The sequence below is a fragment of the Halichoerus grypus genome, chromosome 7, assembly GCF_964656455.1.
Source record: "Halichoerus grypus chromosome 7, mHalGry1.hap1.1, whole genome shotgun sequence".
NCBI lineage: Eukaryota > Metazoa > Chordata > Mammalia > Carnivora > Phocidae > Halichoerus > Halichoerus grypus.
In genome coordinates, this window is record NC_135718.1 from 25,441,859 (window position 1) to 25,952,921 (window position 511,063).

The 511,063-nt window shown below is 41.6% G+C and overlaps 12 protein-coding genes, 3 long non-coding RNA genes and 2 pseudogenes across 35 annotated transcripts in view; 8 read left to right on the forward strand and 9 right to left on the reverse strand.

Moving 5' to 3' along the window:
• Nucleotides 1-3,488, forward strand: part of CALHM3 (calcium homeostasis modulator 3) — a 5,829-nt gene extending 2,341 nt beyond the window's left edge. Inside the window, exons 2-3 of the mRNA XM_036089940.2 lie at nt 23-278; nt 3,018-3,488. Coding sequence (XP_035945833.2) covers nt 23-278; nt 3,018-3,488 — 727 coding nt within the window. The remainder of the gene's footprint in view (nt 1-22; nt 279-3,017) is intronic.
• A 10,069-nt stretch (nt 3,489-13,557) lies between these two features.
• Nucleotides 13,558-18,163, forward strand: CALHM1 (calcium homeostasis modulator 1). Its single transcript, XM_036089963.2, has 2 exons — nt 13,558-14,153; nt 16,220-18,163. Exons 1-2 carry the CDS (start codon nt 13,602-13,604, stop codon nt 16,700-16,702), a joined length of 1,035 nt encoding a protein of 344 aa, XP_035945856.1. The 5' UTR covers nt 13,558-13,601; the 3' UTR covers nt 16,703-18,163.
• Nucleotides 18,164-19,572: 1,409 nt separating this feature from the next.
• On the forward strand, nt 19,573-24,227 carry CALHM2 (calcium homeostasis modulator family member 2). 6 transcript variants are annotated; one of them, XM_036089967.2, is made up of 4 exons: nt 19,573-19,841; nt 21,093-21,168; nt 21,798-22,490; nt 23,303-24,227. In XM_036089967.2, the coding sequence occupies exons 3-4, from the start codon at nt 21,936-21,938 to the stop codon at nt 23,717-23,719; spliced, it is 972 nt and encodes a 323-aa protein (XP_035945860.1). In that variant the 5' UTR covers nt 19,573-19,841; nt 21,093-21,168; nt 21,798-21,935; the 3' UTR covers nt 23,720-24,227. The 6 variants fall into 6 exon arrangements, with proteins under 6 accessions (XP_035945860.1, XP_035945861.1, XP_035945859.1 ...); XM_036089968.2 differs by having other exon boundaries at nt 21,093-21,124; XM_036089966.2 differs by lacking the exon at nt 21,093-21,168.
• Nucleotides 24,228-24,741: 514 nt separating this feature from the next.
• PDCD11 (programmed cell death 11) lies at nt 24,742-71,480 on the reverse strand. 2 transcript variants are annotated; one of them, XM_078077155.1, is made up of 36 exons: nt 71,328-71,480; nt 69,628-69,740; nt 68,225-68,353; nt 66,642-66,809; nt 64,885-65,046; nt 63,204-63,327; nt 62,537-62,718; nt 57,314-57,421; nt 55,488-55,694; nt 54,724-54,848; nt 54,480-54,540; nt 53,684-53,830; nt 51,889-52,140; nt 51,173-51,307; nt 50,447-50,641; nt 49,390-49,560; nt 48,194-48,413; nt 47,077-47,226; nt 46,537-46,652; nt 44,090-44,631; nt 43,151-43,213; nt 38,535-38,643; nt 36,876-36,965; nt 36,567-36,669; nt 35,949-36,126; nt 33,155-33,211; nt 32,509-32,631; nt 31,771-31,893; nt 31,063-31,366; nt 30,724-30,840; nt 29,872-30,021; nt 29,402-29,646; nt 28,536-28,704; nt 27,598-27,751; nt 26,967-27,132; nt 24,742-26,225 (listed from the first exon to the last, which is right to left on the reverse strand). In XM_078077155.1, exons 2-36 carry the CDS (start codon nt 69,718-69,720, stop codon nt 26,054-26,056), a joined length of 5,610 nt encoding a protein of 1,869 aa, XP_077933281.1. In that variant the 5' UTR covers nt 69,721-69,740; nt 71,328-71,480; the 3' UTR covers nt 24,742-26,053. The 2 variants fall into 2 exon arrangements, with proteins under 2 accessions (XP_077933281.1, XP_077933280.1); XM_078077154.1 differs by having other exon boundaries at nt 29,402-29,649.
• A 42-nt stretch (nt 71,481-71,522) lies between these two features.
• Nucleotides 71,523-77,091, forward strand: ATP5MK (ATP synthase membrane subunit k). Its single transcript, XM_036111518.2, has 4 exons — nt 71,523-71,664; nt 75,360-75,455; nt 75,544-75,636; nt 76,988-77,091. Exons 2-3 carry the CDS (start codon nt 75,369-75,371, stop codon nt 75,631-75,633), a joined length of 177 nt encoding a protein of 58 aa, XP_035967411.1. The 5' UTR covers nt 71,523-71,664; nt 75,360-75,368; the 3' UTR covers nt 75,634-75,636; nt 76,988-77,091.
• Nucleotides 77,076-90,770, reverse strand: TAF5 (TATA-box binding protein associated factor 5). The gene is made up of 11 exons (XM_036111514.2): nt 90,193-90,770; nt 88,190-88,427; nt 84,573-84,888; nt 83,636-83,799; nt 83,394-83,529; nt 82,445-82,565; nt 81,511-81,640; nt 79,550-79,714; nt 78,747-78,924; nt 78,387-78,564; nt 77,076-78,133 (listed from the first exon to the last, which is right to left on the reverse strand). Exons 1-11 carry the CDS (start codon nt 90,752-90,754, stop codon nt 77,916-77,918), a joined length of 2,406 nt encoding a protein of 801 aa, XP_035967407.1. The 5' UTR covers nt 90,755-90,770; the 3' UTR covers nt 77,076-77,915.
• Nucleotides 90,771-90,926: 156 nt separating this feature from the next.
• Nucleotides 90,927-100,034, forward strand: LOC118547868 (uncharacterized). Its single transcript, XR_004923312.2, has 4 exons — nt 90,927-91,224; nt 91,844-91,911; nt 97,744-97,774; nt 99,889-100,034. It is a non-coding gene; the product is annotated as an uncharacterized LOC118547868 (long non-coding RNA).
• Nucleotides 100,035-102,629: 2,595 nt separating this feature from the next.
• Nucleotides 102,630-103,235, reverse strand: LOC144382451 (large ribosomal subunit protein uL22 pseudogene; annotated as a pseudogene).
• Nucleotides 103,236-107,473: 4,238 nt separating this feature from the next.
• Nucleotides 107,474-139,782, forward strand: PCGF6 (polycomb group ring finger 6). The gene is made up of 10 exons (XM_036111519.2): nt 107,474-107,901; nt 108,691-108,790; nt 108,879-108,975; nt 109,730-109,785; nt 109,886-109,945; nt 110,829-110,937; nt 115,928-115,955; nt 123,745-123,843; nt 130,307-130,393; nt 138,911-139,782. Exons 1-10 carry the CDS (start codon nt 107,545-107,547, stop codon nt 138,965-138,967), a joined length of 1,050 nt encoding a protein of 349 aa, XP_035967412.1. The 5' UTR covers nt 107,474-107,544; the 3' UTR covers nt 138,968-139,782.
• On the forward strand, nt 112,779-113,371 carry LOC144382452 (small ribosomal subunit protein eS12 pseudogene; annotated as a pseudogene).
• Nucleotides 139,783-149,696: 9,914 nt separating the features above from the next.
• INA (internexin neuronal intermediate filament protein alpha) lies at nt 149,697-161,294 on the reverse strand. The gene is made up of 3 exons (XM_036111529.2): nt 160,230-161,294; nt 151,845-151,969; nt 149,697-150,529 (listed from the first exon to the last, which is right to left on the reverse strand). The coding sequence occupies exons 1-3, from the start codon at nt 161,292-161,294 to the stop codon at nt 150,220-150,222; spliced, it is 1,500 nt and encodes a 499-aa protein (XP_035967422.1). The 3' UTR covers nt 149,697-150,219.
• NT5C2 (5'-nucleotidase, cytosolic II) lies at nt 161,212-294,019 on the forward strand. Of its 8 annotated transcripts, none has more exons than XM_078077161.1 (19): nt 161,212-161,349; nt 219,945-220,069; nt 249,417-249,490; nt 276,509-276,626; nt 277,429-277,524; nt 277,854-277,877; nt 282,158-282,249; nt 282,388-282,445; nt 283,489-283,582; nt 284,216-284,269; nt 286,770-286,853; nt 287,901-287,942; nt 289,248-289,355; nt 289,636-289,702; nt 290,563-290,733; nt 292,077-292,128; nt 292,258-292,318; nt 292,445-292,621; nt 293,317-294,019. In XM_078077161.1, the coding sequence occupies exons 2-19, from the start codon at nt 219,969-219,971 to the stop codon at nt 293,551-293,553; spliced, it is 1,710 nt and encodes a 569-aa protein (XP_077933287.1). In that variant the 5' UTR covers nt 161,212-161,349; nt 219,945-219,968; the 3' UTR covers nt 293,554-294,019. The 8 variants fall into 8 exon arrangements, with proteins under 8 accessions (XP_077933287.1, XP_035967420.1, XP_035967421.1 ...); XM_036111527.2 differs by lacking the exon at nt 161,212-161,349 and adding an exon at nt 205,977-206,064; XM_078077162.1 differs by lacking the exon at nt 161,212-161,349 and adding an exon at nt 221,603-221,712 and having other exon boundaries at nt 219,944-220,069.
• On the reverse strand, nt 175,409-183,379 carry LOC144382453 (uncharacterized). Its single transcript, XR_013449436.1, has 3 exons — nt 183,262-183,379; nt 180,871-181,325; nt 175,409-175,447 (listed from the first exon to the last, which is right to left on the reverse strand). It is a non-coding gene; the product is annotated as an uncharacterized LOC144382453 (long non-coding RNA).
• LOC118547878 (uncharacterized) lies at nt 204,897-206,502 on the reverse strand. The gene is made up of 2 exons (XR_004923319.2): nt 206,359-206,502; nt 204,897-205,929 (listed from the first exon to the last, which is right to left on the reverse strand). It is a non-coding gene; the product is annotated as an uncharacterized LOC118547878 (long non-coding RNA).
• An 11,489-nt stretch (nt 294,020-305,508) lies between the features above and the next one.
• CNNM2 (cyclin and CBS domain divalent metal cation transport mediator 2) lies at nt 305,509-447,068 on the reverse strand. Of its 2 annotated transcripts, XM_036111524.2 has the most exons (8): nt 443,488-447,068; nt 329,481-329,624; nt 326,375-326,512; nt 324,173-324,342; nt 313,916-314,009; nt 310,571-310,636; nt 306,687-306,871; nt 305,509-305,977 (listed from the first exon to the last, which is right to left on the reverse strand). In XM_036111524.2, the coding sequence occupies exons 1-8, from the start codon at nt 445,106-445,108 to the stop codon at nt 305,768-305,770; spliced, it is 2,628 nt and encodes an 875-aa protein (XP_035967417.1). In that variant the 5' UTR covers nt 445,109-447,068; the 3' UTR covers nt 305,509-305,767. The 2 variants fall into 2 exon arrangements, with proteins under 2 accessions (XP_035967417.1, XP_035967418.1); XM_036111525.2 differs by lacking the exon at nt 310,571-310,636.
• A 5,815-nt stretch (nt 447,069-452,883) lies between these two features.
• On the reverse strand, nt 452,884-484,245 carry AS3MT (arsenite methyltransferase). 6 transcript variants are annotated; one of them, XR_013449635.1, is made up of 13 exons: nt 482,738-484,245; nt 482,275-482,315; nt 481,860-481,987; nt 480,585-480,735; nt 479,781-479,917; nt 479,000-479,069; nt 477,783-477,864; nt 469,516-469,647; nt 469,042-469,184; nt 466,883-467,017; nt 454,868-454,939; nt 453,603-453,870; nt 452,884-452,989 (listed from the first exon to the last, which is right to left on the reverse strand). XR_013449635.1 is itself a non-coding variant. In XM_078077168.1 (11 exons), exons 1-11 carry the CDS (start codon nt 482,949-482,951, stop codon nt 452,909-452,911), a joined length of 1,314 nt encoding a protein of 437 aa, XP_077933294.1. In that variant the 5' UTR covers nt 482,952-484,245; the 3' UTR covers nt 452,884-452,908. The 6 variants fall into 6 exon arrangements, 3 of the variants coding, with proteins under 3 accessions (XP_077933294.1, XP_077933295.1, XP_035967423.1); XR_013449637.1 differs by lacking the exon at nt 469,516-469,647; XR_013449636.1 differs by lacking the exon at nt 454,868-454,939.
• A 1,401-nt stretch (nt 484,246-485,646) lies between these two features.
• On the reverse strand, nt 485,647-500,339 carry BORCS7 (BLOC-1 related complex subunit 7). Of its 2 annotated transcripts, none has more exons than XM_078077174.1 (5): nt 500,120-500,339; nt 492,077-492,139; nt 491,917-491,960; nt 490,916-490,952; nt 485,647-490,076 (listed from the first exon to the last, which is right to left on the reverse strand). In XM_078077174.1, the coding sequence occupies exons 1-4, from the start codon at nt 500,255-500,257 to the stop codon at nt 490,928-490,930; spliced, it is 270 nt and encodes an 89-aa protein (XP_077933300.1). In that variant the 5' UTR covers nt 500,258-500,339; the 3' UTR covers nt 485,647-490,076; nt 490,916-490,927. The 2 variants fall into 2 exon arrangements, with proteins under 2 accessions (XP_077933300.1, XP_035967427.1); XM_036111534.2 differs by having other exon boundaries at nt 490,932-490,952; nt 500,120-500,333.
• Nucleotides 500,340-511,063: the final 10,724 nt, after the last annotated feature.

The following is a 511,063-nucleotide window of genomic DNA, read 5'->3' on the forward strand; positions in this document are numbered from 1 at the left end:
CCCTCCCTCCCTCTACCCCTAGGTATATGTGTTCCTCTGTGCCGCAGAGCGCCCTGGCCGCCCCCCTCACCTGGATCCTCCTGGCCCTCCTGGACGGCAAGTGCTTCGTGTGTGCCTTCAGCAGCTCCGTGGACCCCGAAAAGTTTCTGGATTTTGCCAACATGACCCCCAGCCAGGTACAGCTCTTCCTGGCCAAGGTGCCATGCAAGGAGGATGAGCTGGTCAGGGACAGCCCCGCGAGAAAGGCCGTGTCCCGCTACCTACGGTGCCTGTCACAGGTAATTCGGGTGGTTCTCTCCCAGCCTGGAAAATCTCCTGCACTGGTTCCGAGGGGCGTGGGGTGAGGAGGTACAGATGGTTTCCTGGGGCCCCTCCCCACTGCTGGAAACACAGCCAAGGAGCAGGTGGTCCCTGGAAGGCTCAGGAGCATGATCCACATACAGGACACTGGTGGGCCTAAAGAAGTGGACACTTTACCTTCAACACTTCAGCGAAGTCACCCCAGGGCGGAGACCAGGTGCCCATACCCTCCAGGAGCAGCTACTTCCATCCCCAGGAAGCTAGATGACAAAAGCACTGGAGATATACTGCTCTGTCCTGTCCCCCACCCCATACGCACATTCTTGGCACCTCTCAGAAATAATACTCATTACCATCTATTGAGCACTTATGTGTCAGGCACTGTGTTAAGCATTTCATACGCATCACTTCATTTATTCTCAGAACAACCCTGTGAGGTGGGTACAATCATTATCATACCATTTTGCAGATAAGGAAACTGAAGTCCTGAGAGTTTAGTTCAGAGGCCCAAGTTGCACAGCTCATAAGAGGCTGGGCAGGGATCTGAAGTGTCATCACTCAAGCCCTCTGAACCACCTCCCTGCAATGCAGGTCCTCCCCAGACCCCTGGCTCCCCACACTGGCACCCACTCCATCACCCTGCGAGCAGACTCCAGCCCCACCCCTAGTCCAGACTCCAGATTCCTCCCAGAGCCCCAGTTGGGGCTGGATCCCCCCAAAAGCATTTATATCAACCCACCACATGCAGAGCATGCTGGGGCGACAGGAAATAAAAACACAACCCAGCCCTTTGTGGGAGCCAAGACAAACTCAAGGCGGATGCAGGCCCGTGTGATTGAGAGAGGACAAGTGCTTAGGACAGATTTGATTCTGGGTCAGACTCTGCCTTGGCCACATTACTCCCCCTCTGGGTCTCAGCCTCTCCTAAACATCAAGGGAGGTTTGGTCTCCTCCACATGGAAGGGCCCTGCAGGCTTAAACTCTCTGGGCTCTCGTTCGTGCACTAGAAAGAGTGTAGAATCTTCAGTCACACCAGGGTTTGTGTCCTGACTCAGATGGAGGTTATCAGGCACATAAAATGCTCTTCATGTGTAAAACACTCACTCGACTATTTTAAATTGGTAAGAGGAAGGGGGCATCCTGAGAGAGGCCAATGAGAGAACTTTGTAAACCACATCTACAAATGACAAGGGTTCAAATATGTCTTTGTGGCTTAGAGGACTGATTTCTCTGCCCCAGGAGCACACAGTTGCTCTGGTCTTAAGCACAGCCTTGGAGAGACTAAAACTTTGGGTGGGCAGAGAGGAGGGAGAGGTGTCAGGCAGGTGTGGGCTCCAGACTCAGGGAAGTCTTCAAGTCTTTCTTCATGCTTGGCCTGGAAGACTGTTCCCTATTTATATCCTATATAACTATTACTCATCCTTCAGTGCTCAGCATCCACCTCACTGTTCCCTGAGCCTTCAAGTTCAGGTTGGATGTCCCTCCTCTGTATTCCCATAATCCCCTAGACATCCCTCAACATGGCATTCAGCCAGTCTATCACCAATCTCATTGTTTCCTCCACTAAAGTGTGAGTTCTGTGAGTCCCCAGTGCCTCTCCCAAAATATAGGACGGGTGGCTTCATAGATGGGATTCATAAGCCCGTGTGAAGGTAGCTGAAGGACTAGATAAAAAAACAAAAGGCTGATGCTTGGATGGAAGGATGGATGGATGGATGGATGATGGGTAGGTGGATGGATGGATGGATGGATGACGGGTCGGTGGGTGGATGGATGGATGGATGGATGATGGGTGAGTGAGGGGATGGGTGCGTGGGTGGAATGTAAGGTTTAGGTTTTCAGCTGAGACTCTAACAATAATGTTAACAGGAGAAGAACAGTTTCTTAATGTGCACAGTACACATCATGTGGGAAAAACCTGAAACAAAGAAAGAGTAACTCAAAGTGGTGGCTTAGAAGGGCAACTTATCTGCCATCTTCAAAAAGAGCAATACCGTTGTAGAGCAATGGCAGGACAAAGGAGAGCAGTGTTAGTCTCCAAGGGCAGAAACTGTGGGAGGTCAATAAATGACCGGACACTAATAGAGTAAGGTTTTTCGGCAGATTCCTCTGGTGCTGTCTCTGGGCTGATAAGAGTTGTCTCCCAGTAAAAGGAGAATGTATTTCCTGCCTTTAGGCACAAAAGGGGAGGGTAAAGAGAGCTGTTCCTATGGTTGCCTCTTCTTGTCTTCCATTCAAGATAATTTTGATGTCAAAGAGGCATATTTTGGGGTGACGTATTCTGGTTTCCTTCAGGAGGAAGGTTGGGAGGATGAATGGTGGGTGGGTGAGTGGATAGATAAATGGAAGACAGGACAGGAGTATGGGAACAGGATTGGACGGGTAGGAGGATGTATGATGGACGGTTGGAAGGTCCGCAGCGAGGATGGCTGGATGGGACACTGATAGATACGTAGTCAGGTGAGAGGACAGATGGCTGGATGGATGGGTGGAGAAGTAGTTGGACAGATGGATGGATGCAAGGATGAGACTGAATGCAAGCGAGGATGGGTGGAGGTGGTTGGTAGGATGGATGACTCAATGGGAACATGGATAGATCTGGGGAGAGATGAGAGGGCTAAGTAAAGGGAGAGACCTTGGAACACCCTTGCCATGCTGTTTAGCACCCGACCTCACCCACATCCAACCTGGTACCCCCACCCCTACCCACCCCCCAGGCCATCAGCTGGAGCATCACCCTGCTACTGATCGTCGTGGCCTTCCTGGCCCACTGCCTGAGGCCTTGCTTCGACCAGACGGTCTTCCTGCAGCGCAGATACTGGAGCAACTACGTGGACCTGGAGCAGAAGCTCTTCGACGAGACGTGCTGTGAGCATGCGCGGGACTTCGCGCACCGCTGCGTGCTGCACTTCTTCGCCAGCATGCAGAGCGAGATGCGGGCGCTGGGGCTGCGGCGGGACCCCTCGGGCAGGGGCCCCGAGCCACCCGAGATCCCCAACGGCCTGGACGGCGGCGGAAGCAGGAAGGTCCACCTGCGGGCGGTTTCCAGCTGGGAGCAGGTGGACCGCCTCCTGAGCACGTGGTACTCCAGCAAACCGCCACTCGACCTCGTGGCATCCCCGGGGCCCTGGGCATGTGGCCTCAACCACCGCGCTCCCACGGTGGCCCCAGGCACCAGGCTGTCCTAGCATACTGACGTGTAGGGACCCCAGCAGTGTCCCCACATGAAATGCCCAGGCTTACAACGGTCTGGGGGCTTTCCAGGCTGTGGGGATCCCGAGGCAGGGCAACCTAACCCTTGCTGGCCTCCTTCCTCTAAATAGCCCAATCTCTGGGGCACCTGGGTGGCTCGGTCGGTTAAGTGGCTGCCTTCGGCTCAGGTCATGATGCCGGGGTCCTGGGATCGAGCCCCACATCAGGCTCCGTGCTCAGCAGGCAGCCTGCTTCTCCTTCTCCCTCTGCCTGCCACTCTGCCTACTTGTGTTCTCTCTCTGTCAAATAAGTAAATAAAATCTTAAAAAAAAAAAAATAGCCCAATCTCTGGCCTAGTTTCAGGGTGTGGCCTCCGGTGCACTCTAAAGCAGTGCTTCGCAAACTTTAGGGTGCTCACTATTCACCTGAGCTCTTGTTCAATGCAGATTCTGATTGGGTGCATCTAGGATTGGGTCCATGATTGCATTTCTGTCAGGGTCCCAGGTGATACTGAACTTATGAACTAGCAAGAGTCTAAGATCTGCCATGGATTCTGGATCCTGGATATGCAGATTCTAAATTTCAAATAATAATAATATAATAACATCCAATATGCTTCAGTGGTGCTTACTACATGCCAGACATTGTTCTAAGGTCTTTACAGATATAACTCATTTAATCCTCATGATAACCTAATGAAATAGGATGATTATTAGACCCATTTTAGAGGAGAAAACTGAGGCCGAAAGAGGTTGAGCTGCCCGAGGTCACCCATGTGGGAGCTGGAATTTGATCCCAGGAGGTCTGGCTGCTAGCTACATAAGTCTAAGCTGCTATATGCCTAGGCCCTCTAGAGAGTTTGTGTATTGGTTTTCAGTGCTCTGGTTGGGTTTCCTGCAGCTTCCACCAGGTTTCTCTGGGCAGCTCCAGGTGTGTGGCGTATGGACCAGATCTGAAAATCGGGGCAGGCAACCCCCACACTGAACTAGCACCCCAGGTGATTTGATAAGTTCCAATGTGGTTTGTTTTAAGATTGATTTATTTGTTTCAAAGAGAGAGAGCGGGAGAGGGTGGAGGGGCAGAGGGAGAGGGAGAGAGAATCTTTAAGCCGACTCTGTGCTAAGCACAGAGCCCGATATGGGGCTCGATCCCATGACCCTGAGATCTGAAACCAAGAGCCCAATGCTTAACCGACTGTGCCACCCAGGCACCCCTGATAAGTTCCAGTGTTTAAGAACCTCTGCGCAAAGTGTGAGTGTGGGGTCTGGCTAGGAAGGAAACCACTTGAAACACCAGGGTTAAGTCTTGCTGGAAGAACTGCCACTCAGTCTTTGGCAGCCCAAACAGGAAAGGTTGGGAAGATCTAGCCTCTGAGCTCCTCTGGGCCTCCACCCCTCCGTGGTGACTGTCACCATACACACGTGCACACTCACACATACATACACATCCTGCTCTTGTCTCCATCAGCACAGATGGTGACCACAGACAGGCAAACCTGAATTCCCCCCATGCTTTTCTGGTCCTCAGGGCCCAGGCAGGGGGCAGTGCAGGGGCCCCTGGTTGCCCCCCTGGAGCCCAGCCCCCTCCCTATCAGACAATCTCTGCTCTCCTGAGCTCTTGCCAAGAGACCTTCTGGCCAGACAACCCTTGCAGCCCATGCAAATGTTTGAAGTGGAGCAGGGATTGGGTGGGGAAGAAGGAGAGAGATCTTAGAGGTGGCCCAGTCAGCTCAGGGGAGCTCTCAGCTCAGGGGAAGGGGGCTCAGGGACCCCACTTCGGACTGTAAGGAAGCAGCATTTGGCCCAGGAAAAAGCCACCAACTGCAGTCAATAGCCTTGCCTTCTTGTACTGAGCACTTATGAAGCACCTAGTGCGTAGAAAGCATCGTGCCAGGGAATAGGGAAGAGAGAATACACAGATGATATGCCCTGCCCTCAAGGAGCTCACTGTCTGATACAGGGACAGAGATGGGTACAGAAACAATTATAATCCAAAGCAAAAGGTATAAGTGAGACGATAGAGGCAAGCCAGGTGCCACAAAGATTTAGCAAGGAGAAGAATGGCTCCAAGCTGGGGGATCAGGGAAGGCTTCATTTGAATGGGTCTGGAAGGAGGGGGAGGGCTCTGACTAGTGGAGAGAGAGATGGGGGTGGGGCCGCAGGGCACCTACAGCAAGGGAACAGCAAAAACAAAGGCAAAGGGCAGTGTATGTGTCATTTATTCATTCAGCAAATATTGATGGAATGTCTGGAGTGGCAGAGAATAGGACAGACAGACGGACAAAAGTTCTGTCTTAATGGCACTTTCAGTCTGGAAGGGAGATACAACATGAGCTAGTGAGCACACAGCCAAATGGAAGGGTGTGCCATTCAGCCTGGCAAACGTGAAGGACCTTGGCTAGGGGGCTGAGGAGCCCGCTCCCAGTGAGTCCCACCAAGAGTTGCTCCCTGAGCCCTGCATCCAGTGGCACATCCTCTGGATTGTCACCCCTTGACAGCCCTCAGATGTGTCCCTATCCTCTTCAGTCGCCAAGTGATGTGGTTTCAAACTCCAGCCTCTTTGCCATTGTCCATCCACCATTTGCTCATATCCCATGAGAGGGAGAGGCCTGGGGCAGTGCTTGCCACCCCACCAGGGAGTGAGGGACACGGCTGGAAGGCTTCCACCTGCTCCCAAAGACCCTCACCTCCCAGGAGAGCAGCCATCATGGGTGCCCAAGCCCATTCCCCCAGCCCCAGCTAACTCTGGGTAATAGCCCTCCTGAGCACACCTTGTACATAGGGCCTCTCTCCTGGGAGACACAGTGGCAGAAATGTACTAGAAGCTGCCTGGACACCGGCAGTTCTGCACGAGAAGGGGAAGATGGCGGGAGTCTTGGGGGTTTAGGTCAGGACTTTGGCTTGATCCTGCAGGCAGCTAGACATGAGAGCCAAGAGTGTGTGAGCAACGTCAGGGGGAAGGACATGGCAGTGATGTTTTGACGCTGCAGAAATGGGCAGGGCCAGAAAGAGAAAGAGAGAGGCTTGAGTGAGAAGAGGAAGGAGCAAGACCTTTAGAGCTTTGGAGGAGCAAGCGGGGGCGGTAAATGAGAGAAAGAGGAAAAATCACAGAGGAAGAGTCCAGAAAAATGCCAGGGACGAGGGAATTTCAGGATGGGGGAAGGATAAGCAATAAATCCAGAGCTTCGGAGAGACCCAGGAGTAGGAGGAACTGAGGGAAAATCATTGGGTTTTGGTAACTGTCCAGGGCAGGGGACTGCTCACGAAGGGAGGCGTCCTGGTGAAGCAGATGGGTGGGTTTCTGTAGGATTCCTATAAATCCCTGGTCATGTGTCCCCCTACCCACCCACACACACCCAGGGTTATAAAGAACAGGTGGGAGGTTTGGAGCCTGCCCTGTTTTAGGATACTGATATGGGAGGGATCTTAAGCACCCCTGTTTAGGGAAAGGCACCAGGACCCAAAAAGTACGATGAGAATAGAGGAATCATGTCCACACTAACACACTTCCACTGCCAGGGTCTCATAGAAGGTAAAGGAGTTCTCTGCTGAGAGCCCAGCTCTGCCCAGCTCTTTGGGGCCAAATGAAATGATCTCCTCTTGTCTCTACTTGATGTGCTCTGCAGGGGAAGGGCAGAGAGGGCTATAGAATAGGGAGAGTATCCCTGAAGGTCTAGAGAAGAGCAATGGGAGATGGTCTGGGGTAGAAGGGCAATGGGAGATGGTCTGGGGTTGCAGAGCAGAGGTGACATTGGTTGTTACCATGGTAATGAGCTTTGAATGGGCACCAGCCCCTCCTGCCCACCCCTCCCACCCAGGCGCCCTTCACATAAAGGAGGAACCCGCTCTCAGTCCTCCCCACTCTGCTCACAGAATCTAACCCCGGCAGCAAGCCCAGAGCCAGGGTGGCAGGACTGCCTCCTCTTTGTGTCTGAATTCCTGCCTCCTCTCAAAGTTATCTTGATCCAAGGCTCTTTTTCCCCTTATTCACTTATTCATGTATTTATTCATTCAGCACTTATTAACTGAGCATCTACTAAACCAGCCACACTGGGCCAAGCATTGGGAACCCAGCAGTGAACAAAAGAGGTGTGGGCCTTTGACATTTATGGTCCAATGAGAGCCCCCGATCGTAAATAAACACACCCCTCCAAAACAAGGAATTCAAATTGTCATCAGTCCTGGGAAAGGGAAGTACATCCCGGGGGCTATGAAAGCCTGTGTCGACAGAACTGTCCAAGCTCAGGGTTCCGGAACCTCTCTACAGACGGACCATTAAGTTGAGGTCTTAAGGATACAGGAAGACACACAGCACAGGCAAAGATTCTGAGATGGGGAGGGGTTTATCCTGTTTGAGGAACTGCAAGCGGGCAACTGAGCTAGAGCGTAGATATTGGGAGCAGAATGGCCCCGGGGAGCTGGCTCTCACATGGGCATATAGAACCTGTTAAGGATTTTTTTTACTTCAACCATTGAAGGAAATTAAGAATGTGGTCATATAATCAGATGTCCACCCTTAAAAGATCACACTGTCTGCAGCCTGGGAGGAGTTTGATAGGGGCCAGTGTGCACTGCAGAAGGAGGCAAGAGCTAGTGGAACCAGGATTAGGGTGGAGATGGGCAGAAATTGTAGATTAGAAGTATCTAGAACTCTGGGTGTTCTTGTTTGTCAGTGTCCTGCTTAAAATGTAATGCATAGAACAGACCACCATTAGGTTAGACCGGGATGTAAAAATAAAATGCAGTCAACATCAAACCAAAATGTCAGTCCCTTAACACAACAAAGATATATTTCTCACTCAGGCCAAGTCTGAGGTAGGTAAACAGGGAAGGGAGGGCAAGAGGAGAGGAGGAAGGCTCCTCTGGTTACCTGGGGACCCAACTGACGGAGACTCCCCCCATCTTGGGATGCCACCATCAAGACACATCGTATTCTCCAGATCCTGAGACAAGGAAGTGAATGCAAGTAGTTTACGTGGAAGCTGCTCCCAGGAAACACCAAAAAAGGAACAGGGGAGGTAATATAGAAAGGGAAGAAAGCCAGCAAAAGGTGGGGAGCTGGCCAGACACTGCTGTGAGCAAGTCCGGGAGCCGTGCGCGGAGTCATCCCAACCCAGGAGGGAGGATAGTGGAGTGTTTATTACCAATTTCCAACTGTCATTCGCTGGGACACTCACTGAGGCACCTCCAGCTTGCCTGGGGCCAAATGTCTCAGGTGTGCTGTGAGCAGCCTTCAGAATGTACTGGTGAGTGCCGGCAAGGGTGGGTGGGGCCCAAAGGCACCTGCTACATCGGTGTCCGGGGTCCAAGAGACAGAAGAAAAGGAGCAGGAACAGTGGTAAGAGGTGGGGGGTTTTATCCCAGAACTCAACCATATGGCCCCAACCTACCTGGAGCATGGGCTGGGAATTGTAGGGAAGCACATAGAATATTTGATGAGCACTATTTGTTTTTGCCACACGTAACAACCTCCAATACAGTTTGGCTGATGCAGGAGAGAGTGGCACTATATCCTTCTTGGGTAAAGACTTCATACCTCTGATAACACAACCTGACAGCACTTGAGTTGCTTCACAAACACATCTCACTGACGGTCCCTGCCTCCTCCGTGGCCCTGCTCTCTGGGTGTTCCCACAGCTGCGGGTTGAGGGCAGGACCCACTGGAGCACTGCACACTCGTGCCCTCCTATGCAAATCGGGCATTTTCCTAGACGTACAGCACCCACTCCCCAGGGGCCCCCTTTGCATGACACTCTTGACTCCTCCAAGCCGGAGGGGCCTCGCCAGCCTGGGTGCCGGGACAACTCCTGGGGGCAGAAGGGGAAGGGGCTGGTGTGCATCCCACAGTGGTAGCTGTGGGTGAGTCTGCCGCCGAAGGCATCCAAAAGTTTGAGCAGAGTCGTGACGTCCTGTTTTCTGTCTACGCCCAGTCACGCTCTAGAAGCTAGAGCTACAGCACAGAGGTGCGGAAGACACGGAGTATGGCTAGCCTCTCTACCAAAGACCCCTGCTGCAGTAGATAAAGAGTAATGGGCCCCCAAGTCCACCTTGTGGTCTTTGGAACCTGTGAGTGTGTTACCTACAAAAGGGACTCTGCAGGTGTGATTGTGTTAAAAATCTTGAGATGGGGAGACTCTCCTGGATTAGCCAGGACTACCCAAGTAACACTACCCAAGTGTCCTTAGAAGAGGGTAGTGGGAGGGTCAGAGGCAGAGGAGAAGTGACGACAGAACAGAGGCTGGAGGGACACGGGGTGGTGACCTGGGGAACGTGGGTATCTTCTCCAAGCCAGGGAAGGCCGCGAAATGGATTCTCCCCTGGAACACAGCCTGCCAACCCCTTGATTTTTAACCCACTGTGACCCATTCCAGACTCCTGACCACCCCCCCCCCAACGAACTATGAGAGAATACACTTGTGTGGTTTTAAGCCAATAAACTTGGGGTAATTTTCTAAAGTAATGGGAAACTAATATAGATTTTTTAAATGCACTACTGAAGCTCAAGTGCAGAGATGATAATTATTACCATTCCAAGGTTATCAGGGTCATTTCCTGAGAGTTCACTGGGGGCCCAGCGCTGCACTCAACTCCTACCTTCAGCATCCTCACAACAGCCTGAGAAGTAAGCTCTTTAATTCTCCCCATTCCACAGATGAGAAGACTGTGGCACCTAGAGGTACAATTAATTACCTGCCCAAGGTCCATGGCTCCTATGTGGTGGGGCTGAGACTTGAACCCAGGTCATCGGCTAGGTTGCTCTTAACCACTCTGTGACATGGTTTCTTGACTGTTCAGTGAGACAGTGAGTGAATGGGCAGAGCCTTGAGATGGATTTGGGTGGGCAGATGAGGGGCAGCTGGCATTCCCAGAGCGGGACAGTATAAGTAAAGGGGTGATGGCTAAGGAGTTGCCCCCAAGCAGCCTTGTGTCCCTTCTGTGGTCACTGACAGTTCTGGCCTCCTCCAAGCCACCTCCACCTTCTCCCCAGTAGAGCACCTGCCCCTGCCCCACCCCCCTTTAGGGGCAGAAGTTCCTAACCTTCTTCCCTTCCCAGTGGATCAACACACTGATAACATTGGTACAAGACACTGGGGCAAACTGAGGGGATTTGGAGACATCTATATAGAGCCTGGTGGGAAAAAAAATTACACCTTCCTTATCTTCTATAATTACGGTAAGAAAGCTGTGGTACAAAGTACTAGGAAAGTTATTAAATACTGAATTGATATAAAACATCCTAATGAAATCTCCCAGACCTCTTAAAATGAGAAATTTGAGCTGGCTTTGGGGAGCACAACTTTTTAACATCAGAATTTTTTTGCATGAAATGACCACAGGCAGTTCCTATTCAAGGCTCTTTTTTTTATTGAAATATAATTAACATATAACATTATGTTGGTGTCAGCTCCACAACATAATGATTAGATATTTGTATATACTGCAAAATAGCCACTAGTTAACATCCATCACCACACAGAGTTACAACATTTTTTTCTTGTGAGAACTTTTAAGATCTACTCTCTTAGCAACTTTCAAATATATGATATAGTATCATTAACTATAGTCACCATGTCGTATATTACATCCCCATGACTTATTTTATAACTGGAAGTTTGTTTTGACCTCCTTCACCCATTTATCCCAACCCCCACCTCAAGGCTCTTTAATGATGATCTTTTCAAAAATTTACAAGAGTTCGAGTGGTATGTAAAGAATCTAACACTCATTTACTTGCCATAACTGTAAATAAAATTCTTGTGATAATGAGAATGGTAGGTTTAGAATCCAATCAAAGTGGGTTTCTTGGTGGGGGGGATGTTAAAGATTTTATTTATGAGAGGGAGAGAGCGCGCCCCGAGGGAGCTGGCGGGGGCCGGGGGGTGGGGAAGGAGGACAGAGGGAGAGGAGAAGCAGACTCCCCGCTGAGCAAGGAGCCCGATGCAGGGGCACCATCCCAGGACCCTGGGATCATGACCTGAGCCGAAGGTAGACGCTTAACTGACTGAGCCACCCAGGTCCCCCCCAATCAAACTTTTATATCAAATATTTTAAAATAACGTTGAAGTTAGAATTGGCAGAGAATGTATGCAGCGTGGCATAGAGTAAAAAGAGGTTCGAGCTGGTAGCCAGCTGGGATGCCACTAAAAGTGCCCACCAGCTACAAACAGGGAGGCACGTCCGCTATAGGAACAGAGATTCCAGGCGGCCCCTGGAGCGCCCCCCCCCACGAGCTCCTGGGCTCCTGCACCCCCCACCCCACCACTCTACACTTGCGGCGTGTACTAGGCTCGGCCAGCAGGTCAGTGTCTACCACGCACACTGATGCTTCAGTAGGTGGCTGGGAGCAGACACCTCCTTGGCTGGATCTCCCTCATCCTGCTCTCCACCTATGGGTGCACCCCTGGAGAGCCCCCAAAAAGGGTGCTCCAAGGGCCACCAGCCTAGGTGCTCGAGCTTGAGGACTGAGGAGAGCAATATCCCTCCCCACCAAATCCTACTTGTGATACATTCGCATTTCCATCCAAACTAGTAGAATAGGGGAAACTGATTCCGTTGGAGGAGAAAGGCCAAAAACACACTGCCCTGCCCCCTCCTTCGTCCCCTAACTCCCACCTAGTCTGAATTCAAATCCCACTCCTCCACCTACAAGCCACGTAACCTTTAGCTAGTAACTTTACTTGAGCCTCAGTCCCCAGTTCTGTACTATGGGGACAATAACACGCCTCCCATAGGATTGTATGAGCGTTACACGAGGTGTGGAGGGCCTGACCCGGGGGAAGCCCCAGACCGTGCTCCTTCTTGTCGGTCATACAGAGATGCAAAGACACAAAGACCTCTCCTGGGGGCACTCACACACATGCAGATTCACAGAGGCCCAAAGTCACAGGAAGCTCACACGTGGACACACAGATCTGAGGGCCCCACAGAGCCTCCCTATCCAGGCTCTTGCTCTGCTTCGGCCCCATTTGGTTGGTGCTGGGTCTGACCTGTTTTTCTGGGAAAGCTGGCAACATCAAAGGGAGCCCTTTAAGCTCTACCCCACTTTGATATGCTAATGGAGGGGCCCTGGCCTGGTTCCCCAGACACTCTGGAGGCCACAGCTCCAGGCATGAACCCCACAGCACCACCCCTTTAATTTTTGATCTGGGAGAGTAGAAATAGGAGGGGCAGCCAGGAAAGGATTTGTCATCCACAGTCCGTAAACACACAGACACACCCACAGAGACAGGAGCAGACAGGACCTAGAAGCACCGGCATTATGCTCACAGGCAGCGCTCCCAGGCCAGCCAGGAGGAGACCCGACAATCTTGCGGATCCCAATCCTCTGAATCCAAATTCAGGGCTTTTTACACTATGCCAGCCTGCTATCCCCACTACCACCACCACCACCACCATTGTCGTCCCCACTGTGACCGGCATCACCAACGGCATTGCCGTCCCCCCCACCACCACCACCCTAACTGCCTTCCCCACCACTACTTCCACCACCACCACCCACCAACACTACCCCATAACCACCATCCCCACCACCACCATCCCCACCATCCCCACCATCCCCGTCATGACTACCTTATCACACCATCACTGTCTGAACTGACGGAGGAGCCCTCATGAACCCTCATACAGCATGGAGGAAAGACCCCTTGGGCAGGGCAGAAGGAGGAGGGCTCCCCCCCTTTCTAGGAACGCAGGGGAAAAGGTCAAGAAGCTCAGGCCCTGCCCCAGCCCTGGATTCTCCCACACTCCAACCCTGCTGGAGACCGAGCCTTCCCGGTCTGCGTCCGAGCCTCCTCCCCCTCCCTGCTCCCACACGCACGGAGAACTGGTCTCCATCAGGTGTGGCCCCGTGGCTTCCCAGTGCCGGAGGCAGCCCTGGAGAGAGGAGCCCCGGAGGGGAAGGCAGGGGAGGGGCGGACGCTGGCGGCCCCCACCGGATTGGCTGACCCGAGCTGTCTCAGCCAGCCCCTGACTAGCAGGCTCTCAAAGAGACAGTGACCTTGGCCACTGCCCTGAGCGCTGCCCGTCTCAGCCATGCGGTGGGCGCCCCGGGGGCCATCCTGAAGCAGGTGGCGAGGTGGGAGGAGGCCACCTGGCGCCGTAGGGGGCACCATGGACAAGTTCCGGATGATCTTCCAGTTCCTGCAGGCCAACCAGGAGTCCTTCATGAACGGCATCTGCGGCATCATGGCCCTGGCCAGCGCCCAGGTGTACTCCGCCTTCGATTTCAACTGCCCCTGCCTGCCGGGCTACAACGCGGCCTACAGCGCGGGCATCCTGCTGGCGCCGCCCCTCGTGCTCTTCCTGCTCGGCCTGGTCATGAACAACAACGTGTCCATGCTGGCCGAAGAGTGGAAGCGGCCCCCGGGCCGCCGGGCCAAGGACCCCGCCGTGCTGCGCTACATGTTCTGCTCCATGGCCCAGCGCGCCCTCATTGCGCCCGTCGTCTGGGTGGCCGTCACACTGCTGGATGGCAAATGCTTCCTCTGTGCCTTCTGCACTGCGGTGCCCGTGACTGTGCTGGGCAATGGCAGCCTGGCACCGGGCCTGTCTCGGCCCGAGCTTGCCCGCCTGCTGGCCCGGGTGCCCTGCCCTGACATCTACGACGGCGACTGGCTGCTGGCCCGCGACGTGGCCGTGTGCTACCTGCGCTGCATCTCCCAGGTGAGGGGGCGGCCCGGCCTCGGCCCGGGTCTCCCGTCGCGGCCCAGGGTCCCTCTGGCAGGGTCCAATCCCCCACCTCTTGAAATGAGGCTTGCTCGGGGCACAGCCGTGTTTTCCCAATAGATGGGAGCTCCCCAGACTGGGCTTGGGGCTCCCCCTCAGACAGAGCTCTTTGGGGGCAGGGGCATATTTTCCCAACTGGGGCCAGGGCTTCTGAAGGCAGAGCCGTGTGTCTTCCCTGGATCCGTGCCACCTGGAAAAAGTGCTATGGCTACCTCAGTTCAGAGGCCTGTGTCCTGTCTTGAGGTCCCTAGAGTGGACCCCACAGCTCAGCCAGCCCCACATTCTCCATCCTGAGCTCCAGCTGGGAAGCCTGGTGTATTTGCATCCTTTTCTTCTTCCAGGCTGGGGCAGTGGTGAGGCAGGTGGGTGGCTGGGCAATTTGGGTACATTTTCCTGGCAAATGCCCTCAGCAGGTGCCTCCCTGCTCCGGGAGTGGGATCCGAGGGTCCTGGTACCCCTGCAAGGGAGGGCTTGGGTGAAGGGGATGCATTGTTGGGATGTGCCCTAAAGGCAGGGTTGGAGGGCCCACTGACAGGGAAATCCAGAGCTTGGTCCTCCCCAGCCCCACTCCCTGTCTTCTGCCCCTCTGGACCCTCCCCCGTCCAAGCCCCCAGGCCTCCCCTGCAGTCAGAGCAGCACGGGGAAGAAGCCGGAGGTCCTTGCAGCAGATGTCAGGGGAGGGGCAAGGGACCAGGCCTGCCGGGCCAGGGCCAGAGGAACACTCCGCTCTGGCAAGTCCAGATCCCTGGCTCCCTGGCACCAGCTCTCCTGTGGGGCCCACGTCACCACCAGATGCCCCACATGAATGTCACACTCTGAGTGTACAAGCTCTGCTTCCCTCCCAAACCACTTCCTCCCTGTGGGCATTTGTGCCATCGTCCCAGGCCTCAGGGCCTAGGACAGTTGTCCCTCTGCTTGACCTTCAAACCACCGCAACATGAACTAAAAGGGCCCCCAGAGGACAGGCTCCCCGGCCTATAGACATGTTTCGTGTGGCCTTCCGAGTGAATTCAAAATTCAATTTTGCAATTTTGGAAAACCAGACATTTTCACACAAAAATCAGATTTCCGGCTTTACCTGAAACATGAGGAGACCCAGCCCCACAGGGTCTACTCCCCATGCCTACTCCCCCAGACCAAACACATGCTCTGCAGCCTCCCAGCCCATGTTTGCTTGGCCACAACCCCCCGACCCCGATTATAGGCATTTAGCCACCTCTCTCATCCTGATCTGGCCAAAGGCTTCTCTGTGCGGCTGGGGGCTGATCCCGAAGCCCAGGTTAGGAGAGCCTCCTGCCCCATGCCTGACAGTGAATTATTACAGAACGGGCCTAGCACCCAAGTGTCTTCCGCACAGAGTTTGAGCAAGTGTCTGGTTTGTCTCTGCCACCCTTGAGGGCCCAGCTCAGGGCCCACAGAGGAGGCTTGTTCAGTGCAGGCTCCTGAAAGGCAGACAATGCCGGGAGCCAGAGGAGGGTCACTATGCCCCGCAAGGAGAAAGAGGCATGGTTAGTGAGGGCCTCTCGAGGTAATAACAGTGGCCAACAGTTATGAGCACTAACTATGTACCAGGCACTGTGCTGGTCGTGACTACATTTAGTCCTCACAACAACCCTATGAGATACATACTACCAGCAACCCCATTTTATAGGTGGGGAAACTGAGGCACAGAGCAGTCAGATACCTTGCTCCCGGTCAACTAGTAAGGACTGGAGACAAGGTCCAAAGCCAGGTAGCCTAATTCCAAGGTCTGCCCAGTTAACTCCTGCGTATTGAGTGCCAGGCCTACACGTGGGGCATTTTCCACACAGAATCTCATTTCTGTGAGAGAATTTATCTATGCCCATTGGACAGAAAAGGAAATGGAGGCCAAGAGGTGAAGTCATTTGCCCAGTCAGTACTCTTCTCCCTAAAGGCCCTAAGAGATCATGCTTTGGGGGGTGTATACAGGCCTGAGAGGTGGGAGGGCGGTGCCAGCCAACTCTCTCTCCTCTCCCCTGCAGGCCCTGGGCTGGTCCTTCGTGCTGCTGACCACACTGCTGGCATTCGTCGTGCGCTCTGTGCGGCCCTGCTTCACACAGGCCGCCTTCCTCAAAAGCAAGTACTGGTCCCACTATATCGACATTGAGCGCAAGCTCTTCGATGAGACATGCACGGAGCACGCCAAGGCCTTCGCCAAGGTCTGCATCCAGCAGTTCTTCGAGGCCGTGAACCATGACCTGGAATTGGGTCACACCCACGGGGCACTGGCCACGGCCCCTGCTGGCTCAGCCGCCCCAGCGGCCAAGGATGGGGCTGAGGAGGAGAGAGAGAAGCTGCGCGGCATCACGGATCAAGGCACCATGAACAGGCTGCTCACGAGCTGGCACAAATGCAAGCCGCCCTTGCGGCTGGGCCAGGAGGAGCCCCTGATGGGCAACGGCTGGGCGGAGGGCGGGCCCCGGGCTCCACGCAAGGAGGTGGCCACCTACTTCAGCAGAGTGTGAGCTGTGGCCAAGTGAAGAGGCAGGAATGGGGGTCTGAGCCCACGGCCTCTCAGACCGCCCCAAACCAGATGGAAAAATGAAGCCTGCCGGTGCTGAGTGGTAGGCCCCTCGGACAGACCCACATGCCCAGGCATTCACCTGCCCATTGAGGCAGGAAATTTGGAGCTGGAAGGGGACATCAATCCCCCAGCTGGGACACGGCAGTATTAGAAAGGTTCAGAACTGGCTGGGGGAGGGGTTGGGGTGGACAAGCTCCCACCCGCCCAGCCCCTCCCCAGCCACTTCATCCCTGCTTCACTGTCTCCTCTCGGGTCCTACAGCCACCCTCACTGTGACATTTTATGATCTCTGTTCCCTTATGCTCAAGACTCAGGGAGTGGGAGGGCGTCTGACTGTCTCACAAAGCAGGAATCCTCTGATTTGGGTCCATCTCCCAAATGAGGCTGCGAGTGGGCCGTGAGGACATGGCCCGCAGCCTCACCTCATGTAACACATCTGCAGTGACAGGAAAGGAGACAAAATGCCGGAATTTAGGTCTCCTTGGGAGAAGCCAGAGCGTGTGGTCACCATGGAGGCCACTCAACACTTGTCAAGTGGATTGTCCATTTATTTAGTCCCGAGCACGAAAGTCTTCCTGTCTTAGCCAGGTGAGCTGCTCCAACAAAATACCATAGACTGAGCTGCTTAGAAACAACAGAACTTTACTTCTCCCAGTTCTGGAGGCTGGAAGTCCAAAATCATGGCCCTGGCATGGTCACGTTCTGATGGAGGCCCTCTTCCTTGTTCAAAGCCGGGGCCTTGTCGCTGTGTCCCCACAGGTAGAAGGGGCAGGGGAACTCCCTGGAGCCTCTTTTCCAGGCACTGATCCCATTCATGAGGCTCTGCCCTCCTGACTTAAGCACCTCCCAAAGGCCCCACCCCCTCATATCATCCCCTTGGGGAGTTAAGATTTGGCATATGAATTTGGGGGGACACATTCAGACCATACCACCCTCCCTTGGAGGGCTCCTTGGAGACCACCTGAACGCCTCCTTCACATCCAAGTCTCAGGGGGAAATCAGACCTCCCCAGAGCTTGGGCATTTAGAAAAGAAGCTGTTATCTTCCCATTTTCTCAAAACCCCTACCCCTGGGGAGGGGGCTCCCGAGTGCTAAGAGGCTTTGGCCTGAGCTAGGGATGAGGGTGGTGGGGTGGTGGAGGGAAGCTGCCTAGAGTAGAAACAGCTCAGACTCCAGAGTGAGAGAGAACTGGAACAAATGCTGGCTCTACCACTTACAGTGTCCCTCAGGCCAATTGCTTCCTTTTCTGTGCCTCAGTTTCCTTATCTGTACAATGGGGATGAGGGCACCTACCTGATGGGGTTGTTGTAATCAGGAAACAGGTGAAGCAAGTAAAGTTCGTGGGCCAGAACAGGCACTAGGTACACGGCGGCTAACGGGCTTGTAGATTCCTGAACCCGAGTGCTTATCCTCCTCCCCTGCACAGAAGGGGAGGGCGACACGAGGAACTGGAGCCACCTTGTTGAGGAGGGAATTGAGGGCCAAAAAGATGTAAGTCCCACTCATCTAAGAATTTATTTTGATCTTGATCCCTGCAACATTGCTTTAATGATTTCCCTTCTTCCCATCCATTCCCACTTCTGAGACCCGGTCTGCGTTCCTTTCATTATTCGGGAGAAGGACGAGCCCTGTAGGCCCAGGAGGCTGGAGGAGGCTGGGGGGCTCCTCTGGGAGTGGGACTTCATCTAGGCCCCGAATGCAGACAGGTTTTGAAGGAGTAGAGATCAGGTCTGTGTTGGTGGGTGGGGAGGGGCTTCCAGTGGGAAAAGCCAGCGCAGAATATCGGGAGGTACAAATGTCAAGGAAAGAGCAAAGCTTTGGGTCAGGCAGATTGGGGTTCAAGAACTAGAGCTGTAAGACCTCACCAAATCCCTCCAAACCTCAGTGTGTCTATCTGTAAAATAGATCTTAAAAGGACCTACTTTTCAGAATTATGGTGAGAATAAAGGAGGGTAACTTTGGAGGAAGAATCTGGAGTGGTGTTTGGATCTGAATAATAAACACGGGTCCTTTCCCTTCATTCCTGCCCATGACAAGCACAGCTCAGGGAGGCCAGCATGGCACTCAGCAGTTCCACGGTCCTAGAACCACAAGCATTGCAGAGCTGACAGGAGGCTGGGGGGTCTCTCCCTTAATCGTAGGGGTCATCTAGCCTGTCCTTGGACAGGGCTCTCCCCTTTAGCATTCTTGACCCATGACTTTTCAGCCTCAGCTTACACAGTCCCACGGATGGGGAGATTATGACCACTTTCTGGGACAGGCTGGGCATATCTGATGGTAACAAAGGGGTTCTTTCAGCAACCACCTGCCTTCTTGTAATTTCTATCCACCACCCAGAGCTCTGCCCACAGGGCCTCAGAGGATCCCTTACCAGCCCTCCTGAGATCTGAAGCAGTACCTGGGCAGGCAGGTGAAGTATGGACAGAGGAGCTGATGGTGGGAGGAGGACTGGCAGGAACAGGATGGCTCTGAGGAAGAAGAGCCAGAATAAGGCAGGGAGGCCCTGGCCTGTGCATCCTGCTAGGGCTCAGCATCGGTCTGAAGGCATGACCCTCCCCTCCAACCCTGACGGGGTCCAGCAGGAGTCAAGCATGGGGAATGCTCCTGAAACTGGCAGGGAGGGCAGGCCCAGGCAGGATGTCCTAGCAGGCCCCCCTGCCTGGCCCCCCGAACTAGTCCCACGGGTGCGCAGGCCGCCAGGGCAGCTGGCTCGGGAGGGCAGGCAAGGCCAGGCACGGGCCGGCGCCGCCGCCGAACGGGAAGCCCAACTTCCTCTCCTCTAGCACCGCCCTCACTGCCCGCCCTCCCCTGCCTGGCGCCGGAGGGAGGCTGTTTTTCCACTCCCCGCCGCTGCTGCACAAGTCCCATCCTGCTTGTTTCCTCTGCTTCCCTGGAGTTTAAAACTTCTTTGAAAACACCCCCAACCCCAGGCCCTGCTGGTCTCAGGCTCCCTGCTCCGGTGCAGAAGAAAGCACAAGAGAGCCCGCGGAGGGCACCGCCGGCAGCACTGGGGGGCCCGCCCTGCAGGCCCGCGCCCCGCCGAGGCTGGAGCCCCTGGTTGGCGCCGCAGCTGGCCCCAGGTAAGGAAGGGCCCCTCGCTGGGGCGTGCCAGGCGACAGGGGGAGCATGGCAGGACTGCTCAAGGCTGCTCAGAGGGATTGTCCTGGGGAGAAAGGCCCCTCACTGAGGCTCCTCACTCCGGGCACGGCCAGTGGTGCCCCCCTCTCCCAGCCTATCCTGTCTTCTGTCCTGACTGCGGTTGTTGGAGGTCCCACCCAGGCTCGGATGCAACCCCTCCCTGGCTTGCGGGACAGGGCCAGTAGTCTCAGATGACGGCCTGGTCCCTCCTCTGCTCACCGCCCTCTGTGTTCAGATATCTTGTACCCCACTTTGGGCAGTTTATGAACCCAGGGCCCCACGAAAGCTCATGAGAAGCCCTGAAGCCAAGAGGGGAAGAGGAAGAGAGGAGCCTGCCTTTAACCCATTCAGCCTTGGCAATGGTACAAACTCTTTCCCAGGGAGTGGGATGGAGCCCCTGGGCTGGGAGTGAGAGGAAGAGTCAGATCCCTCCTCCTCCTGGCTCCCCACGTGGTCACCGAGCTCTGCCGGGCCCATCTGGCAGCATTGGCAGAGACCGGGAGGGGTGCTGGCGTAGGGAAGAGGCACAGAAGGAAATATGGCAGGTCTCCCCTCCTCCGTTTGCTGCCCACCCTATCCCTCCATTCCCTGGCTTCTTCTGGCTGCGGACTTTTGTTTTTCATCCCCCAGATGGGGAGGACATGGGCCACGCCCTGGCCTGTGTCTCTGCTTGTTTGGGTGGGGCCTAGAAAGGGCTCTCGAAGCTGCGACCACTTCCTGGCACCACTGCAGCCCGGATCATGGCCGAGCAGGCTGGGGATGGGCTGGTGGGGATGGTCGAGGCTTAGCCTCCATTCCCTGTCACTGGGAGGCCGCTAGATAGGGAAGGGGGAATGGGTGGGGAAGGGAAGTTTCGCCAGGGCTCTCATGGATGAGCACAGAGCAAGGGTAGGAGACCAGGAAAACAGAGGACTCACTTGGCTCCACCCACCCTTGTCCGCTTCCCAAGCCTCCTTAAGTCAGGCTCAAAAGTCCTGCCCAGACACCTCCGTACTGTCATGGCCTCAAGCGAGGCACGTTCTCCTCTTCGGGCCTTAGTTTCCTGATCTTGGCGGGAAGGAGAATCGTCCCCACTGCCTAAAGCCTTGGCAGGGTGAGATGGAGGGTCTCAGGCATCGTTTATCCCCTTTCTTTTCCCGCCAGCATCCCTACGGGGAGACCAAGGGCCGGAATGATTTATCCTCTTTTCACAGATGAGGACACAGACAGAGAGAAAAGTCATGAAGTATGTTGAGAGCCAGGATCTCCTAAACCAGTCCAGACTCTGAGGTCTCCAGAATGAAAAGTTCTCATGAACTCCAGGCACACTGCCTCGCTTGGCACTGACCAAAGCCTCCTTCCTCCACCCCACCCCACATCACGGAGTCAAACCCAAGACCCTTATCTCCCAGGACACCCCCTCCAGCTGTGATGCCCATGGGCTAGAGACCTGGAGGACAACAGCCCCCAAATAGTCCTAGGTCCGTCAGTGCTCTAGCACTGCCCGGAACCCCACATTCCCCGGTGCCATAGGGCCATCCTTAATCCTGGCTTCAAGGGAAGCTTGTGGGAGTAACAAGAACCCAAGTGCCTGAGGCAGACAGATCTGAGCCTGAATCTCAGCTCTGCCCCACCGCTTATATGTGCCCCTGGCAAGCCCCTCAGCTCCAGGGAGCCTCCACCTCGTCTGTGCACACTGGGGACATGTCAGCTCCATGCAGGACCATGACGATGGGCAATGAGGGATAGAAAGCACCTGACACCCAATGGGAGCTTAGTGAGCAGTGGCCACCACGTCCCCTAGGCCCCAGGGCTCCCCAAGTCTCCTTTCTCACTAGCCTGGCCATACAGGAGCCCCCCCACCCGATTCCTTTCAGTTTTCAGAGGCCAACATTTATCGGTCGTCTACTATTCCACAGGAAGCACCAGGCTGGCCACTGGAGGGGATAAAATGGCAAGACGGTGCCCTGCCTTCAGATGCCCACCAGCCTGTACTCCCTCCTAGTCCCTCAGGAACCGTCGATCCCGGCCCCCCGCCCCTCCGCTGACAAGTCACCATGGCAGCCCTGATTGCAGAGAACTTCCGCTTCCTATCGCTCTTCTTCAAGAGCAAGGACGTGATGATTTTTAATGGGCTGGTGGCACTGGGCACAGTGGGCAGTCAGGAGCTGTTCTCCGTGGTGGCTTTCCACTGCCCTTGCTCGCCCGCCCGGAACTACCTGTACGGGCTGACAGCCATTGGTGTGCCTGCCCTGGCACTCTTCCTCATCGGGGTCATCCTCAACACCCACACCTGGAACCTGGTTGCCGAGTGCCAGTACCAGAGGACCAAGAACTGCTCGGCTGCCCCCAACTTCCTCCTCCTCAGCTCCATCCTGGGCCGTGCGGCCGTGGCCCCCGTCACCTGGTCTGTCATCTCCCTGCTGCGCGGTGAGGCCTACGTCTGTGCTCGCAGCGAGTTTGTGGACCCCTCCTCCCTCACAGCCGGGGAGAAGGGCTTCCCACCAGCCCATGCCACAGAAATCCTGGCCAGGTTCCCTTGCGGGGAGGGCCCCGCCAACATGTCGGGCTTCCGGGAGGAGGTCACCCGCAGGCTCAAGTATGAGTCCCAGGTAAGGCTGTGCAAAGGGAAGCCCCTCTTCTTTCTTCTCTAGGCCGTGGCGGGTGGGGAGGTACTGGGATGGTCTAGTGTTGAAGCTAGAGCTGGTCCTCAGGGGCTGAGGTCTCCAGGAAAGCACTAGATCATCAGCATCAGGTATCTGAGCTGGGTAACCTGTAGGTTAGGAGTTGGTGAGGCAAGTTTTAAACATTAAAGGAATGTTTTTCTGGCTCAGACTGAGCCTTGATCCCAGTCACAGATTACGCCCCTACTGCTCCCAGATTGAGCACGAACCCCTGTAAGCTTACGAAACATTTGCCATCAGCTAGGAGTTGACATGTTCCTATCCCCAAAAGGACCCCAGCCCAGCCCCAAGTCAGCGCCAGGTGTTGCTGACATCGGGGAGTCCCCTGAGCGAGGACGGGGTGCTGAGTTAGGAAGCAGCGCCTGCGGCCCTGATCCCAGCCTCAGCGTGGCTCACTTCTGAAGGAGGAGAGCTCAGTCAGGGCAGAGACCTGGGCAGAACACGCGGCTGCAGGTGTTCACTCAGAGCAGCAGGGCATGAGGGAGACAGGAAGGAGCGCAAGATTGGCTAAAAAACAAAAACGAAAACCAGAGCACGTGAGTTCAAGGGAGCGAGGACGAAGTGGAATCAGCCGGACGGGCTGGCTTCCCTCATCGAAGGAGAATCTGCTCTCGGGGAGTGTGCGGCCCAGGGTCAGCCCAGCCCAAGCCCTCTGACCAGCTCGTCCGACTTCTTCCTGGGGCGGGTGAGGGTCCAGGCAGCTCCTTGCCCCTCCTCAAACCTGCCCCTTCTCTGGCCAGCTCTTCGGGTGGCTGCTCATCGGCGTGGTGGCCGTCCTGGTGTTCCTGACCAAGTGCCTCAAGCATTACTGCTCGCCACTCAGCTACCGCCAGCAGGCCTACTGGGCGCAGTATCGCACCAACGAGGACCGGCTCTTCCAGCGCACGGCCGAGGTGCACTCGCGGGCGCTGGCTGCCCACAACGTGCGCCGCTTCTTTGGCTTTGTGGCGCTCGACAAGGACGACGAGGAGCTGGTCGCCAGGTTCCCAGTAGAGGGCACACAGCCTCGGCCACAGTGGAATGCCATCACGGGCGTCTGCTTGTACCGTGAGAACCAGGGCCTCCCGCTCTACAGCCGCCTGCACAAGTGGGCCCAGGGTCTGGCGGGCAACGGAACAGTGCCTGACACCGTGGAGATGGCCCCGCTCGCCTCCTAGGGGTCCTGTTCCCACACTCTCTGCAAGTGACGGTACTTGGTCTCAAACTGAACTCCACTGCCTGCTCACATCAGAAGGGGATGACTTTTTCACTTTTTGGGGCAACAGGCCGGGAGCACAAAGGAGCCTGGGGCATGGAGAGAGCTAGGAGACAATGGGGTCCACTCCGACAGGAAGGCTCTCAGATCTGAAGAAATCCCCTCTCCCGCTGCCACCAACCACTCCGTCATCAGCTCTGGAGAGAAGACCCTTTCGCAGAACTGGTCCTTCATTAACTATGATGTGGACGACCTCTACTGGTGGGACTCCAAGGCTGGGAAGCCCTGGCCAGCAGAGCCAGGTGACAAACTCACCAGCAGACGCCTTGTACAGGATATCGTGCAGTTAGCGTTATGGCGTGACGCATAGGGTTACCTGGCTCAGCAGTGCTCAGCCAGGAGATGCCCTCCAATGTATGCTTTATTTTATATACTTAAATTTTTGATAAAGTTTTTCTTAGTATAAAGGACTAGCTTGGTGTCTGCATGATTGGATGGGCTATGCCGCCGTAGGCTAGTGGTCATGAAGACAGGCCCAAATCCCATCCCCTGTGGGAGGGAGGGAGGGAGGGGGAAACAGAGAGACCCTGGGCAAGATTAAAATGGATGGGAGGGAGGACAGGAGTACAGGGAAAGCCAGGTGTTGGGAAGGCCCTACAGCTTACGATGTCTTGACAATTAGATTCAATTATCTGACTTGATGTGAGGAACAGGTGAAGCCTGGCCTTTCTCACTGAGAAGACTGGCTTAAATTTCATGAGTCAGAAGATCCCGCACACAGCAGGGCAGACTAGCTCCTATAACCTAGGGCTAATGCCCAAAAACCAGGACAGCCCCAGCTATGCCTCTCCCCCGACCCACACATGCCCGCCCTTGCCTGATCACCTCCACCACCCCTAAAACCTTTGATGCTCTCCCTTGTCCCTGTCCTGCTTCCCAGCATTCGACCCAGTCACTTCCCATGGAAAAGCTCTCCAGCTCTCAGGGCATTTAAAGCTCTCTGCCAGAGAAAACATTTAATCCCCTTAAGACCAAGCCAAAAAGAACTGGCTTCAACAACTAGCTGGGTCTGCGCTGGTGTCCAAGAATTCTGAAACATACGGGATTATTACGTATCAAAGGAGGTGGAGACCATCTTTCTAGGAAGTTTACAAGGGTCACAGGGAGGTGTGGGTGTGGTGGGCCCATCATGTCCCCTTTCCCTCAAGTCTCAAGGAAAACCATGAAGCCAATCAATGCCCTCCACCCAGCAACCTCTCCGCACAGGAGCTACAAGGAGAAACTCTGCAGTTCTCCCCAGCTCACACAGCACAGCAGTCTACGTCCTCACTGAGCTGCCTACCCGCCAGGCCCTGTGGCAGCACACAAACATACACGCTCTCACTTCATCCACAAAACAACTCTTCAAGGTAGGACTTTTGGACCCCATTTCACAAATGAGACACCCAACTTGGAGAGCTTGGATAATCTGGGCCTGGTGGGCCTGGAAGGAAACACCACCGGATGGGTTAAGCCAATACCTGTGGCTTTCCTCTCAGATGGCCGGGTTCCCCAACTGTCCTTTCCCCCAAAGGGGTCTGCCTTTGTCCTCCTGTCCCAGCCTCACGTACTCCACAAAAGAGCACAAGTACTAGCTGAGCTCAGGTTGAGGGAATGCCCAGAGACTCCGAGACCTAGGGGAGGAGGCCCGCTCCCTGGGCCCTGCTGACCCCCTCTGGCTGGACCAAGAGCCTGCCAGGGCCAAAGGGGGATCCTGACCACAAGATTGTCAGGAGTCAGCCCCTCTATTCCTGCTCTCCCGGAAACTTCCAAGAGGGAGAGAGTCTTAGCTTTTCTAGGAGTCCGAGAGCCTGCTGTCTACAGCCTACTGTCTACAGCAGCCTCAGAAAAAGGGGAAATGGGCACCTGAGTGGCTCAGTCAGTTAAGCATCCAACTCTTGATTTCAGCTCAGGTCATGATCTCAGGGCCATGAGATCGAGCCCAGTGTCAGGCTCTTTTCAGCGATGAGTCTGCTTGAGATTCTCTCTCTCCCTCTGCCCCTCTGCCCCTCACGCATGCTTTCTCTCGGGTGTTCTAAAAAAAGGGGGAGGGGATGATATAAACTAGTACTAAAACAAAACACGCAAAAAGGAATTATAGGAAAGCTCATCCTGACAGGATTACCACAAAGGTGCTGCAGAAGAAGCAACACTTAAATAAGAGTCCTCAGGCAACATGGTTTTCCGGCTGCCCAGGCGCCTGAGATTCAGCCCGGCTGGCCCACTGCTGACAGTGGTCACCGGAGACAGCTAGCCACTAGTCCTCCAACATGGAGCTCTTTGCTTCCACGTATTCCAGGGCCTTCGCCTTCACTGCCTGCACGTCCTTCTCAGTGCCATGTTGTTTCTCATAGTCCAGGTAGCGCTTGAAGAAGAATTTCATTCGCTTGGGGGCCAGGCTGAGATGAATGACCCGTTCAAAGATGTCCCTGTAAGGAAGAGCAAGGCAGCGTTTGCCTCTTGGCCCCCTGCCCCTCGACTGCTGACTAGCCTTCATCCACTTGCCCTCTGGCTCTGCAGCCAGGCCCTCTGTTCTCCAGCACTCTCACTTCTACCTTTATGTTTATTACCATTTTAAACTCCTAAGGTGTCCATGGGGAGAGAGACTGCCACCCTCACTTTCTAGTCAGACAGACACCCACGGGTGTTAAAAGGACTCACTGGCTTGAAGTCACACAGTGAGTCAGGACAAAGCTACTGGGATGGGGACACACATGAGGTAGGGATCTGTGAGAAAAGTTCTGCTTCAAACTCACTGATGGGCTTGGGTGAGGCACTCGTTCTTTCTGGCCCTCAGCCCACCCATCTCTGACCCTCCCTGCCCTGTGGGGCTGTAGGCGACAACAGCAAGCCTGTGACCATTCTCTAGCACAAGAGCCAGGCTCAATGAATTATGTGGGAAACCCAAGTCTCCTGACCCCCACATCAGGGCCAGCCTCCCGCCCACCCAAGACTCCAGACATAGACCAGAGGTTGGCCCCTGAGGCAGCAAAACAAGTCAACAAGTGAATACCACAGGAGCTGGTGTGTCATGTCAAAGCTGTTCTTCCAGACACGGTAAGAGAAACTGGGGACGCTGGAAGATGCTGTGGGGCTAAAAACTCATCCACTTGGCCAACATCCCCAACCTCCCACAGTTACTTCAGCCCTGGCCTGTCTTCCCCTCTCACCGGACTTCCTTCTGGCTGCCATGCTTAATGGTCATGTCTATGTAAACCGACCAGACATCGGTGCGCTTTGGGTAGGTGCTCAGTGTGTTCTCAAAAATGGCTTTGGCCCGTTCCGCATCCCCCAGCTGAAACTCCAGCTGGGCAAACTTGGCAATCACATCCACATCTGCAGGGAGAGAACAGCTCAGACGCACAAAGCAGAGAGACCCCTCACCATAGCATTAACGTGCTGCACAGACAGACTGACGCCCGACTCCCTACTCATAGGTTCCAAGACCTGGGTGATGATGACAAGTGAACACTGGGAAGGTTTGGGGCCAGATATACAGATGGGCACTAATCTATGATTCCCACTGCAGACATCCCACTCTCCGGGCCCAGAAGGGAGAGGGGGCAGCGGCAACAAAATTAGTGCTAATTGTTTTTTGTTCCTCCATCTTTGAAGTTTAGCATCTGAAATGCAACACGTTATGTTCATGAGCATATAATCAACAGAGAGATCCATGCCCTCCACTGGGCTTTCCTAATACCACACCACCCTCAGATGAGAAAATCTCCAATCCCTATGCCCAGATATCAGAGAGCTTAATGTGATCAGGAATCGGGCCAAAGGGTAGGGATGAGCACTCACGCTCTTTATTGGGCAGACACTCGAGAGCTCGCTGCATCACACGGTGACTGGCCCCAGCCTGGCCCCTCCGTAGAAGAAAGGCACCATATTTGATCCAGACAGCTTTCTCCTGCCTGAATCGCTTCAGCATCCGGTTGTAAAGTTCACCAGCTTCCTGTGGGAAAGACAAGGTAAGCTATGGAGTGTGATATGACAGAGGAGGCAAAAACAGAGACAGAGGGGCAATGACAGAGACAGGCAGCTAGGCTCATGAGAAGCTAGACGTGGCCTCAGACTCTGGTCACTATGTAGGTGCAATTCTAGATGCCTGAGGAAAGCGGGCAGGCTCCCAGAGATGGGGAGAGCACACGAGGGGGCCTAGCATGGTGGGGAGAGCCCCTACTAATCCTGTGCTGTATGGAGGTCCTAAGAGTACAAGAACATGAGAATGACAAGGGGGAACAGGAGAGACAGAAAAGGGACATTGGCTGAGCTGCTGCCTTGTGGCTGTACGCCCAAGGGATACACACCAGGGGTCCACTGTCCCTTTACTTTCCTCATCTTCACCCTGCATTCCTAAGGCAGAAGTGGGAGGAAAGGACTCCTCCCACTTCGAAGATGAACAAGTTAGGGCCCAGAGGTCACGCAGCAAGCCTGCAGCGGGACCAGACCCATAACAGGGGGATTTTTTTTTTTTTTTTTTTTTAATTTTATTTATTTGACAGAGAGAGCACAAGCAGAGGGAGAGAGAGGGAGAAGCAGGCTCCCTGCTGAGCAAGGAGGCCGATGTGGGACTCGATCCCAGAACCCTGGGATCATGACCTGGGCCGAAGGCAGCCGCTTAACCGACTGAGCCACCCAGGCGTCCCAACAGGGGGATTCTTTCCTGGACTTCCCAGGAATTCGTTTCCAAGCTGCTGAGGACCTCTGGCAGCAGGCCACTTGGCCCAGACTCCTACCTGGAATTTCTCGGACTTGGTATAGATGTCAGCCAGATGGAGAAAGACCTTGAGAGGCTCATTGTACTGCACGGCCCGCTCAAAGACCTTGGTCAGTGACTCCTGAGAGCCGTACATGTTCTCTAGATTCAGCAGTGCCACCCACACGTTCAGCTTCTCTTGCTCCTCTCTGGAGGGAGAGTGAGCATGTGAGCTCCATCACCTCAGCCCAAGGAAGCCCCCACTACCACCCAGGGATGCTGACTGGAACTACTTCTCAGTTCCCACCCTCAAGTGAGCCACGGAGCGGCCTGGCCCCCACTGCAGCTCACAAGGAAGCAGGAATGCCAGCCCGACGCTGGGCTTCCCCGGGTGTCTGCCTCCGTTCCGAAAAAGGAAGCCCAAGATATCTTAACCTAGCCCAAGGTTTGGGCAGAAAGGAGCAGAATCTCTGGTCTGATTCTGTCTCCAAACTAAGAGAATGAAGCAAAGGATTGCCATCCCTCCTCTTAGCTGTCAGGAAACTCACTCTACCCTGTGCCTGGAAAGCAGCCACTGAGAGTGTTTGCACCCAGCTATGTACAGTCATTGTCCCTGTTCTACTTCTGTTCCAAGTTGGGCACCTTATTTAAGCACAGGGAGTCCTGTAAATGTCACCCTTCGCTACTTCAGGGAAGGGGACTATAAAATATAAATGAGCAGATCTGTTGCGCAGATGGCGCAGCCAGGAGCCAAAGCCTGAAAACCCACGGGTGCTGGTGGTAGCCACCCAAAGTGCTGTCGGGCTCCTGAGGAGGGAATGACCCAGAGGCCACAAGCCCTGCAGCCCAGGGAGACAGCTCCCTGTCTAGAGCCACGCCCACCAAAGCAGCGGGCAAAGCCAAGACCTGAAGGAAATGGTCTTGAGAGCCCTCTCCGCCACGGCCCGGGCCTTCTCGATTTCCGTGGCCTGCAGGTGGAAGGCCATGTACTGCAGCCACAGGATGGAGCTGTTGGGGGAGCTCAGCAAGAGTCGGTCAAAATCATGTGCTGACTCTGGCTGTCGCCCAGGATCCATCAGCGCCTCCTCGATGCGGGACAGCTCTTTCTCTGCCTTCTGCTTCTCCAGCATCCTTTCCTTCCTGCTTTTCTTCTGCTAGGGAAGGCACAAAAATTAATGAGTAATCTGCTCCTCAGACCACTATGGAGGTCTATGGTGGAAGCCAAGAGCTGGCAGGGCAGTCCATGAGCCCTAGGATTACTGGCAGGCCTGAGACCACCCCGCCCTGTCAGAAGGGACTCTCAGGCCAGGACAGAGCCAAGGAGACTAGCACCAAGGGGTCCCTGCAGAAGGACAAAGCCCCACAAAATACGACACCGTGGACTGCTGAGGCTTGTCGTCCTCCTCGCTGTCTGAGCTCTCGCCTCGAGGTGGTAAGGCCGGGGTCAGAGAGTCTAGCCCCACGTCCCAAACGAAACCGGAGGACAGCTGTAGCCGGGGCACTTCTGCTGGCCTGGTCGGCTTCTCCTGAAGGATCGCAGAGGTGTGTGAGGAAAGCATTCAGCTTAGGCTGTACCCTGCTCCCCGGCCCCAACCCCGCTGAGGAGCCGGGGCCCCCACCATGCCCAGAGACCCTTCCTCTCCTCCAGGGCCAGGCTAGGCCCACTCCGCTGGAGAAACTACACAGTAGTGACATAAAAGCTTTCCTTGTAAATAAATTCATTTAGGCAACAAGCTTTTTAAACATACGTACGTAAAAACAAACAAAAAAAAATCCCATACATATGTGTATTCATACATACGTTCACGTAAAAAGTACTACATGCGCACAACATAATAGCAGAGCTGGGACAGAGACAGGACAGGCGTTTAGGGGGAAGGGATGTCAGCACCGACCGTCCGGGCAGCCCTTCCACAGTCAGGCCTCAGTCCAAATGGTACTGTCCTTCTCTTTCAGAGGGAGATGCAGGCTCAAAAAAGTGAGGCCTTTATTTGCCTGCCCCACTGATTTAATTCAGCTCTACTCAATAAACACTGATGAGAATTTATTTTATGCAGCCCACTCCTTGGGTAAAGCAGGGTGTCTGTCCTCAGGATGCCGATGACCAAGTGAGGACCTAGCAGCCCCACCTTAGGCAAAGAAAGAAGACTGCCCAGCTCTTAGACAGGAGACCAAGGACTTCCCTCCCCAGAGCAGCATCTCCGCCCCCAGCCAGTGCTGTCCCTCACCTTGGGCAACACACTCATCTCTTCTACCTCGTCTTCCCCTTCCCGATAATATACTTCAACACCACTGTCGTCCTCCTCTGACGGAGCAGCTTTCTTCTGCTTCTTGTCCACTCTCTCCTGAGGTTCCAAGGGGGAAAGATGGCGAGCCGTCCTCCTGGCCCCAGAGAACCTGCTGGCAGCCCAGGGCAATGCCCTCCCTCTGCCCCTCCCGGCGCCACCCAGCACCTGGCTCCGAACTCACACCACTCTCAGTCCAAGAAGAGGCCACTCGGTCGGCTGGCTGGCTTTGAAGCGTGCTCCTTTTCAGGCGAGGGAGGCCATCCTCCCCAAGGGACGTACCTGTTCGCTTGCAGACTCCCGGCGCCGCCGCTTGCCCTGCTTCTTTGCTTGCGGTTTCTGGGGCTCACTCTTCTCCTTGCCAGGCAGCTGCACCTCCTCCTGCCCCTCCTGGTTCCTCTTCCCTTTCCTTTTCTGATTCTTCTTCTCCTTCTCTTCTTCTCCTTTGCACTCTTTCTCTTCTGCCTCCACTTCCCTCTCCTCTTGCTTTAGAAGCGGCAACCCTAGGGAGGCAGGAAACACGTCCGGCTTCCCGGTGTCACCGGGGAGGAACGACAGCTCTACCAGGTTCTTTTGGCGGTTCAGGCTACAACAGGGAGGGAGAACAATGAGGACAACAAGCACAGCAAACAGCCCAGGCCTTCCTCTCCTGATCAGCCCAGTTTTCTGGGCCCGGCACCCCCTGCCTTGCAATCCATTCAGTATCCTTCAGAACAACCTGCACATTTTACCACGCTGAATAGTAAAATACAGGGGGCAGCTGCAATGTCCCCCTACTCTGTCCCCAACAAGTACCTATGCACAGAAAAGTCTCCACATCAGCTTTTAGGAGCAGAGGCTGGGACTGAGGTAGAAGGCTCCAGACAAAGGCGCTTTGTTCATCTGAACACTGCACCAACACCACCCAAGCCGTTATGTCTAGTTTACCTCTGAATCTCCTCCCAGTGCTCCCAGGGAAAAGAGGGGGTGCAGGGCAGGGGGGACACCTACCTCAGGACCTTGGCTGTGAGCAGCTTCCCTTCTGGGAGGTATCTGTTGTAAAGGGCTTTCTTGGATGGACTGTACTGGGAGACATGCAGATATTGGGCCAAACCCACAACGGAGGGGCCAAGGCTGACAGGAGAGAGACAAGGGTCCTGTGGTCATAAATACAACAACAGAGTCCCAGCCTAGCCTAGCGCCTCCACTTTCCCAGGGACCCAAGTTGTGACAAGGATTTAGGACAGACAGAAATTCCCGGCACTCAAAAGGTTAAAGAAAGCTTTGTAAACTAGAAACAATTATCAGGCATCATGAAGACCTGACTGAAGGGCGTCTCCCGCCCCACACCAGAGCACCGCAACGCATCAGTCGCAATGGCTGGGGAAGATGAAAACAACGAAGCCGTGGCAGAGAAGGCCGTGCCGCCTGCTGGCTGTGAATGTTACGTGATTTCACAGAACATTTATGAATCACCATTAAACACTAAATCAAAGAAAATCCAAATGTATTTAAAATTGAAATTGGATATGCCATGCTCTTTGTCCAAAACACCAATAAGAATAATTCAAAACTTTTTTTAAAGTATAAAACATCTCAGAATTTTAAAAAACTGGTGCGAACTCAGACTCCCTTTCCTTCATATCCTCTTTGGAGAAGGTGACTGAGGAAAGCCACAGACCTGAGGACCAGAACAGGCCTGGCGTGGGGGGCCCTCACGTCTGGCCCACCAAGCACCACTTCACTCACCCAAAGAGCACGCCATGCGGCTGGACAGACTTCACATAGCCCCTCAGAAGTTGCCCTTCCTGAATGTCCTGGATGGAGTTAATCTCAGGATCGGTAATTTTGCTCTTCGTCTCCGGGTTTGTCCTAAAGGAATAAAAGGCTTATGTACATGTACCCCAACCCTCCTTTCCCACTCTCACCCGTGACTCATTTGTGATAATCAAACTCTACATGTAAGGATACAACTCTGGACCCGTCCGTAGAATATAACCTTCAGAGCCCAGACCTACTCTTTCCTGAAGTCCTGTCAGGACTTGGCCTCAAAAACATCCATTTCTAACCATGGAACAGGCTAACTTCAGGCCAATTACTTCATGACACATGCCATGAACTACGGAACCCTAGGGGTTGGACCATCTTCCCTCACCAGGGTCACTGCATGGCCATCTTGAACACCACATGCAGATGTCTGAACCTTGCCCTGGGCAACAAGAGTTTGAGCAGACAGGTTCTTCTAGCAATGTGAATGCCTGCAGCTTTTCTGGACAAAGACGGAGGAGGGTAGAAAGTGCACAAGCAGAGAAGAAAGGTGGGAAGCCCAAAGTTCTGTGTCAGGTCCACGGAGCCTCTCCTCCGTGCCCTTCTTGTCCCCACCACAGACTCTCACCTGGACGATCGCAGTGACAGAGTCAATACGTGGCCTGTAGTAGACAGGACGTAACACCTGGAATGAGAGCAAGAAAAGGAGATGCTGACTTTTCAGCATCCCAGGAGACAGCAGAGGGCCTCAGCTTCCTCCCCATAAGGCTGACCAACAAGAGTGAGGGGACAGGACACCTGGGCTCTCTTCTTCATTCTGTTGAGAATGTGCTGAGGGACTCTGGACAAGTCACCTCTCTGGGCCTCAGTTTACTTGCCTGTCACTACCTATTCTTAACCAAGAAAGGTATTGGAAGAAGAAAATGAAAGGAGACATGGATTCCTCGGGAAGACACACAGAGCCACATGGGTACTCAGAGATGACACCAGCCTAATGTCAGATCCCAGCAGTGTGCAAACTCAGCCACTAACCACCGGAAACTGTGACCAGGGAATGACCTAGGTCCTAGCGCAGGCTCACGGCAGCAGATCAGAGGAAACAGATCATTGAGGCCTGAGCAGGGGAGGCTTCCAGGAGGGAAAGCAGGGTTTACTCTTTGGTTAGGTTTCCAAACTTTTTTCATCAAAACCAGCACTTAGCAACCCAAAGTCACAATTTCAAAGTATAGAATCTTAGCAGTGGAAAGAATCTCAGCAATATCCCAAATTTTTCCCACGACAGGCACCTGCCCCTAAAGCAGGAAGGACCTTAGGGATCATCTACTTTTAGGCAATTAATTTATTATCCATATTAGATAGGTATCACAACTGAATACGACTCACAGATATGGCTACAATAAAATATATTTAAAATAAATATTTTGGGGTGCCTGGGTGGCTTAGTCGGTTAAACATCTGCCTTCAGCTCAGGTCATGATCCTAGGGTCCTGGGATCAAGTCCCGCATTGGGCTCCATGCTCAGTGGGGAATCTGCTTCTCCCTCTGCCTGCCACTCCCCCTGCTTGTGTGCATGCGCGCTCTCTCTCTCTCTCTCTCTCTCTGTCAAATAAATAAAATCTTTAAAAAACAAAATAGGGGCGACTGGGTGGCTCAGTTGTTAAGCATCTGCCTTCGGCTCAGGTCATGATCCCAGGGTCCTGGGATCGAGCCCCGCATCGGGCTCCCTGCTCTGTCAGGAGCCTGCTTCTCCCTCTCCCTCTGCCTGCACACACTCTCTCTCTCTGTCAGATAAATAAATAAAATCTTTAAAAAAAAAAATTAAATAAATAAAATAAAAATTTTGCTAAAAGCCACAACCACATTTTTAAGGCTCAAGAGACAAAGCAGAGATAATCCTGGATTTCTCAGATGTGTTCCTTTTCTTCTCCCAGGCCCTGGATATCTCTGTGCTGTTTAGCTCTGATAAGTGGTTGTGAATTTATTAGGCAGGTGCTGGTGGCTGGGACACCTGAGGTGGGAAAGAGCATTACAACTTTCCTGCCTGTCTCCTCAAGGCTTCCCACTCTACTGTTAGCCAACCTGGATTCTCAGCCAACCTGGATTCTCAGACGTCTGCACGGTATCAGGCTGAAGCCTGCCTCTTCAATGCTAATTTATTCACCCTAGAAAATGACTTTAAAACTCTGAACCAGGGGCACATGGGTGGCTCAGCTGGTTTCAGCTCACGTTGTGATGTCAGGCTCTGCACTCAGCAGGGAGTCTCCTTCTCTCCCTCTGCCCCTCCCCCCACTCATGCTCCCTCTAAGATAAATCATCTTTAAAAGTCAAAAACAAAAACAAAACTCTGAACCAGGCTCATTTTAGTGCATATAAAATAGTTCATAACACCCCCCCCAACTGCAAAGGTCTCTTTTTGCAGAAATCACCTATAGATCAATTTTTTTTTAATTAAAAAGATGAATGGTTCAGTAGAAAAATGAGCAAGCAAAGCACAGAACAAATGTAAACAGCCAATAAAGAGGGAAAATGACCAGTAAGAGAAATGCAAATTAAAATGAGAGATCAGGGGCGCCTGGGTGGCTCAGTCAGTTAAGCAACTGCCTTCGGCTCAGATCACGATCCCGGGGTCCTGGGCTTGAGTCCCGCATCGGGCTCCCTGCTCGGCGGGGAGTCTGCTTCTCCCTCTGGCCCTCCCCCCTCTCATGCTCTCTCTCTCTCTCATTCTCTCTCTCTCAAATAAATAAAATCTTTAAAAATACAATAAAATGAGAGATCAATTTTTGCCTATTTAATAGCTTAGATTAAAAATTAAGAATACCCACTGTTGGCAGGGGTGTGAGAAACAGTCATATTTATGACAGGAACATAAATCGGCACGATCATTTTGGAGGACACTTTGGCAAAATGTGTGATGTCGTTTGGCCCATCACTTTTAGTTCTGGGAATATATTTCACGGATACACTTGCACTCGTGTCCAAACACATGCACAAGGATATTCACTTCATTATTATTGTCCATCAACAGAGCTTTTAGATAATGACAAAAAAAAAATAACGGAACACCAAAAAAAAATGTTAAAAATAAGGTAAAAGAACAAGGTAGATTTAGATATACTAGCCCAGGAAAAAAAAAAGTCCATGATAAACTGCTATGAGAAAAAAAGCAAGCTGCAGGATATATAAAATGAAATTCTATTATTACATTAAAAACATTATACCTCCATGTGTATAAAAGTCTTGAAAGATAGAAACCAAGGTATATAATGGTGAAAAGTGGTGGAGAAAGAGAGGAGCAACAGAACTTTTCTTTTTTTCATACAATTTTTTTCTGGTACAAAATCACATATGACATATATTTTTTTTAAAAAAGAAATCTACCCACGTAGAGCTGAAGAGGAACAAAACAAACCAACTAGGCCTACCTGACAACCTTCTGGGGGATGAAGTCTTCCAGGGGCGTCTCTGTGTAGGAGTCACTCACGTGAAATACGCTGACTCTTCCGATCTTCCCAAAGGGGAAGGAGACAGTCAGCCCCTCCTTAGGAGTCACCTTCACCACTCGGCCCATGGCCACTTCCCCCTTCTCAAGCTTGTGAGGACCTGGTAGGCAGGAGAATGAACCTGATTCAGGGAAGGGCAAATGAAGAAAGAAGCTGGAACACTGGCCAAGCACGGGCTGGGGAGTCAGAGGCTGCCCAAACTTGGGGATGCCCAGGTTGAGGGGAGCAGAATGATCATGAACACCCATGTTACCATGCCATGTAGTCAGGAAATCTCAGGGCCATGTGATGGACACCCCTTCTGAGAGACTTGAGAAAACCAACTGTGTCAGAGAAGGCGGCTCAGACAGTAGCAGAGTGACACAAGCCAGAGAACAAAGCCCCAAAAGAAGAAATGGTCCCGGAAGGCACAAACCACACTAGGCTTTCTGAGGACTCCAATACCTGAGGCATCCCTGAACCTGGGCACTACCTGATGACTCTTTCCTGCTCCTTTCTACCCTCTCCCTTCCCTGACCAGGCAGCATTTCTTCACCACACCTATAAGTGAGAGACACAAGAAGGCCTTGGAAGAATCTGGGCCAACCACAGTAGCCTTCAGGGCCTGGCCAATCCGGAACTTCTTATCTGGATGTTTCAGAACCTGGAAGGACAAGAAAATTCCTTTAACGTTTGAAGAAAGGTCTGGCATTTACCCAAAACTGGCATTTAAGTCTCTATACCAAGTATGTCCCAAACTAATCCCTGAATAAGTACATGGTTCTCTTGTACCCACTGCAAACACACCAGACACTGATTTCAGACTCTGAGTTCAGAGATCTTCTCTCCAGGGATCTCAAGCACACTGACCTTGAAGCTGAGAGAAGTGAGCAACAAGGGAATCCTGCCCCGGATGTCTGGAGCAATCTCCACCTCAAGCCATTTCTTAACCACGTTGTACTGGAGAAAAAAAATAGGAGGAGAAATGGAATGGGATGGATATAAACATCTCCTTTTCCCTTCATTAAAACAGAAGACTTTCCTAAAAATCACAGGGTTGAAGAGGCCCTAATCCTACATTTTTCCAAGGGACAGGAATCCAGCCCCTACATCGCACTGCCCCTGCCCAATCTCCACTTCTCACAGACTTCACTCAGAGTCTAGCTCGGAGCCTTTGCTGAGCTAGCCAACCATGCACCCCTCCCGGTGCCTCAGCTGATCAGGAGGCAGAAATGACCTCAGAGGCGTCCTCAAGGAGCAAGAACAATCCCACTGACCTCTGCAGACTCCTCCAAGCTCAGCTCTGCCCAATGATGGTTAATTATCTCCAGGGCTCAACATCTGATTTCTAAATCAATTTAGATTTTGATCCTTCACTGTTTACAGTGTCCTGCCCTAAACTAAACACAGAGCCCTAGTTTTCAAAGTGAATCCAACAAAACATTTATCAAGCAGCCACTATGTACGTGGCATCCTAGTGATAAATAAAAGCCAAACCCTACCTTCAAGATTACAGTCTACAAAGAGTAAGTCAAACAAGTACGCAAATAACCAGGGCAGTAGAAATACAATATGCTATGGGAATATATAGGAGAATTAGGAATATGGAGTGGGGGGAATATCTGTGCTGGGACTTAAAGGGTTGTAGGAATAGAGGGTACTCTGAGCACAGAAATAAAAAAGGGAAAAAGAGGAGGTTTTCAGGCTGACTGGTACACAAGGTGTATGAGGTCAGATTATGAAGAGCCTTAAATACCATCCTACGGCACCGGGGGCTTATGAACCCCACCAAGAGACAACAGGTAACTAAAGGGCATCAGTGACAAGCTCAGCCAAATGCTTATGGAAGAACAATCTGGCAGCAGTGAAGAGGAGCTAGCCCTCAAGGTCAAGCCCAATCCAACTTTCTCTCTGATATATTCCAAACGGTAGTTTTTACTGATCTCTTCCCTTTCTTGAATGCCTGTTCCACTTGGGGCTAGAACACATAATCTGGCACCCAGGTATGTATTGCTCTGCATTGCACCTGAACTTTATGAAAGACAAGAATCCAGGGGCGCCTGGGTGGCTCAGTCGTTAAGCGTCTGCCTTCGGCTCGGGTCATGATCCCAGCCAGGGTCCTGGGATCGAGCCTCGTGTCCGGCTCCCTGCTCGGCGGGAAGCCTGCTTCTCCCTCTCCCACTCCCCCTGCTTGTGCTCCTGCTCTCGCTATCTCTGTCAAATAAATAAATAAATAATCAAAAAAAAAAGACAAGAATCCAGAATCCAATAGCACATTTACTTTAAATCTTGCTCTCTATTTTCCTTTCCCTTTCGTATAATTAATCTATAAACATGTTGAACTGTGAGTTGCTTGCTAATTGTTTCGTGAGCCATAATTTTAGCTCCTCAATTAGGCTTCTGGTCTCCCACAAACCAGCACAGTAGCAAACAGACTCAAATGCTTAGTGCTAATGGCCTTTGTCTCCAGCTGCTCCCCTTTTTTCTGAAAGAAGGATGGCATCACACTGCAGGGTGTGCACTACTCACCTTCTTCAAGAAGCAAATCAAAGTCTGTCCAGCCTGGTACTGTTTAATCTTCTCCAAGGGGCTAACAGAGTGAGTGTTGAGAGCAGTGCGGCCATCCTTCTCCAGCTCACTGTTCGCAGAAAAGCAATGCAAAGAGTATGCCAACTTCTGCATAAGGCTTCTAGCTTGAAACCGTCTCCCCCACGTGGCCATGGACTGACTGTACACCCCTCGTTCATGCACACCTCCCACACGCCCATTTCTCTCCCCCAAGGGGAATGTTCATAATACCTACATGAGAGCTAATCTCTTCCTTTTCATTCACCTAGGTATGAACAAGCTATAAAGTAGGTAGGTAGCTTACAATCTTTACAAATTTAGGAAACAAAATTGTTTTACTTCTTTCGTAATACTTTAGCTATTGCTTTACAGTTTGCAGAACTTTCCCAAATCGTCTCTCAATGAATGTGACAACAATCACATGTGAATGAGGCAGGGTAGATATTATTAAACTCATTTTATGCTATTGAACCAGGAGTTGAAGTCAGGGCCCTGTCCCCTATGATACCTTGCCATTATTACTTTCTTTTCCTGCTCACAAAAGCAACAAGGGGATGTGGTTTGTGGTTACCACAAAGCACTTCAAAGAAATCACAGAACTCCCAGCCCAGCTTACCAATTAAAGTAATTTCTAAAACAAAACCAAACTCAACAATAAAATGGTGCAAGTAATGCTGGTAAACTGTCACATATAATAGCAAGCACTGGTGAATATAGAAAAATGGAAACCTTCATATACGAGTAAAGTTAAAAATGCATGTACCTTACAACCCAGTAATTCCACCCTAGAGAAATCCAGAAGCACAGTGGAACAAGTTCAAAGATGTTCACTGTGGCATTATTTATAAAAGAGAAAAACTAGAAACAACCTTAAACGTCCTCCATCAGCTGGAGAACATATAGAGTTGGGCACATTCATTAAGATGAATTACTGTTTTAACTACAGGCACAAAAGCAGATCTCAAAAACAAAATTTTGAGTGAAAAAAACAAGTTGCAAAATATTAAGTACAGCATGCCATTTATGTAAAGTTTGAAAACCACATAAAATAATTTTGTAGACATACATGTGTGTATATAAATATATATGTATGTATATACAAGTGAAGTATGAAAGAGCTGGATATGTATCAAATGAATAATTCATCCTCTGAGGGTGGAGAGAGAAGCCTAGGGAAGGGAACATCTGTAAAATGTTATTTCTTAAGACACACACACACACACACAGAACATCTATGTGCCTGGCACTGAAATAGATAATTTATACACAGTATCTATAATGCTTATACAGTGGTATAAAAAAAGCTTATTCACTCAATAGCTGACATTGGAATGCCTCTGTTACAGGCTAAACTGTGCCCTCCCCCACCTCCAAGTTTATATGTTGACAGGCTAACCCTCAGTATCTCAGAATGTGACCGCATTTGAGATCGGGAATTTAAACGGGTGATTAACTTAAAATGAGAATGTTAGGGTGGGCCATTATCCAGTTATGGATTATTATTATTGTCATTATTATTATTAGGGTTAGCCTATAACACAACAACAAAACCCAATTAAAAACCAGGACTTGAAGAGACATTTATCCAAAGAACATATAAAAATGACCAACAAGCAGAGAGCCTGGGTGGCTCAGCCAGTTACGCGTCTGACTGTTGGGGCGCCTGGGTGGCTCAAACGGTTGGGTGTCTGCCTGCGGCTCGGGTCATGATCCCGGGGTCCTGGAATCAAGTCCCACATCGGGCTCCCTGCTGAGCGGGGAGCCTGCTTCTCCCTCTCCCTCTGCCTGCTGTTCCCCCTGCTTGTGCTCTCTGTCAAATAAAAAATTAAAAAAAAAAAAAAAGCGTCTGACTCTTGATTTTGGCTCAGGTCATGATCTCAAGGTCATGAGATCGAGCCCTGAGTCGGGGTCTGGTGCTGGGCATAGAGCATGCTTAAGATTCTCTCTCTCGGGGCGCCTAAGCCTGCTTCTCCCTCTCCCACTTCCACTCCCCCTGCTTGTGTTCCCTCTCTCGCTGTCTCTCTGTCAAATAAACAAAATCTTTAAAAAAAAAAAAAGATTCTCTCTCTCCCTCTCTCTACCCCTCCCCACTCTCTTAAAAAAAAAAAAATGACCAATAAGCATAGGACAAGGTGCTTCACATCACTAACCATCAGGAAAATATACATCAACACCACAGTGAGATATCTCACCTCACAGCTCTAAGGATGGCCATTAACAAACACACAATACAAGCGTTGGCGGATATGTGGAAAAAAGGGAACCCTTCCTTGCACACTGTTGGCAGAACTATAGGATGGTATAGCCACTATGGAAAACAGTATGGACGTTCCTCAAAAAATTAAAAACCACCATACTATCCAACACTCTCACCTCTGGGTATATATCCAAAAGAACTGAAAATAGAATCTCAAAGAGATATTTGTACGCCCATGTTGACTGCAGTGTTATTCACAATAGCCAAGAAGATGTGGAAGCAACCTAAATGTCTGTTCATGGATGGATGAAGAAAATGTGGTCTATACATACATGGAATATCATTCAGCCTTTAAAAAGAAGGAAAATCCTGCTACATGCTACTATGTGGATGAACCTTCAGAATGTTGTGCTGAGTGAAGTTAGCCAGTCAGAAGGACTGTCCATGACTCCATTTACACGAGTTATCTAAAGTAATCAAACAGAAAAAGAAACAGTAAAGAAACAGAAAGTAGAATGGTGGTTGCCAGAGGTGGGGGGTAGGAAGAAATGGAGAGTTGTTCTATGGGTAAAGAGTTTCAGCCATGCAAGATGAAAAAGTTCTGGAGATCTGTACTACAATAATGTGCACACAGTTAACACTGTGATGCCTACTTAAAAACTGTTAAGAGGGTAAATTTATGTTTTGTATTTTTACCACAATAAAACAAAAAAGCAAAAAAAGGGAAGAGATTAGAACACAGATATACACAGAGAACACCACATGAAGACACCCTAAGACAGCCATCTGCAGGCCAAGAAGGGAGGACTCAGAAGAACCAACCCTCGTTAACTGAACGTATCTACCCTTAGCTTGAATAAACTACTTGACCCCCAACTCTTAATTAAACAAGGCATCACACCTCAGGTGAAGATCTGGCGGACTCAAACAACTAATACGGTGCTCTCTCTGTTTTCACTACAAAGACTGGAGGGGGACATGATCAAAATCTACAAAACTAAGGAAACCACACAGTAAACAAATAGGAATGTGTGCATCCACCAAATCTCATTATTCTGGAACTAAAGGGCTTACTCTGAAGTTCCAAGAATGTGGTTAGCATCTCGAACTCAATATTCCAGGAATATATGCCTATCTCAGACCCAAGCCTTCCCAGAAATATTCCTCTTCTATTCTGATACCTTCAGGACAATGACCAAACCTTACTCCCTGATGTAATACTACTCAGCCATAAAAAGGAATGAGATCTTGCCATTTGTGAGAACATGGAAGGATCTAGAGAGTATTACACTCAACAAGAGAAAGACAAATACCACATGATTTCACTTATATGTGGAATCTAAAAAACAAAACGAATAAACAAAAAAAGCAGAAATAGACCCATAAATGCAGAGAACTGATGGCTGCCAGAGAGGAAGTGGGTGGCAAGATGGGCAAAATGGGTGAAGGGGAGTGGGAGATATAACCTTCCAGTTATGGAATTAATAAGTCACAGGGATGAGAGGTACAGCACAGGAGATATAGTAAATGGTACGATACGAGCATTTATGACAGATGGTCGCCACACTGTGGTGAGCACAGCATAAAGTATAGATTTGTCCAATCACTATGCTGTACACCTGAAATTGATGTAACATTGTATATCAACTATAATTGAAAACAAGCAAACAAAAAAACCTTACCCCCTAAAAGTTACTTCAGAGGCCCTTCCATTATATCCCTCTGCACTTGAGACTTACACCCTGGATGGACCCCACGGCTGACTCTGAAGAGCCATTCTCTCGGTCATGTGTATCTAGCTTCATTCATTGATGACCTATTAACTTCAAGAGGCTGGTTTTTTAAAGGAGGAAGCAGAAATAGGCCCATGGATCAAAATGCTTCAGATCCTCTGAAAAAAAAAATGATCCCAGACAAACTGGATCCAACATTAAATGAAACTAGTTTTCCTCCACACAGAATCCCTCACTGAACACCCCTCTATAAAATCCACTAGAACATGAGCTAAAATTCCAGTCAACAAGGAGTAGTCTCTACACTCAAAGAATGGGTATTCTTGGCTACATGTTGTTTATTTTTGGAATTACTGAGTTCTAGAAAATTGGATTGAGAGCAAAAATGCGCCTTTTTTTTTACATGCTGACAAACAGAACTGCAACCAGCCTTTTAAACCCTAAATACAGCTTTTACATTAAGTTTCATATAATCTCTCTAACTAGCCCTATCAGAGCCAAATATCCTTACTAGAGAAATAAGACAACTGGGACAGACAGAGGCAAAATAAGTCACAACACTGGCAGAATCTAGGCTGGAACTCAGGTTCCTGACTCCAAAGCCCCACACTCTTTCCATGAGACCATGCTGCTGGGGTTCCCCTCACCTTGGCCGGACACTCAGCTCCGGAATGGTTCGAATAAATCTGGGATGACTTATTGGAAGAAACCTGGAGAAAAAAATTAGGTCAAATCATTTCTCTTATTCTTGGTACCACCATAATCTGGAGATCAGTCTCTCTCTCTAGTCCCAGGAAACCAGGCTTAAAAGCCACCTGCTCTGCTGCCATCCCACCCACTGGTGATGTGTCAGGCCTGAGGGCTTCCTCTCATTCTCTGCAGTAAATGTTGGGGAGCTGGCTCATCTGACCTTTCAGTATTGTCTTACTAAACCCTGAGTAGTATTTTCCTTACGGACTACATTCTCCAACTCTTTCACTCTGAAAGTAAGGAAACTGAGGTCTAGAGAGAGCAGTTACTGAAATTAATATGCAAATTATAAACTATGAATTATTTTGCTTTTCTTATTACAGCAAGGATTTCTGCTACAATAATAATAGTGCAAGTAGATTTAAAGAAAAGGAGGATGAGTACAGTATGTAGTGGAGAATGGATTATAATAACCTCTGATGTATACTGAGCAATAACTATGTCAGGAACCTGCTAGGCACATTGGGTACCAGATGTTCTCTCAAGTCTGCAAAAATGGTACTAACCACCCGTACTCCCATTTTACAAATTAGGAAAATAAAACTCAGAGTTAAGTAACTACTTAAGTCATGGTCACCCAATTTTAAGTGGCAAATCTGGAATGCAAACCCAGGTCTCTCTTCACTTTAAACTAATGCCCTTAACCACTACACCATATGCCTTTTTTTTTTTTAAGGGGAAAAAGACAAAAGGATTCTTTCGGTAAACATTTCTGCTAATTAGAAGAAAATCTGATTCGTGCACAACTTTTTCAAGCCTGCTTTAGTGCCCATTCCTTCTCCCACAATTACAATAATCTCCCCTCAAAACCAGCCCATCTCCCAAAGCCTCCATACTTGAACGTCTTCATGTCGCGACCACCAATCACTCGGGCAGTGACTGTCTTCCCAACTTTCAGCTTGGCAGTAGGAGATGTGCCCTCTGGAACTTCATCTAGAATGTGGGAGGCGTGAATACAGCCAATGATGCCATCTTCCAGGGTTACAACCACATGGGTGGGCTTAATGGACTTGACAGTGCCCGTGACCATGTCCCCAATGGACAGGGTGTGCTTCTTTATAGCCCCCACAACCAGAGCTGGATCTGCTTCCTCGTCCTCATCGACTGTCTCAGAGTCCTTCCGGGTCTGTCTCACAGTCCTCTTAGCAGCTGGCCCCTCAACAGCCAAAAGAAAACCAGTCACTCCTGGTTCTGTGGTCTTGAGGGTTAGGGAGACACCCTGTCCCACCTGCAACTTCTCTGAGTCAAAGCGGAAGGTGTCATTGAGGTGAGAGGTCAGGGAGAAAGCTGCCAGGTGGCCAGACTCTACCAAGGAGGCGACAGCAAAGGATTCCTCCAAGTGTTGCACAATCGCCTGGTACTCGCTGCCTTTCTTCAGCTGGAAAACAGAAAACCCACCATCCCCACTTCTTACAGGGCACAAGTGCTCAGTCATCACCCACTGGGCAGAGCAGGGCTGGGGAAGCCCCCTGAGTCCAGGGGGCCCAGGGCTAGTATGAGTTGTAACAAACTAGCCTTCACTCCCTCCACCTAGCTTCCCCGCTTCCCCTCCTGTTACTGAGGTGACCTGACTAAACTCAAGGCACCACATCAGAAGCCCTGGGACTTAGCTTTTGTTTTGAATTCAGATTCCTAGGATCCTATCCTAGAACTAGCGAAATCAGAATTTTAAAGTTACTGAGGTGATTCTGAGCATAGCCGGGTAGCCCCGACTCTTGTAGTTCTGCAGCGCCCCGCCTGATTTATTCACCCGTTCAACCACTCATCAGAGTCATTACTGAGAGCTCAATGTATGCAAAGCATTTAGCCCACCTTTCCTCAAAGTCCAACCTGTGCTCATACCCTTATATATGCACCAGCTTCACTTGGACATATGGAATATGGACCTGCTAGAAAACTCAGTGAGGGGTTAACACTATTTCTATTTCTCTTTGTTTTCCCAGGTCTTAAAATTATAGGCAATCAGACATGAGGAATTATACCTATGTAATTCTCTCCACCATACCCTACACAGTTAGATGCTTAATAAGTACTTTATTTATTTATTAATTTGTTTGTTTATTTATTTTTAAGTGGAGCCTAACATGGGGCTTGAACTCACGACCCTGAGATAGAGACCTGAGCTGGGATCAAGAGTTGGGATGCTTAACTGAATGAGCCACCCAGGTGCCCCCTTAATAAGTACTTGAAATGAGGACCAAATATACACATCATCCAGAGAAAAATACTACAAATGTTGAGATTCCCCTTGAACCCATTCTTCTCTCACACAAAAGTGTACAGGAGTGAATGTGGATAAGCAGCCTGGAGGTCAGAACTACGCACAGACATGTTTGGGTTATGTGTCTTAAAAAACAGTTTCCAACATTTCCCACATTTATTTCAAATAAAAATCAAATTCTGCCTTCTCTTAAAAATCAGATTCAGCAGAGCTACCCTACGACCCAGCAATTGCACTACTGGGTATTTACCCCAAAGATATAAATGTAGTGATCCGAAAGGATACGTGCACCCCAATGTTTATGGCAGCAATGTCCACAATAGCCAAACTATGCAAAGAGCCAAGATGTCCACAGATGAACGGATAAAGAAGATGTGGTATATACATACAATGGAATATTATGCAGCCATCAAAAAAACCGAAATATGCTAAGCGAAATAAATCAATCAGAGAAAGACAAGTATCATATGATCTCACTGATATGAGGAATTCTTAATCTCAGGAAATAAACTGAGGGTTGTTGGGAGTGGTGGGGGGTGGGAGGGATGGGGTGGCTGAGTGATAGACACTGGGGAGGGTATGTGCTACGGTGAGCGCTGTGAATTGTGTAAGACCGATGAATCACAGACCTGTACCTCTGAAACAAATAATACATTGTATGTTAAAAAAAAAAAAAAAAGATAGTAGGAAGGGAAAAATGAAGGGGCAGGGGGATCAGATTCAGCAACATCGGACGCTGATGTTCCCACCTGGCAATAAGTAAATGGAACTGACTCGTCTCTGCCCCTTTGTGGGCTGACCATGCCCACTTCATTCATTTACATTATCTACCTAGCCCTGAAGACAGGGGGACCACATAATTTATCACCGGCACCAGAGTGCAAATCAGTGCTATTAATAACTACACCAAGACAAGGGGTATAGGAACGACCCACACCAATCCAGGCAGACGATCACCTCATCCACAGGCATTTGCATTAAAACCCCCAAGCAAAGTGTGTGGGGCTGAAGAGGTGGGTAATGCCTTTGAAACCATGGGAATGGAAGTCGTCGCCAGCTTACCTTTTTAGCTTTTCTATTCACCAAGTCATGGCAAAGGGAAACATGTACCTCCAACTTCAACATATCAACATTTAAGATGATAACCTTCTTTTTCTGCCCAGGTTCCACCTCTTGCCCTGCAGTGCAGAACCAAACACAGCATGGTCACCCTCATGGAACAGGGAAGGAAGCGTCTCTCCAAGAGCCCTGCAAGCCCTTGGGCACAGAAAAGGAAAAGAGGACATCCGTCCTGGGACGATATGGGCGAGGAAAACGAAAAGTCTAGCTCCCATAATTCAAGTTCAGGTGTGCCTTAATTTATGCAACCTGATATACAAAAATCTAGATTTACCCAATTATAACAACAGAAGGATTCACACTTAAACCTTCTTTAGCATGCTGTCAGTTGTCTTGATTTACATCGATACAAGACAGGGATGCCAAAATTTTCTACTGAATCAGGTCCTCTACACTACGTATTTGGGAATTCTGTATCCGAAAGGGAAAAATGGGCAAAGAATTTCCCCCACGAACCATGAGGGGCGAGACAGAAGTGCTCACCTGCCCGATGATATCTGCTGGCCCTCAGGACCAGGCCAGGCACGGGGCCCTCACTGAACACCACAGAGCCATCCTCCAACACCTCCTGCACCTCTAGGTCAAGGACCATCCCAGGGGTCATCTCAGCCAACGTCTGGATCAACACAGAGTCTGCCAGAGACCCAAAGGAAACGGGGATTAACAAGCAGAAACAATACTCACCGTTCTTTTCCTTTGGCAATGTGCTGCCCCATGGAGGACAGCAGAGCGCTGGGGCATTGTGAAGGGAAGATCACTTTTGGTAGAAATATGTGACACCGTGAACACTCCTATTGAAGTGAGAGACACCTGCACCTCTTGCTAATCCTCCCTGGCCAGAATTCATGAAAGTAGCCAACAAATACCACAAACACACACTTGCCTTTGCTTTTTGAATTTTCATTGCTTCGGTTTGAAATCTACCCTCTCAAGCTTCTTATTTCCAAATCCCATCAGGGTTCCAACAATCCTACCTGGTGGTTCAAAACTTCAGAAATCAACACAATAACCCCTCACAGTCTTCTAGCAGGTGCTTGCTCCATTCTATCATCCACCAGATATTTGTTGAATAAGAGAACAGTGAAGAGCTAAGTGGATTCACAACAAATGCAAACCTGAGGACACAGAACTAAGGGAAATTTTGATTTTGGTCTGGGAGGGAACACAAAGGGGACCTCTGGGATGCTGGTAATGATCTTTATCTGAACCTGGGGACTAGTTAAACAAGGGTGTTCATTTTATAAACATTTACTGAATTGTACCTTAAATGCCTTATGCAGTTTATACAGGTTATACGCCCATTAAAAAGGGGGGCGGGGGGTGGCGCCTGGGTGGCTCAGTCGGTTAAGCATCTGACTCTCAATTTCGGCTCAGATCATGATCTCAGGCCTGTGGGATCAAGCTGAGCACGGAGCCTGCTTGAGATTCGCTCTCTCTGCCCCTCCCACTCGTGTGCTCTCTCTGCCTCTCTCTCTCAAATAAATAATCTTTTTTTTAAGTTTATCAAAACTGTTTGAGCCCAACAACTCATCGGAACAGACAGGCGTAACGTACGACACACCCCCAGCCCGACCCTCAGCCTCCACCCCCGTGCCCCCACCTCGGTTGCTCATGAGGCTGCGCACACCCTGCCGCTCTTCCAGGCACTGGCTCAGGAGCAGGAGGCTGGTGGTGGCCACGTCCCCCAGACGGCAGTCCGACAGCCGCAGCGACAGCAGCATGCGCTGCTTCTCCTCGTCCACGGTGGTCACCTTTGCAACCACCGTCTGCCCCTCGACAAAGTGGTCACTTGTGGAAGTCACAAACTTGTCACTCATGATCTAAAGAGTGGGCAGAAAGTAAACACAGGAAGTCTCTATCAAGACAACTCACTCCATGCCCCCAGAAAAGGATGTGTGGAGGAAGGGGTGGGGAGAAATGGAAGCCAGGAAAATCCCCCAGTAGAGCACAGCTCTACTCCCCTTCCAGAAAAAAACACAAGACCTTGGCTGTCCAACCCAGCCTTCTAGAGGGCACCCAGCCTAGGCAGCACATCACTGGCAAGCCAGAGGGACACCAAGCTGTCCACGTCTCTAACACCCAGCGGTAACCCTCTGCCCTGCACTATGCATGTTTCTGCAGGCTTCCCCTCTTCTCCCATTGTTAAAATTGTTCTGGCGGGGGATGCAAATGAGAGCCGCCCAAGGAAACATCAGGGGACAAACCTACGGAAGGGAAGAAATATTTATGAATAAACTACAGGCCACTTGCTCTCCCACCGTACTACAATGACTTCGCTAAGACTCCTCCCAACTCTGGGTCTCAGTTTAGTCAGCAGACATGAGGGGTTCAACGATGGGGTCATGAAGATTTTTTGCAGTCTGAAAAGTTTATGACTTCAGTGACATCGTGGTAGAGGGGATCCTTCCAAGGGTATTCTGGTATCATGATGCCTCAAAAACGCCAGGAGGTTGCAAAATCTATACTCAGCAGCTCAGGAAAATTAACTTCCACGTCTATACATGCTGAGAGTCTAAGTTTACTATCCCCACACTGGAGACTAAAATCTTCACAGCCCCTGCCCAGCTACCCAATGCTGTACTGTCAAGTAAAGATGCCCCTTCTTCCAGGACACAGCCCTGGGCCAGGACACATGGCTGGGCAAGAATCTCAGCCCCATTCCCCTCAGCCAGGTGCCTTTTTGCCTTGCCCCTGAAAATCTTGCAAGGGATTAAGGTATCCTGCTCCTTCCCACCCTCAGGTTCCATGACCCTAATATCTCTCCTCCAAGGCTCTTGTGCATGGAGCTGAACTTACAGCTTTGGGGGCCAGTCCACTAAGACCTGACGGGAACTGGACGAACACACCGTAGTCCTTGATGCTCTTCACAAAACCGATGAGCAGCATCCCAGGATGGATTTCTGCGAAGCTCTTAGGATCCTGGCCACCCTCCACGGTGGACACCAAAGCTGGCTTCCTACAAAGGAGCTAATGGCACTTCATCAAGGAACGTTCCAGAAAGGGCAGATTAAATATCCATCTCTCCATCTCCTTCTTCCACTCTACACGCTCAGCTGCTACAATGATTCTCTCAGCATGCACACTAGCAGCATTAGCATCACCTGGAATCTGTTAGAAATGCAAACTCCTAAGCACTGTCCCAGACCTAAAGAATTATAAACTCTGGGGTGGGGCCCAGCAAGCTGTGTAAACAAGGCCTCCAGGTGATTCTGACACACACTCAAGTTTAAGAACCAGTGTTTTTCCTTTCCCTATTAATTCATCCCCAGATTACTGAAGAGGACCAAAAAGAGACTGGTTCATCCCTGCAGTTTGGCAGCTGGACCATGGTCGGTCCACAATCTTCACACTAACCAACTCTATCCCACCTCCTCTATCTTCACTCTACGGAGATTTTATTTTACATTCTGTGAGAAAGAGGCAATGTTCTCCTTCGAAGTGTGCACACCAAGACCAAAGGGAAACTTGGAGCCCCATGGGGGTAGGGGGGCGGTTGGGAAGGACGACAACAGCTGCCTATTAATTGTTCCAGCTCAAGGACTAAGCACTGTCTGAGAAGGCAAGATGTGCTACTGGAAATATCCCGCTGGACCTGGCAGGCAACTCTGCCCCCTCTCCAACACCCTGGACTCCCACTCTGCCCTGACCAGCATCTGCTGGTAGGACTTCAATCCTCTTACTTTCCACTAGGGGAAGACAGGGAAAGTACAGTCTGGTCACCAGTTTGGTTTTATGGGGGTATTTCTGAAGTCAAATAACTGACTTTTTTCCATGGAGTTTCCAGTTAAGAGCAGAGCCTGACCCAGAGTCTTCCCCCAGGTCCCACGGCTCACCAGATACCAGTAAAGGATACGACACGTCCCTCACTCTGGCTCAGACAAAGTACTCTGTGAAGGGCGTCGCCAGCCTGGAGCCAGTGATACAACAGAGGGCCATTGGCAACGTGGTCCGACAGATGAGGCGTGGGCAGGAAAGCAGGGATGTTGTGGGGCAGGACAGCCACCTCCAGCCCATCTTTGGTCTTCTCTAAAACCTTCACATCCACCAACTACTCAGGAAGAGAAAGACAAAAAATTGTACTTGTCTTGAGCAGACAGCAACCACTCTGGCTCACGCTAAGATCAGAGGTATCGAGTCCCAGCATCATTGAGGGGTCAAGATCAGAGAAGGAGCTTTCTTCCAAACCCCACACAACTGCCCCCAAAGACCCAGCAGGCACTCACGCACACACACATCAGGACCCATTTGCGTGCTCACGTCACTCCTCTCCTAAGTCCCTCCACTGAGTCCCAGGGGAAAGACAGTCTTGCAGCCTGGTCCTAGAGACCAGAGAGGAAAGAGGACAGCATATACTGCTGAACAGCCATATGAGAATGGTGCTTTCCTTTCCTGGACAGCTTCCATTTGCTCTGACACACAGAAAGAACCCTCTTTCAAGACCCTCAATTCTCTGTAGCCCCAGAACCTTATCTAGCTACCTTGATCTTTCCCTCCACGGGTCCCAGGGCCCCACGTGTCAGTGGCACCCCACTTTCTGCCACTGTCAACTAAAATAGCTTGTCTGGAGAAGTCCAGGTACCTGTCCAAGACTAACAGTCCTTCTTTTCTTCTGACTGTGTCCCGGAGGCTCTTTCTTTGGATCACCCAACAGCTTGAAGGACAAAAGCATCCTCTCTTTGGATGGCTCACAGTTCAGCACCACAACCTTCACCACCTAGTGAGAAACCACACTGGCCTGGCTAACTCTTCCCTGCAGGCCAGTCAGGCCCCGGAGAGAGCTGCCCTCCACAAGCACTGCAGAGGGAGATGCACCTAGACCTGGGATCAGATCAGAAGGCAGCGGAAAGCAATGTACTGAGAGATACACAGAATCCCCCTACGTCAGCCTTTTGCACGAAAGGAAAACATGAGTAAGTTTTTGGTACAACCCCAAGCTTTCAAAACTTATTTTTCCTAGATAGACCCAGACTCACTAGTTTTACGGCACTGCCACCTTGTGGTGACAGTGACCTGAGAACAACTTCTGATGTGAGGAACACGAGCATGTTTGTTGTAGGTAAAGACTAATTCATTTCTTCCAGGTTGTGGGGCTGAGGTCCCTTAGTTTGCCAGCTTCTGCTGAACCCCCTTGAGGGTTTCTCTTGGTTCTGTTCCACATCTCTCCACCTCGCTGGCTCAAACCCACTGCCCTATATGCGCGTTCCTTATCCCTTAAAAAGTAGTCCTCCCACTACTCTGTCAAACCCGTGTTCATGGGGTCACCAAGGACATGGGTCTGTCCCAGGAAAGGGTTACCTGGCCAGCATAAAAGACCCTCTCTGGGTCAGGGACATACTCGGCACTGAGCTCATGCTTAGGCACCAGTCCCTGCACATCATTGTAGAACTTCACAATGCAGCCATAGTCCTTGACCCTGAGGATGAAGCCATGTGTCTGCAGACCAGGCTTGGCATCGGCATAGCAGGTAATGGCAGGCAGATTAGACTCAATTAGGGTTTTCTTCAGGGTCATCATCAGCTTTTTGGCTTCAGGATCACAAAGCAAAACCTAGGGGAAGGATAATGGTTGTCATCAAGTTACCCATTATGAAGAAAGCCACTGGACTGGTCTCTGCGACCTCTGAACCCCAAGGCCAGGGTCCATCCCTAAGAACCTATCTCTTTCCCTCTGAGAATAATCTCAGCCGTAGATCCTCCCTGTTCCCTGCTGGATGACAATCTGGGGAGTAGTCACCTATTTCAAAAGTACTTCTTCCTGTACGTTCGTTCCCTCCTGGGCCTGCATCAACACTCACCATGTCCCTGCACCTCCACAGAGTCCTGTGTCAGTTACTTCACCACTGCCTCAGCTCCTCCCAGACCATGTGCATCTCGTGTAATAGAACGAACAACCGAGCCAATTTACCACCTCGGTACTATTGCGTATTAGCTATTAACTAAGACTGAGGGCGCCTGCGTGGCTCAGTTGGTTAAGCGTCTGCCTTCGGCTCAGGTCATGATCCCAGGGTCCTGGGATGGAGGCCCACATCGGGCTCCCTGCTGGGCGAGGAGCCTGCTTCTCCCCCTCCCTCTGCTTCTCCCCCTGCTCATGCTCTATCTCTGTGTCTCGAATAAATTAAAAAAAAAAAAAAATTTTTTTTTAAAAATACATTTTAACTAAGATTGAGAGATCCAACCATCTCTCATCCCTCAGGTCATCTCCTTGAGGACAGAGAAATTCCTTTATTTTTAACTTCCTGACTCCAGTACTATAAAATTTTGCACCAATGGCTGAGATCAGTATCTTTCTTGTCTCAATAATAAAATAAAAAGAAAAGAAGAAAATCTAACATTGTGAGTGCCTGCACACACCAGGCCTTGTATTAAGCACTGTGTATCACATTTAATCTTCACAACTCTGTGAAGCTTCTCTTGGGATTCAAAACTTTGTTATAAACCACTCAAGTTTTGGTAGCTTAGTCTTGGTATTTCTGTGCCTGACACACCCCTTGCTCCTCTTTAAATCCTTTCCAGTTCAAGGACCACCTCTGCCAGAAATCTAGAAGACATTATTGTCATATAGACCTGAATGTGAAAACTGGTTCTGCCATGTATTAGCTGTGTGACTTTGGGCAAGCTGTGTGACTTCACTTTCCTAAGCTTTAATTTCCCCACCTGCAAAATGAGGGTAACAGTACTTACTTTATGGGGTCATTTTAAGGATTAAATGACATAATGCATGTCATGGGCCTAGGATAGCAACTGGCACAAAATACATGTTACACGGTGGTCGCTACTGATACCACCAATGATTCTTGCTGGCCCAGCCCACCCTCACCTCCCCTTTGAGATATGACCATAGCATAGAGCCTGCACCAAACTATGTGACAAAAGTCACACAGTGGCCTGCTCTCTTCATGTATGAATATTTTAACTCTCAATTATATCACACAACTCTCAAGGGCAGAGACCCAGTTTTCTCTTCTCAATGCCAGACACATACCATAGATGTTATACGGTCATTCTATGGAAAAAGGTAGAAACTTCAGCTGAGAAGCACTGCTCTCTTCCCATCTGGCTTAAACCCCAACGAGACCCTTCCGGAGGCTCACCCGGCACTTGACCTCATCCCCAATGTGGTACTTCTTCTCTGGATTCTTCATCAGGATGTCGGCCAGGTGCATGGGAGGTATCAAGCCCTTGATTTGTTCGCCCACCTTCACCAGCATCCCGTATGGCTTTATGGTCAGCACTGTGCCCTAGGGAATCCCAAGAAAAGATGCCATCATACCTCAAGAATGGCTTTTTTCCTCCACCTCTTACAACAAAGCAGGTCACATCTCTCTTTTGAAGCCCAGTTTCCCAGGCTAACTGCCTGTTATTCCAGATGTCATGGGGTAAAGCACACACCCCACACTGATTTGAATGCAGTCTGGTTTGTTTACGGGAAACTTCACATCTTTTTGTGGAAGCATGTTCTTTCTGTCTACCTCACAAGCACGTTCTCTGAAGGAGACTCTGTCTCCTAAGGAACAAACTCTACATATAAAGGAGATCTGCTCAACTGGGGCTAAATGGTTGGACACGAGAGGCAACTGTAAGTGACCTCTTACTAACATCCCAGGAGTTCAATTATCATAGAACTAACTTTTGCTCAAATCTAATAAACACCATCAAATCCCAGGATTTACAAACTACTGACTCTGTGTATTTGGGTGTTGCTATTAAGACCTTATCTTGAAATTAATTACGTTACCCGAGAGAAGAAAAAGAAACTCCCGTTAAGAGGCAGAGGTAAGGAACGTGACTTTAAATGTGTTCAGTGAGAACTAATGAGCGGCCAGTTAACTAGCGAACTAAAGAATGTCTGAAGGTGAAAGAGTATCTAATTATATGCTTGAGTCTTACCTTTACCAATGCCCCAGGTTTGATGTCATGATATCTAAGGTACTGAGCTTCAATAATGGACCTAGAACAAAAAGAAAATACAAGATTAAATAAGCCAGGGCAGAGGCTACCTAAAATTCAGGGCTCCCAAAATCATGCTGGCAAGAAAGAAAACCCTCACCAAGTCAGGCCAGGAGAAACTGTGACCATGCATCCCTAGAGAAGCACACTTCTATAGTCCCACATGTGTCAATAACAGACTTACGTCCTCAGGGAGAGCAAGGCCAGCTCATCCATCTGGCTGTAATCGATGATTCTACACTTGTGAGTGTTCCCCGGCTTGAAGGCCTCAGCATTGAAGACATTCTTAGAATCGGAGAGATGGCTGAGCTACAAAATACCAAGTGATTAAGGGCAAGCCAGACACAGTAAATCTGAGGCAATCAGACATGAAAGCACACTGACACATTTATCACCTACCATAAAAACACTACTAATCGCCTGTTAAAAAATTCCTCTAACTAAAACATTGCTCTTTACAGTCATAGAATATAAGGTCAGAGAACAGTCTAGATCATGGGTCTGTAAACTATAGCTCACGAGTCAGTGCCTATTTTTGCAAATAAAAGTTTTACTAGAACACAGCCATACCCCTTCATTTACGTACGGTCTATGGCTGCTTTCTGACTACAACAACAGAGCTGAGTAGTTAGGTCAGAGATCATACAGCCCGCAAACCTGAAATATTTACTATGTGGCCCTTTAAAACCCTTTGCCAAGCTCTGGTGTAGATCTTAATTCATTCTTGTATCTACCATCGACCAGGGATCAAAGTAAGTCAAATTAATCCTAAAGAATTCTAATAGAACAGATAGACATTGGTCTAACCCCTCTGCAGAGTCTGCCACACTTGGGGATATTCAAAAATAGGAAACTAATACAAGGGATGTAAAAAACAGAAAAGGACCCATGTGTCCCCAAAGTCCTTCTAGTGATAAGATCCTGATGAAACAAAGAGCGCCTCCTCACCCGGGCATAGGCCAGCGCCCCATCCTTCAGCCTGAAGGTGGCCCCGGCCTTGCTGAAAAAGCTCTGGACAGGAACCTCATCCAGCACAGCTCCCAGGTGCTGGCAAGAGAGCCGAGTGAGTGAGCGCCCCGGCTGCAGGAAGACGGGACGCAGGCTCAGCCGCACAGCCCTGGTCCGAGGATGCACAGAGAGAACACAGGCCCTTACCTAGACAAGGGAAAGAGAATCATGAGCAGGAGGAAGCACACAGAAGATAAGGTCCTCAGAGCTGACTTTCGGAGGTCAAGACTCCACATGTGCTGCCCAGGTTATGGATGTAAGTAGTAATATCAGCTTGTGCAATCAAGCAGCATGTGGAAAATTCAAACAAAATGTCCCAGAGGAACTGTGTCCGACTAAAACCATGCTTACTCAAGGCCAGGAAAACATACCAGGGTCCCCTCAACACCATGAGGCTAATAACGTATACACAACAGAAGCCACGTACTGGCATCACTAGATCAGAGGCCCGTCTGAAACACACCAGAAACAGCCTGCCCTGATCACAAGGTTACAGCAGGTAAAACGTCTGCACTTTGTACACAAATATGATTGTATCGCTTCTCGGCCTTTTGGCTAAGATCAAGTGTAGTACACAAATATGATTGTAAGGAGAAAAAGTTACTAGAAGAAAGTTCACCAAACAGTTAATATTATCACTAAGTGCTGGGAAAGCTTGTTTAGCTAAAAAACATGTCTCTATAGACTCCAATAGAATATATTACTATTAAAAACAAAAAAAATAAAAGAAAAAAATCATTTTAGGATTCCTTTTAAAACTCTGAATAACATATATTGGGACTTTCTTCCCAAATATTCATGATCACTGCAGAAAACTTGGGTATTTAGATAAGTGTAGAAAAATCAGCCAGAGTCAATCATTATTAACACTTGACTGTGTATAATGTTCCAATATTTTAACCAGGTGTACCATTAAAAAATTTTTTAGGGCCGCCTTGGTGGCTCAATCAGCTAAGCATGTGCCTTCAGCTCGGGTCATGATCTCAGGGTCCTGGGACTGAGCCCTGCATCGGGTTCCCGCTCAGCGGGGAGTCTGCTTCTCCCTCTCCCTCTGCCCTCCCCCGCTCATGCACACACACATGCTCTCTCTCTCCCTAATGAATAAATAAAATCTTTAAAAATTTTTTTAAAAATAAAAATAAATATTTTTTCAGAGCACCTAGGTGTCTCAGTTGGTTGAGTGTCTGACTCTTCATTTCGGCTCAGGTCATTTTAGGGTCATGAGATAGAGTCCTGCATTGGGCTCCACACTCAGCGCAGAGCCTGCTTGAGATTCTCTCTCTCCCTCTCCTTCTGCCCCTCCCCCAGCTCATGCTCACACATGCACACATTCCCTCTCTCTCTCTCTAAAATACATAAGTAAAATCTTTATTTTAAAATAAATTTTTTTCAAAGTTGGACCTACTCTACCCATAGCACTTTTAAACCATATTTTTCTAATTAAACATGTATTTTGTTCTTTTACATTACATATTCTTCTTAAACACCTTAAATGATAACAGCAAAAGATTCACTACCCACCCCCCCAAAACCAAACTATATAAAACAATTACAAACTACAAGTTATCTTCTTTTTCACAGATTCCCTTCTCTAATCTCAGTCCACAGAAGTAACCACCGTGGCTTCCTGTGATCCTTCCAAAACACATTTCATTCCCCTCACTGCCTCTAACACCTGTACACTTGCAGCCCTAGGATCTGCTCATAGCTAGCTGCAATACTGGACAGCTGTTTGCGACACAACGGAATCAAGAAAAATTTCTTACTGTTTGATTTGAGAAATATGTTCCAGCTTTCTTGGGATCCAGGTGCATTAAGTCGACCAGGCCAGTGAAGAATGAGAGGAAGTTTAGTGTAAGGCCAACTGGAGTCACCTAGAAATAAACGGAACAAGAAGGAACCAAGAATGTGAGACACGGTTCATACGAAACCCTCACTGCCACATCTCCCACAACTGTGTATCTCTCCTCCCCCAACTGTGTATCTCTCCTCCCCCCCCATTAAGTGGCAGGACAACTCCCAGTAGCTCACCTCCCTTCTGGCCTGAGAGGCATCAATCCTGCCACCCTTGAGGTTTCCCAATTCATTTACACAAAGATCCTTGGGGAACTGCCAACCTGACAACCTGGACAAATTATTGCTAACTTGGTGATCTGCCCAGACTAAGAAGGCAAAACCCTAATCCTGGCAAAAGGGAGATACTGACCATGCTGATTCGCCCTACAGAGCCCCCCAAAAGCTAAGGAATGAGAGGCGAGAAGCACCTCAAAAGAGAGCAATGAGGCAGATGACTGAATTCAGGGAATCAAAATTAAACCCCCAGGTCCTCTCCTCAAACTATAGGGTCTACGCCTCTCCTGCCTCCACAGAAAATGAGAGTTATTCTCTAGGAAACCTGCATGAGACTCAAAAGACAGGGAGAGTGCAAACCCTGAAAATGTAGGTTAAGAAAAATTCTAAATATCATATAGATATAGATATGAAGACATCCAAGCCCTCTCCCACCTAGCTCTCAGGCAGCCAGGATTATACCCTCCTGAGGAGAGATTAATAGATCCTTTCTAGAGAAGACTTATAATGATGACATTTGGAGCTGCTCAAAGTCCGCTAGCTCCTGATCCTGACAGTGAAGTCAGCCAGTCAACAAGCCCCACCCAACCAGGCACACAAAGTTTTTTAGCACCTCACTCATAAAATGGCAGTCAAAACAAAAATTCAATAGAGTACAAAGTTAAAATTGAGAGACTCTCCCAGAAGGTAGGATATAGACAAATACATGCACATACCCAAACAAAGGTGAGATGAAAAAATAAGAAAATTAGAAAACTGAAACATTAAGTCCAACATCAGCTGGAGTTCAAGAGAAAAAAGAGGAAATTATATTTAAAAAATAAAAAAGTCCAATAAGGGGCTAGTATCCATAATATATAAAGAAATCTTACAATTTAACAATAAAAGGACAACCTAATTTTAAATTGGACAAAGGACTTTTGAATAGATATTTCTCCAAAGAAGATATACAAATGGTCATAACACAACCGGCACATGAAAAGATGCTCAATATTGCTAATCATTAGAGAAATGTAAATCAAAATCACAAGGAGATACCACTTCACACCCACTAGGATGGCTATAATAAAAAGCGTAGTAACAGCTGTGTGTGAAAATGGGAAGAAACCAGAACCCTTAATTGCTGGTGGGAATGTAAAGCGGTGCCGCCGCTTAGGCTGTTCCTCTAAAAAGTCAGTTACCATATGACCAGCAATTGCGTTCCTAAGTATACGCCCAAGAGAAATAACAACTTACATCCACACAGAAACTTACACACCAATTTCATAGCAGCATTACTCATAATAGCCCAGAGTGGAAACAACCCAAATGTCCACTAACTGATGAATGGAGAAACAAAATGTGTCATCTCCACAATATGGAATAGTATTCAGCCATAAAAAGGAATGAATCCCATGCTACATCATGCTACAACATGGATGAACCTTGAAAACATGCTAAGTGAAAGAAGCCAGAAACAAAAGGCCACATATTGTATAATTCCATTTATATGAAATATCCAGAATAGACAAATCTAGAGACAAAAAGTACACCCAGGGGAGTAAGAGAGGGAGAGATGGAAAGTGACCACCAATGTGTACAGGATTTCTTTCTGGGGTGATGAAAATGTTCTGGAATCAAACAGCTGCATACCTTTGTGAATACACTAAAAAATCACTGAGTTATACATTTTTAAAGGAGTGAATCTTCCTATATGTGAATTACATGTCAATTTGAAAATAGAAAAAACCCAATAATATAAGAAGTTTTCTCAGAATTGAAAGATCTGCCTTTCTGGATTGTAGGACAAATAAATGGAGAGAGATCCACACCAAAACACATCATCATGAAATCTTAAAAGGGATAACAATAATATTCTTTTTTTTTTTAAAGATTTTATTTATTTGTCAGAGAGAGAGAGAGCATGCACAAGCAGGGGGGAGCAGCAGGTAGAGGGAGAAGCAGGCTCCCCGCCGAGCAAGGAGCCTGATGCATCCTGGGATCATGATCTGAGCTGAAGGCAGATGCCCAACTGACTGAACCACCCAGGCGTCCCAAGAATAAAATTCTTGAACTCTTTTTTTTTCAATTAAGACCTTTATTATTGGGTGCTTGCCGTTTGTTGATTTTTTTGAAAAAATCAAGTTGTAAACTTTTATTACAAATTAAAAATGAGGTTCTTAAAAATCAAATTCTTGAACTCTTCTAAGGGGCGCCTGGATGGCTCAGTCGACTGAGCATCTGACTCTTGCTTTCAGCTCAGGTCATGATCTTGGGGTTGTAGGACTGAGCCCCAAGTTGGGCTTTGCACTCAGTGGGGAGTCTGCAGGAGATTCTCTCTTTCTCCCTCTCCCTTTGCACCTCCCCCTGCTCGCACTCTCTCTCTCTAAAATAAATAAATAAATCTTAAAAAAAAAATTCTTGAACTCTTCCAAAAAGAAGAAACATATATAAGAAAGAGAAACCAAAGGAGCACCAGACTTTTTAAGAACAGTAGAGGCCAGATAACAGCTCTTCAAGATTCTCAGTTATTTTTGACAAAGAATTCTAATCCTAGCTTTCCTACCAATCACATGTGAGTGTAGAATAAAGGTATTTTCAGCCATACTAGGTGTGCGGAAAAGAGGTAACAAAGCAAGACCCAGAATATGATCCTTAGAAAAGCCTGCTGACAAGGTTGGCCATTGGCTGGTGGCTGAAAATTTAGATTTTAGGAGGGTTCCCACAACTCTCAGAACCAAGTGGCTCTCAGCTGAACTGTTTGTGTCAACAATATGGAATCTGGAATTTTGGTACATGTCAGGAGGAGGGTACCTACATGACCAGCCCCAGTAAAAACCCTCAGGCACTGAGTCTCTCATGAGCTTCCCAAATCGACAGTTCTACCCTTTGTGACTCCACTGGGAGCAAGGACTCTTGGAAAGTTGTGCTCCAAGTGCTTTTTCCCTTTGCTGATTTTGCTTTGCTTCCTTGCACTGTAATAAGCCATAGTCACGAGTGTCACTAAATGCTGAGTCCTCTGAGAGCTTCTAGCGCCACCAGCGAAACTGGGAGTGGTCCTGGGGATCCCCAACACCCTAGGTCAGGAAATAAACCTCCTGTGTACCTTACCAAGGATGGTTCTGGAGAATGTGCCACACTAAAATGAGTAAACCAAAAAAGGGGAATATGTGGAATCAAAGACGACTCCAACATAGGAGAAAGAGGGGAAGGTCCAGGATGACAGAGAAAGGAAGTCCTAGGATATTAGCTCTACAGGAGTCCTACCAGAGCAACCGGTCTAGACGGGAGGAGGATAAGAGGAAAAAGGGCTCTAGGTGGTTAAAAAAAAAGTAACTAAGGTTTAAACACCTTTATGGAAAATTGTGGTATGAAGAAAATAACTACAAGATGTATTAAGCGGGGCGCCTGGGTGGCTCAGTCGGTTAAGCGTCTGCCTTCGGCTTGGGTCATGATCCCAGGGTCCTAGGATTGAGCCCCATGTCAGGCTCCCTGTTCTACAGGGAGAGCCTGCTTCTCCCTCTGCCTGCCGCTCCCCCTGCTTGTGCTCTGTCAAATAAATAAATAAAATCTTAAAAAAAAAAGAAAAAAAAAGATGTATTAAGAAATAGTCATAGGCAGGAAGAGAATTTGGTAAATGACAAAAACGAAGGTGTCTGAGTGCCTCAGTCAGTTAAACAACTGCCTTTGGCTCAGATCATGATCTCGGGGTCCTGGGATAGAGCCCCACATTGGGCTCCCTGCTTCTCGGGGAGTCTGTTTCTCCTTCTCCGTCCCCCCTGCTCATGCTCTCTCTCAAATAAATAAATAAAATCTTTAAAAAAAAAAAAAGCTGATTATCAGCTCCAAGGAAAAAGCTATTTGAGAAACAATCATAGTACATTACCTAGCTCAGCAGTAAATAATATTTATGTAACCATAATAATTTAAACTAGTAATAGTAATAACCACAATAATTTAAATAACGATTTAACAAAAAATTTAATATACCTCTGTTAGGAGGGTGGAGGAAGGAAAGGGAAAATTAAGAAAGCCAAATATTCATCTACTATGATAAGAAGTTAACACTCAATGCCTAAAATTGATAAACCAAGAGATACCAGCAAAAGCTTGTTGCTTAGAAATACAGAGGTAAATTTCCAAAGATGTAAGAGTTAAAGATGGAGTTAGAAGAGATGAGATAGTTCTTTGTTATAAAAGTCTTTTAATGCTATTTGACTTTCTCGGGGTGCCTGGCTGGCGCAGTGGGTTAAGCACCCGACTCTTGATTTCAGCTCAGGTTGTGATCTCAGGGCCCTAGGATCGAGCTCTGCATTGGCTCTGCACTCAGCATGGAGTCTGCTTGAGATTCTCTTCTCCCTCTATCCCTCCCCACTCTCTAAAATAAATAAAATCTTTTAAAAAAGAAAAAACTATTTGACCTTTTCAATCAGCACTGTCCAAAAGAAACATAATCCATATGTAACTATGTAATTAAGCTCTCTAGCAGTCACATTTTAAAAACTACAAAGAAATAAATGAAAATTATTTTAATAACAGTTTAACCCACATCCAAAATATTATCATTTCAACATATGGCAATGGCTACATTTCAAGTGTGTAATAAGCCACAAGTGACCAATGTCTACCCTATCGGGCAGCACAAGTTTAGAATGTGCACATGTACCACTTCAGCAAAAATTCTCTCTGTTTTAGAAAATAGTAATGACAGGGCGCCTGGGTGGTTCAGATGGTTAAGCGTCTGCCTTCGGCTCAGGTCATGATTTCAGGGTCCTGGGATCGAGTCCCGCATCAGTCTCCTTGCTTAGCAGGGAGCCTGCTTCTCCCTCTACCTGCCACTCCCCCTGTTTGTACTCTCCCTCTCTTTCTCTCTCTCTGACAAATAAATAAATAAATAAAATCTTTAAAAAACAAAATAGTAATGACAATGAATGGCTTACCTTCTGTACCTGGGCTTTGACCACCAGTCCTGGTAGCAAGTTATTAAGGGTCCAGTTTTGCTCCTCAGTAGCAACGGCAGTAGAAACATCAGAATGACCAATAGACAGACCAACAACTCCTCCGTTGCCTTTCACCTCTTCAATGAGGCAGTTCAGGTACTGACCCACCTTCAGTGTAGCACCTGCAAGCCCCAGCCCCAGCCCCCAAAAGGAAAAATACCTTCATGAGAAGGGCTCTTAACTTGGGCTCAAGCAATACCTGAAAAGATCCATGGTCTACCTGCCCAGTTACCATGTAATACCCATGTTCCCAATCTCTCAGGGACCAACTACAAGAGGGGAATAAAGTGACCCTGACAGATTTGGAATCAACAGCGTTTAAAAATATGAAAATCTCAACAAGGCAGGAAGAGTGCTGCAGGGGCCCTAGGGGCCCAAATTTCAGTGGAATGTTCTAGGTGAGAAAAAGTAAAACTGGTCCATTGGATCGTAGATCCTGTTACTCACTGGTCCTTCACACATATTCCCTTTTCTATCAGCTAGGATTAACGCTGATTTTGGCAAAGCCAAAGAGCCTTTGGGGTCACCATTCTGCCATTTTACTCACCAAATGGTATTTACACATAATGCCTCACTACCATGCACTGGCCCCTCTTCTTCCTCTCACCTTTGTTCTTCTGTCGGATATACTCCTGGGCTTTCTGCAGTGGCAGAAAGGCTCTGGCCCCACAAACACCAATGTCCACCAGGTAGCCATGGTCTTCCAGGCTGGACACAGTGCCTGTGAGCAGCTGGAGGAAGTGAAAGCATTCTGAAGTTCAAAAGTCAGAGTTCAAAAGTTCAAAGGTAATGGGTCACACAACAAAAATCCACTACCAAACATGAATGTTCCCACCATCAATCTTGACACATCATCCCACAATCCTCCCCCAAGCCCACCCCCAACAACTTTGGTCCCACTCAAGGATAGAAAAGGGAAAGACATCAACTTTAATTCTCTTAGGCCTTGAGGGATCTTATGGTTTCCAGACAGTGAGAAGTGTTATACACAGTTGAATGGAATGAAAAAGAGGGGTTTCTCCCCTGGAGAATTTTCAAAAGATAGGAAAGACTATTGTTACACAAAGAGGAGTAAACCAGATTGCCCTGCAAGGTCACTCCCAGAGCCATGACTAATCCGGAACTACTCTTTTAGCTGTCACCATGTCTTTTCTAAGCGCCTCCAAGACTTCAAAAAAAGGAAAAAAAAAATCTTGCTAACCTCCTTTACATTTCATGGGAAGCGGTGTGAAATTCAAATCTGGCTCTTACCATTTGGTCCTTCGCAAGTCATAAACCTTTCTGAGTCCATTTTCCCAAATGTATAAGAGGAATATCTATCTACCTCACGGTGTTGCTGTGAGAATTTCTTCAGATGAAACGTCTAAAACAGCACCTGCCAAACAGCAGGCTCTTTTGACACTTGTCAATTTCCTGCAACTTGGCTTACTTCTATTCCCCTTTCTAGCCAGCTTTCAGGTCCTATCCCAAACTGATTGCTTATAACTAAAAGTTAAAAGGTCATACTGGGGCATCTGAGTGGCTCAGTCGTTAAGCGTCTGCCTTCGGCTCAGGTCATGATCCCAGGATCCTGGGATCAAGCCCCACATTGGGCTCCCTGCTCCACGGGAAGCCTGCTTCTCCCTCTCCCACTCCCCCTGCTTGTGTTCCCTCTCTTGCTATCTCTCTCTCTCTGTCAAATAAATAAATAAAATCTTAAAAAAAAAAAAGATCATACTGATCTCCTTCCTCTTAATTACAAGAGCACCGAGATGAGTGTAGTTCATATGAGTGTGTTTTATACCTATTGGATGTTGAGACTCAGAGCTAGGACTAATTTCTCCTGAATCTCCATAGGACTAGGAGACACAGTAGTGAGCTATCCATCAGTACAGCTGACAGACTAACTGCTCTATCTACCCTATCTCTTGCTCTCAGAGAGCAGCCCTCAAGCATTCCCCAGAGATGCCAGATAGCCTCTGAAAAAGACTTAATCTGTAAAGAACAAGTCTCGGTAAGTAAGGCACTTTGAGGAACTCCTCACTCCTGCTAAGCCTCCTTGGGAGGCATTTTTTTTTTTTATTGGCCACCAGTAAACCTTCCCTTTCTCCCCTCCAAGGTAATGTGATTAGGCTCAAGCCTTCAATTTCCGTTAAGTACCCTAGAAATCTTCCCCTCCCTCCCCAGGGAAAGACCCACCCCTGTGTGTAACAGTTAAGCTGAAAGTAAAAGGTGGTCTAGATACTTCCTAGGAGGCAGGGCAGGAAAAACGCACATTGTCTGATCCTCTTCCCTGGCCCCATACGTACCATGCCAGGCTTCAGGGCCTCAGCACTCAGCACTTCGTTGACATTTTTGGGGTTCAGAGATAACTTGACACTCTTTTTGCCCCTCTCTGTGATACCCACACTGCTCACCACACATCTCACCAGCATCCCAGGTGAGAAGAGTTCAGGCAAGCTGACCAGGTCCTGCATAATACAAATGAGAAAGATCTGATACATACTCCCCCCCGAACCAACTTACCACTGCCCAACCTGCGCTCGGTGGTTTCTCATCCTCAGACCCCAAAGAACCCAAACAGTGGACGAAGACAGTAACCACTCGCCAAAGGAAGAGGGACCTGTGGCCAAGTCACAGTCTTGTATTTCAGCCTAAGGCCTCCAAAATATCTCCAAAGAACAGGCAGATGTAAATGACTTGTCAAGAGTCGTCTATTCACGGTCTCCATTTCTTCACCTCCTGCTCGCCCTTCAGCTCATTCTGTGTTCCACCCCTCACCCACCACTTTATCTCCCAATAAAATCACCAGTGATCTTCATGTCACTAAATTCAATAACCCATTTCTCAGTCCTTCTTATATGTGACCTTCAGAAAGCATTTAACACTGGTTGGGGTGCCTGGGTGGCTCAGTCAGTTGAGCGTCTGACTCTTGGTTTCAGCTCTGGTCGTGATCTCAGGGTTGTGGGATTGAGCCCTGCATGGGCTCTGTGCTCAGCGGGGAGTCTGCTTGAGATTCCCTCCCTCTCCCTTTGCCCCTCCCCACTGCACACATATGTGTGCATGCGTGCACACGCGCTCGCTCGCTCTCTCTTTCAAATAAATAAATAAAATCTAAAAAGAAAAAAAATACTTGAGGGTCAATCTTTCTCCAGGGTCAGGATTCACTCAAGGGTCTGTGCTTCAGTCTCTCCTCACTCTTTTTGCTCCTTCTAGGCACCTTCTTCCCTCTTCTTAGCTTCAATTACCACCTATGCAAAGCATTCTCACACATGTACGTTTCTGGCCCAGACTACTCTGAATCTCCTGTCTACTGGATGTTTCAACCATTCCTCAAATTCATCAGAGCAAAAAATAAAATCGTGATCGTCTCTCCCAATCCAGGTCCTTTCTCAGGGTTTCTATCTCAGGATGGCAAGGCCGACCATCAAGTCACACACAAAACAGAAGGTTAGGACTCATGCCCCCTATCCATCAGTGGGCATTGACTTTACTTCCTCAGTAGGTAAACCCTGAACACAGCCTGGCATCAATCTCAGAGCTGGGCTACTACAGTAACCCCCTAACTGGTCTCTGGGCAACTACATGCCTCTTCCATCTATTCTCTATGCTGTCTACAGGTCACCCACCCCAATGAGAACACTTCAAGGGCTTCCCATTGGTTCTAGAATTAAAAAACAATCTTTAACATGGTCTAGCCTCTACCCAGCTCTCCTGCCCCATCCCACACCACTCTCCCTTGCTCTCTCTGCTCTAGCCACACTAGCCTTCTCTCTGCTCCATATTGCACTCCTTCTGTCTGAACTCCCTTCCTTCTTTAATCTTTACCCAGTACACACTCATGCGTCAGATCTCACCTCAAGCATCCCTTCCTCAGGGAAGTCTTCCAGACTCCCTGGGCTAAGTCAAAATCCTCTTATTTAAAAAAAAGAAAAAAAAAATTCCCTATTATAAACTCTCATGACACCTTGTGCCTTGACTTTTTAGCACTGAGCAAAGTTGTAATTTTACATCTACTTGTGCACCACTTAGGTCCAGTTACAAAGTACATTCAGGTTTCCCTTACCTTCAGAGGTTCTTCTTGAGCCACCTGCTCACTCAGCTTTTTGGTATAGGCATCACAAATTTCAGTTACTTGCACAAAGCCCCGGAGTCCGTTGGGGAGACTAATCACCAGTTCCAGTTCATTTACCTCCTTCACACAACCCAAAATCCGCATCCCCTCACAAAGGGACTAGAAGAGAAAAAGTGAAATGGGCACAATAGGGAAAAGAACAACGATTGAGGATGTTAGGGGGACTGGCTTCTAGTCCCAACTCTGACATATAAAAGCTAGAGGAGGGGTGCCTAGGTGGCTCAGTCGTTAGGTGTCTGCCTTCGGCTCAGGTCATGATCCCAGGATCCTGGGATCAGGCCCCACATCGGGCCCTCTGCTCAGCCAGAAGCCTGCTTCTCCCTCCCTCTCCCACTCCCCCTGCTCGTATTCCCTCTCTTGCTGTGTCTCTCTCTGTCAAATAAATAAATAAAATCTTTAAAAAAATAAAAAAATAAAAGCTAGAGGAAATATCTGTGTGTATTACATCCATATACTTATCAAATAGCTGACGAAGCACCATAAAACAGCACTACGATACTGGAGGACACTTCTGTCTTTTGCTTTACTCCACACAACCCAAACTCAAATGCCTGACAGGCAGCCAAGTGAAGGAAGCAGGCCAGTGGAGAAAATGGCAGTCTGGGGTGTGCACGCCAGTCCTGAAGGCACAACCACCACTCAGCTCCATGTGACTCCGAACATGAGGGAATGCGAGTTTGTGCTGTCAGCGCTCTCAAATTTTTACAAGAAGCCAGAAGTCACATTTTTATGTGAGATTTCTTCTAATGTTGGCACCAAGTTAAGTAATTATTTTTCTAAATATCACATAAGACAAACAAAATACTTCCGCAGGCCGAATCTCAATCTTTTCCTTAGGAATCATTTTGTTTGTTTTTTTTTCTTTTTTACAACACATATCCAAGTTATAATCTAAAAACATAAAGAACATTAAAAGACCACTTCACTTCTCCAAGAGAATTTCCATAGCTATGAAATGAAAGAGTAGAAGTAGAAAGGTTTAAAGTTATTGCCAGTTCTAACCTATGAATCTACTAAAATACAAATTTCATTAAGACACAAGCACAAAGAGGGACTCAGCAGCTAAAAAGAAAAACAACACATGATCCCAGGCATTGGTTAATAATCGAAGGTGATAGGGGCACCTGGGTGGCTCAGTCGTTAAGCGGCTGCCTTCAGCTCAGGTCATGATCCCAGGGTCCCGGGATCGAGCCCCGCATCGGGCTCCCTGCTCCGCGGGAAGCCTGTTTCTCCCTCTCCCACTCCCCCCTGCTGTGTTCCCTCTCTCGCTGTGTCTCTCTCTGTCAAATAAATAAATAAAATCTTTAAAAAAAAAAATAATAATCGAAGGTGATAATGCTCAATTCTGAGCACAAACTGTAATAATCTCTACCGGGACGCACACACACACACACACACACACACACACACATATATACACAAAAGGATTGAAGGAAAAAAGAAAGAGGGAAGAACATATGCAAATGTAAGCAACCCAGGTAGTTTGTTTAGAACGAAATCAAAATGTAACAAACCTCAATATTAAGGATTTCAAACTTCTCTCTTATAGACTTGCTTTCTCTCTTTTCGGTTTTCAACTTTTTTATTTTTGCTGGTCCTTTCTGGCTCTTTTTCCTTTTGGTGGATTCCTCTTCAGTAGAAATCTACAGAGGGGGGATAAAAGATCCACAAGAATGAAGAGAAACAATCCTGGGCTTTCCCTTAAACTGTCAGGTCACCTGTCACCTTGCTTTGTTACTCCTCCAGCACACTCCACTCCCAGAGTTCCTGTAATTCCTGCTCCAATCCCATCTCTCCCACTCTGTCACCAACGTTCCCTTTGCCCAAGGTGGGAGCCCTCTTCATATTTTCAAAAGCCCCTTTCACTCCTGTGTTCTTCCTCCCTTGACTGGGATGGACACTGGGGTCCCCACTATGAGAAGCAATTTAGAACAGTGTGTAAAAATGGAAGGTGGAGGGGCACCTGGGTGGCTCAGTCGATTAAGTGTCTGCCTTAGGCTCAGGTCATGATCCCAGGGTCCTGGGATAGAGCCCCACATCAGGCTCCCTGCTCCGTGGGAAGCCTGCTTCTCCCTCTCCCACTCCCCCTACTTGTGTTCCCTCTGTGTCTCTCTCTGTCAAATAAATAAATAAAATCTTTAAAAAAAAAAAAGAAGGTGGAGACACGGAGACCCGAGTTAAACTCCCAACTCCACCATAACAAGCTGTGTGGTTTCAGTTAAAATATGTAACCTCTCTCAGCCTCAGTTCCTCATCATGGAATGACGTTCTCTACTCCACTGCAGTTGGAAAGATTACATAAAATACACATAAGGCCATACAATGAAATGTTAGCTCCCTTCCCTCTAGCATTTGGAGCCTACTCTAGGTGAAGCTGGTGAATTTCAATGCAAATTCTGACCATTATATATGGCAATGATCCCATTTTAAAAAATCAATCACCAACTGCTTTCTCTCCATCCTTTATTTTTAATTAATTGCAGTAGAGTTAACACACAATGTTACATTAATTTCAGGTGTATAGCATAGTGATTTGACAACTCCACACATTATGCTATGCTCACCACAGGTGTAGCTACCACCTGTCACCATACAATACTATTACAATACCACTGACTATATCCCCTATGTTGTACCTTTCATGACTTATTTCATAACTTTTCTCTCCAACCTTAACCAACAAGGCACAAAGTTCCTAAGAATAAGGAACAACAGCTCTGCAAACTCAAGTACTAAATGCCATGCTTCGAAAAATATAGCCTCACGGTGGTATGGACTCTCCAACAAGTTCAACTTACAAAAGTAGACTTCAAAAAGAAACAAATATGGAAAATACCACATTCTCAAAAAAGGTTCATTCTTCACAAGGATACTAGAAAATGTTCTGTGAGTTTTATCAAATAAGCACACCACTTACATCAAATAAGTTGTCTTGTTCAACTGACTGCTGCAAAGCTTTCTCTGATTTGTGGGTCCTTCTCGTACCCCCTCGGGGGAAGCTTTCTTCCATGGTTGCTGTGTTTGAGTCTCCTAAAAACAATGCAAAGAGTATCAGTGAGCTGTAGCCTTGGTGTCAGATTTCCTAAAGGTTGTGATCAGTGGACAAGAGATAGAGCCTTCTAGCACCAATGTCTAGACAACATTCAGGACTAAGAAATAGATGGTTTGATGCTAGGCCCCAGATTACCCATAATTCATCTTTCCAAAGATCTCTGCTTCAAAACCACAAGTCCATACATTTTCCTCCAGGAAAAGAAGTTTTAGATCCAATTTAATAAATATGACAGAGTAACTACAGTTAAGTCAGAGATACACAAATGAATATATAAGTCCCTATCTTCAAAGAACATGCACGATTTTGGAGTGCTTGGGTGGTTCAGTTGGTTAAGCATCTGGTTCTTGCTCCTGGCTCAGGTCTTGACCTCAACGTTATGAGTTCAAGCCCCATGTTGGGTTACTTAAAAAAATTTTTTTAATTAAAAAAAATAAGAACATGCACAATTTTAAGAAAATAAAACAATTACGCAAATAATTTAAAATACAAATTGGGGCGCCTAGCTGGCTAAGTCAGAAGAGCATGCAGCTCTTGATCTCACGGTCATTAAGTTCGAGCCCTGTGTTGGGTGTAGAGTTACCAAAAAAAAAATAAATAAATTAAATAAATAAATAAAATAAAAATCAAACTATAAACAAAAAATAGGAAGGGATGAGGTTTCAGTAAAGAAGGCAAGCTTCCTAAAGAAGGTGTCTTTGAGCTGTTAAAAGATGAAAAAGATTTTGACAGGTGGAAAAGGAAAAGCAGAAGGAATGTGAGAAAAGGCATAGAAACAGTTAAAGCAAAATATTTCAATAATCACCATCAATTTCTCAAAATATTGTTCAAGAAGTTGCTGTTTCCTTTCTTTGAAAAACTGTTTAGACACACAGGGAGAATAAAGCATAATAATCAGAGTTAAATTGTGGAAGACAGGGGACCTTTTTTGTGAAAGATTTTGACCTAGATATGAGTAGCACAATGTTTACTTTGACAAGTCAGAGCCTTAAGTAGGGAAAGAAATAGAATAGCAATCAAGAAAAATATACTGCAGGCTATTAATTGGACAGGTAGAGAGACAGAACTGAAAGAAAGTTAACAGAGTAGAAGTCAATTGCAGTACAGCAGAGAAACTATGCAAATGAGAACTAGATCCAAGAAGGGAAGATAGTAGAGATTGGTTCTGAGAGACACCTGGAATAAGCATCTAGAAAGGGCTGTGACTGTAGAAGAGGTGAAGACCAGTGGAAGCCTTGGATTTGGAATCAGGAATAGGTGGGTGCATGCTTCGCAGAAATAGGAAAGAGCCGAGAAGTCTAGTTTGCAAGAAATTTGATCCTTAATGTCACTTCAGACAAGGGGAAACTGAAGCTTCAAAGAGGCGATCCAGAGGCAAAGAGAGGACATAAGCAACTTCTCAGGGGCCGAACCTGATGTTACAGGGGCCAGCTTCTGAGCTGGTCTGGGGTGCCCGAACCACTCACCCAGCACTGCAGGTGCATGGCAGGGACCCAGAGAACCTAGCCCTGGGACAGACCTGGAAGCCATGAGGTTTCCTCCCTTCTCGCCCTGTCCTCACTCACCAGCCCCGCGACGCCAGCACCTTTCTACTTCAGAGCCCGTACCACTGGAGTCACACACGCGGAGACCAGCACACCCGGAGACCAACGATGCTATTCCGGAAGCGTGCGCGGGCCCAACACCCAATTTCCGTTACCATGCTGGGTCCTGCGGGTTGGGGGAGGAGAGTTAGAAACAGGAAGCGGAAGGGCGGGACTTCGAGCCGTAGCCAATCGACGCTGAAGGCTGAATCGTTCCGGCCCGTTGAAAGCGTGCGGGGGAGGCGGCTTCTTCCGGCCGATTGCGGGGTAGCTGCGTACGTTGAAGGACACAACCGGCGGAATTGGTGCCTTCTGCAAGGTGGGTGTGTGGACGGGAACCCGGGCTCAGGCCTTGCGCCTCCGCTTTACAGGGCTGGCATAAAAATCCGACCGCTCCTGGTTCAGGAACACCGCTAGGTCTTCGCTTTGGGGTGCGAGGACAGTGGAGAATGGAAAAGGAATTAGAGATAACGAGAGCCAGGGCGCGAGGGTTTGGACTGGGCTGGGAAGCCTCGGGGTGAGGCGGATAGGAGGTCCCAGAGGGTCCCATAGTTCCCGAAGGCCCTTAGATCGTATTTTACAATAGAGAAAAAAGGGGCCCTCAGCGAAGGGAGTCCCCCAAGGTCACCCAGCGACGTAATATTGAATGAAACTCGGGCTTCTGGCCAAATTAACCTTTTTTCCTCTGTATGCCCATAGCAGTTTATTTCCACTGTGCTGTCTTTAGGGAGCTGGCCAGCAAGGCCTTCTTTAGCTGCGCTGCAGCCTTTGTCAAAGCGAGAGTGTGTGTGGCCCAGCCCCTGCGGTTCGCCAGGCACGCAGTAAGCGGGTTAGATTTCAGTCTGTGTCCGATCAGCGGAAAGGCCTTTTCTAAGAGATAGCCAGAACAGAGAGCTGTATACTCCTTGAAGTGCAAGACGCTGCTTCTGTTACCCGAGTAGCTCTCGACTTTGCCTCCTTTTATCTCGTGATCTCACCATTCCAAGTAGATGTCCAGTCAGACAGGAAAATAGCAGTGTCAAGAAAATGAGAAAGTAGCGAGGACATTTGGTCACTTTGGGCCTTTTTTCACAGGTGAAGAAAGACGTGGAAGGTTTCATTAATGTTTAATAGCGGTGGGCCGGTTAATTAGAAACAAGAGCAAGACCCCATGCTTAGACTTCTCCACGGGCTACCATTTAACAGTTAGTGCAATTATTAGTCTTAGGTAATTTTTTCCTTAGGTCTTTCTAAATTTTGTACGATTCGAAAGGGAATAAGGTTTCAGTTTGAGTTATTCCACAGAGGGTGCTCTAGCACAAGGGTTCCTGATCTTTGTCTAAAAGTAATGTGCAGTTTGCTGAAGGGTGCAGACCCCAAGGCTTGTAGGTTTTTGTCCCATTGTTTAATTCACCAGGAACATTTTACTCCCCACTCCTGCCTCCATCTCACCTTCACAAGAGTCTTCAAGACCCAGACTAAATTTCAGTTCCTATACCGTGCCCTTCCCTGCAGTCAGAATTAGTCCTCTGTGGAATATCACAGTCTTCCTCCCATACTGTGTAGAGAGAAGTTTAAAGCACTTTAGTATTGTTTCATTTGGACACCACATCCTCCTAAAAATTTTTGTTACCCATAAGGTAGTGGGGTTATCAGTTAATAATTTGACTAAGTTAAGCTCCTGTTTTAACATGTAGGGTTTCTCCTAGAAACCCACTTAATACTGTAAGAATCCAAAAGTGTATCATGAAGATGAATGGGGGGGAAACTAGTCTAGCAAAATGAAATGTTAATATAAAAGCTACATTATAAAGATTTATTTTAATGCAAATTTTCCTACTTGAGCTGGAAAGGCCAAGGCCCCTGAGGAGGCCCAAGGAAGTCTGGATTTCCTTCATTGTTCCAACTGTTCAGAATTAAGGTCATTTGTCCAAATTTTCATTGCCAATTCTGTGCACGTGAGCGCCTCTGAAGGCCTTTGAATGGTAAATAGGGGAGTGCCAGTTTCCATAGCAACGACTTCCTCACAGATCTCTCCCTCTTCCATTTCATCAAGAGCCAGCTGAGTCACTGCCACTGCCTACCAATCTCGACCGGACCTCGACCGGCTCGTCTATGTTGCCAATCGACTCGGCGTGGCGTCGGTCGTGGTAGATAGGCGGTCATACATACGAATTTTCAAGTGTTGTTCTGGTGACTTTTGAATGTGCCTTTGTTATTTTTTATTATAACAAATATATGCCTGTGTAAAATATAGGTACTTATAACTCCAAAATTTTGCTGCATATTTTTCCAGAGTTGTTTTTTTTTCTATATAATTACTAACAAATACTTGGTTTTCTATTACTGCAGTGTCTTTCAAACTTTAGCTTACATCAGAAATGCCCAATAAAACAGATTATCCGGGCCCCAGAGTTTTTGATTGAATAGGCCTGAGGTCAGGCCTGAGATTTTGCATTTCCAACAAGTTTCCAGTGATGCTGTTGCTGCTGGTCTAGGAACCAGACTTTGAGAACCACTTAATGTGCTCTGTAATATAATGTCCAGAAATAGAATTTTTTTTTTTTACTGTTTAACATTACACAGGGACACCATGTCAGTGCATAAGGATCTATGCACATTGTATTTCCTCAAAGGGAAACCATCATTTTATCAGTCTTCTGTATGTAGATGGACTTTCAGTTTTTCCAGTTTATTTTATAAACAGCATTTCAGTCACTGTTCTGGAACCATATAACGTTTCCCTTTGTGGTATCTCTTATAAGGGTAAATTCCTGGAGAACAAGTGAACCAGCTACATAAAAGGGTATCTAATTTTATAATTTGAAGGTATTCCAGAATTGCACTTTAGGAAAAGTTGTACCAGTTTATACTCACGCAACAGCAGAGATGCTTATTTTCCCACATTCTTACTATTTTTCCCAGTCTGATGGTTAAATATCAGCCTCATTTTACATTTCTTTGATCACTTTTATGTTTTCCCTTCTAGTTTTTGTCCTTTGTATTTTCCCTTACCTAAGGTAATTAAAATTTTGGCCCATGTTTTCTTCCAGGATTCTTTGGTTTTACCATTTATATTTAAATCTTTTATCTATTTTGCTGTGAGGAGTAGGGATTCCAGCTTTCACCAATAGCTAGTATGGATGGATCCTGGGGGTGGGGGTTAGGTGCTGAGTGCACTGCAGCCTAGACGGTGGGTATCCTGCTCTTTATAACTAGTTGACAGGCTTTGATAATGACATTTTGGTAGGATCTCCATTTTTAAGAACTTGAACCAGCATGCTCTTATTAATTCTTTAAACTGTGTAAATAATCTTCCAGTTCTTATTCTCTGATGTGCATCCCTTTTGTTAAAATAATGCTAATTTTTAAAAAATGGTAGTATCAGTTCCATTTAGTAAATGATACCTTCTCTTCCTTCCCATGGAGGTCCTTAATTATTTCATAAGAAAAATTGTGAAAGGGGTTGCAAGTTGAGCTGTTTAGTTGGTGGTTACCCTTTTTAGAAACTTTGAAATGTATCATCACAAGCTCCAACTTTCAACTACTCTTAAAACTGATTGAGTCCATGCACAGTGTAACATGCTAGAACAAAAATATCAAGCAATGTTGGGTTAAGGGGTGGGGGGGGGCTTAGAGACTACTGTGTTCTCTTCCTTGCTAAGTGATTTGATATGTATTTTGGAATGTTATACAATAGCAACCAAGGTAAAGTCTTTTCTGAGTTTCTCTTATCAGCAAGGCTTTTTCCACCATCTTTGCTACTTCTGTGCTGGGCAAGACATAAAAAAAACTCATAATACCTATGTGCAATGATTTTTCAGGTTTTTAAACTTAAAAAAAAAAAAAAAAGTGCCTGGCTGGCTCAGTTGGTGGAGCATGTGACTCTTGATCTCCGGGTTGTGCGTTCAAGCCCCATGTTGGGTGTAGAGATTACTTAAAAAGATAAAATATTTGAAACAAAAACAAAACTTAATTTTCTTTTAAATTGCATCCAAACCAATTTATTGTTGCTTTCTTTCTTTTTTTTAAAAGATTGAAATCATGGCAGGTCCAGAAACTGATGCTCAATTCCATTTCACTGGTATCAAAAAATATTTCAACTCTTATACTCTCACAGGTAGAATGAATGTAAGTATTAATGATACCTTTGAGCAGTTATATTTTAGAATAATATAAGTGGCAAAAGCTCTTGTTTACTTTCTCCTTTCTTTTTCAGTGTGTACTGGCCACATATGGAGGCATTGCTTTGATGATCTTATACTTCAAGTTAAGGTCTAAAAAAACACCAGCTGTGAAAGCAACATAAATGGTAAGGAATTGACATTTAAGTTTATAACAGCCATTTTGTTGTTAGGGCTTTTTCCCTCACTATAGAAGTAAATTGTTGTCATTGTGCAAAGTTACATACAAGAGGAAAATATTGTTCATATCCTGTTACCCTGACAATTTTTGTTAACATTTGGTTTGACTCTTTTTTTTATATTTTTTATTTGGTTTCCAGTGGCTATGAGTCATGTCTGTAATATTGTCTTATAACAAATATTTTTTTTATTATTTGAATGTATGAGTATTTATGGATATATGATTTATATCTGTTCCCTGTTAGGATTTTTTAAATATAAATAACATTGCATTGAACACTTTTGAGCATGATGTGTTGTCTGTATGATTGTTTTAGGCTTAGGTGCTTTCCCCAAAGGTTATGGGGCACCCAGCTTTGTAAGAGGGTGTCTCTCTTGCCCTAGCCAATGTTGAATAATCAGTTTCTGACCTTTGCTCATTTGATGAGTGAAAATGTCTTTTTAATGAAGTTATACATTTTTTCCATTTGTTTACCATTTGTATTTTTCTTAACATTCCCTTTGTTTTTCTCATTTAACAATTGAGTCTTTCTCTTTGTGAAGACCTTATTTCTCTTACATAAGCCCTTTATGTAATAATTATTAACCAACCTTTTAAATACATTGCAAGTATATCTTATTTTTTGCTAGTCTCAAATTTTTATATAAGCAATTTTATATTTTCCTTAAATTCCCATAGATTTCATTTTCTTCTTATGGGGCACCACAACCTCCATTTGCCCATGCTTGAGTGAATAAATATTTGTTTTGGTAGTAGATGATGTGCAGAAAACCCAAAACCCAGATCTTTATTTACTATAGCTCTCCACAGAAAATTTTTCCTCTGCTCTTAAAAGCTTTTCCAATCTCAAAACTATTGACTTAAGACTACATACCCCAGAATGCAGTGGTCCATGATTTATTCCTGGCAAACAGGTAGTTTTTGCCTAGTTTTCCGGATGAGGTACCTCCCAACTTTTGGGGAGAGTGGTAGTATCCCCATTATAAAAATGGAGAAATTTTATCTGAGATGTTTACTACTGTTTAAAATGTTACTTTGTACACTAGACTTTTCCAGTAGCATACATTCAGGATCATGCTGAATTGTTGGCAGCTCTTTTGTTAAAGGTGAAGCGTTAGGTTAAACTGTATTAAGCTGAGAGATGCCTTCATTTTGGGGTGGTTACTGACTCTGAGAATCTGATGAATTTGCATTCAATTTGAGGGGGTTCATGGATAGTCCTATACTAGTAATTACTGAATACCTTAAAAGTAGAGTTGAACACAATTGTGTCTAAACTATTTTTGCTTTGTTTATAGAATTTTAACCTGTACCTCATCTGTTAAGTTCCCATGCCTGGAGAAGCTAATGTCAACTCATCATGTGATACTCAATTTGTACAATAAATTATGAACCTGGAAAAGCTGGTTGTCTTTATTTACAAGATATCAAAAATATAAAAACTGTACAAAATGCAACGAAGGCAAAAAACTGGCAGTGACTTGGTCTAAATCTTTTAGTTTCCCAAAGCAAGGCTCAGTACTGGAGGTAAGCAACTGAAATGTCTGTCTGACTTCAAGTGTACTAGGTTGTATGTAGCTATTTTAGCTGAAGTAGAACATGGAAGCTAAATTTTCTTCACCTGGCTTATAGAGTGTTGGGTGCACTCAGAATCCAACAGGTATAAATTCAGATGTCAGTAGATGGTTGTACTTCATCTAGTTCTTAGAAAGAAATTGTAGTTCACCCTACCCAGTAACATTCCACTAGTCATGGGCCAAGCAAAAATGTTAGTGGATCATTTAACATAGTACTTGAGTGCCATACAGTAACCACATTTTTACAGCAGAAACACATGCTCATAGAATTCTTCAGCTAAAATTCAAGATGGTATTATATTACTTGATTTGAATCTTGAAGCAGGATGGATTATTGAAGTCAACTGATTTTTTTTTCTAAACATAATAAATTAAAATAGCATTTGAACAGAAAATGCATAGTTTCCACACATCCAGAGCACCATAAATGTCCCTCCACGAACATAATACCTCTTATTCAACTAACGGAAATTAGTTAAATGTGGTTGCTATAGAAACGTGGAACTGTCCTGTTCAGATTTTCCAAGCAGCATCCTTCCAGATCCATATAGACAAAACATTCTTTGTAGCTTAAATATTAATCACTGAGGTATTTGCTTTTAGTCTCCCTTTTTCAAACAGTAGCTTCCAAAAGGTCTTTAATACCGATTTATTGCGGACTATAAGCTCCTGCAGCTAGAACCAAGTTTCTTCGCGTAAAATGGAGGTGTACAACTGGCGTTGATTTGGTCATATATGTTCCCAACAATAACTCCTGTGAATTCTCAGGTAAATTTATATGCCCAGTGGCTGTAGTAAAATCATCAGTCTCTAAATCTTCAAATGCTTTGACAGCATCCCACAACCGGACTGTATTATCCATTGAACCTAAGGGGAAGTCAAAGGAAACCATTTAGTAGCATCTACCATATTTAGATTTTGACCTCTTGTCAGATCTATTTTATATATTAACTGTTTCTGGTGAAAAAATCAAGCAGTTTAACCTGAGAAGTCAACAGACATGTCAGGGGATACTCTGGAATCATGGCTAAGAGAAGCAAAACCTAACACAGTCAACACTAAATGTTTCATTTTAACGTACCATTTACCCTTTATCACAAAGCCATTTCTAGTCATTTACCTGATGCCAAAATTTCACCATCTCTACTAAACCTAAGTGAACAGACTGTATCAGTGTGGCCTTTTAATTCTCCAACCATCAGACCATGTCCAATATCCCAAAGGAGTACTCTGCCATCCGTTGCTCCTGTAGCCAGGAATCTCCCATTGGGAGAAAATGTCAAGGAATGAATTGGTCCCTAGAAAAGAAGTCCATGGAAAGAATCAAAAGTGGATTAAAAATATCTAATAAAGAGAAAGCTAGAATTTTAAAGCTTAGTGGAATGAATCGTTTCTTTTAAAATGTGTTACTGGTTAATTTTTAAAATATTTTTATCTCAAAAGCAACCTTGTGTGCCATAATAATGAAGGTATAAAATACCTTGTGTCCAGTGAATATTCTTACACAGTTCCCATTCAGGACATCCCAGAGCCGCACAGTTCTGTCTGCAGAGCCCGTAGCAACATAATTAGAATTTGGATGGAATCTGGTACAATTCACATCAGCAAGATGGCCAGCAAATATCCTTAAAGGCTGATAGTGGTCTGTAGCCCAGAGCCTTTTAAAAAAGGCATTGAAAACAAACAAACAAAAAAGGTAATAGTTAACCGCCAAAATTCTAAAATAAATACAGAAACACCCATGTGAAATGTTAGCTCCAAATAGGTCCCCCCTTCACTGGCTACCTGAGGGAAAGAAAATGGAATGATTGAGACAAAGTAACATTCTTAAGGAAAACTAAGTTGATCTAGTACAAGTTTTTTTAATTCTCTAGTTCTCTGTATGTACCTGCCTTTCCTACCCCAATTCGTAGTCTAACCCATAGAAAAGTATTTTCCGCTAGTTTTGGCCAACACAAAATTGGTTTCTAACCTGAGTTACCTCATCCTGAACTTTTAAGGAGATCACAGGAAAACACCAGCAGTGCTTATAGTGGTAGTGAAAATCTAGCTGGTGGGAGGGGCTGGGAGCATGTTAAATAGTTTGGGAAAAAAGGAGGACTCTTGATATGGACATAATTGCAGACATAGTAATACTCCCCCAATTCATTTACAAATAAGGAGCTATAAATGCTGACATTCTCAAAAAGATGCCAAATAATAGAATTGAAATGAGTTTGGCTGGAGCTTGTAATTCCCCAAAAAGAAACCATTCTGCCAGTCGTAAGATCACAATGTTCTTACCGAGCTACTCGATCGTGGCCCCCTGACACAAAATAATATCCATATGGAGAAAACTGTGTATCCCATACTGGGTAGTTGTGTCCTTTATATCCCACCAAGCAAGTAAATGTTTGAAGACTCCACAATCTAACAGTTCCATCCTCTGAAGAGGAAAGCAAGTAGTTCCTGAGAGAAGAGAATGTAATATATTTGATTCCCAGAATAACTTAGTTACCTGTCCAGTTTCTCTGTACATTTGAGTATGATAAATATAGCTAACTTGACATGCTACATCTTTTACATTATACATGGAATTCACAGTAGATAACAAAAGTTGAAAGTACTAACCAAACTAATGTTAGCTCTAACACTCTACATCTACTGAGCACCTACTAAATGAGGTTAGTTGTTTTCTTTTTTTTAAGATTTTATCTATCAGAGCACGCACAAGCAGGGGGAGAGGCAGGCAGAGGGAGAGGGAGAAGCAGGCTCCCCACTGAGCAAGAAGCCGGATGCAGGCTCCATCCCAGGACCTTGGGATCATGATCTGAGCTGAAGGCAGACACTCAACCAACTGAGCCACCCAGGCGCCCCGAGGTTAGATATTTTTAAAAGTATATTGGAAAAATCACACTTCTTATAAAAAATTATACCAAAGGGTACCAACAAAAAGTCAAAAAGGTCAATTGAGAAAAACTAAGAAATGTGATATATCACTTAAAACTCAACAATTTTTTACTTTAAAATGGAGATGGCTCTTTTCCTCTCTGACTTGCATAAGCATTTTTTTTTTTAAAGATTTTTATTTATTTATTTGACAGAGAGAGACACAGTGAAAGAGGGAACACAAGCAGGGGGAGCGGGAGAGGGAGAAGCAGGCTTCCCGTGGAGCAGGGAGCCCGATGCGGGGCTCGATCCCAGGACCCCGGGATCATGACCCGAGCCGAAGGCAGATGTCCAACGACTGAGCCACCCAGGCGCCCCTTGCATAAGCATTTAAAAGGAAATGTCTTTGGGGCGCCTGGGTGGCTCAGTCATTAAGCATCTGCCTTCGGCTCAGGTCATGATCCCAGGGTCCTGGGATCGAGCCCCGCATCAGGCTCTCTGCTCCGCGGGAGGCCTGCTTCTCCCTCTCCCACTCCCCCCTGCTTGTGTTCCCTCTCTTGCTGTGTCTCTCTCTGTCAAATAAATAAAATCTTTAAAAAAAAAAAAAAAAGGAAATGTCTTTTTGACCAAAAAAAAACACTATAGACATGTAAGTAATATTTTACCTTTTTCAGGGATAAATACAAAAGCTGAACCACTCAAACCATTACGGTTTTCATTGAAATTAGAGGTTTCCCTCAAGTAAAAATGTATCATCTGGCTAAACCTTATTAAAGTTTCACTCTCAAGATTTCATAAAGATGAAAATGTTGATGGATTGAAAGCTATTATCCACGTAAGATACAAATGGTTATTATGAATAAAAAATTCCCTCCAATTTCTATAGAATGTTAGAGATCACGAAAAATAAGCAAATACCTATTTGTGGGTTTCAAATTCCCTTTTCAGTATCCTCTTAATTCTTTTGATTACACAAAATCTTCAGTTGACAGCTAACATGCCTTTAATATCAGGAATCTGTCTGAATTTGGAGATGATGGAATACAGCAGTAGCCCCAAGCCCAAGGCAGGAACCCAAAGAAGCAATTCGGCCCCTATCAGGGTTATACAAAAACTAAAGCTAATTTTTAAAACCAACAAATCCTGAAGCTGTGCATCTTGATTCTATAAATTTGGGTATATATTAAGTTGCTATCTTATACACCAGTACCCCAAGATGAATTAGCAAATGGCAAGATTCTAAAAGATAATGCATAAGAGGCATCCATGAGATTTTTCTAACAGAATTTTTCCCAACATGTTTCCAGTAATTAACATATATAATCTCAATAATGCAGTAATAATGCAGCAGTATTTAATTTTTCATTGAATGTTACCTATCCGGACTGAAGCTGGCTCCATAGACAGGCCCGCTGTGACCATACAAAATCTTCAACTCACTTGCTGTTTTCTCATCCATTATTCTTTCTAAGACATCATCTGATTCTTTGTCTATGAGGCTAAGATCTAAAACGGTCCAAAAATATTTTTTAAAATACATTCATTTAAAAAGAAAAGTACATTCATTAGAATATTTCAAGGCAATTACATCATGGTTCAGAAGAAGAACTACCATTTGAACAGTCCTACATACCAGTCTACAGCCATACCACCCTGAACGCGCCCGATCTCGTCTGAACAGTCCTACATACCACCCACAGTGCCGATGCCTCTAACCATCCCAGTGTACAGAAGAGGAAACTGAGGTTCCGAATAATTAACAATTTGCCAGAGTGCACATAGCTGCTCAGTGTTGGAACTATGATTAAAACTCAAAGCAACTCACTATATCATGTTTTACACAAATGAAAACTATGGAAATATTAAAAATTTTTTGAAAATATATTATCTTGTTTAAATAATACATTTAGCAAGAAACTTTCTTTAAAGTGAAATCCTAAAATTAGTTCTTTTTAAGCCATTTTTAGAGCTAAAACAATGTACTCTCCCACTATTTACTTTAAAGGCATTTTTAAAAATTCACAGGCAAACAGTCATAAAATTAGATTTTTAACCTTACGGAGTTTTCTAACCCAATCCCCTCATTTTACAGATGAGAAAACTGAGGCCCAGAAAAGTTAAACCAGTCTAGCGCCCCAGTCTCCTGACTGCCACTCCAATGTACTTCTCGCTTGGGAATGTTAGCATTTTGAGTTAAAGTAAAATCAAGTGAAATTCTGCTGAGATCACAATGTCTTATGTATACTCCATGGAATCCAGATCGGTGTAAACTAAGGGCAAGTTCACATCTTCACAGGTCATCTCAGTTACCTGCTGCTTGTTTAACACTACGAAGCTTTTTGGGTGTCACAGACCACACTCTAACAGTTGAATCTGCAAAACCTCCAGCAATCAAACTAGAATCATCAGTGACATCCACTGCAGTGAGGCCCTGCCAATAAAAAAAATAAGAACTTTGTACTACACAATATGGTCTTGGGGGGAAAATTACATCTTAGAAACTATATAATGATAACTCTTTCTCATAGAAAAGATTTCATTCTCTTATGAAACCTTGGAAGTATTTACTTTTTTTTTTTTTAAAGATTTTATTTATTTGAGAGAGAGAGAATGAAAGAGAGAGCACATGAGAGGGGGGAGGGTCAGAGGGAGAAGCAGACTCCCCGCTGAGCAGGAAGGCCGATGCAGGACTCGATCCTGGGACTCCAGGATCATGACCAGAGCTGAAGGCAGTTGCTTAACCAACTGAGCCACCCAGGTGCCCCGAAAGTATTTACTTTGAGAACATGTCACCATTCACCCCTTTTGCCCTCCAAATTTAAAGCACATGATATGAAGAAAATGTTAATCATTTTTGTACTTTAGTAAATATATCCTCAGCAGCTTATTACAATCTATAAAGACATATAGAATCCTTAATAAAAAGTATTAAGTTCATACAAGTACTTAAGCCAAGTTCAATAGAGATAAACTACAGTTTCCTCCTCCTCAAAGGCTAGCGGAATTCTGATCAGTAAAACAAGGGACACACATAAGCAACATTCTGGCACCTGCAAGTTGCTAAAGGTCTTTTCAACACTGCCTTCTATCTATTCCAAATTCCAATTATCCTTTCCTAACTTCTGTCTTTAAGCTATATTTACATCAAGAGTTTAAAAAAGAAAACTCCGTCTTAGTTAACACATCTAAGTTTCTTTTAGTGGTAAGTCACCATTTTACATGACTCTCCAGGCAGAAATTGCACAATTATCTTACCAACCTGGTAAGCATTGAGGAATGTATAGAAACAAATGGAGGGTAAACAGTCTGGCCCAAGGCGTACTCGTTTGGTGGTTTCTTTCATATTCATTATCTTATCCAACTTATCTGAATCTTTCAACTCTGGAAGAGGGATTCTGTGAAAGAAAAACAGACTGAAAATCACTCTATTAAGAAACTGAATTCTCTATAATAACAGTTCATCCTAAACCTCCACACATGTTCCTGAAGTTTTTCCCTCACCTGTTTTGAGGTGGAGCATTGGGATCTTGTTTTTTGCTTTTGGATCCAATGCTATCTTTTTTAGGCTTCTTCTTTTTAGGTTTTCCTTCTTCATTTTCTCCTTCTTCATCTTCATCATCCAAGGGCACCTCAATTTCTGGCTCTTTTAATAAACCAAAAAATACCTACAAGTCAAAAGAGCCAACAATTTCAAAATTAATATTTCATTCATCAATACATCCTTTTCATATCTTGATAGGATGACTCACAATTACAATATAGTAATTTATACCCTGAAGCAGATTCTGTACTTGTCTACCCAATAGCCAATCTCCCCTTCTTCCTTACTAACAGAACCCTGATTTTGTTGGAGCAGCAATATGCTCAGTTAAATCATTTCTATTCCCAGACTCCCTTGCAGCTGGGAATAGCCATATAATGTCATTCTGGCCAAGAGATGTACACACAAATATACTGGGTAGGGTTTTAGGAAAAAAATACTGTTTTCCCAATAAAGAGATTTAGCGGGGATATGCCTTTTGTCCTCCCCCTTCTGCCTTCCTGGAATGCAGGTGCAATGCTGGAGCTACAACAGCCATTTGGGAGCACAAAGAAGAAAGCCACATTCTAAAGATGATGGAGGAGAAACTAGAAGGAGCTAGGCCCCTTGATGGCATTGTGGAGCCCTTACGCCAGAGCAAGAGGGCTTTCCTTTGCAATTCATTATATATGTATGCAAAATCCCTTATTTGTTTCAGTCACTGTAGTCAGGGTTCTGTTAAATGCAACCATTCCCAAATTCTCACTAATTTACACATCATCCTTAGAACATGAAACTTAGTATACGGGGTACGGTTATTCCCAAACTAGCTATAAGAAAAATGTGTAAATTATGTAGATGGAAATGCTACAGTTTTTCATAATCTGCATTAGATAGTTCTTAGGTTTATTCCCATACCTTTGATTTGTTTGCCTCTCGTTTAGCCTCTCCTGCCAAACTTCCCACCATCGCATCTATCTGTTGCTTACTACGCGGCATCCCATCAAAGATGTCAATGTAGAGGTGCTCCTGAACTATGTTCCATATCTGATTGTTCTGTTTCTCCTGAAGATGCCTCTTCAAGAGTTGGTACGAGTCACGGGAAATACGCAGAACAAATTTACTTGTTCGAAAATCCAACATGGTCTCATTCCCTTTCATGTGTTCCTTTTTGGTAAGACTAGATAATACTCGTAGGTCATCCTGGTAATAACATTCCTGATCTCCATGGAACCTGTTTCAGTGATTTTAAAAAGTCATTTTTCAATGTAATCATTAAGGGATCTGCTCTCCCCCATATATTTATAAACATCCCAGAATATTTTCAACGTAGCAGTCTGAATAATCCTGGACTAAGCTACAGGATCAGAAGTAACTCATTTCAAAATGATTACAATTCAGTTTCTGAATTCATCCTGAAATTTAAAAATTTAATTCTCTAATGAAATGTATCATTAACATTTTAAGAGAATTTGAAATAAATACCATAAGTGAATGAAAGATGTCCACCACTGGTAGACATTTGAATTAGAATTTCTGCTTTACTAAATTTTATGTTCTCTCAAAACCCACTTTTAAAAACTTTTTATTATGGAAAGTTTCAAACATATACAAAAGTAGAAACTAGTATAATTAACTCAATGAACCTATCACCCAGCCTCTTAACAATAATCAATACATGGCATTCTCATAAAACCCACCATTTTCAATGACTTCTTATATTCTTAATAGCAGACATATTTATTAAACATCAGTAAAATAATATGACTAAAGGACAAACAAATGTTGATACCAAAGAATGAACACTTCCATTTACTCACCATTACCAAAGGTAATTAAGTAAAGCTTTCAGCCTTGGTGAAAATTAGTAAATTTAAATGTACTTTTGTTTCTATAAATCTTAATTTTCCTGATAAAGTAAAATTAAAGATCATATATTTGGCACTCACTAAGAGCAGCAAACAATGCAAAAACATTTAGGGAACAACGACTAAACATAAGATACTAGGCTCTAGCTCTGATACACAGCCAATAGATGCCTAAACTGTTACCCCTGTTACCCTTTTATGACTCATCAAGACAAGATTTGTTTCTGTCCAAGATTTCAGTGAAATTAGAAATCTCAGCCTCCTGGTGTTCACATCAGTCACTGCCCATAACCTCATCTGAGCATGGTGTCTGGGCAAGGGCTGAGATTGTCCATTACAAGGAGACAGAGTCCCCCAGGATATTCTAGCTTCCTATGTGAAGAAATGGCTATCCCATGAGACTGGGAGAGAAAGAGGTTTTTTGATGACAATACTACAAGAAAAATTAGGTTAGAGTAGAAGTTCTGTCATCATCAGCCTTTGTTAATTTTTTCAAAAATGCTGAGCTACAGAACATTTGCTTTATAAACCTTCTATTAGGTATCATACAATAATGAATGGATATAATGGCATAGAAGCTAAGTGTCCCGAGTTCTATTATTCCTGTATTACCACTACTTCTGTTATCTGACAAATGCCAGCTTTTGGGTCTATTGCTTGTACTAAAATGCTCTCATTCAAACTGTTAAGTACCACCTCCTTTTTAACCTCTCCTTTCTTTGGCTTCTATAACTCAATACCCTCCTGGTTTTCTTCCTACTTCTCTGACCTCTCCTTACATACCTCTTCTACGTGGCCATCCCTTCTACTCATTTTCTAGCTCTTCTATTCCAAATGTTGGCGTTCCTCAAGGCCCAGGTCTAGGCCTCTCATTGACTTATTTCATAACCCCCACCCCCACCCCAAGACAATCTCATCCATATCCATCAATATTACACACAACTCCAATTTATGGCTCCAGTCCCCACATCTCCTCAGAGCTCCAGAGCCTTATATATCATTCATCTATCAACTTGGTATCTCTTAAATGAGTCAAAGGCATATTCAAGTCCGAAGCCAAGATTACTCCACAACCTGACAAACCAGGTCCTCTTCCAGGGTTTTCTATCTTAGGTTGAAGGGCACTCCTCCATCCCGATGGGGGAGCCAGAAATCTAGGGGTTATCAATAATACCTTCATCTCCCTGACTTCCATATCCAATCCATCACCAACTGCCTCACCAATATGTCTACTTACCTTCACAAACACTACTGTACCCTAGTCTAGTGTTTCTCAACAGAACATTCTGGGGCAGAACAATTCTTTGCTAAGTAGCACTACCCGCACATATTAGAACATCTGGCATCCCTAAGCCACCTGCTCTTCCCCACCCTAGCCATTATGACAACCAAAACACCTCCACGCAGTTTCAAATAGCCAAGGGGAAGCAGGAATAATATTACCCCCAGTTAAGAACCACTACAATAACCTCCCAAACTGGTCACTCTAAAGTCACTCTGTTCCCCCTCACCACCATCTATTTTCCCAACTGCATAAAGGTCCTTTCAAAATGCAAATCGGGGCGCCTGGCTGGCTCAGGTGGTAGAGCGTGCAACTCTTGATCTCAGAGTTGTGAGTTCCAGCCCCAGGCTGAGTGAAGAGATTACTTTAAAAAAAAATTTTTTTAATGCAAATCTAATAATGACATGGTCCTTCAATGGCTTCTATAGCAGAGACACCTCACTGTCCCCAAACACCCATTTTTTCTTTCTTCCTTCACAACAGAATATCTGAATATTAGCTGAGCACATAAACACCTAGGCAAAGGCCACACTTTCTACCTCCCTTGTAGGTAATTGTAGCCGTTGCCTAACGACATAAAAAAAGGAAGAGTTGTGTGCAACTTCGAGGAAGGATGTATGCCCTCCCAGCTGACTATAACACTGATGTGACTGCACAGAGCCAAAGAGCCATCTTGTGCCACAGGAGGAAGCTGCATGACAAGGATGGAAGAGCATCAAGATGGAGAGAGCCTAGGTCCCTGGTAATCAAAGACTCTATACCAGTCCTGGACTGCCTAACCTTTATGAGAGAGAAATAAACTTTTATCATATTTAAGCCTCTATTGTTTGGGTTTTCAGTCACTCTCAGTCTAATCTAATCCTAACACAGCTTCCTACTGCTCTTAGGATAAAAAAAAATAAACTTTTATTTTATTTATGCCATTATTATTGGAGTTTTCAGGGAATCTCAGACAAATCTAATACTACCCAATACAACCCACTACTGCTCTCAGGATAAACAAAGACCCTCAACATGACCCAAGAACCTGCCTGTTCCAGCCCACCTTCGACCCTGTACTCTGCTCCAGCCACACTGGCCTTCTTTCATCTCTGTACCTACCATGACCCCTCCCACCAGAGGTGTCACACATGCTTTTCCCTCTTCTCTTCATCTGGTTAGCTCCTACCCAATCTTCTGGTCTTACCTCAAGCATCACTTCCTCTGGGAGCCTTCCCTGACTTCTCCAACTAGATCAAACTCCCTGTTTTTAGGTTCTCCTAGCACCAGGTACCTCTCCTTCATGAAATACTTTTTCAGTTACAATCTTACATTTGTGTGGTTACAGATGTGTATATACATTATATATATGTGATATATATATAATATATATAAAATTCACATACTTCTCAAAAAATGATTTTGCTTCATTCTCATGTTGATTGTAGACTAGTTCCAAGTACATGTGTACAAACAGAGGATAAAAGAGTTGGGATAACTCTGCCCGATGGCAGTCCAAGGAACATTCAATGAAGTGTTTCAGTCCACTATAGTATTCTTCATACATTGTGGGGTCCCCTTGTTGGTTGTAGGCTGACAGCACAGCACTGACATCCGGCTGGTCTTCTACAGCTACACTTCCAACTGTTTAAAAAATGAAGAACAACCTTCAAAAAATGACTGATACATACCAAGTGACTAAGGCTGCTTTGTTAAGGTCCAGAGGTAAACTGCTTCTCAGATGTTTGTCCCTCTCCTCTCAAAGTCTCTTCCCCAACACAATCATACACTCTTTCAATGGGATTTTCACTTTGTTTCAGTCACCTATCCCAAACTCCTTCAGCTTGTTCATATCTTAAAATTAAATTTTCAAATCAGTAACAAAAAGGTTCAATATTTTTCCTGCAGCTACCTCAAAGGCAAAATTCATAAAACATGGTATGTGCAAATCAAACAACTATATTAATCTTCTCTCAAGGTTCAATGTAAATGGCACCCACCACCACCAAGCCAAGCCCTGCAGTAAGATTCCCAGCTCTCTGAGCTACCTAAGTATTTTGTAACTTTCCTATAACACATCTTATCCTGTAGGATATGTGTACATCTATCACTCCTTATAAAATGCAAGCATTTTAAGGGTGGGAAGGCGGAGCCTTATTTGTTTCCAAAAGATAACTCAATTTATATGCTTAAAATAATTTCTATAAACATCATTCCAAGGCAGAAAACATGAGTATTTATTTGTAATATTGCAATACCAAACAATGATAACCTGTCAATCTAATCAGTTTGTTGGAAAATTTTAAGTTGCAATTATAATACTGCTGTGCTCTTCACTGCACAAATGTTTTAAGTTCTTTTGGTTACTCTGATGGCCTCTTTTCCTTCTTACTGGTTTCTGAGTTATGATAGGTCAAGTTTCTGAAGAGATGAGAGATTACAGAAAAATAACCAACATAATTCATCCATCTTATAGTTCATTCACAAAGTTCAGCATTCAGAAAAGATTCCTCTCAGTCATATTTTTGCACATTTCTATTTGTGGGATACAATGCTACATATTCATACTTCACTTCTGGCAATGCTGCAAAGATTAGGTCTCATAAATACAGATTAATTTGGCTAGAGGCTCTGCACTAGACAACTTAATTCAATAAACGTTTATTATCAGCTCAGGATCACCTTTGAGACCTCATATTGTGTATGAATTTTACAGCATGGACTTTGCAATTACAGTTGCTAGGAAAAGGCTGGGGAAGGAGGTCTCAGGTGTTAAGTGTTAGGTGCTGGGCATAAATTTATCAGTACCAGGCATTTTATATATCTTATATCTGAGCCTCACAATAACCCATTTAATAGAGGGGGGAACACTCACTCTCAGGAAGAATTAGCATCACACAAGTAAAAGCAACAGAGACAGAGTCTGAACCCAGGTCTGTCCAAAGCCTATTCCTAAATGAATGATTCTCAACCTTTGCCATACGTCAATACCACTTGGAAGCATATATTCAAAAATGGAGATTCCTAGACTCCACCTCTACATGATCTGATTCACTAAGTCTGAAGTGACAGACTGTATAAATATTGTTAGTGTTAATGCAGACCTGCCAAGGCTCAAGAACCCAAAAAAGAAGAAAGGGACCAAAAGCCTGAAGGTCCCCGCCTCTCGGCGCCCACCCTCCCCAGACATCCCTCTGCTCAACAGCTCTCCTCAGCCTCTCACTGGAACTGACAGCTTGGAAGAGGGTTTGACTGCGCAGCCGGCGCACTAGAGAAAGGGGCGGGCATGTGGCCCTAGAGGCGGGCCCAGGAAATTCAAAACAAGCCCGCAGAGGTGCAGGCCTGCCAGCCTCTGCCTTCCCGGCTTGCTCCCCTTAGTGCCCTGCCTCCCCGGGACTCTGCGGCTCACCTTTCCCCGGAGCCGCAGGACCTGTCGCTAAGCCCGAGACGGCGGCGGCCCCCGAAGCGCCGGTGCCCGGAGGGTCAGGGGCCGCGGGGCCGGGGGCCGAGGCTGTGACCCGGCTGAGAAGCGCGCTAGCCGCCTCTGTACCGGCACCGTCCGCCTCTCCCGGGGCTCCGGTGCCCGCCACTGCCTCCTCCAGCAGCCGGGCCTCACGGCGCAGCGCCTCTTCGGCCTCGCGGAGGTTGCTCTGCCGCAGGAACTGCAGCACGGCCAGCAGAGTCTGTCGGTCGTGGGGAACGCCGGCCTCCGGAGCAGCGGCGGGCACCGGGGCCGCCCCCGCCGGAGCAACGGCGGAGACAGCCGCCGAGGGCTTGGGGGTCCCACCATCCCCGCCGGCCGACGACGACGCCGTCGCAACGTTGCCGCCGCCGCCGTTGGGGCCGTTGTTGGTAGTGCCGCCGCCACCCTCGCCAGCGCCGTCCCCCGCCTGCGGAGGTAGCAGCGTCGGCGGTCCCTCTGGCTCTAACTTGACCGCCACCTCCGTCTGCTCCTCCGCCAGCGCCGCCATCTTGCGGCTGAGCCACCTCGCGCCGTCAAGCGTGATTGCGTTTTCGCCACATGGAGGGCGGGGAGGAGAGTTTTACGACACCTTGGGAGGGCCATATACGGCAGTAGGAGGGGCGAGAAAGAAGGAGAAAAAGAATAGGAGGAAGAGCAAGTTTCAAAAAGTGAGTGACAGAAAGGCAGGAAGTGGGAGGTGGCGACCGCCTGTAACATTTGACTGTAATAATTGCCGTTCACTGCAGACCCGCTATTTTTAGGCACTGTGAGAGACATTTTACATTTTATGACCTCCTTTAATTCACCAATCTTATAAGGCAGTATTATCCTCTCTTTACAGGTGGCTCAACCGAAACCCAAAGAGGTTAAACAACTTGCCAAAGTCACGCAAGAAGAAAGTGAAAGTGTCAAAATTCGAATCCAGGTCTCTAACTCAAAAGCATATCCCATAGCCTGAAGGAGGCTTCTGAGATACTGGTAATGTTTTATGTTTTCATCTGGGTGGTGGTGACTTTTTATTTTTTTGCAGTTTTTACCTTCGTAAAAATTAAGCTACACGCTTAAGTTTTGTGAGCTTTACAGCATGTATGTTATAATTCAATAAAAAGTTTTTAAGTACCTAAGTTTTGTCATTGTGAAATGTGTACATTCTGTATTCGTGCTATGTTATCCTTTATTACAAATAAACTGCGTTTTAATTGTATATTTTTATAAATAGTATGTGCCATTTTGGAATATGCTTCATAGGTTATAAAACCTTGCTGATGTTTTATTTCATTTGAATCTCAAAATTCTGGGGATGGGTGCAGACAAGAAAAGTGAGCCTGGGGAGTTGGGAAGATCTAGCACAGTTATTCCTGTTGCTGGTTTTTAAGTCCTACTAGTTTCTTTCAACCCTGTTGAGTAGCTGAATGACCTGGATCAAATTACTTAACTCAAGTTGCCCAATTTCTAAAATAGGGATAATAATAGTACCTACCTCACAGAGTTGTGTAAGGATTAAATGAGATAATGTGTATATGATACCTAACACATAATAAATAGCTGTTGGTTATTTTTCCTTCACCATAAAAGCTGTTCTGTAAATGTTTTCTAGAGTCCAGTTATGATGTTCAAGGTGATCTCAAGATGGGAATATGAAGCTAATCTAACTAGATATCTAAAGTAAGATTATGGGGGCACCTGGGTGGCTCAGTGGTTAAGCATCTGCCTTCGGCTCAGGTCATGATCCCAGGGTCCTGGGATCGAGCCCCGCATTGGGCTCCCTGCTCAGTGGGAGGCCTGCTTCTCCCTCTCCCACTCCCCCCTGCTTGTGTTCCCTGTCTCCCCCTGTCTCTGTCAAATAAATAAAAATCTTTAAAAAAATTTTTTTAAATAAATAAAGTAAGATTATGAAACATGGTAGGAGTAGGGGGTAGTGGAAGATGACTAAGAATTGGTTAGCATTTTTTTTTAGATTTTATTTTATTTTTTTAAGTAATCTCTATACCTAATGTGGGGGCTCAAACTCACAACCCCAAGATCAAGAGTTGCATGCTCCATCAACTAAGCCAGCCAGGCACCTTTGCTTGTTTGTTTGTTTGTTTGTTTGTTTGTTTTAAGAAGATTTGCTTAGCATTTACCCAGCACTGATCAATAGAGAACCTGAATCTCATGTGCACACTCACGAGGTGGGGAGAATTTGCCCTTTTCCTTAGGATCATTGAACTAATTTTTCTGATTCAGTATTTACTAAATAACTTGATAATTGGTAAATAATTGAGCACTTAGATGAGAGAAGCCATGAATAACAAGCTCAGGCATATTTATTATTCCCTGGAAGGTGGTTTTACACCTCTACAGCTGAAGCCCACATACTGGGACTCACAAAAGTACAGCCACCTCCTTTCCCTCTGTAGGGTCCACCTTTCACCTACCTTTGTTTCTTAAGTTCCAAAAAGTCTGCGTTGGTACCTCAGACAAGTAGAATGGTTTTCCTGTTATACCACAGAAGAGATAAGTATACTGAGTAACTGCAAGGCCTACTTTTAATTTTTGTTTCTCTTTTTCCCCTTCCTTTCTAATTCCTACTCCCATTCTCCTACTCTCTTCTTAGGATGTTTTAAGAAGTCAGGTATCAATCTGTATCTTTTTCCTTTACAGGAGAGCTACTGTTTCTCTCTGGATGTTTCTCTTTCTCTTCAGTGTTCTTTCATTTTACTCTAATACATCTAGGATTAGATTTTTCATGTCTATCCTGATTGGCCCTTTATGCACCCATTCAATCTGAGATTTTTTTTTTTAATTCCAGGAACTTAGAAGCATTATATCTACAAATATTTTCTCCCTTCTATTTTTCCCCTTCTTATATTCTTGGTTTTTTAAAAAAGATTTTTATTTATTTATTTGAGAGAGAGAGCACAAGCAGGGGAGATGGGGAGAGGGAGAAGCCAACTCCCCGCTGAGCAGGGAGCTCAATGCAGGACTCAGTAGCAGGACCCTGGGATCATGACCTGAGCCAAACACAGATGCTTAACAGACTGAGCCAGGCAGGTACCCCTCTTCTTGTATTCTTGTAAACAGATATTGATACTTACACTTTTATCTTCTAGGTCTGCTTTCGTATTTTCATGTTTATCCCTTCCTAATACCTTCTAGAAGGGTTCCTCTACGTGATTTTCAGTGAAATCATTCATTCTCAGCCTAGATCCCTATTGTTATATAACCCATTTATTAAATCATTTACTTCAACCATTATATTTTCCATAGTATTTTGAATTGGTTCTTCATGATTTATTATCCTGCTTCAACCCAGTTGGGAGATTTTGTCCCCCCTGGGGACATTTGGCAATATCTGGAGACACTTTAGGTTTTTACATCTCAGGGTGGTGCTTCTGGAATCCAACTGGTAGAAGCCAGGGATGCTCCTAAACTTACCACAATGCACAGGACAGCCCCATCCCACCACAACATAGAACTGTCTGGCCCAAAATGTCAGTAGTGCCCAAATCAAGAACCCATGATATAACCAATATAAACTCTTTTCTTTTTGAGGATGTATATTTATTTAAATTATCTTTTCATCAGATGCATTTAATCTGTTATCTTATCCCTCCTATAACTCATTACTTTTCTCTATGAATTTGTATTTCACTGAAGGTATCAGCTCCTTGGCTAATATGTATACGCAGAGGGAGAGGCAGAAGCCCAGCATTGGGAAAAGGTGAAGGATGCACCAAAAGGAGGAAAGTCTGTAGTGTCACTGTCTGGGATCCATCACTCCCTGTTTGCCAACTCACATGCACACATGTGCACACACACATATCCTCAGGATTTTCACAGTTTTTACAGATCTGTCAATTTTGGTGCCATCTCAGTTTGGGTGTGATGGGGAGCCAGCCACCAGTGTGAATTTACCATCTTGTTTGGTTCCTACATTTAAACTCACACCAGGGGGATGAGGCTGAAAGTTCCAACCCTTGAATCACATGGTTGGTTCCAGACCTCATCCTGAGACTATCCAGGTGTCCTCAGCCACCAATCATCTCATTAGCATACAAAAAGACCCTTATTCAGAGATTCCATGGGTTTTAAGAGTCATATGCTAGAGGGAAGGGGCACAGAGACCAAATGTATATTTCTTACTATGTCACAAACAGTTTCATTATGTCCTTTCCAATCGTATGCCTTTTATTTCTTTTTCTTGTCTTATTGCATTAGCTAGGATTTGCAATATGGTGTTGAATATGAGTGGTGAGGTGAAAGTGGACATACTTCATTCCTTGTCTTAGGGAGAAAATACTTGTTTTTTTGTTATTAAGTATGATGTTCGCTGTGGGATTTTTATAAATGCCCTTTATCAAGTTAAGGAAATTTCTGGGCAGTGGCATACCTTGTATCTTAGTTCTTAAAACCTATGGAACATTGATTAGGCTCAGATCATGTATATGCAGCTTGAGGATAAACCCAACTTTATGGGACCATTTTATTGATCTCCTTAATCTCCCCAACACTTCCCTTTCTGGTCTTCTAGCTAGAAAATGGAGTGGGCTTTAGTTTTCTCACTCTGTTGTGTACTCCCTGAAAATGCAACTGCTGTGGAACCAAGAAGCAAGAGGATATACAGTGAAAACAGTAGTGGGGATCCCCCATTGCTCTTGGGATCAAAGCTCTCTCCTCAGAGTTTTAGGTGCCTGCCTGGCCTCCACTGCCATCCCCGCCTCCATTGCCACTATGGATGTGCCAATGGACTGGTGTGAGAGAGAATGGAAAAACAACAACAAACGTTGGATTTCCATCACAGTTTATGACCTACAGAGGCCCCCTTTGCTGTTCCTCAAACCATGATAGAGGATTTCTCTTGGAGTTCTCTCTGACCACACCTGGTACACAGCTCTGTGTTTCAGCTTGTGTTTGACTCCAGGCCAGGAGATACCAGAGGGAAAACAAAATGGGAAATGCTGTGATGGGTCAGTTGTAGTTTGAGTTCCGGTTGCCTTCCCCAACCTGCCTCTTGCCATTTGCATTCTAGAGTCTGTAGATAGCTGTTCCATGTATTTTGTCCAGAGTTTTTACCTGTATTGAGTGGGAAATACAGAATGAAGCACTAATTATCTTGACCAGACCCAGTAGTCTCAGCCACCTTAGTCGATACGTATTTTAGTTTATATTTTGTCTTATCATTAGAGAGTTTGAACATCTTTTCATATTTTGGAGCTGTTTTTATATTACTGTGGGGAATTAAGTTTTATCTTTTTCCTCTAATTTTTTTGAGTTTTTTATCTGTCTAGCATATTCTTTATCTGAGATATGTGTTGCAAATACTTTCTCCTGGTTTGGCCATTGTCTTTTCATAGTGTTTATATTTTGGGGGCCTGCAGAAGTGTTTTTTTTTTTTTTAAGATTTATTCATATATTTGAGTGAGAGAGAAAGAGCATGAGCAGGAGGGGCGGAAGGAGAGGAAGAGAGAATCTGAAGCCGACTCCGTGCTCAGCACAGAGCCTGACATGGGTCTCTATCTCATGACCCTGAGATCACGACCTGAGCTGAAACAAGAGTAGGACACTTAACCAACTGTGCCACCCAGGTGCCGCCAGAAGTGTTTTTTATGAAGTCAAAGTTACCAACTTCTATTTTATTGCATCTGGATTTGGAACCATAGAAAGATTTTCCTTTCACCTAAAGAGGAATTCACCCATGTTTTCCTCTGGAGCTTGTATAGTTTCCAATGAGCTCTCTAATTGGTTTGGGACTGAATCTTGTATATGAGGTGAGGTATGAATCTATTTTTTTTCAAAAGTGTTTCAGAAATCCCACAACTGAATAAATAAAATCTTTAAGGGAAAAAAAAAAGGGATGCCTGGGTGGCTCAGTCAGTTGAACACCTGCCTTTGGCTCAGGTCATGATCCCAGGGTCCTGGGATCCGAGCCCCACGTTGGGCTCCTTGCTCAGTGGGGAGCCTGCTTCTCCCTCTCCCTCTGCCAGCCACTCCCCCTGCTTGTGCTCTCTCTCTTTCTCTCTCTGACAAATAAATAAAATATTTAAAAAAAAAAAAGGACAGATGGAAGGAAGGAAGGAAAGAAGGAAGGAAGGAAGGAAGGAAGGAAGGAAAATCCCACAACTGGAGTGCCTGGCTGCCTCAGTTGTTAAGCATGTGACTCTTGATCTCAGGGTTGTGAGTTCAAGCCCCATGTTGGGGGGTGTAGAGATTACTTAAAAATAAAATCTTTAAACAAAAATCCCACAACCTTCTCAAGTTTGGCAATTCGCTAAAAGCATTCATAAGACTCAATTGCAGGCTATACTCAAGGCTAGAGTTGATTACAGCAAAGGATGCAGAGCAAAGAAGCAGGAAGATATACATTGGCAGAGTCCAGAGAGGCCAAACACAGGCTTTTGCATCTTTCCCATCCAAGCCCACATAGACATGCTTTCTTTCTGCCATCAAATTACAGAGACAAATGTGATATGCTTCTGCCCAAGGAATCTTGTTTGAATTTTGGGATCTAAGGCATTTGTGGGAAGGCTAGTCATATGAGAGGCCTATCCTGCTACACAACCAGCCCTGGCAACCCACATTCAGGACCCCAACAGTGAAATCAAATGCATGCAAATCATCAGTCTTAATGTTTGTGTAAAGTAATCTGACAAGCTGGGACAGCACGGTCCATTGTTTCGGGTGTACACAGCAAAATCATCAATCACTGACACACACGTACACAAAAATATTCTGAGGGCCATATTCCCAGAGGTTGACCAAGGGTCATTCATGGTTCTAGGTTCCCATGAAGACAGGAGAGAATAAGCAACCAGACCTATTTTAACTCCCTCATAAAATGACTAACCAATTTTCCTAAGTACCTTTGTGAAAAAGTCTCACTTCACCCCAGTGATTTGAGATGCCACTTTTATCATACACTGAGGTTCTATACGGACTTGCATCTATTTCCAGATTTTCTATTCTATTTCAGGTTTATTTATTCATGTAGTAGTTAGTAATGCAATGTTTTCATTAGAAAGGGTTTATATTGTGCTTGATATTGTAGAGCTTGTCCATCCTTGTAGCTTTTCTAGTCTTTTCCTGACTATTCCTGCATGTTTATTTTTCCATATGAAGTTTAGCATCAACATATCTATCTCCATGAAAGCTTGTTTCTACCCAACTTTTCTTCCTTTGATAATGTCTGTATCCCAACCTTTAACAAGTATCATTTTTTCTACAAAAATCATCCACATTACAGAAAGGATGACAAAGAAAAGCCACATTAAGCCCAATGCTCTAACATAACATGGATATCATTGTGTTTCTTTTTATACAATTGTAATTATATGTATAGATATATATTTCTATCATGTTATTACAGTCTTCATAACCATCGTTTTAATGACTGTATAGTATTTTAACGGAGACTCATAATTTTTTTCATGACTTATTTAATGAAGAATATTTAAGTTATGCCCCAATCATACCATAAACAATGCTAAATACTACTTTTTCATTTATTTATTTCCTTAGGTAGAGACTCCCAGAGTAGGATTGCCAAAAGGTAAACGGTATAAACATTTTTCAATCTCTTGATATATGTTAATAAGTTGCTTTGTTTAAAGTTGTACTAATTAAACTGTCACCAGCAATAAGAGGGCCTATTTTCATAGCATCCTTATGTTTCATTGTTTACCATGGCTTAAAATAAAATAATAACCACAAGTGTGACCAAAATGTAAACGTTTATACCTTCTGACCCACCAATTCCACTGCTAGAATTATGGAAATAATCATCTGGTGTGTATATGCAAGGATGTCCACTATAGAATATGGCAGTATGATACCAGGCATTTTTTTTTTAAGAATTTATTTATTTATTTGAGAGAGGGCGCACAGGGGGAGGGAAGGGAAGAGGGAGAGAGAGAATCTCAAGCAGATCCCATGCTGAGAGTGGAGCCTGATACGGGGCTCCATCCCAAGACCCTGAGATCATGACCTGAGCCAAACTCAAGAGTCAGACGCTCAACTGACTGAGCCACCCAGGCACCCCTCTACATTTCCTCTTGATGATTCTCCAGCATCTTAAACACAATACATCCAAAATGAACTCCACACTGGTTCCTTCCCTGTCTCAGTAATTAGCAATGCCATCATCCTTGTTTCTTAAGCCAGAAACCAAGGCCTCATTAGCTCATATTCAGTCTGTTCCAAGTCCTAGTTTGACACAGCCCTCTACTCTGACAACCTGTCTCCCTCTTCACTGCCATCATCCTAGACCAAACTATGAGCATCAGTCATCTGGATTATTTAGGCTCCTAAAGGGTCTCCTTACTTCTTTTCTTATCCCATGTACTCGTTTCCTGAAGCTGCTATAACAAATTATCACAAAATTGGTGGCTTTAAACAACAGAAATGTATTCTCTTACAGTTCTAGAAGCCAGAAATCTGAAATCAAGTTGTCAGAAGGGCAGCATTCCCTCTCAAGGCTCTAGGGAGTGAATGCGATCCTTGCATCTTCTACCTTCTGGTGGTTGCTGGCATTCTTTGGTGTGCCTTGGCTTGTGACCACACCAATCCACCCTCTATCTTCACACCACCTTCTTTGTGTGTCTGTGTCTTTTTCTTTTATATATATATTTGTATATATATATAAAAATATGTATTTTTTTTTAAGATTTTATTTATTTTAGAAAGAAAGAGAGACAGCATGAGCAGGAGGGGCAGAAGGAGAGGAAGAGAAAATCTCAAGCAGACTCCGCACTGAGTGCAGAGTCTGACACAGAGCTCAATTCCAAGATCCTGAGATCATGACCTGAGCTAAAACCAAGAGTCAGACATTTAACTAACTGCACTAGCCAGGTGCCCTACCCTCTGCCTTTTTCTTATGAGAACACTTGTCCTTGGATTTAGGGCCCACCTCAGTAATCCAGGATTCTCTCCTTATCTCAAGATCCTTATTTTAAGGGTGCCTGGATGGTTCAGTCGGTTAAGCATCTGCCTTTGGCTCAGGTCATGATCCCAGAATCCTTGGATCAAGTTCCATGTCGGACTCCCTGCTCCGTGGGGAGTCTGCTTCTCTGTCCCTCCCCTGGCTCGTGCTCTCTCTCTCTCTTTCTCTCTCTCACTCTCTCTCAAATTAATTAATTAATTAACTAAAAAAAGATCCTTATTTTAGTTGCATCTGCAAAGGTCCTTTTTCTAAATAAGAGCATTCACAGAATGCAGTTTTGATGTGGATATCCTTTGGTAGGGGGGCCTTTTTCAACCTACCACATCCCATTTTTTCACCTAGTAGCCACAGTGACCTTTTGAAATAGAAATTTATTTAAAATTTTACATACCTGGGGTACCTGGCTGGCTCAGTCTGTAGAACATGCAACACTTGAACATAGGGTCCTGAGTTCAAGTCCCACATCGGTGGTGAAGATTACATTAAAAAATTTTTAAAATAAAATCTTTAAAATTTTACATGGCCTATAACCCCTCAGTGCCTTCCCACCTCAGTTATCATAATATGTAAATTCTTCCCCTTGGTTCAAATCTCCTGCCTAACCTGAAGCCTATCTCTCCAACCTCAACTCCCATTCATCTGCTGCACACTTGGCCTAAGGCAGCTTTTCCCCTCCACCTCCATCTTCTTACAGTTAATTCCCATTACACCTTCTCTCTCCACAGGTTTGATGACCAACTGGTGTGGTAGTTCACCTCTAATGCTTGGATATTAGTTGATCTGCAGCTGGGGTCAACAAACTAGAGTTAGTGGGCCAAACTTGGCCTGCTGCCTTTCTTTATAAATAAAGTTTTATTGGCACAAAGTCAGAGTTATTTGTCTATGTATTATCTATGGCTGTTTCTGTGCAATAGCAGCAGAGTTGAGTGGCTGCAACAGAGGCTAAATGGCCCATGAAGCCAAACATATTTACTACATGGAACTTTCCAGAAAAAAAAATTTGCCGATCTCTGTTCTAGGCTATTGGTTTCCTGTTTAGTGCTCTCAGATCCACTATTTGGTTTCCTCTTTTCTCCAGAGAGTCAACTTTTTTCCAGGTGCTATTGCTGCCTCCTCTAGTAAATCCCCTAAATTTTCAATAATCTGTAGTTATAATAGACTGTGTTGTTTGGTCTATTAAGTGTAACAAGACATGGTGTGACTTGTGGAACAGGCCGCAGACATCAGGCAGCCACTGGTCTTCAGTCAGGCCAAATGAGCCCCTCCTAATGAAGAGAAGGGGTAATCTCACCCATTTCGAGGGAATTTAAATGACTATCACATTTTTATTTTATGAATATTTATTTCCCCACTCCTCCAGCTCTTGTGTCTGGGTCAGGCCTTGACTTATGAACATGCATCTTCTTGTTCATGATACTCAGCAGGTGCCTATGCCCAGTGATAGTTGCAGACTGGGTACTTACATCGCTCTCTCTGTTTCTCTTCTCTGCCCTGCCCCTCTCTCCCTGTCCAAATATGCTCTTCTTCATGGAACAAGATGAGTATGATCCATTTTTACAACACTGGATTCCTGACCCATCTCTCCTGTGGGGGCTTGTGCTTCTTGGGGTGTGTGGTTGGCTGATGCTTTATCCCCTCCGGTATGAATATCCTGTAGGACATAACTATATACTATACTATACTCCAAATTGCAAGCCCTTCTGCCACCTTGAGCATTTGTAGGACTTGACTTGAAAAGCTCATGGCCTCCTTTCAGACATGGCTTTGGCCTTTTCTGACTCCCACCTAGTAGAGGGTTTGCCTCAGAATTCCAGTATTTCCAGTGGAACAGCATCATATTTCTCACAGGGGAATTAGGAAACAAAAACAGCAGACTCTCAGACCTGAGAAATTGTTGCTTGAATGACTTATACAGGATATGCAAAAGTATTCATTTTTTAACTATTGGCTAAACGGTTCTCTACCTCTGTGGACCCAAACTGATCTTAGGGAGATTGTTGCTCTGTTTCAATGTCTTCCAGTGGTTTGCCACTGGCTGGTTCCTTTTCTTAACTCTGTGGGCCCTCCTGATAGTAGTCTCAACCAAGAAGATATGGGTTGCCTCATTGTGCAGAATATCTTGTCTGAATTAAGCTAAACCAACACTTACGGCCTATCAATATATCCATACCCACACCCCAAGTGACAAAATTTTGCTTTATATACTTTAAAAGATTTCAGAGTGCCTGGGTGGCTCAAGTCAGTAAAGCATACGACTCTTGATTTTGGCTCAGGTCATGATCTCAAGGTCATGAGATCAAGCCCTGTGGAGCCGCTTAAGATTCTTTCTCTTCCCTCTGCCCCTCCCCCACTCCCTCTTAAAAAAAAATATTTCGGGGCTCCCGGGTGGCTCATCTTGGTTCATGACCTCTGGGTCCTGGGATCGAGCTCCACTTGGGGCTCCCTGCTCGGCGGGGAGTCCGCTTCTCCCTCTCCCTCTGCCTCTCCCCATTTATGCACTCTCTCTCTCTCTCTCTCTCTGTCTCAAATGAATAAATAAAATCTTAAAAGAAAATAATTTGGGTCTCAGAACTATCAATGGAGACATTTCATTAGCACACATACAAAAACTCTAATTTTTTTTTTAAAGATTTTATTTATTTATTTGACAGAGAAAGACAGCGAGAGAGGGAACACAAGCAGGGGGGGTGGGGGAGGGAGAAGCAGGCTTCCCACTGAGCAGGGAGCCTGATGCGGGGCTCGATCCCAGAACCCTGGGACCATGACCCGAGCCGAAAGCAGACGTTTAACGACTGAGCCACCCAGGCTCCCCATCGAATTTTTTTTTAAGATTTTATTTATTTATTTGACAGAGACACAGCAAGAGAGGGAATACAAGCAGGCAGTGGGAGAGAGAGAAGCAGGCCTCCTGCCGAGCAGGAAGCCAGAAGTGGGGCTCGAACCCAGGACCCTGGGATCATGACCTGAGCCGAAGGCAGACGCTCAACAACTGAGCCACCCAGGCGCCTCTTTTTTTTATTTTTTAAGGACAGGAAGGGGCTATCTAACATTCCTTGCACATGATGATGATGGGCACCAGACATGTATCTGGGGGTTCATGAAAGCATATCAGAAAAACTGTGCTTTATCTTATGTAGTCTCTTTCTTGGGTCCAGTGTCGCTTTACATGAAGGCTTATTATTATTATTCAGGAATTATTCCTATTACAGAATTTTTATGACCTCTTTTTTTAACTTCCAAGTCTTTGAACATAATTTTTGAAAAGAAAAAATAATGCAATCGTTTTTCATAACCATAATGTTCTATTTTCATGTTTGCTAATGTACTCTCGCTTTTTTTCAGCTATGACATTTAAGTCTGTGATCCATTTAAGCTAATTTTTGTAGATGGTAAGAGGTAGAGGTCCAACTTCATTCTTTTGCATGTGGATATCCAGTTATCCCAGCACCATTTGTTGAAATTCTTTTTTTTTTAATTTATTTTTTTTATTTGCATTTATTCTGCAGAATTTACTCCCGGGCCATGTTTTTGTTTCTTCAGTTTCTTCTGGGATATCTTTTTCTTCTGTGCAACCTCCTCTTCTGGTTCAGGAACAATCTGCTCTTTTTCAGTAAGGATCATCTCAATGTGGCAGGGAGAGCTCATGTATGGGTTAATCCGACCATGAGCCCTGTACATTCTCCGCCACATCTTGGGGGCTTTGTTCACCTGGATGTGCTCAATGACCAGAGAATCAACATCTAAACCCTAAGTTCTGCATTACTCCCTGCATTTTTCAGCATGTGCAGTAAAAGTCTTCTTGGGCCACCGACCCTGTGTCCAGCCCCACTGTTTGGCCTGGGCACACCTACCAACTCCACCATTGTAGCGACGGAATGGCACACACTGCTTCTGTAAAGTGACGCCTTTCAGATACTTGGTGGCTTTTCGGATATGCATAACCTTGATGGCCTGGGCAGTTTCACGTGTGCTCTTAAAGTGAACATGAAGGTTTGAACCTCTTGATTTACATGATTTTGTAGGGTTTTCTGGGTCAAGCGAATAGTGAACCATTTTCAGAGGTCACCTCAGGCCGCTTAGGGGAAGAGCCATTTGTTGAAATTCTTGCCCCTTTAGATGTTCTGGCAACTTTGTGAAAAACCAATTGACTACAAATATGAGGGTTTATTTCTGCACTCTCAATTCTATTCTGTTTGATCTGTATGTCTATCATTATGCTAGTACCACAGGGTTTTGATTACTGTAGCTTTGTAGTAAGTTCCAAAATTGGGATGTGTGTGTCCTCCAACTTCATTCTTCTCTTTCAAGATGGTTTTGGCTATCCTTGGTCAATTTTTTGTAGCAACAACAAAAAAATGAGTATATTCATCCATTGCCTTTAATCAGATTTAGTATTGTTCTTACGAACCTCTATAATGGAATTCTAAGAAGGCTGTTTTGGAATGGGGTATTTGGGAAGACATTTTAATTTGGGAAAGGTACCATGATGCTTAAAACCTTTGGAGTCTGACTTGTTTCAGAGGAATCTAAAGTTTGATTTTCTTTCACAAATACAATTTGTTGTGTAACATCAGAACACATGATTTGTAGGACTTGAGCAGCAGTACAGAATTTTAGATCATTAGCCATGTGATCCTTGAAATCAAAACAAAGCTTTGAGTTTCAGGAACCCTCATGGTAGCAAATCAACACAAGAAATAGGTGTAAATAATATCTTCAATTCAAGTCCTGACCTTGATTGGAGTCTGTATTTTAGGTCAGAATTGTATCAGTAATTATTTATATAACATAGGCATTTGATGATTTGAAACTTTTAATAATACTTTTTGAAATAAATATTGATACCATAAAGTCCTTTTTTGGTTTTGTTGTTGTTGTTTACTTTTTTTTATTTAAGTAATCTTTTCACCCAACATGGGGTTCAAACTCACAACCCTGAGATCAAGAGTCACATGCTCTTCTGACTGAGCCAGCCAGGTGCCTCAGCCCTTCGGTTTTTAATCTGCTTTTAAAAATTAAAGTCTTTGGTGAATTATTTCCTTACAAACAAAGAGTACCAGGAAATCACTCCAAGTCCCAAGGAACATTTATGGATTTCTTGATTCCCCAACCAGTCCCACAATAATGATCATAGATCTGCTTTAAAAATTTCATACCCAGAGGTGCCTGGGTGGCTCAGTCATTAAGCATCTGCCTTCGGCTCGGGTCATGATCCCAGGGTCCTGGGATCGAGCCCCACATCGGGCTCCCTGCTCTGTGGGAAGCCTGCTTCTCCCTCTCCCACTCCCCCTGCTTGTGTTCCCTCTCTCTCTGTGTCTCTGTCAAATAAATAAATAAAATCTTTAAAAAAAAATTTCATACCCAGAAACTCACTATCCTTCACAATCAACCAACCTCTTGCCATCTCCTAGTGAATTAATGTGTGAAACTTTCATAACAGTTTTTAGATATGATTTTCTTTTTTTCTTTTTTATCTAAGTAGGCTCCACACCAAATGTGGGGCTCAAATTCATAACTCCAAGAACAAGAGTCACATGCTCCACCAGTTGAACTAGCCAGACACCCCTAGATATGATTTTCTGTTTGAAATGTCAAAGTACCACCTCCCCCAAAAAACCCAACTCCATAGCATCTCTCTTGGTCTAATGATCATACAAGGAGTACAATTACTGTTTGTGTTAGGTCCACTTTTGCTGTTTTACATTTATACCATTTTAACAAGTTAGCATCCAGGGTAAGAGTGAAGTTCTAGGTCAATCTAGAACATGATTCAATTCTGATGCTTTGTCAAAATGTAAAGGTCCCTGATAAGTGCCAAAATATAACTTTGATGTGGAAACACACTTGGATCACAATGGAGATACAAGAAATTCTCATTTTATGAAATAGATACATTCTGGAAGTCCTCGTATATTGTAAATATCACATAATTAAGCCATTTACCATATAGATTAGTTGGTCTACCTAGAAACATAACCAGTAGGACATATATATTTACTAAGAGATTTATTACAAGGAATTGCTTTACACAATTTTAGGGGCTTGCTAGGCAGGTCTGAAACCTGTAGGGCAGGCCAACATGCTGGAAACTCCTGGGAAGGATTAATGCTGCAGTCCTCAGGAAGAATTTCTCTTCCAGGGGAATTTCAGTTTTACCTCTAAGGCCTTTCAACTGATTGGCTAAGGTCTGTTCAGATTATATAGGATAATATCTTTTACTTAAATTCAACTGATTGCGTATGTTAATTACATCTACAAATACCTTCACAGCAATACCTAGGTAAGTAAGTTTTTGAATCACTGGGCAGTATAGCCAAGCCAAGATGACACATAAAACTACCTTCCACACCATAGAACTGACAAAGCCTGCAGATATTTCTGTTTACCAAATAAACTGACACCACCCCATGGCAATAAGAAAAATTCATAATTCCTCAGCTTGCCAGCTTTGAAAATATACAATTCTTTTTTTTTTTTTTTTTTTTAAGATTTTATTTATTTATTCATGAGAGACAGAGAGAGAGAGAGGCAGAGGGAGAAGCAGGCTCCCAAGGAGCAGGGAGCCCGATACGGGACTCGATCCCAAGTCTCTGGGATCATGACCTGAGCCGAAGGCAGACGCTTATCCATCTGAGCCACCCAGGCGCCCCGAAAATATACAATTCTTGATTGTATTTTTTAAAATTTGGGGATTCTCAATATTTTACATTATCACATACATAAAGTAAAACTTTATTAATATTATTAATAATATTTTCATATCATACTACTTCAAAATTTTATAATTAAAGCTCATGGCACAAGTAATTCTTTTTCGTCAAGTAGCTCTTACAATGCTGAAAGGTTAGAAGCTATGCCTTTATCTAATGTAATCAGGTGGAGCCCAGTGGGAGAGTATCTCAGGTGTCTATGTATGTCTGTCTCTTTCAATCTCTCTCTCTTCAATGTCCTCTTTCAATATCCTAGTCTAGTTCCCCTCCTTTGAGGCTCTATACTCCCCCATGTAGGAGGAGACATTTCCTTCCTTCCACTTTTTGGATCTTGCAAACTTCAGTATCTTAGGCTTGACCAGACTTTGGGGACTGCAGAGGGAAAGGTAGAGTCTAGTCCAGGAGGAATGCGGGCACATTAAATCTTGTTCGATTTTCCCCAGACAATCACAGTGACTTGATTCCTCACCATTCCCTAAGAAGTAGGTACACCACTCCCAAATTAGCATTAATTTTACTCAGTGACAACACAGTCTCTCTCAGATATGATTTTTTCCCCCAGCATTATTTCGTTAAGGAGCTTTTGACTCCTTTCTGAATCCAGCTTGCAAGCATCATGACATTAGCTGGCACTATGTTAGTCAGCAAGAATAAAGTAAGCCAACTCCAAATATCTTTCCTAAAAAAATTGGGGGTGGGGGTGGGAGTGCGTAATAGGTCTCAGTTCCTGCTACAGTAGACCTTCGATAAATGTTTGTTGAATTAAATATAATGGGCTTTCCTCTATGTGATGGGGACTCGTGGATGGTCTTCGAATGGCGATTAAATTTCCATCCTGTGGCAATACAAGATTTAATTCCTCCAAACAAACTTACATATTTCAACAAGAGACGTCATACTTCCTAAGGGAAATAATCTTGAATGAAAGAAACACAATCGCTACTCAAATTTAAATCATTATTGTTCATAATACAACATCATTTTAACACCTATTTCAATGCTCTGCCCATCAACTGATGCAGACAGAATACTGCTGTCTGGAACGGTACCAATTTTGTCATTTTTAAAAGGGAGTGAAGAGGGGTGCCGGGTTGGCTCAGTCGGTAGAGCCTGCGACTCTTGATCTCAGGTTTGTAAGATCAAGCCCCACGTTGGGTACAGAGATTACTTTACAAAATAAAATCTTAAAGAAGAATAAATAGGGGCGCCTGGGTGGCTCAGTGGTTAAGCGTCTGCCTTCGGCTCAGGTCATTATCCCAGGGTCCTGGGATCGAGCCCCAAATCGGACTCCATGCTCCACGGGAAGCCTGCTTCTCCCTCTTCCATTCCCCTTCCTTGTGTTCCCTCTCTCGCTGTGTCTCTCTCTGTCAAATAAATAAATAAAATCTTAAATAAATAAATAAATAAATAAAACAAAAGGGAGTAAAGAGAGCGTCAGACTTCCAAAGCAAAAATTGGGTGAGCTTCTTCTACATACGACCCGCAAGCCCTGCCCTTTATGCAGAGCGGCTCAGTGCACGCCCGGCCAGGTTTAGGTGAGGGGCAGTGAACCACATTTCCCAGCGGGCCCTGCAGGTTGCCGCGCCTGCGCACTGGCAGCGTAGGCAGGTAGGCAGAACTCCCGCGCTATCGAGCCGCGGGGTCTCGTCTCCCCCGGTCTCTGGCCGCGGCATGGAGAGGGTCTCGGTGGCCACGGGGAGCGCGGGCGCCGCCAAGGCCGAGGGAGCTGCAGCCATGCCGCCCCCCGCTGCGGTCTCCCCGCCTGCTCTCACCCCGGCACCCGCAGCGGATGAGGAGGGCCCGCCGCCTTTGCCCGAGGCGGGGGCTCCAGGCTGCTCGGGCTCCCGGCCCCCAGAGTTGGAGCCCGAGCGCAGCCTGGGCCGCATGAGGGGCCGCTTCGAGGACGAGGACGACGAGTTGGAAGAGGATGAGGAGCTGGAGGAGGAAGAGGAGGAGGAGGAGGAAGAGATGAGCCACTTCTCGCTGAGGCTGGAGGGGGGTCGGCCGGACTCAGAGGACGAGGAGGAGGTATTTATAGCCGGTGCCGGACCACGCCGGCCGGAGGGGCCTGAGTGAGGGACGAAGCCAGCCCTCCCCAGTAAGGGCCCGGCCGCGTCCCCAGCTCGCCGCTGCAGCTTTTGGCACTCGCGTCGACCTCCACCCCTCTCTCTCAACCTGCCTAGGCATGTGGCGCGGACTGGTCCGCGCCCGATTCCCTGCCGACTCTTTTTGTGAGCTTCCTGCCGATCACTTAGGCTCTTCAGGTCCGCCTCGATTATTTTGTAAATAATTACTAAATTATGCCAGGCGGGTAGGCGCCAAGGGTACAGTGCTCCTGCCTTCCAAGAGCTTACAGTCGGACAGGGAAACAGTCCATTTTTACAGGGTGTTCGGAGGATGGTAAACCCTTCCCTATCTCATCAGTCTCTAATTGGGAAGGTTTTTTGTTCGTTTTTTTTAATGTGGTAGTGCATACTTTATCAAGTTGGTAACACCTAGCCAGTCAGAATTGATATATTAAACATAAACACCAGTATCTCTGGCAAGTTTGCCCATTTTGTAAGTAATTCATAAAGTAAGATGCCCCTCATAGGGCAATATACAATATATCCAAAAGAATGAGATCTTTTTGAAACATTGGTGTATATTGTGTTATTGTAACTTTGAGCAGGATTTTGAAGGGTTGGAGGTACTGTAACATGTTTCCATGTTGCAAAGTAAGTTACACATTGTTCATAATGAAATGTGGGGATTATGGTTTAAGAATTTGAGAAGGCAAGGACTTGTATTTTAAAACTATTTCCATTGCATTTTCAGCGCCTGATTAATCTCTCTGAGCTGACACCATACATCTTGTGTTCCATTTGCAAAGGTTACTTAATAGATGCAACTACCATTACAGAATGTCTTCATACGTGTAAGCATATAGTTCACACTTCAAACTAATACATTCAATTTTTGAAATGTCTCTAAAGCATCCTAATTTAAACTTTTTTTCCCAACAGTTTGTAAAAGCTGCATTGTAAGACATTTTTACTATAGCAACAGATGTCCAAAATGCAACATAGTAGTACATCAGACACAACCTCTTTATAACATAAGGTAAGAGAAATATATAAGTAAAATTTGTATTTTAAATACACTTTTTCTGAAAGCTTCTAGTTGTGTAGTTGGAAATAAACTCTTGACCTATTTCAAAAAGGGAACTACATATTCTCTAAAATACATATAGAACACTTACTGTGTACCAGGCACTGTGATATCTGCTGGAGACAAAAAAAATAAAAAAGCACAGGCCTCTCTTTTTGAGGATTTTAATTCCATCACTCAAGTTAATGAGACTAGTTTAGCCTTGTCATTTTGGGGTACTTTTTAAAAGTAATGCCTGAAACAACTGGCCTTTTTAGAAAAACCCGTGTATCATAGGTCATTGTGTTTTTTTATTTTTATTTTATTTTTTTAATTTTCAGTTCATACTCCGTTTCCTAAGGGAAGAAAAATACTAAAAGTGGATTGCTTTCATTTGTTCAGCAAATACTATAACATTTTTATCCCTTTATAGAAGAATGCTTTGTAGATGATGCATAGAAGTTCAAAATACAGTCTCTGCAAGGGAATAAGACCAGTACACATGGAACCATTGAGCAAACCATTCAAGAGTCTATGATTATTTATAATTAATTACTTCAGGTTATCTCAGGTGAGAGCCAGTGCTACCTAAAAATAATTCACCTCTGAAAAAGGAGATATCCACTCCCAAGAGAAAACAGTTGCAAAGAGCATCATTCACTCTCACTCTGTACCAAAATGCATTTTGCTGAATTCTGAGGTATTCTCCATCCTTTCCTTTTATTAGGTTGGACCGACAATTACAAGACATAGTGTACAAATTAGTGATCAATCTAGAGGAAAGTAAGTTTGTTTTATTACATAGTTGTGAATCCCAGAATCTCTGCTGACTCTATTAGTTACATTTTAAGTGTAATTTAGTCTGTGTTTTATCATTTTTTAGGAGAAAAAAAGCAAATGCATGATTTCTATAAAGAAAGAGGTCTAGAAGTACCTAAACCTGGTAAGTTTGGGTGTATATCATAATGTATTTATAGATTAAAGAATACTAACTTAATAAAATTTAATCCCTTTGAGGTTGTTTTTGGTGATAGTTGGTTATTTTATGATCAAAGAGAAAGATTATGAAGGTAAAGATGTAGTATAATCCAATTTAATTATTTATAAAAATGAAAGAGTATAGACTCTGGAACTAGACTGTCTGAGTTTGACCCTAGCTCTGCCACTTTACTTTCTGTGTGACTTTGGCAAATTACTCCAATGTCTCAATTTCCTCATCTGTAAAGTAGGGATAATGACAGCACTTCATAAAATTGTAGTAAGGATACATTGAGTAATACAAAGCACTTAAAACAGTGCCTGGAACATAGTAACTGTTCAGATAGTTTTTGTGATGATGGTAGTGTCACAGTATAGAAGTTAGATAAATTTCTGTTTAAATCCTGATTCTTCCACTTACTACATATTGCCTAATCTCACTTAAACAGTAATCTCAGTTTCTTTACAGTTTTAACTGTTAAAAAAAAAAAAAAGAGTAGCAGTATACTTATGGGATTATAACAAGGATTAAACAAGAATGCGCATGTGCAATGCTGAGTATGAGCCCTGAACCCTGGCACACAGTAGTGCTTATTAAAGATTACCTGTATCTGTTGTGTTATGATGAGCTCTCTCTGTGGCCCTGATAAACCAGCCACATATGTCTGCCTTCCATTGTGGAGTGGTCCCCAGGTGCAATTTCAGTGGCTTTGACAGATTAATGTTATTAAAGAAAGGAACATTGAGGGCTTTATGATCTTTTAAATAGTCAACATAGTTATCATATGTGTGGTTATTTTTCAAAGATCTCAATTCATGAAATTTTTTTTTCTTTGGCTATTAAATAGCTGTTCCTCAGCCAGTCCCTTCGAGCAAAGGAAGATCTAAGAAAGTCTTAGAATCAGTGTTTCGTATTCCACCTGAACTTGATATGTCTTTATTACTAGAGTTCATTGGGTGAGTACCCTAAACCTCTGCCTCTTAACCTTAAAATAAAGAATTTGTTAAGTCCCAACAGTTACGAAATCATCCTGAACTCAGGTAAAATCAAGTTTTTCTGATATTCTTTTAAAAATGAATCATGAAATATTTAAGATTTAAAAAAAGGTCTAAAGAAATAGTACTACAACTGCTTGTATCACCATCATCTGGCTTAAGAAATAACCCATGCTAGTATGGCGGAAGCCCTTCGGCTACCTCTTCCTGTTCACCACCCCCCCTTTTCTTAGAGGTTAATAACCACTCTCCTAAAAGTAATGATCGCCATCCCAATGATTTTTAAAATATGTTTATCTCATGTATCAATGCTTAAGTAATATGTAGAATTGCTTTTGTCTTTTAAAAACTTTATATGGTATCACTGTGTCTTACAACTTTTTTTTTTTTTTTTTTAAATACAACTTGCTTTTTTCACTCAGCATTCTGTGATTTCATCCATATGGAAATGTGTAGCTGTAGTTCATTCATTTTCACCATTGCCTGGTATTCCCTCAAAATCAACATGCCATAATTTATCTTTTCTTGTACTGTTGAACATTTAGCTTGTTTCCAATTTTTTTGCTATTATAAACAATGTTGCTTTAAATATTTGTGTACATATCTCATGTATATCTCATATATACATAAATATTTGTCTACATATCTCATATATCTCGTATATATATACAAGATAGTTCTCTAAGAGTATAGATTTGCTGAGTCTTAGCATATGTTTTTAACTTTACTTGGTTTTGCCAAATTGTTTTCTAAAGTAGATGGATATCTTTCTAATTCATATAAATTTTTTTTCAAACATTGTATGTAGCATATGGTGTACTCCATTATATTGCAACATTGTTAAACACAATCATGATCGCAGAGTTGGCATGCATCAAACTGCAGTTTTCAGAATACTTAAATAGTTTGCAGAATAAACTAAAATGCCTTTTTTGGAAAATATAGACTTTCCATTTTATGTCACTGATGACTACTTTACTTTTTAGTTATTTCCTCCTTATAATTTTTGGTTGCCTATATCACTTATTAGTGTCTAGCTTGTGCTATGTTGTATTTATCTCTTTATGTAGTCACCCTATGTTCTCAGCTGATACTAAGGACCCCTAAGAGGCCAGAAACCGTTTCTCATGCCTACACAGATCCCATGTAGTAGTGCTTGATAATGAAATAAAAATCCCTTTGGAGGAATGAACAGAAACTAGGTAATACCAAACTTTAAACCAGCAATTTCTGATAATAAAGAATATGTTCCAATCTAAATGTCCAAAAGGGACCTGGTTAAATAATGGTATATAGCACATGAGTACGTGCTAATGTGATAGCATATGTGCTAATGTGGAACAATCTCCAAAGTAAGAATACATTGTACGTTCTCGTTTATTTATTTATATTAAAGAGAGTGGTAGAAAATATGTGCATAGACACGTTTTACATGCACAGACCATTCCTTAAAGGACATAGAAGAGGATTTTAATGGCCATTAGTTGCCTCTAGGAAAGGACAGCTGGAGTCTGTGAGTCCACGATGGGAAAAGGTCTTACTTTTCATTGCATTTGAATTTTGACCATGTACCTTGGTTTTTAATAAGTCTATTTAATTAAAATTTGAAAATGGAAAGGAATTTATATTTCTAAAAAATATTTTGGGGAAATGTGACATTTCCTACAATGCACAGCAAGAACTGATGATCAGGGTTTTTTTATACATTTTTTGAAAAGTGGCAGGGATGCAAAGATAGCAAATATGTGATGGGTATGCCACCATTACCTCTTCCTTTGCCCACTGCAGAAATCAATAATTAATCATAGCAGGCTTTCCTAATGAGTGAGACTTGACCATGGTACTCAAGGCAGTCATTACCACTTACCAAACTTACTACATTATCAGTACATTCCCTGCTATAGAAAAAAGAGCCCTCATGCTCTTTCCCTGCTGCCAGTTGCCGGGAGGCTGAGGCTCAGGTGGACTTGGTTCGGCTTCACCCAAAACCCACCGCCATGGCCAAGGAAGGCATTGCTGCTGGAGGTGTAATGGACATTAATACTGCTTTACAAGAGGTGCTGAAGACTGCCCTCCTCCATGCTGGCCTAGCACATGGAGTTTGCAAAGCTGCCAAAACCTTAGATAAGCACCAAGCCCATCTTTGTGTGCTTGCATCCAACTGTGATGAGCCTGTGTATGTCAAGTTGATGGAGGCCCTTTATGCTGAACACCAAATCAACCTAATTAAGGTTGATGACAGCAAGAAACTAGGGGAGTGGGTGGGCCTCTATAAAATTGACAGAGAGGGAAAACCCCGTAAGTGGTTGGTTGCAATTGTGTGGTGGTTAAGGACTATAACAAAGAGTCTCAGGCCAAGGATGTCATTGAGGAATACTTCAAATGCAAGAAATGAACAACAACAACAAAACTTTGTTCTTGTTCTAAAAAAAGAAAAAAAGAGCCCTCACTTGGAATAAGGGATCTAGAATTAAATCCTATCTTCTCTATTATCTAGTTTTGTGAACATTGACAAATTGCCTTTTGTTGTTTCCCACGATGTTTATTAAGGTCCTGCTATATGTATCAGCATAGCATTCTGCTAGTTGTTGATCACAGTTTGAATAAGGAGGCCACGGCCTTTGCCCCTCACGGAACTTTTAGTTTTAACTTCTCAGAGCTTCAGCTTCCCTATCTGTAAAAAGAAAGAATTGAGCCTTTTATGTGGATGATTATGATGAGTAGTTGAACTCATAATATAGCTCTTTATCTGTTGTCAACTAGTTGAGGGGAAGAAAGCTTCCAGGGTGGCAAGGAGTCCTTTTGAAAGAAAGCTTCCAGAGGCAAAGAATCCGTTTGAAGTCACCAGTTCCCAGAGTTCACTACATGGAAGAGCTTTTATATTACCACAGAAGTCAGGCTCCTGAGGGTAGCCTGTAGGCAGCTCTTTCATGGCAGGACAAATATCAGAGGAGTTTTAACCTGAGGCAAGTACAAAAGCAAATTTGGTCCAGGTTTTGAGCCCACTTAAGTTGGAGGAGCAAGAAAACTGAGGTAGGTTCAGCCTGTGAACAGTGATTTTTCAACCATTGGAATATGAAGTTAGATTTCCTCCCTAAATTGGGTATGCGTGTTTGGTGATCTTTAGATATTCTTGTACTTCTCCTTTTTGTTCTTCAGTTTCTGTGTGTAAAGTAGAAGATGATAAAAAGAAATAACTTCAGACAAGCAGTATAGTGTGTACAGAAAGCATAGACTTTGAAGAGTCTCAGTAAGTCAAGGTATATAACCTTTGGGATGTAGCTGAACTTCTCTCATCATCAGTTTCTGTATTGCTGAATTGGGGATTATAATAGCAACTAACAGGGTTGTCCTAAGTACCAATTTATGGTATTCCTACCATGTCTAAACTATTAGCAATATATGAGTATTGAAATAATGCAGGGTCATTCAAAAATAAAAGTTAAAGTAGTCTGTGGTGCTGTAATTTGTACATGTGCTAGTGAGGAAAATGGACTCACATGACTTAAGTGTGATACAGCAAAAATTTCATGCAATCTTAAGCTCAGTAGCATTTAGTGGACCATGGAGGTAATATCCAACTGTATGCTGTATTAATCCAACTAGAGTATTATGTTCAACTCTGGGCACTACGTTTTAAGAGAGATCTTGGTAAGCCGAGGTGTAACCAGAATAGTGAAAGGTTTGAAAAACCATATTACATGTGGTAAGGGAAGGAACAAAAATAATCTGAAAAAGAGAAAACAATCATAAGCCCCTTAAGTTCATTTCAAATCTTTAGAGGGTTATCGTATAAAAGAAAGATTGGGTCTAGTTCACAAGAGTACCGAAAGGCAAAACTAGGACTAGTGGGTGTAAGTTACAGGGAGAAACATATTTGCTTCAGGGCAAGCAAGCAATTCTAACAAAGTTGCCCACAAATGGAATGAATTGACTTGTCAAATAAGAAGCTGTCTTATCTCTTTAGGTGCCTAAGCAGAAGCCATACATCATGGATTCTATAGAGATAATTCTTGTAACACATAGGGTATTTTATTTTACAACTCTAAGCTTATATATCTTAGGTTCCTATTATGTCCATATATATAACATTTATATTAATGTAATATTATTTATAATATAGTTTATATGTTATATTTTAATATATTTCTCTATTTGTATTATAAGAATATTCTGTAGATGATGCAATTGTTATCTGGCCTACTCTTCACAACATGATAAGGAAGAAAGAATGTGGGTTTTGATGCTAGGTACACCTGAGTTTGAAGCTTTATCACTTAATAGCTCTGTGACCTTAAGCAAGTTATTAAACCTCTCTGAGCTTAATTTTCCTCATCTGTATAAGGGGAATATTAATACCTGATATGCAGGGCTATTATGAGGACTGAATGAAAAACATGCATCCTGTGTGAAGACCTAATATAATGCCTGGTACATAGTAGATGCCCAACAAAAATTAGTGCCCCTTGTCTCCTCATGACATAAACATAATTGATTTAATCAAGAAATCTCTTTGTACTTCAAGGTGAAGGGCAAACTGAGTAAGTCATGCCCATTATGCTATAAGTAAAACAACAGGAAATCTAGCAGCCTTCTTGTAAGAAATCTATCTTGTAAGGGTTACTGTAAAGAAAAAAACACATTAATTATGATAGAAGTTTTACTTTAAATTGGAAAATGTTAGAATGCTACATGTGGGGGAAATCTAAATATTACGGATATACTTCTAACTCCTAGAAGTATACAAAGTAAAGTAGTGGCTGACACTGCCTTTGCCTTACCAATAGGTGGCAGAAATGACAACTACATTATTTATTTCGTAAAGGGCTAGGTGATGGTGTTTTAAAATTAAATTGATGTTCCTCAAATATTTATATTCATGTTATTTTTCTGTGTTATATGATTTAACGTATAGTTTAAAATGTTGATTAATTTTGCTTTCATTTTTCAGTGCTAATGAAGGCACGGGACATTTTAAGGTATTTTATTTTTATTTACTTCACAGGAGGACCCTGTAGTACACAATTAAAGAGTCAGATTAGCAGTCATGTGGAGATTGTTCTCAATTACGTAGAGTTTTGTAAATAAAAGTAGAAATGTGAAGTACATTCAGTAATGCTCTCATAATAAGTTTATGAGAAAAGAGTTATTAAGTAGGGATTTGTTATTAATTCAGGACAGTGGTCTAAGGAAACAAGTGAGAAATTTTTAAAACTCTAAAACCAAATACTGCGATAATTTGGTGACTTTAAAAAATATTTCAAAACATTTTTTGCATAGTTTGGCATTCAGAGTTAAATATGAGCTTAAATTTTTATTTGCATGTAACATTTTGGGCTCAAGGTAAACCTGCCCTAACTTGTGGCTTCAATCATTTACTGAAATTTTAGAGGTAAGAATGAAGTCCTTTGTTAATGTACCTAAGTTAAGAGTTGCCTTAAAGGCTCTATTATCACAGGTCCCATTGTACACAGTGTTGCTCCTATAGTCTTATAGTTGCTCCAGGCACCAAAAGACCACATAATGTGTGATTCCATTTATGTGAAATGTCTAGAGCAGAGAAATTAAGTCATTAAGGAAGAGGTAACTTTTCCTTTTTTTTTTTTTTGAAAAGGTAACTTTTTAAAAAGGGCTAAATCAGGCCTTATAGTTACTTGGGACTGTATATATACAGGAAATAGCTGACTGATCTGTTTAGATTTTTAGTGACTTTTTCAAAGTCTGTACTAATACTTGGGTGGATTATACCTGGTTGGGTATACTGTTTTATGAGTATATTGGCTTAGAGACATGAATTGAAGCATAGGAATAGATGGGTACTTCTGTGGATGAAGTATATTGTAGATGTTTCCCAGAGATCAGTGTGATGGAGGGAATGCAGTGTTAAGTTCGGTAACTTTGAATTTCTTCTAAGTTGTAAAATACCAGATTTATGGGGATTACGGAGTTCTTTCCTAGTAGTATGGTGGCTGGGAAAGTGGCATATGAGTTTCTATATGGGACAAGTACAGTGTCATATGCTCCTAGAGTTTGCCGAAGATGTTTGTCCAATGACCTGTAGTAGCCACACAAACCAACAGAGTATAAAAACTTCATGAAGAAAGAACTAGACATTAAGTTGAAATATTAGCCTGTTGCTTCCACAAACGCACATATGGACCTAGAATATTTATGTAGTTCCAATTGTCACACATTAGAAAAATATGATGACAATACCACCTGTGAAGTATTCTTACCAAAACAGATGTGCAGCTGATCACACTCCTAGATTTAATTACTAATTTACAAGAAATTCAGGGGACAAAGGAACATGTTAAATGACACCTTAGGAATATAATAAGCCAAATCTAGACAGTGGAAAGCTACAGCACAAACAATTTTGTTTCTCCAGAATAAAAGGGAGGGGTGAAGAGGAAACATAGATAGAACATATTAATTAAAAGAGACTCAGAGGACATAACTAACTACAATGTATGGAGTTTATTTGGATTTGATTTGAAAAATAAACATTTATGAGAGAATAACCCCCAACTGAAACAACCCAAATATCACGTCACTGGTAAATGGATAAACAATATGATATAGCCACACAGTGGAGTATTATTTGGCAGTAAAAGGGAGTGGGTACTGATAAATGCTACAACATGGATGAATTTTGAAAATATTATGTTAAATGAAAGAAACCAGGTACCAAAAGACCACATAATGTGTGATTCCATTTATGTGAAATGTCTAGAGCAGAGAAATTCATAGAAGCAGAAAATACTGTATAGATTGGTGGTTGCCAGAGTCTTGGGGGAGAGGGGGAAATTGGGAGTGACTGCTAATTGGTGTGGGGTTTCTTTTTGGGTGATGAAGATGTTCTGAAATTAGATAGTGGTGATGAGTTGCACAACCCTGTTTAAATAAACTAAAAATCTTTGAATTGTATACTTTAAAATGGTGAATTTAATGATACATGAATTATATCCCAATAAAGCTGTTGAATTTTTAAAAAGTAACTAAGCCAAGATCCAATGGGAACTTTGAATAGAAATATTGTTTGTAATATATTTAGTGTATATATTTTGAAAGTACAAAAATACATCTGGTAAAAATAATACATGTAAAAATTAGAATTCGAATTCATAGTTTGAGTTCATATTTGGTTATTATATTTTTTTTCACAAAATCTTTGTTTTATTTTTATTCTCTCTTTAATGACGGCCCTAAAAACAATAAAATCATTTCCTGCTGGGTAAGAAAATTGAGACAATTGGTGAAATTTGAACATTTACTAGAAATTTTCTGATATTAAGGAATTTTAAAGTATGATAATGGCATCACGTTTTTAAAAAGATCTCTTATCTTTTAGGGATACCTACTGAAGTGTTTATAAATGAAATATGTCTGGGGTTTGCTCCAAAACAAATCTGGGAATGGGGGCCAGGAAGTAGTTGCAGTGGGAAGTGGGTGTGGTATATTTAAAACAAAATTGGCCTTGAGTTGATAAAGCTAGGTGATAGGCATATAGGAGTTTGATTTATACTGTTCTATAGTTTTGAGACATTAAATTTTCAGTTTTAATTGATGATACAGGTGTTAATTTGAAGGCCTTATACCTGTGAGAGATGATGAACCTCTTTCAGAAACAAATGATCCTGTTAATGCTGCATTTTGTGACTATTTTTACTTTGCTAAAACTGTCTTATACTTTCTTAGTTAATAGATTGGCGATCTTACTGTTTTTCTTTTTATTCTGTGATTTTAACGGAGTTCTAGTTATAGCTTTTGGTATTATAGCTCAGTATTCTCTGCTACTTAAAAAGCTGTTTTTATATCTTATCTTTGAGTTTAAGTATGTCCGTCTAGATGATGCCTGGTTGTTAAACTTTTTACCGTGTAGACCTGTAGCATGAAAGTCATAAACCCTTTTTGCTACATTAAATTTCACAGTGTTTCACTAGGCAGTAATAAAGTCCAGATAATTTTTCCCAGGAGTCATTTTTTTTTTTAACCTTTAATTACAAAAAAAAAGATTTTTTTTTTTTTAAGAGAGAAAGAGCCCATGTGGGCAAGGGGGAAAGGGTAGAGGGAGAATCCTAAGCAGGCCCCACACGAGCTCGATCTCATGACCGTGAGATCATGATCCGAGCCAAAATCAAGTTGGATGCTTAAACTGACTGAGCCACCCAGGCACCTCATTAATTATGAAAATTTTTAAACATAGTGAAAAGTAGAACCTCCCTGTGTCCATCACCCAGCTTTACCAATTAACTAATGGCCAATTTAATTTCTTCTATACCTCTGTCCACTTCCCTTCTAGTATTATTCTGAAATAAATCCCCAGCATTTTGCCACTTCATTTGTAAATATTTCAGTATTCTTAAAAGATGAGTCTCTTTTTTTAATGACCATGTATCATACCAAAAAAAAAAAAAAGTTACGAAAGTGTCAGTGTCATGAAAGATAATAAAGTGGCAGAGCTATTCTAGATTAAAGGAGATTACAGAAACATGACAACAAAATGCATTGTGTGAGCCTTCATGACATAAAACAATTTTTAAAGGATATAAATAGGACAGTTTATAAAAGAATTTGTACTATTTAGGTAATTGTATTAATGTTAAATTGCTTAAATATTCTGTATATTTCCTGTTAATTATGTTGTATATTGTATATAAGAGAATCCCTTTATTCTGAGAAGATAACTGCTAATATGTTTAGGGGTAAAATATCTGTCTGCAAATCTCATGTGGTCCAACAAAACATTAACATGCACATATACACACATACATATAAATTAGAAGAGATAAAGTGAATATAGCAATATATTAACAGTTTGTAAACTAGGTGAAAGCTGTCTGGGTCTTCCTGGTACTATCTTACAACTTTGTAAGTTAGTCATTTTTCAAAAGGTTGGGGATGGTAAATGAAAAAGAAATTAATGATTTCTTACTGTCAAATATCTACTCAGTGTTCAGATTTTTAATTGTCTCAATCATAGTGGGTGTTCTCTCTCTCTCCCTTTTTTCTTTAACACTTTAAATCAGGATCCAGATAAAGTTCACACATTGTGATTGGTTGATATATCTTTAAGTCTATGGTTTTCCTTTTCTTTTTTCTTTCAATTCATTGTTGATGAAACTGAGTCATTTGTCCTATAGTTTTCTACAGATTGGGTTTTAATGTTGCATTGCCATAGTATAATTTAGCATGTATTTCTGTCTTCTGTGTTTCCCATAAACTGGTAGTTAAGTCTGAGTGTTGATAAGACAGGTTTGATTTGAGGGGAGCAAGACTATTTCATAGGTGGTGGTGTTTCTTTCCATCTAGAGGCACATAATGTCTGGTTGTCTGGGCCTCTTTATGATATTAGCAGCCAGTGGTGCTCAGTGGCTAAGCCCATTAACTTAGCAGGGTTTGGAAAATGGTGTTCTCATTCCTTCTTCTTTTCTTTTTTTTTTTTAAGATTTTATTTTTAAGTAATCTCTACACCCAATGTGGGGCTTGAACTTACAACCTCAAGATCAAGAGTCGCATGCTCCACCAACAGAGCCAGCCAGGCGCCCCTATCATTCTTTCTCTTACTAGTTGAAGTACTTCTATAAAGAGAAACTTCTCTTTGTCTGTCTGGTTGGCCAGTGTTAGTTTATATAGGAAAAGCAGGATAAATGCTTGGTTCTTTCCCTTCACTTACCAAGTTCAAAGTAATGAGTTGGTTCATTAGCATACTCCAGTCATGACCAAATAGGTTTTGTTGTTTTTGTTTTTACTTTAATATGAACTCATGAATTTAAACATATTTGTGATTTAAACCCATTTCTTCGAGCCCTGCATCAGGCTCCCTGCTCAGCGGGGAGCCTGCTTCTCCCTCTCCTCCTGGCTCACGCTCTCTGTCGCTATCTCTGGCTCTTTCTCTCTCAAATAAATAAAAAAATCTTTAAAAAAATTACTTCTAAAAAAATAAATAAGCCCATTTCAGTTATTTTCTTTATTGATGTTCAAATTGTCCTTCATAGGTATCATAGTCTGTGATATTTTCTTGCTATCTGATATGACAAGATGTTCCATGCTCAACTTGTACATTTTTTGTCCCCCAGACATGGAATTAGTCCTTTCTCCAAGGTGTCCTAGTTCCTTTTGGTAGTTTTTAAAAATCAAAATCTGGCTACCAAGGGTTCATCTAGCTACTGGGTTCATAACTGTTGACAGAGATAGGAATTTTTTCAAGGTAAAATGTAATTATGAGTTGATAGCATCTTTTTAAAAGCTCTTTTTAGTGGTATGCATTATCTAAAGCAAGAAAATAACCAAATGTCTTATAAATCTCCCTACAGATCTTAAACTAGCTTATTCAGCTTTCTTATCAAATTGACCTTTTGTGTTACAGATGGCAGGGAAGACTGCTGTGTTTAATTTCAAAAAAGTGTAATTCTGTGGATTTCTTTTTTCCTATTTATTTGCAGATGGTAGGTGGCTATTAGGTGTAGCAGAAAAAATGAGTTGACTATGTAGGTAAGAACTGGTTTTTGAGCTTTAAATGAAAAAGCAAAACAACCAAAAAACAAATTGTTTTCTTAAAAACTGGATGTGAATTATATGGGGGGAAATCCAGTTAACTTGTGAACCTGGGGCATGAGGACTAGGGTTAGCCACTCTAGCTTTGAAAGCCAAGACCAGTTTTTTTCTTTCAGGTATTCGCACAGGTCCTAATTCTGTTCTGGATGATCTAAACAGTACAGTATTTATAACTTTAGCTAAGTTGGATTAATTTTAACGAACACCTGGGGTAAGGTGCTCACCAAGAATTTAGAAATAAGGGAGATTGGACTGTCCTCTGCTGGTATACCTGAGGTAAGCCCAGGAAATTCACCTTCAGAAATGCGCTGGTTGCCAGACAGGCATAGCTAGATGATTCAGAATAGCAGCTTCTTAAGGCACTTAATGGGATTCTCATGCTCGTCCGTCATTGCCCCCTACAGTGAGGTATTTTCTTGGGGTCTGTACCTGTGGGACGGCTGTACCTCCTCCTCAGTGAGACTGCCTTAGCTTTGTGAGGTGAATCCTGTACCTACCTTAAAAGAACATGAAACTTTGCCATTTTTGTCTAGGTTATATCAGTATCCCATGGTGACTGTGAGGCCCTCTATAAGAGTCCAGTTCTTTCACATTAAGAGTAAAATGGTCACAATACGCCAGAAGTAACTATGTGCCAAGATTAATAGGTATCTATGTACATTAACTCACTTTCCTCTTGATAAACCTATGAGGTGTAATAGGTGCTATTATCTCTTTTACAAATGAGGACAGAAAGGTTCAGCAACTTGCCTAAAGACTTATAGCTAGAAAATGGCAGAACCCCAGGACCTATAGCCAAGCAGTCTGTTTCTGGAGTACCTGCACTTAACACTTAGGCTACCTGCTACACTGTGGTAATAAGAGATAGCTTTATTGTAAGGAAAGATCTTAAGAAAACAAACTACAGGTAGGAAAGCTGAGCACTGTTACATGGAACAAGTCTAGGTCCTCTGGTAGTCATTCTGGGCTCCCTCTCTTTCAGGGTTGAAAAACACTGCTCATGGTTTCCTAAAAGGTACCTTTTTAGTTCTGATTACCTCAGCTTTTCATTTGTATTAGAGAGTAGCCTCCTTAAAATTGCCTCAGAGACAAGAGTAGTTGGCTAAGTGTTAGTTTCTGCTTTAAAACCCTGAGGCCTCTCCACCTATCACCTTAGACCATTGGATCAGATTCCAGCCACAGCCACATTTGTCTGGATGTTAATCTTTTTATTTTTCCACTTAAAAAGGAAAACCCTTTATTACGGAAAATTTTGCACTCATACAGAAGTAGATAGAGTAGAATGCCTGTGTACACAACTCAGCTTCAGTAATTATAAACTGATGGCCAATCTCATTTCATCTATATCTTCACCACTTCTCATAATTTTAAAGCAAATCCCAGACTATGTATCATTTTTATCAGTAAATAATTAAATATATTTCTAAAAGATAAGGACTTTTTACAAACATAATAATGATACTACAGTTTTAAAAATGAATGGTAATTCCTTAATCAAATAGCACATGCTATTTAAATTTCCTAGATTATCTCATGAAAATTGTTCTATAAGCTTGTTTAAATCAGGACCCAAATAAGATCCATACATTGTAATTGGTTGACATATCTCTTATTTATATTCCTTCCTAGAAGTTCATCCTCCATCTTGTTCTTTTTTTTTCCTTGCAGTTTTTTTGTTGAAGAAACTAGATTGTTTTAGACATAATTTAGTCTTAGGTATTCTTTCTCTGTCAATAAATTTTACTCTAAGTTTTATTTTTGGTGAGGTATTAAAATAAACAAGTAAGCCTTTCTATTAAAAAGTTATTGATGTGGGGCGCCTGGGTGGCTCAGTGGTTGGGCGTCTGCCTTCGGCTCGGGTCATGATCCCAGGGTCCTGGGATCGGGCCCCGCATCAGGCTCCCTCCTCCGCGGGAAGCCTGCTTCTCCCTCTCCCACTCCCCCTGCTTGTGTTCCCTCTCTCGCTGTGTCTCTCTCTGTCAAATAAATAAAATCTTTAAAAAAAAAAAAAAGTTATTGATGTGCTTTTCAGAAAGGGCAAGCTAAGCAAAAATTCTTTTTTTTTCCCTTGATAGGTAAATTAACTCAAAGTTCATAGTAGTTTTTTTCATAAATCTGTTGAACATCTTTGCTGTAAAATTTGCTTTTTGACTTACATGTTTTATGCATATTTGTTCTGAGAATATTTATTTATGTTTATTTATGTAGCCCTTGGAGAAGAAGTTTGTCCGAGTTTCAGGAGAAGCAACTATTGGGCATGTAGAAAAATTTCTCAGAAGAAAAATGGGTCTTGATCCAGCTTGTCAGGTAGAGTACATGTGTGTAAAAGGACAGATGAAGTTGTGAGATCACCTTTAGCATTTTGAAGAAAGAACTGTCTCAGGATTTTATGGCGTGGCTTTTGTTTTATGATATGTAGATATTGTAAATGTTCATTAAATATTGGTACACAGTGATTCCAACCCCACTTGAATCACATTTGACTTACTGTCTGCTTCTCGCTGCCACTGATGACCACCAAGTGTCAGAGAAGAGCTGAAGACATGAGCCTCAGTTCCCCTCTTTGGTTTTAAAAATGAATGGTAATTCCTTAATCAAATAGGCACGTGCTATTTAAACTTCCTAGTAGCGTAGCATAGTGGCGTAACAAATTATCTCTTATCCATCCACTTCTTTTCAGAGGACATCTTTGCATTTATAACAAGTTGACTCCAAGACACCTAGAAAAGTGAAATAGCTATCTAGTATGAGCCCTGTTTGGTTTTTTTTTTTTTAAGATTTTATTTATTTATTTGACAGAGACAGCAAGAGAGGGAACACAAGCAGGGGGAGTGGGAGAGGGAGAAGCAGGCTCCCCGTTGAGCAGGGAGCCCGATGTAGGGCTCGATCCCAGGACCCTGAGATCATGACCTGAGCCGAAGGCAGACGCTTAATGACTGAGCCACCCAGGTGCCCCACCCTATTTGGTTTTTGAGCATTGGAAAATATCTCCCATTCTAGCTGTGTAATTTGTTCTTGTTATAAGGTGGAAACTCAAACCTCATGTATTGTTGAACATAACATAGAATGTGAGCCATTAACAATGCACATCTATATAGTTTTCCTTTTTTATTACTTAAATTTTAAAGGGGTTTTTGTTATTCTCCATCATGTGTAAAATGTCATAAAATAATTTTTATTCAAAACACCTATTTGCTGTTAATTAAACTAACTGATATTTTAAAGCTGGCTGAAAGTTTGGTAGTGTTTTTAGTACTGGTATTTGTAGGTACTAAATAAATGTCTAATCCAGAGAAATGTAACTTCTCTTACTGAGTTTGACATAATGCTGGCTGTATCTCATGACAACTAAAAACTGGAATGACTTACTGGTAACTTTGTAGCCATAGCTTACTTGAGGTTATTCCTCCTCTTTTGGTTAGAAATAGGTAGCTGCTTAGAGACCTCTGGACAAAGAATTGTGAGTGATCCCATAACAGTCTATTATTTCTAAAAACAGAAGTCAGAAGACTTGCACCTGATTATATAGAATAACTAAGAAGTGCCACCCAAGAGGGCTTTCTTAGGATATAGGTTATTTCCTCTGTGGCTAGATACTGATCAGAACACAATTAGCATTTATAAGTTTTACATTGGTGTTTTAAGAAATGTGGTTGTGGGGCACCTGGGTGGCTTAGTCAGTTGAGTGTCTGACTCTTGATTTTGGCCCAGGTCACTATCTCAGGGTTGTGAAATGGAGCCCCACGTTGGGCTCCCTGCTTGGCGGGGAGCCTGCTTCTCCCTCTGCCTGCCACTCCCCCTGCTTGTGCTCTCTCTGTCTCTCTCTGTCAAATAAATAAATAAATAAATAAAATCTTTAAAAAAGAAAAAAGAAAGATTCTCTCTCCCTCTCCTGCCGCTCCCCTCCACCCCTCTCTAAATAAAAGAAAAAGAGGGCACCTGGGTGGCTCAGTCAGTTAAGTGCCTTCGGCTTGGGTCTCGGGTCGTGATCCGGGTCCTGGGATCGAGCCCCGCATCGGGCACCCTGCTCTGCGGGAAGCCTGCTTCTCCCTCTCCCACTCCCCCTGCTTGTGTTCCCTCTCTCACTGTGTCTCTCTCTGTCAAATAAATAAATAAAAAATCTTTTTAAAAAAATAAACATTTAAAAAAAGAAGAAAAAGAAATGTGGTTGCCAAATTGGCTTTACTGTGTAAAAATGTGGGGTTTTTTTTCATGTCATAGAATTCAAGGCTTTTAGCATTTTGAAATAAAATTATATAAAATCTGTTTCAACATTTAATTTTCTCTGTCAGCTCTTGGTTCTCTAGGTAAATATTTCTTTCCTATTCAGGTAATGTATAGCTGGTAATACTCATAAATTACTATTTCACCAAAATGTTGAAATAATGGAACAGAGAATTATCAAATATGCAGATACTGTGACTAAAATTGTTTAGACCTTCTAAATCCAAGAGAGAATAAACAAGAGTTACTTCTAATATGAGCAGAACATTGAACTAGTTAACCATTAATCAAAATAAAATGCTTGGCCAACCCAGTCACTTGAGCCTGCTATGCTGACCTTTAAACCAGTTATTCCCAAATAGGAAATGTGCGCTTTGTTTACAGATATGTGACCTTCATTTATGGTTCTTGACTAGCAGGAATGGATGAGACTACAGGACTGTTAAATGCTAAACTACCTTTTAAAGTTATTTGTGGCAGATCAAAATAAAAAAGGAAGACAATTCTGAAAGATAATAAAATACAGATCATGTATTCTTAAGAAATTTAAGTTAATTCAAAATTAGAAATCAATAATTGTCTGAATAGATTGCATCACTTAGAGACCTCAGTGCCTCTGGATTACCATGGTTGAGTTAGTGGTGTTTTGAACTAGTTTATGCCTTATTTTTATTTTGTTTTATAGTTATTCTTGTGTTCCTTTGTACATTGTTTTGTCTTAGATCTTACTTTGCTTTTATGAAATGAGACTTAGAAAATAAACATCATATTGATCACTAAAAAGTCTTTATATAAAAGAAGTGATACTAGATTTTGTTGTTAATCCTGCCATAATTAATTCTATCTTAAAAGATAGGTTATATTTATTATTATTTATTTAGTATATGACTTTAACCTTACTGTTAAATTGTTTCAAATCAATTTTTGAACAGACTCTAATGTATCATATGGTATATCCCTACCATTTACTTATTACCTATTGATATTAAATTGAGCATCTGTGTACTTAGCCATAAGAGTACAAAGGTGAGACAGAAAATTCATGCCACCCAGGGACTCAGTTGTGTGGGAAAGATACACAGTACAACAACGGAATGACAGTAGGATGTGGTGAGTGCAACAAGAGCACAAGAATGAATGATTTAACTCTGGAGGAGTTAAAAGAATGGACTTGAAGAGTATCAGATAGGAATTTACCAGACAAAGAAAAAAGAAGTTTCTATCAAAGAAAAGAACAAATGTGGCACTAGCTCATAACAGTGAAAAATCCTATCTTGGAATCTGTAGTGTGATCTTGCTTGTAAAAAAAAAGATACAGGTTTTAAAAATCAATAAATAAAAAGACACAGGTTTTTCTTGCCTTAAGACTACCCTCACATTCTGATTTCTGCTCTGAGATTCAGAAATATTATAGTTATCCTTTCTATCTGAGACTTGATACTCCAGAGTGTAGAAAGATTGTACAGAAAAAGAGTTAATAAAGCCAACTTGAGGCTTCTGTCTTTAGAAGGGCCTGCTTACAAGGTTAGCCCTTGCCTAGCATCTAGGAACTTGGCCCACAAAAAGTTTCCTACAATAATAGGAAAAGTCCCCTAACTGATAAGGGTGTTACACTGTGCCTAGAGTGTACAAACAGTGGGTCTGTGATGAATACCAGCCTTCCTTCTGGGAGTCTGGAACTTACTAGTTGCTAGGCAGAGAATGCCAACATGAACAGCCCTCAGTAAAAATCTGTACTCCAAGCTTCAAATGGGCTTCCCTGGGTAGAAATATTGTACAAATTGGCCACATTGACAGTGCTAGGAAAAGGAATACTGTGGGTGTATCTTTTCCTAAACTGAGGTGGGGGCTGTGCATAGGAAGCCTGTGCATGAATTTGTCCAGACTTCACCTACATCTTTTTCCCTTACTGATCCTGGCCATGTATCCTTGCTGTGTTTTGTGAGTCCATCTAGCAAATTACCAAAAATGTGGGTCATGTTTGTGGGAACTTCAGAGATCTGACTGTTTGTGGTAATTTATGTAATATTTACAGTCAGGTGACTTTTAAAAATCAGTATGTAAAACTGGAAGCAATTTAAATGTGTATCAAGGGAATGGGTACATAAAGTATGATATATTCATACAATGTAACACTATGTAGCTATTTTTTTTTTTTTAAAGATTTTATTTATTTATTTGAGAGAGAAAGAGAGTACAAGCCAGGAGGCGAGGCAGAGGGAGAAACAGACTCCCCACTGAGCAGGGAGCCTGGGATCATGACCTGAGCCGAAGGCAGATGGCTTAACTGACTGAGCCACCCATGTGCCCCCACTATGTAGCTATTAAAGAGAGAGCTAACTATGTACTTCAAAGATGACCATGGTATATTAAGGTTTTTTGTTTTGTTTTTTAAATTAAGTTGTAGAACAATTTATGTGGTATAATCCCATTTTTAAAAATCAAAACACAAAACCTACATGGACACATAGCATCTAGGGCCATACACATCAAAATGTTAGTAACTGGCCAACTTCTGGGGGTTAAGATTAAGTTGAAAAATATAGTAACCAGGGGCGCCTGGGTGGCTCAGTCATTAAGCGTCTGCCTTCAGCTCAAGTCATGATCCCAGGGTCCTGGGATCGAGCCCTGCATCGGGCTCCCTGCTCGGCAGGAAGCCTGCTTCTCCCTCTCCCACTGCCCCCTGCTTGTGTTCCCTCTCTAGCTGTGTCTCTGTCAAATAAATAAATCAAATCTTTAAAAAAAAAAGAAAAAAATATGGTAACCAAACCATAAATGTATATCATGTGGTGAAGCTCATGAAGAGTGATGGTCCCTGGATTGCTGAATACTAAATCAAAACATAGTGATAGTTTCCAAATTCTTTAATTTTTCATGGACCTAAGTTCTGTGCTCAAGCTACACTATCATTGCTTTTAAGTCATTTTGCAAACAAGTATTGCTCTGCCAATTTTGAAACTAGTAAGTGTGAAACACAGAAGTTGGTACTAATTGGAGTTTATGAATTATGATATAGCATGGATGTTGACAGACTATGACCCATGGGTCAAATCTAGCCTGCCATCTGTTTTTATAAATAAAATTTCATTGAACACAGCCATACTAAGGCTGTTTTCATGCTATAGTGCCAGATCGAGTATATATGACAGAGATCCTATGGCCTACAGAGCCAAAATATTTATTATCTAGCCTTTTATAGAAAAAGTTTGCCAACCCCTGACATGCACTTGGGCTTTGGAGAAAGATGGACCTGGGGACAGACCTGGGTTTAGATCTGGACTTTGCTAGTTACTAGCTTTGTGACCTTAGGAAAGTTAAGTGTCTTTACCTCTAAGTATTCCTGTCTGTAAAGTGGGAATTTTAATACCTAGCTCATAAGAATGAAAATTAGATGAGATCACATATATCAAATATGTAGTATATAACATATGGTATACATAGTAGCTTCTCAGTGAAATGCAATTGCTTTCACTATTCTTCCCCATCCCTGCTTAAGGTTTTAGGAAGATTAACATGGTGGCAGTGTGTGGGATTTTTAGAGTAAACAGAATTTGAAAGTAGGAAATCTGGTTAGGAGGTGGTATGGTTTCTGCTTTAAGCCTCAGGGCAGCAGCTGAAAGGATGACATGAACTCTAAGAAGTATTATGATAAAGCGCCATAGGACTTGGTAACTGATTGTTGTAAGAAGAAAGGGAAAGGAGAAGTAAGAATCAGGTGATATTCTATTCTGGGTTAGAGGACGAGGAGAAATGTCATGCCATAAACTAAACAGGGACATTAGGAGATCTAGCCAATGAAAGGATAAGACATCAAGGACCTGACCCCATTTTAAGGCAATAGGAAATGAGCGCTCATTGCAAGACAAGAAAGATTGAAGATTTGCATTTTTGTCTTAGGAAGTGAGTATACTGGAATCTTACTACCATATGGTAGGTAGTTACCATATGGTAACTCTGTTGAGGGTCTTTTCATGTGTTTATTGGCCATAACTATAACTATACAACATCATTTCTAGAGCATCCAGTGTAAAAGTAGATTTATCTTAGAGCTTTGATATTACTAAAGGACTAAAACGATCCTAAGATGTTTCATCCATAGAATAGTTCCCTTAGTGTGTATTTTAAGGGTTAGACTCTCCATTGTTGGAAAATGAGATAGTCCTTATAAGAGAATTATTCAAAATAACTAGAGATTACCTTTTTAAGTATTATATATCCTTTTAATCATTTTATCATGGATCTTAAAAAAAATGTACCTTCCTGTGCCACCTTTATGCCGAATGTATCATGTGATTTTACTTGTTCTCAGCAATTCAAGGAAATCATTTTGAGTATCTGCTTACTATGCTATTGTCCTGCAATGTCTTCTAATGCTCCTTCCATTTTATTTCTGTAGCAAGTTTCTAAAATCTGTCTTGAGAGTGTTTTGTCAGTCTGAAATAAAATAGCAAAGTCTAGTCTGGAAATAATTACATTGGTTTTTCTTAATTTTTTCATATGGTTTTTTGAAGCAAGAAAGCAATTTGATACTCTTATTTGCCCACAGGTCGATATCATCTGTGGTGATCACTTGTTGGAGCAGTATCAGACTCTGAGGGAAATTCGACGTGCTATTGGTGAGGCAGCAATGCAGGTAGGTCTTAGACTTTATCATGCTTATGCCTAACAGGGAAGTTATTTAATGAAAGAAATGTTATCGGCATTACTTGGACTATAAATAGTAAAGCTAATATTTATCAGATGCTTCCTGTGTGTCAGGCACTTTTCTAAACGGTTTATATGGTTTAACTCTTATTCCTCATATTTCTGTCTTTTTGTGTGGACATGTTTTTATCTCTCTTTGGTGTACATCTAGGAGTGTAATCACTGGGTCATATGGTAACTCTGTGTTTAACCTTTCGAGGAACTATTAAGACTGTTTCCAAAGCAACGTCACCATTTTATAATCCCACCAGCAGTGTATACGGGTTCCAATTTCCCTAGATCCTTGCCAACACTTACTGTCTATTTTTTTTTATTATAGCCATCCTGTTGGGTGTGCAATCGTGTCTCATTGTGATTTTGATTTCATTTCCCTGATGACTAATCCTGTTGAGGGTCTTTTCATGTGTTTATTGGCCATTTGTGTATCTTTTTTGGAGAAATTTCTATTTAGATCCTTTGCCCATTTTTAAAAATCGGAGTTTTTGTCTTTTTATGTTGAGTTGTAAGAGTTCTTCATATATCCTAAATACTAGTCCATCACTATCAGATATATGATTTGTAAAAATTTTCTCCCATTCAGTGGGTTGTCTTTTCATTTCCATTGTGGTGACCTTTGAAACACAAAAGTTTTTAATTAGAATGAAGTCCATTTTATCTATTTTTCCTTTTGTTCCTTCTGTGTTTGGTGTCATATCTAAGAAACCATTGCCTAATCCAAGATCATAAATATTTACACCTATGTTTACCATAGATTAATTTTTATTCTAGAATGTCATATAAGTGGAATCATAGAACATGTACTTTTTTGTGTCTGGCATCTTTCATTCAGCATATATTTTGAAACTTACCCATGTGGTTGCATATAGCCATAATTTGTTCCTTTTTATTGCTGCATAGTATTTCAATGTATAATATGCCATATTTTATCATTTTCCTATTCATGGACATGTGGGCTATTTCCAGTTTTTGGCTAATACAAATGAAGTAGCTATAAACAGTCTTACATAAGTATATTTTTTCCTTTTCTTCCTCCTCCTTGTCTTCTTCTTTAACTAGCTTTTTAAAGAACATATGCTTTCACTTATTTTGGACAAATAACTAGGAGTCGAATTGCTGTATCATAGGAAAGATATATGTTTTGTTTGATAGGAAACAAAGAACTGGTATTTTTTTTTAAAGATTTTATTTATTTATTTATTTGAGAGAGAGAGAGAGAGAGCATGAGAGGGGGGAGGGTCAGAGGGAAACTCAGACGCCCTGCTGAGCAGGAAGCCCGATGAGGGACTTGATCCTGGGAATCCAGGATCATGACCTGAGTCGAAGGCAGTTGCTTAACCAACTGAGCCACCCAGGCGCCCCAGAATTGATATATTTTGATGTGATTTTTGTGACTGTCCTTTACCACCAACCTATAAAGAACTATTGCTGAAATTTCTGTAGCCTTAATGACTGGTCTATTGTGGAGAATTTTTTTTTTAAGATTTTATTTGTTTATTTGAGAGAGAGAATGAGAGAGAGAGAAAGAGAGAGAGAGCATGAGAGGGGGGAGCATCAGAGGGAGAAGCAGACTCCCCACTGAGCAGGGAGGCTGATTCAGGACTCGATCCCAGGACTCCAGGATCATGACTTGAGCCAAAGGCAGTTGCTTAACCAACTGAGCCACCCAGATGCCCCTATTGTGGAGAATTTTATTTAATTTTTTTGCTTGGTTTTCTTTTTACTAATTTGCTACAGATTTCCTCGCACCCACCACTCAGATTTAGTGAGTGATAACACTTTGCTCTTTCAGATAGAAAGATGTAAAAATTTGATCATTTTATTTTATTTTCTTATGTTTTTTTAAATTCTTTATTTATTTGACAGAGAGAGAATGACCATGTGCACAAGCAGGGAAAGTGCCAGTGGGAGAAGCAGACTCCCCGCTGAGCAGGGAGCCCGGATGCAGGGCTCGATCCCAGGACCCCGGGATAATGACCTGAGCTGAAGGCAGATTCCTAACCGACTGAGCCTCTCAGGCGCCCCTATTTTATTTTGTTTTTTATAGATTTTATTTATCTGTTTGTTTAGAGAGAGAGAGAGCGCATGGGTGCAAGGCGGGAGGGAGGGCATCTCAAGCAGACTCTGCTGGCACAGAGCCCGATGCAGGGCTCGATCTCACAACCCTGAGATCACAACCTGAGCTGAAATCAAGGGGCAGACACTGAACCGACTGAGCCACCCAGACATCCCAAAAATTTTTATCATTTTAAAAAGAGATTTGAAACAAACAAGGCAAAGTGTTAATACTCAATAAAACTGAGTACTGGTTACAGAGGTGTTATATTAATCTTTGTACTTTGAAAAAATTTTAAACCTTCAGAAAAGTCATAGGAATAGTACAATGAACATCCATCTATGCTTTACCTGGATTCACCAGATTTAACATTTAGGATTCCATCTGGGAAACAGAACCAATATGATTGTTAGGGAATAAGGGATTATATCTTAAAACGTTTGTTAGGGGCTGGTGAAGAAGTGTTTGGAAAGATATTGCCTGTGGATCAGTAGTCATTGTAAATCAACAGGGCAGCACTTGGAAGAAAAGACAGACATAAAGTGGGGAATAGTGAGAATGAACTGGCACCTGTAAGGAGAAACTGGAATGTGTGTCTCATCATTTCCGTCTTCAGTGACACGGGTAATCTGTAGACAAGCTGGTGGCCTTGGGCCCAAAATTCAGAGAGGCTGGAAGGTGGGGCGCTTGTGGGAGCAGGAGTTAGTTGCAGGCCTGGTTGTACCCATACCTACAGTGCAAGCCAGCGCGCCAGCAGCGAAGCGTGTAAGTTGGACGGGCCTCTGGCGCCCTGCGATGACCTGAGCATAATGGCTTCTGCCTCCTTCCACTTTGCAAGTCTGGTGCAAGTCTCTACTGGCTGACTCAAAAGGGAAGGGAATTCTGGGAAACACAGTTCCAGTTCGGCTAAGTGGGCCTACCAAAATGCAAAAGAACCGGCGAAAATGAAAAAGACTCGGAGTTAAGTGTTGGTGTGGATGTGGAGTGACTAGAATTTACATACGTTGGTAGTGGGAGTGTGAATTGATTTGATCACTTTGGAATTCTGCTGGTAGTATCTGCTAAAGCCATGTATATACACCCCACTCCCCCAGCAATTCCATTCCTGAGTACAGATCTAATAGAAATGAATATTATGTCCACCACAAGACATGTACAAGATAGTTTGTAATAGCTTTATTCATGATAGCCACAAACTAGAAGCAACCCAGAAAAAGTAAGTAAAGAATAAGTAAAAAATTGTGGCATATACATACAATTAAATACAACTACCGTATGCAGCAACATGGATGAATCACACAGACATAATAGTGAGCGAAAGAATATTCAGTTGATAATTATTATTCATGGATTCCATATTTGTAGATTTGCTTACTTATTAATGTTTTATTGTAACCCCCAAATTAATACTAATAGCCATTTCATGGCCATTCACAGTTTTTCATAACTTTTTTTAATGGTATTTGGATTTTTTTAAAAAATCACAAGTTTTGTAATTTTGCTAATAAAACTTATATGTAATTGAGGATTGGAAAGATGCTCCAAGACTGATTGTTCTTTGTTGCGATATTACAGGTTGTAATTATCCTTCTGTTACATAGGTACAGTACAGTTTGTGATAACAGTTTGTCAGAGTAGCAAAAGTAATTAGCAATACAATGATTAGGGACCATTAGTTTTTTAAATGGCTGTCATTATTAACTTGAATTTTATGTGTGATTTACAAAGAAGAAAGAGGACTTGGTCACCTTTCTGTTTCTTTGAAAAAGTAACTGGCTTTTTCTTGAGCAACAGTTCTCTTATTTCCAAAAAGAACATGAAGATGCATGAAATGTAATTATTTTTGCAATATAACCAGCTTAGTGAGAGAGTGAAAAGGTTTTAGGACTTAGTGAAAAAAAGTCTTGAAGTTATTTGGGTTGGAAAATGAAAAGAAAAAGCGAAATCCATAGATCAGCCTGCAGGCTAATTGAGGAACAACACCTCTATGATGTGGAATCTCAGAAAAAGACAGTACTACTAATAATTAACATTTCTTGAGCCCTTACCGAATGCTACTGTATTCTAGGTGCAAAAGAACATGTGTTATCTTTTTTTTTTAAAAGATTTTATTTAAGTAATCTCTACACCCAATGTGGGGCTCAAACTTACCACCCCAAGATCAAGAGTCACGTGCTCCACCAGCTGAGCCAGTCAGGCATCCCAAAACATGTGTCATCTTGTGTAAGCCTCACAACAACCTTAAAAGATAACAATTATTATCTCCTTTTTTATTTATTTTTTTAAGATTTATTTATTTATTTTAGAGAATGAGAGAGCTTGAGCATGTGCAAGCAGGGGGCAGGGGGCAGAGGGTGAGGGAGAGAAGCAGACTCTCCACTGAGCCTGGAGCCTGACACAGGGCTTGATCACATGACCCCAAGATCATGACCCAGGCAGAAACCAAGAACCAGACGCTCAACCGGCTGAGCCACCCAGGCACCCCTCCTTTTTTCTGTTTTAAAATACTATTTTGAGATAATTTAAGACTTAGAGAAAAGTTACAAAAATAGTACTGAAAGCTCCTATGTAGATATCACCAGCATCCTTTAATATTAACATCTTGCATGACCATGCTCCAATCATCAAAACTAAGAAACTGACATTGTTACAGTACTAATAATGAAACTGCGGACATTGGGTTTTGCTAGTTTTCCCACTATTGTCCTTTCTCTGTCCTAGGATCTACATTGTATTTCATTGTCATGTCTCCTTGTCTTCTTCGAGTTTTCCAGTCCTTCCCTGTTTTCATGACTGATACTTTTGAAGAGTATTGGTCAGTTATTTTAAAACTGTCCCTTGTTTGGGTTTGTCAGGTGTTTTCTCATGACTAGAATGAGGTTATGCATTTTTGGCAAGAATGCCATACAAGTGATGTGCCCTTCTTAGGGTAGCATCAGGAGATATTTAATACTGATAGGTCTTTCTTTCTCTTTATAATTAATAATATCTTGGGGCGCCTGGGTGGCTCAGTTGTTAAGTGTCTGCCTTTGGCTCAGGTCATGATCCCAGGGTCCTGGGATCGAGCCCCGCATCGGGCTCCCTGCTTGGCAGGAAGCCTGCTTCTCCCTCTCCCGCTCCCCCTGCTTGCGTTCCCTCTCTTGCTGTCTCTCTCTCTGTCAAATAAATAAGTAAAATCTTAAAAAAATATATATCTTGGGGGGAGATACTTTGAAACTATGCAGATAGCCTCTTTCTCCTCAAATGTTGCCCTCTATTCTAACACCCAATAGTGGATCTTACAGTTTAGAAAACTGGCATACAGAGGTTAAGTAACTTGTCCAGGGTCACTTGGCTAGTTAGTTCAAGATTCAACTCTTGAAAAAATTGAACTTAAAGTTCAGGCTCTTGGGGGCACTTGGTGGCCCAGTTGGTTAAGCATCTGCCTTCGGCTCAGGTCATGATCTTAGGGTTCTGGGATTGAGCCCCACATGGGGCTCCCTGCTCAGCTGGGAGCAGCTTCTCCCTCTCCCTCTCCCTCTCCCTCTTCCCCCTGCTTGTGCACTCCCTCTCTCTCAAATAAATAAATAAAATCTTTAGAAAAAAAAGAAGTTCAGGCTCCTAACAGAAGGGTAGCCAAATACTTTTTCAGGTGATTATTTGATTTATTGTTAACATGTTTTTGGAAATAAAAATGATTGTCTTTTTAAAAATTAAACTTCCTTGAATAAAAATGTAAGAAACTAGGAGTAAAATCCCAAAGTCAGTGGAGTGGGTAGAAAATATTATTTCAAAAAATATTTACAGACCACTATTCTAGACACATAGGGAGATTCAGACAGAGATGAGCAAGTCCCTGAACTTAAATAATCTGTGATACAATTAAAGTCCTCATTGGCAGCAATGTAAGTTTCATGGAGTCTCGGGACATCTTAGCTTTGAATGGGAAAGCTAGGGTGTGGGACTTGAGGGAGAGAATGGTAGGAGCTGAGATCTGGGCAGCTGGAATAAAACCATGTGTAGGACTTTATAGGCCATAGTATGAACTTTGGATTTTAATTGAGTTAGGTGGGAAATGATTGATTGGAAAGATTTAAGCCAAGGAGTGAAGTAACCTATTCTGACTTACATTTTGCAGATTCATTCTGGTTGGATAGTTTAAGAAGACCATGGATAAAAACGTCTAAATATAAAATATAAATAATATTTATATCTGTGTATATAGAGTATAAATATAATAGACATAAAGATTTGAATTATAATTATCTCATTTCATAAAATGTGATTTTATACATGTATACATACATAAAGTTGTTTTGAGGTTTTATTTTATTTTATTATTTTTTTTTTTTAAAGGTTTTATTTATTTGACAGAGAGAAAGACAGCCAGAGAGGGAACACAAGCAGGGGGGGTGGGAGAGGGAGAAGCAGGCCCCCCGCAGAGCAGGGAGCCCGATGCAGGGCTTGATCCCAGGACCCTGGGATCATGACCTGAGCCGAAGGCAGACACTTAACGACTGAGCCACCCAGGCGCCCCTGTTTTGAGGTTTTAAAACAGCTTGTAAGCTACCCTTTGAGTTTGATATCTCAGCATGTATATTGTTTTGCAAATGATGTTTTCATTTCTGAAACATGATAACCGTATGCAAAAAATTAACATTTTGTAAGATGTAATTTGTATTCTTATAAGAACGTTGATAGAATCTTTCTGTTTGTGTTGTAATACAAATTCATTTACTTTGATTAGGCTAATGAGTCTAGAATAGATCTGATGGTCCATGGGCCAGTCATAGTATGAGATTGTTTTATTTGGCTTATTCTGTGTTATAAATATTTTTGAGTTTAAATTCCTTTAGCTAGGCATCTGGTCTCTGGTTTACCAGTGGTCTCAACATTCCCTATGGACTCACATAGCTAACTCACATATTCATCTATGTTATTTTCCCAGCCCTTGTGGGCATTTGAATTTGTGAACCCTTTTCTAGAATTCTGGTGAGTTTTTGCTGGAGTTGCTAGGAACAGAATCCAGATTGCAATGAGTTGTGTAGTGAATGAGAAATGAGGAAGTAGAGCCATGGAAAAGCTTAACAAAGAAGAAAGAGAGTAATAGCTAGAATGTGATTGGAAATGCAAGACATGCATGCCACCGTTCCCTCTCTGTGTTGCTCAAAGTTGGCGCATTGCTCATGGCACACTTCCCTAATGAGTCTTAGTTTTTAGCTAGTTTTCTGGTTCACAGTAGATTAAAAATAGTACCTTAAGGTGGATTGCTTGCTGGATGCAGACTTGGTGAGAACACAAAGGATTAAGATCTGATATCAAGAGAAGAGACAGAAAGCCAAAAAAGCAGATGAAAAGGTTCAGAAACACAGTGTCTGAAGTCATTTACTATAGGGTTAAGTTGCCCAGTGACTGAAGACATCACTGTGTTACAGAACAGTATAGTCACTATACGTAATGATGACTCTAGGTATCAAGGTTAGAGGAATGCCTGGCTGGATTAGACGGTCGAGCATGCGACTCTCACTCTCAGGGTCTCAGGGTCTTGAGTTCAAGCCTCACACTGGTTGTGGAAGCCTACTTAAAAAATAATAAAACAAAGAAAGGTTAAATTGTGTTGTGAACACTCTTTAAAATGGAGTTAAAATGCATGATAAACAGGTAAGGGTTGCAAAGTTTTCTTAGAATAGTAATAAGCTGCATTTATGTGGAAATAAATGTATCATTTCTTACCTGATCCATGATGCTTTATGATAACTGAGTCTTTCTTCAGGGAAGCCCTATACTTGAGTTGTCTATTTTTATTATTATTACTATTATTATTATTATTAACATATAATGTATTATTTGTTTCGGGGGTACTTGGGTTGTCTCTTAAGTAGTCTGTGCAGAAGGAAAGGTGTATCTCTTTTAGTTCTTTTTTTTTTTTTTTAAAGATTTTATTTATTTATTTGACAGAGAGAGCGAGAGAGCACAAGCAGGGGGAGCAGTAGAAGGAGAGGGAGAAGCAAGCAGGCTTCCCGCTGAGCAAGGAGCCCGACGCAGGGCTCGATCCCAGGACCCTGGGATCATGCACTGAGCCGAAGGCAGACGCTTAACCATCTGAGCCACCCAGGCGCCCCCTCTTTTAGTTCTTTACAGAGAACTGCTTAGCTGTAAACAACCCTAGCTAGTTAATGGAGTTTCAGAATTACCTACTGAAAGTCATGAAAAAGGCACATTGACAGGGAATGTTTGGTGATGAGGGTGAATATGAATAAGCAAGTTTATTTATCTTGGACCCTTTATTTTCTTTAAATCAAAGAATTTCCCATTAGTGTTGGACTATGAAAAATAAACCATATCTGACTTAACTTAATTGTTTAGACAACTGGTTTTCAGATAACCCTAAAACACTTTTTTTTTTCTTTTCAGGATGGTCTGCTGGTCCTTCATTATGGTCTTGTAGTTTCTCCCTTAAAAATTACTTGAAGATTCTAGCAGCATTAGGAGGAGGGGAACAAAATAAGGAGGCTTCTGCAGGATTGCATTTCACCAAAGATTTCCACAAAACATGTAATTGCTACCACTTTGTGCTGTTTGAGACATAACTATCTATTTTCAGCACCAAGATTCATAGCATTTATAAGTACAATTTGGAATGACAGAATGCATCTGTTTTACTAGAGACTATACATAAAAAAAGCATCCATAGCTCAGGGGGAAATTTTCAAAGCATTAAATTTTTAAATTCCTTGTGATTTCAAACACTTTGACATTGATTTTACTTCCTAATCTTTGAGGTAAATTGGTTACTATTTTCTTCTTTGTTGAGCCATATTCCTTTCAAGTTGGTGGTTAGGATTCTGCTCTCTGGAATCGTACCAGCTGGGCAGTCATCCTTTTGAACTGAAGACTCAAAGCCAGTCTTTGCTAAACTACAGAGTGTACCTCTCAGACAAAGACCAAAACTATTGACCACTTTTGTATGTTGCCATTGTATTTTGAACTTGTATCTTTCATTTACCAGCAATACTACTACAGAGATGATATTTACTTCTAAAAGGGATGAATTATCATTCTGTGTGAAGAGACTGTCTCCTGCAGGGTCGATGGCCTGTACCGTAAGCCTTCAGTGTGCTAAAGACTTCTTTACCAGATCTTACAACAAGGGGTGCCTCTTTGAAACATTATTTTTTTCTTTGAATGTTAATTTGATTAACATTCATTTTATTTGAGTACGTAGTTTGGTTGTCAATACCTTGTAATGCCACTGCTTCTGAAAGTAATAAAGAAACTTGAGTGAATTTTGCAAGTTTACAGAATACTTATTCATTGTTTCCTCAGTAAGTCAATTTAATGTTCATTTTCCCATTACACTGTCCCTGGGATAAAGGATACGGGTGTTTGAGAGTTCTCACGTGCAAAGATTTCAGTTTTAAATGTTATTTTGCCTAAAATTAGCATTGTGATGCTTTCTAAAAAAATATTTTATAGACCCTGTTTCACTATAAAATTTCCAAGTCTGCATAGAAACAATTACAAATGAATAAGGTTTGGCAATTGTTTTGTAAAGAATTTGTGAATTGTGTATAAATCTCTTCTAACATTTAATAAAAATTTTTAATAAAAATTTATTTTAACCTATTTTGAAATGTTCGTATTTATTGTGGATTGAAACAAAAATAACCAAAATTCTCTAAGAGATGAGGTATCCAAATTAAAGTTAAACTGCCATCAAATAGATATTTTATAAACATCTTTACTGATTTTACTAGATGCTGTTATTTGACAGTGGACAGAATAGCAGCCATGGAATTCATTGCCTCTTAAATTTTTCTTGTCCAAAGTACTTACTATTTTTATTCTTGTCCCACGTTTACATATCTGTGTCAGGGATCCCCAAGACTACCTTCAGGTTTAGTGGTTCACTAGAAAGACTCATTATACTTATAGTTTATTACAGTGAAAGGATACAGATTAAAATCAGCAAAGGGAAAAGATGTATACTGCAGAGTTGTCTTCTCCCCACGGAGACACGGGGACAGTGTTTAATTCTTTCAGCAATGATACGTGACGTGTGTGAACTGTTGCCAACCAGGGAAGCTCACCTGAGCCTTAGTGTCCAGGGTTTTTAATGGGAATCAGTCATGCAGTGTCCATTTGATTGACTCAGCCATTTAGAGTCCAGCACCCACCCAGTGGTCAAACTGATACAGCATGTCCCAGGGCCCCAGGTATACAAAAATAGGCATTCACCATAAGTCACATTGTTCGGATAAACTATCTGGTGTGGCCCAAGCTCTTAGGCATACAAAGACAGGATGGGGCTCAGTAACATGGGAAAATACTTATTCTTTCAAAGTAGAATATTAGATGTAATTATTTGATAAATACTTCTGCAATGAACAAAAAATTTATCACTTGTTAGATATTGTGTGGGCAAGATTAAAATTAAAGGGGTAGTTTGCTTCAAGGAACTCAGCCTAGTTGGTTACACACAGCTCTCAGAATCTTAAGAAAAGGCAGATACTGGTAAATACTATAGGAGTCACAAAGAGGGGCGCCTGGGTGGCTCAGTTGGCTGAGCGTCTGCCTTCGGCTCAGGTCATGATTCCAGGGTCCTGGGGTCGAGCCCTGCATTGGGCTCTCCCTGCTCCCGGGATTGAGCCTGCTTCTCCCTCTCCCTCTGCTGCTCCCCCTGCTTGTGCTCTCTCACTCTCTCTGTCAAATAAATAAATAAAATATTTTTTTAAAAAAGAGTCATGAAGAGCTCTACCCTTTCTTTTTTTGCTCCCCCCAGACTTGACCTCCAGAAATCCCAAAGAACTAAGTCATATATTGTTATTTGACCTATTGCTGCTACTAGGCAGTAAACAAAGTAAATGAAGAATGCTGATTGATTGGCTTTCAAATCTGTATCCCCTGAAATCAGTATGATGGGCTTCATCAACAGAAATACAGTTTCAGATCAAGGGAGTTAATACTTCTAATATCCAATTCATGTTGTGTCCAGTTCTGGGTAGCATACCCAACTACTGAGAGATGGGAGGGTAATGGGATAGGGAATAGAGAGAGACCTAGGGCAAAAACAAGGCAAGGGTTAAGCAATTGCTTATGGTTAACTTGGAGAAGCTAAAACTTATGGGTAAGACAAGACCAGCTGTCTTCAAATAACCAGAGGGTCAAAGACTTAGATGTGGGAAAAGCACAAACACGAACAAATGCTGACTTGCGTTGGGTTAGCTTGGCTGCCGTCACCGGCAGCATGCACTTAGTTTAGATGAGATAAGGTCAAAGTTTTTTTCAGAAGGAATTTTTATTAGAAACGAAATTAAATACCCAAATCTGCATGAATAAGATATATGAAGTGCCGATTCGAGAGCCCAACTTCCGTGGCTAAAAATAGATTTATTTGGCATAGTTGCAGGTCCCTTTGTTTTTGCCTAAGCCCTCCCTGAGGTGCTACTAAGCAAAGCTGCCCAGTGGGATAGTTTGTGGTATCGGTAGTTTGGCAGAACGTGTGCTTGGCAGGTTTCTCGGTTTCTCCCTTAATTGCCATCCCAATCTTTTCTTTCTGGTATAGGCCAAAGTCATTTCCTGTGACCTTGTGTTTCACTGAGCTTCCCCTTGCTTCTGCTGCATTGCCCTTCCCTCTTTTTTTTTTAAAAAAAGATTTTATTTATTTATTTGACAGAGAGAGACAGCGAGAGAGGGAACACAAGCAGGGGGAGTGGCAGAGGGAGAAGCAGGCTTCCTGCAGAGCAGGGAGCCCTATGCGGGCTCGATCCCAGGACCCTGGGACCATGACCGAGCAGAAGCAGACGCTTAACGACTGAGCCACCCAGGTGCCCCTGTCCTTCCCTCTTGATTCAGATACATTCTCATCTCGTCTCTGACAATTCCTTCTCTGGACTCCAAACAAACACAGATCTTGCGCACACGGACACACACACGCACACATACACACACACAGACTCTCCTACAGTGACTTTGGATTCTTGAAAGTAACACCTCTGACCCATTTATCTGTCCTATTTATCTTGCTCAAAGTATGTCCTCTGTGATTCAATCCTAGATGAATATTCTTATAGGATAACCAAGTTGTAATCGACTATCAAATGTATGTGTGACTAATTTTAAATTTTTTAATGTTTTTTCTTTAAAGTTCTGATAGTTGCAAACTCTGCTAATAGAGAAGATTCAAGCAGATGCTGATTCTGAATGTTCATTTTTGTTCTCTTTAGTAGGCCATGACCAAAGAGTAGGTCCTCATTTTTATCCTTTTTCAGTATGTTCTGCACATGAGTTTGATTATTGGCCTCTCTTCAAAACTGGACTGATGAAATCTTTTATCACCTATTGAGATTAATAGTCATTTCGCAAATGGAATGTCATATTGATCTCCTGAAAGCTTGCCAAGCATTTACTTACATGGAATGGATATTATGCTTTAATCTTTACTACATTTTGATTTTGTTCTAGTGGTGTCTGTGATTTTACAGAGGTTCTTATTGTGATACTATTTTCATTTAAATGAGAACAGATTCTTTTTTTCCTTCAGATGTTTCTAAGAAAATGTTTTCCCAAGAGAAAAGCTGATTAGATAATATCTTAAATTAGAGATTGAAGAAGACAAAGATTGCCAGGACAGATGTTTTTTTTTTTCCTCCAAAAAGAGACAAAGAGGCAGTATTGCATAGTGGTTAAGGGCATGAAATTTGAAGCCAGACTGCATGGCTTTGATTCCCAGCTTTGCTACTTGCAAGCTATACGATCTCAAACATGTATAATTTCTCTGAGCTGTAGTTTTTCTTATCTGTAAACGGGTACAAAGGAACCTAACTCAAAGAGCTGTTCTGAGAATTAATATGTAGAGCATTCAGGCACACAGCCTACTACCAAGTTCAAATATGGTCCCTATGTAGTCACTTCTTAGATTACTTTGCTGAATTAGTTCCTTTCTAATGAGTAAGGGGGTCCACTGATATTAAAAGATTGATGTTGAACCATTTATTATTTTTCCTGTCTCCTTTTCTTGCATATTTTCTTTCTTCACCTCCTTCTATGGATAACCGGGACAGGGGTGGGGACACAGGCTCTGAAGTCAGACCTGGATTCTGCTTTCACCCTAACTCTAGTCTTGGCTCTGCTGCTTATATTTTGCAGACTAGGTGAGTCCATAGACAATTTCAGTTGCCAGGAGTTTCTTTTGTCAAGCTCCAGGCTGGCTTGAGGTAAAGATCAAAGATTGTCTAGCCCTGAAGGACATCAGGAATTGTATATGCCACATGTATGTATCCTTATGCCAGGAAATCATGGGCAATGGAAGTTACACTTCTCCTTTATTCATACTTACAGCATAACAGATGAACCTAAGTGAGTTAAATTTGTTTTGTTTTGTTTTAATTTTAAGTAGGCTCCACGCCCAATGTGGAGCTTGAACTCATGATCCTGAGTCATATGCTCTACTGACTGAGCCAGAAAGGCGCCCCTTAAATTTGTTTTAGGGGCACCTGGCTCGCTCATTTGGTAGAGTATGCAACTCTTGATCTCGGGGTCTTGAATTTGAGCACCACATTGGGCATAGAGATTACTTTAAAAATATATATAATGAGCACTTCCAAGGAAAAATATTTTTTTTTTTTTGCCTGGTGCAATAATCAGCAATTAACTAGACCTGCTACCGATTGTATTCCAAAACTCCAGCCCTTATGCTAATGACTTTGGCTACACTCTGCTAGCATTCTATACCCCCTTTTAATACGAGCATATGATAGGGCTGGAATGAAGCGTCTCAGACCTACACAGCAGAGACCACTTACCTCACCAGGGGAGAGAGTAGCCATGGGTGATCCACAGTAATTAATCGATGAGGAAGGGGGCCTAGAGACCCCTCCAAGGTCAAACTTCATTTTTCTTTGTATCCTGAGCTTGCTCTTTTTCATTTCATTTTATTTCTCTATTTCATTTTAATCACTGAAGAATTGTGGAAACATAAATCTTTAAATTAATCTGCAGTGTGACTCACTGTGTCTTATTACAATCCTGGGGTATGTGTCTGTGTGTCTGTGTGTTTCAAGGGATTGTAAGAAAGAATTTATAAATTTTAGCTGCTCACAACCCCCGCCTAGTAAGCTTGTGGAACATAAAAACATGAGCTCAATCAAAGCATCTAAAAGATCAATAGAGGAGGAGAGAAGCCATTTGATCTACATAGTAACTGTTTATTTCATCTTTTGAGGATTTGCAGCAGGGGATGGTAATTTAATAAAAATCATCCTTTGTTTGGCTGGATTGAGGAGCATGTACCCCTTTTATAAACGGCATATCCATATGAGATATTTGAAAATAGCAAAGGCATGATGGCAAATCTAAAATGTACATTAAATTTGAACATGCAGCAAAGCCAGTAGTGGTGTATATTCTATAAAGAAAAATAAAATTTTACATATGAGCTCTATTTTAAGATCCTACAAAGCCCCCATCAGTTATTTCCATTTTAAGTTACCGTGCATTCAGGCACACCAGCTTCTTTGGTTCTAAGGGGGAAAGAATGTATTCTTATGATTTAGATGTTTTTCAGGACCTTAGAGATTTCTGATGATATAATAATAAAAATAATCTCAACTGGAAATCAATGATGGGTGCTCATAAGTAAGCAACATTTCTAGCTATTCTTTCTTTTGTTTACATCCAGACATTTCTGGCTTGTTCTCTAGGCTCCGTTTTGGAATCAATACTCTTATTAGATCTGGCTTATGTTGTCTTAATGGAATTCCTTCTAACTGAGATTGACCCAGGGTGGCTGTACGTAATGGTCTCAGCTGGAGCAGACGGTATAGTAGGCTTTGTAATTATATTTTTCTGATAGTTCCATAAATTCTCTATCAGTGGATTTTTTAAATTGAGGTGAAATTTACATGATATAAAATTAGTCATTTTAAAGTGAACAATTCAGTGGCATTTAGCATGTTCACGGTGCTGTGTAGCTACCACCTCTATTTCCAAAACATTGCCATCAGTCCAAAATAAAACCCCAAACCCACTGAATAGTTACCTCCTGTTGCCCCCTCTCTTTAGCCCTGGCAACTCCCAATCTGCTTTCTGTTCCAGTGAATTTTTTTTTTTTTTTTTTAAAGATTTTATTTATTTATTTGACAGAGAGAGACACAGCGAGAGAGGGAACACAAGCAGGGGGAGTGGGAGAGGGAGAAGCAGGCTTCCTGCAGAGCAGAGAGCCCGATGCGGGGCTCGATCCCAGGACCCTGGGATCATGACCTGAGCCGAAGGCAGACGCTTAACGACTGAGCCACCCAGGCGCCCCTCCAGTGAATTTTTTTTTAAAGACTTATTTATTTATTTTAGAGAGAGAGAGTGCGCGTGCACAAGGGGGAGGGGCAGAGGGAGAGGGAAAGTCTCAAGCCGACTCCACGCCCTAAGTGCGGAGCCCAACACGGGGCTCAATCTCAAGACTCTGAGACCATGACCTGAGCCGAAACCAGGAGTCAGACGCCCAACCAACTGCGCTCAGGCACTGCCCAGTGAATTTTTAAATACATTTTAAAAACTATTTCATATTTGCCTCTGGAGTCATGAATGGTGATTCTGGACTCCCTGCTTGTGTTCATAAGTAAGTTCTAGAAGTTTATCTGCAGGACTAGATGTGACTTGCATTGTGTCTGGAGCTAAAATTTGGACTCTGGTTCCCAGACAATTGCTCAAATCTTGCCCCCCTCTTTAGCCAGTACAGTAAAATGAATTCTAACTATCCTGGATTTATTACCTCTTGAGGAATTGTCCCTTCTGTAATAGCCCCTCATTTCCAGGCCCTTTGATACTGAGCTACAGAGTTCCTTTGCAAAATTATTTTTTAAAACTCCTTTTAAAAAATTAGGTAATAGCACCCAGTTCTATTTAGTTTTTAGTAGGAGGTGACTCAGCTGGGCTCAGAACCCAGTTTTGAGCTGTCACGAACTTACTGCAATGCAGGAAGCTAATAGATTCAGGAGGTCTGCGAAGTGTAGCAGTTTGCCTGTGGGACTTGGTGTTGTCAAAGGTTTCTGGGGCAGAAAAACCTTAAGTAAAACCCAGTGAGGAAGGGGGGAAGAAGGCGATAAAAATAAAGATTTTTTACTCCCTCAAGTGAGAGAACTTTCTTTTATGTATAGAGGCAATATAGGAAAGAGAAGCGAGCACTGCAGTCTGAAGACCAAGGTTCAAATCCCGGCTCTGTTATCCTGTGACATTAGACAAGGGTTTTAACCCTGTCATTCCTAAATACTACCTAAATACTACCTAAAGAGTGGTTGTGAGGTTTAAATGAAATAATTCTGTTTTCTACCTACTACAGTGTCTCACACATGGTAGGCAGGTACTGAATAAATGTAAGCTGTTATGAGTCTCAGGATGCAGGGGATCTCAATGTCTAATGAATCTGGAAGTGGTATCAGTTATCACTCATGTGCTTTGTGGACAGGCTTCCCCGCAGTCTCAGACTCACTGTGTTGTCCTGTTCTGTCATTAACAGTTGCTGTTGCTTGCTTCCCCTTCCCTTCTCCTCCTTATGATTCTGAACACTACATGCCTTATGATTCTGAACACTATGTTTCCTTGTTACTGTAATTGTCCTGATTTAATAAGTATCAACTCCATAAGATGCTTTTAATTCTTTATAAATGAGCTCACAGAAGTTAGTGGCAACTCAGTGAAAATAGGAGATACAACTTAGAGCTAGGAATTATATAAATGTAATAAAAGGATGGCAGTTTTGCATCCAGAAGGATCCATTAACAAAATGGTATGGTTGGAAGGGGCAACCAATATCTGTATTGCAAACCCCTGTATTGATGAGATTATTATTGTTCCTTAATAGGTCCTAAAAGTTGTTTAATTGTTATAAAACTCTCATTGTTGATGTGGGACTAATATCTCTTTCCCAAGCAGTACGATGAATGTATCTTTGTGTGTCATGCGAGCGCTCTTAACCAGATGCACTGAGAATGACAATCTCATTCAGGATTCAGCAAGCTCCAGCTTCATACCAGCATCAGTGTATTCCCCTCATTTGGTCTCCATCCTGGAACCTGACATGGCATTAGGGAATCCCAACTTGGAGGCCATGGACTTCTGGGCACCAGAGGTAGATGGTTCAACACGGGACTCCAAGCTCCCTGGTATGTACAAAGTTTTGTGTGTGTATTTTTTCTGGAAAAAGTGTCCATAGTTTTCTCCAAGGTGTCTGTAATCCATAAAGGGTTAAGAATCATTACAGTAAAGGAAAATTCTATTACTGCTGCCTATGTTCTACTTAAACATATGGGTTCTGCAGAAGTATAACCCCATCTTCAAAAAAAGAGAAAAGATTCTGTTTTGAACTGCCTTTTATCATATGTGTTCTGCCACTTCATTCTCGGAAATGTTCAAGTTAAGCTAGTTCAGTCATTATCCAGGCACAGAATATGTTGTCTTGCATCATTTGTTTGATTTGATTTCTCTACTCCCTGCCATAAACTGTCCACTTAATGCATTATGTGTTTCAGACAGTATAAACACATGCAGACTATATACCTCCAAAGCCTTGGCAAGGGGGGAAAAAAAAAACTCTAAATGTGGATGCAAGGAGCAGAGAATATGCAACTCCCAAATTATTTGGGGTACAGCTGTCTCACTAAACCAAAACAGTGCTTCTCTCTCTCTTTTAAAGATTTTATTTATTTGAGAGAGCGAGCATGAACGGGGGAGGGGCAGAGGGAGAGGGAGAAGCAGACTCCCCGCTGAGCAGGGAGCCCATCATGGGGCTCGATCTCAGGACCCCAAGATCATGACCCGAGTCAAAGGCAGATGCTTAACCGACAGAGCCACCCAGGCGCCCCTCTCTGTCTTTTAAGTAAGCTTTAGGCCCAACATAGGGCTTGAACTCGCAACCCTGAGATTGAGTCACATGCTCTACCAACTAAACCAGCCAGGCGCCCCCAAAACGGCACTTTTCTCAACTGAGGCAGCAAAAACCACAGAACACAAGTTATGTTGGTGGGATTCGTGTGACTTTTAATTCTTATCTTACTAATGTGTTACAGTAAGTGTGGGGAGTAAAGACAGGGATGGAGTGAGGGAAAGGAAGAAGAGAAAGTATCTTTCCAATTCCTCGAACCACTGAAGCAGGTCCTAGGATAAGAAAGTCCAGTAAAAGCATCACGACCTGTCACAACAGCACTTGCAATGGAGGTGTGTGACAGAGACACAGCAACTCTTTAGGTCTGCGGGAAGGGACTGCAGGAAAGAATTAGCCCTACATCAAACTTGGCACATGTGGAAGACAGGGCGATGCGGCTGCTAACACGGTTGGGCAGATGAAAAAGCGGACTCTCCAGAGTGTACTTCTTGCGCATGAGTAGGAGCACAGGTGCCCTTCCCCACGCCGAGCAGCGCTGCCTCCCCAGTAGGGAAAGGAGACCCCACCAAGCATGCAGCAATGGGAAAACCGTGGGGCCGGGCTCTTTTAGAAACGAGAAAGATTTTTTATGTTTGCTGGTGGTGTTGATTGACCAGAGGCAATTACTTTTACTTTTGGGCAGTAGCATTGTGTCCTGGTGATAACATAATTATGCTTAGCACTCTTAAAAGGCAGAGGAGAGTGAAAGCAAGGCCTCTTTAGGACCGAGACAGTGGGAAAGGGGCTCTGTGGGTTCTAAGCGTAAGGGCATGAAACAGCTAATTCTAGATCACCACAAACGAACTCACACAGATCAATGAGACCTTGGCTTTTTCCATTCACACAAATACTCACCCCTCTTCTAGCTTCTACTACTAAATCTAAGGTCAGCTTAATCACAGCTTGGGGCACTATGACCGTGTTTCTAAAGTTAAAGTGAACAAACTACATTCTTAATACTTTTTCCCCCCCTAATTAAATGGATTTGAATAAGCTGAAAGCCTAAAATCTAGGGACTCTTTTCATTATTTGTTGGGGACAACCCTTAAAACTCATCACTGCCATTTTTCTTTACTTACAGAATTGGAAGGACATGGAATGGGCAGGGAGAAGTCATTACACGAATCACAGAAATGGTCGACATGCATCTAATTTTACCCATTGAACAAAGAGAGCTAAAGGGGGTAAGTTCTTTTGAGAAGAACCTAACTGTGTTTAAGGGGGAAGAATACTACACTAGCCATTTTTTTTTTCCTGAATGGAAGAATAGGATAGATGGAATTGCGAGGGGTGGGAGGAAATGGTGTTAAACAAACACCCATCACTGGTGAAACAGTTTTGTCGGAGTGGTGCCGGATGCGAACCATTGGTTTATCTTTGGCAGTGATCTTATGTTTTCGGTACCTAGAATGAGACTACATAGCTGGATGATGTCTGGGTATAGTGAGCGAATATAAGTTTTAATTTCAATTCACAGCAAATGACGATGATCACAGATTTAGCACCTTAGTTTGTACTTCCTCTGTACCTGAATCATCTAATGCTGTGAAGCCTGAGCTTTAGGTGAGAAAGCTGAGTTCTTAGATAACTCCTCTGTGATTTGCTCTAGGACTGCACTTTGCTCCAACCTAAGGGGTGGTTTTCTTATTAGAGAAAGTGAAGTATTCAATGCTAAATAGGAGACTGAAGACTTGAAGACATTTTACAGTGGTGACAGGTGTTTTGGTTCAGGAATAGGCTCTTTAACAAGTCAAATGCATATTATCCCCTCTTAAGCATTAACTTTTTTTTTTTTTTTTAAGCAACAGAATTATATTTTTTGGCTTGAAGTGGTGCTTTCTTCTATAATTGATTTCTCGGTTTTCTTAGTAGATATTACTGTCTCCTCCAGTATTTCTTCAAAACTTTCCCCTATCTGGGAGGTTTTCTTTGAGGCTGCCTTAGAAGCCTCCTCCCCCTCCTCCTCTTTCTTAAGAGACAGCCCAGTGGATGAGACTTTGGAGGTTGTAGAACTGAGGATTCTAGGTGGGAGCAGATAAGCTGGATTGGGGGGTGGATTCAGCCCTGAAATGCTTAATCCACTGGTGCTAAAACGTGTCTCCTCGCCTTCCAGTAGTTTCCTGTAAATCCAACAGAGAAAACGTCTTAGGAAGTCAACTTGTAACTTTTTTTTAAAAAAGAACTTAACCCTCCAGCTCTTATTCATTTTAGAAAGATACCATAAGACTCTGCAGTTTCTTTGTGAGGCTGAGACCAATAAATATTGACTTCCAAGGTTCAAAGACTTGGAGTTTATCTAGCACATGCATACACACGTGCACATACACGCATGCTCACGTACACTCACACATCAGCTGTGTTTAAAGCACTGTCAAAGGGAAACCTATCCTATTCACAAATATGTTCAAAAAGGAATTTTTGTACAATTCCCCTTGGCCTCATCCACACCCATTTTTAGCACTTAAGAGTCTACAAAGCTCTAGGGAGAAGTAATCTTACTAATTAAAACCTTAAGTGCAACAGGGATAAGGAGGTGAGAAGTCCACAGAGGAGGAAGGAGCTACCTCATTCAGCCTGAACTTGAGATTTGTACTTTTTCAACGTAGAGGAGTACAAAGGGAATGGAACCAGCAACTTCAAAAACCAGTGAGTGCAACTGTTTCAGATACCGGACTTTTTCTCAGCCTAGCCTAACCAGCATCATAAGAGTGGCCCCAGTGCCTTGTTTCTCTTATCTCTAATAATTTTTATCATCTTTTCTTTAAAATCAGAAACTCAAGACACTATCAAATACTCTTAGAGTTTTGTTTTGAAGAGTATACATAGTGTAAAAGAAAAAAAAATTCTCAGATCTGGATTGAAGCTGAGCTCTTCCCTTTACCAGCACTGTGACTCAGAACAAGTTACACAGTCAGTCTGTGGTTCAAGTCTCCTCGTCTGCAAAATGGAAATAATATGACCGGATACCTAGAGAATTTAAATACAGTATCTACTAGAGTGCCTGGCACATAGTAGCCATTCAAAAAATAGTAGCTACTGTTATCACCTTTTTTAAAGGTAAATATTCACTTGAACATTGAGTAGAAATTCAGAGGGATACCTCACCTATTAGGACATTCTATGTTGTATAAGCCCTATTTTTAAAAGTTAGAGTCTGATGGGTTTTAGTTCAACCTCTGCATACTCGGGTTATCTCCTTCAATCCTAGCAGAGGTAGGTAGACTACCCCAGGACTAGTAAGGTGGAGTTGGGATATAAAGAAGCTGAGGGACAGAGGAGTCAGCTCTCCTGGAAGGGCCGGGGATGACTTTCCTCAGCCCTTCTCGCGCATCAGAAATCAGAGAGACTATAAAACCACTTATCCACTTATTTGGGTAGCTATGCCCCAGGTGCCCGGATCTGCGTGGGTGAGGGTGAGCATGCCCTTTGAAATACCTGTAAGCTGCTATCTCAATATCAAGAGCCATTTTGACATTGAGCAAGTCCTGGTATTCCCGAAGGTGGCGCGCCATCTCACTCTTGGTGTTCCTCAGATCATTCTCCAGCTGCCCAATGCTATCCTGAAAAGTGACATATCCAACATATTTGAACCAGGTGAAATTCAATGAGATTTCCACAAAGCAAGGACTCTCAACCCTGACTACACATTAAAAATCCAGGCCTGTCCCCCACCCCAGATTCTGATTCATTTGTTCTGGGGTGGGGTCCCAGAATCTGCATTGTTTCATAAGGTCCCCAGGAGATTTGGATGCATGGTAAGGGTTGGGAACTTCTACTGCGTGGCACATGGTTCTCGAATGCACACCAGGGAGATATTTTCTCTCTCTCTCTTGTTAAACTTATACCTGAAACTGATACCACATTGTATATTAACTGACTGGAATTTAAGTAAAAACTTAAAAAAAAAAAAAAAAACACCTTACTTCTCATCCGTCCCTTGCTTGTTGTATTCCTGCTGAATAATTCAGTTGTTACATGTCCTTGCCAAAACCCAAAGCCTCAGGTTAGGAGCTTAGACTCAGAAAATTCCAACTGTGAAAAGCACAGAGAGGACAGCAAGTCTCTCTGCCTCCATTCGTCTTGATGGTTTCCTCAAAGTCTGCTACTCAGTCACCTTACTGAAAGCATCTTATGTAATGGATAAGGAGGAAGCAGAAATACTCCATGGAATTTTTTAAATCCAAATGGCAGACTGAAATTATATTTTTAAGAAAGAAACTAGGGGGCACCTAGGTGGCTCAGTCGGTTGGGCAGCCGGCTCTTGATTTCGGCTCAGGTCATGATCTGGGTGTCATGAGATCGAGCCCTGTGCTGGGCTCCACACTCACTGTAGGGTCTGCTTGGGCTTCTCTCCCTCTGCCCCTCCCCCCACTTGAGCTTGCTCTCTCTCTCTCTCTCTCTCCCCCAAATAAATAAATCAAATCTTTTTACAAAATAAAAAGAAAAAAGAAACTAGGTCCATATAACAGTTTTATTCCAAATTCTTTCAGGTGCAAACCCAGACACAGAAGAAAAATAGCTTAAAATTTTTCTTAAGATTTATTTATTTGAGAGAGAAAGAGAGAGAGAGAGAGCACAAGCAGGAGGGGGAGGGAAGAGGGAGAGAGAAACTTAAACCAGACTCCTTGCAGAGCTCAATGCAGGGCTCGATCACATGACCCTGACTGAGATCACCACCTGAGCAGAAACCAAGAGTCTGAGGCTTAACCAACTGCGCCACCCGGGTACCCAAAAAATAGTTTTAAATTTTTTTTTTTTAAAGATTTTATTTATGTTTTAAATTTTTGATTCTTGAATAGCCAGAGGGTCTTTTAAACTTTTAAAAAAAATTTTATTTATTTGAGAGAGAGAGAGCGTGTGTACGCACACTCGGTTCCGGGGGGGGTGGGGGTGGGGGTGGGTAGTGTTCACGTGGAGGAACAGAGGGAAAGAATCTTCAAGCAGGCTTCCCACTGAGCACAGAGCCTGACTCCGGGCTTGATTCCATGACCCATGAGATCACGACCTGAGCCGAAACCTAGAGTCCGAAGCTTAACCGAATGAGCCACCCAGGTGCCCCCAGAGGGTCTTTTAAAAACACAGCAGATCCAGTTGCTCACGGGCTTGAAACCCTCTAACAGCTTTACAATCAAGTCCAAACTCCTCAGCATGGCCTATACTATTCCCCTTGCTTGAAATGTTTCAGCTACTCTGGCTTTCTCTTTTGCTCCTTAAACTATCTAAATTCATTGCTGCCCCAGGCCCTTTAGGCTAGCTATTTCCTCTGGAATGTTCTGTAGTGGGTCTTCTGTGGCCGACTCTGAGTCATCGAAGATTCAGTTCAAATGCCCTGTACTCAGTCTTCCTTTGTGTCCAATTTAAGTACCCTTTCCACACGGATCTAGCATAGTAGTGTACCTCAAGCCAGGACAGTGGCCCGTGAAGGGGCTTTGTGCAAATGAGAAAAGAGCACCTCCAGCGGGAGGACAAATTAGAAGAAAGCACACACTTGAAAGTGGCCGCTCTGTTCTTACCTCTTATCATTATCTGAAATTTTCTCATTCTTTTATTACTTTACTAGTTTATTTTCTGTCACCTTCCTCTATCTCATGGTTTTTCCACCTAGGCACTGTTGACATTTGGGGCTGGATAATTCTTTGCAGTGGGGGTTGTTCTGTGAATTGTAGGATGTTTAGCAGCATCCCTGACCTCTACCCACTAGTAGCACGCACCCTCCCTCCCAGTGGTGATAACCAACAATGTCCCCAGACATTGCTCAATGTCCCCCGGAAGGCAAGTCACTCTTGTCAGAGAACTCCTGCTCTAGAATGTAATTTACATGGAAACGGGGGCTGATTCTGTTTGGCTAACCCCTGGAAGCCCAGAGCCTAGCACAATGCACACTGTAGAGGCTCCGTGAGTAATCGTTAAATGAATGAACGGTGCTACGTGAGCACTTCTTTTCCTCTGACCTGAAAAGATGTGAGCAAATAACCCATATAATATAGTTGCAAGTCTGTCGACATGAAGAACACAGCAATTGAGAGAACTTTTGTGAAACAGTGATGCAGATGAACATCAGAAACCTCAAGAAGTAAGTGGTGAGGGGCCCTTGTAACTTCCCGTGTGGGGATGATGAAGTGATGGTGGAAAGCAGCGCTGATAACATCAGGGGTGGGGGATGTGCAAAATTCTAAATCAAGAGCATCTGCAGAAAGAATGAAAATTCATACCTCCTACCTGTTCTATAAATATTGACGGGAATGCCGCAAAGGAGAGACTCAATTAACTGATGGGTACAGAGCAAGGAATGACAAGCAGTGGGGAAAATACATATTACATGGACAGTGATGCAAATATTCCAAAGTGTGTTAGGAGATCATTAGGGCTTAAAATGATTTCTACCAAACATTTAACTTGATGGTTGTTAGTTGAGGTTAAACTAACCTACAAGCAAGTCTGCTGGTGAGGCACTGGGGTAAGAGAAGCAATATTACTGTGGTAAAGGGGAAAGGGAAAAGGGGAGGAAGATTTCTCAGTATGCAAAGGACAGGAGAAATGAAATCGGAGGAAAAGAGGAGGATTTCATCAGGATCTTTGGGTTGCATTTCTTGCCCTGCCTCAAATATCCAACACACCAGTCAGTTTTCTATATTTTAGTTTCTTCAAAATTTCCATTTCTACATATGGAAAATTATAATATTTATTCTTTTCTGAGGTGTTCTGAGATCCTCAAGTTAGGATTCCAATTTAGGCACCTCACATTATTATATGAATCCATTATCTGTTAAATTAGATAACAGGCATTAAAACAGCACTTGTCACATAGAAGTTGTGCAGTAAATTATTGTTATAGAGTCATACCATGTGACTCTATGCCCTTTTTAATCATATGGACAAATTAATCATGAGCCCTCCCTACAACCCCTTGGATTACTAAGGAAAGCAATGTATAATAAAATGTTAATATTAGATAGTTGAAGGCATATTCCTTAAAGCACCAGATTTTTTTTAAATAATGATCTTGAATTAAAAAACCTTTCTAAAGGGGCTTGTACCATTTTTAAAAAATATTTATTTATTGAAGTAATCTCTACATCCAACGTGGGGCTCAAACTCAGGACCCTGAGATCAAGAGCAGCACACTCCTCCGACTGAGCCAGCCAGGTGCCCCACGGGGGGTGTACCATTCTTAATTAGGACATAAACATAATGCAACCTTTCTTAGCAACTACAGGTTATGATAATGATCAATTATTTTTCTATAATTCTATGACGTCCTTTATCTTTTAGGTCAACGGAGGTATATCAGACTGTTTATTTCTACCCTAAATGGCCCCAAAGAGTAGTGTTTGCATTAGTGCTTGCTACTTATTGGTTTTCTTTGTTCTGAAAGTTGAACTAATGCTACTGGTTCTCGATGATGCCTGATTCCATTGGTCCCTCTTCTCTATCTTGCAGCATGCTTAAAATTCAAAAGACAAAGTGCTTTAGAATCATGTAAAGTAAGAATGAATAAGTTAGGGGCATCAGAGGGGTCAACTTCCCAATATGTGATTTGGACATGGACGTTTTGTCTCATCAGCAGGTTAATAAGGTCCTTTTTAAAACAATATTTTTGTTTCAGAGCTGTGTTTGCTGACTAAAAGGTTGTTGGGAGCTGAGTTCTAGATAGAAGAGATTTCCTTGAGTTTGTATGTTACACAGTTCACATGTCTGTTTTATGGATCAGAGTAGACAATAAGCATGACTCTGCTCCTTTCAAAAGGAACTGGGCTGACTGCTGACCATTGCTCTTCTACGTCTAGTCCCTTTGTTTGTGCTCTCTTCAGCCCACACCAGACTGTCTCGCACTGCCCTTCAAAAGCCCTGCCAAAGATGGCCTCCAGCTGGAAATCTGAGCAGAGCGCTGCAGTCTACCCCCTCCCCCAACCATGCAGCTGCTGCTGGCTTAGCCTGAGGGAATGGCAGAGGCACTCCCAGTTCCAGCTGGGGTCTCTCCTGGAGTAGTAGCTAAGATAAGTGCTGAGCATCTTCCCAAGGGCTGGGAGGATGCAGGCCAGGAATAAGAGAAAGACCAGGCCACCCAAGCATCTGCAGTGGAGAAAAGGAACCACAGACAGTGCTATGGATTTCATCACTTCTGGGAGCCCTCAGCCAGGTGAGCAGAAGTAGTGAGCGCAGCACAGTCTGAAAGAGCTCCTCCAGAATTACTGGGCAAGGAGGGAGGATGTTTATATGTGGACCACCCATATGCCTTATTCTCCCTACTGTCTTTGCTTGCCTGCTTCCTTCCTTTCTTTTTCCCTACCATATTTTAAAATCTTGCATTATATGAGCTGGTTTATATTGTGAAATGTAGTTTAGGTTAGTGTACCCCCAAATCAGCCCGGGAACAATAGGATGCAGCACTTTTACTGAAAATGCATTTTGCTGGGCCGCTCCTGTGAACTACTGAGTTCAAATCTTTGGGAGTAGGCCTGAGAATTTTTTTTTGTTAAGCTCCTGAGTGATCTTGGTGGATCAATGGGTCTAGGAACTACAAGTTTCAGTTTATTTCTGTAGAGGAGTTATCAAGGTGGCCTTGGTGACAGTAATACAATGAGACAGGGAGGGGCAAAAGCAAAACTAAGAACACATGGAAGAGTTAAAAAGAAAAAAGGACCAAATGTAGTTTCTTCTTGAATTCTAGTTTCAGACATAAATCTATCAAGCCATACATTTATATGCGGCTACTGTCACCCCCCAGTCTCCAAGGGGCCAGCCCCTTTTTGCTCTTTCATTCGGTTGTATTCCAATCTCATACTGGAGGGAAGAGGGCAGACTTGGCTCCTCTCCCTGGGGAACATTAACTAACGGTGAGCTTGATTGTTCAGCAAGGTCTTGCAAGGAAAGCTTTGGTTTTCCAAGACTGACCATAGTACAGGGCCAGGGCCTCCAGTATCCTGCAAAAATACCCTTAGGCGTCTTTGCTAGAACAGGGCTTCTAATGGTGGTAAAGCAGCTATGCAGGAACCAGATTCACCCTGGGTCAGAAATGGAAAAGTGTTCAGCTATAGAGGGTGGCTACATTTGGCTTTTGAAGACAATGGCCCTAGCTCTTCATAATTTCTCCTGTCGCCTGATTTGGACTCTCTCATATATCATTGTGTACTTACTATGTCACCTTGAATCATTCTTTACCCTTTCAAAAATGTAATAAGCTTTCTGTCCTTGAATAGGCTGTCAGCATTCTGGGCAGGGGAAATGTGACTTTAATGGGGCTTTCCTCTGTCTCTTAGAGGGTGGCAAGCTTGCAAAGTAAAATGGGCCTATCACTAATCTCTGAAGCAGAAGAAAGAGAACAGCCTCCCATTACTGCAGTGGAAGGGGAGGGGGGAGAGGGCAAGAAAACAATGGCTGAATCTCACTGTGGAGAAGGAGGCTTTTCATCTTGGCCAACATTGCTAAAACTGTTAGAGAAAACAGCCAGAGGATACCCTTGTGACTGCAGGCCTTCAGGATCAGCAGGTGAGGATGTGAGGGGTAGGCCTGAAGTCCCAAGGGGTAGGAAATAGCTTTCTATTGTCTCATCTGGTCTTGCATTCCACCAGCATGTCCACTGAGGCTCTGAAGGCTAACTCGGACAGGGGCACACTGCAGAGCTGCAGATGCCGCAGTTTCTGTAGGGTTTTTGTTTGTTTCCTGCAGACTGTGTCTGGATGACCCTACTATCGTCTGATACTGAAAGCCTTTTAAAGCAAACAAAACAAGTCAGACAATACTGTCACTACCTCTTAGAACGTCAGGCTATACCAAGCAAACGAAGGGCATGGCAGAGCCCAATTCAGATGGAAGTTGTAGTTGTAGATAAGTTAGCCTTTTTTTTTTTTTTTTTAATTTTTTAAAAAGATTTTATTTATTTATTTATTTGAGAGAGAGAGAGAAAAACAGCATGAGAGGGGAGAGGGTCAGAGGGAGAAGCAGGCTCCCCGCTGAGCTGGGAGCCTGATGTGGGACTCGATCCCAGGACTCTGGGATCATAACCTGAGCCGAAGGCAGTCGCTTAACCAGCTGAGCCACCCAAGGTGCCCAAGTTAGCCTTTTTTGTAGAAATACTGGGCTAGCCCTTCAGAAGACCACCTAGCTCATCTTTTGAGGCTTCTAGAAGAACACATGAAATCTCAGTTAACTAAATGTGATTAATTCAGGCTATGCAGGAGCTAGGCCACACAGTGAAAAATTCACGTTACAGCTTTTGAAGCAGAATAGAAGTATTTACTTGAATAGTACTGTAATTCCAAATAACCAAAACAAATGGTCCAGGCAAGCTTTCTTCTTTTAGCAAATGGGGCAGTTTATAATGGACAATAAATACCTGCACACCAATAATAATTCTTTAGCTGTAGACTGAAATAGTACTTCTGAGGTTTTACTCCTTTCTTGGTTCTATTTTATTAATGTTCCCAAACCCTATTAATTTCATCAAATGTAAACTTCAATCTTGGCCAGAATGAATTATTGCAAATTTCTGAATTCTTACCATCCTACCCAATGAAGTTTTGATCGGACCTTGAAACTGAACCACACTACTTAGATTCCTTTCTTTTCTCCTGCCTCTGTACCCTTTGTGGTCATAAGCCCAGAATGCCCTATATAGTAAAACTGAAGATGCAGTGGCCTTTGTTTGGAGAGAAAAGGAAGAAAGATCCAATCAATACCTTCATAGGCGCTTAGAGGACATGCAAAGATGTAAAAAATAAGTGGCCTATAACAAAGATAAAATCACCCATCTCTGATTTATCACATGCATTGAGGAAGGAAAATTGTTAAAGAGATGTGAATTTTCAAGTGGGACCTCACTGCTGCTGAGCAGATTAAGTGGTTTTTGCTAAGTGCTAAGCCATCCATGACAGTGAAAATTGATGCTGTCCCTGAGGTGACCTTTGATTGCAGGTAGCCAAGACTGATGTGATGGTGTTGCAGAAGAAACACACACACACACACACACACACACACACACACACACACTAAAGCAGTTAATTGCCTTGAGAGTCATAACTAGGACATGAGACGGGAAACATCATTTCTGAGATGGAAAGAACTCTAGATCAGCACCGAGGACAGCGCCCCGACCATTCCCATTTGCTAAGTGGTGTAAAGCTTTCTAAAGAAATATCAGCAGTAGGTAGACACGGAAACTGTGTGTGTGTGTGTGTGTGTGTGTGTGTGTGTCTGTGTGTGTGTGTGTCGGGAGGGGAAGAGGGTAGAGAAGGGCAGTTGTAACCAGCCCAATCACCCAGCTCCTTGGCTCCCAATCTCTACTCTTTTGAAGGCAAAGTCAAGAAAATGATTGGGCGGAACCCTTCCCAGTTCAGTCCAGCATTCTTCTCTCTAGCGCAGACCATACTCCATAAATATCAATTCCGGGGCGCACAGAAAGCCTTTCAAAGTCAACCAAACAATCCAGACAGCCGAGACAGCACTGCCAACATGAGAGACTGTAACCCAATTGCATTGGGTTCACTCCTACTTTGGGTGGGGGACTGTTCTTCAGGTCACCAGGGTGTTTATGTCCACTTGCGGACAGGGAGGCATGAATTAGATTTTTGGATTCTGAAAAACATAAGCTTAAGGGTGTTTTCTAAAAGGGCTCGGACAGGGACATGACGGGCAAGGAAAGAGGGTGACTAGGACTTTAGAATGAATAGTGTAGAGTCAAGGGCTTTTTGTTTGCCAGTGCATCCAGTTGGGGTTCTTCCCCCCTCCTCTCAGTTCCTAGGGCCCCAATTGTGTGGGAAGGCGCAGGTAGGTGGGGGAGAGAACAGGGCGCCCCTCCCTTTGCAGCGTTCCAGCCCTTACCTGGTAGCTAGCCACCTCTGCACTGTGCCGCTCCTCCAGCTCCAGGATCTGCCTCTCCAAGGACTCGTTGGCCCCACGCAGCCCCTCAATCTCGATGGTGCGTGCCTGCAATTGACGCCGGTATTCGTGAATCTCCTCGCGGCTTGCCCGGATGGCCTCGGTGCTGCGCGCTGCCTGCTCGTTCAGGTTGGCAAACTTGGACTTGTACCACTCCTCGGCTGACTGGAGGTTCTTGGCAGCCAGGGACTCATATTGGGCGCGGATCTCCCTCAGCGCCGAACTCAGGTCTGGTTTGGCCACAGCCACATCTACCTCGGCCGCGGCCTGCGACGATGCCTGCAGCGTGGCCAGCAGCTCAGCCACCTCCTCGTCGTGCACCTGGCGCACGAAGGCCAGCTCGTCCAGCAGCGACTCCACCTTCTTCTCCAGGTCCAGGCGGGCCAGCGTGGCGCCGTCCACGTCGCGCTGCTGCGCCTTCAGGGCGCGCTCGGCGCCTTCGCGCCCTCGGCTTTCCTCCTCGCAGCGCGCCCGAAGCCGCTGCACCTCCTCGGCCAGCCCGTCGCGCTCGAGCAGGGCCTGCGCGCGCGCCGAGCTCGCTTCCTCCAGCTGCGCGCGCAGGTCGCGCAGCTCGCGCTGGAAGAGCTCGCCGACGCGCGACGGTTCGGCGTGGCGCTGCCGCAGCGCGGCCAGCTCGGCCTCGAGCGCGCGGTTCTGCGTCTCCAGCTGGTGCACCTTCTCGATGAATACTGCGAAGCGGTCGTTGAGGCCCTGCAGCTGCTCCTTCTCATTGGTGCGGATGATCTTGTACTCGTTGGTGCGCGCCGCCGCCTGACTCAGGTCCAGCCCGTCGGACGCCGGGGGCCGGCGGTAGGCCAGGCCCAGGCCAAGTGACGAGGCCGAGGAGCAGGCGGCCGAGGAGGTCACATTGCAGCGGGACAGCGACTGCGAGCGGAAGCTACCCGCGCCACCGGCGCTGGAGAGGCGCGAGGACAGGCGAGAGCCATCTCCAAACACCTTGCGGTAGGAGGAGGAGGCGCACAGGTAGTGCTCCGAGCCGAAGCTCATGGTGCCGGGACCAGGGCCGGGAGAGCGGCTGCGGCTGACGATAGAGAGAGAAGAGGTGCGCCAGACGGGGCGCGGCTGGGCGGTGTGCACCGGGTTTTAAGGCGCCGGGGATGGGGCGGCGCGTTGGGGGCGGAGCTCCTGCTCCGGGTCTGGTGGAGAGAGGGAAGGGGGGCATCCAGGAGCGGGGGCGGGGAAGCGCAGTGACAACTGCAGCTGCGCGCGCGGCGGACCTAGGTCGCGGAGACAAAGCGATTTGCGTAGAAGACGCTCCCTGTCCGCAGCGCCCCTCCCCAGAATTGTCGGGTTTGGGAGTGACTTGAGCGGAGAGGTGCCTAAACGACTAGGGTTTCCCATCCGGAGACCACCCGGCTCTGTCGTTTACCTTGACCCTGTCCTCCTTGCCCCCTTTAACCCACCCGGAGTTAGGGTTTTCTGGGAGGTGTCCGTACGTCCGCCCATCCCTCCCCGGGAGCTCCTGAGGGTCAGGCCCTGTTTTTCCAGTTAGAGTGGGGACTTTGTCTCTTCCCTCAGGCTTTGGTCCCTTTCCTCAGTCAGCTCGGGGTTCCCAGGGGGTAGAGTGGGTCTACGTCAGAGAGCATCTCATCAGCTGTTCCTCTGCAGCTCTCGGAAGCGCCCAGGGCGGGTGGCTGGGTGGAATGCTTGTGACGCCCGGGAAAAGAGGGTAGATAGATAAAAGAACACGAGCCTGAGTTGCAGAGAGTAGAAGGAAGCGCAAGAAATAGGTCGGATGGCTGCAATGGGCAAAACTGAAGTGCTCCTGACATTTGTATAAGTAAACGGGTTTCCCATCGGCAGACCACACGGCTCTGTCGCTCCCCTTGACCCTGTCCTCCTCGCCTCCACCCAGAGTTAGGGTTTTTCTGGGAGGTGGCCTGTATGCCCATCCCCACCCGGGAGCTCCCGATGGGGATGGGTTCACCACAGCCCCCACCACTCTCCATTGAATAACGCCCACCTTCTTAATTCATTTACTTTACCTATCTGGCCAGGTAGGTATTAGAGATTTCAGGCTGTGTAAATCCTCATCTGGTTTAGGAGCGCCCCTTCCTGTGGAGATCTCTCTTTGAACAAAAGAGGCCTCTGCAAACATTAAACTCCAGGAGTCGGAAAGAGTGCGGGCCACAGGGCAGGCCTCCTACAACACAGGGTGGGGGTGGGGGGTGTCAAAGAATGGGATCTGGAGAGATGAAGGCTGGGAGGAGTCAGTGTCGAATCTGTAGTGTGCATCACCTTCTAGCTCATAGTATCTCTCAGGATGTAGCTATGGCTTAGGAGAGGGAGTAGGAAGACCTTTTTAGTAGACTCCAGAATTCCAGACTGAAGGCCTTTTTGATTTGGAATCTCAAGGATGTAGTTCTAGGACAAGTTTTAACTTCACACGGCGAAATAGTACCTGAGACAGGCCACTAAAGGAAGGGAGAAGGGGAGTCCTATGGGACTTTGGAACGTATTTCTTGGCTTTCTGCTTGATGTCGTGGAAGATAGTTAGGCCATGCCACAGCCTGTCCCCCTGGTTCATTATCACAGACCCAGACCTGAGCTTAAGTCTGTGTTCACTGGGCTCAGAAATACCTGGTGAGGTGAAGGATGGAAGAGTGCTACCTAACACTACTGAGTGATGACCCTCAGCTACCGGTTGTGCCAGGACTTTTGCATATAGGTTTACTTCCTTCTGACCACTCTTCAGGGTGGCCCTTTACCCCCATCTCAGAGATCAGAAACCAGGGCTCAGCTGCAGCACTCTGCACAAGGTCACTAGCAAGCAAATATACATTGTTTCCTCACTACATAATTCTACTTCTTAGAGCAGTGAGGCTCTTGAAGTCTGATTAATTTCCATGCAGCCAGCATAAGGCTAATAAGTGGGCTTCCAAAGAATTTTGGCCAATAACAAAGTAGCAGGCTGGTTTGTAATTCAAAGAGTCAGAGGTGATGGGTTTGAATTGTGGCTTCGGCACTTACCAAGCTTGTAGGGATAACAACACCTACTTCCCAAGGTCGTGAAAGAGTGAGTTGATGCATCTGAAGGTGCTTTGTAAGCTGTATAGGTATAAGGGGTTTTTGTCTTCATTGTCCTCTTTCAAATAAAGGGACATTGCTTCCCATCTACCATCAACAGGATATGAATTGGGGCTAGTGATGGGGTTGCAGGAAACTGTCCACCATTTCCTTCCACAGGCCTTCAGGCTGCCCCTTGGCAAAGAGGACACAGCCAACCTTGATTGGGGTACCTGAGGCCAGCATGAGTGTGGTGAGTAGAAACAGCCACAGATAACTAGATCTTACTTCTGGGCTCTAGTTCCAGTCTCATTTCAACTGAGAATAACGCAGGAGAGTAATTCCTCTTATTCAGGACTGAATAACTAAAAATCAGCAAAATGTCCTGGTTTGAGTTTTACCTTTCTTTCTCTTTCCATCCTCCAATAGAAGCAGTACTCCAAAGGTAAAACACACACAAAGCAGAAGTGAGGCAAAAGGCCTGAATAATCCAACAAAGGGGTAGTGGTCTGGAAAATCTAGAGTGGGCTGCATTTTGTAATTTCTAAACAGTTTGTCTTACATTCCAAACTGAGATTCCACCGTGGGACTTGTACCTCCCCTTTCTTGGCATACCACCCCACAGGCCCAGATGTTTGGCTTTAATATTTTTAGCACAACGCTCTATTACCAAGGAGTGATCTTGGCTAAGCCTCAAATGACAGTTTCTTCCAGCTGGCCAGGTTTCTTGAGGGAGTGCCCTGCCCTATGCAAAGGCTGCGTCTTCATCTTCCTATAATGTCAGACCCAGGCGCTGCAGACACATGGGTTAGTCATCCCCAGGTTCTCCCTTGTGCTACATCCTCTGTGGCCTCTCTGTGGCATTCGGCAGTGCTCACTACTCACCTTGGTTTCGAAGATTCAGTTTTTGGCCTTCTGCTCTTCCCTCATAAACTCTTTTTCAGATCTTATGTCTTGCAGAGGCAAGGAGGCTTGTGGTAAAATCTCTCCCTGAGGGATCTAGTTTTGCATCATGGCTCTTTCTAGCCATGGGACTTTGAGTAAATCACTGTTATTTGCTGAACCTTAGTTTCTTTATCTGTAAAATTTCAATGAAACTAGCCACCCTGAGTGGTTTCCAAACCTGACTGCTCATTAGAAGTCCCTAGGTACTTAAATTCAGATTCTTGGGCCTTACCCCAGACCCTTGAATTTAGTTCTGAGAAGCCTTGACCTGCCTCTCATGAGATTTCCCTGAGGTTTAAATGAGAATATATACAGAGTGGGTGTACTGTGCCTGCCATGTGCATGCTCAATAAATGATGGCTATTAGAACTATCACCTTCTTTATTCATTCTGCAAATATTTCTGAGTACAAGGCATTGGGCGAGGTGCTAGGAATAAGGCAGACATGGACTCTGCTCCATGAGACTGGAATCCTAGCAAGACAGATAGAGATTAAACAATGAATTACACAGTGAATTATTAATTATAATTGTGACAAGTGCTCTGAAGGAAAGTCCAAGTTGCTGTGGGGTGTAAAACAAAAGGCCTGACCTATGCTGATGATGCTCAAATCCTTATTTCCAATTTCCAACTTTAACCTCACATCTCCAACTGCCTGTTGGACATCTCCTCATCAATGCTTGCTGGTCTTCAAGTACTATATATCTAAAAGTGAACTTATCTAGCCTTTAGCCTCTCCACCCCAGCCCACTTCTTGATGTTGACTTTTCTGTCCTACCCCTGTTTCTCCACTTGTGCAGTTCTTTCTTCCTGGTATTTCCTTCTCTGCCCCTACTTCAACTGTTGAAATCCTTAAGGCTCAAATGCCACCTCCTCCATGAAGCCTTCCCTGCTATTTCAGAAGTAAGGTGATGCTTCCCTCCCATGAATTCAACTCCTCCTACCCATAGACTTTTCAATGCTCACATGACTAATAATTACCTACCTGCTGAGCCAGGTACCCCTACCTACCATCTTCTGCTGTTAATTATTTGTGTGCTTGTCTAAACTTAACTGAAAGTACCTTGAGCACAACTCTTCTTCTACATCTGTGAAGCTCTCTCAACATCTATCACAGTATTAAACACATGTAAGGTGAAAAAAATGGTTGAAAATTCTTTTTCGGGGGTGCCTGGGTGGCTCAGTTGGTTAAACCTCTGCCTTTGGCTCAGGTCATGAACTCAGGGTCCTGAGATCGAGCTCCACATTAGGCTCCCTGATCAGCGGGGAGTCTGCTTCTCCCTCTTCCTCTCCCTCTGCCCCTAACCCTGCTTGTGCTCTCTGTCTTCCTCTCCCTCTCTCTCTCTTAAATAAATAAATAAAATCTTTAAAAAATTCTTTTCTGTACAACTACTTGGGAAGAGTCTTTGGCATGACACCAAGGGCACAACCCTTAAAAGAAATCAATAGATTTGACTTCATCAAAACTAAAAAATTTTTTGTCTGCAAAAGACCTTATTAAGAAGATAAAAAGAAGAAGATGACGATGAAAAGACAAACCATAGACTGGGAGAAAATGTTTGCAAATCATATGTCCCACAAAGGATTTGTATCCATAATATATAAAGATCTCTAAACACAGCAGTAAGAAACATTCCAGTTAGAAAATGGGCAAAAGATTTGAACATTTTACCAAAGGGAATATAAAGATGGCAAATAAGTATATGAAAATATGTTCAATATCACTAGCCATTAGGGAAATGCAAGTGAAAACCCCAATGGTATATACTATCTACCTACTAGATAGGTGGCTATCTACTGGCTGAAACAAAATGACAATACCAACTACTTACAAGGATTCAGAGCCTCCGGATCTCTTATCTGTTGCTGGTAGGATTGTAAAATGATACAACCACTCTGGAAGACATTTTGGCGGTTTCTTATGAAGTTAAACATACGTTTACCATATGACCCAGCAATCTCACTCCTGAGTATTTAGCCTAGAAAAAAATGAAAACCGGAGCACCTGGGTGGCTCAGTTGGTTAAGCAGCTGCCTTAGGCTCAGGTCATGATCTCAGGGTTCTGGGATTGAGTCCTGCATCAGGCTCTCTACTCAGCAGGGAGTCTACTTCTCTCTCTGCCCCTCTCCACCCAACTCGTGCTCTCTCTCTTTCTCAAATAAATAAATAAAATCTTTAAAAAAGAAAAAGAAAAATGAAAACCTACAAAAAATCTGTACATGAATATCCATAGTAGCTTTCTTGATAATAGACAAAAACAGGGAACAACCCAAATGTCCTTCAGCAGGTGAGTGGACAAACCAACTGCCCAATGTAATACTACTCAGTATTGAAAAGAATCAACTATTAAAACAATTAAAATTAAAAATTAAAAAGAATCAACTATTGATGAATAATTCTCAACAACTTGGATGAATCGCAAGGGCATTGTGCTGATCTCAAAAAATTACATAATAAATGACTCCATTTGTGTAACATTCTCAAAGTGACAAAATTATAGTGATGGAGAACAGATTAGTGGTTGATGGATTAGGATTTTAGGAGGATGTGACTATAAACGGGTAACATGAGGGTTGTGTGTGTGTGTGTGTGTGTGTGTGGTGATGGAGCACTTCTGTTACTCAAATCTATACATGTGAAAAATTCATAGAATGAGAGAAACTGAGAAACCTAGTGAAATCCAAATAAGATCTGTAGTTGAATTGATTTGCTGTGTCAGTGTCATTTTCCTGGTTTTGATAATGTGCTATGGTTATATAAGATGTTATCATGGAGAGCAAGCTGGGTGAATGGTACCTGGGAACTTTCTGTACTATTTTTGCAACTTCTTGTGAGCCTTAAACTATTTCAAAGTAAGAAATAGTTCTTTGGGAAAAAAAATTATAAATAGGCAAATGTTCTTTGGAGATACATGCTGAAGTATTTTGGATTGCAGTGTCATGGTTTATATAACTTACTCTCAGATGGTTTAGCAAACACACACACACACACACACGGATAAAACAAATGTGGCAAAAAGTTAACAGTTGGTGAATACAGATGTTTAATTTATTACCCTTGCAACTTTTCTCTAGGTTTGAAATTTTTCAAATAAAAAGTTAGGAACATTGGTTAATATATAGATGGATAGGTAGATAGACAAAGTAAGCAAAAAAGATAGAGGCGCCTGGGTGACTCAGTTGGTTAAGCATCCGACTCTTGATTTTGGCTCAGGTCATGATCTCAGGGTTGTGGGAAAAAGCCCCATGTCTGGTTCTGCACTGGGTGTGGAACCTGCTTAAGATTCTCTCTCACAGGATGCCTGGGTAGCTCAGTTGGTTGAGCATCTGCCTTTGCCTCAGGTCATGATCCCAGGGTTCTGGGATTGAGTCCCCCATCGGGCTCCTTGCTCAGCGGGGAGCCTGCTTCTCCCTCTGCCTGCCGCTCCCCCTGCTTGTTCTTTCTCTTTCTCTCTGACAAATAAATAAATAAACAAACAAACAAAATCTTAAAAAAAGATTCTCTCTCCCTCTCCCTATACCCTGCCGTGCCTCTCAAATAATAAGTTAATTTTTTTAAAAAAGTGTCACCCAAATCTAGGATTCAACCAACAACCTTCAATCTAATGCTCTCCCAGTTTCGTCTAATTTAAAGTCTTCTCCCTCCTTTCTGCCCCAAAATAGGAAAATCCTGCTTTTTCTAGAGCAATAGAAAAAGGTCAGAATTCACTTTGTTGGGAGTATTTTAAGTGCTACTCTGAGTTCTTGGTGTTATCCTAGTCATTTAACAAACATTTACTGAACCTTGGCTCTATGCCAGCTGCTTGAATTACAGCAATGAATATAGAAGTGATAAAAAGTGTCACTATTCTCAGATTAAATTTTTATAAATACAGAATCATATGAATCTTATATACTGTTCTGCAGCTTTTTAAAATGTCATTCATTGTGGCCATTATCCCATAGCAGGTATCTAGATCTATTTACTTCTTTTTTTTTTTTTTTTAAGATTTTATTGATTTATTTGACAGAAAGAGACACAGCGAGAGAGGGAACACAAGTAGGGGGAGTGGGAGAGGGAGAAGGAGAAGCAGGCTTCCCGCTGAACAGGGAGCCCGATGCGGGGCTTGATCCCAGGACTCTGGGATCATGACCTGAGCCGAAGGCAGACGCTTAACCGACTGAGCCACCCAGGCGCCCCTATTTACTTCTTTTTACAATTCAGTGTAGTGCATGGATGTGCCGTAATTTGTTTATCAGCCTCTTGTTGGACTTTTATGTTGTTTTTAGTTTTTTCCTATTAAAAACAGTCTAGGGGCGCCTGGGTGGCTCAGTCGTTAAGCATCTGCCTTCGGCTCAGGTCATGATCCCAGGGTCCTGGGATCGAGCCCCGCATCGGACTCCCTGCTCAGCGGGAAGCCTGCTTCTCCCTCTCCCACTCCCCCTGCTTGTGTTTCCTCTCTCACTGTGTCTCTCTCTGTCAAATAAATAAATAAAATCTTTAAAACAAAACAAAACAAACAAAAAGCTCTAATTTTTTAAAAAGAAAGAAAAAGAAAATACATCACCTGAATGAAATCCGGCTTCCATTTCTACTTTTGCCTTAAGCAGTCAACCAACCAACATTTATTGAACACTTACTGTGTGTGTCCAGCTGCATGTTTGGTGCTGGGTGTCTGTATAGGAGAATACATGAGACATGGTCGCTACTCTTAAAGAACTTGAGATTAGTTGGAGAGTTATGGCTAACTTGAGGTCCTAACCTAAGGACTACCATTAGGCAGTATGTATTTGACTGCAGACGATATGTGCTAAGAACTCAGAGGGAAACCCATCCCCTCTCTGTGTCTGGTTTTAGACTAGTTATTTTTTCAGCGAAGTTTCTTTTGCCTTGATGAAAATATGCTTGTATGAGCATATAAATAAGGCAGGTAAGGAGGATCAGGCTCCAAACTTTCTGGAGAAGGGGGTATATTTTTAGCAAAGACACCTGAAGTAATGTCACATCAGACTAAGTCATACTTCCAGTTGTCTTCTGTTCATAAAAATTAAACTATTTCTATCTATATAGAAGATAAAAATAAAGAGCTGTGACTCCATTGGTGTGGCTCAGTTGATGGTGACACATCCATCTATGTGGTTGTAGTTTTGCTTATAAATTTGTGTTTACATGGTTTTGCATTGCATTATTTGACACACAGGTTTTTGTTTTTTTTTCCTTTTCACTTGTGCCATATTTTTGCTTAAGGCATTTGGGCTATCTTGGTAACCATTCTTATTTAAAAGTAAAATCAAAACAAAAGATTTGGATAAAAAAAAGGTTTCTGTGTTTTGGCCTCAGCAGTCTCTCTGTGCTTAAGCCTATCCAGAAGGTTCTGTGTATTTGTGTAATTCTCTCTCTGTCATCCTTTCCCCTTCCCAGAATTATCTGTTCATCCACCTCTTCTAAATCTGAGTTTAGGCTGAACCAGAGTTGCCAAGGCCCCAGGAGCCTACAAAGAGGCTTTGCCGCTCAGTTACACTTCAGGACCTTGGACAGCTCTCCAGCCTTCCTGGTGTGGTGCCTGCTTACTAGACTTCGTAGAATGTCAGAATGGAATTGAATTTGAAAAAGCATTTAGTCCACCCGCTGCCTTTTGCTGATGCCCAGAGAAAGGATCCCAGTCAGCAAATATTTCAGGATTATTAACAGCTTGGCTGTGAGAGATACAGAGGGCTTGGAGGCCTCTCTTTCCTCCAGCATTTCTTATACCCACATGTCTCCTGATGCCTAAAAAAAAAAATCTTTCAGTTCAACTCAGCAACCTTATATGGATCAAGCTTTGCCCTCCATGGAAAGAGAAAAGGCCTAAACACAGGTATACTCTGGGAAGGGGAACAAAGGGACTTTAGTTTGAATGAAAAAATAATCCCTCCTAAGGACTGGTCTCCATAGGGACTAGAGGAAGAGAGAACAGCAGAGCACTGGGGACCCAAAAGGGGCTAGAGAGGGAATGGCAGAATGAAGTGGAGAAGAGGGGCATTCAGTGAAGTCTGGTCTCTGAAAGCAGACGTGGTTAGCTTCACACAGTTCACACCAGTGCGCCTCACCTTCCTAAATGAGAATACAGAGACCTGTTGTCTTCGCTCCAACTATGTATAGCAAGTCACTAGACCACTTTCAGAAGATGTTTATGTAATGATTTAATACATTTTTCTTCATTGTTCCTCACAATAAACTTAGAAAGTGTTTTATTATCTCTATTTTTCAAATGAATATACTAAGAAGTTCGGTAACTTGCCTAAAGTGACACAACTAGAAAATGGCAGAGCTGAGTCTTGAACCCACTTTCTCTGACTCTAAGCTGCTGTTCTTTCCATCATACTGCATCCCTAATGGATTTTTTTGTGTGTGGTAAAATGTGCAGAACATGAATTTTACTATTTAAACAATTTTAAAATGTACAATTCAGTGATGGTAAGTACTTTCACAGTGTCGTGTAATCATTGCCACCAGATAGTGGCCACTATTTCTAAAACGTTTTCATCATTCCAAACAGAAACTTTCTAACCATTAAGTAATAACTCCCCAATTCCCCCAGACCCCAGCCCTTGATAACTTCTATTCTACATTCTGTCTCTTTGATCTTGATTATTCTAGATACCTCATGTAGGTGGAATGATACCATATTTATTCTCTTGTGTCTGAATTATTCTATTCAGCATAATGTTTTCAAGATTCATCCATGTTGTAGCATGTATTAGAACTTCATTTCTTTCTATGGCCTAATAGAGTCTTGTGGTTGCAAAGGACATATTCACTGAGGTCACCAGAAGTAATGAGGGGTGATTGTAAGGAACCTTAGAGAATTAAAGAAGACAGACATCTCAGCAACAGGGCTAGAGGTTCAGGAATAGCTATATGACTGGGCTGACTGGGGACTTAAAGCAGTTTGGAATCTAATTGCAACTCTAGGGACCCAAATATCTCATTGCCCCCTTAATGGCAGGAATTTGCTAATTTTCTGGTACTCGGCCATTTTGCCAACTCAGTGATATTCTGTTTCCACAGCTTCTGTATTGTCTGGCACTACCAAGCACCTACTTCTCACTTTTTGAGAGGCAACACTCAGGCTTTTGTTGACTCCAGATTTCTACTATTTCAAGGACATGCTATCTTTTGTCTGTGCCCTTCATTTCCTGTGCCCACTGTCAGCTGACAGACTATCTTCAAAAATCTCTATTTTCTGATTGGCCTGGTTAATCTCCAATCATTTCATATCGTACCACCTCATAAGCCACCTGCTCCCCTAGACATTAGCTGCCCTTGAGTCAAGCATCTTCCCCTTCTCTGATCAGTGGTGGCCAGGGTGATAAATCCCATGGTATTGAATATGGCTTTAAATGGTAAAGGCCTGCTTCTCTCGGGAGGAGGTTGGGAGCATGGCAGGCAGGTGCCCTGGGAGTCATTGACTTCATCCTTCTAAATCAGCTCTCCTGTGCTCTGCTATGAGGCTGTCTGCCCATTGTACTATAACCCTATGGCCTGCCTCTACTTCTGTGACTTCACAAGTCATGGAGCACAGGTATATATTCTGAGTTGATGTGTACTATGCAGATATTTCTGCACATATTTTTTAAATTATGCAAATAGTTGCCATATGGTGATATGTAGTTTGGAGTTGCTAGAAATATCCCCAGCTTATTTCAAGCTGCCTACTTACAGTTTCTGAATGAGGTTGTTTCTCTCAAGACTGAAAATCTGTTTTCAGTTCTCTTGCCAAGTCTACAATAACAAGAAGATAGAACACAGGTGTGAGCAAATGCATGAAGTGGGTTCCACTTACCATAAATTGTCATAAAAAGGACCTGATTATGGGGATAAGGCCATTCCTAGTTCTGTGACTATGACACAGAATGTGGTGTTCACCAAACAGCACTTAAGTATCTCATGCCCACTTTCTTCTCACTACATTTCCCACCCTTCCTTGTAGTTAGGCTGGGGCATGTGTCTGATTTTGGCCAAAGGGTTGTGAGAGGAAGTGATACATGTTCTCCATACTTTCTCCTCCTGGAAGGTATGAGTTGAGTTGGCAGAACCCACAAAAGTAGACTAGATCCCTGAGTCATTGTTTGGAATGGTGCTGCTCTGGGGAGCCTCCTGGCTCACAGAAGACTTTTTGCGAGTAGGAAATAAACTTCTATGGGTTAGGCCCTGGAGACTGGGGACTGACTATTACTGCAGCATAACCCAGAGTCACCTTGGCTAGTATAGTCACTAACTCACAGTGTGAGCTTGGGCAAATAACAGTGTCCTCAGTTCTCATCTTCCTCTTCTGAAACATAAGAGTTGCCCCAGATAATCTCAAAGGTCACCTTCTAAGATTCTCTGATTCCTAATTGACCATGTCCTGTTACAAGGTTTTCTGTCCACTTCTCTGCATTCTTAACTGCCATTGATGTATATTATTTTTCATCTGATCATTCTAAAAGCCTTCTAATTGCCCTATTTTTTAAGAAATAGTTTTTACTATTTTCTCCACTTTGCAGTGGAGAAACCTTGCAGACACTACCTTAACCAAGTGATCAGGTTAACATTGCCAATAATTAGTCATATTGAAGTGACGTCAGCAAAACAGTAGAGTAAGGAAATCCAAAAGTTCATCCCTTCATAATAGCAACAAAAAATGTGGCAAAGACTGTTAGAATCAACTTTTTCAGAACACTGGACACTAATAGACCTATAATAAGTAATGAGATTAAATCAATAAGCAAAAAACTTTCAACAAAAACAACAAAATCCTGGGACCAGATGCTTACACTAGTAAATTCTATCAGATGTTTAAAGAAGAATCAGCAGTAATCCTTCTCAAACTCTTGCAAAACATACAAGAGGAGAGAACACTTTTTTTTTTTTAAGATTTTATTTATTTATTTGACAGAGAGAGATAGCGAAAGCCAGAACACAAGCAGGGGGAGTGGGAGAAGGAGAAGTAGGCTTTGCGCAGAGCCACCCAGGTGCCCCAAGAACACTTTTTTTAAAAAGATTTTATTTATTTATTTGACAGACAGCACAAGTAGGGGGAGCAGCAGAGGGAGAGGAAGAAGCATGCTTCCCACTGAGCAGAGAGCCCAATATGGAGCTGGATTCCAGGACCCCGGGATCATGACCGGAGCCGAAAGCAGACACTCAACCAACTGAGCCACCCAGGCGCCCCACGAGAACACTTCTTAACTCATTATATTTATGAGTTTGTATTTATTTATTCATTTTATTTATTTATTCATTTGCATGAATACAGGTGCAAAAATCCTTAATGAAACACTAGCAAATTGATTCGAGCAAGTACATTAAGAGGATTATACCTCATGACTAAGTGAGATTTACCCCAGCAATGCAATGGTGGCTCAGCATATGAAAATCAATACAACACACCATATTAATAGAACAAAGGATGAAAATACACATGGTTTCATTTCCATCAATGCAGAAAAATTTTTCGACAAAATCCAACACCCTTTTATGATAAAAACACCCAACAAACTAGAAGTAGAAAGGAACTTTCTCAGGGCACCTGGGTGGCTCAGTTGGTTAAGCATGTGACTCTTGATCTCAGCTCAGGTCTTGATCTCAGGGTCATGAGTTCAAGCCCCGTGTTGGGTTCCACACTGGGTGTGGAGCCTACTTTAAAAAAAAAAAAATCTTTTTTTAATAAAAGAAAGGAACTTCCTCAACCTGATAAAAAGCATGTACAAAAAACCCATAGTTAACATCCTAATGGTGAGAGATGGAAAGCTTTCTTCCTAAGATCAGGAACAAGGCAAAGATACCCACTTTTTCCATATCTATCTAACATTGTATTGGAAGTTCTAGCCAAAGAATTAAGCAACAAAAGGATGTCAAAAAGCCTTCAGATTAGAAAGAAAGAAGTAAACTATTCCTATTCACAGATGACATGATTTTATATAGAGAAAATCCTAAAGAATCCACAAAAACCTATTCATGTCAAACAAATTCAGCAAGGCTGCAGGATACAACATCAGTGTACCCAAATCAACTATACTTCTATAAACTAGCAATGAACAATCTGAAAATTAAAATTTAAAAATTCCACTTACGGGGCACCTGGCTGGCTCAGTCAGTAGAGCGTGCGACTCTTGATCTCAGGGTAGTGAGTTCAAGCCCCACATTGGGCATGGAGCCTACTTAAAATAAAAATTTTAAAAATAAGTAAAATAAAAATTCCACTTATAATAGCATTAAAAAGAATAAATACTTAGAAATAATTTTAACAAAACAAATTCAAGACTTATACACTGAAAACTACAAAACATCATTGAAAGAAATTAAAGATCTAAATAAATGGAAATATGTCCAATGTTCATATATCAGAAGACTTAATATTATTATGATGGCAGTACTCCCCAAATTGATCTATAGACTTAGTACAATACTTATCAAAATCTCAGCAGCTTTTTTTTGCAGCTGGATATGGACAAACTGATTCTAAAATTCATATGGAATTGCAAAGTACTCTGAATAGCCAAACCAATCCTGAAAAAGAACAAAGTTGGAAGACTCACAGTTCTTGATTTCAAAACATAACTACAAAATTATGCTAATCAAAACAGCATTGTGCTGGCATAAGCATAGACCTATAAATCAATGGGATAGAATTAAGAGTACAGAAATAACCCTGTACATTTTAGGTGACTTGATTTTTGACAAGGGTGCCAAGAGCATTCAATGGGGAAAGAACAGTCTTTTCAACAGATGATTTTGGGACAAGTGGATAGAAGCATGAAATTTGCTAGGGTTCCCATAATACTGTAGACTGGATGACTTACATGACAGAAATTAATTTTCTCACAGTTCTGGAGGTTAACTGACGAAGATCAAGGTGTTGGCAGAGTTGATTTCTTCTGAAGCCTCTCTCCTTTGCTTGTAGGTGGTCACCATCTCCCCATGTGTTTTCACATGGTCTTTCCTCTGTGCATGTCTGTGTCCTTATCTCCTCTTCTTACAAGGAGACCAGCATGTGATGGTGAAGTATGTGGGAGCCCTGTTCAGAGTCCAGCTCAGAGCTGGGAGGTCCAGCTCAGAGCAGCACAGAGATCCAGAGCAGCAAGCTCCCTGCGGGGAGGGGCAGGATGTTTCCGGCTGTGCATGGAGGGTTTTCATCAGCTGCTCGTGTGGCAGTGAGAGAGGCGGCAGTTCCCAAAACAGGTTTTCTGGTGAATGGAAATGTGTTTTCAGTTCTCTGTCCTTAAAGTACCCAGAAATAATACTGGCCCCTTTGGTTTGAGTAAAACTGGGGATGTTGGACAACTTGGGAGAAACAGATATTGAGCTCTCTGCTAATCTGGCATATTAGGTGATCAAGCTGATTTTCTTTTGAAAAGTAGAAGAGATGTGACCATATTTGTCCCCTAGGCTAGCAGTTCTGGTTGTTTCTGGTCATGCTGGTCATACCACTTAAAGCTGGGCTTCTGAGAAACAGTTGCTTCATTGCTTGTCATTCATTACAGGTATCCCCTACTTTTCCAAAGTTTGCATTATTACCACATTGCTTTTATGAAAGACCTACACTAATACCTGTTTTCCCTAACCAAAAGAAATCCAAAGAGGATTTTAGCTTTTACGAAAAAAAGGCGAGAAGCGAAAATAATGTTCAGGGTTTGTTTCGCGGTGAGCCCTTAGAGAGGCAGTGCCCATTCTGAGCAGCAGGGGTCGCACAGCCAAACTCCTTCCCAGGGAACCACACTCAGCATCTCAGCATCACGCTGACTGTGAGCATCTGTGCTTTATCACAATTCATTTTGTGCATCGTTGGCAAGATGTGTCCTAACATATCAGAAAAGCATAAGAGAGGTTATTTTTTGGATCTGAGAACTTTAAAAAAATTTCCCATATAAATTAATGGTAATTGCTTCTTCACTTTACACCATTTTAAAAGGTTTCATAAGGATGCTCTACTTTTGGATAGTGGGAAAAACCTGTATTTCTTTCCCTGTTTCTTTGGAGAGCAGGACTGGGATAGTGGAAAACAGGAATCCTAAAGTGAATAGAAGGGCCCTAATCCTTCAGAGAAGGCTGTCTCGGCACCACCACCCCACCCCTGTGTCTTAGTATTCTGTAAAAGGGGACCACACCCCCTTCCTGCTCATCACAGATAGGTGATTTTCTCATCATTTGAGACAATTTGCTTCCCAGCCTTTCCATTCTTGTTGCTGCTTCTCAGTCCCCTCAGGTGGACAAATGCTGAGTGTTCTGTAATGGATATTTACTAATCCATCATTGCTCAAGTAAATTCATTTTGAAGAAATTGATTAGGATAGATTATTCCTGCTCTAGGAGCTTGTGATTAATGACTGACTTGGTGCTTTAAAATGTTTCCTGGAGGGGCGCCTGGGTGGCTCAGTCGTTGGGTGTCTGCCTTCGACTCAGGTCATAATCTCAGGGTCCTGGGATCGAGCCCCGCATCAGGCTCCCTGCTTGGCAAGAAGTCTGCTTCTCCTTCTCCCACTCCCCCTGCTTGTGTTCCCTCTCTAGCTGTCTCTCTCTCTCTGTGTCAAATAAATAAATAAAATCTTTAAAAAAAAATAAAAATAAAAATAAATAAAATGTTTCCTGGATATGCAAGCAGTGTCGGGACCTAATTCAAAGGAGTTTTTTTTCTCTGTTTCCTCATTTAGAGGGATATATTCTCTCTCTCATAAAAATAGGTTCAAAGTAATAGGTAGCTTGTAGCAATTCCTTCAGAGATTCTCTCAGAATTAAGGCTCTTGTTAAAAAGAAAGAAAGAAAGAAAGAAAGAAAGAATTAAGGCTCTTGTGATAGAGAAACAAGTCTCAGAGCTTCTATCCAGCCATGTGAAAAGAACAAAGGTTTATTTTTTCCTCCCAGTTTTTTGTTATAATTCTGTATTCTGCTTCTTAAAAATTTAACTTTTATCTCATATTTTTTGTGTTGATATAGTCTTCAAATTTTTTAAAATTATTCACAAATTTTACTTTTTTTGTTTATTTTATTTTTATTTTTTTTAGTAATCTCTACATTCAACATGGGGCTCAAACTCATGACCCTGAGATAAAGAGTCACACACATGCTTTCATGACTGAGCCAGCCAGGTGCCCCATCAAAATTTTTATTTTTATTTTTTAAAGATTTATTTATTTGAGAGAGAGAGAAAGAGCATGCACATGTACACACACAGTGGGAAGGGGCAGAGGGAGGGGGAGTCTGAAGCGTTGACTCCATGCTGAGCACAGAGCCCTACATGGGGCTCTATCTCATGACCTTGAGATCAGGACCTGAGCTGGAACCAAGAGTCGAGTGCTTAACTGACTCTGCCACCCAGGCACCCCCTTCAATGCTCTATGTAACATATATCATATTCAAATTTCCCAATTGTCTTTTTGGCTGTTTTTGTTTTTGGATCATACACTGCATTTGATTGTATCTCAGTTTTATCCTCTACAAATTAAAATAGGTAATTTGCAGTAGAGTTGTATCACAATTATCATGAAGATTAAAAGCATGTTTGTAAAAGTACCCAGTGCTGTACCAGGCCCACATACCTAAGCATGTACCTAGACTCTCAGAAATGTACAGCTTTTAAGGAACCTGGTTCATCTCTTCAGTTCATCCTCTGAACACCATGGGAAACATTAAGAAAACCAGGAAATTTTATCAAGGAACCGAAGTTTGGAGAGAACTACACGCTGGCATATAATCAAGTACAGGCTATGAGTTCCTTAGAGGTTTAAAAATAGGATTGGGGGAGGGGCTCTTGGGTGGCTCGGTCCCTTAAGCCCAGACTCTTGATTTTGGCTCAGGTCATGATCTTAGGGTTGTGAGATGCCAGCCCTGTGTGGGGCTCAGCGCTGGGTGTGGAGCCTGCTTAAGATTCTCTCTCTGGCCCTCCTCTCTCTCTCTCTCCCCACCTCCCCGCTTAAAAAACAAAACAAAGAAGGATTGGGGAAGAGGGCTCCAGGGAGGGCTTCTGGAGGAGGCAATATTTAAGCGGGTCTGAAGATTTAGGGTTTGGATGAGCCACCCGTGGGGAAGTTTAACAGCATGAGCAAAAGTGGTAAGAGAAAGGAGTATGGAAAGGAGACCAGCCCTTTTGGAATGGAGAGTGGAACCAGGGAAATGTCTGGGGATAATGTGTGTGTTTAGGTGAGACGGAAAAGCCCCTTGGGCATGGAACCTTGGGTTTCCCTCGAGTTCCCAGTCTGCCCCTGATCTTACCCAATCAGCCCTAGGAGTACCCGCGAGGCCAGAGATGCTGCACCTTTCTTGGATACCACCAGGGGACAGTATGACCCAACAACTCGGAACTTCTCTGGTTCCTTTAGAACTTTTTCTGAGTTCCTATTTTGTGCCAGGAGCTGAGCAAGGAGATTAAAAGTAATCTATCCACCAATCTAAAGACCATATGTTCGGGGAGCGCTTTGCATGGAGGTTTCAACATACTTTTCCCTCAATGATCTCTCCTGATACTAACCACAACACTGTGTGGTCTCCATGTCTTTGTCTCATCTGCAGGGAGGAACTGGTGTTTAGAGATTTACGTGAATTATTCAAGTTCAAATAGAGAGTGAGGGAATCTGAATTTGAACCCAGGGTTGTAATTTCCATCCCATAGTTAAGGAGATAGGAGCATAAAAATATTTAGTGTAAGGGATATGTGAGTAGTTATTAAAAAGACGATGGCAGAATTTAAGCTTGAGAAGATGAAAAAGTTCTGGAGATGGTTGGTGGTGATGGTTGCACAACAGTGTGAATATGCCTAATGCCACTGAGCTGTACACTTAAAAGTGATGAAAATGGTAAATTTTATGTATGTTACACAATTTAAAAATGGCAACTGCTGGGGCTCCTGGGTGGCTCAGTCAGTTAAGCATCAGATCCTTGGTTTCAGCTCAGGTCATGATCTCAGGGTTGTAAGATCGAGCCCCACATGGGGCTCTGGGCTTAGCGTGGAGTCTGCTTGGTATTCTCTCCCTTTCTCCCTCTTCCTCTGCCCCCACCCCCACTCCCAGCCTGGCTCTGGCTCACTCTCCCTCTCTAAAACAAATAAATAAAATCTTTAAAAATGGCCACTACTAACAAAAAAACAAACAACAAACAACAAAAGAACCAAGACAATGTTAAATTATCTAAACCAAGAGAAACCAGGAGTTTAATAAAGGGATATAAAAGGAAAAAAAACCCCAAAACCCCCCCAAAACCAAATAAAAATGGCAACTACTATATAACATTTATTAATAGCAATAGTAAGTTTTAATTTATTTTATTAATTTTTAAAAAAGATTTTATTTATTTATTTGACAGAGAGAGGTAAAGCACACAAGCAGGGGGAGAGGCAGAGGGAGAGGGAGAAGCAGACTCCCCGCTGAGCAGGGAGCCTGACGTGGGGCTCCATCCCAGGACCCTGAGATCACAACCTGAGCTGAAGGCAGATGCTTAACTGACAGCCACCCAGGCGCCCCTATTTGTAGCTGTTTTTAAAGCATTTATGAATTTTTAAATTATTTAATTGAATTCTCACAACTACCAGTTGAGGTAGGTCTATTATTATTCCTATTTAACAAGTCATTTGGGGGCATCTGGGTGGTCCAGTCAGTTAAGCATCTGCCTTCGGCTCAGGTCATGATCCCAGGGTCCTGGGATCGAGCCCTACATCAGGCTCCCTGCCCAGCAAGGAACCTACTTCTCCCTCTCTCTCTCTGCAGTGCCCGCTGCTTATGCTCTCTCTCTCTCTGTCAAATAAATAAATAAAATCTTTTAAAAAGACAAAAACCCAACAAGTCATTTCGTCCTTTGGTCTGTCCTTACTCCCCACTCCCCAGCCCCAGCAACTCCAGTCTAGGCTGTGATCTTCACCTGACTGACCCCTGATTGACCAGCACTATGAAGTGCAATGTACTGGGAGGACCGTGGTCTCTGGAGCTAACTGACCTGGAGCTGATAGGGACTCTGCAGCTTTACCCGCTGAATGTTCTTGGTCAAGTTACTTAATCTCTCTGAGCCTCAGTTTTTTCATTTGTGAAGTAAAGATAATAGTACCTATGTCATAGGGTTGTTGTGATGAGCAAATAAGTGCTTAGAAAGTAATAAATTAAACGGATGGGTTCTTCTTAAGAGTCCCTGAAGCAGCTCCTGGATCTCCTGGGGTGTTGGAGGGAGAAGTCAAGAAGCAGAGGATTTTCAGGTTGGTCACCTCAGCTCAGGGAATGATAAGACTGGCTAAAGTTCTTTGAGTCCAACTCCATCATTTTATAGAAGAAACTGAAGTTCAAGAAAGGGAGTAGTTTTGTGTCAGGTCACCCCTTGGTGCAAGTCAACCAGGACGTTACCCCGAGAAGCCATGGGGTATGGTCAGAGCCTTTCCGGGAGCCAGGCCTGGGCGGTGAAGGGAGCTTCCAGTCAGCCAGCCAGGGACCCCTCCCAGGGAAGCAGGTTGTCTGCCATCACATCCCTTCCAGCCTCAGATCTGTCCCAAGAGCTGCTCACCTTTGCCCTTTTGCTGCAGAGTGGCCAAGAGGATTATGAAACTAGGCAATCAGCAGCTTATCCTAGCTTCCAGAGCAAAGAATAAGAGGGGGAGGCAGGGGGAGGGGTCCTGGGCACCCAGCCCTAGGAGTACCTTTGGTTAATATTTATTTTTTCTCCTCGCTTGGCCTGGAAACCACAGGGAAGCCAAGCAGCAGCTTGTGAAGCAAGATCCCAGGGGCTCTGAGAAGCTCGTTCCTATGAGAGATGACTCAGCACAAGCCTCAGCACCGCAGGGAGCGTCCCCCAGCCTGGATTCGGTGTAGGCCCGTGCGCAGTTATGTGGGCCACAGCGGCTGTTACTGCTCTCTGCTCAGGGGTGATTTTTGTCCCCTAGGAGTCTGAGGATGTCCTGGCAGCCCGCTGCTGATGAGTGGGCCATAGTATCAGGGTCCTGGTTGTGGTTTGATCTCTGAGTAATGCACGTTCCCGTGAAGAAACCCCTCATGTCTTGCCTGGATGTAGCGACCCTCCTTCTCTTCAGGTTCTTGTCAGCACTCCTCCAGGTTGGGCTTTCTAAAATAGATGGCACCACGACACTCCCACTGCCTGTAAAATTGAGGTCCAAACTCCTTTAGCACAATGTGGTCCTGACCAAAATCTCTGCCTCATCCCCAGCCCTTCTCCTTCCTCCCACCATGCACTTTATACTCTAGCCCAGGGTTTCTCAGTGCGATCTATGGACCACCTTCTTCAGAATTACTGAGGATACTTGTTTTAAAATTCACGTTCTGGGGCACCTGGGTGGCTCAGTCGTTAAGCGTCTGCCTTTGACTCAGGTCATGATCCCGGGGTCCTGGGATCGAGCCCTGCATCGGGCTCCCAGCTCAGCGGGAAGCCTGCTTCTCCCTCTCCTCCCTGCTCGTGCTCTCTCTCACTATCTCTGTCTGTCTCTCTCTGAAACAAATAAATAAAATCTTTAAAAAAATAAAAATAAAAATAAAATTCACATTCCTAGGACCACCAAATGAGTTGCTCTTGGGGCCTGGGAAGCTGCATTTTAATTACCCTGAGGCTGATTCTTGTGCAGACTGCCCTGTGCAGAACTATTGCTCTGCCAAACCAGATTAGCTTCTTGACTCTTTAGGCCCTCGGTGCCCTTTCTCCTTTTTATGAAGGCTTGAGTATGTAGGCACAATTGCCTACAATTCCTGCTGTTCCTCTTCTTAGAATGTCCTTCCTATACGTCCTAGCCTGGGACACTCTGCTCCTTCTTTAAGGTTCATCCCATATATCAGCTCTTCTGTGCTGCTTCCCCCAAATCTAGGTTCCTTTTTTTGTGTTTACATAATCCCCCTGTACTTTCTACCTGCCTCTGCTCTAGAATTTTCATATTGGGTCAGGTTGGGGCCTGTACTTGTTTGTAAGCTCCATAAAGATCACTGATGACTCATTTTTGCATTCCCAGGGCTTAGCCAAAGTACCTGGCAGAAAGAAGACATGTTTGTTGAATGCATGCATGCATGCATGAATGACTGACTGAATGAATGAGTGAGTGGTTGGAGACCAGGCCTTAGTCTAACTCAGAAAGGTAGATTTAGGGGCGCCTGGCTGGCTCAGTTGATTAGGCGACTGCCTTCGGCTCAGGTCATGATCCCAGAGTCCTGGGATGGAGCCCTGCATCTGGCTTCTTGCTCAGTGGGGAGCCTGCTTCTCCCTCTCCCTCTACCTGCTACTCCACCTGCTTGTGCTCTCTCTGTCAAATAAATAAATGAACATTCTTGAAAATAAAAAAAAGAAAGGTAGATTTAACCCATTTTGTAGCTGACAGAGCCGGGATTTGTCATGTAGATTCCTGCTTCACAGTTTTCAGTCTGTTACTGGGCCTAAATGTTCCGTCTACCCTGGACGAAGCTATCGATTTACATTTTGGCAAGAGGTAGTTAGATTAGCCATAACTTAGGTCTTGGAGTTATTTTTTTAAATCCTCACATGTGATTCCGTGTCATGCTGAGGAATTGCTTTCTCTTGATCTCTTTGAGAGTAGAACCCACCAGGCTTTTTTTCCATCTCAGATCTCTTCCTGAGGATAATCCCTCTCGTAATTCTTGACCTTTTAACTCCAGTGTCACAGCTGCCGCCTCAGTGAGGCGCACCCTGGACGCTGTCGGGACTGCTCCAGCTCGGAAATGCTCACACACAGGTCTGTGGCCAGAATTCATTGCCATCGGTTTACTCACCTGCCCCGCTCCCAGTTCACCTGGTCTCCGGCTGACATCATAGTTCCCTGGATCTCTATTCTCAGCCCCAGCGCATGAGCGACCTCCCTACTTCTCCCCCTTCGACAAAGTGGCGCCCCTCCTCCTCCTCCTCCTCCTCCTCCTCCTCCTCCTCCTCCTCCTCCTCCTCCTCGGCGCCATCTGCACCCTCAGCACCCCCTCCCTCTCCTCCACCCTCAGTCTCTCCTCTGGCTCTTCCCCACCACACACACACACACACACACACACACACACACACACACACACACGAGTCAGGCTTCTTTCACCTTTATGGCTGTCTTCCTCCAATCCAAGGGCAGGGGGTTTCCTCACTCCACCAAGCAATTCATGGACACCAGCGGGTGTCCTACATTTCAACTCAATTCTGATGGGGTCTACGCAGAGACAGCATCAGATGCCATAGGTTAAGGGCTCAGCCTCACAAGACTGACCCCCCCGCCCCCACCCCCCAGCTTCACATGTGACTCACCAGTCCAGGTCGCTACCTGTGCTTTTTACTGGCTGGCTATAGATCAGAGGTTCCCACAAATCCCCGCCTTCCTCCGGTTTGATTAATTTGCTAAAGCGGCGCACAGAATTCAGAGAAAGGTTTAACTTGCTAGATTACCAGTTTATTATAAAAGGATATAACTTAGGAACAACCAGATGGAAGAGAGGCATAGGGCAAGGCATGGAGAAAGGGAGTGAGGAGCTTCTCTGCCCTCTTTGAGGGTGTTCCCATGTTCCCCTTGACATGTTCGCTAACCTGGAAGCTCTCTGAACCCCATCCTTTTGGGTTTTTATGAAGGCTTGAGTATGTAGGCACAATTGATTCATCACCGTCTGTTGGTGATTGATTCAACCTGCAGCCCCCTTCTCTACCCCAGAGGTCAGTGGGGTGGGACTGAAAGTTCCACCCTGAAAATCACAAGGTTGGTTCCCCTGGCAACCAGCCCGCAGTTAAGTGCGGTCCAGAAGTCACCTCATTAACATAACAAAGGACACTTATTCCAAGGGTTTTAAGACCTCTGTGCCAGAAAGGAGACAAAGACCAAATACATATTTCTTTTTTTTTTTTTTTTTTTTTTAAAGATTTTATTTATTTATTTGAGAGAGAGAGAACACATGAGAGGGGATAGGGTCAGAGGACGAAGCAGACTCCCTGCTGAGCAGGGAGCCCGATGCGGGACTCGATCCAGGGACTCCAGGATCATGACCTGAGCCGAAGGCAGTCGCTTAACCAACTGAGCCACCCAGGCACCCCAAATACATATTTCTTATGTATCACAATATCACACCAGTCTTTCAAGTTGCCTTCACAGCATAGCTTGTCAAAGAGTAGGCCCCATTTGCTACCCACTCACGCCCAACCCCATTTTTATCCCTACCACTCCAGTGGTTTTTCCCAGGGCCACAGCAAGCTCCTAATTGCAAAACCCAAGGAGGGGTTTCAATTGCTGTTTTGCTTGCACTTTGTATGGCATTCGACCCTATGAGCCACTATGTTCTTCTTGAATCTCTGTTCTTCCTTGGTTTGCAAAGCATTCTACCTCCTATTTCCTTTACGGTGTCCTCTTCCTATTCTCAACTGTCAATAGTCTATACTTTTTCTTCATTAGCCCCTAATTTAGCTTTTGGGTTTTGGGAGGTCTTTTTAATTGAAGATTAGTTGACACACAGTGTTACATTAGTTTCAGGTGTAATTATCTTCTTTTTTTTGCTCCCTCTGATATAGCTCGTATAATCTAAAGCTTACCACTTGTTATGCAAGACATCTGACATCTCTGAGCCTTTAGAAAAATAAGAGTTGCCATGAAAAATACAACTCATGCACATGAAGCGCCCAGCAAAGTGCCTGCCATGGAGTAGAGGCTCTCTAAATGGTAGAACTTTGTATTCTTATTGCTGATAACAAAATAACATCTTCATCTCTACCCCCCCATAGGATTATATTTGTCTTTATTATTGTTTTGTAAACTTTTTATTATGGTGATTTTGAACAGCCCCTAAATTGGAATTGCATAATAAATCACCATGTGCCCATGACCCAGCCCCAACAAACATCAACCCACGGCCAACCCTGTCCCATTTGCCCCCATACTCTATAAAAGATAGAACCTTAAAAAAATAACCACAGTATTGTCATTACCATACTTTAAAAAAATCTAATCTTTTGAGATCAGTTTGTATATCTGATTCCCATGAATTCTTTTCTGGGTATTCCCCAGGCACTTCAAACTCAACTTGTCCAAAACTGAATCCACCACCTTCTCAGACACCTGTCTACTCCCCACCCCACCCCCAACCTTGTGGTCCCTAGTTTGATGATGGATACCACTGTTCACCAGTCCCTCAGGTGAGGACTTCGGGAGTAGCCTTTGGCTCCTCATTCTCCTTCACATCCCATCCAGCTACTCACCTAAAAATCTTTAGCATTTGTCCCCTACATCACCCCTGCCACTGTCATATGTTATCAGACTCTTCTTGGGTCTTTGCTCCTAGATAGTAGCTATTTAACTGCTCTCCTCATTGAGTCTTTCACCCTCTCATCTATTGCCAATTATTTTTTTTCCAATAGTATTTTTATTGTGATAGAATGCACATAAATTTTACCAGTTTAACCTGTACAGTTCAGTGGCATCAAGTATATTCACATCGTTGTAGTCATTACCACCATCCATCTCTAGAACGTTTTCATCTTCCCAAACCGGAACTCCATACCCATTAAATAATAACTTTCCATTCCTCCTCCCCCAGCTCCTGGCAACCGCCATTCTACTGTCTCTCTCTATGAACTTGAATACTCTAGGTACATCATATAAGTGGAGTCATAGAGTGTTTGTCTTTTTTGTGACTATTCTGCTTAGCATAGTAAAGTTCAATGTTCATCTATATTGTAGCATGTGGCAGAATTTCCTTCCTTTTTAAGGCTGAATAATATTCCCCTGTGTGTGTATACCACATTTTGTCGATCCACTCATCTGTCTCTTGGGTTACTTTTACCTTTTGACTATTATGAATATTGTGGCTAAGAACATGAGTGTGTAGATATGTCTTCGAGACTCTGCTTTCAGTTCTTTTGGGGACATACCCAGAAGTGGAATTGCTGGATCATATAATTCTATTTTTAATTTTTTGAGGAACTGCCATTTTCCACAGCATCTGCAACATTTTACATTCCTCTTAGCAATACACAAGGGTTCCAATATTTCTAGTCCATTCCAACACTTGTTTTCTGTTTTTTCGTTTTGTTCTGTTTTTATTTTAATTATAGCCATCCTACTGGCAGTGAGGTGATATTTCTTGTGCTTTTGATTTGCATTTCCCTAATGAGTAATTAAACATCTTTTCATGTACTTATCAGCCATTTCTTTATCTTCTTTGGAGAGATATCCAAGTCCTTTGCCCATTTTTGAATCAGGTTGTTTGTTTTTTTTTTTTTTTGGTTGTCGAGTTGTAGGAGTTCTTTATATTCTGGATAGTAATGCCTTATCAGATATATGATTTGCAAATATTTTCTCCCATTTCATGGGTTGTCCTTTTACTCTTTAATAGTGTACCTTGATGCACAGACTTTTTTTTATTGTTTTTTATTTTAATTCCAGTTATATTAGTGTCAGGTGTACAATATAATGATTTAACAATTCTTTTTATTTATTTATTTATTTATTTATTTATTTATTTATTTATTTATTTTTAGAGAGAGAGAGAGAGAGAGTTTGTGAGCAGAGAGAGAAGCAGAGGGAGAGGGAGAGAATCTCAAGCAGACTCCATGCTGGGTGCGGAGCCCCACATTGGGCTCAATCTCACGACCCTAAGATCATGACCCAAGCCGAAACCAAGAGTCAGACACTTAACACACTGAGCCTCCAGGTACCTTGATTCAACAATTCTATACATTACTCAGTGCTCATCATGATAAATGTACTCTTAATCCCCATCACCTATTTTACCCATTCCCCCCACCCAGCTCCTCTCTGGTAACCATCAGTTTGCTCTCTATAGTTAAGGGTCTGTTTCTTGGTTTGTCTTTCTGTCTTTTGTTTTGTTTTGTTTTAAAGATTTATTTATTTATTTTAGAGATAGGTGGGAGGAGGGGCAGAGGTAGAGAGAGAATCCTGAAGCAGACTTCCTGCTGAGTGGGGAGCCTGCTGTGCGGCTCAATCCTAGGACCGTGAGATCATGACCTGAGCCAAAATCAAGAGTCAGCCGCTTAACTGCCTGAGCCACCAAAGTTGTCCCTCTTTGTCTTTTGTTTTTTCCTTTGCTCATTTGTTTTGTTTCTTAAATCCATATATGAGTGAAATCATATGGTATTTGTCTTTCTTTGACTGACTTATTTTGCTTAGCATAATCTCTATAGCTCTGCCCATGTCATTGCAAATGGCAAGATTTCATTCTTTATTATGATTGAATACTCCATTGTGTATATACACACCACATCTTCTTTATCCAGTCATCAGTCGATGGACACTTGGGCTGCTTTCCTAATTTGGCTATTGTAAATAATGCTATAAACATCAGGGTGCATGTATCCCTTTGAATTAGTGTTTTTGTATTCTTTGGGTAAATACCCAGTAGTGCAATTGCTGGATTGTAGGGTAGTTCTATTTTTAACTCTTTGAGGAAGCTCCATACTGTTTTTCACACTGACTGCACCAGTTTGCATTGCCTCCAACAGTGCATGGGGGATCCTTTTTCTCCACATCCTTGCCAATACCTGTTGCTTCTTGTGTTTTTTATTTTAGCCATTCTGACACATGTGACGTTATACCTCGTAATTTTGATTTGCATTTCCCTGATGATGAGTGATGTTGAGAATCTTTTCATGTGCCTATTGGCCATCTGTTTGTCTTCTTTGGAGAAATGTCTTCTCATGTCTTTTGCCCATTTTTAAATTGGATTATTTGTTTTTTGGGTGTTGAGTTGTATCAGTTCTTTATATATTTTAGATACTAACCCTTTATCGAACGTCATTTGCAAATATTTTCTCCCATTCAGTGGGTTGTCTTTTAGTTTTGTTGATTATTTCCTTCACTGTGCAGAAACTTTTTGTTTTGATGTAGTTCCAAAGTTTCTTTTTGCTTTCATTTCCCTTGCCGCAGAAGACCTATCTAGAAAAATGTTGCTACAGCCAAAGTCAGAAACATTACTGCCTGTCTTCTCTTCTAGGATTTTTTATGGTTTTAGGTCTCATATTTAGGTTTTTTTTGTTTTTGTTTTTGTTTTTTTTTTAAGTAAGCTCTATGCCCAGTGTGGGGCTCAAACTCACAGCCCTGAGATCAAAAGTTGCATTTCCTACCGACTGAGTCAGCCAGGCATTGTACACATTTAGGTCTTTAATCCACTTTGAATTTATGGTCTAAGAAAGTAGTGCAGTTCCATTCTTTTGAATGTAGCTGTCCAGTTTTCCCAACACCATTTGTTGAAGACTTTTTCCCATTGCATATTCTTTCCTCCTTTGTCAAAGATTAATTGACCATATAATTGTGGGTTTATTTCTAGGTTTTCTATTCTGTTCCATTGATCTATGTGTCTATTTTTGTGCCAGTACCATACTGTTTTGATTAGTACTGCTTTGTAATATAGCTTAAATCTGTAATTGTGATACCTCCAGTTTTGTTTTCCTTTTTTCAGGATTGCTTTGGCTGTTCGGGGTCTTTTATGGTTCCATACAAATTTTAGGATTGTTCTAGTTCTGTGAAAAATGCTGTTGGTATTTGATAGAGATTGCACTAAATCTGTAGATTGCATTAAATTTGTAGTATGGGTATTTTATTTTATTTTATTTATTTTTATTAACATATAATGTATTATTTGTTTCAGGGGTACAGGTCTGTGATTCATCAGTCTTACACAATACACAGTACTAGCCATAGCACATACCCTCCCCAGTGTCCATCACCCAGCCACTCCATCCCTCCCACCCGCCTCCACTCCAGCAATGTATCATGGACATTTTAGTAATATTTGTTCTTCCAATCCATGAGCAGGGAATGTCTTTCCATTTCTTTGTGTCATCTTCAATTTCTTTCATTAATGTTTTATAGTTTTCAGAGTACAGGTCTTTCATCTCTTTGTTAAATTTATTCCTAGGTATTTTATTATTTTGGGTGCAGTTGTAAAGGGATTGTTTTCTTAATTTCTCTTTCTGCTGCTTCATTATTAGTGTATAGAAATGCAACAGATTTCAGGGTGCCTGGCTGGCTCAGTTGGTGGAGTTAGGATTGTGAGTTTGAGTCCCATGTTGGATGTAGAGATTGCTTAAAAAAATAAAATCTTGGGGCGCCTGGGTGGCTCAGTCGTTAAGCGTCTGCCTTCGGCTTGGGTCATGGTCCCAGGGTCCTGGGATCGAGTCCCACATCGGGCTCCCTGCTCTGCGGGGGGGCTTGCTTCTCCCTCTCCCACTCCCCCTGCTTGTGTTCCCTCTCTCGCTATCTCTCTCTCTGTCAAATAAATAAAATAAAAAATCTTTAAAAAATAAAAAATAAAACAAATAAAAATTAAATTAAAAAAAAGAAATGCAGCAGATTTCTGTGCATTGGTTTTGTATCCAATGACCTTACTAAAGGTCATTTATCAGTTCTAGTAGTTTTTTGGTGGAGTCCTTCTGGTTTTCTATATATAGTATCATGTCATTTGCAAATAGTGGAAGTTTTACTTCTTCCTTACCAACTGGCTGCCTTTTATTTATTTTGTTGTCTGACTGCTGTGATTAGGACTTCTAGTACAATGTTGAATAAAAGTGGTGAGAGTGGTCATCCTTCATCGTTTAATAGCATATTATTTAATCTCCATCTATCTGTGCTCTTTCCAGATTTTTTCTTGTGGCTTATTTCTTGTTTCATAGCATTGTGGTCAGAAAAGATCCATGCTGGGAGGGGAAGAATGAAGGGGGGGAAATCGGAGGGGGAGAAGAACCATGAGAGACGATGGACTCTGAAAAACAGAGGGTTCTAGAGGGGAGGGGGGTGGGAGGATGGGTTAGCCTGGTGATGGGTATTGAGGAGGGCACCTTCTGCATGGAGCACTGGGTGTTATGCACAAACAATGAATCATGGAACACTATATCTAAAACTAATGATGTAATGTATGGGGATTAACATAACAATAAAAAAAATTAAAAAAAAAAAAAAAAAGAAAAGATCCATGCTGTAACTTTGATCTTTTTGAATTTGTTGATATTTGTTTTGTGGCCTGATATGTGATCTATTCTGGAGAATATTCCATGTACATGTGAGAAGAATGTGTATTCTGCTGTTTCAGGAAGGAATGTTCTGAATATATCTGTTAAATCCTTCTGTCCAGTGTGTCATTCAAAGGCACTTCTCCCTTGTTGACTTTCTGTTTGGATGATCTGTCCATTGATGAAGTTGGGGTGTTAAAGTCCCCTACTATTATTGTATTATTACCAATTAGTTCTTTTTTTTTTTTTTTTAAGATTTTATTTATTTATTTGAGAGAGAGAGAATGAGAGAGAGCACATGAGAGGGGGGAGGGTCAGAGGGAGAAGCAGAGTCCCTGCCGAGCAGGGAGCCCGATGCGGGACTCGATCCAGGGACTCCAGGATCATGACCTGAGCTGAAGGCAGTCGCTTAACCAACTGAGCCACCCAGGCGCCCCTACCAATTAGTTCTTTTATTTTTGTTGTTAACTGTTTTATGTATTTAGGGGCTCCGTTGTTGGGTGCATAAATATTTACAATTGTTACATCTTCTTCTTAGATTATCTCCTTTATTATTTTTTTAAAAGATTTTATTATTTGTCAGAGAGAGAGAGAGAGACAGAGAGAGCACAAGCAGGGGGAGTGGCAGGCAGGGAGAAACAGGTTCCCTGCTGAGCAAGGAGCCCAATGCGGGACTCGATCCCAGGACCCTGGGATCATGACCTGAGCCGAAGGCAGACACTTAACCAGCTGAGCTACCCAGGGGGTCCCTATTATTATTTTTAAAAATATTTTATTTATTTATTTTTTGAGAGAGAGAGAGAGTGCACGAGTGTAAGTGTGGGGAGGGGCAGAGAAAGAGGGAAAGAATCCCAAGTAGACTCCCTGCCAAGCACGGAGTCCAAAGTGGGGTTTGATCTCATGACCTGAGATCACGACCTGAGCCAAAATCAAGAGTCAGACACTCAAACAACTGAGCCACGCAGGCGCCCTGGGTGTAGAGATTACTTTAAAAAAAAAAAAAGAGTTTAAGGGGCGCCTGGGTGGCTCAGTCATTAAGCGTCTGCCTTCGGCTCAGGTCATGATCCCACGGTCCTGGGATCGAGCCCCGCATCAGGCTCCCTGCTCAGCAGGAAGCTTGCTTCTCCCTCTCCCACTCCCCCTGCTTGTGTTCCCTCTCTTGCTGTGCTGTCTCTGTCAAATAAATAAATAAAATCTTATAAAAAAAAAAAAAGTTTAAAAGCAGCAAGAGAAAAGAAGACAGTTACACACAAGGGGAAACCTCAAAAGGCTATCAGCAGATATTTCAGCAGAAACTTTGCAGTCCAGAAGTGGCATGATATATTCACAGTGCTGGAAGGGAAAACTGCAGCCAAGAATACTCTATCCAGCAAAGCTATCATTTAAAATAGAAGAAGAGATACAGAGTTTCTCAGACAAACAAAAACTAAAAGAGTTCGTGACCACTAAACCAGCCCTACAAGAAATCTTTTTTTTTTTCTTTAAGATTTTATTTATTTATTTGACAGAGAGAGACACAGTGAGCGAGGGAACACAAGCAGGGGGATTTTGAGAGGGAGAAGCAGGCTTCCCGCCAAGCAGGGAGCCCGATGTGGGGCTTGATCCCAGGACCCTGGGACCATGACCTGAGCCGAAGGCAGACACTTAACGACTGAGCCACCCAGGCACCCCCCTACAAGAAATCTTGAAGGGGACTCTTTGAGAGGAAAAAAAAAAAGACCACAAGTGAGAGTATGAAAACTAGGAAACATATACACATACAAAGTAGAAACACAAAATCTGTAAAAATCAGTATATCTGTAAATACTAGTCAAGGGATTCACACACACAAAAAAAAGAATTTAAAATTTGACACCCTATACCTAAAACACGGGGAGAAGTAAAGAATAGGTTCAAACCATATAGCATAGACTGCTATATGCAGAAGATATTATATACAAACCCAATGGTAACCACAAATCAAAAACAAATAATAGATATGCAAAGAATAAAGAAAAAGGAATCCAAGTATATCACTAAAGAAAGCCAGCAAACCATGAAAGGGAGCAAGAGAAGAAAGGGATTAACATTTATCATTCAAACAGATATCAAAAGAAAGCCAGGGTAACAATACTTATATCAGACAAAAGAGACTTTATTTTTTTTTATTTTTTTTTTATTTTTTTAAAGATTTTATTTATTTATGTGACAGAGAGAGACATAGTGAGAACAGGAACACAAGCAGGGAGAGTAGGAGAGGGAGAAGCAGGCTTCCCGCGGAGCAGGGAGCCCGATATGGGACTCGATCCCAGGACCCTGGGATCATGACCTGAGCCGAAGGCAGACGCTTAACGACTGAGCCACCCAGGCGCCCTAAAAGAGACTTTAAATACTATAACAAGAGACAAAGAAGGACACTGTATAATAATAAAGGGGACAGGGGTGCCTGGGTGGCTCAGTTGATTAAGCGTCCAACTCATTGAACCCTATGTCAGGCTCCATGCTCAGAAGGGAATCTGCTTAGGGATTCTCCCTCTCCCTTTCCCTTTGCCTCTCCTCCCCCATGCTCGCTCTCTGTCTCCCTCCCTCCCTTTCTCTCTCTAAAATAAATAAATAAATCTTAAAAAAAAGTAATCTCTACACCCAACATGGGGCTTGAACCCACGGCCCTGAGATCAAGAGTTGGATACTCCACCAACTAAGCCATCCAGGCACCCCTCTATTTTTTTTAAGTAATCTCTATACCTGTCATGGGGCTTGAACTCATGACCCCGGGATCAAGAGTCACATGCAACATCAACAGGGCCAGCCAGATGCTCCTCTCTTGTTGCTTTTAAAATTTTTTTCTTTATTGGGGCACTTGGGTGGCTCAGTCGTTAAGCGTCTACCTTTGGCTCAGGTCATGATCCCGGGGTCCTGGGATCGAGCCCCGCATCAGGCTCCCTGCTCCGTGGGAAGCCTGCTTCTCCCTCTCCCACTCCCCCTGCTTGTGTTCCCTCTCTTGCTGTGTCTCTGTCAAATAAATAAAATTAAAAAAAATTTTTTTTTCTTTATCACTACTTCTTGCCATTTTAATTACTTCATGTCTTGGTGTGGACCTCCTTGGGCTGATTTTGTTGGGTGATCTCTGTGCCTCCTAGATTTGGATATCTGTTTTCTTCCCCAGATTAGGAAGTTTTCAGCTACTATTTCTTCAAATAAATTATCTGTTCTCCTTTCTCTCTCCTTCTTCTTCTTCTGGGATCCCTGTTATTATATTTGATGGAGTCACTGAGTTCCATAAGTCTATTCTCATTTTGCATAATTCTTTTCCTCTCTTTTGTTCAGCTTGATTACTTTCCATAACTCTGTCATCCAGGTCATTAATTCATTCCGCTGCTTCCTCTAGCCTGCTATTTATTCCATCAAGTTAATTTTTAATTTCAATTATTGTGTTCTTCATTTCTGATTAGTCCTTTTTTATCTCTGTGTTAGGGATCTCACTGATGTCCTCCTCTCCAGTCCAGTGACCATCTTTGTGATCATTACTTTAAATTTTCTACCAGGCATATTACTCATCTCTGTTTTGCTTGGGTATCTTGCTGTGATTTTTGTTCTGTGCTTTCCTTTGGGACATATTCCTCTGTCTCCTCATTTTGCCTAACTGTCTGGGTCTGTTTCTGTGTGTTAGGAAAGTCAGCTGCTCTCTTGTTCTTGAAAGTAGTGGGCAGGGTACACACTTTTAACTGGTTTTCTTCCATAGACGTGTGCAGCAGCCACTCTGGAGACGGGGCCAGCTGGAGCTAGTCTGCAAAGCACACACTGGCAGCATGTACAGTTTTAACAGGGTGCGTGTCTCCTCCACAGGAGGCTGGGAGATGCAGTGTTGGCAATGTCTGCATCATTCTTCTGGGGGAGGCACCCACAGTGCGGGGACTGAGGTAGGCCCAGCTGGAGGGGGCGGGGTATGGTGTAAGCAAGTTAGGAAGTCAATGCCAGGTGCTGCACGGGTCCTGGCAGGTGTCCGTGTGATTATGCTGGGGGCAGGGAGAGGAGGAGGGAAACGGGACCTGCTAGCTCTTTTGTTCCTGGAGAAGTCCCTCAGGGAACTCTGAGATTAGTAACTAACTCTCCCTCCCACATGCCCTAGGCATTTTTCAAACTTCTAAACTGTATCTCTAGACTGTTGTGCTATCTTTTCAAGGACAGGGATTCAGCTTCTAAAGTTCCAGGCTTTAACATCTCCAATCCTGAGGTTGTGGACTCCAGGAGACACGTTCTTGCACATAAACCTGCGTAGGTGCAGCCCTGGAGAACAAGGTCTGGAGCTCACACACTGAGTCTGCATGCACTTGCTCTGCAATCTGTGTCAAGATTCCCCACTTTGTACAGTGGGGAGGAAGATGATACCCCTCTTCACAGAAGGGTAAGGACACGTGGAACTATTTCAAGAAGTTTTTTTTTTTTTTTTTTAAGATTTTATTTATTTATTTATTTTGAGAGAGAGAGCTTGAGCAGGGGTGGGGTGGGAGAGAGGCAGAGGGAGAGGGAGAGAGAGAATCTTTTTTTTTTTTTTTTAAGATTTTACTTATTTATTTGAGAGAGAGAGGGCATGAGCAGGGGGTAGGGGCAGAGGGAGAGGGAGAAGCAGGCTCCCTGCTGAGCAGGACCCTGAGACCATGACCCAAGCTGAAGGCAGATGCTTAACCGACTGAGCCATCCAGGCACCCCTGAAGAAATGATTTTTAAAATCATGTTCACAAAAAAATAAGTAAATAAAAAATAAAATAAAATCACATTCACTTTTTTCCTAGAACTTCTTTTTGTTTAATTAAAAATTTTTTTTTAATTTTTATTTTATTTTTTCCCTAAAACTTCTAATGTTAAAAATGAGACATGTTCATTATAGGAAGTTTGTAAAATATGGAAGGGTGTAATAAGGAAAATAAAACTTACCTATAATGTCACAAAGTGTTAAATTTTGTATGGCAGAAAATTGAACTATATTGCTTTTTTTTAAAAGATTTTATTTATTTGAGAGAGAGCGAGTGAGAGAGAGAGCATGAGCTGGGGGGGAGGGGCAGAGGGAGAAGAAGACTCTCTGCTGAGCAGGGAGCCCGATGCGGGGCTCAGTTCCAGGACCCTGGGATCATGACCTGAGCTGAAGGCAGACGCTTAACTGACTGAGCCACCCAGGCATCCCTGAACTATATTGCCTCTTGAGAGATCAAGTAACCTTTTATTCTTCCTCCATTTTCATGTTTCTGGTTGAACACAATGGGGTATTACTGAATGACTATAAAAATAATAATAGTTTTACCTTTTTTTTTAAGTAAGCTCCACACCCAGCATGGATTTGAGATCAAGAGATCAAGACCTGAGCTGAGATCAAGAGTTGGACACTTAAAACCAACTGAGCCACCCAGACACCCCCCCGCCCAAATAAAAATAAAAATAAAAATAAAGTTCCAGGCTTTAAGTCCCACTGGTTGTGAGAACTCACAAAATTCAGCGCCTCTGATTTCTAAAGCCAAATGCTACGGGGATTCATCTTCCCCATGCAGACTCCTGGGTCTGGTAGTCTGTTTCTTAGTCTTCTCAGCGCCCAGTGGCTCCCTCCCCCGGCAGCCAGGCCTGCTGGGTTTAGCTCCCCACTGTGTCTCTGCCCTTCCCACCTTCTTCAGTGTGGCCTCATTTCTACATTTATTTTTTTTATTAATTTTTTTTTTTTTTTTTTTAGTAATCTCTACACCCAATGTGGGGCTCGTGCTCACAACCCCAAGATCAAGAGTCCCATGCTCTACTGACTAGGCCAGCCAGGCGCCCCTTGTCTCTACATTAGTTGTGGAGTTTGTTCTGCCAGTCTTCGGGTAGTTTTCTGGGTTATTTGCCCTTATGTGAGTGTTATCTAGTTATATCCATGGGACGAGGTGAGTTTAGGGACCTCCTACTTGCCATCTTCCCACAGAAGTTTTTAGTTTTGATATAGGCCGCTTTTTTTCTTTTGTTGCCTGGGCTTTTGATGTCTTATCCTCCAGTAACTTTTTAAACAAATTTATATCCTTTCATTGTCTAGTTTATAATCATTTGATGGTTCCCTTTTTCAGACTTCTTAATGATCTTGTCTCTGTACTTCTTCAATCTCACCACTTACTAATATTGCTACCCAATGGACCTACCGGGTCATTCTGAATTACTACGGAGCTCTGAGCATCCTCTGAGCACCATGCTCTCTCACATGTCATGGCTTGGCACTTGCTAGTCCCACTTCCTCTCCTTTCTTTCTTTTCACTAAACTACTTTTCATTCACCTTTTAAGACTTCTGCAAATAACTCCTCCTCTGAGAAGACTTCTTTGACTTTTCCCAGAGTTAGGTGGCTTCCTTGGCCTTGCATTGTTTACTTTTACTGTCATACTTATCAAACTGTTTTAAGTGTTGGCTCACCTGTTTCCTGTCCCTCCAGATAGGCTACAAGTTCCTTAAAGGCAGAGGCTCTACCCCCCTGTCTTGTCATCTGCTCTCAAATTTGGTTGAACAGTTGAACAGGGATCTCCGCCACTTTAGTTGCTTTGGCCTTGAGCAAACTAAACCTTTTGGGCTTCAGTTTTCTCATAAGATTATTGTGATGACTGTCTGAGATTATGTTTGTAAAGTGACAGTAAATGCTCAACAGAAATTAGCTGTTATTTTCATCAGCTTATTGAATTATTTCAAACTCTAATCTGTTGTATGACTTTGGACAAAATTCTTAAATGCCCAGGCCCTCCCCCTTTTTTTTCTGTAAAATGAGCTGTTTGACCTGGATTATCAATAGCAGTGGTTCTCAAACTAGGCTGCACATTTCAATCATCTGGGGAGCTTTAAAAATACTGATGTCCAAAAGATTCTGATTTAATTGGTGTGAGGTACAGCCTGGCACGGGTATTTTTTAAAAGCTCCCCTGGTGATTCTAATGTTCAGCCAGAATAGAGAACCACTGATCTAAAGTTTCTTCCAGATATAACACACTGGAAAGTCCAGCTGCCAGGATTCCTTGGAGGCAGAGAAATGGAATGTCTCCCGGCATTCTCCGGCTATCACCTTTTTTAGTTTAGCAGGAAGCATTCTTGGACAGGCTCACTAAGCTGGAACTCCAAGAGTATTTGTGGACTCCTGAGTGTTTAATACTTAGGAGTTTACTCCCTCCTGGAGAGACCTAGGAGACCAGGGCTCTGAGAAGGAGAGAACAAATCAGCTCTTCTCTACTATACTGCTCTAACCCAAGGCCTAGAGGAGTCTCCCCTGGAGTGTTGGGCTGTGGAGTCCTAGTCAGGCCAAAGGAGAGGGAGGAAGGGAGGATCCTTGGTATAAACTTAGTAGGGAATCTTGGGGCCCTGACCAGAAGGGAGTGGGGGCTGAGAGTTAACAATACCCATTCCTTTACAGTGCTTTAACAGCATATTTGTAGCCATTATATATTTGATTCCCAAGACAACCTTGAGGAACGCAGAGCAGGTATTACTGCCTCCATTTTGTAGAAGAGTAAATTAGGTCTCTGAATGGTAGAGGGCATCACCAAAATTACACAGTAGATTCGCAGCAGAGTCAGCACAACGACAGCCCTGTACCCTGACTCTCCTTGCTGGAACCTCTCATTGTGTCTGGGAAGACAAGCTGCACACTCAGCGTGAGGTAGTAGAAAATAGACGTTGGTCTTTTTCTCTGGTTCTTGGTACAGAGCTCCTGAAACCCTTGTCACTCCCTGGATGATAGGCATGTCTTCTGTTCTTATGAGGTGACTCTCGTCGAGTCATAGATGGCTCCTGGATGAGGGCTGGTCACTGGAAAGAGCAAGCCGTAATTAGAAGCTCGGCATTTTCGGCCACTCCCTTCATTCCTCTTAAGAAGGGCAAAGGGCTGAAAATGGAGTGAATGATCAATCAATGCCTGTGTGATGAAGCCCCCATAAAAATGTGTGGGGTTCAGAGAGCTTCCAGGTTGGTGAACCCATCCACATCCTGGGAGGGTGGCACTCCAACTCTGTGGGGACGAAAACTCCTGTGCTTGGGACCCTCCCAGACCTCACCCTCTGTATCTCTTCATCTGGCTGTTCACCTTTATCATATCCTTTAATGAGTTGGTAAATGCAAGTGGGTGTTTCCCTGAGTTCTGTGAGTGGCTGTTAACAAATAATCAAATCCAAGGGGGAGGAGGTCATGGGAACCTCTGATTTGTAGCCAAGTCAGACAGAAGTTGTGGATAACCTGGGGACCTATTACTTGTGACTGGCATCTGCAGTGGGGGGCAGTCTCGTGGGACTGAGCCCCTACCCTGGGGGATCTGACACTGTCTCCAAGCAGATAGTGTCAGAATTAAGTTAAATCGATTGTTGACACTAAGTTGTCCCAGAGAATTGCTTGGTGTGGGAAAACCCTCACGCGTCTGGTTTCAGAAGTGTTGTAGTGTGGGAGTGATATGAGAATGAAGGAGACACAGGAGGACGGGGAGGTTTTTTCTAAAACACCCAGGTAGCTCAGAGTCCTTCCTGACTCCTTGGAATTAGAGCCAAGGTTCTAAATGGCCCCATTAAGTCCTACAGGGAACAACTAAAATATCTCTTCCCAATTGTGGCCCATCTACCTCTGAGCATAGCAGTACTCTCTGGGATTAGTAGCAAATGCCTTCAGTTTTGTAAAGTGTGGGGTGTTTGGTACTGGCTTTGAGGTGTGGACATTCAGAGAGGTGGAGAGGTATTTAGTTATAATGTCCAGTGTGTCCAGGAACACTCAGAAGGGTCATGTGGAGCAGTGTTAGCCAAATGCTGGGTCTTAGACAGGGGTCGGCTCCTGGTTGCTGGCTTAAGATGAAATGGAAAAGAGCAGAAAAGGGTATCAATTTTTTACTAAGCTCAATTTAAGGCCCTGCCTTTTATTCTGAGATTATGTTTTTCCCACTTTTTTGGTGTTAAAATTGCTTTTCAAGAAATAGTAATGACAGTAGATGGCAGTTTATTTTATTATTTTATTATTTTTATTTTTTTAAAAGATTTTATTTATTTGAGAGAGAGCGAGCGTGCACAAATGGGGGGAAGGGGCAGAGGAGAGGGACAAGCAGACCCCCACCAAGCAAGGAGCCCAGTGCTGGGCTGGATCCCAGGACCCCAGGATCATGACCTGAGCCAAAGGCAGACGCCCAACCAGAGCCACCAAGGCACCCCGATGACAGTTTATTTGAATATCCTGAATGGCACAGTCCAAAGATGGCCACCCTACATGAATGCCCAGAAGTGCTTCTGCAATATTACTGAGTGAAGGAATCCCGAATCTGGTAACCACTCACCGTTTCAGAGGGCCATGTGACCCCAATTCCTCAGAGGTGTGGGAAGCCACAGAGAGAACTTCACCTTGACAGCAGTGGTAAAACATCAAACAGTAGAAGATTTAAAATGCCTGAATTTGGGCTTTGCCACCCATAAATTCATACAGAAAGAAACATACTATTGCCACTTAGGTTTTATTTAACAAATTTATTTATATGGTGCTTACTGGATGCCTGGCCCTATCTCAGATGCTGTACAAATGTGATCTCTCATTTGATCCTCATCAAGCCTATGAAGTAGACACTATTATTATCCTCACATCCATTTTAAAGATGGGGAAACTAAGACATGAGGGCTTTGAGAAACCTGTTCAGGGTCACAACTAGTTAGCTGCAGAGCCAGAAGTTGAAGCCAGAGAGTCTGGCTCTGGAATCCATTTTCTTAATCCCTACAGCTCGCTGCCTGGTTAGAAGCAATTTAAGACTTTTGTGGCATGTAATGATCTATTTTCAGCCTCTGATTCCATGGACAGAAGCTGCCTGTGGACTAAGCTGCCTGATCTGTACTGAGCTGCTGTCAGTGATCTCCTCTGAGGCCTTTCTACAGCACCACTGGGAGAATCAGAGTGGGCAGATGGCCCCTGGCAGAGCCTGGCAAGACAACAGCGGCAGCATCAGTGAACTTGGGTTAAGGTCAGCAAGCCCTTGTAGCTTGGAACCTGAGAGGTCCTCCAGAGCCTAGACTGTTAGTTTTCAAACACACTTTTTTTAAAAAAATTTATTTATTTATTTATTTATTTATTTGTGAGAGAGAGAAAGAGAGAGGGAGAGAGAAAGTGCACACACACCAGTTCAGGGAGGGGCAGAGGGATACTGAGAGAAGCAGACTCCTTGCTGAGCTGATGCAGGGCTCAATCTCATGACGCCAAGACCATGACCTGAGCCAAAATGAAGAGTCAGATGCTTAACCAACTGAGCCACCCAAGCACCCCTCAAACACATTTTTTAAAAACAACCAAACCCTTTTTTCAAACATAGACATATGGGCAGTTAATACACATACACACACACACACACACACACACACACACACATCCTTATATGGAATCTTATTATTTTATTTATTTATTTAAGATTTAATTTAATTTATTTATTTGACAGAGAGAGAGAGAAAGCACAAAGAAGGGGAGTGGCAGGAAGAGGGAGAGGGAGAAGCAGGCTCCCCGCTGAGCCGGATCAGGACCCTGGGATCATGACCTGAGCCAAAGGCAGACGCCCAACCAACTGAGCCACCCAGATGCCCCATTTATTTATTTATTTATTTATTTATTTATTTATTTATTTTTATTTTTTGGAATCTCTTTTTAAAACAGATAAAAGTGGAGTTGTGTTGAAACAGAAGTAGGGATCCAGGGGACCTTATTCTTATCCTTTATGCAGTATTGAGTCACTAACAGATAATGACTCATTTCTGGCCTTTGTACCTACTGGTCCCTCTTTCAGGAATCCTCCAACTATCCAAGCAAACACCTCTCTTTAGCTTAAGTCCTACTCATCCTTCAGGGCTCAGCTGAGATGTTCTTTCCTAAGAGAAATGTTCCCTGAGCCTCTCCATAACCCCTATTTTGTTTTCCCTCATAGCATCTTTTACTTTCCCTGCATTTCACTTCCCTAAAATTGTAGTAAAATAATTGTTTATTTAAAGCTCGTCTTCCCAAGCAGTTGGAAACCTCCAAGAGGGCAGAAACCCATGTCTCTATTGATGAGTGTTAGGCACAAGGTAGGAGCTCACTGCATATTTTTGAAGAAATGTTGGTGCTCCTGAGTCTTACATATATCCTGTCTCTCAAGCTGCGCTGGCCATTTCTAGCTAGACCCAACATTGTCTCATTGTCTCCTTGCATGGTGATTGTGCTAGCACTAACCACGGTAAGTGCTGACCCTATGCTCTTAGAGAAAGAAGGATGAAAAACAGAGGAGACATCTGAGATGGCTGATTGGATCTAAGACTGAACACTTCCTGGGAGAAAGATTTTTGGGCAGCAGAGGCTGTTTCTAGGCCCCAGGCCAGGGTGTTGAGCAATGTTTGCATTTCTCTGAGAGCTTCTGCCAAGGAGCAGAAAACTGATGAGTGACCTGTGAATGCTGCTTACATTCTGGGTGACTCACAGTTTATGGTATTCTGGGGGAAAATCATGTTAATCAGAGGGGTAGGACAGCCATGTGGGTGCTGGGCAGGAAGTTTGGTGAGAGGCCATCCAATGCCACAGTAGGATGGCCTCTCTTGCTAAGCACTCACTGCCCAGGCCTTTCAGCCAATGCCAAGTTGGAGACCCCAAGCAAGCCACTTAAGACTCCTCATTGCTTCCTCAGGCTCCCCAGTCTTCTTTTAGAAGGTTCTTTCATAGTTGGTATGGCTTGTCTTTCTCCAGAAAGTCATAAAGCCAAATGTCCTGCCCTTTTCCTTTCTTTTGCAATTAAAACATTAATTTCTGGTTACAAAAACAATACATGAATACATTTATCTTCAGAAACAGTAAGACTAGGGGTGTCTGGGTGGCTCAGTCGGTTAAGCAGTTAAGCATCTGACTCTTTGATTTCCGCTCAGGTCATGATCTCAGGAGGGTCGTGAGATCAAGCCCCAGAGCCCTGCCTTGGGCTGGGGACTGGGCATGGAGCCTGCTTAAGATTCTCTCCCTCCTCCTTCCTCTGCCTCCCCACCCCATCCCCACACATGCATGCTCTCTCTTTCTCTAAAAAAAAAAAAAAAAAGAACAAAAAACCCAGTAAGCTAAACTCCCTTTTACCCCCAATCTTGACCTTTACCCCATCTTCAGAGATAGCTTTTTTTTTTTTTTTGGATAACTTCTGATAAGAGTTTGGCAGCCTTATAATGTTTTAAAAATCTTCTATAAACTTAATGTGAGATTGTCTTAGTTTTGGCAGCTATAACAGTATACCAGAGACTTGGTAGCCTATAGGAAATTTCTTACAGTTCCAGAGGCTGGGAAGTCCAAGGGCAAGGCACCGGCAGATTTGGTGAAGGCCTGTTTCCTGGTTCAGGGACAGCTATCTTCTTGCTGTGCATCCTTACAGGGTGGAAAGGGTAGGAAGCTTTCTGGGGTCTCTTTTATAAGGGCACTCATTCCATTTATGAGGGCTCTACCCTCATGACCTAATTACCTTTCAAAGGCCCTACCTCCACATACTATCACACTGGGCATTAGGTTTCAACATATGAATTTAGAATTTGTCTATAGCAGTGTCGATAAGAAATAATGCTATTTATGTCTGTGTTTTAACATTTTATTTTGAAAATAATTTTAGATATACAGAAGAGTTGCAAAGATAATAACAGAAAGTTCCAGTATACCCTTGCTCAGCCTCTCCTAATATTAACGGGTTTCATAACTCTGGTTCAATGATCAAAACTAAGAAATTAACACTGGTATAATGTACTGTTAATTAAACTATAAACTTTGTTAGAACTTTTCAAGTTTTTCCACTAATGTGCTTTTACTGTTCTAGGATCCCATCCAGGATCCTCCGTTGCATTTAGTTTTCTATTCTCTTTAGTCTCCTCCAGTCTGTCGCAGTTCTTGGTCTTTCCTTGGCTTTGATGACCTTAACACTTTTTTTTTTTTAAAGGCTTCCAGTTCTTTTTTTTTTTAATAGTTTATTTATTTATTTTTAAGTAATCTCTACACCCAACATGGAACTCAAACTCATGACCCCAAGATCGAAAGTCACATGCTCTCCCAACTGAGCCAGCCAGGCACCCCGACCGTAACACTTTTGAAGAGTCCAGGTCAGGTATTTTGTAGAATATCTCTTAATTGGGGTTTGTCTGATGATTTTTCCTGGTTAGACCGAAGTTAAGCATTTTGAGGAAGATTTTTTAAAAAATATCAATTATATATATAATTTACATATTATACTGCAATTTGCTTTTTACATTCAACTATATTATTTATTTTTTTTAGAGAGGGAGCAAGTGAGGGGGGAGGGGCAGAGGGAGCAGGGGAGAGAGAGAATCTTAAGCCGGCTCCACACCCAGCATGGAGCCTGAAGCAGGGCTCAATCTTAGGACCCTGAGATCATGACCTGAACCGAAATCAAGAGTCAGACGCCTAACCGACTGAGCCACGCAGGCGCCCCTCAACTATATGATTTTGAGATAGATCTATATTAACGTATAGATCAAGGTCACTTCTTTTAAATTCTCTACAGAATTGCATTATGAGTCTTGTGCATTTTATTTAGCCATTCCTCTATTGGTGGGCACTTAGGCTGATTCCAAAGTTTATTAACAATATCATAGTAATTATCCTTGTACACACCTCCATATGTACATGGAGTATGGTAGATAACTAGAAGTGGCATTGCTGAGACATGGATTTAATAAATATTGTCCTATTGCCCTCTAAAGTGGCTGTGCCAATTTATACTCTTTTGATATAATGATGTTGAAAATTGTTGCCAATCTCAGTTTTAATTTCCATTTCCTTGGTTACTACTGAGATTGCATTTTTTGTGTGTGTGCTTATTAGCAATTTGTATTTCCTTTTCTGTGAACTGCCAATTTATATTATTTGCCCATTTTTCTAGTAGATTTTTTTCTTATTGATTTGTTAAGAGTCCTCTGTATGTTCCAGATATAAATCTTTATGTATTACAAATGTTTTCTCTTAGTCTGTTATTTCTTAAGTTTGTTTCCCAATTTTTAAAAAAGGTTTTATTTATTTATTTTCAACAGAGAGAGAGAGAGAGAGAGAGAGAGAGAGAGGGCACAAGCGGGGAGGAGGGTCAGAGGGCGAGAGAGAAGCAGACTCCCCGGCGAGCAGGGAGCCTGATGTGGAGCTTGATTCTGGGACCCTGAGATCATGACCCCAGCCAAAGGCAGTCGCCTAATCCACTGAACCACCCAGGTGCCCCTTGTTCCCCAACTTATAAAGTTATTACATGTCCCTGATTTTTAAAATTATTTTTTCTGATTTTTTTGGAAACAAAGTTCTTGATTATACAAGTAGTATAAACAATGTAGAAAATCTGGGAAATTTATGGAAAAGTATAAAGAAAAGAAACTACCCTGAATCTTATCACTGAGAAAAAAACACTACTCACATATTCAATTACATATTTCCTTTTAGTCTTTCATGTGTGCATGCATTTTTTTTTTGCTCAGTTGAGATTTTATAAATATATATATGTTATTTGTTCAGTGGCCTGGTCTTTAGACACAAACCCTGAAATTTTTCCAAAAGTACTTGGTTGAAAGGTAGTATTAGATGAAATTCCAGTTCCTATTCCTTTTCCTCACATATCCTGAACAAGCTAGTAGGTGAGAGGTCCAAGGCCTGTCCTCGGCTGACCTGAACTGAAGTTGGCTCAAAAATCATGAGAGGTAGAAATGCTCCAGTAGAGCACTTATTTAAGTCTTGGAGGTTTTGTTGATGGCAAGCTCAATGAGTCAATAGTGTGGATGCCATGAACTTTATTGCCTGAATGGAAGTCCTACAAGGAGGAAGTTAGGGTAACTGCTTTGTTGTGATGGTACTACAAACATTTGTTTCTGTTTTGGGTGATATACTCTGAAGGAGCCACATTCAGACCTACTAGGTGCATGAGGAGAAGGAGGACAAAGACTTTCCCTTCCCCAGTAATGGGAGATACTGGTCTCCAGTAACAGAAGACCTGGGCAGAAATCTTCAAATATCTATAAGTAGAAGGACAAAGAGAAATTAGACCTGTTTGTTCTCTGAGGCTCCCAAGGGATAGGACTTGGGCCAGAGAGTGGGTGTTTCAGAAACACTTTCTAACCGGTGTAGAGCTGCTGAGAGCAAGGAATGCCTTGCTCTGGAAATGGTGGGCTTTCTGTCACTGGGAGTCTTTCGGCTTGTTGGTGGTAGGGGGTCGCTATAACTAACATTTATTGAGTGCCCTGTGCCAGGACTGTGCTGAGAACCTTCCCTCTATTATTTCATTCTGTGATACCCAATGAGATAGGTACTATTGTTATCTGTTCCTGTATTATAGATGAGGGAACTTGGTACAGTGAGGTCAGGTAACTTGCCCAAGGTCACAATTTTTAAGTGGTGGAACTACAATTCCAGCCCGTTCTGACAAACTCCAAAGCCGGTGCTTTTAACCATCAGTGGGATTCAAGCGTGGTATGGGGGTCTGGGTCCAGAAGGGCTCTGGGGTCTCTTTGACCAGAGGATTCGGTGACGGGGGAAAAAGGGTGCCCCATCCCCCTAAGGAAAAGCATCGGTGTGTAGACCAAGGCAAGGTGGTCTGGGGCCTTGCTGAGGGGCCGGGCACAAGGCCAATTGATGGAGACCTAAAAGCCATGTAAGGGCTGTCAACGTGCCTTATCCTACAGCTCGTCAACAACTGCTGTTGTTTGTGGATCTCGAGAACCCGCGCTAGGGCCCGAGGCGCACGACCGCATCGGGGCTCCTCTCAGGCAGTGCTGCTAGGGAGCGTCGCCGCGGCCGGGTTCTGCGGCGGAGCTGGGGAAAGAACAGCACGCCGGTCCCTGGCCGGGCGCGAGCCGGGGGCGGTACCGGGGCGGCGGGGGCGGAGAAGGAGCGCGCCGAGGCGGCTGCGGCAGTTGCGCGCTGGGATTGCAGCCGTGCGGCGGGCTGGTGAGTGCGGCGGGACTCGCGGGAGGGCGGGGAGGAAGCGGGCGAGGGAGAGAGCGAGCAAGCAAGGGAGGGAGGGTGCGCGGCAGAGCGCGCGTCTTGGGACCGGGGGCCGCCGCCAGCCCCTGCCCCGGCCCCACTAGGGCCGCTGCGCCCCTCCGGCCCCTCTCTTCCATCCCAGCGTCCGCCTGCGCGCCCGCGGACTTGGCACCCGAGGACTCGGCACCCGCGTACCCACACGGCGCCCCCCCATCCCCAGCTGGCCCCCGCCGGCCCCCGCCTCAGAGCGGCCCCTACCTCCGCGTCGCGGCGACGCCCCCGGCCCCACGTCACGCCCGCGCCATTGTTTCCCTGCCGTCGGCTCGCGGGGACCCGCCTGACCCTCGGAGCGCGGCCCTTCGTCTCCTCAGAGCCAGCCTCGCGTGCCCCCCCCCCCCGCTTTTCTCACGCCGGTGGCAGCCCCCATCCCTGCTCAGGCGGACCCCTCTTAGGTCTGCTTATTTTTTCCGGCCGACGCCGGCTTCCTCCCGTCGGCACCGGAGGCCAGCCTTTCCGCCCCTCTTCAAGGGCCTCATCCCCTGCGCGTTCCGGGTGGCCCCCAGGGAACTAGCGGACCGCCGTAGTAGGAGGCGAGGTTGACAGCGTTTTCGCCAGAGCCGCAGGAAATTGCCAGCTTGATAGCCCACATGCCCGTTATGTCGTTTGCAACACTTCCTGGAAAGCTCACATCGAATCGCAAGCAGCCACAAAAACCATGCTCGTTATTTCCAAACGGCTCCCAAGTCAGGCGTCAGCTGTCTGGCGGCGGCCCCTTCCTTTTTTTTCTGGGGACCCCTGAAGCTGGTGAAAGCCGAGGGGTAGATGCAGATCTGAGGCCTGAACCATTAGTTGTAAGCATAACGTTTGGAGGTTTTGACGCCAGTAGGCCTCACCTTTTAAAAGCAGTAGGTAGAGCTTGGTGTCATTTGTTGTTTTCCCCTGCTGTGGGCTTTAGGGCCATTATGTTTGAGGGATGTATTGTAAAGTACAGTGCTCTGCAGTGACTAGTCACCTTTATAGGGTTGTGTGCGTGCGTGCGCCCATGCGTGTCCGGGTGCAGACAGGTTCTTGATTGAACTGTACTTGTTTTGTAGTGTCCGCGCACTGTTCATTTTGCCTCTTAAGACAGCGGATGCAAATTCTAACTGTAACCTGAAAGGAAGAATGTTGAAACAGTGCCGTTTACCATGGAAGCTTAATGTGATTGAGGTCTTTTTAGACACTTTTTTTCCTTAATTTTATTTTATTTTAGTAGGCTTCACGCCCAACGTGGGGCTCCCAACTCACAACCCTGAGATCAAGAGTCGCATGCTCTACCACTGAGCCAGCTAGGAGCCCCTACTGGCACACTTTTCAACAGTGGTTAGAATTTATCCAGATGAAGATGTTCAGGCCTGTAGAAGTTAAGTTCAGTAAGACGCAGCTAGTTAGTAATTAACGAACTCTACATGATGGGCTGATGCTAGCACACACAGACTTTATTTCTGAAATGCATTTCTTTTGCAATATAAACCACTACAATTTCAGCTCTTATAGGTTGTTGCTGCATTTACTCTCATTAACCTAGAATTTAGATTTTAGAATTTAGTAATCAGTGTAAAATGAGAAGGTTGAAGGAGATGTTCTGCAAAGTTTCTTTCAGTTCTTTTTTTTTGAAAATTTTATTTATTTATTTGTCAGAGAGCACACAAGCAGGGGGAACAGCAGGCAGAGCGAGAAGCAGACTCCCCGCTGAGCAAGAAGCCCGATGGAGGGAGGGCTGGATCCCAGGACTCTGGAATCATGATCTGAGCGGAAGGCAGGCGTTTAAGGGACTAAGCCACCCAGGCGCCTGGGTTTCTTTCAGTTCTAAGATTAGATTCCATTCTATGAAAATTTACAATTAGCTATAAGTTTCCGAAACTTTATAGTTGTAGGAAGATTTTATATAGAGAGATATTTACTAATGGTATCTGCAAGCCTTACTGCTGACATCAGGTGTATCTTCCTGAAGCAAGCCAAATTACAGTGGAATGTTAAGAGGAGGGATGTTCATTCATCTTTCTCTAGGCTGTTCTTGCTGTTTTATGGGAGAAAGAAAACACTTAAGACATGTTTGGTTTTTTTTTTAATAAATCTTTTCATTGCTTAGCTCTCTTAACAAAAAGCTTAACTCAATGAAATAGCAAAAGAAGAAGAAACAAAGCCCAACTTTATCATACTATTTATGACTATGTTCTTTTCCAATTCCTATTTAAACATAGTTTTTATGTAGTTTCAATTGCTATGTACATATTTTAAATTTTCATTTACCCACTTTCTGGGATGTCCATGTATCTGAAGAATTTATCTATTTTTCATTTGTAGAGGCTTTATAACATGCTTTAAGACCCAGTAGTCAACAGTGCCTGGCATACAGGCTCTCAGTAAATTTTTGTTGAAGGAAATAGTATTTTGCGCCACTTAAACGACATCTCTGAACACAAAATGTTAAATATCACAGAGCATATGTTCAGTGACATTTGAGCAATAAAGGCAGTCAATACTTTGAGCCAGGAGATAGCATCACATATGTTTGAGGATGTGGTTTTTGGAGTTTGGGTTTGAGACCTAGCTTGCAACTTACCATCCATGCAACATTGGAGAACGTGGAGGGCCTCACTTGGTTTCTCTCACCACAAAAGGGAAAATAGAACAAATTTCACAAGGTTATGTGGATTAAATGGGATAATTCCATTGAAGCGATATTGGCATACATTAAATTCTCTATAAATGTTAACTCTTACTGTTTTTTGCTCAAAGTGGGGACATTACTACATGTTGGTGGGATCAGAAAAACATAAGAGATGGTGACATGAGAGTAAGAAGATGAAAAAGTAGTTATATTGAGGGTTTAATGAATAGGTTGCTCTCACTAAAAGTATGTGATAGAGTAATAGTTTGAGATAAAGCTAGAGACAGAATTTCTGGTAAGCTGTTTACAAGATAGGCTATGTGGATTTCTTGAAGATAGAGTACAATTAATGAAATAAGATAATCTTTTTTTTAAAGGTTTTATTTGAGAGAGATAGCAAGAGAGAGCATGAGCGAGAGTTGGGGAGAGGGAAGAGCAGGCTCCCCACTGAGCAGGGAGCCCGACATAGGGCTCTATCCCAGGACCCCGGGATCATGATCTGAGTTGAAGGCAGATGCTTAACCCACTGAGCCACCCAGGTGCCCCCAGATAACTTTTTTTAATGAGTGGTTGGTGTTTGTTTTGTTTTTTAGGTTCAGACCTAAAAAAGTTCTTTGCTTTAAAGATTTATTTATTTTAGAAAAATGTGTGAGTGGGGGGAGGGGCAGAGGGAGAGGGTGAGAGAGAATCTTGAGCAGACTCCCTCCTGAGTGGGTAGCCCAACGCACGGCTCAATCTCATGACCCTGAGATCATGACCTGAAACCAAGGGTCAGACGCTCAATGGACTGAGCCACCCAGATGCCCCCAAAAGTTCTTTAAGGAAGTTGATTGCAAATTGTTATGGATTACTAAATTTCTTGTGATTTGACACAGTAAATCTTATATGACTTTTTATTTGAAATTTGATTGTGTTCTGTGATTGGTTACCAGAGTTTGCAGTGGCTGTTTGTTTGTTCATTTTTTTTTCAAGGTTTTATTTATTTCTTAGAGTGTGTGCATGCACACAAAAGCAGGGGGGGAGGGGCAGAGGGAGAAGCAGACTCCCCGCTGAACAGGGAGCCCGTTGTGGGGCTCAATCCCGGGACCCTGGGATCATGACCTGAGCTGAAGGCAGACACTTAACTGATGGAGCCATCCAGGCGTCTCTGGTTCTTTCTTAAATGGAAAACAAGTTTAGCAACAAGACAATAGAAACCAATAAAAATAGCAAAATTGCCAGCAGAGCAGCAAAACTGCTCTCTTTTTAGGTGGAATACAGAATCAGAAGGATTAAATTGACTTGGAGAGTGTTGAATTATTTGTTCCTACCTTTTGTGTGTATCTTTTTTTTTTTTAAAGTAGGCTCCACACCCAGCTTGGAGCCCAACGTGGGGCTTGAACTCAAAACCCTGAGATCAAGACCTGAGCCGAGATCAAGAGTCCGACACTTAACCGACTGAGCCACCCAGGCGCCCCTAGTACATACACTCTTATTTAGTACATTATACATACGATTTTGCAACATTTTTTTTTGTTGAACATTTTTTAAAAGATTTTATTAATTTATTAGAGAGCGAGCGAGCAAGAGAGAGCATGGGGGAGGAGGGACAGAGGGAGAGGCAGACTTTCGAGGAGCCCAACACAGGGCTTAATCCCAGGACCCTGAGATCATGACCTGAGCCAAAGGCAGGTGCTTAACTGACTGAGCCACCCAGGCACCCCTACAGTTTTTTTTAAAGATTTATTTATTTGAGAGAGTGTAAGTGGGGGGGGAGGGGCAGAGGGAGAGAGAACCCTCAAGCACATTCCCTGCTGAGCGCGAAGCCCAACTCAGGGCTCAATCCCAGGACCCTGAGATGATGACCTGAGAGTCAGGTGTTTAACTGACTGAGCCACCTAGGCACCCCAACATTGTTTATAGTATGTGTCCATGTTGATAGATAAGTCTTTAGTTCATTCATTTTAATTGCTCTAGTGTTGCATTATATGAATAAACGTTTGCTTATGGATTTTTAGGTGTTTCTGATTTTTTTGCTATTGAAACAAACATTCTTGGATTGTCATGTTGTTTACATGTGTGAGAGAATTCTTAGCTTAGGAAAATCTTAGATTGTAGAGCATGAAGATCTTCCACCTCTATTAGATAATTTCAAATTATTTTCCAAAATACTGATTAATCAACAGCAGGTTGTGAGTGTTCCTATTTTGCAATATCCTTACAAACACTAATATTGTCTAGACTTCTAAATTTTAAAACAAAATCAAATTTCATTTTAATTTGCTTTTCCCTGATCATAAGTGAGGTTGAGCTTCTTCGTTTATTATAAGATTTCCTTTTCTGTAAATTGCTGTTTATAGACTTGTGTTGGCTTGTTTGCTTTTCCATTATTAGTACATAGCTCTCTTTATTTACTAATCCTCTTATTTATGGTGTAGCAAATATCTTCTCAATGTTTAGTCTCTCGTGCAGAAGTTTTACATTTTTATTTCAACTATTTGCAAAATTTCAATACAAAAAAGCGCAATAATAGTTCAATGAATTTACCTTTCATCTGGATTCACCAGTTAACATTGCTACATTTATCTTTCATTTATACATTTTTTTCCTGCACCATTTAAAAGTAAGTTGCAGACATCATGACACTTCATTCCTCCAAAGATCTACTTGAATATCCTAAAAACAAAGATGTCCTACAAAACTACATGTTTAACATGGAGGTAACATTGTTATCTAATATCTGGTGCATATTAAAAGTTTCACATTTGCCCCCAATAATGACCTTTTTTTTTTTTAAGTAGGCTGGAGGAGGAGCTCAGTGCAGGGCTTGAACTGACCACCCTGAGATCATGAGTCAGACGCTTAACTGACTGAGCCACCCAGCTCCCCCCCACCCCCAGGATGAACTTTATAGTTATTCTCCAGTCTAACCCTTGATCCTGGATCTGGTCAAAAATCATGAATTGCATTTAGTTGCCATGTCCCTGTAATTACTTTTGATCTGCCGCAGGTCCAGCTTTTTGTTTGGTTTCATAATATTGATATATTTGAAGAGCCCAGGCTAGTTGTTTTGTGGAACAAAAGTGTAATAAAAGTTATGTGAATGTAGTCTCTTTCAAATTATCTTGTACTATCCTCACCCTTCTTGTGATGACATGAGATGATAAAAATGTCTACATGATGAGATGAAGTGAAGTGAATGACATAGGCATTGTGACTATCGACCTTCTGACTGTATGGCAGGAGGATCATCTGCTTCTGGGGACTGCAGTTGACCATGGGTAACTGAAACCATGGGAAGGGAAACCACAGATTGGGCGGGGGTGTGGGGTGGGGGTGGGCTACTGTTCTACATTGTGCAGAGGCTGCAAGTGTTAGAATATTGTAGGCTCTAGCATTATAAATAATAATTTATTAAGCACTATGTATCAGCCATTGTTCTTAGCACCTTGCACTTATCAATGTATTGAATCCTTGTTCCAACTCTGACCATTTTGGAGTGAAGAAACTGAAGTTAGTGTGTAATTTGCTCAGTCATAGAGCTCATTAGTGTTGGAGCCAGGTTTTGAACCCAGGCAGTGTGGCTCTAGAATCTACGCTCTTCATCACAAGTATAATTCTATGACCTTGGTCAAATTATTTAACTTCAATACGCTGTTTTCTTCTTTGTATAACAAGGATAATAGCACCTAACTCACATGGTTGTGAGAAGTTGGATAAAATCCGTATAGTGCTTAAAATAATATATGAAAAAGGTGAACACTTAGTAAATGTTAACTGTTAAATTAGTGTTATTAAGGCATTGAACTTACACATATCTCTGAATTTTTATCAAATAAGCAGACTAATCCATAAACGTGAATTTATAAACCAAAAAGTGGAAATACTGTGATTATTTCTGACTTTCTGTTTTTATTTTTTTTTTTTTATTTTGTGAGAGGAAAGATAATAGGTAAAACAAAGTTGAATGGTGAGCCAGGAACTCATCAGTAAAAGAATTAGTTCATTTTGAAATCAGATTTTTTTTTTACCTCCTTTTTAAAAGAATATTCAAGAATCATTCCTGAAGGTGCAAAGTATTTTATATTGGCTGATTGTAAAAACTGTTAGGCTTTGTTACCTTTATGTTTTTGAAAGACCATAGTTAATTATAGCAATATTTTGAAGAAATAGATGGCATAATACATATCCTCAAGCCCGTTAATTTAAAATGTTTTCTTTACATACTTGTTCTTTGTGTCAATGACCATGTTATTGTTGAAGGTCTTGTATTACTCAAAACATTCAGTTAGAAGCAACCTTCATATGCTGATGCAGAACAAATATATAGCATTCTGTGTGATAGGGCTGAGGTAACAATTCTAGGAGTAGCAGCAGTAGAATGTTGAGGAGAACATAACAGAATTCAGGTCTCGGGGCGCCTGGGTGGCTCAGTCGTTAAGCGTCTGCCTTCGGCTCAGGTCATGATCCCAGAGTCCTGGGATCGAGTCCCATATCGGGCTCCCTGCTCGGCGGGAAGCCCGCTTCTCCCTCTCCCACTCCCCCTGCTTGTGTTCCTGCTCTCGCTATCTCTCTATCAAATAAATAAATAAAATCTTTTAAAAAAAAAAGAATTCAGGTCTCTTTCGTAGATATTTAGGAACTTTAGGAGCATATGAAATAAATTTGTATTTTCCAGTTAGTTTCAGACTAGAGATTGGAGCATGTTATTGCTTGAAGAAAAACAAATTGTCAAGGCAACAGGTACTGCATTTCTCACTTGACAAGATCGTTTCTCAGTTTTGTTATTTTCCATCAGAGAACAAGGAACCTTTTGTTCCAAGGCCTGATGTTGAAATGTTAGCAAAATATTACGTTAATCAAGCCAAGAATCTTGTGTTTCTGAACCAAAAGTAAGATTTCACAAAGACTCATTTAGAGCATTAAAAGGAACTTGTGCAATATTCTTGCATTTTCAGGCTTACACAAGAATTAGCTTCTAAAAAGCAGAGACCTCCAAGTGTAGAGGTTTAGGAGTTCTATTTGTTTGTGCCTGTCTGAATCAAGTCTATTGTTAAAGGAACTGGGGTTACAGCAGCAAACAAAATAAGTCTCACCCTTGTGGAACTTAACGTTTTAGAGAAAGGGTCTGACTCTAACTGTCAAAATATATCATGTCTGGAAGTGTTAATGTGCAAAAAAAAGAAAAATAAAGCAGGGTAACAGGATAGCAAATAATATGTGTGGATGGGTAAGTGTGAGTTTATTAGTTGGAATTTGTTAGCTGTCTATCACTTGGTGTGGAAAGTATGAATGTTGGCCTTTTACAGGAATGTATATAGTCCAACTCAGGGCAAATGATAGAACTGTGAATGAAACTAATGGGATGAAAAATGAACAAAAAACTGTCATGAACTATTCAAAAGGCAAGAGGGTAATGAAACATTTAACACAGTTTACATACAGCAGTTTTAAGGAGTCTCCCTTTTGGGGAAAATTGACTACTACATCTTGAAATACTTTATGTGATTATTTTCTTCCATGTATTACTTTTATGATTAGAAGGAACAAAAGTTACAGAAATACTTTCAAAGCTATAGTTTGTTTCAAAGTGCTGTTCTTTGAATTAGAGATGACACTATTGTCGGGAAGCAAGAATTTTCTCTGTCCTTCAAAGTCCTGGCTGGACTAAGAATCATATTGACATGAGACAGATTAACAGGAGAAAATCAAATTTAATAGCATACATAGGGGGAATCTGTACAGACATGGAAATTCCAGAGACAGGCAACATGATGCTTGTGTGAGCTGAGGAGAGGGGTAGGGGTCTGAGGATACAAAGGGCAGAAAGACCCTTAGCAGGAAGGTGAGAGGAAATGGTTGGAAAACAAAGATTGCCTTATGTAGGTAAGTGTCTTGGGTAGGGGAATCTCTGTTAATAGCTCTCTTCTTGGTACAAGCAGGCAGATGAGGGGGAGGTAAAGAGCTTTTCCTGAATCTGCTGGGTTTTGACTGCTTTTAATTCAAAATAATGTTCATGCCAAAGTGACCATCTTGGGGCAGCCAGCCCTTGGCCCCTGTGCTATTAACTACAGATACTATGATTTAGATTTTCAGCAGTATTGTTAGATGAATTAATTTAAACCTGGATCTGACTTCCCTTGTTTTCTAGGGAATGTATTTGTAGTTTGTTTGTGGTCATGTTACAGAGGGGACCCTAAGCCACACATATTGTTAAAAATAACTGACCACTATACTTTCTTGGTTTTACTTGCTCATTGGTCAAGGAATAGGGTTATCAAGGGCTATGTGTAAAATGTGCCTACTTCCCAAACAGATGCCCACAGTGTAGACTTATCAAGGGTTATAGTAGGGAAGAAGCCTCTCCCTTACTGTCAGCACCAGCTGGTAAAGTTGACTGTACATATGTGCATTTTCCTTTTGGTAGAAATGGTCCACAGTACTAACTGGTAAGGCTTATCGTATAGTCAGTATTATCAGTATTTTTCTGGTTCAGCATACCGTATAGTTCATATATAACCTGTGTTAATTATGTAGATTGTACATTTAAAACTGTTACCAAGTTGTTACAAGGTCATATGAATTATTTTGTAAGTATCCTTTGTATCACAACAAAGGAAATGTTTTTATTTTTTTTAAAAATTATTTGAAAGAGAGCGAGAGAGTGCTCTCAAGTGAGGGGAGGGGCAGTGGGAGAGGGAAAAGCAGACTCCTGCTGAGCAGGGAGCTCCATGCCAGGGCCCTATCCCAGGACCCTGGAATCATGACCTGAGCCCAAGGCAGACGCTTAACCGACTGAGCCACCCAGGTAGCCCACAAAGGAAACGTTTTTATTTACTTTATTTATTTATTTAAAAAAAAATTTTTTTTTTTTTTTGAGAGAGAATGAGATAGCTAACAAGAAGCAGACTCCTGACATGGGACTCAGTCCCAGGCCCCTGGGATCATGACCTGAGCCGAAGGCAAACGCTTAAGTAACTGAGCCACCCAGGCGCCTGGAAATGTTTTTAAAAAGTCAGCTGTAATAAAGTAATTTTATTACTTTACACACGTGTGCACACACATACACAAACACAATGTGCTTACATAGTTCAGCACCAGGCCCTACAAATGGAGGATGTAGCTTTAACTCTTCTTTTTCTGTAAACTAGCTTAATATGTGTAATATGCAACTAAGGTTGTATTTATGAAGATTAGAATAAATTTCAAGTTGGTGAGAAAATTTGAAGAAACCATTCAAGATTATCCTTATCATTCAAGTTTCAGAGCAGTGTTCTTAGAATGGTTGATTATAAAACTTAGCAATGTCAAGTTTTATATTTCAAACAGAATAAATTCCAGTGAAGTTTATTTTTTTTTATTTTTATTTTTTAAAAGATTTTATTTATTTATTTGACACAGAGAGACACAGTGAGAGAGGGAACACCAGCAGGGGGGAGTGGGAGAAGGAGAAGCAGGCCTCCCGCGGGAGCCCGATGTGGGGTTTGATCCCAGGTGGGATCATGACCTGAGCCGAAGGCAGACGCCCATTGACTGAGCCACCCAGGCACCCTTCCAGTGAAGGATAGTAAAACGCTGAGAGTTCATATTTATGTACTGTTATCATTACCCTATTATTATATTGACATACTTATTCCATTGAAAAATGAATATTTGATTCAATATGCAGTATAAAACACTTTGCCAGATAGACTTGTGCTACATAATGTGTTTAAGTGCTACTCCTTATATATTTTTTTTTTTGAGATTTATTTGAGAGAGAGAGAGAGAGAGAGAGAGCGAGAGAGCATGAGTGGGGGGAGGGGCAGATGGAGGGGGAGAAGCCGACTCCTGCTGAGCAGGGAGCCCAAAGCGGGGCTTAATCCCAGGATTCTGGGATCATGACCTGAGCCGAAGGCAGATGCTTAGCTGACTGAGCCACCCAGGTGCCCCTTAAGTGCGGCTCCTTTCTAAGTGAATTACTGATGTGACCTGAAACATTTAAAATGGTTTTGCTAACCAGGTTTATCCTGCAGTTTCAGTTACTCTGTGCTTCCTGTTTTTAGCAGTTGCCTGGAGCTGTTGGGGCAACTGGTTTCCCTTTCTGGGTGGGGAGGGTGACGTTAGTGGTGAAAGGAACAGAGTATGTTTTGCCTCTGATATATTTTTAAAGCGTGAAACTACAGTATTTCAAATGCTTGGAAGTTCATTTCACTTGTTACTCTTCAGGCTGTATATTTTATGTTGAAACAAAGAATTTTCTAACTGTACCATATTGTTTGAAAGAAATTGAAATTTGAGCTTTTTATTCAGTATTAGTAATTGCTGTACCTTACTGAAAGAAACTACTCTTAAGCTTGACACTGTAAACAGGTGACAAATGAAATATTTACCTACTTAATAGAAATTTGTCTCTTTTTTTTTGGCCAGATGATAAAGCATCTACATCCTTACGTTTTGGGGGGTTTTTTTTAGATTTTATTTTTTTAATTTATTGAGAGAGAGACAGCGAGAGAGGGAACATAAGGAGGGGGAGTGGGAAAGGGAGAAGCAGGCTCCCCGCTGAGCAGGGAGCCCCATGCAGGGCTCGATCCCAGGACATGACCTGAGCCAAAGGCAGACGCTTAACGACTGAGCCACCCAGGCGCCCCATCTTTACTTTTAATGTTACTATGAAAAATAGTTAAGCATTAGATTGATTGATTCTGTGGATAGAGTTCAAAAGTCTGTCATATAATGTTAAGATGTGTTAGGTAAGATCATAGTAAAATTGTCATGAGGAATTGTTTGAAGATGATTTAAGAAAATCTTACCCCCTTACTTTCACATAACTGTATAGACTTCATGGCAGGTTTTATCCCGTATTAGTGATAATCATTTATGTTTACATTTTAGATTTTTTTTTTAAGATTTTATTTATTTATTAGAGAGAGTGTGTGCGCACAAGCAGAGGGAGGTGCAGAGGGAGAGGGAGAAGCAGACTCCCCATTGAGCAGGGAAGCCCAATGTGGGGCTCAATCCCAGGACCCTGAGATCATGACCTGAGCTGAAGGCAGAGGCTGAACAGACTGAGCCACCCAGGTGCCCCTAAAGTTTTATGTTACCTTTGCTGAGAGTGTATAACTTGAATTTTTAAAATAAAATATATTTTGTTTAGTCCATGAATGACCTAAGAAACTGCTTTGAATTTTTCCTACAAATAATTTGAAGAAAGTAATAAAAAAGTTAAAATACATGGGGGAAATCTTTCTTGGCGTAATTACTACCTCTAATTTTTAAGGAAAGAAAAAAAAAAGCCTGACTTTTAAAAAAGTTTCACTGAGGTATAAATACATACAGTAGGGGCGCCTGGGTGGCTCAGATGGCTGGGCATCTGCCATCGGCTCGAGTTAAGTCCCATTGTCCTGGGATTGAGTCCCACATCTGGCTCCAGGCTCAGTGGGGAGTCTGCTTCTCCCTCTCTCTCTGCCTCTCCCCGTGCTCGTGTTCTCTCTGTATCTCTCTGTCTCAAATAAATAAATAGAATCCTTAAAAAAAATTGTTAAGAAAATAAATACATACGATAAACTACACAAATTTAGAGTGTACAATAAGTCTTGACATGTATACACTCGTGAAACAGTCACCATAATTAAGATAATGAACATATCCCTCCCAAAAGTTTCCCTGGGTCCCTCTTTGCCTTACTGCTTACCCCTAGGCAACCACTGATCTTATTTCTGTCACTATAGATTAGTTTGCACTCTCTAGAATTTTATGTAAACAGGATCATAGAGTATGCAGTCTTGTTTTTCTCCTTTCACTCAGCATAATTTTGAGATTTATTCATGTTATCAGTAGTTCATTACTCTTTATTGCAAAGTAGTGTTCCATTGTATGGATGTACTACAGTTTACCCATTCACCTGTTCATAGACATTTGGGTTGTTTTTAGTTTATGGCTATGACAAACAAAGCTGCTATGAATATTTCTTTATAAGTCTTTATGTGAATATATGCTTTCATTTCTCTTGGATAATTTCTTAGGAGTAGGAGGGTTGGGGGGCGCCTGGGTGGCTCAGTTGGTTGAGCGACTGCCTTCGGCTCAGGTCATGATCCTGGAGTCCCTGGATCGAGTCCCGCATCGGGCTCCCTGCTCGGCAGGGGGTCTGCTTCTCCCGCTGACCCTCCCCCCTCTCATGTGCTCTCTCTCTCTCAAATAAATAAATAAAAAATCTTTAAAAAAAAAAAAAAAAAAGGAGTAGGAGGGTTGGGACATGAAGTAGATATGGGTTTAACTTTTAAAGAAATAGGAAACTTCCAAAGTGCTTGTACCATTTTTATAGTCTTATCAGCGGTGTATTAAAGTTCTAGTTGCTCTGTTTCTTCACCAAGTTTGTCATCGTCAGTCTTTTTAAAATTTTGAACATTCTAGGGGACACCTGGGCGGCTCAGTCATTAAGTGTCTGCCTTCGGCTAGGTCATGGTCCGAGGGTCCTGGGATCAAGTCTCGCATCCGGCTCCCTGCTCCTTGGGAAGCCTGCTTCTCCCTCTCCCATTCCCCTGCTTGTGTTCCCTCTCTCTCTGTCTCTGTCAAATAAATAAATAAAATAATCTTAAAATTTTAAACATTCTAACAAGCATGTAGTGGAATATTTTTTTTTTTAATATTTAAAGATCTTATGTATTTATTTGAGCACAAGTAGGGGGAGCTGCAGGCAGAGGGAGAAGCAGACTCCCCACTGAGCAGGGAGCCTGATGTGGGGCTCAGTCCCAGGACCCTGGGATCATGACCTTAAGCGAAGGCAGATGCTTAACGACTAAGCCACCCCGGTGCCCCCATGTAGTAGAATCTTATTGTGGTGGTAATTTGCAAATGATGTTGAGCATCATTTCATGTACTTATTTACCATCTGTATATCTTTATTGATGAAACATCAGTTCAAATCTTTTGCATGTATATACATATATATATAATTTTTTTTTTTTTGAGAGAGAGAGTGTTCAAATGTGAGGGGGTAGGTGCTGAGGGAGGAGAGAGAGAATCTTAAGCAGGCTCCTTGCTCAGCACAGAGCCTGATACAGGGCTCGATCTCATGACCCCGAGATCATGACCTGAGCTGAAATCAAGAGTCAGACACTTAACCAACTGAGCCACCTGGTGCCCCTAGAGTTTTTCTAATTAAAAAAAAAAAAATCATAACAGTAAATAGATACTAACCTTAAGCCGCTAAATTACTGATTTTCTTTTCTAGAATTCAGCATACAATTGAAATAAAATGACAACCTCCTGGAGTGATCGGTTACAGAATGCAGCCGATATGCCTGCTAACATGGATAAGCATGCCCTGAAAAAGTATCGGCGAGAAGCCTATCATCGGTAAGTATTCTGTCTCTTTAATCCTCAAAACATCTCTACAGCAACTCGTAATTACTCATTTGTTTCTAAGCTAGAGGAAAGAGGAAATACTTGGTATTTTATACTTACTCAGTTTGTTTGTCTTTATGCTACATACATTTGGCTATGATGTAAGATATCAGTGGAAACAAGGGCCAGAATTATGCAATGAAGAGAGATCATCTAGTATACATCAGGTGTCGTAATTATATTTAATATGTCATAGCCTGAATGCTTCTGACTCATTTAGAATGATATTTCCTGGAAAATTTTAGACTGGTTCTGCACCCTACTTTCTTCATATGGTAGAGTGCAATCTGAAATAATAGAAACAGTAGGAAAAACAGCTTCAAGGATTTAAATTTTTAGATCATTTAAAACTTTTTTTTTCTTTTTTCTTATTGTGGTAAAATATACATAACATAAATTTGTCATCTTAACTGTTTTTAAGTGTATAGTTCAGTGGTAGTAAGTATATTCACACTGTTGTGCGCAGCCATCACCAGTATCCATCCCCATAACTTCATTTGGTACAATTGATACTATATCTATTAAACAGTAAGTCTCCGTTCTCCCCTCCTCCAGCCCCTGCCAACCAACCACCATTATACTGTCTGTCTTTATAATTTTGACTACTCTAAGTACTTCATATAAGTGGAATCATACAGTATTTGTCTTTTTGTGACAACCTTAGCATAATGTTCTCAAGGTTCATCCATGTTGTAGCATATTGCAGAATATCCTTTTAATGTAAAATTTGGGTTCTTGAATTCTTGCAGGAATTTGCTTTTGTTAGTTAAAAAAAATTTTTTTTAAAAGATTTTATTTATTTATTTGACAGAGGCAGCGAGAGAGGGAACACAAGCAGGGGGAGTGGGAGAGGGAGAAGCAGGCTTCCCGAGGAGCAGGGAGCCCGATGCGGGGCTCGATCCCAGGACCCTGGGATCATGACCTGAGCCAAAGACAGAGGCTTAACTGACTGAGCCACCCAGTCACCCCTATTAGTTAAAAATTTTTAATAGAAACCATTTAAAAGGAAATTATCTTAGTTTTATAGTTAAGTCCATTTGTAGAATATTCTGTTTCTGGGGCTTTTTATTAAAGACATTTATTGGAGTTGGTAATTTATCATTGGTTACTATGATGATCACTTGTCATAAACTACATTGTATGTGATGCTTTAGAATTCCCTTTTTAGAAGAAGCTAAATATTTTTAGTTAAGTAAATAAACGTCTAACTTCCGGCTTTTTTCTTGCCAATATTAGTCTTTTAAAAATGATGGTCATGAGTCATTAAGAAACTGGTTTTCAGAAGGTATGACTGTTGATCTTCTTCCATTTCCTTATTATGGTTGTTGAGTCTTCTAGGCTGAGGATAATCATCGGGCCAAACCCTTCATTGGAATAGTTTTGCTGTATGGTCAGAAGATAGGCTGAGCTGCTCAGGTGTTACAGTGGCTTGAAGGAGGCAAGTTAGACAATTATCTCCTAAATAGTTTCTTGTTTAACACCTAGAATCTGACAGTGATCAAAATAGATCAGAATTTGTATCTACCATATCCAACAATGGAACAATTAGATTTTTCATCTGCTCTCCATGTTTGTACCCAGGATGCTGAAGTCAGGTATTTGTTTTTTTCCTTTATTTTGATGATTATAGTGTAGAAGAATTTCTGTAAGTGAATTGGTTCTTTCTTTATGAATGCAGCTTATGAATTCAGCAGTGGTTTTTATCATGTTGAACTGAAATTTGATAAGTAATTGGGCTTGTGAATTTTTGGTTAAGCAGTCTCTTGCCTTATTTTAAAAGACATTGCAATCACTTTGTCTTTGAAGTTCTTTATATATTTACCCCACCCAAAATTTTTAATTGAAATTTACACTTCCAAAGCCATACCAGTGGTTATTTAAACTTGTTGAATAATAGTTTCTTCTCTAATCAGAGTTTTAAATTATATATGTTTAAAGTTAATAAAAAGGAACTGTAGTACCTGTAGCTTGGCACGCTGATAGAATTAAAAGTGGTTATGATTCTTTTTTTTAAATTTCAAATAAAAAACAGGTATTAGGTTTTATATAGAGAGAGACTGCCAGGTTGATAAATTTTAATTTCTTTGTCACTTAACTACTTACGGATATCACATGAATGTCATTCAGGTTTTTAGTTGTGTCATTGATGAAGCTGAATTAACCTGTCATTTTAGTTTGGATTCTCATACTCAAATGGATAAGTTAAGGGGTGCCTGGGTGGCTCAGTTGGTTAAGCGACTGCCTTCCGCTCAGGTCATGATCCTGGAGTCCCGGGATCAAGTTCCGCATCGGGTTCCCTGTTCAGCAGGGAGTCTGCTTCTCCCTCTGGCCCTCCCCCTTCTCATACTCTCTCTCTCATTCTCTCTCTCAAATAAATAAAATAAAATCTTTAAAAAAAATAATAAGATTTCAGTAGCCATCTTACAAATTCAAAATCACATGGAAAATATAGGTCCTCGGGAATGTCAAGGAGCTGTGTTCCTTAAATAATCTACAGATGGCATATATCTTGTCAGAATAAGAAGAGTGAGGTAGAGTTATCAGAACTGTTAAACTTTTTTTCCTATTATATCATTCTAATGTTTTGATTAGTATTTCACATTCCTAAGGAATGACAAATGAAGATTCAGGGGCTGGTAAGGTTTTTTTTTAGCCTATTTATTTTGCCTAAAACATTAGATCTATAGAATACTATTCAATAATAAAAAGGTTTGAACTATCGATACAACTTTGCTATATCAAGAAAATTATGCTTAGTTAATAAAGCCAATCTCAAAAGGTTGCCTAGTATATGATTCCATCTCTATAACATTCTTGAAATGAGAAAATTCTGGAGATTGAGAGCAGAGTAATGGTGGCAGGGGTTTAGGGATTGGGGTGGGTGCAGGGTGGTGGGCATAGCTGTAAAACAATGGCACAAGGAATCCTTGTGATTGGAACTGTTTTGTGTCTTGACTCTAGTGATGGTTACACAAAGGCTCTACATACATGAAAGCTTGTAAAACTGGTGAAATCTGAATAAAGTTGGTGAATTGTGTCAATATCAATTCCCTGGTTGTGATAATGTACTATATTTATGCAGGATATTTTCATTGGGCGAAACTAGGTGAACGGTAAGGGGGAATCTTTCTGTATTATTTCTTACTACTGATATGAATCTGTAATTATTTCACTATAAAAAGTTAAAAAATTCAGTCACATGCCTTTTTTTTTACATCATAGGTATTCTTTGTGTCTTCTAGATATAAATGCTTTTCATAATGTGTGGTGATACAAATTTATGGAATACAAATTCTCTAAACTTTATTGTTCAGAAGAAGATAGTGGCTCGTAAAACATTCTGTTTGTTTCTCTGCCACCATTCCCTATATGCTTCTTCCAAAAACCTGCCTTAAAGTAAAATAGAAAAGGGGTGGTGGTGACAAGGGAGAGAGAGAAGAGATAGCAGATCTTTGATTTAATGAAATCGTGTAATAAACACAGTTTGAGGAAATGTTACTCATATTTAGATAGCATATTTCACCTTCAAAGACTCTTTGTGTAGAGCTTCTTTTATTCAAAGTAATGTCTGAGAGATAGATTCATCCATATTTTTGTGTGTATCAGTAATTTGTTCTTTTTTATTACTATGTGGCATTCTGTGGTATCAGCATACCACAATTTTTTCATCCATTTTCTGTTTATGAACCTTTGGGCTTTTTTCAGTTTTTAGCTATTAAGTATAAGGCTGCTACAGACTGAGAAAATATTTGTAAGTCACCCATCTGATAAAAGACTTGTATCCAGAATGTATAAAGAAGTTTAAATTCAGCCCAATGAAGAAATGGGCAAAAGACTGATTCTTCACTACACAGGGTATATGGATGGCATAAAAACACATGTGTAACATCAGTAGCCATTAGAGAAGTGCCTTAAAACTACAGTGCATATGCCTATTACAGTGGTTAAAATAAAACAATACTTGATATTATCAAGGATATGGAGCAACTAGAACTCTCATACGCTGGTAGAAAGACAAAATGGTATAGCCATTCTGCAGAAACAGTTTGGTAGTTTATTATGAAGTCAGAGACACTTAGCATGTGACCCAAAATCTTACTTCTAGATGTTTGCCCTAGATAAATGAAAACTTATGTTCACACAAAAAACTACATGAGTAATGTTTATACTATTTCTATTTATAATTGCTTCAAACTAGAAACAACCCAGTTATCCTTCAACAGTAAAATGCAGTATACCTACCGTGAAATATAACTCAGGAAGGGGCACCTGGGTGGCTCAGTTGTTAAGTGTCTGCCTTCAGCTCATGTCATGATCCCAGGGTCCTGGGATCGAGCCCCGCATCGGGCTCCCTGCTCAGTGTGAAGCCTGCTTTCTCCCTCTCCCACTCCCCCTGCTTGTGTTCCCTCTCTCACTGTGTCTCTCTCTGTCAAATAAATAAATAAAATCTTAAAAAATATATATATAACTCAGGAAAAAGGAACAGACTATTGATGACACAGCAACCTGGATGACTCTCAAGGACATAATGCTGAGTCTAAGAAGCCAGTCTTGGGATGCCTGGGTGGCTCAGTCGATTAAGCGTCTGCCTTCGACCCAGGTCATGATCCCAGGGTCCTGGGATTGAGTCCCGCATCGGGCTCCTTGCTCAGCGGGGAATCTGCTTCTCCCTCTCCCTCTGTCCCTTCCTCTGCTTGTGTTCTCTCTCTGACAAATAAATAATATCTTAAAAAAAAAAAAAGACAAAAAAAGAAGGCAGTCTCAAAAGGTTGCATACTGTTGGAGTATATTACATTCTCAAAGACAAAACTATATAGTGATGGAGAACTGATCAGTAGGTTCTAGGAGTTGCCAGAGGAGGGGAAGTGTGTTTTTTGGGCTGATGGAACTGTTTTGATTTCAGATTGTGGTGGTTCTTACATGAATCTGTAAATGTATTAAACTTCATAGACACATACACCCCAAAAGTTCAATTTTATTGTATTTTAATTTGGGGAAAAAGAATAATGCTGCTATATACATTCTTGAACATGTCTTTGGTGGATATATGCACTCTTTGCTCTTGGTTTCTACCAAGAATGGAATTGCTAGGCCATAGGTTTATTGTTTAGTTTTAGTAGATACTGAAAAATAATTTTAGTTTTAGTTTTAGTTTATGTTTAGTTTTAGTAGATACTGAAAAATAATTTTCCCAAGTGATTGTTCTGATTTACAGTTCTACCTATAGTGCATGAGAGCAGTGTCACCAATGCTGTAATATTAATGTTTTGGATTGTATGTTTAATTTACAAGTTACTCTGGTGGATATGTAATGCATCTCATTTTGATTTTAATGTGTATTTTTCTGAAGAATAATTAGGTTAATACCTCTTCATATATTAACTAGCCATTTGGATATCGTCTTTTGTGACGTGCTTATTTAAGTCATTTGCTAATTTGATTGTCTTCTTACTTGTCTTTATATATATTCTTTTTTTTTTTTTTTAAGATTATTTATTTGAGAGAGAGAGAATGAGAGAGAGAGCACATGAGAGGGGGGAGGGTCAGAGGGAGAAGCAGACTCCCCGCTGAGCAGGGAGCCCGATGCGGGACTCGATCCAGGGACTCCAGGATCATGACCTGAGCCGAAGGCAGTCGCTTAACCAACTGAGCCACCCAGGCGCCCATATATATTCTTTTTTAAAAACCCAGCTTTTTAAAGCTTATGTTATAATTCATATAACATAAAGTGTTATGTTATATGTATTAACATATAACATAACATATGTATATGTTAACATAACATAGAGTATACAATTCAGTGGTTTTTTTGTTTTTAAGATTTTACTTATTTATTTAACAGAGAGAGAGTGAGAGAGCACAAGCTGGGGGAACAGCAGAGGGAGAGGGAGAAGCAGGCTCCCCACTGAGCAGGGAGCCCGACATGGGGCTCGATCCCAAGACCCTGGGATCATGACCTGAGCCGAAGGCAAATGCCTAACTGAGCCACCCAGGCGCCCCTACAATTCACTGGGTTTTAGTATATTGATAGAGTGGTATAATAACCATCACCACTGTCTAATTCCAGAACATTTTCATCACCCCAGAAAGAAACCCTGTACTCATTATTACTCACTCCCCATTCTCTTCTCTCTCCAACCCCTGGCAACCCTGTCTCTATGGAATTGCCTATTCTGGACATTTCATGTAAATGGAATCATACAGTGTGTGGTCCTCTTGTGTCTAGCTTCTTTTACTTAGTATAACATTTTCAAGGTTCATCCTTGTTGTAGCATGTATCAGTACTTCATTCCTTTTTATTGCTAAATAATATTCCATTGTACGGATATATCACATTTTGTTTCCTTAGTGGACATTTGGGTTGTTTCTGTTTTTTGGCTTTTATGAATAATGCTGCTGTGAACATTTGTATATGTTTTTGTACATACTTTGTAGACATGAGATATTTGTGATTTTTCCAGTTTTTGTCTGGCCTTTTATTCTCAATAATCTTTTGATGAACAGATGTTCTTAACTATAAAAATGTAATTTTTTATTGAGATAAAATTCACATACCATAAAATTTACACTTGTATACAACTCATTGGTTTTGGTATATCCACAAGATTGTGCAGTCATCACCACTAATTCCAGAACATTTTCATCAATCCAAAAAGGAATCCCTTACCCACTAAAAATAACTCTTCATTCCTTCCTCCTTCAGCCCTTGGTAACCACTAATCTACTTTCTGTCTGTATGGAATTGACTGTTCTGTACATTTCATATAAATGGAATCATATATGGTATTTTTTGTATCTGGCTTTTTCACTTAATATAATGTCTTCAAGATTCATCCATGTGCTGTGTGACTCGATACTTAATTCCTTTAATGGCTGAGTAATATTCCATTATATGGATATATACCACATTTTGTTTATTCATCTGTTGCTTAGTATTTGGATTGTTTCCATCTTTTGGTTGTTATGAATAATGCTACTATGACCATGGTGTTGTACAAGTTTTGCATGGACATGTTTTCAGTTTTTTAGGCTATATATCTAGCAGTGGGATTGGCTGGATCATGTGGTAACTTTATGTTTAACTTATTTTGAAGAATTGTCAAACTGTTTTCCCATGTACGTGCATCATTTTACATTCCTGCCAGCAGTTGATGAGGGTTCTAATTTCTCCACATCCTCACAGTAACACTTGTTATTTGTTATTTTTAAGAGCTGTCTTAGCATATGCAAGTAGTGGCATCTCATTGTGATTTTGATTTCCATTTTCCTTATGATTAATGATGTTGAGCAATTTTTAATGTTTTTGTCATTTGCTTATCTTCTTTTGAGAAATGTCTATTCAGATCTTTTGGCCATTTCTTAGTTGTTTTTTTTTAAATTGTTGAGTTGTATAAGCTCTTTATATATTCTAGGTACCAAACCTATGTCTGCTACACGATTTTCAAGTATTTTCTCCCATTCTGTGGATTGTCTTTTCACTTTCCTGGTAGTGTCATTTGAAGCACAATTTTTTTTTTTTAATATTGATGAAGTCCAGGGGCGCCTGGGTGGCTCAGTCATTAAGCGTCTGCCTTCAGCTCAGATCATGATCCCAGAGTCCTGAGATCGAGCCCCACATTGGGCTCCCTGCTCAACCGGGAGCCTGCTTCTCCCTCTCCCACTCCCCCTGCTTGGGTTCCCTCTCTCGCTGTGTCTCTCTCTGTCAAATAAATAAATAAAATCTTTAAAAAAAATTGATGAGGTCCAGTTTATCTATTTTTTGTTGCTTGTGCTTTTAGTGTTATATTTAAGAACCATTGCTTAATCTTAAGTCACAGAGATTTACGCTTAATGTTTTCTTTTGAGAGTTTTATAGTTTTTTAAAATTTATTATTATTATTTTTTTAAGATTTTATTTATTTGACAGAGAGAGAGAGGGAGAGAGCAAGCACAAGCAGGGAGAGCGGCGGGCAGGGGAGAAGCAGACTCCCCGCTGAGCAAGGAGCCTGACGTGGGGCTTGATCCCACGACCCTGAGATCATGACCAAAGCCAAAGGCAACCATCTAACTGACTGAGCCACCCAGGTGCCCGAAAAGTTTTATAGTTTTATGTTTTATATTTAGGTTTTTGATCCATTTTGATCCAATTTTTTTATATGGTACAAGATGGGGGTCCAAAATCATTCTTTTGCATGTGAATATCCAGTTATTCTGGCACTATTTATTGAAAAGACTATTCTTTCCACATTAAATGATCTTGATACCCTTGTCAAAAATCAGTTGGTCATAGATGTGTATGTTTATTTCTGGACTCCCAGTTTTATCCTGTTGATCTAATTGTCTTTCCTCAGGTCAGTACTACACAGTATTGTTATGACTTTGTGTTGAGTTTTGAAATGATGATGTGAGTCCTTTGGGTTTGTTCTTCCTTTTCAAGATTGTTTTGGCTATTCTGTGGTCCACCTATGTACATAAGAATTTTAGGATTATCTTGTTAATTTCTATAAAAAAGCCAACTGGGATTTTGATAGGGATTATATTGAATCTGTATATTAATTTGAGGAGTATTGCCATCTCAGCAATATTAAGTCTTCTGATTGATGCATATGGGATATCTTTCCATTTATTTAGATCTTCTTTAATCACTTTCAACAGTAATTTGTAGTTTTCAGTGCATAAATCTATTTTTTTTGTTACATTTATTCCTAAGTATTTTATGATTTCAGGTGCTATAGTAAATGGAATTGTTTTCTTAATTTTGTTTTTGGATTATTCTTTGCTAGTTTATGGAAATATGACTGGTTTTTATATACAGATTTTGTATTCTTCAACTTGGTTTATTGCCTCTAATAGTTTTATGGATTCTTTAGTGATTCTATATATAAGATCATGTCATCTGCAAATAAGAATAGTTTTACTTCTTTACCAGTTTGGAGGCCTTTTTTCTTGCCTGATTCTGGCTAGAATGTCCAGTACAGTGCTGAATAGAACTGGTGAGAGCAGACATCCTTTTCTTTCTTTCTTTTTTTTTTTTAAAGGATTTTGCATATTTTATTTTATTTTTTAAAAATTTAAGTTCAATTATTTAACATATAATGTATTACTTGTTTCAGGGGTACAGGTCTGTGATTCATCAGTCTTAAGTAATACCCAGTGCTCATTACAACACATACCCTCCCCAGTGTCCATCACCCAGTTACCCATCTCCCCACCCACCTCCCCTCCAGCAACCCTGTTTGTTTCCTAAGATTAAGAGTCTCTTATGGTGTGTCTCCCTCTCTGGTTTCATCTTTTTTTTTTTTTAATTTATTTATTTGACAGAGAGAGACATAGTGGGAAAGGGAACACAAGTAGGGGGAGGGGCAGAGGGAGAAGCAGACTCCCTGCTGAGCTGGGAGCCCGATGGAGGGCTGATCCCAGGCCCCTGGGATCATGAGCTGAACCGAAGGCAGCCGCTCAACAACTGAGCCACCCAGGCGCCCCTCTGGTTTCGTCTTTTCATTTTTTCCTCTCTTCCCCTATGATCCTCTGTTTGTTTCTTAAATTCCACATATGAGTGAAATAATATGATAATTGTCTTTCTCTGATTGACATATTTCGCTTAGCATAATACCCTCTAGTTCCATCCACGTCATTGCAAATAGCAAGGTTTCATTTTTTTGATGACTGCATAATAATATTCCATTGTATATATATATATACCACATCTTCTTTATCCATTCATCTGTGGACATCTAGGCTCTTTCCATAGTTTGGCTATTGTGGACATTGCTGCTATAAACATTGGGGTGCAGGTGCCCCTTCAGATCACTACATTTGTATATTTGGGGTAAATAGCCAGTAGTGCAATTGCTCGGTCGCAGACCTCCTTTTCTTTTGCCTCACCTTAAGAAGAAATCTTACAGTCTTTTATCATTAAGTATGATGTTAGCTGCAGGTTTTTCATAGCTGTCCTTCATTAGGTTGTGGAAGTTCCTTTTTATTGTTTGAGATTTCTTTCTGTTCCTAGTTTGTCAAATGTCTTTATCATGAAAGGGTGTTGGATTTTGTCACATGCCTTTTTGTGTCTATCGAAATGATCATGTAATTTTGTACTTTGTTGGATTTGGTTTGCTAGTATTTTGTTGAGGATTTTTTGTATCTACATAAAGGATATTGTTCTGTATTTTTCTTTTCTTGTAATGTCCTATCTGGCTTTGGTATCAAGATATAATACTGGCTTGGAGTGCCTGGGTGGCTCAGTTGGTTGAGTATCCGACTCTTGGTCTCAGCTTAGGTCTTGATCTCAGGATCATGAGTTTGAGCCCCATGTTGGGCTCCACGCTGGGCATGGAGCCTACAAAAAAAAAAAGATGTAATACTGGCTTCATAGAATGATATGGGAAGTGCTCCCTCTTCCATTTTTGGGAAGAGGTTGATAAGGATTGTTGTTAATTCTTTAAACATTTGATAGAGTTCACCAGTGAAGCTGTCAGTTTTGTTTTTTTTTTAAGATTTTATTTATTTATTTGACAGAGACACAGCGAGAGAGGGAACACAAGCAGGGGGAGTAGGAGAGGGAGAAGCAGGCCTCCCGCGGAGCAGGAAGCCCGATGCGGGGCTCGATCCCAGGACCCTGGGATCATGACCCGAGCCGAAGGCAGATGCCCAACAACTGAGCCACCGAGGCGCCCCTCAGTTTTCATATTTGTTGGAAGATTTTTTTTATTACTGACTTAATCTCTTATTATTGATCTATTCAGATTTTCTATTTTTTTTTGAGTCAGTGTTGGTAGTTTGTGTGTTTCTAGGTAATTGTCCATTTCATTTCTGTTACCTATTATGTGGGCATACAATTTTTTATAGTATTCCCTTATATTTGTTTTTATTTCTTTAAGGTCAGTAGTAATTCTCTGCTTTCATTTCTGATTTTAGTAATTTGAGTCTTTTTTTTCTTCATTGTAATAGCCAAATGTTGTTATATAACTTGTTGAAACCAACCTTTGTTTCACTGATTTTTTCCACCAGTGTTTTTCTGTTTTCTTTTGTTTATCTTTGCTCTGATCTTTACTGTTTCCTTCCTTCTGCTTGTTTTGAGTTTAATGTGCTCCTTTCTAATTTCTTAAGGTTTAAGGTTGGGTCATTGCTTTGAGATGTTTCTTCTTCTTCTTCTTTTTTTTTTTTTTAAGATTTATTTACTTATTTTAGAGAGACAGCATGTGTGAACAGGCAGAGGGAGAGAGAGAATCCTCAAGCAGACTCCCCTTTGAGTACAGAGCCTGATGTGGGGCTCAATCCCAGGACCCTGTGATCATGACCTGAACTGAAATCAAGAGCTGGCAGCTTAACTGACTGAGCCACCCAGGTGCCCCTCTTCTTTTTTAATAAATGCATTTTAATGCTATAAATTTACCTATCAGTAAGCTTTTGCTGCATCCCCTAAATTTTGATAGTTTTGTTTTTGTTTTGAGTGATCTCTAAGAATTTTCTGTTTCCTCTTGTGATTTCTTTTTGACCCATTGGTTATTTAGAAATGTGTTGTTGAATTTTCACCTATTTGTGAATGTCCCAGATGCTTTTTGCTGCTGATTTGTGCCTAATTCCATCATATTTGGAGAACATATTTTGTATGATTCAGTCCTCTTAAATTTATTGAGGTTTGGTTTATGGGCTAACATATAGCCTATCTTGTATAATCTTCTATATGTACTTGACAAGAAAGTATGTTCTGCTTATTTTGGGTGGAGTATCATAGAGATGTCTTTTTTTTTTTTTTAAGATTTTATTTATTTATTTCCAGAGAGAGAGAGTGAGAGAGTGAGAGCACAAGCAGGGGGAGCGGCAGGCAGAGGGAGAAGCAGGCTCCCCGCTGGACAAGGAGCCCCATGCGCGGCTCGACCCCAGGACACTGGGATCATGACCTGAGCTGAAGGCAGACACTTAACTGACTGAGCCACCCATTCGTCCCCACAGAGATGTCTTTACCTTTATTTGTTATTTTCACTGAGTACACATTCTTACACATATTTTTGAAATCATGAGTTCTTCTAATTGCTTCTAATTCCAGTTTCTCCCAAGAAGGTTCCTTCTTGTTTACTTTCATTCCATGAAATTATCTGTTGTTCTGTAGCAAGAACCCTGGCTCTTCACAACATCAACATATTTACTCATTTGCTCAATCTAATAATACATCTACAGTTGTTTCTTAATTGCTTTGCTCATACCATAACAAACTTTTAAATAGTTCAGGATTTGTTTGCAGTACTTCTCCTTTCTTACTTACCCTACCAGTGACTAATGGTATATAATCAAATGCTGTTTTTTGTTTTTTTGTTTTAAGTTATTTGGATTAATTATTTCCTGCTGTTCTTCTATACAGTGTGGTTAGGGTAGTTGTATGCAGTATAATTAGGTTCATTTGTTAGTTTGTTTTTCAGTTGTGTTTTTTTTTAAGATTTTATTTATTTATTTGACAGAGACATCGCGAGAGAGGGAACACAAGCAGGGGGAGTGGGAGAGGGAGAAGCAGACTTCCCGCCGAGCAGGGAGCCTGATGCAGGGCTCGATCCCAGGACCCTGGGATCATGACCCAAGCCTAAGGCAGACACTTAATAACTGAACCACCCAGGCGCCCCTGTTGTTTTTGTTTTTGTTTTTTTCTTTCCATCTTACTGATTTAATTGTATTATCATTTAATATAATATATATTATTACCTCATAATACATCCTGTTTCATCACATTATATCTGTTATTAAAGTTAAAATTATGCAAAAGGCGGGGCGCCTGGGTGGCTCAGTTGTTAAGCGTCTGCCTTTGGCTCAGGTCATGGTCCCAGAGTGCTGGGATCGGCCCCGCATCGAGCCCCACATTGGGCTCCCTGCTTCGCGGGGAGCCTGCTTCTCCCTTTCCCACTCCCCCTGCTTGTGTTCCCTCTCTTGCTGTCTCTCTCTGTCAAATAAATAAATAAAATCTTAAAAAAAAAATTATGCAAAAGGCATATCAAAAGTGTCACTCTCATACATACTCCTTCTCAAGTTGGAGACTAATAAACTTTGGATTTGTTTTATTTATCTTGCTTGGGATTCATTTGAGTTCTTGATACTATGCTTGTCTTTAATTGGTTTCCTAAATTCTCAGTCATTATCTTTTCATATATTGTCCCTACTCTATTGTCTTTATCCTCTCCTTCTGAATTCTGATAAACATATGTTAGACGTTAGCACTGTGTCCTCTCTTCTCTCATTCTTTCTCTTGTATTTTCCGTCCTTTTTTCTCTCCGTGTTACATTCTGGAAGGTATTTCAGACCTACCTTTTAGTTTACTAATTCTCTTTTTAGTTGGGTCAGAGTTTCATTTTGGAATCTTTTATCAAATATGCTGTGTTACTTTTTATAGTTTCCAGTTATATAGGAAACATTTAAATCTTAAAGAACTTTGGTTTAGTACATCCTGGCTCTATTTCCAACTCCCTCCTTTCAAGGCTTTTTAAAAGAGAATTTTAATTGTTAATGCATCTATTCAGAAGGTAAACCATTTCAGTTCAATATGATAATCCCAAATTTTAATCTCTTAATTATTTTTTAACAGTGTTTAAAAATATTTAGGTGACATCCAAGTAAATTCTTACTGTATAATATTCAGGAGTACAGAAATACAGACTGAAATGTCTGTTCAGTCCCTCTTCATTTACCTTTTCACCCTCACTCCTCTCTCTTAGGTGATTAGTAGTTTGGAGATCATCTTTATAGTCCCTTCTCAATACATTTTATTTATTTATTATTTATTTATTTAGATACTTCCTCAACTCTGTATTTCATTAACTCTGAACTGAGTCTGATGTATGAAAAAACTATGTGTTTTCATACATCATAATGTCTGCTATGCTGCTCTTCATTCATAGTTACTCTTCTGTTGAAATGTTATCCACTCACTCTTTTCCTTTTAGCCTGATTAATACCTGCTAATCCTTTAGCATGGTGGTTAAGAGCCTGGGCCTTAGGTTAGCATTTTGCATTATTCCATTTAATTTCGTTTTCTTCTTCTTTTTTTTTTTTTTTAGGATTTATTTATCTGAGAGAGAGCAGGAGAGAGAGAGAGCAGGGGGAGGGGCAAAGAGAGAGGGAGAAGCAGACTCCCTGTTGAGCAGGGAGATGGTCCTGAGGCTCCATCCCAGGACCCTGGGATCATGACCTGAGCTGAAGGCAGAGGCTTAACTGACTGAGCCACCCAGGTGCCCCGCACATTGTCAGTTTAAAAAAACAACTTGGGCATTTTGCCCTTCAGTAAGACTCAGCTAAGAGAATATAGATGCATTTCTCTGTTGTACATATCTCTAATACTATAATTACACACTGTTTTTAAGCTTTGTGAGTGGGTCTCCTCCATTAGACTTCGAACTCCTTAAAATCAAGGACTGCCATGTTCATCTTTGTATTATAGGTACCAGGCACATAGAGATTCAGTGAATATTTCTTGACTATATGAATGGAGTTTGAAAGATCTAATCATCTCAGTGCTTTATCATTTGCATAGGAAGCTCATGTAAATGTGTATACCCTTTGTTCAAGTGAGAACTGTTTTCCTTTCTCTTTGCAAGTAGTAAAGCCTTAAACTAGTAATTACATTTATTTCCACCACACTGAGCCACATACTGAAAATCCCGGGAAGCCATGGGAAATTGGCAGTTTTAAGCATTATTTTTCCATATTGTTTGTATTCTGTATTTATGGAATTTGGGTTGAGGAGAGTCTGTGAAAGTCCTTCATCTTCATGTACAATTTGAGAACGGGATTTTTATTTATTTATTTTTTTTCTATTTTTAAAGATTTTTATTTATTTATTTGACAGAGAGAGACACAGCGAGAGAGGGAACACAAGCAGGGGGAGTGGGAGAGGGAGAAGCAGGCTTCCCGTAGAGCAGAGAACCTGATGTGGGGCTCGATCCCAGGACCCTGGGATCATGACCTGAGCCGAAGGCAGATGCTTAACGACTGAGCCACCCAGGCACCCCGAGAACGGGATTTTTAAAAAAGTATTTCCCAAGAGATGTTTTGGTGAGATAATGCTTGAAAAGCAACCTAGTTGCTTTCCTGTACCCCCACATCTGAAGTTATAATAGTTCTTTGAGTACTCAAAAATGACAGACAACAACCCTACCAGATGTTACCTGTCTTCTGTAGATAAAAAATATGAGGTTTAGGGTAAGTAACTTACTCAAGGTTCCAGAGCCAGAAAGTGGAGAAGCTAGAATATAAACCTAGTTGCTCCAGGGCTCATTCTCCTTCCATTATACAGTACTGCTTTTCTAAATAAACTGAAAATAATTCTAGCTTGAAATTTATAGTATTTAGATAGTGCTTTATCTAAAAAAATTTTTTTATTCAAGTATACTTAACGTACAGTGTTATTTTTGTTTCAGATATACTGCTTTTAGTTATGGTAACTACACATTTTAATAGCTAATAGAAACATTATTAGTAAAATATTTAGGTGATATTTAAAGAGAGAATTTTTTTAATTCAAAGTTTTAATTCGTGTAGTATTTCTTTAAGGTATGTATATTTTTAATTTGAATCACCATTAGCAGGATATACTTGTCATTTCAGTGTTCTTAGACTTTAGCACACTTGTTTATTTTTCCCCTTGTTGCATAATCCCTATACATTATATTGGTCAGGAGGTAGGAATGTTGCAGATGTTTTTCTTTCAAACTTCCAACTTGCTTTGAGATTTGGAATTAACCTTTAGAATGTTCTGGATTTATCCCGCATATGCCAGAGATCTGTAAATTTCTGTCCACATGAGCTGAAATTTTCAGGCAATTGAGTAAAATATTTGTGAACACAGATGTTTTCTTTAAAAGCAGTTAATGATCAGAAAAAAAGACCTCAGTGTGGAAATACTTTATGTTCCTCCTGTAATATGATCGGTATATAAATATTTCCTTCTTCTGTAGTTCACATTGTTCATTTTCTAAGGGAGGAAATAACTAAATTGAGAATTAAAACATAGTATTATTTATCCTGTTGATTTTTTTTTTCCCCCTCTCCCAGAGTAAACTAAAAATGATTTGGACTGACTAGGGCCGCTCCATTCTGTGAAACTCACATTGTTTGCGTACTGTTGGCAGGCCTCATTAGGGGGTAAATTTGCTTTTTCTGTGTGTTTGCCAGTAACGATTCCTGTCTCTTAGGGGAACTTGCCATTTGGATTGTCGCCTTTCTAAACTGGCCAGTCTTAAACATTTCAGACCATTAGTTATTTTTTCTACCCTCTAGTTTTTTTCTATTATTCTTAGGTTTTCAAGTATTTAAAGCTGAGGTTATTGGTCACTGAGATATTGCCTGGTTAGGGTTCGGCATTGTGCCCGAATTTGTTGGGCCTCTCAGGGCCTGAGTTCTCTGTGCTTTAACAAATGAGCTACAGTTCTCAAGAGATCAGTGAAGCTTGTTTGTTGATCCTGTATTCTCATCCAGAGGAAGTAGATCTTTGAGAATGTCTAAGGAAGGGTGAGTTTATTATTCTTTTTCCTTCGTTTTTCTCAGCAAAGAGATGTTCTAGTCATCTGTGAATTGGAAGATTAATAAGCAGTTTTACCAGTCCAACAGGGAAAGTAGAAGGAGAGATTAAAAGAAATTTAGCTGAAAGCTTACATTGTTAATGTTTTATATGTAATCTACTGTAAAGTTACTATTGCTGTTTTGAAAGACAGCATTGAGGATGGATACTCCTAGTAGAAATTTAGTGAGCTTTAAGCACCCTGTTTACTCTGTGGTAAACTCATTTTGTTTTTCTGTAGAAAGTATTTATGAAGATTGGAAACAAACAGTGGTGTCTTACCAAAGAATTTTACATAGAAATGAGTGAAATTAAAAACTCAGAGGCATTTTCAAATAATTTGTACCTTTGGAAAATGGTGTGAAAGATTGAGTGAAAAGCAGCTTGTGATTTTGTTTCTTTCTGGGAAGTGTAAGCAAAAAGTAATTTTGAGTAGAATCCACTATTCTTTTTACTTGGCAATATAAAATAGTTTTGTGTTAAGATTTTTATTGTCCTTTTTTTTTTTAATTATTGTCTCTTATACCTGAGTCTGGATTGTTACGGAAATTCTTTTTGTTACCACTCTAATAGGTGACATGAAGTTTAATGATTGCATACTATTTCATTCCTAACCTTCAAGCATAACTAGACCTGGTTAATTTCAGAGAGACATTCCCTTTGATTAAGTAGGACATAGATCTAAAAAAAATTTTTCAAAAATCAGTAAAATTTTAATTTTGATTTTCTGGAAGCTCTTAATTCTTTTTCTAATTCTTGGTTCTATTAGAAATTTTGAAGTAGTTTCAGAGCCCCATTTTTATAATTTCTTTTAATCTAATTATTGATTGTGAGCAAGACAAAATTGGCCCATTTTCCTGCTATTTTAAACCTCATTATTGAATAAAGAGAACAACCATGGACATAATAATTCTGTATTATTTTTAGACCTCTCATGTTATCACTAGAATTTTGAACTTTCTTAAATGTAAAAATTATGAAAGGACTGCCTCTTCAGGGTTTGTATTTTTTCGTTCCTTTAAGCACTGGCTATAAACCTGTAGTTGTTAAATAATTTTTATGATTAAGATGATCACACACGTTGGTAATATTTGTCAGTCTTGTACACATAATTGTTTTTTTTATTTTTATTTCTTTATTTCTTTTTAAAGATTTTATTTGACAGAGAGCGAGGGAGCACAAGCAGGGGGAGTGGCAGAGTGAGAGGGAGAAGCAGGTGCTGAGCGGGGAGCCTGATGCGGGGCTTGATCCCAGGACCCTGGGACCATGACCTGAGCCAAAGGCAGCTGCTTAACCCACTGAGCCACCCAGGCGCCCCCACATGATTGTTTATAAAGCTGGTTTATAGATTTAAGAACTATATTTCTAGGTGCAGTCAAAATTCTTAGAAAGTAATTAGTGCTAATTTTTCCCCTATGGTAAAGTATGTGTTAGAATTGGTTAATTAGAAAGAGATCTGTATAAACCAAAGGATACCGTAAGGGCTAAGATACTCTTTTAGCTTTATTTCTAGGAGCCACTGGGGCAATTCCCATACTGTCTGAATAGATACATGAACAAGTTCATTTTTTTTTAAGATTTGCTTTTATAATTGCCCATGTATTTATTTTTTAAAAGTAAGCTCTACCCCCAATGTGGGGCTTGAACTCACAACCCTGAGATCGAGAGTTCCACGCTCTACTGACTGAGCCAGCCAGGCACCCCTGAGGAAGTTCAGTTGAGATGCATGGATCATATAAATGAAATCAGTTAGATTTTATTTTCCTTTGCTATCTTTAGAAATAAATGGATAAATTTTGTACTTTGTATGAAAAGAATTCTAATATTCACAATTTATGTATGTGTGATATTTGGACATGTAGTATAGTCTTTCATTTGATATCTATGAAATCTTTTTCTAATAGTAATAGGAAAAGATTGTTACTACAGTTAAATCACCAAAAATTATACTTGAGTCTTACGTAAACTTATGGTAATGGAGACAGTGTGGTATTAGTGTAAGGATAGACGTATACAGATCATGAAACCTCATAGCAAATTCATAGACCCAAGCATATATAGTCAATTGATTTTTAGCAGTGAGGCCAAGGTAATTCAATGGATGGAACAACTGAACATTCATATAGAAAAAAAAGTGAACCTCGACCTTTACCTCAAACCATATATAAAAAATAACACAAATGGATCCTAGACCTAAATATAAAAGTAAAAAGTAAAGTGTAGGTGAAAATCTTTGTGAACTTGAATTAGCTAAAAATTTCTTAGGTAAAATACATAACATGAAAGTCAAAATTGAGCACTTGTGTTTCATCAAAACAACTACAATAAAAGCAAAACTACTCTGCTATTTGAAAGACACCATTAAGAAAATGAAAAGGGGGCGCCTGGGTGGCTCAGTTGGTTAAGCGACTGCCTTCGGCTCAGGTCATGATCCTGGAGTCCCAGGATCAAGTCCCGCATCGGGCTCCCTGCTCGGCAGGGAGTCTGCTTCTCCCTCTGACCCTCCTCCCTCTCATGCTCTCTGTCTCTCATTCTCTCTCTCAAATAAATAAATAAAAAATCTTTAAAAAAAAAAAAAAAAAAAAAAAGAAGTCAGGACAGGGGTTAGTCTTTAAAAAAAAAAAAAAAAAAAAAAAGAAAGAAAATGAAAAGGCAAGCCACAGACTGGAGAAGATATTTTCAATACATATATATCTAATAAAGGACTTACATCCAAAATGTATGAAGAATTCTCACAGCATAATAATAAGACAAACAAACCCAGTTTAAAAACGGGCAAAAAGGGACGCCTGGGTGGCTCATTCGGGTAAGCATCTGCATTCAGCTCAGGTCATAATCCCAGGGTCTTGGGATCGCGTCCCGCATCCGGCTCCTTGCTCAGCCGGGAGCCTGCTTCTCCCTCTGCCTGCTTCTTCCTCTGCCTACCAATCCCTCTGCTTGTGCTTTCTCTTTCTCTCTCTCACAAATAAATAAAATCTTTAAGAAAAAAGTGGGCAAAAGATTTGAATGGCTATTTCACACAGAAAAAGATATGGCCAATAAGTACTTGAAAAGATGCTCTACATCTTTAGTCATTAGGGAAATATGAATTAAAACCACAATAAGATACCATTGTAGACCCACTAGAATGACTAAAATTAAAAACACAGACTCCAGTGTATTGCTGATGAGAATGCAAAAGAGAAAAGAGTTTGGGTAGTGCTTTTTTTTTTAAGATTTTATTTATTTAAGAGAGAGTGTGAACCGGAGGTGGGGGGTTGGGGGGTGTGTGGAGGAGCAGCGGGAGAGAAAGAATCTTAAGCAGGTTCCACACCCAGTGTGGAGCCCCAGACAGGGCTCAATCTCAGGACCCTGAGATCCTGACCTGAGCCGAAATCAAGAATCTGAGGCTTAACTGACTGTGCCACCCAGGTGCCCATGTTATTGTTGATCCTTATTCAAGGGAATGTACTTGGGGAAATACAGATGCTTTAGGATATGAGTTTTATCATTTGCTTTTATTTTAAATTCTAGATTTTTTTTTTTTTTAAGATTTCTATTTTAGGGGCACCTGGGTGGCTCAGTTCGTTAAGCGTCTGCCTTCAGCTTAGGTCATGATCCCACGTCGGGCTCCCTGCTCAGTGGGGAGCCTGCTTCTCCCTCTCCCTTTACTGCTCCCCCTGCTTGTGCACGCTCACTTGCTCTCTCTCTGTCAAATAAATAAATAAAATCTTTTAAAAAATTTTCTTTATTTTATATATCTAGAGAGTATGCGCGAGCCAGGGGAGGAGCAGAGGGAGAAGGAGAGAGGCATAGAAGCTGACTCCCTGCTGAGTGCAGAGCCTGTCTGTCTCGGGGCTGGATCCTAGGATCCCTGGGATCATGACCTGAGCTGAAACCAAGAGTTGGAGGCTTAACCAACTGAGCCACCCAGGCTCCCCTAAATTCTAGATATTGACCTCTCTTTTCCATTATAGGCACCATCAGTACAATTTTTAAGTTGGCCTAATGATAACATTGGATAATCATACTTTCTTTTCATTTTTATTCCACAAAATTCAACTTTTGTATTTTGCTGCATTTTATAAATTATCCTCTATACACTGGTACATTGGTCTTTACTTTAAAAATTTGAGGAGAAGGGGTGCCTGGGTGGCTCAGTTGGTTAAGCCTCCAACTCTTGGTTTTGGCTCAGGTCATGGTCTCAGGATCCTGAGATCTAGCCCTGCATTGCAAGGGCTTGTGCTCAGCAGGGAGTCTGCTTGTTGTCCTTCCCTGTCCGTTCCATTCTCGTCCTGTTCCCCCCCTCCCTGAATAAATAAATAAAATCTTTAAAACAATTGTGGAGAAAAAAATGAAAAAGAACTTAGAGGAAAATAGGGAAAAAGGGATTTGAAAAACCTGTATTTAATTAGACCAAGGTTTTAGAACAGTAAATTTATATTCAGAATACTGATATTGTCTTCAGTTTCTCCCTTAATTTGTGTATTCTTCATTTGCTAGCTTTTTCTTTTATTCCCCGCCATCCTGCTCTCATTACTGCAGTTCCTTCATTTGGGAAAGGAGGTGAAAGGAATTTTAATGTCTCTTCCTTAAAGTATGTTTTGAAAGTTTCAGTGGAAAGATAGTATGATCAGTACTCTTAGTATTTTATACACATTTTTAACATTTAAACATCTCTGAAATTGGGCTGCATTTAGCAGTATACCACCTAGAATTAAGTCGAGTTCTTCCAGATAACTGTGTTTCTTTTAGTCACCTAGTGGCAATATTAACCATACTAGTAGTGTAAATTCAGACCATAAACCTACTACATGACTCTTCAGATTCTCAAGGGGAGGTTTTCTCCCTGCCCTAGACTATGTCAGGGCTGAGATGTACAAAGTTGTGTGTTTCTTCTATGTTGCACATTTCTTTCTTCTTTTTCATCATGTTATGGGTAGCCCTGTGATACCCTAGCTTTATGAGGCCCTAAATTTTCTTAGTCATCCCCCCCCCCTTTTAGTGGCATATAAAATCGGTGAGTTTTACAAGTAATGGCATCTTAAATTTTAGTCATCTTTTATTTTGTTCTGTGTATGCCACCATAGTCACTTCTTTTCACCATAACATTTTTATATTGAATAATTGAGTGAGAAAAGTGAATATTATAATTAATTCATGTTTTACTTTAGAAATGATAATATGCTTATTCAGACTTTTAATTATTTATTAAAAATATTTATTTATTTGAGAGAAATCATGAGCGGGAGGAGGGTGAGAGGGAGAGGGAGAAGCAAACTCCCCACGGAGCATGGAGCCTGACGCCAGGCTCCATGCAGGGCTGGATCCCAGAACCCCAAGATCATGACCTGAGCCAAAGGCGGACGCTTAACCGACTGAGCCACTCAGGTGCCCCTGTTGTTCAGGCTTTTAAAGCACAGGCTGCTGTTCTCTTGGCACAATGTGACAAAATATATCCCTTCTGAGGGTGTTCCTCAGAGAAAATATTCAGACATATTAGTAAATTATTAGCTGAAGTTTATGAAAACAAAAACTAATGCTACTTAAATCATTTTTTTCTTTTGTAAAATCTAGTCCAGAATGTTTTTGTTGTGTCTGTAGATCCATGATATTTGAACTTCAATTTTTAGGAGTCCATTTCATAAATTAGAAAGTTCTTACCTGTATGTTTTTACATCGCCAAGCATACTTTTTCCTGAAGGATAGGGACATAAAGGCAGAATGAGGCCTTGCAATTATGTTTTTTAAATAACAACTTTACAGAAATATAGTTCACATACCATCCAATTCACTCTTTTAAAGTGTATAATTCAGTGGTTTTAGTATATTCACAGAGTTGTGTAACCAATACCACTGTCTAATTTTAGAACATTTTTACTACCCCCAAAAGGAACCCAGTACTCAGTTAAATATTGTGTCTGCTCTTTACAAGGCCCTATGCTAGGTTTTGGGAAGGCAGTAAATCCTGGCCTCAAAGTTTATAATCCAGTAAAGAATAAGAGAACTACCTGTATGTTTTATGTATGTGACAAAATATACCACAGGCTAAAATAAAGGATTTTGAATATTCAAATCTCTCACATGGATCACAACTCTATAATCTCTTTCATTAAGTAGAAAAGTAATCTGAGACCCAGAGGCATCACTGCAAGTAGTTCTGTGGCACAGCCAGAATAGTTTCTTGAAGAAATCACCTGAGATTGCTGTGTCTTGAAAAATTAGAGATAACTGAGGAGGACATTTTTCAGGTATGGGGAACAGCATAAACAAAGCTTCAGGGCACCTTTAGGAAATAGCAAGTAGTTCATTTTGATTATTAGAGCAAAAGGTGCATGATGTGGAGCAATATGAGATAAAACTGATTTTGGAAAGATGGTGAAAAGCTTTGAACTCCTTGAAGATACAAAAACTTATATAGTTTGGGTAGGTAGTGAGGAATGTCTGAAGGTTAAGTAGGAGAGTGACATGGTTGGAGCTGGGCTTTAGGACAGTGTTTCTCAAACCATCAGTGATGGGGGATCATTTTTTGTTTCTTTGTTTTCATCCCAATCTTTTCAAATCGATGCATTTATAAAATATAGTAAAAATGAATTACTAGGAAAATGAAGAGACATGTAAGTCTGTATATTTTTTTAAGTTTATTTAAGTAATCTCTGCACCCAACATAGGTCTCAAACTCACAACCCCGAGATCAAGAGTTGCATGCTCTTTGGACTGAGCCAGCCAGGCACCCCTGCATTTTTTATTACTACATTCAACAAACATAAAATTTCACAATTGCTATAAAAGTTTCTAAATACTTGCAATTTCTGTATGTATCCTGTCATGGATTAGTGAGGACTGTTCACAGACCAGCATTGGTCTGTGGACCACACACCACACTTTGAGTAGCAGTACTTCAAAACAATCAATTTGGCTATTAGTGTGCAGGCAGAACAATTGGAAGGTGATTGCTGAAGAGTTAATGAGTTAACAAGGACCTGGACAAGTTGGTAGCAGTATGAATTGAATGGAAGATTTGGTTTCCATAGACATTTGGAAATGTATTTATTTTTATTTATTTATTTTTTAAAGATTTTATTTATTTGTGAGAGAGTGAGAGAAAGCATGAGCAGGGGGAGGGGCAGAGGGAGAAGCAGGCTCCTTGCTGAGCACGGAGCCCAAGGATCCCAGGACCCTTGGATTATGCATGACTTGAGCCAAAGGCAGACGCTTAGCTGACTGAGCCACCCTGGTGCCCCCCAACATTTGGAAATTTAAATGAAGGCAGATGAGATGATGTGGATTTGAGGGAGAGGAAACAATATTAAGTAGATTTTAGGGTTGAGTGGTAAAAGGAGAGTGCCAAAAGCAGAAATAGAAACTAGTTTGGGGAGAGAGATACTAAATTAGATTTTCAACAGAAATCCACATTATAGCATATTTTAAGTAAACACACATATATACTCACAAAGAGACATTGTTTGGTTCATAATCTAAATTTATACTCTCGATCTGATCTTGAAAAAGCACTTGTAACTTTTCTTTGATTGCAATAAGCTTTGAGTATATTATTACACAAACCCATAACCAAAACATGCCCAAGAAGATTTTATGCTTGTATCTTTAGTCTCATTTGTTGTTGCAGTAACTGTTGTTGGGCCCTTGGCCAGGAAATTGTGACTCTAGACAGGGGGAGGAGCTAGGGATAAAGTGCACCATCGCCAAAGAAACTCTTCCAAATGGATTTGTGTGGAGCAACAGTGATATCCAATGACAAGTTAAATTAGACACAGAGGTGTTTTCTCCAACAGTCTCAGAAGATACATGCTGTTGAGGGGCTTGGTTCAGACTAAAACAGTCTTTTTGAAGTTAGGTTAAAGTTACACAGAAATAAATTATACTAGGGACTTGAAGAAGAATTTTGTTATGTGACTTCAAGAACTTACTGACTCAGATAGTTTCACATATTGCAGAACGGCAACCAGTGACAGATGAGGTAATGCTGCTTTGAATTATGAGTTAAATCTCAAAACTGCTAAGAGTTTGCTATTAACAAAATTCTAAATTTAGTAAATTCCATGTTCATGTTCCTTAAGTATGAAGATACTAGATCCTTACTCTTAAAGCACATAGTCTTATTTCTTATGGTTAATATCTATATTTCCTTGGATAGAATTTCTTTAAATTTCATGCCTTACTGTGGTGGGATGTGATAGTAAAAGCTGTTAAATTTATCTCTGTCTAAATCTGTGCCTGGTTTTATAGTGCCAGGTTTTATATGTGTTGTTTCCTAAAGATGGTTTCTCTTGTTAATGCTCAAATCTGTATCTTGTAAATGCCTTAATATGTAGGAATTTCTGGCTGATAATTGCATTTTAAGGTTGGATGCTTAGGTCAGTCATGCTTTGTGGAGACTTTGTGCTTTATTTAAAATAAGCTTTGGAAAGTTCATTTCACAGATGTATTCACATTCCGGAAGTGGAGGTCTATAGTAGAGTGTGTTCCACTGGTTAATAATTTAGAAAAGTGACACGAGTAAATTGGCATTGGCCCAGACAGAGTCAAGGCCCTGGGACCAATAGAAATTTTTGAATTCTCCAAGCAGATACAGTCTTTTGTTTTAAATGTATGGTGGGACAGTGAGCCAGTCTTTTAACTGATACAGTGCCTAATATTCTCTTTTGTTGTAACAGTAAAGAATAGTGATTAGTTTGGGGCCAAGAGATTGTTTCTCTTGAAGACTGTATCCTGGAGACATGATAGTTCTGGCCCCAGGCTGCCTGTCTTCTGAAGTCAGTGCATACTTTCAGCATTTGGGTATTTATTATCTCTGTAAATCTTAAGAGTATGTATTATTGCAGTTCTCTATGACCCAGCTGTCCCCTTTTGTCATTATAGCTTTACTTAATACACTTTAGATATTCGCACCCAAATTAGATTTAATTCCCTTATTGCCCTTTCCTTCCATGTTTTATAGGGAAAGAAGAGATGAAAACATATGTGAGATTTTTCTTTTTGTTTCATAATAGGATTGAGAAGGGGAGACAGGAGTGATTGTTTCTTAAATTCAGGAATTTCTTCTGTGGATGAGGTTACTTATTTTGAATGAAAGTGAAAAGATGAAGGATATTTAGTGGAAGGTCTTCATAAGACAACATCTTATTTCCTAAAGTTACGCATCTAAAAAGTCTTTCCTCACTCAGTCTACTCCCTGAAACAAAGTGGTTCTGGCTTTGTAGTAGGCTTTCAACAAATGTGCTAATTGAATAAGGTAACAAGTTAATCGAAGGGGAAAGAGTGCGATTTGATGGTTATTTAGCAGTCATAATTTTGGCAAAAACAATAGATTTTCATATTCCCAACATATGTGATTCCAAGAGTTTGTATGGATAATATACCTAAGGTGCATTATAATCTTCATATCCTTAAAATAATGTTATAAAGGAGTACAGGCTTAATCTTTCTTCTGACCAAGAAATAAACTGGTAAGCTATCTTGCTGGGTCTGTTGATAGTTTCTTTCTCCCTTTAGCACTGATTGATTGATAGTAGCAAAGTCTGTTTTTTACCCTGTGATTTGAGCTGTGCCTGAAACCAGCTCACATCATTCTATCAGAAACCAAGCTGTTTCTTTTATCATGTGGTCCCAACATGTATCCCTCCTGAGTTGTATCGTAAGAATCTTTGCAGTCGTTCCTGCCTGAATTCCCATAGAATATTTTAGGCATGTCAGCTGTTTGGGCTCTGATCAAGGATTTGATCCAGTTGGCCTCTAGCCTGAATTGAGAGTGTGTTTGAAAAGCCTAATCTTCAGTGGCAACATTTGGTTTCCAGAGTTAGAACCATTGCTTTGTGTCTTACCCCTCTTGTGCCTTCAAAAGGATTTATGTAACTGAGAAAAGGTGATAATAAAGTAGATACTTTTATCAGTAAAAGCAGGGTGAAATTTGATGAAGTGGTAGAAAGATCATGGTGATATATTTGGGTTTGTGGGTGTTTAAAAAAAGATTTGGGTGGGTGTCTTTTATCTTGTAGTTCCTTGGATCTTTCGGCTATCCATTAGGCTTCTATCTCCCTCCCATCTATTAGAAAGGACTTGTATTAGGGCAACTTAAAATAGGAGACCAAAGCGCCCAACAGGTCTAATTAAGGGGAAAAGAAGCCCCCAAAAAAGGGAAAAGAAAAACACCTATCTGCAGAGGAAGCCCAAAATCCAAAGGAATATTGCTACAGTAATTTGGGGTAAGAAGAATTATAAATAGGCCTTTTAGGTACTTTGTATATAAAATATAGTCCACCATTGGTCAGTGGCAAAACTAATATACAAGACTCAGTATTACCTAGATTCTAAACATTGACTTTCATATATAACTCATCTGTACTTAGTAGATAAACTGGGTAAAGCATAATTGATGTACATAATCCCATTAGAAAAATAAAGTGTTAATCTACAGTATTACAGAGATAAGGAGGTAAATACCAATACTGGCATTAATTCTCAGGATTTAGTTCTCAGGAACTAAGGGTTTTATAGAGCTAATCCAGTGTGCATAACACACTAAGATAAGTAATGATTTTCGTATTTTTCAGAAGATTAATAGTTCTTAATTCAAGGACCTATTGATTTTAAGTCCTTGATTAAAATATTTCTAAGCAAATACTTGATTTTTTTGGTCTGCATTTAAAATTGGTGCATACATTCTGAGATGAGAGGAAGTTTTCTGTTAAAACTTGAAATAGTAATATATGAGTTGGTGAAGAGTCATTACCTAGATTAGTGGTTCCCAAACTCCCAGTATTCCATCAGTTAAAACGTAGAACATTCATCCCTTCATGGACTATTGTCCTTATTTATATATAGTAGAAAACATACACAAATTAAGCATATTTAAATGATGAAATAAGTATCAGTAGAAGATCTGATACCTTCTTTTTGTACCCAGTGGAGTCTTCTGCATCCCCTGGTATAGTCACTCCTCTTTGGAGATTATTGACCTACATCGTGAATAGGAGCCCAGCCCAGGCATCTTTATTTTATTTGTAGCATTCTCATTTCTCACAGTTACTTCTAAAATGAAGGCAAAGAAAAGGTTTGGTAATAAGAGGATAAACCATTCAATAATTTTGGCTGTCAAGCTGGGGATGAGATGGAAAGGGTGTGTGTGTGTGTGTGTGTGTGTGTGTGTGTGTGTGTTTGTTTGTTTGTTTTAAGATAGCGGTGGGGAGGGGCAGAGGGAGCGGGAGGAGGGAGAGAGAGAATCCCAAGCATGCTCCATGCCCAGCGCAGACCCTGACATGGGACTTGATCTCACAACCCTGAGATCATTACCTGAGACAAAATCAAGAGTTGGACACTTAACTGACTGAAACACCTGGGCGCCCCGAAAGGATATTTTTGTTTTCAGAGATGATTAAAACTTACCCCAAAACATCATCATGGTGATGATTTGCCATGCTATTATATGTTTAGTTTTCCCCATGTCTTCAAAAGTGATCTTTCTGAAATTTGACTCTGATTATTTCATTTCTTCAAAATCTGGTAATTTGTCCTTGCTTGCACAATCAAGTCCAAACTCTAATGTGGCATACAGAGTCTTCATGATTTTGACTACTACTAACTTTTTAGCTTCATAGCTTTTATTGCCCCTTCTTCCTACCCCTGCCCTTCTGGAAAACCTTTTGCAAAAACAAACAGGAAAGCAAAACCAAATAAAACTCCTCTGCTCCAGCCATAGTAAATATTTTATAGTTCACTGTAAACCTTGTCCTTGCTTAGTTATTCTGCCTGGATTGCCTTTGTTGCTTTGTCCAATTGAAAAACTTCTACTGATTGCTTAAGATTCATCTCAGACATCTCTTCTGGTCTCTAAAGAAGTGGTATCCTTGCCTCTGTCTTATTTTATAGCATTTATTGAATTGCTGAAATTATTTGTGTATAAGTGTCTCTCCTGCTAGGCTGAATTCCTCAAGGATAGAGATTGTAAATTAAAATAGAAGTTCCGTAAGGGCAGGTACTCTTGTTCATTCACTGCTGTATCATGTACCTTGTTTGGGATATAGTAAGCACTCAGTGTTTGAATGAATATATTTATGTTTATGTCTTTAGTATCTGGCATGTTGTAAGCTTTAAATGCACTCTGTTTATTAAATAAATTATAAATGAATGAGTGAATGTATTATAAAATCTCAAAAATAAGTTTATCTTAGGGAGTCAGGCTTAGAAAAGGAGAGCTGATTCTCTGAAGTCTTTAGCACATGGCATTGTTAATACTAAGACACAGTTAAGAAAATGTGTATATTTTCATTTATCTGATTTCATTTATGGTATAAGAAGGACTTGAATAATTTTGTTACGAATCTTTTTTTTTAAAGATTTTATTTATTTGTCAGAGAGAAGAGCGAGCGAGCACAAGCAGGGGGAACAGCAGGCAGAGAGAGAAGCAGGCTTCCCACTGAGCAAGGAGCCCGATGCAGGACTCCTATCCCAGGACCCTGGGATCATGACCTGAGCTGAAGGCAGATGCTTCAGGGGGAGGGGCAAAGGGAGAGGGAGAGGCAGACTCCCCACTGAGCAGGGAGCCAGCCAGAGCCCTGATGCAGAAGTGGAGCTCCATCCCAGAATCCTGAGATCATGACCTGAGCCGAAGGCAGACACTTAACCAACTGAGCCACCCAGGTGCCCCTGTTATGAATCTTAATATTGGTATTTAAATGAAAAAAATCTAGAAAGATAACCAAATAATTACATTAAATTTAGGAATTTTGGGGGGGGATTTGCTTCAGTGTTAATTGAGAGATCATTTTTTGCTTCTTTTTTTAGGGTGTTTGTGAACCGAAGTTTAGCCATGGAAAAAATAAAGTGTTTTGGTTTTGATATGGATTATACACTTGCTGGTGAGTAGCACTTTTTGATTGCTTAAAAACTGCTTTATATATAACAGAGTGGGTCTACAGGAGGCAATTCAGTAAACACTTGATTTAATCATATATTTAGCTACTAGAAGCTCTTGTTATCAAAGCTCCTTCCATTGATATTTATGAATATTGAAATTACCAGATATCCTTGAAATTTACATAGTATAGATATGTAGAACAAGTGCTAAATTATTTTAGAGTCCTTGGTAAGAAATAGTATGGTGAAATTATACATTAATTTGTATATCAGGGCACTTTTGGCTTTTACTTTGTAAAACTATTCTTCAGTGATGGAATTTTGTATCTCTTGTTCTACCCAAGGAAAACTTAATAGTTAAAAATTTTAATGTTATTCTTAAGACAAATGGAAAATGTGTTTATTTCCTTTGAAACGATTGCAAATGCACTATGTAAAGACTTTTAAAAAATTAGAGCTGTTTGCTTTGTTCATTATCAAATAGACTTTAAACACAGTGCTGTACTGTTTTTCCCTTCCTATCTCTGAGATATATTTGAAATAATCAATGGATTAGTTAATAGTTGCAAGATCTCTTCAGAACTTACGAAGTTTTTATTAAAAATTCATTTGATTTTGATGTGAAAATGTCATTTAAGTAGTAGAGATGAAGGACTGAGTTGAGTACATGTGTATATATGTATATGCATGCATGTGTGCATTGCCATGACACTTGAAAAAGAATCTTTCAGAAATTTTCTCTAAAAAATACTGTCTTTACACAAAAATCTTAAAATGTATAAATTCACTTATCTTCAGAAACGTTGTATAACAGTATTAGAAAACTGAGTTCCATCTCAAATTAGATCTCAATTTGATGTTCAATTTAGGCTGGCTAATATAATAATATTCATTATAACATATAAATGTATTATAAATATATGTAAATATGTATTGTAATATAATAATGCAAAAGTGAACATATGCAGTTTATAGGTAGTTGCCACATAGATGTAGCTATGCTATATACCAAACAAGTTATATATTAAAAATATACACTGACTTGGTTTGAATTTCCCTTTCTTCCCTCCATACTCTTTGTTGTTTATTTCATTTTCTATTGCCTTAAAGTTGTTTTTGCTGCATTTTTATGCTTACATATTTTTCTAATTGGACACAGACACTTTTAGGACCGCTTCTCAGAAAGCAAGTTGGAAGTACTGTACTTTCTCAGGGTAGATCTTCCAAATTGGGAGAAAATCCTACAGTCTCTCTCCTTTCTAGAATTTTACCTCTCCAGGGAAAGGAATGGTAAGATAATTCAGCTGAAAGAGATACTATCTAAAGCAGAAGTAGAAGTTAATGGGAACAAAAAGTGACAGATTTTTTTTCCCTTGGTTATTAAGACAATCTCATTGTATTGAAATAGTTGTTAGTATTTATTGAAAACCTGTACTGTTCAGGCACATTTTGTTACTGAGCATTGCGATAACTACATGTTCCCACAGAATAATGAAAAAATGAATTCTCTTGTTTAATGAAAAAGTCACTGAAAAAAGTCTCTAAACTTTAAAGATACCTTATGATTTCTTCTTTTTGCCTTTTTTTTTTAAAGATTTTATTTATTTGACAGAGAGACACAGCGAGAGAGGGAACACAAGCAGAGGGAGTGGGAGAGGGAGAAGCAGGCTTCCCGCTGAGCAGGGAGCCCGATGCGGGGCTCGATCCCAGGACCCTGGGATCATGACCTGAGCCGAAGGCAGACGCTTAACGACTGAGCCACCCAGGCGCCCCATTCTTTTTTGTTTTTTTAATCCCACTTCATATTTTAATGCTTATTCTTAGTGAAGATACTAATATACTTTGCTTATATATAAATATAATAGTTAATTATTAACATTTATTAAGTGCTTATTATGTGCTAAGTAAGCCCTGTTCTAATAATAGATTATCTCATTTAATACATGGACTATCTCATTCACGTCACTTATTTAATATTTACAAAAACTCTATGAGGCAGATATTACTGTTGTCTTCATTTTACAGATGATGCTAGGACATTAAGGACTTTGTCCAAGGGTGTTTAGCTATGATATAGCTGAACTGAGATTCAAACCTAAGTATACATTTATATGTGTGTGTGAGTATACACACACATGTATATATGTATTATGGTAAGTTTAAATTATCATTTTGAACAATGACAATTTATAGTGAGGTATAATTTCAAAGTACTAGGCTCCCTCCCTTAAACAAACCAGGACTTAAGCACTCAAAAGGGTAATGCCCTTTAAAGGAGTCCCCCTTGGGGCGCCTGGGTGGCTCAGATGGTTAAGCGTCTGCCTTTGGCTCAGGTCATGATCCCAGGGTCATGGGATCAAGTCCCGCATTGGGCTCCCTGCTCGGCAGAGAGCCTGCTTCTCCCTCTCCCTCTGCTGCTCTCCCTGCTTGTGCTCTCTTGCTCTCTCTGTCAAATAAATAAAATCTTTAAAAATAAATAAAAAAATAATAAAGGAGTCCCCCTTGAGAAACTGTACATTATTTCAACAACTCAGTGTTGGATGAAAAACATTGTTAGTCTTCTTATGGTACTACCTTCACTTCATAAAGCACATAGGAAAACAAGTTTATTGGCTTGTACTCTTCTCCTGTTTTCCAGAATAGTATTCATTAAATTTATCTGAGAATAACTTTTATTACTTAAAAAACAAAAAAACCACACCCATGAAGTGCTAAGGACTTTTCGTCAGAAAAATGTGCCATAAAGTATAGAGACAAGATTAAAAGAAGATTTTTTGAAAGCTTTGAGTATTTGGAATAAACATCCCTGGAATAAGTGTAATAGCCTCACAGGATAAGTTCTTGGAAAGGGTCTATATTTGTTCTGAAGCCTTGTCTGAGACATTGTCTTCTCTGCAGTCCTGACACCTTGGTACATCATTTCCTAAGAGCAATTTATATATCATTTGCAGCTTTTGTTTGCTTGCCTGTTTCCCCATTGGCCTGTGAGTTCTTCAAGGGCAAGGGCTTTCTTTTTCACTTTTATATCCTATGTGTTTCCTAAAGCCTGTCATGTAGCAGGTGCTCAGTAAATATATATTGAATGAACAGTTTGGGTACATAAGTTTTAATAAATCAGTTTAAGAATTAATCACTATACTTTATTAAAATAAAAACTTAATTAAAAACTGTAAGAAAAATGAAGACTTTAATGTGAGACCTGAAACCATAAAAATCTTAGAAGAGAGTAGAGGCAGTAGTTTCTCTGACATCGGCCATAGCAACTTTTTTCTAGATAGGTCCCCTGAGGCAAGGGAAACAAAAGCAAATAAACTATGGAAACTACATCAAAATAAAAAGCTTATGCACAGCAAAGAAAACAGTCAACAAAACTAAAAGACAACCTACTGAACAGGAGAAGGTTTTTGCAAATGACATCCAAGAAAGGGTTAGTATCCAAAATATATAAAGAACTTCTAAAACTAAATAATCTTATTAAAAATGGGGAGAAGAACAGCCATTTCTCCCAAGAAGACAAAAGATGGCCAACAGACACATGAAAAGATGCTCAACATCACTCATCATCAGGGAAATGCAAATCGAAATTACAATGAGGTATCACTTCACACCTGTCAGAATGGCTAAAATCAAAAACACAGACACAACAGGTGTTGGTGAGGATGTGGAGAAAAAGGATCCCTTGTGCACTGTTGGTGGCAATGCAAACTGGTGCAGATAGTGTAGAAAACAGTATGGAGCTTCCTCAAAAAATTAAACATAGAACTACCCTATGATCCAGAAATTGCACTACTGGGTATTTACCCAAAGAAGATGTGATACACACACACACACATATACACACAATGGAATATGATTCAGTCATAAAAAGAATGAAATCTTGGCATTTGCAATGAAAGGATGGAGCTTGAGAGTATAACGCTAAGTGAAATAAGTCAGTCAGAAAAAGACAAATGCCATATTGTTTCACTCATATGTGGAATTTAAGAAACAAACGAGCAAAGGGGAAAAGAGAGAGAAACCAAGAAACAGACTCAACTATAGAGAACAAACTGCTGGTTACCAGAGGGGAGGTGGGTGAAGGAATATAAAATAGAGGGGGGGGGACTAAGGATTGTACTTGTTGTGATGAGCATCAGGTGATTAAAAACTTAAAAATTAATTAAAAACTATATAAAAAAAAGAATCAGTCACTGTATTTGAGTTTACCCAGTATAAAATATGCACTATTCAAGTGAAATACTTTTAAATATGAACTTATTTTTTAAATTTTAATAAACTTTATTGAGGAATAAGTTACATATAATAAAACATGCATTTTAAGTATATAAATTTAGTTCGACAAAATGTATACACGTGTCTAACTACCACTTAAGATAAAGAATATTTCCATCACTCCAAAAAGTGCCCTCATTGCCTCTTTGAAGTCAGTTCGCCCTCCCGCTCTTTGCCTCAGGGCTTTTTGTCACTATAGATTAATTTTGCCCTTTTCAGAATTTCATATAAATGGAATCATACAGTATGTACTCTTGTGTCTGGCCTCTTTTGCTCAGCATAATGTTTTTGTGATTTATTGATGTTGTTGTGTCTGTCAGTAAATAGTTCATTCATTTTTTTATTACCCCTAACATTTTTAAACTATAAAAAGTTTGAAATAATTTTAGACCTATGGAAGAGCTGCAAAAATAATAGTTGGCCTCTATTCTCTTCTAAAGGTGACCTCTTACTTGACTACAGTTGACCACAGTACAATTTTAGAGCTAAGAAATTAACATTAGTGTAGTACTACTAACTGAACTACAGACGTTACTCAGTTTTTACAAATTTTCCCACTGAGGTTCTTTATTCCAATCTAGGATCCCACATTGCATTTAGTTGTCATATTTCCTTAGTGTCTTCTGTGACAGTCCTGTCTTTCATTGCTTTGACACTTTTGAAGAGTACTGGTTAGATATTTTTGTAGAATCTTCCACAGTTTGGGTCTGTCTGATGTTTTTTCACATGATTGAAGTATTATGCATATTTGTGAAGAACACTACAGAGATGGTGTACCCTTCTCACAGTATAATACCAGGGGTACATAATGTTGGTAAGTCTTACTACTAGTGATGTTAACCAGTAAGCATTATACAATTTTCATGTTTTTCTTTAAACTATATTCTTTTTGGAGGGGGGAGTCAAGTAGTAGTCCATTGTATGGGTACAGGTTTTTCCTGCTATCTGAAAGTAGAGCGTTCCTATGAAACTGTTTGTAAGCTGAAATGTCATAAAGCAAAGAAATATAGTTACCATTAATTTATATGGAAACATTTTTGAGGATTTCTAGACCCCCCCCAAGATAACTTTTCTTAGGCTTTTCTGATACCTTAAAACACATCTTGCTAATGGATACACAAACTAAGTTGAGGTAAAGCACAGTTGGTTACAGACATAATTCAAAGCTATGGTGGCTTGATGCTGAGATGTTGAGTGTAAGTCCCAGGGAAGGAGCGTGGCAGAGCCACTCTTGCTGCTTGTGATGCATACCACCTTTATAAAGGGCTGCTTGCAAAACAAATGCGGAATGCCATTTTTGCTTTTCAATTTTTTTCATAAAAGCAAAAATCCTCTTCAGATTTATTTCAGTTAGCAAAAACAAGTACTAATGTAGGTCTTTCAATCAAAGTTAAGTGGCATGACTTGAACTTTCAAAAAGTGGGGGATACCTATATATCACAATTTGTTTATCTGTTTATCTGTTTATCTGTTGATGGATGTTTGAGTTGTTTCCCTTTGGGGCTATTATGAGTAAAACTGCTATGAACATTGGTTCTACATACTACAAGTCTTTCTGTGGATGTATATTTTTATTTTTCTTGGGTAAATACCTAGGAGTACAATTGCCAGATTATATGTTTACCTTATAGGAAATAGACAAATGGTTTTTCAAAGTAGTGATAACATTTTAAAGTCCCACCCAGCAGACATAAAAATTCTACTTGATCCAATCCTCACCTATGCTTGATATTATCAATCCTTTGAATTTTAGCCATTTTAGTAAATGTGTAGTGTTATTGTGATTTTATCTTGTATTTCCCTCATAACTAGTGATGTTGAAGATCTTTATGTTGTTATTGGCTATTTATATTTCTTTTGTGATGTGCCTATTCAAATGCCCATGTTTATTGGGTTGTCTTTTTATTGTTGAGTTGTAGAAGTTCTTTATGTATTCTGAGTACTGGTCCTTTGTCAGATATATGTCTTGTGAATATATTGATCAATATGTGTTGGTCTGTATGTTGACATTCTGTTTCATTGAAGTAAATATCACATGGTCTTGATTGATTATTGTAGGTTTTTTGTTAGTCTTTAAGTCAGGTAGTGTAAGTCCTTTCTTTTTTGTAATTGTTTTAATATTCTGTATCCTTTACATTTCTATATAAATTTTAAAATTAGCTTATCAAATTTTCAAAAATGCCTGCTGGGATTTTTATTAGGATTGCCTTGATTTCTAGATCAATTTGTAGAGAATTGACATCTTAACTACACTGAATCTTCCAGTCCCAGAATATGATACATTGGACCATTTACCTAATCTCCTTTAGAATTTCTTAGCAGTGTTTTGTCATTTTTGGTGTAAAAGTCTTACGTATACTTTGTTACATTTATCTGTTAAGTATTTCCTATTTTTTTATGTAGTTGTAAATGCTGTTTGAAATTTCATTTTCTATTTAATGCTAGCATTTAGAAATAGCTCATTTTTGTATATTCTTGAATCCTGTGACTTTCTAAATTCACTTATTCATTCTACTAGCTCTTTTGTAGACTTATTAGAATTTTGTACATATATGATCAGATCATCTGCAAATCATTTTTTTCTTTCCAATCTCTGTATTCCTTTTTTTCCAATCTGTGTATCTTTATACCTTGTTAGAAAAAACTTTTTCTTTTTGCCTTATTACAGTAAAGCCTTAGTACTTTGTTGAATAGAGGTGTTGAGAATGGACCTCTTTGCTGTGTTTTTTAAAAATTTTTAATTGTTATGTTAATCACCATACATTACATCATTAGTTTTTGATGTAGTGTTCCATGATTCATTGTTTGTGTATAACACCCAGTGCTCCATGCAGAGCGTGCCCTCTTTAATACCCATCACCAGGCTAACCCATCCTCCCACCCCCTCCCCTCTAGAACCCTCAGTTTGTTTTTCAGAGTTCATTGTCTCTCATGGTTCTTCTCCCCCTCTGATTTCCCCCCCTTCATTCTTTCCCTCCTGCTATCTTCTTCTTTTTTTTTTTCTAAACATATATTGTGTTATTTGTTTCAGAGGTACTGTGTTCTTGATCTTAGGGAGAGAATGTTCAGTTTTTCACTGTTGAGTATGATGTTAGTTGTAGGTTTTTTATAAATGCTTTTTATCAGGTTGGAAAGTTCCCTTTTATTCTTAGTTTTCTGGGAGTTTTCTTTTTAACATGAAGGAGTGCTAGATTTCATCAAATGTTTTCCTGCCTCTATTGAGATGATCCATATGGTTTTTCTTTTTTAGTTTGTTAAAAGGATGAATTACATTGATTGATTTTGGAATGTTAAACCAACTTTGTGTTCCTAGAGTAAATCCCACTTGGTTATATAGTATTCTTTGTATATATTGACAAATTTGACTTGCCGATATTTTGTTGAGGATTTTTGCATTATGTTCATCAGGTTTGTAGCTGTTTTATAATGTCTGTTGAATTTTGGTTTTAGGGTAATGCTGACCTCATATAATGAGTTGGGAACTTTCTGAAAGATTGGGTAGAATTGGTATTATTTTTTCCTTAAGTATTTGATAGAATTAACTAGTGAAGCTGTCTGGGCCAGGAGTTATTTTTGTGGAAAGGTTTTAAATTATGCATTCAACTGTTACATATAGGGCTAGTCAGAGTTTCTGTTTCTTCTTGTATCAGTTTTGATAATTTGTGTCCATTTCACTGAATTTTAAATTTATTGGCATAATTTTCATGATATTTTTATTATTCTTTTGATGTCTGTAGGATCTGTAGTACTGTTCTCTTTTTCATTCCTGAAATTGGTAATTTGTGTCTTTTTTTCCCCTTATCAGTCTAGCAAGCAGTTTATCAGTTTTCTTGATTTTTTACCCCCTGCTAAGAGCCAGCTTTTGGTTTCAGTGAATGCATGAGAATAAGGGGGATTTAAATTTAAAGGTGATTTTAAAGTAATTATATATGTAAGTATGAAGTTACAACCTGCTTTTAAGATAATTGCTGACTATAAAAAAAGTAACTTCTTACAAAATTAATATAATAAAGTACTATCGAAATACACCAGGCACCATTATCTTTATTTGCTTTATACTTTTTAATATAGGCAGTGGCAGTAACCACTTTTATTTCTGATTATAATTTTTAAGTTTGTTTTCCTTCTGTGTTCTCACTCTTAGCATCATTAACATTACGTTGTTGACCTTTCTTGCTTCAAGTGTTTATGGAAAATGCCGAATTTCTGTGCAGAATGAAATGTGGCACTGTGTACTTTCTTTCATTTTTTTCCTCCCTGTATATATTGACTTCAGAATTTGGAGGATACAGAGAATTGGTTTCTTAATTTTTTTCAGAATTAGCTTGTTAAATGTTAGGTGCGTAATAAGTAGTAGTTGTTTAAACTTCTTTGTATACTACTGTTTTCAATGTAGAGGAAACATTTAATCAGCATTTGATTTTTTTTATTGAGGGAAGGAATAACCCAATAAATGTTGATTTTATCTGAAATGAAATTATTAGATGTGCTATAAAACTGCATATCTAGCATAATCTGTGAATTGGCTATTCTGGCAAACAATATTTTGAGTGATACGGAGTTACCATTTACATCATAGATGGATTACTAGTTTTCATTGAATGTAGTGAAATTGATAGCGAAGCTAGGATTGATGCTTCTGAAGTGTCTGGATAGGACATCACATTTCAAGTGGTAGTCATGTTTTGGAGTTGTACATTTGTTGAGAGAAGGTGGTTATTGGCTTAGGGCCTGCCTTATCACACTGTAAACTTTGCCTAAATTTGTTCTGAGAAAATAGCTGCCTAGGTAAAGTTTTTTTTTTTTTCCCCCTTGTTTTCAAATGTGGGAAATGTATATGACTTTTTCATGGAAAGTGTGGGGGATGGGATTTAATTCTGTCTTTGGTTTTCTAGAAAATGGCTGTAGCAGACCTTCTTTGGTGGGAAGGGTGTCATGGTTTAATTTTGATTATTCATTTTTTTATAGTTCATTTTGATAACATTTGTTTCAAATCTGATGTTTAAAAAAAGCTGTTCTTCATGTCAAATGTTGGGATTGATAGACTTTAGTGGTAAATAATTTAAAACTTTGATTTGTCACTAATAAATAAGGAAGAGGATAATTAAGGCAAGAATACATACATGGACCCTAAGAATATTAGGCTGTATTTATAACAATTCTAAACTTGTAGTTTTCCAAAACTGAACTATATAGATCTTTGGTAGAATGAAGTTAAGTTGAGGGATTGTTGGGGTTTTTTGTTTGCTTGTTAAAAGAGAAATTACTGGCATGACTTGTATTTTTTTTTTTTAAAGATTTATTTATTTATTTGAGAGAGCGAGAATGAGAGAGAGAGAGAGAGCATATGACGGGGGGAGGGTTAGAGGGAGAAGCAGGCTCCTCGCTGAGCAGGGAGCCGATGCGGGACTCGATCCAGGGACTCCAGGATCATGACCTGAGCCGAAGGCAGTCGCTTAACCAGCTGAGCCACCCAGGCGCCCCTGGCATGACTTGTATTACTTTTATAAAGAATTTTATGATTTTGCTTACAGCTTGGTACATTCATTCCTCTGAATGAAGTGCGTCACAGTGCAGTAACATAATCCATTCTGATGGGAACCTCATTATCTTCATCTCATCTGAATGCCAGTTAAGTTTTTCAGAGAAGATCCTCTTTATCATCAGCTATCCCTATAATTAAAGCGAGCTATGTATTTTTTATGTTTTTATTAGTTTATTTGCAGGATTTCTATGTAAGATTGACGTTTTTATATAAAATTTTTAAAATTCCAAAATAAAGAACTTGCCTGTTGAAATAAACTAATTTTTCCTGATTGTCTTGGACCTAAATCAATTTTAATCCTCAAATCTGCCTATAAAATTAATGTCAGTTTTGGTATTTAGCCCCTTATCTCTGTAATACTGTAGATTAATGTTTTATTTCTCTAATGGGAGTATATACATTAATTGTGCTTTAACCAGTTTGTCTACCAAGTATAGATGAGTTATATGCATGGAAGTCAGTGTTCAGATTCTAGGTAATACTGAGCCACTGACCAGCAGTGGACTGTTGTATATAAAAAAACGCACGTGAAAAAAAACATGCACATGATATATATCAGAGTCCTTTGCATTTTTGTCTTCCTCTGCAGATACGTGTTTTTCTTTTCCCTTCTCCTGAGGCTTCTTTATCCTTAATTATACCTGTTGGGTGCTCTGGTTTTCTATTTTATTAAGTTGCCCTAATGTAGGTGCTTTCTAAACAACAAATTTTGAATTTGTGGGTCTTTATTCTTGAGAGCACTCTTTAGCCTTTTTCTGCTTACATGGGACAGACGGATCAGACTGATAAGTGTATTTCCCAGGACAAATCAATCCAAAAAAATCTTGAAAGTCCACCTAAGATTAGGTCTTTGGACTTGTGAAAGAGCAAGAAAGTTGTTTTTAACCCAGCTACTTCCTCTCTGCAAAATGAAGGGAATAATCTGTACTATTTGTTAATTTTGTTTCTTTGGTTTTGTTTGTATAGAGGACTGCTAAAAATGTTATATTGCTGAATTTATTGTTACAGTGGACAGTAGAGTGAAAATGAAAAACAAAGGGAGAATTGATGTTTTAGGTGGTTTAGTGCTTGTTCATTCTTCAAGTGGCAAATAGGTGTAAACAGACCTGTGGTTTCCATTGCTCTCCGTATTGTTACTTAGTTTTATAATATTATATCGAGAAATTTGTTGCTGAGGTTTCAAATGAGAAATTCTTTTCTGATTCAGTGAGTGATATAAAGTACTTAAATCACCTCCTCATGATTGTAGTTCAGGATCTGACAGACTGCTAATCTTCAAAATGTGGTTTCTTTAACAAGCAAATGTTAGCCAATAGCTGCTAAGAATAATCTGGATCTAAAACGTGAGTTAAGAGGAAAAAAGCCAGAATAATCTATTTCTGTTTTGAAGGTTAAGTCCCATACACTCTGAGTTTTTTAGGCCCAGTCTTATTTTTATCTCTACCTTAGAGGCTGTGAGGCTATAGAAAAAGCAGAACCCTCTGAGTGTGATTGACCTTGGTTTGGATCCCAGCTCTACCTTGTACTAGCTCTTGGCTACCAGCATGTTGCTTAACCTCTCTGAGTCTCAGAATAATAAAAAAAAAAAAAGGGTGTGTATGTCAGGGGGTGGTGGGGTGGGCAATAAACTACTGGTATAAGGTTTAAATGAAATAATGTATATAAAATGATGAATGCAATGAAAGTAGTTCTCTTGCTGTAACTGGTGATACCAAGTAGTGATATACTGGACTGGAGTTGTTAAGGGAAAATCCAAGGAATAAGGAAAAAAATATCAACCTTAAACTCATTTATGTTCCTGTATATTGTAGAAAAACCTGGAATGCTGGACAGATGGCAGTGGAACCTTTCATCACTCTTTCGTTTTTGAATTTTCTTTTTTAAATATTGCAGATGATCATGAACTTAATAGAAAGTTGAACTTCTTTTCTGAATAGATTTTTAATGTCAAGGTATTTGGCATCAGATTATGTTTCCATAGAAATTACTGTTTTTAGTGAAGGGTTATTTCTCAACAGGATCATGGTGACGGAATGGATTTCTGAGAAATGGTCCTTATATAAATTTAAAATTTTTTCTTTATGACAAAGGTATCACTGATAAGCTTCTAATAAGTGCAAGGGGAACTATTTTTTTGAAACAATAAACTCTTTTAAGTGAAAAGTAGTTGACCTTTGCGGTTGCGTGAAAGACTTAAACATGCAGTAAGTTCCATGGAATTAACATCAAAATTATATATGTATAATTGTTAAATTTTCAGAAGTCTTTACCCCAAGGGAGAGTAGGGTGGGGAGAGGGTTTGTTAATATTTACTTAATGCCCTTCACAGATATAGAGTGACTCTTGGTTTAGGATTATGAAAATGTATTATTTCTAAGTTGGTTCATTTATTGTTTTGTTTTGTAAGCTCCACACCCAGTGTGGGGCTCAGACTCACAATCCTGAGATCACATGCTCTAACGACTGAGCCAGCCAGGTGCCCCTATGAATTGGTTCATTTAAATCACCTTGACTTTTCTTTTTTCCATCATGCCTGCCTTTTTCTTTCTTTTTATTGCCCCCTCTTGAGCTCAAAGATCCAGAAAGAGACACATTCCAATTTTTTTCTGGCTTTAACACCTTTAAGGTTCTGAGCCATTTTGGTAAGTCCAACAATCAGTTCCTTATTTCTGTTACCAAGTAATACCAGTGGGTGTCATGGTCAGTGTCCAGTCCTTCTCATTTTTCTGAGAAATTGTCAGGAGGAAAAGAACATTTATTAAGCATGTACTATATGTGCTAGAAAATGTATTTTATGTACAGTGTACCATTTAATCCTCACAGTAGCCCACTGAGGTGGAGATTACTACCTCCATTTTACAAATAGTTCACCAAGTCAAGAGGTAAAAAAACTTGTACATAGCTAGCAACTGACTGAAGATTCATAGCTGGAATGCAAACCCAGATCAGTTCCATTTCTTACACTGCTCCTAGCTGTTACAGGATCAGAAATTATTTGTTAACCTCTGAATGAGAAATCAAGAGAAAAAGCTCATAAATAAGCAAAATTATCCTTTGTTGTTTTTTTGTTTGTTTTTTTCAAAAATTGAAATCCTCTCTAGGGCAAATGCATCTTTGTCTTGCATTTGAATATAATCCTCATCCTTAGAATACAGAAAGTTTAACACAGTTTTTCTTTTGTTTATTTTTTAGACGTAATCATAGGGGAATGAAGCCTCAAGAGTACTGTGTAAATACTCTATTCCAGATGTTGTTAGAATTATAAAATTGTACGTTTTTTTTTTAAATCTTGGGAGGAATTGAAAATATATGTTAGACTCCCCTTTTGAATTTTTCTGCCATCCTCTCCTTCCAGGCCGTATCACTAGCCACCAGGGATGAAATCCAGTTATCTCAAACCTAAGCATTTTGCATTAATAAACTTAAAGTGGAGAGAGAAGATAGAATAAAGTTATTAAAATAGTACCAGGGAAGAAATTAAGAGAAACTAGTTCTTGCTAAATCAGGGGATTATCTTGCTACTAGCAGGAGTATCTCGGGACCTTTGATCTGTCATCTTATCCTGTCATGCATAGTAGATGCACTGGATGGTCTTGTTTTACTGTTTTTGGAATTGAGTCAACTCGAGATTTAAATGAATGCTTTTTTGCATGGTGTATTTACTTGGACGAAAGTCCAGGGCACTCGGATCATGTTTCTGTCAGCTATTGTATATGTTCACGAAACTTACTGGCATTAACAGCATTTAAAGGAGAAAACACAATCTAAAGTAAGAAGTATTATATATTGTATATTATTATTATGCTGTCACCGAAGACCTCTCAAACCAGGTAGAGTATCTTTTCCCCTCCCTTTTTAAAATTGTGGTAAATATACATAAAATTTACTGTTTTATTTATTTTAAATGTATAATTAGTGGCATTAAGTACATCTACAATGTTGTGCAACCCTCACCACTATCCATTTCCACAACTTTTTCATCATCCCAAACAGAAACTGTACCCATTCATCAGTAACTTCCCATCACCTCTTCACCTCAGCCCCTATAACTTCTAATTTACTTTTTTCTGTGAATTTACCTATTCTAGATATTTCATATGAGTGGAATCATAATATTTGTCCTTTTGGTTCTGGCTTATATCTCTTAGTATAATGTTTGAAGTTTTGTCCATGTTCTAGCATATATCAGAATTTTATTCCTTACTAAGGCTGAATAATATTCCATTATATGTACATATGACATTTTGTATATCTGTCATCCATCTGTGGATATTTGGGTTGCTTCCACCTTTTGGCTATTTTGAATAATGCTACTGGGAACATTGGTATTCAAGTATCTGTTTGAGTCTTTGTTTTCATTTCTTCTGGGTATATACCCTGGAATGGAACTGGTGAATCTTATAGTAATTATATGTTCAACTTTTTTAGAAAACCTGAACTGTTTTCCATCGTGGCTGTACCATTTTACATTTCCACTAGCAGTGCATGAGGGTTCCAATTTGTCCACATCCTTGACAACACTTGTTATTTTCAGATTTTTGTTGTTGTTTTGATAATAGTCATTTTAATCGGTGTGAGGTTGTATCTCATTGTGCTTTTGATTTACATTTCCCTAGTGGCTGGTGATGTTGAGCACCTTCATATGCTTAGTAGCCGTTTGTGTGGTATATCTTATTTGGAGAAATGGCTATCTTAGTTCTTTGTCCATTTCTTAATTGGATTGTTTGGTTTGTTGAGTTATAGGAGCTCTTTAAATATTTTGGATATTAATCTCTTATCAAGTATATAACTTGCAAATATTGTTTATCATTCTGTGGGTTGCCTTTTCATTCTTGATAGTGTCTTTTGATGCAGAAAAGTTTTTAATTTTTATGAAGTCCAATCCATCTATTTTTTCTCGTTGGCTGTGATTTTGCTGTTGCAAGAAATCATTATCAAAACCAATATAACAAAGATTTTCTCCTACGTTTTCTTCTAAGAGTTTTATAGTTTTAGCCCTTATGTTTAGATCTTTGGTCCATTTTGAGTTAATTTTTATATGTGGGCTAAGGTAAGGATCCAGCTTCATTCTCTTGCATGTGGATATCCAGTCTTGCCAGTGGTGTTGAGAATGGTCTCCCTGAATGGTCTTGGCATCCTTGTAAAAAATCATTTGACCATATATGCACCAGATGGCACTTCTTAAAAATAAAATATATGACAATGTAAACGTTTGTGTTGTGCTTCAGCATTTCTTCTTAAAGAAAGTTGAGGCTCCTTGTAACAGTAATGAATTAATTTAATATGGAACATTAGCTGAATGGAACTTAACTGTGGCTAGTGTATAAACTGGATATATCTGTTGAAGTTCTTAGTGTGACAACAGTGTCTGTTAAAGTTTCCTGAAAAGTTTTTGGTATAAACTAAGGAAGATAACCTATCTCAGAAAAGCCAGAGAAATTCTCATTGTCCCACATTATGAGAGAATACTCAGGGCATCCTTCTAGAAAAATGTAGTAGAACTTGTACATTACCTTACTCTACATTCTCCCAAACAGATTGTCTCTATACAAGAGATTTTTGTGTTAGGGAATGAGCACCTCTAAGTCATTGAAAATTATTAACCTGTTTATATCCTCTGACTTATTCTTGAGGGATTTATCACTTTGTGAATGGATCAAATGTATGAAGTAGAAGATTAAAAGAATATAAAAATAATTGTCATTTGATAAGTAAATGTGTTCATTATCCCTCTTAGTGATCTTTTTTTTTTCTAAAGGGACTTTTAAACTGGGTTTTTGTTTGTTTTTCTGAAACAATAGAGTAAGGGGATAAGTTGAGTGTTTGAACAGAGAAACTAGGGTAATCGATAAAAAGAAGAAACACCTCCCAAAACAGAAAAGAAAAAACTAGGATTGTGGTTGATAAAATTATTAATAAAAATAAATGACAAAACACCCACAAACAAAATAAAAATCTAACCAGTATGTATTGTGCAAGGCGTAATGCCTCAGGGAGTGATTATTTTGAATGGGAGAAAGCTCATTTGGATGAGTAAGTTCCGCTATGTTTGTCCTCAACTCAGAAAGAAGAATTGTGAAGATGAAAATTGATAATTTAGTACTAGAGTACAATCAGTGATAAGTATCAAGGATCCATTCAGAATAAGCTGAACTCTATAGAGCCTATGATTGAATGGGTTTGCGTAACTGGAGGGTTCTTTATTTATAGTATTGACTGTAAAGCAATAAAATATACTTTTATGTAAATCTCCAAAAGGGATTTGAGATGCCTTGCAAAATTAAACACATATAACATGGGTCAAAAGACTATTTATAAAAGAAAGCCTGTAATAAAATATGCTTCCAAATAGATATCCTTCATATAGTCACCTTATTAGGGAAAACTTACTCCAGTATTGCTGTCATTTCTCTTTCTTTTCTTTCTTTCTTTCTTTTCTTTCTTTCTTTTTCTTTCTTTCTTTTTCTTTCTTTCTTTCTTTCTTTCTTTTTTCTTTCTTTCCTTTCTTTCTCTCTTTCTCTTTCTCTTCTTTCTCTTTCTTTCTTTTTTAAGATTTTATTTTTAAGTAATCTTTACACCTAGCGTGGGACTTGAACTCACAACCCTGAGATCAAGAGTTCTCATGCTGTACCGACTGAGCTAGCCAGGTGCCCTTTTGCTGTCATTTCTTGGACATTTTAGGAATTCTTTTGGAATTGTTTTCATAGCCAGTTTATAAAGACAAGAAAACCTGCTTCATTGCTTCATTAAGTAGTCACCTGTTTTTTAATCCACTTTGATTTGCCCTTTTATTCACTCGTTGCTCTGAATAACTTTCCCCCCCTTTATTTTGGAATGATTTTTGTTTGTTTTTTTAAGTAGGCTCCATGCTCAGTGTGGGATTCGAACTCACAACCCTAAGATTAAGAATTGCATGCTCTACTGAGTGAGTGAGCCAGGTGCCTTGTTTTTCTTCCCTTTAAATTAAATTCATCCATCTGTTCACGAAAAATGTCCTACCAGGGAGGATATCTAGAACAATGTGCTATAGACTCTGAAAGTAATTTTGAAAGAATTTTAAACTTGTTCTGAGTAATGGTTGCATTATTGGAATAAATATATATTGACTTGGGAGTGATTATTTTGAATGGGAGAAAGCTCAGTTGGATGAGTAAGTTCTATTATGTTTGCTTTTAAAAGACATTATTTGGGGAGGGGGTGGGGAAAATAAAAGGCATTATTTTATGTCACATCTCATAATGTAACTTGATTATTTTCATTTCACAATTGTTTTTTTGTTTGTTCTGTTTTGGTGTAGTTGTCTTTTAGAGAGAGAGAACTTAGAAGTTATTTTGGAATAAATCTACTGAGCCTTAGGTAAAAATACTTTGCCTTCTTTATTAGTTTGTTTTGTGTAACTGAACTAAGCTATTTTTTTTAAAGCTATTGTTGATGGCATGCCCAGTTTAAAATTCTTCTCCCATGTTTACACTCTTGTTTTCTTTGGCCCAACATACCACCTTACGTGTTAACTTTGATTTCCTACGAGTATTAATATATGATAATACTAATCAGTACTTTCATACCAAAAGAGCAGTGCTTTTGGTAGAACGGTTTTCTCATCAAGACTGTAAGATTGGGGTGCCTGGGTGACTCAGTCGGTTAAGCATCTGCCTTCGGCTTAGGTCATGATCCCGGGGTCTTAAGATGGAGCCCCACATCGGGCTCCCTGCTCAGTGGGGAGCCTGCTTCTCCCTCTCTCCACCCCCCGCTTGTGCTCTTTCTACCCCCCTGCTTGTGCTGTCTCTCCCTGTCTCTCTCTCAAATAAATAAAATCTTAAAAAAAAAAAAGACTGTAAAATTGACAGCATTAATATAGTTAAAAGATTTCTGAGCAATACTTAATTTGGAAGGCTCTTATTATAACTGACTGCTGATAAAAGACCGTTCTAGTATGGCATTGCCCTCTAAGTGGGAAGGATATTTAAGCAGTAGTTAAAAGATGACCCAAACTAGTTAATAATTTTGTATGTGCATGTATATGATAACTTGTGTATAATTGTGCTATTTCAATATTCTATGAAAGATGTGTTTAAAAACTTTTGATCTGATAAAAGTTATTAAATTGGAAGAGAAAAGATTAGGAAAGATAAATGAAACAAGAATCCAAAATACTGGGGCGCCTGGGTGGCTCAGTCGCTCTTTTAAGTGTCTGCCTTTGGTTCAGATCATGATCCCAGAGTCCTGGGATTGAGCTCTGCATAGGGCTCCCTGCTCAGCAGGGAGCCTGCTTCTCCCTCTGCCTGTCCCTTCCCCCGCTTGTGCCTGTGCTCTCTGTCAAATAAATAAATAAGATCTTTAAAAAAAAAATCCAAAATACTGATAATTGTTAAAGCTTGGGTGATAGTTTTAAAGCACCTCATTTAATATTCTCTGTATTTTTGTGTATAATTAAAAAATATTCTTGGGGTACCTGGGTGGCTCGTTAAGTGTCTGTCTTCGGCTCAGGTCATAATCCCAGAGTCCTGGGATCGAGCCCCGCATTGGGCTCCCTGCTCAACGGGAAGCCTGCTTCTCCCTCTCCCATTCCCCCTGCTTGTGTTCCCTCTCTTGCTGTGTCTCTCTCTGTCAGATGGATAAATAAAATCTTAAAAAAATATATTCTTAATAAAATTAAATTAAAAAACTAGATAGAGGGGGTTCCTGACTGGCTCAGTTGATAGAGTCTGCAACTCTTGATCTCAGGGTTTTGAGTTCAAGCCCCACGTTGGAAGTGGAGCCTACTTTAAAAAACAACAAAACTCCATAGAGGAAACTGACAAAACGCCAATGAAGTGATTTTTTTAAAAAGGCATTTAAATGTAAAGATTTTTTATTCTTCATTTTCATTTGAGATATCTTTATTTTTAGGTATTCTTAACTGCTTTTTCTTAAACTTAAGGATTTCTTATACTAACAAGCTCAGAAAACGAAGGACTGTTTCTACAAACCAAGCATGCTTTTGAGGTGGTCTGTGTTAGGAAAGAATTTTAAAAGAAATAATACTCCAGTGCATTATATTACTTGTGAATAAAAGCTTTTTATATTAGTTGAGATAAATACCCTCAAGACTATCATTTTTAGATATATATTTATATTTTATATATATTTTATATATTAGCTATATATTACTTTTAGGCATCCCTATTATACATATATGGGTCTGCACTTAATTTCCAAGCTTTGATTCCTTTTATGTCATTTCAGCCTCCCAGTTAGGGTTTTCACTGATTTTAAATTCATCTCTCTGAATTGCAATAATATGTGGTTGGTTCCTAGATCATTAGGAAATTTAAAAGATTGCTTAATAAAATCCAATTCCATCTCCTCCATTACAAGGTGAGTGATAGAAATAATCACTTATCAGTGTTTATGATCTTTTCATTACCAGTCATAAAAGCATTCAAATGTAAACCAGATTATTTTTTGGAATAAGTGTCATGTACTAGTTACATTAGGAAAATTACTTAAAATCTTATTTTTTAAAAAAACATTGCCTGCTCTTTTCAACAAGGATGAAGTTGTTTTAAGAGTCTTAACATCAGGGGCACCTGGGTGGCTCAGTCATTAAGCATTTGCCTTTGGCTCAGGTCATCATCCCAGGGTCGTGGGATCGAGCCCCACATCGGGCTCCCTGCTCTGTGGGAAGCCTGCTTCTCCCTCTCCCACTCCCCCTGCTTGTGTTCCCTCTCTACCTGTGTCTCTCTCTGTCAAATAAATAAATAAAAATCTTTAAAAAAAAAAGAGTCTTAATATCAACTACATTGGAATTAAAATTTTTTGAAAATTTAAGGGGCGCCTGGGTGACTCAGTCGGTTAAGATCCAACTCTTGATTATGGCTCAGGTCTTGATCTCAGGGTGGTGAGATTGAGCCCCACAATGGGCTCAGCGTGGTGTCTGCTGGAGATTCTCTCTCCCTCTGCCCCTCCCCCTGTTTGTGCACGGGCACCCTCTCTCTCTCTCAAATAATAAATAAATCTTTAAAAAATTTTTTTTAATTTAAAAAGAGTAACATAATTACTTTTGATCCATCATCTTTTTTCTGCATATACATTCTCTGAATGTTTGCTTTATCCTGGAGTCAAGCTGTATAATGAAGATTTAAGGTTAAACCTTGTATATAAAATCCTGCTAGGTCAGGGAACTCTAATAGTGGGGGTTACCTAGACAGATCATGAGGTGATTCTTATTCTTTCAGTCTTTGGGAACATATGTTTGGTTTGACAGTCATACGAAGGAATCAAATTCAGGTAATTACAGTTGTTCTGTCCTAATTGTTATGGCACTGTGGTAGGGGACCACATTAAGTGACTGCATAAAGATTCTTTTATTTCCTAAGTTTTTTTTTATCCACCCTCTCAATTTTTCTTTGAGATGAATAGAATAACAGGATTATCTAGGATACTCTGTGGTTATTGAAGAATGAATTTACTTCCATCTGGATTTACAATTCAGTAAGTACGTAAATTCTGTTTACTTCAAGACTCTGAGGAGGATAGTCAAAACATTTCAATTAGGTGGGAAAACTTATGTGGAAGTATATGACCTAAAGTCTACGCTAGACTTTGCACACTGGTGGCCCACGGACCCAGTTCAGACCACAGACGATAGTTGGCTCAAATAGAGTTTGTTGGTTTTTTAAATTGAGTTAAAAATTGAGAGCTAGAAGTAAAAATTTAGGCTGGCTGTTATCACACAATTGGCAACTTTTGGCTCTAGTTCCCATAGGGTAGCTGAGTATGAGTAGCTAAGTAGCTACTTCCCCCTTTAGGCAAGACACGCACCAATGCTTAGCCCATTTTGCATAATAATTGGACACTGATAGAGATGTTTGGAACATATTACCTGAATCTGAATCTCAGAAAGTCTGTCTGGTGAACTTTAAAGTACCTTGAGATATTGGCTATAAAAATGAACTATCTGTTTAAGGTTGAATAAATCATACATAGTTTTTAAGAAGACTTCCTGGGCTGGGTTAATTGGCCCTTTTTCTGTTCCTCTGTACCTCTCTAGTCACATTATGGAATTGATCCTCTAAAATTTATTATAAATATCTAATCGTATATCCCTGTAGTACCCTTTGAGCTCCTTCAAGCCACTGACCATGGGTTGTTTTTTGTTCTTAGCATCTAGTAGCTGGTACACAGTAGGCATCCAAGTGTTTGTTACTTTACTGCAACTTTAGTACAGGCGTTTTTGTTTTAGTAAAAGCATTTGAGTGTGATGATCTGTTCTTATTTTGGTGAAGAAAATTACATAATAGCTGTTTGAATTTTAAAATTACAGGCAGCTCCTTTGGTTAAGGAGGATTTTTCAAGTTGTCTCAAATTTTCAGTTTTTCTGTTTTGAATCGAAAACCATACTTTCTGAATGGAAACTACATTTATCATGGTGAGCACTGCGTAATATATCTGTTGTGCACCTGACACTAATATAACATTGTATGTTTTTTCATTTTATTTTAAAATAGTAATAATTTTTTAAACAAATCTCTTGCTTACCATTTAATTTTGCTTTTGCAGTGAACTGAAATTGGCAGTCTTCCAAATTCCCCTTATTTATTTATTTACATTCTTTAACCATTTGGGAGTTGGTTTTATTTTATATTACTAAAAGTGTTGCATGGCATCTAGCTTTTGTATTTTAAGTAAATTAAAATTAAGATCATTTTTAGAAATTCTCAATATCTTTTTAGGATCATTTGTGATCTCTTGGATTAGAGATAGAAGTTTTTACTATGTCTGTGTTATTGTGTTAGGGTTTTCAAATAGTTTTGAAAAGTGGGAAAAGTCCTCTGCTGCTTATATGAGAATTGTAAAGTTTTATTTAAAATCTCCTTAATGAAAATGTGAATCAGTTTGCCTTTTCTAGTTATAGTCTCAGAGAACCAACATGGCATAACCTAAATAAGAGAAGGTTGATGTTAATCACATTCACAGCATAAAAACAAAAACGTAACTATTCTTGGGTTGTTGGGTTGGATATTTGTTTTTCATAATGATTGGTGGTGGTGGTTTTTCCTAGTTGTAATGTTTTAGGACTTTTCGATATTATATTTGGTCATTTTTGCTCTTTTATTTAATGCCATCTTCCTTTCACAAAAAAGTTTGAGGAGTCAAACCATGTGTTTTTAAAAACCTAAATAAATGTCTCTAGGGAAAATGACTCCCTATGAAGTTAAACATAGTGTGTATCTTAAAAGTGTCAATACCTTATATGTATCTTCAAGTCCGTTATTTTACTAGACGAGGTAGTTTCTCTGACTATAATAGTAAGACCCTGCTTACTGAGGGCAAATACCACTGATAGAATCAAAATAAAGTTTTGCTTCTATTCCACATTTAGACATCTGGTTAGATTTTTAGCAGTGTGAAGTTGGTTCTTGTCTGTAACAAGATGACAAATTTAGGTGTTGGAAGGGTAGAGAATTAGGTAGTTAGGAACATGGTGCTTAACAGCAAGATGAGACTGCTCTGGTTTATTCTCGTATCCTTATTTAGCCTGTTTCACTTACTGTAGTTCAATTTTAAATATTGTTTACCAGCTGCATTCAGTTTCTGTCATATAAACCTGAAATGTGCTAGAGAAAATAAACTAAGACAAAATAAATTTATTTTTCTGTTTATCTTTTAACTTAATATTTCACGATCAGACTTGGCTTGTATTCCAGGCTCAGGGTGTCAGAAAATTTAAATAATGCACAACACTTAGGCTTATCTTCAATACCCTTGTTTTGTTATGGCCATTTAGACGAATTTTAGTGATGGTCAGAGGCTTCTAAATAGGAGGGCAGTAACTCCTGTAAATACCAATATCCAAATGGTGTCTCTCTGTTCCAGCCCATCGCAACAGTTTTAAAACCAGTTTTTGTTTTTGTTTTTGTTTTGTTTTGTTGCTTTGTTTTGTTTTTTAACAGGAGAGCCAGTGTAACTCCTTCAAGACTGGAGTGACACTCTGCATCTGCATCTGCCTCATGTGAGTTCTCATTTTGGCAGCAACACTCTGCTAGGCTGGAACCTCTGTAGAGGTTTGCCCTTCCTTTTTCTAAAATCTATAAACTACTATACACAGTGTGTCTTGGTGGCAAAGGTAACAAGTGCATGAGAATTTTAGACTTCCCTGCAGAAAGATTCTGGCTCATTTCAGAGACGGTCTCCTCTAACATAGGTTCTATCTCGTATGCACAACATTTCTCAAAACAGAGCCTGTAACTTTCATCCCCACAACACATAGTTGATATTTTTTGGAGAACTGTGTTTTCCTTACAGATTATGGAGTAAAGAATATCTTTTAAGTGCTCTCAGTAGCTTCAGCTTTCAAAGCTTTGGTGGTTCTCTTTATAGTCTAGTTACGTAACCCGAGAACACCGTGTACTGCTCTGGTGGCTGAAGCACTCCTCTTTTTTGGACTCTGGCCCTTGAAATAACTTCTTCCTTTGTCTTTGAACATTGGGTAAATTAGGTTAGGCCTGAGGACTTTTTTGAAGAAGAAATAAGCAGTGAATGTGTGAGGTTATGCTTACTCTGAACCTATTTTGGCTGTGTTTTGGAAAGTCAGTTGTAAGAATTGAGCTTGAAGTTATCATTTACTTGCCAGTTTTGCAAGAGAAATTGAAATTAGAGCCTTTGCAGCTGTGGAGAGGCCTAGAGCCATACAGTCGGAGGTGATGCATATGGTTCCCCACAGGTATCAAGGCTGACTTTGAAGGGCCTGGTAATTAAAAAAAGGAATTTTGCTTTTATTTATTTATTTTTCAAGGAATGGTGATACTTTGTAGGCTTTGGGACTAGTCATTTTTGCTAGCAGGTCAGAACAAAGTGTGACTATTCAGTTCATTCCCAAGGGACACTTAGAACAAAACATCTAAACTTGTGATCTGTGCAGCTACGGTTCTGCTTCTCCAGCCCTGCTGGTACTGTATAGTGCTCTAGCGGATGACTTAATGACCTGGGAATTCGTGTTACTGAAATGATTATCCGAGAAGCTTGTGAGAAAATGTCAATAGCTTGTAGGTCTAACTGATTAATATAGGGCTTAGTGAAATAGATAGTGTTGTCAAAGTGGAACTTGAACTCTCTTTGCTAAATCCATTCCCACCTGTGACTAGAGCAGTTTATTTTGAACTAGGTGAAAGAAACTGGAGGGAGGGTAGTGTGTTTCCACACCTAGGCTTAAGTTTTGGTGGCCTGTGTAATCTAGACATTCATTTTTAACAGTGGTAGTATATCCCTCCACAAAGAGCTTTGGATGAGACTCAGGGAGCCCTAAATTCTGGTTTAAGTTTACATTTGTACTTGCTGTGTAACTTCAGGTCAGCAAATGGGGAAAATAGATTGTATTTTTAGAAAGTACCCTAAACTCTTTGGGTAAAAAGAAATTTAAAGTATTTATTTCTGTAGGTGGAATTTAGAAAGTCACTTCAGTTGAACACTTGGGAAGTTCTGTCCTGGAATAAAGATAAATGTGGCAAGTGTATAGTGTTTTATTTTCTGCTGTTTTAGGGTTTGTGCTGGCAAAATGGGGATTAGATTTGGGTTTCAATCCAAAATGTCTCAAAAACACAGGTTTTAATCACCATTACTCCATCACTATAATTACCTGATCTCTAGGGAAAATGGCTCATTTAGGGGTGAGCTTGGGTGGGGCTGATTAAGGTTTGTTTGGGTTTTTTTACTCCCATTCTTAAGGTGTATCCAGCAAATTATTCTTCTGAAAAAAATTAATAATTGAAAATATTTTGTATGGGCCAAATCCTATAAGAATGAATGTCAGTGGATTATCCAAATTGTTTAACTATACTGGAATTTTATTTCATTAAATATTGTTTGAAATAAATGGGGCTTTGTTAGGATTGAGAAAGTTTTTGTTTTATGGAAATTTTGTTAAAAGAGATTTACTCTCAGTTGGAGTGGAAGCACAGTGTTGGGTGAGAGAGATTATTTTATATTCTCAGAATAATTCAGATTGACACCAGTCAATACTACTTTCCTGGTTTTATTATAATACACCAGCTCTTATTCTTTTAGTATGTATGAACATACAAGCACTTCCTTTACCACAGTGTACATCATTTAGATTTAAGAATTCCACACTCCTGGATTCCAAAAGGGGTTTTTTTGTTTGTTTGTTTGTTCGTTTGGGGTTTTTTTTTTTGGTGGGAGAGGGTGATGATGGGTATGGAATTGAACAGAGAAAATATATGGCTGGTTTTGAGAATATTAGTGTAGCATTAGCATTAGATTATTTTTACCCCTGAGATGACAAAGAAATGACAGCTACTTTTGGCGTTGTTCTGAGGAGATGAGACTCAAGCACCTCATTCTCCTAAAGGGCCTTAAAAATTTTAGGCTTTTTAAATACGACAAATATTTATTAAAAGATTCTGAAAGCTCACCCTGCTTTTTTAACATTACAACTTAATTTAAAAATAACAGATATATACATGAATATGTTACAAGTTGTAAAAGTACAGAAGATACACGAAAGTATACTTCCTTCCCCATCTCTTAGCTACTCAGGTCCCTTCTGTGGAGGTGACCAGTATTATTGGTTTCTTTTATGTAGTTCCAGAAATATTCTAAAAGATTGCTTTTGGCAAGGAAAAGTTGAATAGTACTCATTAACATATTAGCACTAATTTGGGTTGGCAGACTAATTGCAGTGAAAAATCAGTTTGAGCCATAGACTATTAATTGTGGATAGAAGAACAGTAATATAATAACAACAACAACAACTGCATTATTGTGAGATAAAAATGAATGGATTTTTTTTGCCTCATTTGGCATTTAGCAAGATTGAAGGTCTTTTTATTTTTTATTTGTCTTTTTAATACAGCTCACCCACTCCTAGACAGTGAATGAAAGATGCTTACCTAAATAATGCATTTGGAGGAAACCTATTTAAAGGAGCAACATTTTCTTTATGCTGAACTGCAGTGATGATTCTAAAAAGTTTTTTTATTATAGAATATTTCAAAGATACATAATAGTAGAAAGAAACCCCCATATTAAAAAATCCACTTTATTTCACCTGTAACAAACTCAGTAGGCTTTTTTGGTAGGTAAGGATATATATATATTTTATACATACACTTGCATATACCCATCCTTCTATAATCACATCTCATAAAATGAGTCCTAATTCTTTTTTAAATGTGTATTTCCAGTTTTATTCAGAAATAATTGACATATATCACTGTATAAGTTTAAGGCATACAAAAAAATAAGGCATACAGCATGGTGGTTTGATTTACATGTATTGGAAAATGATTACCATAATAGCTTTGGCTAACATCCATCTTTTGATATACGTAAAATAAAAAGAAAAGAAAGAATAAAGGGAAAAAAATTTTTTTTCTCCTTGTGATGAGAACTCTTAGGATTTACTCTCTTAACATTCCTGAGTGGTGTTAGCTAAAGTCCTCATATTGTCCATTACATCCCTAGTACTTATTTATCTTATAACTGAACTTTGTACCTTTTGATCACCTTCCTCCAATTCTCCCTCTCCCTACCCCCAGTCATAATTCTTTAATATCTAATTCCCGGTACACATCCAGATTTTCCTAATTGTCCCAGACATGTCTTTTTATGGTTGATATTGCAGCAATAACTTAAAATGCAAATTTGATGGCTTTATATTATTGTTAGCGCTGATAAGAAAACAAGTTAATCCTGATAAATAGAATTATATGCTGATTAGAGAAGGAGTATAAAGCAACTACCAAGCCAAATAGGGATTGTAAAAATTGGTTTTTTTTTTAAAGCTCATTTTGAAGGATTCCTACACCAATTGTACACATCAGTGAAGCCTTCAACATATATAGACCTCTCTACCTGGTTAATGTCACAGCTGTGCATAGTTCCTTTTTCTGCCTTGAGATTGTGGGCATGAAAGAACAGATAAAGGGAAAAATATTAAGTTTTCCTAAGAAATGAGAGACTTATTCTGAAATGTCTGATAATGCATCTTGTTGCTCTTGCTCCTATGAAAATATGACCTGTTTCCACAGACTAACAGTTGAGTTCTGTGGCTATTCGGGGCACTACAAAACGTGGAGTTTGAGGGACGAGAAGAAAATGGCATATTTAGGAAGAGGGAAGACTTGGGAAAGAGTAGAAATTCACTCATTTGTCCTTATTTTCATTGACTGTTATTATAATGAGAACCTCTGTTTTTGTACAGTGTACAAGTCCCCGGAGTATGAGTCCCTTGGCTTTGAGCTAACTGTGGAGAGATTAGTTTCTATTGGCTACCCTCAGGAACTGCTCAGCTTTGCTTATGATTCTACATTCCCTACCAGGTAATTTTTCAAGATTTTTTTGGATTAAAATCCTTCCCTCTATCCCCCAAATTAATAATTCCAAATGTATCTCTGACCATGCCCACCCTCAAAGAAAAGAACCAAAAAAGATTCTTTGGTTTGTTTCTGGTTGTTTTTTTGGTTGATGTTGATTCTAAAATTACCATGGACTTTTCATGTACACCGTATCTTTTCTCTTCTTGAATTGAGCTTAGTTATTGTTACTGAAGATCTATTTATGGGAAAGAAGAAAGATGATTAAAACTTGACGGGCAGTAATCACAGATACTCCTACCTTTTGCTCTTGGAGAGCAGTTACCTGCTTTACTAATACACTTCACTTGGTCATCAGGAGCCCTCTTGGCAGTTTGCATTTTTGGATTTGATAGAGAAGATTTAAGATTAAGAAAATGGTATTTGAGATGCCATCATTATATGTCCCATATATAGCATCTGTTAGAGGAAAATATAAGCCAGCTCATTTGTCCAAGTAAAAGACTCTTTTAGAATGGAACCACTGTATTAAGAGGAATTATAGTTCATACCTTGTTTAAGCTCTTACTCCTTACAGAAAACAGTTGTGATTATTTAGACAGAGTAAATACTTTTTATTTGCTCTGGGTTTAGTTTTTAAGATTTTATTCACTCCAGCCTCCAGGATTATATTGTTTGGGGATATGCTTGAGTTGTCATAAAGCTTGAATAAGATGGCACTGGTTTATAATGACTAAGTAATAACACTACATAAGATTGTTGCCTGTATTATTTTTATATTACTGTTGATGTCTTCATTTTCACATAGGGGACTTGTTTTTGATACACTATATGGAAATCTTTTGAAAGTTGATGCCTATGGAAACCTTTTGGTCTGTGCACATGGATTTAACTTCATAAGAGGGTGAGTACATAGAACCTTTAGCCTCTTCCTAGTGTTTTTATAGTGAAACAATATGAAGATCACCTGTCTCCCCAGATGTAATATACTTTCCTGTTCCCTCATCATTAAAGAGCAATTCTTTGCATAAGGATACTTAACAATTATTTATCAGGTAGTTAGGACCCAAACTGACTTATAAATATAGTTAGCATTTGCATTTTGTGTAAATTAAGTGGTTTCTAATTATACAGCATCCAACAAAGCTAATCTTGAAACTTGCCCAAAAAGAACTGTAGTAGCTTTGACTTATTTGAAATTCTAAGATTTTTATTTTCTCCTTTTTAATACAGTTCTCAGGTAGCTGCTCAGAAGAGGTATGTATATAAAAGTGCTTTGAAAAATTTGAAACTACAACAGTGTAAATGCTAAGATTTTTAATAGCTAACATATTTTTTAATCTAATGAATAGCTTCAGATATTTGGTCATGTGATTAAAATTTTTAAAAACATGGGTTAAAAATGAATAAGGGTGATAATATTTAAAACAAGTAAGAGTAAGCTTTATTTTAATAATCAGAATATTTCCACTATTCTCACTAATTTGGACTTTCCACCCTAGTAAACAGCAGATAAAATTTAGTGTCTACTGTTTTGGTGAAACATCCCAATTTTTTCCTTAAAAATCACAATACCACAATTTGATACTTTCTGTCGTCGTGGCTTTACAGTTGTACATTTTCTCCACTATTCACTACCTAATTTACTACTGACACTGCATTAGGGACGGAGCAACTCTTTTTTTTTTTTTCTTAAAGATTCTATTTATTTATTTGACAGAGAGAGAGACACAGCGAGAGAGAGGGGACACAAGCAGGGGGACTGGGAGAGGGAGCAGCAGGCTTCCCGCGGAGCAGGATGCGGGACTCGATCCCAGGACCCTGGGATCATGACCTGAGCCGAAGGCAGATGCTTAACGACTGAGCCACCCAGGAGCCTCAGGGACGGAGCAACTTTTAAAACCAAAATAGATTATGTGTCAGTCTCTCATAACTCTTCTATATGTTATTCTCAAAGGCAAAGTAGTAAAAACCACATGGTCCACATTGAAACTTCTAAAGAGACAGTATCTTTTTGGTAAATACTTTTTGTGATAAGCACAAACTAACTGTACCAGAGTATCCTTTAAATCTGAGGTCACAGCAATGCCCTATTTGGAAGTGAAGCATCTGATATAAGACTTTCCAACTCGAAGATTTCCAAGTATACATAGAACAGTGTGAAGTAAATACCCCATCTTGACACATCTGGGCAGGCCTGTGATTATATCTGCCTTTCTTTCACTGTTCCTCTCATGAGGGAGGGGTTTGTTCAAGATTCATGAATATCAGGAGACAGGAGTAGAATGTAAAGCTATTGCAAATAATGCTAGCAACCTAAGCTATTTTATATGTGGATATTGTACCATAACTCAAAATTCCAATGAAGATAAACCGAGGTTCTATTTATTAATGTCTGAAAAGGGGTTTTTGTGTTACGGGGAAGGGGTAGTTCTAGAAGAAAAGGAAGGGAAGTTCTATAAATTAGTACTGCAATTAGATTTACTAACTCAAGATCCACAGACCTTCTTTCTTTCCTCAAATAAACCAATAAAGTTTCCAAATAGCTCCTTTGGAAGTACATTTAGTAGTGTTTCAAAAATAAGCCATTTACGGGTAATGCAGAATCATTCAGACAACACATGCTGTACAGTCTTCAGAGTCAAAAGGAAAAGCCTGTGGAAAAGGAGAGATTGAGGATGGAGGGAGAGGGAAAGTGAGCTATTGAAGCAATACTGGTGGACAAGGCTGGAAGGGAGGTTAGGGCCACATCAGGCATAACCTTACGTGCCTTGCCAGTGAGTTGGGGCCTCTTTTTTGGACAATGGCAAAGACCTTTAAAGTTTTAGAGTAGGATAATATTGAGATCAAATCTTTATTCTGCAAGTCACAGAAAGTTAGCAGTATTCTGTACTGTTACTGTTTTCCTCCCAACTTCCAAGTCTAGCATTCCTTCCTTCTTAATTTTTATTTTAAATATATGCTAGCCTGATTTGACCTTTTTTTTTTTTTTTTTCAGATTTTATTTATTTATTTGACAGAGAGAGACACAGTGAGAGAGGGAACCCAAGCAGGGGGAGTGGGAGAGGGAGAAGCAGGCTTCCCCCTGAGCTGGGAGCCCGATGTGGGACTCGATCCCAGGACCCTGGGATCACGACCTGAGCTGAAGGCAGACGCTCAACGACTGAGCCACCCAGGCGCCCCTAGCCTTATTTGGCTCTTAATTTAAACAAAATGTCATTGCTAACTAAATTTGTAAGTCAGTTTGATTCTAATTGCCTAATAACTGTTAACTATCCTTATGTAAAAGAATTACTCTTTAACAATGAGGGAATAGGAAAGTCTATCTAAGGAGACAGTGTCATCTTACTAAACCTGACTGAGGAAAGCACATCATTACTATTCCCTTCCACCTTAATTTTCATTACAGAAAACCTTAGAAGGCTAGAAAATGAGATATTCTACGTAGTTATTCCTTATTGGGAACTCTTATTTCAGAAGGTGACTAAGACCGGGAGCTAATATGATTTTCTCTTCCTAACTAGAGTCTATGCCATTGGTAGTTAACAGACCCAAGTAGGAATTTACCCAGATTACTCTGATAGGAACTTTAAATTTGATGTCCTTTATTCAGAGTACTTAATCTCTGTATATTCATTGTGAGAACTGTGCATTTTTTAAATATTTTATTTTTAAGCATGCTCTATACCCAGTGTGGGGCTCAAACTCACAACCCCAAGATCCAGAGTCGCACGCTCCACCTACTGAACCAGCCAGGCGCCCTGAGAATTGTGCCTTTTTATATTTTAGTTTTTCTTCTTTTGGGTTTCTCTGTACTATTTTTATTAATTCTATCCCCTTCCTCTTCTTCGAGTGTTTCATTTCACTCTCCAGGGTTCTTGGGCATCTCTAACAACTTTTATCTGTTTTGCTGGTTTTCCTTTTAACCCTAAATGTCCTCCATGGGTCTGTTCTGTCTTCTTTTTTTCCTCTGAACTGCAAGTGGCCTCATCTACTGTAACAGTCTTCATGACTTCATCTGTTACCTGTGTGTAGATGACCCCAGTTCTTTCTGAAGTCTGAATCTCTGTTTTAAGTTCTTGACCTTTATTACTAATTGCCTATAAAAATCTGTTTACTTTGAACTTAATGTATCCAAAATAGAATTCCTCTTAGATCTACTTCTTATCCAGTTTTCATATTGCTATTAAGGGTACCACCACCCTCTCAGGGACACCTTCGTGTGAGCATCATCATCTTTGACTCTCATGTCCCTCATCTGCCACAGCCAGTCAGTTGCCTGGTCTTGGCCTTGGCAGTCTCTCATGATTAACGCTTCCCTTTAATTTCCTGGGCCACCACTCTAGGACAGACCCCACCTGCTCTCATCTGGAAGACTACAATAACCACTTAACTGATTTCCCAGTCCTTTGTGTCAGTTAGCTTTTACTGCATAATAAATTACTTCAAAACTTAGTGGCTTAAAACAGTGACCATTTTATTTAGCTCAAAATTCTGAGAGTCATCTGGGCAGTTCTGGGGTTGTTCTGCTGGTCTGGCATGGCCTCACTCACATGTCTGGCATTTGGCAGCCTGTGGCTGGGGTGCCTCATTCCTGTATGTAGTCTTTTATCTTCCAGCAGGTTATGTCACTCATTCACTCAGTAGTCTCAGAGGTGCAGTGCAGCAAGAGTAGGCAAGCCCCAATATGCAAGTGTTTTCCAAGCCTCTGCTTGGATACCTAGTTGCTGCTACTCAAGCCTGTATTTGAGGATGGAGAAATAGACTGAGCCTCTTAATCAGAGGAAGTACAAAGTCACACATTACAATGCATAGGGAGAATTTGTAGCCATTTTTGCAACATAATCACATTTCTTTCTTCTTTTTATCCTAAAACTGTTACTAGTTGCATATTTTTATAATTCAGCTCTGAAGGTTTTATCCCTTTGCTTAAAAACCGTCAGTGGCAAAAACCAACCAAACACAAACAAAAAAACCCAAAAAAACCCCGAAGCCTATCAGTGGCACTCTGTTGCCCCTGAATGAAAAATAACAATAGCATGATCTGCCTCAATTCATCTTTCTAGCTTTATTTTCCTCTGCTCCCCTCACTCTTCTCCAGTTGGACTAGTATTTGAATTGGTCTACCGAGCCTTTAAGGACCAGCTCCTATGCCCCCTTTTTCATTCTTGCTAGATTTCCCTTTCCTCACTCCCACATTCACTTTTTTTCTACCCCTTTAGTTGAAATGGTCCCCTCTTCCTCCATTTTCTCATAGCTCTCTGCACCTTTCTTGAGGCAGTTGTGATTTTTTTTTTTTTTTAACCTGGTGATAATTGTTTGTGTATGTGACTCACCTCCCTTACCAGACTGAGAACTTTTTAAGGGCTGGAACCTGAGCTTGTTTATCTTTGTAGCTACTCATGTGTAATATTTAGAACCCTTCCTTGAATGTAGCCACCAACATACTTGAATGAATTTTTAAATGATGAAATTTCTGATAGCTATTACAATGTTCATTTCTTGAATATCAGTTAATTTAAAGTTTTTTCTTTCAGACCAGAAACTAGAGAGCAGTATCCAAATAAATTTATCCAACGAGATGACACTGAAAGATTTTACATTCTGAACACACTATTCAATCTACCAGGTAGACTCATTCTGTGCTCATTTATTACGGATGCTTTCCCTTCTTTTCATGATCATTTGTCTTTGCTCAAGGGAGATAATGAAATAAGTTTGAATTATCTCACTTATAGCTTATGAATATCTATTCTTCATTTTTCAGAGACCTACCTGTTGGCCTGCCTTGTAGATTTTTTTACTAATTGTCCTAGATATACCAGGTATGTATATGGTATAATTTTCTTTTTCCGATTGATTTTTTAAAATTAATGTACAGGGTTTTAGAGAACTGGCCATTGTAGGTCTTTTCTGCTTTTCTGAAGTGAATTTAGTGCTAGTGAGAGATGCCACATTGCCAGCCCAAGAGATGGGACAGCACCAGCAGCTCCATGCAGGCTCTCACCTCCCACTCGGCCCCTCTCCTTGCCAGTGTGCTGCAGCCATGTTTGGAAGGGACCACTTCTGATTGGCTTCTCCTGGGAATGAAGACGGCCAGCAGAGGTGCTAATTGTGACAACTGAGTGGGAGGTTTGTGTGATGATTATCTGTCCAAGCAGAATTACACTGAAACCCCCAACTCATTTCACAGCAGCTGCCCAGGAGCCATTCAGGTGTGGTAGTTTAGTTTTATTCCCAGGCCCAGTGAGATTTGATTGAGGAGTAAATATGGTTTATCCTCCCTGAAGTAAAATTGTGTTTAAGTCTTGAACAAGTTATCCTCTCCTTTTTTAGGGGGAATTGTATAACCACTGCTGGAAGTTCAGCCATGTGTGTCAGAGTTTGCTAATTTCTTATCCTCTCTAGGCCTTATCTACTTCAAGGCACTAAATCTGGTGGAGCACCAAGTCACTAAGCTAAATAGAAAATAGGCCAAACCTTTGTACCTAGAGACGACGTCAGAAAAGTCAGGATGAAGAGAACCTAAATTACCAATTTTAAGTTTTAAATGTTTCTTTGATGGGAACCTGTTTCTTAAAAGTGATGAATAAAAGAACATGATATTTTTGGAACTGACCTTTTAGCTTCCACTTCAGTATATTATTCTATCACTTTATATTTGTTCACAATTACTGTATTCCATTGAACACTATAGTCCTGTCCAGTGGTCAAAATGGATTTTCACTAGGGAGTAATTATTTTCCTAATTAGCCACAGTGTTTATCCATGTGATAATGGAATCTTTGGGTCCCCGGGGCAGTGTTTGATGTTCATCTTATTTACCCTCTTTTGGATTCCCTGTCATGTTCTTTTCATCTTTGTATAGCTGTGAAACAGGATTTAAAGATGGGGACCTCTTCATGTCTTACCGAAGTATGTTCCAGGATGTAAGAGATGCTGTCGACTGGGTTCATTACAAGGTACCTAGGAGCCTCTGCTTCACCTGTTCACTCTGTGGCGTGTGTTTTATGGTCTGACGTTTACTTTTCAAGTGCAAATAGAGCAGAATTTTTCCTCTATTTAAAAAAATAAAATAAAAAATGGATTTGCCCCCTAGTGACAGCTCTCTAAAATATTTGTGTTCCTGTCTTTGGCTGTCCTGCTTTCAGAAGTAATGCTGATCTTTCCTTAGTGATAGTGCTTGGCTTCTAGCTTTTATTTCAGTTTATATTTCCCAAACTTAGAAGAGATTTTAGTGTTAACATTATACTTAACCCTACTCTTTGAGGATGATTATGGGCTGTTTTTTTCCAAATACCTTCTGCTTGACTAATAACACTAACTAGTTAATATTACATTTACTATAAATTTACTGAATAAAATATGAAATTCCTTTTGGTTTCTAGTTTAAAATAAAAATAGTTTTATATTTTAAATACATTTTGGAGGCAGAGTCGCAGCAAATCTCATCTGCTGCTTTATCATGGCACTCTCTAGTTTATCTACTTTTCCATTTTGGTAAATACTTAAATGCATTTGGGTTGATAGTAGACATAATTTTTCTTATAAACTGTTAAAAAACTGATTTTGTTCTTTTTTTTTTCTTCCTCTAGGGCTCCCTTAAGGAAAAGACAGTTGAAAATCTTGAGAAATATGTAGTCAAAGATGTAAGTAAGAAAGGGGAAAATAGATTTGCAAATCATGGAAATGAATAACAAGCCTATTTATAATGAAATGGACAGGGACAATGGACTTTGTGTTGGTATATGTCAAATATAATCACCAGTAATTTTCAGCCAGAACATAGGTCTTAGTACAGTTTTTCCTGTCTGTTCATAGGCAAGAATATCCAGTATTTCATTTGTCCTTTTAGCTCTAATGATAATAGCAGCTAGAGTAGTTACTGTGTGCACATGACTAAGTGATTATATGCCATTTTATCTCCTCCATAGAACCCTGAGGGTAGGTATTGTTACCTCTGTTTTATAGGTGAAGAAACTGAGGAACAGAGGTTACATAACTTGCCCAAGTTCATACAGTTAGTAAGGGGTAAGGCCATAGGTCACACCTGAATGTGATCCAAATCATAACCAGAGCACTAGATAATCTAAAAAATGTACATATATGTGACCATTATTTAAATTAAATCAACAGGGAATAATGAGGAAAGCTTTAAAATTCCTTGAAGGATTTTTAAAATCTGTAGTTTAGTTAATAGAATTTAATTTAGAATAGAATTAATAGAATTTAATAGTTTAGTTAATAGAATTGTACCAATGTTAATTTCTTAGTTTTGATCATTGTACTATGGTTATGTAAGATCTGAATATTAAGGGAAGCTAGATGAAGAATATATTGAACGTACTATTTCCCCGACTTTTCTGTAAGTCTGGAATTATTTCTGAAGATTTTATTTGTTTGTTTGTTTGTTTCTATGTGGGAGTGAGTGAGAAGAGTGTGCCCACAAGCTGGGGGGAGGAGCAGAGGAGGTGAGAGAGGGTGAGAGAGTCTCGAGCAGACTCTGTGCTGAGCACGGAGCCCTCTGTGGGGCTTGATCCTACAACCCTGAGATCACGACCTGAGCTGAAACCAAGAGTCAGCTGCTTAACCAGCTCAGCCACCCAGGCGCCTCATGTCTGGAATTATTTTATTTTATAGTTTTTAAAATATTTTACTTATTTATTTGTCAGAGAGAGCACAAGCAGGGGGAGTGGCAGGCAGGGGGAAAAACAGGCTCCCCGTTGAGCAGGGAGCCCGATGCAGGGCTCCATCCCAGGCCCCTGGGATCATGACCTGAGCCAAAGGCAGAGATGCTTAAGCGACTGAGCCACCCAAGCGTCCCTGGAATTATTTTAAAATTAAAAAGGAAACATACACAGCTCCAAGATTAGATACTTCTTCATTTTCTCACAGAGTAAGAGCAGAATGCAATATTTCTTCGAAGTACTTTGGTACAGATTTCTTACTGTTTTCAGTCTTTGTACCTCCTGTTTCCCCTCCACTCCCACTTCCACTCTTGTTGTTTCAAGAGAGAACACTGAGGGGTTCAGGAGAGGTCCAGGAGAATTTGAGTGAAGGAACCTATTTACTGTGAGAGAAGGAAAAGCTGCTTTTCTTTCTGGTCACGTCAGGAGTTAGAATTTCCTCAGGTATCTGCAGATGGGTCTGGGCATTTCTAGGTTGCATCCTGCACATGGCATTTCATTCTGCAAGGTGTTTTATAAAAGTATACTTGGTGAAGCCATATCTTATACTCTCCATGTAGAGTATTTTGCTGGTGATGTTTAAAATCAGCTCCTTGGGGCACATGGGTGGCTCAGTCCTTAAGTGTCTGCCTTCGGCTCAGGTCATGATCCCGGAGTCCTGGGGTCAAGCCCCATGTCGGGCTCCCTGCTCAGCGGGAAGCCTCCTTCTCCTTCTTCCACTGCCCCTGCTTGTGTTCCTGCTCTCGCCATCTCTCTCTCTGAAATAAATAAATAAAATCTTTAAAAAAAAGTAAAATCAGCTCCTCCTGGGGCGCCTGGGTGGCTCAGTCAGTTAAGCGGCTGACTCTTGATTTTGGCTCAGGTCATTGATCTCAGGGTTGTGGGATGGAGCTCGGAGGAGTCTACTTGTCCCTCTCCCTCTGCTCCTGCTCGTGCATGCGATTGTGTATGTGTTCTAACATAAATAAAATATTTAAAATCAGCTTTTCCTGACCCTTTACATACCTCATTCATATACTTTGAGATTACAAGGTAATTTAAACTCTTTCCTGAGGCAGACATGAGGAAGGTAGAGATGTTTTTTATTTATTTATTTATTTATTTATTTGGTAATCTCTACACACAATGTGGGACTCAGACTCACAACCCTGAGATCAAGAGTCGCATGCTCCACTGACTGAGCCAGCCAGGCGCCCCGAGGTGTTTTTAATAAGCATATTTAATAAGCATATCATGTGTATAATTTTATAAATAAACCTATACATTATATATACCATGTATACTACATATATTAATACTTAATTCATGTATAGTGATAATGTAGTCTTTTAAATGTAAAATTCTGAAACCAACCAACCCTTAAAGGGCATCCCCTATTCTTATTCCAGTGGACAAAAGTCCAAGTGTAAGTGAGTATGTATTTGTGTTTTAGTGTTTCACTTATCATCATATTATATTGCAGGGAAAACTGCCTTTGCTTCTGAGCCGAATGAAGGAAGTAGGGAAAGTGTTCCTTGCCACCAACAGTGACTATAAATATACAGATGTAAGTGCTTAATATTCCTATTTGTCTATACAGAGGAATAATTTTGGCCTAAAGAACTGTGAACATATTGAGGACAGTAGTTTGTTAAGTGAGGGTAGTTTTTTGCTATTTCATTTTGAGAGCAGAGTGAAAAAATATAGCATAAGGGCTACCTCAGAGTGGTTCTCAAATTTTTCTCAATATTTCATTTGACTATTTTCCCTGATTACAGTTGGCTACTTGAAGGTTTTAATTTGGAGGTTATTTAAAACATTTGTGCTGATTAAAATGGCTTCTACGTCTCTCTGGTGCATCATTTACATAAACTTGAGAAGTCACACATTTATTTATTATAAATGCCCTCCCTGCTGTTGGGAGCCAGACAGCAATAGATGGTGCAAGGATGTTTTGACTCTTAGCCATCAAAATTTACTACCTTATAACTTAAAAAAAAATTTTTTTTTTGCCATGGTTAAAGCATGTAGAAGAGCCGATTTAACTCCTTGGCCTCCTCTTACTTTTGCTAAGACAGTTACAGATTTATAGTACTAGCAAGCAGTTCAGTGCTGCCCAGTTCTCTTTATGTAAAATCTTGATTTAGAAATGTGATCTGGAGTAAGCAGTCTTACAAAGCCAACAAATCTAATGGTTCATTGGCTTGGTTAATCTAGGAACAATAGTTAGGAGGCCAAGGTGTATTATTCCCATGTGAGTCATTAGTTTTCTCGATGCCCTTACCTCAGATACCATTCCAAATGTATGTTTCAGTCCTCTAGGAGAGTTGGGTAAGGGTATATGGATGACGCGTACAAAAATATGTCCCAGAAGAAGCCTGTGTCCTACTGAGAATGTCCGCTTTTGTTTGTTTGATGAAGCATTAATTTCTGGCTTCAGCTGTCACGATTTCATAAACTTAGAGGAAACATGAATGTAATGAATCCTATGTTGAAAAAGACGTGTCTTACGAAAAACTTGGGTTTTTTTTGTTTTGTTTTGTTTTGTTTTTAGGTGCTATATATCTTTTGCAAAAGTAGTATATGGACCTTATGTTGGATTTTTTTTTTCCAGAAAATTATGACTTACCTGTTTGATTTCCCGCATGGCCCCAAGGTACTATATATAACTTAATAGACCACTGCTTTTAGTAATAATGAATGCATTTAGTTATTCTGGAATATTGAAAGTTAAGGGAATTGTCAGAACTCATCTAGAAATCTTCATTAACATTAGAAGTAATGCAGGAGCTAGTATAGTATAACATTGTCAGAGTTTTGAAAACTAAGTAGAAATAAAAGGGAGATATTCATGTTATTTAGTGGGATGGGATCAGAATAATATTACGTAGAATTGTTAAGTTTGTGTGGCAAAGATAGGAATTTTCAGGTTGAGGAAGATATCTGATTAAAAGAAACAGAAAATATATATATATATTCTTTTTTTTTTTTTTAAGTTTTTTTTTTTCTTTTGAGAGAGAGAGAGCACATGAGAGGGGGGAGGGTCAGAAGGAGAAGCTGACTCCCTGCCGAGCAGAGAGCCCGATGCGGGACTCGATCCAGGGACTCCAGGATCATGACCTGAGCCGAAGGCAGTCGCTTAATCACCTGAGCCACCCAGGCGCCCTATATATATATATATTCTTGACAACTTCTGGATATTGCTCTTAGTTATTGCTGAGTTCTGTGCCAAGAGAACAGTTAGCTTTGATATTTAGAGAAGTCTTCATTCCTGCAATAGGACTACACTTAGATTTAAGGAATACTCATTGCAACTTAGTCACATACTTGTGGGATTTTAGTACTAGGCTTGAGTAAATATCAGTAAATCTGTTTTGAGATCGCTCAAAAGCACAGTATGCATTGCCCTTCAGCTTACCTTAAAAGTTTAATAGCATGGTTCCATTTCAGGATGGAAATAATGTTAATGGGCATAACTTCTAGGTTAGTGCTGTGATAAGCCTGCAATATGAGCCAAAGGCTAATGTGAACCTAGAGCCATTATTCTGAGAACATAACCAGTAAAATTTGCTAGTAATAGTTCCATGCTAAGTTTGTATACTTCAGTTCTAATGCTGATCTGCCTCTTTCTTAATCTGTCTCTTGAGTATTGATTTGCATCTCTCCTGGCCCCTTTGTGCCTCTGTTACCCATTTCAGAGTGTGAGCACACCTTCCTTCATATGTTAAGTTGCTGTGAAATAATTAATAGATAAAATGATTTAAAATGTGTTAATTTATGTTTTTACCTTGGCTGCTTCCAAAAGAATGTGGCTTATAATAAAACACGTTTTTAACAAAATAGTGGGATCTTCTGGATATACTTAATACGTCTACATTCCTTGTATCTGAGTGAGATTAAATATTAGTGCCTCAAGGTTAGGAGTGATGTTTTGGCTTTTGCTCTTTCCCATCTTCATCAGCCTGGGAGTTCCCATCGACCATGGCAATCCTACTTTGACCTGATCTTGGTGGATGCACGGAAGCCACTCTTCTTTGGAGAAGGCACAGTACTGCGTCAGGTGGATACTGTAAGTCGAGAGGACGAGCTGTCTGCTAGCCCATGTCCTTCGTATTTCTCCTTTTCCTACTCTTACTCTTCCTAAGGAAACAGGTATTTTTAACTTATTAGCCATACCTTTCTTTTGAATTTAATCTAAGTTTTAAACATATTCATTGAGATAGCCAAATAAATCCAAAAGAATATAATTCAAAAGTGCCGTTCATTTAGCTGCCTATCCAGATCGCATCTTGGGTGGCAATTGTGATTGAACAATAAATTATTACAAAGTCCATCTTCTCTCCTCACAGAAGACTGGCAAGCTGAAAATTGGTACCTACACAGGCCCCTTACAGCATGGCATCGTCTACTCAGGAGGTGAGTTGCAGATTTCCCTTTATTTAGTTTAAGTCTTTGTTCAGACTTGTGAAAGCTTTGGTGTCCTCCTGGCATAGTGCCACCCAAACTCTTTAGTATTCTGAAGATATTGTCTACTGGAGGTAAATGCTTCAGTCACCTACTAATGCAGTAGGAGTCAGGAGAATGGGTTTGAGAAGTTGTTAGTATGACCTAATTTTGTGGGTTGTTTTTTTTTTTTTTTTAAAGATTTATTTGAGAGAGCGAGCACGTGCACGCATGAGCAGGGGCTGGGGCAGAGGGAGAAGCAGATTCCCCCCTCAGCAGGGAGCCTGACGCAGGGCTCGATCCCAGGACCCTGAGATCATGACCTGAGCCAAAGGCAGATGCTTAACCGGCTGAGCCACCCAGGCGCCCCAACTTAACGAATCTTTGATTTTCCTAAAAGGATCTGTTTTTCCTCATCCTTTACCTTTTTGAGGAGGTTCTCAAAGGGATCCTCAGGGAGCCCTTATGGACAAGATATGCAGATTTTGTTGCAGTGAGAAACAATTGAACAAAGCCACATTGTCAGATCTCTGATGAGACATGGCGGTGGTACTTTTGGAGGGTTATATTCACTAAAGCTGAGACATGTGGTTTTTGTTGGTAATCAAGAACCCTGGTTCGCACAGTGGAACTGAAGGCCTTGCCTTAGAGGCAATGAAAGGAATGATGAAAGAAAAACAGTGGTGGGTCTTTAAGAAAGGTGAGACCTTTTCCTAGTCTGTTCCTTGCATAAGAATAAAATTAGAACAGTATTTAATGGTTATGGTACCTAGAATGCTAGTTTTTAACGTGGAGACATTTTTGTTTTCCCATTGTTCATTCCATCGTTTCAGGTTCATCCGATACCGTCTGTGATCTGTTGGGAGCCAAGGGCAAGGACATTTTGTATATTGGAGATCACATTTTTGGAGACATTTTAAAATCAAAGAAACGGCAAGGGTGGCGAACTTTCCTGGTGATTCCTGAGCTTGCACAGGAGCTGCATGTCTGGACTGATAAGAGTGGTAAGGAGCCATTACTCTTACTTTATATCCTACGGGCCAGCTGTGAACTCATTACTTTGTGTGTGGGGAGAAAGGGACAGAGGTAGTCCCGAGATATTTGGATACTTCCCTCTAGCCAGGTATACGGTACAGAACTCCAGAATTTGAGGAAATAGGGGAGGTTATCTTGTTCAGGCTTCTTGAATTCCTTCCCAGTTAAGCGCAGAATGTTGCTATCCTGAGTTATATTACTGTAGCAACTAAACTGTGAATTCCACTTTCCCCTGTAGTCCCATATTTTCCAACCACACCTACTAGTTCCAGTCTCTCCGCCATGAGCCTGTATCTGTGATTTGGGGGCATTGATGGCTCTGAGTGGTAATGTGTCTTTTTTTTTTTTCTTTTCCTGCTCTTCTGAGAATGAGGCCAAATTGTATTCTCTGAACTGTACGCTGAATTGACCTGTAGGTCTAGTTATGTAAAGATGTTTGACATGTAAGTTCTCCAGCTAGTCCTTGCCAGCATCACCCACAGCTTGGGGAAAGGTATTGCCTCAGCTGCTTACCCCAGCTCTACTACTTAATATCTTCATGCCCTTCGAAGTTACTGGGACACCCTGTGCTTTAGTTTCCTCAAATGTGAAAATGAGGATAATACCTACTTCACTGAGACTTAACTGGGGTGTAATGTGTGTATAAAGAAGATACAAGTAACAGCCTTTCTCAGCCACGGTTCCTCATCTGAGCCACAGAACAGAGAAATTGATTTGCATGATTTTCAGTTCTCCCAAAAAAGATAAAAGAAAATTTGTCATATTCAGTAGATCCATTAGGGCTTAATTCTCTTTGGGGAGGGCAGATTGAGAAGGACTGGAACACCTCGAAAGCATGCAACAGATACTGGCTGTTGCTTGTCCTTAGTGGGACTTTCTAGCTAGCTTTTCATCCCCATTTTCAACTTTCCACCTAGGAAATTCTGTAGATCTAGTTGATTTGGCTCTATTTCCTGGACTTGTGACCCTGGACACCTCATCTCCTCCTCCTCCTTGGATCTGAAAATGGAACTGGTAACAGTTGTTTGCTGACACACCTGACACGGGATGCGAATTAGCGCTTTGTAAGCTCAGAGTCAGCGTCCTTTTGGAAAGGAGAGTTGTAGCCAGCGGTGTGAACTAGCAGGACAGGCAGTTAAAGAAGAAATCAGGGCAGGAGTGGGTTTTCCTGAAGCAGAAGGAAGTCATTTTGTACACTCACCTGTAGCTTTACTTTTTGGTCCTATCAGCAGCCTCTTAATTGAGTTCGGGCAGCAATTAAAAGCTGAATGCTTTTCATTTAAAACATTTTTCTTTTCCCTTCAAACTTTAGCACTTTTTGAAGAGCTTCAGAGCTTGGATATTTTCTTGGCTGAACTCTACAAGTAAGTTTCTGCATCCTCCAAAAAAAAAAAAAAAAGTTTTCCCTAACAACCCTCTGCCTCTTCGGGAATCACCTATGTTGGGGAGACGTCTTTTCTGGAGATTTTCAGTGGAGTTTTCTTTGTCTTCAGGCATCTTGACAGCAGCAGCAATGAGCGCCCAGACATTAGCTCCATCCAGAGACGCATCAAGGTATCCAAGTGGGATTGGGGAGGAAACTTGGAAGATCAAGTTTTGCTTTTTATATTTCTTCTAGTACATAGGGCTTGGCACATAGCCAGCACTCAGTGTTAGAATTCAGTCTCTCGTCTGTTTTAGAAAGTGACTCATGACATGGACATGTGCTACGGGATGATGGGAAGCCTGTTTCGCAGTGGCTCCCGGCAGACCCTGTTTGCCAGTCAGGTGATGCGATATGCCGATCTCTATGCAGCATCTTTCATCAACCTGCTCTACTATCCCTTCAGCTACCTCTTTAGAGCTGCCCACGTCTTGGTGAGTTAATACAGTCTTAGGCTAGTAGTTACAATTAAGATGTACTCTTACTGCTAAAATCTGCAACCAGGTTTGTGGGTGGCACAGGGGATGTTTTCAGATTTTGTCAGGGAGAGCACAAGCAGGGGGAGCAGCAGCAGGACCCCGGGATCATGACCTGAGCCGAAGGCAGATGCTTAACCGACTGGGCCACCCAGGCGTTCCCGGGTCTGTCATTTCTACTGTGCAAAAAGCCCATGAGCTGGTTACATGGTTGCACAAAAGGGATCTCTCAGAAAGTAGGATCAAGATCGAATGTTACAGGGTATAATTTCACTCTGAAATGTATCGTATTAAAAGTTTGAATAGTGAAGACTTTCCTCTTTTGTTAGCATTTATATAAAAACCGTATTTTTCTTACTTAGTGCTGATATATATACTGATCTATAGTTCCAGACTTTTTTTTTGGTGTGAATTAAGCATCTTTCTCCCTCATCTTTTCTAGTTTCCAGCTGTAATGATCTGGACAGTTTTAAGGGTTGAAGAAGAGAGGAAAAAGATAGGCAGCTTTAGGTAGTTCTAGGAAGACGCTTTAGTATCTAAATTGGGTGGGCCTCTGATCCATTATAGACACGCCTCTGCACAGCCACCTAACAAGCGGGAGAAGGGGTTAGGATTTAGGAAACTGTTTTTCTGAACCTCTGACTTTGTTCTAGATGCCTCATGAATCAACAGTGGAACATACACATGTAGATATCAATGAGATGGAGTCCCCTCTTGCCACCCGGAACCGCACATCAGTTGATTTCAAAGATACCGACTACAAGCGGCACCAGTTGACCCGGTCGATTAGTGAGATTAAACCCCCCAACCTCTTCCCACTGGCCCCCCAGGAAATTACACACTGCCATGATGAAGATGATGATGAAGAGGAGGAAGAGGAAGAAGAATAAGGAGGAAAACCAAAACTGAGCACCCATTAAACAAGCCTGGCAGGACTTAGAGGAGCAAAGGATGGGTTCTAGCGGTGGGTGGGTGGGGGAGCTCCAGCAAAGGTACATCTGGAAAGTTTCTGAAGACTTTAAAATATTCTAAGTTTTGTTTGCACTCTTTGCAGATGGTTCAAATTGTAATGGAGTCTGTACTGAAAGAAAGTAAGGGTAAAGCTGGGCTGAACGGCATGCAGATGGCTCCATCGTGGCTTGTGACACTGTTTCCTTGTCTTGTTTCATTCTCAGTATGTATTGGATACACCCCGGGTGGGGAAGAGTCCCAGAGTGGAGCAAGGGTGATGGGAAGAGGTGATCCAAAAATGTTACGTTACAAATTGTGCTCTTACTCCAAAATCCATCCTGAAATTTTCAGTGCATTACACATTATTGTATATCAGTGGAGAAATATATTGTTTCCATTATCAAATGTAGTCTTCTGTTAAGGTCAAGTTTCCTTTTATAAGCTCTGAAGTGTCCTCTGGGCAGACTGGGGGCTTCAGCAGCCTTGCACAAGTATTTGGTTTGCTATAGGGCTGGTCTGGAATGCACTGCAGTGATTCTGTTCTGAGGTACAAGTCTTCATCTCTTCTTACATTTTTTTTGATAGCAGAAATGTTTCTTATCAGAAACAATTTTTTTCTCATCTGGGATCAATCTATAGAAAGAAGTTAGTTAGCTGCAAGAGGGCAAAGGAGCAAGCCCCGTGAAAAGGAGGAATCTCCTTCCATTAGAGCATAACTGGGTGAATTCCTTAGTGTGGGCCAGTGTGGCTCATGCTATCCAGAGTTCCAGCCTTCTCTAACCTCTAGGGTGGACAGCTGTAGTTCAAAGTCAAGCTTTAGAGGATGGGAAGAGGGCCCTGTAAGTCAGAACCTTATTAGAGCTGAAGGCACAATCAATGTGAGTAAATTCTGAATCCCAAGAGAAATCACTTCTTGTTGTTTTGAACAAGAATGGATCATTACTGTGTACTTGAGGCTATTAGACGGCCTCACAGTGCAGAATGGCCTGCGGTAGTTCCAGTGGTAGTGGAGACTGGTACTTTACCCTCCGTACCTTCCTTCCGTTCTGCCTACTGGTGAACACAGAGGGTAGATTAGCTGCTCTAGAATTCAATAAAGTATAATATTTCTAATCCTGACTCTGACCCCTTCCTGTAGCCTAACTGTAATTAACTGTTGGTCTTCAGGTGGGTTTAGGTTTGGCTAGTGACATCAGTTTGACATTCTCTTAAAGGAAATATAGTCTGGCATGACTAATGGTTCCAGTACTTAAAGAGGTCTCACAACTTTTCCATGGGACGTTTTTTGGTACAGGACTATGAGGTAAGGCTTTTTAAAAATGATTTTATAGGAAGGGAACACAGTTCAGTAACATAGCCAAGACCATATTACCTCATCACTTTCAGTATATGAGCTTTACATTAAGACTGGTATCCCTTAGGAATATATGCTACTTTAAAAGTAATCAGGTTACTGGGGCACCTGGGTGGCTCAGTCAATTGAGTGGCTGCCTCTTTCCGGCTGAGATCATGATATCCAGCTGCACGCTCAGTGGGGAATCCACCTGAGTCTTTCCCTCTGCCCCTCCTCCCCACTTGCATGTGCTCCCTCAAATCCTAAAAATAAAAATAATCAGGTTACAAATGCTATTGCAAGTAGCACTTAAATACTGTCCCCATTTTAGAGAGTATGTTTGTGGTCACCCCAGCTCTCATAGATGTTGCCCAGTTTGACACAGTCTTAAATTTGCTCAAAGCCAAATAATTTTGAAGGGACTTATTACAACTACAGAGCCTAACTTCTAATAGTACATTTACATATTTTCCCTTTCAGAGCAAGGATCATCATGAACACTTTGCTTTTAATTTACCACACTTTTTTTTGTATTGTGTTATCTGCATAAGATCTTATCTTTTTAAGAGTTTCTTTTTCTCCAGATGTCTGACAGTGGATCCAAAGATCGAGGAGTAAAAAGCACACAATTGGAAGAAGAATTCCACTGCTGGTCAGAACTTTCTTCAGGACCACCAAAGTCTATTTTAAAGAGCTAGGATTCCATAAGCATCTACGACCCAGAGCAGAGTGTTGCTTCTCTGCATGTTATTCCTGTTAGAAGAGTGTGCTAGGGAATTAGGCGGTCCAGGGGCAGATGTAGTCGAGCTTGCTAAAACATGAAAGTGAGTTTCTCTGTTGCCAACAGTTAAGGAAGCTGAACTTAATGTTTTTGTTTTGAACTGAGGCATGTTAGACTATGAGAACACAGATTTCCCAACTCTTCAAAATCTCTTCCCTGGGCATTTGAAAAGCACCAGACACCCCTTCTGGGGTGCTAGACTGAACTCCCAATCTTAGGGCATGTACAGGGTTGACAGGGACCCTGCCACACCCAGCAGCTGGTCACAGGTGCAGCAGACCCCAGCCCTGCTGGGTTCCCTTCGTAAGAGGACTTGCCCCATTCATCTCTACAAAGATGGTCAGTATATTTCGAAAAATTAAAGCCAAGAAAGTTTAGTGTTCTGTTAGACCTTCAATTTTAGACCTTCATAAGCATGGCTCTGCTGAGACCTAAAATAAGAAAGCAAGCCCTTCGAGCTACCCTTTCTAAGGTGCTTTTAGAAGCGGCTCTTAATAGAACTAGAATAACTTGGAGCTACAAATCCTTTAGTCATGTTACTGGTTTTAAGCAGCTGCTTTAAAAAGCCACTTGCAGTGACATGTCAGACTTAAAAGTACTTTGTTCATGTTTAGATATTTCTAAATCAGATTTATTTATTCAAGAAATATTTTGTCAACAACTTTAAAGGCCTGCAGTTTTTCCAAGGCTGCCAGAGCGTTTAAAAATACTCTTATTCACCACAAATAGCTCAGGACAAGTAAGTGCGTATCTAAGTCTGCATTAAGGGTGGGAGCCTTGTACACATTCCGTGTTATGGAAACTATTTAACCTTTCTTTGATGGTGGGAAAAATGGTAACTATGGTCCAGCTATTGCCATACCGTCAATGGCCCAATTCCTCACTTGGTTTAGAAGTTTATATCTCAATACTTAGGTTTCTCATGACATTTTTATCTTGGTGACTAGAGAATAGGGCTCGTCTCAACGTTTTTTCTTAAATGGAACAATTTCAAATGATACACAACTTTGGGAGGCCCTTAGAATGAAATCTCTACCGTGGAGCTACCCAAGCAGCCTTAAAAACAGAAGAAAAATGACACACACACTACCAGCAAACAGCAGGGAGGCCATGCCCAGCAGCCAGGAAGCAGAGCCAGGTGACTTCCAGTAAAACCCCCAGCATCCCATCCTCCACCTCCACTAACGTGACCAAGCATTTCACACTGTTCTCTCACTGCTGAGTACGTAGAAAGAGAAAGCAAGTCCTCTAGGAAAAGAATGCATTCGTTCACAGAATCAACAACGCATCTTTTTTCTGTAACCTGGCAACTCACCCATTTCCCTGTTGTCAGACAATAGCTCCATCCCAAAGCCACAGCAGTCGGACTTGTTGCAACAAAGATAGGCAATTTCAAAAATAAAATACATGCAGTATTTTAAAGTTCCTCTGAAGACCTCTAGCACAAAAAAGTCTTCCCAGTGGAACACAGCATTTTTTCTCAAGCTTGCTGACTCTGTTACTGTAAGTCTAAGTACTTTATATTTTCTAATTTAAACCAGTTTTTGGTCTGGTCTATGTTCCTTCCTACAAACTAAGATCCCTTTGTTTCATTTTATTACTAGAAAAAAGGTGGATTAGATATTGTTTCATGCATCATATTAAGCACAAATGGGTCCCCAGATGGTCTGCTCTCCCACTAAGCTCTTCCCAAAGCCATGTCTGGCCGGGGCTACAGACGAGGCCTGCAGAGTCTGGGCCAAGATAAACCTCACCGTAGGCACTGGCCCAGGCGACGAGTGCACGTCCTTCCCATGGAGAACAGCAACAGGCCTTCTGAGTCTCACAAGTTCCTGAGATACTTGGAAGTATATGCCAAGCAAAACCTTTCCAACACTTAAGTAAAAAAAAAAAAAAAAAAAAAAGTTTATTAAATATCCAGTCCTTTTCTGAGGGTTCTCATCTTTGACTTGTGGGTATGGGTATTTTGAAGCAAGTAACTTCATTTTTGGACCCACTGCCCTCAAGTCAATGATGTAGAATTGTAGTAAGGAAGCCGGCTCAGTCTAAACATTCCCGTCCTGCGTTGGCCTACTGTTTGAGCAATTCACAATCCCGAATCTCCCAGCAGGAAAAGCACTCTGACGAAGAACTCCCACAACTTCCTCCTTGTATCCTTAGGCCTTAGAGTCCTCCACCGGGGGAGAGGGCATGCCACTATAATGTCAGAGAAAGGGCCCCATAAAGCATTCCTTTGTTTTGGGATGTGACAGTATGAGCACAGATGTGAGGATCTTGAAGGGAAAGTGATGAAACAGCCTTACAAAAAAAAAAAAAAAACACAAAAACCAGGAGTTTATTAGCCATCTAAGCTAATTCAATTTTTTGGCTCTACTAAAGAATTATTGCTATTAATTTGCATTACTTTCCTAAAGTATAAAGTTTTCAGGATTCAACTCCAGGTTATGAAAAGGTCATTCAGTTCGTACCAGTCATTTTTTTCTACAAGACCCTCTGGATGGTCACACTCTGTGTCCTCAGAAGTGCTGAGCTGACAAAAAGTGCTGGGAGCACAATTTGTTGTATGAAATAGGAACCCCAGAGCTTTTTTTCATGATAAAGCTTCGTGACAAACGGACACATGGGCACCCCACGGATACAGAGACAAAGCTTAGGAAAATCTCAAACAGCAGGAAAAATCACCTCTACTTTCCTTGGGGAATTCCCTGATTTGAACTCAGGACTCATCTAGACAAAGTGACTAAGGCAGGAAAAACAACAAAATAGCTAGCTGGGACTTGATGTGTTAGACAGAGAATTCTTTCCCTGGCCTTGCTTGCTGCTTTCTTCTCTGCTTCTAAGGAAAGCAGACAGGCTCCCAAGAAGGTAACACTTCACTGGAATGTAGATCTACCCCATTCTACTTTGAAGAAATTGGGGGTAACGACTGGAGAGGGTGGCATGTCTCCAAGCCAGTCTCACCAGCAGTTCTTCACTGAGCGGTCTCCATCCACAGGGCAAGTGTATCATGGTTAAACCATGGTTTAACTGTGGGGAAAATAAGGGACTAGTCCCTAAGAGCATGATCCTCTGTGAATTTAAAATAGAGACAGAGTGGAGGGAAAAAGGATTCCAGAAAGACGTGATCTGGGGATAAATCACCTAGGGGCTGGGAAGCTACACCAGAAGATCTGCAGGGTCTGGTAGCACCTGAGTGATGCAGGTAAGAAGGAACCAGAAGACTCAAAGGCAGTGGTGATGGAAGAGGATGGGGGCCCCAACACTGGGTTATCAGGGAAGGGGGATGCCCACTGCATCCTCAAGAGCATCTGGACACGACTCACCACGCTCAGGCCCGACGTTTTTGACTTGAGAGTGAACCACCTGTGCCGCCACCACACGTTTCTCCTAAGCTTCGCAGAGCAGAGGACCTCCGGAGCCGATCTCTTCAAGAGCCAGCGGAGAGCCTTGAACGAGGCCTCTGGTCTTGCCTAGGAAGAAACAGCTTGGGCATTGGACGTTTGCCCAGCTCAACTGTGTGCTGTTAGGGACTGAGTGGCAAGTGTGGGACAATTTGAGTGGATGCCCTCAGGGTCCTTAACTAAAATGCTCCAACGGGACCATTCTCCTTGCCAAGGAGAACACCGCCCTGGAACCGGTGGTACCAGACTCCACGGCAGAGGTGGAGGCCCAGTGCTAGCATCACTCTCTGGTCACAGAAGACTTTGTGGTGTGTGGCCAGAGAGATGCCCTGCTGTGTTGCCATGCTGACAAACGACCCCAGCGTTCTCACCAGGACAGCCGTGCTATTGGGCAAGGGGACCGAGGGCGGTGGCGTATAGATGGAGGGGGAAGGGAACACAACATCCACTGGAAGGGTGAACAGAAAATCATCCTTTATCTAAATAGAATAATAGAAATGAACAAAAACCTTTTAAAACAATCACAAAATTTACAAATAAATTGGTACAAAATAAATAGGAGAGATTGTAAATCTACAACATCGTTTGAATTATAAAATGCATTCATTATGACAATCAGCTCAGGAAACCTATACATGTCATTTGTGCTTCTTTAGGTTTATGTACACAGCTCTGAATACTGTGTTCAGAAAACTTCACTGCTGAGAAGCATGAAATGTACACTATGACACAGTCAAGGCCGAGGAGGATGAAAATCAGACACAAAGCAGGGTCTTATTTCAGGGCCAACGCAATGCTGGCATTGGGCCTCAAAACCATGAAAAGGCCTCTTAGAAGCCCAGATGGGGAGGCAGCTTCCATGGTCCAGAGAGATGGATTCTGCAATCCAAGGTGGGAATTTAGAGGCCATCACTGTTGTGGGGCCAGTTTGCCAACCTGGCCTGGGAGGGTGGGAGTGAGGAAGAAGGCTCTGGTCTCATCACAGCGGATAGACCCCATCACCAGGAAACAACCTCTAAAGTATTTCGCGGAGGTACTTGAGAGCCCTGCCGTAACATAGGAGACCTGCCTCCCTCCTCAACCCAAACACTAGTCCATCAGGAATAGTGGCAGGCCCCAAAAAGAAGGGGGGGCAGGGATGCTAGGGTCAACGTAAGAGCAGCAACCTCTTTGTGACAAAAACAGAAAGAAAACTACTGCCTTCTCAGCCACTTTAAGGGACAAGAGAACCCTAGGCTCCATGGACGAGGGGCTCTAGAAAATATCTCAGTCACAATGTACTAACAGTAGAGGCTTATGTACATAATAAATAATAATATAAAATAAAGCATATACATTTGTAGATTTAAAAGACTCCAGAAATAAGAGAAGTTAATGGACTGATACACTCCACCTTCACAGTAGACTTCAGATACGGGGGCTAACGAATCCGAAGCTAGGCTGGGGCTCTCTGGGGAATAAGAGTCCTGAGGCCTTATTCCTTCCCTTCTGCTCTGGGAGCCTGAGACCAGCTGTGTATACCAAGGGGCCTGGGCTTCCAACAAAAAGGGAAGGCACCCAAGTCCCACCAGGTCTATGTAATAATTCTCTCCAAGGTGAACCTGAACAAGAATCTGGCCCCAAAGGAATCCCTTCCCAGGTGAATCCGTGTTGGTCAGATGTGGGCAGATGCCAGAAGATACCCCGCCAGGAGAGACAAGCCATTCTTCCAGTTCATGTTTAAACTCAACATAAAGTGGGTATTCAAACTCGAAGACACATATACTAATAGTATCTCAAGTCCTTCTCCTAGTACGTGCTGGAGCTGTGTACATAAAAACCTTGGTATACAAATTCCTGGAACTTGACTCTCTTGCTACTAGAACCTTTGTTTCTATGTCGCTTCAAGTACAGCCTGGTATTTCCCATCAAAAGATATTTACAACAATTCTAGTGAAAGGAGGTCAGTGGCTCTGGCATACACAGAAAGCTTACTTGTGCTGAGCCAACCGCAAAGGGCTAAGAAGCCAAGACAGTCCCCAGGCCAAGATGGCGGGAGGGAAGCTGCTCCAAGCTCTGCAGTTGCTGTGAACTGCCATCACCTCCTTCTGTCCCTCGGGCTGACCAGGGACTCTGGACCCTTCACACAGGGCAGAAGGAAAACCAGCAAGTAGGCATTCACTGCAGGAAGAATGCCTGCAAGTGTTAGAGGAAAAAGGCCCACTGCCACAGCCTTGAGGGACAGTGACTTCAGCAAGCTTGGCAAGGGTGCACCACTCACCCTCAAATGGAGGCAAATGAACCTCATCTTAGAGTTCTTTGAACTCATCTCTCTTATCAGCCCACTTGAATACAAAAGAAATATGAAAAGATAAAGATCTGTAAATGGCCCTGAGATATAAAAATCCACTGAGTAGGTTGCTCATTGATAAATTTACATCGGAAAGTTTCTGAATCACCCCAAACCACTTTCATACTTAATTCTCTAAATCCCTCCTAACTCTGGATCAATCTACAACTCACGCAAAGGTCCTTCCTTGCTGGACAGAAGCACTACTAGCCCAGAGCTTAGAGTGGAACCAAACCCAACCCAGAAACTGTGTCCTCAGACACCGCACTGGTGCCCCAGAAGCCTCCACACCCTGAATTGCCAGCTCAATCACCCCCCTGTAAGAAAAACCTGTCTCTGGGGTCAAAAGCGACAGGGAGTTGTTCCTGTTGCTTAGGCCATCAGAGAACTTGGGTCATATGGTGGGTGCCAAGCCAACCCTCCCTGGCAGCTGCTACTTTGTTAAGCACCCTTCCCGCCCCAGCCTGGGTGAGTCTTTCGCTGGGGATCACCCCTGGCGAACGCTGGAGGAGTCTTGGGATCCTGGCCCAGGACAGGCGAAGAGAGCTACAGATCGCTGGCTGGTTTTCAGAAGATGAGAGGGTTGGGGTTTCTTCTTATTTCTGACCAGCCAGGACAAAGGCTCAATCGGCCAGGGTCTTCTCCTCAACCTGAGAGAATGTGAGGGCAGAAGTTCATGGTCCCTGCTTAGCCCAAATTCCTATTACTTCCATTCCTAATGAAAATGCAGTTCTACTTGTGTCTACCACTATTTTCGTAGACTTGGAAAAGCTGGTCCTTTAGTCAGATGGTACTTGGGAGAGCACAGGTAAATCTATTCACAGTTAATGTTCCATATTCATGTGGAGTTCTGCATTCAACCTTTGCACAGAAGTTCCTTAAAATAACATTAGAAAATGGCAAGGTGCCCCCCCTTCCTCCCACATGGGGAAGCCAATCACGTCAGCATGGGCACCGAGCTCTTCCCTAAGTGAGGTGAGGAGGGAGGGTAGAACAGAGTTAAGTGGTGTGCCCTTTGAAATGCAAATCATGTAAGAACCAAGACTTAAACTAGTGGACTAGCACCCCAGTGTCCGCCATACATACACATCTTAACGGTCTGTTTTCCTAGAAGTTTAAATATATGATTTTGGGCTTGCCTGATGAATACGAAACAGAGAGAAATAAAGGGAAAGAACCTGTAGGGCAGTAGGAAAAAAAACCCCCAAAAAACAAAACCCTCTCATTTATAAAGACAAAGCGGACTGTCCTGGGAACATCTGGCTACTAGGGATCCAGTTTCCGGTGGAACCTCTGGGATGCTACAGTGGCCAGAAGCAGGAGGCGGCCCTGTCTGGTCCCACAGAGCCAGGGCTGGAAGCCACCGCAGACAGGCGCTGGGTCTGACAACGAGGGCTCCCGCAGCATTCAAGACCCCAGCACCTGGTCTGCGCCACAGCCCACTCCCCGCCACACTCACGAAGCCAGCAGCTCCAGGGGAGGATGATCTAGCCGCGGTGCAAGTCTAAGACCCGGCCGCTGCACATGGAGATCTCAAACGTTTGACGGTCTTTCTCCGCGGACTCCCCTTTATAGACATCTAACTGCATAGAACTTCTAAGCCAAAATCATTGTGCTGCCCAGTGAAGCCACGAGCCAGCGTTTCTCCTTCAACAGCCTGCAGGTAGTTTCCAGAGGGAAAGTAGGGCCTGGGAGAAGAATCTGATCACTCAAGACAGTGAGTGTGATCCGAAGGGTCTTGAGCTTTCCCCAAAGCAGATGTAACTACAGCCGGGAATTATTTTGGATTCCCTGTTGTTATAAAATATGAATAATCCAAGGTAAAGACTGGTGTGGAGAAAACAAATACAATCTCGGGAGGCTAAAATTTCACCCCCTCGGAGTAGGAGCCCGCATGGCAAAGCCGCCCCGGCCAGCACTGCTCCGCGGACGTCCCCAAAAGCTGCCACGCTGAGCGGGTATGATCCTGGTGAGAAGTCAAGGAGCCAGCAGCTGCCTCTCACAGAGCTTTAGGATTTCATAAAGGAACGGCGGGGCTCTGACAAAGACCCAACACATTAACGCTGATTCTAGAAGCTCCTTCCAGAAGCAAGGCACCCTGAGACAGGCCACGTGTGGACAAGCAGATCGGCAGGGAGAGGCTGAGGCAGCAGAGATCCTGCAAGTCCGAGGAAGCACGGCGGGGCAGGCGGGGCTCCACCAAACCACCAGGAAGGCCAGCGCTGTCTGGGCCCGGAGTAGGAGTGTGCTTGGGGGGTGGGGGGGCACGCCCCTTGCGAGACCCAGGGTTCGTTTCCTTAGGGGGAACTCGTCTCTGCGCACCCTGGGGACAGTCCCAGTTCCCACACCACAAGGGGGCTGTGCTCAGCTCGATGCATCTTAGAAACTGGGACCTTTTAACTTGGACGGATCTGTTTATAAAAGGGGATACTCGTGGGCCGGGGTCCCACTAACATTAAGCTACAGAGCCGCGGGGGCTCGCGGCAGGTTGGGTGCCAGCAGCAGCGTAGGGGGCGCCCCTGTGACCCTCACTAAGGGGCATGGCACCTGACGAGGAAGACCCTCCAAGACGGACACCCCGGAGGAAATACTGTGGTAAACGTGCCTGGGACACTGGAGCCACCAAACCGCTTTCCATGTTGCCGGTGACTCCCCAACCACAGCTCCCCTCGGCCCAGAGCCCAGGCCGGGGGACACGTTCCTACCTTGAGGAGGGAGAAGGAAACTGCCGCTTGGCCCGGGGCTTCCCTTCGACCAGTGCGACCCAGCGACTAGAGGCAGCGCGGAGTAGCAATCGTCCCCGCGCACCGCGGTCAGCGCGGCCCAGTCCTCCCGGACGAACGGACGTCGCCGACAGAACGCGCTATCCCTTGGGCTAACACTTAAAACAGATAAGATCGGTGAGAACTCGGTCCCTCAAGACGTACCTCCTGACATTTTCACTGCACGTGATGAATTTGGTATTAAAGTAAGGCGGAGACACACACGAAATGGCCACGACACACATTTGGTTTCTGAATCCCTGTTTGGGGCCAAACCGACCCGGGGCTGGACAGGCAGCCTCTCCGGCGTGGGCCGCGTCCGAGGCGGGAGGCGCAGGGGGCCTCGAGCGAGGACCACAGCCACTGCCGGGCCCCAGGAGCCCAGGCGCAGAGGGGGAGAGGGACAGGGGGCTCCCTGGGAGGAGGAGGGGCGGGGGCCGGCCGTCCCCAGAGTTCCCTCCTTTAGACACCTGGGTCTGGCAACGCCTTCCGGGCACAGCGCCCAGCGGCCGCGGGCGGCCCGGCTCCTTTCCGGACAATTACGTCATCCCGGTGGGAAGGGGAGGAGCTTCGACTCCACACCGCGCGGTTACTCAAAGGCCCTCTGGAAGATTTCCATTTGGCATCTGTGTAGCAGCATCCTGGGTTAACGAGAGCAAGGACGGGGAGGCGGGTGGCGGCGCTCTGGAGGCTGGGGCGCTGGGCTGGGGAGGCGGCCTGGCTGGGCCGGAGAATCCAGGCTGGAGGAGGGCGCCATGAAGTCACCTTGCCTCTTGCCAATGATAAACCATGGGCTTCAAATTCATTAACATTCATTTTGGTGATAAAAATTCCTTAGAGTAGGAGCAAAAAATCACATTCCAAGCAAATGTTAAACCTTTCTGAGGGAAAGGGACACGGTTAAACATTAAAACAACACTGAGCTCACGGAGGCGACTGCAGGCCCCGCGCAGGCCCCGCCCCACAGTGGGACAGACCTGGCAGGTCTGCAACCGCAGTTTTCTTCATTCATCCTTCAAGTTCCACAGCGACACCCGCTGGGCACGGAGGAGGCGCGCCCCGCCCGAGGAGGGCCGCGAAGGCCGAGGGAGGAGGAGCGAGTCCATTCGGTTCGGGTCACATCAGGGAGTCACGGCAGAGTTCACACAGAACAACGTAAAACTCTGCAAAAGACACTATTTAAAAACATGATCTCTTGGGAAAAAAAATAAAAATAAACCGCAACAATTTTCAACTTCATGCAGATTGAGGAAGGAGGAGAGTGAATAAAGATAAAAGGTACAACTGAAAAAATAAACATGATTCTATTTGGGTGGAAGAAGTTCATCTCCAAAACCTTGAATGCCATGCCCTAGCTGCTGTCGTCACACCTCTAGTTTCTGCTCCTGCCCTCGCCATCCTCCGCCGCTGCTTCCGGGAAGGGGACAAAGTCTTTGGTCTCAGGATGTTGCAGGATGCAGCATGGCACACAAGCTCACACTAATGGGATTCACGGTCAGCTGGCCTGGGGCCTTGGGAGTGGGGGGTGAGGGTCGGCGGGGGGCGCCCTAGATGGCCCCTTCGCTGTGCAGGCTGTGGTTGGCCTTGTTGTGCGTCACACAGTTCTGTTCATTGAGCAGGTTGGCGGTCTCGTCTGGCAACCCGTCGTGCAGCTCCGTAAGAGTCAATTCAATTTTAGTGTTTTCACTGTCTGAAGACTGAGGAGTTTTGTCCATCCGGGATGCCATCAAGGCATTTTGGTATTGCTGTCTTGAGATCTGGGGCCAGAAAATGGTACAGAAGACAAACCAAGAGAACGCTTATTTTTAGGTGTTCTTGTCCCGACTCTGTATTACATGTTAGAGTCCCCTGAAAGGCCCGCATAGGTTTTTCTAGGAAAATATCATCCTCGAATATAAACTGAGCCACTTTTCAAGTTCAAGTGGACTCTGGCAAACAAGTCAGTTTTTACTGATACAAGCCATTTCCAAGTTTTCGTCTCAAAATTTCACAGAGACTGGAAAATGGAGATAGGCTTCCATCAGCTGAAGCTGGCTCGTTCTTCGGTTCAAAAGACGTCTTTATTCCAGACTAAGAAAAGAACCCTGTCTCGGGGCAAAGGAGAAGCAGAGGGTTCTTCCCACCCCATCTCAGCAAGTCTTCAGGGTCTCCAATCTCAGCCCTTCGGGGACCACCCAGACTCACTAGAGCCACGAGCTCATGAGGACTCGCTGGAAAAGGTTTATTCTTTTTCTGTCTCCAGCTCTCACTCCTTGAGCGAGGCACCTCTGGCTCAGCAGCTCTTTTGCCCGCGCCAGGGAGAGACGGTCTCCCCGAGCCGGTGTCCCGGCCGGGCACAGGACCTGGAGGTGGGGCACCCAAACGACAAGGGGAAAGCCCAGGGCCAGGGCCGGGGCGCCGGACAGCTTGCCGTGGCAGGTCACCTCCAGTGGCCGGGCCCAGCCAAACCACGCGCTCTTCTCTTACCTTCACAAACTGAAGGTCAGAAAGGGCTCGCACTGAGTAGTCAGGGATGTAGACTTGAAGGAACGAAGAGTTGAGCTGATTATTGCTGCTGCCCAGTGTCGGCGTCACGGCGTCAATCCGGTCACTTCGGCTCAGAGAGTCTGAGTGGTTCAAGCCACAGGGGCGAGGAGGCGACTTGTTTTCACCTAGAAAAGGAAAAGCAAACCCCAGAACCTTTTAAGTGAGGTACATAGAACCAACAGAGTCAGCTCTTTTCTAAATAATAAAAAGTAGTAATAGACCAGTTCGATCAGCTTATACCAGACGCCTGAGCGTCATACAGCTCACCAACTAGAGGACCCCCCCCCCCCGCCGCGTCAGCAAAGGGTCCGTCCAGTTCCCCTGCTCGGCCGTGCTCATGCGCACACAGTCCTTCCCCAGGCTCTGACCGCACCTGGGCCAGGAGCATCCCCGAGTGCCGTGAAATGCACAGAAGCTCCCAGAGAGAAAACATGGGGCGTGGGAGGGCAGCACTTCGTTATTTTGCCAGAAGCAAAAGCAAAGTACTCTTGAGAATGTTTGTAAATCAGTATGTGTTTTTTTCAGTTTGTTTCTCTTTTTTTTAATATGTGTTTTAAAGGGATCCAAAGAGTTCTGTCTGCTCATACCATACCATATCCCCCAGCTGAACCTATTATCTTTGTCTCTGACCCCAGTAAAATCCCCATCAGGCAGCCAAAGTGTGTCTCAGTGTTTCAGGAACACTAGAAGACACCAAACTCTTAAAAGGCTTAAGGGACCGTAGGTGCTGCGGGAGTCTTTGAGGAGATGGACAGTATTCGTTCGTTAAAACAAAGTGAAAGGAAATTCAGTGAGTTTAGTGTTGTTGCTCTCAAAGGCAAGGTGACTGTAGCTTCTAACGTACATTTTGTTGAAAATAAAACCCACCCTTACTCTCATCAAAGCTTCCTCCATTTTTGCTTTTCCAATCAAATCTATTCCACAAATATTAAAGTGGGTGTTCACACCGGACAGGCCCTGACCTGCGTTAATGTCACAGGACTGGAGGGGACCAGTTCTGATGGAGATCAGGCTGGTCCGTCTTTGCAGCATGCCCCTGACAGATACTTCCACAGAGGAGCTGGCCCTCGCCTGGTCCTGCCCTTCGACTCATCCACATCTGCCATCGCGCCCATCAAAATCCACCCCCTCAGACTGACGTGGCAGTCTCTCCCTCCACTCTGTAGAGCTCCACTAAGGGACCGCCACTCCTCTGCTACTTGAAAGAGCCCTGAAAAGTCTGGAGATAGTTGTGTTCTCCTTCAGCCTCTTCTCGTCCAGCTAAATACTTCGACATCCTTTGCATCACGTTTTGTCACCCCTTACCCCATCCTGACCACCCTCTGAGATTCCTTCAACTCAGTAAACGTCCCTCTTAAAATATGACAACCAGAACAAACCGTGGTAAGTACTCAGTGAACCTCAAATGGCCAGTTCCCTTTCTCCTGAAACTGTCAAGCACAACTTCCCCTATAATTCTGTCAGATTTTCTATTGTTCAGAATTAAACTCGGAGTAGCCGTTCCTCTGGTTGCTTCTACTTTTCTTCTGAAAGAACAAGGCAAATGAGTAATCTATCACCTTTTCTCTTCAGCAGAAGGGAACTTTGGTCAGATGACCCAACTCTGCTAAGTCTCAGATTCCCTGTCTACCTGTAGAAGGTGGGTAATAGTTCCCGGCCTTGTAAAGTCTGATGAGGATTCCAAAGGAGGTAATGTACAAAGTGCTTGGCACAGCACCTGACACCTAATAAATACCCCAGCAATAAGCCTAGTTAACATTATTCTATTTCCTGTTTGCCTCATCCCCCACCTGTCCACCAGGTGCCCAACCTCAGGTCCGAGCCTTTCTGTACTTGTGAGAGCATCACCCGGGCTGACAGATGGAATTGTTCTTTTGGAAACGAGGGATCCCACTGTATCCCTGGGCTTTAGCCCCAAATCACATCACCATTTCTATAGACGGTGTTTACGTCTGTATGTTATAATTTAAAGGTTAAAAAACCAAAACGTTCACTCTGCTTCCTGATCAGACTGTGCGTCGGCAGGCAGACGTCAGAGGCCCTACTTCTGAGTCTCCTTTCCTCCTCAACAGGATTACAGGGCAATTTCTCTGGTTTCCCAAGGTATCTAAACCCCTAGTCCATTTCCTCTCATCTCTTTTTTGAGATGAGCCCTCGCCTTTGCCAGGAACCCACTGCCTGGCGTCCCGGCCGCCGTGTGGGGAAGCAGACCCTGTTTTCCGGAACCCCTTCTGCAGCAGCGAGTGTGACAGGGACCCAGCGCGACCAGCCTTTCGTGGACGTGCAGTGAGACAGGAGTATTCACACCAAGGAGAATAAAGACTTTAAGTGGCCAGCCCCCAGTTCAGGTCACATTTTGTGGCCAAATTTATGTGCCAAATTTTTATAATAATTATAATTAATTAATTCCTCTTATGCGTTCTCAGCATTGTTTTTTTCCGCTCTTCAGTCATCTCACCTAGGAATTCTTTCTTTTTAGGAGTAAGCCAGAAAGGTACTGTAAAGAAACACTCCCAGCCTCCTCCATCGGAGCCACAAAGCACCTTTTGGAATAGGCTGGAAATCAGTGGTTTAGTTCAACCTCCACTTATTTGGTATCAAATTACTATAATGCCAGCATCCTGAAGGCCTGCACCCACAAAATGGTGTTTTGTTTTGTTTTTTAATTATTACAGGAGCAGACAGAGTGGACACGGCTCAGAAATCTCTAAGTTCCATGGGAAAAGTAAAATACAAATGACATTTCGTGAGCTTCATCCAAAAGTCACTTTTTTTTTTTTTTTAAAGTCACTCTTGTTCAGCACTTGTGGTATTTTAAATAGGTAGCAGATGCTGGCAAACAAAATGGGGAGAAAACACACAAACATATATACTGACACACAAATACATATTTCTGTGCATATGTATGTATGTTGTGTGCACAGGTATGTTTATTCCGCCGGCTAGTTTGAGTCAAACAGTCCTATAAATAAGATCTTATCCCCACACACCCCAAGCTTTTTCAGAGCAAAGACCTGAGGGAACATTAGCTTCTTTCTAGGACAAGTATTGCCTCCTTTACTAAATATCAGCATTTGAGAGTTTTGCTGAACTTGGATTAGGAAACGCCAATTTCATCAGATTTTAAGATATAAGCTGTGTGGAATGAAATAAATACAGAAAAACTATACTCCCAAAAGCTCAGCAATTTTAATTAAAGAAAGATTAAACCTCTGCCTTTCTTTTTAGCTGCTGGCCGTATTAGGCAGGCATGACCGAACTCTCCTGCAGGGCAGGCAGCCGGGGAGGAATGTGCACAGCACTCGTTCAAAACAGAGAAGGAGACAGGACAAGCAGGGCCACCTGCCTGTCGGAGGCGGGGACGCACGTGCCCCGTTCGTGTGGCTGCTGGGACAAGGACCAAAGCAACAGAACCGAGAACGCTGGGGCCTCTGCAAACTCCACACGCCCTGACTTTGCTGAGGGCAAAGAACCAAGAGCAGCCCCCTTGTGCTGCCCTGAAAGCCCAAGGTCAGCGGTGTGGGGGGGCCAGGCAGGGAGCAGTGATGACCCAGGCCGGCACCGCGCTGGCTTTCTGCGGGTCAGCACTGCTCCCGCCCACACACCGCCTGCCAGGCTCCCGAACCCTTCCCACGGCTGCTGTGGGCTTCTCCGTTCCTGGACAGCTCACTACCGTGTCTGGACACGTGGAGAGTTCGAGACCTCCAAGAAAAACTGCCAACAGCCTCGACCACATAAAGGGAACCGATCTGGCCGGCCAGGCTTTGGCGGGGTGTCGAGGGAAGCAACCGGAAGAATTACGAAAAGGAAACATGCAGAGTTACCTGGAGCACCTGCTGCTAACAACTCTGTTCTGCTGACAACAAAGGTACGAGACAGGGACAAAGGAACTGAAAAATGGAGAAAAACAGGGTGAGACCATATCAAAAGGCAAGAAAGGAGATCTCTGCACTCAGGGGACAGGAGTGGATACCGGTTCTACTAATATGAGCATTCAATTCCAGAAACGCAAAAGCCTATATGATATTATGGAAATTAAAAAAGGAACACACGCTGCTTTCCAGGAAGAGTAATACAGGGAGGCTGAAATCAGAAAAAAATCCTCTTCAAATGCTTCTCTACTAACCTAGAAATCTCTTAAGCCATTAATACTCTATTGGGGCTTATAGCTCAAAACGTGCTCTTCTTAAGGATTTAAATCACAACGAGCCACACAAAAGGGGGACTCAATTAATCAACTGACCCAAGAGCACGACCCAAGCTGCCCACGCCAACAGGGCCGATAGCGTCCCTCCCTGTGGCAAAGCAGTTAGTTATTCACTTCACAGACATCCTTAGTCTCGTAATTTTGACCTGATATTTTGAATTGTTTTGGAATACTCTGAAAGTTCAAAGTATTAAAGGACAGTAAATAAAGAACATTAGGCACAGGTCTCCTGGGAATGTCGGACCAAAGTCATCCTCATCACTGCTACTCAGAGAGCTACAGGTCCGTCTGATTGAAAAGTCCAATCAACACTGCTCTCCCTGGCAGGAGTCCTATTTCTTGGGCAGGGTTTTGTTTTTGGTTTTGTTTTTTTTTTGGTTATTTTTTATTTTTTCTTATTTTTTAAAAAAAGATTTGAGAGAGAGAGAAAGAGAGAAAGCATGAGCTGGGGGGCAGAGGGAAAGGGAGAAGCAGACTCCCCACTAAGCAGGGAGCCCGATGCGGGGCTCGATCCCAGGACCCTGAGATCATGACCTAAGCTGAAAGCAGACGCTTAACTGACTGAGCCACCCAGGCGCCCTTCTGTTTTTTGTTTTTAAATTGCAGTATAATTGACACGCAATTGGGCAGGTCTTGAAACTGATTACTGTAGGATTTTTCTAGGCAATCAATATTAAGAAATAGAAATATTATCTTGAGATTAGGACACTAACTGTATCTCTCAATGAATATACAAAATCCCAAATCCTACTTGTCAAGTAAAGTACTGGGCTTTGTAATAAGTAAGATGCTATTAATGAGGGGTGCCTGGGTGGCTCAGTCGTCGAGCGTCTGCCTTCGGCTCATGTTATGATCTCAGGGTCCTGGGATAGAGCCCCACATCAGGCTCCCTGCTCCGCGGGAAGCCTGCTTCTCCCTCTCCCACTCCCCCTGCTGGTGTTCCCTCTCTCGGTGTGTCTCTTTCTGTCAAATAAATAAAATCTTAAAAAAAAAAAAAAAAAGATGCTATTAATGAGATCTCCTTCCTTCCTGGCATTTCCCAATGAGGCCAGGCCGCTGCAGTCCCACAGGCTTGCTGTATGGGAGGCCTGCTCCTCAACTCCTTTTCTGAATAGGATTTGCCTTTACATGAACCCACAGTTCATATAAATCGGGCTAACGTTTAGGTTTCAAGAATCAGTGATTGGTATGATTGTATCCTTACTCTTGTAACTTTCTTTTCAAAGCCACCTTCTGAATCTGACTCTGCTAACCTGGGGCTAATTCGAGGCTGGCTGCCCAACAGCAGTCACAAGGTCAACACCCAGCTCTCACACCGACATTTCCTCTGTGCTCTCAAGCTTACAAAGCACTCGCATGGATAAGTATCATCACATTCTATTCTTTTAACAATCACACGACGTAACCTTATTATGTCCTTTTAATAAGGAGGAAACCAAGACCTTTCTCAAAGGCAGCCCACCATATGCAGTGAAACTGCAGCTGTGGCCCAGGGCCTCCCAGACTAGTTAGGAAACTCCCTGCCTCCTCCAGAGCATCGAGAGCGGACCAAGTTTATAGCAGTCACAATTAAGTGGGCTTAGACAGGCCCATGTTCACACTGGTGTTAGTCCGCGTTGGCAATGGGGAAGCTGGCCAATGTGGCTGAAAACCCCACAGCAGGATACTGAGAAGATGCATCTGGGGCAGGGGAGGCTGAGGTGCGTGAAGAGAATCCTGAACATTTCCTTGGCTTCCTAACTGTAGTAACATCTTTGGGTGCCCGGGACAGTGTGTGGCGCGGCAGATGAAGACTAAGGTCACAAAAACAGATGGGTCTGGAGGTATCCCCTCCCCTTTTGAGACTGGTTTCCAGAAGCGGCCTAGGTTGTTTTAGGGTGGGCTGTTTTGAATTTCGGGGTTTGTAAGTTTCCTAGCACAGCATGTCATTTGGCTCTGCGGCCACAAGGTGGCACTGCAGCACCTCTGTTTACCTGTCGGCCCTGGTCACAAGCACACTGCAAAGCAAGCTATCTGTGCTCCGTGTTCCTACCAGATACCACCTGCCGGCATCTGGGGCTCAGAACACCGAGCCGACACCTAGGGCACAGCCGTCCTTAGCTGGCAGACTCACCTGACCAGCTGCCTAGACAAGAAGAGCTGGCTATCGGCAATAAATATCCATTAACAACCTCGTTCATCCTCAGGAAAATGCAAATTTAAAAACCTCCAGGACAGTGGACATTTAAAAGACTCGACAACATCTAGCGGTGGGTGTCGAGCCACTGTAACCCCCGTCAGCAGAGGCAGGAGGGTGCACCGCCCCGGCCACCGAGGCAGGCGGCAGGGCCGGGAGCCCCGGGCGCCACTCCCACACACACGCCCAGCAGAGACGCACGCTCGCTCCCCGAAGACGTGCCCCAGGGCGACGTGCGCAGCCACACAACGCATGGCAGCCCCCAGCAGGACACGACCCCCGTGTCCACCAGCAGCGAACAAAGTACACTGCTGTGTATTCACACAATGCAACACTGCACAGCAATGAGAAGGTCCGAGCACACACAGCAACAGTGACGAATGTGACAAGGACAACACTGGGTGGGAGGAGCCAGACTCGAGAGAATACATCCCGTGTCAGCCCATTTATACCAAGTTCAAAAACAGGCAAAACTAGTCTACGCTTAGAAGTCAAGGCAGCAGTCTGGGGGACAGTGACAGAGTGTGGTGGCAGTGGGGTCGGTGACATCTGTCTCTTGAACTGGGTGCCACCTCACACGGGAGGCTTGGCTGTGTGAAAGTTCATGGGGGCACAGGCTTATGATTTGGGCAGGTGGGGGGGCTTCTGGTATACATGATATGCTTCAATAAAAAGGTCAAGACATAGATAAACAGGGCTAGCTGGCCGGTACAGAAAGGTGACCGTGGAAGGGCGCTCTGTCCTAAAACCCAGCCCTGCCCCGACGGGCGGAGGAGGGACGCTCACCTGGAGAGGCTGTGAGAGCCATCACACCGTAGTAGGAGAAAGCACTGGCTTCGAATTTCATACCTTCCTTCCCAGCTTCTACTTCCACTTTCCCCTGTGAGAAGAAAAGGGGAGCATTTTCAGTCTAGTTACACCAATCCCTCAGCAAGCTCTGTGCAAGATTTGTCCTCCCTGAGATTTTTGTCTAAATTCCTCTCCCAATCATCCCCGGGAAGGAAAGCCTCGCATGCTCTTTCCCACTTAGCAGAGAGGGTTAATTCATCTTAAACATGGAAACTGGATTTGGCTGGAGATGCAGAGATGACCGTGAACGTGTGAGGTTTAATTTCTGTGAGTCCGCTTAGTATTTTCCCAGCATCCCTAGTTTGTGCATGGATTCTTCGGGAACCCTCCAGTAATAAAAAGATGTTGCTCTCGCCCCATCAGTGGGGCAAACACAGGGGAAGACATGGTCTTGCAGGAGGCCAAGCTGGAGCAGCACCAGGGTTAAGGGTTAACATGGTTCATGGCCATGGACTACACGGGCTCCAGGGACCGAACTCACTCTGGTCTCGCTAACACAGCATCCTGTGTCCGCAGGTGGGGCCCCTTGTCACCCAGACCCCCCACGGGCACCGCAACACCTCCGAACTTCCTCCTCAATCTTGCAAAAGCACCTTAGCAAGTCTCCTTACATCAGGACAAAACCTCTCCCTGAAGTCCTCCCTCCCCTTCTCTTCCTCTAACTTGTCCACAGCTTCACACGTCAGTTCCTGCGGGACTGCGGACGCCTCGTTCACCCTGCTAGCCTGAGGGTCCACTGCGATCCCCGCATGGGAGGTGCCCAGCATGCGTTTTCCAGGCGACTGGAATATCCTAGTCAGTGAGCTCCACTTCTGGATTCCCCAGCCGAGCGCCAGAACGGCTCCTGGTCACCATAGTAGAGCTGCCTCTCCAGTGAAAGGTACCTTTGTGGTACATCCTTTACGACAGGAAAAGAAAAATGACGGTACCACTCATTGAAGGGGAACTGTGCGAACAAGTCAGTGCTTTCTTAATTCACTTAAGTGCTCATAACTCCATGAAGTAGACACAGTACTCCCCCCCACCCCTTACAAGTCAGGACAGGGGCTCAGAAGGATTAAATAAGCGAAGAACAAGCTCTTGGCCAACAAGCTCGCTACGCCGCCCAGTAACACAACAATTATTTTCATCATTCCCTATTGTCATACACTACATTCCCAGTTAGGGAAGACTTTCCTCCAATCACTTCTTCAGAAAATCATCTACTGTCTCTCTTTTAGGTTTCCCTTCACTCAAAATAGCAGTATGATCACTTCCCAACCAACTCTCTTGCTCTAAGAAAGGAGCTGACCCCCCCCCATGTAAAACCACCCTGCCAACAAGCGGGGGCCGGGAGCCCTGAGCGCACAGCACGCAGGGCCCCAGAGAGGCCGTGGGGTCCGGGCGAAGAGCGCCCTTGCCACCCGCGAGTTTCCACCAGGCGCGACAGACGGGAGCAGGCGCAAGACCTATGGGACGGGGCGGTCAACAAAAAGTCTCCCTGAGGAAAAACGGCCAGAATCTAAGGGAATCAGAGAAAAAAATTACTTCCTGTTCTTCTACACATTTTGTACAGGAAGGAAAATCTAAGGAGGAGGATTTGAGCCAAGAGAAGGGAGGGCAGGTCAGAGGTGGGAGACAGCAGACAGCCAGGCTCTCTGGGTTTGCGCGGGAAGGCGGGGGAGAGGCGGCTGGAAGAGCATCTGGAGAGCCGGGGAGACCGCGGGGCTCCCGGGGGGACGGACCCGTGGGGCCCGTGCTCATGCACAGCGGCTCGGCTCCTGGAAGATGAGGAACCACAGGGCTGGAAGAAGGGGGCGAGGGGAGAAGCTGTGGATAAGGAATCCACCCAGTTTGGTGAAAGCAAAAGGGAGAAGGAAGTGTAAGGGGGAGAGGGGCAGTCACAAATTGTGGCAGAAGTTTGCTCCAAGTGACCAGAAGACGGGCACCACGAGCACGGACAGAAACACTGGAAAGGCTCTGCCGCATCAGTGCTGGGGACAGGAGGGGACAGGACACTCTCCCTTCCAGAGGAGTCCATCAAGAAAGGGTCCATCAAGAAAGGCTGAAGCGGAAGAATGAAGGTTAGGAGGAGGGTCAGGATGGAGATGGAGATGGCGGGGGGCGGGGGGGGGAGGAGAATAGAGGGAGAAGAGGCCGTCACTAAGGGAGGAAAGCCGGAAGCTGGTAGGAAAGAACAGACGAGGGGCAGTGACTAGCTCCAGAGGCAGGATCCCTTAAGAGAGGAGGGAAAGAAGAGGACAGGTAGGGACATAATACTCGGAGACTCTGGTGAACAATAACCCAAGCTCCGATGGTACAGAGCTTGGCAGTTACTTATCCATTTCTTCCTGCACTAACCCTTGACCTTGTATCAGGTAGGTCATATATACATATGTGACTGTCTCTGTAGTCGTAAGCTCAACCGCGGCTGCAGGACCATCTTGTAACCTGAATTTCTATGGAGAAAATCAAGAGGAAGCTTCAAATGCAACAGAGCCTCATCACGACTTCCATCTTTATGGGTCTCCAGTGGATCTGGATCATTTGTTTTACAAGCTCCAAGGCCTTTTGTATTCTGTGTCCCTGCAGATGGGCGGCCGTTCACAATTCTTTATAATTTTCATCAGAACCAGCAGGGTAATAGGCACTCCCCAAAAGACTGTAGATAACAATACGGGGTGCCTCTTGGGAAGGAGCTTTTCCCGGGGCAGTACACACACCACAGGCACGCCCGGAACCCTGGCCAAGTCAGCTCAAAGGCAGAGGATCCCCAATTCTTGCTGTGTACTGGAAACACCTGGGGATTTAAAAAAACAAACAAAAAAACATGATGTCTGGCTCCCACTCCCAGGCATTCTGATTTAACTCGTATGGGTGCAACCTGGGCAGTAGGATTTTAATAAAGCTCTCCAGTTGATTCTAGCATGTAGCAGGTTTGGGAATCGTTGCTACAAGGCTCTGTTTGTGAACAATGGCCCCAGCTCCGGAGCCTCTGCGTACCCTAGTCGCTCAGGAAACTCCCCCGTAGTCATGGTGGCTGTCTGCAAACTGCACAAGGACAGCCGCACAAAGACTCAACGCTCTGGATCCCAGCCATCTTAGTTCATCCCTCTGCCCTTTGGGACGCGCCTGCAGGTTGGGGAGGCTCAGCCATCCCCAGCGGCCCACCAAGCTGACCTCAACCAGGCTACGAGGCGGTCCGCGGGGTCCCCGGCTCCTCGTGCGTGGATTCCCAGAACTAGTAAAATACACCTCCAGCCTCAGAGACGGCAGTGCTGAATTTTTATTTCATACAGATATTCTTAAAAACGCAACCATCTACTCTAACCACCATTTTGCTTCAGACCAGACATCTTCACCCCCAAAATACAGAAAATATATAATTTCAGAACAGACAGGTCTTTAAACTGAATATATGTAATTTTATGAAGATCTTGCTGCAGCTGTCTTTATTTTTCTCACTTTGTCTCAAATGGGTGAAAACTTTGTCAAGCATCAGCACGAAGGAAACACCGTGCCAGACACATTTTCCTTCATTTATAAAACATGCAACGGACTAAAGGATCCCATGGTTCTTTTGATTCTAGCTTTATAGGATTCTACAATTCCATGCTTTGAAAACTGCCCATCCCTGTACTCCTCACTACAGAAGTGAAGCTTTTCTGGCAGGCAGGTTTTAGAAACATCCAGTAAACATTTTTTATTCCTGTATGTGTGTCAATGGCTCCCCAAAATGACCATTTCCAAAGAGACCTACCAGTACACAAATCGAAGCCGCCCCCACGAGGAAAGGGCATGCCTGGCCTCACAACCAATCAGGTGTCCTTAGATCAGGACTTTGTCTGTGTAAGGAGCTACATACCGACTTCCGAAACATGCACAAATTTACTCCATAGTCTAGCATTAGCGCGCACACACACACACACACACACACACACACACACACATCATTACAGCACATGACGGGCTCCCAAAGGGAGAGCTCGGACTTCATGGTTAAGCTGACAAAAGAGAAGGAAGGTCTCCCTGTCTCAGGCAAAGCTGGCTTCCCAAGTAAAGTTATCATCACAAGCACCCTAACCTTTCTTTGGAAGAAGGTTATTAGGGAACTCTCCTCAAAGCTCCTAAGCATCCAGAAAGTACTCAAAGCAGTCTTGTGCTGTACCAGGCCACAAGGTGGGAACCTGTGCCAGCCTCATTGGCACCAACAAGATCAAGTGGTCAGCGAATGGCGCAGACTCAGGGAGACCAAAACTCTCTCAGGCCCCACATGCCGGGCATCAGTGCAGTCTCCTGCTCACCTTTGGGTTCTTTTTAATTTTTTTAAATATCACCATCACAAAGTATTCCGTGGGGCTTGACACCTGAAAGGACGTAACTGAATCCCAGCGGCGTGAACCCCGGCTGAAGTTCACCAGCACTGCCCTGTAAGAGGGGAAGCATGACCCAAAGAGGGTCTGTTCTGTGGCTCAAACGTTCCCTAGCAATTGTTTTCCAATCTGGAGTCCAGAGATGTAGTCTTCGGATGGCAAGTTCCCTTCATGAATATTTAAATTTTTAAAAAACTTTTGATGGTCAAAAATGAATGCACACATATTTTGGACCATCTGGTTGACCATTTTCTAACCACATGCCACCACCAGAGGTCAGCGCCGTGCCCTGGGGCTCACAATTGCATGGTAAAGTTGTTCTCACTACCTGAATCAGCATGGCTAAGGCTTGCCGCTCAATCAACTGGGAGCTTGTAAGAAATAAGCAGCATTTCAGACTTCACCCCAGTCCTACGGAATCCACAAGTGATGTGCGTGAAAGTGTGAGGAGCACTGAAGTGGAGAGAAAGGGACAGAAGAGGACCAAACATCACAAACCCAGTCACACCCAGCAGAGGCCAAATAACAGCACAGCATCCTGCACAAACATTCAGAGGAACCCAAACTGAACCAAGGGCTGAAGAAGGTCAGTCATGGCCGGGCACACGGAGCCCCAAACGTGCTGAGTGCAAAAGAGCCCGCACCAGAGCCCCTGCCTTACTGGGACCAGTGGTACTTTCCCAGCAGCCAAACAAGGTCCCTGACACATTTAAAATATTAATTACAAGTCTGTTTTGGTTTATACAAATTCTAACTCAAAGAGCGCAAAAGGAGCTTATACCTAGTTTTTATTTACACATATCTAAGTATAATTTGTTAAAAATAGGGTCAACCCTGGGTATCCGAGTAATTTTTTTTTTCTTCAAAATGGGTGCTATCTGTGCTTGACTCGGGACTAAAGATTATTCACTGGGACACACAGACCCTACAACTCAAAAATCCTCAATAAAGCTTTGGTATTGAAGGCTTAAAGTCCTCTTCCAATAACAGGTGAAATGGTTCTAAGTAATGTCAAGGGATGTGTAAGCTCCAAGATGCTACCTGCCACCCCCACAAAGGAACAGATTTCACTCTACAGGGAAAACCCCTTCTGAAGCCCTGTCAGAGGCCCTGAAGAGAGACGTGAGTGGGACAGCTGAACAACAACAAAAATCTGAGGCATGAAATCAAGCAGAAAAATTAACACCAGGAAAAAAAAAAAAGTGTTCCTCTTATTGATTCTGTAATTGGCAAAGAAAAGAGTTATTTGCTTTCCTAGTATTCTTTATATTTCGTATTTTTTCAAAAAAATCATAATCTGGTTATGTGATGTGAAGGAGCAATTATATATATATATATGATACATATATATGTAATTCCAAAAAAATATATACGTATTTTTTGCTTTAGATATTTTACTCCCCAAAGGACCAACAAATCCTTCACTGTAAAATACCAACTCTGTGAATTAGAAAAACGGTTTATAGTAGTTATAATTATTGTACACACACTCTTGATATTTTTCTATGTGCTTTCCACTTCTTTCATGACTAAATGATGGTCTCATCATGTGATTAATATAAGTGGTTGAGACATATGAACTGCTACTACTTTATAATTAACAAATTTGCTATAAATATGTTTGCATAGATAACTTTAGCAAATAATTTCTTTAGATGCATGTGTATGAGGGATTGTATGTATGTATTCCAAAAAGGAGGCTGTCAGTTTAAGGATATGACTGATTTTGCAGCACTTTTTCTTTTCTTTCTTTAAGATTTTATTTATTTGACAGAGAGAGACACAGCGAGAGAGGGAACACCAGCAGGGGGAGTGGGAGAGGGAGAAGCAGGCTTCCTGCTGAGCAGGGAGCCTGATGCGGGGCTCGATCCCAGGACCCTGAGATCATGACCTGAGCGGAAGGCAGAAGCTTAACGACTGAGCCATCCAGGTGCCCCACCAGCACTTTTTCTTTTTTGTTCACTATTCACCATGGATTTTTACAAAGATTTTTTTTTGTTTTCTAAAATTAAAAAAATGGATGCTTAATTTTGTCAGTTGCCTTTCTGATATCTATTGATAGGAGCATTAGGATTTTTTTTTTCTTCACCCCTTTCCTAATTAACATGGCATATTTTGGTTTTGTTGTTCTTAAACTAGTCCTGCATTCCTAAAAAAACCTAATTTAGTCAGTCACAGTGATTAACTCTTCGGGGACGTTGCTGTTCTCTAACTGCTACCTTTTTAGTTAGGAAATCTTACGATCATACCATCTTGGCCCATTTGTATTATACAGAAAATGAGCTCCTCCAAGTTTCAATTTTTTTCCAAGTGATTTCTTTGAATCTAGCTGTTTTAAAGGACAAGAGAGAACTTCTTGTTTTGTTGTTTTTCTCTTTTATCACATGAATTACATCAGTAGAAAACTGATTTTGTTAATCTTTTAAAAGAACCAAATCTTGATTTTATTTATGGGCTTTAAGGCTTTCTCATTAACATTTCTTTCATGACTATCTTTATTATTTAATTTGTTCTTTTCGGTTTGTTGCGGTGTTCTTTTTCTAGATAATTACAGACTTTTTTTCCTTATTTTAGTACTCAGAATAAAATTTCTTAAAACTTTGACATACAGCATATAAGGTATTATTTAATAATGTCTTTCATGCTGTTCTCTGTATTTTATGATATTCTATATATTTTCACTCTAATTCAGTTGCTACTTAGGGCTTATCAGCTTGATGTTAATTATATTTTCAACATTTCTTTAAATAGGTAATACGTGCACCTGGTAAGAAATTCAAATTCAAAGGGAGAAATAAGTCTCCCTTCCACCCTATTCCCAGTCCTCCAAGTCTCCCTCCTTAGAGGCAACCACCTGTGACGACTCTTGGGTAACCTTCCAGAGAGATTCATGCACATACAGATGCACATGAAACACGTGGGGGTACATTATATGCCCTGTTCTGAGCCTTACGTATAAGCCTTTGTAAGAGAATTGGTCACCATTTAAAAATGGCTTAGTACTCTTCAATTATGTATTTTTAGGTCCAATTTTATTTCATTATGATCTATACAGGTGGTTCTAGAAATTTCTACCTTTCTGAGTTTAGTAGAACTTATATATGACATAGCAAATCATCAACTTTATCAAAGTACATAAAACTTTTTAAAAAGTGTATTTTCCTGGCTTTATATTTAATTTTCTCCGAATTCCTGTTAATTGTATTAGTCAAGTTAAAACACTTTTTTCTTGGTATGCTTACTCTTTTATGATGGTGGAAATTATTTTCCACCAAAATTATATTCCTATCCATTTCCATGGATACACACATCCATGAGTACTCGGTAGGTCCTACAATTTACATGAGTCCAGCAAGGTCCCAATTATCGAAAGGATAATTAAGGAGGTCCTTTTTATTTGAAAACAACTCAGTAAAAAGCAGGATGTATGTGTTTTGTTATTTCAGACATGTCGAGCCAATAAACTTTTCTTTCAGTGTTTATTGTGCTTTTATCACTGTCCTTATTGATTCTCCCCCAATACATCTTAGTTTAAAAAAATCTACTTTTTCAGATAAAACTTTAGGTCGTAGCCTTTTTATACTTATGGAGTGGGAGGTATGTGCCCAGTAACTTACAGAATAATTCTTTTAAGCTTAAATGGTTTACTACTTTGAATAAATTAGACTTTACTTCATTTAAACTCAGAGCGATGGGTTTCTATTCATAATTACATTCCAAACATCAATGACTTAATAGAAGAGTTTTTTCTAGTGTCTGCAGACGGAGGGCAGCTCACTGGCTCCGGGGCCAGGAACGGAAGGCAGATACTGAAGCCTGCTTCTGATTTAATGCTCTAGCATGCAGAGGAACATGCCCAATAACCTGGCACCAGTTTCCAAAGTTGGGCTAGGGACATTTCAGAGTGGAATATATTTTGTAAAAGGTGACAGCTGTGCTAGATTAACAGGGGTCATGGTATTTCATTTTCTTATACTCCGGGTACCTCACTCAGGTAATTGGCTCGCTGACAAGAACCTAATTTTCCCTGAACTCCATAGTTTAAACCCCTCCATAAATCCTCTTAATCCAGCACATACACTATTTACAAAAACCCCCATGATATCATCAGTTCCACAATTCAAAAAAAAGAAAAGAAAGGTCACATTTATATAAATACTTAACATGAGGTAGGTATTCAAATACAGGTAACACACAAATGCCTTACCAAAACTATCTTTAAAGATTTAATTGTAAATGCACGGGGAGTATGGAGTATGAAGTCCCTCTTCCATAAAATCTATTTTTAGATCTTTCAACCAGGAAATGGCTTTGTTATTCCCCCACAGAGCATTCCTGAATCACAGCTTCATACAGACTAACTACATAAAAATCGACAACTGAAAGATACATAGTTTCTAATATGACTCCTGAAATTCACCATGTCCGTCCTCAAAGCCCTCCTTTAAACAAAGTGTAATCCAAAATTTAGCGTAATTCAAAGTTTCTCTAGGTTTAAGGAATATTCGCATCCAGTTTTTAGGAGAAGCACACATGTCTTATTCCCTCGCTGCAGTACATAAACTCCCTACAGCCCCCTCAGAGGTGCAAGTGTGTCTATCTCCAGAGAAAAAGAAAAACACAGCTCAGGGTTGAATGAGACTAAGGCTAATAGAAGAATCAGCATATTGAATTAGAAAACCTGCAAAGAGATGTTTCCACGAAAGAATGTATGAAAGTGGTATGTAACTAGTTACCGCACAGATTTTTCTACAGTTTCTTACTTCTGCCTCCAGACATCACAACAGCACCCAAACAGGGACATGAGCACAACACTGTGCAGAGTTTCCCTCATCCAGACACCTGATAAGAGTTGCTTTCAAATAAAAAGAACCTCCTTAATTATCCTTTTGATAATTGGGACCTTGCTGGACTCATGTAAATTGCAGGACCTACCGAGTACTCATTATACTTTTCTAATGATCCCTCCCATTCATACCTAGGAAATCACCAAAAAGTAGGAGAATGCTTAAGGGGCTAGGATTCTTGTACTGAGTAAACTCAGACTTCCTGTAAAATTCTTCAGTAAGGAGGTACAAGCAGTCAGTAAAACCAGCACTTCATTCATTGTACTGTTCATCTTGGTCTCCATGTCAAGGACAGTGTTCTATCAAATGAAACTGTGATATAATAAGGGCCTCCTATCAACTCCTGCACCAAAGCCCCTCAAGGAGGGTCCAGAATGGATGGACCTTCTCACCTCATACAGTGGATTATGTTATTAGTGAGAAGGAACGAAGTTTCCATTGCCAGGAGAGGCTGTGATGATTACATTAGTTCCTCTGTAGAACAGTCTGGTTAGTAACCAGGAATAAAAATAATAAATGTATTAATTTGATGTTGTTAAGGGAAGAGATAGCAAGTTACCTCTAGGAAGTTGTAGACGACCAAGTCCTAACGAAGAGTGGGAAAAAGAGAAGACGATAAAAAGAGGACCCCAGGAACTCATGACACTTAAATTTCAAATGCCCAACCAAGATTTGGACGTGTACAGGTAATTCTCCAAACTCTGCCAAAAATATGAACAACTGAATTCACCATTCTTCAAATGAATGCCACCATGCCTCAGCAATCAGTAAGTGCCCTTCAGTATTGGAAACTGAAGTAACTAATGACATTGCTTTATACTGAAATTATTTTACAGAGAGGAAAACAGGGGGATGAAATCCTCCCGTGTATCAGGTGACCCCGGAAGTTAAGTATGTGAACCTTGACACACCCATTAACCTACAGAAAAGTCGCCTCAGAAGTGGAATGATGGGTACTCAGAGAGATCAAACAACTATTGAATAATTCTTCTGACCTGCAAAATGAGAACGAAGTAGTCTACAGGTTTGTTTCGCTGGTAGAGGTAGTATTCTGGGGCTTTCTTGTTCTTCTCATCATACTTCAGTTCCTGGATGACATTGGGGTGCTTTAGCAGCCTTAGAAGGATCTTCTCTGACATCTGGGATGGGCTAAATGCTTCTACTTCTATAGATATAAACACAACTTGATATTACACTTCAAATGGATGGAAAAAAATTATACTAGTGATTAAGGAGTTTAGAATATAAGAATACTCGGAATAAAAGCAACACAGTATGGAGTAACGACACTTCCGTTTGGTGATCCACTGGGGGCAGATTACCTGGGAGAAATTAGAAAATGCCGAAGTCTCGTATTTGTTTAAATGCTTCCTTTTCAACCTGTCATTGGTTTCAGTTCTTATAAAATTACTCTAATTTTCTGATACAAATCACAGTCAACCAGAAGCAGGCTCCTGACTGCCAGGACACCCTTCGACAGGCCACAATAGTCTGACTGTTCCACAACAGCCGAAGGAAGCAGCAAAGGTCAGGAAGCATCTAGGTGTGGGTTAGTACCAGGTGCCCAGACGAAGTGCTCATTCTCCCACTCCACTACCTGAGAGAGTCTGGCAACAAAGGAAGGCGGAGATTCAGAAGAGAAGCAAGGCACGTGCACACAGCGACATGCACTCCAACTTGCTAACTAAAAAAATTTTAAAATGCGTATCTGTATTGACAAAGGAATCCATTTTATTTCCAGTAACAAAACTCAGAATTACTGGCTTAGGGTCGCTCCTACTGAAAGTGGACTTCACGGTACCTCAGAGGTAGAGTCGGAGAACATTTAATGTTAAAGTATGGCTCTGAAATGATGAACAGTATTACCAGATTCAGAAAAATAAGTTAAAGATACTGTTTATATGTTTAAAAAATTGTTTTCATGAGGTGAACCGTAAGTTCTGTACTAGCTTCTGTATTAGCTTTGATAATAACAAAATAAGGTAGTACATTGTAGAAGTTTTGGAAAACACGGAAGAAGATAAAGAGGAAAAGAAAGTTACCTATGAACCCACCAGTCCGTCCCTCTGAGCGGCTGGTGAGCACGTGTGCCTGTGTGGACGTGTGTGTGTGTGTGTGTGTGTGTGTGTGTGTGGATGTGTGTGTGTGTGTGTGGACGTGTGCGCGCGCACGCACGAAAACAGTGGTCTTACAGCTTTGTGTTTTTTTCTCACCTCACATTAAATTATGAGTATCTTCCCATGTCAAAAGTATTATATTGTGAGCATTTCTAGGTCTTAAAGAGCACATAATATTCCATCGCATGGCTACTGTTAGCCTTCTTTTCGAAATATTTTAAGTATGCTGCATGCAGCTGAAGGGCCCTGGATGCCCATCGTGGACACAGACGTCTTCTACAGGCCACTGGGTACTTTCCGATTTTCTTAGGTTTCCCCTGGCCAACAGAGCTCACCCTTCACCTAGAGAGCCACTTGGGGATGTGAGAAGGGTTAGTCAGTCTCTTAAGTCCATTCAACCTTGACCTTTCTGGAGCAGTCAGTGCCGGCTGGATTGGTGGTTTTAATTAATGTGAACGCTTGCCTCCTGGAATGGGCCCAAGTTAATCGGACTTGAAGAGGCCATCGAGAAATCCATGTCAAAGCGCTTAGAGTTTCTGATTTCATCGACATCATCAAAGATAGATTTAATTCTGAAAAAATCTATTTTTCTTCTTTGCAAATCATAGCACCCAGGTCACCACTGATGTCCAGCTGTTCTTCCAAGGCAAGCTGGAGAGAGAATTACTCAACTGGCCGACACACAGCCAGGGGCTGTCTGATCTGCACTGCCAGCCCACGCCACCAGCGGGCTCTCCCCCGGACCGAGCTGGAAGCAGATGACCTGGCCTACGGTTCACATGCAGTGTGGCACTAACATTCATCCTTACCTTTCAGACCAATTTTAAGTTACTGGTCCACCCCTGGTAAATGTCTCAGAGGGTTCATGCCGACACTGAACACAGGAGAGGAGAGAATTTAAAAAGAAAAAAACAAAACAAAACAAACAAAACAAAAAAAAAACAGAAAACAAAACACAAAAGTGGCATTACTTATCACCCCATTTCCCGGTCTCCACCCCCAGCCCACCCCAGGCAGTGGTGGGTGAGAAACACGGTCCAGGGTTCGTAGAGATCTCAAACTGCGATAAGCGGCACTTGCCTGTTGCTAGGAAACGGTGCATGGCCAGGAGAAGCTGGGGTGATATTTTCACCTTCATCTCGCTGTCTGTCTGTTTAAAGGCAGAAAAGTCTTGCTTTCTTTCCCGATGGGCCACTTTCTTTTTCGTTCTGTTATCAGCTGACAGAAGAACAAGGAAAGATAAAAGGAAATGCACTCGATTAGATCAGGGCTCTTTCTGAATGAAAAGGACGAAATCTGCTGCAAAGGCTAGGCTACCTCCAGACCGCGGGCACTCTGCGCACCAACGCCCCCCGGACAGGGGAGGAGAGAGAATCCTCGTCAAATCACTGCAGCACAGTCATGACCCAGTTCAAAGTCAGGCAACCAGTATGAACGATAAACATGCTCCACGAAGGTCTTTAGAGCCCTTGTAAGTACACGACTGGGCAGCGGGGACGAAACCCTCACACAAGCCGTGTAACCCCAGAGCAACGGTACGCAGCTCGGAGCGCACACCGTCTCCTGCTACCCGATGTCACCATGCTGCGGGGAAGAGTGATCGCTGGGTGACAGAGGACACAGGGAAGTGTGCCCTGCCTTTCAGAGGCTCCTAGCCTCTGCCGAAACAGGGAAAACAAACACTCGCACAAAACCTCTTCAGAAACAAGAAAGAATGCTTTCGTAAAACATTTTAACAATATCTGTTAGCTTCGTTTCTAGCCCAGACCCTGAGATCCTCAAGGTCAAGCAAATATGAAGAAGGTCATCCAGAGGAGAGGTCGGCATACTTCCTTTGTCAAGGGCTAGGTAGTAGTTCAGGCTCCGGGGGCCATACAGGGTCTGTTGTAACTGCTCAACAGTTTTTTTTTTTTTTGCTATTGAGCAAAAGCAACCATATGTCAATGAATCAACATGGCTGTATGCCAATAAAACTTTATTATGGACATAGAATTTGAATTTCATATTATTTTCACATGTCACTAAGTAAGTATTCTTTTGATGTTTTTCAACAATTACCAAATGTAAAAACAAACAAGAATTCTCAGCTGGTGGGCTATCCAAACACTGGTGGCAGCTACGGGCTCCAGTTCGCAAACCCCTGATCTAGAAGGTGTCTAACACAAAACCTTTTTTCCAGTATTTTTCTCGACAAAGAAATGATCAAGAAAAAACTTGGTTAAAGACAAGACCTCAATCGCTCACTCCTTTCCCGAGAATCATGAGTCCGTGCATTATTACCATTTCATGCCTACGGCCAAACAGACTAATTACCAGGCTTGTCCTGGGGAGAGGGAGAGGGCAATTGTAACTTATCATTTTCTTCTGTCTCAAATTCTTTTCAGAATCAGACAGCATAAATCAACACCGAATTTCAAAATAATTTTCTAATGGCAAATGTAGTCATCAGGCCTGATCACCTGTCGACCTTAAGAATATACCTAAAATCACGCATTCAGCATTCCACCCAGTAAGGCATGATAGGCAACAGTTCTGTGTGCAATTAGTCTAATGGAGGCTTAAAAGACATTAACTGAAAAGCAAACATAAGATCTCCTACATGTCTTAATGATCCTTCTTATGATGAGTACTACCCCTGAGGAAATGAAAAAATATAAAAAGACACACTTGGTATTAAAGTCACTGTAAGGAAGGATGAAAAGAATGTCAACACACAAATAACAATATTCTTTATTATGTGACCTCTGACTACTCTCCAAGTTTCAAGAGGATAGAACACAATAGGAACTGATGATTTTAAAGAACGCGCTAATATATATGTGAGGATAGAGTAAGGTACATTTTTAGAAGCAAGTCACTACCTAAATATCAAGTTTATCCTTCTAAGGGTACATGGAAGACTCTCATTTTTTAAAATGAGGAACATTCCCATCTAGCGGACTGAAGAAAAATCACTCTATTTCGGGGCACCTGGGTGGCTCAGTCGTTAAGCGTCTGCCTTCGGCTCGGGTCATGATCCCAGGGTCCTGGGATCGAGCCCCGCATCGGGCTCTCTGCTCAGCCGGGAGCCTGCTTCTCCCTCTCCCACTCCCCCTGCTTGTGTTCCCTCTCTGGCTGTCTCTCTCTCTCTCTGTCAAATAAATTAAAAAAAAAAAAAAAAAAATCACTCTATTTGAAGCAAGGCAGGCCTTGTCCCAGGCGCCCCAGGCCATTTGAACAATCCATTTCCCTTCTAAGTCATGTCTTAAAAGCCAAACAGAATAAACAGAGCCCAGGTACTCTTCTCTGTCCCACCTCTGAGAGTCCCAAACATCTTCAGGCAAAAATGCACCTTTCCCATTATTAATCTCTTGAAAGGGTCCTGCTTTACTAAGAATGAGGCTGAAGAAAAAGGTTTAAACTCCACAGTCCAACAATCCAGTTGTGGACGTCAATGAGACAGGATTCAGGTTCAATACTCAGCCCAGGATCAAGTTTACCCCGCACGCAAACACCAGTGAAGCCTCCCCTCCCTCCGCTCCAAGCCAAGTGACTCCTACCCGCTTCACCCCTTTCCCCTGCCCCCAAAAGAAAACAGAATAGCAGAGAAAGGGTAAAACACATTCTTATTGTGTACCCTACCCTGTCCTGCTTCCTATCCCTCCCCCTCCCCGCCACTGCCCCACAGCAAACCGACACTCACAAACCTCACCCCCACCCTGGCCCGTGGGTTCTGGAACAAGGACATTTAAACAGCTGCAATCCATCAATCTAACAAATCCTCCTCACAAGTACTTGAATTGGGGCCTTATGTAGAAAAAGAAGTTTATCTGAATACGATTGCCTTAGTTGTGGAAAATAAAAATGTAGTAAAGAACGATTCTTTTTCCACACGTAGAATTAACGTAAAAACCACGAAGGGAGTTTTCTGTTCAGGGCAAGTAACGCCCTGATCCATGGTTAGAAGAAGCCGGCTTTTAAAAAAGCAAAAACAAAAACAGAACACTGCCACTCGACATCACAGGACCTGCCTCTTCTTCCCCCCTCTGATGAAGGGTCTGGAACACACGGCTAAGTGGTCCAGAGCCCACACACACAGCAGGTAATTAGAGACAGAGGCAAGTAAGCCCTGGAGACGTGAGAGGACTCACGAACGAGATGACAGAAAACAGCCAAGGTTCTGAAAAATCACACTCAGAATACTCACTGTATAAATCTGTTTCATCTAGAATCTCGGATTTGATGATTTCCTCAATCACGTCTTCTAATGTGACGATTCCCAGAACTTCATAAAATGGGTCCCCTTCTCCCTCATTGTTCACTCGCTGCACGATAGCCAGGTGAGATTTACCTTTAAAGAAAAGAAATCAAAGTTTAGGAAGGAATTTTCTGAATTTCCTGAAGGAAGTTTTGTACAGGATTACGTTAAAAATAGCGGCAAACACAGATACCAGATGACCCAAGTCCGCATTTCGGCGTTTAAACATGGTGCGAAATAACCACGAGCAAATGGAAAAGTTTCCTGAGCCATCGAAAGCAAGATGATTGAGCCAGAAGAGCCTCGGCTTCTACACACGTTGGCTGCACACATGACCATTTGCTTCCTCATGGGCTTGGTCTTCAATCATGTCAGCCCTTCCTTTGTGACCTTATAGCAACTGCTACTTTACTTCAGGAGAACAGTTCTCCAAGTGTGGCCCGTGGACCCTTAGGGATGCCCAAGACCCTCTCAGGAGGGCAGCGAGGTCAGACTATTTCCAGTGGAACACTAAAATGTTCCCAGCCTCTTGCACAGTGCTGGTATTTGAGCCGATCAGCCAAAGGCGCCCGAGCACAAAGCGAGGCAGTGGGAGCAGACGTATTCTCCGCCACCACACATGCACAGGAAAGGGGGGGAAAGTCCATTTCTCTTCAGAATGTCCCTCGTGAAGATGTAAAAATTAATTTCATTAAATCTTGACCTTGAGTACTTGGCCTTTAATACTCTACGTGGCAAAAGGAGACCCACCCTAAAACACTTCTGTCGCATCCCGAGGTACAATAGTTGTCTTGAGGAAATGCACTTGCACAACTGTTTGAACTGCAGGTTGCGCTAGCCACGTTTCTCACTGGATGCCATTTTTACCTGAAGGATAGGTACCAAACTGATGGTATTTAGACTTGGATATCTGGCAAATATTTCTTTGAAAATGGACAAAATGAGCCTGCAACCTTAAGGAAAACAACAGCAGTATTTGCTAATGATAAAATTTAAGCTTTCACGGGAAAATCGGAATTTGGGGAAACTTGTATCCACCACAGGCCTGAGAACTTCTTGACAAAGAGTTTTCTGATGAGAGAACAAGTGTGAATTTTATACTGAATAATGAAATGGGTCAACATTTCAACGATCTACATAACTCAGTGAACCAGTATTTTCCAAATGACCATGGTAATGATGAGGTTACCAAATCATGCACAGGTAAACAATCTATTCAGAGTACAAGACATAACAGATTCTTTTTTCCTCTCATACTCTATTTTTATATTTTTTAAAAGAAGTTTTTATTTAAATTCCAGTTAGTTAACATACCGTGTAATATTAGTGTCAGGTGTACAATTTAGTGATTCAACAACTCCATACAACACCCAGTGCGCATCACCACAAGTGCTCTCCTTAATCCCCGTCACCTATTCCCCCCATCTTCCTGCCCACCTCCCCTCTGGTCACCATCAGTTTGTTCTCTATAGTTAAGAGTCTGTTGCTTGGTTATAACGATGGATTTCTTGAACTTTTTATTTTGGAATAATTTTAGATTTACAAAAAAGCTGTAAAGACAGTACAGAATTCCTGTGGAGCCTTTCCTCGGTTGCCCCCATTGTTGACATCATGCATTACCACACCATATTTGTAAAACTAAGAAACTGACAATTGATACAGTAAATTCCAGACTTATTTGGGATTTCACCAGTTTTTTCTATTAATGCCCTCTTTCTGTTCCAGTATCCAATCCAGAGTACCACACTGCATTGAGGTGTCATGTTTCCTCTGGGTTCTGACAGTCTCTTAGTCTTTGCTTGTTTTTTTATGACCTTGACAATCAAGGAGTACTGGTCAGGAATCCTGTAGAATGTCCTTTGATTTGGGTTTGTCTGATGTTTTCTCGTGATTAGACTGGGGTTCTGGGTTTTCTAGTTACATCATATCAGGGCTTACACGACAGCCACGTGACATTCTCGAGTTTCTCCACTGTCAAGTTACTCATTTTTCTTCTTTCCCTCATTCTATCCTTTGGAAGCAGGTCATGAAGACCAGCCCACCCTCAGGGAGGGGTGAAGGGTAAAAATGAAGCTCTTCTTCCCGGACTAGGGGAGTACCTACATATATTATGCAGAATTTTCCTGTAAGGAAGATTGCAGACCAAAGGATTTCAATTTAACAGTGCACCCAAAGTCCACTGGTAGTTTCAGATTCTACACAGCAACTAACCTTTAAAAAACTACCACTTGTGGAGTTTTGGTATAGTATCAAAGGAGGATATTCCCAATTGCCCAAGAAGGCTGTTAAAATATCCCTCCCCTTTCCAAATACGTACCTATGGGAACCCAGATTTTCTGCATCTATCTCAACTAAAACATATACTGCACAGACCGAATGCAGAAGATGATAGGAGAATCCAACTAGGTAATAAAGATGCAAAAAGGTAACACAATTGACTTATTTTTGTTTTGGAAAAGTGGTTTTTAATAAAAATATTATTTAACGTTAATGTAGTGGACCTATTATTATCCTTCAAAAATGAATTAAGAGGCCCAGGTGTTTTATATTACTCCATTTTAATTTCAAATACAGTAAATATCAAGAGATAGAACCCACATAAACAGAAGTTCAAGGGTCCTCAGCAATTTTTAAGAGCTTAAAGAGATCCAAAGACAAGAAAGTTTAAGAACAGCGGCTACAGAAGACAGCCAGAAGGGCAAGGGAAGAGCAGGTGCCCCGAAGCTGAACAGTCCTGGATTGGAACCCCAGCACGGCCGCTTCCTCACAATTACTAGCTGTGTGATCACGAGCAAATGACAGAACTTTCCTGAGCCCCGGTCTCTTAAAACCAGGCTAATGATAACTGCTGCCACATACAATTGCTGTGAATATCAGAGACAGTGTCGGGGATCCAGCAAGGACAGTGGCTGGGAGCCCCTGAGCAATCAAAAAATGGTTAACTCTTCCTCTCTTTTTAACATTCTTCCTCAGTTCTAAGACACCATCAACTTACTACCAGCTTATTTGGAGACAAGAAAACCCACTATATTAAAAGCACACCATGATTAAAAGATGCATTTCCCTTTCAGAAAAATCTTTTAAGATAATAATGCACCTCTCAAATACCAATATTGGTTTTCCTAATCCAAGGCATGTGAGGCATCTGAAACAGGTCCTTGAGTTAAGCCAAGAAGACATGATCTGAAAATTTCATGCTCCATTAACATGTGTATTACTTTTTTTAATGACAGGGTGGGGATTCTTTGGGGCGGGGGGGGGGGGGGGAGTCCTTTAAATAAAGTTTACTTAAATCTTCAAATTGGGTGAGTTCACCCAGACACAACCAGCTAGACAAACTAAAAATATTCTCTGGGGGCCAGGTCTGATCAAGTTCCCAGCACTTACTCAGAAACTGGCTTTAGTTTTGTAGGTTTGTTGGCCCTTTTCTGCTCTGCCTCAGACCCCTTTACAGGCATCAAGGAAGCCTAGAAGCTTAGATTGTTAGACAATTAGGCATCCTAACAATTTTCATCCTTAGCGTGCTCATGCTCAAAGAATGAAAATATTTTGAGCAAATGAGACGAGGAGGGAAACTTATCAGCAATAGATATAAACACTCATCAGGTCACGTCACTGCTACCCTGGTCCATTCAGGCCGGTCACTTTCTCACATCTGCTTTCCCAAGGACCCAAACATAAGCAGTTAAAAATTCTTGGTGAATGCTGTCTGTCGAAAGTTAAATTCTTTTGCTATTCCCAGCTTGTGATCATTTAAAAGGAATTTTCCAAAGCAAGGTCTAATATTAGACTCAAAATGAAGTTTCCATTCCACTGAGGCGCTATTCTCACCAAAGTAACTACCGCATAATCAGATTGTCTTGGAGCAATTCGTTTAAATGCAGATGGACATACTTGAAATACCAGCTCGATAGCACCAGCAGATCTGACTGGAAAGGGCCATACTGGAGGAGAAACTATTCATGTGAGTTAGGTTTCTTAGACTGAAAATTACTAAGTTTTCTTCCAAGCTCACTTGTAGGCTTTCATCCCCCCCACTTCCAGTGTTGAAACTTCTGCATCTGCCCCAGAGCCACATTCTTTTAGCTTTGCAATTCCTAGTGACAAGTCCTGTTTTCTGAACCTTCTTCCAGGTAAGCAGTACAAAAGAGAAAAAATAAAAAAAAGACAGCCCTCCTGTCGGATCACCCTTCGAGGGGAGAGCAGGCTGGTGCCTGTATCCCCCACTTTAACCATTTGCCGCAGCGAGTATGGTCTTCAGGCTCAGCCATGGAGCGATCCAAAGGAAAAGGTAAACTTGTCAATAGAGAAATTCTAAAAACGGAGTTCAAATAACATCCTTTTTCACCTGAGTGTGGGAAGAATTAAGTCAGGATTAAAAGCAGAAAAGCAACTTTGGGGAAACTAATGAGAGACTAAGTAAAAAACTAGGAAACATTATGAACTAGTGGATACTTAGCTTCCAAAGAGATGAAAATATAGCAATCAGCAAAATATGTAATTACAGGCATTAAATAACACCAGAACTTTTTATTATCAATAGATTATTAAACAAACTTGATAAACTGTGTATGGAACAAAGCATACATGGTGTCACGATTAGGACTTGGAGAGAACCCTTTCTGGCGAGCTGGAAGAGGTTTTGTGGTATTCCAGGCACTTCGAACTGTCGTGAAATTTAAACCCCTAGCCTCTCTTCCTCCTGATCTGGTTCTAGAAATGGAGGAAAAACAGGTCACTAAGTCAGGCTTAAGAGAACCTAAGCAGGACTGTATTCTGACTATAGGGTTCTAGGAGACATCCCAACTCAAATCCAGAATCGCGAGCAAGTTATTAGGAGGTAGTAACCTAGATTGTTCATCTTTCTTTAACTGCTGTGTGTTCAAGGCAGGGCACTTGCACAGATGACTTTGGAAGCACCTGTCTCCATGATGAGATGGGCTAAGTAGCCATCTGTACACAGTAAAACGAGCCTCACATTTCTGCCTCCTCCTGTTTCTCCCACCTCCCAGCTGATTATTTGCATATTCCCTCTGGATTGCTAATCCAGCCCAGCATGGTGGCAGGTTGGCACCCCCGCATCTTTTAACCTTGCCACAATCCTGGGCTCAAATTTTAAAAGACAGGTACCAGTTGTATGTTGTTGGAAATAATCGGGCAGGACAGTGATGAGGCTGACCAAGGGCTCCTGATGAAAACAGGAACTCGTCTGCTCTCCTGCAAGTTGGATGTCAGCAAGGGGAAATGCAGCAGCAGACAGACTAGCTGTCTAGATGTAGCGAAAGAAGAAAGCCAAGAGAGTCGATGAAGTAGACTGGAATCAGGAACAACCTGACACCGCTGTGCTAATAGACAGTGAAAGCGAATCGTCCAACAGACCCATTAAAGTAAGCACGAGGCAAACAGAGTCCGTGGGGCCCGAAAAGGCCACTTAAACAGCAGGAAGAACACAAACAGGAAGATTCAATGAGGAGAAAGTCAGGCCAAACACCGTACAATCATCGTTACTGCTACGTTGCTCAACTCCAGGGGCACGGCTAGCAGACAGCATGTGGCCTATTGCTCCCCTGAAGCGAAGCGATGCTGTAGCCCCTCGCTAACCAAAGGTGGGGCCCAGCAAGCATGGGATAGGCCTTCATTTTTAAAGGATTCTCAGTGTAGCAAACAGAACAGTTGTAACAAGTCATTCAGCAGGAATCAATAAAGTTCCTAAGAGTGAGTTCTCTGCAACTAGCACAAAATGGGATGGAGGAGGTTTGAATGGCCACACTGAAGTTCTCCCCAAGGACATCAGTTTTTGGATTAGTGGCCAAGAAGTCAATCCATACACTTTAAGTATAACCAGAATGAGCCCTGTTTTACGAAAAATGAACAAACGGATCAAGTGAGATAAGTCTATGACGATAATCTGTAATCCATAAAACACAGTGCTGTGTAAGTGTCTAGTGGGGGAGAGAGACACTAAGAGGAAGAGACAACAAAAAAGCATGTCCGATTGGGTACAATGAACCGTGGAGAACAAAGAGGGGCAGAATGATTTAGTACAGGATGGGCAGGGAAGGGCCTCACTAATAAGGGGACATCTGAGCAAAGCTGAAGGGCGTTGAGGAGCCAGATGAAGCAGACAGGGGCCAGGCCGGGTGTGACAGGCGGGAGGAATAACAGAGGCCCTGAAGAGGGAGAGGTCGGAGAAGGCAGGAAGGCCAGTGTGGCTGGAACAGAGCGAGCAAGAGGGAAGCAGGCAAAGAGGTGCAGGTCCTATAACCATTAAAAAGGCGGTAGCTTTTGCTCGGAGACAGGAGGTCACTGGAAGGTTCTGAGCCGAAGAGTGACATGACCTGGACTGTTTTAGAAGGATCTTCCTGGCTGCCAAGGTGAGAAGAGGCTTGGCAGCTGGTAGGAGAAGGATGGCAGTGGGGAAGGGCTGAGGCTGGGAGAAGGGAGAGCCAGAGAAGTTATTTCAGGAATCTAAGTGAGAGGGGAGGGTGGCTTGGAGCAGGTGCTAACAGTGGAGGTGACAAGTACTTAAATTCTAAGTATGTCAGATAGAGCTGGCAGGTTTGGCTGATGGACTGAATGCAGGGCAGAGGAGAGAAGAGTCAAGGCCAGCTCTACGGTTTTCCAGCCCGAGCCATGGGAAGGAGAGAGTCGCCATTAGTGAAGAGGGCTGCAGCAGGCCCATGTCTGGAAAGGGTGAAGTCAATCCCGTTGTAGACAGGCTAGATGAGAGATGTCAGCGGGTACGCAGAGGAGGAGAACGGGGTTTTGGAAGCCAAATTTAAGAAAACAATTTCAAGCAGCAGAGAGGACTCAAAAGCACCAAATGCAGCCAAAAAGGTCATGAAAGCCGATTACAGTGACAAAAGATGCTCAAAAAAGCAGCACCTAAGGATTGCCGCCCATGCCCAATGTCCAGCGTGAGTTCCACTCCGACTCTTCTTGCTAACGGGGAGACACGAATTGCTTCTGCCAAGGGGCCTTAACCAGAAAGGCCTGGGCCGCTAGGACAGAACTGGGCTTTCCTCTCCAAAGTAACACCTCCCTCTCCAAGTACCCACTTCTAGAAACGATACCATTCGATTTCCAGTCACCCAGGCTTAAAACTCGGAAACTGCCTTTGCCTCTTCTCTCCCTTTCTCTCACCTTTTTCCTCTTCCTTTTTCATGAAGCATGAATACACAGAGTACCTAAGATGCACAGATCAGTACATCTTCACAGATATATAGACCTGCAGAGCCACCGCCCAGGAGGACCAGCGGGTCACGGCAGAACAAGGGACCAAAGGGGGTGAATGAGGCAGGAGGCTGGAGCGGAGCCCGGAGCAGGGAATAGGGAACTGAGGTGGAGAGAAGTGCCTAAGTAGGATAAACACACTTCCGGTTCCAAGGCAGATACAGGCCCGCCTGTGGCCTCCCTGGGAAGGCCTCCATTCCCCAACCCCTTCTCTTTGTTGACAGCGGATCCCCCCAGAATAGAGATCCCAGTGATCCAGCAACATGCGAGCTCACGATGATTAAGTGGGAATATAACCTCAGAACAAGGGAAGTGATGCTCGTCCTGTCTTCAGCCACATCTGCATTATTGTGTTCGGGTCTCGGTTTTGTATTTTACCAGAGGCAAACTGAGGACAGAACTACCAAGGTCCTGGAAGATGTATAAACCATGCCACGTGAGGCACAAATGGAGAGAACAGAGACATTTAGCTAGAAGAGACACCTGGGTGGGGATGGGACTCGACAAAAGCCTACAAGTCCCAGAAATGGAAAGCCATCATTGGTGCCTGCGCCCCTCACCCAACAGCTTGTTACCTGTACTCGTTCCTCCATCTTCCCCGAGGTTAACTGTCCCCTGATGAGACCTTCACCTTCTTGAAGACAGGGGCCTAGGCTTTATGCATCTTTGTATTTCCCTCCTCCCAGCCCCTGCCAAGTCTAGCACATCCCCTAACACCTGCCTCTTCCCTGCTCCTGCAAACCTAAGACTCACTGAGTCCCAACACCGGTTCCGCGGTGTTCATTTCCCATCACCTGCTGAGCGAAGGAGAAAACCTGGAATAGTAGGGCTCAGAGGCCATCAGAACCTGGCCCACAGCCCCCTCCTTCCACCTCTATCTCCATACTCCTCCTACGCACTCACCAGCCAGCAGCTGACCCGATTTCCTCCGGTTGTTACCATGATGGCTTTACTCCAGCTCTCCTCGCAATCCCGATCCTGGCAGTCCTTGTCATCGCTGCCCCTGCTTGGAACTCCTCTCCAAATGGCACCTTTCCCAGGAAGCCCTTCCTGGTCCCCAACGGTAGAAACGGTCTTTTCCATTTCTCAACTCCTGCAGCATCCTCTGCATTTCTCCTCAGGCATGATCACTTGCTGCCCCGTAGTAAGGGGTGTCATCTTCTTTGCTAGACTGAGCTCCTCGCTTCACACCCCTCTCCCACGGCACCTGGCTGATGCCCACCCCACCTCACCCAACAGGTAGGAAGGAACACCTCTCAGAAGGGCTTGGCCATCACAGTACCCCAACCCCTGCACTCACTGCCACAACACGCCCCTCTGGGGCTGCCCCATCACAGCCCCCCCCCTCCAGGCTCTGCACCCACATTACTTTTAACCATAGATAGGTCCTTTCCCCTATCCATTTCCCTCTCAATTCAACAGCTACACAAAAAAGTACCCTGAATTATAAGCCACATTACACAAACATAAAGCCATTTTCTCATAATTTTTACAAGTAAAACAGGTGAATTCTTACACACGCCTTGTAGGTCTTCTACTGACTAATGTGCTTAACAGATACCATGTAACATGAGAACAGTGGTTAAACTTAAGGAGAAGAAACATAATTTCATTTAAGGAGCTTTATTACCAGCTATTTCTGTACCATTTAAAGCTAAACTGAAAACAACAAATTCGTGTGTGTGTGTGTGTGTGTGTGTGTGTGTAAGTACTTATTTTACCTTACCATCCCCACCAGAGTGAAATGCATTTTTTCCAGTTGAATTTTCCCACCATAAAATACACGAGAAAAATGTGACACAGATCTTAAAATAGTCCTATATAAACAATACATGAGTATATATATAGAAGCACTTGCTGTATATAGAAATCACTGGTTTTAAGTGATGATAACTGTTGCTATTCTGGGAGACAAAAGCCCCCTTTTACCAAAAGTTTTACTACTTCCAAAAATTCCTGTGGCCGACCAGTAAGTGGCTGCCCGAAATCTCTCTGGCGGGACAGTTCCTCCACTCCAGACATGTGGGGTCATCTCAGTCACCAACAACCTCACTCCCAGTTAGGTCATGTCTGCTGGGGGGGTTGGGGTGGTTTACTGGGGTCGAACATGGAATCATGGTTCCCTAAAATATCTGAGTTGGGGGGGCTGAGGGTAGGGTTTTATTTGACACATGATAACATTTCCTAATAGGACTACTTCCCGGATAGAACTCTGAAGTTATCTACTATCTCAGATGATAGAGCTTTCCGGGAACGGGCCTACTATTCATTGGCCAAACTCAGAGTGAGGAGGCTGCCACTCACTGAGGTCCTCAGGCCCAAAAGGACTTTTTTTTTTTTTTGGCAGAAGCAAAGCAAATGCCTTCCCAGAAGCTGACTATGGGGTCCTGGGCACTGTGCAGAGAGCCCCCAGTAGTCAGAACACACAGGCCAGATTTACCAAGGCCCAGCTCTGATGATGGACCTCCAGTTGACCTCCCTGTGTGCTTTCCGTATCTGCTTAACATCTAAACAGAGCTTGGTTCCACCTCCCCATTCATACCTGTAGTTTCTTATTCTATATCCCTAAAATACCAATACCTGAAAAAGAGAAAAAAATCAGGTTGAAAATATCTTTTAAGACATTTTTAAAGGAATTGTGTCTGTAAGATATCCCTGCAGTATTATTACTGACTCAGGTTGGATTTCCCTTCTCCATACCAATCTCTCATGCAGTAAGATCAGAAATAGCATAGGCTGAGAAAATCCAATCCATGTGGTTCTCAGATCTTGACCAATGTATCAATGGAGATTTGGGAAAGGTATGGTTGCCTCGAAGGACAACCACATTTACATGTTAGGAAAATCCCTGAAATATACTAAAGCCACAGATACCTGCCTGGCCAATTATAGGCACACAAATATTTATGGAGTAAATCCACAAGTTTATCTAAATCCTTTCAACATATTTTTTATTTTCCATCTATACAATTCTCTGGGCTAAAATATATATATATAATATTATATATATATATTATATGTATATATGGTATTTCACCTATCCTGAAACTACCACTTGCATTTTTAGAGGTATCTTCTGGACTCAGATTTTGTCTGGCATTAGTTTTTAAGTTATAACCACCTCTTCTCTTATTGTCATTGTAGAGACGCCATCTGTTTATGATATGCCCGTTAATATTTCATCTGAGAATTTAATCTTTTTTTTTTTTAAGATTTTATTTATTTGACAAAGAGAGACACAGCGAGAGAGGGAACACAAGCAGGGGGAGTGGGAGAGGGAGAAGCAGGCTTCCCGCGGAGCAGGGAGCCCGATGTGGGGCTCGATCCCAGGACCCTGGGACCATGACCTGAGCCAAAGGCAGACGCTTAACGACCGAGCCACCCAGGCACCCCTTAATCTTGATTCTTGACAAAACTTTTTTTATATTTAACACTACACATTCAACTGTCACCTCCAATTTTCCTATCAGGCATACACTCTTCCACTCATCAAATCTTTGTTGGAGTAGGCTTTATTCCTGGCAGAGAATTTAGGTGTCTACCTCCTTAAGGAGACTATTTTTTTTAACGAATAGAAAGTGATTATTATAAAATGATTATTTGCTTTATAAAATGGATCACTGTTATGTTAGGATTTCATTTTGAGATAACTGGATATTCATATGCAGTTGTAAGAAAGAACAGCAAGATCCCATGTATTTTTACCCCGTTTCCTCAATGGTAACATCTTGCAAAACTATATAGCACAGGATCACCACCAGGATACGGACGCTGCCTCAGTCACGACACAGAACATGTCCCGCCCCACAAGGCTCTCTCATGTTGCCCTTTCACAGCCTTGCAGACTTCTCTTCCCCCTCCCCCAAAGAGATCATTTGAACAGTTTCTCTGGTGAAATAAGTACTTAGTTTCCTATGGGCAGTGACACTTAAGTTTTAGCTTTTAAGTTTAAGCAAATGTTAAAAAGCTCACAAAATGGGGCACCTGGGTGGCTCAGTTGGTTAGGCGACTGCCTTCAATCCTGGAGGTCCTGGGACCGAGTCCTGCATCGGGCTCTCAATGGGGAGTCTGCGTCTCCCTCTGACCCTCCCCACTCTTGTGCTCTCGCTCGCTCTCTCTCAAAAAAAAAAAAAAAAACTCACAAAATGGTCATCAATAGGAAAACATTTTTCAGTCAACAAAAACTTGTTTTACGTGCAACTTTTGAAAACTTAAAAGCTGGGGTGGGGAGGGTCTAATCCTGACAAGATTAGCTCGCAAGGCTTCCCCGGCTGAGGCACACAGTAGGCGGTTATGGAACTGAGTGCTCAGATAGGACTGTTTTTCAAGATCAGTAGAGAAATAAGCCCAGATTTCATGAATGTCTGCAGAGGCATCTCGACGCAGTATCATTTTCCATGTAGCTCCTCTTTGGTTTCTCTCGATGGGATGGAATCTCGATGTGTCAACTTGGATAGGTAACAGTCCCCAGTAATTCAATTCAACACTAAAAACCTAGGTGCTGCTGTGAAGGGATTTCACAGACACAATTAAGTCCCTAATAGGTCAACTCTGAGGGTGATTACCCTGGGTGGGCCTGACTTGATTCACTGGAAGGCCTTAAAAGCAGGGTGAAGACTTCCTGAAGGCTAGAGGAAGTTCCACCTGTCAGAAACAGCTGTAAACCATGCCAGGGTGGGATCTTCCCTACGGACTCTGGACTGTCTTAGCCTCCACAATGACCTATGCCTGTTTCTTGTAACAAGTCCCTTAATGAATATTATGTGTGTGTGTCTGTCTGTCTTCTACTGGTTCTGCTCGTTGGATAGACTCAGGAGCCACAACACAAAGGGATTTAGAAAGCAGATACCAAAACAAAATTAGGATTAGACCAAGTTTTCATTTCTCAAACCCGAGACAATGGATGATTGTCTATGAAGACAAACTAATGTGGATGCTGAGCCAGAGAGAGAGATGCTCAATGAACTTTCCGGTACAAATAGCAAGTCAAGTAACCTTTTGGAACAACAACAACAAAAATTAACCTAGACTAAACTGTAGTTGTATCTAAAAGAAACCAAATCATTTCTTTCAATCCATCCAAATGGACCCTCCTATTAAAGACAGCCATCTGGTCCTCCCACCTAAGTTAGGATTCCAGGCTGAAAACAATAGATGGGCTTTCATTCCCATACCACCACCCACTTGGGTTCTCTTTTGCTGCCCTTCAGTTTTGCTGCCAGATGCTTTAGCCAGAAACCCAAAGTAAGGCAATTAATATAAGATTCCAGCCATTCTGTTACTTAATGGCCCTTCCAAATGATTTGTGAGAAACTCTCGTGAATCAACAGAATAGAAACTGAAGAGTTTTTTCCATTATTCCTCTCTCCCAGAGTATTTAAAGACTTGGGATTTTCCCATCTTTTGGGGAAATATTTTTCTTATAAATAGTGAGGCATGCCGGGCATCTCCACTTCATCTTTTTTGGTGGTAACACTCACTGTACACTCACTGGAATGTTTTCCTAGTAAATGGTCAGCAATGGAAAACATGGCTAAGACAAAAGATGGCTTTCAGGCGGAGATGATGAGAACCTTCTCATCTTTCCCAAGAGATAGGTAGTTCTTCTATAGAACTCTGGTATTTATTCTAGAACTAATGAGTCTATTTCTGACTCATAGCCTTTGGATGATGAGGACTGACTATACCAGTAAGGTAACAGTCCAACAGATTCCTAACAGTCCATCAAACCCAACAGGAGACTGCAAAAAGAGAAATATATTTCTGCAGCTAAGGCCAAATATCAGTGTTTTAATTTTATGATTTTCTCTTCTCTTCCGTCCTTGTGTCTTACTTTTTTGGACCAATCGTCATTTAGAACTTTGTTTTGTAGTCCAACCCTCTTGACTGCAACTCAACTAAATTTCCTGGATGATTTACAGCACAAGTAGACAAGACTGGTGAGGACATCAAGTCGTACATAAAAACATGATCCTCTTGCGATGTTCATAGTGAACAAAAATTATCTAAGTCTAGATAGAGTGCTAAAAAACGCTGCAGAGACATCTCGACACCATACATTTGCTTTAGGAGCAGGCATTTAAAGGAAAGGGCTGAGCAGGCACCTGTTTTTTTTAAACCTGCTTAAAGGGCTTTGAAACTAAGGGCTGATTATGTTAAAGTGAGACCTATCCCCTTTCTCACTCAAGTCTCCTTTTCATGAAGTCCTTCCTGAGGATCTCAAGTTGGGATGAGGAGGTGGGATTGTTATTACACCGTACAGTTAATATAAGTTAATAATTACATATTATCTAGTTAATAACCAGGTGATAGGAGGAGGGAAAGGCTACAAGATTATCAAAAGTCACTGAGCCCTCAAGTTGAGGGAAAACTAGATCATGTAGTTCAATTTCTTATCCAATATATTAATCCTGCATGGAAATTTTGTGCAAATAATCAACTTGAAAAAAAATGAAGCAGGCAAAAATATTGTGAAGTTTTCCTTATTGTCCTGACATAAAAGAAGTCCTAGCATTTTCCTCTTCTGTGTCCTGTCCCTGGAAACCTCAAGCACATCATCGTTATTATAGAGGAGAAAAAAAAGATGTGATCAGATGACTTTAAAAATCCAACATTTTCTGGGGTGCCTAGGTGGCTCAGTCGGTTAAACATCTGATTCTTGGTTTCAGCTCAGGTCGTGATCTCAGGGTTGTGAGATTGAGCTCAGTGCCCAGCTCCCCACTCAGCATGGAGTCTGCGTAAGATTCTCTCACCCTCTGCCCTTCCCCCACCCCCATGCTCAGGAGCACACACTCTCTAAATAATCTTAAAAAAAACCAACCAACCAACCAACCATTTTCTATTATAAATTCCTTCACAATTTCTCCTTTTCACCATCCCCATTATCTATCTCTCCCCCAGATCTCTGAAATTGTGTTGGAGATAAAAGAGATTTTTCTATGAGGAAAGAATCACTACCTAAATATTCACTAATAGAAGTTTGGTTAAATAAATTCTAGTCCATCCACACAATGAAATTACTATGCAGCTATTAAAAAAAATCAAAGTAGATCTACATAATTATGAAAAGTTATCCAAAAATACATTAAGGGAAAAAACCTGGAATATTAGCCACAGTATGATACCATTTGCATAAACTGCATGTCTATAGAAAAATTCTGGTGAGAAATAGGTAACAGTAGCGTACTGACTGAAATTCGTAGTAACATTACAAGTTTGTGTCCTACAAATAGTAATTCTATTAGTATAGTAGAGTAATTCTCTATTTTGTGTAATTCTCATCAAAAAAGGAAAAAACTTTATAACCGCATATGGTACATGACTGTACATGATCCTAATAAGAGAGAAGGTTGGACAAGGAATGAAGGAGAAAAGAATCTTCTGTCAACATTAGATACCTCTTAAGCATCACTTCACAATCCTGTGGGCCCCACAAGCTTACTCCTTCCGCTGCCTGAGCAGCCAGCTCCACGCAGATCCGGACCGGCTTTCAGACACCATGTTGTCATCCGACTCACGGGACAGCCCAATGTGCGGCTCAGTTCTGCCGGGGGACTTCTCCTGTAGCCCACCTGCAGTTGTGCGCATGCGATCCACAACGGGGAGGAACCAATGCCCCTGGGAGGATACTTCCTCCTTCTGCACTCAAGCACAGTTCTAGGAGCATTTCATAAAATGTCTCAGGTAGGAGAGAGCCCCTGTGGCCTGTAGCCACAGCCAAGGCACCATCGTGTCCTTGCACTTCTTTCCCTCCTTCACATTTCACCTCCTCTATCCTGAACTCCTGCTCCCTGGGATCCCATGCCAAATAAACTTCTCTGCACACAAGCCTTTGTATCAGGCCAGAGTTCAGGCTAAGACATCATCAGATGTAGTGGGAAGTTTTTCCTACCAACCAGCCTCTGGCTTCATACATTTTACTCTTTTCTATTTCCATGATTCCAGTGCCAGCTGTGTTAGGACACATTTGGATCTTGACACAACAAATGCCAGTCCCGCACATGTGTGTCACAATGGGCAGGAGTATTTCTCCATGTCATGCCCATGCTGGGCTGGCTAGCAGTAACTTACACATTGGAGTGACTGCAAACCCAAGCTAAATGGCTCCCTAGCTCAACCTCTCCACAGCTGGACTCCAAAAAAAAAAAAAAAAATGCCTGGGACCACTCCAACATCACCGGATGGGAGAGTGGGAGAGGGTAACTCAAAGAGGCAAGAGAATAATTCTGACCAATTGTAGTTAACATATCTGGACTTTGCAAGTTTTACAAAAACACATGATTGTGTATACACATTTGCTAGAGCCCTTCCTAGGACCCATGCACATAAGAAGCACTTAACCCTAAGCTTAATTAGCTTTATGGTCAAGCTGCTTTCCACCATGTCTTCATCAGGTAAAGATAACAAAAGTAGACCTAACCCACAGACTGAAAACTCTCAAATCTATATACTACCACCACCCCTAGTCTAATCTTCTCTCCTCAACTGCAGATAGAGATATAAAAATTGCCCAATTGCTTACTTGATACTCTTCACTTGTCCTCCGGACATCTCAAGTTAAACACATCCAAAAATCTATCACCTTCTTCACCAACCTGTCCCTCCACTTCCATTCCTCTCGCTGACTGATGGCACCACCGTTTCTATCAAATGTAAAACTGGGGGAGTTGTCTCAGATTCCTCTTTTTCCTCTAGTTCCACCCTGCCATGATAGATTGCTTGCCAAACATTGTGATGACTTCTAAATTTAAGACTGCTTCGAGGGATGGCTGGGTGGCTCAGTTAAGTGTCTGCCTTCGGCTCAGGTCATGATCCCAGGGTCCTGGGATCGAGTTCCGCATCAGGCTCCCTGCTCAGCGGGGAACCTGCTTCTCCTTCTCTCTCTGCCTGCAGTTCCCCCTGCTTGTGCTCTTTCTGACAAATAAATAAAATCTTTTTTTTTAAAAAAAAAAAAAAAGACTGTTTCTAAATATCTATTGAATCCCTCCAATAATCTCCAACCCCATTACCAGCTCACCTGAGTCATAGGTCCTCACTACGGGTCTTTGGAACTGCAACAACCTTCAAAGGCTGCCCATTACACTGTAGACAGTTTAAATGCTTCAGAATGGCTTACAGCGCCCTTGATGACATGACTCCCAGCTCCTTCTCTAGCCTCATCTCCTACACCTTTTCTCATTCCACGTCAGAGCACAGTGTTTACCTTTCTCCAAACCAGATGTGTGGTTTCACGGTTTCCTCTGCCAAGAACACCTCCTTCTCCCCTTGGCTCCTTTCCTATTACTCTTCCTCCAAGACACAATTCAAGTATCCTCGCATCCTGGAAGTCTTCCTAACCTTGCCTATGCCAGCTGGGTTTGGTTGTCCTGTTTCCACAGAGCCTTCACTAGCTCCACCAGCTCATTTATTATGCTGTATTCTAATTCTCTCTCCTCTACTAACCGTGAGATTTTTTTTTGAAGATTTTATTTATTCATTTATTTGAGAGAGAGAGCGAGAGAGCACAAGCAGGGGGAACAGTAGAGGGAGAGGGAGAAGACCCTGGGATCATGACCTGAGCTGAAGGCAGACGCTTAACCATCTGAGCCACCCAGGTGCCCCTACCATGAGATTCTTGAAGGCAAGAGTTCTCTTCCGTATTGTAAGCGTCAGAAGCTAGCTAGCACAGTGTCTGGTATATAATACTTTTTTTCTTTTAAGATTTTGTCCATTTATTTGACAGTGACACAGCGAGAGAGGGAACACAAGCAGGGGGAGTGGGAGAGGGAGAAGCAGGCTTCCCGCTGAGCAGGGAGCCCAATGCGGGGCTCGATCCCAGGACCCTGGGATCATGACCTGAGCCAAAGGCAGATACTTAAGGACTGAGCCACCCAGGTGCCCCAATACTTTCAATAAAAGCAAAAAAAAAAAAAAAAAAAAAGTTCAAATTAATCATAAGAAAATAGGAGGGAAGATGAAGAGAATTAGGAAAAATGGTATTGTCTTTGCAAGCTCTTGTCATAAGATTATTTTTCTTCCTAGGACACAATGGAGTAAATGAGGCCATTGACTGCTGGTTGATTATAATTTTAGCAACCATTTCCCAGAAGAGTGACCACTTGTTGTTAACTGATCTAAGCCTTGTACATAAAAGATTCACTTCCTATTTAATTTAATTGACTGATTTTATTATTTTAACTCCTATTGGCACCAAGTTCTAGAAAAGTTACAATAGAATTTGTCCCCAGATAAAGCCAGCTTAAAAAACAAGGAGAAATCAAACCCTGTTGAGTTTGAGACTATCTTCCCATTGAGTGAGAATCTCTTCAAAGAATTTTCATGGTCTTCTTAAACATACAATATGAATTCAGCCTGGAAACCAAGACTCATATTCAAATATGATGGTAAAAAAAAATATGCTAAATTTACTGAATGAATGTTCAAAAGAACTTGACATTCATTTGCTTATATCTTCAAAAATAGACCATCCTTCTGAGGGATCTGCCCCTCAGTAAAAATGACAACAAACATGTCTTAAGCTTTCTGGGAGAAGATACTACAATGGCCTAATCACCATGATTCCTGACAAAACATTCAGAATCTCTAGGTCATCCTTGGTTACTGATCCTCCCTATAAGTCACAGATTTTAGAGTCCAAATATGGATGATGGGACCCCAGCGAATCCCATTAGTGCTTAAGGGTCTTAAACTAAAATTGGACAGATCTGGGTTTGGATCCTTTGGTTCTGGTGAGACTAACCATCTGTAAGACAGAGATAAGTCCTAAGTTCACTAGAAAATTGAATGATAAAAATGTAAAATTTAACACAGTGCCTGGCATACAGTAAGTAATCAATGAATGATAAGGAGTGTGTTACTGATAAACTGTCTCCTGGTTCTGGAAGTTAGAAATCATCTCAGATGTACCTGCTGTTTAATATCTTTTAGTATCTATAGAAACAGACTCTCGGGATCATTGGGATTATTCAGCTACAAGTAGCTTTTAAAATATAGGTTATAGGCTTCTACCAAAGAGCATAACTTCTGTCACCTGAGCATTCAAGCCTCTGCAGGTTTGTCTTAAAGTTCTTCAACGTAGCAACTCTACAGATTGTTCACTCTGTTTCTCAAAACCAAAATTTTGCAGCTAAGGGGGATCAAATGGGTTATGGAGGTCGTCCTCCCTCCCCTCTCACCTCTAGAAGTAGTCGCTCCCGCTTACTGGATGAGGCAGTGGGGAGGGCGGCCCATGAAGGAAGCTTGTACGGCCACTGCCTTTGTCATATTTCCTCTGTGAAGAAACAGAAGACTTCAGTTCCTGGGATTGGTTAAGCTCTAGAGAACTAAGGAACTACTTTGTATTTTCCTCAGAATCTCCTCTCGCTTTGTGCATAGCAAGCACCATGGCAGCCAAACCATCATACATGTTTTGCATCTTTGTCAGGAAACTGGAATGATCACAAACACAGGTGGCTTGCGATACACAATAAAGTCAAGGAAGCCGGCACAGAGCAGAGAAAGACTCAAAGACTGAGGGAATGAGAAGAGGAAAAACCGAGGAAAGACTAAATTATATGCAATGACCACACCAACCCTGACGTTTGCAAAGATACTGCCAAGATCACTACGTTCAAGATCGGAAGTCGCTTGAGGTCCCCTCTGGTGCTGGTCATGGATTTGTTCATCAGATATTCTTACTGAGCACTCACTGTAGGCTAGGCACTGTACTGAGCACCAGGGATTAAAACAAAAACACAAAAAAGGATGACTAGCCTTTACTGTCAAGGAACTGGAAGTCTAGCGGGGAAGACAAGGCAAGTAAAATTACAACATGGTAGACACTCTCTTAAGCTGACCTCTGCGTAACAACTTGCTGATGAACGGACTCACTCCATTCTCCCTATGAAGCACATGGACTGAGGCCCCCAGCACACTGAATGCTTTTGGCTAGTAGGCTACTATCTAGTACTCTACATCCTCTACTCCCATAGATTAACAAGAATGTTTACTAAGAATTGGTTATTTTTTGCTCCCAAACCTATTTATGACATCTGTACTTGCTTGATGCTGCAACTATGTAATTTAAAAATTATAGAAACTGAGGACAATAAAACGAGTTGTTTCTATGGCAACTATGATGAATCCTCTGGAAAGAATCAGCAAAAGCAGGTTGCTTAAAAAAAAATACTGGAGCTAACATAAAATTAAAAACTGAGAGTGAATTATGAGTGGCCAAGAGAATTAGGACATGTGAGGAAAAATCTGGAAAGATTCTGCACTAGTACAGCTTCAAAAATGCTTGTATTGCTTGTCCACTTAAAAAGACAATTCAAGGGCGCCTGGGTGGCTCAGTTGGTTAAGCGACTGCCTTCGGCTCAGGTCATGATCCTGGAGTCCCAGGATCGAGTCCCGCATCGGGCTCCCTGCTCGGCAGGGAATCTGCTTCTCCCTCTGACCCTCCCCCGTCTCATGCTCTATCTCATTCTCTCTCTCAAATAAATAAATAAAATCTTAAAAAAAAAAAAAAGACAATTCAAGTGTAGAGAAGACTGAAAATTAAGAGAAGACAAATTATAGATGGGGTTCATACACCATTACAGGAAACACCAATCAGTGAACCCACACACAAAAGAAAATGCCTTGGATCTGTATCAAAAGAAGAGCAGTCCTATTTCCAATGCCTCCTGCAATAAACTGATTCAAGCAAAGAACATTAAAGGCTGCTTATAAGGGAAAGGTTGATGGAGAACAGAACATTCATGTGGTGCCAAAGCACTGCTCCAAGGATTACTGCTAATCCCAAAGAGGAAAACCGATGTTTACAATGGAGGCAACTGGCAGTCACCACCTTAATCAAGTCATCAAATTTAACATCAAGAGTAGAAAACCAGACTTTATGGGCTACCTGATGTGATGCGCTCTGAAGTAACTTTCATCCTCTGTAAAGTATTCCTGCCAAAAGTATTTAATCAAAAACTTGAATCTAATTTCCAGCGTATGGGGAATACAGGATAGAGAAATTAAATGTTATCGAGAGGAAATGATCATAGAAACCCCAAATCAAGGACACTACCAAAGAACTAGCCTGGTTTCTTTAAAAAGTTAATGTCATTATTAATTTTGTTTGGTGTTTTGTAACAACCAACTTGGTTACATTTTTTAGAGTTACCAGGGAGTGAAACAACAGGATGTCTTGAATTTGTTTTTAAAATATTCTAGGGGCGCCTGGGTGGCTCAGTCGTTAAGCGCCTGCCTTCGGCTCAGGTCATGATCCCAGGGTCCTGGGATCGAGCCCCACATCGGGCTCCCTGCTCAGCGGGAAGCCTGCTTCTCCTCTCCCACTCCCCGATTGTGTTCCCTCTCTAGCTGTCTCTCTGTCAAATAAATAAATAAAATCTTTTAAATAAATAAATAAATAAATAAAAATAAAATATTCTAGTAAAGGGGCGCCTGGGTGGCTCAGTTGGTTATGCGGCTGCCTTCGGCTCGGGTCATGATCCCAGGGTCCTGGGATCGAGCCCCATGGCGGGCTCCCTGCTCGGTGGAGAGCCTGCTTCTCCCTCTCCCTGCTGCTCTGCCCACTTGTGTTCTTTCTCTGTCAAATAAATAAATAAAATCTTTTTTAAAAATTAAAAAAAATAAAATATCCTAGTGAAGAAAACAAGATAAATGAAGCAAATGTGGCAAAATTTTGACAGTGACTGAATTGGTGTTGGGTATATTGTGGTTCATTGTCTATTTTTTCTCCTTTGTACATGTTTGAAACTTAGAAAAAATTGAAAACAGTCAATGTCAGGAAAAAACTGGTTGGGAGAAGAGGGTTATTCTAGCTTAAAAGAGAAAAGAGAACAACCAAATCCAATACACAAATCTTGATTGAATCCTTGTCAGGAAAAAAAAAAAAAAACTATAAATAGGGGTACCCGGCTGGCTCAGTCGGTGGAGCAGGGGACTCTTGACCTTGGGGTCATGAGTTCAAGCCCCACGTTGGGTATAGAGATTACTTAAAAATAAAAGCTAAAAAAAACAAAACAAAACCACTATAAATAACATTTTTAGGATTGACAATTAGAAAAATAGGAGTATGGACTGGGTAGAAAAATGATTTTGGAGAACTATAAATCTCTTAATGATGATGGAATTAGGATTATGTAGAAGAAGTATGTTCAACATTTCAGGGTGGAAAAGTTCAGGAAAAAACATTAAGAACTATCAAATCTAGGAGATAGGTATATGAATATTCATTATACTAGTCTTCCAACTTTTTTGCATTTTTGAACATTTTCATGATCAAAAGTTTTAAACAGTTTGTCAAATGATTGCCAACTTTTTAAAAAATCATATTTAAGGTAGGTCTAGGGGTTTTTTAAAAATTCCATCCTTCAGTTACCTTTAGCTGGTTCATTAAACAACAAAGTTAAGAGGGGAGAGGATCCAATGGTGTGTTGATAAATGTTTAACAACCAGCTCTCTGGAAAAAACAGCCCTGACTTGGAGCATTGGCCAGTTCCCATGGTGTAAATATTCCTACTCGACTGATTCCAAGTTACTAACAGGATGTCACTGAACACAGAGCTGGGAATAGAGAGTGCCATCAGTCTTTCAAGTGGACAGGAGCCAGTTCCAACATACCACTGGATCCAGATCCTAACAGAGGGACATTTCAGCTGTCACAGGGGAGGAGGAGGAGATGGTCTGCAGAAAACAAAGAAGCAAAGTTAAAATCAGCTGACAAGGATGGAGCAGAAAGACGTTTGAGCACAGAAGACAAAGCATGATAGACAAAAACAATTCCTCAAAGGATTGTTATGAAGATTAAATTACATATAAAATATTCAGCACAATGCTTGGCATACAATCCAAAGCTCAAAATAAGTATTCTTTAGTATTCTCAAATGAGAATACTAAAAGTGAAATGTATCATCCTATCTAAAAACCCAAACTGCTTCTTGCTGTGCAAGAGGTCATCATTAAAAGAGAGACCTGGAAGGTGTATAGACTTCCATCCCTATTTTTTTAACCTCCCTTTAATGACTTTTTTTTTTTTTTTTAAGTGTTATACACAGTTTCGACAAGATGGCAAACTAGGATGGGCTTCCAACACAATTTTGGGGATTCCAGACAGGTTAATGAAACATAAAAGCTGTGGAAAAACATTAGGCAACAGGAGGCAGCCAGATCTCAGCTGGGAGGAGAGGCCCTTGCTAGCCCACAGACAGGTGCCATGGAGAAGCCTGGGTAGGGGAGCAGTTTCTTTAGAGGTGTTGCTTTCTCCAGATGGCCCCCACTGCTCACAGCACTCTAGCAGCACTGGTAGAGTGGTGCTCAAGTGGGCTGGGCTGGGGAGCAGTTAAATATTGGTACAGACAACTGCAAAGCCCATTGTGTACCTTCCACTCCCTACCCACCCTCAGAGCCAAAGTAAGGGGATGGCTATCGTCAGAGAAAGCACTCAGAGGCACAAGCTCGGGAGTCTAGGGATCCATCAACAGAGCAGACAGCTAATGCTCCAGAAGAAAAGGAACTCACAGACAAAACGATGAACTTATCCCAGGAGCATAACTGCTATAGAGAACAACAACAAAATCAAACCATCTATATCAACCAAAAATCAAGTTAATGGATCAGTACAGAAAAGAACAGATTAGCAAAGAGCTTCAAACAGGGCCCATACCTGGAAACATGTAACAAGAACAAGTGGCATTGAAGTAAGAACCGAGTACAAGTTCACGGTATGTGAATTCTAAGAGCTGAGGTAAAGAACCCAACAGTTGGGCTACACAGCAAAAGATCCAGTTAAGAAACTCTCCTAGAAGACAGGAGGAAGGGACAAAAAGATGGAGCATGTGAAGAAACATGAACAGGGAGAGGATTGTACTGGAAGGGCCACTATAGCTGTGTAATAGGAGGCCCCAGGGGTGGGGAGGGAGACAGGAGAAGAGAGTATCTAATGAAACAGTGACTGACAAGTTAAAGAGATGTAGGACTTTGGATTGAAAGGATTCAAAAAACAAAAAGAAAATTGGGGGATGGGTTTTGCAACTAGTTACAGTGTAATGAAATGAAAGAATAACAAAAAGAAAGAAAAACCAAGAATTTTTAGAAAAAGTAAATCGTTTACGAAGGATAACCAAGAATCAGACCGACTCCAGAAGGCCCAAAGGCAATGCTGCTTCTAAGAAATTGATGGATATTTTCAATGGGGCGGGGGGGGGGGGGGGTGGATTTCAAAATTTATACTTAAATTACCATTTAGAAACAAGGGTAAAATAAAGACATTTCGAGCATACAAGGCCTCAGAAGTTTTATCACACAGAGATTTTTTTTTTTTTAAAGATTTTATTTATTTATTTGAGAGAGCGAGAATGAGAGAGAGAGAGAGCATATGAGAGGGAGAAGCAGACTCCCTGCTGAGCAGGGAGCCCGATGCAGGACTCGATCCCGGGACTCCAGGATCATGACCTGAGCCGAAGGCAGTCGCTTAACCAACTGAGCCACCCAGGCACCCCACACAGAGATCTTCTTAGAAATATTCTAGAGAGAAGAAATACCTATTTTGGAGTACACTAGAAAAATGGCAGGTAAGGGTAAGTAAATAGTGTATTAAGTTTACTATTGTCTAAATAAGGTCCAAAACAAAACAAAAAAGTAAATCCACAGCAGTTCCAGAATTGAAATTATTTAGAAATCAAAATACTTTTATTGGGTGGGGGGGGACATGGTGGGGAGGGGGTTGTAGAGAAGAAGGGAAGAACATCTAAGATACTTGTCTTTTTTGAAGTATGTCAGGGGCAATACATACATTTAAAGGTTTAAAGTAGGAAGATTTTCAATAGGAAAAACACAAGTATGTATATTATCAATTAGAAGTTAAGGACAACTACCAAAAGAATAAAAATAGGGATGCCTGGGTGGCTCAGTCGGTTAAGCGTCTGACTCAATTTCGGGTATGTCATGATCTCGGGGTTGTGGGAGGAGCCCCAAGTCAGGCTCTGTGTTTGGTGGGGAATCTGTTTGGGATTCTCGCTCTCCCTCTCCCTTTGCTCTTCCCCACCATGCACGTGCTCGCTCTCTCTCTCATAATAAATAAATAAAACTTAAAAAAGAAAAATAGGGGCGCCTGGGTGGCTCAGTTGGTTAAGCGACTGCCTTCGGCTCAGGTCATGATCCTGGAGTCCCTGGATCGAGTCCCGCATCGGGCTCCCTGCTCGGCAGGGAGCCTGCTTCTCCCTCTGACCCTCCCCCATCTCATGTGCTCTCTCTCTCTCTCTCATTCTCTCTGTCTCAAATAAATAAATAAAAAATCTTAATAAAAAAAAAAAAAAAGAAAAATAGAATGTGTAACTTTCGAACTAGAGAAATAATGGATTTATCCAATAGATGACAGGAAACAGAGAAAGTAAAAGTCAAAAGAAAACTTGAAACAAAATGGATTAAACGGTCAAAATATAGAAATATTTTAGGACTGATATAAATGGGTTGAGCTCACTGATATACTCAGAATGACTTCTAAACAAGATATAAGTAATACATACTCACTGTAGAGAAAACATGAAGAAGTTATTTGGAAAACAGTCTAATGAAGGAATTTAAAATCATCAATAATCTTACCTTTTAGACATTGTTTTCTTTTTTTTTTTTTTAAAGATTTTATTTATTTATTTGACAGAGAGAGACACAGCGAGAGAGGGAACAGAAGCAGGGGGAGTGGGAGAGGGAGAGGGAGAAGCAGGCTTCCCGCCAAGCAGGGAGCCTGATGCGGGGCTCGATCCCAGGACCCTGGGATCATGACCTGAGCTGAAGGCAGACGCTTAACGACTGAGCCACCCAGGCGCCCCTAGACATTGTTTTCTACCAAAGTGTATGTATTACATTTTTCCACAAAAATACTTTTGCACATAGGTCTTAAAAATCTCTCATTTACCCAAAATATATAAAACCCCTAATTCAAAGGATACACATACCTCTATGTTTATAGCAGCATTTTCTACAATAACCAAATTATGGAAGCAGCCCAAGTGTCCACTGATAGATGAATGGATAAAGATGTGAGGTGTGTACACACACACACACACACACACAGGAATATTATACACCATCAAAAAGGATGGCATCTTGCCATTTGCAACAACATGAAGCTAGAGAGTACAATGCTAAGCAAAATAAGTCAATCAGAGAAAGACAAATACCATATGATTTCACTCATATGTAGAATTTAAGAAAACAAGCAAAGGAAAAATAAGAGAGAAAGAGACACCAAAAACCAGACTCAACTCTAGAGAACAAACTGATGGTTACCAGAGGGGAGGTGGATGGGGGGATGGGTGAAATAGGTGATGGGGATGAAGGAGTACACTTGCCGTGATGAGCACCAGGTAATGGATGGAAGTATTGAATCACTGTATTATACACCTGAAACTATACTGTATGTTAACTATATTGGAATTAAAATTTAAAAATCTCTCCATATTAACGTGTAACTTTATGATTTTTAGTGGCTAAATAGTTCTATGTTGTATAGCCATAATTGTTATACATCCATTAGACGTAATTGTTACATAGCTGTTAGACATTTCAGTTCTTCCCAACGTTTCACCTTTCATGTAACATTTGATACTTCCTCCTAGTAAAACCACCCTTCCCAGACTGCCACCTCCACAGGATTTAGAGGAGGCTCACAGAGGTGACGCTGGGGTAAGGCTATCCCCTCCATCACTGGGCTCTCCCTATCTTCTCCTTATCTGCTGGACAACTCCTGTTACCACATTAAAAGCCTGAAATACTTCCCACCTTTAAAATCAAAAAAACTTCTCCAGATCCCTCTTTCCGGCTATCACTCCATTTCTTTACTTTTCATGATAGCAAAACTCTTGAAAAAAATGATTCCCATCCACTTTCTCCATTTCTTCTTCAACATGCTCCAAATCAGTCTTGTCCAATGAAACCACTCATGAAGCTCTCCAGTGACCGCTCATTTGGTTTAATCCAATGATCAATTCTCAGCCCTCATCTTATTTATAACTTCTTTCTTGAAACAGTCTCTTCACTTGGCTTCCACACCTCCCTGGCTTTTCTCCTTAATGCCCACTCCACCTCATTCTCTTTTGCTAATTCCTCTCATTCCAGTGACCTCTTGAAGCCAGAGAACTCTTGATCTTCATTCTTAGATCTCTTCTCTTCTCCTTGGACACTAACTCATTTGAGTCATGATCCCATTTAGTCTCGAAGTTTTAAATATCATCTATATGCTGATGACCCCTATTTGTGTCCATCCCAATCACTCCTCTGCATTCCAGATTTACATATCCAAATGCCTACTTAACATCTCCACCAGGATGTCTACCAAGTATATCAAGCTTTTATAATTCTCAAAACCTGTTCCTCCTTTATTGGGGTAAGGGATGTATCAACATTCACCCAGTTGTTCAAACCAAAAACCTAGGCCTCATTCTTCTCTCTCACTTCCAGTCCTCTGAAAAATATCCAGAATTTGATCGGTTCTTACCACTTCTCACTCTACCCCCTTGGTCCAAGCCACCATTCTCTCTCACCTGAGTTGCTACAATGGCTTACTAACTGGCCTTTCTGCCTTACTCTTGCTTTCTATAATCAAGTCCTTGCAGAATCACCAAAGTAATCCTTCAGAAAGAGACTAAGATTCTGTCACTTCCCTGCTCAAAATCGTCCAAAAACTCCATCACACCTAGAGTAAAAACAAATACCTTACCACAATCTGCAAGGCCTTACAGATCCCTGCTGATCTTTGGGATTTTATCCCCCACCATTCCTGGCCTGGCTTAACTTTCTCTAGACAGGTCTTGCTGATCCTTTAATGTGCCAAATACATTCCTATCCAAGGATCTCTGCTCTCCCTGCTTCCATTTGTGGACCATTGTAGTACCCTAGATTTTCAGCTTACTTACTCCCCTACCTGTTTCAGGTCTCTGCTCAAATGTCACCTCCTCATGGGGCCTTCCCTGCCCCATCCTATCTAAAACAGCTCCTCCCTACCCCAGTCCATATGCCCTCTTTTTGTGCTGCACGGGGCACTTACCAGTATAGGATACTGTATTTCTCATTTATTGGCTTAGTCTGTTCTCCACTTAGCTACAGAACGGACCAAGGCAGGGACATGATCTTAGTGACGCTATAGTCTCCATGCCTAGAACATTGTCTGGCACACAGTAGGAGCTTAATCTTCTTTGAGTAGCACTAACTGAACATCCATACGTAATTACACATCTGTCTTCTAAGGGCTAATGATCCATCTTATCCTACCCCTCAAAAAATCAAGGTACTCAGACAAGAACAAGGTAAAAAAAAATTACAAAATATTTCAGACTTAACAGTATAATGGAAAATAAAACCTCCATCCATGTATGTACCACCCATTTTAAGGAATAAAACATTATATAGTTGAGTCCCATGAAGGCAACTTAATACCAGGTTTACAGAAAACCTGAAGGACAGAAAAGTGTTTTAGGATTCACCCATTATTTTCATCTGAAATAAAATTATTTCCAAAACAGAAAATAAAAACAGAAACAGAAAATAAAATTTTCCAAAACAGAAAATAAAATTTTTGACAAAGCACTCTACTAAACAAAAGAAACCCATGGTGCAGTGAGATTCAAGTTTTTGGATGGAGAAAACACAAGGGAAGCAGCAAACACTAGTGAAGTGGGCAGAAAGGAGAGACCTGGTGGGGTGGGTACACATGCGGTGACCCCAAGAGGAGCAAGGGAATGCGGGCAACTGGGTGCTCATCGCCTGTCTTCCCTACTCAACACGACTGCAAAAGGATTACAAACAAAGCCTGGATGAGGTGGCAGGTTCCAAGAAGGGACACATCCAATGACATCACAGGACGTTTAGACAGTCCTAATGTAACCACCGAGTTTGGCCTGGCAGCATCCATCAAAGTTGGGAAGGAAATGTGGGATGTAGAGGACAGAGGAGCTGCAAGCTGGTGGCTAAGAAGTAGGAGATACAAAGAAAGCTAAATGGGAGACAGATGGAAAATCTTTTCAATTAGAGTAATACTTCAAACACTTAATAAAGTTAAACTGGAAACACCATGACCCAATAAAAATGGATCTTTCAGAGCTTTATTAGCCTAAACCCCTTTCTAGTAATGGGACTACAGAGCAGTATCAGTAACACAACAGAACAATTTCGCACGCCGTCCAATCTCTATCCTGTCCGTACTACTCTGCCACGAAGCTACTCGCTTCTGAGAGAATATCAGATTCCAGTAAAGGGAGGAAAAAAAAAAAATCAAGATGGAAGTGGAATATCTTGTTTTTGCCAGAAAGTTTAGAAAGGAGCCAGTGTAAAGGCTAAATAGCAAATCTGACCATTCATTCTTTGAAAATTCATGAGTCCTAATGGTACTCCAAAGGGGGGAAATCTTCTGAACTATATGGTACCTGTGCTGAGGAGAGCAAGGGGGGAGGTTCAAAGCCAGCCGGGCTTACCTAGCTGGCCCGGGGCCTTTTTCTCATTATTTCATCTACCTAGAGAGGCATCTTTCTCTTCATTCACACAAAGATACTGTTTGTCCTAGAGATGGTCTGTGGTAAAGGATTTCCGGGCACATGATTTTCCAATAATATTTATAAAAAATGTTATGTATTGGCCAACCCAAATTATAACATAGGGACTACCGGACAAAGTTCCACCCATGCAAATCAGACAGAAGATACAGCCCAGGTGAGGTCTGCAGAACCCGGTCATGTCTCAGGTAAGGCAGCTCTGCAAAAACTGCGTAAGTACAACACACAAAAAGAGGCGCAGGCTTAACAGCCCCATTACTATAAAGGGGTTTAGGCTAATGAAACAAGCCTGGGATTATTGATCCAGACCTGTATTTCCAACCTAGAACCCTACAGTAGTTTTAAAATGGTAATGACCTATTTTGGTTGTGTAGAGAAATTTGTAACCCTTGAATGAAGAGAGAGTAGTGAAATTTTTGTGTAAGTCATATTTATACAAATGTAGTAATAACTTTTATAACCATTATGTTCATTAGTGTATGCTCCTAAAATGTTCAAAATTCTTGAGACTTAATAAAATCATATCCCCAAAACTTAGAAATTTGAAGTACCTGAAGAAACCAGATACATTAAATTTCTAAGTATGGTTTGAAATGTTTAAGGAACTCTCCTCAAGGTCATAAATGGTATTAATAGGAGAGTTTCCTCTGTTAAATGTAAAAGCATTTGAGCATCAATTTAAAAACTAGCAAATGTTTTTAATATTAACAAAATATAGTAAAGCCACTAAAATATTTGTAGGGTATGGGTAAAGGTTTGAAGAATAATAAGCTTTTGAAGTCCTAATTTTAATAAGCTAAAGCCTAACCAAAACATAAGTAACTCACAGGGCTGTCTGGCATAACGGAATCAGACAGCCTACAAACTCTTGCCCTGCTAGCTCACTTTGGGCAACCTCCCTCAAGTTTTGTGCCTCAAGGTCTTTATTTGTAAAACCAAATAACAGTACTTACATCAAAGCCCTTGGGAGGATTGAGTTAATATATATAAAGCACTTAAACAATTATGCAGATTTTAAGTTGCTCTATAAATATTAGCTATACCTATCATCATCATTATTGACCATTATCACCTGACAAGACTATGAATGCCTTGAGGACAAGAACATGACCTATTTGTCTCTATATTCCTAGCATTTGGCACATTACCAGGTACCCAACAGGTACTCAAATATTGCCTGAATTTAACCAACTAATCTAAAATTCTAGCTATTAGGTTGTGGGTCGCAAGCTGTAATACATAGAGAGAATCAATGACAAATGACAGGAGCAAAGATAAAAGGGCCAATGAAAACAAAGCCCCCAAATTTTATCCAGTCAAAAAATATTGTTTCTTGGAATTTTTTTAAAACTTATTCCAGGAGTTTCTCAAGGTCAAAATTATATTAAGAGAAGTTCAGTTGGGACTGGCTAGTGATCGCTGATCCAAATCTAGACCCCAGATCTAGAATTAGAGAGTCAATAGAGAATTTAAGATTTCTCCCCAATAAATTCAATCTAACACAATTTACTGCAGAATTAATTACTTCAACTTTTTCCAACCACCAAAATTTGTTTCTGAACTAAAGTACAATACAGTCTTAACCCATTCAATCCAGGCACGCTTTTATTTTCCATTGCTCTTACATTTTCCAGTTTAGTCTCATTTGGGGTAATTACGAGTAGTCTAGATGGAAAAATTTCCTGGCAGGTTGTTCCACTCACAGCCATTTAGAAAGCGCTGCTTGCGTCAGACTCTTGTTTTCTGCTTGGATAAGGGGCTGTTACTTCAGACCCCAATTTTTCTTGGTGTCCCATAGTCACACTTCATTGAGCACACCCTGTGCTTGCTTCTACTAATAGCCTTTCAAAGCAAAAGGTTTTGTCTACCCAGCAAGTTAGCAGATTCATCTTTCCTTAGAGTACTGAATAAGGCCAAAGGGGCTGTAATTCCATCAAGAGACATCACATGACTGCAGTAATAGTAACAGTAATTCACAATTATTGAGTGCCTGTGGATGCCAGGCACTGTTTATGTATCTTATTTCATTATCCAAGAACCCCATGAAAAAAAGATTAACTCCATTTTATAAGTCACAAAACGGAGACTTAAAAAGACCAACAAACATTCCCTGGGCATCTGTCCTCCCTTCCAAAGACTCTAGCTTACCCAAAACAGTTTCCTCTTACAGAATAGGGCCTTCTGAACTACTGTCCTCATTTTCTAAATTAGGAAATTGAAGACCAAAGATTATATAGCTAAGAAGTATAGAGACAGACCTGAGTTCTAGTTCTGATTCCAAAATCCATATTGTTATTTTGCTATGTTATCTGTTTAATTTGGTAAGGTCTTTTTTTTTTTTTTTTTAATATTTTATTTATTTATCTGACAGAGAGAGACACAGCAAGAGAGGGAACACAAGCAGGGGGAGTGGGAGAGGGAGAAGCAGGGTTCCTGCCGAGCAGGGAGCCTGATGCGGGGCTCGATCCCAGGACCCTGGGACCATGACCTGAGCTGAAGGCAGCCGCTTAACTGACTGAGCCACCCAGGTGCCCCTGGTAAGGTCTTTCTTAGAACTCTCTCTACTCCAAGCTAAGGATGGAAAAGTCTGCCTGAAAAGACTATTTTGTATTGTATTTCTCTTCTCGTGTTTGAAGAAAGATGAGAGAAGGAAAGAGAAGAAAGGCTATGGTAACTCTTCTCTCCAAAACGGTCCTAAACTCTTATTTATAACAGCAGATGATACCAAACTGGCAAGAATCACAGTGAAAGGTTAAATATTGAGCCCTTTGGCATCAGGGAAATCCAAATCAAAACCTCAATGAGATACTACCTCACACCAGTCAGAATGGCTAAAATTAACAAGTAGGAAACGACGGATGTTGGCAGGGATCTGGAGAAAGGGGAACCCTCCTACACTGTTGGTGGGAATGCAAGCTGGTGCAGCCACTCAGGAAAACAGTATGGAGGTTCCTCAAAAAGTTGAAAATAGAGCTACCATACAATCCAGCAATTGCACCACTGGGTATTTACCCCAAAGATACAAATGTAGGGATCCAAAGGGGTACGTGCACCCCAATGTTTATAGCAGCAATGTCCATAATAGCCAAACTCTGGAAAGAGCCAAGATGTCCATCGACAGATGAATGGATAAAGAAGATGTGGTATATATATACAATGGAATATTATGCAGCCATCAAAAGGAATGAGATCTTGCCATTTGCAACGACGTGGATGGAACTGGAGGGTATTATGCTGAGCAAAATAAGTCAGTCAGAGAAAGGCATGTATCATATGACCTCACTGATATGAGGAATTCTTAATCTCAGGAAACAAACTGAGGGTTGCTGGAGTGGTGGGGGGTAGGAGGGATGGGGTGGCTGGGTGATAGACACTGGGGAGGGTATGTGCTATGGTGAGTGCTGTGAATTGTGTAAGACTGTTGAATCACAGACCTGTACCTCTGAAACAAATAATACATTATATGTTAAAAAAAAAAAAGGGGGGGGGAAGAAGATAGCAGGAGGGGAAGAATGAAGGGGGGGGAAATCGGAGGGGGAGACGAACCATAAGAGACTATGGACTCTGAGAAACAAACTGAGGGTTCTAGAGGGGAGGGGGTGGGGGGATGGGTTAGCCTGCTGATGGGTATGAAAGAGGACACATACTGCATGGAGCACTGGGTGTTATATGCAAACAACGAATCATGGAACACTACATCAGAAACTAATGATGTAATGTATGGTGATTAACATAATAATTAAAAAAAATACTGAGCCCTTTCTGAAACATTTTCCAATGTTTTCAGAACTTCAGTAAACTGCCTGACTTGTAGGTAAGTAAATTCAACCATTTTTCTGTAGTTCACCTCAAGATTTTTTAAAAATACATGTATCACGTTGTCTTTTTCTCTTAGAGCCCAATTGCAACAAGTTATTCTATGAGCTGTATCACATGGTGGTCTACTGAGCTCAGTTTGGATTGATGAACTTGCATTCACTTGTTTTTAGAGGTTCTTGCTCTAGAATTTTTTTTTTTAAGGTAGGCTCCATGCCCAGTACAGACCCCAGCACCAGGCTTGAACTCAGGACCCTGAGATCAAGACCTAAGCTGAGATCAAGAGCTGAACACTCAACCGAGCCACCCAGGCACCCCTCTCATTCTATAATTCTTACTGGTAGGAAATACTGTCAAGACAAGACACAACCTACTATTCAATGTTCAATTTAACTCACTTTGAGTAAATTTATACCAGATTATTTCTTAGTAATGGTATCTTTAGCTAGATGTTGTTTTGTTTAGCTATTTTTTAAAATGAGCTTAGAATTTAAAATGGTAACTTCAAGGAGCATTCATGTAATATTTAGAAATTACTAAACTAAATAATTTAACATCAACAACTAGAAAATATTATTAAAATACTCTTGGATCTGAAACCTACAACTATACCTTGCAATCTAAATTTACACAGAAAAAGAGCAAAAGTATCCTCAAATTTACAGCTTAAAACTGTGTATAGAACTGAGCCCCAATAAGGTCCTAATCATATAAATTAACATCTTCCTATCTCAGGAAAGTACGGAAATGAAATTTACTAAGCAAATAATTTACTTAGTATGAATTAATAGCAAAAATAAATTTACAAATCTACTAGGAACATTCAAATGAAAAAGGTTTAGTTTAATATACATTGCACCAAACTGCCTTCCAGAAAGAACACAAGACAAAGTCTATTTTTCTATAGCCAGAACACTGGATTTTGTCAATCTTCCCATTTCATTTCATGAAACAGATAAAACTGGTCTTGTTACATCCACTAGGTAAGATGTAACCGTTTTAGGTTTATTAACTACTGCTTTTCTTTTCTTTATACCCTCTTTTTCTACTGGTGTGCTTATCTTTAAAAATTTGTTTAAAAGCACTTTATAAATTAAATATTTTGTGTATCATTTGTTTTGCAAATAGTTATTCCAATCTGGTTGCCTTTTAACGTAGTTTACGAGTCGTAGCCAAGTGTGTCAATCTTTATAAATTCTGGATTTTATGTAATCTTAGAAGGGCCTTCTCCCATCAAGAATGGGAAGAGCATTTTTCCCGCAGCGGATCCATCTGGAATTTGTTCCAGCACAAGGAGCAGCACTGGCTTCTTCTGAAGGTCTTCTATGCCCCTAAATTCTAAAATTCTGCAGCAGGATGATCAAAACGTTAGCATGCCCCACTCATATGTTTACTTTATAATCAAATTTAGTTAGTTGTCATTTGTTTTTCCCCAAGCAGTAGAATACTTTCATTTTAGCCCAAGTCATCCTTGTAACTATTTTAGCTATCCTCAGCCAACTCTATCACGTTTTTCCCAGATTATTGCACCCAAAACTAACACCGGGGCTGCAGATTTAACAATGTAAGATTTTAATACACGACGAGGATGGTGCCGCCGCTAGGTTTCACATTCCCTCCTAATGATGCCCAGTACTTTATCCAAACTATACTGAACCATTGTTTTTAGAATATGGTTTACAATAAATCTCAGCTCTTATTCCTGATCAGAAGTATACACTTTATCCTCATCCACACGAATCTCACTTGTCAGGGCTGATCACTCACGTAGATACAAAAAATTCTTTTTTTTTTTTTTTTTTTTAAGATTTTATTTATTTATTTGAGAGAGAGAGAATGAGAGACAGCATGAGAGGGAGGAGGGTCAGAGGGAGAAGCAGGGAGCCCGATGTGGGACTCGATCCCGCGACTCCAGGATCATGACCTGAGCCGAAAGCAGTCGCCCAACCGACTGAGCCACCCAGGCGCCTGATACAAAAAATTCTTAAACATTGTCAATGATACCTAGGAAATTACAACATAAAATCTCTCATCTATCGTTGAAGGAAGTGTTAACTACTTTAACTTCATTGGAGGGCAATTTGACCAAATCTACCAAAACTGCAATGCAAATATGCCTTGATTCAGCAATTCTACTTCTAGGAATTTATCCTACAGGTAAACTTAATACAAGTGCAAAAAGGTGTAAACAGGGAATTCTTTGTGTCATTATTAATAGTAAAAAGTTTGTAAGCAAGTATCCATAATAGAAAGGTAAACCAATTAGGATACATTCATACAATAAATACTGTGCAACAGCAACAACAAAAAAAACCATGAGGATGTTCTTTTTGTACCAATACAAAACTCTAAGACACACTATGAGGAAAAAAAGCAAGGCGTAGCAACGTGCATACAACACAGTATCATATGTAATAAAAAGGGACACAACACACATTTGTGTGTTTATGGAAGGATATATAAGAATTAATAGCGTTGGTTGCCTCCAGGGAGAGAGTACTGGCAGCAGGAGAAAGGAATTTCATTACATACATTAAAAGTTTTATATACTGTGAATGTATTGCCTATGCAAAACAAAAAACAGTAACATTTACCAGTTGTTCTTCAATGTTCTTTTTAAATTTATTTTAACTTGACAGTAAGTAGGCTTTTCATAACCTCTCTTTGGCTTAAAGTAGCTTATTTTACTTTGCTTAATACAAGCATTCCGTGGCCATCGGCAAAGAGGAGATACCTATTGACCCACATCTTTTCTAAGTATGTGCAAATATGAACTAGCGGTCTGCCAGGTGCCAAGCACTGTACTGGATATTAAGACATAAGAAGATATATGGTCTCTGCTCAAAGCTATGTCACTATTATAATTTTAAAAAGGAAAATAGTTTTTCACTCGATTACAAAAAATATAAGCTCATTGCTTAAAAAAATGGAAAACAAAATGAAAACCATGTTTAATCCCACTATGAAGGACAATTATTAGCATTTCATGTTTATCTTTCCAAAGTTTTTTCTTTTTTTCAGTTTACGTATTTTTTTTTTTTTTAAGATTTACATTATCTCTGCGCCCAACGTAGGGCTCAAACTCATGACCCTGAGATCAAGAGTCGCATGCTCTTCCGACTAAGCCAGCCAGGTACCCCCATATATATTTTTTTACAAAAAAACAAACGTGAAGGGGCACCTGGGTGGCTCGGTTAACCAACCATCTGGCTCTTTGTTTCTGCTAAGGTCATGTTCTCAGGGTTGTGGGATCAAGCCCGGCCTCCCCGCTCAGCACAGAGTCCCCTTGAGAGATTCTCTCTCTCCCTCCCTCCCTCTCCGCCCCTCCCCCAACTCCTAGGCTTCGCACCCTCTCTCTCTCATAAATAAAACCTTTAAAAAAGTGGGGCACCTGGGTGGCTCAGTCATTAAGCGTCTGCCTTCGGCTCAGGTCATGATCCCAGGGTCCTGGGATCGAGCCCCACATCGGGCTCCCTGCTCAGGGGGAAGCCTCCTTCTCCCTCTCCCACTCCCCCTGCTTGTGTTCCCTCTCTCGCTAGGTCTCTGTCAAATAAATAAATAAAATCTTTTAAAAAAATAAATAAAAAACAAAAAAGTGAGGGGGGTGCCTGGGTGGCTCAGCTCTTGACCTCAGCTCATGTCTTGATCTCAGGGTCTGAGTTCAAGCCCCACACTGGGCATGGAGCCACACTTTAAAAAAAAAAAAAAAAAAAGTGAGGATATCACGTACATTACCTGGCGATATATATTTTCCACTTGAATATATATGAACATTCCTACTTAAATACAGTACTAAAGTTTTAAATTGTTTTAAAATCAAATGTTTATGATTAAATATCCTATTTTTCTTCTAAAATGTTCCAACACATTTTTTAGTAGTTTCTTTTGTAATTTCTCTAACGGTTCCTCCATTATTTTTGAAAATTTTTAAGGTTTTAAAATAACTTTTATAGTGAAGTTCAAAGAGATCCTTACATTTCATGTGCCTCTTGTTAAAACAAAGAAAAGCTCGAATCTTTGCTGTTTCCCTATGACAACTCCAAAGCCTGACAAAGGTGTGCTGAATGGATGACACAAAAAATACCTTGAGATGAATGGCTGTGAACAGTGCAAGCTTCCAAAGGGTGAACAGCTCTGGTCACGATTTCTTGACTTAGCCCCTTTAGACCCAGTCTATGCACTTCGACTCACCGCGGCCCATTTTCATCACCTCGCACCTCCAGTCCTCCCTTCTCCCAATGTACTTTTTACCGGTACTTGTACATTCTTTGTGGGTTACACCTTTGTAACCATAATGTAATTATACCTTCATTTCATTTTCTATTAATTATATACCGTATTCTTTTGCTTGACGCTTTTAGGATAGGATACTGGCAGTCCTTTTCTATTTAGTTCTCTGCCCCTCCTTTCCCCTCTCGACTGCTATAATCTAAATCCACTCTTTTGTACAGGAGAGTTAATAACATTCTAATGGTTGCACCAATTTCCATTTTATGGATACACCATAATTTACCTGATTAGATCTCTATGGAATGGATAGAAGTTGTTCCCAATTTTGCATTTTTTTTAACTTTTAAAAGAAGATTTTATTTATTTGACAGAGACATAGCAAGAGAGGGAACACAAGCAGGGGGAGTGGGAGAGGGAGAAGTAGGCTTCCCGCTGAGCAGGGAGCCCAATGTGGGGCTCAATCCCAGGACCCTGGAACCATGACCTGAGCCAAAGGCGGACGCTTAACGACTGAGCCACCCAGGTGCCCCCAATTTTACACTCTTAAAAGCTACACTGCAATAAACATTTTTATATCCACCTTATAAGCTTGTCCCATTTCTTCCTGAAGATAAATTCTTAGAAGTGGAACTTTCTGCGTGAAAGGTACCCTGTTAAGGCTAACCTATCTTGCAGAAAGATTTACCGTATGATAATGCATGGATTACTTTTAAAGACTAGTTTTTTGTTGTTGTTGTTTTTTAGATTTTATTTATTTGACAGAGAGAGAGACAACGAGGGAACACAAGCAGGGGGAGTGGGAGAGGGAGAAGTAGGCTTCCCGCCGAGCAGGGAGCCCGATGCGGGGCTCGATCCCAGGACCCTGGGATTATGACCAGAGCTGAAGGCAGACACTTAACGAGTGAGCCACCCAGGTGCCCCTTAAAGACTCGTTTTGAAAATTAATCAGAAAAATAATCATCCATAAGCTTCCATACTTCTTTTTCCCAAAATTAAGTTTTATTAAAAGGTCTGGTTCTCAAGTATAACATAGCAAAATTATTCATTTACATATGTGCATCTGAGTAATTCCTCTATTCTGCAAACAAAAAAATGACAGAAATTTAAGTTTTTGGGTACATCTACATATTCATAAAATGGTGCTATTTTTTGACAGTTTATATAGAAAAGCCATTCAACTCCGCTTATCAGTTATATTTCTAACATTATGAATGCCCCAAATCAGTCTCTATAGTAAGCTAAATGAATCATACACTTCTCCAAACTTCCAAGTTGATTAATTAAAGCACACATATACACACACCCCTAATGAGACCATGTACTTTTTTTTTTTTAGCTTAATACATATATTTTCCCCTAAGGATATTTTCTCTTTAAATATTGTCCCTAAAGTCTAGTTGCTGAGCAATGCACTTTTCTGGTTCAATCAATTTTAAAAAGTCTACTCAGATGTCATAAACCAACATGAAATTTGTCTTAAGATTTTTCTAAGAACTCTCAAAATGTTTCTGTACTTGAGTATATCAGGTTGTCTAAACTGACCAGCACTTAGCTAATGTTATAAACTGTATTGTAAGTGGAAATTTGAAAAGCCAGATTTTTCAAATGCTTAGGAATATGCATTTCAGAGTCCACACTTATAAAAGTACAACTTGAGCACTTGAAAAATTCCTTTAAGAATTTCTCATTTAATAGTTCTAATTTACAGCTAATGTATACACGGTGGTGACCAACAGAGCGGACTTCATGAGCACGTGACCTATGCTGCTGCATAGCGCCCCCATGCTCCGTTCAGTGTTCTGTTGTGGTCTTGAAACTGTTCATTTTTGAGCAACGCACCCTACATTTTTATTCTGCCCTGGGCCTCAAAATTATACAGCTGGTCCACAGTTGACAGTGACAGTCACTGTCCCCACAATGATGTGAGGCTAAGAGAAATAAGGTTTCTCTCTAGAATGAAACATGGAAACTAGTAAAAGCTAGCACAAGAAATTGTACATATGTAACCAAATTTATCTGGAATGCACAAAACTAATAACTGGCAATCAGGAGAAATCTCAGAAATAGGACAATAACGTGATTATTTTTGTTTTAGAAAAATTACATTATATTCATATGTATGAACATAGCTGGAAGGGCAATCCCTTAAAAAGGAATAAGAAAGAAAAAAAAAAAAACACAAAACAGTTATTATGCATATCCATGGATTGTTCACGAGCAAGAATGCCCCCACCACTCCTATCCCTATCACTGAGGATTCATCGGTTTATCAGAGCTTAAGGCCTCAAGAATCAAAATCATATAAATACCTTTTTTTTCCGATAGAAAGCATGTGCAAGAGCAGGGGGAGGGGCAGAGGAGGAGAGAGAATCTTAAGCAGGCTCCACACCCAGTGTGGAGCCCAATGCAGGACTAGATCTCACCATAGTGAAATCATGACCCAAGCCGAAATCAAGAGTCAGACACTTAACTGACTGCGCCATCCAGGTGCCCCATATAAATACCTATTTAAAATAAAAAGCTAATAGGCCATATGACAAGTTTCAATAAATTTCAAAGGATTAAAATCTTAGGAGTACATTCCCTGATCAGAGTGGCATAAACCTACAAAGCAGTAACAAAAAACTAAAAAAAATCCCAAATACAGTTCTGAATTAATTAATTAAGTAAAGGAAACCACAAGGAAGATGTATAAAACAGAAACAAAAACAAAAACCCTATAGAATGCAACTAAAGCTGTGCTTTAATGGAAAATGCATAGCCCTAAAAAAGGTGGCTTAAAAAAAAAAATTCAAGTATTCATCTCAAGAAATTAGGAAAAGAACAGCAAATTAAACCCAAAGAAACAAGAAAGGAAATAGTTAAGAGCAAAAAAATGAAATAGAATGTAACACGCAATAGAAAGATTCAATAAAATCCCAGTTGGAAAGACAATGTAATTGATAAGCAAGATGAAACCAAGGGAAAAAAAAAAAAAAAAAAAAAGGCGAGGGGAGAACACTACCAATGAATGTTAGGAAAGAAAAGGGGTCACAAATATAGGTCTTACAGATATCAAAAAGATATTTAACCTGTTCTGAACAATTTTTCAAGTACACATTTCAGAATATTTTCAAAAGTACATTCATTTGTAAATTTAGATAGAACAGAGAAGTTCCTAGTAAAACATCAAAAGTGATTAATAGTGCACTCCTGGGGCACCTGGCTGGCTTAGTCGGTAGAGCATGCAACTTGACCTCAGGATCGGGAGTTCAAATCCCATACTGGGCACAGAGCTTACTTAAAAATAAAATGATATTGGGGTGCCTGGGTGTCTGAGTCAGTTAAACATCCAACTCTTGATTTCAGCTCGGGTCATGATCTCAGGGTTGTGAGATGGAGCCCCTCCCCCCCCAGGGGGCTCTGCTGTCAGCAGGGAGTCTGCCTCACTCTCTTCCCTTTGCCCCTCCCCCTACTCGAGATGCTCTCTTGCTCTCTAAATCTTAACAAAAACAAAAACAAAAAGACCCTCTCTCCCTCTCCCCACCTCCTTTCTAATAAAGATTAAAAAACAATATTTAAAAAAAATAGTGTAGTCCCATAGCTATGAAATATATTAAACCCACAACTAAAAACTTTCTTCAAAGAAACTCTAGGCCCAATTGCTTCACCAGTAAATTTCCAAGCATTTGGAGAACAGGAGCCATCTTACATGAACTCTTCCACAGAAGGAAAAAATTGGAATATACCCTTCCCATTTTAGGAGGCCAGCATAAAATCTGACAAGTTATAACAAGGAATATCATATCCATCTCCCTCATTAACAAATACCAGCCAACCAATCCAAAGACTTATATAAAAGGGGTAATACACTGCAAATGCCAAGGATAAAAGGTTGGTTTAACAACAACAAAAACCAATGTAATTCATCATAGTAACAGAATAACGAAGAAAAGTCACATATAATCACAACAACAGGAGAGATCACATTTTACAATATTCAACATTGAATATTTAAATCAAACATTAAATCAAACATTAATTAAAAAAAACCAGGGGCACCTGGGTGGCTCAAATAGTTAAGCATCTGACCCTTGCTTTTGGCTCAGGTCATGATCTCAGTGTAGTGAGATCCAGCCCCACGTAAGACTCCTCACTTCAGCATGCAGTCTGCTTGAGATTCTCTTTCTCCCTCTCCCTCTACCCTCCCCCCGCCCCGCTCTGAAATAAAGTCTTAGAAAAAAAAAACAAAAACCCTCAAATTTAGAATGAGAAGGAATCCCTTAATTTGGTGAAAGGTATCTACACAAAATCGAAAGCATGCATCATACTTCATGGTGAAAAATGAAAGCTTTCCCTGTGAAATGGGAAAGAAGAAGTGGATACCTACTATGACTTTTATTCCACATTCTACCAGAGATCCTAAGCAGTACATTGGCAAGAAAAGAAATGACAGAGTGTAAGTTTTGGAAGAGAACAACAGTCATCATTTGCATAGGACACGATTGTGTTCACAACAAGAATCTATATACCAAAATAAGAGTTACCAAGTAAATTCACCAATTTGTTTGATTAAAGGTCAATATAAAAAAAATCATACTTCTATATATTAGCCACCAATAATTAAATAGAAAACTAAGAAATAAAACCATTTACAATAGATTTAACAAATAAAACACTTGAGAATAAACCAGCAAAATAAAATCTCTACAGAGAAAATAAAACCTCCACACGCTATTACTGAAAGAAATTCAAGACCACATCAATAATGGAGGGCTGTTGACATGCCACGTTCAGAGCTTTGGACATCATAAAGATTATCAGTTCTTTAAGTTGATTTATAGATTCAATACAATCACAATAAAAACTCCAGCAGGTTTTTTTGGTGTGGGAAATGGATACTAATTATAAAATTTAGATTAAAAGGCAAAGGTCCAAGGAAGGCCAAGACAATCTTGAAGAAATACAAAAGTTGAGAACTTCTATTAGCAGCTATCAAGTCTTACACAGAGCTAAAGTAATAAAGAGTGTGGCACGGACACAAAGAGAAATACCGATCAATGGCACAGAGCACTAAGTCCAGAAATAGACTCACGCATACATAAAGCAATCTCATACAGCGTGGGAGAGAAAGTAAACGGACACCACTACTTTGAGAACTGTGCAGCATTATTTACTAAAACTGAACTTAAACAGATCCTACCTAGGACCTTGCTACTCAAAGTGTGATCCAGAAACAGTACAACCAGCCCACTCTAGAGCTTGTTAGAAATGCAGACGCTCGGCCCCATCCCAGATCTACTGAAGTAGGATCTACATTCTAACAAGCTCCCAGGTGACTGATGTGCACTTTACAGTCTGAGAAACACTGCCCTAGGACCCAGCAATTTTGCTCAGGGGTATATACCCATCAGAAATGCACACAGAGGTCTACCAGTATTGTCTGTACAACAGTCACAGTAAGACTATTACTGACAGCCCCCAACAGAAAACTACCCAAATGCTGAACAAGAGAAAGAATCCTACGATCACAAAATGGAGTATTCCACAACTCAAAAATGTTATGTAAAAGCAGCAGCCCAAAAGAATAGATCTTTTATAATTTACATAAAGCACAAAATCAGGAGAAACGATCAGTGTTAAAGTCAAGGCAGTGGCTATTACCTGTAGAGGATACAGTAATGAGGAGAGAGTGAGGCTCTTGTTTCCCGAAGGGCAGTTTCACATGGATGGGAAAATCCATCAAGTTGTATACTTGCATGTTGTGTACTTTTCTGTATGTTATACTCCAATAAACAAGTACTGGAAGGCTAAATGGATTAACTGTATATGAGTATTTCAGTAAATCTGTTTTCTTTTTTTTTAAGTATTAGAATGAAATACACCAAAATCCTAAAGATAGTTCTCTCTGGGAGAGAAGATTTATAATGCTTATTTTCTTTTGTTTACTTTTTTTTTTTTTTTTAATTTGAGAGAGAGAGAGAGAGAGAGAGAAACAGCATGACAGGGGGGAGGGTCAGAGGGAGAAGCAGGCTCCCCACTGAGCCGGGAGCCCGATGTGGGACTCGATCCCAGGACTCCGGGACCATGACCTGAGCCGAAGGCAGTCGCTTAACCAACTGAGCCACCCAGGCACCCTCTTTTGTTTACTCTTGAGTTTCTCATTTTCTACCACTACGGACACCAATTTATTAAATTATTTTACAAACTTTTGTGGAGGAAGACAGACAGATTATGCCTAGTGATAACCTCCGAAGAGGTTCAGAGAAACTTCAAAGGACCCTGGGGAACCATTCAACAACTAAATTCTTATTTTTTCTAAAAGCGAACTTATGGCACCTACATACTGCGCAAATTAAAACAAAATTTTTCTGTGAATTACCATAATGTTTTCCAGTTTTCAAAGAGTTCCTAAGGAGAACACGAGCCCACCCAGCTTAGAGAAAATGCAAACAAACCTGCAGTGCCTCAGGCTGAGCTCTGTAATGTTTGCGAAGAAAATGTAACCAGAAATATATATACTTTTAGGTTGTTAAACTTCAGATGTCTTTTCATGTCCATGTTTTGACAACCTTATCCCCCCCTTTTTTAAGCTGCTCAAATTTAAATCACATACTTTTTACCCATTTAAAGGATGTAATTCAATGGCTTTTAGTATATTTAGAGTAGTCCAACCATCATCACCATCTAATTTCAGAACTTCACCACCCCAAAAGGAAACCCTATACCAATCAGCAGTCCCCACATCTCCCAGCCCCTTACCCCCACCATTAGGCAAGCACTAATCTACTTTCTGTCTCTACAGATTTGCCTATTCTGGACATTCAATAATTTTTTGTGGTTTGCAAAATACAAGTCTTACAATTCTTTTGTTAAATGTATTCCTCAGTATTTTGTTGTATTATAAATTAAACAGTTTTCTAAATTTAATTGTCAGACTGTTCACTGCCAATGTAATGGAAATACAAGTGGCTTTAGTATATTGCTCTTGTACCCCCCGTCATCCCACCAAACTCACTTATTTTAATAGTTTTGTAGTGGCTTCCTCAGGATTTTCAACATACATGATCCTATCATCTTGTAAATAAAGTGTTACTTCTTCCTCTCCAATCTCAGTGCCTACCCTTATCTCTTTTTAAGAGCTATATATTAATCATTCTGTTATAATCACACCGAGGTTTTAGAGACCATCCTGCCTAGAGGCAAGCAAGTATTTTTCAAGTTCTTCAAATTTGTTAAATTTGAGTTAGCATATATACATGAGGGATACAGGTCATTTTCTGTTTAACAGAATATACATGTTATTTTTTATAACAAAATAAGAGCCAGAGAATATTATAATACTTAGATGGAGTTACACTTGATAGCCAAAGAAAAGAGTGGAAAGTATTTATCTTTTAAAGTACTGAGTAGCTTCTCAATTATACATATTGATGTGGTTAGCCAGGCCATTCTAACTGCCTTCGCCACCACACTACCTAAAACCCAGAGGGGCTTCTTTGCTCTAGATGCAGGTAAAACTATCCTCCTAATGTAAGAAGTATGTATTCCCACTGAGCTCCAGCCTCAATCCTGGAAGTCACATATGCATTATAAAGAAAGTCACAAGTATGGCTTTGGTATAAATAAAGGACTAACCCAGCTTTTACCAAGCTGGATACAAGTGCCTGTGAAAATGTTTGTGTAAGAGCCACTTAGGTGGGCGTAAACTTACAGGTGTAGAGCACGGCGACTACATAGTTAATAAGCTCTTTTAAACTTGAAAGTTGCTGCGTAGATCTTGAGCAACATAGGGTTAAAAAAACAGTTAACTACCTGAAGTCACGGATGTATTAATTACCTCTATCTTGGTAATCATTTCACAGTAAATAGGTCTATCACATCATCATGTTGTACACTTCCGATATTACAAGTGTTATTTGTCAATTATTCCTCAACAAGTTAAAAAAATATATAAAATAGATTTTATAAACTCTAAGTTAGATATCCGGAAACGGGGTGGGGGTGGGGGAGTGGGAAGACCTTGAATGCAGACATAGGACTATAAATATGATAGGTATCCTATCTAGCACAAGCCACATTAAACATTTTTTATTCTCAAGGAGGCATTTGTTCTAAACCTTCATGATGTCTAGAGGTAATATTTTCATACTAGAGGTTATCCTTTCCATGTTTTATTCTTTAGGTTGCTACACATTATGATATACTCAGTCATTCTTAAAGGGGGAGGAAATAACTATAAAGTCATGTTGAGAAATCTAATGGGGCTGCCAAGAAAAAAAAAAATGTGTCCTTCTAGCTTAATACTGTAGCTTTATCTCTGGATGGAATATATATCATGTTGAAATATACTGAATATACGTTGAATATATATACACACACACACATATATATATATACACACACACACATATATATATACACACACACATATTGAAAAATACACTACATTGATTTAACTCGGTTTCTAAGTGCAGAAAAACCTCATATAGGACCACACAATGGTACCTTCTATCTTTACTATTTGGGTCTTTCTCCTGAACTGCCTTTTCATAGAAATTCTACTTTACAAATATTTAACAGACTTAAATATAGCTGGTTTATAGCATGAAAAATTTACATTTTAAATAGATCCTGAATATTAAACCCCAAACCTACATTTCACATCTATATTCCCATATTTAAATTATTCATCAAAATTTGAAATAAACTTATGTATACTCAATATCTAGGTTATAAGCAGGCTGTAGCACTAAAAAAAAAAAAGTTTCTAAATCAGAAGTTTCCCCACAGAAATAAATAAAAAGCTATTTATTAGAGTTGCTGAAATAGGATTTTTTTTTTTTTTTTTTTGAAGATTTTATTTGAGAGAGAGAAAGAGAGCAGGCACAAGCAGGGGTGGGGTGGGGAGCAGAGGGAGAGGAAGAAGCAGACTCCCTGCTGAGCAGGGAGCCCAATGTGGGGCTCGATCCCAGGACCCTGGGATCATGGACCTGAGCTGAAGGCAGACACTTAACCGACTGAGCCACCCAGGAGCCCCTAAAATAGGATATTTAAAATACAGTATTGGCTCAACAGTAATATGGAGTCAAACTTTTGTGGGCTATCCTAGTAACCTAAGAATTGTGTTAACAAAGCCTTTCTAGTATTTACTATGGGAAAATGCAAAGGAAGTTGAAACTTTAGGAGCATACCTTCTCCTCTTTCTCCCTCTGGTTATGGCTAGGACCTTGGCAAGAAATTAACAAAACTGAAGAATGCCCTTAAGCACATTACAGTAATGCTCATGCAAAATGTTCATGAGCCAAGGTGTTTTTTCCACCCACAGTGCTTTTCATACTTCAGAGAGCCCATATAGTGTTTTTTCAAATGGTATTTCAAATTCAAATATAAAAGAATCTCTATTTTCTATTTGAGGATGTAGAAAATACCAATCAATTAGTTGTATCTAGTCAGATAAACTAAGTATGTTTCACTATCATGAATACATTCATCCTCCCTACTCTGAAGACAATTATTTACCTAATAATTCTACATTTCCAAACGTTCAGTGAGGTTTTCATTCGGGTGACAGGACTTTCACTCATATTTGCTCTTGAAGAAACATTAGGCATCAAAGAAAGGCAAACATAGGTCAACAGAACCTGAAATCCATAGCACAATCATCACTGGCATTAAGGAACTTAAGAGTTGCCTCGGTAATAATAGGCTACTGAGGGAACATTGTGCAATGTTCCTTAAATGAAAGAGCCTATCTCCAGGCCAGGAGATGTTTCCTTATAGGGCTTGTGTTAGCACACTCTGCTCCCTTTCACCTATGAAGGGACCTATTGCTACTGCAGCCCTCCAACTCACTTCCCCACAACCTCTTATTAAACACTCAAACTCACTTTCTCACTCTTCCCTATATCTTGCCTTCAAACCCTTTTATTACTGGTCCTAAATGAACATTTGATCATCTAAGTTTGTTTATAGTTTACTACTGGTTGTTTTCATGAATGGGCTCTAGAACTACAAAATACTTTTCTCTATTATCAAAGTCAGACTGAGCCAGCCAGGCACCTCCTATTCAATCTTTAGATTTAACCTATACCCTAATTAAAGTATTCATTACATTTACATTACAGAAGGAAATCTCACCAGCTTTGATAATAGAGAAGTTCTTTACTTTTTATAACAAAAAGTAAAAAGAAAAATGTCACAACTTTGGAGTACAAGGGAGAGGAAATAAGAAGGCACTACTGTTCTAACTACTGAAAACAGAAAAACAATAAAGAAAAAAAAAAATCAATGAAACCAAACTTTGGCTCTTTGAAAAGGTCAGTAAAATTGATAAATCTCTAGCAATACGAAGAAAAAGAGACCTAACACAAATTACAATATCAGGAATGAAAAAGGATTTTATTAAAGAATCTTAAAAGGTGACTAAGACATTAAAAGGATAGGAGAATACTACAAACAATTCCACAAATTCAACAACTTAGATGGACCAATTCTTTAAAAACTCCAAACTATCAAGAGTCATAGTCATCTAAGATGAAATACATAACCTTAACAGTCCTAGAACTAATAAAACTGAAAAAACCCTCTGGGGAGAAAAATCTTGAGGCCCAGATGGTTTTACTAGTGAATTCTACCAAATGTTTAAAAAGGAAGTAACACCAATTATATACAATCTCTACTGAAAATAAAAGAGGAAGACACACTTCTCAATTCATGAGACCAGCATTCACCTGATACCATAGCCAGAGAAAAACACTAAGAAAACTACAGACCAGTATCCCTTATAAAAATATATGCAAAATTCTTCAGAATATTAGCAAATCAAATCCAGCAATAGATAATAATATACCATAACCAAATGAGTTTATTCCAAGAATTCAAGATTTGTTCAATATTTGGGGGGAAAAGTACTCTACCATATTATCAATCAAAAGAAAAACCACATGTTCCTATTGGATGCAGAAAAAGCATTTGACAAAATCTAATATACATTCTTGATTAAAAACACTCAGCAAACTGAATGTAACTAAGAACTTAACTCCATGATGGGCATCTACTAAAAACTTATAATTAACATACTTAATGGTGACTGAATGCTTTCCAAGATGCAGAACAAGGTAAGGAAGACACTCCTATTCAACAGCATACTGAAAGTCCTACTTCATGCAATAAGGCAAGAAAAACAAAAAGTATACAAATTGGAAAAAAAAATTTACCCTATTCATGACAACATGGTTGTCTAGGTAGAAAATTCCCATAAAAAAAAAAAACCCAACTAGAACAAAACCAAACAAACTAGAACAGATCATTGGTTGCCAGGGATTGGGAGAGATGTAGGGTAGGACTGAGAAGGGATAGCACAAGGAAGTTTCTCAGGGTAATGGAGTGTTCTGTATCTGGAGCACAGTGGTTAACCAAATCTATACATTCATAGTATACCAAATAAAGTCAATTTTACATATTTTAGAAAACAATTCTATTCCTTCTTCAATGTTATTATTCAATCATGCTGTCCTAAAGAGATAAGTACAGTGAATCGTGTTCCAAAAACTTAAAATCAATGTAATCCCTACCATTTTTCCCCAACCTTCATCCCCATCAGATGTAACACATTTCTAACAAATTACTAAAGAACGTTATGGTGAATCAGTCGCAAGCTAAGCACATCTAATTCTGATAATATATGGTATACATAACCTGCATATTTGCTTAAAATTTTCTGCATCCAACAAACATTATTTTGAAGGCATAAATGAGTTGGGGCACCTGGGTGGCTCAGTCGTTAAGCGTCTGCCTTCGGCTCAGGTCATGATCCCAGGGTCCTGGGATCGAGCCCCACATCGGGCTCTCTGCTCGGCAGGAAGCCTGCTTCTCCCTCTCCCACTCCCCCTGCTTGTGTTCCCTATCTCGCTGTGTCTCTGTCAAATAAATAAAATCTTTAAAAAAAAAAAAGGGGGGGGCGCCTGGGTGGCTCAGTCGGTTAAGCGTCTGCCTTCGGCTCAGGTCATGATCCCAGAGTCCTGGGATCGAGCCCCACGTGCGGGCTCCCTGCTCAGCGGGGAACCTGCTTCTCCCTCTCCCACTCCCCCTGCTTGTGTTCCCTCTCTCGCTGTGTCTCTGTCAAATAAATAAATAAAATCTTTAAAAAAAAAAAAAAAGACTATATATAAAGGCATAAATGAGCTAACAAGAAGGAGAAAAAAATGCCAGAAAAGCAGAGGGAATGAAATGCCAGGTGCAGGTGAGCTGCCCCTCTCCTTAGCTGGGATGGACAGGTAAGGAATAGGGTTTTAAAAACCAAGTGGGAACAGGCAAAGGACGCTGGATGTGTGGGACTAGCATTCAGTATCCATTCTATCTCCCTTGTAGGGTGTCTACTCTGCACTAGAGAGACTGGAGAACTAAAAATTACATTTTCCAGACCCCCTAACAGCTCGAGGTTCCTGATGCTATTTAGGTCCCACTGATAACACACTGACATGAATTTGAGAAGTGAAACAGAGGTAAAAAGATTCTGCTGCTGTGGCAAATGGACATAGTCAAGGCCCTTGATTTTTCTGCAGCACCATTAGCAGAGCTTTTAAGTGTCTAGTAAATAGCTTCAGGAGTATCAAGAGGCAAGGTATGAACCTTGGTGTGAATCAAAGAAGATGAGCATGATTCTGGAGCCGATAGCATTAGCTGAGGCTCTCTGCTCATGGTGGCTTCCCAGCCACAGCAGTGTGGTGGTGGTCTGTCTGGTCTTTACAACCCCAACTGAGCAGCGCTCTTGTTGGCCCAGTTCTGTGGTGTGGCTTTGGGAATTGTTCCTAAGGACTCAACCCTGCTAGAATGTAAGCTCCAGAAGGGTGGGTAATCTCTGTTTTGTTCATTAATGTGTCTCCCAAGATCCTAGAACAGTGCCAGCATACAGACGTTCAATAAATAATTTGCTGATTGAAAGAATACAACCAGAATCTATTTCTTCAACCCTTCCAACAACTTTGCAGTCATTTAATGCTTTATAGTAAACCTTCTCTCCTGCTTAAACTGCTTAAATTTTTTGTCTGCAACTTCACAACTCACATAAAGAGGGGAGTAGCAGCTGATATCTACATAAAGCCAGAACCTTCAAAGGGATATACCTTTAGGAAGAGTCAAATGCAAAAAATCTGCCCACCAAGCAAAGTGAGATGTTAAGGACATTTTGTCTGCCTCTAGGCTCTACACAGGAAGAGGAGATCTACCCCCAAAATTTTTAAGTGTGGGACCTGCACCTCAGACAGGATTGAAATTTAAGTTTTTATTACCTGAGTGGTCCTGGAACCTGGAAGTCAAGCAATTAACAACAAAGACACATCCTCAATCAAAGCTACACAGGATTCCCATAAAGCTCTCCTGCGAAGAACAACAAAAACTCACAAAACCGTAACAACAATAGACAGAAACAATCTACTTACAAGCAAGAGGCAATGAACAAAAAAAAAGTTAGAATTCCAAAATTCAGATAATAGAATTCTCTTCAAAAAAGAAACAAAAGCTGCAGTAGTCCAAACTTGACCAATTAAAGGGTGAAACTAGCCCCTGCAGGTGTATAAAAACTTGATCTCTCCCAGGTAACAACAAAAGTCTTAACCATCTTCTTAAGAAAAAAAACCAGCTTTAGGAAGTCACACAGCAATGCTAAGTTAGGGAACAGATGTCCAGCCAAAGCAAATCAGTAATCCACTCTGTCCAACAGAAATGTGTAAGACACACCATCCTAGCAAACCTTACACTGCAGGAGTTTCTCAATGCATGTAAGAAGGAAATGTAACAATCAGAAATCCAAATACTATGGTAGGTTCAAAAGGAGTATGCATCATCTATTCAGTGATCATTTCCTGAGTATCAAGTTCAATAACCTAGTTACAAAAATGATTAAGACAAGGACCATGTCCTAGAAGAACCTACCACCTAATGAGAAGATACAGACATGTTGGATATACTTTTAGTCCAAAAGACCTTTTTCATAAAAATTGATTACCCTCTATCTTGCACGAACTGATCTACCCATCCGTAAGGGCAGGAACCACCCGTTTTCCACCATCAAACATCCCTCCTGGAGCACATATACCTGGTGAGGCTATAATTATGATCCCCATTTTCTACATCAGGAAACTGGAGCTTGGCGAGGTTAACTTGATTTGCTCAAGACAGAGCCCACAGCTGGGTAATGACAGCACAGAGGGTGAAACCCAGGACTGACACCAAACCCTTTGCTTTTAGCTAATGGCACCCCTGTGGCAGGCCTGAGGAACAGGGACCTGAAGGAATCCTACTCCTGCTCACAAGTATGCAGGCAGTACACCACTTAACCTCCCAGGCTACCCCTCGGCACCTACCACCCCTCCCCCCTCCCTTATCAGTATGCTGAAAAGAAAGGAAATGCAACTTGTTCCTCACAGAAGGCTGCTGACCACAAAGCCAGGTACGTGAGCAAAATCTCTGACGAACAGGTTTGTTTTGGGAGCAAGAATGAGACATTCTTGCCCTCAGAAGCTTAAGTCTAGTTTATACCCAAAGAGGACTTGCTCAAATTGTCCCCATACATGTGGCATGTTCAGGGACTACAACACATACACACATACATGTTAATGTGTGTGTAGATCTGATAGCCATGTAAATGCACATATACAGAGAAAAAGTAGGATTTCTCAAAAAAAAAAAAAAAAGTCCTAGTAATTCCACTCTGCTTATTAATACTGTAATAGTTCATATAGCTGAACTCAATGTACCTTTACCTGACCTAGGAGGAAAAAAAATAAAAGGTCTACTAAATACAAGTACCAGTATAACCAAGACTTCAAGGGTTATTGGCTCAACTATTAAGAACTCTTTCAAAGTAGCCTCAAGCACTTTCAAGGATCCATTTACATGCAAAACCAAGGCTCAGGTAATTGCAAATTCCTTATGGATCATACTAAGTAACACACTGTGGTTCGAGTTTTTAGTGTGTGTGTGTGTGTGTGTGTGTGTGTGTGTGTGTGTGTGTGTGTGTGTATGCAAATGGTTAATATAACATACCTTGAAAAAAATACTCCTTATTTAAGATTTTAAGCTGGTTTAGACCGGCCTTCCCTCTACTCCCTCAAACGTTCCAAATTAGTATGGCTTTATTACGCATAATGGAATTTAAGAAATAATCAAAATTCTAAGAGCTCAAGCCAAATATAAAGTGGGAGATCAATGGAATGGAGAAAATTTGATGGCACAGTTCAAATCTTGACATCACATAGCACCATGTAAAAAGTGAGGAAGTAATCCAAAAAATAATAAATATCCATTTTAATCAAGGTCTTATTTTCTTCCATTCTTTCCATCCTGTTTTAGTTAGGAAGGATTTCATGAGGGGGACAAGGGAAGGAAAAGGAACACACTCTTTATAATTAAAATTTCCTAGAACCACAATGTAAAACATAAAAACTGGGTCTTAATTCTGGAGAGATCTCCTTTTACTCAACTATAATGAAGGTTCTCCAGTTCTGCATGTAGACTGGGGGACACGGAAAAGAAATGAGAAGGTGGATTTACACAAAAGATCTTTAAGGTTCCACACCCTCAAGTAATATTCAAGGCACTTGCACATTAAGACAAAAAAGCTCCCTTCACACCTCACAAATCAAAAAGGGGAAAGAATAAGAATATCAAAATTACACTAAAGATCACCCTACTCCATCACAGAAATCTGTATAAAAGATCAGTGAGAAATGTTCTAGATGAGAAAGTGGGCTCGTTCTTTCCTCATCTCTTTCAGTGGCCTTGTGCCCGGTCTACTTGAAAGCTTAATGGGCAGGAGGTATAGGGGCTGTTACAACTGTGATTATTCAGGAATACTGTTCATATAATCACAGATTACCTTTTATGAACGAGGAGCCCCAGAGCTTAACAAAGGAGTTGAAGGGGACATGAAAAAGCCCCAAAGTATCTTCAAGTTTTTCATTTCCTTAGTGTAGTCATGACTCACTTCCATTTTAAGAACCCACATAAAGCAAATTTTTTTCTTCCCTAACATCCCAGGTAAGCCTAAAAAAGGTTTTACTTGAAGTACCCCACAAAAAAGGGAAAGGGGGGGGATGAAAAGAAGGAAGATCACAGCTAAGTTTTTAGAAGACACAAAAGTCACTCACTGAATGAGTACTTTTCTTCAGGAACTGTTCAGAATGGCTGAAGATACTGGAAGGTTCCCCTGCTCACCCTGACAGTTTGCCAGGGCTTTAGCCAAGGGAGTTCTCTTACCTATACAGACACAAGTGAAGGGGGGACTGTTAAACTTACTCCTGTTTACCTAATGAAAGTCAATATTCAGAATTGAAATTGGACCAGTCTAGTGTATAAAAAAAGCCAAGAGAACAAGAGAAGAGTTGCACTGTACAAAATGAACATTACCTTTTTATAAAAACCAACGTAATTTGACAATCAGGCAGGGTTACTATACGGTATTTCTCATTCTAACTCCTATACCCAGAGCCCTTATCTGTTTAAATTTTTAGTAGTCAAAATCATCCGTTTGAAAGGACTCATTCACAAAGGACTCCTGGAGCAGTTGAAGAGAATGAGCAAGTTTAGTCATAAAAATCATAAACCCTTGCTACCTGGAGTGCAGTCTCATTGATCAAAACTCCATGATGGCTTTGATGCTGGATTCAAGAGTCTTGTCTCTAATTATGGATGGAACAATTGCTTTCCTTAATACTATTTTTAAGTATAGTTAACAACTGCTGGAAACAAAAAGGGCAACTTTTACATTGGAAGGAAGAGAATCTCAACGCACTCAAGCTACTTTGGTGAAATTAGCAAATAATGAGCTGAAGCCACTGGATGCTCTAGGTGGGTTGCAGAACCTAGATATTCCCTAAAATTGTGTGCCAAATAGTATCATATGAGCATTCTTATGGGGAAAAGGCCCATACTTTTTTGCTTTCATTGTATGTGTTTGATTATTGTCATTTGGGTCAGTAAGCATTCACACGCTTTACTCCAAAAGTTGTTATTGCCACGGACAACAGTGAGGGTTTGGGAGCCCTCTGTCCAACACCTTTTCAATTTTCTAAGTCAATTAAGTAATCTGGTGCACACAGTGGGTTCAGACCAATAGGTCTCCAGATTTCTCTACTGCCAAGTTCAGATCTTCACACCAGTGCCTCATAGAGAAGCCAGGGGAATCTACTAGAGCTCCAATGTCATCCATAATTTAAGAGAAAAAAATGATAATACCTGTAACACACTATTTATACAGCTGTTGGGAGTGACACTGTTGAACCAAAGAAGCCAATGTTCGCACTATACTGGGGCCATTTTGATTCCAGTTTCGGCAGTGATGTAGTAACATTGTCAACACCTTGTCCCCACAAAATAATAAAGTTAAAAAAACCAGGACCTCCTACAGGAGGCTTCTTATGGAAGTCTAATACAACTCAGGACACCCGTACCTAGAAATGCTCCTTATAGAGAACCATCTCATCTCTCAAAGATATAGCCACAGATCTCTTTCCACAATTCCACCCCAACTAACCTATCTCATCCTCCCTCTCAGCTCCCCCCACCCCGCCACGTAGAGTAAAACACTCATCTCCCTGTTTTATCCACCCTCCTTTTCTGATTCATTCACCACAAGCTAGACTGAGATCACTTCTCTAGGTAGAAGGAGAGAGAAAAAGGAAGACTACTATATACTAATAAATTTATACTTTTGCTTTTCACCTGTCACCTGTATATGGCAGTGGTCTTTGTAAACTCCTAAAGCACTATAGAATTATAGTAAGGTAAACAATCACGAGTTAATTCACGAATCCTAATAATGAATGGCCTTCCATTGAGACTCTCCTTATCACGGAGACAAAAATTTTGCACCAAGTAACCAAAGAATCTCCAATCCAGTCATCACATTACTCACGTTTAAGGAGTTAGAGGAGGCACTGCTTATCATTTATCTGGTAAATAAATCCTGCAGCTTCAAGACTCTCCCACTCTCTGACACACACACACACACACACACACACACACACACACACTTTTTCTAGCGGTTCCTTCAGCTCAGCCTTTTCCCCCTCAGTGCACACTTGCGTTACTCAGCCCCATCTGTGTACACTCATGCTGAAGCCCCCCCCCCCTCATTCCAAGAAAAATCCTTTCTTTTCTGTTCTCTAGCACTTGTTTGCATGGAGATGTTTGTATCTCCTTCCTCAAGGGAAAGTCTCTTATCTTTGAATCTCCGGCATCTGGCATAGGCAGGCACTCTGTTCAGTAGTGAAAAAATGTTGTCCACCCACCTCTGAGACACTGATTCATACTTATCACTCTTTTTCAAGACTTTGCTCCAGATTCGGGTTTTCTCTGAAGCCTTCTCTGATGTACCTCTTCTATACAATCTCTCTGCCACTACTCTTACCAGCTCAGCAGTCTTTCCTTCCCTCAACAGATACTCTCAGAGCTTCCAACACAAACCAGGCACTGCCCGTGGGCCTGGGAATAAAGCACTGAGTGAAAGAGAAAAATCCCTGCCCTTGTGGGACACATTTTCTAATTGGGGAAAAGTGGGGCACACTCGGACATCTCATTCAATTTGAAATTTATTATAATTTATTCTTTTGATTCTATATTGATTCAAGTGACTATCCAGAATCCGGTGGTAAATCATCAGCAAAATAGCCACCAACAATTCCTCTTATCCCTGTAGGCATGGGGCTGCTCCTTCTATCAACACGTAGAGTTTATTTCCTTTCTACCTGAACCTGAGCTGACTTGTTTGGATCCAGAGAATAGGCAGAAGTGACTGCTGTACCAGTTCTGGGCCTGGGCCCTCAGAGGTCTGACAGCTTTTACACCCTTGGAAACCAGACCCCATGTAAAGAAGTCCAGGCTATACAGCTGGAGAGAAAGGGCCTGAGGATGAGTGACCACACGGCAAGAGAGGGCACCTGGAGGAGAACCATGGCACTCCAGCTGCCAGCTAGCACCAAGCTCTCAGTCCGGTCCAGCCACCAGGTGAACACAGCCACATGAGTGAGCCCAATTAAAGCCACGCGGCACAGAGACAAGTCATGTCCGATAAACTCCTTAACTGCCATAACATAACCAATGACAGTTGTTTTTTTAAGCTTCTAAATTTTGATGTGGCTTGTTAGGTAGCAATAATGGAGAAACTGCCTTAATAAGACTATGCTCTTAACCAGTCAAAAATGCTAGCTTCTACATTGTTATGACCCTTCATTAGGTCTATTATGGTTAGGCAAAAAGTAAACATCAAGCAAGTATTTGATGAATTTTGTATAACTGAATAGAGAAGATTCTAGGAAGATGGAAGAGTGGGTAGCAACAAGAATCTATCTCCATGATAACACTTTTGGTATACAACATATAGACCTGCTGAACCACTATCTTGTACACCTGAAATTTAACACTGTGTCAACTAGACTCAGAAAAACTAAGTCACTTTTAACATTAAAAAAAAAGATTGGGGTACCTGGGTGGCTCAGTGAACCACCCAACTCTTAATTTCAGCTCAGGTCATGGTCTTGGGGTCCTGAGATGGAGCCTAAGGGGCTCCAAGCTCAGCACAGAATAGGCATGAGATTCTTTCCCGCTTCCTCTCCCTCCCCCTCTGCCACCCCACCTCACTCACCCGAGCGCAGTCTCTCATTCTTCTCTGATAAATAAATAAATAAATAAATAAAATCTTAAAAAAAAAAAATCTGTTTCCCTACCTGGATAACAATTGCACCCACAGAATGGAATCTGTCTGATGTTTCTATTTTGGAACACTAAGTCTGTTGAAAGTTTACAACTTCTAGACAAAGACTCAGATGGTAAACAGCCGTTAGTTTCAGTCAGTTTTACTCTTAGAGCTAAACTGACTCCATCTTCCACACCTAGACCCTTGGCAGGCAACTTTGAGGGTTCTTGGAAGACAGGGTCCTTCTTGCCCACCCTAGTTCCCATAAGCTGCATGCAGGTTGTTCCAAGTATCAGGAATCCCTGCTCTGACTGAGGAACGCTGCCTCAGACCACAGAGCGAAGACAAGGAGGTGAGCAGCCGTTGTAGTTGCACCTCCCCTCACTGTTACAAGCCCCTCCCCTTCCGGGTTAAGGGATTGCCAGGGAATTTAAAGGGCCCAAGCCCTTTTCTCCCTACCTTCGTTTTTTGCTGCTTCTCCCCTTTTGGGAGCCAGAAATTAAAGACCAGACATTTAACAACAACTGCATATATGGAAAAAATTAGAAAGTGTGCATGTGTAGGCAAAGGCTCCGAAAAAACCTGAGCAGACCTCAAGTGTATACCTCAACACAGAAACAGCCTACAATTTTGACAAATACAACAAAATAACCCAGAAAAGAAAATGCTGGGAAAGGAGGAAAATCCGCTTTCCAGAGTTACCACATGAGAGGATTCAAATGTCCAGTGTTCAACAACAAAAATCACAAGGCATACTAAAACAGGAAAGCATGGCCCAAAAGGGGTGGGGGAAAAGATATCAACAGTAACTGTCCCTGAAAAAGACCTATTGGCAGATATACTAGAGAAAGACTTTAAAACAACAGTCTTAAAGATGCTTAAAGAACTAAAAGAAGATGTGGAGAAAGTCTAGGAAATTATGTGAGCAAAATGGAAATAAGGAGACAGAAAACCTAAGACAGCCCCCCAAAAAAAAAATTTTACAGCAGAAAAATACAGTAGCAGAAATGAAAAATTCACTAGAGGGATTCAAAGGTAGATCTGAACAGACCAAAAAAAAAAAAAAAAAAAAAAAAAAAGCAGTGAACTTGAAGACAGGACAATGGAAATTATCAAGTCTGAAGAACAGAAAAAAGATGGAAGAAAAGCCAAGAGAACCCAAGGGAACTGTGGGACACCACCAAGCCGACCAACATGTGTAGCATGAGAGTCCCCAGGTAAAGAGAGAAATAGAATATTTGAAAAAATAATGGCTGAAAACTTCCCCAATTGGAGTGACATGAATATGAACATCCAAGAAACTCAACAAATTCCACATAAGATGAACTCAAAGAGACCTGTACCAACACACAGGATAATCAAACTTCCAAAAAAGACAATGACAGACTCCTGAAAGTAGCAAGGGAGAAGCAAATCATCACTTACGAAGGATCCTCAGTAAGACTATTAGCAGATTCATCACCAAATTTTGGTGGTTAGCAAACAGTGGGCTGATAGAGTCAAAGTATTAATATAAAACAAAACAAAACAAAAACCCTATCAATCAAGAAATCTATATCCAGCAAAACTGTCCTGCAAAAGAGATACTAAGACATTCCCAGATTAACAAAAGCTCAGAGGACTCAGGACCACTAGAACTGCCCTGTAAGAGTCCTAGAAGATGAAATGAGGACACTAGACAGTAACTCAAAGCCATGTGGAGACTCGCTCAGTAATGGCAAAGACATGGGCAATTATAACAGCTAGTATTAGTGTAACAATGGTTTGTAACTGCACTTTGTTTGCTACCTGAGTTGAGACTAATACATTTAAATAGACAACAATTTTTAGTGTATTGCTGAACTTTGGTTTAGAACTCCAAATCTTGGCTAATACATGTAATTTCCCTGGTATCTACAAAAATAGCTATTAAATATACAAAGGAAATGACATAAAATTATTTATGTGTGGGTGCGTGTGTGTACACACACCCACACACACAAAATAAACACAGAAGACAGTAATGCAAGAAATAAGGTACAAAAAGCCCTAAGGCATACAGCAAACAAATAGCATAATTATAGAAGTCTCTCCTTATTAGCAATTATTTTAAATGTAAATGAATTAAACTCTCCCATCAGCAAGACAGATTAGCAAAATGGATAAAAATACATGATTCAACTTGATGCCATCTACAAGAGACTCACGTGAGAACCAGACACAAACATGTTGAAAGTAAAAGGATGGAGGGGCTCCTGGCTGGCTCAGTCATTAGAGTGTGTGACTCTTGATCTCAGGGTTGTGGGTTCAAGCCCCACACTGGGTACAGAGATTACTCAAAAATAAAATCTTAAAAAAGAGGGGCACCTGGGTGGCTCAGTCAGGTAAGTGTCTGCCTTCAGCTCAGGTCATGATCGCAGGATCCTGGGATGGAGCTGCTCAGCAAGGAGTCTGCTTCTCCCTCCCCCTCTCCCTTCACCCCTCTCCCTGCTCATGCTCTCATTTGCTCTTTCTCTCTCTCTCAAGTAAATAAAATCTTAAAAAAAAAAAAAGAAAAGGAGGATGGAAAAGTTATCCCTTGCTAATAGCAACCAAAAAAGTAAAGATACAGCTATACTACTCTGACAAAATAGACTTTAAAATCAAAAAGGTTACAAGAGACAAAGAAGGATATTAACTGTTAATGAAATATTCAATGTAGCAAGAAGATAGAGAACTATAAACCGTTAGGCACCTAATGACAGACTATCAAAATTTATGAGCACCTGAGTGGCTCAGTCGGTTAAGTGTCCAACTCTTAGTTTCAGCTCAGGTCATGATCTCAGGGTTGTGGGACTGAGCCCCATGTTGGGCTCGCGCTCAGGGCAAGGTCTGCTTGAGATTCTCTCTCTCCCTCTCCTTCCGCCCCTCCACCTGCTAATGATCTCTACAATAAATGAATCTTTAAAAAGATACATGAAGCAAAAACTGGCAAAATTAAGGGGAGAAACAGACAGTTCTACAATAGTAGTTGGGCACTTCAATACCTCACAATAGTGGATAGAACCAGGCAGAAGATAAGGAAATACAGGGCTTAACACAACAAATCAACTAGATATAACAGACATATACAAAACACTGTGCCAGTAACACAGTGCACGTTTTCTCAGGTGCACGTGGGACATTGTCCAGGGAAGACCCTATGTTAGGCCACAAATTAAGTCTTAGTAGATTTAGAAAGACATAATACAGAGTGTCTTCTTTGACTATAACAGGACAAAGTTAGACATCAATAACAAAAGGAAAACTGGAAAATTGACAAAACAGTGGAAACTAAACAAGACACTTTTAAACACTGTATAAAAAGAAGTCACATGAGAAATTAGAAAATACTTAGAGACACATGAAAATGAAAACACAACATACCAAAACTTATGAGACAGAGTGAAAGCTGTGCTAAGGGGGTAACTTACAGCTAGAAACATTTACATTAAAAACAAAGATCTCGGGCGCCTGGGTGGCTCAGTCAGTTAAGCAGCTGCCTTCGTCTCAGGTCATGATCCCAGGGTCCTGGGATTGAGCCCCGCATCCGGCTCCCCCTGCTCGGCAGGGAGTCTGCTTCTCCCTCTCCCTCTGCCTGCTGCTCTGCCTGCTTGTGCTATCTGTCAAATAAATAAAATCTTAATAAAAAAATAAAAAAATAAAGACAAAGATCTTAAACAACCTAGCTTTACAACTTAAGGAACTAGAAAAAGAACAGACTAAACCCAAAGCTAGCAGAAGGAAGGAAACAAAGATTAGACGATAAACGAAATAAAGGGCGAGAAAGTTGTTTTTTTTGAAAAAAATAAAATTTGACAAACCTTTAGCTAGATGGATTAAGAAAAAAGGAAATCAGAAATGAAAGTGGAGACATTACTATTGATTCATTGATCAGAACTATTGATACAGAACATTTTCAAACCGCTCTACTAAATCTACTTTTATTAAGCTATAATGGACTTCTCTTTAACTTCCATATTGGTTCTGGTTTTGGCTTCTGAGGTCTCAAACGCAGATCTCCCATGCTCAAAAGGCATGATGATGTTTTCTCCAACTAAAATAAGTAAAATAGTTCATGTCCTATAAACCAAGGCAGGCACTGAACACTCCAAGTAAATTAAGGCAAGCATAGAACATCATCCAGGATATAAGGCACAGGAGGTAAAGAGATACTACCACAGATATACAAAATTGTGGGTCTCCAAATTCATGGAAAATACACCAAAGTCTGAACATGCCAACCATCACCATTTGGGAGGTTTCTTCTCAGTTGGCAGGGCATGTTTACTCTCTGTTTAGAGAGGCAGGAAAGTCCTCCATGCTCCCCATCCTGCTCTTAGTAATATCCCTTGATGAACTGTTGTTAACGGATTATGTTGTAGCTCAAAAAGCTGTTCCATCAACCTGAGGTGATCATTTAAAACCCAAACCCACCACACTATTGTAGAGTAAGCTGTTAAGTGCTCACCTAACTACTAGGAGCTTCTAAGGACTCACCAAATTCTTGGTCATGATGTTAGAGGAGTTGATGGTTGTAAGGAACAGGACTAAGCAGCCAGTAAGAACCCAAAGGAAAAATCTTAATTAGCACAGGTGACAATGTCAGTCAAAAATATACCTAGAAAATCCCAAAGAGAACACAAATGAGACCGTGGGGGCACCTGGGTGGCTCAGTGTGTCGAGTGTCCAAACCTTGATTTCACTTCATGATCTTGGGGTTGTGGTACTGAGCCCCATGCTCAGTGGGGAGTATGCTTCTCTCCCTCTGCCCCTCCCCCTGCTTGTGCATGCAGATGCTCTCTAAAATAAATCTTTAAAACAAAGCAAAAACAAACAAACAAACAAAAAACCCACAAAACAAATGAGACTGTGGTCTTCTGGCCTGTTGAGGCCCATTCACTTTGGAAGCAAGGGACCACAAAGACTTCCTGTCCACTGATGAGGAACTGGGTAGGTAAAAACACTTTGAGAGTTCTCAATGATGTTTTAAGTAGAATTTGGCTTGGGGCGCCTGGGTGGCTCAATCGGTTAAGCGGCTGCCTTTGGCTCAGGTCATGATCCCAGGGTCCTGGGATCAAGCCCCACATCGGGCTCCCTGCTCAGCGGAGAGCCTGCTTCTCCCTTTCCCTCTGTCTGCCACTCTGCCTACTTGTGCTCTGTTAAATAAATAAATAAAAATCTTAAAAAAAAGTAGAATGACTTTATCAGACAAAATAAAAAAATTTAGAGGAAGTCATAACTAAGTTAAACATGAGGGTGAGAAGGGGAAAAATATGTTTCAGATAGAAAAAACAAATCAACTATTGAAATTCTTTTGGGGAAAAAAACAACAGACTAAACAATCTGGAGCAATTTAGAATTCAAGGTCTGCCAACATTTCCTACACAAAGCAAGAATTTGGTTCAATTGTTGAAGGAAAGATTCCCTTTCATGTTAGAAAATACTAGCAAAATTCAGTCTTTTTGTGTTAACAGGGACTATAATTCAAAAGAGAAAGTGATGAGATTATCATGCAATTATATTTAAGCTATATTCTGGGCTTAGGCTATCATACATCTCATTGTAGAGATTATTTCCTAAGCCTGTTAACACCTAGTTCTTCAAAATCACTAATAACATCAAAAATTTTTTTCCTGCAAAAAAACTGTACAGAGACTTGGAGCCATTCCTATAGCTTAAAAGATTATAATTCCCCTACTTAATGGCTATTGGGAACTGCAATAAAAATTACATCCATGTTTCTCTGATTCTGACTCTATTAATATATATTTTTAAAAGATTTTATTTACTTATTTCAGAGAATGAGAAAGAGAGCATGCGTGTGCACAAGCAGGGGGAGGGGGAGAGAGAGAGAAGCAGACTCCCCACTGAGCAGGGAGTCTGATGTGGGGCTCAATCCCAGGACCCTGAGATCATGACCCAAGCTGAAACCAAGAGTTGGTCATTTAACTGACTGCACCACCCAGGACCCCTATATAACACTTTCTAAAGTCATCTTCCCCTTCAGCTTTCTTAACTTGGTCAATTTAGCTTTGGCTATTCCATTAATTGTATGAACACACAAATTTTTAACCTCTCTGCTTTCATTATCTATAACGTACATTCATTCAACAAGTGTCTGCTGAGCAAATAATACCAGTCAACAGCAGTCTCAAAATTTATCATCTAAGTGTTGTATCAAATGACAAGGTTAGATAAAGGTGCTGTCCCTTTAAGGTCTACAATTCCATAATTATGTAATATAGCATGTACATTTACTACTTACCTGGAACAGCAAGGAAAGCAAAAAACACGTTTGTGATTAGTAATATAAGGGGCGCCCAGCTGGCTCAGTCAGTAGAGCATGTGCCTCTTGAGCTCCGGGTCTTAAGTTCAACCCCCACATTGGGTATACAGCTTACTTAAAAATATGTATTATTTTATATATTTTATATATATATATATATATACATTTTACACACACACACACACGCACACACAAACCTGAGCAAGATCGGTTTCACTCCCAGGAGCAAATTTCTGGCTCTATCCCAAGTTCCTGCTCTAATGATTAAAGTCAGTATCTGTGTTGAAATGGACCCTCAACTCTATGGTCAACTAATCTTTGACAAAGCAGGAAAGAATGTCCAATGGAAAAAAGACAGTCTCTTCAACAAATGGTGTTGGGAAAATTGGGACAGCCACATGCAGAAGAATGAAACTGGACCATTTCCTTACACCACACACAAAAATAGACTCCAAATGGTTGAAAGACCTCAATGTGAGACAGGAGTCCATCAAAATCCTAAAGGAGAACACAGGCAGCAACCTCTTCGACCTCAGCCGCAGCAACTTCTTCCTAGAAACATCGCCAAAGGCAAGGGAAGCAAGGGCAAAAATGAACTATTGGGACTTCATCAAGATAAAAAGCTTTTGCAAAGCAAAGGAAACAGTCAACAAAACCAAAAGACAACTGACAGAATGGGAGAAGATATTTGCAAATGACATATCAGATAAAGGGCTAGTATCCAAAATCTATAAAGAACTCATCAAACTCAACACCAAAAGAACAAAGAATCCAATCAAGAAATGGGCAGAAGACATGAACAGACATTTTTCCAAAGAAGACATCCAAATGGCCAACAGACACATGAAAAAGTGTTCAATATCGCTCGGCATCAGGGAAATCCAAATCAAAACCTCAATGAGATACCACCTCACACCAGTCAGAATGGCTAAAATTAACAAGTCAGGAAATGACAGATGTTGGCGGGGATGCGGTGAAAGGGGAACCCTCCTACACTGTTGGTGGGAATGCAAGCTGGTGCAGCCACTCTGGAAAACAGTATGGAGGTTCCTCAAAAAGTTGAAAATAGAGCTACCATATGATCCAGCAATTGCACTACTGGGTATTTACCCCAAAGATACAAAAGTAGGGACCCGAAAGGCTACGTGCACCCCGATGTTTATAGCAGCAATGTTCACAATAGCCAAACTGTGTAAAGAGCCAAGATGTCCATCAACAGATGAATGGATAAAGAAGATGTGGTATATATATACAATGGAATATTATGCAGCCATCAAAAGGAATGAGATCTTGCCATTTGCAACGACGTGGATGGAACTGGAGGGTATTATGCTGAGCGAAATAAGTCAAACAGAGAAAGACATGTATCATATGACCTCACTGATATGAGGAATTCTTAATCTCAGGAAACAAACTGAGGGTTGCTGGAGTTGGGGGTGGGGTGGGAGGGATGGGGTGACTGGGTGATGGACACTGGGGAGGGTATGTGTTCTGGTAAGCGCTGTGAATTGTGCAAGATTGTTGAATCTCAGATCTGTACCTCTGAAACAAATAATGCAATATATGTTAAGAAAGAAAAAAAGAAGAAGAAGAATGTAGCAGGAGGGGAAGAATGAAGGGGGGGAAATCGGAGGGGGAGAAGAACCATGAGAGACGATGGACTCTGAAAAACAAACTGAGGGTTCTAGAGGGGAGGGGGGTGGGAGGATGGGTTAGCCTGGTGATGGGTATTGAGGAGGGCACGTTCTGCAAGGAGCACTGGGTGTTATGCACAAACAATGAATCATGGAACACTATATCTAAAACTAATGATGTAATGTATGGGGATTAACATAACAATAAAAAAATTCAAATAAAGTCAGTATCTGTGTTGAACAAAGGGACACGAAAATATGGGTCTGTTTCCAAATTATGAAAAGGCCAAAATGGCTAGATAGAACATCATAGATTAGTTATTTAAACCTAAGTAAGCTCATGTTTGAGGAAAAATCTTTTATATTTAGTTGCGCTTATTTGTAGAGGCTTTCTACAACTTTGGTTTAATTGTTAATTTTCCATACATTCAGAAGCCTATACTGTTGTGTACACTTACTGAATGCAATACCAGCCACACAACTGCACTATAACTCAGTCACTGATGAGCTTAAAAACATGTTCTCCAAACACTTGTCTGAAAGAACAATGGAAGTACTGTCATCTAATCCAGAACTCAACAACATTCATATATACCAGTAGAACACCCTTGTTGCTTACAAGTTCGAGTCATAATTAATACCCTGATGAAAACAATTACTTATATCTAAAGGCCCTAAAGCCACAAAGAACTAACTACTAATCAAAGCTTTACAGTCTTGATTACACAGGGGAATGCAGTTAGGCCCAGCAAATAACCCAAAGGGCAGCCAGTTAATTTCCTCTGCAAACTGGTAATGTTTTTCCTCTCTTCTCTGCCAGATCCTTGAAGGAACACACTTCACATACAAAGATTCAATAAAATAGCCCTAAAAATACTTCATATTCCTTGGGTTTCATCATTTTCATTTATCCAACATTCATGTGTATTTACCATTGCAGAACCTATGCTAACTAACCCTACGATAGACTGGTCTTGGTCTTCAATGAAAATTAAGGTCTAATGGGAGAGACCAATATAAAACAAATACCAGTGTGAAAGAAAATAACAGTGCTAAAGAGAGAGACACAGGAGAATTTAATCTAAGAACGCAAGGAACACCTTCCTGAGAAAGGACATCTAAACAGACATCTGAAGAATGCTAAAAATCTTAGATTTTTTTTTCTGCATATTTGCACAGATAAATTTTTGGTCACCATATTAGTTCAACCATAGTCCCCAAATAGGCTGTTGTAAAACACACAGCAGATATATTTAAAATATAAGAAAAGCATTTATGCATGTTTGCCCTATGCCATCACTGTGTGAAGAATATACACTGGCTGGATCACTAGTCCCTAAAAGAGAAATCACATGGAACAGAGCTAGGTCACCCTAGTCATCTCAACCAACACCATCCTAGATCAGCCAATAGCCAACTCCCAACCAAGGTCAGCAAAGACCCAGCCAACCACCCAACTACCACATGTGACCAAAAACACTTAGTGTATGCAAATGATGTTTCTCAGTTGTCTGTTATGCAATATTATGGCAATAGAAAACGGATACACAAGAAAATTTTTTTTAACCACTCCTATGTCTTTTCTCTGGAGACTAATGAAGGATCTGTTCTCCCAAGTAAGTGAGTAAACCAAAAATGGCTGTGCTATGGGACCCAGAAGTGAAGGCTTTAACACAGGAGAAAATATGAAGAAACTTCTTTTGGTTAATTTGTAAAGATTTAGGGCAACAAGCCAGTACTCTTCTAGGAGAAAGGCCTCCAAAAATCACTAAACAACGGATATATAACTTGATGTGTTTTAGAATTCTGATGAAGAACATGGGGCACCTTGGTAGCTCAGTCAGTTAAGCATCCAACTCCTGATTTCTACTCAGGTCATGATCTCAGGGTTGTGAGATCAAGCCTCACGTGGGGATCTGTGCTGGGCATGAAGCCTGCTTAAGATTCTCGCTCTCCCTCTGCCCCTTCTGCTCACTTTTTCTCTAATTAAAAAAAAAAAAAAATTAAAATTAAAATAAGCTAGTGAAGAAGAGTAAGCAAACAAACAAAAAGATCTATGGAAAATTCTGGGGGGGGGGGCGGAGTTGTATTATCATCACCAGTCTTTTCTCCCGTTATTTGGCACAGAGTGAACAATCTTTACTGTTCATGATAATGTAAACACTCAACATATTAGTTATCAGAAGTTAGGGAACACTTCCAAGAAAGTAAACATCTAAAGACATCTGAAATCAGGTCCTTAAGTTTTTGATACTGGGAGGACAAGGGAAGAGAAAAGTGTGTATCTGTGGTGGAGGGAGGAAGAATAGGCAAGGAAGAGCCCATCTCCCAGCGTAAGAAGCCATTAAATAAGATCTGAAACTGGAATAAATCACAGTTTAACACCAAATTTTAGAATTACCTCTTAAATAGAATAAAAAACAGCTAAGAGTGTTGAAAGTAGTTAACTTTGGGGAGTAGAAACTAGGAGGAGATAGGCGGTTGCTATTTTTTATCATAAGTGCTGTATCTTTTTAAGCTCTATTAATTTGGGTAAAAATTAAGGTTTTTATCAAATTTTAACCTCATTAGCCTTCTTTCTGTTCTCCCCAAATTTCTATTTTCACTGCTTAGGTGTATTACAACTACTCATTTTATCTACTCATTTGTTTATTCAACTACTTATTGGGCAACTACTAATATCTACTGTTTTTGATAAGGATACAGCAATGAACAAAAACCTAAGTCCCTGGTGTAGTAAGGGAGACAAATCAATAGATCCTACAAATAATATAATATTTTAGATCTATTAAACATATGGATATGTCCAGGTATAAGTGGTAAGAGGAAAAAATGCAAAATAAAAGGGACAGGAAGGGCTGTTTTACTTACGTCGGGGACATTTAAGCAGACATTGGAATTTAATAAGGGAGCAGGCCATGCAGATACAGCAGAACCCAGGAGGTAGAGGGAGCATTTAGTACAGAAGCTTAGGATGTAGGTGTGCTTAGCATGTTCAAAGTAGGGAGGCCAGGTTATATGAAACTTTGTGCCACTATAAAAACTTCAGTTATTATTCTGAGCAAACTGATAAACTACTGATGGGTTTCACACAAGGAGTAATAGGAGCTAACTTTTATCTCTAGAAGGTTCACTTGCTGCGGTACAACCACTTTGGAAAACCATTTGCTGATCTATACGGAGGCTGAAGCTCCATGCAAGTCCCACTTGTAGGTAGAAAACCGACATAAATGCATACATCTATTTGCCAAAAGACATGTACCAGTGCATTCATAGCCGACTCCTAATAGCCAAAAGCCAAGAACTATCTGAATGCCCATCAATAGAATGGATTAAAAAAAAAAAAACCACTGTGGTGTATTAACACAACAAAATAGTATCTAGCAATGCAAAGAAACCGTTCACCATTTCATGCAACATCATGGATGATGCTCACGTGCATAATGTTGCATGAAAGCCAGACTCAAATTACATATTGTAGGATTCCATTTATATACAGTACATCAGACCCAACTAACCTGTGCTCTTAAAAGTCAAGACAGAGGTTATCCCCTCGGGGTCAGGGACTGGAAGGGAGCCGGAGTTGCTGGTGATATTCAGTTTCTTGTTCTGGGTGCTGGTTTTACAGGTGCAATCAGTTTGTGAAAATTCACCACAAATTCCTAACATGCACGCTTTTCTGTGTTTATCAATGTCAGTCAAGTTCTTTTTTAAAGAGCAGTCTGACTGCTGTGTGGAAAACGGGTCCTAAGGAGGCAGGAACAGCAGGGAAACCAGTTAGGAAGCTAATGTCCTCGTCCAGCTGGTGATGAAGGTGACTTAGGCGGCAGAGGTGGGGTGGAGCGACCATCCTCTGGAAATATTCTGCAGCTGGACTCAGGAGGATTTCTTGACAGATTACACAGTAAGGGGGAGAGAAACAAAGGACTAAAAGAGAACACTGACATTTTTACCTGGACAACTGGAAAAACAGGAGTGCCTTCATGGAGATGGGAAAGACCGCAGCAAGTGCAGATTTGGAGGACACACGGAAACCCAGAGGCCAGTTGTGAGAGCTGCCGTGTGAGAAGGCTCCAAGCGGAGCTGAACATAGAACTGGATAAAGGAATCTGGAATTCAAGAAAGTTGGAGCTACAAAATCCATGTGGGAGGTGTCGGCAAAACCACACAGCTGGTTTTAAAACCAAGGACTCCCACAGCCAGGTGATGAAGGTTAACAATGGTGATTAAGTCACGTTGACAGTATGTGCCCTGGTTATAAGGGGAGGAGAATGACCTTTTACTCTGTGGTCTTCCTCCCCAAGCCTTTAGCTCCTGACCTATCACTCTATAAAATAGCTGACCAGCACTCCTCAACATTGTCAAGATCATCAAAAACCAAAGAGTGTGAGAAATTGTCACAGCCAATGAAAGCCCAAGAAGACAGGCTTACTGTATGGGATGCAGTATCCTCACTAGATGCATTATGTAAAAGCTAATGAAATCTCAGTAAAAATAGGGACTTCAGTTAATGATCAAGGGGCACTATCGGTTCTATCAGTGTGGCAAGCGTACCATCCTAACTGAAGAGGTCACCAGGGCAAACTGTGTGCAGGAGCAGGTGGTGCTGGGGTATGGGAACGCTCTTTCTTGGCAATTTTTTTTTTGTAAACCTAAAACTCTAAGTTTACTGAAAAAGCAAAATGGGCCTGGAGGAGATCACCTAGGGGGGAGAAGGGTGTAGGCAAAAAGGAGGTCAGCAAGAACCAAAGACCAAGGAGTGTTCTGGAGACCATTAGTATCATTCCTCCTGTTCACCTATTTGTCTCACTTATTCCTTCTTATCACACGACCTTTTAACGGAGTGACCTTTTTCCACTGTTGCTCCCTCTAGAGCAACACTGTCCAAGAGGACTAGGCCCATGTGGCTATCAAGCACTTACAAAGCATCTATTGCAACTGAGGAAATACATTTTTAATTTTATGGAACTTTTTAAGGATTTTATTTGATAGAGACAGCATGACAGGGGGAGGGGTAGAAGGAGAAGCAGGCTCCCCGCTGAGCAGAGAGCCCGATGCTGGGCTCGATCCCATCATGACCCAAGCCAAAGGCAGACCCTTAACTGACTGAGCCGCCCAGGCGCCCCTGGATTTTTTTTTTCTTTTTTTTATGCATTTTGAGAGAGAGAAAGACCACGAACAAGAGGGGTAGAGAGAGAGGGAGAATCCCAAGCAGACGCCCTTCTGAGCACGGAACCTGAGGTGGGACTTGATCCCACAACCCCGAGATCATGACCTGAGCCAAAACCAAGAGTCAGCCACCCAACCAATCGAGCCATTACGGAACTTTAAATTTAAATAGCCACATTGGCTACCGGTTACTATTAGGACAACAAAACTCTAGAGTTCAGGATTGCTTATTTGAGCCTTTTCCCAGCCCTTTTACAAGCCATGGTATTTCTGACTCTCCATTCTTGATTATCTTAGCTCCAGAACATCCTTAATGTCTGAAGCCAGACTTCACTCAGTCATGGTCCCTCTCTACACCTACACAGGATAGAAGCCTCCCAGTTGAAATGACCGCCCTCACTAATCTGCCTGTAATTCAGGCCTCAAAGGTCATGGAGTCCTGTGAATTTAAGGAAAAGGTTTCTCAAGGGTGATTTTTTTTTTTTTTTTTAAACGAGAGGGGAAATAAATTCCCCGTGTTAATTATAAAAACAGCTATTAAAAACTTATAAATACAAAACTATGAAAATACTCAAATTAATGATTGAATTATTAAGTCAGGTCATTCTTCTAAAATTAAACCACTATTCACAATGTGAATAACTCATAGCACACAGTCCTACCACTTTCTTCTATTCAAACAACTGTAAAATCCCTATTTGTACAATGTGTCTTTACAGCCCTTAGGCATGAAGACAGCATTCAATTATGTTCTTTTCTCATTCTCATCATAGTAGTATCATCTGCTACTGCCCCCCAAATTAAGTGGTAGGACTTCAGTGATAATGTAATCACCCAAAAGATCCAGAGTATACTTATATTAATTTTCAAAGGTGACTGAAATAAATACAATTAAAAAAAATCATAGGCACCTCAAGGCTCTGGAGATTAAGTCTCCAAACCATTAAGGAACTCCATTTTGAGAAACAAACTACTCCCAGTTGAAATATGAACATCCATGAGATAGTAATAAGAGCTTCTCATAATCCAGCTATCAGAGGCTTTCTACCTTGCAGTCACATGACAACAGCAAAATTACAAAGTTATTTTCACAGAGGTTAAGGTAAAAAAAAAAAAAAAAAAAATCTTAGAAAGAGGGGCACCTGTGTGACTCAGTTCGTTAAACATCCAACTCATTGATTTGGCTCAGGTCAGGATCTCAAGGTTGTGAGATGGAGCCCCACATGGGGCTCCACGCTGGGCAGGGAGCCTGCTTAAGATTCTGTCTCTCCCTCTCCCTCTGCCACCCACCAAAAAAAACCTCATTAGAAAGAATCCTATAATGAACCTCCCTGCACCAATACCCACTTCAACCTTTGCATGGCTGATAATTGGTCAAGTTTTAATAGTCAAGACAAATTGTGTGAGGTTACCAGCAACATCTCAGAAGTGCCAAGGCAAGGAAGTAGGGCAATGAAAGAAGTTAAAGAGGTTCCTATTTATTCAGCCAACATACATTTACTAAACCCTTACCATACAGCCAAACCTGAGAGTCCCAGGACACAAACATGGTCCTGTCTTCCTAAAGCTTAGCCTAGGGGGGTTTGAAAACAACTAACCAATTGCAAAGCAGTGTAACCCACTACATAACAGGCAAGGTCAAGTACCAAGGTAAGCACCAAACCCATACTTGAAGGCGGGAGTAAGGCTGAAACATGACGGATGAGTAGCAAGTTGCCAAGGGCGACATTTCTGCATTGCTCTGTGCTCTACTCTATGGTCACTAATCCTAAAATTCATCCACTGTGCTTTCTCTTTTTAAATCCACTATCCCTCCAAAGATTTTGTTAATTTGAAAGAAAATTTGTACAAGCATGAATTTTTAGTTTATTCTGGGCACAGAATGCTTTGAGATTTTTCTCTTCTTTTCTAAACCCTTCAGTCTGCTCACTGACCTTGTACTTACCAAATATTCTCATTAATCATGCTCTTCCAAATTTTTCTCCTCTCAAGAATGCTGACCTTTCTCGGGATGCCTGGGTGGCTCAGGCGTTAAGCGTCTGCCTTCGGCTCAGGTCATGATCCCAGGGTCCTGGGATCGAGTCCCACATTGGGCTCCTTGCTCAGTGAGGAGCCGGCTTCTCCCTCTCCCTCTGCTGCTCCCCCTGCTTGTGCTCTCGCTCTCGGACAAATAAATAAAAATCTTAAAAAAAAAAAAAAGTGTCGACCTTTCTCAACTGAGAGGACCTAGTGAGGTTCTCTCAAGAGAAGGGAGAATTTCACTTCAAACTAAAAGTGGCTCAAAGAGCCACTAGAGGGGTTTAACACAGGGAGATGCTCTTCTCCCCCATGGTGAGAACATATTTCAAACTGCTGACTTCATTGTAATTATAATCCCCAAAGCTGTGGCTAAATTCCAGAGGGGCCAATTATAATCCACCTAAATTTTCTCATAATTTTAATTGGCTATGCTTCTATTACTTTGTAACCCTAAACTCCTGCCTAACATTACAGGATCATATACCAAAGAATTTTACAATTGGAAGGCATCCTGAGGGATCATTTAGTGCAGTGGTTTGCCCAGTGTTCAGAGAAGGGCTTCACAGGCCGGGCCAACATAGACACTCCAATTTTAATACACTAAAGAATTCATTAATTTGGTTTTAAGACCTTAGCATAAAGCTCCTCCTGCCTTTTCAGTGCATGTATATTCACAGGTTATTAGAATTGTGTCAATAATAAGAAAAGACTAACTGATGGAGGGCTTTTTAAAATTCCAGCCCACACAATCCATTCAAGTAGGTGAGCTCTCCAGTTCATGGTCCCCACTCTGCTCAGCCCAATACCAGGGAAGGCTGAAGTGCATCTGCTTGGCTCCTGCCCTCTCAAAGCATACTGAGAGTTGCAAAATAATAATGTAGTAACATGTTTGGTCATGATAGTATATTAAAATTTGAGTGCCAAATCGAACTTTGGATGTGTAGTGCCTTTTCAATGGCTAATGAGGAAAAGGGAGCAGTTGTTAATGATTCAATGTAAATCCCCTAAAACATGGCTGCCAAACAACTGGTCAACTAATCCCACACTCCTTCAGCAACACGACATTTACTATCATCCACTCAATCATTAGCCTCCACAGTAAATTATTCCTTTAGTTGAGCCAGGTCTTTCTTACTAGGGCTTCCGTCTATTGGACTTAGGTCTAGTCCTTGAATCCTAAGGTACAAGTCCTCTTCCTTTAGAAATATTTGATTGTGGCTTCCCCCATACTCCAAGTTCCATCATCTCCAAACCAAATATTCTTTCAATTATTCTTCCATATGAGGCTTCAAGTCCTTTCACCATCCTGTATACTACCACTGGACATATTTCAGATTCTGTGTCCCAGAATGGACCTAGACTATGTTTGTACCCACCCCAGTACAGGATAGGGCCCTCATCTCTCCCCATTTCTAGATACGGTTTTAAAATATTACACCTGAGATTTGACTTTTTGTAGCCACATCTGACTCAAATTCAGCTGTCAGTGTCCCAAAGCGCTCCTCTACACCACATATCCCTCATTATCCTGTGCTTCCTTATGCAATTGGTTTTTACTGACCAAAACATTTAAACTTCATCTTATTATAACCACTGCATGATCTTAGTTTGACAAGAAGAGGACTGAAGTCCAACTTGCATATGTGCACATCCTCTAAACCTCAGATCTATTTGATTGGTGCTTTTCTCTCTCCCCCTCCTCCTGAGGTAAAAGCCTGATCAGATTACCTAGCTTCAGGCTCACACATACTAACCCCCACATCCCTTCCAACCCCTCCATCTCAAGCTAAAAAGAAGCATTTCTAACACATCTTCACCTAGAATTCAGCTCTCCTCCAAAATCATAGTCATCAGTAGGAAAAGGTAAGGTGATTACCTGTTTAAGATTCATTTATTTGATGGGGGGGGCACCAGGGGGAGGGGCGGGAGGAAGAAGGAGAAAAGCAGACTCCCTCTGAGCGCAGAGCCCCAGCTGGGGCTTGATCTCAAGACCCTGAGATCATGACCTGAGCAGAAACCAAGAGTCAGACGCTTAACCGACTGAGCCACCCAGGCGCCCCTTACCTGGTCTTTCTTAAAACCGCCGAGTTCCTACAAGAGCTGCTCCTCTTCAGTAGTTCCCTGACCTCCTCTACCATCCGCAGCAATGGCATGAAGGACACAGAGGACAGAACTGCAGCTATAAAGGACGGTGGGGTTGAAACAGGCAGAGATGTGCAGACACAGCAAGGAGCAATTCCAGGTAAAGATTCAATAAGCAAATATATGGAGGATAGAAACATAGTATGTATGAAAGATCCTGTTAGCTTAGTGACTAAAGATTGGAATATGTGAATAAAAGGTGAGAGGTACACTCGTATTGCCTTCAAAAGGTCTGAAAAGCCATGCTGAAACGTCTGAACTTTGTTTCAGTTGTTTGCTATCAAGTTATTGCAGAAACTAGTGATTTAATCAGAATCCTAGTTTAAGAAGATTAATCTGACAACAGTGTAGGAGACTAATTAGAGAAGAAACACTAGAGAAGGGACCACTCAGGAAATGAAAACCAATACAGATAAAACTGTACTGATGTGCCCGAGAGACCAGTGACAACAGATCATTACCTAGGTTCCACAGAACCTAAGACGATTTTAAGATGCACTGTTACCTGAGGTGTAAGAAACAAAAATATAGGGGCACCTGGGTGGCTCAGTCGTTAAGCGTCTGCCTTCGGCTCAGGTCATGATCCCGGGGTCCTGGGATCGAGCCCCACATCGGGCTCCCTGCTCAGTGGGAAGCCTGCTTCTCCCTCTCTCACTCCCCCTGCTTGTGTTCCCTCTCTCGCTGTCTCTAATAAAATCTTAAAAAAAAAAAAAAATGTTGCCGAATCAACTATAACATACTATCATCCCAATTCCATAGATGTTAAAATGTGAAAAATGTGTTGTTGTTGTTTTTTTAAAGGTTTTATTTGACAGAGAGAGAGACAGTGAGAGAAGGAACACAAGCAGGGGGAGTGGGAGAGGGAGAAGCAGGCTTCCCGCAGAGCAGGGAGCCCGATGCGGGACTCGATCCCAGGACCCTGGGATCATGACCTGAGCCAAAGGCAGACACTTAACGACTGAGCCACCCAGGAGCCCCGAAAAATGTGTTTTATCATCAATGAAATACAGTCAGTCGTTTTTTAACACAACTGGCTCAAGAGCAAAAAAATTTGGTTATTTTCAGAGTATTAGATATGGCAGTTTTCCTTCTTATCAAATGCATGGAATCTCTTCTTACTAATTCTCCAGACCAGTCATAGGAATTCAATGAATGAGGGTGAAAATAACCAACTACCACCACTCCCTTCATTCTCTCAAAAAAAAAATCAAAGGGGCGCCTGGGTGGCTCAGTCAGTTAAGCGTCTGACTCTTGATCTCAGCTCAGTCTTGACCTCAGGGCTGTGAGTTCAAGCCCCACATTGTGCTCCATGTTGGTGTGGAACCTACTTTAAAAAAAAAAAAATTAAAAACAAGTCTGCTTTGCAAACTATGATTTTTAAACAGGATTTCATCAGGAGCTTCCTCTTCTCTCCTCAAAACACAGAATTGGACCCCCCACACCTGATCTACCTTAGTCGGACACCACAGCATCAGTACTGAAAAAATGTTCCCTAAATTATTCTGATGCACCTCCGGGTAGGAATCACTCAAAGAGAGTTATATTTAAAATATTATAGCACAGAAACTTTTTCTAAGGGTAACTCCAAACTAAAAAGCTATAAATGCTTGGCAGATTGGACAAGATGAAAATACAAAACTTCTGTAAGAAAAAACTCCACCATAAATGTAAGAAATAACTTGTTAACATCTAGAATATATAGGGACCTCTGGTTAATTAGATAACAAACAACCCAAAAGAAAAAAATCTGAGCAAAGCAATAAGCAATTCATAAAAGTACAAATTGCTAATAAGAAAAATGTTCAGTTTCACTAAAGTGCAAATTGTAACAATGAGCTATTTTTCACTTATCAAGTAGGTATAAATGCTAAAATATGAATAATCATCAGTGTCGATGAGGCTAAAGCCTAGGAGATTATACATGCAAGAACTTAAAAACTCACCCAAAGTTATGGTTGACTCATACATGGAATGCTATGCAGCTGCTAAAATAAGGCGAATCTATATGTATCCATGAGGGAAAAGGTCCATCATAAACCGCACCAAAATTAAAAAGAAATTTTTTAATTTTATATACTTCTATCTGTACCAAAAAGGGTCTAAAAGTAAACAGACCAGGTTCTGACCAGTGATGGCCAGAGGATGATGAGGGGTGGGTGACAGACTTAACTCTTCTGTTATACACCTCTCCACTGTTTTAGTTTTTACAAGGAGCACATTCTTTAAAATTTCTCAGTAAATTAAAAGCATCAGTTGCACATCATCACTTTCCAGACTCCGTACAAACCGTGAGCATGGCACCTTTGTTTCCAGAAGTTCCATTCCCTTCCGGCATCCCCGCTCCTGTCCCCCCGCCCCCCTCGGTCTCTGGGAGCCTCTCCTACAAGGTCCCAGCGACTAACTGAGCCCTTCTCAGGAGAGCGGCCAGCCAGGAGGGAGCGCTTCTGCATTTCAGTCTCCTCCCCTCCCAGGAAACTGTCTGCAAATGGACTTGGGCTTTCCAGCAACAGCAAACTGGAGAACCAATGCAGTAACTGAACTAAATGGGCACGTCAGTAGTAAAATCTTTTCTCAGACTAGGCAACACCTGGAATAGGGGAGAGAGAAATTAGAGCAGGAACCAGCAAACATTTTTGATACAGGACTAGACAGAGCAACTATTTCAGGCTTTGCTGGCCACACAGTGTGTCTCACTAGGCAACTCCCGCCAGTAGAGCGCCGAAGCCGCCATCGGTCCTATGTAAACGACTAAGCGTGGCTGTGTTCCAATCAAAATCTATTTAGGACACTGAAATTTGAATTTGTCACTTTCACAAGTCACAAAACAGCATTTTGATTTAACTATTTAAAAATGAAAAAAACAAAACACCAAAAACCTTCAGTCTGCAGGCCTGCAGAAGCAGGTGGCAGGCCACAGGCAAAAGCTCCCAGTAATACTTTTACAAATCTCAGAGCAGAAAACAGGGAAGCTCTCATAAATAATGTCTGGATTCGTAATGTGCAAAAATTCTTTCATGAGCTTTAAAAATATGCATTTAGTGAACCACGGTACAAACTGCCACTGTTTTAAAAGCAGCTTTCTCTCAAATAGCTGATAAAATTTACAATACTAAAAGGGATTCCCTAGTCTTGAGAGAAATGCAAATTAAAACCACAGTAAGAGATCACTACACTCCCACCAGAACGGTCTGAATGCAAACCTAGCGATACCAAGTGTTGAAGATGGGGAAAAACCAGAACCGTCAAAAACTACTGGTTTATAAGCTGGTATAGCCACTTTGGAGAACAGTTTGGCAGGGTCTTAAAAAGTTAAATATAAGCAAACAAAAAACAGCTCTTAAATATAGAGACCAAACTGGTGGTCGACAGAAGGTGGATGGGGGGTAGGGGACGAGTGAATTTTTTTTTTTTTTTTTTTAAAGTTAAATACTTACTATATGACCCAGCAATTTCATTGCCAGGTACCTACCCAAGAGAAGTGAAACCATATGTCCACATAAAGACATTTGTGCAAATGTTCATAAAACTATTATTCACAATAGCCCCAAACCTGGAAGCAATATCAATACACCATCAACTAGAAAACAGATAAACGATGTGGTTTATCCATACAATAGAATACAATTAATCAGGGGCGCCTGGGTGGCTCAGTCGTTAAACGTCGGCCTTCCGCTCAGGTCACGACCCCAGGGTCCTGGGATCGAGCCCCACATGGGGCTCCCTGCTCAGCGGGAGGCCTGCTTCTCCCTCTCTCACTCCCCCTGCTTGTGTTCCTGCTCTCGCAATCTCTGTCAAATAAGTAAATAAAATCTTAAAAAAAAATACAATTAATCAAAAAACGGAAGAGAGGTGCCTGGCTGGCTCAGTTGGTTAGAGCGTGCGACTCTTAATCTCAGGGTTGTAAATTCGAGCGTTCGAGTGTAGAGATTACTTAATAAAATCTTTAAAACAAAACAAACAAAAAGGAACCAACTACTGATACCATACAACAACACAGCTGAGCCTCAAAAACATTAGGCTAAGGAAGCCACGCATAAAAACCTATATATTACATAATATTCTACGCTCAACTCTTAATATGTGGTCCCCTGCCCCGCCCCACCGATTTTCGGACACCAACTGGGTGTCCTACGAATCCTGCCATTATCTATCCAGAGAGAGCATTTGATTCCTCAAGTTAAGGGCTCAGTCCCACAAGACTGCCCCCCCATTTCAGATGCCAATCACAAGTCCAGGTTGTTATCTGTGCTTCTAACCAAGTGGCTATAAATCAGAGGTTCCTACCACCCCGCCTCCTTGGGTTCGATTAACTTGCTAAAGCGGCTCCCAGAACTCAGGAAAGCAGTGTACTCACTAGATTACCAGTTTATTACCAAAACTATGAAAGGAGACGAATCAACAGCCTGACGAAGAAGCACACAGGGTGAAGGCCTGAAGAAAGGCGCTTCCGTCCCTGCAGAGTCTGGAGCCCAGCACAGCAGCAAGCAGACACATTCAGGTTCACCAACCTGGAAGCTCTCCCAACCCAGCCCTTTGGGGTTTTTATGGAGGCCTCATTACATAGGCATGATTGACTAAATCATTGGCAACCACTGAGTAAACTCAATCTCCAACCCCTCTCCCCTTCCCAGAGGAAGATCGAGGGGTGGGATTGAAAATTCCAACCCTCCAATCACATGGTTGGTCCCCCTAGCAACCAACCCCCGTCCTTAAGTGCTTTCCAAAAGTCACCTCATTAACAACATAAACTCAGGTGTGGTAGAAAGGGGTTTGTTATGAATATCAAGACACCTCTGTCGCTCTCATCACTTAGGAAATTCCGAGGGTTTTAGGAGCTCCATGCCAGAAAGAGGGACAAAAACCAAATATATATTTCTTATTATACATCACAGGATCACATTATGTGATTCCACTTACATGAAAAGGCAAATCATAGAGACAGAAAGCAGATCAGGGGTTGCCTGGGGCTAGAGGCAAAAGCAGGGACTGACTGACTCAGCAGAAGGGAACTTTGGGGAAGAAAGCAAATGTTCTATAGCTAGATCGGGTGGTGGTGGCACAACTATATAAATTAACTTTAAAAATCATTGATCTGTACACTTAAGATGGGCAGATTTTATGGTACGTAAACTATACCATAAACTATTTTAAAGGAGGGAGGGGCAGGGAGAGCCCAGATAGCTTACTGGACCCATCAGTCTGCTCACAACTCCACTTGCCCAGGTGCTTCCCCGTTCCATGCCTTCGCTCCAGACGCTCCTAGAAGGCCTCCTTGACTGAGTACCTCTTTCTGGAAACTTCTCCATCCCATCTTCACTCCCACAGAGATACCTCCTTCCTTTGAATCTCTCCAGCACTTTTTAGCTTCTTCTGTCCTAACCTCTTAATTCTGTGATAAATTCCTTGAGGAAAGAACTATTCTTTATTACACCCTACATACAGCAGGCACTGACTTCGTAATACAGTTACGAAATCTGCGGGGCTGGGCACCGCCAAACACAAGCCTCTTCTAACTGGCATGAAGAATGGCAAAATTCTCTATCCTTAAAACTTACACGACCCCATCTCCCACCCCCTGCTCCCGTAAACCATGATCTAAATCCCTTCTAATTATTCAGAAGACATTTCGAGTTTATTCATTCCAGATTTTTCCAATTTAATCAAGCAAATGCAGAAATCACAAAGGACATTTCAGTGCTGAACACAAGCAAACTTTTGACAACCAAGTATGAAATCCGCAAGCAGGAAAGACCGTGGATCTTAATGAGACAGAAAATATGGTTCCATCTACCTCAACCAAAGCCAAATTTCAACCAGCATAAGGTTCCCAAACTGGAGGGAATACCATCTCTGAAAGCCTCTCTGGTAAAATCCTGGTTGAGATGAAGATCCTCAGCTGTGATAAAGGCTACCTTTTAAGATGTGTTCGTATTGGTCACAGGCAACAGGAGACCTCGATGCTTACACAGTTCTAGCAACTCTAAAACTTCTCAAATGCCGGACTTCGGGGGTCTTTTATTTCTCAAACGAGTGACTTCTGAGTATTATTCACTCTTATTTTCAAAGAAGGTAAAACAATGCAATTTCATTTTGAAATCACAATCTGCGTCAGCTGGAATTTAACCCTCCCCAAAATGATTCACGGAGATAGGGTACATAAAGGCCAAACACTGATAAGGATAAGAAAAGCTGACTCAAGACTTCAGAAAAACAAAACTTTAAAACACTGAAGCGGACGCTATGGGGGATTAAGAGCCATCTATCTACTGGTAATCTTCAATGAAGAAATCACTGAGATTTTAATAGTTCCATTTTGAGGGAAACACCAAGTATTAACTACGAAAACTGCCTGAACTGAGTAGACACCCTTGGGACAGAGGCGTCTGCAGCTAGGGAAAAACAGATTTGCCACTTGTCTTTTGACTCAGACTTGCAAATAAGACGACATCTATGTTAAACATCTATGGTCTTATTAAGTATAAGCCCTCTGGTATTCAACATCTGTGGTTTTATTAAATAAATATAAACCATCCCAATGTGAGAGTAGGGGTTCACTTTCAAGAGAAAAAAAAAAAATAAGAAAACTGAGAGCATTTATAACTTTTTACCCTTAAATGGCTGACCCTCCAAACAAGCCCAGACCGTGCTGGGGGCAGGGCAGTGACAGAAACTTTATTCGTGCAGGGCTGCCTATGTGTCAGGTGCTTTACCTAGAAGATCTCATTTCCTCCTCGCCAGAATCCTCTGAGGTGTTTTAAAGATGCGCAGACCGAGGAACAGAAAAGCGAAGTAAAACTTAACAAGGCCCAGAGCTGGCAAGCAGCAGACCAAGCTCACGTTTTCCTGCTGTATCAGGCCCCTCCCTAGGCTGGGCATTCTGTCTAGTTATCTAGCTCTAACTGCCAGTTAATTAATTACAGGCCATCTGACACCAACACTATTTCTCCATTAAGAACATCTATATACCCAATAGTGCAATTGCTGGGTCGTAAGGTAGCTCTATTTTCAACTTTTTGAGGAACCTCCATACTGTTTAAAAACAAAAAGAACATCTATATAGCCCAATTAAGTGAATATCTTTCTAACTTTCAATATTACTTTATTTTATGCAGAAATTACATTTCCTTACACTTTGGCAAACTGCATCTCCTTGAGGACAGGCTCAATAAATATGTGTACTATACTTTTTAAAAACTTAACATTAAGACACTCTGAAGTTCATTACTTGGTATCCAAACATTTCCCTCTTTCGTCCATTTATCCTAAAGTTGAATAAAGCCTATAAACAATGGTTCATTCTTTCATTTCTAAAAGAAAGCTCAGAAAACATGAGTCCATCACCAGAAATAATTGCTTCCTTTGAGCATCCATACACTTTGTGTCTGTCTCTTTAAGCACTTATATGTGTATTAAAATGATTTCTGTGCATGCTTTATCTTCTCTACGAGACTTTAAACAGCTTTAATATGCCTGCGGCATCTAGCACAGCAGATGCTGAATAAATGTTTAAACGAAGAAAATTATTATTTTTTCTATATGTCTGTCACATAGATGCTCAGAATCAGCGTGGTTAATAAAAGAAAAGATTCCTACAATAATAATAAGATTCTCAGGGAACAATCAGCCTTGAATCAAAGTTGATTTCTGTCATCAGGTTCTAATTAAGAACGGCAGATAAAGCAGATGGAGAACAGCTTTAATCTTCATGCTAAGTTGATCCTACTCTGGTGAAAACACAGAAAAATTGTTTGGACAAGCCAACTGAACAAACATGATATTGGATGTCTAGAGGAAAGTCATTCTTAAAGAGTCTTCTTTCCACTAGATGGCTATCTGAATTTTTACCAAGAGAGTTAGTCAAAGGGAAAGGATCACTTAACATTGTGCATTCCAGTTAGGCCAAGGAAAGGGGGTGGTGGTAATGGGGGTGGGGAATCAAACACAGGGAGGGTTTTTTTTCCATTTTAAAAAGGTTTCCCCTTTTGGAATTACTTAGTCCTCTTCCCATTTTACTTACTTATATCATTTACTAAACAATGTAGAAGTATTTCCATAGAAATTATGGAATTGTGCCAAGGTTCTCATCAAATAAGTTCAGAGTTCACTTAAACTGATTTGCCATTTAATTTCTGGTGCAAACTGATTTGCCATTTAATTTCTGGTGCAAACTCTTAGGATTTCATTTTGCCCATCTAAATGTGAAAAATTTACCTGCTTGAAATATTTTAGTTTTTTAGGAATGGCTTCAAGGTAAAGGTAAACATTAATTATAAAATCCTACCAAATAGGGGCACCTGGGTGGCTCAGATAGTTAAGCGTCTGCCTTCGGCTCAGGTCATGATCTCAGGGTCCTGGGATCGAGTCCTGCATCGGGCTCCCTGCTAGGTGGGAAGCCTGCTTCTCCCTCTCCCTCTGCCTCTGCCTCTCTCTCTGACTCTCATGAATAAATAAATAAAACATTATTAAAAAAATCCTACCAAATAATTTCTATATTAAAGTATAATGTGTTGTGATCCATATAGCAAAACTCTATCTGAAACGAACCACTTAAGGCCATTTGTTCAAAATCATTATTTTATACTAATGTTTATTCACCCTTTCTGATGACAGAATAAAAAGCCCATTAGGAAATTTTGGGAAAATCTATGAAAACATCTTTTTTGTTTCTTTCCAGTCTTTGAAAAAAGCTTTTATAAGCAAATATATTCATTACTTAAAAATTGGTATAATACTATAATATATAGGGGAGCCTGGGTGGCTCAGTCAGTTAGGCATCTGCCTTCGGCTTGGGTCGTGATCTCAGGATCCTGGGATCAAGCCCTGCTTCAGGCTCCCTGCTCAATGGGGAGTCTGCTTCTCCCTCTCTCTCTGCCCCTCCTCCCCTCTGGTGCTGCCTCTCTCTCTCCTTCTCTCCCTCTCTCTCTCTCTCTCACTCTCAAATAAGTAAAATCTTAAAAAAATACTGTAATATATAACGTACATCATATTGTGAGAATTTTCCCATGTTGTTGATTATGCTTTGGAAGCATCATTTTAATAGCTATATAATATTTTGCCACTTGGCTGTATCTTGTGGGACATTTGAATTTCCAATCCTTTTCTGGTATGAATAATACTTTGATAAATGTCTCTGGACATACTTCTATGTCTGAGTTAGACCATGTCCTCAGGAAAGATGACTAGAATAATCACAAGAATCCCAAATAAAAATGTTTATCAGAAAGGGTGTATCAATTCCCACCAGCTAATGAGAGTGCCCATCTCATACCCAGGTCAACAACTGAATTTTACCATTATAAATTTTCTTCCTAATTAGTAGGCAAAAACTAGTATCTTGCTGTTTTAATTTGCATTTCTTTTATGGCCAAGGTGGAATTTTTCTTCACTTTTTAAAACCTAAGTGGCTCAGGGCGCCTGGCTGGCTCAGTCAGTAGAGCATGCAACTCTTGATCTTGCGGTTGTAAGTTTGAGCCCCATGTTGGATGCAGAGATTACTTAAAAATAAAACTTAAGTGGCTTATTTCGAGTCAGAAGTCTGTTTTTCATTACTATAATTAGACAGCCTTCTTTTAAACCTTGTAAAATTTTCAACTGGCTCTCAGAGGCTTTATTCTATACCACAACAGATTTGGCTATTCTTAGAGAGATTAACACTGCAAAGAAAGAGTAATATCTTTAAAACAGAAATTTCATATAATCTAAGTTACCTTAATTTTTAAATGTTACCACTCAATTTTATAATTAAAATGCGAGTTTGTTATACTGCATTAAATCCAGGAGCTAAAAACAATGTAAAATTCCCCACTTTAGGGGCCCTGGGTGGCTCAATTGGTTGGGCATCCAACTCTTGATTTCAGCTCAGGTCATGATCTCAGGGTCCTGGGATCGAGCCCCACATCTGGCTCAGCACTTGGCAGGGAATCTGCTTGAGGATTCTCTCACTCTCCCTCTGCCCCTTCCCCCACTCTCTCTCCCTCTCTCAAATAAATAAATAAATCTTTTTTAAAAATCCCCATTTTGTGGGGGCACCTGGGTGGCTCAGTTGGTTAAGCATCTGCCTTTGGCTCAGGTCGTGATCCTGGGGGTCCTGGAATCGAGCCCTGCATGGGGTTCCCTGCTCAGCAGGGAGCCTGCTTCTCCCTCTCCCTCTACCCCTCCCCCACCCTGCTCATGCTCACACTCTCTCGCTCTCTCTCAAACAGATAGTCTTTTTTTAAAATTCCCCATTTTACAGGAAGAAAAACATTTCATTAATGCTTCCTTTGTAAAAATGTAAATATTTTTTATAAGACATGCTCAAAGTGAGTTACTAAATAGCTTCAGTATTACAAAAAATAGTTAATCATTAAAGTAAATCCTTGAGTTTAAGTAAATGTTCTTTCTTTTCATATTACCAGCTTCTTATATTATGCGAGAGATTTCCTGGCTTATCATGAACACGTAAATATCAGTTAAAACAGCAGAATCAAATTATTCAGTGTTTCATTACCAGAGAATGGTGTTGCCTATTTTGGGTTATATCATTTGATGGAGAAAGGACAGTAAAAAGGTAAGATCTGGTCTGATTTATTTGCTGGGACGTTTCTGTATAGCTATTTAAAATTATGTTGAGTTTAAGACATAACATTAAACGGGGAGAAAAAGATAAAACCCTATGATCTCAATTGTGTTTAAAAATAAATAAATAAATAATGTGCACTGCAGGAAAAAGGTCAAAATGCTAACAGTAGTTTTATCTCTGGGTGAAAACACAGATGAAAAAAATGACATTGCTTTCAGTAGTTACATATCGGTTTTTTTATTGCAATAACATTATGTGTTAACATAACAACAACAAAAGATTTCAAAATTGTTTAGTTACTGCCTCTCCAATAACCTTTCAGTCATGATCTGCATACTGTGCATCAGTCACAATAGTATTCACATTACAACTGGAAAGTGATACTGAAACTCTCAATATACAAAGCATCCACCAAGTTTTAAATGAAATGCAGGTTTGTTTGGGTTTTGTTTAACTACTTTTACTGAGAGATGATGTATCAGGCACTGTGTTGAGCTCTTCACAGGGATTCCTTCATTTAACCCTCTCACTACCCTCAAAGATATGACTATCCTCATTGTAAAGATGAGGATGCAGAGGCTTCCAGACAAGCTAGTCACTTGCCCAGTGTCAAAAGTTATGAAGTGGAGGAGCCAGGGTTCAAATGTTGGCATTTCTTCATTAATACTTCCTGAACAGAAGTAACATATGTGGTTTACTTTTCATCTGCAGTAATATTGGTGACGTATACTCAAATGGGCTCAAAACTTACAAAACCAGGATAACCATCTCTGCCTCTGAAAGTACACTTTGAATTCTGGCTATCATCTAAAAGGATTTTTAAAAGCATCAATCTGAAATAGCTATCACAAGTCAAAACACAAAGTCCAAGTTGTGGAAAACGAACACAATTTGCTGGAATTCAGAACAAGTCAGTTCAGATTCAACAGCCTATACAGGAAAAGGGAATAGTTTTAAGATGAGGCCATGCCCAAAACCATCCAACTTCAAAACAGATTCATTTTGATTTCTTTGTTTTCCATTTAATATTGCTTTCTGAAACCAAGTATATAGAAGAATCTCAAATTCAATGTAGGAAGAAAGAAATGAAAAGCAGACTTTCTACCTTCTACCTGCATATACCTTCAGTACAGACTTGCAACTTTCTGTCTCAGAGAAACTGCTATTTAGTATTGTATTCTGGATAGAGCCCTATTGCCCTAAAAATGATAGTTTTCTGATTTCTGATTTATTACAGAGAAGCAAACAGTAATGTCAAGGTGAGCAGTCTACCATCTACCAGTCTAACATAGTTCAAAGTGCCAGATTAATTACTATATGGTACCTTAAACCGTATCAAAACTAATCAGACAGGGGTGCCTGGGTGGCTCAGTCGGTTAAGCCTCTGACTCTTGATTTCCGCTCAGGTCATGATCTTGAGGTCCTGAGATCTAGCCCAGCGTTCGGCTCCTCACTGGGCGTCGAGCCTGCTTAAGATTCTCTCCCTCCCGCTCCCTCTGTCCCTCCCCCCTACCCCGCTAGGATACTCTCTCTCTCTAAAAAAATAATAATAATAAATAAAAAGAAACTAAACAGAGAAACCAGTCAATGCCTTAAAAAGATGGTTTTCTTCCATTAGTGCTTAATTCCAAGGCAAGTCAAGACCTTAGACCTGTAAGAAATCCTGACCCAAATAAAGGTTATCAAAAGAGCCATCCTGAGTAAGAAGAAAAGCCTATAGCCCTAAAAATGATAGTTTTCGGATTTCCTAAAAACACTGACTGAGCATAACTGATGATAAATGTTAATGAAAATATAATTTCCTAGTGCATAAAATTCGTATCAGTCATCCTCACATTCAAAAACTTTCACTTCTAGACCAGTTTACCTTTTCAGCCCCATCCCCCGCACTCTCTCTCCCTGGCCTTTCTCACACTCCTCCTCTCAAGAGGAAATGGCCTCTCCCACCCCTATCTCTACCAGCGGATATCCTACTCATCTTTCAAGGTCTTCCTCAAAAAGCCAAATACTCATTGAAGTTTCTCCCTCCCCCAAATGGTTTTTAACAACATTCTTTTATCTATCTCAAAACACCAGCTTCTCCAATAATAATTGGTAATGTCTTTCTCCTTGGCTAAGACACTGCGGCAAATCCCTGAACTGAACAGGGAGCCAACATGCCCTCATCTTTATCCTGTCCACGGAAGCCTAGCAGCTGCATGCACTTCACACAGTCAGCTCCATACTTTTTTTTTTAAAGATTTTTATTTATTTATTTGAGAGAGAGAGCGCAAGCATGAGCAGGGTGAGGGGCAGTGGGAGAAGCAGACTCCCCAAGGAGCAGAGAGCCCAACACGGGGCTTGATCCCAGGACCCTGGGATCATGACCTGAGCCGAAGGCAGACGCTTAACCAACTGAGCCACCCAGGTGTCCCTCCATAAATACTTCTCAATGGATGTAATAAGAGACACTAAAGATTGATTTCTGTTGGATCCCTCACTGCCTTATAAATACTTATTCAATGATTTAGGAACTTACTAAACCCAAATTGTTAAAACTAACAATTTTACATACAAAATAGCACAGGGGATGTGTCTTTCAACAGTTGGAGATTCAATTCCTACTCTGCCAGTTACAGAGTAATCTAATCTTGGGCAGTAACTTGGCCTTTCTGAGCTTCAGTTTCCTGACTTGCAAATTAGGAATCCTAAAATCTGTTTCACTGGGCTGCTAAAATTAAAGAGCACAGTACCTGGCGTATGGTAAACACTGAAGAAATGGAGCTATGGTTACTGTTACATGAAACCTCTCCCTTTGCTAGACAAGTTTTAGGTCACAATCTAAATAAAATCTGAAACCACTTCTTAGTTTTAGAACTTTAGTTCCTGTAAGTCTTCCCTGAAAAATCTCAAGTCACTGTCCATAAAGTTCCATATATAACTGGTAGGATATTGATGTTTTAAAGCTCAGTAAACTGACTTAAGAGAATAGTTAGTTAATTCAATACATACCAAAGTCCTATTTTCTTCTTCACACTCATCGGTAGGAACTAATTCCAAGTTCCCATGTAATATACCAGCTGACCCTACAATGACATCACCAACATAGAGAGCATTCGTGGCCCTGTCAGAACACCCTGTATGTTTCCAGCACAGAATCATCGAGGCTTTCTGTTCTAGTATAGAATCAGAAGTCCTTTTTAGTTACTGCACTGATACACGTAAGAGAGGTACACGACCTCTCCCACAGGGCTTCTTCCAGAGGGCATGGAATACTGTGCTGCCCTAACACTGAGGTTCCTTGGGAGACAAGCCCAGCCTTCCCCAGCGCCACACCAATAAACCCCAACAAGCTTATCTGAAACAGTATTTATCTGACATTTTCTAAAAAGAGTATTAAAATTAGTATCTAAAAACTGTAGACAAATAATCACAAAATGCACAGCAAAACACAGATTCAGTTTGACAAGCTATTAAAAGCATGTAGGCATGCTCCAAGCCCACAGAACGATGCAAGCTTAAAAGAAATAATTTCCCATGGTTCCCCGGAGGAACTAATATTACAGAAGGTGAAAAAAGGCACAAGTGTATCTTGCTTAAAGAGACGTGTTCTAATAAAATTTCTGTGAAACAAACTGCTAAGTAACTTTTATAACTCCTGCATTATAATCACTTTATTGGGGAAAAAAAAAAAAGGAAAGTGTCCCCTTAAAATTAGTTTTCCTGAATCAGTTTCAGAGGAAAATAATAATTTTCTGATAAAATATTAATACCATACAAAATAATTATATGGTGTTAACTTAAAAGTACACTAAGTATTAACTTTAAAAGTGCACAGTAAAAAAATATCGTAAGATTTCATATTATTTCCATATTATTTCCACAAGGTAATGCTTAAGGCAATTTAGCTAAGTTCTTTACCTGAAACTTGAGCCTTTATAACTTAAAAACTTGTCACTGTTACCTTAACTGTATTTTCCCCTACCAAATTAATTAACTGACTACTTTCTGGACACATTTGCTGACAACACCTATAGTCCCCTCTTGTTCAGGAAATATGACCGTGTAATGAATGAAATAACAGTACTGACCTCAGACTGACTCTTGGCCCAAAGTCCTTCCTCTGGGCTCCCACAGAAACTGCAAGCATCCCCACAGGAGGGGTTTTCACAGTGCAATCACATGCTTGTGTCCTTTCTCCCCTTCCACAGTGGACATATAGTAGGCATCTTTCTACCACTAAAACTAAATTAGTATGGACTCAGTAACTAAATATTATCAAGCAGACTGCCTATACTAGTAGGCCCATTCTCAACCAAAAAGTTGGGATGGGTGGGTTCCCTCATTGGAAGGTAGAAGTGATTAAAGTGATATCTAGTGAGCTGGACAAAGCACCGTTCACTGTCAGATGGGAGTCTGTTGCCTAAATTTAGATTTAATTCCCAAGAGCTGAACCTTTTAGTTGGTGTGATGTCAGTCAGAGGATAAGTAAGTTCTCCAAACAGAAACTTCTGCTTAGAGTACAAGAAAGAGCAAGCAGTGGGTTTCTGCTCAAACGCCTACCCTTCAGGTCCCAGGCATGCTTCTGTTCATTGATCACATGGCCTTTGACTCCTTGGGCCTCAGTTTCAGAGATAGTACCCATATTTTGCCTGTCTGTCAGTATCAGTGAAAAGGGGTTTGGTAAAGTCCTGTTTTCTTTGGCATCTCCAGAATCGGTCCACCTTTCTCCATCCCAACCACCACCTCCTCAGGCCCAGAGCTCCAGGTCTCACCAGACTTCTGCAACAGCCCCCAAACGCTAGCCCCTCTGCATCCTTTCTCACTGCTGTCCAACAGATTTGCCACAGAGAAGACAGTGATTTTTTTCAAAATGCAGCTCTAATCATGTCATATTCATATATCCTCAGTGCTTCAAAGGCAAGTTACCGCTCTTGGAAGAAATGCTAGAACCCTTAGTATGGCGTCCACCGGCTTGACTGGCACAGAGCCAGCTTGCTCCTCGGGCTGCATTGTGTGCCACGCCCTACCCACCAACACATACAAATTCTCTGTGTTCTAGCCACACTCAACTTCTTTCAGTTCCTTGAATATACAATGTTACCTCCCACATTATCACATCTCCCTGTAATATTCTCTTTTCCACACCCAAATTTCCCCTACTAACTCCTACTGAGCTGTCAGATCTCAAGTCACTTCCTTCCCTCACCACCCACCTGCCAATGTTCTCTCAAGGCACCAAGCACTTTTCCTCCCAAGTACATCCTGTGATGGCAAGTTTATTTGTGTGACTATTTGAGTCCTGTCTGTCTCCTTCACTAAACAGTAAGCTCCGGGAGGACTGTGACAGTCTTACTCACCAAGAAGAAATATGTATAGGTTTCAAAACTGAAGAGATCTTTCGAAACTTGATAACAGAAAATTATGAGACTGGTGTTTTTAATTGTGTATTTTCAGTGTTTTCCAACATTTCTTCTTTATAGGTATTTCCAAATATTTTTGAAATCCTAGCCAGTATATAAAATCATCAGAATGTGAAGCACTGGAAAACTGATACACTTTTCTAAAATGTAGAATAGAACCAAAGGCCTTATTCATCCAAAGCTTTTTGCCTGCCTGAACTTGGTCACAGCTTTGGAACACCATAAAGCATGGCTATCAAATATAAAACTGAACCTTTTATAGGTTTATTTTAAAACCCGGGAAACTATAAAGGGATTAGAATACCTACAAAGCAGTAAGAAAACGATTAAAATGTATGCCAGAGAAGTGATTACAAAACATATGACTGGGGAATTTATGGCAATGAGGTCAGTAACTATAATCTTGTTCCGAATAAGCCAGTATTTATAAGAAAAAAGCAGTTCTTTAATGGTTCACATTTCCAGTCTTAGCAACATTTACCGTGAGCAAGAAATTTTTGGCATTTGATTAACAGTGATTCGAAATATAAGCCTGAGTAGATTTTAAAGAAAAAATGGACACACTAATACATTAAAAATGCATGTTTTAAAAACAAAAACAGACTCACAGACACAGAGAACACTCTGGTGGTTGGCAGAGGGGAGGTGGGTGGGGGAATGGTGAACTAGGAAAGGGAATTAAAAGGTACAAATTTCCAGTTATAAAATAAGACAAGGGGACACAAGGTACAGCATAGGGAATATAGTTATAGTAGCTAACAACTTTGTACAGCGACAGGTGGCAACTAGATTTATCACGGTGATCACTTCGTAATGTATATAAATGTTGAATCACTATGTTGTACACCCAAAACTAATACAATATCGTAAGTCAACTAAACTTCAATTAAGGAAAAAAAGGGGAAAGAAAGAAAAGGCATGTGTTTAGTTCTTTCCCAGAACACAATATTCTCTTCCCCAAGTTGGTACCTTATATTAGTATGTTGCAGGTGTTTCTCCTTATTTGAAAAGTAAATAGCTGGAAAATAAAACCATGTTGAGGTCCCCGGCCCTTTCTCTATGGCATTTGAAGTCCTACCCCAGGTGTGAACCAGAGGAGAGAAGTCACACTCTCAAGCTACAGAAAACACTGAAAATTCCGAATCAAAGCAGTAATGCCTCATAGGTTTTCAATTACGAATCCACTTCCTCTGAGGCTTCACCTGTCTAACCTAGGATACTGCCCAAGCAGCGAACAGACCTTTAACAACAGTACTTTGGTTGGAACAACAGCTACCACAGGTGCTTTACAAAGTCTTCCATGGGAGAAACTGCCCCAACAAGAGACTTTTCTGGCAATACATCTATTCAATTAGTATCAATAAACGTACCCTAGGTATCCCTAAAAGCAAAATGGAAAACACTAAGGACAGCAATCAACAGGTACAAAGAACAATCTATGTGTACACTATACATAGGGAAAAGATCCTGAAACCTAGTCAAATCAACAGCTCAAATTCTCCCAAACACAATTTTTCTGATTCTATGCCTTTCTCAATATTGTTTCCTCCAACTGAAATGCTCTGACCCCTAACTCAGCCTTCAGCCTCCTGCGACACAGCCCTAAGAACCCCTCCAGCCTCTCATTGCTAAAGCACTTCATAATATTCCCTATAGCACCAATTATCTCACTCTTTTTTTTTTTTTTTTTTGAGAGAGAGAGCATGTGAGTGAGGGGAGGGGCAGGGGGAAGGAGAGAATCCCAGGGAGACTCCCCACTGAGCGCAGAGCCAGACGTGGGGCTCGCTTTCATAACCCTGAGATCACGATCTGAGCCAAAACCAAGAGTTGGAAGTTGGACACTTAACTGACTGAGCCACCCAGGCACCCCTCCTCCCTATGTTCCTAAAGGACCTATATAACATATGAAGTAGCTTCCACTTTCTGCACTGCCCTGCACATTAGATGTCATTAGATTTATGGAAGCTGTTAGAACTACAGGGACATGGAGTCTGAGTCTCAACCATATCTTTATGGTAAAGCAATCAGTGACTACAGAGCTGAAATGGCTTCACTAAGCAAACATTGACTGAGCACTCTAAATGGCAAGCCCAGAGATGAACTAAACAAAATTCCTGACCTCAATGAGCTCACAGTCCAGCAGAGGAAAATGTAATTGTAAACAACAATTACCAAAAGAAGAAAGAGATCCACATGGTGATATATGAGGTAGCAACAGGGTCCTATAATAACAAAAGAGGGTACCTAACTCAGCCTAAACGTAGGTAGGTAAAGGCCTCCTCTGCAGAACTCAACTCAGTTCATATAACAGTCAAAAAGAGAAGGTAAGTAAGGGAAAGCCTCCTTGACATTGGTCTTGGCAATGATTTTTTGGAATTGACACCAAAAGCACAGGCAACAAAAGCAACAATAAACAAATAGGCCTGCATCTAACTAAAAGGCTTCTATACAGCAAACAATCAACAAAATAAAAGGCAGTCTATGGAATGAAAAAAAAATTTGCAAACCATGTATCTGATGAGGGGTTAATAATCCAAAATATATAAGGACCTCCTACAACTCAAGAGCAAAAACCAAATAACTCAATTTTTTAAATGGGCAAAGGAAATGAATAGACATGTTTCCAAAGAAGAAGAGAAATGGCCAAGAGGTATATGAAAAGGTGCTCAACATCACTAACCAGGGATAAGAAAATCAGAACCACAGTGAGCTATCACCTCATGCCTATTGGGATGGCTAGTATCAAAAAGTCAAAAGATAACAAGGGTTGGAGAGGATACGGAGAAAAAGGGAACTCCTGTGCTGTTAGTGGGAATGCAAATTGGTACAGCCAGCATGGAAAACAGTATGGAAGCTCCTCAAAAAATTAAAAATAGAACTACCATACAATCCAGCCATCTCACTTCTGAGTATATATCCAAAGGAAATAAAATCATGATCTCGAAGAGATACTTGCACTCCCAAGTTCACTGCAGCTTTTTTCACAGTAGCCAAGATATGGAAACAACTTAAGTGTCCATCAATAGGTGAATAAAGAAAATGTTACACATACACACACACACATCCGAATATTATTCAGCCTTTAAAAAGAAGGAAATCCTGCCATTTGCAACAACATGGATGAACCCAGAGGACATTCTGCTAAATAAAATAAGCCAGACAAAGAAAGACAAATCTTGCATGATTTTACTTAATATGTGGAATCTAAAAAAAAAAAAAAAAAGTGGAATTCTTGGTAAGAGAAAGGGGAGATGTTAATCAAAGGTACAAGCTTTCAGTTATAAGCTAAGTAAGTTCTGAAGACCTAATGTACAGCATGATGACTATAGTTAATAATAATTTATTCTATAGTGAAATTTGCTGAGAGTAAATCTCAAGTGTTCTCACCACACATACACAAAAGAGATATGGGAGGTGACAGATATGTTAGTTAATCTGATTGTGGTAATCATTTCACAATGTATATATATATCTAAACATCACACTATACACCTGAAACATATGTAATGTTTATTTGTCAAAAATAAAATTTGTCAATAAATAAAAAATAAAATACATAAAAAAGAGAAGGGAAGGAAGACAGCAGCCAAAGGAACAGCACATAGGAAGACAGAGGTGAGAGAGACAGAGCTCTACCTTAGTGTGGCTGGAGCTTGAAGAATATTAGAGGGGGGCAGGCTGGGAGAAAAGGCTGATTTACCTCTTTGGGATAAATGAATAAAAGAATGCACGCAAAAGAAAAATCAACATACGCTTTCTTCCTACTTGCAAAAAACTTCTACTCTATTTGAGGTAGTACGTATTTGTTTTATGTTTTGCATTACTGGTTGAGTGTCAGTAAGAGGCAGGTAGAAAGAGGACTGGATTAAGAACCAGAAAACCCAGGTTCTAGTCCTAACTTTGTCACTACACAATTGCTCTTGGGCAAATCACTTAATGTTCATCTAGAAAATAAAATATTGGAACTATATTTATTATAATCTCTTCCTACCTCAAATACTTGTGTTCATGCTAGAACGCAAGAAGGAACAGACTACTATAGACAAAGATGGACAAAGGTGACTTTGCAGAATGATACTCTTTAATAGGAGTAAGATGCCAAAACCAATGGATGAAAGTCTGTGGGCGTCCAGGATATGTATACAATCTCAAAATATCACCCCACAGATTGCTCATTAATTATTAAAGGAGGAAGGCATTTTACAATGCTGTATTCTTGAAAAAAAAAAAAAGATTTAACCTGGATTCTTATTATGAGGGGGAAAAAAATCAGACAAATCCCTTTGTGGAACATTCTACAAATCAACTAGACTGGACTCCAAAAATGTCAATGTCATGAAAGAAAAAAGGAAAGGGAGCTATTCTAGATTAAAGAACGCCAAAAAGATAGGACAATTAAATGACTATGGACTGAATATTAAACATGTTTGTACTGATACTAAGTTTCTTGAGTGTGATAATGGTATTGTGATTTAGGAAACTATTTATACTGAAGAGATACATGCTGCCGTATTTAGGAGTGAAGCAGCATGATATCTGCAACCTACTTTCCAATGACTAATGGCTCAGGAAAAAAGATACATGTATGTGTATACACACACAGATACAAATACATTCATATGTATACACAGAAAAAGAAACACACGTGACAAAATAGTAACATGGTGAAACCAGGTAAGGGGTATACAGAATTCATTGTACTGTTATTTAAACTTTTTCTGTGTTATGCTCGCTTTGACAGCACATATACTAAACTTTTTCTGTGCTGGAATTCTTTTCAAAATAAAAAGTTGCATGGGAAAAGAAGAGTGGAAATTACATAAGCAGAGAAAAGCAAGGTGAATCGTCCAGATAGGCAGTTTAAGAGCTAAAGAGGTAGCAATTTAGAGACTGAAAAGAATTAAGAAATGAGATATTAATTGTGGCACATAATTCTAAGTGGTATAAGAGTTCAGAGATCAGCAGAGCTTTCAGGAAAAAATGAAATCTTAACTAGGTATTACAGGCAGAGAAGTTTTAGATGGGCAGAACTGTCTTTTGGGAGAGAAACGTGAGCAGAAGTATTGGCCATGGCATATGTACATACAAACATTCATACGTATGCTTATACAGACACACATACATACATATACGTGTATTACATATGCAGTTATGAGATTAGCCTTTTCTGACAGAAGGTACAAATCTGGACTAGAATCAAAGTATAAAGACCTCAGTAAACTCTGGAAGGGCCTGGATTCTATACAGTAGATAATGGGGACTCTTGTAGGGTTTATTTTCTTTTTGCATTTTTACCCTAAATAATAAGAGTAATGACTGCGTAATTTAGAAAACACAAAAAAAGTATTATTATTAGCATTTTGGTGTATTTCCTACCAATCTTTCTGTAGTTTTTAAAACTTAGTTGAGACCCTATTGCTCTTTTCACTTAAAATAACCCATTTATTATAAAAACTCTATAAATGTTATTCTAGGGGTACCTGGCTGGCTGAGCAGGAAGAGCATGTGACTCTTGACCTTGGGGTTGTGGGTTCAAGCCCCACGCTGGGTGTAGAGATTACTAAAAAAAAAATTTAAAAATGTGGGGGCACCTGGGTGGCTCAGTCAGTTAAGTGTCCGACTCTTGATTTCTGCTCAGGTCATGATCTCAGGGTCGTGAGATCGAGCCCCATGTCAGGCTCCCCGCTCAGCATGGAAGTCTACGTGAGATTCTCTACCTCTCCCTCTGCCCCTCCCCCTGCTCACACTCTCTCTCTCTCTCTCTCAAATAAATAAATTTTTTTTTTAAAAAAATGTTATTCTAAATGGCTGCATTATATATACATACCTAGATTTGCTTAACCATTCCTCAATACTGGATTTTTAGATTGTTCATAATTTTTTTTGTTGTTTTTCAAAGGTTTCTTTTTTTTTAGAGGTGGGGGGCGAGGGGCAGAGGGAGAGAGACAATCTTAAGTAGGTTCCCCACCCAGCGTGGAGCTGGACGGGGCACTCGATCTCACAACCCTGACCCTGAGATCATGACCTGAGCTGAAATCAAGAGTCTGACCCTTAACCAACTAAGCCACCCAGAGCCCTAGGAGAGACAGAATCTTAAGCAGGCTCCACGCCCAGCACAGAGCCAAGGCGGGGCTCAATCTCACAACCCTGAGATCAAGGCCTGAGCTAAAATCAAGAGTCTGACACTTAACCAACTAAGCCACCCAGGTGCCCCTAATTTTTTGCTATTTTAAAAAATATTCAGTTCCTTAAAAAATTAAAAATAGAATAACCATATGATCCTTTGATTGCACTTCTGGGTATATATCCAAAAGAACTAACAGCAGGGATTTGAATGGGTATTTGTACACCTATGTGCACAGCTGCATTATTCACAACAGTAAAAAGGTGGAAGCAACCCAGGTGTCCACCCATGGATGAATGGATTAAAAAAAGATAGTATTTACATACAATGAAATATTATTCAGCCTTGAAAAGGAAGAATATTCTAACACACACTGCAACATGGATAAACCTTTAGGACATTATACTAAGTGAAATAAGCCAGTCACAAATGACAAATATTGTACGATTCCATTCATACAATGTATCTAATGGAGTCAAGTTCAGAGACAAAATAGAATGGTGGTTGCCAGGGCTGGGCAGGAGAGGTATGGGGAGTTGTTTAATGAGTGCAGAGTTGCAGATAAAAAGAGTTCTGGAGAGTGGTTCGTACAACAACGTGAATATAATTAACACTACTGAACTGTACACATAAAAATGATAAATTTTATGTCATGTGTACCACAATTTTTAAAAATTAGTAAGTTTAAAAAATTAAATATATTTACACACGCATCTCTGCGTTTTAAGTTTGTTTTTTTTTTTTAAGATTTTATTTATTTATTTGACAGAGAGAGAAAGTAGGAACACAAGCAGGGGGAGTGGGAGAGGGAGAATGTTGGGCTCGATCCCAGGACCCCGGGATCATGACCTGAACCAAAGGGAGACGCTTAACGACTGAGCCACCCAGCGCCCCTGCATTTTAAGTTTTGCATGCACTTCTGATTAGTGCCTGCAGTCAGGTTCCTGGAAGTAGAGCTACAAGGGGTTACACAAAAGGCAGCAGGTTCTTCAGCACACTGCCAAATGGCTTTCCAGAAGATTATACCAATTAACACTACCATCAATATTATACAAGAGTACCTGCCTCACACTACACCCTCAATAATATTCGTTTCAGTCATTCAACAGTATTTACTGAGCATCTATATGCCAGGCCCTACTGTGGAATAGGGCAGGGAACAGGACGGATACAAGTTCCTGCCCTCATGGGGCATAAGTTCTGGTGGGAGAGGCAGGCCAAAAAAAAAAAATTTTTTTAATGTAATAGTAAGCAAAAGATATAGTATAGGGCATTCGAAGAAAAAAGAACAAAGGGAAAGCAGAGAAGTATTGCAGGGGACAGACTGAAATTTTAGATAGGAAGACCACAGACGGCCAGCCTCACTGACACGGTGAAATGTGAGTAAAGATCCGAAGGAAGGAAGGGAGAGAACCGCAAAGCTATATGGGAAAGAGCATTCCCAGAAGAGGGATCTGAAATCACAGAGGCCCTAAAGGCTGGAGCCTGCCTAGAGCGCCTGCAGCCCTCAAGGAACAGGCCGAAGGCCAGTAGGGCTGAAGCTGAGTCAGGGGGGAAGCAGCAGGAGGTGCAATCAGAAAAGGTCCACATCTCCTGGGGTCTTGATAATTGCACATTATCATTTTTTTCAATGTTCTTTTATTATGGTAAGAGTGCTTAACATGAGATGTACCCTCTAAATTTTTAAGTGTACAATATAGTATTGTGAACTACAGGTACAATGTTATTCAGCAGACATCTAGAACTTACTCATCTTGCTTTTATCACTTTTTTATCCTGGCTATTTGGATAGGTAAAAAGACAATGTGCTAGTCAGGCTGCTATAACAAAATACCATAGATGGATGGTGTAAACAACAGAGGCTGTGAAGTCCAAGATCAAGGTGCTAGCTGATTCAGTGCTTGGGAAGAGCTCTCTTCCTGGCTTAAAGATGGATGCTTTCGCACCATGTCCTCATGTGGCAGTGAGAAGGTGATCTCTCTTCCTCTTCTGATAAATCCCACTAACCCCGTCATGAGGGCCCCACCCTCATCACCTCATATAACCCTAATTATCTCCCAAAGGCCCCATCTCCAAATATCATCACATGGGAGGTAAGGCTTCAAATCAGATGAATGGGGGCAGGGGGGCGGGCGGTGGCCACACAGTTCAGTCTATAGCAAATAATATCTTATTATTTTAATTTTAGGGCATTTTTGATAAAGCAGTAAGATGAAAGTTACACTTAAGGAAGATCAACTTGACAGAGGTATACTTGATGAAACAGACAAAACAAAGAAAGCCATCTTGGAAGTTTCACAATAATCAAGATGGAACGATTGATTTGATTTATTCATTCAAAATGCATTTATGGAACATCTAAAACAAAGCAGGCACTGAACGAGACATAAATAAAAGGGACTAAGGGCAGGAGTAGTAGCAGAAGAAATGGAGAGGAAAAAAGTGTAAGAGGAATTTTCAAAATATGTCAATAAAATTTGGTAACAAGATACAGGGGGGTAAAGAGCATAAATATGTATTGCAAGTTACTTGAGAGCAGGAAATGTATCTAATTCATCTTTGCATCCCACATAGTCATTTACTATGATACTTAAAAAATGCTTATGGATTAGAGATAAGTCAAAGAAAGTTTTCTTTTTTTTAGAGGGTGCAGGGGCAGAGGGAAAGAGAATCTCAAGCAGACCCCCTGTCCTCAGCTGAGCAAGGAGCCTGACCCGGGGCTCAAGCCCATGACTCCAGATCACAACCCGAGCTGAAATCAAGAGTCAGACACTCAACCAACTGAGCCACCCAGGTGCCCCCCAAAGCAAGTTTTCTAAAGATGGAAAAAGATGGAAGGCAGAGATAAAGGCAAACTCTTGGAGAATGCTCAATTAGAAATGGAAGGAAGAAATCAGGAAGCTAAAATGAAAAAGGAACAAGTCAGAGAGAGACAGGAGGAGAATCAAGGCTGGGCTGTATCATGTCACCAGAGCCACAGTGGAAAGAAGAGGGGTCCTTGCCTTAATGCCAAAAACAGCAAGGGAGACAAGGAAGCTGGGAAGGATGACAACCAAGACGTGGATCTGGCAATAAAGGAAGTCACTGGTTGTGACAGTTTGAAGCCAGATCGTAGAGGATTAAAGATGAATCCATCAGGGGCAAAGAAAAGGACATAACTACTCCGCCTTAAGAAATCTTGCAGTAAAAGGAGAAAAGAAAAATAACCAGGTAATGATTTCCTAAGACACAAAACTCTGCCAGAAACACCTGCATTAGCCTCTGAATGTGCGTGGAGGCTAAGCAAGACTTATGGGAGTATTTATGAACATTCAACCTTGTTGGGAGCCTCAAGCAGATGGGCTGAATGAATACAGGAAGATTCTCCCTAAATGGTGCACAAAGAGGCAGCAAATCTTCACATTTGCTACTAACTGCTGGTTTGGTAAGTGGTCTTAAGAGGTCACCGAGAAAGTAATACCCAGAGTAGTAACAGCCGGTTTGTTGGATTTTAGCTAATGTGAGCTAAACCAGCTTAAGTCAATTAAGGTTCTTTTTTCTGTTTGTTTAGTCTCACTATGAAACTATCGGAGGCTCTCTTCAAACATCCAGAGATGTTTGGCTGTCCATTCATATTTAAGAGGCTTGTGCTTAAAGGCTGGCTGGAAGTTCCATGTCAAGTGATAAGCTTCACAGCAGAGGAACCCTACCAAAACATTTATATATTTTTAAACATCAAGGAACTGAATAAATAACAGATTTGTCTAATACGCATGGGACTATTTAAGAGCAATACTGTTTGTAAGTAAAGCAAACATCAATTTCTCTTCCTAAAATGCTTCATTTTCTTGGGCAGTTAGGTAAAAGGAGTAGAGGCAAAATCCATCATCATTATTTTATGTCATTTAAAAACCGACTTCAGGATCACTTTGGTTGAGCATCCGACTCTTGATTTTGGTGATTTTGGCTCAGGTTGTGATCTGGGGGTCACGGGATGGAGTCCCACGTCAGGCTCCCCACTCAGTGGAGGAAGGGGGTCTGCTTAAGATTCTCTCTCCCTCTTCCTCTGCCTCTCCCCCTCATGCGTTCTCTCCCTCTCTCTAAAATAAACAAATAAAGCTTTAAAAAATTAAGTTAAATTAAATTAGGGGCTCCTGGTGGCTCAGTAGGTTAAGCATCTGCCTTCAGCTCAGGTCATGATCTTAGGGCCCTGGGATCAAGCCCTGTGTGGGGTCCCTGCTCAGGAGAGAGTCTGCTTCTCCCTCTCCTTCTGACCCTCCCCTCACTCACGCACTCTCTCTCTAATAAATAAGTAAAATCTTAATTAAATTAAATTAATATTAAAAAAAATAAAAACAGACTTTAGGGGATGCCCAGTTGGCTCAGTCAGAATAGCATATGACTCTTGGTCTCAGGGTTGTGAGTTCAAGCCCCAAGTTGGGTAGAGAGATTACTTAAAAATAAACTCTTTAATAAATAAATTAAATAACAAAATAAAAACAGACTTTAGGAAAGACACCTAAGTGACAGCTAACTTATTCTATGAACTTTCTGTATACATTCAGAAAAAGAAAGAAAATCACATCTTTTTATCTGTCTGGGATAAATGATGTATAATAGGTGTCCAATTTTATAGGAGTATAATCAAAACAAAACAAAACAAAACCTTGATCCTCATCAGAGTTAAAATGTCTTTTTATTTTAGCAAAATTTGTAAGCCTGGAAACCACTGACCTTCAAGCATGAGTGCTTCCAAAACATTCCTTTTATTTTTTCTTTTGTCTCCTTTTAATGATCATCACTGGATTCACAGTGATGATTTCTACAGATAAAAGGAAGCATCAGTTTTCAGAATCAATCTCCAAATGAGAAGTGTTTTGAGATTATAGCTATGCCCAAAGCACAAATCTAGCTGAAACTGAACTACTTCACCAGTCTTTGATTTAATAAGGGCAACCAAGTAAGTATCAAACAGCTTCATTCCAGGCAGTCCAGACACAAACCTAAACAAACTATATTTTGTCACCTAATAACATGGTTTGAAAACAAATGTGACACAATTTACTAAGCTGCTGGCATGCACATGTGCACAAGCGTGCGTACACACACACACACACCTTTTTCTTTTTTAAGATTTTATTTATTAGAGAGAGAGAGAGAAAGCACAAGCAGTGGGAGTGGCAGGCAGAGGGAGAAACAGGCTCCTCGCTGAGCAAGGAGCCCGATGTGGGACTCGATCCCAGGACCCTGGGATCGTGACCTGAGCCGAAGGCAGACGCTTAACCGACTGAGCCACCCAGGCATCCCCACACACACACATCTTATGAGCTTTAAAATGCTATTCATCTTTCACCCAAAGGCTAAGGATTCTGATAAGGGGGATAAATGGCACAAATGACAGCATGATTGCATTATGAAAAAATACTCGACATTTCCTAAGGAAAAAAAGGAATTTCACCCAAATATACTGAGTACCACTTAATACCTACATCAGTGGTTCAAGTTACAAAATTTACTTTCAATAACATTTTAATGAATTTTATTTCCCCAAAAACATTACAAAATACATGCTTAAAAAAACAGGAAGCAACACAGAAAAATATACTTCCTTCCTTAAAACCCACCATCTAGAGGTAGTCATTGTTAGTTAACGTTTTGGCAAACGTTCTTCTAGTCTTTGCAGGTAAATATATGTATACAGGAACAAGGAAATAAAAAGTTTAAAGAAAGAAAACCTAAGCAGATGGCCCACACACTATGATTATAAAAATATTTTACCGAACTGACTTGCTTCCAGCAGAACCTCACCCCCCCACCCCAATCAATCCTATGCCCCTAAAGTTTAATAACCACTGGAGCACGAAAAATATCTCTGCTCAGAAATCAACTCTGCAGAGACCAAATTATTCCTGCCACACACTAAATCAAGGAGTTACACTAGTGACTAAAGGAAACAAATGTTGAAGGAGATGGGAGAGTGTGCTGTCTTGTGCTAACTGTTTTTAATGTTACCTTTTAAAACCTGCTTAAATATTTCCATCTCTTGCATGATTCTCAGGACTGCCTAAGCCCCAAATACCATTCTGCAGAGGCTCCAAGTTGAGTCAGCACATTGTTTTTATGATTGCAGATGGGCAAATGGAAAAACTGAGGCTTTGCTCACTCCCATAAAGATCAGATGATGCCCTCAGTCTGTCTTTGCTAGCATGAGCATGGGAAAACATTCTCCCTCTCAGATTACCAGCCCTTCACCCCACCCCTAGCACCTTAAAAAAAAAAAAAAAGAAAGAAAGAAAGAAAAAGAACAGAGAGTTTCATTTTGTTTCTTCTGGTTACCTGGTACCCAAAAACCTCACAGATCATACTGATGATGGCAGTAGGAAATGCAGAGTGACTATATGCCAGGATTTTCCCTAGTCTCTAAAAATGACCCAAAGGAAACCCTTGGTAAAATGGCCTGGAAAAGAAAGGCACTACAAAGCCCCTTAGATATTAAGCAAACAAAAAGTCTTTTCTGTGCTCATCTCCTAGCCCAAATCCCAAAACTGATACAAAGCCACTCTAAATATTAGACAGATTAACTTTTAAAATCCCAAGCTCCAGCCAACTGTATTTTTGGTCTCTTTGACACATTTTATGCAGCCTTTTTTTTTTTTCCTATATCCAACTGAAATAGAAAATTCACCCCTTCTTGTCGAACTTCCCAAAGAATGACATTGTCAGTAACCAATAGAGGGTTCTTTACTCTATACATATGAAAGTGGCAAGTAAAAATGACTAAATTTTTAAATGAAAAATATAAAATTTACTACAATCAAATGAAACAAACATAAAATAACCCCCAAACACTCACATGTATTTAAAAAGCACTTATATATATATATTTTTAAAGATTTATTTATTTTAGAGAGCACGTGCAGGGAAGAGGGGCAAAGGGAGATGCAAAAAGAGAATCTTAAGCAGACTCCCCACTGAACATGGAGCCCAACACAGTGCTCGATCTCAGGACTCTAAAATCATGACCTAAGCCAAAACCAAGAGTCAGACACTTAACCAAATGAGCCACCCAGGAATCCCACTTTTACATTTTAAGAACAATTTGTTAGCTAATAAATGAGTTCAGCAAAGTTGAAGGACACAAGATCAACACTGAATTCTATATATTAGCAATGAATAATCCTGAAAATGAAATAAATAAAACAATTCCATTTATAATAGCATCAAAAAAATTAAATTTATTCCTAAGTGTTTTGTTTAACAAAAAGATTGCAAATAGACAAAACATTGCTGAAGGAAATTAAATAAGACCTAAATAAATGGAAAGACATCCCATATTCATGGATGGAAGATTTAATATTGCTGACATTGCAATACTCCCCGAACTGACCTACAGATTCAATGCAATCTCTATCAAAATTCCAACTGCCTTTTTGTATAAATGGACAAGATCCATGAAAAATTCATATGGAAATGTAAGGGATCCTGACAACCAAAACTATTATGGAAAAGAACAAAGTTGGAGAATTCATACTCCCCAATTTCTAAACTTACTACAAAGCTACAACAACTAGAACAATGTGTCACTGGCATAAGGAAGACACACGGATCAGTGAAACAGAATTTAGAGTCCAGAAATAAATCCTCACATTTATGATCAATTGACTTGTGACAAGGATGCTAAGACAATTCAATGAAGAAAGAAGAGTCTTTTCAAGAAATGGTGCTGGAACTACTTGATATCAACACACAAAAAGAGTAAGTTGGACCCCTACCTCACACCACATACAAAAATTAACTCAAAATGGATTAAAAGCCTAAATATAAGAGCTAAAACTATGAAAATCTTAGAAGAAAATAGAGGCATAAATCTTTGTGACCTTGGATTAGGCAATGGTTTCTTAGATATGACAATAAAGATACAACAACAAAAGAAAAAAGGGATAAATTGGACTTCATTAAATTAAAAACTTTTCTGCTTTAAATGTTACTACCAAGCAAATGAAAAGATAACTCAGAATGAGAGAAAATATTTGCAAATCATGTATCTAATAAGTATATGTGATGCAGTATTCAGAATACATAAAGAATTCTTACAAGTCAGGGGCGCCTGTGTGGCTCAGTCAATTAAGTGTCCAACTCTTAATTTCTACTCAAGTCAAGATCTCAGTGTCCTGAGATCAAGCCCTGAGTCGGGGAGTCTGTCACCATGCTCAGCAGGGAGTCTGTTTGAAATTCTTTCCCTCTGCCCCTCCCCCGGCTCATGCACGTGCTCTCTCATGCGCACGCTCTCTCTAAAATAAATAAAATCTTTAAAAAAGAATTTTTACAATAATAAAAAAAGACAAATAATCCAATTTAAAAATGGGCAAAGGATCTGAAGATATGCAAAGGGCCAATAAGCACATGAAGAGATGCTCAACACCATTAGACATCAGGGCAATATAAATCAAAACCGCAACGAGATACCATTTCACACCTACTGGATGACTATAATAATAAAAAAGATTTTTTTAATTTTAAAGTACAGTAAAAGAGTTGGCAAAAATATGGAGAAATTGGAACCCTAATACACTGTTGATGGGAATGTAAAATGGTGCGGAGACTGGAAAACAGTGCGGCAGTTTCTCAAACAGTTGAAAATTGAGTTACCACATGACCCAGCAATCTTACTCCTATGTATATACACAAAAGAATTGAAAATATATGTGCATAAAAACATGTATACCAATATTCATAGCAACATTAATTATGATAGCTAAAAGGTAGGAAAAACTTAAATGTCCAACAACTGATAAATGGATAAACAAAATGTGGTGTGTGTGTGTATATATATATATATATACATATATCCATAAAATAGAATATTATTTGACTATAAAAAGGAATTAAATACTGATACACTCTACAACTTGGATGAGCCTTGAAAACATTATGCTAAGTGAAAGAAGCTTGACATAAAGGGCCACATTAATGGTTTCCAGGGACTGTGGGGAGTGGGTAATGGAGAGTGGTTGCTAATAGGCACAGGAGTAATGAAAATGTTCTGGAAGTAGACAGTAGTAACGGTTACTCAACCTTGTGAATACACTGAAAACCACCAAGTTGTATGATAGGTGAATTATATCTCAATTTTTTAAATTTTTAAAAGAATCACTTGTTTCAGCAGTAAAACGTCCTTAAGGAGAAACGGAATAATACGATTTCCCTAATATGAGCAAAGGTTAGTCTTCCCAAGATCAGGATTCATAATGTTCTCAGCAGACTTAAATTTTTCCTAAGTATGTTATTGTACAAAGTTAACAAAAAGATTTTTTGCAAAGACTGGCTATAATCACCCTATCCTAACACATCAACTACTTTTCTTATTTCCATGTTCCGCTTCAGTCCATACACTAAGTATTTTTGCATGCCTATAATCCATGCAAAATAATCAGTCTAGATTTTCCCATACTGCTTTATTGCCTTCAACATTATCATTAAATGGTTATAATTAGTTGACATCTATAATTTTCTTAACTCCCTCCCCTCTATGCCCTGCCTTGAAGTGTTAGACATTTATTTCCAATTCTCCACTATTTATAGATAATGTTGCAATATAAATGCAACATAAAAGCCAATGTAGCTTTTTTCTTCTCTTGAATTATACCACTGAATTAAGATTTCCGGGGCGGGGGAAATTACTAAACCAAAAGGGTAGGACATTTTAATGACTCCTGGTTGCCTTCCAAAAGTATTACAAATTTACATTGCTATAAGCAACAAAAATTTGCTATATTAGACATTACCATTTTTTATGCTTTTGATATAATCAATGTTAAAAGATTTTATCAAAGTAATTTGAGATCTTCCTTTTAGGCTTCAAACTTCGGTTATTCAAGGGCTTCCAAAATCCATGAGTACTTGTTCTATTTCTTTTAAACTTTGTAGCCTTTTTTTAGTCACTTAGTCAAAGAGATTGAAGATTTTTATTATTATTATTATTGAAGTATAGTTGACACACATTACATCAGTTTCAGGTGTACAACATAGTGATTTCACAACTCTATACATTATGCTGTGCTCACCACAAGGGTAGCTACCGTCTGTCACCATACAACACAATTACAGTACCACTGACTATATTCCCTAGGTGGTACCAATTATCCCTGTGACTTATTCATCCCATAACTGGAAGCCTGTACCTCCCACTCCCCTTCACCCATTTTGCTCACCCTCCCAGCCCCCTCGCCTCTGGCAACTACCAGTTTGTTCTCTGTATTTATGGGTCTATTCCTGCTTTTTGTTTGTTCATTTGTTTTGTCTTTTAGAATCCACATATAAGTGAAATCATATGGCATTTTTTTTTCTCTGACTTATTTCACTCAGCATTATACCCTCTAAATCCACCCATGTTCTTGCAAATGGCAAGATTTCATCCTTTTTATGGCTGAGTAATATTCCATTACACATACACATACACACATACACACACGTACACCCCACCACCACACACACCCCAGCTCTTCTTTATCCATTGACCTATCAATAGCCACGTGGGCTGCTTCCATAATTTGGCTATTAAGTAATGCTTAAATAATGCTATAATAAACATACAGTGTTTATATCTTTTCAAATTAGTGTTTTCATTTTCTTTGAGTAAATATCCAGTAGTGGAATTAGTGGATCATATGGTATTTTTTTTTTTTTTAAGATTTTATTTATTTATTTGACAGAGAGAGACACAGCAAGAGAGGGAACACAAGCAGGGGGAGTGGGAGAGGGAGAAGCAGGCTTCCACTGATCAGGGAGCCCGATATGGGGCTCGATCCCAGGACCCTGGGACCAAGACCTGAGCCAAAGGCAGACACTTAACGACTGAGCCACACAGGCGCCCTAGTATTTCTATTTTAAATTTTTGAAGACTCTCCATACTCTTTTCCACAGTGGCTGCCCCAATTTACATTCCCACCAACAGTGCACACGGGTTCATTCTCACCAACATTTGTTATTTCTTGTCTTTTTGATACTAGCCAGAATGATTTTTTTAATTCAGGATTCTTACTCTAAGAAGGGTAGAACATGTAACTGATTGTTCTGTTTTCCTTCAAAATATGTATGCATGTGGCCATCTTGTCAACTAACAGCAACTGTTAGAAAAGTAACAGAGGCTAGAACTCAATCACAATAAAAGAAAAAACCTGCAATAACTAGCCACTTTCAAGCTTCTGCCATCCATAACAACTATGAACACACATGGCTCAAGGTGTTTCTTGACTAGCAATACCTAGTCCAAAGAAAGATCAAGAACGATGAGGAGCCTATAGCATCATCATGACAAAAATAATGGTTAACTGAGCACCAAGTGCCAGGTACTACTAGAAACATTTTTACATTCATTACCACATTAATTCTTACTAAGTACCCTAGGAGTCAGAAACCATCCCATTTTACTATGGAAAAAAACTGAGGCTTAAAGAGAGTAAGTTACTTGTCCAAAGTAGATCTAGGAAGGGCACATTTTTCTTAACCTTTGCATTAGCGAGTAGTATCTTCCCCACAGGATATAAATTCAAAGACAGAAGTATCCCCACCTAGGTCTGATAGCAAGGGGGGGGTGGTGGTTAAGTATGAAGAAATGAGGATCTCACCATCATTTACAGCCGTACTTATAGTCAGTGGTAGCACTAATGTAAAATGGGGGGAGTCGGCACCCCCATTATCTCCATCAACCCCTAAGCCAACCTAATAAACATATCACCTACAGTGGGTGCTTGTTATTCGTCCCTTAGCTCGCCCGGCCAAACTGTGTTACCCCTAAATTCCCTCTGTGTAAACATCCCAGACTTGCCAGTGTATGTGATGTTGAAAGAATGCTTCCTAGTGTCTCTTTCTTTTTTTAAGATTTTATTTGGGGGGGGGGGGCGCCTGGGTAAGTGCAGTCGGTTGAGCCTCTGATTCTTGGTTTCAGCTCAGGTTGTGGTCTTGGGGGTGGTGGGATCCAGCCCTGAGACGGGCTCCGCACTCAGTGTGGAGTCTGCTTGGGATTCTCTCTCCCTCGCCCTCTGCCCTGCCCCCTCGCTCTCTTTCTCTCTCTAAAATAAATAAATCTCAAAAAAAAAAAAAAAGATTAGGCAGCCCTTTCTGCGCCCCACAGGTCCTGTCCCCATGCTTTAATAAAACCACCTAAAAAAACGAACAACAACAAAAAGATTTTAATTTTTTTTAAGTAATCTCTACACCTAAGGTGGGCTAGAACTCACAACCCCAAGATCTAGAGTCACACGCTCTACCGACTGAGCTAGCCAGGGGCACCTAGTGTCTCTCTTTTTCGATGTTGGTAGGATTGGGGATTTCTGATTTGTGTCCTGGGAAAAAGCAGGTGAAAAGAGAATACTAAAATAAATTGTATTCAATCCTAGTAATCCATTTCCATGTATTTAGTTTAATAAACATTCTTTATATTCTAAGCAAAGCTTACGAGAATTGAAGTTTACTACCAGTTAAATATATGTGCTTAGAACATAAGGCCCCTTAGAAAGAAAGATACTACTTTATACAGAACTAAAGTAAATATCTAATTGGAGTCCAGAGATTTGTTTTCTTAAAGTCTAAGTATTCAAGAACAAATAAAACCATAAATATTATGTTGGTTCAGTCTATTTTGTGGGTTTTCCTGGTTAATGATATTTTAAATTGTGTTTAGATTTGCTAGTAATTAAAATTAACTGATCCTTCCCAGTAGTTTGGAATGTTTCAAAATTTAAATAATTCTGGGCCCTTTGTGGGGAGAGGGTGGTAGTGTGTAATCCCCACAAAAAACAAGAGAAAAGCAGAACAAGGTCCTTCCCTGTTTCATCCAAACCATAGCAAGTCAGAGCCAGTATTCAACTATGGTGTCTCCTGACCTAAAAAGCTATGCTCAAGCTTCCATGGTCCTATTATGACAAACAACCTCCCAAATCAGGCATGATTCTCGGTAAGAATTTAACTTATATTTTAAAAAAAAGGACACTTAGGACAGATAGATGCATGAATGGGGCACATACTTCAAATGCTTTGATGAATATTTCAATGGAAAATTTACAGACCTGTACTGTGAATAAAAATTTAAAAAGCCAAAGAAGTTTCGCCCTAAATTCCCAAGTCCAATCTTAATTACTCTCATAGAAGACACAATCAAAAGAAAACACATCATTCATGGCTATCCAAAACAAGTTAACTCAAACGAAAGGCCTACTATTTAACTATTAAGGATTCAAGCAATCTCAAGACCCATTTCCTAAAATACCCACCTAGTCTGACCTCAGCAGAGTAAAAAACTCAATCAAAGCAATAAGCTAAAATAAAATGAGCTCACACATTCAGATTTATTTTCTGTGTAACAAAATGCCTGTCAACAATGGCTTGAATCCGGGATGTCAAAAATATTGACATCAAAATCACAGGGCCAAAACCAATGGCAAACCTGAATATTTGCTTTTTCAATGACAAAGATACCTTTAACTCTGACCACAATAACTTTACCTTGGGACCAGAAGGCCTGCTTGATGGAATGGAAAGAACTCCAGTCTAGAAACAGGGACATGGATTCTAGTCTTGTCGATACTACTAACTAGGTGGGTAGCCCTGAGCAAGTCACTTTTAAGACTTTCCTTCTCAGGGTGTACTTTCCTTATTTACAAGGATGACTAGGCCAACGTTTTCTAAACTCACCTAACTATAGGGTAACTGTTAAAAATATGTGTCCCAAGGCTCCTTCCCTAGATTCTGCTTCAGGACACCTCTGCATGAGGCCTAGGACCTTATTCTTAATAAGTGATCCAAGTGGTTCTCATCATCCGGTAAGTTTTGCAAACACTGGAGATGATCCTCAAGCTGCCTGCCTTCCACCTCTGATTCTACACTAGCTGGATATTTCATAGTGATGATCTAAAAACATACGAAATTATAATAGTTTAACACTGTTACTGTACAAAGTTACTAAACATACAAGATCATAGAAGCAAATATATCCACCCATCCATCCCTGCCATCATTCATTCATGCCTTCAAACGCCAATAAAAACATCCTTCTAGATTCTAGGCAAGTGAAACACTTTGTTTGGTGAGGAAAAAAGTTTCCAACATTAAACTCTCATCACATTGATATGGAAAGACTTGTGTTATAGGAAGAAAGAATTGCATACCTAGTGTTTTAAGTGAAAACACTCTTCCCTTAAGGAACATTATCTGGTGATCCTACCTGTTCCTGGTTAAGGAAAATCTAGAAAATAGCCTGGCTAAGTCCCTAGCAGCTATAAAACTGCATGCTCTGCAATACTGGAATGCAATTGTTACAAAGAAAAAAGAAAAAAAACAAAACAAAACAATAATAACTAGTTACTAATTCTTCAAATTCAACCCCAGTAGAGTCAACTGGGTGGCCAAGAGTCCACAATGTTTTACAAGGAAGGTTTTGTCAGGTCAATGGAGAACTTCTGGTGTCCTTTCTGCATACAAAGGTAGCAACCTTCAATTTAGCTTTCCTTCCTCTCCACAATTTTGCTTCAAGACAGTTTTTCTAGAAGTCTCATAATCTTCTCCCGGGGTTTACTTTTATCCTCTTATTTAGATTTGTAAGTAACTACAAAAGTAACTAAAGAAAAAGAGAACGATTGCATGGAGCACAGAGGGGCATAGCTGTAAAGGATGCTCATTAGCAATCAATTACTATATAGGTGGCAACAAAAATGCAAATAAAATCAAGATTAAAACACAAAACTGAATTTGAGTCATCCTTGCAGCAGGACAGATGAAAAACAAGAGTGAAGCATTATTGCATGCTTTAGCTATCAGAAAAACAGCTGTAGAATATTTCATTAAAGCAGCACACTAGTACATTATAACGTTAGCATAAAACATTTTCACCAAAATGAAACTTGATGCTTGGCATGGAAACAGAATTCTTCAGATTTAGGATCACAAAGGCCAAGAAACGGACTTGTTTTAATGGCAAAAGTGGGGAAACCAACTGTTATGTACACCATCACAGAAGCACTGGCTTTAAAGCCATCTATATGTTTAAATACATTTCTGTGACTGTTGCCCAACTAGCTCTGAGGCAATGCTTTGACAAAAGACCAAACTTCACCCTCACTCAAACCAGAAATGTAAGATCAGAATCAAGGGGACCAGCGTAATGGTTAAGCCTAGAGTAGTTAAGAGCTCCAGTTTGGTTGTCACACGGACCTGAGTTAAAACCCATATCAACAAATTACTGTGTGACCTTGAACAAATCATGTAACCTGAGCCTCAATTTCCTCACTTGTAAAATGGAGAAAAGCCTTCGCTCGGCCACTGTGAGATTTAAACAAGGTAATTCGTGTAAAACATTCAGCCCTGTGCCTGGCGCAGTCAATAAATAATAAGCTAACTGCAAAATGAGTATAATGACTGTCTTCCAACCTCAAGGAAAGCTGATTTTCCAAGTAGCCAGGCAAAAAGTTCTAATCAGTAGAAAGAAGACATTCACACATTCTTATATAAAGGTAGCTTTTCATTTCTTTCCACATTGGGAACCTTTCCCCTCGGTGGTAAAGCATAACTCACACTGATGATGTACAGCTCTATAAAGAAAAGACTTCAAGGCAGACATTCTTAGTTGGGAAGGGCAATTTTCAATGAGATCTGGATTAATGTTCTAACAGTCTGAGGGAGTTACAATTGGTATTATTAGGAGAAGGAAGGAAAGAGAGGAAGAAAAAGCCTTCACACCATCCCATACACCATTATTCAATAGAGAAAAAACAATAAAGGTTGACTGTTCACAGTATTTCAAAGTGAATTAGAAAATAAAGAAAACAGTATCTGGTAAAATATTTTAAGTCACAGGGAAGAAAGAACTAACACAGCCGTTAGTAAGGTTAAAGTGACCAAACTCATCAAAAAAAGATCAAGAAGGGGAAGGTGAAAAATCAATGGTTCTTACAGTTTAAGTAACAAACACCCACTCTATCCTTCTAAGATCATGGCTGAAATTTCCCATTTGCAACCTACTGTCTTTGCCTGCTCTTCCAAACATGCCACTAACTTGAGTGTACCTTTAACTTGTACTATCTCCTTAACCAAACATATCACTCTGGTTAAGGACAAAAAGTTCTGTGCATTATTATTTTTCAAAAATTCATGGGAAAATATTAGTAACTCCGTTATCTAAAGGTACCGTGAGAGGTAACATTGGGGAGAAAAAGTTCCTCCTGAAAATAAACCACAGAAAATACATAGGAATATTGTTCAAGGACAACCAAAAACAAGTTTCAAAATGATGCAAATTTTGAAATTTTGAGGTAGGGGCAAGATTAATGAGTTGTAAGGTAAAGAGCTAAATTCTCCAAGAAAAAAAGATAGAGAAGTGAAGAAAAGGCTTCATTCAGCAGGGAGGACACACTAGTGTTTCAATCCATCAGGAGATAGGCAAAAATTCTGAATAAAAAAATCATGGAATAAATTATCTGTCTCAATGTTGCAAAACCTAGCAACAGAAAGTATTTCAGAGGCATTTTCAAGCACTGCAAGGTATCTTTCTGTACTAGATATATTATTGCAAAATGAAAGAAGAGATTGGTCAGATGCTCTAATTAACAGCTTAGCAGTGAAAGGATAATGACACCCCGCAAAAGAAGCTCTGTCACTTAGATAATGGACATTTTCTTTTTACTGTTTAAGAATCCAGAAGAATCTCCTTCTGCTTTTAAATGCAAATTACCAATCTCTGAAGCACATTCTGCTCTATTCCTTTATCTGAAAATTACTGCAATGTGATCCCGTTCCAGAGAGGACACCATTCAGCCAGGAGAATGGAATTAGGGCAAACACGCTCTATGGGGATGTTCAGATCACCACGTTCAGTGAGCTGTCAACACTTACTAAACACAGCCTTTTTTGGTGGAGAGACCACTCTGAGCGCTCAAAATTCTATTTGCAGAAGGAAAACTTCGTTTTGAGGACTAGCAAGTCGTTAAAGGTTACATACACATTTTAACACCTGCAGTGGCACCACAGCAATTAAACAGCTCAGCAGCCCTTGATTTTCAAATGGCAACACTATTTGCTGGAAACTTTTTTTAAAGACAGAATGTCAGTAATAATTGCATGAGTTGCTATTTGCCTGTTCATTACATGGTAAAACAAACAAAAAATACCACCATGCAAGAAAGGTGAGCACATCAGACTCTGCACCTCTCTTCCTGCTAAAACTCCCCAGAACACTGAGTACGGGCTTGGTTTTTTAAAAACTTCAACTTAATATACCAAGTGATCAAGGTCAAAAAGAACACCTACAAACCAGAAAAAAACTCAAGAAATAAATAAACCACAATAGAGGGTGTCATCCCATTGTTAAATGTTGAAGATTTCTGCCAAAACCACACTTGGTTTGGGAAATTTTGTCAAGTAAAGATAAACAAATAGTGAAGAAAGCTAGACAAGATAGCCTCATAAAAGGTTAACTCACGCCTAGTCTTTCTAAGTCATACATTAATAACTAACTTTACTTTTTAAAAAACCCTCTTTTCTAGCTAAGGCAAGTCACATCCGGATGAGTGAACCTTTTTGGTGATATTTGGCTTAACCCATCCCTTATCCCCAAAGGCAGACCTCAGTCTGCCCCACAGGTGGCCTGACAACCAGGAACAGAGCTACTGAAAAGGCACTTCCAATCTCTGAAATGTCAGTGAATGTTTAAGGAGGAGGAAAAGGATTTTCTAAATCCTAAACCTATAGATATTCTAAACCTATTTAAATGTTTTCCAAACGCCGGAGATGAGTACATCTCAGCCAGATGTCACAGCATGGCGTTAGCTGGCCCCTATTTGCAACCACCCACTCAGAACTGGGGCAATGAATGCAGCAGACCCCTCAAGACCAGAGTTGCCGGCAGTATCATGCACAGAAAATAGAACGCCTGCTTTTTGAAATGCGAAAAAGCCAGTGACGTTAGCCTTGTGCTTTTAAAAAAAACCTAGAAGCTCTTACTAGTTCAATCCATCCCCAAATCCACGCCACCCTTTCAACTTTGCAATTAAGAGAGAGGAGAAATTCCGGTCAACTCGCCTTGGGGGGTTGGTAGAGGGCTCAAGTAGGGAGGAGGATGGAGAGAGAAAAAGCAAGCCAATGAAAGATACCAAAATTTCCCACCTTTCTTAAATTCTTCCAGCATAGCGTCCAACTTGGTGTCATTGAAAACAAAGTGCAAGGGGTGGTTATAAAATTTAGTGATGGTTTTCAGGGGAGTACAGTCATCTGGATCCACGAAGGCCAAGTCTTTGACAAAGAGGAGGTCCACGATGTTGGAGCGCTCCCCCTCAAATACTGGAATACGGGTGTAGCCGCTCTCCATGATCTCCGACATGGTGTTGAAGTCCAGAATGGCTTCGCCGGTGATCATGAAGCAGTCCCGGAGCGGAGTCATCACGTCCTCCACTGTCTTGGTGCGGAGCTCCAGCGCCCCTTGGATGATGTTCAGCTCCTCCTTAACGAGGTCGTTGTAGGGGTCGGTGACCCGGAGCATCTCCAGCAGTTTTTCCCGGTTATAGACAGTGCCTATCTCCTGGCCCAGGACGCAGTCCAGCAGCTTGCTAACCGGGTAAGAAGCGGGGAAGGTCATCATCATGAAAAACTTGGTGAGGAAGATGGTGTTGGCCCCTACAGCCAGGCCGTGCCGGGAGCAGATGGCCTGGGGCACGATTTCCCCAAAGATGACGATGCCGATGGTGGAGACCACCACCGCCACGAGGCCTGAGCCGGCGATGTCGTCGAGCAGGATGGTGAGCGTGGTGTTGACCAGCACGTTGCCCAGCAGCAGCGAGCACAGCAGGTAGTTTCCCTGCCTGCGCACGGGCTCGATGCGCTTGGCATAATTCTTCTCCTTCTCCGTGCCGCAGTTCTGCACGATGCGCAGCTCCATCGGGTCCAGAGCCATCAGCCCCAGGTTGAGGCCGCTGAACATGCCCGACAGGCACAGGAGCAGCGAAATGAAGATCACCTGCAGCCAGAAGGGCAGCAGGAACTTCTTCTCCTCGCCCACAATCATCTTGGTGTCCTCGCCGTCGTGATAAATCCAGGTGGTCTCGGCCCATGGGGGCGGCGGGAGCCCCGCCACCCCGGAGCCGCCCTTGCCCCCGACGGCGCCACCCGCGGACCCCGGGCCGCCGGCGCCTAGGGCTGGTGTGGAGAGCGATGTGCACAGGTAATAGGACTTGCTCTTCTCCATCTTGCGCAGCGGTTTGATCTCGATCTCAATGATGCCCGATGTACGGCGGTTGAGAATGATGTGGGGCAAGATGATGATATCTGAGGTGCGGATGCCGCAGCGCTGGGGGCCGCTGTCCGGCTCTGGCGGCGCGGGGCCCCCTAGCCCGCGCTCGCCCGGGCTGTGGCGCCGCCGCTCATGCTCCGTGAAGGCGATGCGGGACCACGTCTCGTTGTTGATGTTCTGCCCGTACACCCGCAGCTTGACCCGGGTCCGCTCGCTCACCCGCAGCGCCCCCCCTTCCATGAACGACACGTCGTTCGTGTCCTCCAGCCGCAACCCGATGATCACCGTCTCCTCGTTCTCGCCCGCTGCTGCGCAGCCGCCCGCGCCGCAGCAGCAGCTCAGCAGTAGCAGCGGCAGCAGCCGGCCCGCCGCTGCCTGCAGGACCCCCCGGCCGCGGGCGCTGAGGCTGCGGCGCGCCGCCATCTTCCAAGTGGGCAGTGCGGCGGCTGCCTGCCCGCCCGCCATCTTTACTTCGGGTTCACAAGCGACACAGCCAATCATAGGGTGGCTGCTCCAGCTGCGGCTTCATCCTTCCCACCCGGCGGCGCGAGCGCAGGCACCGGCCCCTGGGCGAGATTGCGGCGGAGCGTCCGCACACACTGTTCAGCAGTCCGGCTCCCTGACTGACACTGACTCGGCCTCGGCTAGCTGAGGAACCTGGAGACTCGCGGGAGGGGAAAAAGGGAGGGGGAAGCGCCAGCCGCTCCCGCGAGAGGCAGGCGGACTAGCCAATCACGCGCAGGTGCCCACCCTCCCAGCCAGGGGGCTGGAATGGGGGCGTGGTCATGAGCGGAGCCGCGGGCCAATAGCAAGGTAGGTGGGTGGGGCGATGAAGGCCACCGTCCCCCTCAGCACGCCAAGTTTCCAACTGAAAGGCGCGTGACTCTTGTGTATGTGCGAGGGGAGGAGGTGTGGCCAGCTGGGGCCCGAGAGCCAGTCACAGATGAGAGCTGTACGAAAGGGGGCGGGGCCTCCAGTCCAGCTACCAATGAAAAGGGGCCGTCTGTGGGTCTGGCGCTCCCTGAGGGGCTTCGGTAGTAGATTCCCGCACCTGGGTAGGCAGCGTTGGGCTGATCTCCTGTGGCGCTAGGCGGTTTTTCGCCGCACCGCATTGCCGGCTCCCGCAGTGCTCAATGTTCGTGCGGAGAGGGCCGCCCTATGGGTCCGAGAAGCCGACTAGGGAGGTCTTAAGATGCACATTGGCCTGAAAAACCGGGACACCGGCTGCGCCACCCACCTCTACTTGTCCACGCCGCTCTGCCCGAGATAAGCGGCGGCTCGGTAGCCCCAGCACCTATTGACCGGTTTCTTCTGGAGACTCACTTCTCGCTATGGGATGCTCTCACTCTGCGGCTTTGTGGTCATATGGCGCCACCTGCCGGCCACGTGGGCACCCTGCAATGCTTTTCAGGTCTGCAAACCCCAAAAGCTGTGCCAGAGGTGGGAAGGTTATAGTGAAGCAGTTTCCCCACCTTACAAGTCAAGAACCCCCTCACTATACCACAAAGCTATAGTAATCAAAACAATATGGTATTAGTATTAAAAAGGCACATAGGTCAATGGGATGCAATAGAGAGCCCAGAAATAAATCCACACATACATGGTTAATTAATTTTAGGACAAATGAGCCATGAGTATACAATGGGGAAAGGACAGTCTCTTCAATGAATGGTGTTGGGAAAACGGGACATCTACATACAAACGAATGAAATTAAGCCACTATCCTACACCATACATAAAAATTAATTCAAAATGGGTTAAAGACTTTAATGTAAGATCTGAAACCATGGAATTCTGAGAAGAAAAGGTGGCAAGCTCTTTGACATTGGTTTTAGTGATTTTTAAAAACTTTTTGGATCTGACTCCAAAGGCAAGGTAAACAAAAGCAAAAATAAATAAATGGGACTACAACAAACTAAAAAGCTTTGGCACGGTGAAGGAAACCAAAAAAACAAAAAGGCATCCTACTCAATGGAAGAAGATTTTTGCAAATCACATATCTGATAAGGCTTTAGTATCCAAAACATAAAGAACTCACGCAACTCAACAACAACAACAAAAACCAGCCCAATTAAAAAATGGGCAGATGATCTGAATAGACATTTTTTCCAAAGAAGATGGCCAACAGGCACATGAAAAGATGTTCAACATCACTAATCATCAGAGGAATGCAAACCAAAACCACAATGAAATATCACCTCACACCTGTTACAATGGCTATTACCAAAAAGACAAGAAATAACAAGTGTTAGAGAGGAGGTGGAGGAAAGAACCCTCCTGCACTGTTAGTGGGAATCAACTTGGTGCCGACACCACCGAAAACAATATGAGGATTCCTCAAAAAAATCAAAAATATAATTACCATATGGCCCAACTATTCCTTTTCTGGGTATTTAGCCAAAGAATACAAAAACATTGATTTGAAAATATATGCACACCCCTATATTCATAAAAGCATTATTTACAATAGCCAAGATATGGAAATACAATGGAATAGTACTGGGTCATAAAAAAAAAAGAAGGCAATCTTGCCATTTGCAACAATATAGATAGAGTTGAGGGTAATACTAAGTGAAATAAGTCACAGGACAAAGAAAGATACAGTACAATTTCACTTATATGTGGAATCTAAAAAACAAAATGAACAAAACAAAAACAAACTCATACATACAGAGAACATACTGATGGTTACCAGAGGCAGGAGGGGTTAGGGTTGGGTAAAATGGGTGAAAGTGCTCACTTGTATGGTGCTGATGGTAACTACATTTATGGTGGTGATCACTTTGTACACTCCACAAATATCAAATTTAACATTGTATACCTGAAACTTATATAATATTATATACCGATTTTACCCCAATAATTTAAAAAGAAGGGGCACCTGCATGGCTCAGTCGGCTAAGCATCCAACTCTTGATTTCAGCTCAGGTCATAATCTCAGGTCATGAGATGGGGCCCCAAGTTGGGCTCCGTGCTCGGCGTGGAGTCGGCTTGAGATTTTCTCTCTCCCTCTTCCTCTGTGCCTCCTCCCCCTCGCTTGCACTCTTGCTCTGTCTTTAAAAAAAATAGTAAGGGGCGCCTGGGTGGCTCAGTTGTTAAGCGTCTGCCTTCTATTCCCGTCATGATCCCAGGGTCCTGGGATGGAGCCCGCATCAGGCTCCCTCCTCCATGGGAAGCCTGCTTCTCCCTCTCCCACTCCCCCTGCTTGTGTTCCCTCTCTCGCTGCGTCTCTCTCTGTCAAATAAATAAAATCTTTAAAATAATAATAATAATAAATAAAATAAATTAAAAAGAAGATTTCTCTCATATTCTTGCTGAAAGTGTATATCCCTGGGCCCCATTCCATGTTTACTGAAGGGACAGGACCCAGGAATCTGTATCTCTAACAGGCAGCCAGGCAAGTTTGGGAAATGGCAGGGGGCAGACATCCTAAGAGACCCATAAAGGCTTCTTCTTCTTTTTTAAAAGATTTTATTTATTTATTTATTTAAATATTTGAGAGAGCAGGGGGAGGAGCAGAGGGAGAGGGACAAGGAGACTCTGCGCTGAGCACAGAGCCCCACGCTGGGCTCGATCTCACAACTCTGAGATCACAACCTGAGCCGAAATCAAGCTCTGACACTCAACCAACTGACCCACCCTGGCGCCTGCCCAGGGCTTGCTAATCACACTGACCAAACCCTGCTAGGTCCACGGGTTACTCAGGAGAAAAAGATGCTGAGGGTGCCTGGCTGGCTCAGTTGATAGAGCATGTGACTCTTGATCTCAGGGTTGTGAGTTCGAGCCCCACGCTGGGCATAGAGATTACTTGATAAAAAATTTAAAAGAAAACTTAAAATTCAGGAGGAAAAAACCCTGAAGACCCAGCTCCCCAGGACTCCCAAACCAGTGTGTCTGGAGGAGGCACTGTGGCAAAGTAACTGCCAAGTTGGTCTTCTTGTTGCAACTTAAACACCCAAAATATACTTGTTTTTTTTTTTTTTAATTCTGCAAGCACATTTTCTTCCCTTTTTGTAAACAGGTCAGACGTTTCTGATTAATTTCTGGTAGGGGTAATAGCAATGGCCTCTTAAGGGTCCCTCCTCTTCCACACCTGCCTCTTTTCCTTCTCAGCCCAGCAGCCAGAGTGGTCTTATTAAGTCAAATCCTGTTGTTCCTTTGTTTGAAATCCTCACCCGGCTTCCCATTTCATCACAGTAAAAGCCACAGTCCCTACAATAGCCCACAAGGCTCATAAGGGTGTGCTGTCTCTCCTTATTTCTCTGACCCCATCACCTGCTGCTTCAGCCAGTTTCTCCTAGCCGTTTCTCATTCACTTCAGGGATGCTCCCTGAGAAGCCTGTGCACTTGCTATTTGTTTCCTGTCCCTGGGACTCTCTTACCCCAGATGTCAGTGCACCCCATCAGTCCCCCTCCAAGACTGCCCAAAGGCCACCTTTTTTTTTTTTAAGATTTATTTATTTATTTGAGAGAGGGAGCACGAGTGGGAGGGGCAGAGGGAGAGGGAGAGAGAATCTGAAGCAGACTCCACACTGAGCACAGAGCCTGACGTGGGGCTCGTCTTGGGGCTTGATCTCACAACCCTGAGACCACCACCTGAGCCGAAACCAAGAGTCGGACTCTCAACTGACTATGCCACCCAGGCGCCCCAAAGGCCACCTTTTTTTAAACTCACAAACATTGCCTACACTCCATCTCTGCTTTATTGTCCTTAATTTTGTTTATTATCTGTCTCCTTCCACCAGAGCTTGAACTTCGTGAGGACAAGGATTTTGTCAGTTTTGTTCAGTGCTGTATCACCAGGGCCTAGAACACAGTAGATGTTGAAAAGAAAATTTGTAGAATGTTAAAGAGATGAAAGAATTTTTATTCTGATTATTTTCAACTCATGTCCCTGACTCTACTTTCTAGCCCATCAGTTTCTGGCAATCCTTCCCCCACCCCCAGTTCTCTTACTGCTATATTTGAAAAAATAAGTTCAGATGAAAAAAACCCGATTCACAAACTTGGCATGCATTTATAAAAATAGCATTATCAAAGTTTAGAAGCAAAAAAAGTTGAGATTTTTAGGGATATCTGACAAAGGTTAAAGATGGATACGGTCCTTCTAAGTCAGCTGATTGAAAATGAAACTGTTTTAAACTTCTTAAAAAGTGTGAGTTCGAGTGTGTTTAAGGGAGCTAAGAGGGAAGACCATTAAAGACTCACAAATGCTGAATGTACACTTTCGAAATAAGTGTGGAGAAGGGGTGCGGGGGAGAGCGGGCCAAACAGACAGATATTTCCTGTGCATTGCGGAGAAAGCTAGAACGGTCAGGAAAGTGTGGCATTCAGCAGTTTAGAAACAAGTTAGAAATTCAGGACTTCATAGCAAAAAATGTAAGGAAGGACCCACTGGGACAACTTACAATATAAAATTAACCAAGCTCAGGGGCGCCTGGGTGGCTCAGTCAGTTAAGCATCTGACTCTTGATTTCGGCTCAGGTCATAATCTCGGGGAGATCAAGCCTCAAGTTGGACTCATGCACTGGGCGTGAAGCCTGCTTGAGATTCCCTCTCTCCCTCTCTCTCTGCCCCCCTCCCACCTAAACAATAAAAATTAATAAATTAAATAAAAATAAAATTAAAAACAAACCAAATTCACACTGGGATCACTAAGTGATGCTTATCCTGAATGGTGCTGGGGGGCGGGGTGGGGGTGTCATATTCTTCACGTAGACCCAGGATACAGAGCAATCTAGATACCTAAGCCAAGAAAACTCTCCTCAGAAAGAAGGATCTTCCTTTGAGTTTGGAGGCTTGTTAGCTCAAAGAGTCACCCTCTCTTTAGTGAGGGGCTGCTGGTGCAGGTTTTTCGTGACTTCCAGGGGCTTCCAAGTCTGTCCATCTGTGTGAATGGAGGACAAGGGCAACACTTGCTTCTAGGGATCTCTTTTTAAATCTGGAGGAAAACAAATACAATAAAATTTTGAATTCTGACAATATTTCACCTCCGAAAAGGGCTACAAAAGGCCTGAGATGGCTAAGTGGGTGACATAGGTGTCTAATCCTAGGTAGGTCCTGACTCTGACCTTAGGCAAGTCATTCAGGTAAAGCCAGAACTTCCTAGCAAACACCTTCCCTACCTAACCCTCTCTTGCCAGAATCCTTCACTGGCTGCTAAAGGGGAGGAGTGACTCTTCCACTCTTTCAGCTGCAAAGGATCAACTCCCATGTGTGTGGATTCCAGGATTTGGGAAATCACTCCATCTAGACCTAAAAGTCGTTTTCAGTTTGATTGTCTTACAGATTGCAAGTTAAACACCAAATAGCTCTCTATGCATTTTGTTTTTCAACATAAAGATCTAACTTGATAGAGAAGCTTTTTCTTTGCCCCTAGAAAATTGCCTGGTTTTAGAAAATATTCAAAATTAGTGCTGCAGCAGCAACGTTTTAATCACGCCAAAGCACTAGATCTTCTGAGGAGAAACAGGAACTGGGCAAATACTGGAGTTACCCAGACTTTCCTTAGAATGAAATCTGTTCCCCCTGAAGCAATATTGTTCACTGGTTTAAATACACAGGCATCTTTTAGTTCAGATGAGAACTCATCACAACAGTGGGCCAAAAACAAACAAAAGAAGCTAGAATCAAGGATCACATCAAATCAGCAATGCCATTTACCTTCTCTAGAGGAGAAGCTTTCTTCAGGCTTTCTTTCCCTCCTTTTCTAGATATTTTCTGGATGTAGTCAGTGGAGTAGGAAGAGAAAGACAAAAGCAGCTTTTTGATGGAGTTGTGAGAAAAGCTTCCTCCCTTGATATGAGCCTGAGCTCCTTGGGTGCGGCCTTCCCAGTAATCCCGTCTCCAGTCAGGCACTCAAGTGTGTGCAAAGGAGACTCCCACTGCCCTGCCCCCCCCCCCCACCACCAAAGGCTCTGGGTCCCTCCACAATGGGGACTTAGGAGCTGGACAGCACCCTACACCACCACTGCTCTTTTCCCAGGGAGCCTGCCCCTCCCGACCCTTCTATGGGGCAACCCCAAGAGGTCTCCTCTGCTCTGCACAGTCACCCGCTTCCTTTCTCCCCTGCCCCCTTGACCTGGGCTACTCAGAGAAAGGTGTCTCTGGGCTAGAAGTCCACTGTTGGCCCTGCTTCAGGACCCCTATCCTCCTGACTGCCAGGCCTGCAACTGTAGGATTTTCTAAAATCTTTTAGGATGTTCTTTCTCAGTGCTGTTCCATCTCGGTTCCAGCCTCCAGCTCCGTCTTGGACAAACACGTAAGAAAGGCTCTGAGCTTGATTATCCTTATCATTGTGGCTAAAACACTCAACCCAGGTCATGATTTGGGGAAACTTTTCACTTCCAAATTTTTAAATGTTGACCCATGTGAATGTCATCTATTCAAAGATCTTAATTTTAAAACTACATTTGGGGAGGAGTGAGGAAGAGGCAGTTGATAAGGAAGACTGACAGGAGGCTGGTAAGTAGGAATGGGAGTTCAGGGGGAAGAACGGATTCTAAATGTCCAATTCTGAGCCCTCCTGTGAGATTCAGACCAGCATGGGTCTGATACTAGAGCTGGAATTTATGATTACGACTCCAGTCATAAAATGCCAATTTTCTCATACCAGCTGAGTTCCTTCCCATGGTCTTTTTTCCACATCCTCTGAAGCTGGAGCAAGAAATCTACTCCAACAAGTCAGACACCACCCGCCCCCATGTATAGACAAATAATATGCCAGACCTCAGTGGAAAAAAATTCCGCTCTTATTTTTAGTTCCTCTGAGATATCTATTTGTTTTATTTTAAACATTACTAAAGACTTATTTCTCCCCATTTATTAATACATCTCAATTCTCTGTTTCCTCTTTAAATTTTAACTAAAGTTTTATATCTTACTTCTTTCCCCCATCTCTTTGTTTCTCTTTTACTCATTCATTCATTCATTCACTATATATTGTATATCTAATAAGTTCCAGACACTGTGCTAGGCATTGTGGAGCTATAATACTAAATCAGAGGTTACCCCATAATCTTACCAGTAAAGAGGTTAGGAAACATTTGCTACATAATGACATATGCAGGTTAGAACATCAAACGTCTTAAAAAGAAGTACAAATAAAGTGGGAGAATTGAGACTTCATGGTCTTTGAGATGGTCCTTGAAAAATAGATAGGTTTTTCAATATGCCCATGTAAGAGCTAGCCCAAGAAAGGTGTCTTTGTGTGCTTGGGCTGCCATAACATAATATCATACACTGGGTAGCTTAAATAGAGAAATGTATTTTCTCACAGTTCTGGAAACCAGAAGTCCCAGATCAAGGTCGTGTAGGGTTGGTTTCTGGTGAGAGCTCTCTTCGGCTTCCAGATGGCCTCTTTGTCCTCACATGGCTTTTCCTCTGAGTTTGAATGTGGAGAGAGAGAATGAGCTCCCTGGTATCTCTTATAAGGACACTAATGCTATTAGATCAAGGCCCATCTTTATGACCTCATTTAACCCTAATTACTTCTTTGGAGGTCCCATCCCCAAACACAGCCACCTATGAGGGTTAGGGCATCAACATATGAATTGGAGGGGGGAGGCAGGGGGAAGAGACACAACTATTCAGTCCATGACCAAGGGACTGAGAGAGAAGGAGGGAAAAGGACCCTAATGGAGAGAAAAGCATCAAGCAAGACAGCAAAGGGGGCAGCATTTTTGGAACACCATGCAGTCGGATTTGCTTCTAAAGCCCATAAAGAATAACAGCAAGAATAATGTTGGAAAGTTGATCAGGCCAGTTTGTGGTGGACTGGATGCCAAGTTTAGAGATTTAGATTTCATTCTGTAGGCACTCAGAGCTATAAAAAGTTATAAGTAGAAGAGCTGTATTACAGGAAGATTAACTGACAGCACCAGTGTAGTGATGCTTGGACCCTGCCAATGTAGGAATTTGGGGAACTCCTGCCACTCCAAGTGGAAAAAACCTCCACGGTTTACAAAGCACTTTCCCATCTGCTATCTTGACTGACCTGCACAATTAGAACTAAAGGTACACCATTTTTCCAGCCACATGTAGGAGAAAAAAAAAACAAAAACAGATATAACTATCTCATGCCACAGGAGTCCCCAGAAAATGGGACACACCACCCCCTCTGTTTTGGAAGTCCACACCTAAATCACAGCTGTTAGCACGGGGGTTCGTGCAGTAATTACGAATCGTAGAGCAAACATGAGTTTTCCCAGGCTGGCCTAGATTCTTGATCATAGGTGAGACTTCCTGATACATTTTTCAATCTTCTAAAAAAAAAAAAAAAAAAAGATTGACATACAACAAACCTACAGAGAAGTGCATAAAACATAAATGTAAGGAGCGGACCATAGAATTTATCGTCCAAAACAGAACATGTTGGAGACTGAAAAAAGGGTACTATTAATAATTCACCTAGTTTGAGGCTTAAACTGGGACAGTCCCAGGCAAAGATTATGTTCACCTTGTAATAAAAGGAACCACCCCCTAGTTGAGAAAGACCCTCTAGCTCCCTTCTAGATCACACCCCTCTCCTCCAGCCTAGATGTAACCATTATCCTTACTTTTATAGTAATCATTGTCCCTTTTTCATTGCTATATTTTTTTTAATTTGGGAATGCCCAAAAGGAGAGCAAGGACAGACCCTAGAACATAACAGGATTATACTAGACCTCATCCTAGCATCGGTTCCAACACTTTTTAGGTTCTACTCCCATCATGCAAGTCATTTAAATATCCTCAGCCTTGGTTTCCTCTTGTGTAAAATTAGAAAAGTCAGCATTGTAAAAGAGGTAAAAGGGAGTTATTTTCAGTAAAGACACAACTTGGGGCATTTGGCATGGTTTATAGCCACAATGATTCTTCCTCATTATCTCGAGAAATCACCATTTTTAAAGGGCTGCATCAGCTTTATGGGCTTCTCTTCCATTATTTAGAAGCAAAAAGAAAAATACCTCCCTCACAACATTTCCCTAGCTAGATCCAAATGAAAGAAATAAGAAGGTTAATAAGAAAAAGAAAATAAGGACAGTTAATAAAAGATTAACTACTAAGCCTAGAAGCTGCACAAATCCTTCTGTGCTTGCTGTGCAAACCTTTCCTCCCTAGCAACTTGACATTTTGAGGTTTTAGCTTTCCAGGGGATGTTCATTTAACATTCACAAAGAAAGTTATGTGATGGAGGCTTGTTAACTCTGGGAACAGAGAATAAACTGTCCAGATCACCTCACCTGACACAATTAGGCTCTGAGTTATATGTCAAATTACCATAAGCAGTCCTGGCACCCTGGTTCCCTCCTGCAAGCATCCCTGCGAAGCTCCACGTGCCCTTCTTGGCTTCTGCTTGTAATGAATTAAATATATAAGTCAGATTCCTAGATGAGGCCATAGACCTGCCATCGTTTGAATGATCATGGGGATAAAGCCCTCACTGGTAACTTTGTTGAAAATGTGCGCATCCTAGTCCTAAAACAGGCCACAAACTCAAAAGCCCACAGGGGTCAGTAAAGAGGATGGGACAGGGATGGCGGCAGACGGAAGGGGCACACTCTGGCTGGAGGGGAAGCCTTTTCACTCTGGCCGTGGCAACTGGGCAGAAATGCCAGGCTCGTGGGGCCAACATTTCTACTTCTCCGAGAGAAGTAGAAATTCATATTTTATGTAAAATCTTCTGATTTATAAATGTGGGCAACAAATTCAAGCAATTTCAAAAGCACTGTGACCTCTCCAGATTCTAGATCCATAAATCTGTTTCCCAGCCTGGCAGGGAACGTAGAGTATACCAAATTCAACTCCCTTCTTTCACAGACGGGGAAAGTGAACCGCAAAGTGGACACACGATTTTCCTACAGCCAAGTAGCTAGTTTGGCAGCGGAGCCAGATCGAGAAGGAATACCTGCTTCTGGTCTCCTGCATCACTTCTCATTCCACAAATGAGAAGAGAGTTAATGGCTATAGGCCTAGTTAAAAAGTTAGTAGAGCCAAGTCTGGCTTACAGTGCCCCGGCAACGGTATCAATATACTGTTCTCTTTTACTCTCTCGGGCTTCTAGACAACATATAGGAGGCAGGATGCTATTATTATGAAGCAGTGGAGTAACATTAGAGCAGAACATTTTTGTCCCAAATTGATTTTCCCCTCACCTGGAGCATACCACAGCTACATGGCTCTGCTCCATGAAAGGAGGGGCTAGCATGTTCCCATTGGGGAAGGGGATTGGTACGGTGATCAGTCCAAGACAAGCAAGGCTCACGCAGCAGGAGAAGATTAAGTACAAAACTTACATTCACAGAACACTCCCATTAACCTCAGTGGGAGCTGTGCTTGCAGAAATTGCAGGGTCAGCAGCTGAATAGAGACAGGAATGAGGCACTAAAGCTCAAGTCATAGGTTACTATTAGGATTGTATAATTCCAGCTCCATATTTGCAAAAGAGTTCATTTTTATTATCTAGTGAGATCTCCCTCTATGGACTCTCCCGGCAGAGTCTTCGAAAGAACCCTTGTTAAGACCTCATCTGTGCTGTCTGTGCGGTTGAAGAAACTTGGCAAATCGCAGAAGTTAGGACAGGTGCCAACAACATTTAGAAAACAGGCTTAGCTGTTTTGGTCCTGCTGGCCCATGGGGTTCATCCTCTTTGATTGTTAGTGATCTGGGCCTAGGACAGTGCCTGGTACAGAGTAGGTACTTAATAATAGTGAATAAATGAAAGATTGGATGGATAGCTTCACATTCCTTGCCAGGCTCACTTAGGAGACCTCCCAATCTAATAAGGCAGAATTAGTCACCCCTTTGCTGCTTCCTAGGAGCCATCCAAGGCAAGGCCAAGAATCAATAAGAGAAGCAGGCTCTGCCGCTGTCTTGGCACAGAGCCATGCCCTTTTCAGCCATGTGTGGCTGGAGGTGGGGGTGGGGGTGGGATCCTGTTTAAGCTACTGCTGTGCTCCCTCCAGTAGGTAAGCTGAAAAGCCTCTGCAGGCTTACCTGATTTTTTTTGAATAAAGATTTGTTTATTTATTTATCTATCCATTTATTTATTTAAGAGAGATAAAGAGAGCGTGAGCAGGGGGAGGGGCAGAGGGAGAGAGAGAATCCAAAAGCAGACTCCCCGGCTGAGCATGGAGCCCACTCGGGGCCCCCAGGCGCCCCTTAGCTGATTTTTAAATAAATTCTCTCCCTATGATAACGAAGGACTGAAAATACTATATTTGGTACAATAATCAATTAAGAGAAAATCTGCTCCTTAAACCCTTTAAGGCCACTATTTTTTTTTTTTTTTAATGTAAGCTCTACACCCACCGTGGGGCTCCAACTCACAACCCTGAGACTAGGAGCTGTACGTTCTACCCACTGAGCCAGCCAGGCACCCCATAAGTCCAGTATCTTCTGAAAAGTGTTTGTAGCTACAGAAGAATTAGGCACCTGTTTCTCTGGCTCTGCTGTTTTTAAGTATAACATGTATGAAATGAAAGTTAACAGGTAACCTAGGTGGTAGGTAAATAGGCAGTCACTCCAATGTTACAAACTTTTCTGCATATTTGAAAAGGTGGTAATACAATGTTGGGGGGGAAGTTGTCTGCTGTCCAAAGAGCTACAGGCAGCTTCTTTTTTTTTTTTTTTTTTTTTTTTTTTTAAAGATTTTATTTATTTATTTATTTGAGAGAGAGAGAGGGAAACAGCATGAGAGGGGATAGGGTCAGAGGGAGAAGCAGGCTCCCTGCCGAGCTGGGAGCCCGATGTGGGACTCGATCCTAGGACTCCGGGATCATGACCTGAGCTGAAGGCAGTCGCTTAACCAACTGAGCCACCCAGGCGCCCTACAGGCAGCTTCTTAAACCATGCTCTGGCAGCAAGTTGGTCTTCAGCTGGTCCTGCCATCACATGCTGGTGGCAACCATCTAGATCCAAACTAGTAACAATTTAAACCATATGCCACCCACCCTTTCAAAGAACTTCATGCAGACGAGGGAACAAAGGCACAGAGATGTTAAATAATTTTCTCAAGGCCAAAATGCCAAGTGGAAAAAGAACCATCAAGTTTGCCATCAGACTTCTGTTCCTCCTCCTTCTTATTCCACACTGCTTCCCGCGCTTAAAGGAGAGGTATCCTCTGTGAGAAGGGACGTCTGCTCCTGGTTGTCTCTCACCTATTTTGAATATTTAAATAACCACGTACAGCACTTTTTCTGAACAGAACATGTCTACTTTATTTTATATTATGTAGTTAATATTTTATCTAGATTCTAGATCAAATACAGTTCTTACGATGTATATTTTGTTGGAAGATAATGTATAAAGTCGGTTATTCTTAGGAAAAGCCCAACACGAGTTTCCACATTCCAGTTCACACTCATCCCTCATCATCTTTTGGGGGAACTGAGAATTCAGAATGACAAGTGATTGCCTAAAACCTCCTCCCTCTAAATTTAGAAAAGCCTAATAAACCAAATAACCAGAATGTCCTTTCTTTTCATCCTTTCCTCCTATAGTAGGACCACCTTGGGCTCATGGATAGTGAAGTATGCTTAATCCCACCTGTACTGGTCTAACTAATGCTGTCACTGAAGTAGGTTACGGCTGAGTAGATATTGAACTCTAGAACCATGAAAACACTGTTTAGAATCAAGGTCACAGAGATGAATAGAGCTTAAAAGATACCACCCAGTCCTCTCCTTATTCTGTAGTAGTAAGTTAGGTCCTATGGCTGAACCCACTCAGAAATCTGAGAATTTCTCCATTTTTAACAGCTTTATTAAAAGAGGGGTCTGGAATATAAAATCCATTCCAATGTTTTACAAATATTCTCATAACCCTAATAAAAAATCTCTTGGGTCATGCCACTGTCCCCTTGTTATTTTGCACTGAAGTCAGAGCAACTGGTTGAGCTTTTTCTCATTAAAACTCTTCATTGCTTAAAGGCTGTTATTAAAGAACTGATCAGCTCCTGATGACAAGGACCATGGCTTATATATGACTTACACCTTTCTGTGTCCCCTGACAAAGTCTTCAAGTGCAACTGGACTTCAATTAAATAACGTTCTCGTTTCTAATGATGACATCATCCTGAAATAGTCCTCAATCTCATTCTTTAACTATGGAAGCTAGAACTAAATCTAATAGTTTCCTAAAAGTTTAACCGGGGCACATTATAAAGGAAAAGAAAACCCACTGTTTTTATATCTCCTACCTCTTTTTAAAAATTATCACTCTTTCCTGATCCAGTTAAGATTTACTACAGATAGTCACAATGTTGTCATTCTTTAGGATCTAATGAGGTCAAAGAGATTCATTATTCAATTGTTTTCTTCATTCAATTACAAAAAAAAAAAGTGTTTGATTTAGAAGATATCTTAAGAGCACTCCTAACAAATTTGATTTTGCAATTTTTTTGGCATGATTAGCATGATTTCAGTTGGAGCTTTGTTTTATGAGCAAACACAGTGAAAGTCCAAAAGGTGCTATGCAGGTCAGAAAGAAGATGTTTTTCCTGAGACTCCTGAAGCCCTTCTTGCTCATTGGCCAAGCCCGAAGACTGCGTCTCAGTTCCACATCAGACCACTAGGTGGCACCAGAACTTTGAATTAGCAAAGAGAGGAAAACCCGCTTAACCGGCCTTTACGTCATTTGCTACGAACCTTCAATTAATATCTTGTAAAAAATAATTCCTTATTTTTATCAATGATCTAGAACATAGTGGCTTTTCACCATTTATTCTTTCTTATGGTCTGTGCTATGGGGAAGAGGAGATTAAAAGACACGTAAGTCCTTCACCATCTGCCCCTTTCCTCTGGTCAGCTGTAAATTAGAGACAGCAGCCTCCAGCAACATCAGAAGAACATCCGGGCTTTGCATTGTCAGACTCTCCTGCAAGCTTGAAAGGATCTGTGATTACACTCTGTCAAAAGGCAAACCAAAACAAAAGGACAAGTTAAAGGTGTTTTGATGTACCCCAATACTCATATTTCAGTTTGACTGAGGTTGGCTTACCTAGGAGGTAGATAAAATTTTATAATTCCACAGGATCCTTGGGATTCATCTATAAAGGTGGCTGTCTCGTCCTGAAGCATCTAATCAAATGTTTACTACTTTCTTTCCTTTTTCAAAAAATATTTTATTTATTTATTTGCCGGAGAGGGAGAGAGCACAAGCAGGGGGAGTGGCAGGCAGAGGGAGAAGCAGGCTTCCCGCTGAGCAGGGAGGCCGATGTGGGACTCGATCCCAGGACTCCGGGATCGTGACCTAAGCGGAAGACAGACGCTTAACCGACCGAGCCGCCCAGGCGTCCCAAGTTTTTACCACTTCCAAGGTAAACTTCACTTCAAATTTTGTAAAGGTGGTCCCTAGGGAAAAGTTGGAAACTAGGAAAGTTGATTTTGTTTCATTTTGTTTTATGGGAGTCCCATTTGTACGTGCCTTTTACCCTTCTGGAACTGAATACCAAAATGCTGACACTTCTTTCCTTCCCTTACTCTCATCTCTAGAAACATGTGTGCAAGACAAGAAGGCAAGTCCTACACACCAGGACCGTCATTAGCAACTGCTGATGTTCAGATACTGAGACTGCCAACAACAGCCAGCAAGATCTCAGGGCAGAGTGAGTGGAATTTTCAGAAGACAAGATGGCAGTCTTTATTTTTCTTCCTTTCACCTCCAAATGAGATACCTCCAACAGCAGCACCAGTGAGGCCAGAGAAAAACCAGGCACAAAGGCAGGAAATCAAGAGCATGAACAATCCACCTCAAATAATGATAATGAATTCATTAAACATAAATGTACACTCTTATTACTGATCCTTGGTCACCGCAAATAGAAGGCAGGACAAGACAGGCACGGACCCTACGTTCATGAAGGACAGTCTTATGGACCACTCCCTTTACTGAAATAACCTACTGGGGGCCTGGGCCTCCCTGACCCGCAGTTTCCACCTTTCTAGAATGAAGATGCCTGCCTGGATCTGGCTAACAGGTAAGCTAGCATCCGGTAGGGGATCTCCAAGCCTGGAAGAGGGCTAGCTATGCTAGTCGCTGCGGCCAGGCCCTCCTGTCCACTGTTTATTTCCTGCTCTTGCTACATTGGAATTCCTGGTCATAAGAGTTAGCCTCTCCTCCTTTTCACCCAGGAAAATGATTTTCCACTCTTTTTCTTCCCATCCCATGTCCTCTCTACTAATAGGAGATAGTGATATCAATATCACTTCCTAATGCATGCTCCCACCCCTAAAAGATCCCAAGACTTAAAGGAAATAAAAGGTGAGACACGTTGAGAAACAGTCCTTTCCAGCACCAACATCCTGTGATTCTACAAAAAGTCTAGATACAGAGAGGTAGTACAGCAAATTGGGTAAGAATGTCAGCTCTAGAATCCGACGTGGGTTCAAATTCACCACTTTCTAGCTCTGTGACCTTGGATTAGTACATTAATCTCCCTGAGTCTTAGGTTCTTCATCTGTAAAATGAGGATAATAAGGGTTAGTGTGAGGACAAAGTGACACAGTGCCTTGAACATCTTACCTGTTCAGTAAAGGCTAGGTCCTCTAATACTATTCCTAGTGTTGCTGATGTTGTTACTACCACTACTATTAACCGTAGCAAGATAGTGCATACCACAATCCTACATGCATCATTTCAGATCCTGCAGTGTTTTACTAATGTAATTCTTTTTTTTCTTTTGGAGGCTGCATGCCCAGTGTGGAGCCCAATGTGGGGCCTGAACTCACGATCCTGAGATCAATCCCTGAGCTAAGATCAAGAGTCAGACGCTCAACCAAATGAGCCACCCAGGTGCCCCTAATGTAATTCTTTTAATAGCAAGATACACTTTCCTTGTCAGGGTTAAAAGAGAAGAAGGAAGAGAATGAGGAAGAGGAGAAGAGGAAGAGGGGGAGAGGGGGGAGGAGCAGGAAGGGCAGGAGGAAAGAGAAGAGGAGGAAGAAGAGGACAAAAGAAAGAAAAGAAGGGCTCTTGGAAACAGTCCTCACTGAGTCAATGCTCAGGAAGAAGCAGCAGTCCTCACTGGTGGCAGGTGTCGGGAAGATGCGAGCACCAGCAACCCCCACGTGCCACCTGCCTGTACTGTGCTCTCGGCCTTTATTGGAAAGGTCTTCTGTAAAAAAGATAGGAACGTCCTCCTCCAAGCACACAAGGTTATATTTCTAGGACACACAGCTGTTTCATTCCTTAAATCTTCCTTCACTGTCAGCGATTGCCATTTCAAAACCTTGGAACTGATCTAAAGACATGGGCACATCAGCACGCTGAAAGAACCAAGGCAGATGAGAGAGGAGGCAGGTGGGATAAACCAGTTCAAGTACGTGGCAAGTTATGATTGGTATGTGAGGTCAAGAGCTCTCCTGCATGCCCCGCATGCACACTAAGAGGGAGGTCAAGGAGAGCCAGGCTGGAAGAAGGGGTCTCTGCAGAAGCCAGCCCGCTTAATGACTTTTTTTTTTTTTACAGCCAGAGTACACTGGAAGTGTTGTGGTTGGAGGAAACACTCCCTTTACTTATAACCGTAACCTGCTGACAGCTTTTCTAACTAGGATTCAGGAAACCAGGTTCCAGGAGAATTAGAATGATGAAAACATTTCAAAATACATATTGATTCTCACCAGCAAGGTTTGGTTATCAGTGAACTCCCAAGAGTTTCAAAATACCAATAACACATTTGTGAAAGGTTTCAAGGGCTGAAAGGTCCAAAGTCACATTTCTCTACTTTCCAAAAAGGCATCTGCTTAGAAAAACAGAAGAGTAGGGGCGCCTGGGTGGCTCAGTCGTTGAGCGTCTGCCTTCAGCTCGGGTCATGATCCCAGGGTCCTGGGATTGAACCCCGCATCGGGCTCCCTGCTCAGCGGGGAGCCTGCTTCTCCCTCTCCCACTCCCCTTGCTTGTGTTCCTGCTCTCACTATCTCTCTCTCTGTCAAATAAATAAATAAAATCTTTAAAAAAAAAAAAAAGAAAGAAAGAAAAGAAAAACAGAAGAGTAACAAATAGCAGAGGGCTCAAGAATTTAATAAAGTAAAATCTGTAAATCACTCTTCGGCTCTAGAGGTGGCTCCTACATTTAGCTTGCGCTTGATTCATGCTGCTAAGAGTGGCCAAACAAGAACACATTCGGTTTTTTGGCTCCAGAATTCCTGCCTCTTGTGTTCAATTAAACTTTCCCAACTACAAATTTACCATTTTGGAGAGTGATCTCTAAACAAGCTTTACACTTATAGACTGCTTATAATGTAACAGAAGGAGGAGAAAAAGGCATACGAGTTACTTGTGTTTCAATGTATGCTTGATGTATCCAAAGTTATTATGAAATACAAGCAAAAGAAAGCAAAAATTCATGGCAAAAGATTAGAGAATCTCTGGGCCCAGGAGAAAGGGTGTGTCAGGAAGAATGAGAAATCCTAGAACACGGTTCCAAGTGACCAAGAATCTTAATTAGTACAAATCCATAACTGTAACTACTTCTATTTCTTGAGTGTGTATTATGTGCCAGGCATCAGGCTAACATTCTCCATAGATCATCCCCATTGATCCTCACAACCCGAGGAGAAAAAGTGATTATTACCTTCCTGTTACATATGGAGAGACAGAGGGTGTAGGGAGGTTAGGTAATGTACCTGAGATCACACATGCCTGGTAGAGCCAAGATCTGAACCTAGCCTATCTGACTGCAAGGCCTGTGTACATAAACCCCACGCTCTGCCGCTATCCTGGCGCAGTAATATCAGTATCTTACTTCCCGGGGCTTCCAACGTTCAGTGCCTCGAGACACATCGTTGGTATGACTTCGGTGAATGTTTTAAGTTCTGTCAGCCCAAAGAGACTTGAAATCCATCACTCAGCCTGTTCTAAATACAATATTATAAATTAATGAATGGATCAATAAAATAATTGACACCATGAATGGGGGAAAGGATTAAATATATAAGAAAGAGGGGCGCCTGGGTGGCTCAGTCTTTAAGCATCTGCCTTTGGCTCAGGTCATGATCCCAGGGTCCTGGGATCGAGCCCCATATCGGGCTCCCTGCTCGGCGGGAAGCCTGCTTCTCCCTCACCCACTCCTCCTGCTTGTGTTCCTTCTCTCGCTGTGTCTCTCTCTGTCAAATAAATAAATGAAATCTTAAAAATAAAATAAAATATATATATGTATATATATGAGAGAAAGACAAAGAGGGATGCTACTCTCTAACTACCCATCTGCCTTCTTCATAGGGTAGCTGTGGAGATGGCAGGAGATAAACTGTGATAAAATGCTTTAGAAAATGCTATACCAATATTTCAGATACTAGAATAATTCCAAAAATGAATCTAAAATATTTTAGGAAACGATCACTTTAGAATATAGTGGTATCCTGGCTCTGGTATACATTCAAGAAATTAAGATATGATCAAAATTAGCTTTTCAAAACAGTGGGGAATTGATATAATAAATGAACAGGAAAATTTGAACTAGTTAATATTTGGAGAAATAGTCACACTGTACCTCAACATTTATGCTAAAATAAATTCCAGATGGTTTAAAAATTTTAATGTGAAAAGCAAAACCATGAAAGCACTAGAAGAATCTGCATGACCTTGGATTAAGCAATGGATTTTTAGCTATGACACCCAAAGCACAAGCAACCAAAAAAGAAAAAAGAAAAATTCAACTTCACCAAAATTAAAAACTTTTGTGCATCAAAGGACACTACCCAGAGTGAAAAGACAACACATGGAATGTGAGAAAGTTTTGCAAATCATATATCTGATAAGGGTCTAGTATCTAGAATATATAAAGAGCTCTTACAACTCAACAATAAAAAGACAACCCAATTTAAAAATGGGCAAAAGAGCCTAGGTAGCTCAGTCAGTTAAGTGTCCGACTCTTGATTTCATCTCAGGTCATGATCTCAGGGTTGTAAAATTGAGCCCAATGTGGGGCTCCATCTTAGGACCCTGGAATCACTACCCGAGCCGAAGGCAAATGCTTAACCGACTGAGCCACCCAGGCACCTCTAAATTGAATTCTGTTTAAAAACGAGGTTTAGGGGCACCTGGGTGGCTCAGTTGGTTAAGCATCTGCCTTTGGCTCACGTCATGATCCCAGGATCTTGGGATCGAGCCCCGCATTGGGTTGTAAAATTGAGCCCCATGTCGGACTCTGTCCTGGGCATGGAGCCTGCTTAAGTTCTCTCTTTCCCTCTCGCCCTGCCCCTCCTCCCTCTCTCTCCCTCTCTTAAAAAAAAAAAAATGGGCAAAGGATCTGAAACGACATTTCCCCAAAGAAAACATATAGATGGTCAACAAACATGTGAGAAGATGGTTAGCATCACTAGTCATTAGGGAAATGCAAATCCAAACCACAATGAGGTACTTTACACTGACTAGGATGACTACAATAAAAACTAAACAGAAAGTAACAGTGTTGGCAAAGATGTAGAGAAATTGGAAACCTATACATTGCTGGTAGGAATTTAAAATGGTGCAGCCACTGTGGAAAACAGTCTGGTGGGTCTTCAAAAAGTTGGATGTAGAATTACTATATGACTCAACAATCCCACGACTAGGTATAGACCCAAAATAATTGAAAACCAGTACTCAAATAAGGACACGAAGTACGCGTACATGCATGTTCACAGCAATACTACTTGGAACAGCCAGGAATAGAAAGAACCTAATCATCTATCAACTGATGAGTGGATAAACAAAATGTGGTATATCCATGCAATGGAATATTATTCAGACATAAAAAGGAATGAAGTGCTGACATATGGATAAACCTTGAAAACATTATGTTAAGTAAAAGAATCCAGACACAAAAGGCCTTACAGTATATGATTCCACTTATATAAGAATGTCCACCATAGGCAAATCCAGAGACAGAAAGCAGATTAGTTTATTGCCAGAGGCCGGGGGAGGGGAGATAGCAGAATGACTGCTTAATAAGTATGGGATTTCTTTTGGGGGTAATGAAAGTTTTCTGAAACTAGATACTAGTGATGACTGCACAACCTTGTAAATATACTCAAAGTCACTAAATTGTACACATTAAAATGGTGAAAATAGTGAATTTTGTTATATGAATTTTATCCCAGAATGTCTAAAGTACTAAAAGAGAATATAGGTGGGGCCCCTGGCTGACTCAGTCAGTGCAGGATGTAACTCCTTGTCTTGGGGTTGTGAGTTCAAGCCCCACCTTGGGTGTAGAGATTACTTAAAAATAAAATCTTAAAAAAATTTAAAAGAAAATATAGGTAAATTCATAATGTTCACATGGAGAAGGTCTTTCTAAACATAACATAAGAGGCAGAAACCATAAAGGAATTGACTACATAAAAATTGAAAATGTCTACTCAGGAAAAATAAGCAAATAAAAAGATAGATGACATGCTGAGAAAAAATATTCACAACATATAACAGATAATCGTTTATAGAGCAATAAAGAAATGGCAAATCCCACTCTAATGGCAGACGGTTAAAGGAATTATACAGGAAGTTCACATTGGATGAAATATAACTGGCCAATAAATATGCAAAAGGTTCAATATATGCAAAATAAAACAACAAATAATTTTCTGCCCATCAGACAAGCAAAGAGTTTTAAAAATAATACCCAATATTAGTAAGACGGCAGGGAAAAGGTATTCTCGTACATTGCAGGTAGGCATGTAGACTTCTACAATCTTTTTGTAGGGCAATTTGACTATCTCAATTAATACTTACAAATGTTTGAGGGGTACCCGGGTGGCTCAGTCGGTTAAGCATCTGCTTTCGGCTCAGGTCATGATCCCAGGGTCCTGGGATCGAGCCCCGCATCGGGCTCCCTGCTTAGCAGAGACTTTGCTTCTCTCTCTGCCCCTCCCCCCCACCCCCCAGCTTGTGCTCTCCCTCTTGCTCACTCTCTCTCTCGCAAATAAATAAAATCTTAAAAAAAAAAAATAATATTATTCAAATAATTATTTGAATATTTGAGTATAATTTTTTCCAAGGTAACTCTTAACCTTTTTTTGTATCTGGACTCCTTTAAGAATCTGATGAAAGTAATAGATACTTTCTTGAGAAAATACACATATACATATATAATTTTAAGGGATTCATGGATGCCCTGAAGTCCATTCATGGGTGCACCAAGTTAAGAGTCTCTGACTTACTATCCAGATTGGAAAAATAAAGTTATGAAATTAATTCAAATCATTTTGTAGGTACAAATATGGCTAGAAATTATTTATAGTGGCCAACTAAAAGAATAACGATTTGTTTCTTGTTTTAGCAGTCAGTGGCAAGGCAGGGACTGAAAGCCAAACAAACCTTTGATCCTAAAGCAGAACAGCCACTACATGCTGGCAGCTTCTCTCCAATTGGTCTGATCAGAAAATTCTGGGCGAATCGTGAATTCTTCAAGATAGCTGCCGTTTCTTCATCCACTTCAACAATTTCACCTTCCTGAAGGGTAGCAGAAAAAAAACACATATTAAGAAATGCCACTTTAATCTTTTTTTTAAGATTTTATTTATTTATTTGACAGAGAGAGACACAGTGAGAGAGGGAACACAAGCAGGGGGAGTGGGAGAGGGAGAAGCAGGCTTCCCGCGGAGCAGGGAGCCCGATGCGGGGCTGGATTCCAGGACCCTGGGATCACGACCCGAGCCAAAGGCAGACGCCTAATGACTGAGCCACCCAGGCGCCCCAAGAAATGCCACTTTAATCTTAATAAAAGAAAAACATACAAAGGTTTTACTAAGGAGTGACATTTCAGGATAAAAAGACTGTATCTTCTGAAACGATATTTCTATTCAGACCCTGCCGCTAGTTTCATGCTCATTTCAAAATGTAATTGACCAGTGTCATAATCAGTTTTTCTCTGGTGGCAAAGCAAAAAAAAAAAAAGGACACTCATTGCTCCAGTATCCCATCTCTCCTCAGAGACAGATGTAGAAAACCATTCATCATTAAAATGAGGGTTTAAATTAAAATAATAGTGTTAATGTGTATTTTTGTGAGTCCCAGGGTGTCTGGGGGGCTATATAAAAGGCTCATGCCTTGGGAACCAGGAGTGAGCACAGGAGATTCTGGGTTATCTAACCCCTGCTCCCTTCAGATAGCTCTGCGTTTACCCCTTCATATAGTGGGGTTACGTAATGCAATGTCTGACACATAGTAAGTATTGGTTTTTTGTGGTTTTTAAAATTTTTTTTTAAGATTTTATTTATTCATTTTGAGAGAGAGCGCACGAACGAGAGAGCACAAGCAGGGGGAGCGGCAGGCAGAGGGAGAGGGAGAAGCAGGCTCCCCGATGAGCAGAGAGCCCAATGTGGGGCTCGATCCCAGGACCCCGAGATCATGACCTGAGCCGAAGGCAGATGCTTAACTGACTGAGCCACCCAGATGCCCCAAGTGTTGTTTTTTTAAATAAGATCTTCCTTTAAAAAGGAATTCTGCTATTAAAGATGGGGGTTTTTTGAAAGCCACTATATCAGAGTGATGGGTTCAAAGGCCCTTCCCACTTTGATTCTGTGACCCTACAGAAGCAGGCAGTACATCAAGGGGCAGTGGATCAGTGAAAAAGCATCAATAGCACCAGGGAGTAGTTAAGAACTTCGAAGATGCTATCTGGACCAAAAAATCAGGTGGGAAACAGCTACCTTTGGAACAAATCATGATTATATCTTCTATTTACTGAGTTCCCGGTATGTACCAAGGTTCTGCTATATTATTGCTAATCTTTATTAAAATTTTATTTTTTAAGTAATCTCTACACCCAACATGGGGCTCGAACTTACAACCCGGAGACGAAGAGTCGCATGCTCTACTGACTCAACCAGCCAGGGGGCCCCTATATTACCACTAATCTTTTTTTTTTTTCTTATAGAAATTCCACACAGTAGGTATTATTACCCCTACTCTTGCAGTGGAGCAAACTATATGTCAAAGAAGGACTTATTCAAGTTTACCCAAGTAATAAATAATAGAGCCAGAATTTGAACCCAGGTATCTGATGCCAAAGCCTATACTTTTCCATTTTGAGGAAATAAAGACTGCCCTGCAAACAGTAGTAGAAATATCAATATATTGTCATTAAACAACAAGAGTTCCTTAATTCTATGATACAAGTGAACCACTGAAATACTGTTGCACAATACTTCTATTCTTTTCCATACTGCTTCTCTGTAATTCCATTAATCTGATGTCTGATGGATACTTCCCATAAAAGATTTTCTTAGGTGGTGACAGTGATATTGTGGTTATGTACAAGAATATTTTATTCTTAGGAGATGCATGCTGAAATATTAAGGATAACATGTCACGATGTCTGCGACTTACTTTTAATGGTTCAGCAAAAGCATACATACACACATGCACATGTCCCAACACCAGGAAAGGGAGAAGCAATGCAAGGTTAAGAAAAGGTACCTGGAGCAAACGTAAGAGTAGAAAGAATGTCCAAAATCATGGAAATTTTTATTTACCTTAAATGTGAAATTTGCATCAAATATTAGTTCTTTTTCGTGGCCCGTGATTCCTCCATTGTAAATCACTTGGCATCTTTTGGCTGGTCCTGTCTTAGGGAGTTTGAAGAGGCGAAATGTTGCAGAAACAAAACGACAGTCACCTAAAACGGAATTTACCCATGGTTCAGCTCCAGCTCCCAAATGGCTATTGGTTTGCTTAGTAGATGAAGAGCATACAGATTATAATGGTGATTTTCTTCTTTGCATGCCACCAGTTATCTTTCTGGGCAGTTCACTTTATTTACCAAATAACTTTGAAGTGCTTTATTAAATACCAAACTTTGGGAGGTTGCTATTAAACAGAAGACAAGACGGAGGTTTCCAGATGACCCAAAGTCTCCTTCAATGAGGCCCACTTAGTACACTCTTGCTAGACACCACACTTGAACCACTCAAGGAGCAGTTTTAACATTCCCCACTGCTCTTTCTTACCGATCACTCTTTCTAATTCCTTGTTTTGAACTGTAATGAGATTGGCAGTGACCAAACGTGGAGTGCAGAAACCAATTTTTTGGGCAAGGATGGCAAGGTTCTTCCAGTATAAAGCACCACCCAGGCACTCACCTAAAAAAAGAAAAATCACAAACCAACCAAACAACTAGATATTCAAGAAATTACTCCTCTATAAAACTGATTAGGAATGGTATTAGTTGGGGTGCCTGGCTGCCTCAGTTAGAAGAGCATACGGCTCTTGACCTCGAGGTCGTGAGTTTGAGCCCCACGTTGGGTGTAGAGATTACTTAAAAAAGGATATGGTGTTAGTTAAAACATATATCCTAGAAATAGAAAAAGGACCTGAGTGTCCCCCCAATATCTAGAAAGTCACAATTAAAATGGAGTATGCTAGCTTAATGGCCTCTGGGAACCATTATTCAAGACAGTCACTAATGTACGGTCCCATACAGCTGCAATCATATTTCTGGATGGATTAGGTCACATTCTGAAAAGCACTATGCTATGTGAGTAAAAACATATAAAGGATAATTTACAAATTGCCTATTAGCTCCAGATTATCATAAACGATCTGCTACTAGAACAGTAACTACTACTAATATTCATAAGGCAATTTACAGTTTTTAAATTTATTACATCAACAAATTAGAAACAACCCAAATGATTACCCATAGAGAAATGGTCAAATAAAGTATGGCACAGCTGTACAATACAGTTGTAGAATACACACACATTTTTAAAGATTTTAGGCTTAGGGGAGGAGGAGCAAGATGGCAGAGGAGTAGGAGACCTGGATTTCACCTGGTCCCAGGAATTCAGCTAGATAGGGATCAAACCATTCTGAACACCTATGAACTCAACAGGAGATCGAAGAAAAGAATAGCAGCAATTTTCTGAACAGAAAAGCGACCACTTTCTGGAAGGTAGGACGTGCACAGAAGTGAATCCGAGGCGATATTCAGGAGGATAGATGGCGGGGGAGGGGGCCTCCGTCGGCCGCTACCAGCAAGTGACAGAGCCGCGGAGCACAAAATCCTAACTTTTAGAAATCTGCTCTGCTGAGACGTCGCTCCAGTGGCTAAGCGGGGGGTGGAACCCTCGTGGGACAGTGTGGTCTCAGGACCCTCGGGGTCACAGAAAGACCGGGGGTGCCCTGAGTGTGGCAGAGCTCCCAGGTATCAGAGCGGGGAAGCCGGCTGCAGAGACGGAGCCCAGGCGCGGGCTCTCAGCTCGGGGTTGCCATAAACCGTGATCCGCGCCACAGTCGGGCCACTGCTCCTCCAGCAGGGACCCAACAAGCGGCAGATCCGGGGAAACTCCCCTTCCTTCCCCGGGAGGAGAGGTGCGGGAGCACACCGCAAGGATCTGCTGGGTTTGGAGACTCCACCCGGGGTCGGGTGCCAGATAGAAAGGTGCGGTCACAGGCCAAGTGAGCACGGAGTGCGGCCGGAGACCAGGGAGACGGGAGTGACTGATGGCTTTTCTCTGGGGGCGCACTGAGGAGTGGGGCCCCGAGTTCTCGTCTCCTCCGAGGCGGAGATTGGGAGGCCGCCATTTTCACTCTCATCCTCCAAAGCTGTACGGAAAGCTTGCGGGGAACAAAAGCTCCCGAGAGCAAACCCGAGCAGATTACTTAGCCCCGCCCCTGACATTCCGCCTCCAGCAAAGACATTTGGGAACCATGGCAACAGGCCCCTCCCCCAGAAGATCAGCGAGAACAGCCAGCCAAGACCAAGTTTACCGATCAATGAGAACGGCAGAACTCCAGCGCTACGTGAATACTGCACATACAATCCACGGCTTTTTTACCATGATTCTTTAGTCTTTCAAAGTTAATTTTTTTATTTTATTTCTTTTTTTTTAATTTTTCTTCTTTCCTTTTTCAACCAACATCTTATCTTAGCAATTCCTTTTTAAAAATCTTTTTTAATTTTCATCTTTAGTCATAGTCCATCCCTTCATCATATTTACCCTTATTTTTGTATATATATAAGTTTTTCTTTCTTTAAAATTTTGGGAGGCAGTTTCTTCTAACAGACCAAAATACACCCAAATTCTAGCCTGTGGCTCTGTTCTATTCACCAGCCTGATCATATTCTTTTTCTTTCCCTTTCTTCCACCCCCTACCCCCCCGGTTTTTGGGTCTTTTCTGATTTGTTTAGTGTATATTTTTCTGGGGGCGTTGTTACCCTTTTAGCATTTTGTTCTCTCATTCATCTATTCTTCTCTGGCAAAATGACAAGACGGAAAACTCACCTCAAAAAAAAAGAACAAGAGGCAGTACCAACTGCCAGGGACCTAATCAATACAGACATTAGTAAGATGTCGGAAGGAGAGTTCAGAATGACGATTATAAAGATACTAGCTGGGCTTGAAAAAACATAGAAGATACTAGAGAATCCCTTTCTAGAGAAATAAAAGAACTAAAATCTAACCAAGTCAAAATCAAAAAGGTTATTAATGAGGTGCAATAAAAAATGGAGGCTCTAACTGCTAGGATAAATGAGGCAGAAGGAAGAATTAGTGATATAGAAGACCAAATGATGGAGAATAAAGAAGCTGAGAAAAAGAGATAAACAACTACTGGATCACAATGGAAGAATTCAAGAGATAAGTGATAAGACAAAATAGTATCAGAATAATTGGGATCCCAGAAGAAGAAAGAGAGAGGGGGGCAGAAGGTATATTGGAGCAAATTATAGCGGAGAACTTCCCTAATTTGGGGAAGGAAACAGGCATCAAAATCCAGGAGGCACACAGAACCCCCCTCAAAATCAGTAAAAATAGGTCAACACCCAACATCTAATAGTAAAACTTACAAGTCTCAGAGACAAAGAAAAAGACCTGAAAGCAGCTCGGGACAAGAGGTCTGTAACCTACAATGGTAGAAACATTAGATTGGCAGCAGACCTATCCACAGAGACCTGGCAGGCCAGAAAGGACTGGCATGATATATTCAGAGCACTAAACGAGAAAAATATGCAGCCAAGAATGCTATATCCAGCTAGGCTGTCATTGAAAATAGAAGGAGAGATAAAAAGCTTCCAGGACAAAAAAAAAAAAAAAAAAAAAACCTAAAAGAATTTGCAAACACCAAACCAGCCCTACAAAAAATATTGAAAGGGGTCCTCTAAGCAAAGAGAGAGCCTAAAAGTAACATAGACCAGAAAGGAACAGAGACAATATACAGTAACAGTCACCTTACAGGCAATACAATGACACTAAATTCGTATCTTTCAATAGTAACCCTGAATGTAAATGGGCTAAATGCCCCAACCAAAAGAACAGGGTATCAGATTGGATTAAAAAAAACAAGACCCACTGATATGCTGTCTGCAAGAGACTCATTTTAGATGCAAAGACACCTCCAGATTTAAAGTGAGGGGGTGGAAAACCATTTACCATGCTAATGGACATCAAAAGAAAGCTGGGATGGCAATCCTTATATCAGACAAATTAGATTTTAAACCAAAGACTATAATAAGAGATGAGGAAGGACACTATATCATACTTAAAGGGTCTATGCAACAAGAAGATCTAACAATTTTAAATATCTATGCCCCTAACATGGGAGCAGCCAATTATATAAGCCAATTAATAACAAAATCAAAGAAACACATCGACAATAATACAGTAATAGTAGGGGAATTTAACACCCACCCCCCTCACTGAAATGGACAGATCATCTCAGCAAAAGATCAACAAGGAAATAAAGGCTTTAAATGACACACTGGACCAGATGGGACTTCACAGATAAATTCAGAACATTCCATCCCAAAGCAACAGAATACACATTCTTCTCTAGTGCACATGGAACATTCTCCAGAATAGATCACATTCTGGGTCACAAATCAGGTCTCAACTGGTACCAAAAGATTGGAATCATTCCCTGCATATTTTCAGACCACAATGCTTTGAAACTAGAACTCAATCACAAGAGTGCTCGCTTCAGCAGCACATATACTAGAACTCAATCACAAGAGGAAAGTTGGAAAGAACTCACATACATGGAGACTAAAGAGCATCCTACTAAAGAATGAATGGGTCAACCAGGAAATTAAAAAAGAAACAAATTCATGGAAACAAATGAAAATGAAAACACAACTGTTCAAAAATCTTCGGGATGCAGCAAACGTGGTCCTAAGAGGAAAGTATATAGCAATACAAGCCTTTCTCAAGAAACAAGAAAGGTCTCAAATACACAACCTAATCCTAAACCTAAAGGAGCTGGAGAAAGAACAGCAAATAAAGCCTAAACCCAGCAGGAGAAGAAAAACAATAAAGATCAGAGCAGAAATCAATGAAATAGAAACCAAAAGAACAGTAGAACAGATCAATGAAACTAGGAGCTGGTTCTTTGAAAGAATTAATAAGATTGATAAACCCCTGGCCAGACTTATCAAAAAGAAAAGAGAAAGGACCCAAATAAATAAAATCATGAATGAAAGAGGAGAGATCACAACCATCACCAAAGAAATACAAATAATTATAAGAACATATTATGAGAAACTATATGCCAGCAAATTAGACAATCTGGAAGAAATGGATGCCTTCTTAGAGACGTATAAACTACCAAAACCAAACCAGGAAGGAATAGAAAACCTAAACAAACTCATAACCAGTAAGGAAATTGAAGCAGTCATCAAAAATCTCCCAACAAACAAGAGCCCAGGACCAGATGACTTTCCAGGGGAATTCTACCAAACATTTAAAGAAGAACTAATACCTATTCTTCTGAAACTGTTCCAAAAAATAGAAATGGAAGGAAAACTTCCAAACTCATTTTATGAGGCCAGCATTACCTTGATCCCAAAACCAGACAAAGACCCCATCAAAAAGGAGAATTACAGACTAATATCCCTGATGAACATGGATGCAAAAATTCTCACCAAAATACGAGCCAATAGGATCCAACAGTACATTAAAAGGATTATTCACCACGACCAAGTGGGATTTATCCCTGGGCTGCAAGGTTGGTTCAACATCCGCAAATCAATCAATGTGAAACAATACATTTATAAAAGAAAGAACAAGAACCATATGATACTCTCAATAGATGCAGAAAAAGCACTTGACAAAGTACAGCATCCTTTCTTGATTAAAACTCTTCACAGTTTAGGGATAGAGGGTACATACCTCAATATCATAAAAGCCATCTATGAAAAACCCACAGCAAATATCATGCTTCATGGGGAAAAACTGAGAGCTTTTCCCCTAAGGTCAGGAACACAGCAAGGATGTCCACTATCACCACTGCTATTCAACATAGTATTAGAAGTCCTAGCCTCAGCAATCAGATAACAAAAAGAAATAAAAGGCATCCGAATCGGCAAAGAAGAAGTCAAACTCTCACTCTTTGCAGATGATATGATACTTTATGTGGAAAACCCGAAAGACACCACCCAAAACTGTTAGAACTCATACAGGAATTCAGTAAACTGGCAAAATATAAAATCAATGCACAGAAATCAGTTGCATTTCTATACACCAACAACAAGACAGAAGAAAGAGAAATTAAGGAGCTGATCCCATTTACAATTGCACCCAAAACCATAAGATACCTAGGAATAAATCTAACCAAAGAGGCAAAGGATCTATACTCAGAAAACTATAGAATACTCATGAAAGAAATTGAGGAAGACACAAAGAAATGGAAAAACGTTCCATGCTCATAGATTAGAAGAATAAATACTGTGAAAATGTCTATGCTACCTAGAGCAATCTACACATTTAATGCAATCCCTATCAAAATACCACCAACTTTTTCCAAAGAAATGGAACAAGTAATCCTAAAATTTGTATGAAACCAGAAAAGACCCCGAATAGCCAAAGGAATGTTGAAAAAGAAAAGCAAAGCTGGTGGCATCACAATTCCAGACTTCAAGCTCTATTACAAAGCTGTAATCATCAAGACAGTATGGTACTGGCACAAAAACAGACACACAGATCAATGGAACAGAATAGAGAGCACAGATATGGACCCTCAACTCTATGGTCAACTAATCTTTGACAAAGCAGGAAAGAATGCCCAATGGAAAAAAGACAGTCTCTTCAACAAATGGTGTTGGGAAAATTGGACAGCCACATGCAGAAGAATGAAACTGGACCATTCTTTCCACCACACATAAAAATAGATTCAAATGGATGAACAACCTCAATGTGAGACAGGAATCCATCAAAATCCTTGAGGAGAATACAGGCAGCAACCTCTTCGACCTCAGCCGCAGCAACTTCTTCCTAGAAACATCGCCAAAGGCAAGGGAAGCAAGGGCAAAAATGAACTATTGGGACCTCATCAAGATAAAAAGCTTTTGCACACCAAAGGAAACAGTCAACAAAACCAAAAGACAACTGACAGAATGGGAGAAAATATTTGCAAATGACATATCAGATAAAGGGCTAATATAAAAAAATCTATAAAGAACTTATCAAACTCAACACCCAAAGAACAAATAATCCAATCAAGAAATGGGCAGATGACATGAACAGACATTGCTGCAAAGAAGACATCCAAATGGCCAACAGACATATGAAAAACTGCTCAACGTTGCTCAGCATCAGAGAAATACAAATCAAAACCTCAGTGAGATACCACCTCACACCAGTCAGAATGGCTAAAATTAACAAGTCAGGAAACGACAGATGTTGGCGAGGATGTGGAGAAAGGGGAACCCTCCTACACTGTTGGTGGGAATGCAAACTGGTGCAGCCGCTCTGGAAAACAGTATGGAGGTTCCTCAAAAAGTTGAAAATAGAGCTACCCTATGACCCAGCAATCACACTACTGGGTATTTACCCCAAAGATACAAATGTAGTGATCTGAAGGGGCATGTGCTCCCCAATGTTTATAGCAGCAATGTCCACAATAGCCAAACTATGGAAAGAGCCTAGATGTCCAGCAACAGATGAATGGATAAAGAAGATGTAGTATATATATATGTGTGTGTGTGTATATATATATATATATATACACACACACACAATGGAATATCATACAGCCATCAAAAAATGAAATCTTGCCATTTGCAATGACGTGGATAGAACTAGAGGATATTATGCTAAGCGAAATAAGTCAATCAGAGAAAGACAATTATCATATGATCTCACTGATACGAAGAATTTGAGAAACAAGACAGGATCATAGGGGAAGGGAGGGAAAAATGAAACAAGACAAAACCGGAGGGGGAGACAAACCATAAGAGACTCTTAATCTCAGGAAACAAACTGAGGGTTGCTGGAGGGGAGGGGGGTGGGAGGGATGGGGTGGCTGGGTGATGGACACTGGGGAGGGTATGTGCTATGGTGAGCGCTGTGAATTGTGTAAGACTGATGAATTACAGATCTGTACCCCTGAAACAAATAATACATTATGTTAATAATAATAATAATAATAATAATAAAGATTTTAGGCTTAGGAAACATGCCAAATGAAATTAGGATACTAAATTCTACATATAGCATGCTCCAAATTTTATTATACACACACACACACACACCCTACAAGGATATATGCTAAAATGTTAAAGAAGTTATTGCCAGGTTACATAAGTAATTTTTTCTTTTTCTTTTTTCTTTTTGTATTTTCCAACATTTTAACAATATTCATTTATTATTGTATGACAAGAAAAAAGTTAACAGAACTTATTTTAAAAGAACTTTTTTTTTTAATAGGATTCTTTTTTTTTTCTTTTTCTTTTTTTTTAGTAATCTCTATACCTACTGTGGGCATTGAACTCACAACCCTGAGATCAAGAGTCACATGCTCTACTGACTGAGCCGACCAGGTGCCCCTAATAATAAGAACTTATTTCATAATCAGACTGTCCACAGGCATACATTCATCTCCTCAACTTCCAGAGACTCCATTTAAATGACAATAAGGGAATAAACAACACAATAACACTGAGGACAGAAGGAGATGAAGGGGCTTCAGTCCCCAAAGGGTTACTATGCTACAGTTTTCAAAGTATTTTTCATGTCCACTATCTCATTTAATCTTCATAACAGCCCAATAAGTTAGATTGTATTATTATCTGCATTTTACAATTTGGAAAACAATGACTCAAAGAGACTAATTAAACTCTAAGGTCATACTACTCTTGAGTGGCAGAGGAGAAAGGGGACAGAAGCCACCCCACCTAGTCCTACGTGTTCCCACATCACAAAGCCTCCTCCTGGATATTAGCAGATTGGAGCTCTGTACATGAACAAGTATCTGCCGTAAAACAAAACAAAGCAACACTTACCCCATAAAATTCTGTGTGTCCTGATTTCTTCTGGCAATTCAAGGCTAGCATAGACGTCACTGAAATACAGCTCCCCCCCGTGCTGAAACAGCATTATTAGTCCAAACAAGGTTAAAGATGACATTAGTCCCAGATAGCAAAGAAAGGAATGAGGAGATAAAATCAATTTTAAAAACCAAACAGAAGTACTGAGGTGACTCTTGGTGAACAAAGCCCAGCTGCCTTACTAGTTACAAGCAATAGCTGCGTGCCAAGATTTCTTTTCAGTGCCCTACAGACAATAAAATGGCTTTCCAAGAGTGTTTCTCTCCTAAATAAAGATACTCGGGTACTTAAAATTTTAGCCAGTCTGAACCAAATGCAGTCCCAGGTGGTTGTATAACTAATAGAAGTAAATAGTATTCCCGAATTCTTCTCCTTTAAAAATCATAACTTTTGTAATGTTATTTATTTTTATAATAATAATTATATTTTTTGAATGTCCTTAAAATCTCAGACATATGAGTGATCAGGAATTTTACGATTTTATTTAGCTAGTTTCAAGGGCTCTGAGTCCAGATTGTACTATAATGTCTCTACCTTTTAGAAGTACATCTTGATGAAGATAGTATGCTGGCCCATGACATTATTAAATCATTCCTACATATTCTTATTTCATCTCTATGACAAGCCCTGTAAACCAAAAATCTCAGAATCTTCTATCTATCACGAAGATATACATCTCATGATATATGTGGAGGGTATGGAGCTCCAGCAAGTCTTCCTTTTAGAAAGTAGTTAATGTAAAATTTCCATCTTTTTTAACTTCCCAAAGATCTGAAATCCTGATAGAAATGAAATAAGCAGCCCTCAGAAACACTATATAAGCTGGAAGAGTCTATCCATAGCAATCTTTCGGAGTCAGTCCAAAAGTCCCTGAAGTTCTAAGATGCTATCCCAGGACCAGAGGCAGCAGGGCACAGGAAAAGAGACCACAATAAAGCAACTATTTTACAGCATCCAATGACAATCATGACTCTCGGATTTACGACCTTTTACGACATGAGAGGAAAAGGAATCCACGTCTGGGGCATTCTCGCCACGCCTCTTTTTGCCGTCCCTTTTTAACGTGAATAAATGGCAAGAGTTGGAGCTGTCAGCTCAAGGGGGCAAGAACAGGACAGATCCCATCTGCTCTTACCGACGTGTAGAGACCCGTTGTCTCCCCTTTCCCTCACCTTCAGCACTCGGTACGCCTCCTGCAGCACGGGTTCCTTATCAGGCACAAGGTTAATGACACAATTTGATCTAAAAAAGAAGAGATGGAATGTCAGGCAAATTCACACACTACTCAGAATGCTTCAAATCCTTTAGTCTCTAAAGACGTCTTCCATCATTTCCCAAAGCTACACCATTCTTTCTGCCTCCCTCTTCTCTTCCCCACGCTCAACTTTTTCCCAAGAAAAAGGAGATGGAGTGTTTAAAATCGCAATAAAATCGCAATAAATTTTTAGTCAATTTGAGTGGGCAGAAAAAAAAAAATCAGGCACGCTCCTGATTTGTGTCTGCGCGGATGGTCACCGCGCAACGGCACGAAGGCTGGTTCCCCATGCCTCCTGCACCACGCGTTTCTTAGGCCACATGTAGATAGGCGAAATTCATCAAAGGCAGCTTCATTAAGGCTGTCACCTGGGCATGATTTGACAACAATTCAAAAGAAAAGGAGAAACAGACTCCTACACCTTGCTGTGACAATAACACTGAAGATAACAGGTCGGTGTGTGTTGTACGAGCAGACTCAATGGTCCTGCTGTTCTTTTGGGCTCATCCGTTTATGTTTCAGTTTACAGTCGGTTCTCTCCTGGGCTAGTGTGTTCTGAGACCGGTGGGCTACAAGCACCTGAGAACAGCTCCGTCCCTTTATTAGGTCAGGCTTAACACCCTAAATGAGAGTCAGTTCCACAAAGAGTGTTCGACAGGAAATGGGCTATATTCACAGAAATAAGGGTATAGACCTACATAACAATATCGTAACTCTCATTCTTGATTCCAGTCTCCTCCAAATTCTCTATGTAGCCATGAAGAAAAGTCACATTGGGTGTCTGGAAGCCATGTTTTTCCATGTGATACTCAATATACTTCTTAGCCACTTCTACCTAAAAAAACAAAAAACCAAAACCATATATAAATATATATATATATATATGGATTTGATAATCATTTTTTTAAATATGCTACTCTTTTACTAAAAATTTCCTATTATGAATGGAATATTCATAATATATTTTTGGTAAGTGTTTAAGGTTCCTCTGGGCATGTAGGATAAATTACAGTCTGGGACAACTCAATGAGGGATAAACTCTCTGCTGGGTTTTTTGTTTTGTTTTGTTTTGTTTTTTTAATTAGGTAGGCTCCACACCCAATGTGGGGCTTGAACTCATGACCCTGAGAGCAAGAGTCACATATTTTATTGCCTGAGCTTGCCAGGTGCCCCTTGATACATGGATTTTGCTTGAGTAAACTCTTCACTCAACAACAAAATCCTTCAAGATAGATGGCAGAAGCAAGGGAAAAATCAGACTCCACTGGGTCATCATGATATTCATTTATCAGGTCAAACCTCTGACTCTGTTCTCCCAGAAGAGCCCCTAATTGTCAAAGTTCTCAGCCTTCAGGGCAGGAAGCACTAGTGGCGCAAATGAGCTTTGCATTTAGCAGCCTTCTTAGATTATCCTTGAAGAGAGTCACAAAGGAAACAACTTTGTCTTTAAAAGAATGCCTTTGAGAATTCTTTCCTCCTTGTCCTCCAAATCTCTGCCTCACCTGACTTTCCGTCATGTCTATCCCAGTGACATGTCCTGTCTCACCGACCAGCTGACTCAGTACATAGCAATCTCTGCCACTTCCACTGCCCAGGTCCAAAATCCAGCAGTTTTCCAGACACTCAGGGATTACCAGACCACAGCCATAATACCTGGGAAATAGAAAATACATCCATGTATACATATTTTCCCCCTAGAGACTAGAATATGTGGAATCGCTAAATCTTACAAATCCTTTCTTCCTACCTCTCTCCTTCCTTTCTGCCCTCCTTGCTTCCACCATTCACTGGATTTCTATTTAGGTGTTTCGTTTCCCCCACTAAACTGGAAGCTCCATGAAAACTGGGACTCTGTCTGCTTAGTTTACCATTGTTATCATCGTTGGGCACTGTACCAGGTACTAAGACAAACAAGCCATTTACAATATTTGTTGAGTAAATACATTTAGTTAGTTATTATAGCTGAACATCTACTAAAGGTCCAGAACTGTGCTCGTTATTGGAGAAGAAATGTACAAGATTTCTGTCCCCCAGGGGTATTTAACTGGGGAGGTAAACCATGAGCACAGAAAACATTTCCCATGATTTACTGCACAGGCAGTAAGTGCTATAGTGGTTTAGGGAAGAGGGTGCTCGAGGAGGGATAAGGCTTCACAAAGTAGGTAGGACATCAGTGAAGTGTTGGAAGGGCAGGATTTGTTAGGTAGAAAGGAGAGGGAAGGCATTCCAGATCAATAATTGCATGTGAGGGGCGCCTGGGTGGCTGAGTTGTTAGGCGTCTGCCTTCGGATGAGGTCATGATCCCAGGGTTCTGGGATCTGGGATCCGCACTCAGCAGGGAGCCTGCTTCTCCCTCTGCCTGCAGCTCCCCTGGTTATGCTTGCCCTCTCTCTCTGTCAAATAAATAAAATCTTTTTTAAAAAAAATAATTGCATGTGAGGCAGGAGGAAGGGAAAGGTCTAGCTAGAGTAGTATAGTGCATCAGAGGGAGCTGGGGTTGGTTAGGAAGTGGGGGCCAAACTGGACAGCCTTGAATGTCAGGTCCAAGGTGTATCCTGAGTAAAGGGAGGTTGGGTGGGGAGGGGCGTCATTGGAAGTTTTTAAACAGAGCTGTAAGACGATCATTGCTGTGCTTTACCAGTTTTATGGTAGACACGGCAAACTAGATGGATCGGAGGAAATGGGTTAATTCCCTAGGGACCGCATCACTGTCTTGAAAAAGCTGCTGCCTAGAGTCTTCATGGTGGGGGGATGGGGGGCAGCACAGGGAACTCTACCTCAAGGCTACTTCTTCATGTACATTCGTCAAGGCTTCCCGGATGTGCTTGGGGACCAGCCTGGCTGCAGTGACGCAGGCACTGGTCTGGAGATCTGCTGATTTCTTCAGCACCTGCCCGTAGTAGGTCTGACCAGAGGCCAAGGGCAGGGTTGGGGTGGGGAGAGAGAAAAGCTGGAACTGGTATCCACAGGGTGAAGTCTCCCATGTCCACCACCACCCCCAGCCCCACCCATCCAGGCCTGGCTAGGCTTTACCCCTGCAAAGCTCTAAGCCCAGACTTTGCCCTGCACCCCCCTCCCGTCCCCTCCTTGATCCTGGGGGGCAAGGGCACAGGCGGGCCGGGCTAACAAAGGCCTAGTGCTCCCACTCAGTCGAGGCTCCTCCTGGGCCATTCCAGGCCCTTCTGCTGGCACCTGCACGTCCTTCCGTATCTCAGCGTCTCGGGGGGCCGCCACTGCCGGGAGGAGAAAAAAGGAAGCTGAAAGGCAAAGGTGCTGAGCACCTGCAAGGGGAAAGGAGCGGGCTAAGGTAGAGGGGTGGTTAAAAGGCAGGCCGGGAGGGCGCCTGGGTGGCTCAGTTGGTTAAGCGACTGCCTTCGGCTCAGGTCATGATCCCAGGGTCCTGGGATCGAGTCCCACATCGGGCTCCCGGCTCAGCGGGGAGCCTGCTTCTCCCTCTGACCCTCTCCTCTCTCATGCTGTTCCTCTCTCGCTCGCTCTCTAATAAATAAATAAATAAATAAAATCTTTAAAAAAAAAAAAAAAAGGCAGGCCGGGAGCGCTTGTGATGGTGACTGGTAGGGGGTGGTGATTGCAGGGCCTGCCTCGAGGGTCCGCACTGGGGGCGGGGCAGGGAGGCGAGGGGCGGCGCACTCACTGTCTGCTGGGCCTCTGGACTCCAGGACTTGGGCACTCCCGCAACCAGCTCCCCAGGCCGAGCACTCCCGAGGCCCCGCCCCGGGGCAGGCAGGCCTGATCTCCGGAGGGGCGGGCTTCCCGAGCCTGCACCAGGTGGTGCCAGCCGGCTCCACCCGCTGGGGGATGCAGGAACCCGCCACCGCTTCCAGGAGCTTCCAACGCAGTCTGATCATCTGCCCTCACATGGCGCTCTGACCCTGCTGGGCCCAGTGTCATCTCGGTTGTCTTTAGTCTCTCCAACCAGGAAGAGGCTATTACTATTCATTAGTATCTTCCTTTATTGCTCCACTGTGGTTTTCATTTATAAACCCGGACTTAAAGGAACCCATATGATTTTTGCCCCTTTGGGGAATGAAGTTACCTTGCTCAATCTTTTTTTTTTTTTTAATTGAAGTCTAGTTGATATACAATGTTACCTAAGTCTCAGGTGTACAACATAGTGATTCCACAATTCCATACATTCCACAATGCTCACCACAAGCATAGTTGCCATCTGCTGCCTTATTCCATTACTGACTATATTCCCTATACTGTACTTCTCATCCCCATGACTTACTCATTTTACAACTGTAAGTTTTACCTCTTAGTCCCCTTCACCAATTTTGCCCATCCCTGCCCCTGCAACCACCAGTTTGTATTAGTCTGTTTCTTTAGATCCCACACATAAGTGAATTATGTGGTATTTGTCTCTCTCTGCCTGGCTTATTTCACTTGGCATAATACCCCCTGGGTCCATCATGTTGTCCCAAATAGCAAGATCTCATTCTTTTCTATGGCTGTGTAATATTCTATTATATAAATACGGAATTGTATATTATTGTGAGTGTGTGTGTGTGTGTGTATACACATACATATACACCTCTTCTTTATCCATTCATCTATTGATGGACACTTAGGTTGCTTCCATATCTTGGCTACTGTAAATAATGCTGCAATAAACATAGGGGTGCATGTACCTTTTCAAATTAGTTTTCATTTTGGGGGCGTAAATAACCAGCAATGGAATTACTAGATCACATGGTAGTTCTATTTTTAATTTTCTGAGGAACCCCCATACTGTTTTCCACAGTGACTGCACCAGTTTGTATTCTCACCAACAGGGTGAGGGTTTCCTTTTCTCCACATCCTTACCAACACTTGTTATTTCTTGTCCTTCTGATTTTATTTTAGTCATTCTGACTGGTGTGAGGTGGTATCTCACCGTGGTTTTGATTTGCATTTCCCAGATGATGAGCGAGCATGAGCACCTTTTCATGTGTCTGCCGGCCATCTGTACATCTTCTTTGGGGAAATGTCCGTTCAGGTCCTCCGCCCATTTTTTACACAAATTATTTATTCTCAATCTATTTTTAAAGTCAGGTTTAGGGCGCCTGGGTGGCTCAAATGCTTAAGCGTCTGCCTTCAGCTCAGGTCATGATGCCAGGGTCCTGGGATCAAGGCCCACATTGGGCTCCTGGCTGGGCGGGGGGCCTGCTTCTCCCTCTCCCTCTGCCTCTCCCCCTGCTCATGCTCTCTCTCTCTCTCTCTCTGTGTCTCTGTGTCTCAAATGAATAAATAAAATCTTAAAAAAAAAAAAAGTCAGGTTTATTGAGATATAATTCACATTCAGGAAAATCCAACTTTCTCTAGCGTACAGTACTGTGAATTCTGACAAACGAATACATGACAATAGAGACTCTCTCATGCTGAAGTTTCTTTGTGCCCCTTTGTAGTAAATCCCCCTCCTCTCCCCCACCAGCTCCTAAACAACCACCGATCTATTCTCCCTCCTTATCCAGAATGCCATGGAATCATACTGTATGCATGTAGCAGTTTTCAGTCTGTTTTGAATTATATTTAGAAAAGCAACTCTGCTAAATTCATTTTTAACCTCTAGTAATTTCTAGTCAATTCACTTGTGTTTCCTAAGTATTGTCATTTCATCCTGCAGAAAATTTTTTCTTCCACCCCTATATTGAAAAACATGGGTTTGAACTGCACGGTCCACTTCTTTGTAGAATTTTTTTCAGTAAGTACAGTACTATAAATATATTTTCTTTCCCTTGCAATCTTCTTAATAACATCTTGTTTTTTCTCCAGCTTACTTTACTGTAAATACAGTATATAATACATTTAACATATAAAATATGTATTTATTGACTGCTTATGCTATTGATAAAGCTTCCAGTCAATAATAGGCTATTAGTAGTTAAGTTTTGGGGGACTCAGAAGTTATACACAGATTTTCAACTGTGCAGGTGTCAGTATCTCAACCCCCGTGTTGTATAAGGGTTCACTGTATTTGTCTATCTTATTTCCTTCTGTGGTTGTAACAAGCATTTCTATTCATTAGGATAGCAAGGAGATATAGATATCTAAATGGGACATTTACTACATTACACTCATTTTTCAATCTCATCTGCTGATAACAATCTTCCCTGATGTCAATTAATTGTTAAATATTAATAGGAAGGTGTTATATTTTAATACTTTTAACAAGTTAAACCCACGAAAACAATCCTTGTTGGAATATTTTTATAGCTTAGAATACTTCCAACTATTAAGTATGTAAAAACGTGTGTTTCTATAGCTATCAGTTTCTTGGCAATTGTATAATGGCAAAAACACTCTTAAATATTAGTTTTCAAAATCCTGTCTCCATAAATTAGTTCCTTTAGGAAAGCAGTCACTTTCTCACTCATTGTTAAAATGCTATCTTTATCTTGAAGGCACAGATTAATGGGAGTTAAGGAAAGGGCTTTACTGTTTTCCACTTGTTCAGTATACTTGCTTTAATATATTATCTTCAATTTGTGGGTATTCACAAGAATCATTTGATAAACCTAAAATCCACATAACCACACATGGATAAACCACAATAAAGCAAACCACCATCAACGAATTTAATTGAGTGATTCCCAGTTTTCCATCAGGTATCTAATGTACAGAGCTGATTCTGGGCCAGACTGCTTGTAGCCATCATTCATTCTGATTGGTCAGTGCACCAGCCACAGGGGTTTTTGTGTTTTTAAGATCACCCCTGCTAAATGACAGGCATGCTGTGTAGATCAATATGCTATGCAGACCAAATTAGAGCTCTCATATCAAGTCATATTTTAAATATTAGCAAAAGCTAAGTAAACATACATAGAAATTTTCATTATTTTCTTCCCTTACCTCCAAGGATGGCCTTGTGCATACCTCCACATATCCCACCTTGGAAGCAACAATTACAGAATGGTCCAGAAAGGCAGATTGTGGTTCAGTACACAGACAATCTTTAAAGAAGTAGAGCTTTCCAAAATGGCCAGCATCTCTAAGTAAAGGATTCCCCAAAACTAGAAGCATTCGAGCAGAAGCCAGATGACCAGCTAGATGTCTACTTGCTAGAGATGCAGTGGCAGGGGTAAATAGATTGGATTCAGTTACTTCCAAGATCCTTTCTTTCGTATTGCATTAAATACTAGAAATGACAAGTAGCACCCATGTTTCTATTTATAAGGAAAGTAACAGATAATAGACTAGTACTCAAAAGACCTATCACCAAACTCAGTAACTTTGGGTAAGTTATGTCACGTCCCTCACTATGTTTTCTCATCTGTAAAACATGGGGCCAGAATTCAGTCACTTTTGAGGCCCGATACAGAGCTAAGATTCTGGGATTCTATGATTCTTTCTTCTTCACCAAATATTCTATGTTGGTTCTTTAGAAAGAACTCTTCAGAAAGAAAATTTTTTTCTTTTCTTTTTTTTTTAGTTTTAATTAGAAATAGAAGTTAATTTTTTCAAATATCTTTTTGCTGTATGTTACAGTGATATATGATTTAATGTTTCTTATTAATGTAATGTGTTTTGCAGCTGTTACATCAACTTTGCAATTCTGGAATTATTTAGCAATTCTTCAAAAATATTTCTCTATTCAATTTTTCTGAGATTTTATTAGGATTTTTCATCTATGTTAATGAATAAGAATCTCCTAAATTTTCTTATGTTATTTTGCTTTTAATTTTTAAAAATGATAAATAAAATCTTAAAAAAAATTTTTAAATGGGGCACCTGGGTGGCTCATTTGGCTAAGCATCTACCTTTGGCTCAGGTCATGATCTCAGGATCCTGGGATTGAGTGCGCTCCCTGCTCAGCAAGGAGTCTGCTTCTCCCTCTGCCCCTCCCCCCAACTCACTCTCATGCATGTGCTATCGCACTCTCTTGCTCTCAAATGAATAAATAAATATTCAAAAAAAAAAAAAATGAAAGTCATAGGTGCACCTGGCTGGCCCAGTCAGTAGAGCATGTAACTCTTAACCTTGGGGTTGTAAGTTTGAGCCCCATATTGGGTGTAGTGATTACTTAAAAATAAAATCTTTAAATAAATAAAAATAAAAATGAAAGTCATATTTACTTCAGCAAATGAACTGGGTATCTTACCATTGTTTTCTATACTTTGGGAGTATATGGAAGTTCTCTGACAGTTTGGAAAATTCTCAGGAAAGCTATCACAAGCAAATGACTTTTTTTTTTTTATTTTTAAGTAAGCTCTAGGCCCAACATGGGGCTCAAACTCACAACCCCAAGATCAAGAGTTGCATGCTCTTCCGACTGAGCCAGCTAGGTCCCCCTGGACATATTCCCTTTTAAATATCAGTTTTGTGATATTATATCTTCAAAGGAGGCAGACATTTTGATACTAGTAATTAAATTTTTAGAATGAAGCTGACAGATCATGCTTTTAAAATCTAAGTGATTTATTATCTCCATTTCAATTATAAATTTACTAATTTGTACTTTTAGATCGAGCTGACACTTTACCAATTTAATTTCTTTTTTAAGATTTTATTTTTAAGTAATCTCCACACCCAACATGGGGCTTGAACTTACAACCCCAAGATCAAGAGTCACATGCTTCACCAACTGAGGCAGCCAAGTGACCCAATACTTTAACAATTCAATCTGTAAGAACCAATTAATGATATCACATATTTTTTCAAATTTTTATCATTCATGCTTGGCTTTCTTATTCTATTTTGATTTCTTCCCTAAGTTCTAACCACAAACCCCTTAAAAAAAGAAAACACCCTTTTCCCTGTAGAGATTTAAAGCACGATTTTTTTTTCTTTATAATAGTGCTTATAGTACTGCTTTAAAATATTGCTGTATTATCACATAAATTGTCTTGCACAGAATTTGAATTTTCACTATTTTAAAAATATTATCCTTCAACATATTCTCTACAACCCAGATGTTATTTGAAGAAGTATTTTTTATTTCCATATGTTTGATCACCATTTAATTCTACCTAGCCCATTTATTTCTATAAGAGATATAGTATCAAACTATGTATACATTTCTGACTATTCATACATTTCTGGCTACTTTTCTTCCATGTTTTTTGGCATTCTATTCTTTAAAATGACTAAATTTAGTACTACTAGGCTTTCATTATTTAATGTAAATTTTATATTTACCATTAAAATTTTGTGGTGAAATTTGTTTTATCAGTTATAATGTAAGCAATCACTGCTACTTTAATATTTGTTCCAGCATGATGAGGAAAACTTAGACCACACCTTTATTTTAATTTTTAATTTTTTACAAATGTCATGTTAGGTATTTCTTTGCATCTTGTATACTTGGATGATTGAACTTTTTGTTTTCTAAATTGATGAGCCTTTTAAAAAAAATCAGTCCTTGGATTTTCTAAGCAGATAATCCTACAATATGATAATAATTTTGTCTCTTTGTTGCTAATAGCTATACTTATTGTTTTTAAGATTTTATTTATTTATTCATTTGACAGAGAGAGAGAGAGCACAAGCAGGGGGAGCCACAGACAGAGGGAGAGGGAGAAGCAGGCTCCCCACTGAGCAGGGAGCCTGACACAGGGCTCGATCCCAGGACCCTGGGATTGTGACCGGCGCCGAAGGCAGATGCTTAACTGACTGAGTCACCCAGGCGCCCCATTAGCTATACTTATTTTTAACTTCTGCACTAGACATGGCCTCCAGCAAAATGCTGAATAGCAACAGTGATAGTAACGTTTGCTAACATTTGCTGTCAATTGCTAATATTTGCTGTCAATTTGCTAACATTTGCTGTCAATATGGGTCCACTACAGTTCCAGAAGTTTCCAGACCCTTCTTTTTGAAGGTGAATTGAGCCCATTTACATATAAGAAGTGTAATGAGAGTTTATAAAAGGAATGCATAACTGAATTCCTTCATACCTAGTTTTTTCTTTTACCTTAAGTTAATGTGTATAGGCATAATGAGGGATAAATACAATCTAAGATGATTAGTCGACTTGATGATATACAATATGAATAAAATTGGACTCTGACTTGCTTTTTTCTTTCACTGAAAACACCATTTTCTTAAGTCAGCTTTCTCCTAGTTCTTTAGTGATAAGAAATGAACTAGAACACAATGGAGTCCCATTTAAAATTCAAACAAAGACATTCAAAGGTAATGTCTTTTAGCAAGATGAATTAAATGAACATGGGCAAATAACTGAAAACATAAGGTTTTCACCATGGCACAACCCTACACTGCAATCATTCCCGGTAATTCAACTGCCTTTGCATTTGGCAATAATGTTCTACAAGTGAATCTGCTGATGACTAGCAAAATTACAAAATGAACCCAAGGCCAACCAATCAAGAGTCACAACAAAGAAACTAGGAATGCAGGCCAAGGCAGGAGGTTGCAGCAGGCCAGATATGATACCATTTGCCTAATTTTCATTTAGGAATTTGCTACAATGAATAAAATAAGTATCTCCTCTGAGTTAATAGAAAAGAACAGATATTCCCTATCACCATTCTGCGACCATGAAATTTCCTGAATGTATGATTAAAAGAAAAAAAGTCTTTAAAAAGAATATTAATCATTCCTGTTTTCACAATAGAAGCCGTATTTCTGAATTTAAAACATTATTCAGCATTTGCTTAAGAATCACAGTTAGATGATATAACTCTTGACATATATAAAAGTTCTATGGAAAAAACTAAGACCTCTTCAATTTTGCTTTAACATCAAACTAAACAGCGCATTTAAAATTTCAGGAAGAGCATGGGTTAGTATGCTTCAAGAAGTACTTCCAAAATTCAACCACCTAGCTTCTCTTCAGGAGAAACTGCACACCATCATAAATCTTTTCTAACTTAACTTTTGGAGAAGAAAATGGAAAATCAAACCCATAGGACAGTAGCTGAATAAAATATTTCCTTCTCAGTGTCAGACAAAGAAGTGCTTTTCCCTCTTACAAGCTGCTCTATTTCAACAGATGATTCAACTGGTCCTGCAGATCAGAAGACTGCTCAACACTAGAAATTAGAACAGAGAAAAAGTTTATCTGGCATGAGTAATAAAAATCTCTTTGTACAATTTGTACTTTAATGCAGCTGAAACTAAATCAAAATTTATATTGGTCCACTACCGTTCCAGAAGTTTAAACTATGAAAAAAAGGTTTGTAAAGCCAATTAGTGTAACCCATATTGTAAGGGACAGATTTAATCCACTCAAAAAAACAAGACTGCTTAATGACTTTAGCACATTTGCTTAATGAATATTACCAACATGTAAGGTTTTTCTATTCCTTAAGTTTGGCATCTACACCCTATAATTTTTGGAAAGCCTTTACTAGCAGTGAATTAACTTACTGCATGCCTTTGAAATATACAGTTGACCCTTGTACAACACGGAGGTTACAGGCGCTGACCCCACACAGTCAAAATCTGTGTATAACCTGACTCCCCCAAAACTTAACTACTAATAGCCTATTGTTGACCAGAAGCCTTACTGATAACAGGAACAGTCAATTCACACATATTTACATATTTTGTATGTTATATGTATTATATACTACACTCTTATAATAAAGTAAGCTAGAGGAAAAAATATTAAGAAAATCATAAGGAAGACAAAATACATTTGCAATACTATACTGTATTTATAAAAAAAAATCTGTGTATAAGTGGAACGGTGTAGTTCAAACTTGTATTGTTCAAGGGTCAACTGTACTGTTTTCTTTATAACCCAAATGAGCTATCCCAGAATATATGTCAATTTAAGGGCATATATCAGCTAGAGTTTCACACTGATTCTAGGCCCAGAAGTATAATTCCCTGTAGCCTGCTTCAGTTGGTTCCCCGACTCCCCTACCTTTGGGGTTACTTACTTCTTCTGAATAGCTTCTTGCCTAAATCAGAAAGGGAAAGAGGAAAATAAAGATAAAAAATCTCAGAAAACTAGTGCGACTGATGGTTAGACATTTGTACGCAGAACAAATTTCCGGCTTATGTCACATTCTGTATTTCTGTCCATTCTAGCTTAAGACTGTGCTCTTGAAGCTCTATTCACTATCTGAGTGCAGAGTTGCTAAGAAGATGGACTCTAAACCTGAAGAACTAATGATACTCTATCAGACCGAGGGAGGCAGTACCACAAACTATATGCATGGCTCACATTCAGCCTGGGTATGTGGAATCTAATGGTCACACACCTGATATGCACACACCCCAAGAATGAACATTTAGCTGTTTAAATATCAAGAGTTAAATTCTCAATCATACATTTCCAATAGGTACATAAGTAACATCAACTATATAAAATATAAAGCAAAATGAAATACAATGAAAAGCTAATTATAATTGTATCCAAAATTACAACAGAGAAAGGGTTCTCTGTATCTCAGAATCTCCTGCATCATTTCTATGTAGCTAGGGCTGGGTTAAATGGGGGAACTAGAGGACACAGGTCACAGTTACACTTGATTCCCTAGTGAAAGCGCAGACTCCCCAGGAGAGACCTTGGGCACAGGTCGTCAACAAATATTGATTAAGTGTCTACTCAGTGCTGAGCACTGTGCGAGCATGGTCCTGGTATGGGCCCTGCCCTCCTGGGGTTCATAGTCTCTCCCTTGAAGGAGCCCCCAAATGAACACAGAGAACCTCACAAAAGGCAGTCCCTGCTCTTGATCTCACCCATACTCCAGCTTCTGCAGTCACCGCCATCTTTTCCAGAAGGAGCTCCTTCTTGACTAACCCCACCTTTACTCCCAACTCCTGCCTTCACAGGAAAGCGTGCTGAAGCACAAAGGCAAGAGGGGGCAGCCTGCGGGATGTGACTTTGCAGCAAGCCGGCACTGCGCAAGGCATACTCACTGGTACTGAAGGTGTGTTGTTATTATCGCCATTTTCCTTAGACTCTGCATTAAAACAAAACAAAACGAAAATAAAAAAAAAAACAGCGAACATTCCACTTCCCTGTAGCCACACAAATTATGTAAATAAAACCCAAATCACAAAAGAAATTGTTTCTTACATCTTCTGAGTGCAAGATGGCATCTTCCTGCAGGACCATGTTTCGAGCTGCCTGACCTAGCAGCTGGAAGACAAAAATAAAGTGGTAATGATCAAAATCTGCAAACTTCCTGTAATCTCTCCGCAGCTGTTATACCACCACCCCCTCCCCTCCCCTCCCCCCATACAAGCACAAATGCTCCAAATTTAACAGAAGATAATCTTCGATTTGTTCACATTGAAAATCCAAATTCAGTGTCACTGTGGTGGTGCTGGCATGGGCTCAACATCTGCTCCAAAGGCTACTGTTTGAGAAATCAAGGGCTCCGGAACCGCAGAGTTAGGAGGCAAGAGGAGATCGAGAGAGGTTTCCGGCCTACGGTCACACCCGGCTCCTGGCAGACATTAAAGTCCAACCATGGAAGGGGAGTTACTGTGTGTCCTACCCATTGTCCCTGTCCCCTTGGGTCAGAGAGATTCTGATGAAAAGGGGACCGATGACCTCATATTTACCAGGAATACCGTCACTGCTACAGCCCCCAGATAATCTCCCGAGGCAACTGATGTTTATTTATTTTCGTTTATAAACCTTTACGTACTTCTAATGTTGAGACAGTAAAATAAGACCCTCCATCCCTGTCCCTTCCCTTCCCCATTCTCTCTCCCCTATGCATAAATATTTTTTTAGAGGCACCTGACTGGCTCAGGCGGTAGAACATGTGACTCTTGATCTCAGGGTCTTGAGTTCAAGCCCCACGTTGGGTGTGGAGCCTACTTAATTAAAAATAAATAAATAAATAAATAAATAAATAAATAAATAACTTACCTTTCCATTGTGTCTTTTTAAAAGTGGCCATACGTATATAATCTGCCCCCCCCTTACTTAAAATGTAAGCTACTACCTGCACTCTTCCACACCACATGCTGCTATTTTCACTTGACAAGATATGCTGAAATAGATTGCAGTAGTTTATACTGAATCTGCACATTGCTCTCTTATGGCTGCAGAGCACTGTGGTGTATAGATGTCCCTGTAAGATAATTCAACCAGACTTTGGGGCTATTTGCAGTCTTTGCTATTAGAAGTAGTGCTACAAAAAATACCTTATATATCTTTGTGTCTTTTTGCTAGCATATCTTTGGGATAGACTCATAGAATTATGACTATGATTGCTGGATGGGAGGGTCTTACTGGGGTTATACCATTCCACATTCCCACCCACAATGTATCAGAGTGCCTGTTTCCTCCTTGTGGCCACTTTTAAGTGGCAAACTCCAAAGTCCTATAAATGGGAGATGGTGACTGACAAACTGATGGCAGAAAGAAAAGGTCCTAAAAGAATCTTTCTCATTCATTCATTCAGTCAACAAATATTTATTCAGTGCTGACAGTATGCCAGGAAGAGACAGAGCCCCTGTCTTCACAGGGCTCACAATCTGGTGTTACAAAGAGGACACAGGCACTACAATCCTTGTGGTAACTGCCAATTGGGAAGCACCAGATGACCGGGCAGCATGGGGAGTTGGGTGTCTGCCCCATTACAGGGGCAGGTGTTCAGGGAGGGCTTCTGAAAAGAAGTGACTTCTAGCAGAGACCTAAAGATTGGGCATGATCAGATTTACTGTTTTAGAAGCGTGGCAAGCAGAATGGACTGGAGCAGGGACTGAAGGCAGAGACTGGTTGGGAGAACACTGCCATAGTCTAGGAAAGCAATGAAAGTGGCCTGAGCCACAGGAGTGGCCGTTAAAAAGGGGGGTGGGGGTGGGTGATCATTTCAAAGATAGACTCAAGGAGACTCGTGATTCCTGGAATGCAGGAGCTGTTGCAATGCTGGGCCAAGGCCTTGCTTTGATGACAGATGTATCCATTGGCATTCTGCATCATTTTCTTGCATAAACCAACCACGCACATCACATATCATCTAAGATGTCTGGGTTGGGTTTCTTTAAAGCGGAACAACATCTTGAGTATTTCCCCCCAGGCTTTTACTATTGCTTTGCTCATAAGTAAGTCAATAGCAATCTTAGCTCCTCATCTTCAACAGGTACTGTTACTACGTCGTTATTTGTTAGCTCCTCATCTTCAACAAGATTTTTCAACTTCGTTTTCATAGCAATACCAACCCTCTTTGTGTTTTCATTCTAGTTCATCATTTTCCATATTATTGCATTAAGTAATGTAGTTAAAATAGCAAGCATAAACACAGGTGTAAGGTAAAACACAATGGACCCTAAAAAACAAAACAAAACAAAAAAAAACCAACCCACACACAACAGACCCTTTACTCAGCACACAACTCGATTGGAGGAGCATGGGGGTCACACACATTCATTGTGCTGTGGGCACAAGGTTGGCATGCTCTTCCCCACTTGGTGCTCCAGCCATACTGGCCTCTTTGCACACCCTGCACACATTCCCATCTCAAGGCCTTTGCATTTGCCATTTCTTCTACTTGGAGCGTTCTGCCTCCAGACGTCCATGTGGCCTGCTCCCTCACTTCATTCAAGTGTCTGCCTCAATGTCCCCTCCTTAGAGGGCCCTTCCCTGACCGCCCTATTTAAGGAAAACCCTTTCATCACTCTCTACTCCCAGCTTAGTTTTTCTTCATGATATTTACTACCACCTGACTTTTTGTTTCATTTGTTTGTCCGTCTCTTCACTAAAATGTAAGCTTCCTAAGTACAGGGACCTAGTTTTGTGTACCACCCTCTCCTTTATACCTAGAATAGTTCATGGCACATAGCAGACAATAAATATTTGTTAAATGAATGCCGTGGAAGGAGAGCTTTACACATGGAAATTGTCAGCTAATCAAACAAAACAGCCACATGAGGACTGGTGAAAAGAGAAGCAATATTCTACAGACTAAGAAGGATTCAAACTAAAAATCAGGCTCCCTGTCCACAATGAGACCAAGAGCTTCCTTTCCTTCAGGACTAACCCCAGGGAGGTACCCTATGGCTTTGGGACAATTTGGGTCACACCAATAACAACTCAAAAAGCTGGAGAAGAGGAAGCCTGAGTGGCTCAGTCGGTTAAGTGTCTGCCTTCGGCTCGGGTCATGATCCCAGGGTCATGGAATCAAGCCCCAGGTTGGGCTCCCTGCTCAGCAGGAGCCTGCTTCCCCCTCTGCCTGCCGCTCCCCCTCCTTGTGCATGTGCTCTCTCTCTCTCTCTGACAAATAAATAAATAAAATCTTTAAAAAAAGAAAAGTTTGATCAAAGATTATTTGACCATAGAGTTGAGGGTCCATATATGGGCTCTCTATTCTGTTCCATTGGTCTATATGTCTGTTTTTGTGCCAGTACCATGCTGTCTTGGTGATCACTTCTTTGTAATATAGCTTGAAATCGGGCAACGTGATGCCCCCAACTTTGTTTTTCTTTTTCAACATTTCCTTGGCGATTTGGGGTCTTTTCTGATCCCATACAAATTTTAGGATTATTTGTTCCAGCACTTTGAAAAATGTCATTGAAAAATTTTCATCATCATTCGCCATCAGGGAAATTCAAATCAAAACCACATTGAGGGCGCCTGGGTGGCTCAGTTGGTTAAGCGACTGCCTTCGGCTCAGGTCATGATCCTGGAGTCCCTGGATCGAGTCCCACATCGGGCTCCCTGCTCGGCGGGGAGTCTGCTTCTCCCTCTGACCCTCCCCCCTCTCATGTGCTTGCTCTCTCTCATTCTCTCTCTCTCAAATAAATAAATTAAAAAAAAAAAAAAAAAAACCACATTGAGATACCACCTTACACCAGTTAGAATGGCAAAAATTGACAAGGCAAGAAACAACAAATGTTGGAAAGGTTGTGGAGAAAGGGGAACCCTCTTACACTGCTGGTGGGAATGTAAGTTGGTACAGCCACTTTGGAAAACAGTGTGGAGGTTCCTCAAAAAATTAAAAATAGAGCTACCCTATGATCCAGCAATTGCACTACTGGGTATTTACCCCAAAGACACAGATGTAGTGAAAAGAAGGGCCATACGCACCCCAATGTTCATAGCAGCAATGTCTGCAATAGCCAAACTATGGAAAGAGCCGAGATGCCCATCAACAGATGAATGGATAAAGAAGATGTGGTCCATATATACAATGGAATATTACTCAGCCATCAGAAAGGATGAATACCCAACTTTTACATCAACATGGATGAGACTGGAGGAGATTATACTAAGTGAAATAAGTCAAGCAGAGAAAATCAATTATCATAGGGTTTCACTTATTTGTGGAACATAAGGAATAGCATGGAGGACATTAGGAGAAGGAAGGGAAAAATGAAGGGGGGAAATTGGAGGTGGAGATGAACCATGAGAGACTATGGACTCCGAGAAACAAACTGAGGGTTTTAGAGGGGAGGGGGGTGGAAGGATGGGTTAGCCGGGTGATGGGAATTAAGGAGGGCACGTACTGCATGGAGCACTGGGTGTTATACGAAAACAATGAATCGTGGATCACTACATCAAAAACTAATGATGTATTGTATGGTGACTAACATAATAAAATCAAATCGAATTAAAAAGAAAGAAAGAAAGAAAAGAAAAAAAAGAAAAGCTTGGGGCACCTGCGTGGCTCAGCCTGTTAAGTGTCTGCCTTCACCTCAGATTATGATCCTGGGGTCCGGGGATCAAGCCCCATGTCAGGCTCCCTGCTCAGGTGGGGAGCCTGCTTCTCCCTCTCCCTCTGCCACCCCCCAAATAAATAAATTTTTTTAAAAAGCTGGAGAAGAAAGTCTAAGGAATAGAAAGAAGGTATACCCTCCTGGAGAAGACAATTGCCACTAGACCCCAAAAAAACAGAAGCAGACATTGTTGTGTGAAATAAACCGTAAACACTTGAGACACTTTTTCTCTAGGAGATTCAGCTCTCTGAGCTCAGGACACTATCAAGAAAATGAAAGGGAAACTCACAGAATGGGAGAAAATATGTGCAAAGAATATCTGATAAGAGATTAACATTCAGAATATGTGAAGAACTCCTACAACTCAACAACAAAAAGTCCAATTTGGAAATGGACAATGGACCTTCACAGACATTTCTCCAAAGATATACAAATGGCCAATAAGAACAAGAACAATGCTCAACACCACTAGTGTTTGGGGAAATGCAAATCAAAACCACTGGGGGGTACCAGTTTATACCTATCAGGATGGCTATGATTAAAAATGGAAAATGACAAATGTTGTCCATGATGTGAAGTTATCTGGGACACTGGTGCATTTGCTGGCAACGTAAAATGGTACACCCATGGTGCTAAACAGTACAGTGGTTCCTCAAAAAATTAAACATAGAATTACTGCAATTGCAATTCAGCAATTACCCAAAATAACTGGAAGCAGGGTCTCAAATAGGTATTTATATACAAACGTCTACTGCAGCATATTCACAAAGCCAAAAGGTGGAAACAACACAAATCTCCATCACCAAATGAATGGATAAACAAAACGTGGTATATACATACAATGGAATATTATTCAGTCTTAAAAGGAATAAAGTACAGTACTGATATATGCTACCAAAAAAAAAAAAAAGAAAATCAAAAAGACACTCCAAATAATCTAAAGTCTAGTAAAGGAAATGGCAAAAATACATAAGTAACTACAGGAAAAGTCAATATGGTATGTGATAAGTATCATGTAAGAGATCCAATAAAAAGACAAAAGTCAGAGAACTGAGAGATGATGTGTCAACCCTCCCAGAAAGTTGGAACAATTTCAGTTTAACTCAATCCACACCATTTACTGAACACCCAATCTAAATCTACTCCAGAAGAATCTCGTGTGAAAAATACACAAGGAGGAAGAGAAAGGAGCAAGTGACATCAGGGCAGTCAATGGTGACACCATGGCTTTTGGGTCACTAAATCAGTTAGTATCATATGAGAGGTGGTGCCCAAGATTAGGAGCCTAGAACCAGTCTGCCTAGGTTTGAATCCTAGTTCTACCCCTTCCTTGCTACATTGTAACCTTGGAAAAATTAAATTCCTCTTTGTATCTTCTATGTAAGAAACATACCTCCTCTGTTAGTAAATGCAAAGATTTAACAAATTAAGCTACATAAAACACAGCAGTGTCCAGCACATAGTAGATGCTCAACAAAAGTAAGTTTATTATAACGAATATGGTGTTCAATACATACTGGTGGTTAACTATGAACACTATTTTTTAAAATTTATATATGTATACCTTGTTTCTCCTCCAAAAAGATTGAAGGCAATTTATATCATACTATATGCATGTATGTGTATACACACACACACACACATTTTTTTTTTGAAAAATAGAAACAGAATCTAAAAGTCATTAAAAGGAGAAGGAAGTAAATGTGTCTACCACTAAAACTGATGTAAGAACTTCTGTGCAACCAAGGCAAAAAATGAAACACTTGCATTTGCATAATTCTTTTTTTAAAAGATTTTATTTATTTATTTGTCAGAGAGGGCATGTGTGCACAGGCAGGAGGAGTGGCAGGCAGAGGGAAAAGCAGGCTCCCCGCTGAGCAAGAAGCCCTAAAGGGGACTCAATCCCACGACTCCAGCATCATGACCTGAGTGGAAGGCAGAGGCTTAACTGACTGAGCCACCCAGGTGCCCCTCATTTGCATAATTCCTATTTTTATTAACATATAATATATTATTTGTTTCAGGGTATTTGCATAATTCTTATTTGGTAAAAGGCAACATAACAATTCCTCAAAAAGAGAAGAACTTTCCTCTAATACTGAATCCTAAAATGAGTATATCATGTGTGGCCTCACACAAAACATACTTGGGATCACCAAATCAGTGACTTCAACAATAGTGTTATGGTAAATGCAAACACCTTCTTCATATGGTTATTTCTTGTAGTCACTACCAATACAAGCTAAGGACATAACATGAAAGATGACTCTGTAAAGACAATTCTACTGGATCCTAAACTAATCTGAATGAAGCTGCTATGAATATTCATATACAAGTCCAAAAGCTTGTGGCCATATTATGCTTGTTACTGCAATTACATAACTTAATGAAATAATATAGAGACTGATAAAATATGAGTTAAAAGAGAGAGTTGCTATTATTATGAAAACTAAGTTGAAAATAAGCAATACTTGTTGAAGATGGGCAACTAAGTCACACTGCCATTGAGTTAATTATGAGCAAGATAATGATCAAGTTCTACAGAAAAAATTCACAAAGATCTAAAAAGACTTTGTACTCAGATTGTTTCTCAGGTGTATTCAAGATGTTGTTCCACTTTAAAGAAACCAAAACAGAAACTCTTAGATAATATGTTATGTGTGTGGTCAGCTTATGTAACAAAATGAGAGGCATGTTATCATTTCTCTTGGGTAAAAACCTAGGAGTGGAATGGCTCAGTCATCAGAACCATTTTGTTTGTCCATTCATTTGTCAACGGACATTTGGGTTGTTTCCAGTTTGACCCTATCACGGATAATGGGGTTATGCACATGTACAAGTCTTTGTGTGGACATATATTTTCATTTCTCGTGGGTAAATATCTAAGAATACAATAAAGACGACTTTTTTTGGAGACAGCGTACATATATAAAACTTTCTGGTGTGAAAAGCCATCATATAACTCCATTCACGGAACCAGCTAGAGGATGAAGGGGAAATCGGGGCAAAGGAGAAAGCTAATCTAATAAACAGAAAACCAAGATGTGGCCAGAAAGACAAATCAGAAAAGAACAAATCCACAGACGATGCACAAAAGTGTGAAAGGAATCTGGGATGTTGAGGGCAAAAACATGCGGAATTTGGGGGCCAGAAAGAGGGAACCCCATGAAACAAATTATCAACTGGCTAGGACCACTATCTTATCCGCTGTCCTGCAGCAATCTCTGCTTTAAAGCACAGATTCCCACAATCCCGTTCCCCCCCATATCGCTAATCCCCCAGAGACTACGCATCCCAGAATGCAACACGCGCCCCTCGCGAACGAGCTCTATTCTCAGGGAGCAGTTCACAGCCTACAATTCCCAGGAGGTAATGCGATCCCCTTCTCACAGCTATGGAAGACTCGGGGCCCCGGGATATCGGGCCATAAAGTCCACTCCCAGCTCACCTCGGAGCTCCGGGAGCCTTTCAGCACCTGCTTGGTGAGCGCGATCACGTCCGTACCACAGGTGTTCACCTTCTCTGTGAGGAGCCCCTTCACCGACTGACCGAATCGCGCTTGCGAATCTGGTGTCCCAGTCGCCATCACCTCAACTAGTGAACGCCGCAGCCTGGGCAACGGCGAGTCGCTGGGGCCAAAAGGCGTCAAGGCGGAAGGAAGCTAGGTGGTGTCTCTTACACCGTGGGAAAAGGAAGGGACGCATGCGCCCAGCGGAGGTTGACCTTAGCTAACTTTAAATTCATTTAAAATATTCAGTTGATATCCTGAGGAAGATAGGGCCCAGGCAGACATCCCTGGAGGGGACAGAGGACAATTTCAGTAAATCTATGCGTTAGAATCAGAAGGCCTGGATTATAGTCCTACTTCTGCCATTTAGTTTTGTGACTGCAAATTACTCAAGCTTTGCGTCTTGTGTTCATTAGTAAGAAGTAATAATGTTCAAGTCTCCAAGGGGTTATGAGAACGAATTAAGACCTTTCACTTCAATTTTAATAAGATTCCATTTAGTAAATATCAAACTATGCTAGGCTGAGGGTAGAGAAAGAAAAGATACAGTCCTTGTCTCTGAGGAGCTCCCAGGCCATGTGATGGGCCATGTAAACAGCTAATAAATGGAGGAAATGTTCAACATCTTAGTAATTTTTTGATAAATGATCTCTTTTTTCTATTAAAAGCAACCTGATCATCACCTTGGAAATGAAATACCGAAATGTTGCAGGTAGCTCTATTTCTTTTTTAGCTAATGCACAAGAGATGGGAATGGTGTTATATTGTAAATTTTGTTCAAAATAACCTGTACTCAGCATCAACATTACTTTCTCTCCAAGTGTCTAGATTCATGTCTCTATTGCTTCTTTCATTTAATTCTTGTTCTTAATTTTATTGAGGTATAATTTATGTGCAATAACTATCTTCTTTTATAGTGTACAGTTTAATCAGTGGGACAGATGCACACACCTGTGAACCACCACAATTAAGATACAGAACATTTTTATCACATCACATTTTTATCAGAAGTTTCCAAGTGCCTATTTGCAGTCCATCTCTCCCTCACTCTAGGCAACAACCAACCAGTCTGCTTCCTAACACTATAAACTAATTTGCATTTCTAGAATGTTATATAATTGGAATAATACAGGAAGTATCCTTTTTGTCTAGCTTCTTTCAGCATAATGATTTTGAGAGTTATCCACATTGTAGTGTGTATCACTAGTCTGTTCCTTTTTTTTGCTAAGAAATATACCATCGTTTGAATATCTCATTTTGTTTATCCATTCACCTGTGGATGGACATTTGGGTTGTTTCCACTTTGGGGCTACTATAAATAAAGCTGCTATGGCATTCATATGCAAGTCCTTATGTGGGTTGTTTTCATTTATCTTGGATAATATCGAGGAGTGGAATGGCTGGGTCGTATAAGTGTTTAATTTTTCAGGAAACTGCCAGAGGCGCCTGGGTGGCTCAGTTCATTGGGCCTCCAGACTCTTGGTTTCAGCTCAAGTCATGATCTCGGAATCATGATCTCAGAGTCTTGGGATCAAGCCCTGTGTTGGGCTCCTGGCTCAGCGGGTTGTCTGCTGAAGATTCTCTCCCTCTGCCCCTCCCCCCTTCTCACTCTCTCTCTCTAAAATAATAAATAAATATATTTTAAAAAAAAATAATAACTGCCGGGGCACCTGGTGGCTCAGTCAGTTGAATGTCTGCCTTTAGCTCAGGTCATGATCCCAGAGTCCTGGGATCAAGCCCTGCGTTGGGCTTCTTGCTCAGTGGGGAGTCTGCTTCTCCCTCTCCCTCTGCCCCTCCCCCAGCTCATGCTCTCTCTCTCAAATAAATAAATAAATAAATAAATACAATCTTTAAAAAAAAAACTACCAAATCATTTACCAAAGTTTTTACCATTTTATGTTCCCAATAGCAGTGTGGGAGACTCCAGTTGCTCCACACCCACAAATTTAGGAAAAGATTGCTATGTAGCCATGGTAACAAGTAGCCATCTGTGGTAGACAGACTGGCAGGTAGCTCCGATGAGCCCCATCTTGTGGTGTTCATGTGCTTGTGTGATCCCCTTCTCTTACATGTGGGTAGGACCTGTGTCTTGCTTCTAACCAATAGAATATGCATAGTTGTTGGGAGATACATGACTGTGTATACATGATTATGTGATTACAAAGACCATAAGGCCCATCTTGCTGACGTCTCTTTCCCCTTTGCTGGCTTCAAGGAAGCAAGTGGCCATGTGGGAGAACTCCACATAGCAAGGAACTGCTTCTAGTCACTAAGAAATGAGCCTCCAGCTGACAGCCAGCAAAAATAAATAAATTAATTAAATAAATAAAAATGAAGCACTCAATTAAACATCCTAAAGGAGCTGAATACTAGTAACAACCAGGCAAGTGGGGAAATAGATCCTTACCCAGTTGAGCCTCCAGATGAGAACCCAGCCCTGGTTCACACCTTGATTACAGCAGCCTTGTGAGACCCTAAGTAGATGGCCCAGAAAAGTTGTACTTGGATTCCTGACCCACAGGAACTATAAGATAATAAATGTGTGTTGTTTTAAGCCACTGTTTGTGGTAATATTGTTATACAAAAATAGAAGACTAACATACCACCAGAACTTGTTTGAAATCTGTTCAATCAGTTAATGACAACTAACCTCAGTTAATCCCTTTTGCAAATCAAGCAGTCAGGGTCACTTCTGAAAGTCAGTCATCCAGGAACTAATTCATGCCAATAATTACCCCTCAGAGTGCAAATCAATCAACAATAGTCTTACCCAAGTAACACTTCTATAGATAATATCAACCTTCTTATGTCCATCAATCTCTGAAGTCCATGCTTCCCCAAAACTCTATTATGATCAGCAGTCTACTCTGCTTAGAGAGACTGCCTGCTCTCCTTTATTATAATAATTATAATACAAATTCATTTTTGTCTTTCTATGTCATATACTGAGCTATAGTCTTATCATTTTTGATAATTCTAGAGGTTCCAGCAACATCATTTTGAAGACCCTCACTTGGCAGCATTCCAGGGACCCTCAGTTCAACAGGTGCACTTACTGGACCTGTATAAGATCACTAGGCCTGGATCTTTGTATTAAGTAATTAGACCTTTGGGTCTGGAGATGCACCATTCAGTTATGAAATCTAGGTCTTTGTATAAGGTTATAAGACCTTTTGTTTGGTTGTATATTCTTTGATAAATATTTTTGCCATTAATAGGATAATTCTGCTGTTTGCCTTGCTTTTGTTGTTGTTCATCTCTGTGCAAAGCTATGTCACAAGGGATTTTGCTTTTTCCAGGATTATCTTGTTTCTTTTGAATGTATAAGGGAGTGTTCCACAGAGAATGGATGGAATCACAGGCACAATAGTCTCCCACCCAACCTAAGCTGGCCTTTGAGGGTTAATGGTTGAGGTCTTTTAGACTGGAGACTGGCTGATATTATCACATCCCTTTTGCTAATTGAAACCACCCAATCTTTTTCCACTAACTGATTAACTAATTATGAATTATCATTACTCTCTCTCTCTCACATTATCATCCTCTGGTATAACTTTCTTAATCCAGAAATTCTATAATCTTTACCCAGTGAAGGAGAATCCTAGATTGTGTTTTTATGATTCAAGAAGTGTCTATGACCAGGGGCGCCTGGGTGGCTCAGTCGTTGAGTGTCTGCCTTCGGCTCAGGTCATGATCCCAGCATCCTGGGATCGAGCCCCGCACTGGGTTCCCTGCTCTGCGGGAAGCCTGCTTCTCCCTCTCCCACTCCCCCTGCTTGTGTTCCCTCTCTCACTGTGTCTCTCTCTGTCAAATAAATAAATAAAATCTTCAAAAAAAAAAAAAAAGAAGTGTCCATGACCAGAAAAGAACTTTTGGACATGCTAATACTAAATATTGATCCAATGTCATTTGTTGATTGACCTCTTAGTAAATATAAAAAATGACAGCACCAGGTTTGATATAGGTAGTCTAGTAACTCTTGTAAAATCCAATTCCTTACCAGAAGTTAAAGGTCTAAATGGGTAAACTATGGCTCTTTCTAGGGCATATCAAATAACTCAAATAAAACGGTAGATATGTAACCTAATAGTTGCCATGCCTTTAAAAGAATAAACTTCGGGGCGCCTGGGTGGCTCAGTCGTTAAGCATCCGCCTTTGGCTCAGGTCATGATCCCAGGGTACTGGGATCGAGTCCCGCATCAGGCTCCCTGCTCAGTGGGAGGCCTGCGTCTCCCTCTCCCACTCCCCCTGCTTGTGTTCCTGCTCTTGCTATCTCTGTCAAGTAAATAAATAAAATCTTTAAAAAACAAACAAACAAATAAAATCTTTTTTAAAAAATAAACTTCCTCAGAAAAAATTTCCCCCCTGCTCATGCTCTCTCGCTCTCTAAAATAAATAAATAAAATCTTTTTTAAAAAATAAACTTCCTCAGAAAAAAATTTTTTTTACTTTTTAAAAAAGATTTTATTTATTTATTTGACAGAGAGAGCACAAGCAAGGGGAGTGGCAGGCAGAGGGAGAGGGAGAAACAGGCTCCCCACTGAGCAGGGAGCCCAGGACCCTGGGATCATGACCAGAGCCGAAGGCAGACACTAAACCAACTGAGCCACCCAGGTGCCCCCAGAAAACTTTTTTAAAGTAAATCACAAACGTGAATTACTTGATGCCTTGATATTACCTAAAATAATTGCTGGTCTTAAAGGTAGAAAGTCACATATTATACTATAGAAGCTATGATCCTGCAAACATACATTAAAGGTAATCATGTTAAACAGGCTGCTGTGATGAAAAGTTTGTATACAAGAACCTCATAAAAGACAATAAAAATAATGACAAATTCATGGAGAAGTTAAAAGGATTCAATCATAAATACACAAAATCTAGGGGCACCTTAGTGGCTCAGTCGGTTAAGCGTCTAACTCATGATTGCAGCTCAGGTCATAATTTCAGGCTAATGGGATCAAGCTCCGTTTCAGGCCCAGTGCTGCTAGTGGAGCCTGCTTAAAATTCTCTCTCTCCCTTTCTCTCTGCCCCCTGCCTCTGGCTCACACGCACTCTCTCTATTTTTCTTAAAAGACTTTATTTGAAAGAGAGAGAGAGAGCAAGTACGAGCTGGGGAGAGGGAGAGAAGGGCAGAGGGAGAGGGAGAAGAACGCTCCCCACCGCACAGGGAGCCTGATGGGGGGGCTCGATCCCAGGACCCTGGGACCATGACCTGAGCCGAAGGCAGACGTTTAACTGACTGAGCCACCCAGGCAGCGCCCCGCTTTTTTAAAAAATTGAAATAATTTTAATTTTATTTAAAATCAAATAAATAAATAACAACACAAAATCTGGCCCACCAAATTCTGAAAAGAACCACGAAGAATGATTGAGTTTAAGACCTACAAAGGTAAGATCTTTCAAAACCAGCATCATCACCTGACAGCACCAGATAAAACCTCAAAAAGACACTAGATTAAATTCTCCATGGAACACCTCATTCCAGTAGGTACAAATTGGCCATGATACAGAACACTGATTGAAAATTTATTTTAGGCTAACAGAGGATGTGGCCCGTCCATGTCTCATCTATAACTAAATAATTCCGCAGAAGTTTGTAAAGGTACGATTTCAACTCTATGACATTCTGGAAAATTCAAAACTATAGAGGCAGTAAAAAGATTAGTGGTTCCAGGGGTCAGAGGGAGTGAGATGAATAGGTGGATCACAGAAGATTTTGGGGAGAGTGAAACTATTCTAATGATGATAATGATAGATAAATGTCATTACACATTTGTCCAAACCCATAGAGTATATACCACCAAGAGTAAACCCTAATGTAAACCGTGGATTTGCAGTGATAATGATGTGTCAGCATAGGTTCCTCAGCTGTAACGAAGGTACCACTTTGGTGGGGAAGGCTATGTGTGTGTGGAGGCAGGGAATACATGGGAACTCTCTGTACCTTCCCCTCAACTTTGAACTGCTCTAAAAAAAAATAAAGTCTCAACTTAAAAAATTGTAAAGGTAAAGAATTGTAAAAAACTGAAAAGTTGTAAAGGACCGAAACCATGCCTAAAAGCTATTTTGAACTTCTCCAAAATAGATTTTGTAAATTAACTTCTTCTATGTGTACTGGTAAGAGTCCATTTATTTTCTGAATGAGTTGAAACATTTCCATGTTGAAAAGCCACAAGTACAATGGCTAAAATTCTATTATATTTTGTATCTTGTACCTAATTTCTCCCTATGTTTTCTACATTCCAACTGATTGGTCCAGTGATAAGGTGACACATTTAACTGAAGCAATTATTTATTAATTTAAATTGTGCAAGACTTGGCCTTTACTCAAAAGTCTTTCTGTCTTCGTCCCTCCCCAGTCCTCTGGAAAAACACAACATATTTTAATATAACTGAAAAGTTGACATGCAATAGCGACCCTAAATTAAGGTCACCAGAAAATTTTTGAAGCAGGTAGTTCAAAGACCTCAGAAGAAGCTGAAAACCACATGGACTAGACAGCTACCACCCCAAACCCTTGGAACACAGCCCCTACACGTGCCACTCTCTTCATAGTCTTGTTTTCATACTTTAAAAAAACTAATGTCAGGTTCTTTTTTTTTTTTTTAATTTTTCCTTTTTTTTATAAGATTTTTATTTATTTATTTATTTGACAGAGAGAGAGAGAGCACAAGCAGGGGGAGTGGGAGAGAGAGAAGCAGATTCTCTGCTGAGCAGGGAGCCCGATGTGGGGCTTGATCCCAGGACCCTGGGATCACGACCTGAGCCGAAGGCAGACGCCCAACCGACTGAGCCACCCAGGTGCCCCTAATGTCAGGTTCTATCTTTATGACTTAGCATGTTCCCCTTACTAGTAATAATAACTTGCCTGAGTCTAGGCTTTTCTAGAGACGATCATCACACTAACATTACAATTTCGTTTCCCCAAGCTATCACTAGTACAGTCAACTTGAAAAACAATGTACCAATAATGGTACCCTTCCTAAAGTCCTAAAGAAGAAGTGCAAGATACAGCAATAAATATTTGTCACAACACCCAGAGATGCTATACTTCAGCTCCATCAAGGTTGATGCATTTCTTGTGTAGCTTCTGAGCTCTGTTTCATATATTGCAATTAGACTCTTTAGTGCCACCCCAGACACAAGGTTAAGTATTCTGTAGGGCTATTCCAAGGATATGACTCGCCCACACCCTCAATAGACTGTATCTCTTTACAGAGTCCAAAAGAATAGAGTCATTTTTGTGAAGAGGCTCTTGTTTCTCCCTTACTCAAAATTTCCTCTGTGAATAACATTTTGCATTCCTGTGGTATATTTGTTAAAACTGATGAACCAATACTGATGCATTATTATTAAACGACGCCCATACTTTCCATTAGGATTCACTTTTTGTGTTGTTTGGGTTTTATGGGTTCTGATAGATGCAAAATGTCATGTATCCACCATTACAGTATCATACAGAATAGTTTTACTGCCCTAAAAATCCCCTAAAAATACTCCACCTATTCAACCCTCCTCCCTCCCCTTGGGCCCCTGGCAACCACTGGTATTTTTACTGTCTCTCTAGTTTGCCTTTCTGAAATTGTCAATTAGTTAGAATCATACAGTATGTAGCCTTTTCAGACTATCTTCTTTAAATAAACTGTGTGTATTTGAACTTCCCCATGTCTTTTTGTGGTTTGATAGTTCATTTCTTTTTATCACTGAATAATATTCCTTCATATGGATGTACCACAGTTTGCTTATCCATTCGCCTACTAATGAATGGTTTCTTCCAGTGTTTTGCAATTATGAATAAAGTGGCTATAAATATTTGTGTGTAGGTTTTGTGTGGATATAAATTTTTTACTGATTTTCTTAAATACCTAGGAGCACAATTGTTGGGTCATATTTTTTATGATGATAAAATAGAAATAACGTAAAATTTACCATCTTAACAATTTTTTTAGTGTACCATTCAGTAGTATTAGGTACATTAAGAGCGTACTGATACACCCACTGCCCTTATCTATTTCCCAAACTTTTTCACTGTCCCAAACAGAAACTCTGTACCCCTTAAATAATTACTTCCTATTTCCCCCTCCCTTCCAGCCCTTGGTAACCACTCTTCTGATTTATGTCACTATGAATTTACCTATTCTAGATACCTCTTGCAAGTGGAATCATACAATATTTGTCCTTTTGTGTCTAGCTTATTTCACTTAGCAAAAGGTTTTCAAAGTTAATCCATGTCGCAGCATGTTTTAGAACTTCATTCTTTTTATGGCTGAGTAATAGTCCATTGTGTGTCGATAACACATTTGTTCATTCATTCATGTTGGTGGACACTTGGGTTGACTCCATTTGGCTATTGTGAATAATGTTGCTGTGAACATTGGTGTACAAATATCTATTTGAGTCCCTCTTGTCAATTCTTCTGGACACATATCTAGGTATAGAAATGTTGGCTCAGACGGTAATTCTATGTTTAACATTTTGAGGAACAATACTTTTCCACAGAAGCTGCACCATTTTACATCACCACCAGTAATGCACGAGGTTTCCAATTTCTCCACGCTTTCACCAACACTGTTACTTTCTGTTTTTTTTTTTAATATAATAGCCATTCTAATGGGTATAAAATGATAAGAATGTTTAGTTTTGTAAGAAACTGCCAAACTGTCTTCCAAAGTGGTTGCCTTCCCACCAGCTATGAATAAGAGTTCCTGTTGCTCCACATTGGTCAGCATCTGGTATTGTCAGTTTTGGGATTTTAGCCATTCTAATATGTGTGTAGTGGGTCTCTCTTTGTTGTTTTAATTTGCAATTCCCTAATGACATATGACATCCAGTGTCTTTTTATATGCTTATTTGCCATCTATATATCATCTATGGTGAGATGTCTGTCCAGATCTGTTGCCCATTTTTAAATTGGGTTGTTTTCTTATTGGTGGGTTTCAAAGTTCTTTGCATATTTTGGATACTAATCTTTTATCAAATATATATTTTGTAAATATTATCTCCCAGTCTGTGGTTTGTTTCTTCATTTTTTTAACAGTGACTTTCATGGTGCAGTTTTAAATTTTAAGGGAGTCCAACTTATTTTTTTTTCTCTCATGGATTATGCTTATGGTGTGTATCTAAAAAGTCATCACCAAACTGAAGGTCCCTGAATTTTCTCTTATGTTATCTTCTAGGAGTTTTATAGTTTTGTGTTTTACATTTAGGTCTATGATCCATTTTTTGATAATAATTTCTTTGGAAGGTGTAAGGTCTATTGTGTAATTCTTTCTTCCTTCCTTCCTTCCTTCCTTCCTTCCTTCCTTCCTTCCTTCCTTCCTAAGGATGTCATTGTTCCAGCATCATTTGTTAAGGAAACGAGCCTTTCTCCATTCAATTGCCTCTGCTACTTTGTCAAAGATCAGTTGACTATTTCCATTTGTGTCTATTTCAGGGCTCTCTATTCTGTTCCATTGACCTATTTGTCTGCTTTCACCAATAACACACTGTCTTGATTATTGTAGCTTTACAGTAAGTCTTGAGTCAGGTAGTGTCGGTCCTCCAACTCTGTTCTGTATTGTGTTGGCAATTCTGGGTCTCTTGCCTTTCCATTTTTTTTTTAAAGATTTTATTTATTTATTTGACAGAGAGAGAGACAGGTAGAGAGGGAACACAAGCAGGGGGAGTGGGAGAGGGAGAAGCAGGGAGCCTGATGCAGGGCTCGATCCCAGGACCCTGGGATCATGACCTGAGCCGAAGCCAGATGCTTAACGACTGAGCCACCCAGGTGCCCCTTGCCATTGCATTTTTTTTAAGATTTTATTTTTAAGTAATCTCTACACCCAACGTGGGGCTCAAACTTACAACACCAAGATCAAGAGTCACACACTCTACCAACTGAGCCAGCCAGGTGCCCCTCTTTTACCTTTCTATATAAACTTGAGAATTAGTTTTTTAATACCCACAAAATAACTTGCTGTGACTTTGATTAGGATTGCATTGAATCTATAAATCAAATTGGGAAGAACTGACATCTTACAAAATTGATCATTCCTATCCATGAACATGGCATATCTCTCTATTTATTTAAATATTTTTAAATTTGTTTTGTCAGAGTTGTAGTTTTTATCAATAAAATATAATATTTTATCATATGTGCATAACACATTTTATTCCTAAATACTTCATTTTTGTTAATGTAAATGGTATTGTGCTTTAAATTTCAAGTTTCCAATTTTTCATTGCTGATATATAGGGAAGCAATTGATTTTTTCATATTAAAAACTTGTATCCTGCAAACCTTGTTATAATCCCTTATTAGTTGCTGGAGGGGTTTTTTGTTGATTCTTTGGGATTTTCTACATAATCATGTCATCTGCTAACGAAGACAGTTTTATTTCTTCCTTCCCTATCTGTATACCTTTTATTTTCTTTGTTTTTTTGCATAGCTAGGACTTTCAGCACTATGTTGAATAGGAATGGTGAGAGGGGACATCCTTGCCTTTTTCCCAACCTCAGGGGCAAATCATCTAGTTTCTCTCCATCAACTATTATATTAACAGTAGGGTTTTTGTAGTTGTTCTTTATGAATTTGGGGAAATTCCTCTCCATTCCTAGTTTGCTGAGAGTTCTTATTGTGAATAGATGTTGGATTTTGTCAAATGTTTTTCTGCATATATGATTTTTCTTTTTTAGCCTGTTGATGTGATAATTTACATTAACTGATTTTTTAATGTTGAATCAGCCTGAATACTTGAGATAAATCCCACTTGGTCTTGATACATAATTCTTCTAATATATTGTTAGATTTAAGCTGCTAATATTTTGTTGAGGATTTTTGTGTGTATGTTCACGAAAGATACTGGCCTGTAGCCTTCCTTATTTGTAATGTCTTTTTTTAAA

Bases quoted from the DNA above. Each gene is read 5' to 3' on its own strand.
- CALHM1 (XM_036089963.2), top strand. From the start codon at position 13,602: ATGGACAAGTTCCGGATGATCTTCCAGTTCCTGCAGGCCAACCAGGAG. The intron at 14,154-16,219 runs GTGAGGGGGCGG...TCTCCCCTGCAG, and splicing joins ACCTGCGCTGCATCTCCCAG to GCCCTGGGCTGGTCCTTCGT.
- CALHM2 (XM_036089967.2), top strand. From the start codon at position 21,936: ATGGCAGCCCTGATTGCAGAGAACTTCCGCTTCCTATCGCTCTTCTTC. The intron at 22,491-23,302 runs GTAAGGCTGTGC...TTCTCTGGCCAG, and splicing joins GGCTCAAGTATGAGTCCCAG to CTCTTCGGGTGGCTGCTCAT.
- PDCD11 (XM_078077154.1), bottom strand. From the start codon at position 69,720: ATGGAAGAAAGCTTCCCCCGAGGGGGTACGAGAAGGACCCACAAATCA. The intron at 49,561-50,446 runs GTATCCTTTACT...AAGTGCCATTAG, and splicing joins GCCAGAGTGAGGGACGTGTC to CTCCTTTGTAGGAAGCCAGC. The intron at 30,022-30,723 runs GTGAGGGACAGC...GCGATCCTTCAG, and splicing joins AGATGAGTGTGTTGCCCAAG to GAGAAGCCGACCAGGCCAGC.
- ATP5MK (XM_036111518.2), top strand. From the start codon at position 75,369: ATGGCAGGTCCAGAAACTGATGCTCAATTCCATTTCACTGGTATCAAA. The intron at 75,456-75,543 runs GTAAGTATTAAT...TTTCTTTTTCAG, and splicing joins CTCTCACAGGTAGAATGAAT to TGTGTACTGGCCACATATGG.
- TAF5 (XM_036111514.2), bottom strand. From the start codon at position 90,754: ATGGCGGCGCTGGCGGAGGAGCAGACGGAGGTGGCGGTCAAGTTAGAG. The intron at 81,641-82,444 runs GTAACTGAGATG...GGACCGTTTTAG, and splicing joins TAGTGTTAAACAAGCAGCAG to ATCTTAGCCTCATAGACAAA. The intron at 78,925-79,549 runs GTAAGAACATTG...CTTTTTTAAAAG, and splicing joins GGCCACGATCGAGTAGCTCG to GCTCTGGGCTACAGACCACT.
- PCGF6 (XM_036111519.2), top strand. From the start codon at position 107,545: ATGGAGAGGGTCTCGGTGGCCACGGGGAGCGCGGGCGCCGCCAAGGCC. The intron at 109,786-109,885 runs GTAAGTTTGTTT...ATCATTTTTTAG, and splicing joins AGTGATCAATCTAGAGGAAA to GAGAAAAAAAGCAAATGCAT. The intron at 109,946-110,828 runs GTAAGTTTGGGT...GCTATTAAATAG, and splicing joins TCTAGAAGTACCTAAACCTG to CTGTTCCTCAGCCAGTCCCT.
- INA (XM_036111529.2), bottom strand. From the start codon at position 161,294: ATGAGCTTCGGCTCGGAGCACTACCTGTGCGCCTCCTCCTCCTACCGC. The intron at 151,970-160,229 runs GTAAGGGCTGGA...GTCACTTTTCAG, and splicing joins CAGAGGTGGCTAGCTACCAG to GATAGCATTGGGCAGCTGGA. The intron at 150,530-151,844 runs GTATTTCAAAGG...TTGGATTTACAG, and splicing joins ATTGAGATAGCAGCTTACAG to GAAACTACTGGAAGGCGAGG.
- NT5C2 (XM_078077161.1), top strand. From the start codon at position 219,969: ATGACAACCTCCTGGAGTGATCGGTTACAGAATGCAGCCGATATGCCT. The intron at 286,854-287,900 runs GTAAGTGCTTAA...TTTTTTTTCCAG, and splicing joins GTGACTATAAATATACAGAT to AAAATTATGACTTACCTGTT. The intron at 292,129-292,257 runs GTAAGTTTCTGC...CTTTGTCTTCAG, and splicing joins TTCTTGGCTGAACTCTACAA to GCATCTTGACAGCAGCAGCA.
- CNNM2 (XM_036111524.2), bottom strand. From the start codon at position 445,108: ATGATTGGCTGTGTCGCTTGTGAACCCGAAGTAAAGATGGCGGGCGGG. The intron at 310,637-313,915 runs GTGAGCGTCCCT...TCCATTTTTCAG, and splicing joins GGCTCTCACAGCCTCTCCAG to TTCCTTTGTCCCTGTCTCGT. The intron at 305,978-306,686 runs GTAAGAGAAGAG...TTCTGGCCCCAG, and splicing joins CTGACCTTCAGTTTGTGAAG to ATCTCAAGACAGCAATACCA.
- AS3MT (XM_036111530.2), bottom strand. From the start codon at position 482,951: ATGATCAGACTGCGTTGGAAGCTCCTGGAAGCGGTGGCGGGTTCCTGC. The intron at 481,988-482,274 runs GTGCCAGCAGAA...GCCTCTGGTCAG, and splicing joins AGATACGGAAGGACGTGCAG to ACCTACTACGGGCAGGTGCT. The intron at 480,736-481,859 runs GTAGAGTTCCCT...TCTATTTCCCAG, and splicing joins CATGAAGAAGTAGCCTTGAG to GTATTATGGCTGTGGTCTGG.
- BORCS7 (XM_036111534.2), bottom strand. From the start codon at position 500,257: ATGGCGACTGGGACACCAGATTCGCAAGCGCGATTCGGTCAGTCGGTG. The intron at 491,961-492,076 runs GTAAGAAACAAT...GTTTTAATGCAG, and splicing joins CCATCTTGCACTCAGAAGAT to AGTCTAAGGAAAATGGCGAT. The intron at 490,077-490,931 runs GTAAGTAACCCC...TCTAATTTCTAG, and splicing joins CAAGAAGCTATTCAGAAGAA to TGTTGAGCAGTCTTCTGATC.